Source organism: Pteronotus mesoamericanus, unplaced genomic scaffold, assembly GCF_021234165.1.
Source record: "Pteronotus mesoamericanus isolate MK-2021 breed Mesoamerican mustached bat unplaced genomic scaffold, CSHL_Meso_final contig_180, whole genome shotgun sequence".
NCBI classification, from domain to species: domain Eukaryota; kingdom Metazoa; phylum Chordata; class Mammalia; order Chiroptera; family Mormoopidae; genus Pteronotus; species Pteronotus mesoamericanus.
This window is the reverse complement of record NW_026555076.1, coordinates 4,654,131-5,227,279: the sequence shown is the minus strand read 5'-3', so window position 1 is coordinate 5,227,279 and position 573,149 is coordinate 4,654,131. Positions and strand designations below refer to the sequence as shown.

Genomic DNA, 573,149 nt, shown 5'->3' with positions numbered 1-573,149 from the left:
ACTTTCCTTTTGCATTCATAGCTTGGTTAACTGTTTAGCATAAGAGGTCTAGCTTTCAGCTTTTCTTGGTTTTCAACATGCCTTTCTCACTAAACTTAATCACTTCTAGTTTTTGATTTAAAGTGAGAGATGTGTAACTCTTCCCTTTACCTGAGCACTTAGAAGCCACTGTAAGATTATTAATGGGTCTGATTTCAATACTGTTGTGTTTCAGGGAATAGTGAAGCCTTAGGAGTGGGAGAGAGACCAGGGAAAGGTCATTTGGTGAAGCAGTAAGATCACACACATTTATCAATTAAGTTCACCATTTTATATGGATGTGGTTCATGGTGCCCCAAAATAATTTCAACAGTAACATCAATATACCAAAATGACAATGTAATATATAATATAAAATATGTGTGACATCAAATATAAGACCATAAAATACATAAACATGTAATAATGGAAACATTTGAAGTATTGTATGAATTATCAAAATGTAACACAGAGACACAAAGTGAGGAAATACTTTTGGAAAAGTGGTGTCAATAGACTTGTTCAGTGCAGGGTTGTCACAAACCTTTAATTTTTTAAAATATGTAATATCTACAAAGTAAAATAAAGAGAAGTTCAATAAAGTGAGGTCTGCCTGTATATGCAGTCCTTGAAGATTGCCAGAAGTTCTAAACTAGAACTACCTACTAAAAGCCTGGATGTAATGCAGTGGTGGAATTTCAGCTATAGACTGTACATTAGAGGGAAAGGTCATGTGACATGTTATCAGCTTGCTAGCATTATCATTGGGTTAATAATAACTGCATACATAATTATATATACTATGACTAAATTAATATTTTTAAGAGTAGGTCTAAGACATTTTCATTTTGGTGCATTTTACAATTTAATATTCCATGGCTTAAAAAAATTAAAGGATATATTAACCTCAAACTAAGCAATTTCAATTATATAGTCACTTACTCATTTCAACTTATACAGTCCTTTAATTCAGGGCTAATGCTTTTACTCACTAAAATAGTTAAAAAATAAAATCATTACATCCTAAATGCCTAAACTCTCTCCCGCTACTCAGTGGAATGAAACCGATTCACTTTAGCAACAAACCTAGAAAAAATTCTGATCATTATTCGTGGACTGTATGTGAACCAGGGCTGTGCATAGGTGAGAACGTGAGTCAAGGAGACAAGAAAAAAAGAAGGAAATCAAATAAAGAAGAGTTTCCTCCATTTTAGACACAATTGCAACTCTAGGCACATTTTAGTTATTAATTAACTCTGCTGTGGACACCCTGTCTGATGTGTATGCACATAAGAAATAAGTTAACATTATATTCCTTACCTTTCAAAAAGAATTTATGTCTTCTTAGACCTAAGTAGCTTACATATTACTCAAGAAAGGATAGAACTTTAGAGGATATTTCATAGTTATATTTAAGAAAAATGATAGAATAATTCTTTTTCTAAAATTTTGTTGGTAAAGAGTATAACACCATGCATTTCCCTCTCTTGGGCTATGCAGCATTCCAATGAAATGCAAACACATTTAAAATAAAATATTATAATATCACCTTATCCCTATCATATGCATTTACTAATTTTGTGTTTTAAGGTACATTTTCTAAATTTAATTTTTAGGAACCTTGCACATCAATAAACCAAGAGACTAAAGTCAGGGATATTTCTGTGCTTGTAAAATAAAAATATGCTCTAATTATAATTGTTAATATGAATCAGAGTTGCTTCACAGATGCTAAAAGTAAAAATTACTAGTGAATGTTTTAATAATTTCATAGTTATTACCATGTGCATAGGTTCTGATAATGTGACAGATTTACCACTATTTTAACTTAATAGAATAAAATTTTATACTTATAAGATTATAAATTTTATTCTAAGTTAAATTCTAAGATTTATTGTAACTGTAATTTTTGCTAGCAATACTATAATTTTTAAGACTTTAAAATCTGTGGATCTTAAATTAAATCCTTAAAAAATGTTTTCATCTAATTTACCTCAGCAAGTTACAAAGTAATTAGGTATATTTCTTCTCATTTACAAAGATTAAATCTGTTCAGAAATAGGGATCTCAGCTGTGTCAAAAGACATGGATTCAACAAATGTGGAGAATGAATGAATGATGGATGAATATTATTTCCAATTGACAGTAAGATATTCTAAATATACAGATATAAAAGATTAATTTTTAACCTTATTGTGTCTATTTTTTCAGTGACATCTCGGTATTTAACTTCAAACTTTTGTTGAAAACTAAAATTTATATTTTAAAATTATTTGTTGGAATCCCCTTAGTTCTTAACATATTATTTCACAAATACCTTACATACATTACTACCATTTACAAAAAATATCCTCATTGTTTCTTTATAACTAGATTCTCTTGTAATTACCTCCTGTTTATCATTTAATCCATAAATATTCCACATTCTAGCTATGTTCTCCATTGGTTAAGAAACAAAACATTATTTCCAACGTACCTTACTTAAAACAAAGGTTCTTACTGAATTTGATGTTTCAAAAAAACACAGAGTTTTATTGTTGTCAGTGATAACAGTGCAACTCCAACAAAACAAGTGTCCTTTACTGTCAAAGACAAGGATATCTCATGTCTTAAATGCCATCACAAACAGGAATTGCTAGCTCTAGTTTGAAACAGGGATTTCAGGAAGGAAAAGGAAAGGATTCTTGACAAACTACATTCCTTAAAAATTGTCCATCTATCAAAGAAGGAAAAAAATTCATTAGATTAAATGTTAACTCTTTTAACAGATGGATATGTTATATGAAGCATTCTTCATGCAAAAAAAAAGAAGAAAAGGCCAAGGAATTGTAGTAATCAGAACAGTAAATTCTGAAAAACTTAACTTTTATCCACTTTGTTGAAATACTGTTGATGAAATCATATGTAATACAATGAAACTATATGAAAATGTGCATGATATAATTTTAAATCATCTTGGTTAAACACCATGATGAAACATAACAAAAAAGCTGAAAATCAGTAACCTTAACTGTTTTAATTTTTAAAATATAATCAGAATTTATAATGCACATACCTAAATAAAATGCATGCGATAAATCACCCAAATAGTTTAAAAATTACCCATTAGGAAAACAGCTTTGGGATATTCTCTCCACATTTAGTGTTACTGAGGTCTGATCTAGGGTGAAATATAATTTGACTGGCAACTGATTATCCAGGTACTTTTGCTTCCAGAGCAACAAGATGTTTTATTGTAATTGCTTTCCTTCACACCTTGGCATAGTCTTTTTTTTTTTTAATCAAGTTGTACTATTGAAAGTGTGCTCAGCACATTTTGAAGAAGAAAAGCCTTCACTTTTCAATTGCCTTTGGGATTTGGAAAGAAAATTATTAAATGTATCATAACATATTATTGATTGGAAGACTTCAATATCATTATTTACATTTCTCAAAATATTGCTACATTTTACAAAGGCAAATCTGATTTATGAAACAAATCTTAGCCCATTAGAAATTAAATTGAAAAGTCGTTGTTCACAAATGAGTAGGATTTTATCAATAATCCTTGGTAACCTATCCTATAGGTAAGTTATTGCAGAATTCATGTTTCATGTTAAAATGATATAAAGTAAAAAACAGGGAAAATGCATAACTTTGTCTCTGAAATTAATAGAGTAAGAACATAAAGATTTAGGAAGTATGTGTATGTTTTGTGCTCTTTGTAAGTGAGGTATTAGATGAATTGGCCAACAAAGAGCCTAGGCTTAAACCTGTAACTGAACTGGAAAAATATTGTCACTAATGGAAAAAAGGGCAGAGGCTTTCCATCTTTCCTGTATTCCATCTCGCTGCAAAGTCGATGGGGCAAGAAAGATAGGCAAGTACAAAGATTCATGACTGAGGACCTACTGAGAAACAGTTTAACATCTTAGAAAGAACAGAGAAGGCATCCCTAGTCATTAATTATAGAAATGTCACAATAAAAAGCATTGCACCAAGCCTGTTATCCACCAAACTGGTAGCATTTAGCTGGAGGCAAATATTATGTAGGACTCAGCTAAGATATGGGTGTCAGACAACATAGGCTTTTTTTCCTGGTTCTGTCACTCCAATGTTTTGTAATCTTGGCAAACTCAATTAATCTTTCCTAGCCTTCATGTCTCCATATTGACAAATGGAGCTAATAACTATAGTACTGAAGTATACCTATGCCTGCAAGTCAATTTCTGCGGCTTTAGACTCTGCACTGATGAACCTTGTATATTGACTTACAATAACTTCCTGCAAGTCATCAATGGATTAAAATCACCATGGTACTCCATTAGTTAATGATAGTCTCTTAAGATCTCAAAGTAAAGAAAGGCTCCAAGTGATGACATAGAGAGTTTTACAGAGTAAGTTAAAGGCATATGCTTGCCAATTCTTCCAGATACAGGAATGGAGATCCATGATTTTACCAAAAAAATAAATCCTACCAGACAGCTACAGGAAAGGAACAAGTTCAAACTGTTCAGGAAAACTAATATAAAGAGTAGATAGCATTTCTTTTTATATTCAAATAAAAATATTTGAATGGTATTAGCAGGAATTTATTGCTCCATAGTGCTGATAGAACTGTATATACAATTTTTGGATATTTATATCTATAATGAAAGGTATGTCTTATGAAAATAAGCCTCCTTCTACGTTTAGAACGTATGACTTGGTTTTGCAATGGGTATCTAAGCATTATGCATAATTTTTCTAGTTAATTATAATAATTCAAATAAAGAGGAAAACAATATAAAACTAAGCTATATTTTATTCTTACTTTTATTGTTATTAAATGCTGAAAAACTAAAAAAGCCAAAATGTTTATATCATTACAGTCAGACTTATTCTAGCAAATACATTAAAAATCATAGTACTAACTATTATGCTCTATGCCCCTCAGATGCCCCTATGACTTCTTTCTGTTCCACAAAGACCCCAGACAAGCTCTCACTCCCTAATCTTTGTACTTGCTGTTACCTTGAATGGTATGCTTTTCCTATGAATGTTCAGGTCGTTGAACATTGTCAGCATACAGATCTTAACCAAAACACCATCTCTTTTTAGAATCCTTGCAGGCTAGGTTTATCAACCTGATCCACCCTATCTTTGGAGATTATACTACAAACCAAGAGAATTCCCCTTAACTGTAAAGGAAGTCCATTTCTGAGTTCCCTTAGCAACATATAGGTTGTCCAGGGATGGGCAATACACAATAAAAAGGCCATCCAAGACCTTTTTGGGGGAAGTACTGGGGAGGGGTGTAAGAGGAATTTACAATTGAGCTGGAAAAAAATGGAGAGAGAAAAAATAGAGATTAAAATTTTGCTTGAAATTTTGTAAAAAATATAGACCATCCTATTTGAAGTCCCTGTCCCAGTCACATTCTATCATATGACAGGGTTTATATCTTTTACTGCTTTTATTATACTCAGAAATTGCCTTTCTTAAATTCCTAGTTACATAGTTATATCTGTCTCCAATACAGTCTGACCAATATAGAAGACATGCCTCCGGATTTTCAGAATTAGAGTGGGAAGAATGGGAAGATTCTAGACTTAATTGCTTATGGCCTTTTTTAGAGGTAAGGATGTTTAGGGCCCATTGATCTTCACCTTTCAGCTTCATATTCAATTCTGCAATGTCAGAAAAAATTCACATAGCTTACATTTTCATTGCTATTTAATAAAAACTAATCTGCAACCATGAACGGGTGGATTAGAGGTAAACACAAAGCATAGTTTTCCTCACTTCACATCTAACTGAGAAAAGACATCTCATTCCAATTATATATTAATTTCCGTTTACAGAGAAAAAAGATTGAACTAATGGCAGAGATTCAAATTTCAGATATACTAAAGCCAAAGACAAATGAATTGTGTTAGTATCCTCCTAATAGTGTATCAAACTTTAATGTTCAATATTATAAAAATATACAAATAGCTTTTTATGTAGAGATAACAAATTTCAAAGGCTCTCTCAATTCCTTAAGTATGTTAAAGTTAAACAAACTTTTCCTATTTTTTTCTCACTCAGTAATTATTAGAATTACTTGTATCTTCCATTCCCTCCCCACCATACAATTAAATTCATTGGCTTAGGCTTTTTGTTGTTGTTTATGTTGATTCATTTATTTTTTTAGACAAGCAGAAACCCAAGTCTCAAGACATGAGCAAATAAGTTTCAAGGGACCTGTGTATGCTCTTTCCATCTTTCATATCTGCTTCTTTCTGATGTTGTGTTTAAATGATATTCTTCCTAACATTCCTGCTATCTCTGCTACTCAGCCTACATGAAAGGAAGAAGATGACTGCCAACATCCCTTAAATTCACATAAGAAGATCCTGTTGCATGAAGAGGAACAAAATTTCAAACAAAATTTTAATCTCTATTTTTTAATCTCTCCATTTTTTTTCAGCCCAACTGTAAATTCCTCTTATACCCCCGCCCTGTACCCCGCCCAAAAAAAGGTCTTGGATGGCCTTTTCTTGTGTATTGTCCATCCCTGGACAACTTATGTGCTAAGAGAACTCAGTAATGGACTCTCTTTACAGTTAAGGGAGTTCTTTTGTTTGTAGTATAAACTCCAAAGAGATAGAGTGGGTCAGGATGATGAACCTAGAATATACACATGAGGTATCTGGACATTTAAGTTGGTGATTTAGTGACATTTGTGGGTTTTTCTCAAATCTGGAAATATGGCTTGTAACATGTTTACAAAAATATGTGTGTTTTGTAACAAAAACTAGGAAGAGGAAAGAGTAGTTTAGAGACACAAATTCTGGAGATAAGCACAAGAATCAGGAAGCTATTTTAGTAGTTCAGAACATAGATGTTGAGTTTCTAACATAAAGTAGTGTTGGTGAGGTTGGTGAGGACAGATTTCAGGAAGAGTCTTGACAAGACTCAGTGAATAATTAAGAAAGTTAAGGAGCATTGCAAATGTTAAGGATGACTCTTGTTTCTATTTTAGGTCATGAGCCAGATGGTATTTCCATGCATTGATTCAGAGTCAGAAGAGCAGATTTGGACTGCAAATAGGAGGAAGACAATGAGTTTAGGAAAGGAAAGATATTAAATAATAGATAAAATCAATATAACACTAGGCAGGTATCCTCTGGCGATAAAACCATGGATTCATCACAAAGAAATTTGAATCTAACTCTTTACACAATGACTAATCAGAAGAGTTTGAAAGTGAGCTCTTGAAAGTGAGGTCCAAGGATATCACACAGCTTGCACCATCATACTGGTGAGCATTTTTAAAATTCTCTTTAGTCCTTTAGACTCCCAAGTTTTATTTTTAAGGTTTTAAAAATCTCTCTTTCCTTCCACTTTGTCCCAGCACCACCACACGTCACACTGTTCACCCTTCACTTCATTTCCTCCAAATCTTGACACGTTTCCAACCATGACTTGCCACTTGGAAAGTGTCACCCATTATCCATTAACTGGATTTCATGAGATGAGAAATTTTGCTGACAATCTTAGTAAATAAACTCTTCTTTTTAAATTTGACAATAAACAATATGTTTATTATACAAAGAGAAGTGATAACATCAACGGGAAATACGAGAGAAAAGTTTAATGAATCAAGCTGAGTCTATCATGGGAGGAAACAGCATAAGAACATAAATACCAGGAGGCAAGGATACTTGGTAATTACCAAAATAGGCAAAATAGAGGAACCATGTTCAAAGATAAGAATTATGTTAAATTAAATTTGAAGAAGCAATAAAGCAATGTTCTAATTCTTAAATTCCAATTCTTCACGGATTCTAATGAATGGAAAATCTTTGCAGAAAAACAAAAGAATAAATATAGACAATTTTAAAAAAGAAATAATATGTGGTGACATAACTCTAATAAAAGCTTCTAGAAATACAGAGTAAAATTAAGTATTGAGAACAGACACAAGCAAGTGGAAAAAATAGAACAGAATAGAGATTCCAGAAACAGACTCATGTTGCATATAAACAAGAATTTAGTATATTAATAAGTTGACCTTTAAAATCAGTACAAAATGCACAGCTTATTTAACAAGTGAGTTAGAAGTTATTGTTTATATTTTTTGAAAAAATATAGTGAAATACTTATTTCACATTACCTTACATTATACCTAACAAAAATTTGAGTAGCTTAAAGAGCTGACTGTGTGAAAAATAAGAATGATTTATCTTAAATTAGTTTGGAGGTAACAAAGTATTTTTAAGCAAAACACAAAACTCAGAATCTAAAAAAGAAAAGAGATTGACCTATTGAGTTACATAAAAATGTAAAACTTCTAAAACATAAAGGACATGACTAAAATGTTTAAAGTCCAATGTCAAAATAATGAAATGACTTTAATTTGGATAAGCAATAGATCAATATTTTTAATATGTAAATTACTTATGAAAATCAAAAGGAAAATATAAATAGCCCAATAGAAAAAAATAGACTAAGTTTATTGAAAGTTATTTCAAAGAGAAGAATGCAAGTGGCCAGCCACTAAACAAATGAAAATTTTCTCAGACACACTTAATATTTTAAATAGATATCCATTTCCACTGCATAAATAAATAAAAATGTAAGCTATATGTTAGGTAATTGTGTGTGTGTGTGTGTGCGTGTGTGTGTACATATATATTCAATATAGTGAGTTGATGGATTTATGCTGGTGGTTAAACTCAGGAGCTCCTAGTTAACATCTGAAACTAGCTCCCCTATATGGAGGGCAAGAAGGAATCTAAGAAGGGTGTAGACCACTCCAGATTTGTAGGTGGCAGGTATAATACCTACGGAAAGTTACCTACCAGATCTAGCTTGAGTAGCAGCAATATGAGATCTCACCTCCCCACCAAATCTTAAAAGCTTACATAGAGCCTTAACTAGGTTCAGTCATGTGTTCAGTCCACATGGTCTTAACATCTTACTCTCTCAGGTTCCATCTTTGAAATGGTTCCCACTATAGGATGGGAAGAAGGTTTATTCCAATAACAGGATATAGGGAAGAGGAACTTCTGATTGCCCATATCTAGCCCATAGGTCAATAAACAGTCACGTCCTCTCCTCTCAATGACTTCCTCCAACAATTTATTGAGTAAAAAATTTTAGAACCTTGATGAAAGGCAAATTTCTAGTGTTTATTACCACTAGAATTTCATAGTAGGAATTTACTCTGAAAAACTTGTAACATGTTTACAAAAATATGTACAAATTATCCACTTGTTTAAAGAAAATAAATTAGAAACAATATGTGTCCATTGAAACACATAAATGGTTACATATGCTACAGCTTTATATATGAAGCAATTCTATGTAGTAATTTAAAAGAAGAGAATAGCTCTTCCATTTTTTATTATTTTTAAGTATATTTTATTGATTATGTTATTACAGTTGTCCTATTTTTTTCTCCCCTTTATCCCCTCTCTGCATGGTACCCCCATTCCCTCCAGCATCCGCCCTTAGTTCATACACATGGGTTGTACATCTAAATTCTTTGGCTTTTCCACTTCCTGTACTATTCTTAAGAATAGCTATTTTAAATACAATAATTGTGCTGCATGTAACAAGTAAAAAAATCAGGTTGCAGGAAAACAGATGAAAATTATTTATTTTATCGTTCATTTACATAAATGGATCAGACACGACTCTGTTCATGTGAAAGAGAGAGGGTATGTATATGTGTGTATACATGTCCCTTTGTGGTTAAAACCACAGAGCTCTGTCTGAAATGATTCACAGCAAACTGACAAAAGTTGTAGATTGAGTAAGGAAGAAAGGTGACTTGTTACATTAATTTTTGCATCTAAATGATTCAAATTCTTTATATAAAACGTATTTAGAGTTCTGGCCTGTGTGACTCAGTAAGTTGGATTGTCACCCTGAAACTGAAAGATTGCAAGTGTGATCCCTGGTCCAAGCGGGTACAAGAGGCACCCAATCAATGGTTCTCTCTCACATCAATGATTTTCTCTCCCTTCCTCCCTCTCTAAAAGCAGTAAAAAAGACACCATCCTTGGATGAGGATACATTCTTAAATAAAGAATTTTGTTTTTTATAAATTCTTAATTCAATACAATTTATTTTAATATGAGTCAATTAAAACTTTGATTTTGAGGAAATCAGAAATCTCAAAATTTGTATTTCATTATATATAATAGAAGTGGCATTACCTAGATACTCTTTAAAGATTCAAAAGGCCTAGAATCAAGTCCAGGTCTGGTACTACAATGAAGGTGACTTTGAAACTGTTTCCACATGAGTAACTAGGATTGAATGCAAGTGGATAATTTACAAGGTCTCTGTGGAAAATCAAATCTTTGCAAAAAATTGCAAAAAGTCAAAAAAAATCAATGCATTATCATTATTACAGTACTGTAACCCTATGGTTCTATCAATGGTATATCATATTGCCTAAAGAATAATATAAATTATGTATATGCATATATATTTTATATATATTTGTACACATATGTATGTATAATTTTATTTACTCTTACAATATTAACTTTTTTCCTAACAGATACCCCTTTGTCCTTTGGTAAACCTGAGTAAAACAACCTAGTCTATAAATAATCCATAGTGGCAGTATTTATAATATATATTAAAATGCAGTTCTGTTTCAAAAGAAGATTCATACACTTTTAAATCACATTTTACCTTTATTTGTAAGTAAAATGTACATTTTAACTGAAAGTACTGATTGGTCCCTTTTGAGAGAAAAAGAAAAGAAAAAGCAACTTAATTTCTTGGAATAGTTTTCACACATCATAGAGTATTAAGTAGATGCCAATTGATTTTTCCTCACTTGATTGTCTCCACGTCAAGGTAAGTCTAGCCAGCCTCACCTCTAACTTACTCATTCCCCTAAGCTTTAACAAACTGATTCTTCCTAATAGAACAATTATGCGCATGTAACGAAATCAATCACTCTTCATGAGGCATGGGCTTGCATTTACTTGTCTGGATGGAGAAGCCTAAGGATAATAGGCCATTAAGAACTGTGCTTTCTTAGCCACAAAATATCACAAGGTTTACTGGCAAAGAATGAGTTTTTAGATACGAATGAAAATCTTAAGAGGTCAATTTGTTTATAATTCACTTGGAAGACTGCCCTTTCCTTTAAAGCCCCACAATGAGGGTTCCTTATTTTTACTTCAGAAAGATCATTTTAAATTAGGACCATACATTGATGGCAGCAGAAACACTGGAACGCTCTTATGAAAAACAAACGAAATCATTTCTGATTACGAACTTTAACATCAGATTAATAACCTAAAATTGTTTTTAAAGAAAGAAAACGTCCTTGTAAAAGTTAATGTTAATTGTATCCAGAATCTGGAGAAAAGAGTAACTAAACATTTAGAACACAATTCTGCTTAGTTTTCCTCTTCCCCAAACTAAGCAACATATTATAATTGATAATCTACTAAACTCAAAAAAACAAGAAACCCTCCACTCACACTTGAACTCAGTAATTTGCAATAAAAACTATCAGTATGTGGCTTTACAGTTTTAGAAAACTGCAAATGTGAAAATGTTTCTCATCTGTAAGAAGTTTGTCTCTAAGATCTCCTCTATGAATGAACTTAAGATGACCATATGGCAAAGACATCAGAATAACCCACTGATTACTTATCAAGAGAATGATGTATATGACAACTCACCTACTATTCGACAGAAGCACAGAGAAGTCAAGTCCTTTGTTCCCCCAGGCCAGCACAATACCTCAGTCTAATATGATAGCCTGTTTTGTGGAACATTTTCTCTCTAAGCACTCTTTTCTTTTTGTCAGGCTCATACTGCCCAGAAGTAGCAGCACAATACCTAGCAGCTTTTTTCCAGGGAGGATATTTATTTATGGAGAGGAGGGCTAACTACACCGATGGGAACAGTTGGCAGGAGATTTGCCTCTCACCTGTGCATATTAGTCTGGTAGAATCAGGTTTCCCCGTTTCTCAAACTGTCCTATACATGACAAAGTGACCTGTAATTTGGCAGCCATTCCTTCCATTTAAACCCTCTAGCAAAAAGTAATGCCTTTGAATACAAGGCAAAAAAAAAAAAAAAAAAGGCATTTAAAGGTGCCAAAAATTTAGCTTTCATTTTTCTTTCTATTGTGGTATATTGAAATTGATCTAGTTGAGGAGAATAAAGCATTTGATGAACTCTAGTGATTTAGAAGGCTTTCTGCTATTATTGGTAAAGGGAAGAGACAATCTTTTCTATAGCTCTTTTTTTTTAATTAATAATGATTCCTTTAAAAGTTCCTATCTAAGAGTTAGTCTTTGTTAATGATTACTGTTGTATGTAATAGGCAGTGTTTTGTCAAGGACTGCATTCTTAAGCCACAGATTTATGGTTTTAAATTATTTTCAATTTTTTTTTACTTTCTCAACAGCCCTTTTTTATAATTTCATAAATATAAAGTGATACACAGATGGTAAATATAAGACCATGATTTTGTGGGTGAAAAAGATAAATCCTGTGTGCAAATGAGGGATTTTAGAATCCCAGCTGTTGATTCAGCTGCCACAACAAAATCTCCCCAATGTGGTATTAGTGGTAACTACTAGGTGCTAAGCTCACTCACTGCTCCTGTTTCCAGGGGTGACCTAAGGTGACTCCGATTTGGAAACCAACTTATTAGCCAAGTATCTGTTGCCTAACGAGCAGGATTATATCACCTTTTGAAACCTTGGTCTCACTCAAAACCTGTGCCAACTCCAAGGAAAAAAGTCACTATTCCAAGTCACATAGGAAGGCATCTAACAAATACCACTTAAGCTAAAAATCACTTAATATAAGTTCCATAGGAGATAAGGCTTGTCTGTTTTGTCCAATGTTTTATTCATTGTCTAGATCAACAATGACTTAAAAAATATCTGTTTGGAATTGGGAAGCTGGGAGATTTATTCAGAATAAACTAAAGAATTTTTCAGTGTTGGGGTTTAGTTTGTTTCTGAATGTAGCGCCCTTCTTGACCTGCTGCAGAAGCTACAAGCTTAATGCGTGAGGATTGCTTTATACTGGTGAAAAAGGAGGAAGAGAAAAAAACATTTTCCAAAATTATAAATTATTTATGGAACTTTCACTTCTGAAAATCTCTCCCTTCTAACTAATCAATTGCATCTGTTAAGATAAAAAATTAAAGTATCAACAGTGAAACAAAAGTTTGGTCACAAGAATGGAAAGAAACAAGTACAATTAAGCTAGAAAATAGAATTCTACATTTGGGGCATGACTTACATGGCAGGGTCAGGATGTATTTCAATGGAAGAAAGGCCCTAAGTAATTAGATGTGCACTGTAGACAATCTTATGCAATACAATGCACTTTTTAATTGCTCACGTATTTGAGATATGCTGATGTGGCAAAGAAGTTTTTGCATATCTTTTAAGTAAAAATTAAAAGTTAACAAAAATATTTTAAGTGGAAGTAGATCTTCTGTAACTGAAGGAATTTGCATTTACCTATACAGGCAAATCATACCCATCCCTCCCACTTTGCCAATTACCTGCAAACCTATGTTCTAATGCCCATGGTTATTTTAATTCATTCTTAGTAGATTTTGTGGAGGACCTATAGTGTGTGAGGTGCTCAGGTAATCACTGGATACAGTGAAGAATAAGACCTATATATTTTCCTGCCCTAATAGAATTGTGATACATAGAAAAAGGGGATGTCAAATATAAAACTGCATTGATAAGTGAGTGAATGAATAAATGAATGAATACTGTCAATTTTGATAAAGCCATAAAGGAAAGTTAAAAAAGAAAAGTAAAATAATAGGAGGCCATGAAAGGCATAATATGGACACTATATCATCTGCAGGTAAAGAAGGTTTCCTAGCAAAAGTGACATTTAACAAGGAACCAAATGATGCATAGGGTTATCCAACTGAAGAGATGAGGAAAGCACTTTCCAGGAAGAACAGATAAATTCAGAGGGTTGAGGCCAATTGAAGAAAAGTTATAAAGTTTGCAAAAGAAAGTTCTTGTCCTTTCAGAAAAGTTATACATTTAAATTTGTAAGTTGAATGTGAAGATGGGACTTACCAAGTTAAGATTTCTGGTACTTGAACAATCCTCAATGGTCTTCAAATTCTCAAAATGTTTTTTCAAATAATTTCTTAAGAAATATGATTTGGATAAAAACAATGATTGAAAACAAACAAAAAAATAGCTTCTACTCATCATGGGATAGCTAACCAAATATGATAGTCTATAGAGAATTATTTAAATACAAGGGTTCTAATTCTGTATTTTATTTGGGAAATTGTCATTAATATAAATAAATTTAGGATGGCTTTTTTTTTAGGACTGAAAATTGTAAGCTACTTTCAAAAAAACAACAGAAAAAAGAAGCCACAGAATATACACATATATACTTGTAAGACTTAATTTATAAGACAGACTTGATCAAAGCAGTAATAGAGAAAATATCTGTGTTTACTTTTTGACATGTTGAAAAAGTCTGAGTTATAAGTAATTCTGTATTCTTAACAAGATTATATCTATTCAAACTTTCTCTATATAGTCTATGCCTACTGTCTGCCATGCTGTATACTTTGAACTGGAATTGGAAAAATGAATAATAACAAGTACTAGCTTTCTATTAAGGGGAGATAGCTGAACTATAAAAACACAGAAGCTTCTTGAACCACCTTAATGTTTTTATTGATGTAATTATTATTATAACTCTTCTACATGTGGTTAATACAGTTTGTTAAAAGCTATTAAAAGCACAGAGGCAAAGAGAGGAGAACCTTCTAGAGGAGGTGGTACAAAAATTTAGTCATGAGGAAAGAGTAGATATGTGTCAGGAGCCCAAATAAAGATTACATGTTTTATGCAGAAAGAATAGCATGAGTGAAACAATGGTGGTGAGCAGAAAGCATGGAAGATGAAGGTAAGAATAAGCCAGGGAAGATAACTAAGATTGGAATGAAACTAGGCAATTATAATTCTTTACCAAGATATTGACATGAGATGAATCACAGAGATGTGTTCATAGATACAATTCTACTTTTTTAAAAGCATTCATTTCACTTGGCATTATTTTGCAAATTTTAAAGGAGAGTTTTAAAGTGAAACATAAAGGTCTCCATACATGTGCCACAGGTACATAGAGTCCCAAATCACAAATATTACCATTGTTAGCAGTTTGAGGGACGAGTTTTAGTATATTACTGTAATCCTTGTTAACCTTTTCAAGCTTTGTTTATAGGATGTTTCTAAGGGGGAGGGGGAGGAGCAGTCGTTTAGGGCACAGTGGGCTGGGTATGACTCAATCTGAAAATATGGATGTACTGACTGGCTGCTTTGGAAGGGGTCAAAAGAGAGTAGACATTACCTTAAGATCAGCCTGAGTCAAGACTGGGTTGCATACAGGATTACTGAGTGATTCCCATGGGTCAGGTGTGTGCTACAGATAAGACAGAAGTGTCTTAAATCACACGCAAGAGGACCACCTGGGAGTGTGCTATTAACCTACAGGATACAATATGTGTGGAATAGACTGACAAAAGGGGGAGCAGCGGGCAGCTAGAGAAAAATGTATCAACCATATCTTAGATGCACAGTCAGCTTTTTCCAAGAAAGGAATCTTCAAAATACATACAAAATTTCCTGCAATAGAAAAACTTCTAAACATCTGTCAGTCCCGCAGCACACAAACCATCTTCTAGAGTATCATCAAAGTTATAATAATCATCATAGTAAATATAGCTAATACATATAGAGGACTTAATATTTGCCAAACGCTCTTCACACATACACACATACATATATGTGTGCACGTATCCTGTTTCATCTGTTTCAAGACGTCCACATGCGCACACGTCACACTTCTGAAATCTGGCTGCATCTTAAAATCAGTTTTATGGTTCGCTCGTGGCAGTAATGACACAATTGACACCATCTGTGCATACTTTTCGTTGTTGTTCCTATGGCATGACTGGATAACTGCCCATCTCTAAAGGATTTTGAAGAAATATGACTCCTAACTTTTCTTAAACCCCAAGTGGAAACCCGACTTCCCCCAACAACATTTCACAAATTTGAAAGGATATATCAATGTTTTTTTGAGGGGTAGGGAGTCTTTATCCTGCATCCATTGTTTAAATCTATGTTTACCACAAATCCTGATGTGCTTCTTTCTCAGGACCCAGTGAACTCACCCTTGAGGCCAATTGCAAACTCTTTCTAGAACAGTTTCCTGGCTTGAGACTCAGGGGTAAAAGTCATTGCTGCCAGCCTATTTATTTACTCGGAAAAGAAAGAGGCAGCTCTTGAATGAATCACTGTGCTGATTGCTCCCTGGCCCACTCTCATTTGTACTTGTTGATTCTGACCTTGGAGTTTCTGGAGATATATGCTTATGTCTACTGCCCAGGGCCACAGTTTTCTTTTCTTTCTCCTTCAGTATCATGACTCGATTTTTCATCTTTAGGAATCCCTTTAACTCTTTGTTTTGTTCCTAGTAGAAACTTCCCTTGTTTTCTAATGACAATGTTCTTTATTTTAGCGGGGGTAGGGTTAAGGTTTTTCTGTAATTACAGTAGAATCCTCACAGAAGATGAAATAATTGCCTGACTTTAATATTCAGAGACTCTTTTAAATGACTGAATTCAGCCAGAGAGGTTTTACTTTTGTTTTGTTTTGTTTTGTTTTGTTTTCAGCTAATTGCAGTAATTCACAATAATATATTAACTGGGTTTATGAAAGAATTTGGCTAGTTTCTACACTCAGCTAAAATCATTCACATATTTTAGAATTTAAAATTTTTCTTTGTGCACAGATCCTAGTGGAAAGAAATAGAGCTATTTTTTCATTTTCTAAAAATTAAAGCAAAATTAAAAATGTCTTTTGAATCTATCACTTGAGAACATCAGATTATTGATTTTTTGTACTTCTTTCAATAAAAGGAAGAGAGGAAACTCATGACCCAGGTGGCCAGAGAATGGAGCCAGAAGAAAGGAAACGAGGGCCACCTCCTCTTCCTTTTTGGAGCGCACGTTCTCTCAAACGTGACTTCTCTGTTTCCCCGAAACTTCAGTTTACACATGGCTTAGCTACCTCAGACTCCCCCTCTACTAAATTTATCATTTGATATATCACAGATAAAATTTAGCTGTTTCTATATTATTTATTGTGTTTTCCTCCATCTCCTGAAAAAGGCTAATAGCATGAGATTAGAGGTAGTTGTGGCACAGAGGAGTGAATAATGAACCAAAATCAGAACAATCTCAGTTCAAGAACAAACTCAGATGTTCAGTCAGTCATTAAATCTCCAAATCTTTTTCTTTTCCTGTGAAATGTGATTAATAAGAAATTTCACAGGGATAGGTTAGGATCACATGTGTATTAAAACAGATGGGGAGGGCATTTTGAAGCTTTGTTCTTATTACTAACTGGAAAACATTATCTTTTATAATCATAGATGACATCATCTGGTCAAAAACTTAATTTATGGAAATTGCAAACATGAAAAAAGGACACTTTTCTCAATTTCAACATAAAAGAATGCAACTCAAAATATGCATTCACCACCTTAGAAAAAGATACTTGCCATTCTTTGAAATTGATGGTCCCACTCCCTCACTGGTAAGCAAAGTGAAAAAGGTATATGCAGGTCACATATAATAAGTATATATAACTCTTCACCAGAGAAGACACTTGCTTTTTCTAAAACCACCTTCAACTACTGAAAAGTAAATCTGTTCAGAAGCTCAGAAGTTCAGTTAACCTAAGCACCCTCAAAATTTGGCAGCTGATCCACATGTTACTTGAACTTTTAGAACACATAAAATTATACTGGAAATCTCATTAACTGGAAATCTTGTATACTGGACATACAAGATCACTGTCTAGGTCTATTTCCATGAATTTTGCTTTTTGATATAAACATAACAGAGGACTAGAAACATGTTAAAGTAATTGATGAAAATACCCACTTTTTTTTAAATACAGGGGCAAGACTAAAATGTTGGATCATGTTCATGTAAAAAGTTCAAGTTGTTTTAAATGTATTCCCATGTGGACATTCAAGGAGGTAAAATGTGAATGGTTCAATGGATGGCTTTCTCCTGCACTGAATTGTTAAAATAGATTAAAATAGCCAAGTAGGGAAAGCCACAGTTTTTTTTCACATATAAAATGAGAATTGTCATTCTCCATGTAAAATACTGAAGAATACAGGGCGTGGCAAAAGTAGATTTACAGTTAAGAGTACATGAAACAGTTTATTTTTGTATTATTATTATCTATATGAACAACTATAAACCTATTTTTGCCCCATTCTGTATATACATATATGTATATAGAATACCAGTCTTTTTATAGGCTGATAAAGACCTGCTTGGTCAAAGATTAAAAATTCTTAAAAACAAATTGTGCTGTCTTTTCAAAAGACATCAGCTAATTTGATTTTTATCTTTATTCAGCTGAGAACAGCGGGATTGCAAATATAGGATATAAATCTAATCCTCCTCTGTTCTCAAATAGTATTCTACAGCTTAAATACATGTCACTATCAGTAATTTCATTTTGCAACACAAACAAGAATAACACGACTTTCAAAAAGTCTAAAAAGTGCTCCCAATCCCTATGCAAACTCTGAATTCTACATCTACTTCATTTCTTAGAGGAAAGACAAAGAGGAAATAACATTTTGTGACTGCTACTCTATGTCAGGTTTTGTTTTTTCATATTTCATTCATTATGAATCTACTCTTCGACAAAAAGGACTGGGGAACACTCACGTAAGTGATAAATACTGTTAAAATGTTCAGTAAAGTATGAATACCTCTCATACAGAACCTACAACTTGAAGTCAAGCTTTATCTCCTTTCATGCAAAGTGTATTTGGGTATATGTATACCATGCCATACACGTTTATGCATATGTATCTTCTCAACCCCCCAAAAGAGGAGGCGGGGGACTGAGAGAGGCAGAGACAGAGGGAGAGATTAATTCTTGCAGTTTGTCCACTTAACTTGCTTTGATAAATATATCAGTTAGTATAAACAAATAGGTCCTATAGGGTTAAACAAAAAAAACTGTAATTCTTCCTAAGAGACAGTCCAGGGTGGGGATGGTGGCACAGTAGCCCAGTCATCAGGTCTCCAAGTTTCTTTTCCCTTTTGCTTCAACATTCTGGCTTCTGATCTTGAAGTAACATTATTCCTTAGGATTCTAAAAATTTACAGACTAAGATTTCTTATTAAAAATGTTATTTTCAAGAACAGAATATAAGTATATATCTCACTATGATCTTGTATTTTTAAAGAGCTTTCTTCATAAGTCACATTTCCAGGGTATCATCTTGTATATTTTGATTACCACATAATTCAATATTACTCTTTAAGCTGAAAACAAGTCACCTTAGAGTGTAGACTCACAAGGTGACTTGTTTTAGACTACACTCTAAGGTGTAGACTACACTCTCACTCAAAATGTGGTACGTCTCACTACAACTCACTCAAAATGTGGTACGTCTGCAATATATTTAAAAATGATGTATTTTTATAGAAGAAAAACAAATGAATAAAACAATCAAAACTAGTTTTTCCAAAATCATGTAAAATAGGAAACAAAATAATCACATAACAGAGAAAAAATAACCTCACCCATATAGTCTTAATATGGAAAGCACTCTCTACCGACAAAACAGCCTACATGCTTTTAGAAATCTACCAGGGTATGTGCCTTAAGGTGTGTTTTAAATGAGTATTTGGTCTGAAATTTATGTGTAGTACAAATCCTACTCCATTTAGTAATTCCCCAATGTTATTCCAACTGTCAAAGCCATTCGTATATAGTTCATATGTATAAATTTATTTTAAGGAAAAGGGAATTACCTGGATATTGTTATTCGTGACTCATTGTAAATTTTAGACACAGTTGGCAGTCAATCTCTTAGCATTAGCAAAAAAGGACCCTGAGATTAGAATACGGAGCCAGAACTGGCCCTTAAGAGACTAAGATAATCTTTCATCTTGGAGGTGCATTTTTACTCAAAGTAATACAAAAACTGGCTAAATATCATTTTTATTTTCCAGGAAGCCTAATAGTCTCCCAAAATCACCAAATAGGTCATTGTAGGACATGTCAAATACTATATTTGAAGCCTTGCTTTAAGAGACAGTGAGTTTCAGCTATTTGCCATCATCAGTTCAACTGTTAAAACCATCGTCTCACCTTAAATCTTTCTCAATTATTTTAATTATATTGTTTTCAAAATAAAATTTTAAATTTTCTTAACTATTGAACATAGTCTCTGAGGAAGGTAGGTAATTCTTGCCCATCATTATTCCAAAAACTTACTTTATACTGAATTTAGGTACAAAAGTTAAAAAAAAAATCTGGGAAATTATATAACAAACGTGATGTTCTCTTTTAATTTTTTGATAATCAATGTCTTCTTTGCAGACTCCCTAGAAATCCTGTTGCAGTATAGGTCTTAAATTGACACCTGTCAGAAACAGACAGCCCCACCAATTAACAGCAAGTCTTTATTGCTACTAAATCCTGGCAGCAGATCTGTATTTCTGTAGAAAAAGAGCCTCCAGAAATCTCGTGAATTGCTTTTTCCTCAGAGGGCAAGAGAAATGAACCTCTATATTAGCAGAAAGACAATATTAAACAGCTGCTCACAAGTCTCTCTCCAAAAGCACTTGATTTCTATAATAAACAGAATTAAATTGTGTCCATTTCTGGTCCTAAACAACAGGGTTGAGCTTTAAAGTGCAGACCAGGCACATAAAACGCAACCATAAAATCTAGCCTCTATCATAAATAGGGCAGTCTAGGGAAATTCCAGATTGGAATTGTAAGCCAAAGCTTATTAACCAACCGCTTTAAAAGGACATAGGCAAGTTTTGTTTTAATTTTTTTTTCCCTTTATTCCTGGAAACCAAAATCTAAAACACAACTTTATGTTTGAAAAAACAACAGGGTCTTCCTTCCTTCCGCTTCTTTCTTTTTTTTTTTTTTTTGTCCCCAATTTAGAAAGAAGATAAAATTAAAATCATCATTCTTATTTAAATGCCAACATGTCATTGGTGCCAAAATGGCTTTATCCTGTGTACCAGCCCCATCCATTAAAATCCACAAATGGAAAGGAGATTTAGTGCTTGGCTTGTTGAGAAGCGAGTGAGCAGAGTAGAGAACTTCTTTGCTTTCATATGTAATCCCTGCTGATGATAACATGAATGTACACAAACTCCAGTGGGAATAGCTGTATCATTTCTAGGCTCCATACACCTGTCTGAAATCCTTGGAGGCCCGGTTGCTGTTTTGCCCTGTGTGCTCTCAATACATCAGAACTGAGCTCTTGAATCTATACACCTAGGATGTGATTCCTTCGGTCTATTTATTTTAAGTATCTCCTCTTCAAATACTTGAATGAAAGAAAGCACTAGAAGCCAGAGGAAGAAAGCCCCAAAGAAATATTTGAATGCCAAGAGGCCTGAAGAGGAGATATTTTGGAAATCTTCTCTATTGTTTGTTTTTCTTTCTCTTTAATTGTAAATAGGTTCCACCCTAAAATGCAAGAAAAATGCAACAGAATTGAAGATTACAAACCTACACAAACTTTATGCCTCTCAGTCTCCTAACTCAGGTGTGAGAGCCTAATAAAGGCTAAAGAAGAGTAACAACCTGCATAAGAATCTGACCACTCAAGACAAGCGCCAGTCTGAAAAACAGCCAGCTTGTTAGCTTGGACCATCTGAGCAAAATAAAGAATTACCTTTGATGTGATCTAGTTGCTTAAATAGGGCTTGATTAGCAATGAGAAGACATCTTGGCAAACTTTTATATTTTTTAAAAATATAAATGTATTTTTGTAAAATAATATACATCACTAAAATACAGCAAAAGCAGTAATAAGTACTGGAACTTACCCAATCACTGAGCAAAGAGTAAAGAAAGTAGTCTCAAACTCTTAGAAATTATTTTATAAGAAATAATGTTCTAAAAGTCATATGTGTATTATACTTTTATATTGTTCAGTGGAATTGAGAATTTTCTCTTGTTATTATTAGATTAATGAGTATAAATACCTTGAAATTCAAAAATATGTGACACTGTTTCAAAAAGTTCAATTGGGTGATGTTGAGAATTTCCTAATTTCTTTTTTCTATAATAAAGATACTTGGAAAATGAATAATTACTTCATCAAATAAGTATAAAAATAAAAAAATAGTGTGAAAACTTACATGCTAGACATTCTAAAATTAAGTATTCAGATTGAGTTAATTTAATGTCATACATATACACATCTGTGTATGTTTATATATACTATATAGGTATATGTATGTATGTATGTATGTATGTATACATATATATAATGTTCTTCAGGATTACTCGTTACTTGTCCTTTGAGTTCCACTATGTTTAGGAAGCATATTAGAAATAAATAGACATATATGGGGAAATATGTATTAGGTATGTGTCTACATGTATGTGTTTGCATGCACATATACACACACATGGCATATGTTTATTTATATGTGATTAGTGAACTTCTGGTTTACAGATCATTTTGCATAGACAGTGAAAGGTATTACTCAAAATTATTTCCATTAGGATATTTATTCTTTCCCCGTGTCTTTCCAGACATCCCTGATTTACTACTCCAGCACCGCAGACAGAGGTCCATGTTTTTGACATACCGTGCAGGATGATCTCTGAACCAAACCAAGCTCAATTTTTTTTCCTCCTCTGTTAGTCATTGAAAACTTCTTATGAGCCCTGAAAGTTGTGTGGTTCAGTGGGTTGGGCATCCTCCCACAAACCGAGAGGTCTCCAGTTCAATTCCTGATCAAGGCACATGCCAGAGTGCTAGGCCAGGACCCCTGCTAGGGGCGTGCAAGAGAAAACCCATGGATGTTTCTCTTGCACATTGATGTCTCTCTCTCTCTCTTTCTCCCTCCCTTCCCCTCTCTCCAAAAATAAATAAACAAACAAACAAATAAATAAAATTTTTTAAAAAACCTTCTTATGAGATTTTAGGTATCAATAAGTGGATGAATACAGTTGATGGTGGAAAGTTAGACAACATGCCTAAATTTATTGCTTAGTACATGAGGTAACATCCAATACATTCCTCTACCAAGTCAAATTCTTTTTTTAAATGTTTTTTAATCTTTTTTTAAAGGTTTTTATTTATTTATTTTTAGAGAGGGGAAGAGAGGGAGAAAGTCAGGGAGAGAAGCATCAATGTGTGGTTGCATTTTGTGCTACTCCTGCTGGGGACCTGGCCTGTAACCCAGGCTTTTGCCCTACACTGGGAATCAAACCGGAGACCCTTTGGTTCACAGGCCAGTGCTCAATCCACTGAGCAACACCAGCTAGGGCACCAAATTGAATTCTTAAGTGGATGTTTCTATTGGCAGAGCCTTCTGTTTCAATGAACCAGTTGCAAGGAAGACTGGAAAAATATATGCCTGGTATCTTCTCTAAGAAGACAGGTCTTAAGAGGAAGAAAACCTTTCCCTGGTTAGTGTGGCTTGGTTGGTGGGAGCATTGTCTCATAAACCAAAAGGTTTCATTGCCAGTCAGGGCACATGCTTAGGTTGCAGGTTGGGTCCCAGTTTGGGGCACGTAACAGAGGCAACGAGTCGAAGTTTCTCTCTCACATCAATGTTTCTCTGTCTTTCCCTCACACTCCCTTTTCCTCTTTCTAAAATCAGTAAGTATGTAGTCAGGTGAGGATTTAAAAAAAAAAAGGAAGAAATTTATCCCAAACATGAAGAATGTTCAAAATGTGATGGACAGCTAATGAGCACAAAAAATGGTTGTTACAAAATAACCATAGATCCTGGATGCAAATGGAAATGGAATTCTAGTTGAAGATATCAGAGGCAAAAAATCAAATAAGAATACATTACATACTTTTTGTAAAAGATAGTAGTAAACAAAAAGCTCTCAAATTGATCTATTTACAGCGTATAACATGATGACTTTATTGCTAAGCATTAAAGGTAAAACAGTGATCTTGTATTCCAAAAGGAAAGCTTAAAGAATCATATAATTTGAAGTTGGATAAGGCTTTATGATATAGACTTTCAACACGTAGCCAAACATAAGCTAGCCCCAGCAAACAAGGTAGATCTGTTGTTGACTGAATAAAAGTGAGCAATGACAGCAAAATTAGAGATAAGGATAATAAATAATAGAATATCATTTAAAAATAATAGAATTTTGATGTCATTATAAAAGTATGTTTGTTCAGAAATGAGTTATAGTGAGTGACCCTAATTTCTAATCCTTTCTAATAGCAATTAAAGAGCTTCTTGGTCCTTTCTGGCCTCTAATGTTTTTTTTATGCTTTGCTTCTGCAATGGCTAACAGTTAGAAAAGGTGAAAAAATAAAATGAAAATGACAGAGTCATTGATTTTCTAGTCAACATTTCAAGTTGACAAATTATTTCTAGGTCAGGCTTCTAGTCATGTTGTAAAATGTTTTTCTGGCTAAAATTTTTTAACAAACACAATCACCATTTTATGTACTTATGTATGTATGTGTATATTTGCTTATGAATATTTTTTTAATCAACTATATGGAGGGATGTGACTTACAAACAGTAAAAAACACCCACAGTTTAAGTACATGGGCCCATGAGTTTTTGCAAATGTACACATGCATGTGAACACCACCACAATCAGGATATAGAACATGTTCATCACATTAAAGTAATGCTTTCTTCCTCTTTCTATTCAATTCTTCCCTGGATTCCTAGTCATCTTTTTTTTTAATGTAAAAAAGCTAATATTTGTATTCTAAGCTTCTAGAGAGAATTTTCTTTGTCTCTGCTTCTCTCTAACCTTCTCATAAAAGCATGTAACAGCTTTCACAAGGTTAAACTCATTCTGCATTTGGACAAACCGCATTATGTATATCAGGCTGTGTGCTATTGTTAAATCTGTAAGTGTATCTCTTTATACTTGCCATAGGAATAATTCACTTAAATCCTCATAATCATATACATCAAGGATTACTGAGAATTTACTTTGTGCCAGGCATTATATTTAGACCCAGTCTCAAAATATGGTGTTAAAAAATTAGATGCATACCCTGTCTTCATGTATATTATAAAGTTGAATAAATTCACTCTAAAGCAGACCCAACATCATTAACTCTACTGAATCTAATGCATCATAGACAGTTTTAATTCTTCAAAAATGCCAAACTGTTTCAGTTACAGAAACTTACATACAATTAAACACATATATTTAGTAAGTATTTATACAAATCATAATTGTATATTGAATAAGCAAATGAATTTTTCATATTTTATTTATTGACCTTATTCAATATTTGGATGATTAAAAATTACATGATCTATATACATACACAAGAAAACAATTTTGAAAATTAATCCTAGGAACCTTTTCTTTCATTAAAAATAATTACCAAAATTAATTATATGGCAGCAAAACTCCTCCACCAACATTTGATTTTATTTTCAATATCTGCCACTTTACTTATCAATTTGACAGTTGAAGTGATTTCTAAACTCTTCTGTTATTTCTCACAATGCTCTGACATTTAAAAAAAAATTAAAGACAAACTTTTAATAAATGTCTTTCTTCTCTGAGTCAAAATAAAAAAAATGTTAAAATCAATTCTACAGCAAAATATAGAAAAGACTCAACTGAGTGTGTGCAAGCCAGGGAACAAAACAGGCACAGTCTGTGTTAAGTGTTACTCGATGAAATAGAAATGGGTGATGAAGTGAATGAAAAAAATATACAAGCAAATGTGGAAGACAGCCAAAGAGCTAGTAAATGGAAGGTTGTAATTAAGCAGGCACCTAGTGGATTAGAGGAAATGAGACCACTGCTGCTGCATTTCTGCTGCCAGCACAGAACGCTTTTTAACTCAAAATAGTCAACAGCCTACCAAGAGAACTGTAATTATATATTTTTAATTTTATTTCATAGGCTGTGATTGCAGGCAAGATGGAGTCAACAAAAATTTAGGAAACTGCCTACTATCAATGATATTAAGTTTGATAAGAATGTCTATGTGAAAAGAGTTATTAAATTTTAAGTTAAAAAGTTGGATTGTGTATTTGTTTTAATTCCAGTCATGCAGCATTCAGTCAAAGCCTCCCAGATAGGAATCGAAAGGTAAATATGTGAAGAATTTCATTGCCAGCGTTCTGCACAAGAAACATCTGGCATCATAATCCTAAAATAACATATAGAGAAAGCAAATGCCTCGAGCTGACTAAATAAATTCAAAGCATCACAAGCTAGAGCATCTCCATTTTGAAGTAACCCAGTTTCCCTAGAAACTTTGATTGGGACCAGCTTTCAGGGAAAATATAACCTCAAAGGAAGTTTTCAGAGAACTTTTTTATTAGTTCCCTTTTCCCTTTATATCAACTTGTCCTCTTCATATCAACCCTGCCATCAGCAGACATATCTATAACTACGAATGTTTTCTATTGACCATGAGCTCTCCCAATTCTACATACCTACAATATTCCCCAAAGTGGCTCCAGTTTACGAATCTTGATGCCAGAAACAAATCTGACAACTTATTCCAAAAGTTAAATAAATAATGTCTTCATGTGCTACTTGTTCTAAAGAACATCTACTTACATCAAGTGACACTACTACTGCAGATTGGATAGTAAAAGACAACAAAGGCTAAGCCTTTAGGGGCCTGGAGAAAAAAAAAGCTGGAAATAAATTGCTTAGTATAATCTCTTTCTTCCCTTCCCCCAGATTATGTTACAGATTAATCTTCTTCCTTTTCCACTGCCAATTCTAATATCAACTGTTGTAGAGTAGTTGTTCTGACTCAAAGCTCTTTAAGAATAGTAGATACCCTGACCAGTGTGGCTCAGTTGGTTGAGGGACATCCCACAAAGCAAAATGATGCCAGTTTGATTCCATCAGGGCACATAACTACGTTTCAGGTTCGGTCCCCAGTTGGGGCATATACAAGAGGCAACTGATTGATGCTTGTCTCCCTCTCTTTCTCCCTCCCTACCCTCTTTGTAATAAATGAATACTTAAAAAAATAAAAATAGTCAGTATACTGCCATGAATTGGCCTTCTGTCTACAGAGATTGTCATGAATACCTGCAGTCAAGTACAGATTTTGGATTAAATATTTATTTAACATCTCATCAAATTTTTCAAAATTAAAAAATGTTTGCAAATAAATAAAACTGAGATGTAATATTATTCAACATAAAAAATATTGAAGGATCAACTCAGTTACTCTGAAGTGTATAGATGTGTGGCTTGTTTGGTTAAACCTAGAGGAAGTTGAGTATGAGCTAATGAATAACCACTGTCAAAAAATATATATATACTTGCTTTGGTTAAACCTAGAGGAAGCTGAGTATGGACTAGTGAATAATCACTGTTAAAAAAGAAAAAAAAATACTTGCTTTAGAAAATAAAAGAACTTGGGTCAACAATGAGATCAAGGAAGAAATCAAAAGACACCTTGAAACAAATGAAAATGCGGACACAACAATCCAAAATCTGTTAGACACTGAGAAAGCAATCCCAAGAGGGAAATTCATAGCATTACAGGTCTATCTCAAAAAAAAACAAGAAAAAGCTCAAATAAACAACCTAACTTCACATGTAAAGGAACATGAAAAGGAACAACAAACAAAACCCAGTGTGAGACCAAATTAAAATCGAGAGCAGAAATAAATGAAATAGAGTAAAAAAAGATGATACAAAAGATCAATGAATCCAAGAGCGGGTTCTTTGTAAAGATAAACTAGACTGACAAATCTGTAACTAGACTCATCAAGAAAAAAGGAAAAAGGATGCAAATAAACAAAATCAGAAATGAAAGGGAAGAAATAACTACTGACACTGAAGATATACAAATGATTGTAAGAAAATATTATGAAAAATTATATGCCAACAAACTGGACAACCTGGATGAAATGGATAAATTCCTAGAAACAAAAAATCTTTCAAAAATCAGGAAAAATCAGATACTCTGAATAGACAGATTACACCTGATGAACCTGAAGCAGTAATCAAAAAACTCAACAAACAAAAGCCCTGGACCAGATGGCATCACAGGTGAATTTTATCAAAAATTCTGAAAACTAATAACTCTCCTTTTTAAACTATTCCCTCCTCAAGAAGAGGGAAAGCTTCCAAACTCATTTTATGAGGCCAGCATTTTACTAATTCTAAAATAAGATAAAGGCACTACAAAGAAAGAAAATTATAAGCCAATATCACTGAAGAACATAGATGATAAAAACCTCAACAAAATATTAGCAAACCAATACAGCAATGCATCAAAAAGATCATACACCATGATCAAGTGGAATTTACTCCAGGAATGCAAGGATGGTACAGCATTCACAAATCAATAAATGTTATTCACCACATAAACAAAATGAAAGATAAAAACCATACGATATATCAATGCATGCAGAAATAAGCTTTTGATAAAATCCAACACCCATTCATGATAAAAATTCTCAGCAAAGTGAGAATAAAAGGAACATACCTAAACATAATAAAGGCCATATATGACAAACTCACTGTCAGCATCATACTCAACAGGCAAAAACTACAAGTGTTCCCCTTAAGATTTGACACAAGATAGGGATGTCTGCTTTTACCTTTTTTATTCCACATAGTACTGGAAGTCCTAGCCACAAAAGAGTAAGAAATAAAAGGCATCCAAATTGACAAGGAAAATGTAAAATTGTCTTTATTTGCAGATGACATGATACTGTACATAGAAAACCCCAAAGATTCCACCAAGAAACTACTATATCTGAAAAATGAATTCAGCCAAGTAGCAGGATATAAAATTAATACTCAGAAATCAGTTGCATTTTTATATGACACTAACAAACTAACAGAAATGGAAATTAAGGAGACAATCCCATTCACAATTACTTCAAAAAAAGAATAAAATACCTAGAAATAAGCCTAATCGAGGTATAGAAGACCAGTACTCAGAAAATTATAAGACACTGAAGAAATAAATTGAAGAAGATATAAATAAGTGGAGACACATACCATGTTCATTAGTAGGATGAAATAACATCATTAAAATGCCCATACTGCCCAAAGCAATCTATAGATTCAAAGCAATTTCTAGCAAGATTCCAATGATGTATTTCACAGAACAAGAAAAATATTTTAAATACATATATGGATCCACAAAAGACCCCACATAACAACAGTGATGCTGAGAAAGAAGAACAAAGTTAGAGGAATCACACTCCCTAATATTAAACTATACTAAAAGGACATAGTAATCAGAACAACCTCGGACTGACATAAAAACAGACACATAAATCAACGGAACAGAATAGAGAGCCCAGAAATAAACCCACACCTTTATAGTCAATTGATATTTGACACAGGAAACAAGCATGTAAAATGAACTAGAGATAGTTTATTCAATAAATGGTGTTGGGAAAATTGGACACTCACATGTAGGAAAATGAAACTAAACCACCTTCTCACACCAAATACAGGAATAAATTCAAAATGGATCAAAGACTTAAATGTGAGACCCAAAACCATAACAATCCTAGAAGAAAATTAGGTAGTAAAATCTTGGACATTGGTTATAGAAACTTTTTTTATCAGATATATCTCCCAAGGCAAGGAAAACAAGAGAAAATATTAAAAAATGAGGCTTCATCAAAAAAAAATTTTTTTATACAGCAAAGCAAATCAACAAAATAAAAAGACAACACACAGAATGGGAAAACATATTTGCTGATACATCTGATAAGGGGTGCATATCCAAAATTTATAAAATACTTACAAAGCTCAACACCAACAAAACCCAAACAACCCAATTAAAAATGGGCAAAGGACCTGAATAGACATTTCTCCAAAGAGGACATTCAGATAGCCAATTGACATATGAAAAGATGCTCAACATCACTAATCATCAGAGAAATACAAATTAAAACCACAATGAGATACCATCTCCCAGCTGTCAGAATGGCTGTCATAAATAAATCAACAAACAATAGGTGCTGGTGAGGATGTGGAAAAAGGGGAACCTTTCACACTGCTGGTGGGAATGCAGACTGGTGCAGTCACTGTGGAAAGCAGTATAGAGATAACTCAATAAATTAAAAATGGATCTGCCTTTTGACCGAGTGATCCCACTGCTGGGAATACATCCAAAGGTACCTAAAACACTAATTCAAAAGAATATAAGCACCCCTATGTTCATTGCAGCATTATTTGCAATCACCAAGATATGGAAGCACCCCAAGTGTCCATTGACAGATGAGTGGGTAAAACAACCGTGGGACATTAACACCAAGGAATGCAACTTGGCCGCAAAAAAGAAGAAAATTTTACTCTTTGCAACAGTATAGATGGAACTGGAGTACATAATGCTAAGTGAAATAAGCCAGTCAGAGAAAAACAAATACCATATGATTTCGCTCATATGTGGAATTTAATGATCAAACTGAACTAAAAAGGAAAAAAAGGCAGGCTCATACATGGAGAATGGATGACAGCTACTTGAGGCAGGTGTGAGGTTAGGGTGTGAAGGGATTGAACAAAAAGGAAAAAGGGCTCATGGACATGGACAACAGTGTGTGGTGATTGCTGGATGGGTGGGACTATAAGGGGACTAAATGCTAATAGAAAAAAATAATAAAGATTATATATTTTAAAAAAGAAAATGAAAGTACTTTTGTTATAATTGAATCAACCAAGTTGCTACTGAACACTTAAAATTATATAATTTTAGATTTGGAAGGCACTTTAGGGATGATCTAACTAAATGCTTTCATTTAAAATATAAAATTGAGTCCTTGAAATATAAAACAATTTGCATAGGATAACAGAACAAGTAGGAGCCAGAAGACTATGTTTCCCAGTTTTCAAAACAACATCTTTCCTTGACAGAAATGAAATGAAAGCTTTTACTCTAATCAACACAGTACTGAAAGTACTAGCCACAGCAATCAGACAAGAAGAAGAGACAAAAGGCACACTATTTGGAAAAGAGGAAGTAAAACTCATTATTCCCAGATGCCATGATACTGTATATAGAAAATCCTAAAGACTCCACCTAAAAACTACTAGATCAAATAAATAAATTCAGCAAAGTAGCCGGATACAAAATTAATATTCAGAAATGCATAGCATTTTTATATGCTAATAATGAACTGTCAGAAAGAGAAATTAATAAAACAATCCCATTTAGTGTTGCAACAAAAAAATAAGGGCAAGTAATATTTGACATGAGAGGCAAGAGCACATAATGGGGTAAAGACAGTCTATTAAATAAATAGTGTTGGGGAAATTGGACAGATACATGCAAAAAATGAAACTAGACCACCAACTAACACCATACACAGGAACACAAAAGTACACAGGAACACAAAATGGATTAAACACTTAAATATAAGCCAAAAAACCAAAAAAATCTTAGAAAAAAATAGGCAGTAAAATTTCAGATTTTCTTATAGCAATATTTTTGCCAATATAGCTCCTCAATAAGAGAGACAAAGGAAAAATAAACAAATGGGACCACATAAAACTAAACTGTTTTTGCACCACAGAAGAAACCATCAGAAAAATGAAAAGGGCACCTATTGAATGGTAGAACATATTTGCCAATGATATATCTGATAAAGGGATAATTTCTAAAATATGAAAGAGCTTATACTACTCAACACCCAGAAGGCAAATAATCCAATTAAAAAATGGGCAAATATCTGAGTAAACACTTCCCCAAAGAGGACATACAGAGGGTCAATAGACATATGAAAAAATGCTCAACATCACTAATTATCAGAGAAATGAATGTTAAAACCACAATTAAATATCACCTCATGCTTGTAAAAATGATGCTTGTTCAATAAATCAACAAGTGCTGGTAAGAATGTGGAGGAAAGGGAACCGCAGTGTACTGTTGGTGAGAGTGCAGAGTGGAACAGCCACTCTTGACAACAGTATGGAGTTTCCTCAAAAAATTAAAAATGGAACTACCTTATGACCAAGTGATCCCATTTCTGGGAAAAGAGCTGAAGGAACCTGAAACACTAATATGAAAGAATATATGCACCCATGTGTTCATTGCATCGTTATTTACAATAGTCATGATCTGGAAATATCTCAAGTGTTCATCATTAGGTGAGTGTTAAAAAAGCTGTGGACCATTAACAGAATGGAATATTACTTGACTGTTTAAAAAGAAAGGAAAGGAAAAGGAAAGAAAAAAGAAAATCTTACTTTGTGCAACAGCATGGATATACCTGGAGATTATTAGGATAGGCAAAATAAGCCAGTCAGAGAAATACAAATACCATATGATCTCATATGTACAACCTAATGATCAAAATGGAAACACAGGCATGGTTACATGGAACAAACTGACAGCTGTCTGAGGGGAGGGGATTGGGGAGCTGGATGAAAGAAGGTAAAGGGATTACACACACACACAGACACACACACACAACATAGACATAGACAACAATGTGGTTTTAGCCAGAGAGAAAGAGAGGTGGGGGATAGATGGTGTGGGCAAAGGGTGGGAAATGGGGACAAAAAGAGACTTTGCCTGGGGTGATGGGTGCATGATGCAGTGCAGTGTGATGATGATGTTTTGTTAAATTGTATACTTAAAACCTGTATGATTTTGTAAACCAATGTCACCCCAATAAATTCAATTAAAAAATTGAAAATGGAAGGTCCCCCCCATACTGATCAATTCAGAGAAATCAAAATGATCATTGAACAAATTTTTTGATTCAAAAGTGAAATAATTTTATTAAGACTGTGAGGGGAAAAGTATACTAAATACATCATATAGGTAACAGAAGATATTTCTGAGGTGTGTAACCATGGAAGCTTTACGTACTATGTTGCATATACAACCAGGATATTCCAAAGTTATGCAGCCTTACAGAGTTACCCTTTATTAATATCCTTATAAAATTAACTCAAGCCTCTATTGCATGAGATGAGAATGAGTTCATTCATCCTCTCACTATTTCTGAGCCTTTCTAAGATTCCACACAAAAGGGATATGCAGAGAAGACTCTTAGAATTGCCAGGACACATTACACTAAGTACCTTCTCCTTGTTCAATTTTCAATTACCTAATGAAGTCAATGCTCCTACAAGTTGCTCAGATTCTCTGTGTCATTTTATCCCAAAAAGTTTACTTAATTTTTACTATATTTCTAGCAGTGCTGTAAGAACTTTACATGCATTAACTGATTTAATCCTATAAACAACTCTATGAATTAAGTACATTTACCCTCATGTTGGAGCTAAGTTAAACGAACACAGAGAGTCTGGTAATTACATTTTAGAGCTGGGATTTGAACCTAGGTAAGCCAGGCTGCAAAGTTTGCATTTTGGGGCATGTCTGTACTGCATCTATTTTATTCTATTTCATTCCCCAAGGTGTAACACAATGCTGTTGTATGGACACTCTACAGAATTCATGTTATACTGGGGTGATGACTGAGGAACAAAAGTAAAGATTAAAAATTAAATGGTAGCCATTATTGTTCCTTTTTTTCCTTTTTATTAAATATATCTGGATGACATTAGTTAATAAAATGATATATATTTCAGTTGTACAATTCTATAATCCATCATCTGTATATTGTATTGTAATCAGCCATCACTGCTCTTAAATTCCTAGGTGTCTTTGCCACAAAGAATCTCTGATTTCACTTCCTTTTCTTTGTTCCCCAATTTCTCACATTGTTGTTCTCTTTCTAGGGCCATCTTTTCCAATTTCCCCTTGTTTTTTTAATCTTTGGGAACAAGCCAAAGTCCTTCATCTTGAGTCTTAATAGACAGAGGACAGCTCAATTTTTTTCTTATTGAAAAAAACAAGAAAGTTTTTTGTACACCTTTCCTGATTTTCATTAGCCTGACCTTCATTACCAACAGAGTTATTATCATGAGTTTCCCTTTTAAAAATTCATCTACTCCAGATCATTTCTACTTTTCACTCTAAAATAAGGATGTGTATTTTCTAAAAAGAAACTATCATTTTTGAAATTAGAAGAAATTATTCTAAAGTTATAAAATTTGATATATACTTAATTAATTTTTAAAAGTATCAGTATGAAAATTTAAACTATTTTCTCAACACTAAAAATGTAATTCGGTGATATATTTGAGGAAGTCTTTTCTACTTTTACTTCCTGAATATAAGTGAAGGACTATACTGTAAATCTAGGTTGACTCATGTCTGTTAAACTGTGTGATATTAGGTGAAGAATCAAAAAAAAATTCTACCCATGTTAATTATTATAATGTAATAATTAGAAACTATTCATGATCATCTACTATGTAATCATCATTTGGCCTATTAAAAATTAATTATGTATGATTATTTAAGATGTTTTTCCCTTTTTGATTACTTACAACTGGATAAAAATCACAGACTATATAGAAAAAATACACATACACATACACAAAATGATTTTGTACAAAATAACAGGATGTTTATCCCTGAAGGGGATCCACTGATCTCTAGGTTTAAATTATATGGTGTTATATTAAAATTATTTTAAATGTATATTTTGTATATTAAATTTATTTTGACTAATGAACATATTTTTTCTAAATGTAAGACCTAATACCATATTTAATCAAATCTAAGTTACTTTCAATTATATTTCATATTTTATGAGGAAAAAATTATCTTATTTTAATAATTGGATGCTATTGATTATAAGATGCCTCCAAGTTTCAAAGTCATTAAAAATGTGAAAAAGTACATGTTAGAATCAATGAATTATGGTATTTTTTTATTTTAGACATGATAAATTTGTTTTATTTCAGATAAATGAATATATGAAATATTAGGTCTTGGAGTCTTTGCAATTTTTCTTTATTATTTTCCAAGAACTGAATTCACTTTCCTTCAGAAATTCATACACCTGTACCTAATTTTATCATAGACCTATTACTTCTCAAAGATTATTTTAACATGTCTGACCTTATCCTGCAAGCTTCCAACCTTCTTGCTTAAAATGATATCTCAGGACCTGCATCTACCTACTTTTAAGAGGTAGTAAAAAATGGAGCAGAGGCCAAGCAGCCTGCAATTTCTAAAATCTATCATACTCATTCTCTGATTTCTTAGATGTTGAATCCTACCTTCTGGTATATTTCCATTGGGTCTCTTCGAAATCTAAACAGAAGTGTCTACCAGACCACTTTTACCTAATGTGATTTTTTGGTTCTCTCTCCTTTCTCCAAACTTATGTTAAAGTAAAAGCCTCTGTATCCCTGATCCAAGACTTTGCCTCCATCCAGTCCTCTCTCTATGCTTCTGATCCACCTTTGCCAAAGGTACCAACAACGCTAATATTAACTGCAGAGGCTGGCAAGAATTTCCATCTGCAACAAGGTTTTTGGATCCAATAGAGTTTCCTCCTCATTTCCTCATGAGATGTATTTCATATCATTATCTCCATGGACATAAACCAAATGTCAAAAGTCAGTGTACCAAGAGACAGCTGAAAGAGACTGAAGATATTAAAGTACTCAGAGCACTAAGCCATACCAACTTTCTGCTATTTGTCCAGAAACAATCCACAGGTGGAAATGTTGACAGGGGTTAGGCTGATGTGTGTTTTAATATCTTGAATGTGCCAAATGCTTAGGAAAGTCCTTTGAATGATGAGGTCCACCTAAGTCATCAGGTGTATAAATAAAAAAAAAATTGTTTCAATCTGAAGTATCCTTAAACAAAGGAGAACAATTAGTTAGAGAGTTACCTTTAAATGAGCTTAAAATCTAGAAATATTATACAGGACTTGGGCAGTAGGTTTTCATAATTAATACTTGAATAATAGCTAAGAGATTTTGACATATCCAAGCAAAACTAAAACCCATAAATGATAAGCACAGTCATAGACACAGAAAGCTTTTCAAAGTGTGAGCAATTAAACTGGACAATCAAATAAAGGAAAAATACATAATTTCCCACATTATCACATTTATCTAATAATAGAAATACACTAAGAATTTTAAAAGATGAAAGGTGACAATACCAATACAAAATTTTTATATATGTTAGATCACTTACATTACTATGATTTCAGCTTTTATGTGCAAGCATGTGCTTTACAGATTTCAAAATCACACTAGTAATTGTTAATTCTAAATATACAGGGTGGGGCAAAAGTAGATTTAAAATTGTATTTGAAACAAAGTATATTCTTATATTATTTATTATTATATGATGTCCCATATGAACAACCATAAAACTAATTTTGTACCTTACGTACACATATGTATATAAAGTCTATCCTCACTATCCTCAGATTTTATATTTGCTTTTTTCTACTCCCTGAAACTTAATTTGTTACCCCCAAATCAATACTCACAGCACTTTTGCTGTTGTTTACAGACATACTCATGCGCAGAATAGTGACAAATTTCAGCTGCTGGACATTCACTTGCCGACAGAGATTGAATGAGGGGTCACTCTGCCTTATTTCAGCTCTCATATTGTAAATGAGTGTCTTTTTCACAACTTATTTCACACCACATTTTCTGCATTTTTGAGCTCTTTGTTGGTGGTTTTGCTGTTTCAAATGCCCCCCACCCATAGTGTCAAAGTGTTGTCTACGGCTCCTAAGGGCAAGAACGCTATGATGTGCCTTTCTGAGAGTGTACATGTGTTAGACAACTTTCATTCAGGCATGAGTTACAGTGTTATTGGCTGTGAGTTCAATGTGAAAGAATAACAACATATATTAAATAGGATGTCTTTAAACAGAAACACAAATAAAGCCAGGTTACATATTGATCATCTCACAGGAACTTAACCTTGCATTTTTCCCTAAGTACAAGCCTTAGTAGTTACTAATTCAGTGTTTAAGGATGCTTTTTAGAACAAAACTACCACAAATAGCAAGAATCAATTCTCTGTATATTATGGAATGCCAAGTTTAGGGGACATCTGCTTTTATTTAGCTTCCCATTATCCAAAGTTTCTTATTTGGTGGAGGGTATTCCTCCCTTGTTTAAGTCTCAGTTGGAGTATAAAGTGGCAGCTGAAGGGAATCAGATACTGCTCCCCCACAACTTTGGCATTAAGGGCAGAGGCACCTGACCTAGGTTCAGCCAATTGAACTAGGGCACTGAATAGCGAGCTTCAGATGTGAGGACAAAGGCATGTTTTTTTAATATCTTTACAGGGGCACAATTTTCAGTAGCCCCAGCGTTGGGTCATGGAGAGCAGACCAGACGATTTTTCAATATGACCATAACTGAGAATCCTGATATTGATGCTTCCTTGTTTCCCATCCATTTTCTTAGCCTGATTCACCAGTCTCGCCATCAAGCCTGTGAGTGATGGTCTAACACATTTCCAATAAATTCCTTTTCTGATAAATTAGGCAGACTTTATTTTTATGGCTTATAAACCTGAACCCAGACTGATATAACTATCATATGCCAAGTATTATGGCAATACTGTCAAATTATATTGAAAACTTATATGAATCTGGGATTGTTTTAGAAAATGTAAAATGCATGAAGTAAATATATTTCACCCAAAGAGCATATTTTCTTATGTCCACCGTTTATCTAATATTTAATCTAAATTATAGTGGAGAGAGCAGACTTTTAAAAATGTTTCTACATATTTTAAAAGATTGATATGTATGCAATAAAACTATTTAAAAATATGTTAAAGGCTCAGAGCTACCTAAAATTAGAATCTAGATTTTAAAATCATTTCATTAATAAATTGATCAAAATTTTGACTTCCTCAGAAAGATCTTTCAAGAATTTTTACTTTATTATAATCTCTGAACTTTAGGATTTGACATTTTCTCCTGCAGAAATATCTTGTAATTATAATACATAATTGAATTGCTTTCAACTCCATCATAATGCATAAAAATATACCCAATAAGGAATTAAAAGTTAAAAAACCAAACACTGCTCTGTATCTGTTTTTTACAGATATAAGTTTAAGTAATTTGAAATATTCTGCATATTGGTTAGCCGCAGATAACTTAATATTTATAGGGTTCCTTTTCTAGTATAAAACACGAAGCCTTTTGCTTACACTCTCTTCTATGTCAGCTGCATGTTAAGTATCTGAAGCCACCAAAAACATGCAAGCTTTAGTTAATTCTTCTATTTTACAAGCAATTCAGTCCTGTGGTGCTTTGGGGTTTGTTTTGTTTATTTCATTTCCACATTTCAGAAGTGTTGAATAATAAAACTGTTTTCACAGATTATATTACCCCAAAATTGTTTGGATATACTTGCAATTTCTCTCACTTCTTAAAAAAGACAGTTCCTGGTCCCACACCTAGTTGAAGTGTTGAAGGCCCCAGGGGGAAGAAATAAGGGCTTTGTTACTCCTAGATAAAGCCCATCACTAAAAACAATAAGAAACACTCCTCACAAATTGGAAATACAACTGTCAAGTCCTAGAAAAGAACAATCATCAACCCCACCTGAGAAGCACAGCTGACACAGACCAAAAAGAGCCTCTTGGGTGCTGGATGTCTTGGCAGCTTCTAAACACGACATTCCTGAATGCTTGTAAACCCACAAGCACACCAGGTCATTACAGAAATATGTAAGCATTCAAATAAAACCTGTTAAAGTTGAAAAAGGAAGGGTTCCAATAGAAACAGAGTGAACAATCAAATTGACAAGGCTCTTCTTCATCCTGTTATCTATACTCTTCTGTTATCTGTCATCTAGATCAATTGGCCAAAATCTGCATCCTTATAATTATGCCACTAATGAGGTAGAGAAAGGCATATTTATCACCATTTGATGCTAAAAAGTTGAAGAAAATCTTGTTCATCATTGTATAACAAAAGTAGAGTGCATTTTTTTCCCTTTATTTTTTCAGGTTAATGCCATTTGTTTCCAATTCAAACAATAAAAGAATTTTGCTTTCTCTAAGATTACATGAGACCAGGGTAAGATTAACTATGAAGCTAACGTAGCTTCGACATCAGGGCCCTCACTAGAACACACCCTTTCCAAACACATTCTAGGGTTATGATTTGTAATTTTGGATTTGTATTTCTTTAAAAGGACTCCCAAAATCTTACAAGCTTCAGGCCCCACAAAATTTGTATGTACCACCCTGCCTAAAAGTCTTCCATCTGATGGACACAGAGTAAAACAAATGTAAATGAACCTATAAAGCACTGTATATTATTAATTAATACCTGTTGAACAAATCAGCCCTCATAATAGAAAGATAAGTTTTAAAAAATTAATCTTTATTTTTTTGAATATGGAAGATAATATTTTTGGAAGGGTATTAAAAGAATAAAATTTATTATAATGAAGATGAGAAACAAAGCTGCAGGTTTATATAAATTTCTAAAGTTTTTTCAGGACTATTCTCTCACCTTAACCTTTAGTTCTCTTTAAGTAGAAAACAGCATGCTTCAGTTATATGATAATGCATAGGTTTTATAATTTGGTGTATTAGCTCTCAATAATAAAGATTTGATAATAGTCCTTAAGACCAAACTGGCATTTCTAAATGTGATCTTCATATTAGTTTTTTTTTAAATCTCTAAGACTAATCAAGTAATATCTATGAATACCTATTTCTGCCAGTGTGCCTTCAAGGCATAGTAACTCATTTTGTGGGACACCTTCCATTTTGAGACAAAATATTATGTGATACGTGAATTCACCTGCTCCGGAGAATTTGCCAATCTTTGAGATGCTCACCAATCCTCCCATGACCAGCCCATAATTTAGTAAGTGGTAACAGGTACTAAAACAGTTTCATTAACTACTGGTCAGTTTTAGAAAATAATGTTCGTGATTTTGTGTGTGTAAATTCAATCTCTCTTCCTTCACATTCTCCTAAACCCCAAATAATCAAGCAGAATTTAGCTTCACTCTGGCTCTTGTTCCAAATATTGTCTGCCCCTGCGCCTGTGTTTCTTTCCCAATCCCACACCTGTTAAATAAAATAGCATTGCAACTTCAAAATGGAGAAAATCTAATCCCTTGCTTTGTGCGATGCTCTGGTCCAGATAAATAAACATCCTCTCCACATAAAGAATTAAATAAATGTCTCTAAAGTATGTGTGTGTGATGGTGGCTCCTTCTACTGAGATGTATTTTAGTACTTTAACTATTGACTTGAGCATACTAATGCTGATGCAGTTAACTTCTTGCACAGATAAGAGCACTAGGCTGAAAAGAATAAAATTAAAAACTACTTAAACATAAAGTATAATAATGCCAGTCTCTCATTTTTCCCTCTCTCATCATACAATTTTTTTAAGGGTTGAGAAACTAGCAATAGAAAGAAAATGTTATTATTAGGAAACACCACACACGTGTGGGCTTCTCCTTTGTCCATAAGTGAGACAGAAGCAAGAAATAAATTTCCTATTAGTCCCCATAGACCAAAGTGATGAATAGAGCCCAAATACATCCCTTGTATAGTATTACAGATTTTCTGGCTCTCAGTTCAGCCTTCTTATTGACTATGAACAGACTGAATTTGTCTTATTTATTATTCAAATGGTAAAAATATTCTGAAATTTGAAAAAGAAAGTTGCTCATCAAATATGTTGCTGACCATTTTCATTATCATAGATAACTGTATATTTTAAACGACAACATTTGTGTCTCTGATCTCTCTGGCTCTTCCTTTTGCAATGTGTTTTGGTCTCTTTATTCCGCTTTCTGCAAAATCACTTAGAAATTTTAGTTTAGAAAACTGAATTTGCTCAAAGCAGCAAAAAAGATATTGGGAGAGATGGGCATATAAGATGTGTCATCTAAGCTATAAAACTTAATAAATAATATCAAAACTTAGTAGAGGGAAAGATTTGAGTCAGCTATCCTGGCAATTTACAGCACATTACCCACAATGCCCAGTACTTGGAATAGTATTTAAAGAGTCATCATGATTACATAGGAAATAACAAAAAGAAAACCCTAACAAATATCCAATCAAAATTCTTGAATCAACTTTGTGGTAATCACGTATTAAGTTGTGTCAAGAAGTGCTTTTCCATGTTGTTTGTAAATAAATTTTGTTAAAAAACGATGAAAGAAAGGTAATTTTGTCAAACAATAAGGGATTGCATTTTTGTGCAAAGGCAAGCCTCAGCAGGGCCATCAGACAGACTCCTGGAGTGGAATAATTAAGTTTGAGATTGCTGGAGGAGACCGCAATGGTATTTTAGTTTATAGCCTCAAAGCCAAGGGGAACCATTAAAATGAAATAAGTGAAATTGTGGTAGTTCCTTGTAGGCCAAGTACCTGAGTGACGTCACTACCATCAGGGTAACATACTTAAATGATACCAGGCTACATTTAAGAATAGTAGAATTTCAGACAGCCTTTCTGTCATGCGGAGTAAAACAGTGCTTTATGGAAAAGAACCTGACAGAAGTTGAGACTTTAAAGGAGGAACAATTAATGAAAGAACCATTTGGGAGTTGAGAGAGCTGATAAACAGTCATGAGAAAGTTCCTAAGATCTGATATTAAATGTGGCATAGCTGAATTTGTTGGGAAGGTAATTTCACATTGTGACTTCCAGACAGCCTGTCTCTAAGAGTCAGAGTTTTCTCATCTCCAGTGGGAGATGTGGCGGACACAGCAGTGTGGAGTCATGAGTTTTGACCCTGGATGACAAAATCTCAGTAACAGAAGTAGGACCCTAATTTCTCTGAGAATCACTAACTACCAAAATGAACTATATTATAACCTGAAAAAGTATGACACACATGAAGCATTAAGCATGCATGTTGTAATCTTTTTAATAGTAGAAATGATGGAGACTAAAGTATTTTAGTTGTAAGCTAAGTGCTATGAGACTCCATCATCTCTTCATCAATGGCATGGTAAAAAAAAAAAAAAATAGTGCATTGCATTAAAAAAAATGAATCAGTTATCAACATGAGTACTAATTGCCTGGATTCTATTTAAACAGCCCATCCAGGATGAGAACAAGCAGGAATTGAGACATGAACAAACCAACTTTCTTTTGCTCTCCCACCATCCATTTAAACTTTCTTCAATAGAGACCATCTTCTTGTAGCCCTGAATGGAAGTTGAGCTAAGTCCTAAGATTTTTGTGCACATTTTTTAGGGACTAGATCACAATATGGTTACTTTAACTTGCAAATACTATTTCAATTTGGTAATTAGAATATCCATGGTAAAACAGTCAATACATTCCAATTTTGACGTAGCTTTAGATATTTTCCTTCCCCCCAAATAAAAGCTCAAGGATAGTGAATCAGGATGGTGCCTGGTGCTTTTGCTATCTACTAGAGGCTCCTCTCTTCCTTTGTTTATAACTTGCTTTTTGGCTCCTTAGCAGATTTATTTGACTGGATGTCTTTGTGCTCTCTGAGCAAAGTAAACTGGTGAACCTGCATGCCCTTTGTGTCCTTGGCATATGATTAAAGCTGAATTTCATGATCTTTATTTTATGATTTTTGAGATGGTTCCCTGTTCCTCCCCCTGTCTGAAATTCCCTTGATCTGGGTTGATCTGTCCCTACTACATGTGGACTCTTGTGACTCTTCCCTAATCCCAGAATATACTTCTAGCCTGCATTCCTTCTGCCACCCACAGTAAAAAAAAAACCCTGAAAGCATGGCTTACATCTGGTCCACCAGAAACAATCACCGATCCCTTGTCTTGACAAGCTTGGAGAGTGTGGGCCAATCCTAAATCAGCCATCAAAGATGTCGTTCAGATCTTCTCTCTTTCTCTGGATTTCTTCAGGATGCATTTTGCTTTACCATCTTTCATTGTGGTCAGGCATAAGTAATCAAAGCTTCATGACAATTAGAAAGGCCTTCAACTGAGAAAGCCTAGAGGTCTGCTCTTTTCAAACTTGGGACTGGAAAGTAACCTCGCTCCTAATAATGCTTCTGCATCAAAAGAGGATGGATCAGCCAAGAGGACAACAGTTCTCTCCAAAGATATTCCAAAGAAATATCTTTATTAATTTCTTTTACAAAATCCTCTCTTGAGACCATGATCTTCTTGTATAGTCTCTAAGTATATGAAAGCATTCAAGAAATAAAAGAGTAGGTTCTTAGTCAGTTTCTTTTAAAATCTCCATGTGTAGATTTGTCTCACATGCATTTTTTGGTATCTGATATCAATACAGAGTCTAAGTTGAAGCAAGAAGAATCACATACTCTGGAGTCATATAAATGTCATATTATTGTTGAATAGAGATAAATTTATTAAACTTACTGAATCAAATTATTAGAATGCACAAATGAAATGTACAACTTTCAGGAATGTCACTCAGATGGTATTGAATGGCTTGGAAATGAAGTGGAACTTGTCTTTATTTGAGCAGAGCCTGCCAAAGCCAATAGTGCTAGTGCATTTTAATGACCAAAATAATGCATTGCCTCTATCAGTTAAAGGGCAGGTTAATTCATTGATTTAGTAAAACATTGAAAATGGAAAAGAAATTATCATTTTTTTTCCTGTAGAATGATACAGAGACAGAAACCTGTATTTCAGGGAATCTTAAAATTTTGGGAGTCATAAACCATCAGATTTTAGAATCTAATAATATCTAATGGACCACCCCCCAAAAAAAATCACAAACACACATACAAACACACACAAACGGATGCTTAAAATATTGCATACAATTTCAACTTTGACCTTTAGTTTAAGCACCCATGAGGGATATAGTAGTTATAGGCTCCTTCAAGCCAGATGGTTACCTTGTGGAGCAATTTGTATGTTATATAACACTGTGATGAAATCCTCTGCCAAGTCTTCCTTTGTTAGTGGATCCCCTTAATAATTATAGTTCAAAATAGAAACATTTATGAACAACAATATGAAGGTATTCCTTCTGGAATGTACTTCTGCTTATATAAAGTGTCAACGTTGGTTTTATTTCAATTTCCAAATTTAGACATTACATCACAGAAATATAAAACTTTAGGAAGGAAGCAAAAATAATATAAAATATGAAAATACAACATAGGGAGAAAGAAGATACAGAAATGCTTAAACTGAAAATCAACTCATGTTACCCAATTCAATAAATGTAGTTAAATAAAAAACGTCAGTTTTTAAATGATAATATAAATTAACTGTTTCCGTAATTGCAGAATAATGGAAAGAAATGACAGGTATAAATTTTGCCCTACACTTTCTATCCTTCAGAACATCTATACCATCTCATGAATGTATCAAATACACACCATGTTTGCAAAGTGAAAAAAGTTTTAGTTTAAATTTTTGGTAGATATTCCTGTCTCATTTTGTTCAGTCTCATCTCTTATTTTTCAGCTGTAATTAAAAGGATTTAAAGAAATGAGCAAATGGGAAGATTCATTTATAGATAAAGAGAAAATAACTGAAAGGGGAAAGATCAGATAATTGGCTTCCTGCAATTTTATGCCACCTATAATCTCTCTGGGGAAATTTTATGACAAGTGACACAATTATCTTACATAATGAGAATTTTCTCTGTAATATATACATATATATGATATTTGACCTCATTCTATGAAACATCTATGAATAGCTCATTAATATTTTCACCTTTTCCAGCATGTGCTTGCTAATTAGAAGTTCATTTAGAAAGATAAAACATCTGAAAATTAAACAATGCATTCTCTTTATAATGTTGAAAATTCTTTGCCATTTAACAATAAGTTTATCCAATTTATTAGTTTGAATTTTAAAATCTCAGTCCCATAAACACTTTAATCATGACAAAAAAATGACTTTGTATATACCTGAAAATATCGATAGACAATATTTAGGGAGCTGTTCTTCTCTTATATTAAATATAGAATTGAAAAACTATATTTATTCAGCAAACCATCAAATGAACAGTTTCTCTGGCAGTGGGTCTCAGGCTGAAATTTTTACTATGCTACAAGTAAGACCAGATTATTTTAGGACTTTAGTGACTCAGAAAAAATATCATAGTCTTCCAGTCAAGAAAGCCCAGATACAACTACATTATAAAACAACTATCATTGAGAATCGTCTGAAGACTCGCTGAACAGAATTCCTATAACTAAGGATATAGAGAAGAAGCTGCACTGAAACAGGTAGGAGGGCTGGAGATGTGGAAGGGGCAGGGCACACACCCATAGTGCAGTAGATAAGACAGGGGAGGAGTATCGGGGCTGCAGAGGTCCCTTCTGAGGAGTGAGGAGTCCAAGCTTCACATCAGGCTCCCTGACCAGAGGAAAAATTTCCCACAACTTCTGGCTCTGAAATCCAATGGGAACTTCAGCTGAGTGAGAGAGAGGGCAGCTCGAATTCCAGGCATTCCTCTTAAAGGGCTTGTGCAGGGATTTACTTGCCGAGGTACTCACTCACTCTGAGCTCCAGCTCTGGGGCAGTAGCTAGAAAAGTATCCAGAACAAAAGAGGAAGAACTGAATTGTCTGGCTTCAGGGCAAAGGCTGGAGGGACAACTTTCTCTCAGAAGTGCAGTCAGGCACTATCTTCCTTTGTTGAGCCCTTTGCCCACACAGCCTACAGGTGCAAGCAGGTGCCAAGTCTGAATCTACATAAACCTAGTTAAGACTGTTTTCCTTGATCTGGTGATTTCCCAGAGATGTCACCCCACCCAACTTGCAGGCCCACCCAAGCTGCTTCCAATGGCTTTTCCACACAAATGGCCTGTCCTGGCTCAAGCTGCTCATTTTCCTAAAATCTCTCAAAGGTTCACAACCCCTCCAAAAAGCAGCTGTTGGCCTCAGTGTGTCCCATTCCATTTTCTAAGTACCCCAAGTCCAGAACTAGAGACTGCTGGTATCAGCTCTCCACTTAGCCTCTCCCAGATGCCTCCAAGCCCAGCAGAGATGGCTGCCACCTGCATATTACTTTGTAGCTTCTGCCAGTTGGCTCTGGGCTGAGCGAGGCCACGGCCAATCTTATCAAGCACCAGAGCCCCTCCCAAGAGGCCCCAGGACCAACAAACCCAGTGGTCAGCTTCAGACCACACCAGAGCACCACCTAACCACCACCACCACCATCAACACTCCCAAAGGGCAGACTCAGGAGGCACGAGAGCCCTCCTAAAGCAAATCCCACTGCAGAGAGTCAACCTCTCCACAAGAGCTCTTTTACTGTTGTCTTGGTCATTCCTCATTACCAGTGAGCTTGAGGTTCAATCCTTCCCCCTGACGTGGCAACAACAAGTAAAGTTCAACTACAACAGGAGGGCACACATAATGCGTACAAAGGACACACCTGGAGGGCCCAGTGCAGGTGACCAAGGAGACTGTGTCACTGGTCCCCACAGGACATCTACTACATATGGCCACTTTGCCAAGACCAAGAGAAATAGCTGATCTACCTAATCCATAAAGACAAGAAGGCACCAAAAATGTGGAAACAAATTAACATGTTCCAAATGAAAACATCAGGAAAAGAACTAAATGAAAGGGAAATAAGCAAACTACCAGATGCAGAGTTCAAAACACTAGTTACAACTATACTCAACGAACTCAAAGGAAGAGTAGCTGAACTCAGGGAGAACTGTATCAAAGAGAAAGGAATCACAGAAGCTGAGATAGAAAAAAATTAAAAAGAACCAGTCAGAAATGAAGAATAGACTAACTAAAATGAAGAATATAGTAGAGAAAATCAAGAGTAGATAGATAAAGCAGAGGATCCAGACAGTGATTTGGAAGATGAGGTAGCAGAAAGCACACACCCAAAGCAGCACAATGTAAAGAAGAATTTTTAAAAAGACAAGATAGCTTAAGGGACCTTTGGGACATCAAGCACACCAACATTTATATCACCTTAGGGGTAGAAGGAGAAGAGAGAGAGCAAGGAAATGAAAACCTGTTTCAAGAAATAAGAATGGAAAACTTCCCTAACTTAGTGTAGAAAATAGAGTCCATGAATTGCAGAAGGTCCCAAACCAGATGAACGCAAAGAAGCCCACACCAAGACACATCATAACTAAAATGGCAAAGATTAAAGACAAGGAGATGGTCTTAGAAGTATCAAGAGGAAAGCAGTTAACTACAGTGGAGCATCCATAGATTATCAGCTGATTTCTCAACAGAACTTTGCAGGCCAGAAATTTACATTTATAAAGAAAATCTTTATTTGTAAGACTATCTCTATCTCTGCATCAGGAAGAGAAGGATAACTTTAAATTGCCAAAGAACTTTATCAGTAGAGAGGACATTCACTTAAATATGCATAACAAACTCTATCTTTTGTTTACTGAGCTTTTCCTGCTAACCTCCCCATAACTGACCTTCTTTGCCCCACCCCTACCAAATGCACACCTGTCTTTTTTTTCATCTTCAGCTGAAGATAGTATTTAAGCCTTAGTTCAAAGCTGCCTCACAGAATTCCTCACTTTTCCATGGTTATCTTCTACGTAAAAATGAGGTATGCATGTTAACAAACTCGTTTGTTTTTCTCTTGTTAATCTGTTTTTTATTATAGAGTCTCGGCCAAGATCTCAGAAGGGTGGAAGAACAATTATTTTACTCCTTTACATGTATATTATTCATATTTCTACATAATATATTGAAGTGTAACTGAATTACAAATAAATTATCAAAGGTCATCCTTGCCTCCCTATATGCAGCATCTCCCTCCTCCTCTTCTTACTTCCAATATTTAGGAGAGTATGTCCATGTCAAGAGAGGCAGAAGGGCAGAGAAGCACTCATGTCTTCATTTCAGTAGTGTCTTCACTCTTCCAATGAATGAATGAATGAATCCCATTTAACATTTAATGATGGTCAACATATTATAGGCACTCAGGCTGGATTTCCACAGAATTGAATTATTCCTTTGTACTGCTTAATATTTCCTTTCTCAGTCAAGATAGTCTGTTGTTTAAAAGTCTTAACTGGTTCTTATGGTTTATTTGTAGCCCATTTCCTCACCTGGCACAGTGCCTTAAGCATAGCAGGTACTCAATGCTTTTGATAGATTGTTTTTTCAGCTACCCCTCAGAGCCCTTTAAAAGCTCAAAGATCATAGAAATAGTGTATTTTCATGATTACTTCTTATTCTTACATCACTTTTAGTGAACTCATGAATTTAATATTATTCAAGACATACAACTGACAAAGATGACCTTAAACTCCCTCTTGCTATGATGGGCAGCCATGCATGATGCTCTTATGTGTATTTCAGGCACAACAAGGTTGAAATAGTGTAAAGGGGTGCAGAGCATATCCCCCACAATCCTTGATTGCGGGGAGGGAGAAGATGGCATTTAAGATACACTGCATTGCAATGGCAAGTTAGTAGCCATGCCTTCCCGAAAGGGAGAGGGTCACTGCCAAGAGAAAATTGTGTACGTGACTGATAACATTCAGAGACTTGTGACATAGCCAGGATATAGCACCTGCATGAGAGGCAGGGAGCAGATGCCCACCCCGGATGTCCATATATCGCTGGCAAATTTTGCCCTGACTAAACATGGCAGCCAAAAGAAGGTAAAAGATACAGGGGAATTGGCAAAAATGGCAGAAACTAACACACCATAGGAGGAGCCGGATATGAGATCACGCTGGAAGTTCCAGGCCAAGCAGTTAAATGATGGGCTGAAAGAGAAGAGAGAGAAGCCATGTGGTCTGAAATAAGAGAAGAGAGGAAAAACCAAGCAGTCTGGATAAGAGAGAAAAGATCTGAAAGCCTGAAGTTCAGAGCTGCCAGCGTTGGTGGTGTGGTGGGAGTGGGGACGACCCAGCCACCCAGCTTCGAGTCTGCTTGGAGAAGACAACAGCAGTGCTGACAGAGCTGCAGGGGACCCACCTAGCCCCCCAGATTCTGGAGAGCTGCTTGGAGCTGAACTGTGACAGAGAATGCTGATCTGCAGATGTCTGCTTTTCTGCAAGACAGGACCTCTGAGTGGTGTGTTCAGAAACTGGCCTGGCTTGGCAAAGGGAGGCAGGACTATGTGTTTTGGGGTGGTTTTAAAAAAGAGCAGGACTTACTGACATAAATCTGCCATTATTCTATACCTGTATAACCTTTAAATAAATAATCCCTTTCCTTTTTCACCAAACTCTTGCATTGGGAGTCACGCTTTTTGGCAGAGAGCAATCAAACCCCGCAGCTGTTCCAGAACAGCATTGGCAGTGTTCTCTAACAATAGCGCTAAAATAGGTATTTGAAATTATCAGAAACCTTTTGATATGTTGCCACATTTGAGCCACATTCTATAACCACATTGCATGCATTGCCCATGTCCAATTATTTTTTTATCCTCATACATTTTTTGGTAGCCCACATACCCCCAAAGGATTCCTTTATTTGATCATTTCATTTTCTAGTTCAAGGTTAAAACAATGTAAAAGAGGCATAATAAAAAGAAAATTGGGCATATAAACAGAAAATCTCAGGCCCAGGGCATTCTCCAAGTCTGATTTTTTTTCCCTTCCACAACGACAAAAAGAGTGTTGTAATCAATATGCATAAATATTGAACAAACTGAACTTGCCTAATCCAACTGTGAATTTTAGTCAGTTTTAATGGGGACTCATGACAGTGACACAGCTTCCTTATATATCATAGATTTAAAATACTGCCAACTGCACTTTTACTGAGCCTTTAAGTCATGTGTCGAGAATATGAAGGTGAAGGATTCTATCAATTTTATTCCACTCTTCTTTTGCCCTCTACATTGCACATCTCTGAATAGATTTTTCAAATAATTTCACTGAAATCAAGACTCTCAGAGCACCCTCTGGCAGACCTATAAATCACATACTTTAATAGTGACTTCTATTTTCTGGGCCTTCTCTATTTTTTTATTAGTTTGCACATAAGGTTTTGTTGTCTACTTCTCAACTTCCATAAAATATAAAATTCTATCCGTAAGCACGGTGTTCTGATTTTCTTCTGGATCAGCTAATTTAGCTCTTTACTTTTGTCATGAGAATAACAATAATTTATCTTGTACTTCTATCCACTGCTGCTTCTGAACTTTCAAGATTTCTACTTCTATTACAGACTGCATGTCCACAATACTAATGATCAAAAATCTTTCCTTTAAACTTCCTAGCTAACAAAACTATCGTTAAGCCAAAGAGTGCAACTTATAATAAATGGTCAAGTGTTTTAGAGTTGTTATCCATATAAAACAAAGAACTTTTCAAAGAGCTTTATAGAAGCCTCGACACCAGCAAATGAATAAATAAGTTTAATTGCCAATGGTTCACACTTAGGAGGATAAAGGGGCAGAGGAGACTGAACCATACAGATAACAATGCAAACTTCACTTAGTCATTAGATGGAAGCTCACTCTTACAGTTATCCCCTCTTCTGTTTCCACAATGAGGCTTCCGATGTGTAGTATATGCAGCAGGCAAAAAGTATTCTGTAGGACACAGTGGAAGCAAAAGCAATCATTCTGAATAGTTCACAAATAAAATGAATGCCTTGTAAAAAAAAACATCCGATTTGGTGGCTGGTGCATAGATTTCAATTTTGAAATGTGGCAGAAACTTATTATTATATATTTTTAATTAATGACAAAGATGTTAAAAGCAAATTTGAGCCAATCAACAGCAAAAGAAATCATTTTGTAGAATGATATATTTGAGTCTGTTTAAATACATGAAAAATTAGAAATCTAAAGGAGTATATTCTACAGGTTTTCTGGGAAAAGAAGGGGAACTGAATATGAAGGTTAAAATGTAGCCAAACACTATTATGGAATAGAGACATATTTTTTTCTAAGAATAGCAATTTTTAAACTCAAAACAATTATTTTTGAATTTTAAAAATACAAACATAAGACCAAACTGAAAATTAAACTATCACAGTGAAACATGAATTACTTCAAGAAGAGAATTTGCATTCTTTTTAAATACTTAGCTAAAAATTTCTGCATTCAGATGGGTTCAAAACAACACCTTATCAACACCCTATTATTATTTAGAACACTGTTTCATTATTAGAACCATACCCTGTGGTTAAAAAACATATCCTTTCAGAATTTTTATATAAAAATATTTTAAAATAATTAATCCTTTACCATTTCTACTCTAACTATATTCCTTGTCAATCTAAAGGATTCATGTGGTGACATTCTATGTTCCAATTTCAATCTTAGTCACAAAAAGCAAGCCTTCTAATTCTGTCACCATTTAATGATAGACAGATAATTTTGCACTCATTTGACCTTTTCCATTCTCTCTTGTTTGATTAGCAGCCTATTCCCGTTCCCTTACAATAAAAGGTAGAATGGATTTAGCCAGTCAGAATTCAGAATATTTAAGTAGCTAGAGCTTAACAACAGACCACTGCTGGCATGTAATGCTGACATTAAAATTCTAATGACTCACTCCCCTGTCACAGATGAGGAAAGGAATAGAAATAGACATAACATGGATCTGTTCTTCTGAAACTAATTATAACAGGAATTTGAGAGGGTAAAGACTTCACCCATTCATGTAAATCAGTGTTTCTTTTAGCTTATTTAGCCCTTGGGTTTTACCAAAATTCAGGATTTCTGGGTATGGAATCAAGTTAATATAAGGTTCAGTATTTTAAATATTATTTTGAAGATGAAAGAACAGAGTGATGTGAAAGAATTAAAGAAGGGGATGTTACAAACATATTGAGAGATATAATTTAAGAGAAACCTTGATTTTAAAAAGAAATCAGATTCTAAGAAAAAAAGTTAAAATTATTCTGACCAGAAATGAGTATCTATACGATGTTTCCTTTTATGTTTTTTGTGTTACCATAATACAATCCTAGATATTATAAACTATTTTTATCCTACACTATAGAGAATAAGTCAAAATATTCTAATAAACACATATCTTGAACTTGGGGAATGCGCTTTGCAAGATACAGCGTATTTCTTGTCTTTTGGAACCCATAATTGATTTAATAAGAAAGACATTAATAATGTTAGCATATGGGTTATTTTGAACTGCAAGCCACTAAGGGTTAACAGAGAGAGCGGAAAGGCTCTCAAAACAAGGTACAAGTTTTTTATTTTGTAAAGGAAACTTCCATTTATAAGAGAAATTTCAATTTGTAAACCATATCTCTCTCACCTATACCAAGAAGAGGAAGACTCTAAACAACTCTTATTAATGAAGTTACTGTACCCACTGACTTTAAATCTGCATAGTAAACTTTACTAGCCAATGCTTATTCACAATACTTTTCCTGGTCACCCTTCATCCCAGAAGCTTAAGACCCCTTTCTCTTTGTTTTAGCTTAGGTTGGTATTTAAGTCTAAACACCTTTTTGGGTTACTCATCTCTGGGTTATCCCAATTATACAGGCATGATATACATGTTAATAATGCTGTCTTTGTTTTTCTCTTATTAATCTGTCTTTGGATAGTGTAATTTACAGAGTCCCAGCTAGAGAACCTAAAACAAGTAAAGAAAAATGTTTATTTCCTACCCTACAAATGTATCAGAAAGGTACACAGCAATTGTAAAATGGGTGAAATGACCAAGGTAAGAGGTTTTGACAAAGGCTTGGTCAACTTAGTGGTGATTGAATGAGAAAGGAAGGAGAGGGAGATTTTATTAGTGAAGGTGAGAAAGGACTCCTGGTAGAAGACAGATTGATGTACAAGTTGTAAAAAATTTAAGGGAAGGGTGTTGCAAGACATGGAAGGAAAAAGGAAAAGGATAATATGCAAGACTTGTTATCTTATATCCTATGTTAATTTCTTTGGCCTTTTAAAGAAGAGTGAAATGTGTATATGTATATCTGTATGATCAGGTTTCTCTTTAAAGTACTACATTGCTACATTGGGTAGAATGGGTTGGTAAGTAGTAAAGCAGTAGGAGATAAGAGGCACTCAGGAAAGGGAACTGGAGTTGATTAGGAAGAAAAAAAAGCTATGGGATACAAGTTATAAAGCCTTGAAAAGTTCAGACCTACTGTCCAAAACTGAAAGGGAATTGAATAGATTAAGAAAAACATGGCAGTTATGAAATTTAACATACAAATGATGATGGTAACAAAAAAAAAAGTAAACAACACAATACATAAAACTGGGAATTATTTAATCATTCACATTATTTTCTTTGCTCATCACCAGTGAAGTGGAATTTATTACTCTTTATTTTGCATTCACATATGAGGAAGCTAAACTTTAGGAAAATAGTGTTATCTGACCCACGGTCACTCTGATAAAGGTAGCAGAGATAGATTCTGACTCTAAATTTGAAACTTATTGAAAGACTTCATCATCACTTGTTTCAAGGAATTTTGCTGGTGGTTGAAGTAAGCCATTAGGAGTTATCTTTGACCCCATAGGTAAGTTTTTGGTCCACTTTTTGAGATTGAATTATTGTCCTGATTTTTTTTCCTTCCCTGCACCCACACCCTTGCCATTTGCCTCATCATGGGTGTGTCTCATGACCTCTTGATTGTACACTTGGTCAAATAACTTCCTTTGACCAAGGTAAATACACAGAAGTAAGACTGTGCCGATGCCAAGCCTGGACCTTAAGGGACCACATATAGGAGGTTTATTAAATTGTACCTCTGCTGGTGCTAGGAGAGGAAGGGACATCGCTGGTTACCTCTCTGACACAAGGTGAATGAAAGACACTGATGCTGGGCCACCCACTCTGCCTCAGTCCTTAACTTAGGAGAAGGACCCAGTCACCACCGCCTGCAGAGCACCATCTAGCCAAGTTTCACTGAGACCAGCCAATCCCCACATGACAAACAGATGCTCAAAGATAAACTAATGCTATTTTAATCCACTGACTTTTGTTGTGGTTCTGTACAGAGCATTGTCATGATTTCTCAGAATCTTTAATATGCTGGGAGTCTGAGGATCCCTTCTTCAGAGTACTGCTTCTCTAAACCAGAAATAGGAAATGCTAGATTAGAATAAGACCTATCAATCAGAAATAATATTTTTCCCAAAGTTTATCTAAATTCAATACACCTTAGTTTTTGTGAGCAGCAAATGAATTTGGTAACATATGTCATATGTTCAAGGATATTGACTGGGACACTTTCTATCATCTTGAAAAAGTTTGGCTAAATCCCCAAAGCTGCAGACCAAGTGATATATTACTCCCACATTCAAAGAAAGCAACAAACATAGTAAATATAATTTACTGACACGATTAAATTGCTCCTTTCACTAACAACTACGATTACCACTTTCAGTCTTTGTTAAAAATGACTGGAAGTTTCACTGAGGAAATTACTTAAAGGAAATAAAAGAGTAGAGAATGCTGTTCCCTTTCTTTCCTTCTCCTGTGTCTTTCCTGTCCCACCACCATCAAGTGAAGAGAGGTGCCTAAAAGAATCATTCATAGAGATGAGTTGTCTATAATGGGGAAGACTAACATCTTTCTCACTCTCTGGACCTTAAGCTTGCTAAGCGATAAATCTCCTAATGACATAAGGCATGAGAGAATTCTTAGAAAAAACTGACGTGTTTCCCCAGGGTTTGGGGGTATACGTGAAGAGAAAGACTGATACACACTTATTTCTGGAAAATCAAAGAACAGGATGCTATCCTTAGTAAATTTAATGACAAAGTGAAGGAGAAGATAGCCCAGGAAGCAAATAACGCTATAGCATTTTGTGGAGCCAGGAGGCAAGGGTTTTCTTGGGCCCCAAGAATGCCACAGTGGGTCAGTAGGCTTGATCTGGAGTTGTGGACTGGGGAACAGAACTAAGAAAAGGGTGGAAAGAGGCCAGCCAAAAAGTAGGACATGTTGTGTGTGAGGTTCCATAAATTCATGAATGGCTAACATGACAGAATGTGCTCACAACTGGAATATAGGAGTATCCAACCATTAAAAGATTTGCTCTATTTTTCCATTGCATCCAAATCCTATCTTGGAAAGACATCAAAAAGATTGGGAAAGAAGTAGAGGGGGAGAGAAAAAAAAAATAGGCCTCATCCTTATTGCAGGTACCAGACCGCAGATTTGATGTGAAGAGGCAAAGAGGAAAAGCTTTAAAATGTATTTAAGATCAGACAGACTATTTTTATAGTTAACATTAGAGTGTATACAGCTACAAGATCTGCCAAGATATTGTCAACAGGTGGAGAAAGGAGAGTCTATATCAGAAGACAGTAAATGGTGAAGAATAATGAATAAAGCTGTTTATTTATTGTACTTTATCAAGTTAAACCATTTTTTTAAAAGAGTGACTGTATATATGTATGTATACCATCTGTGTAGTAAAGAATTTGGCCTTTCCCAAAAGGAGGTCTGACATTTGCCTTCAGCTGCTGTGCAATAATCTATTCTGCTTAGGGTAGGGGGCTGGCCACACTACATCTTAGTGTAGGGCTGACTATGCTAGAAAGACCCATCTTGTGGTTTGAAGTCTTTAGTCATATGGTATCAGCTGACCTGGTGTTATGGGTTAAATGTTTGTTTCCCCCCCCCAAAAAAAATTTATATGTTGAAGCTTTAACTCTTAAAGTGGTGACATTTGGAGACGAGGTTTGTTGGGGGGTGATTTGGGTAATAGCTGGCTACAGGATTTTGTTATGGCAGTCCATTTGAGTCATACACCTGGTAAGTGAGTTAAACTACATGGGAAACCAATCAATGAAGGCTCAGTAAAGACTCTGGACACTGCCAAGGAAGAATGTGATGGGAAGACAACAGAAGCTTCATGCTTAGAACCTTCACAGACTCTATACTATGCTTATCTTCCCTTGGCTAATTTTTTTGACTGCATTCTTTTCCTGTAATAATCTATAACTATGAATACACTAGCTTTCAGTGAGTTCTGTGAGTTTTTCTAGTAAATTATTAAAATTGAGGGTGGCCTTAGTTACCCCCAACTTACAGTTGATGTCAGAGGTCTTGGGCAGACTGAGCAGACCGGAGGACCATCTCCTCAAACCCCACAGTTTGGTTAACTCTGGTAGCACCTCAGAATTAATGTTTGTTAATCCTAATTGAATTCATATACATTAAGTCATGTTGTCCATACAGTTTATAAAATTAACACATTAAAAAGTATATTTTTCTGACCTATAAAAGTAGTACAGAGAACGATTTATTTTTTAAAAAATTCTTAACTTGTTAAATCTTTATTTAAAAATCTGGTTGGCCAACTTAACATTTGCCCACAACACAAGGAGCATAAACCTTCACAGGTTTTGCAATCTGTTGCTTAGGTGCTGCTTTTGTGGGAGCTTTGCCAGTGGCCATAAGCTGTCTTTTTAGGTGCTTGCTTAGCCTTTTTTGCTTCCTTGGCAGCAGGGATAGCTTGTTCTCGCTGAGTTTTTCTAACTTCAGGCTTCTGATTCCTCTCGGTCATTATATGAGAAAGGGATGCACCAGTGATGGCTCGCTGGAATTTGACTGCATGGCGGGTTCTCTACTTTTGAATTTCTTCCAGCTGTCCCTTTCTGTGCTTTCTTCTGTAGAGGACAGTCCAGTTTATCTGTCGAGGATTCCTCTTGGAAAGGAACGCTAACTCTCATTGTGCATTAAGAAATTGATAAAGTTTCCCGTTGGTCCTGGCTTAAGCACCTCCCATGTCCCATGTAGATCTTGTACCCCCTGAAACGACACAGCTTGGCCTTCATGGCTGTGGCTACTGGAGAGCACAAGGAACAATTTAAAAACAAGAGTAATACACGTCATTTTAGAAAAAAATTAGGGAATAAAATAGAATATAATAGAGAATATTAAAATCATCAGTAATATGTCACCTAGATTTATCCAATATAAATATGATAACATGTTAGTGTATTAATTTGTATATTCTGGGTCACCTGGGATAATATTATTACTAACATACTGGTCTGCAGAAAGGTTGCAACTACTTTCCAGGCGCAGCTGGATTTCAAAGCTCCAAAAATGTCATCATCTCCTAGACTCTTTATTTGCTTACTTGCTATGCTCTTTTTTCATCTATATGTTTTCTTTTTCCTTCACACTGTGACAAGATGGCTGCAGTCACTCCAACTTTATATATTCTCAGGTTCAAATTCAATGGAAAACCTTTTTACTAGTAGCTCCCAGAAAGGGGCTAAGATCTGAATAGACTCCCTTAGGACACATGACCAGCCCTGGACTACAGATTGGCTTGAGAGGGAGAGAAACATCGATGTGTGAGAGATACATCAGTTGCCTCTCGCATGCCCCCAACTGAGGACCTGACCTGCAACCAAGGAATGTGCCCTGATTGGGAATCGAACTGTCAGCTTTTTGGTTCACAGGCCAGCACTCAATCTGTTGCCAGGGCTATTTTCAATTCTTAATCATATAATTCTTTTTCAGTTCTTTGTATGCATTCATCTTGATTAATTTTGTGTATAGAAATTTTCTAAGGGACATAACTGTCCATCTGTTGTGATTTCTTTCATTTGTGTTATGCTTTTTAAAAGTCCTCTCTATAACACAATAAAATTATCTTATTTATTGTTTTATTTCTCCATTTTGATTTGTTTTGTATTATCTTTGAGGAGTAATTTCTTGGTTTTCTGTATAACATGCAAAGAGGGAAAAAAAACAAAACAAAAAACATTGGCATGTTGAAATTTGTCCTGCCTAGTTTTTGTGTTTGAAAATGCAATATAAACTGTTAATACTCTTTAATAAAAAATTTGAAGAATTCTGTCACATTCTAGAAACCAAAAACTAGTGCTTCTCCCACATTATTTGCAAGAGCTAGCAGTGTACAGAGTTTTGCAACCACAGGTCTTACCAATAACTGTCACAAGGGAATGAATTCCTAATGACTGTGTTGTGGTCATGTTTGATACAGTTTGACAGTATAAGGTCATTCCTCAGAAGGGAGAGAAAATAATCCATTGGATAAAGATTTTCTCTCATCTCCTAGTTATGAAAGCTGTTACTCTGCCTTTTTCTTGTTTGGATTTACTCGTAATTCAGCACCTTACAATATTCTGGAATCACACCAGAAAACAACCCTGAAAAGACTTGAAGAAAGGAGCAGCGTAGGAAAATGTTGCCTCATTGTCTCTAACAAGGCCACGCCTCCAATGCCTTTTAAATAGTAGAAGGAAACTGTCAAAAGTCTCTTTCAGCTAAAAGATTCCCAGGGGCTTCACCAAAATGCCTTAGTCTCCTAAATAGCTAGACTTTCTGATGAATTTGTAGCCATTTGTTTCTTTTTCTAGATTTGTGGGTCCTGTGAGAATCGGTACAATCTAATTCTATGGGAGAGTTGGAGAAACAAATCCAATATAATGGTTAAGCAATAATGATTATAATTAAAAATATAAACATGCAACAAGGAATTGATTCAAGAACCATATCTGTGAGTATGGGATAAATTTTACTTTGTCAGTTGTTTTAATATAAGAATAGAGTCTCCTTAGAAAAATTGTGAATAGACCCTAAAGCCTGACATTTAAACTTGGAAACAAGCAAGAATCTGTAGAAGACACAAAAAGCTCCTTTTTTTCTCTGATTCACCCCAACATCCACATTCGAACAAGCAGTGCACACTGTGGTAATTACCTTCTAAATAATTCTTAAACTTTTCCACTTTACTCCTTCAAAATTACAATTTTGGAATGAAGCCACCATCATGTTTCAACTATATGTCTGTAATAGGCTTCACCCTACCTAACCCAGTCTATCTCCAATCTTGCCATTTGCCTCTTTTCCATTGCAATATGCATGAAAGAATAATTTTGCTAAACCTTAGTCTTAAAACTAGCACTCCACTTTAGGGATGTCCTTTACTCTTTATATAAAATCCAAAGTTTTTAAAATGACTCTCAAGTTTCTCAGGAGTTGGCTGACCTCTCTGGTCTTCTCTCTTCCCTTTCTCTTGTCATACCCAATGCTTCAGCTACTCTCAAATTTGCTCAGAACTTTACACATGCCATCCTCTCTTTAATTCTCCACATCTTTGCTACAAGCTCTTCTTTCTTCTTTAAACGCTCTTTTCCTTGCAGTCATCAGTCCTGTCCTCTCTTACATTTTGTTAGGTTAAAGAGAGTAGATACTTTAAACCTCATCCTACCAAACATTTTCTTTAAGGATCCCTCCTCAGACCCTCCAAATCTGGGTTAGTTATCTCTCCCATGTGCTCCCACCCATAGAATCTCATAATTTTGGGTGTACCACCCTGTTAAGTTATAATTACTTAACTTTTGGTAACTTAAAATACTTAATTAAAAACTTCTTGGGCAGAGGTTGTGGCTTTCATGTTCATCAACATAGGCCTAATATACACTAGGTTTTTAAATAATTAGGTATGTCCTGAATCAACAGAGAGCTCACCATGTGTTTGGCCTTCATGTGAAACTTCTGTCCCTGAGGCAGCTAATGGTAATGTCTTCCAATTTAGGGAAATTTGCTTGAAGTGCCTTCTGAGGGGAGGCTGTAAGACACATTTATATGTCAATTATTCAAAGAATGTACAATATAAGTAAAAATACAACAACAAAAAGAAAAAAATAGAAATCTATGGGGAAGAAAAGGGTCCAAAACTGGGATCAAATCATCAGACTGATGACAAAAGAAAAGAAGATGGCATCTCATCAATGGTTGATGACTTATGGTTAGTGGAATAAACCCAATTGTCAGGGACAGAGCTGGGGTGCATAGTGCCAAAATGTCAGTGATATACAAAAAGGCGAAGACGGACATTTTTCAGATCAAAGGTTCAAGAGTGAAAATCAGAAAGGAGATGAAAGAAGAATTTAAAATAACACTGGATATAGTTTAGAAAAAAGTATCATGGAAAACAGAGGCCACTTCTTAGGATCATGTAAGGAAGAGAAAGAAATTTGGATGTGTCTGGAATCCCAGAGACACCACTAGGTGAGGCTCAAAGACAAAGATAATTTTTATCTTTGTCGTTTTTTGTCATCCACATTCTTTGAATGACGCATTATGCAATGGCATTCCTTTGAGAAGAAAATGCAGTATCTGTGCACATAACTTCAACTTGGCTATATTTCATAATAATAAAACTGTTAGCATTTTAGTGAGCATTTACTTAGAGCCAGGCAAGATATGGAGTACTTTATATGCATCAACCCATTTGCATTAGGATGAATAATGGCTCCTAATTTATCTATATCCTAATCCCTCAGACCTGTGACTATTTCCTAATCTGGCAATAAATGAACAAACAAACAAACAAAAAACTTTTAAAATAAATTAAGTACCTTGATATGGGAGATGATGATGGATTATCTGTGTGTGAGTCCTAAATATAATCACAGAGAATGTAGATGGCCACTGGAAGGTGAAAAAAGCAAACAATCAACAACAAAAACAGATTTCCCCTCAGAGCTTCTGAGGGGAAAGGACCAGCTCAGCTGACACCTTGACTTTAACCTAGTGAAACTGATTCAGGACTTGTAAGTCTAGAATTGTAAGCAAATACCTTTGTGTTGTTTTATGCCACTAAGTTTGTGGTAATTAGTTAAAGCAGCAACAGGAAACTGAACCACAATTTAGTTCTCACAATCATGAACTATTCTTGGAAGCACAGAAAGTTAAGTAAACTAACGGCAGGATCCAACCCACACAGTCTGATTCCAGTCTCTTGTTCTTCATTACTGCACTGAACTCCATGGTGGAAAAACTGATTTGCCCAGTGTATATCCATGGTTGATCCAATTGCATGTGGGTTTTTGATTAAACAATGTCATAAGAATTCAAAAACAAAAATGTGCATTTGGGAAACTTTGTTCGGGAGTAGTTTCAGCTATTTTTAAGCTTCAGTTTCCAGCTTGTCTCTTATAATGAAATAATTATTCTTTCTATTGTGTTAAAGGTTTTGAAAGGCCATCATAAGACATAGCAATTCATTAGCTATTGCAATCAGCTCATGATATTCTCAAAACTAACATGCTCATTTGTCATTAACACATGATTCCATTCTTGGGGGAAAAGGACAAAAAGAAAGTTCAAAGTGTGCATAGTTGAATCTCAGAGACTCGAACCTACAAGTTAGCAGACATGGCTTTCATCTGCAGGTTTGTTCCTTAGAAGATAACTTCAAATGCAAGCAATGTAAACTCTTTTGATTCCCTGATCTATAACATGTGGATTTTGCCCTATCAGCAGCCAACTCCCTTTTCTAAGATTCTGAGCCTGTGATTCCTCAAGCCTGCTGGTGACACTGCATTTTTCCGTATAAGATGTTTTATTTTGCCCTCTCTATAACACACTGCTTGAAGTTTGAAGTTTGTTTCTAAACAGAAATTCATCCCTGTGATCTATTAACAACTGCTCCGGTCTGTTGGATGCTGTGATTTAGTAGCAGCTGAGGCATTTTCGTGCCAGTGCTTATAGAACCAAAATTGAGTGGAGGCAATGGGGGAGCATTTATTTGGTATTTAGTATCTGTCAAGTACTTTTGCATACTATCTTTTTAATCCATAAATGTAATCCATAAATCTATAAAGTAATCAAAATAAATGTATCCCTCTAATTTAATATTGAATAGATGAATGGTTTGTCAGAGACACTGGGTAATTTAACAAAGATTTTTTAAGTTAAATGGAAAAATGTCCTGATTCCAAATCCTTGCTCTTTCCAAAATTCCATACCCTATCATGTAATAGTGATAATAGCTTTTATATTTGAAGCCATAAGAATTATAGAAGATTTTATTTTCTCTCTGTGGTCACACAAAATGTACACCCTACTCTACATGTTCTTATAATTAACTGAGAACCTTCCCATCAAAGGTGAGGTTCCATAGCAACTGGGCAGGAACTTGTGGGTGTTTTAACCAACAGGGTATGGCAGAACAATGTTATATATTCAAGACTAGGTTCTGTAATGGGCGCAGCTTCCATTTGGCACTCTCAGGACGCTAATGCTTACAACCGACCATGCTGGGAGAAAGCCTAAACCAGCTGTAAGTGGGGAGGCTCCTGTGAAGAGGCACTGAGGCCTCCAGATGGCAGGTGGCATCTACTCTAGATGTATGGGTTGATTTCTTCAGAGAATTTCAGCCTCCATCTTTAAGTCTTCCAGCTAAGCCCAACGACACTGCAGAGCAAATGCAAACTATCCCCACTGTACTCTTTCCAAATTCTGAGCCCACAGACCTGTGAATATGTTTTAAACCATTAAGTTCAGGGTGATTTGTTAGGAAGCCCTAGTAACTGAAATGCGTATGCATCATATACACAGTAACTGAAAAATTCCCCATTTTACAGAAGTGAAAACAAGCTCAAAGAGACTGACCCTCATGACACAATTAGTTTATAAAGATATTTGGACTGAAATTCAGGTTGTTTTTGTTTTGTTTTGTTCTTGAAAACCCACACCCCATTCCCTAATACTACAGTATCTCCAAAGAATATCGCAGTTTTGAAGTTGTTGGATTTTATGGATAAACTAATCAGCCTATGAAATATACTACATTGTAATATGATATTACATTTATGATATTTGATAAGTTTGAGGCCATTCTGTATACATAATCTGGTACATCAACAAACAAAAGCACATAATGTGCTTTCAGGACCACATTATTTCTAGGTCATTTATATCTTTTACATAATTTATCAGTTTCACTGACTTTAAGGTATTTTTTTATTTTGTTGTTTTACATGGAAAAATATTGTTTTTTTTTTAATTTTGGGGGGCTTAACTTTCACAAAAAAATACAGCAATTAATACATTAATGAAGCAATGCAATTTAAGTTCAGTGAATAATTTGGCTACATCAAAATTGATTTTTTATTATTATTTTTATTTATTTTTTATAGTTTTTTTAAATTTATAAATCATGTTTATTCTATTACAGTTGTCTCTGTTTTCCCCCTTTACCCCCGTCCACCCATCCCACCCCCACCTCCCACTCCCACAGTCAATTCCCACTCTGTTGTCCATGTCCATGGGTCATTCATACATGTCCTTTGTCTAGTCCCTTCCTCTTCTTTCCACCATTGTCCTCTTCCCCATCCCCTCTGGTCACTTTCAGTCTGCTCCATGTTTCCATGCCTGTGGTTTATTTTGTTCATTAGTTTATTTTGTTGAATAAAGTCCACATGTAGGTAAGATCACATGGTATTCGTCTTTCAACAACTGGCTTATTTCACTTAGCTTAATTTTCTCCAATTCCATCCATGTCCTCGCAAAAGATAGGAGTTCCATCTCTCTCTCTCTCTTTTTCTTTCTTTCTTAAATGCATATTGATTTTATCTATTTTTAAATCTCAAAGTTAATTATAAAATATTAAGAAATTTAAAACCATTATAAAGTTGCAGCAATTAAACCAACATGACACCAGCACAGAAATAATCAAATAGATTAATGAAATATAATGAGCATTCTAGAGACAAATGTATATACCTGTCTAACAATGTAATATATGATTAAGTTGATATTTCAAATCAATGGGGAAAATAAGGCTTATTCAACAAATAAGGCACATGGACCACTATTACTTGAAATAAAATGAAATTATAGCTCTGTTTCACACATTATACAAGAAATATTCAGGTGAGTTAAAAATCAATATGTAGAATCTAAGGAGTTTTAGGAGAAAATACAAAATTATATTTTTCATGATCTGAAGTAAAATATTCAAACCCAGAAGGTATAAAGTAAAATATTGACAATATGACTATATTAAACATTTAAGACTGTACAATAATACACATATAAAAAAGTTAAAGGACAGTAATAGAATAGGAAGGTATTTGTAACACATCTGAAAAAGGGTTAATGGTTTGTTTGGGTGTTTTTTTTAGGGAAAAAATTCTACAAACATTTAATCAAAAAATGGATAAAGAATACCAAAAAGTCATTTAAAGCTTTTTTAAAAATAATAGAAATAGGCAAGAAATATACAAAAACAGGTTTAATTTGAATAAATAATAAAGGAATAATTAAAATAACACATCATTGTCACAATCAGGTTAATACGTATTAAAAAATATTGGTAATATCAACTATTGGCAACTCTGAAAGGAACTGGGTATTCATAGAATCTTTTTCTTCATTTCCTTAAAGCAGTCCCTTTAGCATATTTTGCAGTGCTGGTTTGGTGGAGATGTATTCTTTTAGTCTTCTTTTGTCTAGGAAACTCCTTATTTCACCTTCCATTTTCATTGAGACCCTTACTGAGTAGAGCAGTCTTGGTTGCAGGCCTTTGCTTTTCATGACTTGGAATATTTCTTGTCATTCCCTTCTGGTTAGCAGTGTTTGTGTTGAGAAGTCAGCTGCTAGCCATATTGAGACTCCCTTATATGTTACTGTTTTTTCCTTGCTTCCATTAGGATTCTCTGTTTGTCTTTGATATTTGCCATTTTAATGATGATATATCTTGGAGTGGGCCTCATTGGGTTCCTCTTGAATGGGGCCCTCTGTGCTTGCTGGACTTGTGTGGCTTTTTCTCTCCTCCAATTAGGGAAGTTTTCCATCATTACTTTTTCAAACAGGTTCTCTATCCCTTCCTCACCCTCTTCGCCTTCTGGTATCCCTATTACACAGATATTATTTTGTTTCAGGTTGTCCTGCATTTCCCTAAGTGCCCCTTCATTCTTTTTGAGTCTTTTTTCATTTTCTTGCTCTTTCCGGGAGATTTTTTCTGTCTTGTCCTCCAGCTCACTGATTCGGTCCTCAGCTTCATCTAGCCTGATTTTGATTCCTTCTACTGTGTTCCTGAACTCAGAAATTGTATTCTTCATTCCTTCTTGTCTCTTATTGATAGTTTCTATGTCCTTTTTCATGCTGATATAGTTTGCAGTGAGTTCCTTGCAGTTTCCCTGTAGTTTTTTGTAATTCTCTCTGAGCTCATTGAGTTTCCTTAGAACCATTGTTTGGAACTCAATATCTGATAGTTTACTTGCCTCTATTCATTTAGTTCTCTTTGTGGGGATTCCTCTTTTCCCTTCAAGTGGGGCGTATTTCTTTGTCTTCCCATTATTTGTGAGACTCTTCTTTTTTGCTTTTCCTTCTTAAGTTGATCTGTCTTGATTTCCTGACTTTGTGGTGTGGACTTCTAAGGTAGGAGACTGCTGTTTTTACTTTCTGGACCTGCTTCTGATGATGTTAGATGTTGTCCCTGTCTGAAATCAGACAGTCTGTTCAAGACTTCCAGGAATCTACTGTTTGTGGCTGTCTCCTTCAGCTGTTAATCTAGTCTCTCTGCACTCAGCAGGCTGCCTTAGATAACTCAGAGTGGGGCGGAGTCCCTCCTGGGGGCGGGGTTATTGGATCCTCTCTAGTTGCAGCCGTATGGAGGAGGAGTTAGCACTGGAATCTCGCCAGCTACTCTCTCCATTCTCTCCCCAAAGCCTCTGTCTCCGGTCTCTCTTCAAGTGTCTCCAGATCTCTGTGCTCCCACTTTAGCCAGGAATCTACTATCTGTGGCTGCCACTCTGCACTCAGCAGGCGGCTTAGACAGCACAGGGCAGGGAGGAATCCCACCTGGGGGTGGGGCTATTGGGTCCTCTGACATTGGTGCTGCTCAGAGGGAGTGGTCTCTGCCTGAGCAAGATGGTTGCTGCCACATGCAAGATGAGTCAGCACCGAGATCCAGCCGGCTACTCTCTGAGTTCTCGCCCCAAAGCCTCCTTCCCCAGTCTCTTATCAGGTGTATCTAGCCTACTCTGCCCCCATCTTTGCTAGGGACCAGGGTAAGAGGCTGCAAGTAAAAATTTTGTGTTGGCCCTTTAGAAGGCTCTTTGTGTCTCTAGCCGCCTGTCTCTGGCAGAGAGCAACCCTGCTGCTTTTCTCAGCTGGCTGTTTTCTGTGTACTTTTTGTGCTCTGGTGCTTTAGGCTAGAGACTCCTGCTTTTGGTTTAGACCCCGCTCTTCTGGGGGGGGGGGGGTCCAACTGGCCTTTTCCATATCCTTCTTGTGCTGCCACCTGTGGGTACCCCACCTGCCTTCTTGAGTCTGTACCACTCTCCTTACCAGTTAGATTGCGCTAAAGCCAATTCTTCTGTCTCTAAGGTTACAAGGCTCCTCCCTCAGTACTGTTCAGTTGTTTGTTGCAGGTAATTCCTCCACAATTCAGTTGTTATTCCAGGTTGTTCCTGGGAGGAGGTCAGTGTGACTTCTACTCACTCCTCCGCCATGATGATTCTCCTCAAAATTGATTTCAAAAGAGCATTTGGAAGTCCACATTGTTGGTTGCCTCTCCAAATCATTTTATCTTCATCCTTTATCTCAGAAATCTTATTTTTTAAAAATATATTTACCAACCCACTTTCAACCTTGGGACAACCCGTTTTTAAAAGTAAGATGAATTTTGCTAATTTGGAGCTTTTTGTCTTTCAGGAAAAAAAAAATTTAAAGAAATTATAATGCACACATTTTTGCCCAAATTTCTGAGAAAAAAAAAAGGATGCACAATATACATAGGTATAATGATTACATACTATGGGAATAATAATGGGTATAATAATCCCATGTATATTGTTCACAAAAACATGGGTGCATATCATACACAGGCACACATTATACATGGCAAAATACAGTATATGGTATTTGGGAGGGGGACCTGCTCTAGTAATATTTTAAAGCCAAACTTAAATTCACTCTAAAGATTAACTATATACATGGTAATTTATTGTATTCCAATGTCAATCATTTTTAAGTGGTTCTCAGTCTTTTGTTTTAATAGCAGTATTGTTATCATTTTTCTTGTACACTAATGGTAGTTTATTATAAATAGGTCTTCCTTTTCAAAATGAAGTCACTGAAACACTAGATCAACTGAAAAATAATACTTTGTTCTTATGATTTCTTTTAACTAGTCTCTCATAACATGTCTTTTGTATTTCTTTTCTGAAGCCATACAACTTAAAAAACATTTTAAAACCATTTTGGAAATAGGTCAGTAATTTAACTGTGAGATTAAATGTTGATCTTACTTGTTTTAAATGTGAAATGATATAGATGATGGTATATAGATTCTCTAAATTTTCTCTATGCCTTCTCAGTTTTAATGCACAGAATTTTTTTAAGAGGAGAATATTCTTCTTAGGGTAAATCAAGTGTTTTGATTGGAACAATGGCCATTTGAGACTAGCTTGAAGATGTTGTGCCTTTTAGTAGTAATTTAATAAATTCAAGTGCCAGCTAACTTCCTGAGAAATTTCTGTCACTGATAGAATCTGGCTTACAGTGAATGAAATGGCTGGCGTTTTTAAACCAAACATATGTTTCTAATAACACTCTTGTGTATTCAGTGCAGTGCTTTCAATGAGATGAGGTACTCTGGTGACATCATCCTTTAAATTCTCTTTAGGTAAACCAGATGGTTGAATGTGTATGTAGTAAGAATGCTGTTAAACTGTCCAGAGAGAATAGTTTAATCATCTTTAAGAATGTCACTAATATCCAACATGTGTATTTTAAATGGATATTTATATTGAAAAAAATGATTTCCCCAAATCTGTTTCAGACAATTCTCAATTAAACTAAATGATAAAAGCTGCAGTTGAGAAAAAAAAGTCTTGAAAACTACAATTAAGATTTTACATACTAGAAAGTGATTTTGTTACCATATTACAAAATAAATAGCATTAAGAACCATACTATACTACAAATACAAGAGTGGGCAAATGTAGGTGCACAATTGTTTATATGAAAAATAATACCATAATTAATAAATAATACAAGAATAAACTCTGTTTCATGTACTCACAACTGTAACCTACTTTTGCCCAACCCTGTATTTTTATGTCTAATAAAAAGGAAAGAAAAGGTAAAAAAGTTTGTAGGTGAAACAAACAGAAAGAAAGAAAATAGGGGGAAAACAGAAAGGGAGGAGAGCTTAAGCTCCTTTGCCCACTCATGAAAACTTAAAGCCTAGAGATTTGAAAAACAAATCTTGTCTCCATGGCTTTCTTATACATTCCATATACACAGTGTCATGGGAAGAGATTAGCTTCTTATGATGATGTATAACTCTAAATGAGATTGGAGATGGAGGAATCAAATTAAGTTGAGTTGATATAATGAAGAAGAAAAGTGAAAAACAAAATTTGATACTCAAGATTTTTATTGAAGGAACTGCATTGTAATTAATGGTTTGTTTTGGATCTTACCCTATGAGCTTCCTCTCATCCGGAAACTATTTAAAACATTGGAAAGTTAAGTAAAGAAAACACATGAATTTAGAAGAAGTTTAGAAAAAAAAGGTGCATCCTTTAACTGTCAATGGTAAAAGGGAATTAACAGCATTTTAATTACACATTCAAAGTTAAAATAAGTTTGAAATCATAGTTCCAAGCATTGGGCTAAATTTTACTTTTCCAAGGGTATTGAAAATTCTTATTTAATCTTACATAAAATACAAAATAATAATAAAAAAATTACCGGTGAACAATTTATCTTTGGTTTCTGGAAACTACGCTGACTGTTAGAATGCTATTATTTACCAGTGCATAGTGTGTCTTCAAGTCCATAGTAATATTTAAAGCTTTGTGACATCTCACCTCAAGAAAAAAAAAATAATGTAATAAAGCTCAAATTAGCTTCATCGTAGAAGGAAGAATGATTTTTCTGATGATGATTCTGGAAGAAAGAACTGAACGTTGTCTTTTGGTAACTTTTGTGCTTCCATTTTACCTGCAGGAGGCATGTACTCTGGTCTTTTCACTGGAGATAGGGAAGAGGTCTGGTATGCCTACTCTGGGACTGTGCGTTTTCCCATTATTGAGGTGAGTTAGTCTAACACAGAGATGGGTTATTAACAAGCCAACTTTCTTTTACATCTAAATTCACCTTTTCCAATTAGTCATGACAGAAATGAATATGACATTTTGTTCTTTGTTTCCTCTAAGGTTATCTCTCAGTTGCTTTCAAACTTGAGGGAAAAAAAAACTTAACAAAAGAAAGAATTCAATGTTATTATGTGAGATACATTCTACTTGAATTTTTCATCTTATAAAATGTATGAGAAATAATAAAACAAAATATTGAATCTGAATAATATTCTCCATAACCCAATATCAGACAGAGATATTAAATGATATTTGCCAAGTTCTTTAAAATCAATTTTTATGAGGTTAAGGATTGCCTTTATGTTTATAGGAAGGCATAAATTTACCACAAAACATCTAACCTGGAGGCTCTGACCTCTAAAATGCTGCATGAATTATCTGTGGCAAATCTAATATTGAATAAGGAAATCAGGAAGCTAAAGTTCTATTTATGGAAGGAAGCACTGCAAAAATATATATAAACATCATTGAACAATGTCTTCCATGTTGACTTTTCTCTGCTTACCTGTTTCTGACATAGTTTATATCCAGCAGAGTAAAATTACATGAAGTCAACCTAAATGAAGGATCAAGTTAAAAACTACAAACGGAGTTTATAACCAAATACAGGCAACACATACTATTTTTAAGAGACCTAGTAGCAATAACTCTCTAACCCAAGCCAGACACAGGCTGACCAAAAAATAAAGCTTTTTTGTTCCCCAGGTGGTTAGATAGAATAAAACTGCTTCCAAAAGCAACATGAGAAAACATGTTGTCATGAAATGAACCAAATGAAATTAAGTAAGGATGAACATAAAATCAGATAAATAATTATTATAATAATTAATCTTTACTGATGCTATCTCTATGCCAAGACACATGAATTTTTTCTTTTAATTCTCATAACCCTATAAGAATTGTAATTATTATTTCCATTTTTCAGACAGGGAACTGAGGCTTAGGGAATTAATGTAAGTAGCTCAACTATATGCAACTTATAAGAAGTTGAACTCAAATTCAAATTCAAGTCAGTCCAACTCTATATCTCAAGGTCAAGTGATAAAAACAGAAATGAAAACCTAGCTAAAAACAATTATATTTATAAAAATTTAATTTGGTAGATCATAATCTGAACACAACCAAATATAAACTAGAAAAATCTATATAAGTTACTTAGCAAAGTTTTTGGCATGTCATAAACATTAATATCATTTAATAATATTTTCTTTCATAACATACGGCTACATAAAAATTAAAGTATATGATACCTAATAATTGAGGATTTTGTTATCTTAAGCATCTTCTTCAAGTTTGCCAGGATTACTTGTTTCCATTTGAGTTGTCCAAGGAGCCATTTTTTTTTTTTGGTAATATAAATATGTCATAGTAGTAAAATTTAGAAATATTACAAGTACATCGTTGATAGATATGTTACACTATCCTTCATATATAACATTGGAACTATTGGTTTGAGTTATTAGGACCTGAAACTTAAATTGTTTGATTTTTCATTAGTGGGAATAAATTTGCAGTGATCTACACATTCTTAGATTGCCTTTATAACATAATTTTATGTATATGCATGTATATGTATATAATGAAATATCTTTCATATGTATGACAGTTAATAGGGATTCTGTGAAGGATGTGAAAGGGTTAATGCAGGAAATTAAAGGATTACATCTGATTAGGAGTAGAATGTACCTTGAAATCAGACCTATTTTTTGTGCACCTAGTCCTGACTTTTTGACAGACTAGAACCATGTTTTAATTTTTAGCATGTTACACAAATCACCTGAGATCTTGTTGAATATAAGTACTGATTCTTAAGGGACAGGGTGGGGCTGAAAGTCTAAATTTCTAACAAGCACCCTAGTAGTACCAGTGTCGCTGTTCCATTCATTAAACAAAGATTGACAACGGATAAGAGTAGCAGCCTCTGAACATACACAAGGAACACGTATTAAATTGTCTTCCAGGATCTGTTTCCTGGAAATATTCCTCCCTCTCTCCATCAACATGGCTACAGTGGCAGCCCTCATGATCACACTTGGCCATCATTCACACCACAGGGGTGAGTGAGACCTTAACCAATCAGTTCTATCTCAAGTATTAAGAACTGAGACCCAAAGAGAGTAAATTTAATATTCCTCAGTTACTTCATAACTTTACATATATTCAAGAGCACGTGTTAGTGGTCATTTCTACCTAGGGACAGGAAAGAGAAACACTGTTTTGCAAACAAAGGAGAAAAAGCACCGTATGCAGAGAGAAACAAACATGAGAGGCACGAAGGGAGTAGCTTAATGGGTTCTTTAGTGTGTTCTCATTCTAATTCTATTCCCATGGCCCACAGATACTGTTCAAGTGGAGTGGATTTCCATTTCATACAACCTAAGAAGTGTTAACTTTGTACTTTAAAGTATAAAGTACTTTATCTCTGTGCATCTAAAAGCACATGAGTTTGGGAGTCATAATCACAGCCTCATTTAGGAGAAGTGCTAAAAATCTGTGCTAGGCACGCACGAGTATATATAAAATAATATATATTACATACATGCACATTATTTTAATGAAAATTTGCATCAAATATATTATTTCAGTACATCTGTTACTTTAGAATTTGATTCAAAATAAATAAAGATAGCAATCATTAGACTTACAGATGTGCAATGATAGAAAAATCTATTAAGTGACATGTGAGTGAGTATTATCTACCCATAATCTGAGCAAACTGCCTTTTAAAATTATTCATTTCCCTTTCAGAAGCTCGGTAGTTAATTACAATGATGAAAAGTCTTATATTAAATACATATGTTGATTGCTAACAAAGGCACCAGAATGGCATTTTTCTTTAGATAAAGGTAGTTTAAATTACTCTGGTGCTTACATTATTATGCACAGTATCTATTCATTTTTAACTGCTTAAGGTTTAGCCTAATTAAGCAAAATGTTTACAGATAAGCACTGCCATTAAAACATCCCCAGTTTTGGGCTCTGGCCAAATCAACTTCCTGTAAACATTCAATGGTGAATTCTATAACTGAATAGCTAATAAACCCACCTAACCTTAAATCTTAAACTGAACCCACATATTTGTAGCAATCAGATCATTTCAGTAACACAGGTGTGATAAAGCTGTCACAGAAACTAGGATCTGAAGATAACATCAGAATTCCTCTTCTGATATTTTCACTAACTTCATTTAGACTAACTTCAATGCAAATTTAAAGTCTAGTTGTTAATCCTGAACACAACCAGTAACACTGTTTAAATGCACTTAATGACAAAAATTGAAATGATGGCCATTCCAAGAAGAGGAGATAGACACAAATCCTGGTTTTGTAAGAGGCCAGTTTATTTAATGTGGGGTTCCCTCTCTGAGAAAAACAAATAAAGAATAAATTAAAAGATAGTAATAAATTTTAAAATTTATTAGAATGAGAAGAGAAATCATAACAAATTGCAAGTTTTAAAAAGCTGATAAACACCATTAGCCAAAATAAGTAAACAAAAAAACTTTTTCAAATTTCCTTTTGGACACACCTATATCACAGTGTTTGCCTAAATTTTTTGGCTGAATAGTTTTTTATTGCTTTTCATACAACAGCAATTTTAGAAATTTTTTCAGTAAACAGAATATAAATATAGTTCCCATTTTTAAAACATGACTGACATTTTTTAAATACTGGTATTGTTCAAAGTTTCAGCTTTATGTCTTATTCCTAATATATAGATATTAAAATAATTTTTGTCAAAAATTAGAAAAACTTTTCTAAAGTTGTTTCATATATAAGCTGTGAGATTTCAGGACATTTAAAATATACTCGTATGGAAAAATAAATGTAAATGATTATGTACTCATTAACTGAATTATTGTTGGTAGACTTATGGTGTGACATATTTCATGATATATTCACTAATGTTAGTATTTGGGTCACTCAGCAAAAAAAATGTTTTTAAATATGAACCATGTCATCTGGAACATAACAACAAGATGCATCAAATATACTAACATTTGTTCCCATCCATTGAGATGCATAAAACATAACAGTGAACACACTGATATATTTATTTATATTATGCCTATATGTTAGTGTCCTACAAAACACAGGAGTTCTACCAGATTTTATTGTGTAAGATACTTCTAAAAAATGTATATTTATTATCATACATATGAATTACCAAGTCAGTGAATTACCTGACACAAGAGAGCTTCTGTTTTGACTAAACATCGAAAAAAAAACAAATCCTCTACTTGTAATTTTAAGTCTCTTTGATTGGGAGAATTTTCCCCAGATAAGTTCCTGCTCTTATACTTTTGAAAGTGCGACAAGTTCATACAGCAGTTCAGCTTCAGGGCCATAAGTTCTGTGCTATGATGCAAGGTGATTCAGCACAATACGTCCAAGGACTCCTACAAGGCATCTGTAAGTGGCAAACAAGAATTAAGTATCCAGAAAATTGAGTCTATAAATCACATCAACATATCTTTTAACACCTAAAGTACTTACCACTTTAGCTGAGCCCCCAAAGTTCCCAAGGTCACTCTATTGCCACGCATCAGGAGGGATGGTGTGGCAGAGGAAACACTTCATGGGAAAAGTAGCAATCTTAAACAAGTACAGTCAAAATACCTTATACTGCAAATTCAACCAAATGTATGACCAAAGAATATCTTACTATGGCCTTTCCAAGAGCCTTGCTACTTGCAAAAGAAGAAATCTCAAATTGGAAATTAAGAAATGGAAAGCAAAAAAATTCTTAAAAGCTATAACAGACAAATCTTCATCAAACACAGCTGGCATAGCTATATAAATACTAGACAAATAGACTTCAAGTCAAAAAGTACAGGCAAAGATGATTATTACTTATAAAAGTTACAACCCCCCAGAAAGGTATAACCATTTAAATTTTAATGAATTTTTACGTCAGGTATGCAAACTTAAAATGTAATAGTGAAAAATAGACAAATTCACATTGAGGCAAGTAAAATTTTCTTATAAACTTCTGGGATATAATTCTCATATAACATAAAAATATCAAAATATACAGTCTGGTGGTTTTCAATGTTCATAGAATTTTGCAAACATAACTGCTGTCTAATTTCAAAAGATTTGTATCATTTCCCCAAAGAAACTCTATTCACATTAGCAGTCATTCCGAATTTCCCTCTGCCCCTGCCCTTGGCAACCATAAATCTACTTTCCATTTGTATGGATTTACTTCTTCAGGACCTTTCATATAAATGAATAATATATGCAGTCATTTGTGTCTGGCTCCTTTTGCATAGTATAGTATTTCTGGGGTTCATTTATGTTGTAGCATGTACCAGAACTTAATTCATTTTTATGACTGAATAATATTCCATCGTATGAATATACCACATATTGATAAAACATTAACATTTATTCTGGGTATTAACATCAATGAAGACTGCTCTCCTAAACATGAAATTTAGCAAACAATTAAAGTTACAGAAGGATTCAATATGATTCCATTTAAATACCCTTCAAAGTATGCCAAACAACATCATGCTTTTTAGGGATGCACAAACAAATGATGGAGCTGTAAAGAAAAGACAAGAGTTGAAAGAAAGAGATATAGCAAGAAACAACATAGAATAAGCATATGAGTTACCGTTAAGTTTCTAAACTAAACATTTTAGAATTCTTATGCAACTGTGATATATTTTTAAATGTGTACAAATAAAGAATAATGTTTGGGATTGCTTTAATCAGGAAAAGTCTCTTAGAAGGGAGGGCATGTGTGCAGTCCCTGGTTGAATGAGTGAAGGAAGAGCAGTGACACCCACCTGTTTTCACCAGACATTCATTCACTGAAGTGACTTGAATAACTAATTGGAGAGTCATGGTATAGAAAATGGACTGGTTTCAAGGCCATAAAAATGTTCCTTTAGGAGGTGAAGGAACCTGAGAAGTATTCTGTTTAACTGTTTAGTTTTAGTAATCAACTTTTCCCATAAAATGTTATAAAGTTTTCTTAATCTCAGTACTCATTGAATGCAAATGTAATCCTTCATAAAATATCTATGTTTACATCAGATTTTATTTCTTTTCAGAGTATAAAAGTGGGTTACCTAGTAGATGTTTGATATATATTGGAATGGATACCACATTTGCACAGAGAGCTCTGTTATATAACTGCTTTATATCCTCTGCTCTCTTGTATCTATAGTTAGCTAGATGCACAGGATAATCTGAAACCAGTTTTTAAATTATTTTATTTTAATTAAGACTGGTCTCTTAGTTAAGTGAACATGTCCTTGTGCTGCAAATCCACCTCCTGCCAAAAGCCTTCTGCTGAGCTGAGAATAAGGACATGTGACATGCCTTCCTCCTAAAGGCAGCGCTCATGTACCCTTGCATGAGCACCACAAGTTTAATTCCGCTGAAGTAATGAAGTAGGAATGTCAGTACAATTATCTGCAAATAGTTTGTGTCTGTTTAGGTTTTTTCACAGTTCAAAATAATAAGTGCTACTGGCTAATAAAATTGCTGTGCAGCTGCCACATCATGTTTATTGGGCTTTAGTTCATTGCTGGCTCTTTCTTTCAAACAGAACCTCAAAAGTCCTACCTCCAAGATGGTTTGGGTCTCAAAATTAGTTATTAGTAATGAAGTAGACGTTGTCTAATTCACAATATTTAGAGAGACTGAAAAACAAAGCAACTTTGTTTTCAATGCAGTAGTGGTAATCATGGAATTGGAAATAGGCTGTTGGGTTGTTACTAGATGTATGACTTGGAGCAAGTTACTTAGATTCTCTTGTGCCCTGGCATCCTCAAATATAACAAAGGGAAAGGGGTATTAGACTGTGACTGTAACCTCATGTGAATACTAAATGAGGTAAAACTTGTACAGCATTCAGAACCAGTCATACAATAAGCATTTAATAAATGTTAGTTATGGTCAGTAATAATAATATTGAAGAAAAGATTGACAGATTTTCCTTTCATGCGAATAGATTTAATTTTATTGTTAGTAAGTCATAAAAGTGTTTCTTTTCTTCTATGACTCTCAATTACGCAATCAGCCCCGTTGGCAGGGTCAGTGCAGAGAGAGTGGTAAGCAGTCTCCTAAGATGGTCTCTAATGACTCCCGCCTCCTGCTATTCATGTCCTTTTTATGATCCCCTCCACTGCCGGTGGGATGAACTTAGTGACCTACTTCTCACAAATCAAATCCAGCAAAGGTGATGGGATGGTACTACCAAGCCTAGACTAAAATCGGACCGTCATTGGCTAGCATGGCCTTCTCGTGTCTTCTTGCTTGCTTGCTCTCAGGAAGCAAGCTGCCATGTCGTGAGGTGCTCTTTACAGAGAGAGGTCCAAGTGGCGGCAGCCTCTGACCAACAGCCAGTGAAGAACAGAGGCCCTAACTTCTGCCAACCACCTGGTGACAGAGCTTGGAAGTAGATCCTTAGTTGAACATTACAATGACTGTGGTGCTGGCAGCCTCTTGACTGAATGCAGCTTGAAGCAGAACACCCAGCTTAGCCTCACTTGGGTTTCTGACTTACTGGAACTGAGATAAAAATATTGTTGTTTTAAGCCACTAAGTTTCAGGGTAACGATGTATGCAGCTATAAATAACTATTGTAAGGAGAAAAGATATGAAACCTGAGCCCGTTTTATAATATATCAAGTAATATTTAGAGGGAAATTAGGGAACACGAGTTAAAAGTTAGGACTTTGATGTAAAAACTCTAAATGCAATTGCTTTGTATAAGACATTATACTCACTGTTATTTTTAAAATATAAACCTTGCTTCTATACCATTTTAAGCATTCATCTCTTACAAAAGAGTTGCAACCAAAAATTATTTTAGATTTTGTCTCTGTGCCCAACTGATATATTTATGATATTAAAAATGACTACTTTTATGGATTTAAAAGGCTTTATAAAGGTTTGAATATAATTTTCTGGAGGGATATTGGCAATAAAAAAAGGGATAACAATAAGATATTAAGCAATAAACTCTCAGGTCCAGAAACACAATAATTTATCTCTGTAGCCTTAGCAGTTAGCACAGAATCTGGCACATAGAACACACCACAGATTTATTTTCCTGCTGACTGAAAACCATTGGATTTTGTAAAAGAAGAACTATGTAAATAGAGCGTACATTTTGGAGCCAGGCAGGTTTTATTTCAAATGCTGCTGCTGCCCTCACCTCAGGCAACCCACTTGTTTCCTTTGAAGGCAGAAATTATAGCTAAATTTCTGATAGGAAAAAAATTAAGAAAAATGTGTTGAAAAGGACATAGTTTTATAGATATAAAAATATATTATAAAGATAATAATTTAAAATAGACTTTAGAAGAGTACAGCAAATCAGAATTAAAAGTTCATTGGTCAATTCAAGCATATTTTTGTAATTTAAGAGTGATAAATATGGGATTTCAAATCATTGAAGAAAACAGAAATTTTCAATAATAGAATGTTTAAATAACAGGTTACTTACAAAAAAAGACATGGAATACTTATGACATGAACTACTATATTAAAATTCTCTAAATAATCTAACCAATTTGTTAATATATTAAAATAAGAAATCAACACAAGAAAAACACCAACATGTAAGAAATATGTTCAAAAGATATAAAGTATTAATCTATAGGAAAACATACATAATTGTCCCCTACATCCATGATGACAGCTCAACATATCTCTTCCTTCTTAACTTGCAATCACAAAAGACAACACAAAACAACAAAGTACAACTATTCTCTTGTTAGGCTGCCAGAGATGAAAAGTAATGATACTATCTATGTTAGCCATGATATGGGAAAACAAACTTCCATAAACCGTATATGAGAGTATGATGACTAAGGTTTTATTGAGCTATACTTGCCACTGAATATTAAAATTAAAAATCCACATACTCGCTCTCTTACAAAATTATGAATTACGGTTGTGGTAGCATAATGTGGGTTCTTCCAAAATTCCATCATAAAAATAGAAACAAGACAGCAAAACCAAAATGTCACAGCTAGCAACTGCAATAAAAATGAGAAAAAAATACCCATGGACTCCAAAATACAAGCAGAAGGGAATGAATCACCGTCTGTTGGAGGTTAGGAATAAAGCAAATTGGCATCTGAATGACCTAAAGAGAAGAAAATCCCTGAATTCTAACAGATTTTCACCAGAAAGTACAACATATTTATTCATTACATATCCTGGGTGCATGAGTTCCATGGTGAGTGCTGGCAAGAAAGTGCAGCCTAATTTCTGTAAACCTTCAAAAATACTAGTCAAACCTTCCATTTGGGACAAAGTCCCACATGGAGAAGAAATTGGTGGGTACAGAATCCAGAAGGAGTAGGCAGGGATAATAAAGGCAAAGAAAAGAGAAGGTACTAATAAAAATAGGAGAGGACCAGACCAGGAGGGTCAGAAAGGACAAAACCATATTTTATAACTACAAAAAAAAGAAGCCCTATGAAGCTAGAAAAACTACTCTGACCCACCTCTCCTTTCTAAAAGTTCAAGAAAACTTATTTCACATAGAAATAGGCTTCAGGAAATGATTGGTTTGAAACACATACAGTCTTGGAAGTAACAAAAGGATGTGTAGCGGAAAACCTTCTGTAGACATGAAAGAGGCTAGACGTGCTCAAAAGGATGAAAATTATAATCTAAAATTTTTATTTGAACTCAAAGACATAATTAAATGATAGAAGTCAACAAAGAACAATATAGATCAGAATTATAAATGTTCAAATAAGGTGACTGAACTTAGAAAAACATTCAAAGGAAAGGAAATACAGTAATAAAAAAACAATTATAAAAAGTATCTGAGCTACTAAATTCAGACAATTTATTCAAAGAAATACAAGGAAAAAGAAAAGTATTTTTAAAAATGAAAAGAAAGGAATAAGAAATTTTGATGGGAAGTACAAATAAAATATATGGGGAAATAAGTTTCAGTATATCTCTAATAATATTTCCTGAAGAAAAAAAATACAATGAACTAGAAAAAAATAGTAAGTTTCAACGTATGCATGATCAATCTCCATAAAAAAGAAAATCAATACAAAAAAAAAACACATTAAAAGTTCAGGAAAACTATTTTAAAAAAACAATTTTTTTAATAAATAAAAGGAAAAAAAACCAACATGAGAAAGAAAACACTTAAAGAGACCTAGTCAGCTCTGATGATTGGACTATATGTGCTTCCTGATTCCAACATATTATAAAAAGAATTGGCAATTGAAATATGAACACTGAAATTGATGTAACTTAGACATTCAAATAAGTATGGACAAAAATCACATGATTTCTTCACAAAAATGTCACTTATAAAAAATATCTTCTTCAAAATAAAATGGGTAGGACATTGATAAGGGTATAGAGAAGACAGCTCTGGCCAACTGTTGATAATGGTGGAAGGTATACAAGATTTTATATATATTTGTCTATTTTAATGTACATTTAAAACATTTTATAACAAGTTAAAAATGCACACACCTCTAATTTAGCAATTTTACTTCCAGGAGTGTATCTACAGGTACACTAACGTGAGTATAAAAGATGTATGTAAAAAGAATATCATAAAGTTAGAACCTGGTTGAAAAAGGTGCTGTTATAAAAAATGAGTGATCTAATGAACAAACCAAACTAACAAGCAAAATAGAGAAAGACTCATGGACAGAGAACAGGATGACAGCTGAGGCGGGTAAGGTAGGGGATGGAGGGATTGAGCAAAAAGGAAAAAGGACTCCTGGGCATGGAGGACAGTGTGGTGACTGAGTGGGGGAGGGGAGTATAGGAGGCTAAATGATAATGGGAAAATACAACAAAGTGGTATTAAAAAAATAAAAATGATAGAAATATTTATGTACTGTAGGAAACTATCTGTGGACTACTTATAATGTAAAAAATCCATTGACATAAAAGTATTTATGTATATAAATATGCATATAAAATATAGCTCATGAAAACTACGTTAAATATTATATAAATATGTAGTTTATGAAAATATATAATTATATAAAATGTGTATATAAATGCATGTAAGCATAGATATATGTGTGAATGAATAGGTACACAAGCACAAATATACATTGGCATATCCCTAGAAAGTGCTTAGAAGAATTTGCACCAAATTGGTATCAGGAGCAAATTTTATAAAATGCTATTTAAAATATTTTCATTAGTGCTTACCAAATCATGTGCTCATTCATTTAACAAATATTTATTTAGTGCCTACCATATGTTATGCATTATTCCAGGTACTCGGAATAACGCATGAATGAGTAACAGGCATAAATTGCTACCCTCATGGAAATACAATCTGGAGAGACAGATAATATGTCAGATATATAAATTAAAATTAGTATGTCATGAGAAAAATTAAACAAAGAGTTAGGAGGAGGTTTCTGGACTTTTAGATAGGTAGGCCAGCAGACGACTGCCTGAAGTGCCAGGGAAGCCGCTGGGCATTTCCTTGGAGGCAGCTCTGCAGCAGGGAGCACAGCAATTGCAAGGTCCTGTAGCAGGAGCTCATTTTCCCTGAGGACTAAGAGGAGAGGAAGAGGGGAAGAATACAAGAAATGATTTTAATAGGAACAGGGGTGTCCGATCATGTCTTAGTAAGGGCTCAGTTTTTACAATTAGTAAGATGGAAGAGGCCATCGCATGTTTTTTGGTGTTTTTGCAATACTAGCTTTGGGAATTGTTCTTATGTAGTTATTTTGTTGCAGTTTTTAAGTGGATATTGTTTTCACATGAACATGCTTATAAAAAGATGTCTGAGGTTGTCTTCATTTAATTTGCAAGTCTGACCATTTCCAGAAAAGGAAGGTACTAGCCTGGCCACAATGGACAGTAATCTGTTTAGAACCTATCCAATCAAATCTTGAGTCATTTTTAAGGACTTAAGTGTTTACCTCTAATAATATTCACTGGTTTTTTTCACGTAAACTACTTGCTAAAACTAGTTTTTTCCACCTGCCACTACAACTAATTATGTTCTTCCTGTTGATTCCTCTTAATTCCAAGTAATAGAGGTACCTGTATGTGGGTCAAAGATGGAGAATATAGATACATACATAAATGTCTATCTAAGCTACATTTTTACCAAGTGATTTTACAAATAAGTTAATTACTCATCATCCATAAGTGATATATAATTCTAGTCAGGCATGTCATGTGTTACTTAAACAAACAGTGACACCCTACTGCAGTCTTAACAGTAAAATGACACAGTCTTACCAAGAGAAAAGTTAAATCACCTCTGTGACCATCACCTCCTCAATAGGATCATACAGCATTGCTAAATAGCTGCCACTTATGGTGTGTTTGCCATTTTGGCCCTTGCTAAGCCTTATCTAGTGCTGGTTTCTGATTGAGTAGTTAAGAGTTGGTATAGACAGCTTTTATGCATGAGTCAAGAAAGAAAAGAAAGATTTGTGTTGCTATCAGGTTGTAATTGAAGCACCCTTTACTATCTTTTGACTAAGTACTTCATTGCCATTTCCATAATGACTACAACCTTGAGAGGAAACTCTTCTGAAACTGCAGGCTTGTAATGAGAAATTATGCTGTGTTGGAACTAAATGATAGCTGAGGTTTCCCCCATAATAATGTATAATTCATGAAGAGATTAAAATTAAACCGAGTTGTCCTGTTATAAACAGTCTGAAATGGGACCTTAATGCAAAGCCTCAGTTTAATGTTGAAATGTAAAGCACTGTCACTCTTACATTTAAAAAAATTGGCATTATTATTACCTCTTCCCAACTTGGCCAAAAAACAAAAATGATATTTTAATTGATACACTGCTCTAGCAATAGCAATTACATTTAGCTGCATGTGATGAAAAAGTTTAAATAACAACGACTAAAATAAGATGGGCATTCATCTTTGTTTAGGTAAATAAGATCTGAACATGGGCAATTCAGGGCCATCCAGAAGTTGCACACTCAGCAGAAACCTATGTTCCATCAGTCTCTTGGCTTTGCTATCTTCAGTCATAGAATTTTTTTCAAGGTTGCCTGATGGTCCACGACGGATCCTGGAGTTCTGACCATCATAGTCATATTCCAACAAAAATAAGGAGGACAAGGAAGAAGGGTAAAACACATGCTTCTCAGCTGAGGAGCCCCCTCTAAGAAGACTTCCCAGAGGCAACATTATCAATGAATTCTACCTACATCTCATTGATCGCCTTTAGCTACAAAAAATGATTGGTCATACAGACTTTTAGATTGGTCATAAAGACTTTTAGTTGCAACCTTAATATAATATCAGTTTTATTAGTAATAATAGTTTACTTATACACATTTTATATATGTCAGACACAAATGTATATCACAAGTTCTAAGTGACTTCCATAGACTAACTGACATATTTTCATATGAGGTAGATAAAATTGTTATTCATGTTTTGCAGATTAGGAAAGTGAGGATTACTTGCCTGAAGTCAAATATTAGGCAAGATTTGAAATTTGGCTTTCTGGTTCTAGAGTGCGTACCCCTAAGCATAATGCAGAGTCTGTCAATCTTTCCTTAAAAAGGGCCAGTTACTGAGTGTTTTAGATTTGCTGGACAAAAGTCTCTGCACATATGTCCAACGCCACCCTTGTACTCAAAAGCAGCCATAGACTATACCAAACAAATGGGCACGACTCTGCTCGAATGACAGCTACAAGCCATGCATTGTTTATCCCCTGCAAATATCTATCCTCTCTGAGAGGAACAATGATGACTGTAGAGGTAATATGCACTTGTTTATTCACCACTCAGCATCTAACTTTTAAAATTGGGCATGATTAAGATCATGCTGATTGGGAACAAGGTTTAGAAATCAATGAGTCATGGACATAGTAATGAATCTCTAATGTTGTCTCTAATTTGATTTCCTTCTTTTAAATCCCATCATTTAGACTCTTAATATTTAATTTATGCTTTTTTCGAGGAAACTCAAAATGAAGGTTAGTATACTAAAGCTTCTGCGAATCTTGCGATTAAGCTATGTGTTTGAATTTGTTTAATCTAGTCTCTTGGGATTTATTTGACACACAGAAAGCCTCCCTCCCGCCTCCCCACACACACAGTATCTCAGTGAACAGAAGCTTATCAGAGTTTGAGAAACACTGACATAATTCTTCAAGTAACTTCTTATGTTTCATTGCTGCAGAAATGTCATCATGATGGAGATTATTTTGAAGCCTTGATAACTTTTTCTAGCCTTTTTAAGCAAAATGTGTAATAAAAACATCAATTTACTGGGGGACTTCTAAGCTTACTTTGAGATCAGTAGATCAGTTTTTTCTTTTCTTTTCTTTTGAAGAACTACAAAATGGAAACAGTTTTCAAAAGGCTTTTCCTCCAGTCCTATGTGTGTCTGTTTTTAACAGTCAACATTCCGTTGCCCAGCTTTTGGCAGAGAAAATAACCTTGGTAGGATGTGTGGGGTGGGGGGCAGGGGGAAACACTGTTACTTGTAAGCAACCCTCTACATTCTTCCATTTCTCCATTACTTTCCTTTCTCAAGTTGGCTTAATGTAGATTGGGGATCAAGTTAAAGTTCAAGTGGATTGCTATAAAGGTTTATTATAAAGAAGCTCAGATAAGAACATTCTAATAAAATGCAGATCAGGTCATCCATCTTCTTGTTAAAAATATTGTATATATTTATTGAATGCCTATGATGAGCAACTCATTGTTCTGGGCATAGTGTTAAGTGATTGTGAAATAATTGGAAATAATTAGTTGCCTAAGCTGATTCTATCTAGCAGTGGTTATGTATTTATTAGTCCACGAAACTGTAACAATGTACTATATACAGTAACTTAATATGTAGTAGTAAATAAATATTTAATGGGATAATTAAAATGCAATAGGGGCATAATTGCTGAGTAGCATTCTAAAACACTGGAGACATCAGATCTTCAGCTCATTTAATCAAAAAGGTTTTAGTATTTGCGTAGACAGCAGTTTGCATTTTCCCTCTAAAGAATGATCTTCACAGCCCCTCTTTTCTGTAACAGTCACATCAGGATTTATTTGTAGTACAATATGCTTAGTTACAATAGTCTTGAGAGTTATAATCCTTTTAAGCGCTCCTGTCTCTTGAAACCATTTTCAAACACTTTGGGTATGAGGACTATATAAGCCCCAAGTGTGACTTAATCCTCAATATTCTATTTTGTTCTTGAAGTTGTTATTCCTCTGAGAAAAATGAAGGTACTGCATATGTTGATTTTGTATGTTGTTAGCATTTATATAGGATGACAAGAAATGGTTGATGGTTCTGTCACCTTAAACACATTAGAGTCCTGAAATTATGCTTTAATTCGCTGCTTTAACATAAAGCCTATATACATTAACAAAGGAATAGGAACCTTTTGTAATAAACAATTTCCATAATTTTGAAATCCAGGCTTTTACATCTAGCAAACCTTCAATAAAGTAATATTATTCAATTAAAATTTATACTGTGTAAAATTGAATCTTATCTGTAATTAAATCACAATTAGGCTTTAATAATCCTAATGAAAGATTTGTATCATTTCCTTATGATGATCTCTCCTGTAGCTTGTTTTAAATTAAATCTACTGGAAATAATAAGTAGTTTTTTCTGATGTATGTCCAAGTTTCTGCATCTCAGACTTAGAACTCTTCAAACTATTTTTTTTTCTTGAAACCACTCAATTAGTTTACACTTTTTGTCTAGTTTTTAATATTTCTGGAAATGTTTCAAAAGAAAAATAAAATATTAGTGAAATTTTTAGTTCATTTATTCACAAAAATCTCAATAACCACCTCCCCCCTTACAATAAAACTGAAGATACTAATAAATAAATCACAAGTCTACATACATTGGGATCATGGAGCAGAAAAAGACGAAATGTAATTTTGTTTTGCTTCTGACATTCTTTTGATAGAGCTGGAAATCCTATGGCACTATTGTATGAAGAACTGGGTCTTCTTCTTGGCTTAAGAATGTATAGGACCCCAGAGTTTACTGCATAAGTATTCATCCTTGAATCTTCATGAGCTTGGAGGGAAAATAGGATTCGTGCTGCTGTTGTTGTTGTCATCGTCATTTTGTTTTGTTGCTAGAATTGTATACGTTGTATTCACTTTTTTCCTCCCAATAATTATGTGCATGTGTGGGCATGTGCATGCATGTGTCTTCATTGGAAGATAAGGTCAGCCACTCATATTCAAATAAAATGCATAAACATCAATTGATACCTGGAAAAAATTTCCCACAATTTTATGTGAAAGACAGTTGCAAGCTGGTAGTGGCATTCTTTCTTTCAAATATAACTGTTCTTTTATTTAGATGTATGTGTTATAGTGGAGTGTATCCTTCAGCACTAAGCCTTCAGGCTTGGTGAGAATAACAGCTTTTCTGGCTCTCTCTTGCTAATCCTGGATTAAACCTAATAGCATTTTTTTTATTTCTATCCTTTTTTTTCAGAAAGAGTTTTCATCAAAACCAACTTAATTAGTTTCTCAAGGATACACAAGTGTTTAGAAAAAGTGTTTTTCTACTTGCAATTTTCAATCTTACAGAGTAATATTCAGAAACTTGGTAGGTAGGAGAGAAGAGGAGAAGAACTGAACATTCGGTTCTAATTTTCTAATATTTACCACTAAGAATCATTAAGGAGCAGAGAGAAAGTAATTGTAACCAGCGCAAAAGGGAAACTCTGTAATATTGATTGAATTGTGAGGTTAATACTTGCTTTTGAATAACATTCCACTGATGAGATAGAAATGGGTCTGAGTAAAGATAAACAAAAAGTTAAGGTCATTCGGATGTGAAGCCTGGTTTAGATATGAAACAGTGAATTTTATGAGGCTCATGTTTCAGACAGACTGGGCAAGCTGGAGCATTGTAAGAACTGATACTTACGCAGATGGGTCAGTCTGGCTTTCTCCTCAAGCCAGCTTCTGTTAAGGCTTTGTTGCCCTAGTTGGAGATATGAAGAGTAACCTAGGATATGCCAATCTTGGTACTCAACCCGCTGGGCAAAACTGCTCTAGTGTAAGGTTTAAGAACCAAGTATGGAGAATCTGAATCCTTTCTTGTGGTATTTCTAACCAAAGAGCTCTTTCATATTTTCATAGAGCTATTTGACTTCAAGTCCAAGGCTGCTGCCAACTTGACTCTGTCTGCAAAAAAGACTGTCCTGTTGCAACAGTAAGAACAGGGAATAGTTCTTAAGCATTTATTATGTGCCGGGCACTGTTCTAAACACTTTAGTAACTTATGTTTTTAACTCTATTACTTCACAACTGTATTTAGTAGATTTTTTAATTATCCTCATTTTATAGAAGAAGAAACAGATACAAAGAGGAACTTGCTCAAAATCACAAGACTAGGAAATGGGAGAAGCAAGCTTTTAACTCTCTCAGTCTAGATTCAAGTCTACATACTTAACTGCCATAAAATACTGCCCTTCTCTAGGAAATAAAAAATCAAGCTGGCACACAGGAAAAACAAAAATAAGATACGTACAGGGTACATGTGAAAGGCACGGCAACCTATTGATGTTTCTACCTCACATTAATGCATCTCTCCCTCTTTTTCTTCCTTGCTTCTCTTCTCTCTAAAGTCAAAAATAAAATAAAATTTAAAAAAAATTCTAGTTAAGTGCTGAGGCAAAGGTGGACCTGGGAATACTAAGAGAAAGAAGACAAACAAGGGAAAAGATTGACTGATGAGTAAATCCCAAGATTGAATGAGAGAAGATGCTACTGAGTTATGGAACAAATTAAAATCAGATAAGGAATAAATGACCTTTGTGGAACACAGAAACAAGATGGGGAAAGTGTGAGGTTAAGATTGAACATAACAGAAAGACTGAGAACGAGATTGATAGGTAGATTTAAAAGAGAAAAGAGATCCCATATTTCTACGACATTGCATGGAGTTTAGCCTGAATCTGAGGGAGGCTGGTCATGGATTTGGGTAGATGGAGGTGATTGTTGGCTAGAGGAGAGGAAAGTTTAATTATAGCTTTGTGAAAAATAATTGGAAAGAAAATTACTCATGCTTAACCCACTAAGTAATATACAGCAAGCTAAATTGGGAGTTACATTGAATAAATTCCATTTATTATTTATTATGTATTATGAATAATAAAAAAAGATTATCCTTCATCAACTTACAGCTTCATTCTATGGAATATAGGCAATTCATTTTACAAAGTGCAGAATTTTGGATAGCTGTTACATTGTGTTAAATACCACGTAGATGAGCAGTCTGAGAAGTTAAATACCCAAGGAAAAGTTGATGAGGCTATTGTCCCATGTAAATAATTCCTGATATCTGTCTTTGAATTCTGGGTGAGGTAAAATGAGTAACTGACTTCTTTCTAATATGATACTATTCATGGACCTTGAAAATGGTAAAAGAAATCCAGAAGTTTCGAATAAGAATTTTTTTTTCAGAATTTAGCTTTTTATTGAATGGGTTACAAAGGAGGTTTAACAAAAATGACCAAAGCCCATGTTGTCATCGGACTCCCCAGAGTCTTCTTTGCTTCCACTCTCTTCTCCCGCGCTGGGCAGCGGCGGCGGAGGGGCCAGGACTGCTGGCGAAGCCTGAGCTGCTGGCGAAGCGTGAGCTGCTGGCGAAGCGTGAGCTGCTGGTGAAGCGTGAGCTGCCGGCGCTGGTCCGCCAGCCGCAGCCCTGACGTTGCCGATGAGGTTCCCAATGTCGACAGTGGCCAGAGCCTTTGCAAACAAGCCTCGCCAGAAAGGCTCAACATTTACGCCAGCTGCTTTCATGGGGGCGTTGATCTGGTTCTCTGTCACCGTCACCTCACCGTCTGCAGGGTGGGTGCTGAAGAGAGGCAGGCAAGCAGAGAGGGAGGCCTTGGTGTGGGTGAGGGCTGGGCGGGGGCTGCTGCGAGTCGTGCTAGTTCCCGGATGAAGTGAGGGCGTCCCCCCCCCCCCCCGATGGAGCCTTAACTTCAACAACAGCAACAGTACCTTAGCATCTGCTGGGAAAAGGGGCTGAATAAGAATTTTCTCTCTATGAATTAAATTGTGAAAATATGATTTAAACTTTCATTTGATTTTTATTCGAACAATATATCTTTTCAAATTAGGAGAAAACTGTGTTTGGGTGATTAGCTACGCTCAGCTAGGCCCATCTGAGGATACAAAATTTTCTATGTTGGGCTTTCCTATGTATCTCTCATACTTTAAAAAAGTTTTATAATATTTTGAGAGTATTTAAACATGATTAACACAAGTATTTATCCAATATTTATTAAACAGTTACTCAGTGATTTTCTGCCCAACAGCACATTGAATTACCTGTGCTCTTTTAAAATTATTAATTAAAATTCCTAATACCTGGCTGTCACCCCCAAGTTTCTGAATGGATTGGTATGGAGTAAGTCATGGGCTACTTCTTTTTTTTTTTTTTAAGAGTTTATTTGAGCCACTGATGTTAGGTAAGATAGCAAACAAAGGCACAGAGGAGGAGGGATGCATGTCCCACCCACTGACTCAGCATTCCTTGAAATTCTATGTATCTCTTCGGTTATCTGGGAAAGAAAGCCTTTGAAACTGTGCGTTCATCCCAAGGGCTGAAAGGCTGGAAAGGACCCATGGTGCCTAAAGGAAGAAGCCCATTACACTACTGAGTATGCACACCCATGTCCTGGAAAGCTAGCATCACCTTTACCTGTCAAGCAAAGTGTAACTTCTTCACCCTCCCCCATCCCGATAACTATGTAAGTCCTCAGGACAAAGGACTCTGGGGCCTGGGGCTCTCGGCTCTCTGGCCTCAGCCAGGCTGCCACGCCTCAGGCCACATGCGTACTAGCCACCCCAGCCATCGCCACCCTTGCCCTTGCCACCCAGCCTTTGGCTGCCCTTACCTTCACTGTCCGTACCCTGCTTCCTCTGAACCTATTCCTTTCAGCACCCTCCCCACCCCCACCTTAGCTAGGCCCCTTCTCTTCCATGAGAACGGATTACCAATAAACTATGCTTGCACGCTAATAGACTCACTGATCTTTAATTCTTTACTGCATTGGCGAGAAGAACCGAGTTTCTGGGAGTTTCTCCCATAAACACTGACAACATATGCTGGTTGAACAAGATCTGAAATGCTCCAGAGAATAAGAGTTTTGCAGCTTCTTTTATGCATTTAAAATTAAGGAGGGAACCCAAGGAAGATTATATGGTGGTGGGAACAAGCCAGATGGGGACTGGATCACAGGATAGCTAACAAAATTATGTGCTCTTTTGAGGGTGGCTGTAGCTTATTTCAAAGGCGTGTCAACCCAGATGCACAGAAACAATGGTCAGGGCTTGCTTAAAGGCAAAAATAAGGCTTTTACTAAAGAAATTATATGCCTGGGCCATGACCACTACCATGACCTGCCCAGCTAGGAATTTATCATCAGGTCACCCTGTGAGGTTGCTTTCCGTAGAACCCACTATTTTCCTCCGCAGTTCCCCGTTTTGGCCATAAATCAATTTGAAGCGTGCATTGATGACCGACCACTTGGTCAGATGGTGTGGTGTGGTCTCACAGCACTAAGAAGGCGCATTCCTAGGAAGTCTCAGTATCAGCATTATCTTGTTAACCATTGGAGATGAGGAAATACTGTAACCATGTGATTTGAGTTCAGGGCCAATTTTCCAAAAAAGGAAAGGGCAGGTAAATGGAAGGCAGGTCTTATAACTTTCACTGTGAAGAAAAATACTCTGGATCATTTCTATCCTTTGAGTTGTGCCACCTATCTCAATTTTTCTGTACTTGGCATCTAGTTTTATATTTACATAAACCAGGAAAAGAGTATTAATAGTTATCTTATGCATCTTCAGTAATCATAAACAGTGGGATTATATAGAAAAACCCAAAGAACAAATACAGTGATTATTGTGACTAATATCCTTAGCAGACAGCTAAAGCCAATCAAACAATTGGTTTCTGGGTTCAATTTCAATCTGTTGTCTTGTAGATATCTTCAGATGGCTGTCAGCTTCTGATGTCAATGGCTTCTCATTCTCAATGAGTCTTTAATGTCCATAGACAGGGGTAGATGTCCACTTGCCCAGTTAGGTACCTGGTAAGTTTCCTTCCAGTGGGTTTGGAGAGTGTCTTTTATTTGATGTCCTTTCCAACAAACAAAATCTCCAGGTGGCAGTCAATGATCTTTAAAGTTTTTGTCTCCTGGGAGTTTGTTGTGAAAGGAAGCAGTTACCAGCTTGGCATTTTTTTGAAGTGAGTCTATCAAACCTTGGCAATAGTGTAAGATGTCTCCTTTCAATAATATCAGTTCATAAATTCCTTCACCTAATTCCAGCTTAAATGTGCTGTGATGCATAAAAGAATACAAAAACCAAAAACAATGAGGGTTGTCAGGGAGCAAGGAAGAACCAAGTGGCTCTCTTGGGTTTCCCATAAACTGACAATTTGTTTAATTTACAACCATTTTTTTAACCCATACAATATACCCTAAATACAATATTGCTTATTTTACAATATTTGCAATGTAATTTCAAATCTTTTGAGGTGTCCTCGGGGTCTTCTGAAAGACCACAAAGTTATTCCTACATGTACTGAAATTTTAACCCTTAAAATCTCAATGTCTAAAAAAATCTAAGAAGTAATCAACTAGAATTCATGGCAGATTTATGAAAAAATTTTATAACCTCTAGAAACATATTTCTTAGACATCAAGTCAATAATTAACATGGGCTTATTTTTGTAAAACCCAAGCAAAATATAGAAATGTCTGTTTTATTAAACCAACAAACTTAAGCTAGTTTTTATTTGCTGAAGATTAAATTTAGATCACATGAACTTGGAAAACATTTGAATTAGTGTCTATATTTCTGAGAATTTTAAAATACCCAATCCTAACAAACTATTGCCTTTAAATTAATTTTAACAATACCAAGTGGAGCTAGAAAATTATCTCACATTTACAACATACATATATAGACATACACAGAGAGACACACACACACACAAAAAACAGTTGGACCACATTCTGTTTTAGAGGCATTTTACAATTTATATCTGTCCTCAGCAAGTCAAGTTCCACATGATCTTCGCTGTTTTAAAATAAGTACAGCCATTTTTAATACCTTAAAGAACTGGGTTGAAGCTATATATATAGAACCTATGCGCCCCAATGTTCACAGCAGCATAATTTACAGTAGTGAAGTACTGGAAACAACCTAAGTGCCCATCAATAAATGAGTGGATCAAAAAACGATGGTACATTTACACAATGGAATGCTATGCAGCAGAAAGAAAGAAAGAGCTACTGCCCTTCACGAAAGCATTGATGGAACTGGGGAAGAAACATTATGCTAAGTGAAGTAAGCCAGCAGGGAAAGACAGATGCCATTTGATCTCACCTATAAGTGGAACCTAATCAACAAAATAAACAAGCAAGAAAAATATATCCAGCAATATTGAAAGAGAAAACAACTGACAGTAACGAGAGGGAAGGAGGGAGGCGGGTAACAGGGAAAAGAACAGAAAGGTCAAATCAAGGAACTTGTATAAAGGACCCATGGACAAATCCAAAAGTGAGGAAGAATTGAGGGTGGGAGGTGGGTGTGGGTGGGGCAGGGGAAAGCGGTGGAGGGAAAATGGAGACAAATATATTTGAACAACAACAAAAAAAAGGTAAAAGAAAAACTATTAAACAACAACAACAAAAAAACAAACTCGGTTTACACCTAAACAACATAATAGGCAGATTTGCTTTTCTAAATACTTTCTCCCTCCTATTTTATAATGATAAATCTGTTTACATAGTCTCATTGTAACTTAGGGGAGAAAACCATTTTAACTTCTGACAGTCTCTAACAGTTTTCTTTCTATTAATTCTTCATAATTTTATAACCAGCTTTTTCTAATTGCACACAGGGTGGGCTGCGTTACTCATCTCTGTCACTCCCTATTTGGGGTCTGAAGCAGCTGTCATCACCCCATTGGCTATTCAGGATGAAGAAACAAGTATCCTTTTTTCTTCTAGAGCGAGATAGTTCAGTCTCTCATTTAACCAGCAAAGATTTTGCTCAGACTGTAAGTAATTCAATTAAAAGTTGAAATTAAAAGCAGCAACCCTTTTTTCATCCTCTGGGTTATCTCCCCACTTATCCACCTTGAGCATCTCTAAGAGCAGTTCAAAGTCACAGCCTGCTACTTAAAACAGAAGGCCTGGAATTCCAAGAGAAACCCGCCCAAGTTCACCCCGTGAGAGCTGAAAAGCAAGTGGGATACAATGGGCCCTTACTTGTACCTAGCACGGGGTCCGGTCCACAGGGTCAAGCCGGATGGGCTTCTTCAGAATCTTGCCGCCTATGCCATGTCAGTGTCCATGTAAAAAACATCCAAACCTGTAGAGAATTTTTGAGTTTATTCGAGCCAAACTGATGACATGTACCAGGGAGAAATATCTCCAATACTCACCTTAAGAAAAAACTGCTCTAGATGCTTCTTAAAAAAAAGCCAAGGATGAGAAATACTTAGCTAATTATTTTATTGACCCTCACATTAACACATGAAAAGAGGAAGATGAGTTTAATTATATTCTTTTCAAAATAAATGAATAAAACATAAGACTGAATTATTGTGTTTTTCATAGAGATTTAAATTAGTCTTAACTCCTCAATCTTAGGTATTATTCCAGATTGAATTTTTAAGACCAAAAATATCATTACTTATTATATTTCAACTTTTAGGCAATTTATGTGTACATTGGTTGCAAATGTAAAACAATTACCATTAATTTAGATATTTTAGATTATAAAAAAATATGTTATACTTCAAAATGAAAATTTAAAATAAAATACTAAGCTTACAAAGAAAGTTTGTATTTTTTTCAGTATGAATCTATTTCTTCTTTGTTTTTCTGAATTAACCGAAGTGGAATTCTGTTTTTGTCACTTACAATGGAATTGTGAGAATTAACACTGAAGATATTCCAAGATTGTGAGAAATGATTAACTTTCAGAAGTATAAAGTACAAGACAAGGGACTTATATTTTAATACACCTTATATTCTTTTCCGACACTTAAAAATAATTTAATTTCTGGAATATGGCTTACTTGGTAGAATTAAGGTTATATATTAAATATAAAATACACTTTCTTCGATATTTTGTAAGCAAAGCATAAATTTCAAAACATAAAAGAGTTTAGTGAAATTTTTACTCCAACTGAAAATATACAAAGAATTAATATTTTGGATATTCAGACATGAGCCTTGTTTTCAGTCTATGTAAATTAGACTTTGGTAAAATTAGTTTTGTTCTATAGTAGGGCTTAAGGTTGCAAAACCTATTGATGACGTTAAGTGAGGATATATTGTAATTTATTATAACTGATATTTTTAGAAATGGATTTACCAATAAATTTCAAAGTAATGCTATTCTTCAGACATTCTTTAATTTTTCACTTTTTGCTATACCTACCTATGGGATTATCTACACTTTGCATATTAAATAGTCCAGCAAGTATCTTCAATTACAATAGTAAGATCCTTTACATACTCAAAAGTTAGATTTCTCTAATAACTATTTCTAGTGTTTTAAATAGGTATTTATAAGGAAAATATCACTTTGCTAAAATCTTCTTTCATAATAAACAATTACCACATTTATATGTATTGTTTTACATATATATATACAAAGACACATAAACACAAACATATATATGCTGTATATATACAACTGTGTACAATATATATTGTGTATATGTGTAATAATATAACTGTATACATATGCATTGTGTTGTATATATACACATATATGTGTATGTATGCATGTATATAGGCAGTCTCTCCATTTCCATGTCATTTCTAACCTAAAATGGTGGAGTAGCAATGTTTCTATTACTAACTTTGTGAATCTACTCTCTATGTTGTTCCAAAAATATTAACAGGTTTTTTGTAAAATTGAACACAATCTAGTGATTCTGTTTCTCCTTTCCTGTAATATATTCCCTAATATTTAGAAATAATCATGAAAGGGAAAGATTCAATAGCAAGGCATAGTATGTTTCTGAGGAAGGGACAAAGAAAGGCAGTCTAAGAACTTTGGTAGCAGGTGGAATAGCCAGACTGGCACCCCTGAGAGCTCGTTTGAAATCCAGACCCTCAGACACATTTCAGACAAACACAAATCAAAATTTGCAGTTTGACATGATTCTCTTGTAATTCATACATACTTTATAAATGAGAAACACAGTTGTTGGGTATAGACTGTTTTTGTATCCAGTTGCTGAAATCGAATGGCTATTTGATATAGGAAGACAGGAAGCTATACTAAAACAAAGGCTCCATGGTTAAGGCATTTCTTCAGACAGCACTCTTCTCATTCATTGTTCTTTCTTCCCCTACAGACTGGAACCAGAGGTTTAGTGGAGATACTTTTAGAACATTGTTTTATTATGAATTATAAAGCTAATTAATATTGATGGAATCACACTCAGCATTACACTGATGTAAAATATAGACAAAAAACAAAACTCAGCTGTAACAAAACATTTTGGGTGGTGAATTCCATGAAATAATACTTCTCAATGTGTTGTTCTTCAGGTTCCTTCAGGCTTTCAGGGCCAGATAATTTTAGGGAACAGATTTTTATATATATACATATATGTATATAGAGATATATATACACACACGTGTGTTTATATATTTATACATTTATATATGTAGTTATACATATTTATACATTTATATATATGTGTGTGTGTATATATATATATTTGTAGTTTTGCAATGCAGTCTTTGAAGTCCTATAATAAAAAACTATTTTGTTCAGCTTGGTATCTCCTAAATATATTTAACTCAAAACGATTTTTTTCCAACAAATGCAACCTGCTGAATACAAATTAAAAAATGCTGCATTTGAGCACTAGTAGTTGGTAAAACTGTTGTGTATGGATAAATATTGAGAAACTGCATACATAAAGACTAAGAAACTCTCAGTTATTATATATACTCTGATAATGACGTGAACTGGTCATATGTAAAAGAGTTGGGCTTGAACTAGAATTTGATTTAGAAGTATACTATGATTCTTTCACCATTATGTGTATGGGAGTGGAGGAGCCTGCAATAATAGAAACAAGAAGATACACATTACGGAGTCTACTTAGTACTAAAGTAGAATCTGTTTAAGAATTTTCTGGATGAGAATTTCATATATGCCAAGTACAGCATATAGCAAATACAAAATAGGTATTGTATTTATTTTAGATATGAGTAACCCTACTCTTAGAAAAGTTAAGTTGTTCAAAGGTATGGAATCAAGCACCCCTCTCTCTCTTTTTGAACAGCCAAGTAAAATACTTTAAACTTTGAGCTCTGTAAAAGCAGGCTTGATGTTTTTTTTCAATGTTTCCTTGAATGCTTGTTATCCCCCTTATTTAAATGAAAAGGAATGGGTTAATTTTTTCTTAACTAATCACTTGATTTAGTATATCATGGTTAAAAAGAATAAAATGGACTTTAGACTGAGAGATTTTGGGTTCAAAACTCACTGTCTCTATGGCTGTGAATCTGAATTTAGATTTCCTCTGTAAAGTGAGCATAAAAAAATTCTAATTCACCATATTATCAGGAATATTAAATGGAACAATGTAACATGCCAGGCACATAGTAGGCAATCAAGAACTGCTGATCCCTAACATTTCAGAATATTGCATAGATAACATCTATTTTTGTGACACACAGCATACACTGCTACTCACTGTAATCTTCATTCAAAGAAGAATGGCATGTCATAGCACAGATCTCCAAACTCTCCTTTGGAGTGGAGGTTCGTTGGTGATTGACTGACCTCCTCCCCAGTGTGAGATGAGCAGAAGTAAGATCAGGCAGAGGATATAAGATTACATTTGATTATACTTCATTACTGGTCAACTATAGGGCGAACAGTAAGTTCTTGATTTAACTTCTTAACTTCCTGAGATGATCAATTAGTCTTGAATCCAGTAGTTCTCTGAAAACGTAATGAAGGAAAAAAGCCTCACATTTTATTTTCAATGTGTGAAGAGGAGTGTGATGGGGAGTGATGAAAGTGAGGAAATATATATTAGGAGTCCAGCAGATTGAAACACTGTCCCAAAAGCAAAATTTGGGTACTGCCATATAATAAGAGTGACTACATCACTTATTGTTTACTGACACTTTTTATTGAGATTTGTAGCTCATGATTTTACATGTGATTGTACAGAGCATTTAAGGGAAAAAAATGGTTGGAAAGATTGTACACGGGAAAAAATCCAGTAGATTGAAATCTGTAGGTGTCTAAAATTAATGACACGTGTAAATATATAAGAATACTAAGAGACCAAAGCCTGCAATAGCTGTGTTCTTGTTCCTAAAAAGTGGTTTTTCTTATCAATGAGAAATAGCTTAATTAGTTGTTAGTTTTTAAAATAAACTACCATTTTTTAAAAAAATGATATATTATCTTGAATTAGATTTAATGATTGGCGAGTGGGAAAACAGTATGAAAAACTTTCCAAATTATCCTTCTACTTTCCAATGCATTCACAGGAGCCAAGAGAAGAGAAATCAAGCTCTTTCTACAGTTCTGCATGATTTGGTTTTGTAGTTCATAGGCAGAGATCAGTATTAGAATATACAAAGAGGACTTGTTTACAAATGAACATGGTCTGATTGTCCACAGCTCTGCTTCAAGACGCATCATTGTTCATTACTTAGGATGGTATAGGAAACTTCATTCTCAAGTGAGGCATGACAACCAACACTAAGTGTATTTTCTTCATCTTTCTTAATTCATAATGTCATTCCAAACATAAGACATTGTGACAACTTGAAATTCAAGGCATTAAAAAAATGCTCCAGAGGACAGGACATTGGTCAGCATAAGAGGACACCCTGCTCTAGGCATCGCATCCCAAGTTCCATCCCCAAAGACCTCTACCTACTGTTAAAGAGTTGATGACATTCATGAATTTTGCCAAACATTTTTAGAGGTCAAACAATATATTTCACTTTGAAGCCAGGATCACTTTGCCAGTTTTACCTTGTGAAGAATCAGAGGAATTCTTAAACTTTTAAAAGCCACATTAGGTATAAATTTTAAACATTTTCTTGCCAGTGGAGTGTGAAATTCTGCAGCCTTGGGTCACTGAGACAAACGTAACACGTTTAATATTTAAAATTCTCCAATAGTGGACTAACTGTAAATCTTTATTAACCTCTCCCTGAGATCACACAGTAAAGCATTCTCATTTTTAAAATTATTTGTTCTGAATGACAATGTTGATGTAAATTAAATCTTTAGGAGTTGGCTTTACTCTCCTTTCAGGTTCTCTCCTTGAACATTCTAGAATGAAGATCATTGGGAACACTTTTAGACACATTTGGATTATGGAATACTCTAACAACACATCATGTGTACAACTGTCTGTAGAATTTTATCAATTGACTACAATAACTGAATAGGACTTGAGAGTAATATTTTCAGAAGTATAATTATTTGTTCAGCTTCAAAGTAATATTCATATATATAATGAATTACCTGGTAGTGTGAATAGTTTGGTTATGAGTTCTTTTGCACAATGTACATAATTCCAAGTTAATATTAATTCAATGTTTATTAGAAAGATTCATAATAAAGCTCTAAAAGGTACAAAGCTATAAGTAGCATTAACTGTGCTGGCATACAATAGAGTAAGCAGATTAGAGAGTAAAAGTGAATTGAGGCAAAGATATTTATGTTTAAGTAGTATTTATAAAATATTTATATTTCCTTGAGAGAGTGTAGCTAGACAAGAATTATTTAGTGTTAAGTGTTTAGGGTTTGTTGTGGAGTCAGCAGGATGCAATTATAATATGGTAAATTCCAATTTTTTTCAGCACATCAATAGAATTTCATACGATGTTTAAGATTTTTACCACTCTTAATTATTTCATTATTTTTTCCTGGAATTTTTTTATCTGAAACACTAACTTAGGACTTGCTATCTCACTTGATTCCACTCTCTTTCTGTCCATATTGTGACTGAAAAGACTTGTTAATCACAATAGAGGTTTTTGGTTTTTTTTAGCATGTCTAGTTTTCCTTGACCTCTGCATATAAATCAAAGTTCCTTCACATGAAGTCTTAATAAGCATAGTTTGCATTTACCCCTGAAATACTCGTGGGACACCAATTAAATGAAAAAAATTCGCATGACATATTAAGAGAAAGAAACATCAAAACGTAGTTGAAATGAAGACACTTGAATAATAACTTAAAGGTCTTAGATGTTAAAGTTCAGACTTTTAATTGTTTTTTTTAAAAAGAGCAAACAGCAATGATTTTATTTCAAATGACAATATGTAAAACCATAATAACTACCTGTTTTATTGCAAAATCATAAAGTTTGTGATCTGTAAATAAGCTATTTCCTCTGCAAGACATTAGTAAAAGGAATCAGAATAGGTGGGTGTGTGTACAGTTGAGAGTTAAAGATTGATTTCTCTTTTAAATTAAAGAGGAAGTAATCAGGTTAATTAGTAAATAGAAAAGATTCCTCTTATGGCCTAAGCAGGAAAGAAGCAGCTATCAATGCTTTTTAATTTCTACTAGCCTAAACAAAAATTTAGATATTTAACAATATTTTTCAGATGGTTTGAGACGTAATTGCTGATTACAAAATTAAACTTAGAGTTGGGATCCATCAAATCTATTTTATGAGCTCAAAGAGGTTTCTCATGCAGAATTCATTTGCACAAAAATGCTTCCGTAAGCTATTTTGTCATGTTGCTGCTTCACTCTTGTGCTTCCGTGTTCCCAACTAATTTATGGAGGTGTAGAACTCTAACATATATTTAAAATATTAAGAATGCATAGTAGTTTGTGTTTTAAGTTATACTTATGATTTACTAAACATGAACTACTTAAATTTAATACCTTAGTACTACTACAATATTGTATAACAATCACATATATTGTTATTTTATCTCAAGTATTTTTGTTAGAGAAGAAAGGGCATTCTTGTCAATATTTTCAGAGTTGCTCCAAATCAAATTAAGGTTGAGTTCTTTTTCTCTCTCTCTAAAGTTGAATTGACATGCATAGTAGTTCTGTAGTGTTTTATTTCCCCCCGCCCCACCCCCCAAAAACATCCCAAGCAGTGGCACTTTGGTACAATACTGATGGGCATCTCTAGAAACTGATTATTCTTTTACTAACAGGAGATGATTATTGATTAATTTGGAATTGATGTTTACAATCCAGGAAATATTTCCCCTCCCTTTTGGTCTATAATAATGTAGAAAGTCAGTCTTTAAAGTTTTTAATATCATTTTTTAAAGTGAGCAAACCAGTCAATGGGTTTGAACATGTGTGGGGGAAAAAGGCCAAAATCATTGCCCAAACTTAACTCTATGGGTTCCTTATAAATATTACTAATTTACATATTTGCTTATCTCCATTATCATGAAAAGTCTCATCACATCAATTAATATTAAAAAATAAAAAACACTAAATTTTTTTAAAAATTTCACTGTCAACAATTTTAGATTGATAGGAATTTTAAAATACAGGTTACAAAATACATTTTAATTCAGTCAATGTGAATTTGTTTTTTTAACTGGAAGTTAAGAGTATTTCCACTACTTGCATTTGATTAATTTTCCTGATTGTTTTTATTTTAGTATAATTGTTCTCATGCCAGATTTTTGACCTTATCATTATTTTAGCATAGCAATTTATTACTCAACTATAGTGTTTTAAACTTTAATAACATGGAAACAAAGAGAGATGATAAAAAAATTTAATTGGAATTCCAACCTATTTCTCCTTCACAAAATTTAGATTTCTCCATAAATATTACCATATATGAACATGAGCTGTGCAATATTTCAACAGTTTTTGAATCCACTAAACATGCAGTCAGTTGGTGCCCTGGTAAATTATTATGTGAAATAGACCTCAGAGAGAAAATAATTCGTGTAAAATGTTATAAAAACATTATTTCATTAAGAAGTAATAATGGGTTTGTTTCATTGGCATAACTTTTACAGTTCTCAGATAATGTGTATATCTGTTTATGCAAAATTACTTTGTAATGGAAAGTCAGATATACACATCAGAAATACCCAGATAATGTCATGAATGTCACGGGGTACTGAAAATAAGAGTCCACCAAATGTAGTAATAAGAACAAGACATCTTTTAAAATTATTAATTTATCATTAGTTACATATGAAAATGCACATAAAAATATTCAAGTTCAGGAATTCAACCCTTGCTAGTGTAAAGATGGCTAAATGAATATATGAGAGATATACACAAATTTCTGTTGAAATGTATATCGTTAACTCCTTTATCCACTGTTTGTTTTCATTATAGTCGCATAAAACTTGGGGGAACCATCTTTTCCTGTGAAAGTTGGGATCTCTCAGAAAGTCTCTCAGAAAGCACACCAGTTATCTTAATTTAAGATCTTGGAAGTAACTGACAGTACTGAAGGGCCTTTTGCACCAGTGTATGCATTCAAGAGATTTTCTTCAACTTGGTCTGCGGAGGTCTGGGGAGGCTACCTGCTTCAAATGTCCATATAATGAAACAAAAAAGATAGTGGGCATGGAGGTAGCAGTATCAGAAAATTAGAGCTGGCAGCATCAGCAAACTGAATTGAGGTAGTTTCCTCATTGAGCTGTGAAACTAGCTTTCTTATTGATAGAGTTGCTCTCATATACGTAACTGTTGGACTGGCAAAACAAACGTAGGTACTCCTAACCCACAGACCACATTGGTGTTTTCTGAAGGTATCTTAAATATGTCTAAAAAGGGTTCTTTCATGCCAAATGTATTCTATGTTCCCGACAGGCTAACCATCTTTCAGGTGCTAATATTGCCGTAGTGTGGCTTGAGAAACCTAATTTCTGTTAAGTTTGTGGTTCTACAATTTAAAGAAAATTTGTAAACAAAAAATACTCAGGTCAAGGGACTAAAAAGGAATGATGCATAAGGTATTTTGAGCTGATTATAAGGTTATGATGTACTCTGACCCAGCACAAAATGTTTTCTCTTGTTATATATTTTAAAATATGTGTGTGTGTGTGTGTGTGTGTGTGTATATATATATATATATATATATATATATATATATATATAAAATTGGCTAGTCTCTAAACTACTCCTTCCCATATTAATTTTAGAAATCAACTTATAGGTGGATGGTGTTTAGACTTTTGAGGAATGTAAAAGAAAAAGAAATAACCAAGATATTACATACTACAAGAGAAATTATAATTTGGCAAATTCATTCCAGCTTTGCCCTAGGTGAAGCTCCATGTTTGGACACTGATGATGAATATTCTTCAGTAACTGGTGATTTAGAAAGTTGATCTGAAAGGACATTTTTCCTTCCATTTTCTCCATATATACACTAAGAAAAAAAATAGCACTAAAATTTCTTATACTATCTTTATAAAATGGACATTCGCTTTGTTGTTTTTCTTGCAACAGCTTGCCAGTTGGGTGAATTTAAATTTCTAACATCAAAATGGAGTTTACAAGGGAGGAAAAAATATGACCTTCCTCCACTCCCCCCAATTTAATACTTAAATCTCTGATTGAAAGTGGCTTTTATAACAAGCACATGGAGACTGCAGCTGGTTTATAAATAAGCACATAGTAACCTATAAATTAACCTGCTCATAAGTAAATTATGCATCTTACTTCAGCCAACATAAACATGCCCATCCTATTTTTCTGGTTTACTCTGTCTGCAAAAACTGTATAATTTTGTGCTTAGGTTATTCATTTAAGCAGATTGATTTCTTTTTCATGCCTCATTTGGGCCATAGAGGATTAAGTAAGTTTATATACTGAAAACACAAGGAAAGAAAGGTGAGAAAAATAAAAGGAATAATTAATCATATAGTACATACATCAATACAATATCTACTAAATCTCAATCAGTTGTTTATTGGTTGGCAAACAAGTTTCACTTTTACAACAAATATTAGTAATGAGGTCATCCAACTTTGAGACCATACAAAATGGATCATAAATTTAAAAAAAAAATTATATGTGCTGCTAATTTACCTCTTGTATTCCTACATTACTTAAAATCCTGTCAAATAAATAAATTTTCCTGTTAATAAACAGAAGAGTTTTGTTTTGTGTTTTTTCAAAAAATCACTTCGAAATAACTTGACCTTTTGGTTCTTACTACAAGGGAGTGAATTTCCTTTAAAAAGTGGTAGTGCAGGTACCCACTTGGGGATCAGACTGAGCATTCAGCACTTTAATGCCTATAGGATACCGTTTTTGTTTTTGTTTTCCACATGCAGAAGCCCCACTAGTTCTATTGACACCTCTTGACTTCTAGAACCATAGCTACTGGCTTGGTGGATGAATTGCTTGCCGAATACCTTGCATTACAACAGATGTGCACTGTAAACATAAAAGTTTGTCCTGCTCTAATTTGCAAAAATGCTCTTGGAAATATTCTGACTGAATAAAGATATATAGTGAGGGAAGTAAATCTAATTTTATTTATTTTATTTTTTTGTAAAAAATAATTTGTTTGCATTACTAGAAAATGATTCTTATAAAGTGATAGTTTTATTTATTTATTTATTTATTTATTATTTTTTGCCAGGTGAAATTTTAAAGAAATAGGCAAAAAAAAAAAAAAAAAGAAAGAAAAAGAAAAGTAAGAAAAAGTGAAGAAAGAAACAAAAAAGAAAGGAAGAAAACTTTGCTCTCTTACTGGTAGACAAACTTGCAAGACCAGCACAAAAGAAAAAAGAAAATCTCTCTCTTTTTCTGTTTTTGCACTACATTAACAGGACTCAAATTCTGGAGGAACAGAAAGCAGACTATATGTGCAATGCTAGTATCTGTACATTACATAGAAATTGTTCGTGTTTTTTCTGCCATTAGTTTTATCATCAGTTAATACAGCAAATCATAAAATATGCATTTAGCATATAATCCTAGAATTCCCCTCCATTTTGTTATTAATTTTGTTGTTTTATTTTGTATACCACAGCTATTATCGCTGTGATGAATTCAGGCTGTGAGTGACTAAAAACCACTATGTGATACAGTTTTGCTTTGCTTTTATGTTTGTGCAGCACTCCAATCTAGATGCAGCATTGTTACTAATTTCAAACAACTCTTCTGGCCTTTTAAAAAATCAGGTCCTTGTAATTATAGTAACAGAGCATCAGAGATGTTAGAACAAACACAACATAATTCAACAAGGCCACAATGAGCGCCATTTTCTTCATATCTCGTTCATTAACATAATGAAGTCTCCATCTGAGGGGGGAAAGGACAGGAAAGGATAGGGCGCAGGGGAATTTCAGCAGTTATCTTTCTCCCCTGGGCTGACCTAAAAATCCCAGTTGAAAAAAAAAAAAAGAAGTCTGAGAGTTCGTGTTTGTCATTCAAGAATAGCATAAAGATTTAGGAGTACACACATTTTACCACTGCTTATAGCAACTCAGAACAGTCAACCAGGTGTTAGCAGTTTTGTCGATTTAAATTTCTTTTTCATCTTCTATAGACTTGTGACCAAATGAGCAGGTCCTTTTGAACTTCCTTCTGGAGGGGTTCCATCTTTGTTTGGAGGAACTATAAATCCATCACTGCTACCGCGACCTAGCTGGTAGTAGGTGTGCAGCTGATGGATGTGGTTTCTGGAGCCTAGGTTTGGCATGCTTTTGTAGTAAACATCTTCGGCATCACCACATTTGGCCGGTGGGGGTTCGGTCTGGGTGCTGGTGGTAACACTCTCTGCGGCAGGCACACCAGCCAGCGCCGGCATGCTGGTGTAGCGAGAGTCCCTATGGGGTGACTGGAGATCTTCTGTGTGCTCGTTGGTTAGCAAAGGGAAAAAGCTTTCACTGTGGTCTTGGGGGATCCGCCTTCTGGTGTAATGGTGTGGCTGGTGGTTCTCTGTGGAGTAAATTCTTGGGGGCAGTAAGGGAGCATCAGATTCCTCATGAATGAGTTCCAGACCCAAACTCTCCTCGTGGTTAAAGGAAGTGGCGTCATCCAGGACAATGGCATCATCTTCACTCCCACTGCCGAGGTTATTCACCAGCTTGTTCATCAGGTTCCTGTTCTGTTCGCAGGAGCGCTCGTGGTTGTTCAGGTAGGAAGGTATATAGTTGGAAGTGAGTTCCTTTAGAATCTTTTTCTCTAGGGCGGTCTCATTGTGGTTATAGCCTCGGTCTATGATTTGCACACAGTTGCTCAGGTATTCGCCGCTGGCAATGCTGTAACTATTGCCATGGTTACCATTCAGTGGTAGAGTATCCATGACACTTGTATCCCTGGCATTGTTCAGAAGCCCCTCTGGAAAAAAAAATTACAAAACATAATGACATTTATATCCAAGTGGCCATGGAACACACACACACACAAACACAAAAGCAAAAACATGTGACTGTGAAGCATGTATAAATTGCTAGCATTTTAAATTAAGTATAAAATATTTGGAAATAAACAAAAGCACTATTAAATCTAATTACATATCTATCTATATATTTGGATAATTGATAGAAATCTTTTAAGTGGAAAAGAAGTATTTAAAATAAATCTTTTAAAAAGCCTATGAATTTGCAACTTATACACAAACATTGCCTAAAATTATTTGAAGCCTGTTTCATTAGAACTTAGAAAAAAATGATGCAAAATTTTGGTACGATCATTCATAGCTTTCAATTTATACACATCAAAGTCAATTCAATCATTAATTACATTTGATTTTACATGTTTTAACATTGAAATAGATATAATAACAACATAATTTGTGTGTGGTACTTTATACTGGTCAAAGTGAAAGAATCAAGCAGTTTCTAATAATTTGACATATAATTTTGTAATACTAAAAAAAAGTCCCTAGATACAAAACCACAAAAGAAATATGTTTAATTTGTCAGAATGATGTAGTCATAAAATAATGTTTAGTCAAATAAATGGCACATCAAAATAATTTGCACATAGGAACTTGCAAAAACAAAAATATTTGTCATTACTTCTTTTTTTTTCCTGCTGTAAGCACTTCGGTTGCTATTTTATATTAACCCATTAGTAATTATTTAGGGTCATTAGGTAATACTACAAAAGAATGTGTAAAGATACAGAATTTGATTCCCAAAAACATAGTGTTTCCATTTCATAATGAGTGATGACTTTATGTATATTAAACTTTAGGTTTAAAAAGAGATTAAACATTATATTCTGGGAAGGAAAAGCTGTAGTGAAATAAATTTGACCACATGCTTATTCAAGGTTTTTCATTCTCTTAAAGGAACAGAAATCCAAGAATATAATAATTCCATAAATCACTTCAAATGCAACCATAAAAATCAAACAAACATTTGTCTAACTAGTGGTAATAAGCAAAGTATTTCTTTACAGAACAATTAATTGAAGAATTCTATTAAACTTCTCAATATACAGCTAACTTGTGAAAATATAGCATTCATTCTATATCTGTGATGCAATAATGTTTATCAAAACTAAATAGTTCAGTTGGTTTAAATAAAGTGTCCCAAATATGTCAATTTTTATATAGACTTCTGATGAATACTCTGTATTCAAGTAAGTTTTCAAAAACAGCAACGCATAAAATACATTAACAAGCAGGCATCACAGACATAGGGTGAAGCAATTTATTTTCATGTTATAAAATACCTTGTAGACAAATCCACAATGTTAAGAAAAAAAAGTAAATGCTTTTTAAAGGGCCATATGTGATGGGTGATTGCTGCTGCAGAGTATGCTTGATGGTTATGGTTGAGCGACTGATGCATTGAAACATGTGTTTATTGTTTCTGTTGTCAATGCATTAGGTACAGGTTGAAAACAGCCATAGTAAAAATAAAGTGGGCATGTTGCATGTGACATCCATTTGTATGATGGAATGTACTAATTAAAATGAAAAGTTTATGAATTAGCAAAAAAAAAATAAGTGCTTAATTTAAAAACAATTTAACTCACACAAACATTACATGAAACTTAACAACTATGTTGATTATGTGACACAGTAAAAGAATCAGACAACAAAAGCGTCTAATCTCTATTAACATTAATATAAGTCAGTTTATAGGTTCTTTAGTTTTTAAATTGTGAGATGAACTGTTTTTAATAACTACATCATCTATATGTGATGCAATAAAAGTGAACTAAAAAAAATTACATTTGATATGCAATGTTTAGCTTTACTCCCATACTTGTCTCTCTGTAGGGCTCTAAACGACAGCATGAAGAAAAGGAAAGAAAAAACAACAAGTAAGCTTACAGCGACAGTAGAAGAAACATGAGTAAAAAGCAAATTGATGATATGCAGAAAAAAGAGTCAAAGGAAATAATTTCCACTGTCCCAAAATTTATGAGTCTGTGTTACATGGTTTATCGTAATTAAAAATACTGAAATGTTAGTCAGAAAATAAGAACCCCCCCTTAACACATGCTAATAAAATGAGTCTTTAATAGCATTCCTGCAGTTTGTAAATTTCAAACAAATACACATTTTTTAAGATTATCACACCAACCGAGAGTAAAAATTTGAGGGCAAGTCATGACTATTTCCACAAATATATTTTAATATTTTATATACATGTGTGTATGTATGTATGTTTGAAAAATGCCTGCTTCTGAGAAATGTCATTTAACCTAAACATTTTTCAGTAAAATTATAGTCTTTAGCTTATATACAGACAGAAAACTATAGTTGGAGGTTTTCATATTTTTTCCCTTACGTATCTTCTCTTGCCATTTACAAAGATTATTTTCCTCCTGCTGTGCTTATACAAATGTTTCTTTTAATTTGTGAATAATACTGATCAATACTGTCATTTCCGGAGCTCATATTCAAAAGTTGTTTAACTATGAAGAAAGAAAATGGTTAAATCCAATCATTATTCTATATCAAGGAAATGTGAGGAGGGGGAAAATACCATCATCAATATTGTTTTCTTCTGAGTAGTTGCACAATCATATGCAATCAAACTTTTTGAGCTGATTTATTAAAATCAATCCTAGCAAAATTATTTTTTAAAAACCCATATTTTAATCAGGTCAAAAGAACTGCTCTTGCTGATTTTGTTTACAGGAAAGTTGTTAACCCCCTCCCCGCAAAGAAATCCCCAAACCTCCAGCAAATCCATTAGGCTAGACCATTTCAAGAGATTCAGACTTGTTATAATTTAACCGCTGCTTTAGAAATAAGGTGTTTGTATTTTAAATGTTTATTTGCTTTTCAGCTAAAGACCAACAATACTTCAAAATGCAGAGGAATTTCTTTAAATTTTCAAAAGAGCTTCACAAAGAGAACTGGAAATAAAAAGCCAAACCATAAAGCACAGAGAAAAATCATTTGTAGGTTCATTGTGGCTCTCTACTTAAATGACAGAATTTTAGAACTGGAAAGCACATGAGAGGTGGAAGGTCAATTCCTCCTTTTAAGAGGTGAGGAAAACTGCAACCAAGAGAGGGGAAGCCCTGTCTAGCCTGCTGTGGATAGTAGCAGGGTTGGGATCAGAAAGGGGAACCTTCTGGGTTTGCTCTGGGTGCTATCTCTTTTTCTTCACATCTGCCTGAGGCTTTGGATATTTATTTACAAATTTTATAATATAACCTTGTATTCTTACCAACTATAATATATAATATATCCTTCACTCTATCCCATCATAAGGATATGTGTTTAATGTTTTAGAATTGAATTAAATTACTTTAAAATATAAATTATTTTATACCATCATGACTTCCTCTATATCACGTTTCATGGACAAGTTTATCTATAATGAAACTGATCTTACAAAAATTGAATTGTCCAATATTGACAGGAAGATAATGGCCCAGAATCACTATACACGAAATTTTAACTATTTCCACGGACATTCTAAATTCAATATAACAAAAGTATGCTATTCATCTTTATTCCTAAGTAAGCTTCAGTAACACTGTAAACACATCTTTATATATTTTACATAAAGGCATTACAAACAAAAATGGATACTTTAAATCTGAATGCTTCTCTGCTTGACGGCATTGGTGCAACTGAATCAGAGAATCCACAGAACAGAACCAAGTGGGGATTCAATATAAACCACTCCAGTACATACCGAGCCACCTATATTTCATGTAAGATTTCACCTTGCCAGTAAGAATATAAGTGCATTCATCTGAAAACATAAGATTAGTAGCAATATGACAATCACCAAGATTTACTTTGAGTCACTGGTAAAAAACTATTTTAAGCACTACCAGAGTTTATTAACGTCTTAAAAATATTAAAACATCACATAGCAAAACAATTCCACTTCTGACTCTGAAAAACAGTAATAAAATTATTTACTCTTAAAATTAAGAAATTCAGTAGAATTTATTTAATTTACTGGCATAAACTACAAATCCATTCAGAAGAATCTTTTGTATAGTAAATGATAGTCTTAATAGCAACATCCAGTAATAGATTCCATAGAAAGTAAAACTTTATATGTTATTATTTTAAATTTTGCATCATGAAAATTTCGATTCGGTAGTGTTTATAGAAGAGTTCCATCCTTAGAAGAATCTACTAATTTAGGATATCAATAAAAATAAAATGAACAAGAAGGCAGATACTGAACTAGAAAACACCATATATAAAAATAAGTGTTAATTTTTCATTACATAAGATTCTAAAAATTATATCAGAATAAGCAAAAAAGCTAACCAAAATGTGATCTAAATTTGTTACTTGTTTTAAAACAATTTCCAGCAACTTTTTGCATGAATGATGTAAAATAGTTTTAATATGAAGATATGCTATAAATCTTCATTTAACATCACTCAAAACTTACTATGCCAGCACATTTATGATGTTGCAAATAAATCTGTTCCATAGCCTTTTTTTTTTAAAGGCCTTTATAAGGTCTGCTACACTGTTCTGCCAAATCATGTGTGGTGCATTGTGTAATGTACATTTTACTGAGGGATACAATGAAATAGGGACATTGACAAATCAGAGAAAATTTAGGGGGGGTGACCATGAAGAAGGACCTAGAAACTATGTCATATTAATGGCACTGAGGTTATTTTATCAGGGAAATGGAGGACTAACAGAGCAGGTTAGCTGCTTTCAAGTATTTAAAGGATTGCCACAAAAAAGCATAATCCTTTGCTCTTTGCTCTAGAGGGCAAATCTTAAGTGTCATGGCCAGAGGCACATTTCAGCTCAGTGGAAGGAAAAAATATATATACAACAAATGGAGCATTTCAACAGTTGAATGCAGTTGACCCTTGAACAGCATGGGTTTGAACTGCATGAGTCCACTTATACATGGATTTTCTCAATAAATACAGTAAATGTATTTTTTTCTTTCTTATGATTTTTTCCTCTAGGTTTTATGTAAGACTACATTACATAATACATATAACACATGAACTGTCAACAGATAGCATATGTAATCAATAGCAGGCCCTTAGTAGTAAAGTTTTTGGGGAATCAAAATTTATATGCAGGTTGGGTGCTCCTAACCCCTGATGTTCAAGAGTCAACTGTATATGAAATCCTGAGCTGGAAAGGGACATGTTAGAGAAAATGCTTTAGCACAGGCTGGCAGAATGTCAGCAATGTTGTAAAGAGGACCCATGAGCTCTGTTCCCTCTCCTGTTTCTAAACCTTTGATTCCTAGACATGGAGGCCTTAAGAAAGCTGATCAAATTTAAAGTTGGCATAATTATTTTATCCTATTGACAAACAGACTGTATTCCTGAAAACAATTATTTAGGAATAATTTAAAATCATCCTTTGTATTTGGCAAGGTATCATGTGGGAGCTCAGATGGTTTTAGACAGCCCATGGCCATGCTGAAACAAACATGCTTTTTCAGAGTGAGCATTCACACCCGATTTTACGAACTCATGTCCCTAATCTTTTACCTCTGACTGAGAAGAAAAAACAAACAAAACTCCCTCAGAGATTCTTACAGAGGATAATAGAAATTTTATTCAAAATTGTCTCAAAATGTAAAATACTGCTAATCTATCACATTCAACTAGAAAGAATATTGGAAGTCTCTGTGTTATACTGAATTTTCTTTCAAATATAATTTTTAAATAACTAGATCATTGATTAGGATTTTTATTTTATAAAAATTTTATTTAAATTTTTTTCCTGTGGTCTCTACCTACAATATGGATATTTTCTATATCTTGTCTTCAATATTGTAAATGGTTTAAAGAGATCTATGCTTATTTGTTTCATAGACAATTAAATTTTATATCATTTAAAACCAGAGGATATAAAGAACCATATTCAAAAGCCTAGTTTTTAACATGTAGACACAATAGAAAAGAGTTTTTGTAACCTTCTTGAACCAGCTCATATGGGTGATGCAAAGCTAGGGCAGAACCTGATCTGCTACTGTTCAGTTCACTTGTCTTTCCTCCTTGTTTCAGATCAGTGTAACTTTCCACGGAGTCAATATAAATGCTTTCATCAGTACTGATGCTTTGTGCCCAGAAGGTGCTTCATGGTGTAACAGTACAATTATTTACTTCATCTTAAAACATTAAGACTAGTGGATCAAGTGTTATCACACTTACCTTAGGTAAATATCTCATTTCTCAAAATAAATGCATAGGTATTTACTATAGAAATCAATCAACAACAAGAAAAGTATTGACAAGCCACAAAACATTTTAAAACATCACAAAGAAACAAACGCACATTGATGAAACAAGCATTTGTTTACCAGAAGGAAGGAATCCATTTCTTGGAAATGGAAATGGAAAACCTAAGGAAAATGGAAAATAAAAGCACCAAGAGGGGTAGAAGGTGAAAGGGATCTGTGTGTCTGCTTCCAAAAGAAAGAAAAGGCAGGAGAAAGGAAAGAAAAATAGAATGTGGCCATAAAAGCTACATAAAATGGGACTCTCACTTGAAAAAATTAAGATAAACTCCAGCACACCTTGTGCGTTGTACATGCTGACAGAAGGGTTGTTACAGACCGCCGGTTCCCCAAGCAATGTATTATAGGGATTGTTAGTACCATGCGGACGAAGCAGAGCATTGCTTATAAGATGATTAGCCATGGCTCCTGGAGCAGCCCCATAGAAAGACAGAGAAAAAAAAAAGGTCAATCAGGCAAATGTGTTTGAAAAAAAGAAAGGAAACATTTAGAATGACAACAGTTGATATAGCCCTGATTACAGGCAGGCAGCTAATTAGACTAAAAAATATATGCCGCTAAAGCACACATGTTTCCAACAATGCACATATCCAAGTCAATGGGAAAGAAAGAAAATGGTTTACAATGTTGATTAAGCCACATTTAGGGCGTTCTCTTTTCCAAAGTATAAGCAAGAATATTCCCATGCTTGCTAAAAATAACAATTAAAAAAAGCAAAATATAGTTTTTCATACAAACAAAAGACAAAACATAAAATAAAAGTTGAAAAAAGTTAAAAACAAAGAAAAGGTAAAATTAAATAAAACATCCCCTCATTCACAGAAACCATTGGGTTGTTTTCAATGAAAGTATAGAAAGAATAAAAGGCAACATTTACGATCAAACACTCATTTGGAGAGCAGTTGTTGACACGACAGAAGGCTTTGACATGTCTTAAAATTTTATGAAGAGTAATTACTTAAATTAAATTATAATAAAATAATCACTCTTATTAGTACACCATAGTAAGCATACTAATTAAGTGAATATACAAATCTCATAAAATGATCATATGGGCATTATTTTAAAATATTTAAAATAAATATTAACTTCATGGTATCAAGCAAATATATATATAATTCTATTTTCCATTTTCCAACTGGTTGTTTGGATTTTGACAGAGCAAAGTAACAAAGTTAGATTCTTTCATCTCTTGTGAACAGATATACTTAGTTTCTAACATACCATCAATATGAGTTGCAACCTCCCACCCTCCAAAGCCATTTAATCAAAGAGCAAAAAACAATCAGGGGAGCAGTTTTATTAACTATAATTAGGGCAGATGTGAAAATGATAGACAGAATGTGTATTAATGTTAGATGATGAAGAAAGGAAAAATGACAGGGGAAAGGAAAACACATTGTATAGAAACAGGTTGAACATACTAGTATATGCTAATTTAGATATACATGAAAGAATGAAAATGTAATCTATAAATGAGGTGAAAATATTTGCAAACAAATTTATAAATATTTGCAATCCAACAAAGAGTTAGAATCTGGAATATAGAAAGAGCTGTCAAAGTCAACAGTCAAAAAAACAAACAAAACACACACACACAAATTTCAATTAGAAATAGGGCAAAGGCATAAACAGACATTTCATGGAGGAGCACATAAGGATGACAAGCTCATGAAAAGAACTGCTATTAGTTATTACAGAAAAACAGATTAAAATCACAATGAGTTTTCACTAAATAATTAAAATTAAAATAGTGACAATATCAAGAAAAGGCTGGCAAGGATGAAGAAAAACTGAATCACTCATATTTTGCTGATGGGAATGTAAAAGAATACAGCTACTCTGGAAAACAGGTTAGCAGTTTCTTATAACACTAAAAGTGCAATTACCATACCACCCCACAATCATACACTTGGATTTTCATCCCAGGGAAATGGAAATTAATGATTACACAAAAACCTGCAGATAGATGTTCACAGCAGATTTGTTTGTAATAACACAAAACGGGAAACAACCTAGATGTCCCTTAACTGGCAAATGGATAAGCAATCTGTGATGCATTCCTACCATGGAACACTACTCAGTAATAAAAAGGAAATATTGATGCACATAATAACCTGGATGAATCTATAGAGAATTATACTGAATAAAAGAGATAATCCCAAAGGTTATATACATATATATCCTGGAAATGACAAAACTATAGAAATGAACAATTTACTTGACTGCAAGGGGTTAGAGATGGAAGGGTATGGTCAATAAAAGGGCAACATGAGGCATCCTTGTGGTAATGGAACTACTTTGGGTCTTGATTGTGGTGGTATACAAGGTCTGTCTGGAAAAAGTCCAACCACTGTTAATATAACAAGAATGGTTTCCATGGCATCTATGTCACCTGGCAGCCAAGCAAAGTAGACTGGAATGTGCATGTGTGAACAATGACGACTTCACTGTACTAGTCAGTGGGGACGTTAGACGCCCTTGAGTGAGCATGTGTACTGTGTGGCCATCACATTCAAAATGACTGAGCTAGTAGAGCAATGAATCTGCATAAAATTTTGTGTTAAGTTTGCATACTTCCCTAAGGAAACTATTTGGATGGTTCAGAAGGCCACAGCTATGAAGCTAATGATTGGCAGCTTCACCATGACAACGCTCATGTATCATGTCTGGTGCAGAGTTTTTTGACGAAACATCAAATCACCTAAGCGACACAGCCCCCCTACAGCTCAGATATGGTGCCTTGTGACTTATGGCTTTTCCAAGAACTAAAAGCACCTTCGAAATGAGAGAAATTTCAGACCATCAATGTGATTCAGGAAAATATGATGGGGCAGCTGTTGGCAGTTGGGAGAATTGTGTGAGGTCCCAAGGTGCCTCCTTTGAAGGGGACTGAAGTGTCATTGTTCTATGTACAATGTTTTCTGTATCCTGTATTTTCTTTAATAAATTTCTCTGTATTTTTCATATTAGATGGCCGGATACCTTCTGGACAGGCCTCATATATTACAAAAACATACTTTTGCAACAGAATTGCGTAGAACAAAACACACACAAGTACAGTTAAATATTAAAAAACCTGAAGAAATCTGAATCAGATTGGTGGATTGTATGAATGTCAATATCCTGGTTGTGATATTGCAGTATAGTTTTACAAGATATTTTTGATGGAAACCCAGTAAAAGGTAGATGATCTCTGTATTATTTCATATGACTGAAAGTGAATCCACAATGATCTCAAAATAAAAAGTAACTGATGTTGAATAAAAAAACAAAACATCTCATCATTTGTAGAAGATGTGAAACAAATGGGAAGGAAAAATTTGGCCTGGGAGTATTAAATTGTTGAAATCATAGCTCTTTGCTATATGGTAAATTCTCAGTCAAGTAACAAATATTTTCCAAACTGGGGAGTTAACACCTCTTCAATTAAAGGACAATATAGCTTGTCAGATATCTAGAGCTAGAAAGTTTCAGTGAGTTCAGGAAATAAACCATGTGTTTGCATCTTACACATCTGACAAGGAGGAGCATTGAACTAGCATAAAATTTTCAAAAGTGCTGATGACTATTGGCTGATGTTGTATAACACATATATTGACATATTTTTATATATTGCAAAGGCCCATTGTCAATTTATGATATAATGGGTGTAACAGGATATTATTTCCCATTAACAAATTAAATATATAAAAATTAGTAAGAAAAGCTAAAATAGGGTTGGCTCCAGTGCCTTTAAGAAATGAAATATTGTAAATCTTAAACATGTATATTGTCAATGTTACACAAATGTCAGATTGTTAGATATAGGATTTGATCTGCACAAAATTTTTAAAAAGCTAATTACACGTAAGTTATACCTGCTACCACATGTTTATTATTCTAGCCTATTTTGCAAGTAAAAAGTAAAGTAATTTTCTAACATAAATCATTACTTTCTAAAATTACTCTAAGCATTTAAATAGACAATGAAAGCTATAAGTAATGATATGAACTAGGATAAAAACCTTAAAAATATAAAATAGTTCATATTCTTATTCCTTACAATTCATCACAGATCAAAAATAGAGTAAAATCTTTATGGTGGGATTTATATCACATCTCTATACATTTCCCTTCATTACTACATATTATTTAATTTGAACTAATTGGAAAACAAATAGTAGGCTGAGAAGATTGCAGCTACTTTTTCCCCTAGCTTCATAGAGTTCATAAAATAAATATTCATTTTATATATATATGCACACACACTGATGTAAAGGAAGGTGATTTGCTTTAGTGTTCTCATTACAAGAAAAGACATTTTGTAACTAGGTATGGTGACAGATGTCTACCAGACTCATTGGGGTGATCATTTTGCAAAATAAATAAGGAATCATTATTTCATTCTCCCGTAACTAATATCATGTTATATGTTGATTATACCTCAATAAAAATAAATAAAATATAAAAGACTTTTAAAAATGTGATAATCTGGGCTTTAAAATAAGGAAACCATTCAGTTGGGATGAACCAAGTATAATCAAGAAGACAGTGACACTTTGAAATAAAACTCAATACTTTGGTTTTTGTTTATCATTCAATTTGTAAAAATCTAAGGACAGAAGAACAACAATAAGAACTGTAATCATTCCAAAATGGAATAATAAAATCATAATGAAGCTATCTACATTTTCATAGATAACTCATCTGGTTATATCTTTTGTAGCATAAAATTCCTTTTCAGATTTTTCTTAACTTTTAAAAAAGTTTTCTGGATGTACGTTAAAGTACTTTTATCTGTGAACTATTAATGTAGGAAGACTGAGGTTTTTTCCAAGAATTATGAGAAAATATTTTATTCAAGCGACCTTCTTATTTTGTAGAATTGTAGGAAGACAGAGTTTTAAAGTTCATTTTATTTATGACCAATTCCTGGTAAAGCAGGAAGGCCAGCAACAATAATAGAAACGTTATGGGTATACGGCTGTGCTATGACAGGATACTGGCAGAATAGAACAATATTGCCTCAGCTACAAGACTTTGGTTGTGTGCTTCCTCAAATCTAGGTGCAACCCAGAATCAGTTAATTAATTTACAACTTAAAGAAACATTTCCTTCTCTATCCTTGGTGTTGTTGACCTTTCTCTAATAGAAAAGGAATCATACTTCAATTTTCTTTTTTACTATCACTCACTATTATACACCACACACTATTTGAAACCAATGTAATTAATGTCATTGAAACTAACTTTAGTTCTGCAAATGGAGAGTTATCATTCAAGTGAGGGCTCAGTAACAGAAAATCCAAAGTAGAATATTAAGTTTGGTGATTAGTGTTTTGCAAGGAGTATAGTAACGGAAAAGCTCTATGGGTTTGTTGGTTCTAAAGAGAGAGGGATATGTCCCAGTAACCAAACAATTATTCCTCATTTGATTCACCTGTTGAAAGAAGTCTATTCTTTGTCATTCTTTTCCTGGACACTCAGGGCTTGCAGTGACTTTAAGAGATCATTCTTTCTGCTACTATCCAAAACAAGTGCAATTTTCCTGGAAGTTATTACCACATGGTTTCTATACTCCCCATTCACATTCGGACATTTCAATTATACCTTGAAAGGTGGCAATCACAGTGTTTTTTTGGGGGGGGAAACCAAAAAAACTTCCATGTTGCCAATGCCCAAATCTTTTACCCCAAAACTTGCAAAGAAACTGTCTTCTCCTGCCTTTTTTGTTCAGTTACTTTTGTCTTTTCTCTTGAGCTACACTGCATTTCACTGTCTGCTGAAATCCATTGTGTTTGTTTCTGGTTGTTTCCCCAGTTTACTCAGGTCTCTTCGGATTCTGATGCTGCTTTCCAAGGTTCTGTCCCTCCTGTCTATTCCTCTTCCCTCCAACTAACTTCTGATTTGTAAACTTTCTTTCTAATAGCTGCGAAATTGCTGACGACTTCCAAGGAGATCAGCGTTACAGACCACCTGCCACTGCTTTTCAGCTGCAAAGGTAAGCTTACTGGTTAGCCAGCTGGAAGACACAAATAAATTGATGCTGGGTATGGAGAGGAAGTTTCAACTCTACATTGTGAAAAGAAGGTTTATGTGCTAATTTCACTAGTATGTAAGCCCCAGGAAAACAGGGAGTATGTAAGGTCTTTTTTCATTGCTCTATTCCAAGTGTCTAGAATAGTTTCTATAGTTCAATACACATTTGCTTCATTAATGAAAAATCTTAATGTAAAAATCTATGGCATCAAGGAAATCTAAAACTAAGCCACAGTCATTTTATCAACTATGAGTAATTTTATAATTTGAGCAAATTTTTTAAGAGTGCCTATTGTGCAATTCCTAATGTGCTTTATTTTCTTCTAACATTATACCAGATCCTATGATACTGAAACTTTTAAAGCAGAAGTAAACATTCAATACTAAATGTAGACAATAGTAGGGGGGAAACTGTGAATGAAAATAAAAAGCTCAAACTGGGAAAAAAGACAGAAAGTGAAACACTCAAAGTGGCTATGTAAAAATAGCTGTTCCTTAATTATCTGACTCACTAAATCCTGACTATAGTCAAGTATTACCTGCTTATTAGCCATAGGAATCAAGGGTTAGCTCCATAGAAAAGGAATTAACATTGAACTTGACTATATGTGAATTACCAACAAAGTCATCAACAAAAGGCCAAACCACAATATTTTTATTTCTGGTGAAAGTGTGATACAAAGCAAATAAGATTTTCATATTCCATATGAAAAACTCAGGAATGGTTTTCTGACAAATACTTGAAAGTCAGACTCTAAAGCTGACCCTACTGAAAAAGATTAAGTGTAAAATCATAGTCATTTTAAGGAGAGTCTTTTTCTTTTTATTTATTTATACCTAAATATAGAGGCTGATAGAAAGGTTTTTCAATGAGAGAAATGCATATGGAATAATAATGACTGTGCTCTTTTTCACTGTATAGTTCTACCACAAAACTCTTCTATGTCTTTCTGCATGAAAATAAAATAGGTGTTTTGACATTGGGAGCTCTGAATGACAGTACTGTCTAGGCCAGTTCAGTGTGATACATATAATTGAGGACTGGAAAAAAAATAATCTAAGGCAGATCAGCGTGCTTTGAAATCATGAAGTAAAGAGCAGATCTGAAAAAAGCTGACAGCTGGATCCCACTTGAATCTGTATTATATCACTCAGAAACATAATTCAAACAGCGTTTCTTCCTGACAGCAGGCTAACACAAGTGTACTGCAAAGCTCTTAAAATAACTTGGATTGTCATTCTGTGCTGCCTCACGCACTTCATTTCTAAAAAATGCACTTACATTCTTATTGATCATATTGAATGGGCAAAACTTTGTATTTCAGGTCCATGGTGATCTAATGAACTAAATTAATAAAAACATTCTTTAGTAGTCACATATCAATATACTTCAATTTTCAAATTCCTGTAAGTTATAAATATATAGGATGGTAAAGGTTCTGTTTAACTCAGTGAAATGCTTTTAACCAGACAGTTCCTTCTTCCTTAAAATACCTCATCCTCCGTTCCATTCACTCATTGTTCTCTCTCCCTTGATTTGACATATTTTCTTTTATGAAATCATCTCCATTATATACACTGACTGATATACATGAATTAGGGTTATAGATAAAGCAGTTACGATTGAGTAGTGCCTCTGCTTTTGTCTTCACACCTTAATTTTGGCCCGTAATGGAGACTTCATTTTTGTGCAACTAAATACAGGGTGGTGCAAAAGTAGGTTTACAGTTGTGATGTGAAAAGGTTTATTCTTGTATTAGTTGTTTATTGTATCATTTTCCATACAAACAACTGTAAACTTACTTTGGCCCACCCTGTATAGTGTCACTAGTGACAGTGTTTTCTATAGAATTAGAATACTAACTTCACTGTAAGGCAAGGGATATATCATCAGGAGATGGTATCTCCGACATTGTGAAACCATCCAGATTGTATGTAAAATGCGTTAGGTATATGTTTGTGTGCTCAATTGTGCACCCACATACTCTTGAACTTCTTTTCTGGTGAAATGGTCTTGTGGCTTTTATTTCCTTTTCAAAAAGTTGAGTATCCCCTAGTCAACTGCAATATATCATTACAGAGAAAAGTTATAACAGAATTTAAAATGGAATATGATTTTAACATTACCTAATCAACCATAATCATTTAATATATAAAGAGACACAAGTCCAAAGATATTTATGTTTTCAATGTCACACATGATTCCGGTTATCTAAACATTTAATTCGGTGATTTTTAGGGTTTTCTCCCAAAAGTACATTTTAACAAAATTTTATTAGAAGCTTTGTAGGAGTGCCTTGCTTTTTCTTCATTTGATTTTCTGTAATGTTTGTTTACATAATTTTCATATTCATGTAATGTTATATAACATGAATAAATAAAAATAAATGTAAACATATAAATAAAGGCTCCCAGAACTATGAAAAACTGATTTAATAGGCATTGCCTTTTTTAACTATGTTGTTGCCTATTTTTTTGTTTTTCTGTGTAACAAAACAATATTAACACACAATCTACAGAAAGTGCAAAGATTAGTTCCATTTCAAAGGGCTATTTTATATACCAAAGACAGCCATATAAATCAAGAATGAGCTGTTTATAATAAGAAAACTAACAGAACCTGAATGCTATACTTAAAAGTCAAAGTAACTTTAAAAACCACAGAAACCATAATTTCATGTTTTTTTATTCTTTGCATTCAAGCAATTAATGAAATTACAAAGTGTCAGGGAAGGAAATATTTTCTTGAAAGCCAATAACTCTTTCATCATTTTTTTCTAAAGTCATAAATTGAAGAGCTGACATCTTGATTTATCACACTGTGTACTTTTAATAGGCAACAAGTTTGCTATTAAAATTTAATCAGCCTGCCTATTAAATTTCTTTCAAATGGTTCTGGGATACTTTAGCTTCTTTTAATAGCTAATTCATTCACTGGGAATCTATTAATATGAATTTCAATGACATGTTTTCTCCAGAGTACAGATTGGATTATTGTAAGTTCAATAACAAATGAAATATTCTTAATGCAGAAGTAATGCCTCTATTTTAATATATAAACTAAGAGATTTAGAGTTGTGAACCCTAGAATACCTAGTTTATTCCCCCCAGTTTTTTGCATTAACTGGCTTTGTACATGTTTTCTTGTCCAGACAAATGCATTTTTTTGACAATAAATACTGTACTTAGACATTAAATTATTGAGTCATATGTTGTCCACATTTTCAATTTACTACATATTGTCAAAATGCTGCCAAATGTGTTTGTGTCAATTCACACTCCCATGGGCAATGTATATTTCTCAAATTCTAGCTAGGACTTGGTATTGACAGGCTGACATTTTTGACAATTTGATGTTGTTACATGTTGCATTTCCCTGATTGCCAGAGAGATGGGGTAATTTTCACATGTTTATTGGCAATAAGGGTTTCCTATTCTGTGAATTGCCTGTTTTAATATTTTGCCCACATATATGTATATATTGAGTTGTTGAATTTTATTTACTGAGTTTTAAACATTCTTTATGTTAGCAGGCACTAACATTTTGTTTGTTACTGTGTGTTATTTATGCCTTCTCCTCACGTATCACCTGTTATGAGTGTGGTTTAAATTTTGAGATGAGAAGCTTATCTGTCTTTTTCTTTTAGTTATGAATTTTATTTTGTTTTAAGAACTCCTTTCACTTATATCTAAAATATATTACTGTCTTCTAAAAGTTTAATTACTTTTATATTTTATTATTATTAGATATTTTTATTGCTATGAAATGCAACACAATTGTGTTGCAGATGAAGGACGTGATGCTCTAGATATTCATTATTGTGTTTTACATAATTAGATGAAAGCAAAGCGGCTCAGAGATTTTAAATTTTCTGACTGCTCAGCCCAACATTGGTAGAATTGGAACTCAGAATTCTTGGTAAAACTTTGCTTCAGAATAGAGGAAGTAGTTATTCTGCAGAAGATGTGATGAACCTATACTGCACAGTCATTCACCTCTAAAACTCATGTTTTGTGGTCAAAAGCAGGTATCTCTATGTGCTATTAACTTGGATATTTTAAATACATTGGCATAACTCGAAACAAAGAATACTGAACCTAAACATAACAGACCAAGTTTGCTTCACCACAGGCAATACAGCAGTAAATCACAGTTATTTTTAGTAAGAATATAGTATGTAGTGTTTGGAATATAGTCAGTCCACAGCTATATTTATTTGTAAATGCCACATTGCTTCTGCATTTTTGCTGAAAACAAAACTCAAAAGAAAGAAAACTACAATAACTACTGTACTTAACTATTTAACAGTATAAAATAATTTACCAATGTGACGAGAATATGACTTTTCATATTATCCTCTGCCCTATTTTGGTATACTTTCTTATATTACACCAATTATCTGAGGTTACATGCAGAAGACCTATCCTGGCTAACACTTGAATTTTAAATTTGGCAGCTACATTTGAAAAAAGTAGGTCTCAGCAAAGTAGGTAAGAATTTAAAAAAAGATATTTATGAATAAATATATCCTTGACAGTGTTGTTCAGAGAAGACTTACATCATAATCATAATCAAATCTGTTCTGTTTAGACTGAGGCTGTTTCAGGAAAATTATATTGTTTCTACTTTTCTATATCAAGATTAACTATCTTCCTTCAATCTGTATATCTTCTCAAATCTTTCTTAATTCACCAGTGATTTTCTGGGGCTGTAAATTACTTTTTGTCAATGTCTTAGTTCTCAGAGCACCCTCATTCTTTATAATGATAAATTATGAGGAAAACCTATTATGAAAATTGTAGGAGAACCTATCATATAAGCACTTACTTTTAATTTATTTTTAGAGAGAAAGAAGGAATGAGAGAGAGAAATGTCAGTTTGTTTTCCCACTTATTTATGCATTCATTGGTTGCTTCTTGTATGTGCCCTGACCCGGATCAAACCCCAAAACTTGGTGTATTGGGATGATGCTGTAACCAACAGAGCTATGGAGCCAGGACTAAACACTTACTTTTAAATAGCATCATGCAGTATATAATAAAGATGAGCTATGTGAAGTGCAAGCCTTTGTACATAATCCAACAGGTACTATTTTAATGGGATACTACATAATTATTGATAATAACAATTTATCTTTTCTTCTAAATGTAGATAATATTTTGCTAAGTGTAGATTCCCCTTCTACATTTTAGTTGTTCATGTAATTGAATTAGTTTCTATGCACTTTGAAAATATCAGATAGGTTAATAAGATCTATTTTTTAGAAAAAAAAATCTTAAAAGTGATCATTCTGTTAGTTAACTATTATATGTTGTATTTTATATCACAACTTTTATGTTTATAATAGAGTAGGAACATTTTTTCAGATGAGAGGTATGGGTAGGTTTTATTTGTTTTTAGATTTTGAATTATAAGACATTTCAGTTTTGTTAAAACCAATTTGGTGCATAAATGTAATAAGAAGTTCAGTGTATAATATCATCACTACCTATTTGAAGTCAGCTCAAATAGATTTTCTACATGCTCTAGGCATTGCTCTGTGGTCCTGACAGAGAACACAGTTTCAAGGAATATCAAGTTCAGGAGTACAATGATCTGGGAGAAGTTATATGATCAGTTCCATTACTAAGTGATTATAGACTGATATTATTTACCTAATTTATTAACAGGATCTTTTTCCTAACTAAATTGTTCATCCTTTTACTGAAATCTAGTACATAAAAATTAATATAAAAGGATTCTACCAGTAAATACCTTGAGTGCTTCTGGGAATGAAGAATGATTATAAAATTCTTCCTGCAAACTAAGTGTTACAATTGAACAATAATGTATAGTAATTTAGCATATTTCACATCAAATAGTTTTGTAAAAGTCACATGAATTGGCCAATCTATATCCCCATATATTCACAGTATTTTAAAGTTTTTCTTTCTCTAAAAGAATAAAATAAATCTGTACAAAAGAATTGTACTTAGAAAATAATTAAGTGGAAGGAAAATAGGAAAGAAACATATGAATAATTATGTTGTTAAGACTATCTTATATTCATGTAAGGTGACAAAAACCATTTTGAAATAATTCTTGGAAAATGTCTATTCTTAGCTTCAGCAAGCTTCATGAAAACAGTTATCATAAGAAAAGAATGAAAATTTTTTGTTATCATGAGTAGAGCTCTGTGGTCAGAAAACCTTGTTTGCAATTTAGACTTTGCCTTTTACCTTCCATCTTATCTTGGACAAGGCACCAAAAAACCCACTTTCTTCATAGATATAGAGACAATGGATAATGAATAGTTAACAGTGTGCAATAGATAAGTGGTAGTTATGTACACCAAAAAAGACATCCCAAATTTATCAAGAACTATATAGGAGCATATTGCATTCTATTAGAGAAAAGAATACCAGCAATTTCTGATGATAAGTTGGAGTATTCACATTAAGTTCTAAAAAAGATGATATTTTTGAATTATTATATGCTTGGCAACTTATATGAAACAACATGATATTTTAAAACTAAGCGGTATCTCATTTAGCTGTTTGATGATAAAGAGGTAAGAGATACTATCGATTATATAAGGCAATAATATAATAAATCATAAAATAAGAAATCTATACATAGAAAAAAAGCTCTCTTTGTGAAGGAGTCTATGAAAGACATAATAATAACAATAATAAAAATAATTCTTACTATTGTGTAGTTGGCTATGAGAGGCTGGATGCATTCAAGGAGCAAATATTTAAAAGATTTTCTTTTTTAGTTCTTGCTAAGAGTTTATAGCAAGAACATTTGCCTCTGATTGACTAGAAATCAATATTTAATATATTTCACTTTTCAACGGAGAGTTCATTCTGAAAATTACTAGGTCTCGAGTTGGAAATCAGGATATTAATAGCATTGTTTAATTATCTATTTGACACAGCATCTCACTTAAAATCTGTACCTATTTTGCTCTTGTGCTATTAAAATGATTTTCCTAATGCAGATTTCCTTATTGTACATTTTCTGACTCTCTTTACTGAGGGCATGTACAAAGGAAAGAAATGAACAGACAGCACTGTTGCCTCAATTATAAATAAAAAATATAAAGGTAAAAAAACACCAGACATAAATATAATGACAAATGTCAAATAAAATGTTTATATATGCTATAAGATACTATATTTGCACTCGTATCACATAGTGCTTGCTCATAACAAAAAATCATTCATTATATAGGTCACTCTGATTGTTAGCTCTGCAAGGACTCTTTAGCACATCATTAACTGCTGTTAAAAATTTCAGAAATAGGTGTCTGATTATATTAGGATCTGGTTAATATATACAAACAGTGATTTTATAATCCTTCCAAACAGCAAGGCTTTGGGCCCATATGACATATTTCATGCATATGAGCCAAACTGTATTTACTGACATTAATAAAGGGCAGTGAATGAGCAAGAGTGTTTCGCCCTAGTAGCTTTAATTTATAGAAATCATTAATTGCAGTGAAACACTACTTACATGTTTCCATTTGCATTTTCTTTAAAAACATAAAAACGAAATATGCTCGGTAGCTTGAATATTAATGAGGTGGCAGGTGATTTATTGTGGAGTTTCTTCTGTCTCAGTGACCAACCCGCTGGGAAAGACAATACAGGCTCAGAGTTGAAAATGGCAATGAGTCACAGCTCTGCTCCACTACAGAACTGGGTATTCAGCAGGGCTGTCTGAATTGAACCAGTGTTCTGGAGGGCAGGGTAAGGTTTGAACGAAAGAGCAGAAGACAATGCTCGCTTACATTATTATCTGAGGCAGGGAGGAGAAATATTTCACCTGTATTTCTAAATGCTAAAACATGATTACAAATCAAAAGTGAAAAGTATAACTATGGCAGATGTAATTTGCATTTAATTTCTGATTTAGAAGAGACAACTCAGTTTTATTAATTTATATCTTTTTGTTAGCATCAAGAGTAGCACCACTTTAGGTAAATTATTTCTTTTACTTCATATTCAGATCAAACTTATTCATCCTACCTATTACTAGAATATAAAAAAGGAAAGGAAACCTTTGGAAGTGAATAATAAATGTTAACATCTGATTACTTGAGAACACTGGCAAGAACTGGTTTTCATTTGTAGAAAATATAAGTAAACTTCTGAATAAAAATAACAATAAAATATAATAATAACAATAATGCTTATGTCCCAGGCACTGCTGTAACCAATGAAAGCATATTAATTGACTTAGTGCTCTCAAGGTCCCAGTGAAGTGGGAATTATTTATATCCCTATTGTATAGCTGCTGAGAAGTTGAGCAATTTACCAAAATCTCTCGGTTAAATTCCATTCTGAAAACTACTGTGCATAACTGCAGTAAGTCAACTACTTGCAAATGTCTATTTGATGGCGCCTTCCCCCTTTGTATTGACTATGTTTCTAACAAGGGAGGTCACTTTTCACTAGGTAATATACCACTGAGAGTCTAAATTTATCTGTAATATTTATGAAAAGACTGCAGAGGCCATGATAATTTTACTGATTACATGAATTTACTGAGAATGCATGTACAGATTAATACAACTCTTGAATGTATTAACATTAATAAATCAGTGCTACACATCTAGAGATCAGTCTTCTGCCATACAACACTTAAATCTGGCTTCAGTAAATGCAGTACTAGTGGTCAGCTCACCACGTATAAAAATCTACATTGCATTGTGTGTGTGTCGGGAGGGGCGTTGATGAGATGGATAATGAGAGGTAGGGGGAAATAAAAATCCATGACGCTGGCCAAGCCATTGTCCCAAAAGAAAAGAAAGAAGAAATCCTTTTTGCTAAATCTGCCATTCAGATGGGGCATATTTTGGCAATAAGTCCACGCTGAGGTAGGACTAGGGGGCACCATTTTGCAGTTCACACAACCATAACATACTGATAGCAGCTACCTAGCAAAACTTGATTTTATACTGAAAGTTCTGGTGTCAATTCAACCAATTAAATAGAACAATGGGTATTACAATTCATTATTCATGATGAAATAAAGCCTAATAAATTCTAATTTTAGAAAATCTCCCAAGTTCTATGCCGATCTACAAAAAAGTGGATTTATTTAACAATTAATTGAATGACCAGATAAATTTCTCAGCAAATGATTGATTTGTGGATCAAACTCAGTTTTAGAGGCAACGTTAATCTAAGCTGTTTAAAAGGAGATTTGGTCAGCAGACATTGTGGGTAGGGAATACAGGTGTGAAAGATTACCTACATATGGTTTCTACATCTACCACAAAATTGGAGCTCCTAGATATTTGGATTAGATTTCCAATAGAACTGAGAGGAGCTTGAAGATTGAGGAATGACTTTGAGGTGAGTGAAAATAGTAAATATTTAAGTAAACAACTGAGTAAACAACTGAATAAACACTACAGTGGGGTTTGTGAAATCTCAGGTTTGGATCAGAGTTAACCTTACTTGAAACTCTGTATTTAACCATCACCTAAGTCTTTTGCACAGCTCCTTCTACCTGTGTGTATGCAGTGGCATATGAGAAGTTAACTCGACAGTAGTCCTTGGGTATTGGCCTCCGGGTTTAGGATCTGCATGAGTATGTAACACAGCAGCAAAAAAGTTAGCAGGGGAAAATATATATATACTTGAAAACGTGTAGGAAACATGTGAAAATCATGTTCATACGTACAGATATCCTAAAGACAGATGTAATGGGAGTTTTTCAAGGGATGAGATGACAAATAACAAAATCCCAAAGAGAATATATAAGAGTGATTACACAAATTGAAAATGATCAATAAATCTTCTAAGGTCTCCTGTGATTCCAAGGAGTAAAATCCCAATAGTAATCAAGTTTATCATATTGGGAAATGTAGACAGCTCATCTGAAACATAAGAATGCAACAAGACTGTTCCAGAACAGAATATTAGAAATGTTTTTTTAAAATAAAAACTATTGAGAAGGAATTCTGCACTGCATGGCAGATGCTTTATTCTTAATGGATCCCAAAGATGATAATGATGGTTTCTTGTTTAGAAGAATAGATGATAAGCCATACAGGATTTTGAAACAATTATTCTTTTGCAGAATTAGGCAGTGGTAGAAATAGGAAAGAAAACCTACAGTGAAAATAGGACTAATTTTTAGACAATGTCTTGTGGTTTTCAAAGGCCACATCTGTTCTAAAGGCAAAAATAAGAGATTTAATAAAACTCACTTAGGAAGGAAAATGGAGTTTGAATAATAAAAAAAAAAAAATGCTAGCTGTAAGAAACTAAGAATGAATGGGAAGTTAGCATATATGAAGATGTAAAGATGAGGTACCTAAAGTTTTTATTTTAATAATAGAGAATATAATCTTTTGAATAAACAGAGGTGAATAATTATGTTGCTGAAGTGACTGAAGTGTTTATCTGGAGAGGTGAATCTTTGATGCCACGTACCTAAATATGATACACACGCCTGAATGCAGGGAAGATAGGATCCTGGGAAATAAGACAAGATTAAAGAAGGTGGTTAAAGACTATCTTCAGAGATATAATATGAAGAAATAAAATTTTAAAGTATTCCACTCATCTAAGATAAAAAATAATGAGATGAGAATAAATCGAGGAGTTTCTGACTTGGGGGACTAGAAAATTAATATAGGAAATCAAGAAGATCACTGTGATGTCTACTACCATTAAAGTCACTGGGTGAAAAGAAGAATACATATCCTGAAGGGACAGATCACTGCCTGGACACACTTCAAATCATAAATTCAATTTAACTCTCTCCCAAAGTCATCATTAAAGTAATTTATCGGATGTCAGAAGAAATTTTATACTTTCTTCAAGAACTTTAAGAAATATCTTTTAAAACTACAGATTTTAAAAATAGATCAGTCAATATAAAATGTTATTTTCTTTAAATATATTTCAAATTGACCCATTCATCTATATTTTATATATTCCAAGTTGATGAAATTCTTGAGAAGGAACTAAAAAAGGCACAGTAATACTTAATGTGATTGACCTTAATATCAGGATCATAAAAAATTATCCATTTAAAACAGTTTTTGCTAAATTTTCATACCTTATTATTTTTACATAAATTTAGATCATTTTGCTAGACAAAATAATTTTACATATTTATCATTCATCATCGCAGACAAAGCGAGCATCTTTAAAATCATATTATCTCATTTTTGGTATGAACAACAATTATTCTATGGCTTCTGTAGTCATTAGATTCAAGTTACTTCAAATAATAAATTTTATTAATGAAGAGTTTTCTTTCTAGGAACATATTGTAAATTTTCTATATATGGAATTACCTAAAGAATAAAGAAAGTTGGTCACTATGGAAGTAAATTAGTTCTTAAACTTTAGAAGCATTTTTAAGTAATTCATTTTCTACAATTTGAAAATTTGTCAAAAAGTTAAAGCATTAATATTTAAATACATTTTCACAAACTAACAAAAAGTAAAAATTAAATGTTAAAAATGAAGAATACTTGACCAAGAGTATGTAAATCAATATACTCTAACAAATAAAAAATAGATCAATAATGAAACAAAATACAAACAGAAAATTTTTTCTTTTAATGTATTTTCTTCATATTTGGAGGTATATTTGCTACTGCTCTTGGTTAAACAATAGCGATGTAGAATATTTAACATCATCTCTAGGTCACAGTTACTGAAACACTACCCAAATAACATGAAAGTCAATTAAGGTTATAGTTCATATGGACCCCTATATCAAATTCAACTTGGATACTCCATGTCCAAACTTCTTTTAATAAATAAGATACAACTTACTTGAGTAAAAGTAATTTAAGAGCCTAAGCATCTGAATCTTTCTTAATCATAAGCCAGAACTGCAATAAATGATTTGTTTCTATGTAGAATTTTTTTAATTTAACAAGAAGCTGACAGAAACAAGTTTAGAACAAACTGATAATCCTAGTTTGGTAAGAAAAGAAAATAACAATGTTGATCATAAAAATAACTTCTGAATATATGCATCAAAAATGTCTCTCTTAAGACAGTGTGATTGGAATAAACTCATACAAATACCACCTTTCTAGATAAAACTATGCCACATTCTAAATATTTTCCATCACTTAGTGTAGTATACTCTTTCTCTTCACAAATAATGCATCTATGAATTTTTATTGCAGTAAATTTAATTCTAATCACACACACACATTCTGAGAGAGTAAGAGAGAGAGAGGATAAAAAAATAAATCAACCATAAGCAAAACAGAAACAAAATAGTATATTAAGTGAAATTCATTTAAAAATATGAATTTTGCCCTAGGAATATTTTAACTGAAGCATGAACACACACACAGAATTATGACATGTACATATATGTATACATAAAGTACTTTTTATTCTAGATCTTGAAATATCCAATATTATCTGAGTAAGTCATTCAGATATTCAGATGCGATTTCCCCCCACATACACAGGTTGCCTTAAGTATGTATTAGACAGTATATTTTTACTTCCACAAAGACTATCAAATTGCTCTCTGTGCGGGACAATGTGGAACTCTATGATGCTCAGCAGACTATATAGCCACATAATTGCCCCTTCTCACTGCTTCCAGTGAGTCCTGACAGCTCACCAGTTTACAGCAGTGGCAGATGACTAGAAAAAGAAAGTTCTTGTTTTCTAACTTCCTTCCAGAGAAGATTTCCTGAAAATTTAGTATTGAAAAAAAAAAGGCTTATGAATAATGGAATGTACTGCTATACTCAACCAGATTTTATATCCTTGCAGTATTCCTATCACATGCAAAAAGGGCCAGAAGTTGCAAATAAAGCATTGAATTTAAGAACTTCCTAAAGTAATCACAGAAATAAAAACTATGAAAAATCATTTATAATTACCTCTGTTGAGTGACGCTGAACTGTTGATATCCCCAGTAATGAAGGAAGACTCTGACTGCTTTCGGACTGTGTCGTTCCACATTCTACGGATTCGGCTCTTGATGAGGGGAAAGGAAAAGGAAATCAACTCACGAAGCGGGGACTTTTTACAAAAATCATTTTTTTCTTTCTCAATTATATGAGATCTTTGTTTCTGGCATCTGGAAAATATACAACTTCTACATGCTTGCAGTACAGTGGCATTAGAAACTAAATTAATAATAATTGGTTCTAATTAAGTATACTTCTAAATGCCTGTACCCCAAGACAATTGTAATTATGAATAAGAATAAATATAACTTTCTACCAATTTAAACATGCTGAAGATATACATAAATGTCCTCTATACAGGTAGAACATAATAATTTTATTTTTTAAGATAAAACAATTATTTTCATTGTAACTATGATGGGAATGGGATACTTAAATATGCACTAAATTATCAGTATTTATTGACACAATATTTAGTTTAAGAATTTAAAATCCTGCAAGAAAGGGTTTGTTAAGAACATAGAATATTATTAAAATGCTACTGAACCTAATATTTCCATTAATTTTTAAAAAGATCAATGTTATTATCTAGGTTACATACTATCTTGACTTTTCATTTTTTTGAAGGAGATGGAAGGCATTGATTTATTCTTATTCCTTGCTTCACAGAAGGAAGTTTTATACAGAACTGAAAATTCTTACATCATTATTTATATTCTCAAATTCAATATTTTGAGTGTTGGACAATTCAAGAAAACAGTGTTATATTTTTCCATTTTGGGGGGATTATTTTTCTGATTAATTTTATTTTGCTATTATTGAGTTAGGAATCAAAAACTATGAACAATCTTGTGAGGAGGAAACAAAACCTTTTCAAAAGCTTTTTCAAGGATAAATAGTTATAATAACTATTTATAAATAATAGTTATAATAACTATTTATAAATACTACTCATGGTGAAACCAAGCTCACAAATGGGTTTTGTTCCTATTTGGACTCTTTGAATAATAGGATTACCTAATCTAGAAATTGGCTTTATGACTCTAGGGACATGTTTATCCTTCAGCAATATTGTCTATATTGTTATATAAGTCAGCAAACACACACACACACACACACACACACAGAGCAAAACTAATAAACAGAAACACAATAAGAAAACTGGTATAAGGGAGCATTATGCTGTGTGAAATAAGCCAGGCGGTAAAAGACATACTATATGACCTCATTTATAAGTGGATCCTAATAGACAAAACAAACAAGCAAGCAAAATATAACCAGAGACATTGACATAAAGAACAAACCAACAGTAACCAGAGGGGTGGTGGATAGGGGATAATGGAGGAAAGGAGGTGAACGGTCATCAAGGAACATGTATAAAGAACCCATGGACAAAGCCAAAGGTGGGGGGAAATTGAGGGTACGAGGTTAGGGCGGGTGGGGTGGGGGGAAAGTGGTGGCAGGAGAATGGAGACAACTGTACTTGAACAACAATAAAAAATATATAGATAAAAAAGAATTAGTATATTAATATAGTAATGTCATAGGATATAAGGTTAATATACATGAAGCAATTATACTTCCATTACACTAACAACAAAAGAATGGAAATAAATATTTTTTAAATGTTAAAAAACAGAAAACTGGTATAGGATTAGAGACACTGAGAACTTGAGAATGTTGCCATTGAAAAAATATTTCAAAGCTTCCAACTGAAATACTGGGAACAAAGCTTCAACTAAAATATTGGGAGCAATTATTGAGAACATTTGTTTTATTGTTAATTAATGAATTAAAAATATTAAGTACCCTTTATTATTTGCCAAATATTAACCTAGGAAATACAATGGGAAAAGGAAACCCAAAATGTCTAATAATGTGCCCACAAGTCTCCACAGAAGCATTCATTATTACAGCTCAAAACTATCAACAACCCAAATAACTTTCAAAGGTAGAATGAATAAATACATTAAAGAATGATTACAAAGCCATAAAATTAAAAAAGGAACTTAGCCTCCTGCAGCAATGTAGAGTCCAAGAAAGGAAAGAAAGAAAAAAAAAGAATATGTCCTGGATGATATCTTGTGAATAAGTATCAAACACATGCAAAACAAAATGTAATGACAAACACTGAGATAGTCACTTATATTTGAAAGTGGATGATTGAGAAGGGTTCAAAGGGTTTCCAAGGTATTCCCCATATTGTATTACTTAATCTGGGGAGGTGTAATAATTCATTGTGTCATAAACTTAAGTTTTGTGCACTTTTGTGAATGTTTGTCATACTACATAACTAAAATTTTTAGAAAGTGCACATAAAAGGGGGATATGTCTTAGTCTAGACACTCTAGGGATCCTGCACAGAAGTGACATTATAACTGAGAGTTGATGAAGTCATGATCTTGATAGGTGATGTTTATAGGAGCAGCCCCCATTACCTCATGTTCTATTAGCTTCTCCTACCAAGGCTAGCCTCACCTGTTTTATTGCCGTTCCTTAACATGCCAAACATGCCTCTGCTTTAGGGCTTGGTATACTTGTTTCCTTTGCTTGGAGTGCTCTTTTCCCATATATAGGTATGGGTAGCTCCTTCATCAGTTTTAAGGTTGTGTTCGTATATTTTCTCCTTCAAGAGACCTAACTTGATTACCTTACTTAGAATTGTATTCCACGCACTCAACCCTATTATGGTCTCCCATAGACATTACCATTTTCTATAATACCATACATTATAATAATGTACTTGTTTCTTATATTTATATTTAATGTTCAATATCTAATGTCTAATATCTACATTATATGAGGGCAAAAGTGAGTTTATGGTTATTCATATGTAAAATAATATAGCAATTAATAAATAATACAAGAATAAATTTTGTTTTGCATATTCACACTGTAAACATACTTTTATCTACCCCTGTATTTGAGGTCTACAAATATAGATCTTTGTCTTTTTTTAAATTTACATATCACACAACTGAAATAATGTCTGGTATCTGCAAATATTATATGTGGGTATATAAGATAAATAGTTTATGTCAATTTTTTATGTGTTCTAGATCAGTCATACCTTGGTACTCGCTGGCTTCAGAACTTTTCATACCCTGTACTCATCGCATTTTGATGAGAAAAAAAAAATGGTTCAGCACTTGGTGCTTGCTCAGGACTCGTTGCACTTGCTCAAACTTATATGAGTCACACGCCACCCACAAGAGAAAATGTTTCATTGTTCGGTATTCATCACTTCCAGCACTCGTCACGAGTACCAGAATGAATTAGTGACAAGTATCGTGGTATCACTCTATGTGTTTTCCATGTATTCACTCCTTGAAACCTCAGAAGAACTCACTGAGCTAGGTACTCCTTTATTCTTTCATAATCTGAAGTTCAGAGGCTAATTAACATGGCCAATGTCACAGACCTAGTAAGTGGAATGATCCATATTTGAATTCAGTTATTTGGCTCATGTTCTAGGAAGTTAATAACTCAACTCATTTTACTATATAAAATAATAGTTAAATATGAAAGGAATAAAAGGGGAAAGTATTTCAGGCAGAAGAAAAAAATACATAGTACATGTCATAAAGTCAACACTTAAAAGTTCATGGAATGTACTAGGGTGAGGGTTAGAGTGCAGAGGTAAAAAAAAAAGCAGGTCACAAAAGATGCATACAGTAAGGTATTACTTAAAATAAAGATTTTAAAATGGCATACTAAATAACATCCTTTTTTGGAGATGGAAAAACTATTAAAATAAGTAAAAAAAATGCAAAACAAAAGTTAGAAGTTTTCCTCTGGTAGAGTGGCATAGGAACTGATTTGGGAGAAGTTTCAAGAAGGAACAAACATATGGAAAATATTATCTTTCTTAACCTGGATGTTGAATACACAAGTGTTCATTTTATTACTATGCTTCTCATTTAATAAATGTTATACACATTTTTATATGTCAAACATCATATATTAAAAGTAAATACATCTAAAAAGTCAATGAAAATAAAAGATAAATGACAACCATTAAAGGAAGATCAAAGTGGGAAGGACAATACTTCACTACATAATTTTTACACACACACACACACACACACACACACACACACACCCCCAATCCTATACACATCTCAGTGAACACAATTTGTGTGATTATGGGTATCACCAAACTTTAAAAGTGACAGGGAGTAGGTATAGGGGAGCAACAGGTGGATAGAATTTTCACTTTTTAGGCTTGTCAATGGATTTTTCTCCATTATTTATATAGTAGCCGCATGATTTTTTATTACATGTAAATGATACCCTGTCACTTCCTTTTTTAAATCATCCCACTTGCTTTCTAAAGTAATCACAGTAAGAACTAATCTTACATACTCTTACAAATACTCATGGATCTGTCTTTAGATTTTTTTCTTTGAATTCATCTCCCACTTATTTTCTTGTCTACTTAATCAGACATTCCTTCTATTCTGGAATTTGCAAGTTCTCCTCTACCTTAAGGGCTTTGCAATAGATGTTCTGTCATCTGGGGAAATGGCTGACAAGTTACCTAAAAGTTTACAGTTTCCCTGGTGAGGGACAATGCAGCTGCTATATCTAGCGCTGGCCTGATGGGAATACCATTTAGACTAGTTTAAACAATAAAGCTGTTATGGTATCTTTACTGCCCTGACTTGTTCTTCAAGTAATCAGCGAACAATATGGTATGCGTTATAACTGCTTTTACTAAACATACCATTTAATAAGTAAATATTTTTAGTATGGATAGAAAATTATTACGTGACTTAAAAGAGGCAATTAAGAATTGCAAATACAAAATATTAGGGTTTTTTTTTTAGAATTTTGGTTGAAATACCAAATTCTTTTCCTTACCTATATGTTCATTCAACTGAAATAATCTGATATCCTTATTACACAAACTGGGACCCTGTATTTCATGATTTTATAGCAATTTGGTTTCTTAAATTTCTGTCATTCAGTTGATGTGTTAAGCACGTGGGATAGAAAATAGAGCTGATCTAGAAAGGACAGCAACCCATAACAAAAGATAGGTAAAAGATATTTCATTTTAATTAACAAATATGGTTTACCTGTGAGCCTGTGGAGTAGCGTCCTGGAGTTCGAGAACCAGATGTTTTCCCTGAGCCAATGGAACTCTCTGTACTTTTGCCACTACAGCAATGTGTCCGCAGGCATTTCCCGTACTCTTTTCTTACCTAGCCAATTAAATATTAACTTTTGTTAGCAAGTCATTCATTTCTGCTAGGAACTAAGATATAAAATATATGAATTTTATTTTTAGGTGATGTAATTAATCCCTTGCCCTACAGATACAAGAAAGGCTGTTCAGCATATTTTTACAATATAGAATAATGATATTCATAGCGTCAAGGATGAAATTTTGCATAGGCTTTAAAACATAGACATGCACGCGCGCGCGCGCGCACACACACACACACACACACACACACACACTTCCAATCCCACCACAACAATACTACCTCTAATACTACCTCTTAGTCCAAAGAACCAAAATGTAAAACTCCACTATTTTTAGGTTCATAAATTTAATATGAAGTACTCTTCTGGTGCAACTGATTTTACACAAAAGTCTAATGAGGAATGTATAGAGAAAAGTGGGGATGGAGAAAGGGAGGGAGAGAGTGAGAGAAAAAAAGGAGCAGGAATATTTAAATACAGAGAAAAGAAATGTGTTGGGCTTAAGCATTTCTTTTAAATCTATATTTCTTTGAAGTTTATGTATCTTAAAAGAGATCAAAATTACAACTTCAGAATATAAGATTAAAATATTTTACATTTATTTTCTCAAAATAGTTCAATAATCACAGAGAAAAGTGATTCCTTTTCTTTATAGCACTGCTGGTTAAATTCTTAATCATGGTTACAATATAAAATTGAAGAAAAAGGAAGGTAAACATTTTTAGTAGATGTTTTCAAACAGGAAACTATTATATCAACAATTCTGGGAAAAACTTTTATCATGTTTAAAATTTTTATTACTGCCTATTTAATCAAACAAGATGTACAAAATAAACAGTAACTGCTCTAAATCATACTTCTACTATCAACATTAACAAAATAATCTTAACTACAGGATCACTACTTGAACACACATCTTGGTACATGATATCAGCTGATTGTACAGCGATAAATTTACATTCATTATGAAGTAACACTGTACAAATGTTATTCTTAGCCCTTTATACACGGATTCCACATGAGTTTATACTTTCCCTACTTGTGACAATGTAATATTTCAATGTAATTTTATTTCAAACAAAATTATGAATATATACTTTTTGAGGAATGTTATTTATAAGTAAAAGCAAACTAAATTGTGAATGATATATTAAAATTAGTAATCACAATATATCTTAATATTCTAAAGTTTATTCTATCAAAGATATAGCAAATTAGATAGAGTATGTTCAGATTTATCTGAAGGACTTATATATAGTAAATGATTATTTTGTGATAGGAACAATGATGGGGAGTCAGGTGAATCAAAGCGTGCCTGCTGAAAACAGGCAGGTGGGCCGAGGAAGGCTTCTCCGGGAAGAGGACTTCTGAGAGAATCTTCACAAGATAACATTGGTATTAGCCAGTTGAGACGGTGACATTGAAAGGAGAGATTGACAAGAGACAAAAAGGCATTCTGAGTGTTTAGGACAGTGTGAGCAAATCAGAGAGGCATGATGTTCCAATCCGTGAGGCATTTTTCTGATATGGAATGTCAAATTATATATTCTTTAATATATTTAAAATTATACTGATATGTTTTCTAATCAATCTCTCCCATGCTACATAGTTATTTGTATTCAGTGTTTATGAGCCAATTCATATTTTGTTTATTTTTAAAAGAAACAAGCCTGTATCCACATGCAAGTGTGTCCAGGATATGCGTGAATTTGTGAGGGTGGAATAAAGAAGCTTCTAATTTTTAATCACCAATTCACAGGAATTGTGCTAGGCTCCGCCCTCATAACAACTCTAGAAGATAATTATTACCTACATTTTATAGATAAGTAACACTGAAAATGTTAAGTAATAAAAATAACCTGAAAGACAAATAGGTTAAGCAATGTGTCTTATGTGAATAAAATCCAAATTTCATGGATGCTCTGTGATCAGAAAATTCTTTCTCAGAGACTACATTTCTAACATTAATATATGATTGAATGAGGCATTATAAATTAATAACATTATTACTAAAGTAATCTATTAGGGTTATTTTCTTTTCTGTATCTGGAAAAAATAAGTACTACTGCTCTAATTAGATTTGAGAGTGCTTAAAATAATCTCTGCTCAATGGTAGGCGCTATCAATTACAGTTTAGTATTTGTCATGAACTTACGAAGCTCCTCCAAAAACCTAAACTTTAATCATAACTTATGTTCTACTTTGTTTTTCCTAACATACTCAACAAGGGATATTCTTTTTAGACAAGAAAGTGTATTTTTATGATGTGATTTAAATATAAACAAATATTTGAGGAGAGAGAGAGAGGAAAAGAGACAAAAGAGTGAAGAAAGGGAACCACTTGCCTCTCTGTCACAAAGGCAGCTATTCATCATGGGATATTTACATTTTCCAGCAAAGTTTAAATGTTCTGAACTGATTATATAAACAACCAGCAAATCAAGATATCTAGTGATGTCAAGTCCCACATTTAACTATATTACTTAGTGGACCATGACCATGAGATATTTATTATTAGATTACAATAAAAGATATTTGGTTGTTCAATTATTGGCATATTCCAATCCACATGATATTCCATCTTACCCCAATCAAGTATAATATGTTACTCTTTCAATGTGAGGTTGTTTCAGAAGAAGATGGGAAAGAAAATATGTCTTACCAATGGCACATTTCTTTTATACATTCAGGTCAGAAATAAAATAATTATGAAACCATTTGAGATGTAACACATAACTGGATTCATAATGAAAGAAAAAGTGACAACTTTAATGTCACCAGTGGGAACAGTAGTGACACAATCATGCAATCCATACTCAGCAAAACGAATGACAACTCGGAGTTTGATTTTTGTTAATGAGTTGAATCCTATAAGCCAAAATATCTCAAAAAGGGAATATTCTATATTTCTCTAATGAAAATACATGAGCAATTACATTAGCAGGGGCATTTGTTGAAATTCAATAGGCAGAGGGAGGTTAAGGATAGTATAGGAAATGGAGAAGCCAAAGAACTTATATGTACAACCCATGGACATGAACTAAGGGGGGGGGTGCTGGGGGTTGGAGGGGGATAAAGAGGAGAAAAAAATGGGACAACTGTAATAGCATAATCAATAAAGTGTGTATTTAAAAAAATAAATTCAATCAAATGGCTTAAGAAAAACCTTAAAGAATTATGATTTTAAAATAGCCGTATTACCCAAAGCCAAGTATAGATTTAATACAATCAAAATCCTAATGGTATTTTTACAGACTTAGAAAAAAATCCTAAAATTTGTACAGATCCACAAAAGACCCCCAATAGACAAAACAATTCTGATAAGAAGAACAAAGCTAGAGGCATCACAATTCTTGATTTGAAAGCATGCTATAAAGCTATAGAAATATAATATAGCATTGTCATAAAAATAGACACATGCAACAACAAAACAGAGAGCCCAGAGCCCAGAAATAAAACCTCGCATATGTAGTCAACTAATAATTGACAATGAACCCAAGAATACTCAATAAGGAAGGGACAATCACTCCAATAAATAATACTGGGAAAACTGGATAAGTACATGCAGATGAATGAAATTGAACTCCTATCTTACACAACTCACAAAATTTAAAGAAAAATGGATTAAAGATTTAAACATAAGATATTAAACCATAAAACTCCTAAGAAAAAAGGAAACAGAGGGGAAAGCCCCTGGACTTTGGTCTTAGTAATGATTTTATGAATATGACAATAAAATCACAACAAAAGCAAAAATTAGTGAGATCACATCAAACTAAAATGCTTTCAGACAGCAAAAGAAACAATCAACAAAATGAAAGGCAATTTACAGAATGGAAGAAAATATTTGCAAATTATATATCTGATAATGGGTTAATATCCAAAGTTTTTAAAGAACTCATACAAATCAATAGCAAAACCAAAACCAAAACCCAAACTATCCAGTAATAAAATAGACAGAGGAACTAGTTATTTTTCCTAAGAAGACATACAAATGACCAGTATGATAGATGCTCGACATCACTAATACAAGCAATGCAAATCAAAACCACAATGAGATACTATCTCACACTTGTTAGAATGGTAATCTTCATGAAGACAAGCGATAAGTGTTGGTGAGGATATGGAGAAAAGGGAGCCCTTGTGCACTGTTGATGGGAACAAAAATTGGCACACCTATGAGAAATAGTATGGAAACTTCTTACAAAATTAAAAATAGAACTACCAAGTGATCTAGCAGTTCCACTTCTGGGTATATATCCAGGAAATAAAATCAGGATCTTGAAGAGACATGTGCACTCTCCTGTTCCTTGCACCATTATTCACAAGAGCCAAGACATGGAAGCAACCAAAGTGTCCATAAATAAATGGATGCATAAGGCAACATGGTGCACACATACAATGGAATACTTTCCAGCCAGGAGAAAGAAGGAAATCCTGCCATTTGCAACAAATGGATAGACCTAGAGGGCATTATGCTAAGTGAAATAAGACAGACAGAGAAAGAAAAATACTGTATAATCTCACTTATATGTAGAATCTAAAAAAAGCGGAACTCAAAGCAACAGCGTAGAATGGTGGTTACCAGAGGTTTGGGGGTGGGAAAATGCGGAGATGTTGATCAAAGGGTACACATTTCTAGATCAAAGATGCATAAGTTTGAGGGAGCTAATGGACAAGATGATGATTATAGTTAACAATACAGTATTATATATTTGAGAGTGGCTAAGAAAAGAGATCTTAAATGTTCTCGCTACTAAAAAAAAAACTATAATTATGTGAGGTGATGGAGGTATTAGCTAAAACTTTAGCGGTAATCATTTCACAACATATATGTGTATCAAGTACAATGTAAATCTTAAATTTACAGAATGCTATATTTTAATTATACCTCAATTTAAAGAATGGAGAATAAAAGAAAAATCTCCTAAGTCCATTTCTACAGGTTTAAAGAGAAGTATCTTTTTTTCAGTAAAAATGGAGAAAAATAATTGTGTTCTTTATGTTCTTTGGTTTAGGCTGTGTTTTTGATGCCAATAAAAATGCCACAAAAATTGAAGAATTCCAAACACAGAATGAATGAAAGAACAATATGCTAATACTTGCTATTATAAAGCATAAAAGTAAGCTTCTATATAAAAGCTTGGTAATTTTTTTTCATGAAGGGCAAGCCAATCAGTATTTTAAGCTTTGTAAGCCAAGAGGCAAAACTAAGGATGTTGTTATGTACTTATTTTAAATTTTAAATGTAACTATTTAAAATATAAAAGTCATTTTTGATTGATAGGCTGTAAAAATTGAAGGAGGCTGAATGAATCTGGCCAAAAAACTGTAGCTTGCTAAACTCTGTTCCAATGAATCACGAACTTGAGTTTGATGGCATAGTTTTAAATTTTTTCAATTATGCTTAATAAATTAAATATACTAAAAACATTAGACTTGGTTTTGGATTCTCATCTATACCTGGATATCAAATGTAATTTCTAGATATACCACTGATGGTATTTGTAGATACCCTTTTCAACTTTTGTTTTAGATGCCGTCAGTCTCTCAACATAAAATTTTAGAGAAAGAGACATCTTTGCTCTTTGTTTTCTTTGTGTTAAAAAAAAATCTAGGCATTTTTTTCATTTCTTAGAAAAAAATTCACATTTTGCCATTTCATTTTGAGAGCATCTCTTAATATTTCATAATTATTACCCCATGTTACACATGAGAAAACTGGAACATGAAAGTTTAATTACCTTGCCAAAGTTATGTAAGCTTTAAATGTAGGACTAGGATTCTGACCCAGACAGCCTTAGTCAGAAGTCTATGTGATCAAAACTATGAATACCACATTTTTAACAGAGCTGAAGAGTATATCCTGAGATTTGAAAAATGCAACAAAAGTATTTACTTGTTAAAACTAGTTTTGAAAATGAATATTTTAGGTCCTTTGTTGATGTGAAAAATCACAAAAATAGACTAGTAAAATTATATATTGCATTCTAATCATCCAACTCCTAGATTGTATAAAAGATGCTTTGGAAGAAAAGTACAGAAACCATTACTAAGTCCTATATCATTCACTCAAAAAATAGAAATTTATCTTATCATAAAATGTTTAGAAATATATATTTTCTAGCATATAAAAACTAGTTTTTAAAGAATCTAAAATATATATATTTCCTATGCCATGACACATATATAATGTGTATATATGTGCATATATAAATATGCACATATATAACATGGTTCCATAACATCCTAGAAAAGCTACTTCCTATTACACAAATTCCATGTATCTTCTAATAAAAATATTAAAGACTGTTAAGTTCAAGTCTACAAGAATATAATTTCTGTGCACTGCCCAAATAAAAAAAATTGATTTTGTTTTTTTAGGTTAACCACATACACCAACTAGAATGCTTATATTTTGTGACTGTTTTGTCCTTAATATTTTAAAATTTAAATCAATGAAGTAATCTACTTCTTAGAGACAAACATGTCAGGAATGATTTTGTTATGGCAGCTTTTCTATCATGGGATGTAGGCCATTTATTCTTGAACAGAGAAATCTAGCTTACCTTCTTTTGTAGAACACAATGGAAAATGAATATAAACATTCCCTGTAGAGAATTGAAAATGGTGAAGAGATATGCCATGATGACTGTGCTTTCATTAATATACATGAGTCCAAAGGCCCAGGTCAATCCTAACAGGCAGAGAAGAGCTATTGCACCTATAACCCATGACCTGCAGAGAGAAGAGAAAATTAAGGGTTATCAAATAATTGGTCTTTAATTAACACAATCATATCATACCAAGAGAAGCGACACTGAAAAAAAATGTTACAGTAAATTTTATTGACAGAAAATGTAAGACAGGTGGTATAAGTACTTTAGCATTTTCATGGGGATACAAGTTTTCAAGTTTGAGGACATACACATGAAAATGTCATGAACACAGAAATTCATTTAAGCCAAAGCAGGTTTGCACTATTAAATTATTTATGTATTTGCCACACATATGGAAATGATATGGAGATGTAATTATAGTGAATGGCAAAGGGAGAAAAAAGTCTATAAAGCTATGATAGCCTCCACTGGTCTCATTGGTATGATAACATTTGTTTGATTGGTCTCTTTCCATTAGTGCTTCAACTGGTATTTTTACCCCATTTTTCCATATTTCCTCTTTTTCCATAAAAACTTTAGTGTATACTGATAAAAACAGAACTCCAGAGGAGCCAGTATGTACATGGAATACATGTATGAATTTTAAAAGTTCTATTTGATACAATAGTAATGTAGAATATGTGTGAGATATAGTGGATGGGAAAAAGTGATCCACTGTCTTTCAGCCTTTGGATTGCCCTCTCTCTCTGCATTCTAAGCTATGATCCACTGTCTTTCAGCCTTTGGATTGCCCTCTCTCTCTGCGTATACATGAATACACACACACACACACACACACACACATATGTATATATACGCGCTCTATATTATGTTGGACTAGACTTCAAAAAGCAGGTAATTGGCAGCTTTGTTGAACAGAAGCTTAAAGGCTCAGGGCACCTTCACCTCTCTGAAGTGTCTGTGAATTCAAGGGAGAAAATGAAGCTGAGGATGGGGATGGAGTGGTATGAACGAAGTAGTCTAGAATGGAAGATGAATTCTCAATCTCACTCCATTCCCCTGGTTTCCTCTAAGCTGCCATTCACGATAGTAAACAATGGGTAGCAAAAGTCCATATATCTGTGGTTATGTGTTATGTATTTACTACCAATACAAAATGAGTATTTCCAATAGATAGGAAATCAATAACTGAAATGGAATCCATCTCAACTCTGAAGTATCTAGGCGAAAAGGACCAAACCAGTGAAGACTGCTATACACTCATGAAACCAACCCATCTTTCCTTTCCCAGCCACACACGTTCCTTGAATAGGGTACGCTAATATTTCTTTTCACCATTATCCTCCACTAACATTAAGGGAGAACTATTCACAGGGATTTAAACTTTGCAGAATGAAGGGGTACAAAATCACAAGTGATTGCCATAAACTGAAGCTGGGTTTAATAAAGTTTTCAGAGAGAACTACATCTTAAGAAAGATATGATCCCAAAGTAGTCAAATATTATCAAAGTCTTATTCAAATTAATCTCAAATATTTACCATTTTTCTTTTACATGAGCCACTGCATTTCAGATTTAAATATCCACTAAGTTTAACATGTGTAATTTAAAACATTAACATTTTTGAATAAAGAATACCTAAGGGAGGCTTGCAATTGTATGTGGCATGTTGGCTTACGATTTAGAAAACATCTTAGATGTTTATATTTTATCCTTCAATTTAGATCCAAATATGGAAACTTTCAAAGTGAAGCTCTCAGCTTCTTACAGGCATTGGAAAAAAGGAAAAATGGGAAGAATCACCATTAAATCAGACATATTGCTATAATCCACTAGAAAACACATAATGGTCCCAAGAGTTAATAATATAAAACTGCAATGAGCCCAATTTCTAAAGAAAAAAATAAGCAAGTGCATGAAAAAATAAGTGAAATGGCATTGGGGAAAATGAAAACAAAGGACTCTTCACCAGAAGAACAAACTGAAAGTCTAGAACAAGGTCACCCAGAGGTTGCCAATCTTAAGTTTATTGTTGCAGGACATATAATTTCAAAACATACAAATAAAAATGGCCAAATATTAACATTTATATTCATTTTTATTTGATTAGTACAGACTTGTAGCTTTGCTTCAGAAATTTAAAAAATACATTTATAAACAATTACATCATCGATCAAGTGAGATGTGTCAAATTGAATGAGATAATATTAGAAATGTAAAATTTAATTTTTCAAGGAGGCATGTTTCCCCTTTTTGGGTATGAAATAGAGAAAGTCATTAATACCAATTGCCATTGGGTAGTTTCATACCCATAGATCATTTTGAAATTATCACAAAATAATTTTAGATGATGTCCAACCAAACAACAGAAATGAGGACATACGTGGTACAGAGGAACACATCACAATGAAAGGAGAAAGCGATTAAGTGTGAAAGCAGTTTGTACCACAGGAGTTGCTATGACTGTGGCACTGAATGCAGGTGAAGTCCAGTTAAAAAAGTGGAGCAGAATTTTTTTTTTTTGGCAGTACTCCTGCAGCATATTAATTCTGCAAAGAAGTTGTATGCCTGATTTTTTTTTCCTGCACAGTTTGCTCTTCTGCCTCAATGTGAATGACAGAAGCTCTAATGGTTTTTTAGTACGGATCTGACAGCTGGTTCATGGGACCACACTGATAAATGGAATTTATCAGCCATTCAGGTCATTCTTACTTGATGAAGGGTCTGTTATCCTCATAGCTAAAGAATGCATAGACATAAAGACAAGAACACCAACATTAGCATTTTATGACAAAGAATTTCATATGAAAAATTTTCTGGTCCCCAAAGGCCTCTGTCCCCCACCTCCCTGAGAGGCATCATAACCTTCCCTTTACATCAAAAAGGTAAATCTTAAAATGAGCGTGAGAACTTAAATAACAAGGAATAAAGTCAATTTTACGAAACTGTAATATTCCTTATGAGACTAAGAAATTCCATTTTTTTCATCATGTGTTCATATTACTTGTGACTTGACAGAGACATTTATTTCTTAGAGATTGCATTTCTCTGGAGAATGAGAAATCTTATGCGCAATCTGGAAAAGGCTTAGGGGCATACTTAAAATGACAGATTTCATGTCACCTTATTCTGTAATATTAGTAGGTGAGATTACTTAATTATGGACAGTATGCTTCTAAGTAATTTTAACTTCAGATAATTGACCTGAGTTAAATCTGAACATTATAGCCCTTTGAAAATAATTGATCCTGACTACTTTAGAATTCTTTCTGTTAGTTTACTGAGAAAAAAATTTGAATAATCTTTCATAGTAATAGGAGCAAACATACAGCACCTGTTCATTATCACTTATATTTACTAATTTATTTGGTATCATTCTGATAAAATAAGATCCCAGTGCTAGCAAAGGTAAGTTAAGGGACATTTTGGATCTTTTTTATTTCAAGCACAGATGCTGATCAGTGAATTGAGAAAGAAAAGGAAGAGAAATTGCCTGTCTGCTCTTTTCTCTTACCTCTTGCCAGAGGCAATAGTTTCTGATATTATGCATATACAAATAAGCTTTCAGAAAGGCCCCAACTGTGATGCATTTTGAATAAAGAGAACTACTGATGAAAACCTCACTCTCAGGAATGATGAAAGAGTAAAGAATGGAGTGAGAGCTTGAGATTTAAAGCCAGCTTGCTTGGCGTTTACATCCTACTAGCTATTTGATCTATGTAAAATTTTAACCCATGGTTTTGTCAGTTTATGCATCTACAAATGGTGATAATTTTAAGTTTCTGGTAATAATGAAATGCTATGTTACATATAAATGGCTAAAAACAGTGCCAGACACATATTGTGTTCAGTAAATATTACATAATGATTATGTTTTTAAAGCTAGAGTACAGTCACACTGAAAATACAGAATTTCTCCCCCAAAGAATAAAGCACCAAATCATAAACATTAAGCACCTATATTCATCTGAGTATGTTTCAGGGGTAATATTATGCAGTAAAGTAGATATAGTGGAAGTAAGTTTGTAGATCGAGCAGGCAGTGACTAACTGTGCTGTCTAACATGGCAACTACTGGCCACATGGGTTTATTTAGAGTTAAATTTATTGCAATGAAATAAAGTTTAAGGTTCAGTTCCTTAGTCACACTAGTCACACCACAAGTACTCAAAAGCTTCCAAAGCTGCTGTATTGGGCAGTGCAGTTCTAGAGCATTTATGTCCTCACAGAAAGTTCTGTCGGACTGGGCTTGACTAGAACATTAAAAATTGTTTAAATTAAGAAATGAAATTTCAAGAGATAGTTAAATAATGCCATGGATGTGTGAAAGATAAAGAGAAAAGTGTTTCTAAGAATTGATCCTATTTAATAGTTGTGAACTGTACCTAGAAAGCCTGTACATACATCAATATGAAAAAGTTATATAACATAATGTGATAATTATTTCATTATATGCATTCTCATTGTATCAGTATGTCCCATCTGTGATGCCAAGTTCATGAATGGAACGACTTACTACCTTAATTTGAATAGCACATGGTCCAGCAAAGTACTGAGGTTAGCATACAGAAGTGTATGCCAAAATGCTCTACAAAACTGTACTAAGCAATCCAAATATTTCAAAATGTAAGATACAATACTTGCAATATAATTGCCAGAGTGAGATCTTTTACCTTTAATGTGAAATATCAAAAAAGAGATATCAGGGTGCAATGCAGCAGATTTTGTTGGCAATTGTGGGGATCAGCCAGTTGTACCAGTCCAGAATAAAGATTTTAATTCTACTTTCACTTACAGTTAGCTACAGCCATGTGTATAAATGGTGTCCATTGGGATGTGGAGAGAAGTGAATTGTGGCATTTCTGGGTCTTGACAATTAAAGGGTTGGACCTGGGCTTCCCTTGGCCATTTTTCTCTCCACTTTTGCTAGGGGAAAGTGACGGTAGAGCCTCAGACCCCTAAATTGAAGCTATTTATTAACATGGAACTACCACATTAGACTTACACCAACTCCTAGATTCTTGTAAATTTAAGGTGCCATATTTTAGAGTATTTTTTTATAGTGGCTTAGCCTGTGTAATAATTAATAGAACATTTAATTTTACCTTTTAGCAATAAGAATTCCCAGTTCATGTCCAAAATAAAAATTCATGTTAATGAAAAAGAAAGATTCATTAATTTTGCTTCTAGAATGACATACATAATATACAATGGTTCGAAATCCAGACATCACTGAAGATTATTATAATATGTCAGTGCTTTCCATCATTTTTTCAGATACTCTCTACTGGCTTAGAGAATCTACCTTTATAATATCTCTCCACCAGATTGTAATGATGCAACAGTTATGCTGGAAAGTCTATACACTCTTGATGCATTATTTTAATTCTAAAAAAAAAGCAATCTGCAAAACTAGTTTCTAAAGCTAAGTAATTTTCATTCTTATTTACCAACACAGGTCTATTGAAACAAAATCTCATTCCAGGATGTAAGACTAAACCAATTTTATGGCAGCTTTTTAACTATTTTATAAAAATATGGACTCAAAGGCCTAAGATGCTCTTGACAATTGCTAACAAACATGTTATTTTATAACTTACAATAAATGACGTGTTGAAAATAAAATTACTTGTACATACAATTTTTAAGGAACAAATAATAAAAACAGACCCTCCTTTAGTAAACACATTTTTCTTTTGTCAAATATTTTATTATTTTATTCTTACTAACATCTAAAATTAATAACTTAATTTAAATCTTAATGTCACATAATTATCTTTAAAAGTCATCATAAAAATCAAAATTAAAAATTTTATGGGTCTTTACATAGATAATAAATATTTATATTTATATATTCTATAATAATTCAAAAGCATAAAAAAGGGCTATTAATATCTAGCTCCATGGAAGTGTAGCTCAAGATACATCTTCAGAATAGATTTCCTGACCAAAATATTAACTTATAAATCAATGTTGTGATGTAAGGACTCATAGTATATCAAAATAGATAATGGACATAATCAAGTTAGTTATAAAATATGCTTTCTCTAACTTTGAGTCCAATATAAAATATTTTTATTCTAAAATTTAATATAAAGGAGATAAATTATTTTAAATGGTTTAAGACTTGCCCTTATATTTCCCTCCTATACGGTTGGCTAAAAAGTCCATATTGTATTTTCTATAAAATAAAAGACACATTTTCATTTTTGCCAATAACTTCACTGACTTGGATATTTTGAGTATGTAGGCTGTCTCCCACAATTGGCTTCTAGTGGGTAGAGGCCAGGGGCGCTGCTAAACATCTTGCAATGCAGAAGACAGACCCACAGCAAAGAAATATTTGGCTAAAATGACAATAGTTCCAAGAAACTTTGCAAACCACCTTTGACATGTTTGATCAGTAACAGCACCTTCTTCATACACTGCACATTTTTTTGTGTGTGTTTCAGTTGCATTTTTACCTTTCTTGATATAATAAAGCATAATATGCTGAAAATGGGTATTTTCTCCCATCTTCAATATTGAAATAGCTGCACAAAAATTTACCCATTTTGATGTTTTTTAATGCATGCTAATATGACAGTTGTCACAATACAATCTAAAAAAATTGCTTTTAATGAAGTCAAAGACAACAAAGCACCAACAGCATCATCGTATGGAAAAAACTAAGTGAACTTTTTGGTCAATCGGATATTATATTTATATGACATAGAATTTTTTAAAATAGGGAGATGGGTAAGCTTTGATGTAAAGAAAAATGAAGTAATGAGAGGCATATTTGCATATTTAATCCCTAAGCCCAGAGATCTGGTCATTTATAAATCACCTACAGGTAAAGGAAAATGAATGACTTAGGTGAAATTGTTGACCCCATCGATTTAAAGATCGATGCATTCTGGGATCCTCTGGAATTCGTGGGGAATTAGTTAACTGGTTTACGGACTGAACTCAATGTCTAGTAGCACAAAAGAGAGTTATCATGCCATATATCCTGATTAGTATACGAACATTTCCAAGTTCACTATCCAGCTAAATTACTTTTCCTGGTATAAAACTAATTTTATCAAAGGGATAAAGACCTTTTCCTTGAATTTGGTTTCGGTTACTGTAGGAATGATAAAGGTGATGTGGGTGAGCTCCTCAAGATAAAATTAGTCTTTATTCTTCAAAGAAGGAAAAAAAGGCAATAAACACTTATGTATTTGTAGGTTAAGTGGGTTTTCCTTATTGTCCATCAATCAACAATGAAGCTCCCAAGCTGAGGACTAGAGGATTCAGTTACCATATTCTAAAAGAAGCCAAGTTAATAGACTTTACTTAAAAGTGATCTCTGACACCATGCTTTGCCATACTACCAATCTAGGGGTCCCCAATTTTTAAAACTGGAAGAGTAAAGACAAGGCCTTATAGAATTGCAATGTTCACAGAATATATGAAACAACGGAAACAGAAAGGGAAGAGACACCTTTACTTACACTAATCCTCCAACCACAAATTTTTAACAGGCAATGGAGAAAGAATTACTTACTTACTTACTTATTTATTTATGAACGATTTTATTTATTTATTTAGAGAGAGGGGAAGGTCGGGAGAAAGAGAGGGAGAGGAACAGCAATGTGAGAAGGAAACATCAGTTGGTTGCCTCTCATATGTGCTCCAACCCAGGACAGGCCAGCAACCCAGGCATTTGCCCTGACCAGGGATTGAACTGGTGACCTTTTGCCTTGTGGAACAATGCCCAACCAACTGAGCCATGCTGTCATGGGCCAGGAAAAATGTTTTAAATGGTATGTTGTTTGTTTTTAAATTGGTAGATATTTACTAACCAGAATAGACTGGTAAAGTATTAACATCTAAGGTAACATTATGAAACTTGCTACTGAGTAACTGAGATATTTAAGGTAGTATAGATACAAGAGTTGTGATCAGAGAAAAATCTAAAAAACTTGTTTGAACCTCACTGTGAGGAAAATGCTCAATTTGTAACACAGGAGAAATCCTGACTGATTTATATTTCTTTCAGATGTATTATGTATTACTGGGACCTAAAATTATATTATTTATTTCCATTCTCTCTCATTTTTAAGCATTATATAAAGAATGAAAGGAAAAGCCATTGAAAATGTAATTCAACATTGCTGAGAAAAATATGAATTATGTTTCACTATGGTTATATGTTTAAATCACTAAGTATTAAGTATATAAATACATATATAAGAATTCTTAGAAAAATATTAAAGTCATAATATGAATGCAAAAGTTAAAAACAAAAAAGGAGATGATTGTATTTCAATTCGGGATTTTATTGGTACTAAATATTACTGCTAAAAGCTACCTATTGTTATATTTTGTTCATATGAAATTTATTAGGAGGAGAATGAAATGAAGCAAATAAATAAAATAAATGATCTAAAATATATCAGAAACATTTTCATTCCCATGCCTCAATGTCCTGATAATAATATTGCATATTTGAGAGCACACACCAATATTAAATTTTTAATCACAGATTTCACACTGCTGATGAACTGAATGCCTGAAATTAGGCCAAATTGAATTTAATAAATCAGGATCAATAAATTTTAAGCCAATGATTGATAAAACTTTAATTATATTATCTGCACAACTCAATGTTATGCAATTTTTTAACTCAATATAATATGGTCAAAGAACTTATTTATATGTATATTAAAACATATCAATTATAAGAACAAATAATGAATTATTATATTGTACATAGCTACAAACATAATTTAGTATATACATCTATTGTAAAAATGAATTGGTAGGTTTCATGAAAATAACATATAACATTTTGGAATCTTATGTCGCAAGCAAATAATATCACTGTGTGATTATTAATATTATGAAAGCCAGTTTCTCATAGTGACTGGATGCATGGACTTCTGAATCAGCTTGCCTGAGCTTGAATGATAGCTGAGTAGTTTGCAAACTTGGGATAATTGTTCAACCTCTCTGAGCCTCAGATTTTTCATCTGTGCAATAGGGACAAATACAGAGCTTTCTTCATAAAGCTGCTGTGTATATTCAATAAAAGGGTCAGGTGCTTTATATTTCTTTCAAATGTATTTTATATTACTGGGACCATACAACCATAAAACTACATTATTTATTTCAATTCACTCTCTCACTTTCTTAACCACTATAAGAAATTTAAAAGGAAAAATCCTTTTCCTTTTAAAATAAGCAAATACACAAAAATCTAATATATTAAAGAAGCATGTAAATATTTGCTGTTACACTTCATGTTGTATATGGCCTTCCGACCTCAAAAAAGGGGTTATACGGAAAAATACAAACACAGTGCCTTATTATGTTTCCTTTTAAGTGTTTTGGGAGTTCATATATTAAGTAGAAATCCAAAGGGAGAGATGAAGTCATTGTCTCTTTCTGAAATGATCTTCAATATTTACATTTAAAAAGCCTGTTTACAAAATGTTTCATTTTGAGATTTCTTTAAGTTTAGTAAATGCCACGAATTTTTATATTCTCAATTGAAATGTGGTATATCCAGATTCTTAATGAACATTAAAACAGAAACCCACATTTATCTGGATTACATGAGAAATCTAAATTTAATTCATAAATAAAGTATATCCTCAGTGTCAAAAGCCCAGTAAGCTGCTGTAACGTTTCACTAAATGTAATCATTGGATCATGTGTAAAGAAGAAGAAAAAAGACATAAAATGATACAGGAAGTGTTCATTAAAAATTCATTAAAAGATATATATTCTAAAATTAAACTTCATTAATCTTTTGTCTCATATTTTTTTTGAAAATTTGAAACCTTGAATATGAATGATGACATAATTGACAATATATCTATATAAAGAGAAAGTTGTATTTCTTTTCAAAAATTTTTATCTTAAGATCAAAGAAAACTGCTGCTTTAGTCAGTAACATTTCAAGATCCATAAAATATTAGCAACAAATTGACATCTTTCATTTATTGATACTTACAATTAAAATCACAGTGTTTCCAGGCTCACTCTCAGTGGGCCAATAATTTTTACACTTGCACCCGGCCTCTGAATTCACCGACCCTTTAGAACATACGACTATAGGGCTGATAAAATGACTGGAACGCAGAAAGTTGATGTACTTTAAAGTATATAGTATATTTTTTCAATATCACTTTTTTCAGCTTAGAAGATGCACAAACCTTTACATTAGGAAAAATAATTCAGTAAATTAATAACTTTTTGTACTCTTGCCAAATGTGTTTTGACAGGTTGAATTGCTGTTATAATCTTTCTGGAGATGGTATCATCACCTCTCCTTTCAACAACTTGCAACAAAAACATTCATTTCATTGTATACCACCTGTGAATAAATACCTTATTACAATCTGCTTGTAAGGATAACTGAAATATAAAAAAGCGTGACTATTTCAAACATGTCTGTACTTACTAAATATCCTAATAAATGGAACCAAGGAAGGCCTTTAAACACAATCGCCAGCAGGCAGGTTTTATTTAATTTTGGATAAGTAACTAAACCTTAACAAACCTTAGTTTACTCACTTCCACAATGAATAAAGTAATCTCACTAGCATCATTTTAGAGTTGAATGGAATCAAGGAAAGACTAGTCACTCTATGGCCTCTCAGTTATCATTTAGTAAGAGCTATTGATGAGAACTCTGAATTCGTCAATCTATCATTCATATGGAGCAGTGAAAGCCCACTGTAAAGAAGTCCCCCTGCGTAGAGACTGCATAAAAGCTAGTTACTTGGACAGAGAGTAGGCTTAATGAGGGGCTCAAGATCTCGACTTCAAGTCTGCTTTGAACTCAGAAGCTCTGTAAGACACTGTTCTTAATTAAATTTGTTACTACAAGTTTAAATATATCTTAAAATTGTGTCAATGAGAAAAATTAAGAACTGTTATAGAAAATTTAAGCAATATAATAAATAAATTCAATTTGGTTGACATATAAAAAGCTCTACGTAGCAAAATAACAAATCTTAACTATCACATTTTAGACCAAAAGACAACCTCAATAAAGTACTAAGAAGAATCGACATCAATCAGAATGTATCTCTGATGATAATAAAATTGAATTAGATATCAATATTAAATATGCATGCATATCCATTTGCTGCTACATCCCCCAAAAGTCTCCAGATCCAAAACATTTTACAAATATTCTTTCTAATATTCAAGTAACAAGTAATTCTTTTCTCATATAGATTAAAACTAAATAGAAAGAAGATAATGATTTATGAGGCTACTATAACTTACCGGATAAGTACAGTTCAAGAGAATAAAAAATAAGAATATTTTACTTAAGAACTTAATAAAAATCCTATACAAGCTGCTAAACTGCAAAATATAATTGTGCATAAACATCATGATTAATTAAAATTTACCCCAGAACTGTACAAAATATATTAGAACTTTAACAACTGATTTTGAAATTTATGTGAAAGAATAGTAAAGTCCATTAGTATAATATAATTTTAAATAGATAATCAAAATAGGACTTTTCTGCCAAATTTTAAACATGCTCTGGTAATAATGTGGTAGTAGTAGAAGAACAAAGTGTATGTCCATGGAACAGACTAGAGGGCACAGAAACAGACTTTGATAGAGCATGGCAGCACAATTCTGGAAGAAAAGGATGGATTATTTAGCAAATGATGTTGAAAATTTGGATCATTTAGTAAAGAAAACAAAATGTCTTCCAAAGAGATTAAAGGATTTAAGATCTTAATGTTAATTGTAAAACTCTAAGACAAATAAAAGAAAATGTAAGGAATAAGAGGAAATAAAGGAAAATACATATTTTCTACTCCTGGTTTAAAAGGATTGTTAAAAGATGTCAAAAGGGGACAACTGTAGCTGAACAACAAAAATTTCAAAAATATTTTAAAAAGACCTGAAAAGCATATACCATACAGGGTAATGTTGATGATTTAAATTCAAGTATTTCCCTTTAACAGAAAAAAAATTAACTGAATCATGACACTCTGGGAGAAGATATAAATGATGGCAAGAAAATTCAAGTAGTTTATCAGCAAGTTAAATTAAAAAAGTACAGAAAAGCTAATAGAAAAAAATGAAATCATTAAAAAACGATAGAAAATCTAGTAGATACAAATGAGCATAATAATTTTACTAGCAGATGTCCTGTGGGTATCAACTGAGATGCTGAATATTTGCTGTTTCATTATATTGCACTATGAAAGTTACCGAATGAGAGATCTGGCAATTTTAGAAACCTTTATACTGTTAAGTGAACAAGATGTGATAAATTCAAAGAAGGCAGAAAAATCAGAAAACTGCATTGACAATGACTATTACAGAGAAAATGTGCTATTTTTTGACTTACATCTTGGTATATGTAATGTATCAATAAGCATTAATGTCAATTTTTGTGCTGATATATTTTTAATTCTCATGCTTATGGCTTTTTTCTAAATCACATAATTAAAAAGCTTTAAATTATAACCTTAGACTATCAATCTCCATTCTGGAATTGAGAGGGGTTCTGTGTTAGCGCATTGAAGTATCTGATTTAATATATCAACTTTCCACATTATTCTATATAGAATGCATACTCACACAGCACATTTCTAAAAGTGCCAGGGCCTTTGATGACAGATCATTTAAAAATACATAATTAAATGTAGTGGAAAAATCCAACAATTGGGATTTAGCCAAAGGGAAATTAGATTAGAAAGTTTTCAAGTGTCGACTGAGCAGATCATGACACCTAACATTCCACTATACTGTCTGCACTTTTTAATTACAAATCCAATGATTTCATACATAGTTTTTTTTTAATTGTAAAGCAACTATGGCTTATATACTTTCACCAATTTTAATATGAGGTATAGAAAAAAAGTATTTTATAACAAAGTAACACCTATTATGAAGCATTCCTACAAAATAGGAGAATGAGGAAAACCGAAGTCTGGAATGTGTTAGCTTTTTGTTGTTTTTACTTAAATGAGGTATTCCTTTGGAATTAGGGGACAGTAATATGCATCCAGAATAAGTCAAGTTTTTTAGTCAATTTGATTAGTTTATGACCTTAATTTGCCAATCACTGATGATCTATTTATTACCTGTACTCTTAAAGCACTTTTTTGTTTCTTTTAAAGAATTGGGATATAGCTTGCACTATGATTCTTACTAAGATCTATATATGTTGGTATTTTCCAGAATTTGGGGAGAACATCTATGCATCTAAGGCAGAGTCCAAACAGTGTTGCCGCCCATCTAGGGGACTTTCCCAAAGCTACTGGGTAGGACTCTGTTGACCAAGATGGTAATTGACCATGAGAAGATAGTAGGTAATAAATGTGGACAAGAAATAGTTACAGGCTATTCCTTCCATTTATTCTAACATTTCTTTGTATATCTCTTAATCCAACCCATCTTTGCACTATTTCCCTTCTTCCCTAAAAATTCCATCCTGTCCTTTGAACAAACTCAACATCAACAAATTCCCCTACATCGGAAACTTCATTCTTGGGTATTTCTGTCACCTTCATGATCTGAGTGAAAGTGCCGCCCGCTGACAGTGTTTTCCCTGACGATTACAGAAACTCTAGTAGTGGCTCTGTCACAACCTTCAGGCAGCAGAACCATTGCCAAGCCATGGTTCACCCTTTCTCAAAAGTCCACTCCTTTGACATTCCTGCCATCAGATATTTGCTACCACCTTTTATTCCTTCCTATTGTTATTCACTAACATCTCTAGATGTTAGTACAGTAATTTTTGGTAAGTACGGTAGTTAGAACGGTAATTTTCTAAAATGTTTTCCTCAAAACCTCCAGAAAATGTTGAAAGTGGATGAATATTTTTATTAACACAACTCAGAGCTAGGTATATTATTCTCATAAAAAGGTTCAAACTCTTTAGGATATTGCTCTGACTACAGAATGAAGATGATACAATATAAAAAGTGGACTATATGTTAACATATCATATTATTTATATGTAATATAAATAAAATAATATACAATAATACAATTATTATAAAGCAGAAAATTTAAAGTGTTAAAATATTCTTGTGAGATTTTGTTGCATTTTTCAAGGTTATTACAATTTGCTTTTCTACCTTCAATTTTTTAGAACCCTACAACACTTGACTCCGTAACAGACTAACATAATACTACTAGTCAAACTGAATGGAATTCTGACTTAAATAATTCTATATTTAGGAAGAGTCCTCAAAGTAGAATTTACCTTCTGGAGGAACAGAATAAATTATTTTGGGTACATTTTCTATTTTTCCGTGAAGCTATTCAGAAGCCTTCTTTGATTTCTTTGCATATGGTAGGTGTCCAAGCTCCCTGAAGACACCTTTTTTTTTTCTTTTTCCTTCAGAACTTGCTATTTATTAATCAAATGAGCATTTCACCCCTGGAGCCAATTTCTCATGATAGGGTAAGTTTGGTTTTAATAAAAAAGGAATCATGTCATGCAAATTCTTAATGACACCATATGGTAAACAAAGCCAGTCAAATTTTAATGGGGTTTTGGTAAGAGGTTGAGCAAATTTCATAATGTAAAGCACTAAGGACCAATGGCAGCACTATATTTCCACAAAGCGTGTTAAAAATAATGAAACCATCTTATAGGGGCACTAAATTACATGCTCTATGCTTTACACATATGACTATATTTAATTAACACAAAACTAGTAAGGTCATGTACATACAATTATTCGCAATGCAGGGGGGATACTGAGACTGAGAGCCATGATATAACTTGTAAGGTCATACAATCCTTACAAGACTGAACAGAAATTCAAATCCAAATGTGTCTGCCACTAAAGTTATTCCTCCTCTTTAATGTCTTCCTTTAGCTATTAAAGCTCAGGGAAGAAAGAAGGAAAGTAAATGGTGTTTGTTTAAACTCCCTGACAACGTGTTTGCTGACCCATCACTCAAGTAAAACTTAAAGGGAGGAACTAGAAATCAAAAAACAAGACTAAGCCAAAATTGGAAGTCTAGATACAGAAGTCAGACCATGGGAAAGGGCAAAGGGAGAGACACAGGCGATGAAAGTCAAGTAGATTCCTTGCCCCTCCACATAGGCATGAATTTTCTTTCTTAGTCCTAAAAGCTTTTATAATTACTTTTTTATTTTTCAAAGTACTTGTGATGTGATTAAATACATTTTCCAAAAGTAGACGTAATTGATAAATACAGAAACATCAATTTTTATTTTGAAGATAAATGTCAAGAGGGCCGTAAATGCTGTTCAAGAACTAAAGCTTTATGTATCATAACACTTCAGTGATACCATAACTTAATTTTGTGCTGGTAACAAATCAGTCATTGTTTTATTCATATTTACATACATATTTTCAAAATTAGGTTACAATTTTGCTATGATTATTGTAAGCTCCAATTTCAACTTGTCAAAAATTCAACCAAAAAAATCAAATAATAAGAATTATTTTATTCCTTTAAATGTAATTACCTATTTTGATGAAAAAGAGACAAAATGAAAATGAATAAACAGCAAGTAGAAAATACTGTTTAAATTAATTATTTTTTAGTAAAATTTTAAAACTGGTATACCCCATTTCCTCTTTAATCATATTGCATAATTCACTTTTTGTTTATTTTTTCCAGAGTATAGCATTAGTATAGTAATGAGCAAGCCAAATGAATGTTTTATGCTTAACATCAAAATGTGTTTATAATGAGTGAAGTAAATTTGGAATTAAAATGTAATTCAATTATTTTTTAAAATAATAATTAAATTACAGTCAATTGGAGTCAGCAAGGCATAGCATTAGGGAAGAGAACATCAATAGAAAAATAGCAGGGATAAAACATGAAGCCAAAGAGAACACATCTAAAATGGCCAGAGGGACACATGGACTAAAAAAGAGACTGAAGAAAGAATGGGACAACCAGATCAGGGATACTTATTGGATTGGACCATTGTAGGGGATCAGGACTTTCATATAAGAGTAACAGGAAGCCACTGAAGAGTTTTACCCAAAAGAGTTGCATGATCAGATTTAAACTTTTCAAGAGATCACTCTTGCTGCTCAAGACAGGGGCAAGAACCAATATTGGGAGAGCAGTGAGGGGGCCACCGCCATGGCTCTGTAGGAGTTGGCGGTGGCCTACAAGGCAATGGTGGCAGTGAATTAGGGAGAAGCAAACACATTTCAACTAGAGGAGATACAGTAAAAGCTGTACATATTTTGATAAATGAAGGGATTGTTTAGAAAGACAACATCTTCTAGAAGGCCTTATATGGTATTCTTTTCTCTTAATAAATGGAACCAAGTGGTTTGTCTTATTCCCCACTTGATAAAATTATAGAAAACCAAAGCAAGTAAACATTATTAACTTTTATGCTCTCTTCCATTTACTAAAAAAAAAAAAAGACTTTGCAGAGAAATAATGTTTATACCTTTAAAAAGAATATTCTCACATCACTCCATACATTTAAAAAATACAAATCCTTATTTTTGTTCAAAGTTTTTAAACGACAAATTGTGTGTTTTGCTTAATGTTTAAAATCATTACTAGTTTTCTTAAGTTCTTCTTTCCTGATCAATTATGCCTTGCTGATTTCTTTACAAGCACTTCTTAAATAGTTCATATATTTTAAATAAAATGAAATGTCCTTCAGGTTCTGGAAAGTTCTAAGGTATATTTTCTTTCTTATTATCTCTCTTCAATAGTCCCATATATCCTGTAGGTGACCATCTTTCCAACTTCATAGAGAAGAATAGGCAGAAATCCCTCCATTTACTGCCCTACCCTGGTTCCACCAACAGGACCACGTCACACTTATTTATTTCATCCAGTCTCAGTGGAAAATGGTCCTCCTTCCTGGTTTCTGGTAACTCTGGGAGCATCCTTCATGAAATCTAATGGGGTGGAGTTGCATTACCATGTTTCTGGCTCTCATTTCCAACAATTCCTCAGGCCACAACTGTAACAATGATTCGATTCCTTAAATTTCTGACCACTCTGTTTTTTTGTTCTTTCCCATTACCAAGTCCATGTTCATGTTTCTTACATCTTAAAAGTACCTTTCATACCCTTTCTAATAAAGTGCCCAATTTCTCTCTTTGCTTTATTGACTCTTTAAAAATCATCATCACAAGCTGTTTGATTTCTTCTGCTCATTTGGTGTTTGGGTATGTTTCATTATTGTGCCCAATTTAAATAGGACAGAAAGGCTCAGTGAGGTGAAATAAACTTTCCAAAGGTTATATAGCATGAAGCAGTTTAGACAGAATTCTAATCAAGATATTCTTGTTTAAAGCTTTAATTCCCAATATAAAGCTTGATGCTATCAATGTCACTATTAATTATTTTCTTTTGTATGTTTATTTTTCTAAACAGTAGTATTATAAAGATTTATTCCATACTACCTAAAGAAATATATATGAATAATGAAAGAACAAATCTATCTTTTGAAATATATGATTATACTAACTGCATGACCTTTTCTGATTCTTAACCTTTTAAAAGCTAGTACATAAATATCAATGTTTTATTTATTTATGGTAGTACTTTAAAAACATAGCATAAATGGTAAGTATTAGTTGTATATTGTTTTATACCACAGAATTTGAGATACTAAGATGGTGCAATTTATACTAAAGTGAGTAAAAGTATGATATGATAAAGAAAACATTATATTTAATTTACTCAAATATGATTTTATCAGGATCATGTAGTCCAAGGAACTAAAACTATAATTTTTGGTTTCTTTTTTTTCACTACATTTTAGAAGGGCAGCCTAATTATAAACAAATCAACAATATAATGCCTACTATCTCAACTAAGTAATATTAAGACCTACAAAAGACTATTGCAGTAGATAATTTTTAGTTTGCTCCATTATTTTATTATTTTCTAATTCCTTAGCTATCCTTCTCAATTAATTTAGGCAGACTATTGATTCAACAAAATTAATCATTTACTGTCAATACACTTTTGTCACTAAAGCCTTGAATGTATTAACTTATTCTGTACACATTTGTTGAGGATCTCCTATGGGCAAGGAACTATGTTAGGCACTCAGTGTGGAAAGATGGAAAATGGGTGACAGAGCTGCTGTCTGAGTAGTTTAAGGGGGATGTCAGCAGCACATGAAAATCACAGGGGACATCAGGAAACTTCTGGAAGTGCATTCATTTAAATACAAACATTTAACCCAATTACCACATAGGCAGATTATATTCAAAGGCAATGTAAGACACAATATATATTAATGACTAAAGTAACACCTGAACATATCTCTCTTTCTCAAATGCCATAGATTCTAAAAGAGCAAGGTAAGTATTTTGGTTATAACAAAGAACCGTTTTTGTTTTCAGAAAATGTAAATTAGCTTCTTTTTCTGTATATACATATATATATATATACATATATATATATATATATATGAAGTACTATTAGCGTGGAAAGTAATGGGAATATTTTCATATATCTGCATGGCTAGGGTTTTCTGAACATAGACAAGTGGAATTTAGGTTAAAAGACAAACCTGGAAAATTAAAAGATGAGTGGGTGACTGAACAGATCGAATAGACATCTGGAGGGATTTACTTCCCATGAGGTGAAAGGGTTAACATTTCAAAGGTGAGGGAAGGTAAAGCCTGGAACCATATATTTATGTTCCAAATGATTTTACATTAGGAAGTTGAGGTTTCTCCTCCTCTCTCAGGAGAAGAGGCAGGTGATTTTCCTGTATAAATGCCCAGATTAATAATTAGGGGGCTCCTCTCTGTGATGTAGAACCCCCCTTCTGGTACTCGCAGATGCCACACCTGGCTCTCTTCCCATTGTTCCTGATGGGGACATGGAATGTTGGGAACTAAGGCTTTTATTGTTCTAAGAAATAATACTCTGCCTGGATCCAGAAACTCCACATTTGCTTTCAGAGCAAAATAAACAAATGTATATATTAAAGTTTTATCATGTTGTAAATCAGAGTTGGGGGCATTTCTTTGAAGACAGAGCTTCATTATACTCATTTTCAGGCAGCTCAGGTTACATTAATAGTCAATAAGTGATTTTATTCAGCAAAGACAACACACTGATTTTTATCATTTTGTCATAAGATTTCAATACAATGAAAAGCAGGGATAGTTTAGTGTATCAAAGTAAGAGAGCCTAAGAAAAGGAAAACAAGAAAAATCACTTACTTGATGTTATCAAGACAGCCCGATTCAGGTTTCAGAATGGCAGTATGATGAAACATTTTATATAAAGCAATCCCAAGGAAGATTACATTAAGCTGAAATGTAAAAGGTACTGTTATATTCCATAACTGGAGTAAAGTAAGTCTATTCAACATAACAGATGAGTTGTTCTGGGAAATTAGCTCTCACTACACTTTTAAAAGAATTGGATCATAGATGATTGCTTAGTCTTTTAGTAAAGGCAAAAAGCCAGTTTGGGGAATTGGAATACCAATGAGGTACAAAGCACTGTTATGCCAAGTACACACAAATACTAAAATTGATATAGTTTTGAATCAACAGGTCAAAAGGGTTATAAAATTCTGGTTAAATTCTGATGTTAAAACAAGTTAGGATTAAAGTAGAGGGAACCTGCAATGAAGCTGTTACATTACGGAAGCCCAAGAGAGCGTAAGATTTAAAACAATATGAAACAAAAACCTCCAGCGTAAATTCTATATATCATCTATACGTAAACTGTATAGAAAAGTACCATGCCAAATTGACCTTGGTCACCTTAATTGTTTATATATTCCAGAACTTGGGTTTGGTGAGACTAAAATAATCCAATTCTAAGTCCCACAGAAGCTCTTTAAGTAAGATGGGTTGCAATCTTTTACCGAATTCAAAAAGCCTAAAAAGTTTTAAAAAATTCATTGGGTAGCCAAAACAACCTAACCTGAACCAAACCCAGTTGGTGGGAGACCTAATTTCAATGGACATCAGGCTCTTCATGTCTTTATTCCAACCTTTCCTATTCTTTTTCCTGCTGAATTATTAGTATTTGGTTTTACTCTTGCCTAGTCTTTCCTGTGAGTATTGGTTCATATATTTGATTTGGGGCAACTGCTTATTTCCCAGTAGAGACAGTATATAATATGCAGTACACGTACCATATTACCTTTATAAAGTCTGAAAAAATTGTCTGAATTTCAAAATATACCTGGCCCAAAGGATTTCAGAAGATGACTTGTACATCTACACTTTATTCAAAATCAAGTTTGTTGTTTTTTTCTTTCAAAAAATGGATAACAATTTTGTATTTTAAATAATTAAGTCAGTAAATGATATTATCAATTATATCTAAATGAGGATAAATAATTCATATTAGAAATCAACATCATGGACAAAACCAAAGGGGAAGAGCTGAGGGAGGGAAGGAGGGAGGGGGCAAGGGAAAGTGGTGGGGGGTCGGCAGAGACAAATGTATTTGAAAAAATAAAAAAAAATCAACATATTATACATTTAAAAACAACAACAACAGAAAGAATGACTCCAGAATGCTTGCTTGTGGCATTTTTACATAAAATTGCTTTTATGTTAAAGTTTTCAAGATTTATTTTTAAAAAATCGGTAAGATATTTTGCCACTTTTCCCATTTCTGGTTCAATTCATACTTCAAATTATCCATTTGGAACTGTAATGCTGGTCAAACCTAAAGTCATCACCATTCAAAATCTATGAAACCAAATGGATCATGTCAGCTCAGGCTCCTCAGGAACCATAGCAGTGCATAAACTTGCAAATGCGTGTTTTCTGCTCCCAGTGGTTTCGGTTAAGTATTTTACCAATATAAAAGTAGAATATAATGAGTGTCTAATTGCTTGAGTTATGTAGGGTCAAATAAGTATAGGCTTTCCCCAAATTAATCTATGTAAATTAAACATAGTCAGTACAGGGATAGTGAAAGCTTTATTTCTTGACCTGGAAAACACAGTTAATTAGGAGTTCTTACCATAATTATCAAGGTCGCTGGTCCTATAAAACTCCAAATGAAGTAGGTGTCAAGTCTGAGCCAACATCTGCAATGAAACACAAGGGAGAGAAGGCATTCAAGGACTGGTTATGGGACATACATCAAGAGTGAGCGAGTGACAGAGAAGAATGTGAGCTGCAAAGCATTCCACTGGGAGACAGGAAATATTACATTGCTTGTTCATTTAAATGCTGAATTACTTGCCCAATTTCTGACAGCACTATTGATGGAGTAAGATAATTACCCCTGGAGGAAGCAGGGAAAAATGGCACAGGGCCTATTTGCTAAAGCCTTTGTCTGTCATAGAAACCTTAAAAAAAGAAAAAGAAAGAAAGAAAAAGCCATACACATAGCCATTAAATCGAGTAGCTTTAAGCTATCCTTTTCTCTCCAATTATGGTGCTACATAACCTGTCTATCAGCTGTCAGGCAAAGTGACATTTTCCTGTCAGGAAGATCTCAGGACATTCTGTACAAAGAAGAAATAAATTTGCTATCAGAAGATTGAAGTTTAATTAGGTTGGGCAGCCAACCTTTGAGAGTTCTCGAGTCTTAAAAAGTGCATTGTTACTGCTAGTGCTTCTGGGGTTGCACATGATCCTTAGCATCCCATGAAGTTGATTCATGATCCAAAAGTAAATTATTAATCACTTAATTTCAGCTGCATTTAATACTCCCCAATTCTTAAAGCCTCTGGGAAATTACATTTTCATTCTTTGGGATGACAGGAAGACAAAATGGAAGTGACTAGTTATGAGAAAGATTAATGTAAATTTTGAACAAATTACATTCGATGTTAAAAATCATATCTTGAATTATTTGCCATTTTGCTATATTTGAGGTATAATTTAAAAATATAACATCTCCAGTCGAAACTATTCAAGGGTGATTTGCTAAGTGACCTAATACTTATATCTGAAGTATGTAAATATACTGTTCTTAAATAAAGGTTATTTAAATCTCAGGAATAATGGAATACTAGAAAAGCTATGAAAAAAGGAATTCATAAATGTGTATCAGTAGAGGATTAGGTAAATAAGATGTTTTCAATTCACATGATGTAATGTTACACAACACAAAGGGAGGAAGTAGATCTTTATATCAGTAGGATAGGTCACCATAACAAATTTAAGTGAAAAAATAACATGAATAATTTATACCACTTATCTTTGAACTGTATATATACCTACTTAAAATAATACATTTTTGACAGGTACATATATGTGTGATATAATTTTTTAATTGAAAAGGGGAAAAATAACCAAACTTATTTAGTAGTTGCCTCTCACGTGAGAGTAGAAAAGATTAGAAGTGGACCAAAGGGGCTTCAACCATATGTTTTATTTTAATAATTACTGAAAGCAATGTGCCAAAGTACTAATAGTTTCAATATCTGATTTATAGCAGGGATGTTTATGTTTAATTACCTTTCCATGACTTTTAAATTCATAAAAGGTTCAAAGCTAGACTTTTTAAGCAAAAAATTCCCATATTCCCTGAAAAAATCAATTTTGAATCAACAAAATATGGATGCTACCTAAGTTAAATATATGTAAACTAATTTTAATAGAAGTATAATATTTGTGCTCCAATAAGAAATTGACTACAAGTTCTTTTTACACAGACAGATGATTTCTCTTTATTCAAAATAGACATAAGAATCCTATTTGGAAAAAAAACACTATTGGGGAAACAATCAATACTTAAACTATTAGCCATTGGGTAGAGTAATTGATTATCTTGTTTTGTGCTGTCATTAAAAAATTGAGTCATGGAAAATAAGAGTGTGGTGTTGCCAATAAACAGAAACAAACCAGAGACCTTAAGGTTGAAGTATGAACACTGCCTTCATTCTGACCATAGGATAGTTTGTTGCTACCCTAATAAAAGTTTGTAGGGGCAGAAGGGAGACCAGAGCAGAGGGAATATTCATGGGTCTCTCTAAATTCTCAAAAAATGGTAAAGCATGGACGTCTTCCCAGATTAGAAAACACACACATATACACCTCAAGAATGTTGCTTAAATTTTAACATGGTACCATGCTAATATTACATTTAAGAATGAATGGTAATGGTACAGCCCCTGTTCCTTTGTAAGTCAAACAAATTTTTGAAACCTAATCTGAGAAATAAAATACATTTTTAGCAAATTCTTTTTAAAAGAAAACATTTCAAGAACTTCTGAAAATGGTATTCTGAAGCTTCTTAAGGACTTCAAGAAATAATTTAATTACATTATTACAATGTATCTTTGCCTAAGTAGGAAATTTCAAATTATAAATAATGTTACCAAATGTCTTATTAAAATAAAATAATGTAAATTTTAATAAAATAATTAAATTTTAGCAAATGCTTTATTTGGAAATTAATGTGCTTCTGGCATAGTGATCTCTTAATGTGGAAGTGAAATCATTTAGAGGTTACTATTTTAATTCTTTAAGAAAATTCTTCAATATCTATTTGCTGCAATAGATTTAAATTCCCCTTGGATTTGAGTAGTGAAAGAGGCAATATGAAACACTTAAAATGCACTAAGTAAATCATCTTTCCCTGAGAGCTGCCTGGGCTTGACTGTCTTCTAAAAGGCAGTGTGGCAAGGATCCCTTTTCTAATTTGATTGCCATATGGCCACACCTGCTGTTGTTTTTGGCCATGTGTTGCTTTCTCAAAGCTTTCTGTATTTCCTCTCTTTCCCATTAACTGCCTTAAAAGTTTTCATGATTCTGACCCAGAGTTCCCTGTGTGGATGTAAAAACAATTCACTCTGGCTTAAAGATGAAGGAGTTGTATATTGCATGTATGTTATATTACACCTGGTATATATTACATGCCTGGGCACATATATCCCACTTTATAGTATCCTGTAACCCAGGGCCATTCAATGTCACTTGGATGAAATGCAAAATCACTGGTAAAGGCAAGACAAGGCCAGAGGAGTAAAATAAATACTAGAAGAATGACTTACTGCACTAAGCACAATAGAGTCCAGCTGTCAAAAGGCCATATAGACCTGTTATTGATGAATAGGACTTATCTGAATATTGCCCTTATCCACTAAGCAACATTTAATTTGTTAAATACTTAATTTTAACATGCCATTCTTGTTTAATTTTTAATATGTGTCTTTCTTTTTTAAATGAAATTCAGTCATAGGTGTATAATCTATAATTTATGTTTACAGTGGTACTATAACAAAAGAGATGATTTGAAGTTCAGAAAGCAAGGGAATTCTGACCGCACTACAAGTTTATTTGAAGCAATACTAAAAAAAAATTGTATGACACCAGATGAATTCCCTAACACAAAGGGGCACCATAAATCTTGAGATTAAAAAAATATATATCTAATACAAAGATGTTATTAGAATTATTTTTGTAACTTTTGTTTTAAATTATAAAAGCAGCGTATATAGTTAAATATATGAGGTCTGTCCAGAAAAATCCAGCCATTGTTAATATAACAATACAGCTTGTGCAATACTAACGTAACCTGGAAGCCACGGAGAATGGACTGGAATGCACATGCATGAACAATGATGACTTCACTGTATGAGTCAGTGGGAGTGGTAGACTCCATTGAGTAAGGATGTGTGCTGTGTGGCTGTCTCATTCAAAATGACTAGGTAAGCAGAGCAACGAATCTGCATAACATCTTGTGTTAAGCTTGAACATTCTTCTGCAGAAGCTATCGGGATGATCCAGAAGGCTGCAGCAATGGGCAACAGATGATAGGCAGCTTCACCACTAAAATGCACCTATTCATGAATCATGTCCTGTGCAAAATTTTTGATCAAACATCAAATCACCCAGGTGACTGAGCCCCACTACAGCCCAGATTTAGCACCCTACAACTTCTGGCTTTTCCCAAAACTAAAATCACCTTTGAAAGGGAAGAGATTTCAGACCACCAATGAGATTCAGGAAAATATGACAGGGCAGCAGATGGCAATTGGGAGAACTCTGTGAGGTCCCAAGGTGCCTACTTTGAAGGGGACTGAGGAATCATTGCCCTATGTACAATCTTCCTTGTATCCTGTATCTTCTTAAAAAAATGTCTCTACCTTTCATATTATATGGATGGATACCTGCTGGACAGACCTCATATAATAAATTCTTACTGCATTAATGAATACAGATTTATCAGTTTAACACTCTGAAAAAAAGGAGCTAATCCACAGGATAAATTATTATTTTTTCCAGAACCATTCTCTTCCAAAATATAAGAAGCATCCTTACAAATTAAATGGTAAAGGTGTTGATATCTGGATAAATTTCCCATAAAAATGTCAATTATGAATCCTGTAAATACCACCTTCCTATTTACTCAAAATGGAGAAATATTAAATAATGAACTGAATTAATTTCTCAAAACAAGACAATAGAAAACTATACTTCTAAAGCGTATTTACTTCTCCTAGTAAACTATTCCTCACAATTGCATTATCATTAGTCATTTCAGATTCCGTATCTAGAAAAATAGTTAGGTCAATTGCCCCATATATATAAATGTCACCCAAAACATATGGTTTACAATGCTTTTAGATACCAGTAACAGTACCAGGATTTAGTTCCTGACTCAAAGTTAGCATGTTTAATGTAGTGCCATTAAGTTGATTTGGGACACTGTATTTTCTTGCCTGTTTAAAAAACACTCTTATCAGAGTAGACATATGACTATTAACAGATTTTAATGAAGTAATGTAAATTAACAATGGTATTTGTTACTTTTTGTATAGGACCCTAAATCACAGACTAAACTATCCTTAATTTCAAAAGTAACCAGTAAATGCTTTCTGGCTACTATTAGACAATGGAATTTATAAGGCTTAATTATAATAAGCTGTTTATGAGAGTTTGTAAACTACATAGTCTTTTTTCTGTAATGCATGCATGCAGGTCTCTCTATTTGTAATACATATATCTGTCAAGATTGGGGTGAGAAAAGAAGAAAAGAGGAAAAGGGACAGATAGATACTTCAAGCATAAAATTACTCTAGTTCTACGCTTATTGAACAATATGTCTATTAAGAATTTGAAAATGCCATTTCATCACAGCACACTCAGATATCTCATCATGAAATAATTTGTGAACAAGTGCATGAAGTGGAAAAAAATGTTGGCAAGTGATGCAGGAATGGAGAGTGATCCACTGTAGTCAAGACTAGCATTTGTGGTCCAGCTACTGTGCAGGATCTTAGCATTCAAAACCAGCTCCGGTTCATCAAATATAAATTGTTACCTTCATGTCCCAGTAAGTTATATTTTGAAAATAGGGGCTTTTTTTCCCAGCAAAACACCTTCTATATTTTTTATGGTGGACTACAAAGATAAGAATAGCACTATCTGCTATAATTTATTAAGGCTAAATGTTGGAATCATTCTCATTAATTTAACTGCTTAAATTAATAGGAAGCAGTTGTATAAGAATTATAATCACTATTCTTATAAATGGATGCTTTAAATACAATTTATTTTAAATTTAGTTAAAACGACTGTGCTAAACATAGAATTTGTATTTCTGCATTAGTATCAGACAAATAATAGTGCCAGTAAATATTCAGTTCTAATTTAATACATACTTACATATGCCAGACTCATAACTAATAATTGGTTGAGCCTGAATTTTATTCTAGTCTACATGATTCAAAAGTCCATGGGGCTACTATATGTTTCTCAAAAAAAGAATAAAGATACAAGTTATAAAATAAATAAAAACTAGTTTCGTTGATAATAATAATTCTCAATGAGTGGATGAGAAATTTATTTGCTGTACATAGAATACAGATTATTGAAATACATTTCAAGTAAAAATATTAGATCTTTCTAAATATAAGGTTATCTCTTATAAGTTAATAAAAATTTTAGTACTTTTATTTTAAATTTTAATATTTTAAAAGAGTTTTATTGCAATACACAGTTGACCCTTGAACAATGCAGGGTGTGTGGTACTGACCCTTGTGTAGTCAAAAATCCCTGTATAACTTTTGACTCCCCCAAAATGTAACTGTTAATAGCCTACTGTTTACCAGAAGCCTTACTGGTATCATGAACAGTGACTGACAAGTATTTTTTACATTATATATATTATATTATATTATGTATTCCTACAATAAAGTAAGCTAGAAAAAAAGTGTTACTAAGAAAATCATAATGAAGAGAAAGTACATTTGCAGTATTTATTGAAAAAAAAATCTGCTTATACTCATAAGTGGGCCTGCACAGTTCAAACCCAGGCTGTTCAAGGATTAACTTTTAAAGTGTACAACTCAAGGGTTTTTAGTACATTTAAAAGTTGAGCGATGATCACTGTAGTCTAATTTTAGAATATTTACATTGCACCAAAATGAAATGTGTACTTATCTACAGTCACTCTCCCCAATCCTTGCAACCATTTCATATAAATGAGATAATGTAATGTGTAGCCTTTTGTGACTGAATTTTTTTTACTTCATATAATGTTTTGCAGGTATATTCACTTTGAAGTATGTATCAATACTTTAAATATTTTGATTTCTAAATAATACTGTATCATCTACATAGGCCATGTTTTGTTTATCTTTTCATTAACTGATGAATACTGGGTGTTTCCACCTTTTGGCAAATAAAAATAATACTGCTATGAACACTGTGTACAAGTTTTCGAATAAACTTATGTTTTCATTTTTCCTAGGAGTGGAGTTGCTAGGTCATATGATAACTATGTTTAACTTTTTGAATACCTGTTCAATGATTTTACAAAGTAGCTAGCTGTACCATTTTATACTGCAACCAGCAATATATGAGTATTCCAATTTTTTTCCACACCTTCACCAACATGTGTTATTTCATTTTATTGTAAACTCCTAGTGGGTGAAGTTATGACATAAAAGGATCTCTAGATGTGGAAGTTATCATATTCCTTTGTCCAATAAGGACTCAAGTCCAATATTTAACTTTGTATATGTCAATGAAAAATACTTCTTCATTATCTTACTACTTCTCACTGGGCAAGCTAGAGTTGAAGATATCTGGTGATAATATATCAGCAAGGTTGAGTATTCACCTCAATGAAATGTTACAAGTAAGAATACTTTTATAATATCAGATAATAATATATTTTTAAAATATGCCAAATATTTAATTTTCTATGAGTGGTTTGCAGTGCTTAGAAACTGTGAAATGTATAAAATAAACCTGTGCATACAACTTGCAGATAACTATCAAGTCCAATGTTTCTTGGCTAGGCTCTTCCTTAAATAATACTACAATTTAGTATTTTAAAAAATCAATAATGATTTTTATACCCAAATGACTAATGCTACTTAGGTAATGGTGTGAAAATAAAGAAGTCTTGGGGCTTTTAACCAGCAGAGGAGAGGCTACCCCTTTTAGAGCTGTTCTTGGAGACAAATCTGACTTTATAGATGATTTATAATAATTTTCAGATCATAAAATTTGATTTCAATTATTTTTAAGAGCTTGGCTATGCTTTTAGTACTCAAGGATGTTCTGATCCATTATAAATGCTCATGATCTAATCAACATCTTTCAGAAACCCCTTACCAGTTTCTGGGGATATGCTTGAACTCTCTGGCTATTCCCTGGGCTTTGCTCCTTCCTAACATGCTCTTTCCTCTTGAAGCCAACTTCCAATCCTTTTCCAATCTACCCATCACACAAATCACTGTTCTTTCAGTTATATATGTAGGTAATATAAGTGTTATAAACTATAAATGTGTTTTTTTCCTTTAAAAAATATTAGTTGTGCAAACTGTTTGCATTTTGGGGTAATATTGAGGTAATTAAAGTTTAAACAAACAGATTAGTTTCAGGTCATGCAATCAAAGTATTTAGCACTGAATTTCCAAATCTGTCCTGCCTGAATCATTAGAAAGTCAATGCCTACCTTTATCTTTTGGCAGTATCATATTAGGTGGCTTCACTAAATGGCCATATGTAATGATGTAAATGAAACTAAGGAAAGATGTACAAATAGATATAATGGAATAAATGCCGATTGTTAACAGTGTAATTTAGACCTGTGGTCCACTTACTGGGAGTTATTATTTTTTAAATGATTCAACGGATCTTTCAATCGAATTCTGTAAATGTCTGATTATTGTGACTAAGTGTTAAGTACAGTCTCAATAATAGTGTCTGTACAGATTTAAAAAAGATGTCATTAAGTAACAACTGAAAATAACAGAAGGACTCTCTTAGAAGCTCTGCAAATTGATGGCAAACTGAGCAACTTCTCAAAATCACATTAAGTGTGCTTTGTATGCAAGTGCGTGTTTTGTACATAATAATCAATTTAATATCCCTAATAACATTTTATAGTAAAACACATCCTAATCCATCAGCCACATGGAATATGATAGTTACCACTATCTATACCAAAAAATATTTAACCTACCAAAACAATTTTATCTCCTATCATTGATATGATTTTTCTACTAGAAATGTAAGCTATTACTATTATTAAAGGTTTCAGAGATAAAACCTCATTGTCAGTGTAATAAAATACAACCACATAAATTAAGAGGAAAAAAAGGGGAGCCATATCTATTATTTGGGTTGCTGTACTGTATATTGAATGGTTTTAATCTATATGCATTCTAAGTGTTTGAGACTGAGAAGTATACATTTAGTAATAATGAAGTTCCAGAAATAAATGAAAGAGACTTCCAAGGCATAAAATTCATTGATCTTAAGAAGAATTTACAGAAAATGGCTGATAATATGTGTCTGAATTCTTGCTAAGTCCAGTTTATTTAAGACTGTGACATTTACATATTTGTATTAAAAATTCAATGTAGCACATAAGAACACTGGCAAAAAACAAACAAAAAAACCCAAAAACCCCGAAACCTTGAGATAGTAAAGTTATGTTTAACAAATCATGTGGTGGTGAATGAACAGGAAGTGGGAAATGCCATTTGAAATAAACAGAAGCGGAACAACAAAGAAATTCAATAATAAGGTACTCTCTCTCTCTCTCTATATATATCTATAAGCCAACTTGAAGGATGTATATATGCATACATCCTTCAAGTTGTATAAAAATGCATTGCTTACATTTTTCTTTGGGAAGACATCTTGATTAAACTCCTGATGGAACATGATCTTCTCATTTCAGGTTCTCAAGTAAATAAAAATGATTGAATAAGATTTCTTTTTTTTTAATACCTGTTTTCTCAATGGGCAACACAGCAGTGTATGGCCATTCTATTAAATGAATTCTCGTAGAGTAAAAAAATGTTTTTTCCCATGTTTTCTAAATGCCCATATGTGGACAATTTATTTAAAACATATAAACAAGAAATTAAATGTTCTATGCTCATCTGTAATAGAAGTTTTAAATACTTTTTAAAATGTTATTAATTTGAGAAAGAGAAAGAGAGAAAGAAACATGGATTTGTTGTTCTACTTATTTATGCATTTACTGGTTGATTCTTATATGTGCACTGACCAAGGATTGAGCCTACAACTTTGGCATATCAGGATGATGTTGTAACCAACTGAGCTACCCAACCAGGGCTGTGATAGAATTTTAATGCAATTGTCCCTGTCCTTTACTTTCCTCTACCGTCCCTTTTGTCTTTATCTGTTTTACTTCTCTTTGAGTTGGGAAAAATCATGATTGTGAAAGTAAACTATTATTAAAGCTTTTTGTATTTTTTTAAATCAGTGCCTGGGAAATAAATTAGCCTCTGTTCCCACAAAGTAATAATGTCAGTAAATGAGAGCTTCCAGTTATGGTGCAGGAAATTAAAGCAATGGTGGCCAAAGCTTTAACAAAGTCGCAAGGGAACTACGCATTATTGATTCTAAGAAAAGATAGATTCTTACTATCCAGAAAATGACATCTGTCTCAAAATAAATGACTAAAACACAAAGCAAACAAATCAAGTCAGCTCCCTAACAGGAAAATTTGCAAATATTCAAAGAGAAAAATATCAACATAAAATACAAATAAAAGCAAATCAGGAACTGCAAAACAGCGAAACTGAACTACTTACTACAGAATTTGAAATAGCATAAGGTCACAAATAAGTATGTCATTCAATTTAATATCTTAAAGAGGAAATGCTTTGATTGAAATGTAAAATCTTACGATCTAAAGAGAATTATTGTTAATGGGTTTCTTTTTGGGGTGATGAAAATGTTCTAAAATTAGATAGCAGTGATGGGTGCCTAATACAGTGAATGTTCTAAAAATGACTGAAGAATGAATTTTATAGTATGTGAATTATATCAACAAAGATGTTACTTGTAAAAATCCTTTGATCTATCTAATACCCCTTCTTTAAAATGTCTTTAGAGGCAATACCAGATAATTTTTTATATATTCCTAATGTTCCACAGTTGTCAGTGGAATCCACAAAATGAACCACAATTCACAAAGTTAGATTAAGGAACAATTACTATTAGTTTCATTTAGAGAAAGGGCTTTCTACAGCCTGTCACTGGACTCAAGAAGAATATTCAAAAGAAATGAAATGGTCTTTTAATTGTGCTCTTGGTCTCCCTGCGCCAAAATATATTCTACTTTAACTATCCTTCCAATAACTCTGGGATCCTCTTCTTGTTTTCTCCTTAAGAATGTTCTGGGAAGTGAGCTGCTTCATCACCAGCATATTCTGGCTGCTGATTGATGGTGGAAAGTCATGAAATTTGGCTTATTAACTCCCGGACAAATGGAAGTTACCTAACCTCATCTGAGCCTTCACTACTGCTTAGACACCTTTTTCTTAATGTCTGATTAGCTCCTTAACACATTTCCTACAATGCTCATTTCAAAGCTTTCAAATCTCCTGTGCTTTCCAGATGACCCCCACCTGATTATTCAGCAAAAGCCCGCATTTCCTCCTTGATTGAAAAGTTCTTCCACTTGGAAATTTACCTTACAGGTGAGGCAAAGTATGTTTACAGTTCTTTGCATGGAAAATAATAATATAATAACTAAGAAATAATAATGCAAAAGTAAATTGTTTCATGGACTCACAACTGTAAACCCACTTTTGCCTCAGCTTGTGTGTATTCTCTCTACACTCACCTCAGGAGAGAGGGGATATTTTACCATCTCAAAAACATTATAGTTTGGTGGAAATAAACATGGTTTGTTTTATCACAAGTCTGCCACTCTCTAGCTCTACATCATAGGGAAGGCAATTTATCTGGAGTTGGTGAATACTAAAGACACTTTAGTACTAAATCAAAGTTTTCCTCATCTTATATCCAATCTTAGGCCTTTCTACCCTTTTGGAACCATCTATATATGTATGTAGTATGTATATATGTAACAAATGAGGCATTTTTATCTGCAGGATTCTCCAGCAATCAGCTTGATGCTTGTCACACTAGACAAATTCAAGGCTTCATTTTTTTTTAAATCCTTCTTTATTACTGTTATCACTTGAGTTAATATTTTCACTATCCCCTGATCAAACTTCCTCAGGGTATAGATAATACCTGAAGACTACTTTTTACTGACTTATCTCCTCTCACACATTCCAATTTGGCCTTTGCTTCCAGCACTTTATCAAAATAGTTGTTGCAAAGGTCAAATGATTTTTCCTCAGTGCTTACCCTATTTGAGTTATCTTTGACAAAAAAGCACTATGGTTTTGAAACACCATCTTGAAACTTTCTGCTCACTTTCCCTGACCCCAATCTGGTAGTTTTCTTTCTAGGGCTCTGGTCACCTGTTCTCTTTCCTATTTTTATTTTCAATTTTCAACCCTCAATCTATGTCCTCCGTGTGGGTATTCTTCAGAGATCTATCTTAGTCACCCTTTTAATCTTTTCCTATTGAAACTTTTATTCATTCTCAGGATGCCAACTGTTATATTGATGTGGATTACAGAACAATTTTTCACGGAGCTCCTTAACAGTATGCTGAGCATCTCTACATATGTGTCTCACCAATTTCAAGTTATACTGAAAATGAAATTCACCGCTCTACCTCCATACCCACCTGGGAAAAAAAAGGAAAAACACAAACTCCCCATGCTCTTTTCTTTCTGATAATGACATAATTATCTCTCCAGTGACTAGAACTGACTTGTCTGGAAGGAGAGAAGTCATTAGTGTCAGGGACTGCACCGTCCTCTGAAACACAGTTTTTAATACAATCAGTTCTTCATTTGACATATCTCAATGCCCTGAAAAATATTAAAATAATCATCTCTTTCTAATTACTCAAGGTTATGATTTAGATAATGAAAAAGTATGCTGTTTGAAAACAGCTTCACACCGAGTCTCAGGGCTTTTTTTATTTTTTCTTTTTACATAACAAAAGGGCAACCATAACTTGAATTACCCCATTTGGTTCTCCAGTTCCTTCATTTATTACTGTGAAGGGATAGAAAGACCTTAGCTTCCAAGAAAATTCTAAGCTTTTATTTCAAGTAGATTTAAAAGTGAGAAAAAAAGAAAGAAAACATCAACTCACACTTTATCTGTCCCGTAGCTCCTGTAGTCTACCGCAGCCGACACCGCCACGATGAGCGCAGGCATCCCATAGCCGACCAGGTAAAAATATTTCCTGCGTGAATGTTCACTCTCAAACACCTCCACCAGCATGATATAGAGCTGCACGCCCTCCAGGAACATCCAGGTGAAGGCGGCCAGGAAGAAGAAATGTAAGAGAGCAGCAAAGACCGCACAGGCGATCTAGGGAAAGGGACAGCGATTTAGTCAAACTACTCAATGAAATAGTATCAATCGCCGTATACTTAAAATAAATATTTATGAAGACTGCAGTAAAAATATAGAACTGCAAAAGAATAATCTGCATGAGATTCTTAAAATTCAGATATTAAAACATTTAAATGTAATCTGTCTTTGAAAATTATATTTAACATTTTATTAGTAATGGCTGATGACATTGTTATAAAAATTGTTAACATTTAGGAAAAAGTTCTAAGAGCCTACTGATAATTATTGATGGGATTAGTTGAAAGATTTTTAAAATAGATCTCAGGATTTATTCTTTCTTGACCATAATCATGTGTGTACTAGTATATTATTATTAAATAAAAGAAAAATATTTTTAAAAAGGAGAAAGGTTCTCAAAATAAAGTAATTAATTACATATTTTTATAATAGATGATTAATCCATTATTATTAATTCTAATTTATTTATTCCCTGTTTTGTTTCAGACAGGATATAAGGAAGCATTGGGAAAAGAAAACTACATACACCTAAGTGGGGGGGCGGGGCACTGTGGGGGAAAATGGAGACAACCGTAGTTGAACTACAACAACAACAAAATTAGATCTGATTAAAAGAAAATGTTCTAGAAGTGCTTTCTCTCTCAATTTTTTGTTATTGTACTAAAGGTTGTTCTAGGCAAGCCTGGCAAAAAAAGGCAGCCAATAGTTTAAAACAGTTTGAACTATTTTCTTTGGAGTATTTTATAATGTACTACAAGTTTCAGCTGCCCATATATTAATTTTCTCATGTCGGTTCCTAAAATTTTCACTCCTTTTGGGGGGTGAGCCTTCATTTCTAATAAAAAGTCCTAACTAAAATCTATAGCTCCTACCAGGAAGGGGTGAAAAATTTGTAGAAATTAGCAGGTGAGCACAGATACAATGATGCATGTGATCCTTGATAAACAAGACCAAAGAGGTCAATTTCTTTGGCTTCTGAGAGGTGACAGTGAGGGGGAGATGAGGAAGTCCAATGTGAGCGGGCCAGAGGGAGAGCAGCACCTGCCTCCCATGTGACACAGAAGGGGACGGCTGTCCAGCAGTGAGATTGAAGACAAGTTGGGCTGGCTGCACCCTACCCAAGGACTTCATGTCAAACATTGATGTTGATGCTCTTGTCAGAAATTAGTTTTGTGCGGTATGCAACATTTAGTGGAATTTGTTGTACTTTATGGAACATCGGGAAACAAAAATAAGAATAAGGTTGCTAAATGCAAAGAAAGAGCATGCCGTTTGAATCAAAAATTAAGAAGAAAATAAAGTGATTTCTTTCTGACACATAAAAGAGTTTTCCATTTCCTGGTGTTTAGAGTCAGAATTTCAACTATCAATTTTTATCAGAAAGTTCTATATTTGGGGCAAAAGAAATGTGTACTTATTCATATTTATGTGTTTACAGAAAAAGCTTTCTGTCACATTTGTATATGATAACCAATTAAAAGCATAATCAGCTTAATTGTGGCTTTTACAGCCATTAATCATGAATGTACAATCACAAACACAAATCCAACTGCATTTTTATTGTAAAGTACTCCATATATATGGACACATACTAGAAAATAGCATTAAGTGAATTATTTATTATGCTTACTATGAGTTTTTTAAGAAAGGATGTTTTCATTTGTAGTTTTAGACATGACAACAAACTTTACTATTACTTGAATCTTAAGTAAATACCAAGGATCTCACAAAGTTATAATTGGGCATAGTCTGTGTAAAATATTAGCTATTACCTATTATTCATATTTTGGGTTTCATTTTACCAAGAACAATTGGCCAAGACTGTTTTTTTTTTCTCTCCCTCCCTCTACCTATTCCCCGCTCTCTCACTTCCTTTCTTTCTTAATATGATTAAATGTAGGTATCAATAGTATGAAGTTGGCACTTAAAGCTGTGAACAGAACTTGAGCAAATATAAAGTGCCAAACAAAATTTGGAAGTTATATATTCAAAAAATTACCTACAGTTTGAACTGTTTTCCAGAATATGTTAACTAGAAAAACTTAGTTAGGCATACAGTTTTTAATATAACATCCACCATTTTTAAACAAAATGTATTAAAAACTTCAAAAAATAACAATTGTATCTATTAGAAAAAAAATACTACTCCACTCCCCAAAAATATTTTATTTAACTTTCTTAATATTCAGCTCTGTAGTTTTTGTAAAAGGAGGGAAAAGCTAATAAAGGGACACAATTCCTTAAAAAGACAGATTTATAAACAAATGTCTGAAGAAATATGCATTCATATGTCCATAGCATTTGCTGCTGCTTTATGACAATGGGCCATGAAAAGGGGGAAACTGAGTAAGAGCTGAAAGTTATTATCAATCTTAGATAACTGAAAGGGAGAGTATTTTCAAACTTGAGTATTCCCAGTAGTGCACAGCTGGAAGTGGAGAAATTCTTTACTCATATCAATATAAGTTGCTTACTGGCTGGTCAGTTCGGTTGATCCCAATCAGAAAAAGCAGTTCTGCTACAAAGAGGCTGATGCAGAGGTTCTTGTGGATGGTGTTACGGTCACTTTGGAGCCCGCGGAAAAAGCAAAATGTGAAGATGCAAATCAGGAGACAAACAAGGGACAGCAAAATTCCAACCCATGTGATCACATCCAGAAGAAGATCATGGACTGCATCACTGTGCTGGAAACACAACAGAAAAGCCATTAGCTGCAAGAATGCATAAGCAATTATGAAGAGTTACAAGGGCCTGGATTAATGAAGTGTAATTTTAATAATATACTAAATATTCCTCACATACACAATGAATAAGATAATTATTTGGGTTATCTAGTCCACAGGTTAAAATATTTTATCTTTTCTCTGAGGTGTACATCAATCAGTTTGATGTTCAGGGATGCCAATACTACGTACATTTTCAGAATATAAGTAGTTGATGCAAATCAACCTAATTCTGGACAAAGATTTCAAAAAAAGATCTTAGTGATCACACACTAAGATCACTTTTAGGCTATTTTTTTTTTGATGAGTCCTATTATGGCAAGTATTTAAAAATTAAGCTATACACTTAGTATAGTAGTATGTCAGCTGAAATGCTTTTTGAATCACTGGGGATTGTTATAAAAATATAATTCCTTTGTCCTATAAATACTTTATGGGAGTTTTCAAAATTGAGTTATAAAAGTATGTATTTTTCTAAAGATACCCAGGTAATTCTGATCAATAGCCACATGTATTCGTACCATTTATTTAGTGTAAGCTCTAAAAGAATGAGGATATTCCTTGATTTATATTCCTATTGAATGGTTTCAGGAGATCAGGAAGTTTGAACCTTGAAGTGTTTTGCCTGAGTAAAGCCTTGTTATACACAGACTGAGAATAAGCATTTAGAATTACTATACCAATAACAGCATAAGACAGATGGTAGAACTAAGAATAGGTAAAAGCTCAAGAAAACTTCTGTGTGAAATTGCATTTTTTTCTTTATTAAATTAGTCCTGTGATCGGCATGCCTGCCATGTTCCTTGGTCTGTCCACTATCTCATTTCTGCCCTTGTTCTAAGATTGAGAACCCTATTTCAACCCTCTAGTAGTCTGCCTCCGCTCAAAGCCACTTCTGTGAAGCTTTAGAATTTACAGCGGGCCTACACATCAGTGTGCCAAGATGCTGGAGCAGAGCTGTGACATTAGCCATACCTGTCAATTCCTCTTTTCTTTCTAGGTTTCTTAAAAGGAACTGAACACCTAACTTCCATTGCTAGGGGAATGAATCAACAAATAATGATTAATTTATTCTAAAGAGTAGAAAAAAATCAGTGTTCTAGATATCTGTAGTCATAAACATGGGTACTTCTCAAAAGGCTAATAAAAAAAGATTTTATCTATTTATTTTTAGAGAGAGAGAAATAGAAAGAGAGGGAGAGAAGCATAGATGTGAGAAACATTGACTATTCCCTCTTGTGCACACCCCGGCAGGGGAAAGAACCGCTACCGAGGCACGTGCCCTGACCAGGAACTGAACCAGCAACTTTCTGCTTTGTGGGACAACAGCCGAACAACTGAGTCTCACTGCTCAGGGCCTAATAAAATATTTTATTATTTTTCTAATAAAAAAAGATCTGTATAACACGATACTATCCATGTAAAATATTAAAAGACATAAATCAATGACACTGATTTTTATGGACATGTGCCTAAATACTAAAAGTATAACATATGCATGGGAAATTAGTAGAAAGCAAAAAGATATGTTTCTAGTTGACACCTTTTTCAGCTATGTAGATGATAAACACTGATTTTTAATTTAGGATGGGAATGACTACATTTAGTTGTTTTCTACAATGCTGACTTTCCCTAAAAATACATAAACATCCAGGTCTTTCATTTTTTTTGTTTTCATTCAAATGTTACATTTTTATGTTTTATATAAAACACATATAAAGATTACTCTGAATGTGAAAATTCTTCTTACAACTGAGGTACCAGGCTGTAACTTGAATCGTAGCACTTCTCATATTGCCAGATATGACTTCACAGCTGTTATTTGATTAAAAAAAAACTGCTAGAACACTGTCAATGAAGCAGTTTTGAAATATGCCTGCATAACTCCAGATACATTTCTCAGAAGGAGCTGAAATCATGAAAGAAAACCATATAAAATTTTGCTTTAACAGCTTTGTTCTCCAGGGGATACTACTAAAGTAATGTTGGGTCTCTGATAGCTTAAATTACTTTTACTATTTGAGAGTGGAGAGTGGTTAGTGCTACCTGGTTCCCTGAACAGAGGGCTATTTGCTCTCTGCTTTGACTCAAAGGAAAGATGCTGTGATTGAGTATCAAGCACCAGCCTTCAGCACAGCAGTCTTCCGTAATGGGAAAAATCGCAGGCATAATACATTCTCAAATGTATCCCAAAGACCTAAAATACCAAAGGAAAGAAAAAAAAAGAAGCAAAAAATCCTGCACTTCTCTGCGTAGTTACCTTATTAGAAATGTATTTATTTTTCGTAATGCCTTTGCAGGTCCTTCAAAAACCCCATGCAGAGTTATTAAGAGAAGAATGTCAGATGTCAAAACAGCAGTACAAAAAGTACATAGCACTCAAAGAAAAAGTCTGGTGATCAATTCACCTTTCAGATATGACTGTCTAGCTCAGACAACATCAGTACCAGCATCTTATGTACATTCTACTGTGACAGTGGCACTCATTGAATACAACCCACAACTAGAATTTTATCAGCAACATGAAAGGAAAAGAACAATGGAGATGAAACACCAATAAGAGCTGCGATTATAGCCTTCTTTATAATCATCCACCTCTACCACATGAGAACTTCCGAGGGACCAAGCCATGAAAACCACCAAACCCCCTACAAGAAGATTCCTGATTTAATAAAACTCCTAGGTATAGGTATAACAATGTGGTCATGGACTAAGAATTCCTATTTCCAAGGTTCCATATTGGTGAGCAGTATGTAACTCAGCCACATATTACATGAATTATATGCCATTATGTGCCTTGAGATCTATTAAATCTTATACCTTGGTAATATAGTCCACCACATAGTACTAGGCTTGACACATAAAAAGTGCTTAATAAATATTTGTTTCTGAATGGTTATGATAAGTCCAATTCTAAATTGCCTTAGAGTTGAACCCTCTTATGTCAGAATGCCTTTAGCATTCATTTAATCTCAAATGTTTAAAAAGGTATCAAAGATTACAGGCCCAAAACTGAACCCCTCATCCTATCCTATCTCTCTACTCCCCACCCTCCCAAATCTGCTCTTCCCTCTGTTTTCTCCATTTCAGTAAATAGCAACTTCATCCTTTGAGATGTCCTGGCCCAAAACTTAGGGGTCATATTGAGTCTTCTTTTTCACACACTATGATCAATACATCAGGAAATCCTGTAGGTCCTGCCTTCTGATTCTGGCAGCCTCTCATCACCTCAAATACACCAAATTAGTTTAAGCCACCTGATTTTTCTTAATAGCTACTTTCTTAATTGATCTTCCTACTTTGACCCTCATGTCCCCCCTCTAAATTCATCAAAACAGAAAGTGTTTTTTTTAAAGTATGTCATATAACTCATTGATGAAAGCATCCAATGTCTCCTATCCATCTCAATAGAAGTAAAAAAAAAAAAAAAGGTCTTTACAAAGGTCAGAGAGGTACTATAAGATATATACCCCAGGGCACCATTTCCTGTTCTCCCCCTTATTCACTTCTTTCTACCCCAGTTGGCCTTCCTGTTCTCTGAATATGTCAAGGGCATTCCAGCCTCAGAGTTTTTGTAGTTGATGTGCCCTTGGCCTAGAATGCTCTTCCGAAAGACATCTGCATGGCTTACCTACTATCTTCCTTCAGTCCTTTATTCAAAGTCAGGTCACCTTCTCACGGAGGGTTTTTCTTGATTCACCCTATTTAAAATTGCAAACATCTCCCCCCATTCTATTTCTATGACTTCTCCTGAACTGTTTTTCTCCTTAGCGCTTACCTAAATTATATATTTTGTTGATACTTATTTATTGGCTGTGCCCTCCACTAGAAATACACTCCAAGAGAACAAGTTGTTTTATTGCCTCTGATTACCAATGTATCCCAGTTCCTTCAAAAGAATGTCTGCCATAGAGCGGATAAACAATTACCGTGTTGATTGAATAAATGAATCTCTTAAATTATCCTCCTCTTCTACAATGGATTTAGATTATAAACTATAAACTGTATCATGCTGCTCACTGCACAGTTTTTGGGACTCTGGCTCTTCAACCACTTGCTCTAAAATCTTGAGTATAAGCTCAGAAAGTCAGAACTGGGGAATTAGAAGGTTGTTACACCATACTATCTTAAGATATGTTGAAATGTCAAGGTGACAGAAAATTATGACAATGGAGGTAAATTATGTATAGTAGTAAGAGAACTTTAAAGGTAGTCAGCATATACGGACATGAATTTAACCTTGTCACTCTAATTTCGTAGTTATTACCTTGAACAAACTACTTACTATCAGAAGCCTCATACACATAGAGATAAAACAACTGAGGCTTTAGGTTACTCTGATGAGTGAGCAGGATAATATGTATGAAGAAAAAAAAGTCTGTGCTTCTTTCCTTTGTAATCTGACAATATTTTGTATTTGTTCATGTTTAACATCAACCTTTATATAAATAATTAAAAGTCTTGTATATGAATGATACAAGATGAATCAGAAAAATAATAACTGTAATAAGAATAAATGTCAGTGTTATTTTAACTAAGGACCCAAAACATCATTCCAACTAACTAATGAGTTACTTATATTCACTTTATAACATTGTCAGTTTAGTTAATATTATTAATACTATTTGTGCTACTGATAAATTAAGGCCCCAAAGTACCCAAAGTCATATAACGTAGGCAGATTTTAACTTCAGAATCTGAATTTCACTTTATTTTTTTAATTAATTTATTTTTTCAAATACATTTGTCTCTGCCTTCCCCCCACCACTTGCCCTTGCCCCCTTGAATTTCACTTTAATTCTATACAATTTTGTTCATGACTTCTAAATAACAGAGGACCCAATTTCACCTACACAAGTCTTCCTTAAATTATAACAACAAAAAAATCAAAACAGGTATATATTTAAAAATTTTTCCATAGTCTGTGTGATAGACTAGTATAATTCGTTGCAAAGAATGCTTGGAAAAGTCACAAAAAATAAAAATAAAGCAATAACTTAGAAAAAAATTAATTTAAGAGGAGATGGGGAAGTGTGATGGAAATTAAGATACTTTCAGGAAATTCAATGATTGTATACTCTCTATGATAAAATTTTTCATTAAAACAACACTTGTTTTTTAGGATTTCAATGAAATTTCTATTCATATATGAAAGGCCAGACATGTTGTAAAGATTACATAAAGTTTATGATTTTCCTTATTTGTTTTTACCTCAAGAACTCTCCTTTGTCCCATTATTATGGGTTTACTGAGTAACTCAAACACTGCAAAAGGGCAAATGCCACATTGGGGGAAACAATATGGCTAAAACAATGACATTTTCTAGTCATGCTGTCAGTGTGAAACTCGCACTATACCTATAAGTGCATTTAAAGAAACTAAGTCCACATTCATGGAAAAGAAAAATGTGATTTTACCTCATGATTTACAGATAATCCAATTAGAGTATACTAAGGCTTTCTGTGCAAATCTTGATATTTCTAACTTTATTATCCAAAAAACTAGTCAGCAAACAATATGGAGAATGAGATTTTGAAATGGTTTTCATTTTAAGTAATGGGGCATGAAATGTATGAATTGATTTTGAACCCCTCTGGATATTGTTTTCTTTTTAAAAAAAATAATTTTAGAAAGTTGCACTTTCCAAACACTGCTTGAACAATCATGTTACTGGAGGTAGCAGCTAGTAATGAGCAGCCAGAAAGTAAAGCAGGGCCCCCGCCATTACAATCGCACAAAGAACTTAAAACAGGAGTCGGGAAACAAACGGAAGTCACGTCTCTCCAATTAACGCAGCAGTCCTGAGTCTGGTCTGGTAAGATTGCCAGGAGGACCGAATGCCACAAGCAGGGATAGCGCAGGAGAAAGGGAGTCCTTGAGACTCCGTGCTGGGAGAGGGGGCCTCTGTAACACTTTCACTAACTGAGAAAGAAAGCCTTTGTAGCTGTACATTATTCCCAAGGTTTAGAAGGGAAAGAAAGAGGGAGAACCTAGAAGCTGACAAAGGTATATAACCCCTGAGCTCCAATAGCTGGCGTACTTAGGTTAGCTAAATACCCACTTGTAGTCTCAGCTCAAGTGTACTGAACAAATTTACTAACAACTTTACTTCCTCTATTCATGGGGCATTTAGACCAGCTGGGTGCCTCCCTGCAGTGCTGTGCTAGTGCTTCCTAAGGAAACTTGCTTTCTTACTTCCACTATATGTGTTTTTCTTTCGCTTGAGCCCTTCTCTTGCGAGAGAGTCAGGAACCGAGAAGCAAGTTCCAGGAGGGCCCTGACTCAAGTCTCTCCCCAATAACAATTACCCTATAATAATTATTAACACTGCACCAGGAATCATCAAAAACCTGTTTTACTATCTGCATAATATTATTTTAGTGTTGAGTCAAATTTCTTAAAGCACAACAGTATGATTTTTAAATTGCCTCTTAAACATACATTGTTCTGAAATATTTGTAATATGGCTAAAATGAGTTTTTCTTTTTTGTAAACCTAGGAACACTTGATTTGTTACTAATGTATCACATAAGCATTAAGGCATTTGTTTGTACAGCGATTTTCACTGAAGCCAGTAAGGTTACGAAAGGCCTACTTTTTGAAAAATGTGGCATGGACTCTAGGAAGTAAGTTCTTAGTATTGCTCTAAGTCCTGGGAACAATGTCATCAGACACAAAGGTCACCCCACAAATGCTTGGGAAAATAAAGGGCTCAATGGTCTAAAGAAAGTAGGATTTACTTTTCAGAAAAGGACGAAGGTCAAAGTTGAGTAACAGTAAAAAGAATAATATGACTGTATTTCTTATGATTTTTGTAGTAAATAAACCAAAAAAACTCAGCAACAATTTCAAATGTGTGTCAAATTGACAAAAAAGCAATCTAAATCTTTTCAGGCTTGAATTGTTAGGAGACAAACACAAGCAAAGAAAGGACACATAAAAAACATTCATATTTAATTGTCCTCTAGATTTAATAAAACTTATTCAGCAAATCTCTTTAATATCAGAAGCATAGCATGGCATACTCTAAGTTACTGAGATTTTTATTGCTTTGAAATTTTTAAAAATTTTAACTCCCACCACATCCGGTGAACCAGATCTTCAATATCCATAATGAATGAAATGGAAAAGAAAATGTGGAAATTTAGTGTCTTACATTAGCTGAGAATTATACACAGATAATAGGTGGGAGAAAAAGGTAGATTGAAGTTGACAAACAAACAAAAAAAATGGTTAGTGATCAGTAAAATATTTCTTTTGGAAATTAACTAATAAAGCAATAAGTACGAAAAAGATTTCAGGAGTATCTGGGGTCTTTTAAAGCGTCTGGGTTGAGGGTAAGAAGTGAAACTAGACAGAAAGTTCTGTAAATAACATATCTGAGGTGGGTACAGTGCTGCTGCTTCTGATGATGATTAAAAAAAATTTTTTTTTGTTACTCTCTTACAGTTGTCCTAATTTTCCCCCCTTTGCCCTCCTCCACCCATCCCACCCCCTACTTTCACAGTCAATCTCCACACTGTGGGCCATGTCTATGGGTAATTCATACATGTTCTTTGACTAGTCCCTTTCCCATCTTTCCACCATTATCTCTCTCCCCACCCCCGCCCCCACCCCGCACCAGTTGCTGTAAGTCTGTTCCATTTTTCCATGCCTCTGGTTCTGCTTTGCTCGTTATTTTGTTCATTAGATTCCTCTTATAGGTGAGATCATATGGCACTTCTCTTTTACCGACTCTCTTATTTTGCTTAGCATAATAGTCTCCAGTTCCATCCATGCTGTCGCAAACTGCAAGAGTTCCTTCTTTCTGCTGCATAGTATTCCATTGTGTAAATGTACCACAGTTTTTTGATCCACTCACTTATTGATGGGCACTTAGATTGCTTACAGCACTTGGCTATCATAAATAGTGCAGCTATGAACATAGAGGTGCATAAGTTTTTTGAATCAGTGACTTGGGATTCTTAGTGTATAATCCCAACAGTGTAATCACTGGGCCAAAAGGCAGTTCCTTTTTTTAGTTTTTTGAGGAAATTCCATACTGTTTTCCACAGTGGCTGTACTAGTCTGCACTCCCACCAACAGCACACTAGGGTTCCCTTTTCTCCACATCTTTGCTGGTACTTGTTTGTTGATTCATTAATGATGGCCATTCAGACTAGTATGAGGTGATATCTCACTGTCATATTCTATTAGGAGTGCTTATTTACTTTGTTAGGGTACTCAACCCTACGAAACACTATGATATGATAATACTCTTTCCAATTTACACATGAAAAGGCAGAAGCACAGAAAATAAGTAATTTACCCAAGAACATTATACTAGTATGCAGTAGAGATAGAATTAGTGGTAGGGTGACCAACTGCCCAGGTTTCCTCAGAATGTCTTTGTTTAAACAGTTATTTTGCATCCTGGGAAAGCCCTCTCTAAGACACAAAAAAATTTCAAAGATCAGAGAGGGGCATAGGAGTTTAAATGAAAAGTACAAAATCCATATGAGAGCCTAGGGTATAGACATTTAAAAGAAAAGTACAAAATCCATATGAGAAAATAGAAGCTGGAAGCAACACTATTTTTAGTGTCAAATGGATGTAGTATCAATTATCCACATTCCTTAGTGACTGCTGCTGTTTTTCACTCTGGCTATTGATGTTGGCAATCATGATTTGACATTCCCAGTATTGGATCGTTCATCGCTGCACCTCTCTGTTGCGATCCTGAGTTCCTCTTTGACTTCGGATTTACTGTTGTGTTTTGTATCAATACTGTGTTACTCTAATTTATAACACTGAATACTGAATCACATTTTCTAATAGCTTGATAAAACTGAGAATGATATAATAACGTAATAATACTGAAAAAAGAAGGTGAATGTATTTTATTTTAAAGATTCATGGAAAGACACACAAAACTAGATTAGAGAGATAATCAAAATAGAGCATACTGTACAACATGCAGAAATGACTCTGGGACCCTGCATGCAAGAAGGTTGTGTGAATGTGCACACCAAGGTTGAATCTCACAAGTCTAGGGTGAGACAGGCCCGTTTTTGTAAAATCAGAAGTGTTTCTTTTTTAATCTTCTCACAAAAGACACCAATGCTGAGTTGAAATTAAGCATTGTGGAATAAGCTTCAGTAGATCACAAGAATACACACACATTATTGTTTTGTTTCCTGGATTTGCCTGTGCATCTGAGTAAAGTCACTTTTCCTGATTTAGAGGATGCAACTAAAATGTTCTGTGGGTGAACAAAAGGTGAAACTTTCACAACCAACATTTTGGCTTCTTATAGTGTAGAGCTGATTCTGTCAGATCTTTCTAAAGATCATGCTTTCTAAAGTATATCAAGTAATGTGTTGAATTGTAGCAATAAAATAATGATTTTCCTTTAGTTCTTATGTACTTTAATTTGAAAAATTTAATTTCAAATCACCTTCTTTATTTCTATAAAGATTTTAATAAAACTTCAGAAGACATAAAAAAATTGATACCTTCATCAACTGTAAAGTAGACTTTGCTCATCTATCTGCATATTCAACAAATAGTGCAAATGTAAATTCTAGAAAACTCCACTCCACCTACAAATTCATTATATAATAAAATGAACAGTTCATACCTACTCAACGTCCAATACATCTTACAGACAAGGCTGATAAAAAATGGATGTGATTTGTTTACCTGTGGTAATAAAGTTTTGTAGTGAAATATTTTGGTCACTTTTCAGTTTCCTCAAAATGTGCAGAAGAACGTAACAGGCTTTTTACTTTCTAGAAATGGAAGGAGACAGTTTTCTGAGACATGTGCCTACAAGACTGCTATCATTGTCTGGCCATAGAAAAATATTAAAATATTGGCCTTCTGTAAAATTATATTTTCAAAATATGTGATAAAAAGAATTTCTTTCTCTAATCTTGAAATATATGGCAGATGAGAATGAAGAAAAAGGTTATAGTAAAAGAAATTTATATGATGTTTCTCTAAAACTGTGTGATGAGCTCCAAACAGGCCATAAGGAAAAAGATGAGCTAACTTTACTTGAGCTGTATGAAGTTGTGCAGTCAAGATAAAACTCATACAGAGAAAAAAACATGACCTATTTTGGGGATTTAAGATAGTTTCCAAAATATATCACCAGAAAAGAACAGTTAGGTTAAATAGGACTTCCTCATTTCTTTATTAAAACTGTAACATAGTGGAAATTCAATATAGGTTCCATAATGCAAAATTACCTCAGTGCTTTAAAACCATTATCCCTGATAGTATTTTACCTCATGTTGACATCCAATATGCTTGGAAGCATTTAAAAATAATGAACATTATGGACATTGACAGCCTATATGATGAATTCACAGATGTGAAGGAACAGATTGACAAACAGCTGATCTACCAGAACACGCCTATGGGTAGAAAGTAGATGGCCATTTTTAGAGAGCTGGAGACTCATTCCTACAAGCCTAATACTACCAATTGTCACTCTTAAGAAGTAATAACATGTGTGTGTAATGACTTATTTCATATTAAATACACTTTTGATCCTTTAGTGTTATTTCCCAGTTGCCTCTTTAAGACGTCGACCACCCCTACTGGTGGCCGAATACTCCACGATTTAACTATCAGTGGAAAGGACCACAGATCCTCTTTGGTCAATGAGACAATAAGAGCCAACATTAAATTTTATAAAATTAGCATCTTAAAAGCTCCAAAGTTCCATGAATTGGACTTTTAAATTATAAAGCAATGGACCATAGAAGATCTTTAAATAACAATACTTATACTTTTAAAATATTTATAAGTTGACCTTATTGCCTATCTTAGAAAGTTATATATATATAACTTTTGGGAAATGTAGCCTAATCCCTCTAGAGTACAGTAGTTCTCTAGTTTTACCACCATGTTTACTAGACACAGTAGAATGAAAAAGGCCAGGAAAAAATTATAAAAAACAAACGAACAACAAAACGCTGAATACTATCAATGTTTAAAAAAATGGCAAAATTTTGTGATCTGAAACAGAGTACAGTTAGTAAACACATCAACTTAGGAACAATTCAGTTATTACTAAAAGCAGTATAACAAATTGAGGATATTTATAGAACATTAGGATAGAAAAAGGTTTTTATACGTGTTTTGTTTGCTTGGTTGGTTGAATACACTTTATTAAACATGGGTAAATTGGGTGAGTACATCCATTATAATGAAAATAATAAAAAAAATTTCAGTTTTGAGTTAATGCTAAAATTCAGCTCACTAATTAAGAAACAACCCAATCAATGAAAAAGATTATGTGCACTTGGTATTGACTGATGATTGTATTTAAAACTGAATTTGGTGGTGCTGACTTTGTGGGATTTCACAGTGTCTATGTAAACAACCTTTTGGAGATCTGGGAAGTTATATGTAGTTATGATAATATCTTGCTAAAAATCCATTATTTGACAATTTCATTGTGAATAAAAAGTCTTGCTTTGAGAAGCAAGGCAAACACTAGCTTAAATTTCTTTTTTCAGAAAAAGCTTACCTGGATAGAGGTAGATAAATGATTATTTATTATTAAAAGCTCAAATATTTTGGCCCTAACAGTTTACCTTTTCCCAAGACCTCCAGGGTCGAGAGTCCAAGGGCTCTGAGGACAGTAAAGCAAATAGTAAATTTAACAAATTATATTTTTAGGCTTTATAATTCTTAATATAATTTTGTTATTCAGTCCCTAAAATAATCTTTAGATAATGTTAAAAAATTTTAATAGTGTCATCTACCCAATTAAAAGTGGGAACTGGGAGTTCAGATAATTTGCTGAAGAACAGGAGGCAGTTACTTAACATGAATATGGATCCTGAATCTCCTGATTTTTTATTCTTATTCCAACTACCCTTCAGATTACAAACTGGGCAAATAAATCTTGATAGCAATATCTGTTGTGATTGTGATGTTTTGGATTAAATGAGAGAGCATAAGTAGACATTAAAAAAATATTTATTCCTATTATTACTGGACAAGCAGGGGCCCTTCTGAGGGTTGGAGTCCTCACCCAATCTCTTCTTTTTAAAATCTCCGCAAATTTGTTTACTTCTTTCTTATTAAATATTTCTCACTATAATTTCAGGTTCATATTTATCTCTTATTTTTAGCCAAGCTTATTTAATGAAAATTATTTAAAAACCTAAAAACTGGTAAGGATAAGGACCCAAGCTGCCTGTAAGACTGTAAGTTTCTGTACTTAAAAATTCTGCTACAACTCAGAAATAAAACAATCAGCAAAAGAATGTTGATACTAAAGAATATAAAATTTGCTAAAAACTATGTGATAAAACCATAAAAATCTAAACTTGCTTCATGCTACTTCAACTCTGCCACTCTCGTTTTGCTTCAGCAATTAAGTCACTTCATCTAGAGCACCTTCCCCGACCCTCTTGGTCAAGTTAAGGCTTTTCCCCCACGTGTTTCTGCATTATCCTCTACAACGATAAGACATTGCTCACAAGACACAGATTTTGCTAATTACTTATCTATATTACTAATTAGCCTTAAGCTTTGCTTGTGACAAAGACGGTACTCAACTATTTAAGGAACAAAAAAGGGTGGACTAGGCATATTACATTTTTAAAAAATGGAGATTAATAAAGTTTTCAAATATGTTTTCACAGGTGCCTCTTAATTACAAAAAGGTCAATATTCCTGTAGAATGTTACTTTAACCAAGTCATCAAACAGTAACTCCAATAAGGGGCCACTTGATGCAATGGAAGGTATACAGCTTCTCCTACATCACATGTCAAATGTGTTTAACCTGAATCTAATTATGAGAAAACAATCAGGAAGATTGCAACTGTGTAACATTCTACAGGACAAATGACCTGGATTCTACAAAATGGCATTTTCATGAAAAATTACATGCAGGAAGGCTTGTACATTAAAGAAGACAAAAGAGATTTGGCAACTAAAAGATACTGGTCCTGCATGGAAAAACAACGGCTTTAGAGGATGCTATTGTGGTAGGTGGCAACTCGTTGTATGGATTATATAATCTATAATAGCATTTATTTAATGTTAAATTTCTTGTGTGTTAATGGTAGAAAGAGAATGTCTTTGTTCATAAAACATTTGCTAAAGTATTTAAGAATTAAGTATTATAAGGTCAGAAATTTCCTTTCAAGAAGTCAAACAATATAGCAACATATTTCACACCATCATACACAGAAAGGTGGCAGTCAGATGTGTCAAAAATTAAATGCAAATTCAGAAAAAGGGGTAGATGAATGTTTATTGCTCCACTTTTCAAATTTTCTATAAAAGCTCTGTAAAAAGAGAGATGGAAAAAGTAATAAAAAATTTGTCATAGTTTATATTTCTCCAAATCCATAGTTTCAGCTGCTCTCTATAGCTAATTTTGGATATATCTCTTCCTTTTAGACACTCAAGAAGACATAATATAATCTAGGTGCCGATCTCTCTTCTCAAACACAGATGCAAAGAATATCCTTCTCTCTCTCACCAGGTAGGTTACTTTTACTCTCTTCCTTCCTACCCTGTGCAGAGATAAGCAGAGGGGAGAATTTATAGAACTTTCCTCTTGTTCCTTTAATAATTTCCCCTGCTAACAGCGACTTACTGGAAATGAAACTAAAGAGGCAATCGGCAATTGGTGTTCCTTTGTCGCATGGGGGAAGTAATATGGCAACAGCACTCTTTATATTTGTTATCTGACAAAGGACATTAGAGTTGAGGTCTTGTGGCCTTCCAGGGGCCATGGCGGTGGGAAAAATCTTTTTCCCATTACATCCATTTATATTTTGAAATTCCTGTCTTATTCCTGTTACTCAAAAGTAATATAAAATTCTAAAAACCCTCCCTAGAAATTAAAAGGTATGTGTTTGCAAGTTTCTGGTATGGGTGACGGGGTGTGGGCAGGTGAAGAAGGTGGCAGTTGTCATTCTTTTATTAACTAAAAGGGATCTATTACTCTTGGTAGTTTGAACAAAAATTTAAACAACTTGAGAATATATAAAATTGTTACAGACTTAGTCATAGGTATTTAAGACTCCAGAATAAATATGCTAAATGTCTGAGAGAACTTAAAATTCAAGGGGACTAACACATAAAGATAAACTACCTTGCAAAATATATATTTCTCACTGTAAAATCTAATTCACACTTTTCGAAAGTATATGCCAGCTTGGCCAAAAAGTTTGTTTTTTCTGTAAGATGGCTCTAGTAGCAGTGTCTTTAACCTCAGTCAAAGCAATTTTGTTAGATTGCATTGTGACAGCAGTCATAGCATGCATTTAAAAAAATTATGAAATATGAGTTCCTTCAGGGTGAATTTTTGTGTAGCCATTTTAACATCGAAGATGGATGAAAATAAGCAACATTTTCAGCATAATATGCTTTATTATTTCAAGAAAAGTAAAAATGCAACTGAAATACACAAAAAAGATTTGTGCAGTGTATGGGAAGGTACTGTGACTGATCGAATGTGTCAAAAGTGGTTTGCGAAGTTTCGTGCTGGAGGTTTCTCACTGGACAATGCTCCATGGTCGGGGAGACCAGTTGAGTTGATAGCGATCAAATAGAGACATTAATTGAGAACAGTTAACATTCTACCATGCAGGAGAGTACTGGCATACTCAAAATATCCACCTCAATAAAGTTATTGGCAAAAATGAAAAATGTGTCTTTTATTTTATATAGATAAAACTATATGGACTTTTTGGCCAACCAAATATTTCATTTAAGGTCAGGGCATGGCTTCAGTTTCCTTTTAAATAAATATATATTAAATTGGTAGATCTCCTTCTTAGCAGACGTATATCAAATTGGTAGATGTAAAACATTAAATATATTACATGTGTATATGACAGATCATGCGGTTCCTCTGCTCAGAACTCTGCACTGAAGTAAAACCCACACCCAAAGTCCTTCAGATCACCTACAAAGTCTTTTGTCCTAGACCCTCTGGCTTTTTCTGCTAACATACTTTCTCTCTAACTGTTTCCATTCTAATACCACTTTTCTCCCCATGCAATTCCTCCAACCCATCAGGCTCACCCCTAGTTAAGGGTTTTGCTTTTGTTCCATTTTCCTGGAAGAATCTTTCCCCAGATGATCTTCATTGCTGATTCTCTCACATCTCTCTGTTTTTAACACTGAGCTTAGAGTATAGCGGAGCAGGTGGACAATAAAATTTCATACTAGTAAATAAAGAACATCAAATTTAAATAAATCTATGAAGGACATATATCCTTATAAAACTATTCAATGAGAAAATTCAAGAATAATTCTTGGTTCAAAAAAAGCTATCGTTATTTAATATAAAGTTATTCAAGATACTTAATATAGCAAAATATTACATTTTTTGAAACTATTTTGTTTTTATGAAATAATTCCATATTTGGAGGGTAATCAAATCATCAGTTATCTAATTTTGTCCCTAAATAAATATACTGTTTAAAGTACTATATATGTTATGATTTTTAATCTCTAATTCCCCCTTAATTCCATCACATATAAATGGCAAAACATAAAAGTAACATAAGTATTTTGGAATGGAAATGTACAACCTTTAGCATCATACAATAGACATTTTATTTTTTACTAATGAAATCACTTCCTAAGCTTAAAGTAATATTTCCTTTTGGACTTTCAGGAATAAAGACATTTCCTTTTGAAAAATAAGTACTTTCATGTGAATCTTCAAAACCTTGCACTGTAAAACTACCTCATGTTTTATTCTAGCTTAGAAAAAGTCTGTCTATAAAATTTCTGGCACACTTAATCCATGGTACGAATTTAAAATTTTCCAAATTGTCATTGTTTTGAATTAATACTAAATTAGGAAAGAAATACAGTAACTTTAAATAGCAAGATCAATGTCTACTCTTGGACAGGCATGAAGTTAGGGTGGGGGCAATAAGATATACTAAGCTAAAGAAAGAGAGAGAGAGGAGTATAAGCATCAAACTAGAGGAAGTGAAGCCTATTAAAGGTTAAAAAATTAACATCAAGTTAAACTGACAGAAAAGATTAGAGAGGCTTTTTATTTTATTATCTCCCAAAGAATTATAATTTCAGTAGAGGAAAGAGGTGATATGAATCGTTAGATCCTTTCTAAAGAACTTATTTCTAAAGTTCTACAAAACCATAGTAGAAATGTTAATTAGTCAATTTGAAATTTATGCTCCTATAAACTAAAATACTCCTCCTACAAATGGTGTTCACCAAAAAAAATTACTAGTAAGAGAAGAGATACTCATTTCAATTTAGTGTGTATACCATTCTGCTGAAAAACAAAAAAAAAAAAACCCAAACCCTGTACATGATTCCCAATAATGGAAATGTTTTAAAATATCATAAATACTATCTGAGTTTAGTATAGAATCACATTACCTAAATATATGTAATGACTATTTTTCTGTCTCCAAGAAAAGACAATCATGTGTTTCCTTAAACAACAGAAGAAGAGGCAACTGAGAAGTGATTAAATAGGTTGTGTTGCCACCTTGGGAGACAAGCATCACCCTCCTTCTCATACCTGCCTGAACTGATCTAGCTGTAAAATCTCTCTCAGCACCACATTCAAAAATCAGTGTCAACCCTTTTCTGCCTTGATAAACTATACGTTCACTGAGGCTGGGGCATGGTTAGCTTTACTCCCCACAATATTTTGTGGGGATGTGGTAATATGAAATTTTAAAAAGAATGGGAAAGGAAAGCATCTTTGAGAAGGTGACACAGGAGCAAAGACTTGACCGAGATGACTCTTAACTGCAATGTTTTTGTGGAAAGTCAATGAGACGGGTTTGTTTGAAGCCAAGTGAGCAAGGGGAAGAGGAGTAGGAAAGGAGGTCAAGAGACGGTAATGCAGCCAGGGTTTGGAATTTTGCTCTTATTGAGATAAGGAGTCCTTCAGATTGGATCAAAGTATGAACTACCTAATTTGCATTATAAAGGGGTTACAGAACTGCTTTTTGAGAATGAATCAGAGGAGTGATACAGTCTGACTCACATTTTAAGAGTATCTTTTTGGGCATTATGCTGAGAATAAACTTAAGGGGACAAAGAGGAATGAAGGGAGATCAATTAAGGGGCTGTGGCTACAAATCAGAGGAGAGATGATAGTGGCCTGAATCTAGGTGGTAGTGATGAAGGTGCTGAGAAGTTGTCAGATGCTGAACCTGGCAGGAAACACTTACAGGGATGGGTGAGAGGATGGATGGAAAAATACAAAACAAACCAATCAAAGATTTAGTTTTGGGGCAGGTCATCGAGACGGACATTACTAAGATGAAAAGAACTCAGATGAGAGAATAACAACAGTGTAGTTCTAGAATTGTGGACTTGCTAGAAGTCTAGGTAGACATGTAAAGTCAGCAGTTGAATCTCTGAGTCTGTAGTTAAGAAATGGAGACAGACACCTGGAATCTGAGATGCTGTTTAGAGCCATATGACTACGTGAGATCACCTACGGAGAAAGAACTTATAGGGCCTAGACTACATCTAGAATAACACTCTGGACCAGAGCAATTACAAGAGGTCATGGAGATGAAGAGGAGCCAGCAAAAGAAGCCAAGAAGGATGAGTTCCTGACGAGGGAAAGAAGAGAGAATGATGAACCCAAGGCAAAGTGAAGAAAAGTTACAAGAATGTGGTAAACACAAATTATCCACAAGTTACCTGACTAAATACATCCAACCCACCCTTCAGAGCTGGGTACTTTTTGAAAAGCTCTTAGCGAAGTCCCGCCTTTGTTAGATGATCCTCTTCTGTGTTCCTACATCACAGTGTTAACCTCAATAATAATACTTATCAGAGTTATAAATGCACTTTCACTTTGGCCTTTGCCTTCCCTTCAAATATGAGTTCCTGGAGGACCAGAAGCTTCACTGTAATGTGGAATCTAGAAATATCTCTTGCAGATTAGAGAAGGAAGTTATGTTTATTGAGAACTTACTAGGCAGCAGGCAACTTGTCAATACCTCTAACTCAGGTATTCAGAAAATGGTAATAAAGAATGAAGGAAGTGCTGAAGGAACAGCAGAGATCACACAGATGATAGATAAGGGCAGTTCCATACACAGGCAGAGCCTGGAGTGAAGACCCACACATCAGGGAACCACAGCTTAATAACAATAGCTCAAGACTACTCAGCTAACTGTTCTTGCTCTTTTTCCAAGATTGTCAACCAAATTCTTGAAAATAATTTTGTTTCTGTTACCAATTTACCTGCAGAGTTAGAAAGTGACAACTACAAATGTGAATAAGTGTTCCAACTAGCTGCTGTATTTCTCACTGTGCATGAATAAATTAGTGTTCTGTTTTAAACATTAGTCTAATGAAGATTTGGTCAGTGTGTTAACTCTTTGGACTTCTAGGTATGATCAGTCTGCTTGCTTCCTGTTGTTCAAGTGTCAAAATCATGCTGTAAAATCAAAATGGGATCGACTTAGGCAATCGTAAGAGTATGTGATACAGGAAATCTAAGACATACATACTGTGTGACTGACTGCTAAAGGAAAATATTGATTTCCATTTATTATTTCTCTTGTTGACACACAATAATGGTCACAGTCAAGATTCTTGTATAATAGATTGGGTAGATGTTGTTATGCAATGAACAGAGCAAAATGATATTTGTTGTTGCTTCAAATGTGGTCTCTTTTTTCGGAGTTAGAATTTATTCTCAAAGCTGAAAAATAGAATCCCGGAGCCATACTAATATATTCCAAGTTTAAATCTAACATTTGTTAGTGCAGCCAAATTGCTAAGCTAGATCAATTTTCGATGCCCTGACAAATGTGTTTGTAGTCCTTTAAAGACCAAAATGTGAACTGTGCTGACACAGCTAAGGCAATTTACTCTTAAGGCGTAACTTGGCTTGCATTTGGTCTCCCTCTGGGATACTTGTACCATCTTTAAATTCAACGGTGTCAAAGAAAATTTTGGATGGAAATATTTGGATCAATGACAACAGGTAGATAAACCTTTGCTACAGTTTTCCCTCTTATAAATTTGTTACGCACTAATACTTCCTCTATATTTACCAACACCAGGGGGATGAGAGAAGAATTCATAAGTGTATAATTTCTTATTAATGACTCATATATCAATCGCTATACACAAGTTAATCAGCACTTTGTATTTTTATGTCCTGAATATAACTGAAATTTAAATCCTCTTCACACCCTCCATGATAGCCAGAGCCATGCTGGGAAAAGACCAATGCTGCCAAGTTAGCAATGTTCCTGACTTTGGAAACTACCATATGGATTTTTCCTTAGGGTAGTGTCTTCCGGAATGGACAAAACCCATTATGTTATATTAGAGTTGCCAAGCTCTCTCCATTACTATGCATTTTGCCTTGTGCTTCATGGCTGCTTTCCCAAGAGTCATTTTGACAGAATTTATACCCACGCATAGTTCCTTAGTCTTCTACATATCAGATCCCAGCTCCTAATTTTACCATCCTGGCTTTTGGTCCTGGGGTCCTTTCTTGCCCTGTTCATGAGGTCTGATGTTTATTCAGATAATATAAAAGCAGGGGAGAGACTAAACAAAGTATTATAAGCAAACTTTAATTTTATGAATGATGTTGATAATAGGGAAAAATAAAGGTACTTCAAATCACCTAGGAGTATATGAGTTGAACACTAGGAAGTTCCTGAATAGAAATACTATGGGAAATAGAAAAACTCTAAAGTGAGACATAAGACTGGCCCAAAGAGTTAGGACAATTTACAGTTACTGTCCTGATTATATGCAGTTTTATTTCATGGTATATATCTTACCTTAACTTCTACATGTGCCATCAGTACTGCAAAATTGGTTAGGTGGTTACAAGAGCATGTAGTATGTGTCTTATTTGTTGTCAGAAGCCGACAGCCTTGAGTTGACCAATAACCCGTCATTGTGCGCTTGGAATAGCTCCAAAATGAACAGTTTGGGTTGAAATTTTCCTCGGACTGCTACAGGGGAAAAAAATCAATGAAACCAATAACTACTTTATGATCACATAAATTAGGTAGACTTTTTTTTACATCAAAACAGCTTCATACTCTGTTACAATTCTTGAGAAGATGTCTACCAATATTTTCCTATTAAGTAGGGCTCATCAAGTCTAAGAAAATTTGTTGTTGCCTATTCCCCCCTGGTTAAGGATGAGTTTACTTTTTCAAAAATTAATATTTAAGTAATGCTAATAGCAATGTCTCAGCATCATATCAATTAACTTCAAAGTAAAGTATCTTACAGAGTAAAAAAGTCAATTGCTTTAAACAATGAACTTCCAAAAGGACGGTCTTTAGAAATCTGTGTTCAATTTACAATACAATCTTAATATAACACAAAAGTATAACTACACACAAAGATATACTTACTTGTAACATCCTATGTGAAGCCATGTCCAATTCTACTGAACATATTGCTAGTTCTTTTTAATTATGGAGAGACATTTATAAATCTATCTATAAATGTTTTTGTCATAAGGCATTTACATATTCAGAAACATTCTCCTCCTTCATTTAAAAAAAAATACCACTGTCATATAATAGATTTTTAATTGCTTTATTTCAAATTATAAAAGAAATTAATACACTTTGTGTTCATGCTATAACAAATATAGATAATGTGGACAACTAAACTTAACATGCCATTTTCTTACCTTAATATGTTTAACAGTGAACACTACAGGATCAGCCAAATAAACTTTATTACTGAATTCCTTGTTAATTGCTGCTGTAATAACAGGGGAATTGACGATAACAGAATGATTGGTGGACATAGCTTCTGTTCCCAACTTCATGCTGGCATTCTCCGTGGACAAATAAGGACCCAAGTTGTTATATAGAACAAAGGCCACTCTGATCTCTCCTAAAATAAATGCAAATGTGAAATATAAATTGGGGAGAAACTATGATTACTTTGCACATTCTACTTAAATTAGACAGTTCTAATTAGATTGTAATCAAATTGTATACTATATATTCACAACAAAAGCTAAACATTCATTTTAACCAAAGTGCCAAGTCATTCATTAGAGGGAAAAAAAGTGAACAGGTGCTGAAACTACATATTAGAATTAAAAGAAAAAACCACAATTCTTAACTTACCCCATTCTCATAACTTAATTCAAGATGGATCGAAGACATAAATATAGAAAGCAAAACCATAAAGCTTCCAGAACAAAATATAAATATTTTTGTGATCTTAGGGAATGCAAAGGCGACTTGTTAGGACCCCAAGAACATTAATCATAATAGAAAATAATGGTAAACTGACTTTTAGCAAAATTGAACACATGTCTATCAAAATGCAGCATTAAGAAAATGAATAGGCAAGCCACAAACCAGGAAAAAATATATTTATATGATTCATAAACACATAAATCATTTCTGCTAATCAATTGCAAAAGAATAAATACCACACTAAAATGACAAACTACATAAACACACACTTTAGAAAAAAGGATAGATGATAGGCTAAGAAACATATAAAAGTTATCAACATCATTAGTAATGAGAGAAGTAAAAATTAAAATCACATTGAAATACCATTTCATACCCACTAGAATCTCTCAAATCAAAAAGATTGTCCACACTAATGCTGATAAAGATGTGGAAAAATCGGGACTTTTGTATACTGCTGGGGGAAGTATAAAATGGTTCAAGTACATAGAAAAATGTTTTGCAATTTCTTATGAAGTCAAATATATATCTACCTTTCTTAGATCAGTGAAAATGTAAATTCACAAAGAAAAAAAAATCTGGTGTAAGAATGGTTATAGCATCTTTATTCATAATAGCACCAAACTGGAAACAACAAAAAACTAATCAATAGGAGAATAAATTATGGCATATTAGTATAATGGAATATAATATTCATCAATAAAGAAAAAACTACCATACTGACAAATAGAGCATCATGATTGAATCCCAAAAACACTGAATTAGACAATACAGACAGAAAAGGGTCCACACTGTAGGATTTTGGTTATATAAAGCCTAAGAACAGGCCACAGTTGTCTACACAAATAGTAAGAAGAAGAAAATAATTTCTTCAGGTGGGCATAGGGAGCTGAGCAGAACGGAAAGAGGCCAGGGAATTTTCTGGGTAATAGAAGAAAGAGATTTATAGCTTATATTATAAAGTATTATGGAGGATATGCACAACTGTCAAATTCATCAAGCTAAATACTTAAGGTATGTGCATTATATTACATAAAAAATAAATACAAGGATTCCAATTTTTACCTGTCTTAAACCTCAATTATGTTCTTTTAAGGTCACTACTATCTCCATACATACTTCCACCTAATTTTTTGCCTTATGACAATCTCTTACAGATAATCCTCTGTAAAAGTAACTGTCTTTTGACACATTTTTAAAAATCATCTTGCTTTTCTTAAAAGAAAGCAAGCCTTCCATTACGAATTCGTATTGCTCCGATAAGAGAAAAGTACTGCCCTGATTATTATGGTTATTAAGATAAGTAAGTCACAGTTTTTGTCCCTTGAATCTCAGAATCGAGTGGGAATACAGACAAATAGATTTTTTTTTTAAATTAATTTATTTACTTTTTAAATACATTTGTCTCTGCCTTCCCCCCACTCTTTCCCTTGCCCCCTCCCACCTTCCCTCCCTCAGCTCTTCCCCTTTGGTTTTGTCCATGAGTCCTTGCTATATGTTCCTTGACTTTCCCCTTCCCTTCCCTTTCCCTGCCCCCCCCCTTCCCTCTTGTCTCTGTTGATTTCTTTTCCTTTCAGTGTTGCTGGTCATATTTTCCTTGCTTCTTTGCATTGTTGGTTAGGTTCCGCTTATAGGTGAGATCATATGGTATTTGTCTTTCGCCCCCTGGCTTATTTCGCTTAGCATGACAAATAGATTTTAATATTTTTTCTGAGGAAGTTAGAAGACTGCCCAAAATCTAACCTGTGCTCCCTCCCATATTTGGGAAATTCCTTCCTCTAAGGGATGTATAGGCACAAAGTTGGCATACATTTGCTTCCCAGCCTGCCATGCAAAGGGTTGCTCTGGGCTCCTCAGCTAGACACATCCAATCAGATGCACTAGCCTTGGACTTTGGATGACGATTTAGTGATACGGGCAAAGGAGGCAGAGCAACAGCAGCCTTTACTTGTGGCAGCAATGACAGCGATGATTCTGCGCAATGGTATAAGCTGCTGCTAGCAGCCTTCTTGTTTTTATATGTTTTGGGGGCCTGGCTCTCCAGCCCTCTCAGTTATCCTATGATATATCTATTATGAAGAGCTACATAAAGGAAAGGGACTTTCTTTAGCTTTCAATCCACAACTGTTAACACAGTACAGAGCAAACAATAGTTAATTCACCAAATACTTTCTGGATTCTTACAACACAGAATTGAATTTTAGTTCCTTCCTTCTAGATTTAATATAAAAATGCTGATTTTTAGAAGGCTAAGTATAAGAACATCTATGTATTTTTCTTATTGACTATAACAACTTTTATTTCATTGATTTATAATTGGCTGATATTCATACCAATTTCCGCTTGCAAGATGGTGTCATGTTACTGCTACTGTAGGTGGCAGCCAGAAATGCGCGGCCAGAAGGAAAAATAAAACAGGGCCCCCACCATTGCAATCTAACAAAGAACTTAAAACAGGAGTCTGGAAACATGAGGATGTCATGTCTCACCAATTAACTCAGCAGTCCTGAGCCTGGTCCAGTAAGATTGCCAAGTATTCCAAACATCACAAACAAGGATAGCACATGAGGAAGGGAGTCTTTGAGACTCTGCTGGGAGAGGGAGCCTCTGTAACGATTTCACTAACTAAGACAAAGAGCCTTTACTAACTGAGAAAGAAAGCCTCTGTAGCTCTATATTATTCCCAAGATTTAGAAGGGGGAGAAAGAGGGAGAAACCTAGAAACTAACTAAGGTATATAACCCCTGAACCCCAATAATCAGTGTACTCAGATTAGCTGAGTGCCCACTTGCAGCCTCAGCTCAAATGTATAGAACAAACTTACTAACAAACTTGCTAACAACTTTATTTCCCCTATACATGGGCATTTAGACCAGCTAGGTTCTCACTTCCCACTTCGTGCCTGTGTGTGTTTCATAAATAAACTTGCTATCTCGTTTCCACTATATGAGTTGTCTCTTGCTTGAATCTGTCTTTTGCAAGAGAGATAAGAGCCTAGAAACAAGCTCAGGGCAGGGGGTCCTGATTTGGGTCTCTCCCCAGTAACATTGCCATCTGACCTTGTTTTACTGGTGCCTTTAGTCATATATATATATTACTTACAAATTATCTACTCCAAAATTAATGTTTCTCTCTCTCTCACACACACATACACACACACACCACATTAACTTGATAAATAATATAAATGAACACAAATCATGATATGATTAATATAGACATATATTTTAATCTTCATTAGTTTTGTCTCTGAAAGTTCACATACTTATTTGATAAATTTTTAGTGAGTGGATCCATATACTAAGCACAAGTGTACTATCAGTGAATGAATTAAAAAAGTTCCCTGCTGTCATGGAGCTTACTACCTAGAGAGAGAGTCAGACAGCAAGTAGGTAATAATAACAACAACAATAATTTTATATAATGGCAAGTGAATAAGTGCTATGGAGAACTGGCATATAATAGTGATGAGAGAAGTATCTATCTTTAGGGAGATAGGGAAAACCTTCCCCAAAAGGTAACAGTTATCCTGAGTAGTGAATAATAAGTAGCTTCTATATAAAAATTGCAAAAATTGCATCCCAGGAAGGGAAAAAAAAAGTACAAAAGCTAATACAGGAACACCCTTGGTGTGTTCAAGGAACAAGTTCAAAACAAGAGTAGGGAACCCTTGTGTAGCGCTCGTGGTCATGTAAATTGGCAGCCACTAAGGAAAGCAGTATGAAGGGTCCCTCCAAAAATTAAAAATAGAACTACCATATGATCCAGCAATATCACTTCTGGGTATTTATCTGTAGTAAAAACACTAACTTGAAACGATCTATGGAGCAGACTTCTGTGTTCCCTGAAGCATTATTATACAAGAGCCAAGTCATGGAAATAAGCTAAGTGTTCTTAGATGGCTGAAGAGATAAAGAAAATGTGGTATATACAAATACAATGAAATATTATACAACCATAAAAAAGGAAATATGTGACAACATGGCTGAATCTTGAGGGCATTAGCTAAGTGAAATAAGTCAGACAGAGAAACAAATACTGCATGATCTCACTTATGAGGTCTGTCCAGAAAGTATCCATCCATGTACTATGGAAAATAGAGACATTTATTGAAGAAGAGACAAGAAACATTGTATGTAGAACAATGACACTTCAATCTCCTTCAAAGCAGGCACCTTGGGACCTCACACAGTTCTCCCAGTGTCATTAGCAACCGCTGCACCATGTTCTTTCTGCTCTGGAAGCAGAAACCAAGGAATGATTTTGCCACTACATCTTTCATGCCAATATCCTGTGTCAAAATCTCAGACACAATAGTTTTTGTAGTTCCCAGATCAGCTTCTAGTTCTCACACTGGCAGTCACCTATCTTTGTTGACTGCAGCCATGCACATTCAACACTCTCAGGTGTTCTGCTTGTTGCAGGCCTTCCAGAATATGGATCACTTTCAACAGATCCTTGACCATCTTTGAAGCATTTGTGCCACACTTTTATTTGTGCTGCACTCATTTCACACTTTTATTTGTGCTGCACTCATTGCACTGTCCCAAAAGCCTTCTGAGTCATCTGAACATTTTCCATGGAGGAATGTTCAAGCTTAACACAAGATTTGATGCAGATTTGCTGCTGTACTTGTTTAGTCATTTTGAATGTGATGGCCACACAGTACACATGTTCACTCAACAGCATCTACCATCCCCACTGACTAGTACAGTGAAGTCATCATTTTCACACATGTGCATTCTAGTCTGCTCTCCTCTGCTGCCAGGTTACATCAATGTTGCACAAACCATTCTCATTACATTAACAATGGCTGGACTTTTTCCAGACAGACCTCAATATGCAAAATCTTTGGGAAAAAAACAACTCATATAACTGACTGGTGGTTCCCAGAGGTGGGGAGTGGGAAAAAAATAGAAAAAAAATAGGTGAAGATGAGCAAAAGTACAGTATGGTGACTGTGGTTAGTAATACTGTTTTGCATATTTTAAAAGTTAGAAGAATACATCTTAAAAATTAAAAAAACAAACAAACAAATAGTAATTATCTGGTGATAAATGTTGACCAGACTTATTACGCTGTTCATTTTGCAATATATACGAATAGAGTATTATATTGTCTGCCTGAGATTAGTATAATGTTATATGTCAATCATATCTCAATGAAAATAAAGGACTGAGACTAAACTGTTTGGATCACAGACCGAATGCTAATAACAGGTGTGATGTGGGGGACATGAGGCAGGAAGGAAGTGGCCCAGGCAACATGTGGCTAGTTAAGTTATTTGATTTCATTTTAAATATAACTGTAAACAAACTGGAAAGATTACTGTTTCAGGAAGAAATTTGTCAACAGGATATGCTTTCTGAAGGCAAGGGTCAAAGGGGGGAAACCAGTTAGGAAGCTAATATAGGAATCTAATTTTGTTCTACATAAAATCTTATTGCTGCTTCAAAATTCACATTTTCAAATTAGCAACAAAATAAGGATTTATAACTTTTGTCTTCTAAGATTTCTAACACTTACAAAGTAATTTTCTTGGTGACAACAAGCTAATTTATTTTTCTTGATATTATTTAAATGGTTATTAAAAAAAAAACCAAAAAACTATTCACCCTGCAATATGAAACATCAGCTTTGAGTTCGTTGTTGTGACTTGAGGTCATCTTCCAATCACCAACAAGTTAAAGGATCTTACTTCCTTGGCAAAAATAGACTTTTTCAAATTAATATTAATGAAGCTGGAGATATACTTTCTCTATGGGATTATTTATTTAATTTCAATTGCCTTCAGTGAATTAAACCCTGTCCTAAACTGACCTAAGACTTACATTCCACAGGAGCATCTCTTCATATTAAATTTTGTGTATAATTTGTGAAAGAAAAACATAGAAACACCCATTTCACAAAAATAACTGAATAAGGGAAAAAAACATGTAACTTTAAAACTATAACTAAGAGTTACCAAATCTGACAACTTGAGTAAGAGTTACTCCTTTTAAGGGAAAAAAATAAGATCATCTGAATTTTCTAATTTTCTAATTTTTCTCATATTCCACTTTGTGACATTTTAGTGCAACTGAAACAATTTCCAAATCTGAAAATGCTATAAAACAAATATTATTGCTATATTGTTTGTGCAGGAGACAGAAAGAGGAGGAATAGCAGGAGAATGAGAACAGTGACGCGACAGGAGACATACAGCAGAGGACTTGGACATCAGATTTTGAACAACACATTTACAATTCCAATTCAAGGAGCTATGCAATGCATTGACAAGTTTAATTCTAACAAGCTGTACTCTAACCTACCATTTCGGCCATTTTGCTTTAAAGTATTTGCAGAAAGCTGGATAGTGCTCCCATGAGCCATGGTTTCCGGAAATTTTAAGTCTTCTAAGTTCCCTTCTGTGCTCAGCCTTGCAACTTCCAACTCTGTTAACGGCAAAGGGATATCAGCGCTTATTGAGAAATAATTGCAAAGCTAAGGTAATTTCCTAAATCACTGGAATAGCTCTGAAATCAAAATACTGGAAATAATGTTCTATTTGTTATTCTTAACAGTAGTTCGATCTGTTATTTATAAAGTATTCTTTTACAATCATAAGTTTTTTTTTCAAAATAAAGCAAATATAAGCTACGAAAATCAGGCAAATAAGAATTCAAATGTGTCAGGAGTTGAAATTTAAAATTCAAACTCATATCCTTATACTTTGTCATTGGCTTAAAGTTTGTTTTCAAAATAATATCTTTATGCATTAGATAAAAATACTTTTATAATCTAGAGCCGCAATGTTATATCAATATTGATCTATTGTTAAATCTAATAAGTTGGAAACAGCTTTATCAAATCTTTTGAAATAAAGCTGTCAACTACATCCTTATATACAATAAAATAGATTTATACTCTTTATGAGCCAATAACACAATTATCAAAAATTGTTTTAGTGCCTAACTTAAATGACTGATTGCTTTACAGTATGTAATTGAGAGGCACTCCTATAATAACTGAAGTGAATCATAAGCCCTGTATTATGGGACTTATGAATATAAACAGATATACATTAAATACTAAAATAAAATTAAATAGACATCACTGTAAGTGATCTCAGGCTAATATATCCAATATTGGAATGTCCTAAGGAGGATAACATAGATGATTATGAGGACTTTTTTAAACCAATGACAGGTGATATTCTCTTAATTACAGCAAAAGAATAGAATATCATTCATAATATCTAGGCCACCATAGACACTTCTTCCTTTTCCCTCTCCCACTATACAAAGGTCTTTGGCTCTTCTGTATAGCGAAGGCCACTTACGAATATTGTCAGTGTTCTCCCTGACAATGTCGGTCTTCAAAAGGTTATCGGCCAGCACAAAAGCACTCTCCTCCACAGTGTCCAGCAACATGGTGGCTGCCCGGAGTTGATCACTTGTAGTCAGGTCCCTCCACGCATTCAAGGCTTGTGGCTGAAGGAGGTTGTTAACTGTCTCGACCATTGCCTAGAGAGGACGAACAGAATGACAGAGGTCTCCAGTGAACCCACCAGGCTGTCAGACATCCAAGAGTACATGTTGCCGAGCAAGCAAGGATCAGCAGTGTGCATGAGCTCAGTATTGTCCCAGCCTCCCCGGTGACATGCCGCAGCAGAAGCATTCATTATTTTGTTCTGTAAAACCCGAGCTGAGGCTTTGCAAGGCAAGAGGAAAACCTGCTTTTGTTTTGAAGGACAAAAAATATAGCCATGCTTGTTTCTTAGAATCAACAGCAAAGGCTTTTCATTAAGACTATAATCAGAGCTTTAAATTATTTGGCTGGTGAACTGTTGGCAAGTAATTTAAACCAATACTTCTATCACATCATCCACAGAAAATAATTTTTTTCTATACATCACCATCAAACTAGATGCTGAACACAACAAAAATTAAAAGGATGCCTATAGATAGGACAACACAGGAATTTGTTGCCTGTAGGTTGAGGCCTCACTCAGCAAACCATTTTTTTTTCTCTTAGCCAGCTAGTAAAATGTCAGAATGGGGAAAATATCAAAGCATACATACTCCCAGGAGCTTTGGATATGTTATGTGTGGAGAGAAACCTTCACACTGTTTACTGTTGTGGAGGGGAATAAACAGTTGGAACTTGCTACTTATGGCCCTCAGGTGTTTTTCCTTAAAAAAATCAGCAGTAGGTACACTCACACATAGAGATAAAGCACCACATTTCACATTGCTTCATCCAAAAGAATCATCTCTGTAGTTATATTTCCTGTGGTTAGCTTTATGTGCTAGGTTACAAAGGAAAAACAGTTCTCCAAAGAAGACCTTCTTAAAGTTTCATTCAGACACAGAGAATTGCAAAATAGAAAAATACAGCATCTGAAGTTTGAATGGAATCATACATCCCTGCGCCCTTTGTTTATGAAATACCCATCTTATCCAGAAATAAAGTTGAATAACCAGCCAACACAAGCAATTTCTAGGCAGCACATAGGGTTTTAAAACAGGATTCACATTATTGACAAGTTGGTAGAGGGACTGGGAGAGATTGGAGAAATGGACGCTACACTGCAGTGTTTTCTTCTGGTTGGTGTTTTCATAGTAACCAAGTAACAACTGTTAAAAATTCAGCTTCATAATGAAACACCTTGGCTGATAATTAACACCAGCTTCAAAAACTAATTTGCCTTTTGATAAAAGTTGTTTTTCTTGATATTTTTCCCAGCTATTCTGAGTTCTGGCCAAATATCAATTTCACTGGACTTTTATGTAAAATTGTCCTACTTGGAACTTGTGTACTTTGCATCATTAAAAAAAGAGTCTCTTATGAGTCTAATGAATGGGAGTTTAAAACATGACCTAGAAGCCAGACAAAAGCATTTCCGGATCACAACAAAATGATCTGCTTTCCAGGAAGTTCTCTGTTGGGGTAATGCCAACAGGATAAGCCAAAAAGGTTGGTGCCCGATAGAAAACAAACAAACAAAAGTTTAGTTATTTTCTAAAGCCAAATAGAAAACTCCAGTCTCTTAAATGCAGGAAGTATACTTTCTGGGATTAGATGATCTTCTGAATGCATTGGAAATGCTCTGAAAATCCCACATGGACAGGAATTATGCCTGGTCTTTAAGGAACAGTCAATTTAACAGTAGTCAGTAATCTTACATTTATTAATTTTAACTTCATCCCAGGGAAAAAAATTTTTGAGGATAATGTAATATTTATGTTCTGGCCTTTATTACTTTTAATTTAAATTAAAGATGCAAAAGGAGAAAAATAACAAGAAAAAGAAACAACTATGATCAACTCTGAGAAGTTTCTAAATAGGAACCTTTCTATAGGAGACAGCTTTAGCTAAAATGCCATGTCTTTGAATTGACAGCAATGAATCAAAGGCATCTCTTACTAATTTATCTTAGTTTTGCAACTGAAAATGTATAAAGGGCAATATTTCTTCATAGTTTTGAATTTTAGGTATATTTGCAACAACTGCATCTTCCCTAGAGAGAGTCTTCAGAGAAACCTTCTATTATAGCCCCCTAAATTTCCGAGTATACCATAGACACATCAGACGTAAAATACGGCCCTGGACCACCTTCTCACACCTCACACAAGAATAAATTCAAAATGGATTAAAGACTTAAATGTAAGACCCAAAAATCATAAAAATCTTAAAAGAAAACACAGGCAACAAAATCTCATACATTGCTGTAGCAATGTTTTTTGGATATCTCCCCAGGCAAGGGAAACAAAAGACAAAAAGAAACAAGTGGATTATGTCAAACTACAAGTTTTTGCACAGCAAAGGAAAACATCAGTAAAGTAAAAGACAACCCACAGAATGGGAGAACATGTTTGCTGATACATCTGATAAGGGGTTAATATCCAAAATTGATAAAGAACTTACAAAACTCAACACCAAAAAAGCAAACAACCCAATTAAAAAATAGGCAAAGGACCTGAATAGACACTTCTCCAAATAGGGTATGCACATGGCCATTAGACATATGAAAGTATGCTCAACATCACTAATCATTAGAGAAATGCAAATTAAAACCACAATGAGATACCATCTCGCACCTTTCAGAATGGCTATCATCAATAAATCAACAAACAACAAGTGCTGGTGAGGATGTGGAGAAAGGGTAACCCTTTTGCACTGTTGGTGGGAATGCAAGTTGGTGCAGCCACTGTGGGAGGCAGTATGGAGATACCTCAAAAAATTAAAAATGGACCTGCCTTTTGACCCAGTGATCCCTTTCTGGGAATATATCCAAAGGAATCCAAAACACTAATTCTTAAGAACATAAACATCCCTATGTTCATTGCAGAATTATTTACAATCACCAAGATATGGAAGTCGCCTAAGTGTCCACCAGTAGATGAGTGTATAAAACAACTATGGGGCATTTACACAATGGAATACTACTTGGCTGCAAAAAAAAGGAAAATTTTAGCTTTTACAACAGTATGGATGGACCTGGAGAACATCCTGCTAAGTGCTAAGTGTAAGTCAGTCACAGAAAGACAAATACAATATGACTTCACACATAAGTGGAATCTAATGAACAAACTGAACTAACAAGCAAAATAGTGACAGGCTCATAGAGAGCAGGCTGACAGCTAAAGGGTGTGGGGTGAGTGGGTGGAGGGGTTGAACAAAAAAGCAAATGAACTCACGGACATGAGCAACAGTGTGGTGATTGCAGGGCAGGGGGAGTATAAAGATACTAAATGGTATTAGAAAAAATACAATAAAAATTTAAAAAATAAAGAATATAAAAATGTTTTGTTGAAGCTTACATAGATAAAAGGTTTTTGTTTATTTGTTTTCTATGAGAAAAATATATAGCCCTAAAATCTGGGTAGGTAAAGCCACGAACCTTACATTTATTCTTCCTATAAAAACACTTATGATTGCTTATGTATAATTGTAAGGAAATATCAATACAAGGCTTGAGACACAAAGTTCTGTGGAATCAGAATGTAGGATTTGGAACTGTATCTGCTAATAAGTGGACTCTGCCACTTATTAGTTGTGTGATGATAGGCAAGTTATTTAACTTTTCTGTACTCCATCTGCAAATTGGCAAATAATAATATAATAATTTCATAAGGTTGCCTGGATCATAATAAATGCTTAAAATGTAATCTTTACATTAATTTGACATAAAAGTCCAGTATGGGAAGAAGAGAGGTTGTCATGGAAAGAAGTACAAGTCATGCCTGGTAATTGCAAAACATTCAATCTGAAGTGATATCTGGAATGAATAACTCTTCTACAATGAAATCTTCATGAATAGACCTTTTACACAACTTAACTTTAAAGACTACATATACTACATGAAGTTTGAGGAATGGAAGAGTATAGCAACATGCACATTAAATAGTTTATAATGTGTGTTCAAAAGGCTTGAACAAACCTGTTTTCTGCTACTGAGACAACCCAATTAAGTCAATCTTAATAATGACTTTATAATGAATACAGTTTGTTTAAGCTTTCTAAAGATGGCAGGCATGTCCCTGTTACCAACGTAATGAAGGTCAATTAAGTGGCTACAATTTCACAATGAGTATGAAAAATGTACCTATATTTTGTTTTCTTTATATATTTATGCATTTGTACATTTTTTACCCACCAATGATGACTTCAGATCATAAAATATTTTTTGTCAAAATTGTTATTTACATTTTTCTCATTAGGTCAATACCATCTCTTGGTTTATTTTTATTTTTTAAAGATTTTTTTATTTACTTATATTTTGAGAGAGAGGGGAAGGGAGGGAGAAAGAGAAGGGAAACATCAGTGTGTGGTTGCCTCTCATGTGCCCCCCACTGGGGACCTAAACCCGCAACCCAGGCTTGTGCCCTGGCTGGGAATTGAACCAGTGATCCTTTGATTCACAAGCCAGTTGGTACTCAATCCACTGAGCCACACCAGCCAGGGCAAAACTATCTTTTTAAAAAGAGGTTGATTTTCATTTTATTTAGTTACAAAGAAATGAGCTCAACTCTATGTAGAACAGGGTTGAGTAGGAAATGTGCAAAGAATTTGATTAAAGTGAGGTACTAGGACAACACTTTAATGTCCAGCAGCTCTCAGTGATTTCTCTTTTGTGCTCTAAATATTTTTCTGACCTAAAGTTTATATTCTAAAGTTGGAAGAAAATAAGATTGGTCCTGAATTTATCATAAAGAAACTTATATTCTCGCCACAATATGTTGACCCAGAAAGAAAAAAGAAATCACCTAAAGGTTTTGACATATACAGATTGAAATAATCTAAAATTTTGAGACATGAATTTAATGAACAGTGTCCTTGCCAGAATTTAAATAGTAACTCACTTCATTATCATTTTTAAATTACTAGAAACTAAATAGGAGATGGGCACTTGAAATGTGCATTCTACTTCTGCCACCAAATTTCAGTGTGCCTTTGGACAAATTTATGTTTTCTAACCAATCAATAAAATGTCAACTACCCACACACAAAAAAATGCATCATCATTATTCATATGAGGCTAGGGGACATCCCACTATTAGAGAACACCATTCTCATTACAAAGTTCATTAATCAGGCTCTGGAATGACTTTTGACTGTTTCTAAAAATGAAATATAAATTAAAAAGTGTCAACAGTCACTTAGATTCATACTAAGGTCATGGACATACCTTGTCCTTCTGGACATACATTTGCTTTACTAACTTTATTGAACCTCTTATAAGTATTCAGACCTTAAGTGAATTCATTTGACAAGTTTTACTCATAGTATATAACTATTGTATGTTTGTTAAAAATGCTGTAAACTGTATAATCATACTTTACATATTTTAAAAGGGAGGATTTGGTTGTTTGTTTTAACTACAGTGAAAAATTTTGAGGAAAACCAGTTCTATATCTTTCCAATAACAACTTGAAAAAAAATTCTAAGATCATGTGCTTGTGAAATAGCCCAGGATTCTGTAGCAAGAATACACAAAAGGATCAGTGGTGAGAAGCACATCAATGTGATTTCTTACCCAGGAGAGCAGTAAAATACAAACTTGGTAAACAGAATCACCTGGGAAACTCACCTACCCTCCTCCTTCACTTGAAAACAAACAAAATAATGATCCAAATCAGATGAATGTCTTGTGAAAAGATACATAACCTTATTACCAATGCATTTTTCTGAAGACAAGCTTTTTAAATCATGAACTCATCCAGAGTTTTGCTCAAGTTATTAAGTGCTCAAAGAGGTCTTTGATTATCTGTGTATCTAGGAAGAATGCCCCCACTATTAAGTCTATTACACGGATTGTTTTTTCTATATCATGTATCATTACCTAAAGTATCTCATATATTTATTTACCTAAGTGAGTCCACTAGACCATGATGCTCACAGGGAAGCGATCTTGCTCACTTGTGTTTTCCCTGGGGTACATTTTAGTACCTTGAGATATTTTGGGTGTATTTAATAAATGCTCATTAAACAGATAACCTCTTTTTACTGTCAAATCATTAATGACCTTATATAAAGTAGAAAAATGGAAAGCATCCTCTTCTAGTTCTAGAACTTTTTGCCACGTCTTCCAAGAAGTCTTCTGAGAGAATAGGTGCTCAGATATCACTATGGAATGGAAGACAAGCTGAGTTAGAGGGAATTAAGAAGATAATTAGAGTTCAAAGAGAAATGCAGAACCACAGGTTATTGTAGTGAATGCAGACCACTATGCATAACAATATATTTCAAAATATTAAGTATGCAAAAGCTCACTTTCAGTGTGACTCAATGAGGTTTTATTAGATATATATGATATGTATGATATGCAAAGGACAATGGAACTTACTGCTTGATAAACAATATGGAGTCTGTCTTCAATTTGCCTAAGGTCCAAGGCAGAAGGTAAGCACAAAATAGAGCTATAAATGCACAGCATATAAGACAAAAAGTAACAAATTCTTGCTGAAGAGGATGAAGATCCCAGAATTTGTTCAATTTTGAGTTAGACACTGAAAAAGAAATAAACTTTCCTTGATTATGAGAGGAAACCTAAGGCTAGAGGACATAAGCAAGTTGATGATAAAAAAGGTAGAAAATATGTGGGGTTTTGGATAGGGAAAATGTATGGTTCATGAAAAGAGTGTTAAAACATCAGTATGGTGGGAAATGGTAGGTAGAGGCCAGGTATTTGAAGATCTTCAGTATCATAGAATTTTGGGCTTTACTGTGTAAAAAAAAAAAAACAACAAAAATTAAAAATTTTTATGCAAAGGAATTATATAATTAGATCTCTTTTTAAACAAAATTTCCTCTGAAAACATATAAAAGGGTAAATGGAGAACAGATACATGAAGCCAAGAAGAAGAACAAAATAGGGAATAAATTCTATATAAGTTCATTAAGTTTTTAATATTTTTGCATTGAAACAAAACAAATTTATAAAAGTGCAGATTCTCATTAGGCAGCGCATTAGAAACTTAAGAGCAATTATTTCCTATGAGTAGTTAAATTTAAAATAATAAACAGCTTTTTTGTCAATGGACGCTGCTGAGTAAGCATCGTTGAAGTCTTTTCTCCTGCCGTCGTCTAGGTCAGAGTCTCCTAAAGAGCTGGAACAGCTACAGAAGCTCTTTATTGGAGGCCTGAGTTTTGAAACAACGGACAAGTGTCTAAGAAGCCATTCTGAGCAATGGGGAACACTTGCAGACTGTATGGTGATGTGAGATCCATACACAAAGCACTTCAAAGGCTCTGGGTTTGTCACACATGCCATTGTGGAGGTGGATGCAGCCATGAATGCAAGGCCACACAAGGTGGATGAAGAGTTATAGAACCAAAGAGGGCTGTCTCAAGAGAAGGTTCTCAAAGACCAGGTGCCCACTTAACTGTGAAGAAGATTTTTGTCAATGGTATTAAAGAAAACACTGACAAACATCACCTAAGAGATTATTTTGAACAGTATAGGAAAATTGAAGTGATTGAAATCATGACTGACCCAGGCCATGGCAAAAAGTGAGGCCTCACTTTTGTAAACTTTGATGATCATGACTCTGCAGACAAGACTGTTGTTTAGATATATCATATTGTAAATGGCCATAACTGTGAGGTAAGGAAATCCTTATCTAACCAAGAGATGGCTAGCGCTTCATCCAGCCAAAGAGGTTGAAGTGGTTCTGGAAACTTTGGATGTGGTTGTGGAGGTAGTTGTGGTGGAAATGATAACTTTGGTCATGGTAGAAATTTTGGCAGTTGAGGTGGCTTTGGTGGAAGCCATGGTGGTGATACATATGGTGGCAGTGAAGATATAATGGATCTGGTAATGATGGAAGCAGTTCTGCAGGTGGCAGAAGCGACAATGATTTTGGCAATTACAACAATCAATCTTCAAATTTTGGACCCATGAAAGGAGGAAACTTGGGAAGCTCTCCTGGCCCCTGCAGTGGTGGAAGCCAATGCTTTGCCAAACCACGAAACCAAGGTGGCTGAGGCGGTTCCAGCAGCAGTAGCTATGGCAGTGGCAGGTTTTAATTACTGCCAGGGAGCAAAGCTGAGCAGGAGAGAAGAGCCGGGGAAGTGACAGGGAAACCACAGGTTACGACAGATTTGTGAACTCAGCCAAGCACAGTGGTGGCAGGGCCTAACTGCTACAAAGAAGACGTATTTTAGACAATGCTCAGGTGGACAGACAAAAACTCGAGGACTGTATTTGTGATTAATTGTATAATAGGTTATTTTAGTTTCCGTTTTGTGGAAAGTATAAAGCATTTCAACTAAGGGTTTTTAATGTAGTGGGGCTTTTTTTGTTTTTTGTTTTCACCCATGCTGTTGATTGCTAAATGTAATAGTCTGATTGTGACACTGAATAAATGTATCTTTAAAAAAAATCAATAAATAGCTGACTTTTTTGAAATTGCCTAGGAATTGTATTTTACTATTTACTCTGACACTTTGTATTTCGATATGTTCTGATAGTAATATTTCTTTATCAATATATACTATAATAATTTTGCTGAACAGTGTTGTTTTAGTCTTACTGTATTTTATATAGTTATATTTAAATATTTTTCTTCATGATTAAATATCAGCATATATAGAGAAATAAAAATAAGTTTTCAAGTCTGCTCTGCTCTCATCTCATTTTCTGACTACATTTATATGTCTAGCTTATAGTTAGTTATAATTAAAAAAATAAGAACAGCTTTTCTCTAATTCTTCATTTTTGTCCTCTTGATACAAAGTTTCTCAGTTGAGAATAAAATAAAATGGAGTATAAGTTTAAAATCACACTGAATAGGGAACATTTTACTTATGTTTAGATATTGATTCAAATCAAAATTTTAAAGGTCAAGTGTCATAAGTCTTCAAACCAGTTTTGAACTTGAAGGTTTTTTTATTAGAAGTCAAGTTGAGTGACTGATATTTACACATCTGATCCATAAACCTAAGGTTCTTTTTTATAATCACTGTAATTTAATATTATTAAGCATATAAAAACTACTAATCTTTAAACTCCCCTTTATATTACAGTGAAGTGTTGGCATTTTCAAATCTTAATTAAAGTTAGATTGTATAACACAACTGACCTTAATATAGTAATAAGAACCTTTAAGAATGGAACAAGACGAAACTAAAATTCCATAGAAAACACTCTGCCCCTTCAAGGGACCTCTTGTTGTTTAAAATTGTATTTAGCAAGCTATAATTGACTTACTTTATAAATCTCATTTACAGTTAAATAATTGAATGCTCCCAAATAAATATCTATGGTGTTACAGGAATTAAATGGAGCTATAAACTTAAACTTCTTACTAACTCAACATTATCTCAGCAAAAAGTAACTAAGCAACTTCAACTGGAATGCTGAAAGACAGACAGATACATTCTTTCCCCATCAAAATGATGACAATGGAGTGAGGCCAGACAATTAAACAAGTAATTAAGATACAACATAAGAGTCATTATAATAGTGGAAACACAGGGTTCAAGCTTGTATTGGAAAGGCTCCATCAAGAATAATCCCCAACTTAAAATACACACAGACTAGGCAAGCAAGGGATAGAACACGTGCCTATAGGTACAGAGGTGAAAAAGACTATGCACCTCAGAAGAACTGAAAACAACTCCTTATGGCAGAGCAGAGTGCAAATGGTTCAATAGCTAAATTAGTGAGTGAGTAAAAGCCAGTTTTCAAAGAGGTTTGCAAACTATGTTCAGTAAGATACCTGCAAATTCTTCCTAAAGGTAACAAGAAATCACTGAAAAATGAAAGGTAGGGGAGTGATATGTTATAATGGTTAATATTTATTTAATGTGTTCCAGACTCTAATCTGAATACTTTCTATGCATCAAGTCCTTTAATTTTGACAATTACCCAATAAGGTAGATATGATTATTATCCTCATCTTACAGTGAAAAAATTGAGTCTCAGAGAAATAACTTGCTAAAGGATAATTAGCTAACATAAGGCAGAATCAGGGTTTAAATCCATGCAGTCTGGCTCTGGGAATGGAGAAAAACAGAGATTCCAAAGATATTTAAAAGGAGATGTTGATTAATTAAGGACAGTTGGTAAGAGAAATAAAAAGTGCAGTGCACAGAATTTGGAAATAGGCAATGAGGTGACACTTAAAATGGGCATAAAGGAAGAGGGGCAAATTTCTATTCATTAAAAGGTAAAGGGTGCACATGCATTTGTGGGAAGAATGTGCTACACATGGTGAATTCAGAGTTACCTATTTTGAATGCAGGTACTTGACTGGTGCCAATTAGAAAGGTTTAGATAAGCCTTGCGAATGAGGAAAAACCTTTCCTCTACCTTTTTAGGTACTGTGACTGGGCCTGAGAATTAAACCGACACGAGATGGATTAACAGGAGAAAAGCACAAAAATTTTATTTAATGTTATGTACACACAGGAACTTTCATAGGAAAACTGAAGACTTGAAGAAACAGAATTTAGAGCCTACATATTTTTTTAAACAAAGAATGATAAATTTGCAACGTGACAAGATAAAGAAAAAAAAAGTTTAAGCTTCTAGCAGCAGTAAATTGAGGGAAAGTGACTAGAAAACACGTAAGAGAAACAAATGGAAGTTAAGAGTTATTTTAGTATGTTTGTTTGCAAAGATCCATTTTGGCATTGACTGACAGTCTCTAGTGATAAGAATGTTATTCTCTGACTAGTACACAGAAAATTTTATGGTCTTGCTTTTAAGCAGAAAGGGGGAAAGAAAAACATCTACTATTTCTCAATTGCCTTCATCTCAAAAAAATCAATATGCCAAAGTGGCTTATTTGGGGATGGGATGTTCAAACTCCTTCAGCCTGCAGGTTACTGAAATATCTGACATTGAGGTTTGGTATTGTAAATTCACGTAAGCTCATTGAAGCCATTGAAATGTCTGACATTACCCGGATAAACCAAGTACAGGGAGAAGAATTGATGGCCCAGTAACACTAACAAAAGGGGAGAAAATGCAGAAAGAATAATTGACAACTGAAATGAAGAAAAAGTAACTCGAACAGCATGGTATTACAGCAGTCAAGGGTTACCATCAGTTTCAAAATGAACTCATACATAAACGCATCCAAAAAGCCCTTCTTCTTAAAATAATAATAACAATAGATTATTTTTCTGGATAAATTGTAGAATGGTTGTAAAATTAAAAGAAAAAAATACAGAAAAGCTTCTTTTGAAGGATAATCAGTTCAATATTATGTACCTTTACTTTGAAGTAGGCCATTTTTTCATCAATAAATTTCTTTAGCATTTAATATCTGCCAACATTGTTTTAAACACTTGGGATACAATTTAAACAAAATAGAGAAAAGTGAGTCCGAGAACTGAACTTTCTGGCAAAGAAATTAAAAAAATAGATGATGGATAAATACATAGGTAGGAAGGTAGGCAGGCAGATAGACAGATGCTAAGTACCAAGCAAAATGAAAGGAAACAAGGCATGACAGGGAGAGCCAGAGTCAGGGGTCAAGGGTAGGGTTGAGGAGAGGGTGGCTTGTGATTTTATGTAGGACAGTCCAAGTGGGCATCATTGAAAAGATAACAATGCAAATAAGACAGAATTGTTGAGGGAGTTAAACGTGTAGATATTTGGAGGAGATATTCCAATCAGAGGGAACAATCAGAATAAAAGTTGCCAAGTGAACACATGCTTTGCATGTTCCAAAACCAGAAGGAGGCCACCTTTGGAGCGAACAGAAAGCAAAAAGTACGGTGGGGCTGAACCACATCAACTGAGTAGGTGAAGACCGCATGTAAAACTAGTTTGTGGGTAAAGGTTACACATTCAGTTATGTACATGGAATGGCTGAAGTGTCTAATTGATAATAAGATGAAGATATTGAGAAGTTAGCTTGAAAATTAATCTGGGAGTTCAGGAGAGCAGTCCGGGCTGGAGATAACATTTACGGGTCACAGGCACCAAGGTGGCTTTTATATCAGAGATATTACCAAGGGAGTGACTGTGCGAAGAGAAAACAATAGGAGTTAAGTGTTGAGCTAGAGGGCACTCCAACCTTCTGGGTTTGGGAGCTGAGTAGGAACCAGCATCACAATAGGAGAAAGCATCACAATAGGGAAAAATCTTCACAATAGGAGAAAGATCAAGACAATAAGTTGTCAGGATCAGAGTGTATCAAGGAAGAGGAAGTTCAACTCTGTCAGATTCTTCTGATTGGTCAAATAAGATAGATTGACAACTATTTTAGTTTAGCAGCATGATGCCATTAATGACCTCAACAAAAGCAGTCACAGTAAAGTGGTAGGGCAAAATACTGATGAGGTGAATTTAAGGGTAAAATGGGAGAGGGTTCGGCAGTAAGGAGTGTACACAAGGGTTTTGAGGATTTCTGCTGCAGTGGACACACTAGTCGGCAACAGGAATATAAGCCTGGGGCTTCATTTAAACAGTCAATATTTAGAGGTCACTTTGTATGTGCTAAGTAACAATTTAAAAGGTCTTGAGGATATAGAAATAAAAATGGCACTGTTCCTTCCCAAGGAGCTCAGAGATAGAAAAGTGAAGAGATATTAAAATACAAGTTATAATTGCTATAATGAGAGGAAAACTGAGGGTGTTTTAAGTTCACATAAGAGGGCATTTATCCAGACTAAGTGGGACAATGAATGCTTCCGCAGAGTAATTGACATATAAAGTGGGTGTTGACAGATTAAGTCAAAAGTACTGAGATGAAAGGATCACGAAAGAGAACAAATGTAGAAGTAATTTAAGCAGAAGGTATCATGACCACAAAGGCATAAAGACATGAACTGCAAGTATTTAGGTGATTTGGGAGTATAGAGTCCAAGAATGTGGAAGGGGGTGGTTAAAAGTATGGGAAATTAGCAAAAAAAAAAAAAAAGTCAAATTCTCAAACATTGTAGTTAAAAAAGGAAATTTTTTTCTTAAGAGAATAATGAAGAGTCTGTCTTTGAGTAGGGTCAAGTCATGATCAGATTTGCATTTTTAAAACATTATTCAGCAGCAGAGACAATGAATGTATTAACAGAAGTGCTAAATGTATAAAATAGCTGGTTAATATTATTTTGAGAATCACCTACATAAAAGTGATAGCTGAAGCTGGAAGAATGGATATTAGAAGAAAACTAATTTTGCAACCAAAATAATCTTGCAAAAATATAATCATGTCCCTAGTTAGAGCTCTTTAATGATATTCAGAACCTTGAGTCCTTTCCATAGTTTTCCTACCCTTGTATTCTCCTTCAGCTGATTGCTTCAGGATATTGGCCTTCTTTCTACTTCCAGAACTTTCCAACCCATCCTCATCTGACCATCTCTGGTCTGGGTGACCTCTGAACGTGCAATGCTTTTTCTCCTGATAGACACATTACTGAGCACATACTGCCAGGACTCAGCTTAATTGTCATCTTGTTAAAACATCTTCCCTGGTCAACAAAATCTAAAGTAACCAACTAGTCACTTGGACTCCCATGACTCTTTTCACTCCCTGCATACTGTTTCTGCCATTATCTTATTATTTTGATTTTGATTTAGTCTATTTCCTTTCCAAACTCCAGTATACTGAAATAGGATGTGAGCACTACAAGAGTAGAAATTCTGTCTCTACCCCTGAATTGCTATACCTGGAGCTTGTGACATGTGAGTGAATCAATAAATACTTCTATGTGCTTCTTAAAGTATAGAGGTTAATTCTTTTTTTTTAATGGAAAGTATATTTTTCTGAAATTAAAAGGACAGGCCTGTTGGAAAGTCTAAAAAACTGTCACAACTAGAGAAGCCTAAGGAGACATGACCATTGTAATATTATGCAAGTATGTATGTAGGTAGATATGTATGTATATATGTAATATAATGTGATATCCTGGATAGAATCCTAGAACAGAAGGAGAACAAAGGTAAAAACCAATGAAATCTGAATAAATTATCAGTATTGATTGATTAATGGTAATACATGTATACGGTAATAAATAAATTGTAATAAATGTAAATACTAACATAAGATATTAATAATTGAGGGAATTGTATGTGTAGAAGGACTATGTGAGAATTTTCTATAATATTCAGCCAATTTTTCTGTAAATCTAAAACTGTTTCAAAAAATGTCAGTAAAAAAAATTAAAAGTAAATACTTATAAAGAGTTATAAAATACAGAAATAGATTAATTACCACCTGAAAATTTATGAAACAACAATTCCACCTCACCCAAAAGGAATCACTCTGACAGTTTGTTGTGGTTCCCTTCAGACTTGGAAATATTTACACACAGACACAAACAAATGTGATCACTATAATAATGTTATCTGTTGATTTTTGCTTGCTTGTTTGTTTTTACTTCATAATATATCACACTCATCTTTTTAACTCAATACAAGATCTACCTCATTCTTCCTGTGGCTCAAGAGTATTCCATTATTTAATATAGCAGTTTATTCACCTGCTTCCCTACTGATGAAGAGTTAAGTTGCTTTGTTGACATAAACCCTGATACAAGTCTACCTTGTGATCAGCTCTACGTGTTTGTACTTTTCAGTAGTACAATAGTAACCTTATTTGCCACAAGTTAATCCCAAAGTATTTTTATCTGGGCAAGAAACAACACTTGATTTGTGACTGCATGAGAAGACTTATAAATAAATATTATAAAAATAAGAATGTGACTTTAAAAAATTTTCTCTTGTAGGCTATTTAAGAGGCTGATAACAGTGATTGCTTTGAAGGAGGAGAGCTGAATGACTGGGAGAGAAGAAAGATGTAAAGTTGTTCTATGTAACTCCAAGTGGAAATCACACAAACACATCACGACATCAGTGGCATGCCTCAAGAGTTAGCACTGCAGCCTGCCCACTATCTGGATTTTAAACCACAGTTCATATTAGCAATTTAAAAAGTTACTTGAAAAAAATAAAAATGTTATCTGAGAGTAATTTGAAATAATTGTTTTTTTCTTTAAACAAAATGATTACCCTCAGACTATAGCTAACAGAACAATCAAAACAACATAACAATCTGTTGTTAGGGCTCAGATGAAACCCAACTATTGTCATAAAGGTTATTATGTCAAAACTAGATGAATATATCAATGTTTATCATTAAATAAGAGTAAAAGATATTTCTGGTTGCATCCAAGGCTACTAGTTGCCCAATAACTCTCTTACCTTAGACACAGAATCACTGGATACTATGCCCATCTGCAAAATTCTACCTATTAATGTAGTGTTTAGCTATGCAGAATGACTAGCCCCTGGAATATGGTCAGAACTAGTTGGATGAGACTTCTATAACATAAGAGATGAATCTTTTGGTTACTAGTCTTTTTTTTTTCTGTTCAGAAATTAGCATCAAGTGATGATTGGAACCTCAGTAGCTATCTTGTCATATTGAGAATGGAAGCCCATGTGCTAAAGATTATAGAGCAGAAAAACAGATGCAACCTTGTTTTTTTGATGTTAAGTTTTCATGCTAATCCTGGACTGTCACATCTGCACTTCTTTTTTATGTGAGAATAAAGCCCTGGCTTGTTTAAGTTACCACAGTTATGTTTCTGTTACTACCAGCTGTACAAAATTCATACATTTGATAAGGGAGAATAACAAAATTATAACTCTGTTGGGAGCAGTACTAAAATATCATTTGTTTGGTTCCAAGCCATCAGGCAACTACTTTGCTGCAAATTACCCCTTAAAATTTCCATTTCTTTTCTGACCTGTACCGGAAAAGTTAATGATACTTCCAGAAAGTAGGATCTTAAATCTGTAATACTATTTTAAATATCTTTCTCCTTCTGGTTAGCTATGGGACGATAAAGCTGTTAAGGTAATAGCAAAATAAATTGATGTGTATTCTCTTGTTTGCATAGAAATATCTACTTACATTCCATGTATTTAAAATTTTTCTGAGGGTGAACTCATGTTTAAAAGCAAGGGTCATTAGAGTAGACTTGAAATTAACAATTTCACAATTAAGTAATGACTCAGGCTTTGATCAGGAATTATAAGAGAGAAGAGATTACCACTTGGTAAAATAAGTGAGAAAATACTTTTGTTTTAGACAAAAACATTTTATTTAAAAACAGAAGTGCTTTTGTTTCTTCATCCTCATTAAATTAAATTAAATTAAATTAAGCTTTTGAAAACAAGTACATACAAAACAGCAGCCAGGACATTTTGTTTACTTTAAGGAAATGTGTAAAATAGATGAGCCAGTCATAAATGACTTTGTTAAGGAGCCATCTCTGCTGACCTGACACATTAACTACAGACCTTTTGAGAGATTCTCAGAATGATTTTCCTTGCATGTCAAAGCAGGATTTCCACCGTCAACATCTATCATTTTCCTTCGGAGGTTTTGAATCACCACATTTATAAACTGCCCCTCCTAAACTCTTAAATAATACCTGTATAATTTACTCTGCTTACATTACATATAGTTTTATGTACTTTTAGGGCAACGACTGCTTTATAAAAGGATTTAATGACTGCAACTTATAGAAGAGAATTCTTATAACTTCTTAATCTAAAGAAAACTACTCTGGATTTGTAGATAGAAGTCACTTTTCTTTGATCTTAATGTCTTTTAGCAATAGGTTCAGGACACCAGAAACATGCAGAGTACAGATTTGTATTTTCTCTCTTACTGACACAAATCAAGTGCAGATTTATCAAGCTGTGAAATATATTAAGTTCACATGGTTTTAACAAAGGGTTACCAAACCTCAAGAACATGCTGCGATTCAAACTACTTTCAGATGTCCTTTTAATTATATTAAATGAAAGTTTGGGTTGGCTTTGATGCTTATGGGCAAACACTGAAATCTCTTGAAAGAGCTGCTAAAAGTACTCCCTGTTGCTGTAGTTAATATACTACAATTTATGCACACTGCTAGCCAATTTATTCTAGCCACTTTAACAAGGATATCCAGCCTGACAGGCCACACAGAAGAGTATCACAAGTCAAGCAAAGCACAAATCATTAGAGGACTCCGAAAGTTGTTTGACATGCACCACGGAGCTCTTTGTCACACAGCCAATTAAGTGACCAAACAAGGAACGCGAAAATACTCATTAATTTCTTCGCAGCAGTATAAATGGAGGTTAGAATTCTTCTTGTCTTATACACCAAAAGCACACAAGTAAAACTCGCATAATTCAATTTGCACATTGTCAAAGGTGCAAGTAGCAACTTTGGTTCACAGAAAGTGTGTATTAAAGACAAAAAACTAAGGAATAGGTAAAAAATGTTTAGAAATACATACAATACTAGATATCTGGGCCTTGGAATTTTTTTAATTAACCAAGTGTTGACATTATTTCCATCCTTGAAAAGCTGTATCAGTATTTCTGAGCAGATCCAGCAACACTTGACGTCACTTCTCTGTGAAACCTGAGCTTGAGTGGACTCTTGGATGCCTTCTCCTCCAGGTCCTCCTCCTTCCTCAAGGCTGTCCTATTGTTGCTTTCCCTTCTTCTCCCTGGTGCCTTAGTGTGGCAGTGTCCTAGCTCTCAGTCCTAGGTTCTTTTGCCTCTCTACACTCACTCCCTTGATGAATTTATCTAGAACATGGGTTGTAAAAGCCACTTAAACATCATGAAATTATTTCAAGCCTTACCTCTCAGCTGAACTTCAAACTTGTATATCTAACTGTATACTTAACACCTATATTGCATAGCTAATAGGAACCTCAAAGTTAACATGTCCCAAATAGATTTTTGTGCCCTGCTCAATAGATCACAAATTAGACCATCTCAATAAACGGTGACCTCATTCTTCAAGTTGCTCGGGTAAAACACTTTCTGTGATTTTAACTACTCTCTTTCTGACACCACATACAATCCCTTAGCAAATCCTGTTTGTTCCACTTAAAAAAAATAAAATCCTGAATGTGAATAATTATCTCAGCATCCCACACTCATTTTGTACTACAAGTGACAATTATTTCTATTTTTTCGTTTTTTATTGAATGTATTGGGGTGACATTGATTGACAAAATTATGTAGGTTTCAGGTGTCTAGTTCTATAATACACCATCTGTATGTTGTATTGTGTGTTCACTATCCCAAGTCAAATCTCCTTCCATCACCATTATTCTCCTCTTCTATCTTCCCCCTACCTCTCCTTTCCCTCCTGTAATCACCACTGTTGTCTGTGTCTATGAGGTGTGTTTGTTTGATTTTTGCTTAATCCCTTCACCTTTTCAACCCACCCTCACAAACTCCCTCCCCCATCCCACAACAGCTGTGAATCTTTTCTCTGTGTCTATGAATCTGTTTCTATTCATTATTTCTAAATTGCTAACCTTGTTTCAGCCCTTAGTTTTCCTGTTATAATCTACTCTCCACTTTTTATTTATTTATTTTTCATTGATTTATTTTATTTTTAGAGAAAGGGAGGGAGAAAGAGATGGAGAAAACCATCAGTGTGTGGTTGCTTCTCACACACACCCGCCTGGAGACCTGGCCCAAAACCTAGACATGTGTCTTCATTGGGAAGTGAACCAGCCACCCTTTGGTTTGCAGGCCAGTGCTCAGTCCACTGAGCCACACCAGCCAGGGCATACACTCTACTTTTTAAACTCATCAGTTCATACCATCCTTCTGGTCAGAAACCTACAGCGGTTTACGCTATCCCTCTAAATAAAAGCCAAAGTCTTTGCAATGGTCTATCAGATCTGGGCCCGTGGCACCACAGAGAGCCATGCTCCCTTGCCCCCTTCTCCTTTGCTTGGCTCCAGCTGCACTGCCTCATGGAACACCACGGGCATACTTCAACCACAGAAACTTTCCGTCTTTCTGCAAGAATTTTTTTTTTTTTTCTGCATATTGCATAGTTCACTTCTTAACTTCCTTTAGAGTTTTGCTCAAATATCACCTCAGTGATGCATTTCCTGTTTTTGTAGGAGAGAAGAATTTGCCGCTCCAAAATATATCTCTGTAGCATAATAATTATTTTAAGCTAGCTATTTTTAAGAAACAGCAGTCACAGGAGAAGCTCTGCAAACTTAGAAGAGACATTTGCTTATATAAAGGAAAGCTCCATTTGTCGGGCGCCTCCCTCTGAACCAGGAAGACAAGGATGACTCAGTCTCTGAAACCCTTATCACCGAAGAACACAATGACTTAAACCTACAGAACAATCTTACCCTTGTTTGTGGCACTTTCTTGGTTATTTCTCATAATTGACTCTCCACCCTCAACATTTATCTCCTTTTGTTTTTAGCTGAGAATGGTATTTAAGGTGATAGTTTCAGCCATTTTGGCGAGTTACTCAGTTTTCATTACACTTTTGTTTTTTTCTTGCTGATCTGTCTTTATTTTTAGACCAGCAAAGAACCTAGAAGGGTAGAAGAAAAATTTTTTTCACCCCTACACTTTCTTGTTTTTTTCTCCTTGGCATTTATCATCATCTCATATATACCATGTATTTCTTATACTTAGTGTTTCATTTATATTCTGCCACTAGAAATATCACTCCAGGAAAGACAGCAGTTTTTTCCATTATGTGCACTGCTGTATTCCCGGTGCTGATAATGTTACTGGACACATGTGCTCAGCTATTAATTCTTGAATATTTTTGTTGCTAACTACTATGTAATATATTTCCAGTTAAAGACAGAGATTGTTTCGGCCTTGTTGGTACCTAGGAGAGAGATTTCTAGTGCATAATTAAGGTAAAACAAAATAAAAATAAAATGGGCCAATAAAACTTCCAAATTGAAATTTTTAAAACGGCCTGTTTCAAAACTTTGCAAGCCCTAAAGAACACATAGGCCATCTTCCTTTAAAAATAAACAGGAATGGAAGTAAGGAGAAAGGAAGTTAGAAAAGAAGGAAACCAGGTATGTGCATGTGAGCGCACGTGCATGTGTGTGTGTTTATTTTAATTGTATCTACCAGTTTTTTCAGATCAATTTTCAATCTGACTATTCAGGTGAAAGTAGGTTCCAAAGAATGACTCAAAAGACTCACATTGATAAATATATGTACAGTACTTGTATTTCCCATTAAGTCAAGCCCATTATAGGCTCTCTAGGGAGTATACGCCACCTCTGAGGTTTGGAGGACCAGTGCTCGTAAGAACTAAATGATTTTTTTTAACGAGGAAAATGTCCTGCTTTTAAAGCAGTGCAAAACAAATGCCAATTATCCTTAATAGTTCCTGCTGAACAATAGAACAATGCTAGCACTCCTATTAAAAGGTGGAAACTTGGGGTTAAAAAATGAGAAAAAAGGTAAATCTCAGTTCTGGTTACATACGTAGAACCCAAAGGCAGTTGTTCTTTAGCTGACTGAGGTCACACTCCACTCCCAGAATCTCATGAAAACCACAAATCTATCCTTGGGTTGGTGGGTTACACTCCCCAACTCCCCTGCCCCGACTCCATGACTAGAGTTACAGACTTCTGCAATTCCCTCATACTGCGATGGCTATAATCAAAAAGACAGAAAATAATAAGCATTGTCAAAGACAGAAGTAACTGAACTCCTCACATATTGCTGGTGTAAGTTAAAATGTGCAGGTACTTTGAACAACAGTTGGAGACTTCCTCCTTTAACACAGTTACCATTTTTTTCTGCTTGTATTTTCTTCTCCCAATAGAATAATTTTTTTATTCATAGTCTCCTCTGGAAAAAAAAGGACCTCAAAGGAAATTAAATTTGTATTTGGCCTTAATATAGCAGTACAAATGATTACCAGACAGCCAATTCAAATCGTCTCAAAAAAAGAGATTAAAAAAGGTTTACTTTATACCACCCCTGAAATATAATATAATCAATCAATAAATATAAACCAAATGATATACCCTGACTCCTAACACCACATAACAGAGTCAGTTCTGCAATAACAGTATCTTAGAGATCAAAAGCCTGAGCTTGGAAGACCTAGTTGAGGATTCCCTCAATTATTATTGTATGATCGTATAAAAGTGATTTGATCTTCCCTGGACGTCCCCACACAGAGTGAAGAATAGCAATAATTATACCATAAGATTGTTGTGAATATTTATTACCATAAGATTGTTGTGAATATTTATTAAGAATTTATGCAAAATGTGTTGCACAGCGGTGGGCACACAATTAGGGCCTAATAAGTACATTTATTCTTAATAATAAATTAAGGCTAAATTTATTATTAAATTTAAAAAATGTATGGTAAATTATAATACATAATAAACTGGTGTTGAAAAAGCACTGGATACATGTTGTAAGTGCAGTATTAGAGCCGTCAGTGCTGGCTGTGTGACTTAGCCCAGTCAGTTCATCTCTCCAAATCCCAGCTAACTCATTATCTCTAAGGTTCCTTCTGGTATGATTACATCATAGTGGCTATATAATATTCACATGTAACACAAGATTTACTTACTTTCTCTGGCATTGAACTTAAAACTTTCTTCTTCAATGAAGGTATGTATTATGACTAAGATATGGTGGTAATATTTTTTTACTCTGACAAATGTTAATTTTTATCTTTGGTAGTCAACAAGGATTTTAATATAATCTAAAATTACAACTAATTGAAGGAAATAAAATACATTGAACCCAGTGTATCTCTTTTTATTAAAATTCTCGAGATTCAAGCAGATGAGTGTTTAGGAGATACACATATTATTCTAAAAATCAAAGAAACTGCAATACTTCGTAATTGTTCTCCTACAGATCAGTTATCATAGCTAAAAGCTGACTGCCCAGATTTCACCGCATGTTTCCTTTCTTTGGTCAATAAACAAAAGGTAGGAAGCAAGGAGTGAAAGATAGGTCTAGCTTATTCATGAAATAGACACTGTACCTCTAAAAAATCAGAAGCTAAATGGATATATATGGTCAAAATCAACCCTAGAAGAATATTGTTTATGCATATGGCAAGGTCATATTTTTTAAGAATCTCATGATGACTGAACAATTATCTTTTTTTTCAAATTCAATACATGAAGGTCTTCAAGTAAAATTTATCCCTATTTTACAGAGAGCTCAGAACATGCTCTGAACGTAGAAACAATAGGTAACGTTTCTTTAAAATTCAAATAGACTAAAGTATTATTCACTCTAGAAATCATAGAATAATTAAAACTAACAGCAGTAATGCCATGTATTAGTGAACACAGCATTTCTGCTTCACCAATATTCTGTGTGTATTTGATGTTTTGAAGATGTTCGGTCAATAGCTGAAACATTTACCTATAGACAGTCAATTATAACACCAGGAAATCAGCCACTGAATAAACCGTGCTATTAATTTTCCATCAGAGATTTGTTTTTGAATGACCGTGCATTTCATAGATTTAAATACTGAAAGGCTAATTACCTCCAAGGCCCCATTGAGGCGTTAGCACAGATTGCAATAAAAAACATTCTAAAATTGCCCAAAAATTATCTTCAGCTTTCATTGCTGTGGAATACTTTCATTTCTCTATTGCACATGCTAAGAGGATAGGAGATATATATATTAACCTCCAGAACAATTTTCTTTCCCAAAACCTTAGAAAAATAAACTTGAACATTTCTGACACACAAAGATTCACTATATGTTAAAGTAAAATGTAACGTAAAAGCTTATCTTCCTAACATCTGTTGGATATTCAAATTATTACTTTTTTCCTTTTAAATGACCCTCTTGCAAAATACCCTCCTTGTTAATAAACTGGTCAGGTTTAGTTTCTGGACTGCCAATCTGAGAACCGGGAACTTTGGTTTCTGAGGGTGTCTCTCTTTATGTATGCAATTGGCCTTCCCCTTTAAAAAATGGCTATGATATACTTAAGGAATAAAGTTTAAAGTCACAGTTTCAGATTTTTCCTTCCTTCTTGATGAAGGGGAGCATCATATGGCACCCTAAATTGTTCACTTTGACATGTGGATAATTTTTAGCTAAAGGCAATCAAGACCAGCAGACTCAGGAAAATTTTTACCTTTCCCGTAACTACCTAACAGCATTTAGATAGGGAGCCTATAGTAGAAAAAGGGCTATGACCAGAAAAATCATTTTTTTAATTTGAAAGAGTTGTCTGCATGGCAGAGCTAACATCTGTTCACCCAACATCTGTGCTTCTCATTCTCCTGCGAATTTCCCTCCTCCCTGTAGAAGCCCTGGGCCCCATCCCTTTCCTCAGCCCAGGATGGCATATAAACCCCAACTGCACCACTTGCCTTTGAGTCTCATGTCTTCATAGGGCTCGCACACATAATTAAAATTCTTTTTTTCCTGCTAATCTCTCTCACATCAATTTTATTATTAGACCAGCCAAAGAGCCTAGAACGGAAGAAAGGAAAATTTTTTCTGCCCCTACACTGCCTTCCTTCCTTTCTCGTAAAAAGAACTATAAAGCTTATTACTGGGATTTTTTTTTTTTCATACAGAACTCATAAATATTGACATGGTTTTTACCTTGCTTAGAAACAGACCGCAACACGTTAACCAGAGGAAAGTTACACGTATATTGGGATTACATTTACGTTGGTTTGAATCACAGCATGCCTTGAACACTGTGGTATAGGCACGGTATCACAAGTATCCTGGACGAGTCCTGTTTTACATGACTCTGGCTGCCATTGTGAATGACTTGCTACTCAGATATTAGCTGGCCCAATATATTAATGAAATGTTTTCATACACACCTCTATGAGGAAATCAGAGAGAAATACATTACACCCAACTCACCTTTTCATGATGGTCACAGTTCTCACCCCCCAAGCTGCACCTCCTTCTTAGTCTTTGGGTCTCTTGTGTGATGGAGCACTGGCATTGCCACATCTTTTCAGCACACGCCCTCTCATACAGTTTCTCCATTCCCGCCCTTGATGCCCTCCCTGAAATGTCTTTAGTTCAACAGTGTTTCTTATCATTATTTTTCTCTCAGATGCCCATACATGCGATCACCAACAAAGACAATTCAACAACTTAACACATTTATAAAAACGCGGAAAGTACCTGGACATAGGCTCTGCAAGAGCGCTCTCTTTTCTGAAGCTGAATCCATTAAGACAGCAGATTAAACACAGAATAGAAAAAACAAGTTAGTGACAGAAGGAACAAGAAAAATAAAAGAACACATCTACACAAAACACCTTATTTTGTTGTGTACTACTTTCCAGAAGAGAATGAAAGCTAAGCAGCAGCAAAATGGAAGCCATGGCTTGAAAAATAGTGGCCAACACACTTTCAAGAACAACCCAGGTGAACACTGGATGGTGTAAAGCTGTTAATGATGAAAAGAAATCTTGGAATAAATTTAGTAGAAATTAGTAAAAATCAATATACTTCATTCATTTGAAATGATTCATTTCCCATCATGTTAGTTATTAATTCATGGGCCACAAATGAAGACATATGAAGTTAAGTAATTGATGACAAAAATTTGGAGCTCATTTTTTAAAGATAGGATGTTGTTTGTGGTTTACATATTATATAGATGGTTAGTATGCAACCACAAACTATGTATTCAAACATACAAAAAATTCTTTTTATCAGGAAAATAGAAGTGCTCGTTCATTATGACTATTTATTTTAAGGGACAAATACCAAGAGATAAGAAACTTCTGATTTAACGAATGTAAACAATATCCTGATTTACCACTGCTTTTATTTTTTAAAATAATTTCTTTTGACAGTTTTGACCAAATAAAAATTTATGTTTTAAAAACTTCTGTGGGATAAGAAGACTGTTTTTGTTTGTTTATTTATTTGCATACACAATCATGTTTTACTGAGCAAAAGGTTAACAGCAAGTCATGTTCGGCCCCAAACATTTTTTCCCAATAATAAAAATAATAATTAATACACTTATGTACACTATTTAAATAAATGACCCAAAATTATATAAATTGGATTGCAGTTTTCCTACTTGTTCCTATTTTTTTTTTTTTAATCTCCCTAGCCTTGATTGTTGAAGGAGAAAATTACTCAGTTTTAAGAAGCGGTTACAGTGATGCCTTTTATGTGGCTGACACTCTCCCAACTTTAATTCATACATTCTTCGATGAGCATAGAGCTGTTAACTCCTCTCAAGAATTAAGCGAGGAATGAGTGCAAGTAAATTCCCAGTGCTGTCATTTGGATCATTGACTCGCATCTTGTTTTTGCAGGACTCTAAACCCTCCAGAATTTCAACATGGAGTACAATTGATTTGTAAGGAGTTGACTTTGCAGATGTGATGGGTTATAACTGTTTCAGGGAACAGTGGGAACCGCAGGGAATGAGAGTAAGCCAGCAAGCAGGTGAATAACCTTTGCCCTCCCATCTCCTTATCCCCCATGCAAATTAACATATGACAAACCACATTATATAAACAATTGAAAAGAGCCAAATGGGGGGGAAAAAGAGAGCATTAAAAAGCTTTACAAATGGAAATTTGCCCATTATGTAGTTATTTGATATTCGGAATAGGCAAGCTGATTAGCTGTAGCCAGTTAGAATGTGACATTAATTGCCAGCTTTACCTGATACTGTCAGACATCAACACTACTTTTAAATAAAGATAAAAAGTATTGCTATAAGTAATGTTATGGATATGTAACATTAATAGAAATTACTACTTGCAGTACATTATGATAACAATAGCTGGCAGCAATATTCATTAATAGCATCCAGTCAGCCTGCATAATAACACATTAAAATCTCAGCATGCCCAGATTACTTAGGCAACTGTAGATTATATTCTACCAGGGGCTCAGCTGATTTTTATCATGGATTTAACAGACAAAAATAACTTCTTTATGCTCTGCAGTAAAAAAAAAAATTATATATATATACATATATATATATATATGATAAAACTGAATATGTTTTCTGAGGATGAAATTGCAGCAAAACAAAAATTTATTTGCCAGATACAAATCAGGCTTTCTTATGTCATACCATCACTATTTAAAAAATTTCTTCCATCTAAATGAGTAAAACCCTCAGTTTAATAATGTACAAAAGAAATATACATATATATACACACACACATACCATGCTACAAAGTCACTTTTCATTCTAAAGGGGAATGTTCATTTAGTGAATTCCATGAAGGACATAGTCAGTGACAAATTCTTACTTTTTAGGTAGTAAGCTTAGCATAATATTCAAGACTTTAAAATCCAGTTTCAATAACTTATCATCTCTATTACACAAATACTTTCCAAAGAACACAAGTCATTTCATGGTAGTAATTCTAATATCTTTTTACCATGAAATTGATTCACCATGTGATATTTTGTTACATGTATTATATACCTTATAAAATATAAAGTACATTTTATATATTTCTGTAAATAAGGTGCTTATATAGTATATAGGTTATATAAAGTATACACATAGATATAAAATGCTTATATGTGTGTATAATTTATACATTTATATTTATAAATATAAATAAAATATATGCTTTCTGAAATTTAAAAATTGAATTATTTACTATCAAATTTGCTGAAATTAAATCTCTTAAGTTTTATTGTAGTGATATAAAATGTTAACAATTTAAGTATCAAAAGGAAATAAAAATTAAAACCTAGTTACCTGTCCCAGGAGTTTTTAAATATAATATTAATTAGATCAAACTATTTTATTTTAAAAATATCTATAAGGAATTGCTAATATCCTTTCTCATTGTTCCTGTTTTTTAAATTTCTCCTTATTGATTAGAAATTTATATTATTGTTAATTATTGTAATATAAAGTTTGAAAGGAAAAAATAGAAACTAAATGAATTATATTTATTGATCCTGCCAGAATTTAGTACACAGAACAGAATAAATAGTATAAAAAATAGAAGTGTAAATTCAAAACATATATGGAGAGATTATAACTTTTTTTGGATTAAAAGCGAAACATAGTCATAATTACAATGAAATAGTGAAGTGAATTGACTAGCTAACTAGCAATGCTCTTTAGAAAGATCTGATTTTATTTGAAAAAGAAATTAACCAAGCAAGTCTCACTGACTTTACTAGAACTTTGCAGTTATATATCACTAACGTATTTACCTTGTTCAAGCTGCGCGCAGCGCTGTCTTTTCCACCTGGAGTCAAGTTCCGGAGCTGTACATCCAGGAGGCCTACCAGCTGATCCATGGCACGGACAGAGTAGGTGATGTCTCCGGCATTCAAATGATTCCTTGTTTGTTCAGCCAGCTCTCTAGCAATGTTGGCAGCTGTCTCTCCAGATTTCAACTGCAATTTTGAAAGCAGAATAAGAAGGAAAACCATCTTAAGCAATTTTATTGGTCTCTGTGGATAATTGCTTTGCATAAAAGTTATAATCATTGAGCCAAGAAATAGTTATGAAACTCCATCTTCATCTGGAATACATTCCCTGAGTTTTTCCGTTAATCCATTTTTCTCTCCAGTACCTGACTTGAAATTCATGTCTTTATGAAGCTCCTCCTGAGGAATCTTACTTCAAAAACTTGTTCATACCTTAATTATCCATTTGGGTGGCTAAGTCTATTTGCCCTATGATTTTTCTGAGTTTCTAAATTGGATGTTGATGAGGTTGCATTATGAATCCCCAGCCGTATTCTTAGTTCTCAGAGGCAAGTACAAATTTTCCATTGTGCCTAATTTAGCACTTAGTATACAATGAATACACACAGACTGCTAAGCTCTGTGAGAATTTTCTCCTAAATAAAATCTCTGCTTTTCAAAGTGATCTTCGTCCTCTTACTTACTAAATGGATATTTTGCTCCCAATGCAGTAGGTAGCAAACTATTGCTGTTTCTAGCATTTTCCTTTTCTGAAACTCTATGCTGATTTTTCAAGTACATTCTATAAGAATATATCAAATTGGCAAAATTCCAAAGATGTTCAAAGAGATAAAGGTTAATCCCATAATCATATGAACAAATCTAACGGCTCTGGGTAAAATGAAGGTAGAAATATTTTGCCCTATTATAATTTAAACATATAATTGTTAGTATTCAGCATTTTTTTTTCTTTTTGTAAGTACAGTCCAATGTAGAACTTAGTATCACAAACAGGAAAGTCCGCTTTTCAATGCAGTCTCCCTATAGCTTACAGAAAGCTATAACGACCATAACTAAAACTCTTAGCCAAGTAGGTTACCACTATCCACTCAGGGATGTTCAACAAATGTTTGTAGCGGGATTGAATATTAAGGAAACAAATGAATAAATTAGAGTGATTTGAACATCTATATTATTAGTAATCATATCCTCAAGTACATAGACAAATTTTATTCAAAACAGTAAAACATTTAGTAACACAAAGTGTTGGCAAGAATTTGTGGAAATGCGTATCTCCCTTGTAAACCACTACTGAATATTTGCACAGCCCATGTAGAACAAATCATCAGCTTCATGTATTTATTATATTTTATGTAACACATATAAAATAATAGTTTAATGTTTTTGTAGAATTACTATTGCTTTACTTTGTTAATCATTGTTTTCTAGTTTTATTATCATTTATGTTGTTGCTATTGTTATTATGACATTGCTTTCTTCTGCTTGTTACCACTTAATACTGCACTGACTTTCATTACCTTTATCAGGGAACATTATGAAAAGCAAATTATTTATCAAACAGAGAAAAACGTAAGTAATAGCAATGGTATTTTCATAATCTACTTCCATTTTATTACTGTGTAGAAGTACATAGTTTTTATCATTATTTATTACAATATCTAAGGCCTATGTAATTTTTCTATGTAAAACTCTAAACTTTTTCTTCATATACAGTAAGGAAAAAGTTAAAAATGTAGATGACTAATAAGATAAACTATAATTCTTCTCAACATAAAAAATGATGCCATTGACTATACATGTATCAACGGCAGATAAAAACAGTGAGTCAAATATGAAAATTACTAGTTCATTACCTTAAAAATCATAGCTACATGTTAGCATTCAAGAAGTATTTATTTACAAAGGATAAATCTAATTAACTTTGCAAAAGAACTCTGAAACTCAATATGCACCAACAAGAAAGCTGTAAAAAAATCCCTAAAGTACAAACAAGTTATAAAAGTGTTTATAATAAAAAATATGAGAAGCATATTTTTAAAGTAAAACAAAAATGATGTAACTATTCATTCTGATCCCCTTTTTCTCTTAAAAGAGAAACCGTAGTAAAAATCTTTCATTCGCTCAATAATCATTTGGACACTTGTTGTTCCTTGAGTAAATAAAAACAAATGTTATATAGCTTTTGCACTCAGGAAGCTCACACTTTACCACTTGGGGTTGGGGTAGACCAGGAAGGAGGTAAAGACATGATATTAATTCAATAATGCAATTTTTAATAGCAGGAATGTATACGAGGTATTATGGAAATACAGCACAGGGGTAACAAACACCTGGATATGGGGCGGGAAGGCAACAGAAGGACATAACCAGTGAAACAACCAGCCTTAGAGGAAGGTGTAGGTGGTCAAGTAAGATGGAATACTGCTGTGGAATACTTTTATGTTGAGGAAGCCAAGAAGAAGCTATATAAAAAGTAAAGTCTAGAATAACCATGGTTTGGGAAGACAGGCTACTGTAGGTATAACAGAAAGAAAAATACATTTTTCTTACCTTCAGAATTCCGTATTGATACCAATATAAGTTGTATATGTATGTAATAAATATATATTATATCCAGTTTTTTTAAAATAGGATGAACATGTCTGTTTTTATCTTTAATTTCAACCATTATTTATCCTGTCTATATTTTCATTTGTTCTTTAGTGAAATTTGAATTTCTAACAGAATTGCGCTATCCATAATTTCTAATACGATACAAAATGGTTCCCAATAAGGAGCTTACAAACCAGTGAGGGAGTGCTGTTAATAAATTAACGGCAGAAGTATTTACTTTTAATTTTTGTAGTGCAGTACAGAATCCCAGTTTAAGGGCATTTTAATCTGGTGTATGAAGTTAGGGAATAATTTAGGAAATGCTTCTCTAAGGAAAGAAAAAATTGGGTTGGGATGAGGGTGGGGGTCTCTAGGTAGAGAGAACAGCTTTTGGGGGTCCCTGTAACTGAGGTGTAACCGGCTGGGGAGCTGAGCAAGGAGAGGATTAAACAGCCCCCTTTGGAAGTCATTATGAAGATTTTGAGAAATGTCCGAAGAGAAAGGTAAGGCATAAAATACATGACTAGGAGTGGCCTAATCCTATTGGCGTTGGAAATAAAAACTCAGGAGAATGAGCTAGAGCAGCGATTTTCAACCAGCTTGCTTCTTTCTGCACACTGGTGTGCTGCAAGGATTTAAAAAACATGCAATCCTTGACTATATAGTTAGGGGCACTGACCTCTTTCCCCTTAGATAGTCAAATAAAAAAATGAAAATAAAAAATGACAACAGCCAACACAACAATAGCTGTCTGGTATGAATGAATCAAATTTATACCTATTTTTTTTTTTGTAAGATTGGCGAAAAATATAGTACATTTTTTGGTATGTTGCAGAATTTTAGTAATTAGTTTATGTGTGCCGTGAGGAGAAAAAAGGCTGAAACTCCTGAGGCAGGGGGTTCGGGGAGTGAAGGAGAGGCCTGCGGGGGGCCACAGGAACGGGAGCCTCTGAGGGTTAGCGCAGCCGCGGTGAAAGGGGCCTGACCAGGAGAGACTCACGCGTTCATGAACAGGCCTCCTGTCTGACTGGATATGGAATGAGGAGGGAAGGGAGGCACCAAGAGCCATGCCCAGGCTTCTTGTTTCCACGAGTCGATGGTGTCCCCTTAACTGGATTCTCCCGTAGCCACTGAGACCTTGACATTGATGGCTCAGTTAAAGGTGGGCTTGCCAGACCAGGCCTTCACTGACTACACTCTTCCCACTGGCTTCCTGAAGCTACTCGGCTCTCTTTCCAATACTTGTATTTATCACCATTGTTGTCAGGGATGACAATGATCTTATTTCCATGTAAAAAAAATACACATACCTTTAATCTGTCTCAAGTCTTCTATGCAGAGGCAAGATTGAAATAAAGTTATCCTGCATATCCTAGCTAACAGGCCTCATTAAAATGTCTAACTCTAATATTTCTTCTACTCAATTCTACTAAAATTCTTTCTGAGAAAAAAGCACATGTACACTGAGACATTGTATGAATTTGCTGAGGGTCAGTAAATTAATTCTTATATTGAAGTGGTGGGGCGAGAGCTGGGACTTAAATAGGTGGGGGGAAACCCTGCATCTTTACTTAAGGATAATAATTATGAACGAGATGGATATTATTTACATTTCAACTTTAGACAAAAGTCAAAGGGATTTTTTTTTTTAAATAAGCCCGGTCCTTGATGAGATTTATTACGTCCAACATTGATTTGGTTTCAAAACAATTTGTAAAGGATTTACTCCTAGTGTTTAAGTATCTGGCTACGATTTCACTGAAAGATCTACATATTTTGCTATAAATCTGAGTGAAATAGATAACATAAACAATTCAAGACTTCTTTCTTACATCTGAAAAAAGGTTAAAATAAGTCTAAAGTCTTGAAAATCCCACCAAGCTCTGATAAAACTAAGAAGCAATTTACTATAATTTCATATTAGATCTATGAGATTAAAAGAATGAGAGAATTAAAATCTAGGTAACAGGATTGAACCTAGTCTTCCAGGGCAAACAACTGACTTACTTTATATTGAAAAATAGCAATAATATTGCCTTGATCTACACATCCTTCTTTTAAAACTGCAGGAAGAACCCTACTTACCTCAGAATTTGTCAGTGTCTTGTGTACAAACACAAGAGACACTTCAGTTTGCCAAACATAGAAAGATTATTTCCTAGTGACAATTCAGGCATTTCCTTTCCATATAGTAGTTGGGCCAGGTAATGAAGAAGGAAGCACACTTCACTTTACATGCAAATAAATATGGAAGCTATTCAAAACTGTAATCTCACAGAATTTTAAATTGAAAAAGAGTGGAGAGATTGTGAAATGCAATAAACTCTTTAAAGGTATCCAAACTAGAAAATATAAACCGTTTTTAAAAAATTTGACTCTAAGCAAGAGATCAAGCCAGAGACCGTAATTTTGGCAAGCAGTTATTAAGAAAGGTGAGAAAATAGGATGTTTTGCCACATATGTTTGAGAAGACAGAGCTATGAATTACTTTGCTGGCTTTCAATAAAACCTCAAAAGTATTTGAAAAACAGTAACATGAAGGGAATGTCTATCTTTCTATCCATCCATTTATTTTTACCTACTTTTCTTGCTATCTATCCTGCCACCTGTCTCTCTATCCCCATTAGTCTTTCTACCTCTCCCTGCCTCCCCACTTTCCCTCTATCGTTGCTGAGGTAAAAGTCCCTTTGTGTACAATTTTTGCCTTTCCTTTTCTGTATAAATTACATTTTTTGTTTAATTTCATCATTCTGAAAGTATTCTGGTTAGTTTGTTTATAATAAATATCTTCACGATATTCTGATTTTAAAGGCTTACATTTTACTCTAGTGAAATGTAATCTGCTCTCTATTACCACACAAAATTTAATTTATAATATCACCAGTATAAAAGTGGCCTGAATTCATTTGTGAGTCAGAACCCATCAACATTCTTTGCATGTTTTCTCCCTCCCGGCCTGACTACAGGGGAAAGAGCATAACTTATTTCTTAGCAAAAATGAAAATACAAAGTTTGCTCTTCCCAAGTAAAGTAAGCAATCTCATCCATTTATTTGTGTATACTTCCTGTCTATATATGTGAGTAAACATTATCAATAATGAAACGAACAATCCTTCCCATGGTATAGATGCAGACTGTGACCTAGAACTGTTCCTTCATTTAAAGTCCTCAGAAGTACTATGAAGCCAGAGAGGAGGTGCCTCACATTCCAGAGCACATTCACCCACGATGCAGGCTGGAAACTGAATACACTGTTTCAAGAAGAGAATGACCCCTCTCCTTTCTTTTTTTGTCTATGCTTTCATGGGGGTTAAAAAGCCTTCCTTCGCTGTAAAAGTTTGAAGTTCACAGAACTACAGTGGGGGAAGGCCAGGAGGAGTGAATCACTGAAGATCCCTATTTCACTTTAATTTTCCAGCATGGCACTAAAAATCCATTAGAGACAAGGGGGAGCCCAGAGCAGAGGACAAGGGATGGGACAAGGGAAAGGAAGAAGGGAGGGTACGGGAGTGAAAGGAGATAGGGAAGAATTGGGGATGGGAAATAGAGGCAGGGTATGAGAACAGGAGCTAAAAGCTGAGACATGCTGGCTATTTTCCCTTTGCTAGTTCAGAGCCACTTTCCACCCTCCTCCATCAGGCTCTCTGCCTTAGCAGGTGGACTTGCCTGTACTTTATTAAGAGTGGCCCTCTTCTCTGGCTTCCCTTTGGGCTGGGCCCAAGGGGAGGCTAGGAAGGTGAATGAGCAAGGCAGAAGGTAAGGTCTGGGGTTTATTCCCCTAGATCTGTTTCTGAAATGTTTCCTGAGGCTATGTTCTATCTTTTGTATACATGCCATCTTTCCTCTCAAGGATACCCTGCTTCCAATTTTTAGTCATTCCTTGGATCCAGCAACCACAGGCCTGGGATTGGGAACAGTGCTACTCCTGTTACTAGCTCTCGGTTCCCGATCTGTCTCTTGTAGTTCACCTTCGCTCCCCCACTTCCGCTGTAAACGACCCTCTTCAATGTTCCATCTGTTTGTTGTTGGGGCTCTGGCACCAAGGGAGGAAGTAGGCAAAAGTGTGAATTTGGAGGAGGATGCTTTGGGGATGGGGGAGAGAGAATGCAGAAAAATAACTTTGTGAACACTGCATACTAATCCACTTTTGGAAAGAAACCTGTGCAAATGCCATTTATATTCAATGAGTAGCATAAGTATATAGTGGTTATGAGGGGCATGCCAGGTAAAAGGGTGGAAAGAAGTTAAAGAGACTAGGTCAGTGAGGATGTGATAGCGAGGCAATCATAATCACAATTAGCCAGAGTGGTTGGCTATGCATAATGCCTTGATAAAGGCGGACCCAAGTAGAACACCAACTGTAACACCGACCCTGGGTTAGTTACCTAAGTCAATCTGTTAACTGTTACACCTTTGAAGATTTTATAAATTTCAGTAATCAAGCTAAGGTATTATGATAAATTCCAATTGGCTAAATTCTATAATCTTAATAAAATTATAATGTAGCATAATTTTGTAGTTCTACAGGGTCCAACAGAAATGCTCTGGAAGAGTAGAATGTATTTGTTACAAAACAAAAGCACCCCATCCATAAATCAAATGGGCAACAACAGCTGTCTGGTCTTTGCAAGGAATTATCTCTTTTGTCATAAGATTAGCAGGTCTGCAGAGAAAAGAAAAGAATTAAGCGTCATTAAAGTCGCCCAGTAATTTCTGCAATAAAATAGTGCAACCATATTCAGGAATTGTCATGAAAACCACTCAGTGTTCTAGGTGAATTATTACTGAATTAATATTAACCCCTGGGCTAAGTATGTAGGAGTATTTTTTAAAAGACAGTAATGTAAGGAGATAGGCTACTGATCTCTTAATCTGATCACATCTAGCAAGAGTTATTTGCCCTGGGGTCTGAGCTACATTGTAATAAAAATCAAAGGACATAAAAACTGTGGCAGGAACAGTGCTGAAATTGGAGAAGATCATTATGAATAGCAACAAGTATGGAGATGCATATGTAAGAGGGTAACTAGAGTTAATATAACCACTGTTCTTCCATGATTTAGGGTAAATAGATAGTTACGGCTCATCTGCTAAATGATCTACTGAGTAGATATTTATGGATTATTATACAGTATATTATTGAGGATCAGCCTAGTTAAAAACAAATAGAGGAAAGAGCAAATGGCACAGACAGGCTTTTAGTAAGGCCATCATTTGTAATATTTCTAAGGAAAAGTCTCTTTCAGAAATTCCGTAGCATAGCTAATGTGCCATAGAAGGACTCTCCATTTTGGAGTGAATAAATCCACACAAATTGCTATAATAAAGATTCATCCCGTAGCCCTTTTGGCATAAATGCACATCTGGTCTCTGTTTGTAATGAAATCAATTCAAAGCCCCACAGTGCATTAATAATAAAAATGTTCAACATATTGCAACCAAATAAGCCCTGCAAATTTGAGTCTGCAAAATTCTGTCACACATGTGTGTACTTTTAACACTGATAAATGATTAGGTTACAGGACATTTATCAAATGGCTTAAGATTCCAAAGGTAGACATTTTTATTGTAATTATTATTTCCACAGGGAAACCTATATATTTGTATGCTAGAAGCTTTTGCTTGCTTGATTTATAATATCTCTTGGACTTTTTAATATCTGTAGTGCACAATACCACAGACATTTTATTAATAACAAAGTTATTATAGGTGATACCGCCTGGCTTCGATGAAGTCCACAAATTTGCCCTCTAAGAACAACAAAATTCCAGAATTAGCTAATAGAATGTCAGAGGTTGTCATTAAATATTAAATTAAATTAAATTAAAATGAGAGAATTTTTACACATTAAAAAAAAAAATCTTGATTATTTTGTTTGCAGCAACGATAACCAACAACACAGGACCAAGATTCTGCAAACCTTTTTGTCAGTCACATGATTTACCTTCTGTGTTATATGGTTGACCCAAGGAGAAGAACAGTTGCTCAGATCTGGTCCTTGGGGATCCCAGATTCCATCAGGAGCCAGACACAAATAAGTTGATACTCCTAAAATAATGAGAGAAATAGGTCTTAGGTATTCAAACCATTTTTCTTACAAGGACTTTATACCCATGCTATGCTTTAATATGAGCAAAGGTAAAAATGAGATCATTAAACTGAGATAATGTCTATTTTAACCCAATGTACAGCAACTGGCTGTGGAGAAATGTAATACAACAAACGAAAACATTCAATATTTTTAAAGCACTCGTTGGCAACTGTGCTGGGTATGGGGAATAACTTAATGAATTAGGTGGCTGTGGTATCTGTCTTTATGGGCTTATTGCTTGAGTTTTCAGAGGCAAGATAGCAAGTGAGTCTTACAGCAGTTTTCAGGTTTTTCAGGAAAATAATGTGGGAAAGGGCATTTGCAGTGGAGGAAAAACATGTTGTGCTTGGGCAACTTCAAGTATTTTGAACTGAGGTCTACTGGACAGGGTGGGTGCTTAATGGAGTTGGAAAGGCAGACGAAGCCAGATCATAAACTCCCTTGTCTGTCTTGTGTGTGTGCTGGAAAATCAACAAAGATCATGAAGCGGATGAGAGAAATGAACTGATTAAGGTTTTAGAAATATAACTGGGGTGGCCTCATGGAGGATGACTGGAGGGAGCGATGTGGAGGCTGTGAGGAAGCAGTTGCAGTGATTCCAGTCAGAGGCTGTGTGGGCCTGAACAACAGGACAACCGAAGAAACAGAGAAAGGTAAAAATAAGACCCAGTTTATGAACAGTCACGTCGGGGTGGGGAGCTTCAGAAGGCTTCCTTTAAATCTCTTCCTCAGTTTTCACAGAACAGTGATGATTTATTTCTGAGTGCAAAGTGCTATCAAATAAAGTATTTTCACTAACTTTCACAACAAACATCAGAAGTAGGGGGTTGTAGGAACACCAACGAGAAACTAAGAACTAAGAAAACAGAACTAAGGGGGCAGGGCTAAGAAGGAAGGCTTCTAACTGTTTTCTGATTCCATTACCACAGAAAACTTTACAACTAAACATGACCTCCTTTCATAACGGAAAGGTAGATTTCTGAATAGTTTTAAACATTTTGCTGGAAAAAAAATAAACCATGCGCTTTTGTAAAAGTCAACATACCTCTGGCCTTCACATCAGTTCATATACCACGGGATTCAGAATGACATCTCCACTTTGGAACTTTTCTAAGAGAAACCAGCTTCCTCAAAGCAACCAAATCAATAACACTCAAAGATACAGTCTCTACGAATGCTGCTCTCGTGACATCTATCATGTGTTTGTTTTATTTACATATTTCATGGAATAATGCAAATTATCGTCATTGTATTAAACAAAGTTCCTTGAGGAACAGTGTAACAATAAGAAAATCAGGCTATTTCTGGTTTTAAAATCATACATAAAAATATGGTTACCATTTGAGGATATTATGAATCATATCAGTAAAAAAAGGCATGAAGAGCTAGTTAGTTCTTAAGTCTCCCTTGGACAAAATGCAGGATGGCTCTCTCTGTAGTAAATGTTGAGTAAGTGGGGCTTTGGTTTCTGCCTGCATGAAATCCGACAATGTTAAGAGTCTTCGGCTATTCCAGGACAGTTACAATGACTGGTAAAAAAGAATAGTCAAACTTCTATTTCTGTTAAAATTTAGGTAGTTTCAATGATTGCCTTCTAAAAGAGAGGCACTCAGCCTCACTTTCTGCAATAGATATTTGAGGCTGGTGACAGACATGAGCACCAGCCTCTGGCATTTCCAGGGCTTTCAATCTGGCTGCTGCACAAAGAGCTACCTCTCTGGAACAGCCTGGACATTACAACCTAAGTGTGACTCCACCCAGAGAGTGCACACCATGGGTGAGAAGTGCTGATTTCAACGTGTTCCCATCAAATTCTCACCTGTTGCCTCTATAGAATGCATTTTCAAGTTCTGAAAATACATTATTTTAAATTGGCATTTAGCTGAATCCAGAATTTAAGTAAATGTGAAGTAACCAAGAAAGAAAGAAAGAAAGAAAGAAAGAAAGAAAGAAAGAAAGAAAGAAAAAGAAAGAGAAGAAAAGAAAAAAAATGTTTAAAAAGCAAGCCAAAGTAATGGCACACCTTTAGCTTAGCTCTGTAGGACAGACGTACCTATAGTTCCAGTGGGGCACGGCTGCTTTGCCATCTGTCCTTGGCGGGTCTTAAACCACATGATTTCTCGGGCTTCCACGGCCTCACAGCTCTCTTCCTGAGCTGGGATTTGGGATGATGCTGAGGGAAGGTGTGTGGTAATGTCATCAAGCACTTCAACAGCTGGAGATGGGGTGCTGGTGCTCCGGTTTCTTCTTCCTGACACCGATGGGGTGGTACTCCTGCCTGAGCTCCAAGCTGTGGTCCGAAGGGTGGTACTGGTGGTGGTGCTCCCCATGCCAAGCGGTCCTGTGGTAGAAATTTCTGGAATAAAATTCAAAAGAAAATTCCTACATTGCCTGTTCATAGTAGGACCTCAAAACGTCCTAACAGTTTAGACACCATTTTTATTTGACAGGTCAGCTTCTTAAACATAGGAAAAATAAGCCAATTCCAAGGTATCAGAGTGCTGCTTAAGTGCCAGGACAGCCATTTTACCAATACTTACCATAGGTTTGTTTATGGTTCTTCCCAAATCACAGAAAACAAACTACAGCATCATTTAACTCTGCAGTAAGCTTCTCAGTGCTTCCTGCCTTTTATACAATTACAGGATTAAAATTTAATGCGCTCTCCTGAGAGTTTTCATACTTGGTATACAAAGGTAGAAAACATACACGCTATTCTTTTCACATGAAGTATAACATGTGTATCTAAAGGTGCAGCAAATAGAGGAGAGGAAAAAATGTCAGAAATTAAAGTGCTCATGAGCTGATAAGTAAAATGAAATTATAGTCTCCTTAACATGAATTAGAGTAGCTTGATGATCTACCCTAATGCTCTTAGAACTCAACCATGTTATCAAAACTTTCAAACTTGATATTTACTAATGTAAAGTGTAAGTAGTTTCCAATTAGTTATGTCCTTTAATTATTTCCTAAGATTATTTTAAAAATGGGTACATGTATTTCGGATTCTGCATAAAAATAGTTATGTGCCTTGATGAGATAATATAGGTTATTAAATCAATATTGTATTCAAAGGAGTGCCCTACCCATACTAAGTAATCACTGTAGAGAATCATCTTTCTGGAAAAACATATTCATACTCTCATTGTAGGAATGCAAGAGTATACACATGCATACACTGCATCCCTAACTGTAAGATGAGAAACTACTACAGTACTCCTAACCTCACTGACTGGCAGGAGTCTTAGCGGATTTGACTCCAGCCAGATTCAAAGTAGCTCAGGTTTAAGGAACTGAAAGGAATCTTGTAGTGAGCTTCCTCATGTTTGTTATTCATTGTCTGCTTTCTTTAACATGTCCTCAGCTTGACTCGGTTCTCCCAGGAGAGGTGCCAAATCCTTCACAGTGTATTTGATGTATATAAAGATTCCAAAAACAGTATAGAGATGGCAGGGGGAAGTGGGCGTGGATTTCCTGAACAGTGATTCATTGAAATTGCAGCATTTTCTAAATGATGCCATTTGTTACTTGTCTCCTTGCTTGTTCTTTGTTTCCTTCCCCTTTTTTTTCACCTTTTCTCCTCTCTGGCTTGTGTTCCCTCTTTATGTGAATGATAATATTCATAAACACATTTATTCAAAGTGCATATAAGAAAGCAGGGTATCTCCTTTTCCTCTTCTCCTTCCAGTGTCCACATTCCCCAAATTGCCCAGTGTTGTTAATTCTGCCTCACTTTTTTATTTTTGTTTCTCCCCAGTCACCACAGTCTGCTCAGCTCCCCATCATCAATGGGTGAAAGGAGAACTTAACCGTTTTTGCTAATGAAAACCAGAGTAAAATGCCAGTGCTGGTATTTCAATATCTATATTTGGAAAATAAAAATTCAGAATTCATAAAATAAAATTACTGATGCTAAGCATTTAACACAATTCAAATATAAAATTTAGTATAACATATTTTGAAATAAGTGTAATTGAATTTTTAAAATTATATAGTGACAATATGCACATAAAATATTATATGCTTCAAAAATTATTAAATGTTCCAAAAAAGAAAAACATACAATTAAGAAAATTTAATGACAATGGGAAATGTATTAATATCAAAATTAATTAATAAAAAATAATATTAAATTAAATATTATTTTCATTGATATCCTTAAAAAACATGTGTCAGTGGTGTTGTTGCTAGGATGTAAGCACATGTCCTGGGCAAGTTTTCCAGCTAATGGAAAAATTCTTTTTGATTTCATACCACTAGATGAAGTAGTTAGGCAACAATTAAAAGTTAACTCCAAGTACTTTTTCTGTCTCCTTTAATTTAAATAATGCCAGATCCCATTTGTATGTTAAAGGGACCATTTTAAATAACTTAATTTTTGACAGAGACACTGAACTTTTCATTAATAATGAGCTATATGGTTTTTGTTTGAAGCAAAGCATTTCTAGCTTTTCTTTGTCTTATTCTGTTTGATCATGTAAAAATAGAGATTTATAGCAGTTAGCTATTTAGTTAAATAATCTCACGCTCAAAATTTAGAAAGTTTCTGAACTAGATTAAAACTGCATAATCCCACATGCAGTGAAAAGAGTTGTCAGCCTATTGTCTCAAATCACACAAATCAGAAATAGAGCAATTACACACTATCAGAAGATTTTGTTTGCTGTGACTTTGTACTCAGCCAATTTTGAATAGATCTATCATTTAGCAGAGTTTGTACACACATGCGCGCGCGCACACACACACACACATATGTATATCATTGTGCAATATTTAAGTGAGTTAAGTTTCAGTTTTTAAAGAGTGCAACATCACACCAAAATGGATTTAACAATAACACCACAAAATAAAAAATCAATGTCCTTTATTTTTCTCTAAAGTTAGCCTGTCAAACCATCTTCTAACTCTTGCCAGAGGCATCTCATAGGGTATTAATTGGAATATGTTACTCCCCAGACTAAAATCCTTAAATGGTTTCTCTCCAACTTCCAAAAGCCGTGTTCCTTTCTCTGAGCCTAGAGCTCTTCATGAGTCTATTTCTCCGGTTCACTTATAATGTTTCTCCATCTTTTACCTCCATGCTTAAACTGTGCAAAATTACCAGTAGTTTCCCAGCTGCACCCTGTTCCTTCAGCCTCAGGGTCTGCATATGCTGCAGCGTTCCTGTCCACATGTCCACCTGGTTAATTTCTATTTATTCTTTGGGGCTTAGCTTGGCTGCCATTTCCATCAAGGTGTCTTTTCAAATTTACCAAGGTGGGGTTATATACACACACATGCTTTGTTCAAGATTATCTCCTAACTGTTAGGCTTGTGCCTGATCAAGAGTAAATAAACTCTCGGTCATGATAGGTGAACATCAGGGATAGGGCGAGAAAGAAGAGAGAGGCTGGCTGTGAAATTTCACAAAAGAAGGAAAAAGATAAATAGAGGACAATAGTACATGGGGTAGCTGAAAGTCTATCAATAGGATGAAGAAGGGAGTTCTTTATTTCTTTATTTATCCTCATCTGAGGATATTTTTTTTGTTATTGATTTTACAGGGAAATGAAGGGGACAGAGAGAGAGTGAGAGAGAAACATCATTGTGAGAGAGAAACATTGACCAGTTGCCTCCCATTAGCACCTTCACAGAGGATCGAACCTACAACCTAGATATGTGCCCTGATCTGGGATCAAATCTGTAAACCTTTTGGTGCACAGGACAATGCTCCAACTAACAGAGACACCTGGCCAGGGCCTGGAGAAGTTATTTTATAAATGCATCTTACTCCACATTAAAAAACAAAAACAAACAAAAACACAAAAACAACCTCTAGACAGCTTTGAGAGAAAATAAGCAGGGAGGATACTAAGTCACCTCTTTCCCAAAATGATTCCATCTTAGAACAGCCACATTTAAATTGACTGTACTCTTATGAAGCACTAATACTGACAAAAAAGATTTTTTAAAAGTTCAATTTGGTGTGAAATACATTGCAAGGACTTCATTTAATACAGACATACTAACAATAAGGCTCAGTGTAGAACTTATTTCCTTGGAACTGTGCCACAGAGAGATGTCTGCAAGCAGCATCATATCATTCCTTTTGAGTTTAAGCAGATAAAAGTCAATTTTAAAGTTTTCTCTGATCCCCATCCCTTCCTTTCCACTTACTGCTGTGCAAGACTCCCAAGGGCTGTGCTCAGTGCCATCTTTCGGGAGCGTAAGTACTAGAGATATACAAGTTGTCTCCAGTGCCACAGAAAGAGATTGTGCTATTGCTAGACACTGCGAATAAAGATCTAGATTCACTAAAAAGTCATAGCAACACTTTGGCCAGGCTCCAGCCTATATCATATACCTTGAGAGTTTGTTTCTCTATTCTCCAGGAAGGGAGAAGCGATATGACACTTTCTGAATGTATACTATTATTGAATCTTACCCGGTGGCATTGCTAGTAATGAAACTATGTGGTATTAGGTGCCCCATGTGCTTGTATAGCAAAGAAAGGTTACTGTGTAAAAGAAAGTAAATCTGAATGACTACTTACATACAAAACCTTATTAAAATTATGCAATTTTCTTTATGATTTTGTTATTGTGCCTATATAGATTAGTACTTTCATAAAAGTAACTAAAAAAAAAAACTTCAATTAACATTTTTCCCCTCATAAATAACCATGTGTCCAAAAGAAAATTTTAATTATCCTGTCCCCTGAAATTTATTGCCAATGGCTTATTTCATTCTTTTATTTTGATTTGTTTTTTTTTTCCTTCAGTCTGCCTTGAAAAGAATAAATATTATTTTGAATACTTCTACAGGTTATAAAATTGTGGTGAATACTAATAAAAAGCAGTAAAAATAACCAACATTTCTATAGTTTTTTACCTCTTGCAATGTTTTTGTTTACCTTTATTATTTCCCTGAATTCTAAAAAAAATGTTCAGAGTGAATGTAACTGAATTGCTACTATCACAAATGAGAAAATGTAAGTTCAAATGGTAAATGCATTATAATGTATTCTAAACCATTGTCCCCCGATTTCATATTCTGTGTTTTCCACATAGGCCATCACAGTGGTGTTCTGGGGGGCACTGGCCTGCTGCAGGCCAACCTCTCTGCAGGGTAACCAAGTGTGTGTGTGGTGAGGCTTGGCCTTCCCTGTGTTCCCTTTGCTGGGAGAAAGGAGACTCGGGCAACCTAGCTGGGAACGTGATGCATTGATCCTGCAGTTTCTCCATCAGCTCCATTTCTGTGTTTCATCTCATCTGGATGGGGAGCTCCTTAAGGCCAAGTCAGACACTGGACTAGACTCTAGGGAGCATTGTCACATCGAAAGGCCTTGGTTCCTGCCTTCACAAGGAGAAGATGGGAAAGTGAGGAACCAAGGCACGGAAAGGTTAAGTAATTTCACCAGGTCACAGTGTCATTGAATACAAGGCATTACCATTTCCAAAAGGACTTCCCTAAGACAATGGAATTTTAAACTGCAATTTCTGAAGATGCCCTGAATCCCTCTTCAAACTTTGGTCTACAGTTGTGATATCTATGGACCCTGGTTTGTCTGCTTCACTTTTGAACTATTATTTGAAAATGGCAACAGAAGCTTCAGTGACACACTGGAACCAGCTGGTAGAGTTCACAGATCTGCCTGCTAAATTTTCAGAAAAATGTTAAACTGGGTTAGAAAAAGCTATTATTAAAAAATAAATTTCATAAATTTACAATTAAAGAAATGAAACCAAGACAAAGAAAAATGATATTCTGAATATTTCAGTCATTCTATGAGTCTTCCATTAAAAAAAGACTGAAGAAAGTAATTCTAATGAAACATTATTATCCTTGAGCACAAAACCTATTTATTATTTGGGATGGACTTTATTAATTGTTTTCATTCAAAATTCATATGTTGAAGCCCCACATGTGAATATATTTGGAGATAGGAACTTTAAAGAGGTAACGAAGATTTCAAGGAGGTCGTAAGGGTGGGACCTAACCCAACAGGACTTGTGTCCTTACAAGAAGAGGGAGAGTTACCAGGGATACATGGAATTTCCTCAAAAAACCAAAAATGAAACTGACTTTTGACCTGGCAATTCCACTGCTGGAATTATACCCTAAGAATACTGAAACATCAATCCAAAAGAACCTATGTACCACAATGTTCATAGCAGCACAAATTTACAATAGCCAAGTGCTGGCAGCAACCTAAGTGCCCATCAGTAAGTGAGCAGATCAAAAAACTGTGGTACATTTACACAATGGAATACTATGCAGCAGAAAGAAGGAGCTCCTACACTTTGCGACAGCATGGATGGAACTGGAGAGCATTATGCTCAGTGAAGTAAGCCAGGCAGTGAAAGACAAATGCCATATGATCTCATCTATAAGTGGAACCTAATCAACAAAACAAACAAGCAAGCAAAATAGAACCAGAGACACTGAAATGAAGAACAAACTGACAGTAACCAGAGGGGAAGGGGAGGGGGACAACAGGGAAAGAAGGGGAAGGGTCGTCAAGGAACATGTATAAAGGACCCATAGACAAAGCCAAAGGCAGGGTAGGATCAAGGGTGGGAGGTGGGAGTGGGTGGGGTGGGGGGAAAGTGGTGGCAGGAAATGGAGACAACTGTACTTGAACAACAATAAAAAGTAACAAACTGAAAACAACAACAACAACAAAGAAAGACAGAAGAGAGGCTATGGGAGGGCTCAGTGAGAAGGCTACTATTTGGAAGTCAAGGAGAGGGGTCTTAGGAGAAAGTAACCCTGGCAGCATCTTGACCTTGGACTTATAGCTGCCCAAACTGCGAGGAATGAATTTCTGTTGTTTAAGCTACCTAGTCTGCGGTGTTTTGTTGTGGCAGCTCTAGAGGGCAAATACAGGCACTCTCTAAAAATGCAGTATTTAAAACAATCTAAAATAGGGTAAACTTCACAATAATTGTCTATCCTCTTCTCATAAAGCGCATAGACTTTCTTTTTGACTCTCTTTCCATGTTTTTTCTTTCCTCTCTAACGTATGTACCTCCCTCAGCGTCTTCCCTTTAGGAACCTTTGTTTTGTTTTAACTTTATTCCAACATACAACATTTTGGCTGATTACAAAAGCATTTCTTTCTCCCCATCCTCCAAGGATTTATTTAAATCCAAGGTCAGTTATTCGAGAAATCTTCCCAAGAGCCCAATAGAGGAAATAAGAAAACCAAAACCATAACAGTGCTGCAAGTAGCTTCTGGCTACTTGTGCCAGGGCTCTGGGCAGAAGAAAGAAACGCTGCCTGCCCCCGCCAGGGATATCAGCTGGTAGCCGCAGAGTCGATTACACTTTTTTTTAACATTAATATTACCAGTCATAAAATTACATATTTCTTTTCCAAAGACATTTATAGCACTTGGTTTTAAGGCCTCGAGATAGTGAAAATTCCACATTTTATCAGCCATGTGAAAGTATTTCTCTTTCTGTCATTTGAGCCTTTTATATTTTCTGATTCTCTCAAAAGGTATTATCCTTATTATAAACAGAGGCAACTATTTGTTCTAATAAGCCTGACCTTGCAGTGGTCTCATCACATAAATTTATAAGCTAAAATACAGAATTTGGGGGGCATCTTATTAAAATTATCTGAGACACATTTGGCGTCTATAATGCCAGGAACTCTGTTGTATGTTGTGTTATATATTTGCCCTCATTTAGTATTGCTAGTAACCTTTGAATAAGTATTCTTCTTCATTTTGGAGAGGAAAGAAATCAAATTGAGTAATTTTTCCAAGCTTACATCACTGGCAAATGATAAAATTCCCTTTCCATTAGGAGTGTATGCTGTAGGTAAAATTTTATGGAAATTTTAATGATAGAAACAGCCGTAAAAATTCATGATGAATTTGGAAATTATTCTGTCCCAAACATTGCTCACATATGCTTTTAATGGTATTGCCACTGTCCAGATCTGCTGGGTACTTATTGAACACTTATTATGGACTAGGGACTATTCTGCGCACTTTATAGGAACTGGCCGATTTAATTCTGACAACAAATTTGTGAGAAGGCACTGTTAATTACCCTCATTTTAGAGATGATAAAACTGAAGTGTCAAGAGATTCAGTAATTTTTCAAAGGTTAAAAACATAGAAATAACCTTGGTACTGTTCCAGGGACTCCCCACTCTTAGCCACACGAACTTGCAAGGAATGTTGAGAAACTCAGCTTGATCAGCAAGAAAGCAGCCTGCCCACTGCTGGTGAGAGGGGAGGAATGGAATCCTCTTTGAGCTCATTTCTTTCTGTTTATGGCATTTCTAATTCTCCGAAAGTAAGGATTCAAGACCAGTTTCAAAAACACTGTAGAATCCAGAACACTTAATACATTGTTCAGCATATAACTAGGCAATAAATAATCAGCAAACAATAATGTGACATAATAGCAGGCTTTTCTCATACCTATATTATGTATCAGGAAGTTTGCTAATGCTTTGCAAGCATAACTGAGGTACAGAGAGGTTAAGTGAATTTCCTAACTTCACACAGGTTTCAAGTCAGTTTTTAAAAATGAATCAACTGTGGCATATATTATTTGCCTATAAGAGAGCTCAGCTCTGAAAATTACAAGATTATTTCATTCCATCCATATTTATTAATCAACTACCGAATGTCAGGCATTCTGTTGGGAATAAAATTTTGAGTATAGATATCATGTTCCTTGCCTTAGGAGAGCCTTCTCTAAGAGGTTTTACAAAAGCTAATGAAGATAGGAAATAGGAAATAGAAAGAGGAGAAATGTGCTAACCATATTTATTCGTTCACTATATATTTACTGGTGTTTGTTTTATATTACACTTAGAAGAATTCAGATATGAAGCAAAGAGACTTCTTGAAGGAGGTTTTGATATACTGTACTTTATGGAAGGTACAGCATCAATTATTCTATATATCACTTAGCAAAAAAAAACCCCTGCCAATTAAACTCTGACATGCTTTCAATCGCCAGGCACATTCCAACTTATAATGAAATGTTAAAAGGTGAAATTATGAGAATCTTAGAGTTGATAATGTACTGTAGTAATAACAGAAATGTCTCCTTATAATACAATGAGATAAATAATCATTAAAAACAGATGTGACTTTGGACAAATAATAATTCTCAGTGCCTTGGATTTTTTATTGTTTCACTAAGTGGACATGGAGGCATACCTCAGATACTGTGGATTTGGTTCCAGACTACCAGAATAAAGTGAATATCACAAAAAAGTGAGTCACATTCCTGTTTGTCACACAAAAATTTTGATTATACTATAATGCAGTCCATTAAAAGTGTGCAATAGCATTATGCCTAAAGTACAATGTACATTCCTTAATTTAAAAAATACTTTATTGCTCAACAATGCTAACCATCATCTGAACCTCCAGCAAGTTTGCTGGTGGAGGGCCTTGCCTTGATGTTGAGGTTGCTGACTAAAGAGGGTGATGGTGGCTGAAGGTTGTAGTGACTATGGCAACTTCTTCAAATAAAACAACAATGAGGTTTGCTGCATCAATTGACTATTACTTTTATGAATGATTTCTCTGTAGCATGTGCCGTTGTTTGATAGCATTTTATCCACAGTAGAAATTTCAAAATTGGAGTCGGTTATCTCAGACCCTGCCATGCTTTATCAACTAAGTTTATGTAATATTCTAAATCTTTTGTTGTCATTTCAACAATCCTCACAGCATCTTCACCAGTAGTAGATTCCATCTCAGGAAACCACTTTCTTTGCTCATCTATAAAAAGCAAATCTCCATTTGTTGAAGTTTTATCATGGGATTGCAGCAATTCAGTCCCGTCTTGAGGCTCCACTTCTAATTCTAGTTCTCTTGCTACATTTGGTGTACTCACTGAAGTAGCACATTTAATTTCCTTCAAGGTCTTTTTCTTTGCAGTCACAACTTGGCTAACTGGGGCGAGAGGCCTAGCTTTTGGCTTTTCAGCTTCTGATATGCCTTCTTTACTAAGCCTAATCATTTCTAGCTTTTGTTTTAAAGTGAGAGATATGTGACTCTTCCTTTCACTTGAGCACTTACAGGCCACTGTCTGTTCTTAATTGGCCTGATTTCAACATTGTTGTGTCTCAGGGAACAGGGAGGCCCAAGGGCAGGGAGACAGACATGGGAATGGCTGGTTGGTGAAGCAGTCAGAACACATGATGTTTACAGATTAAGCGTGCAGTCATCTGTGCCTAGTTTGGGGTGCTCTGAGACAACTACAACAGTAATGTCAAAGGTCAGTGATCACCATAACAAATATAATAACAATGAAAAAGTCTGCAATATTGTGAGAATTACCAAAATGTGACACAGAGACATGAAGTGAGCTCATGCTGTCAGAAAAATGGCACCAATGTATGGTTGCCACAAACCTTCAACCGGTAAAACATGTCATATCTGAGTTAGCACAATAAAGGTAAGTGTAATAAAATGATGTATGCTTATAATACTATACATAATTATTTAAAAACGACAATATAGATTTAAAAGTACATGGCAAAGTCAATGACAGAGAATAACAGATTAATAAATGTTTACTGTAAGTAATATGTTGCTATTTATTTATCAATTCAACCAAGGATTACTCACTGCTTACTATGTGCCAACTGCTATTGTACATTATGTGGACACAGAAGTGAACAAAACAACGACAACAGTAACAAGAAGTCCCTGCCGTCATAAACTTACATATTAGTGGGAAAGATAAGCAATATATATGACAAAAAATTAAAATACAGTATGTTAAGTATTAAAAACTGCTAAGGATAAGAAGAAATGATGCAGGGGAAGGTAATGGGAAGTGTTGGGGCAGGGGAACTGCAATTTTTACAGCGTCAGGCATGGCCTAGCTGTTAAGATGACAAGGAAGACCTGCTAGGAGTGGCTGAGTGAGAGATATGAATAACTGAGGGGCATTCTAGGCAGAGGGTACAGCATCTGCAAAGGCTCAGACACAGTGAAGTGGCCAGTGTGGCTGAACCAGGGTATGGGAGGGAAAAGTGGTATAAATGAGGTCAGAACGACAGTGGAAGACAGTAGCACATAACACTTCATAGGTAACGGTGAGAACTCTGGGGTTAACTCTATCTGGTGTGGGAAGCCACTGGAAAGTTCTGAGCAGAGGAATGAAGTGATCTGACTTAGATTTAGTAGTATTGCTCAGCGTGCTGTATTTACGAGTGACTGAATGGGAGAAGAAAAGTAGGGAGGGCGATTATCTATTTGACTATACATCTGAGGCTGCAGTGGCGGTGATAATGATGATTAGAATGTTGTGGGATACATTCATATAAAAAAGAGAATGGGGGTGACGACCCAGGAGTGTAAGCAAATTTTGAGACTCTAGTATATTAAATACTAGAGACAGGAGGTGATGGCTTTTGAATATAATATTATGATCCTCACTGGCACATAGTAGGTGCTCAACAATTGTTGGTCAAACTGATATTTTCCTTTCTATTTTTAATAAAAGAAAACTTATAGAGTCTTCATGTAAATTCTTCTCTAGCTCCCTCTCAGTTACTGTTATTTATTTAAAATTGAAACAACCACATAAACATACACTTTGAAGAGGAAGTTTTATAAATTTTCTATGAGAATATGCCTGAGGATTCCTGACTTATAAACAGCAAGGTTACATTGGTGTTCTCATTACTGTAAAATTTCTATCAAGTGTTAATTTATGTGAATATTAAATAAACCTTGGTGGTGGGAAACCAAACAAACTGGGGGAATAAATTCAACTGAATTTCAGTTTGCTGATTTCTTGACAACCAGCAGCACATTCAAGAAGGGTAAAGAGTTGAGTTGTCGTTAGGATTTAGAATACTTTCTTCCTGCTAGCTTTGATATTGTAATTTATTCCCCAGTTTTGACATTAATGTTATCTAGTTACTAGAGTTATTGTTTGATATCTGCAGTGACATACGCTTTATTATTAAGTTGTGAGTTGTAGTTTACCTATAAAGATAAAGTGATACTGAAATATAGGTGTTATGCATGACATTTAGAAGTAGGAAGTTAAAATAAATTTTAAAAAAAATTCTCTGTTTGGAAATGAAATACTTAAAGTGAACAGTACAGAAGAGCTCATAATTTAAACTCATTTGTTTGTTTGTTTTTTAAGAATACAGTGTTAGTAACTTTGATCCATTGCAGATGTTTAAAAATATATATTTGTCCATACTTGTTACAAATGCAAAGGTTTCCAAGAAACTGATAAAAAATATAAGGCCCTATTTCAGGGTACCGCTGTTATTTGATTTGTTCTTTATAGTTCAAATCTAGAAAAAAAGGATGATATTATATTTCCTTTTAAGTGTCTTAAATATTTCTTAAAAAATAAAAACAACTCAACCACAAATTCTTCATCAAATAAACTTAGGAGTGACATAAAGCGATCCAATCAGCTGCTAGAATGGAAACACAGGCTGCATAAAGCACAGGCCCCCTCCAAAAAGTGCTTGTAAGGAGGGCAGGCTTGTTTGATTACAGGTTGTACAAAGCCAAAGCTTGCCTCTTCACTGTGTCCACAGTCTAACACTGGGGAGGCCACCAAACAACACACTTTATCAGGTGATTTAGATAACACAAAGGAGAAGAGAGCTGCATATAAATGATTCTTAATTTCAAGTAAAACCACAAAAATATCATAATTCCTTCAAAATCACTTAATTAAAAGCATACAGATTATAAACTTGATAGAGAAATCATTCTGCCAAAAATACATTTACACTCTACAGTGGCAATTTTCAACCTTTTTCATTTCATGGCACATATAAAGTAATTGCTAAAATTCTGTGGCACACCAAAAATATAATTTTTGCCTATATGACTAAAAATAATACGTATAATTTTGATTGATTTACAAAAAACATTAATTACCCTTTTTTTGCTCCACAGTGACTTTTTAAAAATCAGGTGTCTATACTTGTGTACACAGATTTCTGTTACCAAGAATCAACCAATCAGATGCAAACTGATTTTGTGATGTGACCAATAACATGCAACTCTGTTATATGACCTATATATTTATGGTTCAAGACAGGGCATTCACACCAGATGGCTATTGTTGTGTTGGCTGTTGTTACTCCTATATTTGACTCTAAGGGAAAAGAGGTCAGTGTCCCTGACTAAACCATCAGGTATTGCATGTTTTAAAAATTCTTGTGGCACACTGGTTGAAAATTGTTGCTCTACAACTCTTCTTCAGTGCAGAAAAATTTGACATTCTACTTTGTTTTCCATGCACGTACGCTATCTGACATACATTAAGCACTCAATAATGCAGGATGGGTGAGTGGCAGAATAAATATCTATGCTGTATTTTGAAGAGCATTTTCGGTATAACTATGTATATTCCTGTATCTCAATTACATTGAAATTTTGATAAAGTTGGATTAAATAATTTGGTCACCTGCTCCAGATTAAATTTTGTAAGAAGACTTAATATACTAGTGTTTCAAATTTTTACTTACACAATATCAATAGCCATGATATGAGTATCAGAAGTTATGGACCTGGGCTCTCAAGAAACTTAAACATTTATACAGATACTACTAATTCATAATTACTTTCATCTAAAAGAAAGGAAAGGGTATGAACTATCTATGTGGAACTGAGGATTAAGTGGCTGAGTGATCTGGTCAAGGTATTTGCTGTTATAGACTCAGGAATAGAATTCATGACATTTATATCTAAGTCAAATATTTTTCACTAATCCTCAAGTTGAGAATTTAGCAACTTCTCACTCATATGTGCACCAAAGAATTTATTTTCTTTTAACATTCATGCAAACCATGCCTACCCATCACCTTCCAAATTAAGAGTAACAGAAACCTTCCCATTTTGCTTTTCCCCGATTGTTTTCTTTTTAAGAGACAAGAGTTGTGCATCCCACAAATAGTGAAAAATGAGTCTAAGAAGCCAGTTGATTCTGTGGGGGAATCTACCCACCAGTTAATACTTTTCAGATTTCTCTAAAGAACAACAATAACAATAATAACAAACCATCCAGACATATATACACACATACACACAAATGCATGCACATCACACATATATTTCAAATTGCCAAAGAAACAATAAAATAGATATTGATTATATTGGATTCTTCTACTGCAAAAAAAACTATATTTGAAGACCTGTGAAGAGACCTTCAAAGCGTCATAAAACAATGTGTTTACTGTATTAATAATAAAACAAAAGGCAGTGGGGAATCCTAGAAGAAACATTGATTTTAGGTTCAAGTATCAGACAATTATCTACAAGTAAAAATGTGGCTTTAAGCAAATTAATCTTCCAGAAAGTTAAAATTTCCTTATCTTTACCAGTGTGGTGATGGCAGTGATTGTGAGGGTGGGGAGAGCGGGGCAGGTGGAGGTGGGAGAGAGCGTAAGGAGGGCAAATGGCAATGGAAAAAATACAATAAAAAAAGATATTATAGTGGAGAAAACTGTGGGCATTCCTATATTTACTTTGGCAATACTGGCACACAGTAGACATTCAGTAATAGTAACATTATTATAATCAAATTTAATTATCCCAAGATGTTATCAACTCTGTTTCAGAAGAGCTATAAATAGCCGTATAACTTAGAAAGGTGAATTATTTCGTGCATTTATATAAAAGAACAGAAGACACACTAGCTTGAAGTGAAATGATAAAGTTTATGTTTTTCACCTCAATCTCTGAAGGGCATTTAAAAACCCCAGTAGTAATCTCTCACCCACTTTACCCAAACCAGCTGTAGGAAGATGTGCCAGCCTGATATTTCATTAAAAAGGGAAGCAACTTTTTTTAAGAAAAAAGAAGGTAAATAAAGAGAAAAATACTTCTTCAAAATCATTGCCTGCTATGTGGTATTTCAAATTTTGAGATAGATTTTGGAGGCATATGGGGCATAACCATTTTTTTAAATGCAGTATTTAACTTCACAAGTAAAATAGGGGAGATGGGGCAGGAAAGGGGCATTTTAAATCAATACTGAAATGTGTAATATGAATAAGATCAAAGTATTGTGGAATTCAAATTACGGATGGTCCATATAATTTTGGAGTCCACAAGTGATAACAAAGTTCTACCAGTAGTCTGATCTCTTGGAATCTAGGAGTGGTCTTCAAAAAGGGCAGTGTCAAAATTTGTACAACACTCTCCATAGGCCAAATCTTAGAGTCTTTTTGGGAGCCCAGAGCCCGAAGAAAGACTGCTCCTATTTTGCTGAGCATCCACCCTCAGTGCCTTGAACAGCAAGCGACAGAGGAGAAGCTCAATTAATATTTATTGTATAAATACACTCTAATGTCAACCAACCTGATTCATTCCTGTTCAATTGTAACAGTCTTTTTTTAAAAATTATTTTGAAATATGTATAGACTCATAGGAAGTTGCAGAAATAGTACAAATAATCCTTTTACTCAGCTTTCCTCAATGATGAGAACTTCCATAGTTACAGTACAATATCAAAGTCTGGAAATGAGCTTTGATATATGACTGGTAATTTGAAATGATTTTAATATTTAGTTTTCACCATTTTTAACCTGCATTCATTTACCCATTCATATGTATATGTGATTTTATCTCATGTCCAGATTTGTGTGACTACCACCGCATTTAAGGTACAGAAAGTTGCACCTTTACATGAGAAGTGTCTTGTGCCACACTCTTTTCTATTCATCCCCATACCCCCATTCCTATCTCTAGGTAACTACTTATCTATTCTCCATTTCTACAGTTTCCTCCTTTCAATAATATTATATAAATAAAATCATAAGCATGAACCCTTTGGAGATTGACTTTTCCCCCCCACTAATCATACTGCTCTTGAGGTCCACACAGGTAGTTGCAGCTGTCAATAGTTGTCATCTACTTGCACCGTCCCATGCATACCTATAATCTGCCTTTCACCTTATACCTGGAGTGATCTTTGAAAAATGCAGATATGGCATCGTACCATCCTGAAACATGGCTTAAAAGCCCTCTAATCCTCACCCTGCTACCTCTCCAGTCTCCACGTAAGCCTCCCTGCCTTTGCTCTCTCCCTTCTAAACGCTGGACTTATTTCCTTTGTCTCCAAAAGACCCTTTCTCATCTTCAATAATGCAAATGTTTCTTTCTTAAACACTTTTTTCTGAATTTTAACTGTTTTCGCTTCTTTATCTCACTCCCCTTTATGTGGCTAAATCACAAACCCTTTCAATTTATGTAATCTATAGTGATTGCAAACAGAAAATGGGGAAAACATGAGTAAAACTTATTCTGGATTACTCATACTTGAATAAAAATATGTGGTTATTATTTTTGGAGTATAATTTAGAATAAAAACTCAAGATTTTCTTGTTCCTGGGAGTGATAACTTTTTACACCACTAGCTGGCCAGAGCCACACGAAAGGACACCTGCACGTGAGTGCCAGCTTCTCCACTTTCTAACTGTGAAACCTTGGCAGATCTTTAAACTGGGATGTTAGTTCCTTATAAAATATTGGGTAAAATACACTTATGAATAATAATGCAATACCGCACATCTAGTACAGTTTTTGGCATATAATATGTGCTTGATAAATATCGTGTGTACCTGTGAATATATAAGATACACAAGTTGTGCAAACATACAAACAGTTATTTGAAGGAAACAAAAATAATCTCTTCGACTACATCATTTCCATGTATAATGAGTACATGATGACGAGTACAACTTTCTCCTATGAAAGTGAAAAGTACATTTCGTGTCTACCATAATACAATCTCAGCAGTCATCACACCTGTACTAAATAGCGTAGGATATGTCTTACAGTATATCTAATAGAGAAAATATCTGAAAAGAACTAATTATTTGTACATCTTATAAGAACACAAATGGACAAAATTCAAAATAATCATACAACTCTTGTTCATTAATATCCGTGCCTCCTTGCTTAACAATGAATCTCTTTAATATTTCAACCTTTGTGGTAACACACCGCCACCACAGAAATGAATTTCCAACACTGTGTATACACTAATCTGGTTTGTATGAAAGGCAAAGGCAAATATGTAAAGTAGAAGTAAACAGAGAAATTTTCCCAGCAAGGATCTAGCAAACAAATTTTATGATAACAAGTTAAATTTTATTTATGGTAGAGAGAAATTCAATACCTATTTTTCTGTTTCTTACATTATCTTCAGTTATTGTTATTCCATTTAACCTATTTACAATTATGTATTTTAAATGCAGAAGAATCTCCATCTATCAGTAGCAGTGAAGAAGGGCCTAAGGCGTCTTGTCCACTCCCCAAATCCCCAATTCCTACCCCCAACTAGTGTGAAAATTCTTAATACAGAGCTAGAAACTGAAACGGATGGCGGAGGAGGCAAACAACGGTAACGTACAGGTCTACAGAGGAAGAAGGGCACTTCGATGTTAATGTAAATATTTTACACACATGAAAAAGTAGTGGTGACAGTCATCCGTGGTCTCCGCTCTAGATCCCTGAATCATAATACGCATATTTCACAAACAAGTTTTTAACATTTAGCCTATTAACTTTAAATAAAGAGCAACATTTTTTAAATGCAAAAACAAACAGATAAGAACCTCCCTCTGGCAGACAGATTTCTAAGCATCCCCCATGATCCCTACCTACTGTATTCACACTTTCGATTAATTTTTTACTCTTGCATGCGAGTGAGACCTGTCTTTGCTTCTGTCCTGCAGAAAATGGGGAAGGTGGTGGGATGTATGTGGCCCTGTGCACAATTGACGTCACTTATAACTATTATGTCTGTCTTGTGAGAAGACTTTCCCTTCTGGCTTTGAGAAAGCAAGCTGCCCTTTTGTGAGCTGCCTACAGAGACGGCTGTGGGACAAGGGGCTGAGGACCTCAGCCAGGTAGACACTGAGGCCCTCGGTTAACTGAATGCTGCCAAGGACTACATTCACTTGGAAACAGATTCTTCCCCAGTCAAGCGTTCAAATGTGAACTCATGGCATTATGACTGCAGCTTTATAGAAGGCCCACCTAAGCTGAGCCTGGACTCTTGAACTAAATAATATGTAACATAACAAATGCGCATACTTCAAGCCACTAAATGTGGCTGGGTGGGCAAAATTATACAGGGTGGGCAAAAGGAGGTTTACAGTTGTTCATATGGAAAATAATAAAATAATAAATAATAGTACAAAAATAAACTTTTACTCATAACTCTAAACCCTCTTTTGCCCCATGCTGTATACCAGGAGATAACACAAGCACTCTTTTCCCAGTTTGTTAATTAGAATGTGAAATTTAGGATATGCTTTGTCTTCGTATCTTTATTTAGAGAAGTAATTCCCAACCTTAGTTCTATTTACATTTTAGCACACACAAGTCTTTGTTGGGTGGGTGTAGGTAAAGGGAGTGGTTCTGTGCAAGACCAAAATCCTTGGACTTTATACACTAGATGCCAATGGTACTACCTGCAGTTGTGAGGATCAAAAATATCTCTAGAAATTGCCAGTGCCCTTCAGGGGTAAATCACCTCTGTTTGAGAACCAGATTTACAGGATTTTTTTCATTTCCCTTCAATTGGTGTTTGTTCCTGACAGGAATACTGCATGCTGATAAAGTTTTTAGGATCTCTTAAACATATATTAATTTAAACATGAAATGGCTGGATGGCTGCTTTTTTAAGTTGTGAAATATCTCAAAACCTGTAAATAACAGGACATTGAATGGCTTTCAAAAAACACAGATTATACCTTTTCAATTTCTAGTGATTCAAATACTTCTAAGACACACTTCCACAAATCACACATGAAGATTTAAATTTTCATTTTATTTAGTTGTTTTACTTAAGGACAACATACATCCATTGCATGCTTGGATTGGGTTCAGGATGGATGGGTAAACTGGTAAGAAAAAGAGAACTTGCAGTGGCTCATGCTTTCTGGTTTCAGCGATTACACTGCATAGAATGAATTCTGGCAGTCTCTTGTTTACTACATTATACCTGCCTTCCAGAGATGCTCAAATGCCTCTAGTGTCCAGTTGCTTTCTGAGTGAGAAATCTGAGAATGAAACTTCTTGCTTCATTGCAACTTCATTCAATGATCACAGATTTGTAGCTTTCACATAAGCATACCTCATAGGTGTGTTCTCAAGTTGAGCATTTAAGGAAGGAATCATGAAAAACAAACAAATCTGCTCTCTGAAACGAGTTTGTTTCTTCCCCTTCCTGTTTACTATACAGATGGAGTCACATCATTAACATGCAAATCATACTGCACTACAGTGGATTTTAAACAAAGGATTGAAAGCAGGATTTGTAATTTCTATATGGGTTAACAAAAGGATTTTGCCTTAAGAGCATAAAATAAACTCTGATCACTTTGTGTTTACATTTTAGAACTAAATAATAAGTTTAAAATTGAACAAAGAAAATTAGTACTGCTCTCACTTTTCCTACAGAGGCTGCTTAAGTTACCCTGATTGTAGTGTGAACATCTAAATACTGCTATAACCAAGGTAATTTGAAAAAATACTTTTTAAAAAATGCTGTTTGATTTTTTCCTGGGAGACAAAATGTTTTACCTTGTTTGAATTTCTACTCTTTTTTTTAAAATAATGTAAACATTAAGACTAGAAACTGACTTGAGATGAATAAAATAAAAATCTAATCTAAACCATGGGAAAGTCTAAAATAAATAATAGACAAATATAAATCATCTTACAAATTATGTATGTTTATTGTCACCAGAACTTCTAATTATATGGTGACATGAACTAGTACGGAAAGGGTGGGAAAATTAAGAATAGTTTCAGAGACCCCATTCTTATGAGACAGTGAGAGAAAGAGAGAGAGAGAGAGAGAGAGAGAGAGAGAGGATTGATTTCCTGCCTCTAAGAAGACAACACAACTAACAATGAAACAATGATCATTATACTCCCCCCCACCCCATTGCTCACCTCCCTCCCGCGGTTCTCTCCAGTCTGTGAGCTATCCCCTTAAGCTCCTTAGTGCATCTATAACGGATCCTTAACAACAGGGCTTCTCCTTTCCTCAACAGCCTTTTTTATATTCACACCCCCTCAGCTACCCTCGGATCCAGTTTTCCGCAGTATCTAAACACACCAGTCTGTTTAAGATCTGGGTGTGTCTGTCACTTCTTTATGTGACAGTACAGCATGAATCAGTGCTTCATTCTTTTGAACTGCTGGATTATATTCTATTTGTGAATGTACCATGTTGTATTTATCTATTCATCTGCTGATGGGCATTTGGGTTGTTTCCACTTTTTGTCTGCTATGAATAAACGCTGCTATGAACATTTGTGTACACTTTTTAAGTGAACATATGTTTTAATTTTTCTTGGATATACACCAAGAAGTGAAATTGCTTGATCATATGGTAGTTCGTTGTTTAGCCATATGAGGAACTGTCAGACTGTTTCCCAAAGTGGCCACACTATTTTGTAATCCCACCAGCAGGGTATGAGTGTTCCATTTTCTCTATATCCTTGACAACACTTAAAGTTATCTGTCTTTTTTTAGTACAGCCTGTCTAGTGCTTATGAAGTGGTATATTATTGTAGTTTTAATTTGCAAGTTCCTGATGGCTGATAATGTTGTCCATCTTAACATGTGTTTAGCTATTTTATATTTTCCTTGGAGAAATGTCTATTCAGATCCTTGGACCAGTTATTAATTGGGATATTTGACTTTTCATTATGTAATTGTAAGAATTCTTTATATATTCTGAATACAGGTCTCTTTTCAGATATATGATATACGAATAATTTCTCCTATTTGGTGGGTCGCTTTTCACTTTTTGACATTGTGCTCTAAAGTATAAATGTTTCTCAATTTGATGAAGTCTGATACATGTATTTTTCTGTTTTGCTTGTACTTTTGGTGCTTTTGGTGTCATACCGAAGAAGCCATTGCCTCACCCAAGGTCATGAAGATTTATTCTTATGTTTTCTCCTAACACTTTCACAGTTTTAGCTCTTATATTTAGTTTATGAGTTAATTTCATGTTTTATAATGTATGAGTCCAACAGCATCCATTAGCATGAGGCTATCCAAGTGTCCTGGTAACATTTCTAAAAAAGACTACTATTTTTTTTCCCATTGAATTGTCTTGTCCTTAACTTTTTGTGTCTGGTGTACGCTTACTCACCATTCAAAGAAATTCAAGTTCTACTCATGCTATAAACAATGATCGAGTTGTGTTGTTTTAAATCTCAAATCAGTACAATGAATATCACAAGAACAAAAATTAAATTTTGTTTGTTTTTTTTCATTTTTGAAACTCCGAGTGCCTGCTACATAATAGGCATTCAGTAAATGTTTTGTAAACTGAAGAAGAACCTTTCAGGTTGATCTGGTATGACTGGCAGTATTCTCATGACTAATAATATGAATGGGAGGCATTTAAATTTGGGTTGCAAAGCTATAAAAGTAAGCTGAAGTGATACTTTCAGTATTTTGATCATCTTGCTTAGAACTTTAACTGCCTACTAAGTTAGAAACTAAAGCTTCTATTGAGGTTTATAAGCAGAGAATAATGTTCTGTTTTAGGGAGATTTATTTAGCAACACAGTATAGAAGATAGGAGAAAAAAGAAATAAGTAGAAAGAACAGTTAGGAGGTTATTATAATAAACACTAGGGCTAAAGGACAATAGGGTCAAAATGACACTGGTAATGGAAAGGGTACTGTGCATTTTAAAATACCTTATTATTAGTTTGTTATCCAGACAGAGCCATCAAACAGGGAATTAGAAATATATTGCTGCAGCTCAGAAAGAGTTTGGGTTACATAGGTAGATTTGGTAATTATCTATTCAAATGTGCTAATGATAGATGGGGGCATAGATGAAGATAATGAGGAAGGAAGGGGAGGGAGGGGCAGAGAGAGATTTCCTGATATTTAAAAGAATCAGAAAGGAGTTTAAGATTTATTGAAACCCAGAGGGGGAGAAAAGATGAGAAAAATGAGAGAAGCTAGAAAGTGGAAAGATTTAATCCCTGACTGACTTTCATCTTTCTAGGACCTTTAAAAATAAAAGACATATTTTATTTATTTGCAAACAAAGGAAAAATATATACATATCCCTGGAAACATACATGTTTCAATTCTTCCTTTTGTTACTTGTGCATGTCTAAATCACTAGCCAAGCTGGATTTTCCATAAGTAACTACAATGAAAACAGGATTTACAATAAGTTTCAAACAAAGAAAAATCCAGGCTACAAAAAAAGTAACAGCATAAGAAAGAAATCCTTTTTCTTTATCTTTCCACTTAAGGGGTATATCATTAGAAAATTTTACAAAAGAAATTTATATGTTTATATAAAGTAATATATATTTATGTTGTTATTAGGGAGGAGATGTAAATAATCCAAATATATACAATATGAGAATTGTTTAAGTGGCCTATAGATTATTGCCACTGAAAGTGATAAATGTGTAAGCTACATAGAGTGATATTTAAGAGTTTACATAAAATATGTTTTAAAAATTTAAAAAGTATAAGACCCAACATGTGCCTCATAATTATTACCATGTAAAGACTGAGTAACTGGGATAGCACTAAAATAGAGCATAAATACTAACACATGTTATAAGTTATATTTTACATTTCTGGATTGAGTTATGTAGATTTGTTAAGTAGTCATAATATTATTCTGTATGGAATATTTGATGTTCCTTGATTTTATCTCAAATTCCTTAAGTCACTGGGATATAGTCTTTGAGTATATTTATAGATTCAACTTTATATGGTAATGTTATTAAGAATGATATTACATTTGTCACACCAATATGGTAACTTATATTATCGCCAATTGTCTTATATATTGAGTCAGAAGATCCTTAAACAGAAAATAAACCTAACTCTTACATATTATACTGACCTAAATAAAGAAGTGACATTTCATGTTAACCTGCATATTAGGAAAGACACTTAGGATGTAAAAGTCATTGTAAAAGGTTTTCTGCTTCACCCTTTCATAAAATAAGTTTAATTATAGTCCTCTTTTTGGAATATGGTTCATGTTCGTACAAATAAACTATCAACTATACTATCATCAATAACACATGACTGTGACATTTTGATTAAGTGGCATGTCCTGTAAATAAGAAAAGGTATAAATTTAAAAAAAAACAGCAAATATTCATTACTTCTTCCAAATGTATTTAGTAGAACTCCAAGATAAGGGTTATTCAATGAACTTTAAAAAAATAAATAATAATATTCTTCCTTACTGGGACAACTTCAAATAGCAAATAAAAGTCTTTGCTCACATTTTACTATAAACATTGGATAAATTTACTAGTTTAATGTGCTGCTTAAAAGATTAGATAGAATTAATGCACTAATCAAGTTGCATTTTATAGCTCCTACTTTAAAGGACACACACTATCTGATTATAGTGCATTAAAATCTCCACTACATGCCCTTTAAATCAACTTCACTTAAATTCTTTTGTGTGGTAATGTTTTGAGAAAATATGCCTAACTATACCATTTTGGAAGGGCAATTCTAGTAACTATCAAAAACAACTACATACTTAGAAGTATTTCAGGGAATTTGAAGGTGACTTTCTCTACTTACCTGGGTGAAATTTGGTCCTATGTCACCTGCTGGAATATTCTCTCACAAGTGTACCTTCTGGTCCTCCTGCCTCTCTTTCTCTCATAATGATCTCCCCACCTCATTAACTTTTAGATTTATTTAATTAACTATTGGGAATTGATAGTATTATCTCAAAAAATCATTTACATTTAGATGTAGTTTCTGTTGGTTTAATCTAACCAGTAATAATGCAAATATTCCCTAGCATATTCGTTAGGAAAAAAAAAGATATGAACTGATACCATAATCTTCTTTCTGTTATTTTTAAACCAAGAAACAGAATCTGAAGGCCAAGCACACAAGAATTTTCCATATTGTAATCAAAAGAAGCTTGAGACAAAGTCAGAAAGATCCTTATAGAATCTGTGCATAATCTCTACTGTGCCTACAGTTGACACTCAGGGAGTACAGCTGAATGTCATGTGCTTCAGAGGAGTTTTTCTTTTGTCTGTCTTAATTTTGTTTTTCAGCCAGCATGTGGAGGATTGATCAATGTGACGCTTACCTTTAATCCCTGAAACAGAATTGCAACAGACATGAGAAAACAATATTCCCTCAAAGAGGGCTGGAGGGTATACTCAAGGGAGAGATGCATTTTAGTTAATGCCAGAAAGTGAAAGGAGTCTTTGGTCAAAAGACTAACTGTACAGGGAGTTCCTTAATTATGAGATTTCAGAAAGCATGCTGGAAAGCTCGGAGGCTTGGAGGGTTTTCCAGCCTCACTGTCGACAGGACGGAAGAGAATGAAAGAGTTTTGGGCTAGTACCAATAGAACCTAAATTTTTCCTGACACCGAAAATATATATGCTGAGGACAGGCTGACCAGCTCAGGAGAAAAAGTGTGATGTCATTGAAGACTGCAGACATTCCGAGGAAGTGCACTGTGCTGCCGCAGCTGGTGCAGCGATGTGACTGTTGGCAGAGGGAAGAATTGCCACCATCAAATCTATTTAAGTTACTGAAGGGCTGTGTTGTTTGCTTTTCCCTCATTTAAACCTAATGAGAACGAATTCATGGGAGCTTAATATGTATTCCCAAGTTTGGGGAAAGCAAAGAAAAAAGACCAAGGCACAGCAGGAATTCACTGTAATTCTACTTTACAGCTGAAAGCAAGGCTGCAGGAATTTCCCAGGGGCCACGGGAGGGCCTGGCCTGGAAGTCCAAAGACGGCTTTTTGAAGGCAAAAAGTAGTATCAACAGATGACTTGGACAACTGGATTCCCAGGGGCGGAACGAGGAAATGTAAGAGGTCATGCAGCTGGAAGAACATGCGTTGTTCCTTTTTACATAAAGCACATTCAAATATTCCTCAACGGGTCCTTTCAGCATCAAAAATCACCCCAAGCCATGGATTCACCTTTATCTTTCCTAAAAAGGAAACTTTTTTTTTTTTATGCCATCCAAACCTATCACAAGAGAACTTCCCTGCGGGCCTTACCTGCCCCGCCCCGCCGGGCTCCCACACCTATCCACTGAGCAGCCAGAAGCAATCTGGCCAAGCCCAGGCAGCAAGTGGAGAAATGGAGAAGCAGCCCGATGAGCAACCATTTTAAATTACAAGTTTCCCACCTACTTTACTGAGGAGAAGGCAACGTTTTGAAGAAATTTTACTCTAAATAAAGTTCAGAAACTTTGCTACCATATGGAAATGTACATTGAATTTTAATATGGGGTTTACTGGGTGGCAAAGGAGGTCTATGAGGGCAGGAAGACCTATGGTAGGTTTAGAATAAAGCTGTTTTGGGATTGGACTTGGAATCCTTATTTAATGTGCTGATTGCAGTCTAGTTGGTTATATTGGTAGATTGAAATGTTGGATCACAGCCTCGCATACATACATGCTGTTTTAAAACACTGTCTTGAGGACAACCCTACAGGCTGCAAGCTTGTGGAACAAAAAAGCCTAATACATTTTTTTTTAAGTTATTGAGATCTGAGATTTAGTAGGGTTTTTTGTTTGTTTTTAAATAGCCATGTTGGGAGGGTTGAGGTAGAAGTGAGGGTAGGGAATTGCTACTGTTAATATTTACAGTTATTAGTCAACCAAACATATCTTAGACATTGCTTTGTTCCACAGAAAACTGATTATGAAACGAATGGTCCATAATACTGATGATGTGTCAAAAAAAATCATGTTAGAAATAACCGTTACAAAATGAAATGTTAATAGTATACTAACGAGTCTTCCTAAAATGTGGTCTGGGAGTTCCATGGATCTGAATGGGAAAAATGGTTAGTATATCTGGAAACATTTTTGGCTTTAACAACTTGGAGGAATGTTACTGGTATCTAGTGGATAGGGGCCAGGGTTGCTGTTCAACATCCCAAAATGAATAAGTCAGTTCTCCACAACAAAGAATTATTCTACCCCAAGGGGCACAGTGCCAAATGGGCCCTGCCCAGAGTGTAGAGGCTGAGAAACCCTAAAGTAGGCAAGGAGGAGAAGAAATAGTTATAAGCTTTTTAGAATTAATGTTTATGCTATTAAATAGTGTGTGTGTGTGTGTGTGTGTGTGTGTGTGTGTGTGTGTGTGTGTGTGGTTTCAGGGACATTTGACAATCTACCTGTTAGCTGAATTGACAAAAGGTGATATTCATAAAAACAACAACAAGAACAACAACAACATATATATATATATATATATATATATATATATATATGTATGTATATATATTCTACCATAGATATTCTATGTTAGTAGGACCAGTAAAAATGAATTTTCACTTTGCTTTCTGTATTAAATATTTGTTGTTTCTGCTTCCTTGGCTTTTCCTCCCTCCTCTTGTGGAAGCACCTCAAGTTTGCCACGAGAGGCTTTCCTGTGCCTACAAACTTGTGAAATGCCACTCAGGATGCCTGCTCCTCCCTGGTCTAGAGGTGGGTCTATGAATCAAGCTAGGTCCACCGGACTTCCTGACAGTCTGCATCTTGGGTGAAGTGATACCAGGATATATGAGAGTTACACTAGGCCCTGGGGAAAATGGTGACTTCAATTCCTCCCCCTGCCCCGCCCCACCTCCCTTGGATGGTTTCAAGATTCTCATCTAAAATATTCGCTTTATTATTCAGACCAAAATTTAATTTCATAGTTTATGCTTAGTTTTATAGCAACGTCATTCAATGAGATATAGGTAAAATACTTAGCAAATTACAAACATTCATTCATAAATTATAGTTTCTTTGTTTTATCAAACAAACTGAAAGTCACTAGGTTCTGTCTCATTAGACATTTGAGCCATTCTGGATCAAAGTAACAAACATGTGTCAATGTATGTCCCCCAAACAAAACAAAAAGAAAACAATTCAATCAAACATTACATACTATGCTTTTGATTATTGCATTTTGTTCCAACAGTTTCACAATTTTCCCAGTTTTTCTAACCTGTTCCTTTTACTTATCTTTGGGGCACTATTCATAGAACTCTCTTGGTTCAAATAAATGTATAATACCTTTTTTTTTTCTCAGTTCAACACCAGATTCAAAAAATCTTGCTTGAAAATTCCATTATTTTCTCCAGCTTCTGCTAGTGACCTTAGGTTGATTTGTTGCCTCAGCAGTAAAAAGTTATTCTAACTACAAATAAAAGGGGATACTAGATCAAAAATCTGACCTTCTACAGCCAGCATTACTATAGTTTCTGCATGCGTTTTAGGTAACAAGTGACATTCACAATAACATCTGAAACCTTGGCTTTCTGGTGAGCTCAGTTTAACGTATGTATGGGATATTCTGGGCCTTTGAAACGTTCAAATCAAAAGTAAGGTAGGGAGGAACCAGGATTTTATGTTAAACATGCCAATATTTACTAAGGCTCATGAAAGGCCTTTTGCACTAAAGAGAATGCTAGTAATGTGCCTTCTTGTTCTAATGGGGAGTTTGAAATCAGTGGGGAAATCATTATTAACTTAGGGAAGTTATCGTCATAGATCAATTTCCAAAATATCCTGCTGACTTACTGATAAATTAGAATACATGGCAATTATACATGAGTAAACTGATTTGAAAAGATCGAATGGATTATCTTAAGTTTTTACAACTAAGGACTTTAACTCAAGAATTGAAATTCCAAGGATAAGCTACAGGGATAGAGTTTGTCCCTGTAACAGCTCAGTGTACACCATCTTTCATTTAAATGTACTGACGCTATTTTCAAGGTCTTGATGATAACCTGCTAGTCATACAAAATATAGTCCATAAAAATTTGTCTATTTAAAAACCACTTTTCTTTTGCTCTCTTGCAAAGCTAGAGAGAATAATCAATGCTGACCAAACCTTCACATGGGTGACTGCAATATAGCATTTCAATCCAAACACCTGTTAGAGCATAATTAAAATATCCTTTAAAAATCAGTCTTTTCTAAAACTATGCCACACAAAAATCGATGTTTATGAAGTGATGCTTGTATGATTTCAATTGCTTCAAACTGTGCCCTCATGCTGGCAGCGAGGTTTTGTATCTTTGTTTTCTTTTTTTTGCCAATAACAACTTACTGTCCTGTAGTTACAAAATATCTAAATTCCTTCCACAACCAACCTGACACCTTTATAATGCTTGCTTTAAATAATGTTTGAGAATAAAGGAATGACATGTATACCAATGTGTGTGATTGTGTGTATATTGTTACCATCATAAATATTCATTTATCGCACTTTTTTAAAGACTAGGGACAGGAATTCCCGAGAATGAATGACATCCAGACACTACGTGCAGTGGAATGTCTCCTTGTCAATAATGCATTGGTCTTTGTCAGTGAGTTCAGGGTATCATGCATATTACAAATGTCAGAACAGAAAAGGGTCCTACTGTTCATCAGGTTCACCTTGACCTTCTCAGAGCAGTCACACAATATTAAATGGCAAAGGCTGGACTGCAAATGCTGGCCTCTGAAATCCAAGTCCTGTGTTCCTTTACCCACACACTGTTTCCCCTACCTACTAAATCAGAATCATTTTGGTGATGGAACCTAGGAAGCTGAATTCAGTCTGATTTACGATTGATGTCCCTCCCCCCCAAAAAAAACCCCACTTGTTTGGATGCACTTCCAGGATGAGAACCACTAACCTAGTAGGTGTGTTGTGTTGTGCTGGAGGAGTATTGGAGCGGTGCATTACAAACTTTAGCAAACATCAGAATCCCCTGCAGAGCTGTTTAAACACAGATTCCTGGGTCACCTCCCAATGATTCTGATTTAGTCAGTCTGGGATAGAGTCCAGAAATTTGTAATGCTAAGAAGCTCCTAAGGGAGGCTAATGCTACAGTCCAGGAATCACACTGTGAATAGAACTGCTATGGAGACTAAGGCCACTAGTGTATCAGAAACTCAGAGCAGAGGTTTCCCTGCGGGTAGTGTTGGCGAAGCTGCTACACATAACAGCAAGGACCATGCATCAGAGGACAATGGTAGGCTTTGTTTCACCCAGGGCCAGATTACTCAATATCTTAGCATAGGCCAGTCTCCTTCTCTTCTAACCTGCATTTGACAAAGTCAACAAACAACTCTAGTCAAAAGTCGGCCAGACCAGCTGAAACATGCAAGTGCTTGTTCTGGCTGATCTAGACTCTGGCTTGTCATAGATACAGCCCTGCTCCGTGGTTTCCATCTTTGGTGCATCTTTTGAATGTGGGCCTTGTCATAAAGAAACCAACCTGTCCTCGTTTTCCTGACACTTTCCTAGTTTTGAAACTGAAAGGCTCATGCCATGGTAAGCCCATATGTCCTAGGGAAACCAAGAAGATTGGCCTCTCTTCCTTGCCATTCACCTGTTCATAGGGAGAGTCTAATTCATCTCTCTTGGATCTTTGTTGTCCTTGTGATTACCTTGTACCAAGAGAATGTTCCTGAAGTGAATATACACCATTTGCAAGACTAGGTCATAAAAGGCTGTGTGGCTGCTGCTGTCCTCTCAGAACATCCACTCTGTTAAGAGATTTGGGGCACTTTCTTTCCAAAAGCTGACACCATGCTGAGAGAATCCAATCCCACAAGGAAAAGCTACATGTAGGCGTCTCAGTTGTCAGTTCTAAGAACGTTTGGACTTCAAGTAATCAAGCCCTGTAATAAAGTTTCCAGATGATTCTATCCCTAGTCATTCAAATCACCTTCAGTGTCCAAGTCTTCTCAGCGGGGGCCACAGACATCACAAAACCAAAATAAACTGATTCCACTCTGCCTTGGATGAATGGCTGACCCCAGGATTCATGAGCAGAAATAAAATGACAGTTTATGTTACTAAATTTGGGGTGGTTTATTATGCACCGGTAGGTAGTCATAACCCCATCTAATTGAAAAGGTATCATCTGTGTTCCATTTAGATGTGGCTCTGAGAAGATTGCTGTTCAAGCATGCTGCTTCTCAGCTGAATGTAATCTTTCATCCCTTTGATTCTTTAATTTATTCCACTCCAGTAATCTAGTCTTTCAGAATTTTTTCAAAGCAAACCCTGATACACACTAACTATTCATCAGGTATTAGTTTAAATCAATAACCTATATTATTCTGTGTAACCTTCACAACGCTCTGTGATGCTGCTGTTCCCCATTTCCCAGATGTCCAAGTTGACATTTTATAAGCACTGGGTTTTTATTCAAAGGCGTGCCTCATTCCAAATCCTTCCTTTTAACAATCATGCTATATTCCTTGGCTCCCATTTCTCCCTGGTAATCTTGGAGCTGGTTTTCTTCATTAAAACTATGCTTTTAAAGAAGGCAGTTTTCCTTGTATTCTTGTCCTATTTCAAAATTGTGTCTTTGGCACAAAGTGGTACCATATCCCCACTATACTAGAGAACAGATTTTAATATTTTATATGTAGAAATACTTAACATTTGACATAAAAGTGAGTGATTGAACACAGTAATATTTGGTAGCATGATGTAGGGAAATAAACAAAGACTTAAGGGTTAGACTGACCGTGGTTCTTATCCAGGTTCTGTCATGTTTTATTGCTGAATACATCACGTTATACTTGCTCAGACACAGTTTTCTCATTTGTAATAAAAGAATGATGATAAAAAAAGAATGATGATAATAATGGTAACAACTGTCTCATAACATTATGATCATCATATGATAAAATATAAAGTACTCAGAAGAGTAGTTGCCACACAGCAGGCACTCTCATGGCAGCTACTAATAACCTGAAGCAGTTCTGAGAGACCCTGTGTTGGAACGGGGCATTTCAGTGACCCCCCAGGGTAAGTACCACAGCTGGAGCAGTGAGATTGACAAGATTTGTATGATGCTGGCATGGACAGAGGGGCCCAGATATTGGCGTCAGCACACCGTTCTGACTGCCAGCATTGTAAAGGTCTTCTACTCCACCCAGATTCAGAGAGATAAAAGGATTAGTTGGCAGCTGCTATTATCCTATCTCTGCTTGTGGGCAAATTTGTTCATTTTCAGATCAACAATGCAGATAATTCCACATTTGGTTCCAACTCTGACAATGTGATTTTGGACAATGCCAGTAAATAAAAGGGCATAAGTTTATATCTGCATTATTAAGGAAAAATACCAAAGAAAGAAAAAAGTAGGAAAGTGAGTCCATTCTTCAGGAACTGTCCTAGACAATCAAAGATCTTGACAATTTTGAGGAATGCTAGTCAGATATGGTGTACAATATCCCTAAATTTGTGCTTGTCTCATGCCCTTTTCTCGTGGTTAGGCTGGGAATGTGAATGTTTGGAAGAACAACCACAGAGGTGAAGAGCCATTGTGATTACATCATAGCAAGTGTATGTACTGTTAAAATGTCTTATTGATGACGATTGCATTGATCATCTGACTGAGGTAGTGCTTCTCCACTGCAGACTTACTTTGTTTTTAATCACTTCCATACTATATTCTTTGATAGAAAGTTACTAAGTGTAACCCACACTGAAGGTGTTGGGATTGAGCTTCATCTATCAGAGGGGGGATTTTTAACAAATTATTTTTTACAGGTGATTTGTCTCTCCTCCATTTATTTATTTATTTATTCAATTATTGATTTTTATCAGTATGGACTTACTGATATTTATTTCAAACTGTAGGTTGCAATTTAATGTTGCAGTATTTAATCTGTTGCACAAATTATTTTAGCTTTGGCCATGGGAGTTCTTTGGGGTGGATTGTTCTAGTTTTTCTTTGACATATCCTCAGCATTTCATTTTTTAAGCATTTTCTTACTTTCTGGCCTCTAAGATCTCTGGAGAATAATGCTGAACTCCCTAAAACACCAAAAATAAAAGTAGGTTCAATAAACAACAGTACGTATATACAATGTTAAAATATATAATATTTACTGTTTTTGAAAAATGCTCATATTATGGATCATGATTTATTACAGAATAGTTTATAGACCATGCTCCTATTTTTATGTTATGTTACTACATTATACTACATTTGTAAACACACATAAACTCTGAAAGAATTTATGACAAAGTACTTTTGTTTGGAAGAAACTAAGGCTGACGTAAGGCAACTTAATAAAAGAGAAAAGAGAGAGAGAATGAATTTACTGGGAAAGCACTAGAATGTCTCATGAAATTGAAGGAAGAGTTGTACCTTTTAGGTATGGTTGGATAAAGAATAAGAACACCACTGGGATCTTTCTTAATAAATGGATTCAAGGAACTTCTTCCCCTATAGCTTTGATGAAATAATTCCCACCCAGGCTCTGTATCTTTACAGTTTAAATGTATTAATAAATTTTTTAAAAAACGAACAAAAAAAGATTCTCTGGACTTATTATGTATATTTTCTGCCCTAGCCCCAGAATCAGGCATTTCTCCAAGGAGCATGGTTCATTTTAGTGGAGAATTGTATTTAAAAACCAGGAATTGGGCGCTAGATGATTTTTTTATTTTTTTATTTTAGCTTTAAATTTGTGAGAAAGCTATTGACCAGTCAACTTTCTGGATGACTTCCATTAAGAATCCATCACTCCTAATGAATATGAATATCAGCCTATTCACATACATATGTATTTCTACCAATAAAGAGACAAACCATTCCCAGATTCTCTGGCTTGTAATTATGCAAAAAGAGAACATTTCTTAGAAAATACCAAACCACACCTGCAAATGATAACTGCAATGTAAGAATATCCATAAGTACTTAAAAGATTAAATATGCTTTCACTGTCAAGTAATCGATCTCAAATATAGACTATAGAAAAGAGGCTATAAAGGAAAACAATTATGTTCAGGAACCATTATAGCTCTTACTTCCCATATCTGGCTCTCCCTTGTTGAGTTTTACAAACAAACCTGTCCCTTGGGGTAGCTACAGGGGATCCTGGAAAGTATGAATAAATCTCAAATGTTAGGAACTATATGTAAACATCAATTTAAGAAATGCAAATTATGTAAAGATAAATTGGTTTAGCAGGTGACTTTTGAGATTCAGTGGGTGGGAGACAGAAGGCACCAACATGCTTTTTCAGTGTTTCTAGGAGAGAAATGTTCTTCTCCTTGAAATGTTCTAGGAGAGAAATTAAAGTAATAATAATGCTTTATGGACACAAATTACTTTTTAATTTTTCCAAGTATTTTCATAGCCATTATGCTGTAGCCAAAAGAAACTAAATTGCAGAACATAAGAAAATTAGCAAATGATGGGACAGTAAACACACTGTGAAAGCTTACTGATCGTTTGGGGAGAGAAAAATCTGGTAATAATATTCCACTGTCCTCAGAAATCAAACTGTGGTATAGTAAAAAAGTGCATTTGGTCTTTGTTTCAATTCTTGGCATAGGGCTCCTAAAACCTTTGGGTAAGTGTTGGTTCTTGTTTGTTTGTTATTCATAAAAAGTCTCTTTCTATCACATAGAAGTTTATATTAAGGAGGTGACTCTGGGTGAGGTCCCTACATAAGGCCAGTTACAAGAAAGACGAAACACATGATTAGACAGTGGGAACTTTCAGCCTCATCCCTCAACCTCCTGGGAGGGAAGTGAGTGTCTGGGGATTAGGTTATACAACTTTTAAACAAGGATATTCAGAGAGCTTCTGGGTTAGTGAGCCCACTGATGCACTGGGAGAGTGGCACGCCCAGCTAGAGAGCACACTGCAGTTCTGTCCAGCTCCACCCTTAACCCCATACAGTGCCTTGTAAGTCAGTTCTACTTGGTGGTTCTGGACTTGTAGCCTTTATAATAAAGCTGCAATCCTAAGCAGAGCACTTTCCCGAGTTCAGAGTTCTAGCAATTGTTGTACTAAATTACTGAACCTAAAGTAGGAGGAGGGAGTCTTGTGAACCTTCTGAATTTGTAGTCAGCTAGGTAGAAGTGTGGCCAACTAAGCATCTACTTATATCTGGTGTCTGAAATGGAGACAGTCTTCTTGGACTGAGCTTTTCAATTGTGGGATCTGCTCTTAGACTGGGAGTTAGTGTCACCATTGAATTAAATTGTTGGACATTTAGTTGTCAGAAAAAACAAATAATATGGAAACATTCCTTAAAAATGAAAACATTTATTAAAGGTATAACATTTAGTCCCTAAATACTTTTTAATTCCAGACTGGTTTTTTTGTGTTTTTTTTTTAAATTAGTACCTTCAATTCTGTGGTAAGAAAAAAAAAAATAAAACCAAACAAAATAACTATTGTCATTAATTTGAAATTGCAACTGAAAATCTCTTTTTCTTTTTTTAAAGATAATATTAGGTACCAATAGAATCCTACATATATTTTTAGTAAGAAAGGAGAGTAGCAAACCAAGAGAAAAACACAAAGAATACATTTTTACATCAATTAAACATAAACACTGTGGTGAGGATACAAATTGCAAGCCACTCAGAGAGGAAATGGTGCTTTGATGTTACAAAGTTTTGAACTCTAAATGGAATGTTAACACATTGCGTCATTTCAAACTTGTTGAAAATCTGAAGAAAAGCATTTTATAAGTAAGTTTAGAAGCAGGAAATAATTAGAAAGCTCTTGAAAAGGTAGTATAGGTAACAGCCTGAGAGAGTGGCTCCCAAATGCCACCCAGGAGCACAGATAGAACCATCCACTTCCCTTTTTACCAGAACCCAAAACAATATTCTTTATTCTGAGCCTATGACCTTCATTCTTTCTCCCCTTCCTCATCGGAGGATTTAAATTATTATTTCCTCCTATGAAATGAAGCCAATAATAATTTTGTTTTAATATATATACACACACAAGTATGTATATATACACACATATAAGTAAATAAAATTAATATCCTTACTTGGCAGAAATTTTTTTAAAAAGTAGTCAACCTTGTGTTTCTCTTCCTTTATTTATGGATATATGTATTTTTTTTGGTTAAGTTTTACAAGAAGTCTCCTTCAGGGCATATAATCTGAATTGTTACAATAGTTGGGTGAACTGTGCCAAGGATAATAGATTAAGTGACGAAGGTGGGACATAGAGCTAGATAAAAATCATCGGCATTATTTATCACCAAAAGCAATGCATTTATTCCAGTCTTCGATGTTAGCTCATAACAGGTACATCTCCATGAGATCGTGGACAGCTAGCTGTGCACATCCCTGACTGGGAAGAAGTGGTCACTGCCACAGGAAGAGTCCATCATGGTGTAGACCAGTGAGGTAGGGGATCTGAGAGAGAACCTGAAGGATCTTTGTTTGATTTTTGCATTAAAAATCAATGCCATTCTAGTGAGAAAAAATGAATTCACTGTTGAGTAGATACTAGACTGCATGTATAAAATGTGCACGCAGATCAGTCTGTTTTGCTGTTTGCTTCACCTGTCTTGTGAAAGCCCCTTGAAACCATTACTAGCTGTTAAATAAATGTTAAGAACTCCATTTCAAGGCAAGGGATTTCCATATATCAGCGTATTAATTTTGTAACTCTGGACAAATTACCACACTCTCTGGGTTTCAGTCACCCTGGCTATAAAATAGGGAAAAATAGTAGGTACTGCATAAAGTTGAGTGTATAGAAACAGCACTTTATAAAGTGTACACAGTGTTGCCTGATACATGGCATGTTTAATAAACAGCAGTAGCACAAACTGTTAATAATAGAATTAATATTAGAGTCAAGAAATAAAAGGACTACAATGATCAAAATTTCCTTAATTTGCTTAACAATGCAAATTCTGTTTTACCACCACCAGACTAAATAACCAGAATCTCAGAGATGGGCCAAGAAAAACGCCTTCCAGGTTACTTTCATGCATATGAATGTGATGACCACCACACCCTTAAACTGATACTGGCTTACAGTTATTCTATATGTTTACATTTCTTTAAGATATATTAATTGCTTAAGGAAATTAGTGAATACTAGATTATTAAATCTTGCCCTGGAGAGTTCAGACTATAGGCTTTCTGCTAAATAACAATAGGAGAGGAGATCAAAGAAGGAGGAACTGCTGATAAAGACACTTCTCTAGGGCACAAAACAAGCTTCTTTCTTCTACAGCCAGGAGCTGCTGATGCCAGAAAGAGGGGAGTTAGATGTGTTCTAAAAAAGTAAGAGGCTCAGCTCTAAAACAGAATTCTTCTTTGAGCAAAACTATCTACCCAGCAATTCCACACATTTTGAGACTGGACTCATAAAGTTTTTCCCATGTTTAATTTTAACATATTCTACCTAAATGCAATAAACAGACCAAATAAACTAACTATGGCATCTGCACTCTAAAAACAGTTTAAAAAATTGTAACATATAATGCATCATTGTAACATCAATGTTAACTAAGCAGAGTTTAAATAAACCAAAACAAACTTTTTTCTTTCTTTTTTTCTTTTTTAGTATTTAAAAAAACTCTTTGAACAAGTAAATGAAAACAGTAATATGGCCACCCTCAAATTTGTTACTTTTCATCCTGGGGGGCTGCACAACATGTAAACTTCCACATCTAAATTTTAAATTGCTTTGGAAAAAGTTATACACTAACAATATATATTTCAGCAATGACTTTTTTCTCCATAAACATATACATAACTACATAATCAGTTTGGGACAAACTAAAAGCTATGCCATTCTTTTTTTCTACTTGTATGGCAAAACAAGTCTTTACTATTTATTGCATGTTGAGAATGTCTTTCAAGATTTAAAAAAGTAAACCATTATATCCATTATGTTATGCCAATGACACATAAACAGTTTCACATGTCATTGGAGAGGGATACCTCAAAAAAAGAAAGAAAACTTTACTATATAATTTCTGGAAACACCAGTCTAGGGAGAAATTCCTTTAAAAATCTCTACCAAAGTTACTCTGTAGTTAACTGCCCTCTAAAAATGACACTCAAACGCATAGTCAAGAAGCTCAGTTTGTTACTCACATTACAGTTACCTAATAAATGCTCTTGAAATAAATACATTACCTTTTTTGAGCTTTACATCTTTGCTCAACTAAGTTACTACTAAAGACTTTCATAATTTCCCTGCATAATATGACTTTTGGTTAAATAACTATACTTAAAAGGAAACAGATAAAAAATTAGGGTATTAAAATAAAATATGTGATAAAATAGTGGATAAAGAGATAAAATTACATGTGTTTCAGAATAACAGATATAAAGCATTTAATTCAAATTTCTATTATTGAATGATTAAAAATGTTATTGGTGATTGCTGTGGGGAGGAGGATCGATGGGGACTAAATAGTAATGGAAAAATACAGTAAAGACTGAATTTTTAAAAAATGCCATTTGGCTCACTTTTTAATGTATTTTCATTATTAGGAAATTGCTCTATCTAAAATTATTTTCTGGCTTTTCCATTTTGTTGCTTAGGTGATACTATCTAAATAGCTTATTAATAAACATTTTTAGAATTTCCGTCTATATTTAAATTTCTATTTAAATACAACCCTATATAACATGGAAGATATTTAATGCTGTTAACAAGAAGTAATAGCACTGTCCAAAGAGAGGATCTATATTAATTGTAAAATGCTGCAAAGAAAATGCTGTCTAGAGAGATCCCACAGAGCTAGTATTTTTAGGGTTACATTTTATCTGTCATTAACAATACAATTTCCCTGCATAACCTGAATCTCTGGCCTTGAACAAAATGAGGCAAAGGGATTTGAAATGGATCAGACTATTCCTTTAGTTACTCAAGTTAACTTTATTGTCTAACTAAAAATAGTAATAGAAGCTAAAGTCTGATATCAGAACCCATTCTACTCTCTATATTTCATTGATGGTAGGCCTGCAGTAAATTGCATAAGAAACTATTACTTAATTTACCTAAGACTCAGTGTCTACACTTTTAAAATAAAATAATAATACTAATAAGTCAAAACCGTTGTGAGGATAAAAGGAGATAATAAACATAAGATGCTGAGCAGAGAGCATGCAGCCCATGGCATGAGCTCAGTACATGTTAAGAAAATGGGGACTGACCATCACAATGTTCTGACTTAAAGAATTCCTCTAGTTATTGTTTTTATCAACACCTGTATCAGAGGACATTACTACATACCTATTAGGAGAGAAGATTCTGATGTCCACAACAGGAGAAATGAGAAAAATAAAATGTCAAAAATCTGCCTGAATATTATGGCTAGATATTATGCCATATAATTCAACTGAGTATTTTTCAGATCAATCTGTTTTTGCCAAAGCATTCTGTTGACATGTAATGTTTTCATACCTAAAATACCCATAGTAGTGTTTACTAAATATGAAAACATTTTAAGCAGTCCTCAAATTAGGAATAAACTAAATGGGTTTGGTTAAATTGATTGCATTTTCTCTTTGTAAGAAAGTAAGTTGCAGCTGGCATGTAGATATTAAATGAGTATAGTATTTGTAAGAAAGAACTGGAAATTTAACCTAAGGACAATTGAAATCAGAGATGAACTGATTACATACAGAACTGATTGTAAAGCTTCCATACAGCTTCCATAAAAAAAGGATAAAAAAACCCCTCAAAATACTGCAGAGAGAATTTTTAACGGGGTTACACAGCAAGAGTTGATATGTCAGTTTCTGCCCAATGAAAGAAGAGGGGAACCAGTTGTTGAACCACATCCTGCAAAAATTATACAAAATATTTGTATGTTCACAGAAAAGCAGAAAACGAACTGGAAGCCATCCTAATGATACAGAGAGCTCTGGCAGAAAGTGAAGCTGGGTAATGAAGACAGCAGACAGTATTTGTGAGTTTGTGCCCTAAGGAAGCAAATAGTTCATTGGTAATGCAATGCTAAAAAAATCATTTAAAGTGAATTGGATTTAAAGGGAAATTGGAGCATCTCTATAAGGTGACTGGAACTTTTATAAATAACAGTAAAGGCCTTAAATAAAAGAAAGTGACATTGCATAGTAGGCTATCGTGAGGGAAAAATTATAAAGAGAAAAGGATCAATAGAACCTAAAGCGGATGAAAAAAAATTGTGCCAGTTTAAAATAAATAATCCTTTTACAACAGTAGCTAAGACATTTCACTAGTAGAAAACTGGCTAATCTTATATCTTCACTGTGTGGTTATGAACTGAGATCTGAAAGAGCTGGAACTTTCTTCACTGTCTTCTGCCATGAACTAGACACCTGTCACGTCAATACCATGTCTCAGAATAACCTCAATTGATTAATTTTGCTATTACATATTTGTAAGTAAGAAGACTCTGGAACAGACAGTAGTCATAGGATGCTAAGTTAAGCCTTTTAGAAAGTTTGGCCATTCAATTAATATCCCTTTGCATAAGGTAATACTATTAAAATAATTAACCTACAAGTAAGAACTACTATTCTCTCATCACTTAAAGTACATTATAATTTATTGAATAAAATTTAAGATACAAGAGGTTATGGGTAGAAATGTATCCTCCAGAGAAAGCCTGGGTGAAGTTCTAATCTTGGTACCTGTAAATGTGGCCTTACTTAAAAATAAGATCTTTGCAGATACAATCAATTAATATAAGGTCATACCAATATGACTGGTGTCCTGACATAGAAACCCACTGACAGAGGACAGCCTTGTGAAGGGTCGGGCGGAGACTGAAATTATGCTGCCTCAAGCCAAGGAACTCCCAGACTACCAGAAGCTGGAAGAGGCAAAGCAGTATCTTCTTCTACAGGCTCCGGAGACATCATTGTTCGGCTGACATCTTGATTTTTGGACTTTAGGCTCCAGAACTACAGACAGAATAAATGTATGTTGTTTGCAGCCATTAAAATATGTAGTGATTATTTACAGCAGCCCAAGGGAGCTAATATACATGGCTTCAGCCTTAGAAGTAAGAGCTATTATATCTCATTGTGTTACTGGAGGTCGGAGTTCCGAGTACTGAGACAGTGAAACTGGTCAAAGAAGTCTCCAAAACAGCCCGGGGTTAATGAGAGGCCATTAAGTTTTGCAGCACGGGGCCAGGACGCGCCTCCACAGGGCACGGGCCGCACTGCCTGGGTAGCCAAGGGCGCGCGTCGTGAACGCCCCTCTCCTGCGGCCGTTGCCCTGCTGCTGCCTTCACAGGCCCTGCCCTTCCCACGGAGGCCTCCCGCCCTCCCAGGTCCTTTGCTTAGGCCTTTGGATGACTTGTTCTCTGTTGCTGGGCCTCAGCGATGGCAACGCGCTGCAGGAGGAACTAGGGCACGGGAGGTGTGGCGTGAAGGGTCAGGGGAGTCTCCTGAAGCAGCCGAGATGGCGGCAGGGGGAGGTTTTTACATTGAGCACCACAAGGCTAGCAAGAGAAGTGGATAGAGAAAAAAGCCCCCTCCCCAACCTTCCGGCAGGAGACTGGGGGTGCGATGGGGGGCGAGGGAGGCAAGCACATGCGCCATAGAAGCCAAACGGTGACAGGGGAGGTGCTGGATTAAACGGAACTGTCAGTCTAGCCTGGGGTAAGAAGGCATTGGTTGGGAGGTGGACCCACCTCAAGTGTGAGAAACTTTGGGAAGTGGATTGGTCATTTTGAGAAAGCCCCTGGCCTGCCCCAAACCCAAGCTACTATAAACCCAGAGGGAACAAAGAAACTTTCTTGCCTGTGGCTCACTGCTTGGGACCTGTACTCAGTGGTGCACTGGTCTGTTTTCTCCCTGAGCCAAACGGCCCATGGCCTCCAGAGGGAAGTCTTTCTTACTCTCTTGCCGACCTGATAAAAAGCATTTGCCTGTGTGTTCGCACACTGACCAGCCGAGGAGTACACAACCTCTCAACCCCAGCGGCTGTGTGGCCCGTGGCCGCCCAGGCTCCACACGGAGCCCCCAGGGCGGGTCTTGAGATGGACAGCAGGTGGAACAAGCTAAGCGACCTAAATGACTGCTTCGCAGCTGCCTGCGGACTTCAGAGGACAGTACCTGACTGTGGAGCAGGAACTCTGGACACTGGCTTTTCCATGGTTTGGCCGAGCAGATGGGCTTTGAGACTGGGAGTCCACCATTCTCTCACACTATGTAGCACCTGAATTAAAACCTCGTTCCTTTTTCCCTAGCAGCTGCCTCATGAGCTTGGCTTTTGTGGAGGCAGGAAGCCAACCCCACGCTTTTGTTCATTAACAATAACCAAAAATAAGGCTATGGTTTATAAGATAAAATTTTAGATACATGATTTAGAAATAGTCTGCCCTTCTTCTATCACTATTTAAACATTATCAACTCCTTTAACACAAATTCTCATTTGGGACTTTTAAGCAACAAAATTCTATGATTAAAATACTGATTCTTCACACAAAAAAGTGTAATATCTACCTTCATGTCACATACAGACACATACACCCAGGCTAACACACACTCTCCCTTTAATATGGCAAACTTTTTTAATGGTTTTACAGTGTTGGTGAGATTTTGGGGAAAGCCCTACTCCCCAATATACTGCTGCTTAGATTGTACATTGGTGTAATATTTCTGTAGTACAATTGTTAATGAACGCTTAAAAAGATGTTATAGAATTTTGCTTAATCTTTAATTTAGAAATTCCATTACCTAGGGATTTATTCTAAGAACACAATCATAAATATGTACCAAAAATATAATCAAACAATTTGCAAGAATATTCACTGCAGTGCTATCTGTAATATGAACTAATTGGAATCATCCTAAGCATCTCATAAAGATTGATTTAATATATTACCTATACTCATACAAATGAAATACCAACATTAATAATATTGTAGAAAAAAAATTTATCAATGTGGACAGTTTTTTTTTCCATGAACTATTTTACATAGCACAGTACAGAGTGATAACTGTATAAAAGAGAAGAGAAAACATATAATGGAGACCTGGCCACCAGTCAAAAGAAGTTTCTTAAGAGATAGTCTGAAAAATCATAGGTAAGGGGGCATTTCAAAATATTTTATGCCTTACAGAAAATTAAAATGAAAAAAAAACCCTATCAAAACACAGTAATAAAAAAGTTTATTGTACATACTAAAAATATATTTGATGACTGTACCTATCCACATAAAATTTTAAAAATAAATATAAATGAGGAAGCTGTCTTACTGTAAGAAAAATCCCTTTTCTTTCCTAATATTTAATGAGTAGCTACTATATGCCCTTTAGACATACAGATGCCCTCCCTGTAGGAGGAACAGTTGAGTTGTTTTGGACAGACTTGGAAAGAATAACTGCACAGGGTGTGGTTAAGTGTTAAAGAGACAGAAATACATAAGAGCACAAAAGAATGAGGGAGGTGGGGAGAGAAGGGAGAGAAAAGAGTCCAAATGCAGTGAAAGGAGTTTCATTCTCTGGAATCACACAAAGGATGAGGATCGGCAAAAAGCAAGTACAGTTAGGATGGGTGTTCAAACTATGAAACTGCATTTATTGCCATTTTTCACTCTCAGATGGGATTTTTTCCAATTAAATATATAGATTTTAATTTATTTGTTTTGAAATCTTTATTTTTGTTTTACTGATAATAGTTACTACAATAAAAGTAGCACAGAAAAAATAAGAAAACAAAGATGGATGAGAAAACACGAATTAATTTTAACAATTTTCGGCAGTTCAGAAAGGCAGAGACTTTCACGAATGTAATATAGGCTCAGTCCACTAGTGAAATTATTACTGGATCTTATGCTAGAACATAATAGGATGCTTAGCAGTTAGTGAGAGAAAATCCAACATAATAATGGCTAATTCAAGAGATCATTTCATTTCTCAAGAGGAAACAGGTTTCCAGGGCTAGCATGGAAGCAGGCATCTTCTGTCATGTTCTTTCCTTTCTTTAATGCATAAGTGTCTACTTTGTGAACTTATATAATGGCATATATAACAAACAGCCAATCAGAAAAATTTTAAAAAGGCAAGAAGAATGCCGCCTTGATTCAAAAACAGTTCCTAGAAGTTGCACTCAGCACAGCTCTTTATGTGTTACTGGCTAAGACATACCTTAGCTGCAAGAGAAAATCTCTTCATTCCCTGTTGCCAAGAGTCCAGCTACATATGAGCGTTCCACCACCAAAGAAGAAAAGTGCTAACAAATACTGGTGGGTATCTGTTTGTCTCCGCTACATGATTTTGCATATCTATGCATTTATATCTATGAATTTAGAAATGACATCAACTTGACCCAATTACTAAGAATGAAGGAAATTAATAATTTTATAGCATGAAAAATACATCTGTGTCCATTTCTCCATCTCTGTCCTACCATACCCTTCCCAGCCAGCCCCGCGTTTTGAGATACTTGATCCTCTGGTGTTCCTGATTCCCTTTTCCATTTGAGTCACTCAATACTTGTACAGATGAGTTAATAATCCTAAGACTTCTCAGTGACTCTTTTTCTTTTCTTACATATGTTTCCTCATAACTTACTACTAAAGGCAATTTGTAACCACCCTTATAGAACCAATGCTGGGACACCTGTTTCCAATCTCCAATGTATAAACTCCATCTTCAGAGCAGACTGCATGCATTCAAGAGTAGGAGCCTCCATTTAGCTGATCTTTTTAAGGAAATTATACTGAAGTCATCAGCTATTGAAAACAGCAAATGATACAGATTCATACAAAACACAAATTGCTCTCAAGTAGAGTTTATATAGATTCATACTCTTGTTTCAGGATTATGACAAAGTTGATGGATTTCATTCATCTGGAATCAATACATTAATAACATTTTGATTTTTTAAACGATAGAGTGAATTATTACTTTTTTTTGAAACCAAGAACACCTGAGAAGATGGTTCTTTGGCCAGATGCTTTTTCCTCCCGTGGGAAGATGACTCACAGTTCCCAGCTGTTTTTGCGCCTGTGTAACCGAATGCACAGGAAAACCTAGCTCACTGGCCTTTTCAATCAGCCAGTTACCTAAATCTAAACTCTGAAAGCACTAAAGCAGAATAATGAAGATTATATAGGCTTTAGAGATACCCCTTTAGTTGTTCTAAAAGCAAATATCTTAGATTAAAAATACCTTATGAGAACAGAATGTAAACTAGATTCTACACCTAGTTACATAGAAAAATCCACAGGAAACAAGAGAGAAGGGAAAGAGTTTGTAAAAAAATCTTTATAGCCAAAATATGATTTTCTTAGTCATCTGAAAACATTTACATTGGTTCCCTCATATGAAGAATATTTTAACCTATATAATTTATTTTCACATCTCTTGGTAAGATACTGCTTTTGGTATTAAAAGGTTTAGACTATACAGAGTTTTATTCACTAGTACCTTTTAAAAGCCTCTGTATTATGATATTCTGTCATACACAGACAAACAGATTTAAGTTAGGCTTTGGGAGTTTGCCATTTCATAAAATTTTCCCTAAGGAGTTTCAGCTAATTAAACAAATGATTACAAAATACCCACACGTCAACTTTGCTGGCTCTTACTGTGGACAACTAAAGCCAAATTTCAGTCATCTATCTCTGTGCAAGCTGGTCTCTTTCCATACCCTCTCCCTCCCTCAATGTAAGTATGGGCTGTAATAACAATGTGTGCAAGAGTAAGAGTAAAATTCAGGTAGCAAGGAACTGAAAACTTTCAAGAAAATACCGGACAGGTGCAAACTATTTCACTATTCATACAGTTATTCAACAATGAAAATTACTTTTCCTCATGATAAATAATTTGTTATGCTGTCCAATGAATTTTTTTTCCTACTTCATAGTTTTGAAAGTATTTCATGGATGTCTTCCTTTTTCTCCTCGGAGAGAATTTGTCCTTCTCACATGAAATATTCTTTGAAACAAATCTGTTTTGTCTTCTTTAACAGCTTTTTCTCATTTTTCAATCCCCATGAAGCTGGGGCCAATGAGTGGGTAGATGAAAAGGCATGGCAAATAGAAAATTCAAAAAGAAGTTCCTTAAAAATACATGCTATTGTGGTTTTGACTTGAAAATCACCTGAGAATATTTGTAAGGCCTAAGGATATATATGGAAATTTAAGAAACTAGATAATTTATATGCAAATATACAAATGGGTCTCCAGCTTGTTGGAAACCTGTGGTGATCAACGATTTTCAGCTATGCCTAAGGATTACCATAACGTGAGGTTTCCAGTGTTTCCAGTGTGAACTAGGATTTTCATTGTTGTCATGGTTGTTTTTGTTTAGGCAAAAAAAGGCGAGAAAAAGAGAGGGCCTAGGGTAGGGAAGGCAAGAAAAGAGTAAGGAGGCTTGCTAATGGTTTTTCTTTTATGAGAATGTGGAGTATCTGATTTTAAAAGCCTATCCAATATAAATTTTTAGTGTACACTGATAAAGTACAGCTGGATTTAATTATTACCCTCACTTGAAATTAGAGAAGTTCAGGAAGGAATTATTTGTTAGACTTAGGATAGAAAAGAAGGGAGGAGAAAAGGAAGCAATTCTAGAAGACAATATCTAAAACAAAACAAAACAAAACAAAACAAAAAACAATCTCCTCTTCTTTCACTTAGGGAAACTTCTCCCTAAGTAGCATATTAGGAGAGAAAATCCAGAGACCAAGGCGATTCCTTTAACCCTCTCCTTCCGATACCAGATGCAAACTCATGAACATTGACTGTTTCTAAAAGTATATGGCTCATTTTTGTAAGAAAAAAAAAAATCTCATTTTAAGAGGGAGCAGCAAGACAACTAAACAAACAAGAACCACCTTTATTATAGCCTCCCAAAGCCCCTAGCACAGTAATTGGCAAAATAAACACTGAAAAAGAGAAAAGCAAAAATAGAGAAGTAGAGAAGTTCAGTAGTGTTTGACCAGTTAAAGACCACAGTACATGGAGATACTAGTGGATTTTTGGAGATTGAGCTCAGGCTTAGACTCACAAAAGGGTATACTCAAAATGTGTTATTGCCAGTCATAAACTGTTAGAGCTTTTTTTTTCTTATATGCAAATGGGATTTTTATATTACTTAATGTGCCTTTGTGAAAATTAAAGGCACCAACTTGTTAATTCTTAATTCCTTAATTAAAAAAGGTAACGTCATTCTATTCCATTACATGAAACCCTAGATTTGCCATTTTTTCAGACTAATTTTTCATATGCCTTATCTCCAAAACCTAAAATTAAATAAAAAACAACTGACAAATTAAAAGGAAGAAATGAATCTTATAAATTAAAAGGAAAAAAGTTACCATGAGAATTCATTATTTTCACATTAATTAATTCATGAATCACAATATGATTATAAACTTTGTAATTACGAGGGGGACCCCAAAAAACAAAATTGAAATTAAAAAACAAAATCACAAAGGGTGGGCTTCTTGTAGTAAAGGCTTCCCCTGCTAGGTGAGTGTTCTAGGAACCCATTTGTATCAGTGTACCAGCTGGTGCTGTTGTGAGAGGCTGTGTTTGGCTTCAGTGATTTTTTTTTTTAAGATTCTTTCAACATGTTTGCCCCTTTCATGATAGGTGATTTATGAGCACACCTGCTCACATCACGCTGAATGTTCAGAAGTTTTTGACCAAAAACAAACAGCATGACCTCTGTACCTCACCTTCCCTATTTCCCTATTCACCTGATCTTGCCCCACGCAACATTTTTTTGTTGTTGTTTCCCCTGGATGAAAAAAACGTCCTCAAAGGAAAATGTTTTGCCAGTGTGGAAAGGTGAAACAAAAAATGGCAGAAGCACTAAAAGGCATCAAAATTGACACATTCAGAAACTGTTTTGAGCAGTGGAAAGAATATTGCCATAGGTGAATTGCATCAAATGGATAGTACTCTGAAGGTAACTGAAGTTTAAACATGTAAGAATAAATACACAATTTTTAATAAATAAATTCTGGTTTTGGGTCCTTCCTCATGTATAAAAAAAATATGGATAACAACACACATTTTAAAGCTACTACATTGAGCAGTAGTAGATAGGTTTAAATACTCTAGCACACACCCTCTTTCTTTCTTTTTCATTTCACCACTCTACCCTACCTATCAAATTTCTTTAACAGAAATCACTCTAACAACACAACTCTCTATATGGTTCTGAAGATCACTTTCGCGTTAGTTTCACTAGCAGTCAATTCAGATTTCTTAAAAGATCAATTTCATCTGCTCTAGGCACTTAGACAACAAACAAGCTAGAGTGAAGTTATACAAAGATCCTTTTAGTTTCCATTAAGTTGGACCAGTCCCTTTATCTCCTCCACAATTAAATATAACAAAGGAGAAAAAATTAAATAAGTCAGCATCTTCAGATCTTTTCTTAAACATAAAAGGCACAGACTTTGTTTTCTTTTTTACTTTCAACTAGAGAAGTTACAGTTTTCATGTGATAAAACTTGACTCATTAATACAAAGTTGGTGACTCTTCAATTTTTCCACGGTGAGACATTAGACACATAGCTCTATATGAGATGTCTGTATCTATATTTAACCAAAGTTAATGGGTTCAGAACAGGCTTCCTGAAAATGTACCACATTGGCCTGTGGATTATTTTGAGTTGAAGGCAATCGAGACCCTGCAGGCGCAGGAGAAACTCCTGCCCCTCCCCTAACTACCTAGAAGACTGTAAATTGGAGGCCTTGCCCACAATAAGATTTATTACCAGAAATAACTTTTTATGACCTATCTATGTGGCAGGGCAAACATCTAATTACCGAGCACCTGCTCTTCTTATCACCTTATAAATTACTGTCTTCCCCTCGCCAGCTTCAGGGCTCTTACTTCATTCGTTGGACAAGGATGTCATGTATACCTCATTTTACCTTTCTATCTCTTAACATCTCATGTGTTGAGTCTCTGACTCTCCTTACACATGTGGGATTCTTGTATGTATGTAAGTATGTAATTAAATTTGGTTATTTCCCTTTGTTAATCTATTTCATGTCAATTTAATTACTAGATCAGCTGAAAGAGCCCAGGATAGAAAAAAATGTTCCTCCCCCACAAAAGTAACTCAGTTGTAATGTTCATATGTATTTCTAATTTACTTCATATAAACAAACTTGAAGTTTCAACAAATAGAAGAATGGTCTTGAATTTGCCTGCTTGACAACCTTACATTAAATAGAATCCTAAATAAGACAAATGCTAACTACCATGAGAAATCCTATGAAAATTTTCCTATTTATTTTTGTTTCCTTTTTATAGAACTAGGCTCATATTGCTTCTGGTAAGTAATTTTAAACCACTGTAAACATATCCTTAAAATAGCCCTGCATTTTTCTGAAACTAAAACACGAGGTTTCTTGATTTTAAATTTGATATTTATCTTTATGAATAATGGGATGGTCACAGTGGTTCATGAACATTTCTTCCTCTTTCCCCCTGTGATAAAATCCAGCAACTGTAATTATTACTAAATATTATCACAATGTTGTTTACAGTTAGTTACAGATTGGGGTCTGCGTAATGCAACCCATAGTAATGAGAGTTTGATGAGAAATAACAAGAATCTTTGTCAATAACAACAAAACAATTCTAAAGCTTCCTCCTAAATGCATATAGACATAAGGACAAATGGAATTCAATCCATTTCATTTAACTTTAAAATAATAATGCAATACCTTTTCCCAAACTCCACCTCTGGGAAACAAGGCTTATTTACTGATAATGATGTGTGATCTTTTCTTCCTAGAAGGCTATGATAACTGTGATTTCTTTAAAGCTGTTTTGTAAGAGATGCTAGCATTTCTCTACTGTCGTATCGCTTACTGACTATAAAAGCATAGTTACTATTTGGAATCTGTCTTAGACTCCTAGCTCGAGCACTTAATAGCTGCATAACTCTGGATGAGCTACCTCATTTTCTCTAAGCCTCAGCTTCTTACATCTATAATGAGGATAAAGATGACTACATTCCCAAGTTTTCGTAAGAATTAGAAATAACCTATATGAAGCACCAAACAGTGTGCCAGGCTTAAAACTGCCATTCAGTCAGTGGTAACCTTTCTTGTTCTTATTTTATTTGCTAATGACATTTCTAATGATATTTCCTAAGACTTAGATTTCTATTTTTCTTCCTTTATTAAGTATCATTCCTACAGTTACAGTTGGATAGAAGCTGAGTAAAAGTCATATTTAAATTACATGTTTATAAAGGCAAAGATTTCACATGACAGACTAAACGGAAATCACTTACCAATTTCTCTTAATATTAAAAAGTTCAACAGAAGTAAATTTGTTTCATGATAAATACAGTCATTTAAAAAATGAAATGTTAATAAGTGCTATAATAAGTACTCATGAATAATATTTTATTCAAAGGAAAATGTTAGCATAAGGAAGACATTTGGGTTTTATATATCTCTTGATTTGAAATTCGGGTACTTCAAATTCACATAGTTTTAGAAATGCACAGTGTCCTGAATATCGCACATTCAAATTTGATTGGGAAAATTAACAAGAGACTATAAAGTTTCATATCAATAATTTAACACTATGGACTCTAAATTACAGACCCCATCCAAAAAATAACCCCAAAAAACAAACCCTACTCTAGTGAATTTTATAAAGGAAACAATGCACTTAAATTGTTTCCACTTGGCTTTCAGGCTTTTAATGACTCCAAGGTTTCAATTGTTTGCATTACAAATGTTACTCAACAGTGCACACAATAATGAGTTTACATAATTTGCTAGAAACCAGTCATAGAATCTTTTTTTCAGTTACCACAGAATTTTGGAGCTTTAATGTAATGGATAGTTTTTCTAGTGTAGAAAATGAAAAGATTAAGTCACTTAATTTATGTGGAACATATAAAAGGAATAAACTCAGTAAAAAGTGTGAATTGTGAAAAGTTGACAGTAGTCTCCCTTCCCCCTCTTATCCACAGCTTTGCTTTCATGGCTTCCGTTACCTTTAGTCATCCAGTCCCAAATATCAAAGGGAAAATTCCAGAAACAAATTATTCATAAGTTTTAAGTTGTGTGCCTTTGTGGGCAGCACAATGAAGTCTCATGCCGCCCCCCGAAGTCCCACCCAGGACCGTGCAGGGTACCCACGCTGTATGTACTCCTCGCCCCTTACTCTCTTAATAGCTCTCTAGCTTTTCAGGTTTTCAGAACAACCGTCCTAGGATCACGATGTTCTTGTTCAAGTAATCGTTATTGTACTTAATAATGGCCACAAAACACAAGGGTAGTGGTGCTGGATATGCCAAAGAGAAGCCATTAAGTGCTTATTTTAAGTGAGAAGGTGAAAGTTCACAGCTTAAGGAAAGAAAAACAAATTTTATGCTGAGGTTGCTAAGATCTATGGTAACAAAGAATCTCCTATCTGTGAAATTGCCTATTTATATATTAAACTTTATCACGGGTATGTATGTATAAGAAACAACATAGGACATATAAAGTTCAGTACTATCTGCAGTTTCAGATGTCCACTGGGAGTCTTGGGATGTATCTCGTGAGGATAAGGGGGGAGGGCCTACTCCCTGGCAGTTTTCTTTAGATTAGATATCCCTCAATCAGTTCCTGCACATGAATCTAATTATTGTTCCCAAATTCCCAGCTGTTTAATGGATCTGATTTAATAATAGATCTAATTATACCCAAGAAGGAAAAGAGAGCTGCTTACATTTTGGAATTATTCTATTCCTACTGAACTGAAAGCAATTTACATTTTTGTTGCCCTACAGTTTAAAATAGGTACTATATCTCAAACTTTTCTATTAAATTCGACAAATATTTATTAAATGATTAGTGTTCAATGTAAGATTTGTAAATACCATTATTTATAGTCTTTTCATTGTGATGGTACATACCCTGAATAAATTATAATTAGACCATTGGCTTCCTCCATGTTGCTATTATAAATTTATAAGTTACTGTTTATAAATTTATAAATTACTATTTTCTACCATGTGTTATTTAATTAAAATTTTTAAAAAGATTTTTACTTTTATTAACATTTTCTTTTCTTTACAAACATTCGAAATGTTTTACAGTATATTTTCTTGAATTTGCTTTGTTCCCTAGCAGAGGCTGAGCCCAGTTTCAGTGTGTATGATAACTGCAGCTATTTACTAATGCAGTCTTTAAACACTATAAATATAGCTGGAAACAAAAAGGCAAGTGTTCACCTTTGCACATATTTTTAATGTGGTACGAACCAAGTACTCCTGCAAGAATTATGTTAATTATTTTGTATAAATATTCAGTGTAGCCCATCTTTTTCCTACCACTTACACAATATGCTATATCCTAGTCTCAAGTCAGCCTTGGCATAACCAGCAAAAATAAAATGAATTTGAGGATAAAGAAAAAAATAAATGTATATTTTCTTCTTCTATTCAGACGGTGATGGATCTTAATGGTTCCTATTTTGCCCGCAAAGGCACTCCAGACCTTGCCCGCAGGACACCACAGATAAATATGTGGCTCTGCATGAACCTGATGAGCAGGAGGTGAGAAAATGCAATAAACCTGAACTGATCAAGTGATTATAAAACCAGATTTCACAATAAGGTTCCAAATGATGAAGCTAGCTTTTTTTTATGTGGCAAATCCAATGAAGATGTGAGAAAAATACATAGACGATGACAGGAAAAGGAGAGTAAATTACCAGAGGCCCCTGCCCAGTACCAGTCTGGTGGTGGAGAGCGGGCACTGAGGTCTAGTCAGCTCTCTAGTGTTTGAACTTCTATGTGAAGCTTCCTCTGCGGGTTTTGGAATTTGTTGCCAGCCAGCCGAGCCTTGCTGCCAGCTCCCCTTGGGTTCTGGTTACACTTGCCCAGGAGTTCAGGACTATAGAAGGCAGCAGTCTCGATCAGTTCATTTGGGAGCCTGCATCCCTACAGCGTCCTAGCCAGAATCATTCTAAGTCACCCTAGCATGAGTTTTTACCAAATAAACCTTCATATTATTTGGATTCATCATTAAAAGATTATCTACTACAACATAAGTACCTCAGTGGGCTTTCCAGGCATTCAAGTCAATGGGATATCCTGCACAATAGTGTGTCTATTGACCAGTGGTGTCTACACAGAGGAGAAATGAGAGGCAGCTCTGTCTATGCCAATTACAAATGTATCAGTGTAGTAAGACTTGGCAATTGCATTCTTTCACAGTACCAGGGCTTTTTAATTCTTCAGGATATTAGGAATAAACTTCCTGTTGTCCCTACCTATCATCTATGCCTTATTTCTCCTTGATGACATTTTTTCAGTTGTACAACACATTCCTTCTAAAATGCATGGCTAATTTAAGTTTACTACTCCAGTGAAAAAGTTAATAATCTTCTGCCACCTTGTTTGCAGTGTAATAATACCATTTGCCATGCTGAGGGGGGAAACTGGGTGGAAGCCTGCCGGTCCCTAACACTTCGATACAGGCAGAACCATCTTTTTGGTAGCTCCAGCCTGTCTTTCAAATGGTCGGACAATCATAATATGGTGTTGGCATTAATGTAGATTTATTCTCATACCATCCAACTCTATTATCAGTTTATTGATATTTTTCTCTCTGCAACATTCAGGGTTGTTTCCCCCTAGTCTGGAAAGTCTGATATTTTATTGACAGCAAAACTGTCTTTGAGATTTCTTTTCCGAAGAGTGGGTCTCACCACCTCCCCAGTTCTTGGAGCCTCATTAGTCAGCCGTTGAGATAATTCTGAAAGGAACTTTTTCAAATAGTAAATTCAGTCGGGAATCTTCACAATAACTGAAGCTCTCTCTAATAGAAACCTTGAACACAGACACAGTGAAGCTCTGACTGTATGTTCCTAACTCCAAAGAAAAGGGCCGGAAGGTCCTGAAGGACCATTAGGACCATGAGATCCGAAGGCGCACGAGGCACCCTGGCTCTTCTGTATTTCCCTCAGCTCCTCTCTCCCAAATCTAAGCTTCTTTTTCTTTTCACTATTTCTCTGTACCTATACTGTTGATAGTGACACGGTTGAATATATACTTGGTTATGTTGTCCAGGGGAGACACATTATTTTATTATTATTACTGTAGCAAAAACACATACAATGAAATTTACTTTCTTAAATTTTTAAATGTACACCATGGTATATGCACTATATACTGTATAGGCACACTGTTCTGTGACAGATCTCCAGGTAGTTCCGTTTTCTCCCCAAGACCACCATCATTTTACCCAAATCAAACTTAAATTCTGTTGTAAAGAAAACTAAAGAATTGCATTTATTATTGTAAACAGATACAGCCATGAACACATGAAATTTTACATCATATGTAAATCAGATTTGCCCTCTTCTCAAATTTCATAAATATAAGCAAAATATCTTGTATTCTAAAATCCGAGAAGGGGATATCAAGTTAATTCCACGTGTTTACAAAAGGGACCAGTATTAGGGGAAGCACGTTTACAGTCAAAGTGACATGGACGGGCCATTCATTTGTATGGCTACTAATTCCATAGGGCAACTGTTCATAAATTAAGTGCCTGACATTCAGTAATAGATGATTATAAGTGACATAATGAAGTTTAATGGAAGGTTCACACACTGCTTGACTATTAAGTGCCCATTTATTGTCCCTGCACCAGGTGTGATGGTGATAGGCTATACAAATCATCCAGAAGAAATGTCAAAATAGGCTCCTTTGCTGATAAAGCACCATGCGTGTTTATTAATAGAGCAGCTTGTCTTAGAACTGGCCCATCTGCTCACTTAAAACAAGTCTTTTTCCTATAAATATGTTAGAGTTAAGAGCATGACCATTAGTAATAGTTTTAGAGTCATAGGAGTGAACAGGAGGAAGGGAAAAAGGAGCATAACTAGATCTTTAATAAAACATTCTGCTCTTTCTTCTACCTTAGATACATTTAACCAAAGATGGCATTTGCTTTAAATTAGTGTTGCAGGGGTGTGGGCCTTCAGCAAAAGTCCGAGCTCCAGCTGATGCTGCTGCCAAATGGAAAATGGCAATTTTCACCAATGCTTTCAAAGTACACATTTCAATAAAGTGCAAAATGAAGTACTCAATTAAGAAATTCTCCAGAGTAATAGTTCATATGCATTTAAACTCTCCAAAAATATTTTAGCAGGGTAGATTTTATAAAGAAAAATAATACCACTGACTTTTCTGGAGGGACAATTTTAAAACTGAAGATTTGTTTCTTAAAACCCATTTCCTATAAGACATCAACATTACATTTTTATATAGCAGGGAGACAACAGACACAACACTTAAATGCGTGCTTCATTTTTTTCCCCCTTTTTTCCTTTAAGAAATCAAAAATGCAAGGCTAACACATTTTCCAGCTGGTATTCCATGCTTTTCTGGTGTCATGTGCTTGTAGGGCAGCCAGTAGCTCTGTGTTCTGTCTTCGAGAATGGTTTTATCTAACAAACAAGTATGCCCTGAGATGCCCTTCCCAAACATACACATTTGAAATGAAGAAGTAAAACTGTTCAAAAGAGTGAAGCAAGGGAAAGGCATGGGCCGCTCGGTAACCTGAGGTGGCTTTCCCTCTGTGGCCTTGGCTTTATTTATTCATTCATTACCACCTAAATAAAATATGGCAGGCATGCCTTCCAGGTTCCAGAAAAGAACTTCCTCAAACTCAGTATCACAGAAATCCACTAGTCAAACTTTTCTAAATAAATTACATCTTGAAATAACTAACAACCTGGTAACAAAAGGGCAGGTTCAATGACCTGCAATAGGCTAAAGGTCACAGATTCCCCTGAAGTTATTTTTTATATCTCTGATAGACTAAAAGGAAACAATTTCCAGTCATATTTCAAGTTACTTTATTTTCAAAGAATTAATAATGGATAATTTTTAGTTTGAACATGAATTACTCATCTTCCAGAACAGTATCAGTGTTTATCCAAAATTTATGCCAACTAGAAATCAAGGTATTATCTTTTTTTTTCTTTCTCAACATATCCAACCCATCAACAAGACTTTCTGCTTTATTTGTAGTGTCTATAACACCATGCCTTCTTTATTACCATTGCTAATGTCTTTTAGTTAACACTTTCAAGAACTCTTTCTAGAAATAACCTACTAATTCTCTCCGTTCTCAATCCATCCTAAACACTGAAGTCAGTGGATGTTTCTGTACAGTTGTTTGATTGCCTTCTGTGTCTGAAGTGGTTTCCCAATACCTACATGATACACGGAACTGCTAGGCTTAGTACACAAGGATCTGTTACAATCTGAGCTACAAATCCTTTAGTCAGTTTCTTTCTTCCTAGTTCACACCGTACCGGCTTTGGACAATGAAGTCTTGCCCAGTTTCAGAGGTGGTGCCGACTGACCTGACCAATAAGTTAACAGCCTTACAATCTCCAGCCTTGTCTAAAACTATTCTTGCTTTAACAGGATCAATACTCAGTGTGCCTAACATAGAATTTTTATCCTTATGGACTTAGCAAATACAGCCTTTTCTTTGGTTATCTGTGAACTGTACCTCTAGGCAGCAACTGGAATCCAGGCCTGTGTTCCCTCAGGTCTTGCTTCTAAAGGGTTTAGCATTTAGTCTCACTGTTACCTGAAGTCACCTGTTTCCAAATTCCTCCGCTGCTTCTGGATCAGAGATGAGAAGTCCCACTTACCGAGGGGCCAGTAATATGGAAAATGGAGGGGGAAGAAGGAAAGTGAATCTTCAGAGAATATAAGTGGTCAGAGGGAAAGAATTCCCTCTTGTAAATGAAATTTTAAAGAAAGGCCACACCAGTATGATGGGATTTACTTCTCTCTAAGCCTTTCTCCTTTCTCCGTGTAGCTAGAGGCGTCTTTTAAAAATCGAAATCAGATTATGTATTACTCTGTGTAAAAACCCTTCAGGGAGCCTCACAGCTCTTAAAACCCCAACTGCTTTTTGGCCCAGAGGCTCACAAAGATTCTTTGCTTGACCAAACTTCAATTAGGCTCCTGAACTTTCTCCCAGGCCCATCTGTGCAGTTTCTTGTAAATCTAGTTTTAGCAAGAATCTTGCTAAGGCAGTGTAATGAGACACCCCCCCCCCCCCCACCATCCTGGATATTGGATCGCCCTCCTTGCAGGATCTGATGCCTCTTCCTCCACCATCCCCTGGTGGTGTCTGATCACCCTTCCCTGTCCTCAGCTAGAACCCTATCAAGTGCTTCCAGAATCCCCTTCACTCCTGATTTCAGTAATTGTCTATCCAGTAACAACCCCCGCCCCCCGCACCTTGCGTCCACACAAACACTGTAATCCTTGACTATAAATTCCCATTTGTCTACACTGCGTTTCGAGTTGATGCCTGTTCTATCCTATGTATGGTCTCTTTGCAAAAAAACTGTGTTTTTTTTTAACTCTTTGCCTACTACTGTTCAACTCTGTTTTGTTCTTTGAAAAGGCTCCATATGATCTGAGTCCTGCCTAATTATGTAGTCCTGCCTGACTATATCTCCAGTACCTATCCACACTCACTATGTTCCAGAAATTATTATGTTCATTTGTTTGTTAATTTATACTTTGTTTCCTCTGTCTAGAGTGCTGAGTCATGTGAATGTAAGTCTTGACAGACTTGCAAACTGCACAATTCCATCAAGGCCTGACACCTAACAGGCCCTAATTATTATTTGCTTAGTGAACACATGAATTGACACACCAGGGCTTTTTAACTTGAGGACCTTTGATTATGCTATTCTTCAAATTTAATCTTGACCAACTCACTCTTACCCTCATCGTTCAGCTCAATAGTCCCCTCCCTTGAGTGGTTCTCCTTGATCATCCACCACACACACACACACACACACACACACACACACAGACATACACACACACACACACACCCCTCCCAATAGTGGATGATCAAAAAAATATATATATATATTTATATATAAAATCATAACATTCATAGCCTTGATTGTTTAATCCATAATTGATTTATTGATTAGCTCCCTCCATGACAAGGCGAAGTCCATGAGGGCAAACCTCTTTTCTCTCTTATAACTCACTGTACTGTCACTACCCTGTAGAGTGCATGGCACACAGCAATAACTCACTGTAGTACAGTCACATGCAAATTAGTTTGACTCGCATTAAACTATATACATTAAAGGATTTGGGGGTGAGATTTCATTTCCCATTTTACTCAATGAGCACATGGCTGGAGGAGAAGGGAAAACATCCTCAGTTTTATGTCTCCCTATACCACTCATCACATAAGCATCTCTCCACACAAGAGGGATTTAGGGTATTCTTTTTTGTGTTCATGTTTTCTGATATTAACTCATTGTGGGAAATACCATATTTTATGGATAATTCAGACAATTTTTTTTCAAGTTGGGATTTGGTTTTTTTTTGTATTTCTTCAGCCTTTCCCACTAACTTCAGAACCTAAACCATGACTAAGATGCAACTGCTTAGAAAATATTAGTTGGATACTGAGTGAAAGTTAGTCTTTCAGGAGAGCATGGAGAAAAGCTGATGTACAGTTTTAGTGTTTGATTCATATTTGAAATTTTAAATGTATGCACATTCACAGAAAATATGGTTATTTTTTATATAAAACTGTAACATAATTAAACCAATAGGATTTAAGGAGGATGAGAATATCACAAACACTTTTGAGGACTTATTTTCTTGATCTTAACATGAATGAGTTACACTGAGTTTTAAACTAGAGCAATAAAGTATTGCTGCTACATTATATTAAATAATATTTGCATTCTATAGTATGGAGTACTTTCACATGAAATATTATATTTAATATTTAATACTTAAACAATCCTGATAAAGAAGTTGTTGCTGTGGCTGTCAGATTTGTCTGTGGTCATATGGTTAGCAAACGGGTTATCAGAATTCAGTGTACGTACTATACTCATATTGCTTATGCCCACATAACTCCCCCCCAGAAGAATCTGATGCCAAACATAATAGGGGCACCTGAGCTAGTGAGAGAAATTGTTTTTTTGTTGGACCCTTAAGAACTGAAAAGAATTGCTGTACTCCGAGCTGTAACTAACAAGGAGAACAGGGCTTAGTGTTGAGGGGGTGAAGTGGCTTTTAGTGTGAAGCCGATGGTGTTTGGGATGTTAAAGGATGAATAATAACCAAAGCCAACACTTCCCTACAGAAGCACATGCATTTGCCCAGTTAAGGACACAAACCTCTCATCCTTCACGTGATGATATGACGGTGGCTGTGGCATCTATAAGAGTCCCAACCCCTCCTGTCCAGGTATCAAAGTGCATCAGGAGAACAGAAAGCTTTATCTAATCTCAGACAATTGGCTCCAAGGGGAAAAGATATTTAAAAAAGAAAATTAAATTGATCACATATAACTTTTATAATAACCTATCTTCTAAATCTATTGCTCAGTAAGAACAGTTATATTAAAGAAGATATTCTAAGTGGTGTGCATGCCGGTCCAGGTGTGTACACTGAGGAATTGGTACATTGCAGCTGTGGGTTCTCAGCAGGTAGATGTAAGGGTGACTGTTATTTGGAAGTCAAGGTCGGTTCCTTTCCCACCCCATCCCAGGCTTTGGTGGTGGCAGAAAAAGTAGTGGCAGTCAACACAACTATTAGCCAACTATCTCTCTGCTCTATGCAGTAAGGTAATTAATTTTTCATATGCAGGTATAAAATTATTTTCTGATAATTACATAAATAATACATTGTGGAAAAACTTAAAACATAGAATATTTTATCACAAATAAAACATAAAGTTTAAGTACATTAATTTATAAAATATTACCAGAATGGCTGACTTCCTTTTTTTAGAGTATGGCTTTAGATACCTCTTTTGAGACAAACAGTTAAGATGTTTTATGAAAACAATAAAAGGTAACAGAGTAGCAGTAGAATAAAGACTTTGTATTTTATAAAAGAAGACAATCGACACGCCAAAAAGGTTTTTTGTCACTGGGCAAAACATTTAATAGCATTCAATGTTCAGACTCTTTGTGTCATGTCGTGTTATTAAGATGAATAATAAAGATGGTAAGGAATTTTCTTTTACTGTACTATGGATAGTCAGATTACCCCCATCCCTTTCTGATAATATATTTCATTACTAACCACTTTCTTTAATATGGAGTTTTGGAAATTAAGGCAAAGTTCCTTTTGTAAAGCTGAAAAACTGCCATAGCAGGTTTTTATAGATGCCTGAGTCTGACTCTTGTTGAATCCTGGCTCTAATACTAAATACTTCTCTGATCTGTATGGCCTTAAAAAAACAAAACAAAACAAAACCTCTATGTCTCAGTCTTTTTTCCCCCACAAAATCACCATAAAGTACTACTGCTTGCTTCATGGAATTGGCAAATTAATGAAATAATAATTCATGTCAAGTGTTTAAATGGAGCTGCACAGATATTAAGTGTTAATATTTAGTGTTCATATCAAGTCCACTCAAAATGGTGATATCTATTAAAATATCCTGAATAATATTATGATAGACTGTCTTTGAGAATTGGTCATATATAGATAATTTTTGGTTTGAACATATGATTTAAAGTTAATTTGCTTAATAAATGTTACCTATTATTTTTACTGACTAGCAATATCTCACTGTTAAAAGTTGTGACAATTAGAAAATACAAAATATTTTCTCTTTGAATAAGACAAAGTAGTTCTTAGTCTGAATGAAAATAGAAACTAAATAAGACCAAAAGTAGTATGTCCTGGAACCTAGAGTAGCAATATTAGGAGTGGGACAGAGAGCTGGGGGAGGGAGGGAATGTGAATTTCCGAGAACAGAACCCTGGTCATAGATGCTGAGCTACATCCTAATTCCCATAACATTCCCTTGCCTTGCGCAACAGTTCCATGGGGAACCATCATAGTCAAGCCAAGGATCATTCTCATGGGATCTGCCATCTGCCACGTCGATTCTGAAGGATAATGTTCAAGTCATAACAGTATCAAGCCTGTATTCAATGTCCTTTGAACACTAAAAATATCATTCCATCAGCCAGTGAGGAAGTACAATTTTGATTCTATCTCCCTACTTATTTAGGCTCACTGAGAGACTGCCAGGATATGTTGACTAAGAACCTAATGTGAAAAACTATCAGATCACAGTATTCTCTGGAATGATCATTCTCAATATATGAGTTGTATATTGCAAGGAACCTGCACGAATATACTAAGTTATTCCAAAAGACAAATGTTGGCTTTTAAACAATACCTAATATATATTTGGAAAGTATAATTTAAAATAACCTTTATGTTTATTCCTAACAATTCTGACTAAAATGTACATTTTACTATTAAATTTATAGTTAACTTCAATTAAATTCAACCCAAATTCAATTATTACTACATAGTATTACAATAGTATGCTTGATGTTGGAAATACAAGCTATTCTCCCTTCCTCTATCTCTTAATAGTTCACAGTGTACTTTAAACACAGCAAAAATGTTTGGCATTTACAAGTGTAGGAAAGTGGTGTTTATTTAACATGGTCAAAGTGCTCTGTTATATGCAAGCTTCCTTTTTATGCCTTTGGGTTAAGAGTGGCTAAAGCTAGAGAATTATGTTCTCCTATATAATGTCTGCTAACCAGATCAAGTTATTGAAGTAGAAAAGCCCCACTATGAATATTAAAGAACAGGCCTGGAAACGCCTCAATAAGAATGCCAGATGTCTTGTTCCTATTTTATTTTAATCAATTTCAAATGTTTTTACATTTTGCTAGATAATGTCGTGTGTTAATATCTCTAATTTGTGATGCTAACTCTCTGGTTAAAGCCTATTTTTAATATAGATGCAGCAGGCAGGACCATCTGTTTATTTTAAACTTAAAAAATATTTTCTGTGTGTGGACTTGCTGAATGCAATTCAGTTTGCACACGAAACTTAATGCCTGGCGTTATTCTAGCTCACTGATTATATGCTAACTAAACTATGTTTATATTACTCAGTTATTATAGAAAAAAAGTAAAAACATAGATGTAGTTTTTCAAATGTCCCCAAAATGTCCAATGTTTCTATGAGTATAAATGGTAACTGTCAACAATTAGCAAATGCTCAAATAATATTTAGTATTAGACTTCTGATTAAATGTAAGACTCTACTTAAGAAAGGTTATACAACATATTATAAAATAAAAACAATGTGGTATTCACCGGCTTTATTACTAGTGGGTTACCACTTTGGAAAGGTGACGTGTATCTGGTAACTATCAAATTTTTTATGTAGCAGAACATGACGGTATCAGCCTTAGTAATGAAGATGGAGAATACTTTTCAGAAGTTCATCTTTTTTTTTTTTTTTTGGTTATTAAAAGGAACTTATCGAACTGGAATTGCTGGTTATGCAGTAAAGAATAACTGAGTTGTGTTCTATAATTGACTGCCAAGGTAGTCACCAAATTCTATTGGGAAACAATGAAACAAAACAAAGCCAAATACAAAATAACAAAGATATAACTGAAGGGGATGCACCAACTGTGTATTTGATTATCAAATAATATAGGCATCTGTTTAGGATTCTAATTTAGCTTCCAAAGCAAAGTCTCACCCAGCTATTTTCATTGAGTGATTCTGACTGTAAGTAGACATAATTCTTGTCTAGTTTTTTACATATGAGTATGTAGAAAACATACTCATGTAGAGTGTTTTACATATGAGTAGTTAGGGGACAAAATAAAGGTTGAGGAAGAAAGGAGATTTGGCAAGGACACATACCTTCAAAATTGCAACTCTTAATGAGCCCTTCCAAGAATTCCACTGTGGTTATTTACAAATCCACTACAAAATTATCAAATTAGTCTTTCATTTCTAAGTATAATATATAAAATTGGGACATACATCTGAAAACTATATAGGATTTATTTGCATACAGAAATGTATAATATATCCCATTAAATTAACTACTAAATTATAACAAAGTTATTTTTCATAATGAAAGCTTTAAAAAATAGTGCTTTTAGATAAAGCTAGGTTTTTTTAAAAGTCCTAATTAATGAGACATATGGCAAGAAAAATTACTATAATGGTAAATGCTGATTCAGGATTTTTTATGAAGTAGTTTATAGTGAGAGCTGCGAGTATTTTTCTATTTATAGTGGCAGCTCTGGTTAATGACCTTGTAATGTATTGTGACATTAATGCACCAGTAAACTATTGGAATTTACACCCCTACTCAATAATAAAATCTGTAAATTGAAGAATGCATATAAAGTCACCACAGACATAAATTATGTGACCAAATGCCATGTATGATCACATTAGAATTAAAGAACAGAATCTCTCAAATTTACTCATCAGTGGGTAAGTGCCATTGAATGGATATATTTTGGTTACTTTGAAATGCTGATTACAACATTTTATTCCAGGCTATTTGGTAACAGTACAACATTTTCCATATGGTTACTAAAAGCTTGTTGGCCACAATTAAAATGCACAATTCCAAAGAAAAATATACTGTGACAAACAAATATATTAATCTCCCAAAATATTTTCCCTAAAATATGAGCAAAACTGAAAGAAATCAAGAAAATTGAAAGGAGGTAGGACGGTGACACGTGAATTAAAACCAAAATGTTTCATATGTGATGTAGAACTTGAAGGGGTTAAAAAAAGTGGGAGGGGATGAAATTGTTATGTCTATATCTATGTATATTTTGAACAGCAGTTATATAATTATTTTTCAAAATAGGGTTTTAAAACACAATTTCAGAGTTACCAATAATTAGCGCATTGTCTCAAAAACTCGAAGTACAATCACTATTAAAAAATAATTCTAAGAAATCCAAAATATTTCAGATGAGAACAAAATAAATGGTAAAATATCTGAAGCAATATAATGTGTGATTTTATGTTAGATAGTTCATATTTTCTATTAGAAAGTTCTGTTTGCTGATATTTGTAACTATATTAGTACACAATTTTTTTGGCTATCTTGATAAGTATCAAAAATTGAGTGTGCTTTTCCTATTAAAAAAGGTCAAGACTATAAAATATACAAGAATTAATTTATAAGGCAACAACTCCTGAAATATTAACAAACATGTAGACAAGAAAGTAAATATAGACAGCTATAGGTCAACATGGGAAAAGGAATATCTAGCTGTATCTTTTATACTCATAGTATGTATAAAATTATAGCAAAAAATAGAAAAAGAAAAGGTAACATGATTAGCTAATGTTAGTTTTCAGGCAGTTCAGAAGATATTGCTACATAATCTTACAAAAAATTATTGGAGATAAAATTCCAAATTATTTAAAGAAACTAATTTATCTTATGGTATTAATTCAAATAAAAACCTATAATAAACATGAGAGGTTCTCTCTCTCTCTCTATATATATAGATATATAGATATATCTATCTATAGATATCTATATTTATCTAGATCTCTCTATATAGACCTACACACACACACACACACACACACGCACAGACAGAGGTCTGTCCATTAAAAGTCCAGCATTGTTAATATAATGAGAACAGTTTGCATGCTACGTTGACATAACCTGAGAGCCAATGACAGTGGACTGGAATGTGCACGCCTGAACAATGACAACTTCACTGTACTAGTTGGTGGGGGCTGTAGACACCGTTGAGTGAGCACATATACTGTGTGACCATTGCATTCAAAATGACTGAGTGAGTAGAGCAATGAATATGTATCAAATTTTGCATTAAGCTTGAACATTCCTCCACAGAAACTATTCAGATGACTCAGAAGGCCACAGTTATGGGTAACTGGTGATCAGCAGCTTCACTACGAAAATGTGCTAGCTCATGTATCACTTCTCATGCAGAGTTTTTCGGTGAAACATCAAATCACCCACATGACTCAGCCCCACTACAGCCTAGTTTTGCACCCTGTGACTTCTGCTTTTTCCCAAAGCTAAAATCCCCTTTGAAAGGGAAGAGATTTCAGACTATCAATGAGATTCAGGAAAATATGATGGGAAAGGTGATAACAATGGGGAAAACTGTGTGAGGTCCCAAGGTGACTACTTTGAAGGGGACTGAGGCATCATTGTCTTATGTACAATGTTTTTTGTATCTTATATCTTCAATAAATGCCTCTATTTTTCATATGACATGGATGGATACCTTCTGGCTAGACTATACACACACACACACACACACACACACACACACACACATATATATATATACACACACACATATAAATAAATGTAGATATACATAAATAGATATATAATATAGTTCATTTGTAAAATTTGACTGCATATAATTTTCAGCAGTTTACAGTATAATTAAAAATAGTCAGTAAAGATGATGGGCGATAGCTGAAAGTTGAAGGGGAATATTCATGTTTCCAAAGTAATGGTATTATACCATATCTATCCCATTTTCAACATTATTTTAGAAATAAAATATTAGATTTAAGAAAAAAACACATTATTTTTGCAATGTTATTTTGGTGATTATTATAAACCTCTTGATCTAACTATTATTATTTTTTTAACTGTAGGACTCTAGCACATGAGCTAGTGACTATCACTGTAATACTATTAATCACAGTGCAGCTTAGGAGGGTCTCTGGGTCAATGTAAGTAGGGAAATGATATGAGAACTAGAAGTTATCAAGACACTAATTCTAAGGTCATGCTGGTCTGCTTGGCTTCAAAGCGCAATTTCTTCCCATATGCCAGAGCAATGAACCCAAAAGCACATAGTAATAGCCACATTTTATCTAGGGCCTACCAGATACCAGACTTTACTCTGTATTACCCCGAATCTTCACAAAGACACTGTGAAGTTCTTATTTCTGATCTTCTGTGTATTAGTGGAGGAAATGAAAGAAAGTTCTAGAACTTCCAAGTTTAAGTTTATTAGCTCTAAATCCTTTCCCTTTGTCAGTCAGTTTTTGTCTTATTTCACTCTAAATTTATTTTATTCTTTATCTCCCTAATTATGGTAGTTTGAAATGGTCCAAATTCCTGTCTTTCTGTATTCAAGATCCTTCGATTTGTAAAATGGAGTCTATTTCTGCTCTCTGATATCTTGGGCTGGCTGACTTGCTTTGGCCAATGAGACAAAGCAAACTTGACACAAGCAAAGCCCTGAAAAATATCTGAACTTTGGGACTTGCTAATGTATTGCTGAAAATCCTATCACCATGGGAACGTGCTTCTGCTGTGCTGCTGGACAACGAGGGCCATATGGTCATCGCCCTAGATGACATCCAGTTGACTTACCACATGTGAGTTCCCTCTGCCTGCAAAACCAACCAGCCTGCCAACTACTAGACATCCAAGTCAGCACACACATGACTCAACCAACTCTGAGAACTATTAACAAATGTTTCTTGTTAAAAGCCGCTAACTTTTAGTGGATTATCACACATCCTATCCAAGGCTTTATAGTACTCTTCTCAAATCATACTGAGATCATGTCTGAAAAACTGAATTATATTAAGGTCACCAACTTGCAAAAGTAGGCTTCCATCCTTCACAGGAACAACATTCTGCTAAGAATTAACATGTCTAAAACAATGCATCAATTTAAAATGCATGCATTCCTCATGGTGAGGGATTATGTCATAAGCAGCCAAGCTGTTAATCAATATAAAAAAAACCTTAGAGGCATTTCTCCTCCTTTTCCCGGTCTCTTCAAAATATTTCTCAGACCCTGATATTGCCGCCAACACATTCCTAATTTTCCAGTCATCGTTTACCAGTACTCCTGAAACAGCCTGCCTCTGCCGGTCTGTCATCATCTACACCAACGCCATAGCTATGCTTCTCAGATCAGGAACTGATAATGTTATGATGTAACATCCCACTAACTTAGGAAAAGTGTGTAAAAATTAAAAATGTTTCATCAATTTTTCCATGATAAAATACAAAGTCCTTGGCATGTGATACAGAATCCTTCATGAGCTGCCCTATTACATACATCTTTCCAGTCTTTTCCTTTAGAACTGTTCCCATTTTACTTTGCTCCTAGCATATTTCCTTAAAAATACCACAACTTCCAAATATTTATGTTTTGGTTCATTCTGCTTCCCTCTTCTTGGGATTCCCTTATTGTTTGTCCCCACTCCCTTTTCTCCTTGAAAACTGATGATGCACCCTTTAGAACTGAGGTTGTCCCCTTTCATTTCAGCCACTTAGAAATTGTTGTATGAGTGCCTATGATGTGTCAAGCACAGGCCAGTGGCTGGAGGAGAAATAGTAGTAATGACACTCTCTGCCTTCAAGGCCCTCACAGAAGAGAAAGCGGAGCATGCACAATAGAATATAAAATACAATGTCTTAAGTGTAAAAACTGAGCCAAGCACAGGGGGCACTTGGGGAACAGAGCCATTCTCTTAGCTCCTCCCTAGTTCAGACACACAGAAGCTTAACAGAGGACAGACTGACAGCAGTCGGGGGAAAGGGGATGGGGCTGGATGAAAGAAGGTGAAGGGATGAGCCAAAGAATATATAAGCATGGCCCATGGACAGGGACCGTGGTGTGGGGATCGGCTGCCTGAGGGAGGAGGTGCTAATGGCCTTGAAACACTGGTAAAAACTTAATGAGTAGGAAAGGAAAGGTGAGAGACCCCTTCAGAAGAAATGGCAGGTATAAGAAACATGCTCACAAAAATCAAACCTAATGGTTTTATTCTGTCATGTAATTAATACTTTTGAAGGTATAAGAAAATATACTGCATTACTTTAAACTGAAAAATTAAACTTAGGATATTTGATATTAATAAAAGGACATGTCTGTATCGCATGAACTTTATTATAAAATGCTTGAAAATCATTAATAAGTATTTCTTAAAAGCAGAAACACAAATTCTGTACTTAGATTATATAATTATAAATGGTATTTTAACTTTTATTTTGTATGACTAGTTTCTCTAAAAAACTCTTTAAACAGGTGGTATCCATTTAAAATGCATAATTTTAACTTACGCATTTTAAAACTAAATGTTATTAATACTAAAATGACTTAAAAGAATAATAAAATATAAAATATCAATTTGTAAGGAAATAAATTATGTCAATGATTTAGATTAAGCTATCTTAATTTATAAAAAATAAGATAATAACAAACTACAGAAATGGTCCTTGAAAGAAGACGAAGGGTCAAGTCAAGGAACATGTATAAAGGACCCATGAACAAAGCCAAAGAGGGGAAGGATTGAGGGTGGGAGGTGGGGGTGGGTGGGGCAGGGGAAAGTGGTGGCAGGAAAATGATTTTGAACAATTAAAAAACTTAAAAAATAAGATAATAGAAGGAGAAAATTAAAATTAAAAATATGGCGATCTGGTGATCTCTAAATCTAGGTTGGTTTTCAACCAGGCTTCCACTAGTTGAATCATGATGCATCCCTAATTCTTACTTTGCTTTACAAACACTTCTCAGAACAATATTTCACATTTTAATTTATAAATAAGACTTGCTCATTCTGTCATCAGATTTCTTATACACCATTTTCCCCTGCTTTTTAAAGAGATTCTGCATTGTAAAATATTTACAATTTTCTTTAATTTAATTGATTACCTTAATCAAAGAATAAATAAGTTCCATTTTCTTTAAATTAAGGGAAAAAAAACAACTCACCTCGAACAGGAGGTCTTTCTAGCTCAGAGTCAAGGTGAACTGGTGGAGAGATGTACGATACCTGTCCATGATGTGCCTGTCCTGTGGACCCAAACATAAACATGAGAGACATAGCAGTCAGGTCTTTTTATTTTTTCTATGACATCACATTCTCTCTCTCCTCACTGAATTAATAGCCATGATAGAGTGCAGACCAATCTAACCAGACACAGAAACATTGTGTCCTCCAAGCATCAACCAATGAAATCAGCCTTTCTTATACAATTCAGTTTTCATTGTTGCTATTGTACAATTACCATTTTACTGTGGAGTGACACTTAAAAATACAATTAGACTGATTTAAGAAATATGAAATGGAAAAACAAACAAAAAAAGACATACAAAATACAAGTCCTAATTTTTAATTGTTAGATTAAACAGACATTAAGTACTCTATCAATCTGTTATACATTTTTCTAAACACTTTCAATTTCTTCACTTATACATTGTAGGTCAGTAATAAACAGGGTACAGACTGGCATCAATGTCAGATAACACTTTGAGTAGTATTTATTTTAATAACTTTACAACCCCAATTAATTTTTATTTTTATGATTTACTTACATTCTTTAATAGAATTCTATTCTTGTTTATAGTATTTGATGAGAAAAAATAAAATAATAAATAACCACAGTATAAAAAAACAAGTAGTCCTGGCTGGTGTGGCTCAGCGGATTGAGCACTGGCCTGCGAACCAAAGGGTCACTGGTTCGATTCCCAGTCAGGGCATGTGCCTGGGTTCCAGGCCAGGTCCCCAGTATGGGGCACGTGAGAGGCAACCACATACTGATGCTTCTCTCCCTTTCTTCTCCCTCCCTTCCCCTCTCTCTAAAAATAAATACATAAAATCTTAAAAAAAATAATAAAATTAAATTAAAAAACAAGTAGATGAAGTCATTCTCTCCTGCTTACAAAGCATTCTGCAAGCTCAGATAAGTATCTGTAATATACTTTCTGTCTTGTGAGTTAAAGTATTAAAGTTAATTTGAAGGATGTGAGACTGATTAAAAAAATGACTATATTAAACACCCCCCAATTTTTTTTCTAACGTTCAAAGGAGCTATAGTTTATATAATGATGATCCAGGAAGAAAATTGGATTTTATAACACGAAAGCATAATTACAGAATCAGTTTAATTTCTGAAGCTACTTTATACAAAGAAGTTTGGGGTAGAAGTGGGGACCCACTACACTCTTTCTACGATGGGAATATGAAGTTGTATTTTACACATTTACTACAGCAATTTACAGGGTTGTTAATCTCTTTTCCTAAACAAGGAAAGTTAATGATACATAGACTACGATAACAGTTAGAGTAACCTTCCCGTTTAAAGTAATATTCAACTTGTAATAAACTGCTGATTCCTCTTATGAGGCACATTTCAAATAATTAATATGGCTCCCTGTTGATAGTAGCTGTTGTTGCTCCCAGCATTCTTCTAGCTAACAGCAGACACAGTGGAGTTGCTGTAATATACAGAGCCCCTCATAATTATAACTAGAGTATTGTGCATTCACTGGCTATGTTTCGGTGGAACACTAAAGGCACTATTATAAAGGAAATAAGACAGTGATTGTGCATTGTTAGCAGTCCATGTGTAATATAGCTTATTAAAAACTTCAGATTATCTTGATTATAAAAACATCTAATGTTACCTATGTTGTGTATTTAGTTGCACAAACATTTTTTTAAGTTCCTGTGTCATCACCAATGAATTGATTTGAAACTTTATTGATCAGGTAAATGAAAATAAGAATCATTCACTTTATATGGGTTCAACATAACCTCACCATATAAAATAATATTGATTTCATGTCTAATCAAGGAACATAGCTTTGACCACAAATAATAATAACTGCCATGCACTCAAAAATACCTCAATTCCTTTGATGCAACCAACATCACTATGAAGATTTAAAGGTAGGTACCAAGTTAATATTTTCATATATAAGAAGTAGAGGAAATTAAGCATATTGCTCAAGCACATGCAGCTAGTAACTAGCAAAGCTGGAGGCATTTTGACTTTTAATTTGATGCTAAACCTAGAAGAAATATGTATAGATTTTAGTGATTAAACTCTGACAAATACAGACTTTGGAAATATCAGCCCTACATTCAGGTTGAAGTGAAGAGTCCCTTTAAGTCCACATTAATCTCTGGTCTCGAGGCAAGCATGTAACTTCAAGAGTGCTGAACATGGGTACTTTAGGCAGCACTAGATCACAGTGTGTATGCCCCTAAAGGGAATGGGGATATTAAAGAGCCAGTAGAATGGGATGGGGATTGCTGATAATCAAGTCTGGATCCTGCACTACCATAATTTTCATTCTGTCTCCAAGGAGAGGTCTAGCAAACTGTAGGAGATGAGGTGTGGCCGGGAACGCCACTGTGGCAGGAAGTAACTGAAACTCTGAAGACTTAGAGGAATAAAACTAAAAATTATGGAGGTTACTGTCAATTGACTAAGCATTAAGAAAGAGCTTTTTTATTCTCTTTTTCTACTCTCAATACTTTACTTGCATAGCAGAACATAGATATACATTTTCAGAACCGCAAAATTTGGAGAAAGAAAGATATTAGATAGAGTCCCAAACCCACCTTTTAGAATGTGGAAACTATCTTGAGAAAATGGAGACATTCAAGAGTGAAATGAGGTAGCAGTTGTCAGCTGTGATGTCAGAGAACAGGAAGAAAGGCAACCCTTCACAGCCACCTGTGGAGAACTGCCCACAGCCTCCATCCTCTCTTCCCTCAGAAGCTTTTCTTAGTGAGCCATCATTTGCAAGGTTTGTGGGCATGATCTTTTCATTGTACTGAGACATGAAAAAGAACTAGAGCTATTTATTTATAAAAGTATGTACTTTTCCCTATTGGTCTTTGTCTACAAACTAAAGACAGTTTTGCATAACAAAGTAGGATTGTGCCTGGGAAACATAAATGCCTGTGTTGGTATCTGGACTGTGCCACCTTTTAGCCATCTAACTATTGGCCATATACGTTAGTTGTTAATGCCAGCAACTATCAAGCTGTTTAACTTCTGTGTGACTCGGTTATATAATGGATTATAATAACACTGACCTCATAGGGATGTATGGAGGACTAAATTAACTTTACACTTATGTTATAATTAGAACAGTGCTTGGTATGTAGTAAAGTACTTAAAAACTTTATCTATTATTATTATAAAGGAATTCATTCATTAATTCATTCATTAGTATGACTTCAGTGCCTAATACATGACAGGTGACTTTTCAGTTAGTAGCAGAAGTTTTTTCCTAACACATTTATTTCAAATTTTACACATATCCATAGGCATTCATGTGACCAATGAATAAGACAAATAAAATATGGAGATATGTTAATCGGAAAAATGAACACAGCTTTTCTCATAAAGTAGAAACAAGTTTTACTACCACAAAGTCCTCATTGGTTTCTCCACTTACACCATTTTTTCAACTCAAATTTTACTCATTTTCTATATAGTGTTGTAAACAAGTTTAAGAGTTTATGTCCTTCCTGGAAGATGTTATGCCTTTAATATCTTTGCTTAAGAATTTCAACTTCTGATCTTGATTATATTTCCTAGAAATATTACATTTCTCCTCCCAAAGAAAAATAAAGTAGATCTCAGATTTTAGGTCCTGGAGTTTTTAATATTATCATTTTCCTTTACAATCTTTGGTATGATAGCCAGTTACATCCTTGCATCTTTGCCCTACTACAATAGTCCATGTGGATTTAGGGAACCTATACTAAAATACATTTAAGAATGGCATATGGAATATTTTCAAGTTTTTCCAATTCTTCAAAAGTGCCTAAGCTTCCTCAAAAATAAAAAAAAAATGTTTATTTACTTGTTGAGAATAATCTCAGCTACTGATGAAAAATACCTGAGGTCAACGTGTTGTTTGTGTTGATGGAAAATTGGATGTGCCTAGCATTATAACAGCTAGCATTTTTTGTCTTCAAAAACCAGTCTGACTATAACTATCTGGCATTTACAAAGTCAATTTTCAGGTGAAGATATAAACACCAATCAAAAGTAATCATCAAAGAAAAGATTTGTAAAGTTGCCAATTTGATACCTATCTTCTTACTCTGGTTTCTTTTCCCCCCTTCATATTATTACTCATACTTATTTTCAGTGAATTTAGTAAAAATAAGAGGTAGCAAAGAAACAACTTCATGCTTGACTTATTGAGGATATAAAGTCATGATGAAGGAGCAAAGGTCACTGATAGGCTTTTCCCCAGTGGATATTATTTGAGACACAGAAAACAGAGTAATATGAAATTAAAGTAACTTTCTTCTGGTGTGTGTGTGATTTCAATCAGCAAATATTTCTTTAGAACCCATTCCTTCTCTGTGGGCAACAGTGACAATACCATATAACCAAGATAACATAATCCCTCCACTGAGAGATTTCATTTTAGACGCAGGATTAGGCAATTACCACGAAGTACGATGTGTAACCGTGATAGAGATGATAGAAAAGGGCACGGCGATAGCATTTAACTGAGGTAAATGACATGAGGGGCAGTAAGTACCTAAGGAGGATGAGATTGAGGGAAAGGCAAATGGTACTTTGGGAAAGGCTACAGCTTGCATGGCACTGAAGGAACATTGTAGGTAGGCACCAACAGATCAGGTGAGTAAGGGGAACAGGGGACAGGGACCACAGGTTGAGTGTGAGCAACAAGGTGATTTAAAATGATAAAGAAAAAATTAAAAATGTACCAAAAAAAAAGGAAGAATACATATAAAGGGAACAAGAATATGCCACTTTTGTCTATTGGTTATTTTGAATTAAAATATCTTGAGAAAGAGCAAGTACAAGAAGGACCCTCTGACCCTCCGACCCTCCCCCTGAAAGTGGGAAATGAATCTTCCATGTGAAAGGTACCCTCCCTGTACCATGAGGTTAGAAGGCATCCTTGTCAACAAAGGTAGAGAATTCTGGGCCAAGGAAGACATATAAACAAACTTTGTTACTTTTCCAACCACTTACTTCACCAAACCTAAACTCCTTTTTCTTGTCAGTTCTTCAAAAATTTATGGTTTCTTTGTTTAAAAGATAGGAAAGCTTTCTCCTATGTTCACTCCTTTGAGTTTCATACTTTTATGGGTCTCCTGTACATTAGAAATGAAATTTGGTTTTCTCCTGTTCAACTGTCTAATGTCAACTTAATTATTAGACCAGCCAAAGAGCCTAGATGGGAAGAAGGGAAAGTTTACCACCACTACCCATCAGCCTTGTCAACGGTCTATTTGGGGTCGTTGTTGTCACCTCTCTGTGCCATGTCTCCTTCCTCATCCCAGAATATGTTGAAGCAAATCCCAGACAACATTGGATAATGTCAGCTGTATGTCAGCTGTGCTATTTGAGTATGTATCTATAAAGAGTTCTTTAAAAAACAATCATAAAATCATTATGATACTTAAAAACTAAGATACACTATGAAAAAGTGAATTTAACATAAAACTTAATAAAGCAATTTTCAGGAAGAAATCAACAAGAAATGAAACTTTTCAGTCTGCAAAATGTCACATTTGTCCTGGTGTTGAAATGTTGCTGGATGGAGGAATTCTTTATATTTATGGTGAATTTCAGGTGCTCATAAATATAGAGGGAAATACATTTTATAAAACCATATAAATGCTTTTCTTTCTTTCACAAGCGTGAAAAACAGATTTGGTAGGTAAACGACAAACACTGCATTTTGGAAGCATCACTTCAAAATTATTCCATGAAGTCTCAAAAACCTACTGTACCAAGCATTATAACAATAACTTAGAAAAATATATAGAAAAACAAGTCAGAACACTTATCTTCCCTGAATTTCAAGTTTTTAATAATCCTTCAAAAATAAACGGGAATGAACACATTGGAAAACTGAAGATCACATTAAAAAATGATTATTTTCTAGGATCCTAATACTAAAAATATTCTGAGATAAACATTGTTTTCCATTTTAAAGAATGAAGTAACTGAAGCTCCATAAGGTTAAGTGTGTTTTCAAGGTTACACAATAGGGTAGGTGGGAATCAGGTTTCAAGTCCAGACACCATGTTCTTACTATGTAGCTCACTGCCTCCGCATCCTACAAATATAGCCATGGGGGCGAGAAGAGAAGGCAAATATAATTTTCAAACTTTAGAAATATTTAGTTCTCTGTTTCTAAGCTACCTAAATTATTAAAAGGCTATATCATAGTACCATCAGGATTCTAAAATTACGTTTCTCAGACAATGTGTAAAATGTCACATTCTATGAAAGGTAAAGTATATGAGACTTCTCCTGGCTTTTTTTTAAAAATGGAGGACTTAAAAAAGCATTAGGTTTCAGTAACACAGGTCTACATAAATTGCTTTGATTTCTAGAAGCTGGATGAAAGACCTTTGAAGTGGATCTTCCCCCCACCCGCATACTCACATGTTTTCTATTCTTTTCTTTAAATTGTATTGAATTTATTGAAGTGACCTTGGTTAACACAATTATATAGGTTTCAAGTGTACAATTCTATAATACGTTATCTGCATATTGTGTGTTCACCACCCCAGGCCAAGACTCCTTCCATCACCATTTATAACCCCTTTACCCTCTTCTAACTTCACCAACCCCTCTTTCCATCTAGTAATCACCATACTGTTGTCTATGAGTTGTTCTTTTTAATTTTCTTTTGCATAATCTCTTCACCTTTTTCACCTAGCCTCCTAACCTTCCTCCTTGCTGACAGCTGTCAGATGTTCTCTGTATTTATGAATCTGTTTCCACTTTGTTTCTTGATTTATTTTGTTCATTAGATCCACATATATGTGAAATCACATTGTTCTTCTTTCTCTGACTGGCTTATTCACTTAGCATAAAACGCTCCAGGTCCATCCATGTTGTTGCAAAAAGTAAGATTTTCTTCTGTTTTTATGGCTGAGTACCATTCCATTGTGTAAATGTACCACAGCTTTTTTATCTATTCATCTACTGATGGGCACGTGGACTGCTTCTAAATATTGGCTATTGTAAACAACGCTGCAATGAACATAGGGGTGCATAGATTCTTTGAAATCACTGTTTTAGGTTTCTTCAGATAAATCCCCAGAGTGGAATTGTTGGGTCATAAAGGCATTTTCATTTTTAATTTTTTGAGTTAACTCCATGCTGCTTTCCACAGTGGCTGCACCACTGTGCATTCCTACCAACAGTGCATGAGGCTTTCCTTTTCTCCACATCCTTGCCAATACTAATCAATAAACATCTTTCCTATCCTTTATCACCACTATACAAAGCCCCAGTTTGGCATACAGTAGAGGAAAAAAAATACTATTGAATCCATTAATATCAAGGAATGTTCCATTAAGTGTGGGAGCATTCAGCATGGGGAGCTGTGAAAAGCTAAATTAGAAATATTAAAACTGGATAACAAAAACAAATCTAATCAGAAAAAGTATAAACACACACAGTGGTCAACAAGTACAGTTGGTCAATTCGTATGGGACATACAGGAAGCTGTTCCTAAGGCTCCTTCTCTACCAGAGCAAGTTTGATTTAGGAATGGAAGTTACCTCAAAATTTTGTTTATGACTTATGGTAGGTAGATTGATGGTCTGCTGACTATGCCCACCTCCTAATTCCCAGAATCTGTGAATATGTTATCTCACATAGCAGAAGGGACTTTGCAGATGTGATAAATGTTGAGATGAGGAGATGATGCTATTTAACCACGGGAGTTCTTAGAAGTCAAAAAGGAAAGCAGAAGAGTCCTTCAGAGTGATGCCATGTGAGTAAAACCAGATAAGCTATTGTTGGCTTTGAAGATGGAGGGAGAGGAAGAACCAAGGAATGGTTGTTTTAGAACTGAAAAGGACAAAGATCCTTCCCAGAGTTTTGATGAAGAACTTTTAGAACTGAAAAGGACAAAGATCCTTCCCAGAGTTTTGATGAAGAACTGATTTTAGACTGGTGAGACTAGAGTAACATAAGATAATAAATTTGCATTGTTTAAGCATTTAAATTTGCAGTGATTTGTTCCAGCAGGGACAGAAAACTAATACACAACTTTATAACTGGTATTCATTTTCATTCTAAAAATCCATTCAAATTAACTGTACTAATAATTCGAAGGGGTAATACAAGCACATGGTACATATTCAACTGGGACAAAATGACAGCATACAGTCAATTTTAGCATCCTGCAAAAGAAAGCAGTCTCTTTTTCTGCTTTCCTTCATATATCTTTCTGGCATTATTCCGTGCTCTTAAAACAAACTTTCTCTCCTCTCTTCCTCTCCCTCTTTCTTTCTTTCTCTCTCTGTCTCAAACATATATTTATTTATTTGAACTGTTGTCATATTAAAACACATGGACATTCTGCATTTTGCCAAGCCAGCTTTTAAAGGTAAGTTAGACCTTCAACTGCTTAACCATACCTTCCAATATATTTAGATCCTTATATTGCAACATTAAGTATGTACAACATCTTAAAATATTTATCAATAGCACAGATAACACAACATTCTTCTAATCAGAAATAGGAGAACATTTCACAATGCACTGTAATAATTTGATGGTTACAACTAAATGATAAGCATAAAACACAGCTTTATATAATGACATAGTTAATGAAACAAAAGATCAGAGATGGAATGTTTTTTATATAAATCATCTGCCTCAACTTCTATAATTTAGGAGTAAATAGGCCCAGACAACATATAGGACCTACCTAAGGTTACCCTCTAGTGCAGGGCAGAGGCAGGCATATGATAATAGTTATACAAATCCTAGGAAAGTGTTCTTTCCTCTATACTGCTCTGTCTCTTTGTCTTTAAAAAATATTAGTATTAGGACTTTTTTTTTTACAGCAGTTTTAAAATTCACAGCAAAACTTAAAGGGAAGGTACGGAGATTCCCCATAGACCCCTGCCCCCAGAAAAGGTATAGCCATTATCAGTGTCCCCCACCACAATTGTACATGTGTCACAGTTGACGAACTTACATTGATACATCATAAACACCATAGGATTGGGGCTTATTCTTGCTCTGTGTATTCTATGGACTTGGACAGTTGTACAATGATATGTGTCCATTTTTATGGCATTATATAGTGTATTTTCACAGTCCTAAAAATTCTCCATGCTCCACCTACCCACCCCTGACCCATTTTTATCTTTTTTTAATGATAGAAAATATAGAAATTGCAGAAACTTGGTTGGCTAACAAAATAGGGCTAAGCATGCTGCATAAAAGTAAGATTTAAAGTCTATTCACTTTTTTTTGAAATTATATAGGTCACGGATTTACCTTGAGAATGAAATTAATAGTGAAGCAATGATTATTAGTGCCTAGTACAGAATCAAGTTTCATTAAATATAAGTTTCTTTACCCTTCCTACCCCTTTAATAAATATTTCCTCTTGGGTTATTTCATTGCTATGGTTTCCATTTCAGACATCTTTAACAAAAATGATATAAAAAAGGAATAAGAACAAATTTTTAAAAGATTTTTTTATTACCTAATTTTTGGAGAGAAGTTAGGACAACCACTTAGAGTCATTTTGGAGTCAATCTTCGTCATGATTTCTGACAGTCAAAATCTGACTGTGTAATGGGGTATTAAAATATAGGCAAGAGTGGCTGCCGATTCACATTTCCTTATGTACCAGCTGTATTTCTTACAAATATTCAGATATATCATGGTGTTTAAACAACGTAGTTATTCTGTGTGGGACTATGATAATGAAGGAGATATTATCTTCTTGATGCTATATCTTTGTTTAAGGATGAGTCATTCTAATTACAAAATTTTAAAGTAAATTATTTAATGTTAGTTTTATACCATTTATTCATCCTGGAGCTTGCAGAGACAGAGTAAAATAAGTCTTCAACCCAAATAAGGACAAAAGAGAAAGAAACTGTGAATGAGCTTTCATAATTCCCTCAATTACACTTTTGTTCATTAGGACAATATTTAATGAGTGCCTACCAGGTAACTGCTATCAGGAATAAACCAGTAAACTGTCAACTTTTGGGATTCACAATCAGAGATATAAAATTATAGTCTTCAGTCGGGAGATCCATTTGCTAAAGGAGGTCTAATAAATATGTGTGTGACTCACAGTCTGTGTTCAATAAATACTTATAATTTTTGTGTATAAGAAAGACAAAACAATAACCTTGATAGCTGAGAATTAAATTTTCCCGGGTGACTCAGGAGATGTTGACAGAACAAACACAAGGCTGATGCTGCAGTTCTGTAAGGCGGAACTTATCTGTTATGCTCATGCTGCTAATTCACTTGTGCTATCTGGAAACATGATTCACCAGATTATAAAGTACTTCTGAAGAGAGAGAAAATGATGAGGTGTGGTCCATGGTATTTCGATTATGACATATTATGGTATGACATAATTTCATAAAGGACACAGTCTGTGGATTTATTGAACACATATTTTTACTTATAATTCAATTTACCTATCAAAATTAGTAAATTAATATTTAAAAAAGATACCAATTATTTAACATTTTTTAATGTGCAGCTTAGATAGCAAATTCCGAGAAAACAAAAGGGTGAAATAGACTTCATATTCATTTTTTCCTTTACTTAAATTTGTACAATATTGAAAAATTTGTTATCCAGCAATTGTTTATTTCACAGAAAAATATGAATAGCAATTATGTGCATATATCTTATATTGATATTTGTATTTATAGTCACACATACACAAAGCTTGGCTACTCTCAAATTATTCTAGAATTTCTTAAACTTATTTTAACAGTTGACATAATTTTATAAATAATGAAACCAAAACTTCCTTTCACTTCTCTAACCTACCTTTATTGGACGAGCAATCTAAATGAACACATTTAGTGAAGATTTTACGTAGGACAGTTCAGATATAAGGCTCCATAAGGACTGGAAGCATAACAACTACAGTTTCTATGTTTCTTCTCTGTCATCCTAGGATACACTAAGATGTCATAGACATTGTATGAGCTCAATGCATTTCTGGTGAAAATTCATATGTATAATATTAAAGAAATTAAGACATGTTAAAATGGCTATACTTTAAATCATAAAAACAAGGCAAATAATAAAACTCTGCAAAAATTCCTTTCAAAAATAGAAAGAAATCCATAGTGCAACTAATTTTGTTTAGTTGGGAAATGCTACAAATTTGATTACTATGAAAAGTCTCTCAGCCTGTTCATTTCTAGCAGACAACATCCATGGGGTTCTTAATTGTCTCTACCAAATGAAACATATCCCAATTCCCCCATATATATTTTAACCAAAAGCCTTTATGTAAAGTAGATCTTTTTTTAAATGTTCTTCTAATGTACTTTTATCAACTTGATTTCCCCCAATAATATAATTATTAAGTAGGTGACAATTACATCATTATGTTAAGCTGGAAAAGTAGGATAAACAGAACTGAAGACAACTGATGCCATAAAAGAAACACTGAAACTATGCGTTTAGGAGAAAGAGTGATGGCGCCTGAAAAGTGATATCAGAATTACTTCAAAGGGGAACTAGCAGGTGAAAATTTGTCTCTAGAAAACCACAGGAGCAAGCAGCAAGAGGAAAAGTATAGACCAGGGCATTCACAACAAAGAGGTTTGTTCCCTTGAGTACAGAGCCAGGATGCTGGCCTGCTGTGCTTATGTTTTTAAAGTTCTGCTTCAAAGCCTATCCTAGCACACTAAGAAAAACATGTTAAATGTTCTTATTCTCCCTGCTGATAGATCAGAAAACATCCAGTAACACTACCTCAAAAAAAAAAAAAAGCTTGTTACAGGAACCTGAAACATGGTGTATAGGTGGATAGCAAGAAGATGCTAACAGTTCTTCCTAAGCCCCCGCTCCCAAGGATGTGAAAACTAACAGCCTGGATTTGATCCAAAAAATGTCATCAGTGGAGTAGTGTGACAATATAGATCTCAAAGTAAAAGCTACTCCGTGCGCATTACCCTCAAGTGGTACTCATAAAGTATTTACCCTCTGGGGTCCTGAGCCAACAAATCTTAGAGAACAATCCTAGTAAATGTACCTCAGAGAACAATCGAAAATTTCAAATATACCCAATATACTACTTACAGGTTCATTATGCAAAGAAGTATTTTATATGATTAGTGTTATATATATGATTTTTGATATTAAATGTTCTTTTAAAGGAAGACAGAAAGACACTTATTGTCCTCATAATTAGGTCAGAATTTCTCCTTCCTTTCCTCAGTCCATGTGATCTGTGTGAGGATCTCTCAAGAAGACATCCCACCAGGACCTGCAGCTTGTTCATTTAGTTCACAGAGACTAATGCATGCCCCCAAAGACGTGAGATGAGAAAATTCCATGCAAAGGTATTGCATACATAGGCTTACTAAAGCAGAATCAGAATGATCCAAGCATAATAAGACCAGACTGGCACATAGAAAATTAAAAGGATATGGATATTCTCCCAGGATGATGACAGTGAATTTTACCAGGTAATTTTTTTTCAATAAACTCTAAAATATATCATTGCATAGAATGAAATTTCCTGTAGTGAAATTCTGACAACTCCCCTCTGTGTGCTAAAAGGCTGTCAGATGAAAAATCTGAACTTTTGTGAAAATTGTTCACTTTTGACAGATTTATCCCACTTTTATGTTTGCAGTCTGGATCAAAGGAATTTGAAAAAGCTAGGATCCAGCTTTACACTCAAAGAATAGGAAGAACTATTAGCATAATTTGAAGGTACCAGGAACTTATACTATAGTTACCTATAAAAAGTGAAAATTATCATAAAAGTGAAAATGTTTATAAAATAACAGTATAGAGTTTGAATTTAAGATACTCTTTATTAGATTTTAATAGAAATATATTTTTCATAGTTTTGCCATGTTATTTGATAGTTTTATATTTTCTCTTTAAGAGACAGAAATACTATTTTCATATTTTTAAAAAATCCTATTTCTTTATTGCAACAGTCCATTCAGTTAAATGAATCCCTTGGATCCTATTATATCTCAATTTTGTTGAAAATTTTGCATAGTAGTCTTATTTTTTTTCCTTCAGACTTCAAGAAAATAACATCTGATAAGAGATATTTCAGCTTGTCTTAAGTGAGGTTAAAGTGTTACTTATTATTCATAAAGGATTTTATTTTAAGATTTCTATTTGGGGAAACAGCAAAGAAGCTATATGATTCCAAATTTATAAAAGAAAACCTCTGCTAGTGTAAATTTAGATGATTTTATGCTGTATAGAATACTATTTTCTTTTCCAGCATCCTTTTGTTCCAGGATATGTATAGAATTCAATATTCATCTCTCTCAGTTTCAATACATTGGGTAGGCTGACCCTGTCCAGCAGCCGCTAAAATCTGAGGTGTGAGTTCATCACGCAGGTTTGCTCACCCAGAGGTTCTACATATCAGAAGACACCATCAGATTCTTCCCTGGAACTTGCTAGCACTAATAGGGAGAAAAGACACTCCTTCTATGACAGCCTCAGCTCCGTGTAAAAATAGAGGCTTGAAGATGCCAGTGGTCATCTGTTGCCATGTGAAAGAAGAGTATCTGAAAAGGGGAACACTCAGGAGACACAGAGTTTAGAGATTAAGATAAGGCCCTTGAAAACAGAATATGAATACCTTTTTTTAGGTCTGAAGCAAGCCTTTACTCTTTGGATGTCCAGTTAACTGAGACATTTGATTCTTTTTTTCTAATTCTAGCTAATTTGAATTAAGCTTTTCTTACTTTAAAACAAAAGCATTTTGATTAATACTGTGTGTGCAGGCATGTGCATGTTGTCTGGGAAGCAGAAATATTTCCTTCCTTCAATAAGTGCTCCCTATAAAAGAAAGCTAATCATTCAGCTTTTATTTCCTTGACCATTCAAAAATTCACTAATATTGTTTCAATTAATTCAGCCACATATAACTCAACTAATACATCTTAATATTTTATATTACATTTTTGAAGGATAATACTTGGATGGCTAATGTACGATTCTTTTCAAATTACACATTATTAATTACTCAAGTGCTTATGAAGCAACAATAAAGGGAAGACAACTTGGAAAATTTAGACAGCAATGTTACAAATAAAAAATAGAAAAAAACTTGCTAAATCACTTCATATGCCAGCAAGGGAGAAACCCTCATTCATACTATTTTACATATATTCTAGATCATGAAATCATTAAATCATTAAGGGACATATTCGTTTCTGTAAATCGATTATGTCAAAATCCAAAATACTTAAAACACTGTTATACCTTGATAATGCTTTGAAAGGCACCAGTGGTATACAGGGAAAAACATAAGTGTCTGGCATCAAGGCAAGCCATTGTCCCTTTTCAAAACCCTCCCCAAACAGAGCCGGTAAGCTGCTACCATATCTGAGATTCCATCAACCTGGCTAACACTGCTTCATCCACATTAGACATCCCCAAACACTCTGCCCCACCCAGCTTATGGGTCCAGCCAAGCTGTTTTTCCATATGAATGACTGGTCTTGGCTCATGCTTCACGACTTCCTAAATTCTCTCAAAGAAGCAACATCTGTGGGGTCCAGGCCTGGCACTAGCAGCAGCCAGCTTAGATTCACAGATTGGTTTCACCTGGGAATCTCCAAGCCCAGCACAAGTGGCAGCCATCTCAGATTGTTTTATAGCTCAGGCAGGGTGCCTTGGGCAATACACAATTTGGGGCTTACCTTTGCCTGTACCACCTGACAAATCCCAGGGTCATCATAACCAGTGGACAGCTACAGATTATTTCAGAGCACCACCACTCTGCCCCCACACAGCTGATTCTCCACAGAGGGTAGAGGTTGGTGGTCAGTGGTCACAGCCAGTCCTTGCAGCTGACTGGCCTGGGTAAATACTTCCCATTGGCCTGCCAAGAGCAGCCAAGGCTCAAACAACAAGAGGGCTGTGTACTCTGCCCACATGGAAGGCACAACTCAAGTACCCAGCTTGGGTGATAGAAGAGTCTGTGTCACTGGAACCTACAGGACACCAACTGCATTAGGCCATATGACCAAGACAGGGAGTCAAAGCAGCTCTACCTAATGCATAGAAACAAACACAGGGAGGCTGCCAAAATGAGGAGACAAAGAAACATGGTCCAAAGGAAAGAACAGGCCAAAATTCCAGAAAAAGAACTGAACAAAATGGAGATTAGCAATCTATCAGATGCAGAGTTCGGAACACTGGTTATAAGGATGTTCAAGAAAATTAGTGAGGACCTCAGCAGCATAAAAAAGATCCAGTCAGAAATGAAGGATATGCTAACTGAAATAAGCAACAATTTACAGGAAACAACAGTAGAGTGGATGAAGCCAAGAATCAAATCAATGATTTAGAACATAAGGAAGCAAAACACAACCAATAAAAACAAGAAGAAAAGAGAATCGGAAAAATGAGGATAGTATAAGCAGTCTGTGGGACAACTTCAAGAGGTCCAACATTTGCATCACAGGGGTGCCAAAAGGAGAAGAGAAAGAGCAAGGAATTCTAAATCTATTTGAAAAAACAGTGAAAGAAAACTTTCCTAACTCAGTGAAGGGAATAGATATGAAAGTACAGAAAGCACAGAGAGTCCCAAACAAGATGGATGCAGAGGCCTACTACAAGACACATCATAATTAAAATGCCAACAGTTAAAGAGAAAATCTTAAATGCAGCAAAAGAAGTTAGTTACCTACTGGGGTTTGCCATAAGACTGTCAGATGATTTCTCAAAAGAAACTTTGCAGGCTACAAGGAATTGGCAAGAAATATTTAAAGCCATGAAAAGCAGGGACCTGGAGCCAAGGATGCTCTACTAAGCAAAGCTAACATTTAGAATGGAAGGGCAGATAAAGAGATTCCCAGACATGAGAAAACTAAAGGAGTTCATCATCACCAAACCATTATTATATGAAATGTTATAGGGACATTAAGGAAAAGAAGATCAAATCTATGTACAACAAAATGGCAATAAAATGGCAAAACAATGCATATAGATTGACAATTGAATCTAAAAATCAAACTAAGCAAACAAGAAGAACAGAGACAGAATCATGGATATGGAGAGCTTTTTGATGGTTGCCATATAAGAGAGGGGTGGAGAAGAAAGGGTGAAGAGGTGAGGGGATTAAGAAATACAAATATGTAGTTACAGAATAGCCATGGGGATATAAAGTACAGTCTAGGAAGTGGAGTGGCCAAAGAGCTTATATGTATGACTCATGGACATGAACAATGGTGTGGGGATTGCCTGAGGGAGGAGGAGGTGCTGGGTGAAAAGGGATAAAGGGTGAAAACTTGGGACAACTGTAATAGCATTATCAATAAAATATAATTTAAAAAGGAAACAGCCAAAAGACGGTAAAGACAAGAATGAAACCCCTAAAGCAAACCCATGAAAATAATTAGGTAACAGCTTTTGACAAGTTTTCTCAGTGTTCGAAAGTGTCACTCAGTATTCCAAAAAAGTAGCTATTCCTGCTTAATCTCAGGTCCTGCCTCAACTTTACTCACTAGGGAAATCTCATACATATATGCGTACATACACACATACATGCATAGATGCATACTTTTTTTTTTTTGCTGTTTCTCGTTTATCTCTTTGTTCACTGTTACTAGATGATTAAGGTCAGTCTGTGCTAGACCTTACAAGGCTAAACTGAGATAGGTTTCACCAACTTTAATGAAAGTTGCATATCCCAGAACACGCGAACGTCACTGGTTAGGAAATGAGTTGCTATGGTTAAGAACACAGGTTTTAGAGATACAAGACCTGTATGTACTAATTGTAATTACATCTGTGGTCTTGGGTATATTAATCTCATCATGTCAGTTTCTTCATGTGTAAAAAATAAACAATCACAATCTCATGTCATGGAATTGTGGTGAGGGTTTAAAAAATATATGTGAATGTGTACGTATATGTGTGTATATACATACATACGTGTGTGTGTATGTATCTCCAAGTCCCTGCCACAATATAAGCACCTTGATGTTGAACTACTGTCATCATCATTGTTTTCACCTTCATTATTTCACACTTGTTTCTTTGAGCCAAATGAGGTAATATCAGCACAGTTAATCAAATCCCTTCCGAGCCACAGGATATTTTAGCCTGGTGATTAGGAGACAGTATTTGCAGACAATAATTGTAGCTGAGGATCAAAACACTGTCTTTAATGATAACACTGAGCAGGTGGTTGGCCTCTTGGAAATTCCACTTTCCCATCCGTAACATGGGGATCATGACATATATTTCATAAGCAGGGGCCAGCCAGGGACAGCCTGTAGGCCAAATCAGACTATGCCCTGAACTTGCGGCCTGTGACCTAAGAATTGTTACTTTATTTTTAAAAGGTAAGAAGAAAAGGAAGTAGAAGGAAAAAAAAGAAGGAGGAGGAGGACAAGGAGCACCAACAGCACCACACGTAGCAGGCAAAACCTAAAATATTTACTGTCTAGTCCTTTACAGAAAAGATTTGCTGATTCTTGTCTTTGGAGTACTATGAATATTAAAGGAGCCAATATTTGAAATATGCTAAGCAGAGGACTTGGCATAATTGTAGTTATTATTCTTGCTACTAACCTTCTAAGCCTTCATCTAAATGTCACATAAAGGAAGCAATAATTCTTCTTGTGCCACATTTAACTGCTGATGTGGAAATATCTGGTGTTCTAAACTCATTAGAAAGAAGCTTCCAAAAGCCTTCTTCTTTTCTTGGTTAAAGAAATATGCTAAATAAGGCAGGGGAGGATGTATGATATTATCTTTGCCAGGAATTTTTTGGGCAAAAATAGTTTAGGTCATTTTGATTCATGTAGCTACCTTTATGGGTAATTAGTCCTATATCAAAGATCACCATTCATGCACATATATACACAAACACATAAACATAGACACAAAAATTACCATGGGTAATACCTACTGTTTGCTCAGTTTTATCATAAAAGACAGTCACATACTACAGGACTCAAAAATAATAAAGGTTTCAATGTGATTTGCTATGATTTTAGTTCTGTTAAGTTTTTGAATCTAGTAATTGTTGATTGTCTCTCTTGCTGTTTCATTAGCAATCAGTGCATACAATACCAGACAAGAGAGTGCGAGTTAGTTGATTCAGAAAAAGCACGCTCCTGATTTTGTCTGTAAGGTACAAAGTTAAAAATAAAACAGAGTGTGAATAATAGAGATTGAGATATATTTCCTGAGCATCATTTGATCATCCTATCCCTTACACTTGCCAAAAGAAATCGAGGGCTATGCCTCCCAATAATAATAGATGGGTATTCCAGTAACTTTCCTAAAGTCACAAAACAAGTCTACAGAGGTAGATATGAAAATAAGGTAGCTAACCAAAATGAAAATACATTAATTAGTTAATGTTAATAACAACATGGCTCCTGATATGCCATATGGACATGAAAGAGAAAATTGACCCATCCATTAAAATTGAGAATTCATATAATGATAGTTAAATTTAATCTAAATAAAAATATATGTTTTGGGCTCTTTTCCCTTTTATCATGAATATTTGACTAAATACGTAGACTTTTTTTTTTGTTTTGAGTTTTTATCAGTTTGTGTACAGGTAAAGTTATAAAAAATGATAATGTTGATCTTTGTTGACTAGTTAACTCTGTGCTAAATTCTTTGCTTTTGTCCACACAACAAATCAATGAGGTAGTCACTAGTTAATCATCATTTAACCAATGAGAAAACTAACTCTCAGTTTAAATTATGTTTTTTTATCCCACATATTCTGCTTCAAATTGGTGGTAATTTCAGAAAAAAATATGACCTCCAAATTAACACTGAGGACTTTGATTTAGGAATATGCTTTTGTAAGGAACTTAATTTCCATATTGGTCTAAAAATTAAAGAACTGATATTTTGAAATAGTCATCATGCATCATAAAGTTTGAATATCCTTCTTAGACACCATAGTTATAACCAGAACTATGATTTTCTTGTTATAAATTTACTTTGGTTAACGTCCCTGTGTGTGCAAAGTAAGGAAAGAACTGAAAAGAGAAAAATACTACCAAATTTCCTTTGAATTGGTCATGTAAAGAAAAAAATACATGGGCTACTAAGAAATTTCTTTAATTGTTTGGAGAAGCAAAGAGGTTTTGTGTTTGAGAAACAAAGGAAGAGCCATCCTGAGAGAAAGTGAAAGCTGTAAATGATGAACTTTAAAAATTTTAAAGAAAGGGGGAAATAAACTTCACCACAAAAATCACAGTTTTTAATTACAAAACCCAAAATACAGAAATATTGCAAAATATTTTTGTTGTTGTTTTGCATTTGAAATCCTTTTCTATTTTGTTAGAATGAGATCCATTAATGTTTATTTTAAAGAAAAATTTTAAATTATATCTGGTAAATAACAATGCTATATAAAAACTAACTATAACAAATATATAAAGGATAGGCATTTAGATTAGCATGAAAAACTGAGGTAAAAGAGAAAGCAGTAAGTCTATTTTCAAAGGCATAATAGATTTAATCAAGTATTATTAGAACAGACATCGTTTTTATTAATTAATCTACAAATATTTATTAAACCCACATAATGTATTAAGCCAGTGAGTCTCTAGCCCCATACCCCTCAGTAGCACCTACAAGTAGCAAATACCATAAAGCTCTGACTTCCATTTTGATTTGATCCTTTAATTTTCAATCCAGACAACCATCCAATCTCCACCAAGAATTACTTTAGTAATGAGGAAAAGATACTAATGAGAGGGGGAATCCCTCATATATATTGGGGTAAAAAACAATTGAGTCTCTCTATTTAAAAAGTATGACAAGAATTCAAGGGAACTTCCAGCCAAGATAGAGGCATGGGTAGATACACTTTGCCTCCTCACACAACCAAAAGAAGGACAACAACCAATTAAAAAGCAAAAAACAACCAGAACTGCCAGAAAATTGAACAGTATGGAAGCCTGACAACCAAGCAGTTAAAGAAGAAACATTCACCCAGACTGGTAGGAGGGACAGAGACAGGCAGCCAAGGCAGAGAGGACAAGGGGCAAGGCAGTAGCAGGCAGGTGCACTGGATGGGTGAGGCCTGGTTGGCAGATCAGGCAGGGCCACATTCCATGGGGATAAACCAGGAAGAAAAGATGGAGAGTGAGACAGACTGTGCAACCCAGGGCTCCAGAGCAGGGATATAAAGCCTCAAAACCCCTGGCTGTAAAAATCTGTGGGGGTTGCAGTGGGGGGAGAAACTCCCAGCCTCACAGGAGAGTCCATTGGAGGGATGCATGGAGTCCTAGAATGCACAAAAACCCACCCACCTGGGAATCAGCACCAGAAGGGCCCATTTGCTTGTGGGTAATGGGGCAAGTGACGAAAAGCTGGGCAAGAGCTGAGCGAGTAGCATTGTTCCCTCTTGGGCTCCTCCCCCACATACAGTGCCATACCCCAGTGATGTGGGTTGCCCTACCCTGGTGAATACCTGAGGCTGTGCCCCTGCCAATGTAGCAGGTCTGTGGAGACAAAGAAATAGGGCCCAAATGAAAGAACAGATCAAAGCTCCATAAAAGGAACTAAGCTACGAGGAGCTAGTCAACCTATCAGATGCAGTTAAAAACACTAGTAAATCCGGGTGCTCACAGAAATGATTGAGTATGGATGCAAAATAAAGGAAGACGTGAAGGCTATACACAGTGAAATAAAGAAAAATATACAGGGCACCAACAGTTAAGGAAGGAAACTGGGACTCAAATCAATGATCTGAAGCAGAAGGAAGAGATAAACATCCAACCTGAACAGAATGATCTTCTGAAAGTGAGGAGAGGGGTAGGAACCTCTGGGACAACTTTACATGTTCCAATGTCCGAATCATAGGGGTACCAGGAGAGGAGGAAGAGCAAGAAATTGAAATTTATTTGAAAAAATAATGAAAGAGAACTTCTCCAATCTGATGAAAGAACTAGACATACAAGTCCAGGAAGCTCAGAGAACCCCAAACACGTTGGACCCTAGGAGGAGCACACCAAGACACATCAAAATTACATTACCCAAGATTAAAGATAAGGAGAGAATATTAAAAGCAGCAAGAGAAAAGGAGAGAGTCACCTACAAAGGAGCTTCCATAAGACTATCAGCTGATTTCATAAAAGTCTCCTTACAGGCAGAAAGGTGCTGAAAAGGAGTGTTCAAAATTATGAAAGGCAAGGACCTACATCCAAAATTACTCCATCCAGCAAAGCTATCATTTAGAATGGAAGGGCAGATAAAGTGCTTCCCTGATGAGGTAAAGTTAAAGGAGTTCATCATCACCAAGCCCTTATTATATGAAATGTTAAAGGGACTTATCTAAGAAAAATAAGATCAAAACTATGAACAACTATTAACAACTGAACCTAAAACACAAAAACAAAAACAAACTAAGGAAACAACTAGAACAGGAACAGAATCATAGAAATGGAGATTGCATGGAAGGTTATCAGCAAGGAGGGTGCAGGGCGAGAATGGGGAAAAAGGTGTAGGGAATAAGAAGCACAATTGGTAGGTACAAAATGACAGGGGTGGTTAAGAACAGTATAGGAAATGGAGAAGCCAAAGAACTTATATGTATAACCCATGGACATGAACTAAGGGGGGAAATGCTGGAGGGAGGGTGGTTCAGGGTGGAGGGGAAAAAAGAGGAGAAAAAAAAATGGAACTGTACTAGCATAATCAATAAAATATACTTAAAAATAATGCAAAATGATTATGGCATAGAACTTGCTCTAAAAGATTCCATTCTAACAGGAGACACAGGCATGTATCGAAAAAAAAAAAGTTTACAGTGTGCTCAGTGTCATATCAGAGGCAAAAAGCAACCAAAATAGGAAACAAGCATCTCTGTTTGGAGGGAAACCATCACAGAAGAGATACGCTCCAGGTGGGCCTTAAGTAATGTGACCATTCTGACTGCCTTGGCCCTGTTGACACTTATTTTAAAACTTCCTGTTTCGTTAGTCCACCTTTTCTTCCCAAGTGTCCCAATTTGAATAATAAATTATGTCATCATCCCAACCTTAAAAGTTACACTGGAGTTTGCCTTCGGAATGAGGAGAGGCAGCATTAAGGTTGCAGCAGGTACAGAGGTTCATTTGCATGAAAGAGCACCAGTTCATTGGGCTGGAGTACAAACTGCAAGAAGTTGGAAGTGGGATAAGAGATAACAAAATAAGCAAGATCAGATCACAGTCATATTTTCCGACAAGGTTGGAGAACAATCTGTTTAGGGAGTGAAACAAAAAATGATCTTTTACAAAAAGTAGTAGTTCTTTTGGGTTTCTCTCTGGAAATCAGCACATTTCTAAGAAACAATGTATATTTGAAAATTATTCCTTTGAAAAGTGTAGTTCATAAGCTGGAAAGTGACTCTTTTTCTTTAAGTATACATATATTTAACATGAATAGCTGAAAAGTATTTATTTGCAGATGGTAGTTGGTAAGTTGGAAAAGTGATCATTTTCTTTACATATATGCATTTTATTTTCCAAATTTGCATAATAGATGTACTCTTTAGCCATAGCTAAATGGAGATGAGTTAAAATTATTTTTGTCAAGGTCACATATAAACGGAAAGAAATGAAACTTAAGAATTCTAATCAGTACTTGCTCTCTAATCATTCTTTGATCTATTCCTTTTCAAATCTAGGTTGAGCTCAAAAGACTTTTTATTTTATTTTAGAAAAGAGCTATTATTGTTTCTATAAGACATACAAAAAGATCCAATGAGTAGCTCTTCAATTTCTCCTCAGTGGCCTGACATAAAACTATTCATGTAAAATGCATTTATTTCATAGGAATTTTTCGAGCTGCTTAAGCATGCAAAGAGGTTAGGTGATAAGAAGTTATTCATGTGGAAATAATTTTAATGGCCATAAGTGACTTTAGAAAATTTGCAGTTAAGATCTATTTTATGCTCAAAATTTTCATTAGTTCACAAGCAAACGTGACAGAAAACGGAAGGAGGCATCACCTACTGGTTTACCTCATTTAGGCACTGGGACTTAAAAATAAGCAAGTGCCTCTTACAACTCTGCTACCCTATTCTTTAAGTCAGTCAATCATCGCCAAGTGCATTTGAGTTCCTCTTCACTAAGAATATCTCCACAGGCAAGTGAACAATCACTTGTCTTTCCTTTCCAGGAACCTCAATAAAAGGAAGCTTTTATTTGTTTTAAATTGGAAGAAATAGACAACTAGAAATGAATCATGGCTATTCAATTAGCATTATCTCAAACTGAATTCATGGGAAAACATCACCCTCATTAGTTAGGAAGAGACAGGTGTTCTCTTTACAGATTAATTAGTTTAAAAGCCAACCAATTTGGTCTTTTCAGAAAGCATTAGAAGCAGAAATTTCCTTCCTGTTTTGAATATGTTAGTGAAGGACATCACAGAAGTAGAAACTCTAGCAGCGGGAAAAAACACTAAAGACAGGCTGCTGTAATAATTCATCCCTCACATCCTTACCTTATGAGGACAAAATGACCCACTGGCAAATGTTCAGGTCACAGTGATCCTTCCACCACCACTGGTAAAAAAAGCTTTTAAGTAGATAAAATGGCTAAATGACATTTTTGTATATTGTCAACTAACCTCGGTCACATGTTTAAGACTCTTGTTACTACAAAATAAATATGATTTATCTGGTTCTTTCAAGGCAATACAACCTTACCAACTACGACAGTCTTTGCAGAACAGGTTAGAGCATCATGGAGATGACACTTAGCATCCTTTTTGGTAAAAAACACTTGCCATGATTTGATGTGCCCATCATTATATAGTAAGGATTTTTTCTACATTCTCTAAATCTTCGATGTACTTAAAATATTTTTACTTAAGTTTAAATGAATATTTTCCTTTTCAAAATTACAGAACGGAACAAAAGTGGCTTTACAGTTGCGAAGATGCAAAACACAGAGTTTACTCTTGTATTATTATTTCTCAGTTATAGTATGGTTTATCTTCCATATAAACAATTGTAAACTTAATATTGCCCCCCCCTGCATATAAAATGCATTCTCAACAATGGTATACATTTAGATGAAATTATGACTATAGTTTATGGTTCAGACTATACATTGAGGTCTTAATTCTTGTAATACTTTCTATAGTTTTTATCATAAAAACAATAGTCAAGAAAATAAACTATAGGATTTAAGTTACTGTTTTGAGTTTTGGAAACATCTGGTAGCTGTGTGGAGAACAGCCTAGGCAGAAGAATGCTGAGGGGCGTCCTGAGACCGCAGACTGGGAGTTCAATTAGTTACTGCATAGAATAAGCAAGTGATGTTTGGAACTTGGTCCAACAGTTCTGCTTTTCGGACTCCAAATGCTAACAGGAAAAATACACCCCTATCAGAACAGTGACTCCCACAGCAGTCATTGGAATTCTATAATGCATGTTCCACTGTATAAACATATTTTGGCAAAAGTGAAAATAATTAAAAATTACTGTAATTACACCTGACTGGTAATGAAAATACTTCATTCTTTAGAGAATTCTTTCAAAGGAAGTTATCAGTCATTTTTGTTATAAAGTAGCAATTAAATACTTAAAGTTCAAACATGTCCGTTAAAAGAAAGCTTAGTACACTATTACTTAGCAATAATATCCCAAGCATAATTAGGAAATCTAAACAAATGGCAATACATTTTAACTTCTAAAGAAAAAAATAAAGCTTAAAATAAATAAGATTATTACGAATCATTTTCCATATATGTGATAATCCTTAGAAAAATGATTGTGGAATCTGAGATCTTCCTTCAGCAAGTCACAAAGCAATTACTTTATTCCACACATTTGGCAATAGTCAGTTGTTAACTGTGTCATATAAATCCATTATATGATGTTTCTTTTCTATGAGAACTTATTCTTTTGTGAATAAAGGTCAATTTATATCAATATTATTTTCTTATATCATTTAGTAAAAACTGTTCCAAACACATACAATCAAGTAAATGAATACATATTTTCCATTCCAATAATAGATATAATCTAAAGTGTAAGGTATAATTATCTTTAAAACATTCTGAAAACAAGTGAAACCATGATCTAGATAAGTAGCAAGCTTTAATGCATACATGTATGTCATAAATGTATGAATTTCTAATATAATAGCTCCTATTAAATTTTATTAATAGCCTGGCTGGGTAGCTCAGTTGGTTAGAACATCCTCCCGAAATGCAAAGGTTGGGGGTTCAATCTCTGGTCAGGGCACATACAAGGGACCAGCAATGAATGCTGAATGTGTGGAACAACAAATCTGTGTTTCTCTCTTTCTTCCTCCCTACCTCCGTCTCTCTAAAGTAAATAAATAAAAAATAAAATTTATTAAAATATTCCTATTCTCTAGTTCAATTTTAGAAGTGAGGAACTGACTTTATTTAAGATCCCATAATTTGATTAAATTTAAGTTTTAAAATATACAATAGATATTTGATTACAAATAATAGATTACACAGATATAGAGGGTAAGGGAGGCATAATTTGATATTTCACATAAAGAAGTCATACTTTGGAAAGCTCTAGTGGTTTTCTTAACCATAAACTTACTGCAAATCAATAGAAGGATACAGACACTTAAACTTTAAATACACTCTTAGTCTATATTGAAATGGCATAGTATTCAGATGTAGATTGAAATCTTGGCTCTAAGTTTAGGAGAAGTTTAAGCTTTGCCACTGCAGTTTCTTTATCTGTAAAATGGGGAAAATAAAACTATACAGTTCAGAGGAGATGCTCAATGAATTTAAGTGGTTACTGTTGATGATAGTCAAATCACCTCTCCACTGACCACATTATAACTTTATGTTGTGCTTCATTTTGAGAATGAAAGTAGAAAAGGAGATGAGAAGTCTGAGAACTATGTCATGAAAGATATGTTGTTGAAAACTAAGGATGCTCAGACTGTAGAATACTGAAGAAGGATAATTATTAAATTTGTGATGGGCTAATGTATTTAAAGGGAAGTTGATTTATTGCATCCTGCTCCAAAGGGAAGTGGAAAAAAATCAACTGGGTGAAATGTACAGAGAAAAATATTGATTCAGTGTAAGGAAGAAGTTATTACACTGGAACAATAGAATCAATTTTCAGCAGAACGATTCATTCTCTAAAAATGGCAACTTTTCCACACAAAGCAGAAAGGGGATAGCGGTCTGCACAGAAGGCACAGCCGGTATTCCTGTGTAAGGAGAAAACCTGAATATAATGGCATCTATCATTTTTAACTCTAATATTTGATAACTCAGATATACATTTTTTTGTCATATTCTCCTTCAAAGAAACAGGTCCTAAATATCAAAATTGTACCCAGGTATCAGGTTATGTAGTACGCATTTTTAGTCTCATAACTTTCTTCATTTCATTTTGTTTATTGTTTTTCTTAGTTTTTCCCAGTTTTAATTCATGTGCTTTTAATCTATTTCATGTGCCACTGTAAGACTTACATTTTTTCTGGATATTTTGGGAACGATTCTATATCTTGATTGTAGTGGAGAATTTATGACTGTAAATTTCTGTAATTCAAAATTTACAGAAACCTACACTAAATGGGGGAATTGTACTATATATAATCTATACTTTATAATATGGAAAAATTCTTTTAGAAATAAGGTAAGGTATTAATACAAATAAAGAAAATATATCTTAAGGAGTTTTGGAAAGCTTTAAATTAATGGTAATTTGAAAAAAATAGAATTGTTTTGAGTGGTTTTGTTTTGTATATTAAATTCCACAGGCATTGTTTTCTCCCTTCACAGGTACAATTTAATACTGAAATTCCCGAACATTCTTTATGTTGTTACTCTATTATACTGTAAAAATAAATACAATAACATTTCAAAGAACACAGTGCTAGATATAATCTGGCAAAATATTAGTACAAGTTCACTATCATAAGTACCTATGCCTTTTTTTTTTACCCATGATTTTTATATTCATTAAATGCAGGAATGTTTGAAAAATAATTTGAGAATAATTGGACAGTTTTACTGAATTCTAGTATGCCCCAAAATAGCTGGATAGCATATGTAATTAGTAGAAAACAATAATTCATCTTATGTGACATTTCACTTAAAGAGAAATGATACCTTTCATTGTGATGTTAATGAGTTATTCACAAAATGTGTCATTTACAGCATAAAACAGCAACCCCTTGCCTTTTCCCTTGCCTCTAACAACCTCCTAGAGAATACCTAGTACAGGAAATTAGAAATGTTAATACATTTATTTTAATTAATTAATTTCCGTGCCAGATTTCTCTTTATCTTTTGTATGCTGATGAATGCCATCAGAATTAGCACACTACTTTTTGTGAGAGCTTTTATTTTCTCTTTTTAATACTGAAGAAACTCTTATGTAATCAGAAAAAGGCTTTACAAGGATCTAATTTCTGTTATTGTTACTGAAAAATGAGAGTCCTTGAATATAAAATATTTGCTTTTATCAATAAATTAATAAGTCTATCTTGATTGTATCAATTATTACAATTGCAACATAATGATTATTTTGGGTACCCCATGATAAGTTTCATCCTGTTTTGCAGAAAGCTCAGTGGCCCTCACAGTCAAATCTAACTATGACCTGAGAAATTCTGTCAGTATAAATGTGTGAAAGTATACGGGCAAACATTAGAATATTTTTCAGACCAAAAACTCATTTAGGGTAAAACATCCTATTAGTTCATAACGTCATCTGAGAGAAAGAACTATGATTTTTAAATTCAGCGTTTCTTTCTAATAGGATAGCCTTTCCAGAGAGGTTATTTGTTGAAAAGTAAAAACAAACAAAATCTCTAGGAAATGTCAGCAATTACAATAGTAAATAAGACAAGGGCGCTTCACCAAATATTTTACATCTTCTTTGTTTCTCATGGTCCCTCATACCTTTTAAATGTTTGAGTATTATGTCATCATTTTATTAAAATTTCCCCCCATCCTTTTGGTTTATTCACTTAAAGACTGTGTCCCCCACTGGCCTACATTCGTTCTGGGTAGGAGCCATATTTTATATCTGTTATATCCACACATAGGGCTCACCAAAGAACCTCACTCAAAACAGAATGATTGAGTTCATGAATTAACGGTTAAACTTTAGGAAGAAGAATAAGAGAACTGTTTAACAAATGCTAAAACCTGACTGCTTACCAATCACATCTCAAACTTTATACATTTCTAATGGGGAGATACTGGCCTTTTTGAAAACAACAACCAAGCCAATATTGAGTGTCTCTCTGTTAGCAAGAATGTAGATATTAGCAGTGAAGAAACTGAAATTCTACAGATAAAGCTGCAAATATTATCCAGCTAGTATATACAACTATCTTGGTATATAGTCTTCTAATTTAAAATAAAAAACTTCTGTTGTCCAATTATATAACATTACATACCTAGTATCATTGAGTCACAGTGTCAGGAGATGTGCTAACACTCTTATCTTTCTGGACTATTTTGTATGGTTCCAAAATATTGTAGGCTTAGCACGCCTGGGGAAAAAGCAATTCTCTTTTAAGGAAGTAATTTCTAGAAATACCGTTTCAAAAGTGCCACTGTTTCCTCATAGCTAAGGTGTTACTCTGAAAATGTTACACTAAATTAATGTTAGCAAAAGAGGTTTCACTAAAACCATTAAGGATAATCAAGCACTATGTGAAGGATAAAGTCACTGCAGTATAACCAGTTACTATAGGAAAGCTCCAATAATGCTAGTAATGGCACTGCATTGATGAGATTGTATATGTTTAAAGAAAAAGAGAGACTAAGGAAATTATCTGAGTTTATTCAGATAATCTCTGACAGCAGAGCTCCTGGAACAGACTATGACTTCTGGTTGGCACTGTAAGTCCGCTAAACTGTCAGTCAACAGGCAGTCAAGCCTTAACTCGACATGTACTCAGTTAGGCTCCAAAATATTATTTGTTTCCACATTAGGCATTGAAAATAATTCTGAAATGTATTTAGATGTTAATAACACTCCTATCTACTCGATTTGAAAAGTGTCAAATCACAGAGTTGTTATACAAATTTTGCAAATTCTGCATCATTTTGGAAATGACCAAAATTACAGGAGGAGAACATTGTCAAAATAAAACTGACTGAATTAAGATGTTTTAAAATTATATTTTATAAAACAATACAATTTGTCTTCACCTTGTGGTTTCTAACCATTTGTTCACGCTCCCTGTAGAAAGAATGGTATGAATACTCATCCACAGTTTTTTCTTGAGATATTTGAAGACACCTCTTGATCTAACTCCTGAAGCCTCTTATTTATTTACCTTTCAATAATGTCTGTCTGTCTGTCTGTCTGTCTATCTCTCTACCTATCTATCTATCCATCCATCCTCCACCTACCTCTCTAGCCACTTAGGCATTTTTAGCACTTGTATGTCACTTATCATGTTCCATTCATTGTTTTAAGTGTTTTACAAATATTCATTAACTTTTCTGAACAAATCAGAGAGCTATGTAGGTACTATAACAATTCCCATTTTATAGGTGGGGATACTGAGGCAAAAAGAAGCCAAGTAACTTGCCCAAAGTCACGCAGCTAGTAAGCGGACAAGCCATTTTCAAACCCAGACAACCAGATTTCATAGCTTTTCATCTAATATCCTGAACCTTCAAACTTTCACCAAATGAATAATAGTTCCCCAGAATATACAACAACCTAGATATCCTTCCCTGGATGAACTCTCACATATTGACATTGCATGGAAAAGCTGGTGCCAAGAGGTTCTGAACCAAATTCTTAGGAAATGATTTGAGCAAAGGGAAATAGCATGCAATATTCTTTATTCACCTTATCATCATCATTTTCCCCCTCATCATAATCATCAACACAACTGAAGACTTGACTCATCCTTACAACCTCATACCACAAACTGTTGATATAAATTTAATCTGTGTTCGACAATCACCTGCCCCCCCACCCCCACCCCTCCCCCCCCAAATCCTGTAAACTTGTGAAGATAGGGACTGACTGTGTTTGGGTCATTCCCTTCCTGGTATATTTTGCAGTGACTGACAAAGAATGAGTCAACTAATATGCATTTGCTGGCTGAAAATATACTAAAGGCTTCTTTGTTGTTGTTGCTTTGTATTTTTTACATGAACTGCAACCTTTTCAGTTTGAAATTGTATAATAAACAAACACATCTAAACAGAGGGCTTTACATTTATCTGTGTTAGATTTCATCATTTCTATTTTATATTAGTAATACAGACTTTCCAGAACCATTTGATTCCTGGTTTTATCATTTGGTCTATTAGTAAATTCCTTCTCAGCAATCAGTCATCACAAGGCAAACTGTCATGTCTTCTACACACCTTCATCAAAGTTACTGATTAAAAATATTGAGTAGATAAGAGTCAATGATAAAGCTTATTATATGCCCAGAAGACCACTGTCTAGGCTGACTCTGATAAATCAACATATTGATATAATCTCATTTGGTAATTCAAACTATTTATAAAGACATTACATTATATTAGTTCAACTCATATGGAATTAGTAATTTTATACATCAAAACTGTCAAATATTGACAATTTTCTATAATTTAACATGAACTAATCCAATCCACATTACTTCATTTTAAGAGTGTTGTATAAGATTTTGCAAAATGCCTACTTAAATAAAACTTAGTCATATATGATGTTTGAAAGATTATTTTATTTATTTGTTAATGTTTCTTGTTATTTATTTGGTAAGTTTCATTAAAAAAAACTAAAATATTTGGTTATTTGGCATTATGGTAGGCAAACACGTGCAGAGCAATGATGATGGGCTAGGTACAGAGCAGAAAGGCCCCAGTGCCTACCAATGGGCAAAAGCAGAAAAACAAGGACCTTCCACACCCACGGCGACCTTTCCTCCCCTAGCATATTGCTGGTCCTGCAGTTCAAACCCTCTCCTGACCTTTCAAATCACAGGTAGTGAGGGTCAGATCCTCCCTGACCTTTCCTCCTCTGGCATGTTGCTAGTCACGTGGTAGACCCCCTTGGAGAAGTAAAAAGGAGGCTGGAGAATAGCCTCATTTGACCCCCATATAAGCCCTTGCATGACTACTCCCTTACGCTTTAAGTGCTAGAGATAACATCTAAGCTTCAGTTGTGTTTCATCTCGAGGCCCAAAAAAGCGCAAAACTAGACGAAGTGATGCCATCATTGGCATCAGGACCAGCTGCATGACTAATGACTCCCTCTCCTGGTGCTGACCAATCAGTGGAGACCACAACTCTGAAAGGACACACCTGAAAATCTAATGGATATTCTATTGAGATCCTCCACTGGGACCTCCCCTAAGATCCCCATCCTTAAAAGCCTTTAGGACAGACCCAGCTGGGCGCTCCCATGCTCTCTCACTCTCTCCACTTGCCTTTTCCAGAGCATTTTCCTTGCCTCTCCCTTTCTCATAAGCTCCAAAGGCCCTTCGTTTGACTCTTTTACTTGTTTCTTGAGCCTATTTCTTCTACAACTCACTTCTTTTTACCTCTGTGACTTTTTAAATAAACTTGCTCTTATAGCTTGAGTCTTGTCTGTAAATTCTTTCTTAGCCAGAACTTAACTACTGAGGTTGCTGAACCGAGGACTAACACCTGGTGCCATTTCACTGCCAAGAACGACTTTGTTCAAGCGTGCCTCTCTAACTAAATCATGTTTATTATGTATAGGGGCAAGGCTCTTACTTTATGTCCCACAACATTCAGTAAAGTATTTTGCACACGATGAATACTCACTAAATGTTTAATAAATAAAATAAAATATTTTGAGTGTGGTTGTAACTCATCCAACAAAGAATCTCCATTGATAGGCTTTATATACAATTTCCTCGAAATATCTTTTAAAAATATCACCTATAACCAATCTATTTTCTCTTGGCTTTAATAACTTTTGTCATTTCCCACTCATATTAGACTCATATCTGACATGTATAGACAAGGAAAAAAACCTCTTTTTCTCACTAAAATAATCTCACCAGGCCTGTGGGAACTGAGCGCATCCTCAATCACCGAGCTGGCCTAGCCCAGCAGCGGAGACACTGCTGATGGAGGATGACAAAAGAATAAAGTATCACCTGCCACAATAAAAATAAACCCGCACATAAGTTATAATATCATACCCTAAGTTATTATTTCAAGAAATGTATGTTTAATCTGTTTGGCCCTCAGGCAAAATTGATATCATATTAAAATACTCTGATATTAGCATTTTCATATCACTCTGTCAAATACTATATGACACTAATGCACAGCCAACAGAAGTGAATTTTCTGATAACACCAGGTCTAGTCAATGGAGACTGGGAATACTTTTTTTTATAAATCAAAATCCAGAGTTCTTAAGTGCACTTATGAGACAACAATGTCACTTATAATTAGGGGGAAAATATCAGCAGTGATTATGGGATTCTTTCCAATTATGGATTTCCTAGTGCTTGAATTAAGACTTTTTTTGGCTCTAAAGTGAAGCAGACTAACACACTCAGACTATGTCTGTCAATATTTCTGGGCTGGAAAGTTCATGTAATTCCAGGATCCTTGGTAAGCTGTCTGACTCCTTTACTGGCAGTATTCTTTTACTATCAGAGTGAATTTATCATTAAAAGGTGATTGCTTATCTTTTATTAAAATTATCTTCCATTTTCTATCCATGTAGTAGTTTTATGTTAGGGGGAAAAACAGGGAAATTACATAGACTTTTCTTGATATGTGAATGAGTATGTATTTATTTATACTATTCTTTTAAAATCAAAAGCCAAAGGATTCTATTCAGATCCTTTGCCCATCTCCAAGGAGGACATACAGAGGGCCCAGAGACATATTAAAGGATGCTCAACATCACCAGCCATCAGAGAGATGCAAATTAAAACCACAATGAGTTATCACTTCACACATGTCAGAATGGCCATCATTAATAAATCAACAAAAAACAAGTGCTGGAGAGGATGTGGAGGAAAGGTAACCCTAGTGTGCTGTTGGTGGGAATGCAGACTGGTGCAGCCACTACAGAAAACAGTATAGAATTTCCTTAAAAAAACTAAAAAATGGAACTGCCTTTTGACCCAGCAATTCTGCTGTTGGGAATATACCCTAAGAATCCCGAGTCACCAATTCAAAAGAAATTATACAACCCTATGTTCATAGTGCTATTTACAATAGCTAAGTGCTATAAACACCCTAAATGCCCATCAGTAAATGAGTGTATTAAAAAACTGTGGTGCATTTACACAGTGGAATGCTGAGCAGCAGAAAGAAAGAAGGAACTCCTACCTTTTGTGACAGCATGGATAGAACTGGAGAATATACTAAAGTGAAATAAGCCAGTTGGTGAGAGAAAAATACCATATGATCTGACCTATAAGAGGAATCTAATAAACAAAATAAGCTAAGGAACAAAACAGAAACACAGGCATGGAAACATAGAACAGACTGAAAGTGACCAGATCGGAGGCGGGGAGGGGACAATGGTGGAAAGAAGGGGAAGGCACTAGACAAAGAACATGTATGAATGACCCGTGGGCATGGACAACAGAGTGGGAATTGAGCTGTGTGAGTGTGGGATGGATTGGGTGGAGGAGAGTAAAAGGGAAAAAACTGAGACAACTGTAATAGGCTAACAATAAAAAATTATTAAAAAGAAAAGCCAAAGGATTCTAATGTAATTTTTCTTGTAATATTTTTCACTTTCCCCATTTGTCTGAAGCTTATTATGTTTATCTGTAGATGACTACTGTAATATTTTTAGCACTACTTATTAAAAGTCATCACTTGAAGCCTTGCTCAATATTGTTAATTTATTTCTTCATTACCAAAAACATGTTGCTAAGCACACTACTGTCATAAAATTTTTTTAAATGAATAAGCAAAGCCATGTAATATAAACAATGATACAGCTGCTCATTGTTTATATAGCTCAAAAAATAATAGCCAAGTGCTACAGACTGAACAAGTGAATATTATTCCTTCCCATTAATGGAAAAAGAAAGGAATTTAGTATAAGCTGTGCATGTCAAAAACCAGGGAAGTCACAGATCTAGGATGGAGGCAGTATTGTACTTCTGCCTACAGTACCCATCAATATTCTACCAAGTGATAACTACATCTGACCCATCCCATTTAAAACAGTATAATCAGTCCACTTTAATACTAAAAAGACTGCCTTTCAAGTTAAAAAAAAAAACGGTTCTATTGCATATTCAATCTTTTCTTTTATTTTTTAAAGATTTATTTACTTATGTATTTTTAGAGAGAAGGGAGAAAGACAGGGAGAGAAACATCAATGTGTTGTTGCAACCCAGGCATATGCCCTACACTGGGAATGAACTCACGACCCTTTGCTTCGTAGGCTGGCGCTCAATCCACTGGGCTGCACCAGCTAGGGCGCATATTCACTCGAATTCACTTTAAATATTGAGTAGAGAGATGGACACAAAACTAAGAATTCAATAACTATTTGTTAACACAGTAAATTGTATATAATTTTTAGCCATATACATAAGGCAACTCAGAAAGTCTAAAAGGCCTCCACATTATCTTATAGAAAATATACTTAGTATCTAAATATATAATCATGATGGCTCTTAGTGAGATAAGAAATGGATGTATATTTTAGATTTTCCTTTTTCCTATAGTTTAGAAATGCAAGAACATCCAAGTTGTGTAAGGCTTTACAACATTTTGTTGCTTTTACTATTTCATATTATTTTAAATATGAACAAGAGTAGACTTGCTTTACATCCCAATTGCAATACAGTACAACCTAAATTAGTAAATCAAGTTTGATGCAACCAGAATTAATGATTGTATTTTCCATTGTAAACTGAAGAGAGGGTGTACAATTTTTAAAATTAAAGAAAATTGAACAAAAGATCTTTGGAACAAGTAACTACTACACACCCTAATCATTAACACAGCTATTCTACGAATAACTCTACTAGTACACATAAAAACAAAGAGGTGAAACAAAAATTTAACATAAATTTTCTCATAAAATGGTTATTTTTTAAGTGAGACACCACTTCCATGCACAATTTTAATTTAAAAATTAAAAAGGCATACATTCTTCCCCCCCCCTTTTAAGCATACAAAGAAATTTCACATTTGAAAACATGATTTTAAATTTTACAGTCTTAATGGGTCAAAGCCACCAGAGGTTTTTGTCTTAAAAGAGAAAAGTGAGAGCAGCAGGGGCTGGACCAAACCAAGTTTCCACATCAGCCTGATTCAGGGCAGGCACATTCTCTGCGTTCACTCTGATCTCAGTTGGCAAAGCTGAGTCTATTCATGCTGGCCTTGAACAGCCAGAATAAATTAACACAGTCAGAAAGAGTGATTGAACTCAGGCAGCAACAAAGCATTTGAAACAGCTCTTCATCTGCCCACGTTTAGGACAGTCAGTGGAATGGACAGAAGAAGGAGCCATCGTGTGTTATGGCCTATGCCTTGGTATACTTGGAAATGATGACTAAATGAAAAATTTAGAAATCTACCTGCTCCCACTGTTGCGTATGAAGCATACATTTCCCATAAATTAAAATACGGAAGTCTGGGGTACTGCTCATTGTGAGAATGAGACTCTACTGGTTACTACATTCCTTTAACTCTGTGACAGGTCTAATTTATTTTCTTGCCCATTGTTCACCTTTTTCGTTGTTGTTGTTTGTTTCCCCAAAACATGAACAGACCAAGAGCAGCTGCAGAGCCCTGCATGATTGCTTAGTCTCACCGCTCCTCTCACTGCGTTAATTTATTCCAGCTATTCAAGGTGAAGATGAATGGCACCTTGCTTTGCCAAGACAAGTCTGAGAGGGGACGTGTCCATTCTGTATCATACTGCTGTTCTTTTCTGTCAACCACGCAGGTAGTAATTCCATGAGGACACAAAACAGAGTCATTTAATAAAACAAAGTGATGCATTTTACTGCCAGAGCAGCCTTAGCTCAGAGACGGGGTAGTTGGTATATATTGCTCCACAGATTCTCAACCCATTAAGACAGTATTTATGCTGAGATATAAATTCTACTGAAATGTTAGGGAATCTAGAGTAATGATTATTTCCCAAACCCAGAATCACCTATAAAAATACTATCATGGGGCCTCACTTCACATCCAGAATCAGTATCTTAGGGCTATAATTTGATGGAGTGGTGAAAACGACAGAAAATCGGAATTTTAACATGCTCCGCTGGTGATTTGTGCTTCCTCTCTGCAGTAGTCATTAGATAGAGGATTGGGAAACACTTACTTAGAGGCAATCAACAAAACTAGTCACAGGAATTTAAAAATGAAGAAAAAAAAACAGTTTAATGTTACGCTCTGTGGCATATACTAACCTAGTAGGAATTAGGCATCATGGCCTGTACAAATTAAGCAACTTTTTAAAGAAGATAACTGGGATGCATCCCCAGAGTTTGAGTCAGTCTGGGATGGGGTCTGAAAATTTGCATTCATAACAACTTCCTGTTAGAACACATTCTAAGATTCATTATCATATGCAACCTAGGATTGATTACCTATGATCTATTTGCACATTCTTAAGTTTGACTATACAAATAAATATTTTAAAAGGCTTCTAATTCACTGAAGTATTTAAACCCACTTACCACTAGAACAAAATTATTAGCCTCCCAAAATAATTACAAAAAAAAGTTGTGGCACACCATTCTAATATTTTCTATGCAAATGTTTTTCAATATCATTATACCATGAAAACGACCCTTCTCTCTCATTAAAAATAGTCATTGAATATCTAATTTTAATGGCTAATAATCAATGTTTAATAAACATTCTTATCTACTCCTTCCTAGAAAATATGAACACGAACATAAAAAAAGTATAGCTACATAAATATTGGACATTTCAGATGGGAAAATTTACCTATTTTACTGTAAAAACAAGTAAAATGTTTTAAATTTCATCTCTGATTAGAATGGTTGACCCTCCTTTCACTCAAATTCAATCTTGGTATATTTAAACTTATGATTTTCTTTTGATGTTTTTCCTTTTGCAATTTTGCTCCTTACAAACAACTGGTGAAAATTGATGGTTTGAACAGTTAAATGTGAAAATCGATAGAAAGTACCACTAAACCAAATAATGTAATGGGATATTAGAAGTATTTATTAAGTCTCTGGAGTGAGAGATGAGCCTACTCTGTTACTCTATATGCCCATATGAGTGTGGATTCAATCTTGTGTTACACACTGTAGGGCTCTGTAATCAGGGGGTAGAAGGAGTCTCTAGGAGTACCCAATACTTTTAAGAACTACAAATACTTTTCCTAAAAAGAAAATACCCTAGAAAAGAATAAGCCTCCTCTGTTACTCTTACTTTCTTGCTCTGGCACTTTCTTATTTCTGTGTCCTAGTCATAAGGGGATATTAATTAGTTATCTGGGTACTTTTTCTGAACACAATTAGAAGGACTTTTTACACTCAAAATAGATTATCGGTACTCTCTTCTTGATGAAGATTAGGTTAATTTTCAGAACTTTATTTTGCTATTTCAAAAACTCAACATATTCACTCAGAAATATGGTAGAACGCAGAAAAACTTAAATTTGAAGCATTTGAGAATTAACTACTATTAGACTTTTGGGTCATATGCTTACTAAAATAGGTACTCCATGCAATAAAAAATAGGCCTATCCAAAATTAATCTTTTAAAAAGTATTTTACAGAGATTTTAAAACATAAATAAAACTAGAAAAAATGGATAATAATAAAAATCCCAAACCACCCACACCTGATTTTTTAAAAAACCAGCTATGAACATTTCTCCTATCACTAAATCATCTTATGCCATATACCTGTTTTAGTTGCACTGTTGAGACATTTAATAAGTGATGTAATGATTATATGGAAGTTTAATGGAAAAGTAGAAATTAATATAGTCAACAAAAATATATGCAGTATCTGGCAGAAGAGTTCTCACAGCAAGTATTTATCAGCATAAAATACCTGTGGAGCTCTCTTTGCTAATACAGAAGAGTTGCATCATAGATATATTAAACTTACATGAATTCAAATAGTTCTGTTATGAATTAAAATACTGTAAAATTATACTTTATAATGGTACTTTTTACTATGTATGATACACATCGCACAGTAATATATAATACTACTTCTGTACTCTATAGGAATATATTTTTTAAAACTCACTGTGTTTTATAAACTATTCAAGGAATTGGAAAAATAATTTTGATTATTTAATTATTTAATATATGACTTCAAGCTGTAACTCTAATATACAGTTCAACTCCATTAGATGGTTATTTTTTGTATTCCTTATGTGAATTCTGTCCTGAAATTCAGTATTTTCTGGCACATACCTATTCTGATTGATTTATCTTTTGCAGTAGTAAATGAAAGAACAACCCCCTTGCCCTGCCCCACCTTCATTCACATATAAGTCTTCTTATTCACTGTTAGGTTTTAAAATTGTAGCTTTTCCATGTTTGAACCTGTGTTGTGGCATTTCAAATTCTTAACACTGGAATGTGATCAGCCAAGTCACTAGTCCTGTTCATCCACTGAAGTACTTTGCCATGTTGGAAAGCTTAAAAATTAGAGTCGCGCTAAAAGTTGTCATAAGAATCTGGAATGTATAACAAGTCAATATATTTACACTTAAGGGAAAATTCAGTGAAGATGATATAATAAATAAATTTTAGGCATTTAAATTCTTAAGAATTGTTTAATATGCACAGTAGCTGAAACACATTATAGTTTCTCTTACAGGTCACAATCAATCAACATTTCAGAGCAGAATTTTCCTTTTTGACAAGAAAAGGCTTCTTTTATTAACAGCTTTGTGATTCATGAAAAGAGGCACAGGAGATGAAGGTTGTTGATGCTTTAGGAAGTTGCAATCCTGAGTCTCTGAGTTAGTAAAGCTAGCTTGATGCCAAATGGGCCTATATTACTAGAAAAGGAAAATTGCACTATAGTGTTTTTTCTTATCACTTCATAGGTGACAATACTTGACTTGCTGTATTCCTTTCTATGGGATAGCTCATTATATATACTTCCATCTACTCTCCACACTGAGCAGGATTTTAAAATCTCTGGTGCCAGTGCAGATAGTTGTTACTCACAAACTGTGTCCTGTCTTGCTTCCCTAGCCCACCCTGGGTCCTTTCACCTACTGTGGGGCAGCTGGGCAAATTATACTTTTACATTATTTTAAACATCAGTATAATGAACATATTTGTTCAAGTCTCTCTGCACACAAATATGACTTTCTCTAGGGAGGAAACTTAAAACTGGTTTTGCTAGTATATAATGTATGCCAATAATTTAGACATAGGTTTTACCAGATATAGTCAAGTTGCTCTCCAAAATGGTTCTAACAATTTACATCCCAACTGGAATGGTATACGAATTCCATACTTTGTTCTTAATTTTATCTTTAAACACAAGGTCATTAAATAAATCTTGGGAAATTACTTGTTTAAATTTTAAAATGCATGTTATTGTATCAACTTCCCTTTGGGAAAAAAGAAAGGGGGAAACTAATTCATTTCTTATTACTTTGTTTTAGTAAAAATATATTTCCCTTTCATTCCTCTCTTCTCTTACTACTTTATTTCTTCATTTTACTTTTTCAACATTCTGCCAGTCTTGCTCATAGAAAGGAACCATGAAAGTGTTGCTGGCAATATATCTGAATTAAGCAATGGAAATAAAACATGTCAAGTAGAATTAAATCTAATAAAGAGCCAGAGCCTGAATCTCTAAAGTATTTCAAATTGCTCAGAATTTCTGAAAAGTTTTTGTCTTCTAATCCTCCAATAATTCAATCTATTTCTTCAAGCGTTGCCAAGACACATGCACACCCTCACACATGCAAACACACACACACCATATTAAATCCAATCACTGATATACTACCTTCTATTGCACGGTTGTGTGCATTACAGTTTTTTCTATTGTAAATATAAAGGGTTTCAGTTTCTTGATTTAAGTTAAATAAACCTGACTTTCTTTGAAGTCCATACCTACATTTATAAACTGGGTTTTTCTGGGCAGGTGACTTTACATTTTTGAGTCTTAGTTTCTTCATCTGTACCCAGTGGCGTTTTGTTAAGGGGAGTGGGTGTGCACGCATACCCGACACAGTCTGGAGGGGATGGTGGGAGCTCTGCAATGTTAGTTACTGTGTGTTTGTTCTTCAACTGGCTGAAAGCGGATGGGGTCTTTGCTGCCCTGCATTTGCTACTTCAGCTTGCCTGCCTTACATTCTAGTATATGTACACTACCTTTCCTGGGTTTTCTCTCGCTCCTTAGCTGTCCCACCTTTGTTCCTTTTAATCACTGGTGACATAGATCTCTGCTATGACATGACATAACAGAAAGTCAGACGAGGACTCTGTTTCCAGTAGATGGTCTGTCCAGAGTACCGGAGGAGTCTCTCCTCATCGGCTAGGAGGGCAGCAGGGGAAGGTTCTTACACTGAGCAAATGAAAGGCTAGCAAGATAACTGGGTAGAGGAAAAAGCCCTCTACCCCTGTTCTGGTACCAGACTGGGGTGGGACCAGGAGAAGGCAGGCACATGTGCCATAGAAGTCAAAATGGCTCAGAGGGAGGTGCTAGACCAAAGAAGCTGTCAGTCTAGCCTAAGGAAGGAAGGGATTGATTGGGATTGGACCCAACCAAAGCAAGAAAAAGTTTGGGAGCTAATGGGTCATTTTGAGAAAGCACCTGATCTGTCCTACACCCAAGCTAATATAATCCAAGGGGAGCAAAGAATGTCTCTGTCTGGCTTGTGGCTCTTTCTCTTGCTTGTGACCTGCACTGGCACGGAGCACTGGCTTGTTCTTTCCATGGGCTGCGTGGCCTTACAAGCCACATAGCCCATGGCCTCCAGGAGGAAGTCTCTTTTGTTCTCTTGCCAACCTGGTGATGCATTTGCTAGTGTGTTCATGCTCTCCCTGAAGCACAAGACCTTGTGGCCCTAGTATCCACATGGCTCATGGCAGCATGAGCTCCGCACGCTGGCTCCAGGCAGGAGCCTGAAGTGGACATCAGCCGGGAGCACGCTACACTATCTGGATGGAGACTATGGCCCCTTAGTGGCTTCAAGGATGGTACTCTAAATTGAAGCAGGAACTTTGGACTCTGCCTTTTATTTTGGTCTTGCTGAGGAGATGGATATTGAAACAGGGGCCTGCCATTCTCACAGATTGTACAGCGCCTGGATAAAACCTCTTTCCTTTTACCCCAGCGTCTACCTCATGAGTTTTACTTTTGTGATGACAGGCAGGCCAAATCTTCGCTTTTTTGTTCGGGAACATGACTGCAACTCTGGACTGTCTATATGACATTAGAATTATTTATCTTTTCTGATCCTCAATTTCTTCATCTGGAAATCAGGATATTGTTTTCTTCGCATGATAAATTTTATACTCTATGTAAATGGCCAGAAAAAGAAAAGCGCTCGAGTAATAACATGTACTATTACTAGTTTTGACACCTCCTCCTTTCTGTTTCTTCTTGTTATTCTGTAAGCTCCATGAGGATAGGATCAATGCCTGCCCTGATCATAGTTGTAACCACAGACCATAACACAGTGCTTGGCCTCAGCTACACATGTGTTTTGAGTAAATGAAGGGAGGAAGAAAAGGTGAAAAGGAGGAAGGGACAGGAGAGAAAGAAAACATTGTGTGGCAGCATAGTGGTTATGGAAAAAAAAGAGAATCATCAGTCAATCAATCAATGGCTTCTTACTTAAGCCCAATTTTGACTTCTTGCTTCTGCTCTCTACAGAAGTTCTGAATTTCACTTTCTATCTGTAGCTTTTACTTAGTATGTCCAATTACACTTCCAAGCTTTTTCTCCAGGAACTATTACCACTTATGTCTCTCAGTGAGTTTCTCTTTAAAATAAGTCCAAATTTGTTGTTTAATACGTAAATATATGTTATATAGGAAAACTGCCATTGATTTTGAACAGCTTAATGTTTTAAAACCACAGTCTTTTACAGTTTTATTAGTAGAGTGTTTCCAAAAAAAGAACCATTTCCTTTTTTTCTCAAGGGTAAAAGTTTCTTCAAAGATAATTCTTTAAAAAAAATAAAATAAGTGGCCATTCTAAGTCATGAAACCGAAAAATACTTAAAACTTCACTTGTATTTGTATATTTTTGCTAAGATTGTTTTTCTAACTTTATTTTTACAATACAGATTTTTAAAACTAAATATTTCTATCACAACATGCTTCAGACAGAAAACACTGAATAGTTTTAATTTATATGTTCAATGGGCTAAGTGGATGCAGAGAGTTACTATTGAAAGGCATAAAGGTAAACAGGCAGAATTTTAATTAAACAAAAAAATTATTTTTTCATTGTTTTCAGTGAAATCTGATACGTGTTGTTCCATAAAATTATTCAGCACAGCAAATTTTCCCTGTGATTTGTGTATCTTAAATTATTTACTCATTAATCATCATTATTTGAAAATTTAGCTTTTGGTTGGAAAAGTAGTTATTAAAAGGGAAATACTTTTGTGTTAAATTCATACTTTTGCTTGTCAATTTATTCTAAGGTACTCACTCTAAAATTCTAAAACACAGAGACAAAGCAAATGTTAGACTTCGCCATATAGTAAAGACAGTTCTCACTTATCTGTGCTAATGTGCGTAGAAGTTGAAACATCCTGGATAATCAGAAATCTCCCGTTAGCCCCCTCACAGGGTACGCTAATAATGAGCAGCAGAACGACCGCCCTTCCGGCTGCCTGACCTCTGGTGGGTGTGATAATGAACAGCGACGTGGCTACCGGTCGGATGGCTGCTGTGAGTGGGAAGCCTATTCATAAGGAACTCATTTTTTTAAATTACTTATTTATTTATTTTTAGAGAGAGGGGAAGGAAGGGAGGAAGAGAGGATGAGATACATCGATGTGAAGGGAAAAACATCAATCCGTTGCCTCTTGTATGCACCTCGAACAGGGGCCGAACCGGCAATCTAGACATATGCCCTGATCGGGAATTGAACCCAGAGACCTTTTTGATGTATGGGACAATGTTCCAATCAATACATGTAAAATATGATTTTGATTACTTTTCTAATAATCATACATTTATCAGGGACATCACTCTGTAAGGAAACAATGAATGTTAGTAACATTTGTGAAACCTTTAATCCCTTGTATCTTGTCTCATTTATTAGGAAAGTTACCTAGATGTTGGACTGATAGCTAATGCTGGGCTCAGCTGTAAAAGCCAGGTCCAGCTTTGCTTCATACATACAGGATTGTGATTTTGATATTCAGAGCCTGAAAAGTAAAAGGTGCCATTCTGGGAAGGTGTAACTTTCAATTATGAAGAAGGAAAAGTACAAGAAAGGTACAGCAAACATAACAGAATTTATCTGATGGTATGTGGCAATGGAATAGTTATTGCAAAAGTGGCAAGTTTTGCCTGTGCTCCCTGAAAAATCAACGGAAACAATGCCCTTCAGGCAGCAGCTGTCACTATAGGTGACGAAGAAGTAAGAATGGGAAAGAGAGAGCACTCCTCTGCAGCCAGGGAAACAGCTGATGCATAAAAATACAGGCCATGAATATAGAGACCAGGACAAAATTAGCAACAAGTAGCCAACTATTTTTTTCTTTTTTTGATGAAGTTCACTCAGCTACGAAGACATATATAAATTAAACTGTAGAGACAATGTGGCATCTCAAGTGGAACTGTGAAGCAATCATAACCCGTAGGCTGAGAACAAGTTTGATATAAAATCCCACCACTTCCTGGTTCTATTTTGCGTCTAGGGTGCGCCGCATTTAACTGAACAGTTCAAGAAGCAAATTCAGCTACCTGTTAAACATGTGACAGTTTCAGAATGTTCAAGATTCTCTGCCTAGCACTCACATTACTCAGCTGTCAAAGGAAAGGGCTCAGATATATGATGTAAAATTACATTTTAACGAGGTGTCATGTGTGTTTAAAGTTCTTATTCATCATTACATAGCCACAGCTTTTACTGGAGACACAAATTCACTTAATTAGCATATTATAAGGACAGAAGGTTCACCTTATCTGCATTGCTAAACTGTTTTATTACGGTTTTTGTTGTTATTTTAGAGTCTACTATCTCCGGCACATATAAGAATGGCCATATTTACATAATCACAAATGACTTTCATGAAAATGTGGATTGTGTTTGGGAAGCAGAAGAGCAGGTACAAGACAGTAGCTACATGTCTTTATTCATTGGGTTGTTTGTACTCATTGCTAGATATATTTCACTAAATCTCAACCAACATTTTTTTTTAATCTTTCAAAGGCACTAATTTTAGAAAAATTTTGGAACTAGAATTTGCTGCCTATTCTTGTTATCAACTTGAGCCTATTCCCTCCTTCTGGAAAATATTTGTATATTTGACAGGGAAGTTTGTGTTTTTCTATGAAGAGCCTAGAACAAACTGGAAAATCAAGGAAAATACCTCGTCTCACTCCGATTTATTAATGAATGTTGAATAGTGAACTAGACAGAAGGTGGTTTGGGAGAAAGAATTAAAAAGTGAAAGTCAGTCAGTCAACACCAGTCCAGTCACTGATAATAGCTAAATGCAAGTGATGAAATTACTTGATTCTTTCACACTGTATAGATCAATAGATAACAGTAATTTTTAACCTTTTCATCTCATGATACACATAAACTAATTACCCAATTCTGTGGCACAACAAAAAATATATATATTTTTGGCCAACCTGACAAAAATAGATATAATATTCATTCATTCACACTGGATGGCTATTGTTGTGTTGGCTGTTGTCATTTCTTTATTTTCTTTTATTTAATTTGAGAATCTAAGGGAAAAGAAGTCTGTGTTCCTGAGTAAATAGTCAAGTATTGCACATTTTAAAAATTCTTGTGGCACACCTGTTGAAAATTGCTGATATAAGGTATTGTTTTCCAATCAAAATATTAACCTGACAATCACTCAAATCACCTGTGAAATAGCCAAGTATTATTAGGTTTTAATGTATATCTTACAACAAATAGCCAATTGAAGACAATGATGAATGTATAGTTCATATCATCTTGTAAAGTAGGAAAAAGGGTCATTTCAAAGTTCTTTTGAAGAAAATTCTAGATCAGATATTTCGAGATTTGGTGCTTTTAGGCAAAGTAGAGGAAGCACTTCCACATTTGTGTCAAACTCAGGTGCTAATGCTTACAAGCATGTACGCTACAGGTGTCTAAAACTGAATCATCTGGCCTACGTACAAAATATATTTTCAATAGAACATAACTTTTACTCATTTCTGAATATAATACACTTTCCATTTTCTCCAAGTTGAAGAAATTCCTGCGATTCATCAACTGAACAATCAGAGACTATATTCTGAATACAAAATTCATTGAATAGTTGCTCATTTTCTTCCCTGTTGTAAGACCAGTAACTTCAGTTTCTTCTAATTATTTCTAGGATAAAAGTGCCTTAGGTCTTAATGTGCTTGGGCACTTCTCCTTATTACCTGCTGAACTTCCTTTGGGTTACCACAGCTCACCACAATCTGAGTGAGGAAAGGAAGAAGTTATGTGTAGGTGGTAGAGGTGGGGAATAACTGGGGTGAATTCTGAATCCTCTAGATTATATTTAAGTGTGGGGAAATAGTAAAGATATATCTAATCTTAATAAAACAAAATTTAGGACTAATTCCCATTATATTCTGAATAAGATTTTTTAAGCACATACGTATATGCAGGATCTGGCACAAATAACTCCCCTTTTTTATTACAAAATATTTTATTACAAAGTTATAAGCAAGTAATTATGTAACATAACAATATCACACTCAAGAACACCATATGACATTTTAGGTGAAATGTTCAAATTAAAACTATAAATTATTACACCCATATTATTACCCTACCAACTACTCTCAAGCAGGAGTTGCACCTGCAGGACCCTGTATATAATTCATTCATTCATTTATTAAAGTACTCAGCAAATCTTGACAGATCTCATATTATTTATTAGATACTCAGTAAGAATTGTAAGCAATAATTACTGAAACAATAGCAATATGCTTATTTCAATGTGAATCAAAATCTTATTAATTCTTAAACAAGCTTTTTAAAAATTAAAAATTCTTTGTATTTGTATATTCTTGAACATGTGAGGCCTAATTATATTATTAAAATTGTTTATAAAAAATTTAAAGAAATAAACTATTTCAATAGCAATATCAAACAAGCTGTGATTCATTTTCCCACAAATTTCAAGCTGGAAAACTTAAAAAAAACCCTGACAAACATGCATTTAAGATAATGCAGATTAACGATAGAGAGCATAATGTTTTAAAAATGTTTTTAGAGTAAAGTGAGAACAAGTTTTAGATTTTTTTAATACTCTGCTCAGAAGAACAAGCCCATTAAAGAACTTTAGAATGCAATTCTATGGTAATTATCTAACTGAGAAAACTACAAATCAGATTTGCATCAGTAACCATACTTCCCACCACCAGTGTCACAGAAGGGAACAGGAATCTAAAATTGGGCTGCACTTTAACAGATGGAAGATTGTTGACTCAATTATATTCTCGAGTATCTTAGATCCCTCATTTAGAAAATATGGATAATAATGGTTTTTGTAGGGTTGATATGTAGCTATCAGCTTATTACATTATTTATTTCTCTGGAGACAAGTAGAAATTACTTCCTGTTCCAATCAGAAGTTAAAAAAAAATGCCAAGAACTATTCATCAACAGAACTTTCCCTGTCAAAATAAAAATGGTGATTAAGAATATAGCTCTCAAAGAATCTGGATGACTAATTCTTGCTTAGGTTCTCAATTGAAGGGTACATTGGTTTAAGAAACCTTACCTGCACAGAGGTGAATCAGGTACTGCACTTGAGTTACAATATTCAAGGGGACTGAGTAAAGAGAAGTTGCTTTTGATGCTCTTGCATAGTTAGTCTTCTCCTTCCACAAAGGCAATTCAAAATAATATCAGCATAGCTGGCCATGGAAAGAATGCTGTCACTCTGAAGCCTCTCAGGCTTCAGAGAAAATGCTACCTAATTTTGACATTCTATCACAGTAAGAAGTGAAAAGCAATTCATTCATTCATTCATTCACTCATTCACTCATCAAAGAATTACTGAGTATTTTTATATAGGCTACATATTACATTAGTGTCTGAGAAGGCAGAAATAATAGTCAAATTAAAATATAATGAAAGACTGGGTAAGACAAGGTTATTGGCCATATAGAACTTAGAATCTAGCTGTATAAGAAGATATGTTTCTGTGTTATAGAATTGTACACCTGAAACCTTATATCATTTTATACTTTTATTAAACAATATCATCCCAGTAAATTCAATAAAAAGAAGGTATGTATAAAATGAACTAAGTTAGAAAACAGAGTATATTAGCTTAATAATAAAATCATAGTAAAAGCAATAGAGACAATAAAAATATGAACATATAAGCACTGAAATAAAAAAATAATTTAAACTTTGAATTGTTATGAATATATTGGTGTAGGACTCCTGAAGCAATAACACAAGCCAACCCTTTGATGTTTTCCAAGGGGAGAACACTTGTGAAGGGAAGTCATAATTAATTAGACAGGCTAGCCTTCTATCTTGAAGCAAAGATTCTGTGTACTACACTACACAAGACTTAATCAGCTGCTAATCAAAACGCCCTTCCAGAAGGGCCAAACATTGGATACTAGTTGCACAAAGGAGAAAGAATCAGTTTCTTATACATTTTTATAGCTGAATGAAGGTTAACAGTGTTTAAATGAAAAGAACACAAACCATTATCAGGTACATAGGCCAGAAAAAAGGTCACAAAGACAGTTTAATCAAAACGCGCAATATACTTGTTGAGAGCAAACTGTAAATATTTTCCCTCTTGAAAACCATCAAAAGTCAGACTTACCTGATCTACTATCCAGAGGTCCAAAATCCAAAGAATATTTCACGACGTGATAGTTATTCCATACGTAAAGAAGGTTGTCCCTGGGGTTGTAATCCACAGCTGCTATGTATTGGTATGAATTGGGAAAGGGTACATCCACCACACTGTCCTTACTTTGGTCGGTGTTGTAAATATAGTCTATCTTATTCCCTGTGGCCTCGTTGTCATCATCCTCATAGACAGATTTGACCACATACAGAATCCCACAAATCATAAAGGCATTGGAAGCTGACCTTTTATCATACGCCGTATCCCATGTCCCTTCAATCCGTAGGGTGTAAGGGTTCAATTGACTAATGACAATTTTACCATTGTTTTGTTCTGTTGCATAGATGACCCATAGCCCATTCTCATCCACTGCCAGGTCTATGTCAGATTTGCCTCCCCATCGGTAAGGGGAGGTATCATGGTAATTGGCATTTGCTATGATAGCCTCTCCACTCTTTATCCTAGTCCGCAAATCAAACTTTACTATGTTCCTGGTACGCTCTTTGTTGAAGAACAAAGCTCCATCATACACTACAAATCCTGTGCCATCCACCCTGTGAGGGAGCTTGTAGGTTGTCGTTGGCCTTCCAGCAATGAAGTCATCCTTGGATGAGTACTCAGTCAGGGTATCAGTCCTGTAAGGTGTCCAGGGCATATAATAAATCTTGTCAGAAGCTTGCAGAGGGTCTTTGCACCATGCCCCAGACTGGTGGTCGGACTCAAACAAATGTTCACTCTGGTATACTCCTTTCAGCAGTCCAGGACAAAGAAAAACTGTTGGAAGGGAAAGAGTCAAAATAATAAATATATTAATTTTAATATTTTGCCACTGATACTTATTTTTCACCAACTGGAATGCAACTCTAACAAGAACTACCCACCACCACTTAATTATTATTTTGTTGCATTCTTCTGAGAACACAATATAGTCATACACGTTAATTTTCACTTTTATTTAAAAATCATTTTGATTTCATTTGCTGAAAAAAATTGGCCTTTGAGTAGCTGTGCTTTCCTTTGGTTATTACCTTTGTACACATGTATTAACGATATTTTGAGATATATGTCTATGTATTCCATAGACATAACACATGCCAATGTTTATACATGATGGTTTTATTCATCTTATTTAAAAATTTTAAAAAAATATTGCTTTCACTCTGATGATATTAGCTATTCAATGCTTATCATTGGGAAACAGGTGAAAATCCAACACTAATTAAATATAATAACAAAGGACAAGAAAAGCCCTGCAAAACAAGCCACTGAATCTTCTAGCAAAAAAGCTCTTCAAGCTGCTATAGCACACACAGAGCATGCAACCCACACAATTAAAATGAGTGATGGATGAATACTGGAAGGCAAAAGAGAAAGGAAGAAAAAGAAAGGAAAGAAGGAATAAGGAAAGAAGAAAAGGTGAAAGGTTACAGAGAAGAACCCAAGATCTAGATTTTAATCAGTTAAAAATGTCCTGTTAAATACAGTAGTATTGGAACTTAAAAACATGTACCTTTTACTGTTACATGAGAAGAGCATTAAAAAACAAGATTACTTGCTATCATATTTTGCTGCTCATACTTCAGACTGAAAATGGGCAAGAATTATTTGTTGCAGTAGATTTTTAGTATGACTCAAGAGCGCATCGTGTCAGTGGTTGTAGGAAAGCTTGGCTGACTGATCTGTAATGAAGGGGCTAGAAAGCAATGTTTCCCAAAGGGCGGTCCTCAGAGCACCTCTTTCTAGTAGTAAAGCTACATGTCGCACAGAAAGAAAAAAGGGATCCTTAGCCACGTATAAACCCATATCATATTAAATAGAATAGTGGTGGAGAGTCCATTAGCTTAGGTACATTAGTGAATCTCCAAAGCGTAAGTGGGCAGGGTGAGCAAATTTTGCCAACTAACTTGATCATGGAACCCTTTCTACGGACCCTTTTAGTAGTGGAGTGCTCTTCCAAACCTGCTATGGGAAACGCCGCTCTGATATTTTTGCAAAGCAAACACACTGAAATATAATCATGCAGTCTACTGTTATGTTTGAAATGACTGTAAGTGTATTGGGTGGAGGAATTAGAAATTCACAAGGAACTTGGAGGTTTACCCATATTTTAATGATTAATGAAAAAAATTATTATTTTCTTGATATTAGTAATTAGCTCTAACAGAAACCATAAGCCTCTCGATACAATAGAAACAGCCTAAAATGAAACTCAGCTAGGATTTGTAGGTTATTAAAAAGAAAAGTACATTATTAAAGTGCCCAAAGTTTTACTTTAGGAAAAATGAAAAATTTGGGCGAAATCTGACTATCAAACTCTTACGTACCAAGGAGAGAGAGCCATAGTCAATTTATACTCAAAAATAAAACTGATTAGAATAATTTATCAGGATTTTAATATGATGACTATAATTATAAAGGATGGGTAGGCATTGTTGTCAAAACTGTATATAAATTTTATGTCAATTAATAATCAGCTCTTGGTTACTATAGTAATTTATTTTAAGGCATTTCCAGAAAACCATCTCCGCTTTCCCCAAATAGTTAAAAAAAATAAAGAAACAGGGGAAATCACACCAGAGCTATGGAAATTTAGTATAGAAATAAAAACAAAACTGAAGCAACCACTATCCATCACCATCGAATGGATTTCTAACTACTTATTTAAAAATAAAGAGGAATAAAACACACAGCTGAAAATTTTACACTATTAAACTGTTTTAGGATAAAAGAATCAAACCAGCACTGGTCAGTAAAACAAATTAAAGTGAAGTTGAGCAGCAGAAGTATTAAATAAATTTTCGTAAATAGATAAGAATTAATAACAAAATTATTTTAATTAAATGTTAAACTGTTAAATAACTTAGCCTATAAATAGATAAATAGTATATAATTTATGAAAGGTATTTAATTACCTTTTTGTTCCACTTCTATTGGAGAGAGAGAAGTAAAGAGAGAGAAAGGAGAAAAGAGAATAGATTAATGGTACGGTATTGGCCAAGCACTTTTTATTCACCTCTTCCAAACTGAAAGTAAATAATTTATTTCACTCATACTTGCTTTATTGAACATTATATGTTTTTTTTTACAAACCCATTCCTCTAGCAAAATTATTTTTAAAAAACAATCGTATTATAATCTTAAAAATACAGTATAAACTTGGAAAAATAAAGCAAAATTAATCAAGTTAGGATTGAATAAATATATCCTTTTCAGCTCTATATACTGGAAATACAATATTCATAGTAAGAACACCACTATTTCCATTTGAAAGGCATATCAGTAATATACACAGAAAGCTTTTAAATTGTTCAGCTAGTCTCATTTTTGAAATACTAAAGTTTATACCACTACTTACTATAATAGTATTGCTTTTTATCCATCTCAAACATGACTCTTTTCAGAAGAAAGGACTCGGATCCATTTCCTAAGGCCTAAGATTTTCCATAGCTTGTCAGTCTTATGAGAAATGCACCTCATGAGGCTACCCATTAAAAGGGAATGCTCTCACCCTGAAAAATGGATTTAGAATCCTATTGAAGAAACTCTCTTCCTCCCACCCATCAATATTTTATAATATAGTGGAAAAATACTGCCTTTCAGAAAAATCTGTATTAGAAGGTTGATATAAATAACAAGTCACTGCTCTGGCCTTTTCGGAAAATCTTAACTGAGTTTTTCAACACTCATGTAAGAATAAATGGAGATCCTCAAACACGGCTACACATCTTTCAAATTAGAATCCATTATTATATTTCAGGTACTGATCTATACAAGTCAGGGAAAATTCTCGGAAACTGTAACACATTCATGAAAGGCATCAAGTACTATCTTCATTATCCTCTGAACAGTTGTCTCATCAGAGAACTTTGCCTGGATAACAATAAGGGGGAAAAGGAGTAATGACAATGAGAGGAAAAGGATCAGGAAAGAATGAGCTCATATTACAAACCTAAAAAGCACAGATTCCAAGTGATATAAATCAAAGGTAATTTCTGAGGAAGGACTAAACTGAGATATTATGCACAATAAGTAAATTTAAAGTCCTAGGAAAGTTTCAAACAAGGGAGAACTATTGTTTGGGATTATTGTATTCGGGTGAGATTTTTATGCTTTGACCTAAACTCATGTCTTCAATTATTGCCAAAATTACACTCATTTCCCTTCATCGATTTTTTTGAAACTTTAATATCATATTCATATATATCAAGTTATGCTTAAGAAGTTACAAATGGGATTATGGTTTTTAGATTCCTTATCTCCTTATTTAAAAGAGTACTTCTAGGACTTTTAAAAACTATTGTACTGTTATAATTTATCGTCATCCTCAATTAACCTTTACTGAGTAATACAGGGTTTTCTGGACTGTAAGGGAAATGCTTTACCTAAGAGATGCACTTCATACTATGACTAGAATACTAACAAACTTGAGTTCAGACTAACAACTAGAAGAAGCATAACTAAGTGCCTTAAACAGTTATTAATCAATAGTTTCAAAGACTTGGACTAGGCCCATTACAGTGTAGAAGCTGGGAGTGGAAAGTCATACTGATGTTACCATTTTCAAAGACTACCCTACAAAGAAATTTCTAGACCTAATTTCATTCTTTGTAATAGCTCTAAGTAGGTACCTTTTTGAGAATTATAAAGGAAGGTATTTATATTCTAAAATATAAAATGTATACTCACACAACTTTAGTCTTATTTCAAAGAAAATTCTTAGTTGGCCTTACAGTTAAAAGCCAATATCCTAACTTCTTGGTGACTGGTATTTCTCTCTTCAACAAATAATAAGGAAAATGGAATATATGGTAGAAGGTATTGCTAAGGTATTATAGTCTGTTAATACTGTGCTACATTTTAATGGACTCTTTTATCTTTCACCTCTATTTTCTTAATTATCATTAGATAAAAATTTGCTTTTAATTTGCTGGTCTTGGTCTAATTTCAGAAATATTGGCATAAGCTATACCATAAGTAAAGCTTGCCTCTGTTACTTGCTGGTTACTCAAAATTAAGATTTATTAGGCAGTTCTACTTTGGAGAGAATTATTATGGTCTTGCCTATGTCATGACTGGTTGTAGCTCATTTATCATTTATTTGCTATTTTCAAGACGGAAGTGAAACAATCCCATAATTTAAGTTGAAACAAGCACACACAAATCATATTCCCATAACAAAAACTGGCAAGGCAAACACAATTTCTCATTGAGAAACTTAGTTACATTTAGGACCAGCCAGTCATTTGTCCATCATTTAATTCTAGAAGCTTCCTTTCCCTGAAAACAAACAAACAAACAAACAAACAAATTGCATGGGTACAAGAAACATGCACACCATTCTATCATTTACAACCTCAGTGCCTGGTGCATAATAAATTCTCAGTAAACAGCTACTGAATTAGTACATAATCCAAATAAAGATAATTAATTCTGCTTCTTGATATTTTAAGCATTTAGTAAAAAGAAAAAAGTGGTAAAACAGAATCTGGATGTACTATATCAAATCATATGAGCGATGCATAATCTGCATAGTATCTTTAAATATTTCAATGGTCAAGGAGGGAAGTAAAATGTATGAGCAGTTTGTATCTATAACTCATTAAATGTAAAACAGGAAGAAAAATAAGGGAAATGAAGAAAACAGTGTATAGATGGTCTTGAGGGTTAGTTTGGCAAGTAAAATTTGTTACTATAAAATAGCCTGTAATGATCTAAATATGAAGTCCAAAAACACTTCTTTCTCTCCTCTCTGTAATAAGATCATAAATAAATGAATCGTACGATGTCAATCGTGCTGGCTTTCAAGACCTCCTGTCTTTTTGTCTGGTCCAATATCCTGACTTCTAACATTATAGCTGTCATTATTCATTTCCAGACCTCTTAAGAATAGTTTCTCCTTTTTTTCTCTTCACTTTTAATACTCAAACTATTTTTATTGCCCATTCAGCCTCTGCAAATATATTTATATATTTTCTTAAAGTGATTTTGTTGTTGTCCTTTATCAAACTTAACATCATAAGCTATATATCCTGTGGTTAGAATAAATGACAAATTCAAACTAAGGGTAATTTTACTCTGTATAAAAGAAAGAAATAGGAAAAAAAAGACTAGTACAATTTCCCTTCATTTCACAACAGTTCATAAAATAGATGTAATATATAGTCTTGTTACTCTTTAGAAAATGTTATTAGTTCTTTCCATTCCTGCACCATATGTAACACTTTTCAATTGCATTCTTTAATTAGAAAAGGTATGGATGAAAGAACATATGCATACATTGCCAAGTGTTTTCAAACTGCATTGAGGATTAGAGTCAAAGAAAATTGTTATGTACCAAAAATTGTTAGTGCCATAACTAAGAACTATGAAATTGTATCTAATTCTAATATAGCTTAAATTTTCCTTTAAACTGTAAGCTATACTACATATTTTCTATCTACAATTTAAATGTTTGAAGTGGAAAGAGTTATAGTCCAATGATACCCTATATTTCCGTAATGTGAAAATAAAAATATAATTATCAGGAACATAAGATGACTATAAGATATTAAATAATTTATAAACAGGGTTTTTTTTTCCACTGAAATATAGCAGTATGTTAAACAGAATTATTTTCTTTTACATTGGCTCAGACCATCAAAATACATTCGGGCACCCTTAATCACAGGGCTGCGGGGCAGCTAGGGAAATGACAGAAGGCAAATTAGTTACATAATAAAAAAAAAAAAAACAGTCTTGCATGAAAATTTACTGGTGCATCAAACATGGACAAAGTCATCTATAAGTGGATAATCAAAAGCTCACAATAATACTTTATACTTGTATAAGCAGTTTATAATTAAAAAATGTTTTCACATGAATCACTTGCTTTAATTCTTTAAATAACACTGTGATGTTGTACTTATTATTTGTATAGCAGAGTCTACCAATACTCAAAAAGTTAAACGGCCAAGATCAACACACTGGTAGGTCGCAGAGTCCCATCATTTGTCCAATATTATATACTGGTTCTTACAACCTGTAAACCCAATGAAATACAGTTTTTGCATTCTTGGTCTTCATTTCCTTTCAGTCACCAAATCCACATACAAGCGCACTTTAGAGGAGATAAGCAACATAAAAGGAACCTCCCTGTGTCTGCTATAACAATATTCATCGAGCATGTGTCACATGACACATAATACTTTAAAGTTTTGCATACAATACTGTTAATTATCTCAGAGCAACTTTATGAGGCAGATATTCTCATTATCTTTATTTTTCATGTGAGATAACAGGTACAAAGATGCATGGCTCTTTGGTTCATAAGTGGTAGAGTTGAATTCAAACCCATGTTTTGATCTTGTTCATTATTGCATCTCCGGTGCCCAGCACATAGAAAGAGTTCAATTAATATTTCTCATGCCTCTATGCAATGATGAATTGCACTGTGGTATTTCCACAAAGGGGCTGAATGAATACTTTCCAGTGTCACCCAACCCGAGACTAGTGATGCTATGCATCCCTCCGAAGAAGATAAAATAATATTTAAAAAATGGGTACTCATTTATTTGCCAAGGAAACAGGGTATTTCTAATCACCTGAATCAAATTTGTGCTGAATCCCTCATGTCTTATTAATTCTTATTGTCCTGAAACAGAAAATTCTCTCTCAATCTATTTCACATCCACCAAGAAAATACAGAAGCACTTCAGTAAATAGAAATTTTTAAAAAAATCTGCGAAATTCATTAATATTTTTTGTACACTGCATATCAAAAACTCTAACAGACATCTGTCTCAGTAAATAAAGTGCTAATCCTTTATTTAATAAAAGACTGGGTAATCACTGCGGCTCAGCTTCTAAATTATGTTTTCAAATAATACCTGTGCATCAGTGAATAAAAGTGCCACTCAAGCACCTTGTATTGTAATGACTTTATATAATGTATCCCCCAAATTAATACCTCCTAATGAATTTCATCCTAGAGTGTATAGATTGAAAATGTCAATAATTTAGAAAATGCTTTCACTAGCCACATTCTAAATTCAACACTTAAATACAGTATCTATAGATACTGTAAAAACTGAGATTGCCTTTTATTTTGGATTAAAACTTTCCATCCCATTGATGGATCTGTAAAATCTTTCAAACTCTTAATTCAGCCTTTTCAAAGAAAATGGTGCTATTAGCAGAGTCTTTTAAGAATCTGTTGGTAACAGCTCTAGTAAAAATAATAATTTTTCAAAGTAATTATTGGTAAGAATCAAAGTCAACATTACATTTCATTCAAGGATATACTTTTCATACTCAGTTTCATCAATATGCAACAATGACATGGCATTTAGATTTGCTAAAAACAACAACAAAACAAAGAGAAAGTTCTTCAGAGTGGATAAGTCCATATAGATATGCTGTTCATTACATTTCTTATGTGCAAGACCCTCAGAGCTGTTAATACAGAAACAATAATAAACCATAGTTTATGGTTTACTTAATAGTTACTGAACATATACTATGTGAATAATCCACCTGCATGTTATTTTATTTAATCCTCAAAGAAATTCTGTGGATTGGTGGTACCATTAAGAATATGTTACAGAGGAAGAGCTGAGCTCTGCCCTAGGGATGCTTACAGTCTAATAATTGGTGATTTTCAGTATACTTATTTACCAACATAAGCTATTTTTAAAATCTTTCAAAGAAACCTGTGTAAAGAGATCAAAGACAGACAAGAATAGAAATGAATGAGAGAGAGAGAGAGAGTAAGAGAGAGAGAGAGAGAGAGAGAGAATTGTTAAGAGAAACTGAAGTTAGAAACACAAAAAGTTTTGACTAAAATCAAATTTCTTGTGGAAAATGTTGCCCATTTGTTCCTGAGAAATATGTTGCTTGACTGTGCCTGTAACTAGGCTCTATGTATCCAGCTCTGGATATGCAACAAATTAGATGTTCAAAATGAACCTACATCTAATCCCAGATATTTAATAAATACTTTACAATTGATATTCCCAAAGTTTGGGCACTGAAATATATTTTAAGTATCATTTAGTCTCAGCTGATATTTTACAAATAAAAAAAAATGAAGCCAGAGAATTAAGATATTAATCACAAATCAGTTTTTTTTAACTCATTAGAATTAAAAAGGAATAATTAAGTATGTGATACTTTATGATTCACTTAATTTTATGTATTTTGAGGGCAGGAATGGCTATCCTAATTTTATTTATGAGATAAACTAGAAGCTGAAAGAAGTCAAGTTACTTTATTTCTGGCTAAATATTGTTCTTTTAGCCTTTGCCAGATCTCTTCAGATCTTGTGAATTAATCTTGCAATTGAAAGTTTTTTTTCATCACTTGGTACAAAAAAATGGGGCAACAAAACCTCTGGAGATATGAAGTAAGAGATAAACCCCCTACATTCTGAGAAATAGATTAGGAATCTGAGGAGCTACCTCATACTCTGCTGCTTGGTAAAAGTCTTCCAAATGCTCCAAACCACTTGAGATTAGATTTGCACTAGCCAAAGAGCAGAACATATATTTTTATTTCATAATAATCTGGTTAATAACTACAAATACGATTTCTATAACTGTAAACAAAAAACAAACACCATTAATTTCAGAATTCATTAGTGGGAAAGACACAACTGAATCTCTTGAAAAGCTGACTTAAGATCCTTACTCATTTAGTTTTTTGGTCTTTGGTAAAAGTTCAACTCTAATACCAATTCATCTAGCTAAATCCTAGATCTTTAGATCCATTATTATAACTGGCCAAAAGTGTTTTTCTTATAGTATTTTTGTGATTTTGCACTTTACTAACCCTATATGCTGACCATATTCTGCACAACAGTTTATTTGCTTTTTGGGCCTGTGTTCCACACCCAGCGTCATCCCTCAACCTTTGCTCACACGGTGGCCCGTGGTTAGAGGCCCTCGCGCCTCTTATTTCCCAGCTCAACTGAACTCTATCTCTTGGTTTTAAGTTATTTTTCCATGAACACTGCTTTGTTCACTAGCAATACTGAATGACTGTGTAATTTTAACATAGTTTACAGGAGAGTTTTTAACAATATTCTAGTTTAGGGATTCACAAACATTTTCTGTAGATGGCTGGGTAGTAAACAATTTGTGAGCCACACAGAGGTTGTGTGTGCAGATGTGGTTTCTTTTGTTTGTTTGTCTCACAGCTCTTAAAAAGATAAAAGATATTCTAGCTAATGGGCCAGCACAAAAGCGAACCAGTAGGTGCTTAGCCCATGGCCACAGCCTGCCAATATCTTAGTGCATCCCACTTATACCGTCTCATTTACTATTCTCTTGGTACTTGTTATTTTTACTTTCTGTCTGTCCTTCTTCTGGAAATACTTGAAGATTCTTGAAGGAAAACAAAACAAAACAAAAAACCCTGTATCACTTACCCGGGCATCATCAAGTACCAACCCAATGTCTTATTGTAACTGCTGGTCAATAAATGTTGGTGCTGGAATGCTTTTAAAATCACAGAAAAATGACTCCAAATATGAATTTGGTATGGTTTGTTCAATGACATGAACAGTGGGCAAGGAGACAAATCTTACTAATGGAAAAGGATGGTTTTTACTTCTGCTAAGGAGGCACATAAAATCCTCATGAGGCACTACCTCTTAGCTCTGTATGGGGTCTGTTACTTCTCTCATTATCTACTCTGTAAAATATTCATTCTACAATCAATTATAAAGAAGTAGTTTGCAGTCTTTGTGGCACTTCTACTTATGATATTGAAACAAGTTATGTTTGGTCCCACTTATTTAGCATATTACACTTCGTTTGTCTATTTGCTGAATATTTTATCTGTATTATTTAATCCTTATAACAACCCTGTTGAGATTATTGTCATTATTACACAGGTGAGAAGACTGAGTACAGAGTTCATATTACTAGCAATCAGTAGAGTTGGTATTTGAACTTCTTCCTACATTCTTAATCTCTATGCTATGCTCTTTAGCAAACAAGAAGACGATGATGACAAAAGCAATGAGAATACTTAATATTAATGAGGTGCTTCTACTTACAATTTTTCTCACCCCCAAAATGAAGTAACAGTTGGATGACTTATTTCAAAATGTCAACAAATTTGAAAAGTAGATCCAAAATGTATGAGGTTTTGAATGAAATCTCAAGTTGTAAATTTTTACTGTAGAGTGTTAGGGAAGATTTAGATTTCTTAGATTTCTCAATGACATCTTAACTCACAAATCTTCTCTAAACATCAATTTTCTTGTCACATGCATAGCATGGACTCATAAGACCACTGTGAGGTCCCACGGTTGGGGGGCCTACCAATTTTGGAGAAGAGAGGTTTGTGGTGGAAGATTATAACTCCTTAGCAACAAATATAAAAATCAAATCCTTATGCTATGAAAGGAAGAACAGAGCATCCAATTCTGGTGTGTGGCAGTTCTATGACAATAGGATTTCCTTCTTTTTGAAATCAAACACATTTTCTTCTCGTGCCATAAAACTTGTGTCTTAATATCATGCCTAAGTTAAGTTGAAGCATTTGGAGGAATCAGCAGTCTTTTATGAATCTTCAGCTTAGTAAACCATACATTGCCTATTTGAATTCAGGGCCATTAAATTCTTGCAAAGTGTTTACCGCACTATACATATTATTGGGCCTGTCACTGAACAGTGCCCTCTTCCTGTTTTATAGCTAATGTAGCATTTCTCCATGGCAGCAATAGATTAAAACATTTACTACCAGAAAAAGTATGTGAAAATGGAACAAGTTCATTTTGCTACAAGCTAACTCAATAAATCTGTCTAGTTCACTGAAGTTCACTTTCATTTAAAATCAGTACATGTTTATCTTGGAGGCAAAGAGATAAGTTATTTTTCAAGAAAGCAATGCTACATTATTAACCTTAATAAATGGCAGTTTAATAGAACCAGATCTATATTCTGATATGTACTTGGAAATATTTAGAAAAGGGTCAATGAGGGGTATGTTAAGACTCTAAAAGATTCTATTATTTCTTGAGCTACACACTTCACTTAGAAAAGGAAAGTAGCTTAAGTTAATTATTTGGGTTTTATGTTAGTTGGATACCTTTCTTAAATTTATCACCAGAAAAACAGGTCATTAACAAACCTCATTTATTTCCAGTTGGACAAAAAGAATAAAATAAAATAAAATTTACTCCTATACATTATTCTTAGGATTTCAATTGAGAAATAAACAAAATGTCTGAATATACTCAGTAGTCCTTTTGATAGTACTGCAGAGTAAAAGAATTTTATACTCTGAAGACAGACAAACTCTTCCTTTTTCTAGTCTCTTATGTCCCAGAGCAAATGGTAGTGGGTTGGGCTCATTAATGGATCCCTTAGAGCCATTCTGACCAGTTGGTCAAACATATATGTTTAGAATAGATGCTTACAGAAAAATACAACCTGCTCTCTCCCAGTTCTATGTGACAGTTGCTTTGTCCTTGGTTATGACAATACAATGGAAGAAAGATGCTGATGTTTATTAAACCAGATTATGCACACAGCTGTAAAATGCTATACTGTATCATTTATGTACCTACCTCAAGTACAAAATATCTCTCTCAGTGGATATATGTCAGAATTTTTATGACACACTTGATTTTACTTCTGAAAAGCTGTATATAAATGAATGCCTTCTTTCATTTTTATATACTAGTTTATTTCACATAAAATCCCCTTCCACACAAGAAAAAACAAGTTGGTTCTAGGGACATTCCCTAGCCATCTCTTCCGGAATGAGATGTAAATCCCCTATCCCTGTGCCCTTGCACACACCACTTATCATTTAATACTGACTTTCATAATCTCCAATATGTTTATCTAAGGTTGGGTGAAATACCACTCTTCTATGAAGTTTCAACAACTTCTTGTGTAACCCAACTGTCTGGAAAGCCTGCTTTTGAATGATACGCCTTTGGAAGAAAGTTCTTCTGCAACTGGGAGATTGCCTTGGAAGATCTGGAGTAAGACATCACTCCAATTAGTACGTTAACAAGAAATTCAGAATCAATATAATGCCAGAAAGGAGCAGATTTTCTCTAACATCAGCCAACTGTTTCAAACATGTAAATGTTACTTCACCAACAAGACTACAGCTGCTCTCCAAGAAGGTAGGTAACATATTAAATGTTAAAAGAGGCGGTGAGATTATTAACATTTTGTCAAACCAGATTTACAAAAGACTATGTTATATTTTTGTAACACTAAATAATTAAATAATAGTTGTTACATACTCACTGATTGATGATGCCTGCAAATGTTTTCAGTTGCTCAAATACAATCCAAATGTTCCTGTGGGTATAGTGTCCTAATTTGGGATCCCCAGCAAATAGACGACGTGACGAGAATTTTGATAGGAATAGTTTATTTGGAAAGTGATCCCAGGAAAGAGATACGAAGGAACAGAAAGGTACAGAAAAGGAAAGGAAGCCACAATATGTGTCATCATTGAAGTTGTCACTGTTGGCAAGGGGGACCAAATTCTGCCAACATTTCTGAGAAATATAAAGCGGAGGTAATGGTGCGCAGACACTTGTTCCCTAGTGTTTAAGGACAAATTCACTGGCACAAACTCCCCTGAATAGAAGGAGATGGATGCCCAGCTGAACAAGTTACTGGGAAAGCCTTATTGCAGAATGCTAAAAGACAGATAGAAGCAGTCTGAGGTGAGAATTGGGTACATGAGGTAGGCCTGACTGCGCAAGAAATAGTTTACTTCAGGTCTGGGTAAAGTCAGAGCTGAGCTTACTACATGTGTGCCGGAGGCATCCGCTAAGAGAGTGAAGCTGTGTGAGTACACATGCAAACCAAAAGGTACCTAGACCTTAATCTTCAACTTCTATTTTCTCATAAAAGTGACTCTTAGGTTTACTTAGCATTCACTTCAATTTTAGATGCTGCCAAAGATATTGTTAATCTCATAAATTTTTACATGGCAGCTTTCTTTACTCTCTCCAATATTTTTTTTTATTACTGCAATATTACTACCTTATTTTTGTTACATCCTTTTCGGGTACATTGTAACCAGAAGTCTAAAATTTACACATTTCACAGAACTTCTGTTGAAGACATAGAAAGGGGACAAATAGAATTTGTTGTGGCTGACCTGTGTATTCTCATGTTAATCCCAGGAATGGAGAAAGAGAAAGATAAATCACTTAGATCACATATCCTGAGTTCACAGGCAGCTAAAACCCAGCTTATGAGTAGGGCTTTGTCAGAGGTAATAACTCTTTTCTACTTCTTTATTTTATGCTATGATAACTTCATTAAAATTTAGCCCTATTTGGATAGTCCTTCCTATTTTGATACGAAAATGTGTTTAGATATACCTCCATCTTAAGACTACATTAAAATACTTCCTGCAAAAAAATAGTCATTTTCTGTGTTGGCCTTTTAATATACATCATAGAAAGGTAAATTAAGAAATTGCCTGTTGTTCAGTATAGTTAAAACGAGTGCAGGGTTCTTGAATAAGAAGTATGAAAGAGATGAGGAAGACCTGAAATGTCAACTCATATATTTGTGTTTACTAACTTACATATGGAAAAGTAAATTCTTGCAACATTTAATGTTCTGAGAATATAATTTGCACCTAGAACTAGAACAGGGTCGGTTAATCTAAAACAGCAAATTTGCAAGCCAGCTGAAGTATTTATAAACAATTTAAAGGCAAAAGGACAGGTTTATATGCTTTGATGAACACTGGGCTTATAATATATATACTTTATGACTGATTGACATAATGAACATAATGATGAATTAATAAAAACAGATTTCTAGATAGAGGAAGAATATACAGAAAAAAAATTGAGTACACTCAGTGCTCATCATACAAGCATAATTGGCTACAAAATGCTTTCTCATTGAAGGAAATTAGCACAAATGGCCATTAGCAACTGATGTAATTAATATAAAACGACAGTATGTTTATTAAGATAAAAGTAGTCTCCACAATCAAGCTACTGATATAGTAATATGCGCTCATATTTACATACTTAAATATTGATAACATCTCATCATTACATGTATATAATTACTTTTTAATGAGCAGGGTACTTGGCAGTAGCTGCAACATTAAGTCCTCATCATTTTCCACATACCTGGGTATTGTGCAACTCAAATATATACCCAGGTTTAACTGACAGAAAATCTGGAAAGTATAAGGCAATCATTTTTGTCAAACTGGCAATTTTAATTTTAAAATGAAACATTTCAATGCAGAAACACAGAACACAAGTGTCTACAGAGAGAGCTACATCAAGAGACAAAAGAAAACAAAATCACAGTGAAGATTCAGGCCTCACTTGCTTCTGGGCAGATGACAGCCACCTCTTGAATATAAATAGTTGACAAGTATGCGCACATAGTGATATCAGTTATGTAACTGCGTGGACCGTAGAGAGGATCTGAATATACCATGGTAAAATATGGAGCATACTAAATATTTTAATCTGAAAGGCTGTGAGAAGAAAAAGAAACATTGCAGGAAGGACTCTTTGACCTCCTTCTTCTTCCCTGAAGAAGGTCAAAAGACCCTCTTTTGAGATGTGTCCTAAGTACCTCTGAAGAATGGAGCATCCTTATCTCTGAAGATGGAGGGATGCTGAGAGGAATTTAATAACAGGTCTAAGTTTTTCACAATTTACTACCCGTAACTCATACCCTTTGTCCTATCATGTTTTTCCACAACTTTCTACTCCACATCAAACCTAGGAAAAATATACTCAGGTTTAACCATTTGACAGGGTCTTCATTTCCTCTCTTGTGTTACAGAGACTCTATATTGAATTTTCATGAGTTCTACTTGTTAATGTATTTTGTCATTCCAATGCGCAGGGCCTGAGCTATAGAACATAGGAACATAGGTAGAAGGAAAAAATGTTTTCCTCTTCTACAACCATAAGTAAAAACTTCTGGGAATTGGGATATATGGTAGTGAATTACATTAATTTTTAAATTCTGTTTGAGTGATTTCTATATATATGGCATTGAGTTTAATACTTCACAACTTCTCATTGATTCACCTTGCAGTTATCTTCATTTTGAAGATGTTGGGTCTGGGGCTCAGCAAAGTGACTGGTCTAAGGACACATAGCTCACAATGGGCAAACTTGGGCTTTCAATCCAGGTTTGTAACATTCCAAAACTTACATGCTAAAGAAAATGCTATACTGCTGTTTGTGAATATACATGCAAATGTAAAATATATTTTTTCAATGATCCCTAGAAATATCAACTCTCTTTCTCATTGGCACTGTCCAAAGCCAGTGTATTCTAACTGACTGACCATAACGTGGCATCTATTATTAGTACTACAATTGTCCTGCTATAGTGAAATTTCTGAAATGTATGTTTTACTGTTAGGTTCATAGCATCCCGTATTGCCAACGGCACCCTAGCCTCAGTAATGGACAGAAAGGACAGGAAGAAGCTCCAGGAATCGTTGCACACTCTTTTCATGGGAGAACTCAACATTGCAAACTAAATATCATTTATAAGGAGAGCAGTGAAATATATTCCCTTGCTAAAACTGTCACAGTCAAATAATATGTGGTTGCATTTCCCGTGAATGCTGACAGTGGTGCTACAATATGTGTTTTGTGAGAAAATCAATCACTGATGTAAGAAGAGGCTGTATTCAAAGTTATGTGGCTAATTAGGTTGTTAAAATTGGAGATTGGTTTTCCCTTAGACATAACGTCGACCTGTTGGTAATTTTCCTGGACAGTCCATAAAAGTCTATATAATTCATGATATACCACAAATTCTTCACAGGTGTGCTGTCAAATTTTGATCGATGTGCAAAATTTATTGTTAATACAACTTAGAAATACCTCCTGGATGGATTGATAAATTGTTTGGAGTCATAAGGTAACGTGGGGCATGATTACTCAAAGTTCTGATAATGCCAGAACACCCCAAACATACAAACAACAACAAATAACAAATAAAAAGGGTTATATTTATTTGAAATGTATGACCTCTGTTTGACAAGTATGTGTGTGTGTGCGTCGTGCGCATGTGTGTGTGTAACAGGTCAGTAAATAGTTATGTTGAGATGGCAACAAAATAATTGAATATAATGCTATATTTGTGAGTGAAATTTAATTCATTCAACAGAATCACCAGGAATCTGGTAGTAGTTAGGCATGTTTTAAATATATACATATAAACATGCAAAATCAGGACCCCTGATAATATACTCTAAGCATTACCTACCATACCCTTACTCAGTATACAGTTGACCCTTGAACAACATCTAATTGAACTGTTTAGGTCTATTTATGTGCAGATTTTGTCAGTAACTACTATAAATGCATTTCTCGTATAATTTTAATAAAATTTTCTTTTCTCTAGCTTACTTTATTATAAGAATCAGAACATAATAAGTAAAACATACAAAATATGTGTTAACAGACTACATTATTGGTAAGCCACTGGTAGCTAAGTTTTTGAGGGATCACAAATTACATATACAGGGATTTTCAACTGCATAGGAATTGGGTGCCCACTGAAAACCCACATTGCTCAAGGGTCAACTGTCATTCTTTCAAAATCCTCTTTAGGAATTCAGAAATTCAACAACATATGATCCTGTTGGTCTGCCACTTGAGTGAAAGAACCATCCACAACACAAGGCAATGGCCCCAGCAGGCAGGTGTCTGGGGTCCTGCAGGTGTGGGCCTCAGGAGAGCAAAGGGGCACCATGAAAGAGGCCCCAGAAAGCCAGAGCTTCACATGTGTAAATTTAAGAATATTTTAAATGTCAAGACTGGATCAATGTCTAAGACCCAAGACTGACCCATTGGCTTTTCTGTCAATATCATTTATTGTTTCTCAACAACAAAGTCACTAATAAACTTTCTTTTACTAATACAGAAATATAAACTTCCTAAAGGCTTTGATTCCACAGCCTGGGACAAAGCTGCCACCCAGTCACTGCCGGCAGAACTGCTTTTAAGGTCAGAGTTGAGATATTTGGATAAGATGAAGAACGTACCACATTTTCAAACAACCATAGAACAGCTTCCATTAAACAATTCCAGCTTTAAAAAACAGTAAGTGGGTTTCCTATGGTAAGCATTTCAAAGCTTTAGCCATAGTAAAATCAAGTTTGCTATAATAAAAACATACGCTTCTTTAAATAATCATTATCTAGATCACAGCATGCCCATGTGCTGATAAAGTTCACTGGGACCCACCAGTCACCCAGGAAGTTAGATGGATTTACCTACTTAAGCTCTGTATTATCATGTTGTTTAATCCTCTAGCCCAAGTGTTAACTTTCCTGAATACACCAAATTTGACTGTAATCATTAATAAAGTTTAAATGACCATTGTTACCATGTAGCTACGTTTCATGGGGCGGGTTACAGAATCTTTCTGTGATTCAGTTTCCTTGTTATTAAATATAAGTATAATAAAAGTCTGCACCTCTCCGCTTTATTGTGAATTCTCTATTTTAAACTGTAAACCTTAAACAGGGCCTGGTACAGAGTAAATACTTGGCAACTCCTAGGGATTCCAGGTATTGTTGCTTTTGTTATTTTATGTAAAATGACTAACATTAAAGAAGGACCACTTGTAAACACAAAACAAAGAAACTGTGTTTCTTTGCTTTCATGAATTTTTATGTTTTTGTTCAAGACATGACTTGTACTCATTGAAAACTGAACCTATGGGACAATTAGGCAACATTTAAATGTATAATATAATACCATATTAAATATCAACTGGGCAAAAATAATGGGCTAAATTTAAGAAGCAGATGCAGTGTGCTACAAATGGTCAGAAGGGTATAACATCAAGATCGCTGACTTTTTATGAAAGGTTCAGTGGGTAAGGTGGGTCTTAAACTGAAAGCCTAAGAATTGTTTAGAATTAAATAGGTGATTGTTAACTGTGATCAATTTTTATTTTTAACTCATAAAAATATAAGTAAAAAACATCATGTGTTTCTTTGAATTTTATAGAGGTGTCCTATTCCTACTTAAAAAAATACGTCTAAGGAATTCCAAATTTTCAACTTAAAATTTTTTCATTAAACTAGCATCGAAGACCTTAAGATTTTAAACAACCAGTCACTTAGTAAAAAGTAGTACCTTTAAAAACATTAACAATAATCAAAGCTTTCTTGCTAATGACATAGAAAGAAAAAAAAAAGTACCCAGTAACTACAATTAAGGAAAGGAATTTGAAAGGTAAGATTTATGGCTTTGATACTTTACTGAGAATGAGACAATTTATTATGGTTCTAAATCCCTCTGCATCCCAGATGACACTTACTGTTGGCACAGCGACCACTCGCTCCCTGTGCCAGTGTAAATTCACATGATAGTTTTCAGGAATAAGCATGAACATGTCCTCAATGCTAAACAAAAGGGAGATGGCGAGTTTGGAAATAATCCAATAACTCTGCCAAATGACCCACGCGGCTTGAATTTCAGAAGGGAATGTCTAAAATTTGGGTAAGCTGAAGGCAGCATTCCGAAGGACCTTTAGTTAAATGACACAGTACAGCCACAAAAGAAAGGAGAGAATAAAGTCAGAGAGGATGACCCACACCGAGTTTGAAATAAATGAATACAAGCAGTGACATAGCAAGGTAAGCCCTCCACCATGCCTGCAGCGGGGTCCTTTCAGGCTTGCCTCAGGTGTGCTAGCACATACCATCAGGGCCTCTCATCAGGGGGCCTCTGAACCGTGGATGATCTTACATACCACGGAGCCCATGCTGGGATACATATGAACAGAGAGGAGCACATGAAACTCTGGGGTTTTCATTTCTTTTCCATTATTCCTCGTTTGTTTAAAAAAAATTTCCAGGACACAGATACATGCTGAAAAGTATTGCTAAGATCTAATTAGAAAACTAAAAATGTTCCCACCCTTGAAAGAGTTAAACTAACAGCCTTAAGGAAATCAAAGTCAAGCAAACACCTTTAAAATTAGTTGAAGAGATAGTAATATTAGTACATTAAAAAGATAACAACAAACTGTTACTGATTTTTAAATCAGAACTCTGACTCTGTATTTTACCTTTCTTTGAAAGTACTAATACTCAAAATAAAAGGGCACACCACAAGGAAATGTTTACGTATTGGTAAGTGGAAAGAACATGATATATTTTTCTTCAATCAATCTTAGATTTTCTGTGATATCCAATAACAAAGCCGAGGCAAACTTGATGTTCTTCAGCAATTATAATTTTTATGTTCCCATTAAAATCCTTCAGCCAGAATAGCGTTGTCCCATGAAGCATTAATTAGATTTTAAGTGCTGTTATACATTAGGTCTTCTAGAGAGCATGGGTACTACCCCTGAGAAAGAGTGTCCTGTTCATTCAGCACTTTCAAATTAAGTGATGCTGAGCCCACAATGACAACTGACCACCTCCTAGAACACAGATCTTATTCTTCATATTTTCTCCACTCTGGCCTCTAAATAAACCTTTTTATGTAAAAAGAGAAATGGTTAAAAGAAACATCAAAGCAAAGAAACAGAAGGGATATAGCGTAAGGGAGCGTCTTACAGCCTGGTGGGGGAGGGGGGTGTAGTGGTGGCAGGGTCTGGTCTTTTTTTAGCACCATGGTCTCTGTCATCTGCCTCTCTGAGTCACTGCCCAGCGAGACCGCCCTAATTCCCTATCCCTGACAATGGGAACGACAGTCTTTATGTCTATCTCTTTTACAAATTGGTCCACTTTTCCTAAAACGTACCCTCTATTTCTGATACTGGGATTTTTAACTTCAAATTCAGAAAGCTATTTTCAGATGTTGGATGAATAAACTGAACCCTCCACTAATGCATATTTTTAGCTGGATACATATCTCCCAAAAGCTGTTTATGTAGAAATAATGAAATATTAAGTTTGCAGCATAGTGCCTTCATTTCTCAAGCTTATTAATTGATGGGGGGGGGACCCTTCGTATTTATTCAACAATTTATAGTTCCCCAAAACACTTTTTCACGGAGGTTGCAAATGCATCATGCTTCTTAGTCAAGACTAGGATAATGAAAAGATAACAATGGAGGCTCGTGGAGCTTTCACTTTGTGTAAGATATATTCTATTTAAATTTATTTAATTCCCACAACAGTTTTATAAGTTAGATACTGCAGTGAAGCCCATGTTACTGACACAGAAACTGAGGTGTCAAGAATTTGAGGAAATTACTCAAGAATCCAAAGCCGCTATGATACACTAATTCAAAAGTCAGACAATAAAACACAAAGAAAAGTTGCGGGGAAACAAATGTGTTTTATCAAAAGGAAGGAAATGTGTGTTTAGAAAACATTTCATTTTAGTAGATATTAAGTTAGGACACCAGCAAGGTTCTAGAATGAATGAAGAGAAGACCACTAAGTACCCCAAAATGTAAATGGAATCACAAATTATATCAGATTAATATCACTGTATAGATAGAAAACCAAGAAATGCAGGAGTAAAGATTTTACTGGACTCTATATGGTCTTGACAAAGTTTATGCTGATATATAAATGGACAGATTGTAGAAATAAGAACAGTGATGATTCATTGAAGAGGACTCAAAGCTGTACTCAACAAGCTGAACACAGCTAAAGTTACATTTGGAAAATGATTTGTGGTGGCTTTCAGGAAACCTCTGTCCTTATACAAGGCATGAGAGTAAAATCAACAATTCCCACAAAGCGAGGGGCTCTAATAAAAAAAGAAGTCTGAATGAGTGTCTAAAGGCCAGGCAGGAATAAATGTCTAGAAGTAAGGAAGCATAAATGAAAATTCTAAAGTTATAAAATAACCTTGAAAAGGTTGCAAAGGTGTTTTATTCATGTTCAAATGTTGTACAGTTACCAGAAGAATTATAAAAATTCAGCTAAATCAGAAAAATTGACCAAAATTCAAAGGGAACAAGACAGCATGATCTCTTTTAATCATGCAGTGCCAAGGAAAAGAGAATGGGAATACTGGTTCCATTTCTGAGCAACATATTCTGAGTGCAACATCATGGAGGTGGACTAGTCCAAGAGTTGAAACAAGATAGATGTGGTATCTAGAAACAATTTAAAAAAAAAAAAAAGACTGGGCTAATTTGCAAGAAGCAATAATTCAGAGCCTGGCATTCCCACCGTCCCCTGCAGTGCATCCGTGGCCAGCCCAGTACTCAGCCTGGCTCCACGGTAATTCTAACACACACAGGCACTGATTCAGTGGCCTTACCCTTTTATTCTAATTCTATAAAACCACAATTCTCAGTCTGTTTCATGACTTTTCTTCATATTTTCCTTCAATTTTTACGCCCAGCTTTAAGCTTTTCTTTTATCTCCACACTATTACCTTTAACATTTCTCAGAACCTAGTAGCTTGAGTGGCCTTCTTTCGGATTCTTCATCCTATCCCTAAATATGATTATTTTGTTAAAAATATGTTCAAAGTATATATTCTAGGGTAAAAAATAAACAAAGATGACGCCTAAGCTAACACAAAGTTAATATCCTGTTTTAATTACTTCCCTGACCTTAACATGCTGCTGTAACTCTAAAAGGTGAGGGGGAGGCCGCAGTGACAGCGTATTATTGGGTTGGCCAAAAAGTCCGTATGCTTTCTGTAAAATAGAAGACACGTTTTTCATTTTCACCACCTCAGTAACTTTATTGATGTGGATATTTTGAGTATGTCAGCTATCTCCCGCATGATATAACATTGATTGTTCTCAGTTAATGTCTTGATTTGATCTCTATCAACTTCAACTGGTTTGCCCAACCGTGCAGCACTGTCGAAGGAGAAACCTCTAGCACAAAACTTTGCAAACCACTTTTGACACGTTCGATCAATCACAGCATCTTCTCCATACACTCCACAAATTGTTCTTTCTGTTTCAGTTGTGTTTTTACCTTTCTTTAAATGATAAAACATAATATGCTGACAATGTTGTGTATTTTTTCATCTTCAATATTAAAATGGCTACACAAAAATGTACTGATTTTGATTTTCTTAAATGCATACTGATATATATATATATATATGACAGCTGTCACAATACAACCTAACAAAATTGATTCAGAGGAAGTTAAAGACAACTAAGCACTACTAGAGCCAACTTACTGGAAAAAAAAATGAAATTTTTGGCCAACCCAATACTTTGTGTTTTACAAACGTACTTGACAATAAATGGAATCTTTTCCTCCCCCATCAAGTATACTGAGTGGCTGACAGTCCAGAGAACAGACTTTGAGAAATGCTGTTCTATAAAATTCCATAAGTGAATGTGCTTCTTTTTCTTCAAAGTTTTTTTCCCCTAGTTTTTTGTGACATTAGGCTCTTTCCTAAATTTCGGAAGAGCTGCTTTCAAAGTTAACATATCTTTTCTGTATACATCTTCAGGTGGTTTTCCTTCTCCAGGCCTGCAACTTAACTAAATTTTTGTTCTATATCTTTTGTTCAGTTATTTTCAGATACCCCTACCATTCTCAAACTTTTAATTGTACCTCCATAAAAATAAGTCTCAAGTGTTTCGTCTTTCCCCAGTGGCAGCATGTGGCATGGTGTAAAAACTCTGAAGGATATCAAACATCAGGACTCTACTTATTAGCTCTATGATGTTGGGTTTAAGCAACATTTGAAAAATAAGTTCTGAGAATTAAATTAGGGTCCAGATAAAATGACTCAAATACTTCACAGCCATTATTCTCCTTTCCTAACCCAGCCTTTTCCCCGACCCTGGGCATCATTACTGTTGATTCCCGTATGTTTCACCAGCACCTCAAATTTACTACGTTTAAGACTTACTCCTAACACTACATCACAGAAATTGATAAGACATTTCTGGGTTTTTCTATTTGAAATAATGCCATCAGCACTTATACAACCACCATGGCTCAGCCCAGTTATTGCATTTTTACTGCATTTGAGGATTTGCGGTTTCTGTCAAATTTCCTTTGCCACCTTGCCCTGCTCTCATTTCTTTCCATCACCATAATCAGCACCTTCGGTCAGTTGGAACTGCTCAACATCTAGGCTGTGGCATTCATCTGCTAATTCATTTACCTACCTATTCTTTTCAGAATCTAAGGCAGCCTAAATGCAACAGCCATACTATTCTCTACAGTTGTTCTAGTGATACTTTTGTCTTCTTTTAAACTGACAAAGGAAGTTGTTTTTTCTTCAATCAAAACTTGTTATCTTAATTTCTGTTGTTCTCTAATGTAAAATCTACTTAGGTTCTGTAATTGAATTAAATTTCTTCTTTCATATTCCCATTTTGTGGTACTTACGGGACTATGCCTAGTACTAGAGTTTTTATGTAATTATTTCTTCCAATAAACCATGAGCAATCTGAACACAGAAACAATGTTTACATCTATATACTCTTTACTACTTTCCATAATGTTTGTGAAATAAATGACACAGTATTTGTGAATTTATTTGTATATATTTTCATAGATTATCTCATATTAGACCCTGTCTCCATTGTTGGTCATTTTCTCAAATGATGATTTCTTTTCAGAACTCCTATAATATCTTATATAGCCACACAAAATACATGTATGCAGTCTTATTATCTGAGCACAGATCTGAACTTTCTTATCCGAGTAAAACTTCCTATAAACATGATTTTTCCACAATAAAGTTAAGTAAGCATTTTTCAAGTAGTTTTTTTATGAAAGAAATAGTATATTTTATTCAATTCAATACATTCAACATTACTTATTTTTATATAATTGAATATATTTCTGTAAGTGATTATGTGTTCAGGAACCACTGAGCATGCAGTTGAGAGATAAGAGCAAAAACTAATATATAAAACTGTAAGAAATAAAAATCCTAGTGAGTTTTCTCTGTTCACTCTCTTAAATCCCTTATTTCACATTCTACAAAGAGTAATTTAAAAAAAAAAATCCAAAACCTGATTTAAGCCTTTCAACAAACTTTTTATATTCCTTTGGAGTACATTTGATATTTAATTTACTCCTCTCCTGTTTTTCTCTCATTTTAAAATGCTTATTACACCCTGGCTGGTGTGGCTCAGTGGACTGAGCACCAGCATGTGAGCCAAAGGGTTGCTGATTTAATTCCCAGTCAGGGTACACGCCTGGGTTGCTGGCCAGGTCCCCAGTGGCGGGTGCATGAGAGGCAACCACACATTGATGTTCCTTTCTCTCTCTTTCTCCCTCCCCCTCACTCTGTCTAAAAATAAATAAGTAAAAATAAATAAAATCTTTAAAATATATTTTAAAACATACACACATTTTTTAAAAAATGCTTATTACATCATATCTTAGTGGCCTTTTAAAATCACTTTTGGAGAATTCAGTCCTTCTCCTTCACCCGATATTTCTATTTGTAAAATTGAAGGAATCCTTCTCAGCTTGTGGCAACATCTCAGATATGTTACATACATTAACAAGGTCATATTTGAAAGTGCTCAAGACTTCTTTAGATGAAAGATGTTACCAAATACATTATTACCATTTCTGATAGGATTACATTCAGAATGGAAAAGTATAAATGGGAGTTCCTAGAGGAGAAGCACACTAATGGTTTAAGTGAGATGCTGAGGCCTCAAGATAAATTAAGTCAAAGCTCCAGAATTAAAGAGAAAGTAATTTTAACTGGATTAAATAATGCCTCCCATTGCATAAGCACAGCCTACCATTTACATAAGATAAAACGTTGAAGTGGATTTCCTGGAAGTGTATGCAATATGCAATGACTTAGCGGAGAATCATACACCAATATGATTCTCTATAATACTTAATCACACAGGTTTCCTAAGATAGACTCACATCCTACTAAAATTCTGTAAATAATTTATTTAATGTATAATTAGTGGAACTTAAAACATAAGTATTTGAGAATGTCACCAGAACTTGAATGGCTGTCTTAAGAACTTAAGTGAGAATCTCACAAGAACTGTTTTCCACTCTGTAAGATCAGTAACCAACTCTTTTTTTCACCTTAGCCTTAGCTTTTCACCCAATGGCTAGCACACATAGCCCTGGAGATTAATAAACGTGCTTTGAATGAATCATGAAGTTCAGAAGCATTAACACTGTGTAACTCCATTGGAACTAATGCTTCAAAAAAAAGAGTAAGATGCCCAACAGAGAAAACTGCAATGAGTCACATTCTAATTCCTAATGGTGGGAAGCCCCCTGAAAAGTATTTACTTATTCTAAATATTACTCCATACCTGACAGATAACAGTATAGGTCAGAATAATCTGCCATAGTCTTACGATCTCTCCTGGGCTGTATGTGGCAGAAATATCTCTGTGGTTTAATGGTAAATAAATCAGGTAAAGTTTAAATTAGTAGGTGAGGCTCCATGCTAATAGCACAGGCCCTCTGAGAAAGAACTGGTGCAAAAGTTTTCTGCCTACTTTGTGGATTTCTGAGAGGGCTCTAGCTCAAGTCCAAAGCCACAGAAAAGTCCCCTAAGCTTAACCAAAGGCCTACTCCTGGAGAAATCTGACATGAATGAAAATACAGGTGATAGTGTTTCCTTAGAAATTACTAAGTGAACTCTTGAAGAATTATTATTAGGCCAACTCCTGGAGAATTTAGAAATGAACAGAGATCCAGAGTTTTCTTCCAAAAACCTCTGCTACCTATACTTCTTATAGGGCTCTCTCTGATTTTTTATTGAACTATTTGATGTTCCCGCCCACTCTTATCTGTTTTTAAATGATATCAAATGTTTGATTTAAAAAGGTTATTGAGGTCAATTTTTTAACCCATCTCATCACCATTGTACCTTAAAATCTTCATTTATATTCATTTTTTAAATATTTCCTCAACTTCTATATACCCTGGTACTTTTTTTTTTGTTATTTTACACATTTAGCACTATAGTATTTATTTATACATTTGTACTATCTCACCTATTTGGTGATAAGCTTTTTAAAAATAGTGAGGTCATCTTTCTATTTAGTCTTCAATTAATCATTTAATCAATCCTACTTAGTATCTACTATATTTTGGACAATGTAACACATAATGGGATATGAATAAAACAAAAAGATATAGAGTCCCTGATCCCATAGAACTTGAGGGATCTATCACTTATTTTCATGTGGAAGGCATTTAATGAATATTTGTAGAACATACATGAGAAAATCAATTTTTCCTGTGGTAGTTAGGATTGTAAGATATAGTATCTGTTGCAATTCTAATTAAAATATAATCTAGTTGAACTTTAATTCTACTAAATAATTAAATTAATAAAAGCACCTAAATCCCTAATAACAGTGGTAAAAAATAAAGTAGATAATTAAAATGACATTTAATATATTATTTTCTTAAGGAAGGAAAATTAACATGAAGAATAAATATCACTTGCAGGTAACTGTCAACTCCTAGGCAGACAAAACACTATTCTAGAAATTACAATACTTTCTGGAACAGGATATCTCCCCTGACTTTGTGGATTGAAGTCAGATATTGATTCTGAAATGACAAATTTAATCACGGAGTGAATGTTGAGTGAAATAACTCAGACAGACAAAGACAAATGCCATATGATTTCACTTATATCTGGAATCTATAAAACAAAATAAATAAGCAGAAAAGAAACAGACTCATAGATACAGAGAACACTTTGATAATTGCCAGATGGGAAGGTAAATTGGAGGGATGAGAAAAAAAGAAGAAGAGATTAAGAGGGACAAATTAGCAGTTACAGAACAGTTATGCTGATGTAAAGTGCAGCTCAGGGAATACAGTCAATAATACTGTGATAACTATGATCATGTCAGATGGGTTCTAGATTTATCAGGTGCTCACCTCGTAAGTTATATAAATGTCTAAACACAGGGCTGTACACCTGAAACTAATATAATATTATAGGTCATTGGTGATTGAAAAACTAAAAAAAATGGATTAAAAAAACTCTGCCCTAAAAAATTTACCACCCAATGCATATGTTTTGTTAGACTTTCCTCTGTAGTAATACTTATCATAAACATAGCTAATACCTGCTTGTATCTAACAACTTTTTGCTACACTAGAAAGAAAATACTGTAAGGGCAGAAAAATGAGATGATTATATGATGGGCACCTAGATTACAAAAAAATATATACATATAAAACATACTGTTTTGAAGTCATTATTACTTGCTTTGTTTAGAAATAATTGTGAGAATGACATAAGGTATATATTTCTTGCTCAATATTTGAAGTAGAACACTACAGCTTATCAAAAGCTTCTAACTTTTACCAGTTAGAAAACAAATATCATACTTAAGACCTAGAGACATGATTCAATCTCCTAGCATTAGGAGATGCTAGAAATTATTAACTATCTTGACAAAAAATGTTGGACTTCCTAATGCTCTCCTAAGTAGCCTTGCAGTATATGTTTCATGTTACTGTAGATAGTCTTTACCAAATTTCACAAGATGATATTTAATATCAAGCCAAAGAAAGCTAACACTACCAGTCCTTCCTTGCCAAATACTGGAAAATCTAATTAAATAGACATTTGACTTCAAGAAGGCAATGCTGAAAACTAAATAAACTTTATCTTTTTAACCTTATTGACTGACCAAAGTAAGACGAAAACATCAATACCTCACTCACATTGAGAACTCATAGTGGATGAACTTTGTCTCTGTCAAGGATATGATTACTAATGGAGCTGGTGGAGCCAGACTTAAAATCAAATTACTCTGATGTGACAGCTTAATCTCAGACTTAACTTAATCTTTATTTTACCACTTTGAAACTTCTTGGTGATTTAATGACACTGATTTTAAGGGTCTAACATCATAAACTGTAGGCATGCCAGGTAGAATTCCGGTTTGTTATAACTTTGATTTGTCTAAAGACACACAAAATAAAAGAATAAATTTTGGTTGGAGCTAAAGTTATGTATTTCCTTTGAAGCTTTAGAAGAGTGAACATGATAGTTTAAAGGTTAATCTCGTTGCTTAATGAAGGAAACTGAACAAACAATGGATAATAGTGAGTTGAAGCATGGTAACAGAGTAGCATAAAACAAAAAGGTGACTTTTCTGTTATTATTCCAATTATTGCTTTTCTTTTTCACAAAAATGTAGATCATTAGGACTTACAGAGCTAAGAATGAAAGAATTTTTTAAAAATGTCCTTAACGTTAAGTACTTTCATTCACGAATTTTAACATTTTCTCCTGAGTGCTAAAGTACTTTCGCACAGGGAAGCATTATAAAAAATAAAATTACACAATAGTCTGCAGCTATGAAGGGGTACTAAAGATCAAATTGGATCATAACAATTTTCAAGATAAGAACTCACATTTTTCCGTGTGACTAGTCAAGAACATGACTAGTCAGAAACAGTGAAGTTACCTACTATCTATTTATTGAATATTAGGATAACTGAATTCTTCAAAGAATAATAAATTTAACAAAGTAAAATAATAATTATAATATGAGATTCAGTTGGACAGGGGTTCTCCAAAGTTAAAAACAGAATTGACACTATCAGCATGAGAGATAAAGAGAATAACTGAATGACTAATGATCAATAAAAAGGCAAATACAATTCAACAATCAGTACCCTGGCTGTATAGTTATTTATATGGCATTTGAGAAAAAGAAGGAAACAAAAGGAAGCGAAGGGAAGAGGGTAGAAAAGGATTGCCAATATGAACAAAAAAAAAGAAAACTGAGAGGTACAATTAGGGAGACATATACATAGGAGATAATATTTTCACATGAGGCAGAGGAAATGTTTAGCAAAGGACAAGAGGGTAAATGGCCATATTTACAGCCAGGATATTGAAGAATGATTTCTGTGAAAAGAAGTTTTGAGTCAACAGAATGTTTCCAATGATTTTTGATAGTATTGTCGGTAAAATTTGTGGAGGAAAAAGATAGACTGACTGCCAGGAAGTAGCTACTAAATGCTTAAAGTATAAAATCACAATAAAAAACAAAAAAACAAAATCAAACTTGCAGCCTTACTGCCACTATGGAGATTAATTCATATGTGTAACAGTTCCTCCTTCCCCATGGTAGTTAAAAGCTACCTTGATTAAGTGAGCTGTACTACCTGTGAAAGATGTTATGATACTCCCAAAGCTTATTAAATAAAAACTCTCCAACACAAGTGACTATACAGATATTAAAACACATGTCTCAAACATTGGCAAAGACTAAGAATCGTCAAGGGTGTTTGGTCAGTCACTCTGGTGAAGAATTAAAGGTCACAGGTTCAATCCCATTCAGCTTTACTCTATTGCTTGAACCATTAACTCCAGTCAGCAGACAGGTTTTCCTGGGTCAAGCGCCTCACTGCTGTTTGAAAAGATGAAGCAAATGATTCTTAGAAGACCAACTGAAATAATCTTACTAGAAAAGATTTAAACATCATTCATCTTATCGCATACAAAGAAAAATTAAAAAAATAATTTCTATGAATAGAATGACTTAATATACCATCTACATCAACCTGTAAACTAATAAAATTCTATCATCTGACTTCTGTGAAATTCACAAGATATTGTACAGTTAGAGAAGCAAGATGCATATAATACGATTGATCCTGATTTTGTAACTGCACACACACAAATCTATATTCATGCAAAGATTTCCTATGAACACTTGGGCAGAGAGAGAACTATGAAGAATATACAATAAATTGTGCATGTGTGTGTATGTGTGTGTATAAATCCTACCCTTGTAAAGTCACACTTTCTGTATGTATGCATAAAGGCGGGCCTAAAAGAATAGTCACTACCAAGCTAGTAGAAGTCATCTCTAGTGGTAAAAAGTCAAGTAAACTTCACTGTCATCCTCACATAAATTGTTGTAGTATTTTTATTTGATTATTTATTCTTTATGTAACCAGAAAAAAAGACATTTTATTGTGCAAGAATAAGGCAAGCGCCTGGTTTCAATGTCATCCATCAGTCTGAAACCAGCCATGAACTACGCTTTTTCTCCTAGAGATTAATATGCACATTCTATAATCACTGATAACTTGGTTATCATATACACTTTATTAAAAAACAGATCTTTACATGTGTTCTGTACTATTGTACTTTTTTTCCCCTGAGCCATACTTTTTAAAGCACAAATTTTACTTAATTCAAACAAACCTGAGACAGGCTGAATAAAACCCTCCCAGTTGTTTATGCCCTAATCTCCAGAATGTGTGAATGTTTACCTTTCATGGCGAAAGACACTTTTATAGATGTGATTAAATTAAAGATTTTGAGATGACCCTGAGTCATCCAGGAGGCCTAATCTAATCCCAAAGTCCTTATGAAAAGGAGGCAAGAAGGTCAATGTCGGAGAGGCGGAGTGAGAACAGAAATAGAAGTTGGAGTGCGGTGATCTGAAGATGGAGAAATGGGCCACATGCCATAAAATGCAGGCAGATTTTGGAAGATAAAAAGACAAGGACACAGATTCTCCCGTGAAGCCTTCAAAAGGAAGGCACCCTTGCCAACACCCTAATTTCAGACATTGAACCATAATAGTATAAACTTGTGTTGCTTTAAGCCACCATATTTGTGGTAATTTGATATAGTAGCAGGAGAAAACTAATGCAGAAGCTTCACAATTAATAATAGCAAAAGCACATTCTAAATAAGATTGAGTTCTGGGCAAGGGTTACAGAATGAGTGGCAGTGATCACCCCACTGATCAGCTGTAGTTTTTCTGCCTCCTTGTTTCAATGCTAGGTTCCCAACAATGATCCCTACCTCTCGATAAAAAGTCTTCCGTAATCAAGCTAACTTCTACACACATTTTAGGCACCAGGCCAGGGGGCAGTATAATATTTTGCAAAAGATAGGTGGTTAGTCTTGTCAATTCTCAGGCAAGAAAATGTTTTACCTGCTTTCTTTAGCAGAAAGAAAAAGAGCAAAATCACAGGAGTCAAAGAGACTTGTATTCTAATCCCCCTACTTCTGCTCGCCATTCATCCAACTAAGCGTGGAAACGTGGACAAGCTAAGGACTTAACTAATATTTCTGTCTTCCTTATTTTGCTGTGTGAACAAAATGCTATTGCATAAAAAAAGTTTTTAGCATTGGAAATGGTTCAACAGACAGTATCCACTATTAGAAAAATGCTTGCACTTTTTCTCTAGAAATTTCTCTTTCTTTTTTGATTTTGACAAAGAGTAAAGAAAATCAAGTGGAGGATATACAGTCTATTTTTATTAAATACCTCAAGATATTCTTTCTCAATCAGTTATTTCCTAGGACATCAGCTTCTAAGTCACTCCAGTTTCCACTCCAATCAGAGAAGAAGCTTCTAAATGTTTAATGATTAATTTGCATCAAATCATTAGCTAGCAACCATCACTAATATAAAATTAGACCTGAGTTTCTATAAAAAGTTCTATAATCTACTAAAAGAATACAGATCAATGTCTGAATTTTTACTCTTAAAAACACATCCAGAATATCTCAAGTGCTTAAGTAAGGAGTGTATGATACTACTTATAGCTTGGTATTCAGAATTTTATGATTTAGTGTTTTCAACAATAAGCTAAATACTCTATCCATAATGTACAGAAAACATTAAAATACTAGCAAAGTTTTATCAAGCACTAATCGTGTGCTAGAAACTATTTTAATTCTGTCATGTATATTATTTATTTGAATAATCAAAAAACTTTGAAGTGTTTGCATTAAAGACATAAACTAATCATATTTCAAAAGGATTAGATTCATTTGGATATTTCCAGTAAACAATGAGACTCTTCACCCTGTTATCCCTGAAAGAGGAAAACAAGGTCCTGGCTCTCCAGGACTGAGGTGAAATCAAGTGGCCATTATAGGTTGATCCCTATCAGCTCTGGATCTTTAACACTTTTATAATCAATGATAATGGAATTTTTAAGAAAGAGCTCCTACTGTGTTCAAGCTACTGCCTGAGTATAAAGTATTTCAACATTTTAGAAAACATCAGCTGACACCTTCAAGAAGCAGCAGCTGGTAAAATTCAATCAAGTAATATCATTCACTGAAAACTCTTAAATTTTGTATTAGAATCACAAATGCAGGCCAATATTGAGAAATGACAAAGATTGCCAAGTCCTAAAGACACAGAATAGCATTAGGTTTCTTGCTTTACACTTTTCACTCATTCTTAAAAAGGGCAACACGTGCCATCTGTTGCAGAGCATGTCATTCATAATTTATCAGACCTGAGCTTGTATTGCAACCATTTAATATTAGCATTAGCAAATGCATAATAAAATGTAATGAGGACTCCTAGAGCTTTGTTTCAACAATACCCCTAATAATATTCTCCTACTAGGTAGACATTTTTATTGAACTTAAGCTTGGTGAGTCTGGGTGAATAGCTCTTCATGAGTAACACATGAGGATAAGACCAAAATACTGTCATAAAAGACAATTCTGTTAGACTCTGATACACATAAGTATTGGCTACAAGTTCTATTAGTGCTTTAGCACACATAATGACTCCATAAGAATAAAACTGAAAGCCTTCTCTTAAAAAATAAGTGCATTCTGTTTCCAACAAATTTGAATATGATCTTTCTTCCTGAGCCTTCCCTGTTATCTTGATAAACTTAACATGGGTGAGTTCTCTAATTGGTAAGGGGAACATGGGAGAGCACAAGTCAAGGGAAGTCACAGGAAACCAGGTGGTATGTTCTGCCTTTTGGGAAAGATTCATTCATCTTCCCATAATTCCATAAAATTTTTTTTAACTGCAAACAATTTTGGAATCTGAAATATCAATGTTACTTATTTCAAGCTACTCTAAAAATTGAGACCAGCAAAATCTTGCCACATAAATTTGAATGCATACACGAAGGCTTCCAAAACAAATGGTTAGTGTGAAGATAAAAGCAAACTGTGTATACCACCTTCTCTAAAAAGGTTCACTTACCGGTAATTGTGAACTCAACTTACGAAAAAGGCCATGAGGCTTAAAATCAAGTCACATAAGCAAAGACATTGTTCTTTCTGTCTTTGTTTTTAAATTACATTTTATTGATTGTGCTATTACAGTTGTCCCAATTTTCCCTCTTTGCTCCCCTCCACCCAGCACCCCGTCACTAAAACTACCCCCACATCATTGTTCATGTCCATGAGTCATGCATGTAAGTTCTTTGGCTACTCCATTTCTATACTGTACTTTTCTTTCAAAATAATGAGAAAGTTGTGGGGTTTTTTTGGGGGGGAATCTCGAAATACTATCATTAATTGCATTAATTATAGGACATATTAAAGGCAAACAGAGACCAAATAATCAAATAGTCACATTAGGATCATTTTGAATCCTAAAATCTTTGTGGAAGTATTTGAATTAAAATGAGAAATTGGATTTGAATGCCAAATTTCAATTAAAGAGAATATATTAATTAGGATCTTTTGTTTTATTTTTTGAGGGTAAGTCTTAATCACTCCTTCCATCTCTAGGCAATAGAGAAATTACTTCGAAATTTAAAGAAACAGAGTAGCATGTTGGAAAGACAACTCGAGCAGCAATTAAGAGTCATTGAGGTTTAACTGTATAATCATTGACTATTTCATTTATTCTGAGTCTTAGGTTCTTTATAAAAAATTAAGAGATGGGTTTAGATTGCTTTATAATTAATTCCACTGTTATTGCCTAAAGACAGTATGTGAAGACTCACAAAGCAGATGTTCCACCATTATTTGTTGAGTTAAATAAATGACATGGCCAGGGTCCACCTGGAGACATTTGAGGAGACTGGCACCTCCTTATCTATTGCTATCTAATTGGAGAAATGGGGCTGCAGATAAACTAGTACTAAAAGCGAACACCAGCAGGAAAGTTCATGCCCAAACTTAATGGCAAGCTTGGGTGTGATTCATGCAATTACCATTACCAGCACATTCAGTCCAAAGGGGATGCAGATCAGAAAATGTAAATGAGAAGAGAATCCACAGAAACATAGTGAGCTGAGTGCGGATTCAAAAATTTGCCTGATCTGCCTTAGTATCACTTGGCATGAAACAGAACAACCTCTTAAGTGGGATCTGGTAAAAGCACTAAATCATATAGAAGATGCCCTTGTAACTAGCTCTGAAAAAAAACTCAAAATCCAGAGGTGATCCGAAATAAAATAAACAAATAAAGACTGAAGACAGGGGTCTGGTGGGCAAAATTAGGAATAGTCAAGAGCAGGAGACAATGCTGACCTCACCGATGCCTGGGGCTCCTCAAACCCCACGGTAAGGTAACAGCATTACATAATTCCAAGCCCCGGTGCACAATAGCACTGATGGTCAAAACACTTCAAAAAGTGTTGACATTCAACAGCCACATTAATTTGAATGGCCATAATATACAGAGTGTTGCTAATATGAATGCCACTGTATAAAGCTTTTTACATAGATTTAACTTTAATTTTCATGGAAACTGTGTGAAGTGATTATCATCCCTATTTTTCTAAGTGAAGAGAGTCATTGACAAAGCAGTAAAACAGCGTTAATATTTACTTCAAAGAGAACTGAAATTCTAAGGCTCTCTTATCCGGTGTTATCCTCTCTCAAAGGCAAAGAGAGAGAATATGTGGTAGGCCTTGACGGAGACCCCAAGTAATTATTAGAAATAAACCTTTGCATTGGCACACACTTAGAAACAGCCACTTCTTTTTCCTACCTATCACTTACTGTTCTGTTCTGCATTGGTTTAGGTTGTAATTGAAGTAGTAAAGCAATTAGCATAGTGAGAAGAAAACATGTATTAATAAAGACTAAATACTATTGACTTCCCTTCCCAGTCTTTCATTTTATGTTAATCTGATTACTTGAAGGATGATAGAATGATGAAGAGATTATGGGTTCTTAGAAGTTAGGAACCAGTCATATTTACATCATCAGGGGCATTTGGACATTGTACAATGTTTTAAAGTTAACTAGGTTTTCATTTAGTGTTGGTAAACTAAATTCAATTACGAGATACAGAGCAGACGTGGAAGCCCATAAAGATGGACTTAATTCAAGGTTTACAGGTTGGTCATTATGAGAAATTCCTTTATATTTAAAGATGTAAGAAAATGTAAATGCACACTCACTACACTTACTCATCTTATTTACCTAGCTCGTATATTCACAATCCACTTCTTATTTACCCATTCACTATTTTAGCTGCCTCAGCTATGGTAGATCAGTGTAAGTGTAGATAAGTGTAATACAGTAAAATTGATTTTACTGAGCACTCACTGGACTTAGATTTGCCTTGGGTTTGATATATTCATAAACATAATTAAAATGACATTTGCCTATAATGATATACTGCACATTCTACATCGGGCCAGTTCAAGAGAGACTCACCCCCATCTTAATCGGATGGCATCAGGTATTAGAATAGGCCAACCTCTTCCCAATCTCAGGGTCTTTGGAACTGACAATCTCTCTGCTTTCAAAGTTCTTTCCCAGGCCCTTTGCCTGACTGTTTCATTCTCATTCTTTATGTTTCAAATATTCTGTGTGATGAACAGTCTTTCATTACCTTACATAAACTGGTCCTCTCATTGCTCTCAATATCATGCAATCATGTCTACTTTCTTCTTGCATTTTATCTTTGATGAGTATATGCATTGGTTCATGTGTTTATTATTTGCCTTAGTCATGAGACTGCCAGCTCAAAGGGCCAAAATCTATTTTTCTGGAGCAATTAACATAGTGACTGACCCATAACAGGCACTGATAAACTTCTGGTTGAATTATTGTTGGTCCAAGAAGTTATTGTTATATTTTGCAAATTAAAAAAATATATATGTAGTAATGATTTAGAGTGCTTTTACATCTATTAGCATTGATTAGATCCAACTCTAGAGCAAGAGTTGCAAATTTAAGTATCTTCAGAAGCCAAGAGACATTTTAAATGATTGTGGTGCACCAGGTATAATACAGTAAGTGCTGGAAAGCACAGCAAGTAGTAAAGAACAGGACCTATTTAAAAAGGGCAGCACCTACCCAGCTCTATCTAGCTTATTGTTGCTCAAGACAAAGCAGACTCAGTGTTACTCCAGACTTTATGTTAAACCTGACTTGTAGGTGTCAGGCAGACCTAAGGAATCCTCTGCAGGCTGAATATGGCCCACAGCCACCAACCTGCAGTCCTTGCTCCGAAGTCCACTAAGAGGTCTGAGGTCTAATCACATGTAAGCTCTCTGCCAGCCTCAGTCTCCTTTCTTGGAAACAATACCTTGACCTTATACACCTTGATGAATGAACATAGGTCATTTCAGGAATTAAAGTAGATGGATCATTTTTGAAACTGACTCATCACAGCAGAGTCCCTAAGAGACTGTCCACCAATTCTTGCTCTCTGGATTGCTGGATAGTATTTTTTGGACCTGGTCTTCACCATTCTTTCCTTTGATTCTGGAACTACTACTTTGTATCTGCTTCCCCTCCCCTCCCCTCAGAAATGCTTCTTTATTTTAACTTAAATTAGTCAAAATTGGTTTTTAAAGACTCCCAAACAATCATTTCTTACTAATATAACAGTTAATTACATTCAGAAATAGTTGATTGTCTCTGTGCTATACACTGTGATGCATATTAGGTCTCAGAGAATCACAATATACAGGAAAGTCCACAATTTCTACCTTGTGTTTTGTATTTTATACAGACACCAAACGGTTGGTTTTGGTTTTACATTTACCAGTTTCTGATACATTGTTCTGTGTGCCAAAAATGATTGTCAAACTCGCTAAAGTCTATTCATTCTTTAAGATTCAGCTAAAGAGTCATCTCTAGAAAATATTCCCTGAAGATACCTGCCAGCTACCCCATACAGACACCCACTCTGGATGGGTGTTCCTTCTCTGTACACTGTTACTATGAAAGGCTTAATTGCTTTGCTGAACTAGTAACACAGTAACTTTGGGACCTGGAGCCCCATTTGGCTGAATTCCTTGAGAGGTTAATCTTTATCCTAGCTTTCTATCCTAATGTTTATCATAGTTGCTGGTCTGCAGTAGATGTTGACGGATGGAAGAAAGATAAAGTGAGACACTGAAAGCAAATGGTATAATGTAGTTGCAAATAATTTCCATGAACATTCGAAGCAGCCAGACAAACCTATGGGAAAGTTTAGTACAAGGAACTCCAAGAAAATATAGCCCACCTACCCTTCCTGGTTTCTAAAGTGATGATAGCAATTTTTAAAGAATATATAATATTTTGAGCATACAAAGTTTAAATTAAATGCTAAGTAATCACTGATCCATTTGCAAAAGCTTTATGGATTATCTTTTAGGGGTGAGATGTTGTGAAATATAAACTATTTGACAGAAAGAAACTAGTGAGAGAGAAAAGGGAGAAAACCAATATGGTTCCTCTTGTTAAAAATATTCTAAAACAAAATAATTCAGATATTGGAACTTCTCTTACAGAAGGAATGATATTTAAGGGCCAATACTTACTGTATTATATGGAGGTATGTAGAAGACTATGAAAAACAAATTTGGTCCTAGTAGCATTGAAGAATATAATCACAGTCACCAAGCAATTTGGAGGAACTAAAATTCATATAATCTTCATTTTTGTCACGGATCTTCCCTTTGAATTAATAAGGTTTTGTTTGTAAACAAGAATCTCTTATATTTATTATTTTAGCAACAGATACTTCTGGAGCTACTTAACTAAACTTCCTTTTTCCTTTTAGTCATTCAATATATATGTATTTAATGTTTTCTATATGTCAAAAACTGAAAATGGTATTGAGGTATATTGAGAATCAGATTATGCTTTATCATTTCTGTGATATTTTAAATATTAAACATATGGGTCCATTTTAGCACAATCAAGTTTGAAAATATGCAATTACTTATTTATAGGATTGAAACCAAAGTATGCATATATTAAAATATGCACTTATTTGAACATTAGTTGTAAAAATGTCATTATTTAAAATAAGTTCAAGACTTTTGTTTTAAATGCTAACAATACATTTTTCTTATAATTGAGAAACTAAACTAAAAGATTATATAATTATTTTTAAATATCACTTTTAATAATTATTTTACATATCCTTCCATAAAGACAACCACCCATGTAACTCTTCAGATGGCTAATGTAACCGGTGAGAAAGTCTCTAAGTGCTATAATATAAGATTGGTTTAATCAAACACTGATTTCAGTAGCTCTCAAAATTGACTGCTTCCTGCCTCCATTTCTGAAGGAAATCCATCATGAAAGAAGGTTGTTAGAATAAGTAATGTGTGCTTTGTATTTCTGAAACGAGGAAACAAAAATTGAAGAGAAAGGCTAGATAGTGAAAGAAGATGAGCACTTTTTGAGTTTAATGTGCGTGAAATTGTATGCCTTGGAAGAAAGACAAATTGTCAGCAGGATACAAAGTAAGTTTCTTTGTATCAGAAATACTCTATGTAGGTGGTTAGTTGTTTTATTGTTTTCTCTCTAACACAAGTTATTCCTGTAAGCTGGGTAAATGAGGGAAGCTGTACTTGAAGACGCCACAGTTTTATCCAAATCACACCAGCAGGGCTGGGGGTTGGGTGAGAAGGAGGAAGCTAGGAGCAAAACTGTGGCATTGGTAAGTGCTGAGGGGTACCCTGTGGGATATCCGGGTCATCTCCTGGGGAGGAAATACCGCTCAGGAAAAAAACCTAACCTCAAAAGAAAACACAAAGTCTGTAAGTCACACTGGAACTAGAAGTGTTACAGGAACAGAGAAAGGTATTGATTTCTCTGTCCCAAATTTGGTCACAAACAGGACATCTGTGAACCCAAACAAGAAAGTACAAACAGGAGGAAAAAAGATAAAAGGTTAACTATAGCAATTCAAAATAACTGAATATAAGACACTCAAAGAAGGTGGCCTCACTAAATTGTTTACAATCACTAATTTTTCTTAATTTTTTTTCAGATCAGTATCTTTTTTTTTAAGGTTTCTTTTTTTTAATAAAGATTTTATTTATTTATTTCTAGAGAGACGTGAAGGGAGTGAGAAAGAGAGGGAGAGAAAAACATCGATGTGTGGTTGTCTCTTGCCTGCCCCCAACTGGGGACCAGGCCTGCAACCCAGGCATGTGCCTTAATTGGGAATCAAACCGGTAATCCTTTGGTTCACGAGTCAGCACTCAATCCATTGAGCCACACCAGCTAGGGCTGATCACTATCTTTTAAAAAAAGTCATACTGTATGTTTGATGCAGTCTAAGGTTCTTCTAAAACTATCATTGCTAAATCATGTACCTACTTACTGACTCTTAAAAATATGTGAAAAAATTATTGCAAGTTTCCCTTTGGTATTTTTAACTTTATTTTTTTTATTTTATTTTATTTTTTTTATATTTACAGGTCATTTTATTCTTTTTTTTTAATTAATTTATTTACTTTTTAAATACATTTGTCTCTGCCTTCCCCCCCCTTTCCCTTTATATTTTTTCTGTGTAATACAAAGAAATTTGTTGAATGTCTTAATTATCTCTGATATGCTTAAATATCATTAATATTGATATGTTTTCTTAAGTATTTTAGTTTTTTCTATATTTCTATTTTTCCATATTTTTCCATGAAAAAGTATTAACTTAAAAATCAATATTACTATGGAAACACAAAGAGTAAGTTTAAAAGAAAATATCAACAATATTTGTCCACATATCAATATTAAGAAAATATTTATAAATAATAAATATATCACTATATACAATGAAGTCTGTCATCTTAAATTTAAAAAGAAACTGGATATCACTGAATTGTGTAAGAAATAGAATTTAATATTATTTCCTTGTTTATTCAAGGTGTTCAATTAGAAAATCGTCAAACATTAATAAATCTTAACTCTGAAGTTGATATTCTAATAATACAATAGGAATATTTTAACAAGCATATTAAGCACAGAATTTACTCTTTTAATACAAGTAATTTAATCAATTTCTGAATTTACTGCTTTGCTAAGAGACTCGTTCTAAATGGTGGGTAGCATTTTTTTATGGAATGACCTACTTTATGCCATAAGCTTTCATTATTCCTTCATGCTTAGAAAAATAAGTTTGCAGTGATCCATCTGTTTCCAGAAAGACATACAAACCTCTTAAAATAAATAGCAAAAGAACTAAGAAAAAGGGTCTGAGTCTTTGGAGGACTTGCTTCCCCCATGTGCTATTACTGTACTGATAAAAATTATGTTAAATATTGAAAATTTGCTAAGTCATAAAAATATAAAGAACAAAATCTTTGAGGACTTCCATAGCAGGATCCTTAAGAACAGGTTTTGATGACAACTCAAATCTTGGCTCTGCCATTTTCTAGCTATTCTGCATTTTTCCAAGAAACATTTACTGCTCCAATGGAACCTCAGTTTCCTCTCCAATAAAATGGTAATACTCATACCTAACAGTGAGGACATTGTGAGAATTAAATAAAATGAGGCATGTAAATATTTAACCCATGTTGTAAATGGCATGCGTTAAGTGTCAATAAATGATGGCTATTATAAATAAGTGAATATTTTTGTCATTGGGAAAGAATATTTGTTTTATGTTAGAGAAGAAGAGCTTAGTGTTGATGAAAATCATAATTTACTGAAGATCAGGGAAGATCTCCAAGGTGAGAGCCAGAAAATTTTATTAGCTTACCTGAGCTAAAGGACCCAGGCTTCCTGATCTCTGGTGATCTTTCTACCAAACCAATCTACCTTTTAAATGGATCTCTATAGTTTATTTAAATGGTTTACACTTTATTTTGGATTGCTTTTTAATCAAGTTAAACTTACTAAAGGTATTACCAATTTATACTTTAAACTGAAACATACTAAAGATAATACAAACAAATGCACCATGCTACGCCATATACGTTAAACTGGACTTCAAATATTATTTCTTTAAACTATTACTAATGAGCGAAAAAAAGCAGTCAGTATGAGCTTCGTATTTTCATAAAAAGTTCCCTGAGATAGCAATGTAACAAGCATAACCTCAGTCCACAGTTCAGTCAAACCAGACACTCAGGTTTTTTATAACAAAGAAAATTAGCTTTATAAAATTTCACTAAATTTTCTCTAATCAAATGCACTATCAAGTAAAGCACAAATAAAACTTTGTCTTGTTTGCTTTCATTATGATTTTAAAATTTCAGTTCCCTTTTTGCTGGTCAAATTGTTCACTTATAAGTCTTGAGTAATGTGCTGCTTCTTAAATAAGCAGAAATGAAGCAAGCCTGTAGCTGTCTCTTGGCAGTCATCTTGCTTATCTCTAGACACTTTGCTTTTTCTGAGATGTCAAAGTTGGAACTTTGGTTTTGTTTATGATCTTAGGTGTTTTATACCTCTGGGATAAGCTGAATATCTAATAAAGAATACAGGATTCCCTGAGTGAGCTTTACTAAGGAACCTCATGAATAATGAACTAGATAGCTCAAAAATGTTTTTCTTTCAGATGGTGATATTTCCCTTGGGTAAACAGTCAGAAAATGTTTAATTTTTCATCGTTTGATTCTTCATTATTCCTAAAGAAAAAAAATAAGTTGTTGGTATATGCCATATCTGACATAAAGGTTACAAAGATCTACTTCATGTGGCTGTAAAAGATACCCTTTGAAGAGTATTTTAGTTCATGTAATTCTACATTTTCTCTTCAGTCTACTCCGTTTTGATGAACATATTTTTATTCTTGAAATACTGACAGCACAGGAAACTTAGATATAATTGCTTCCATCAAATTAAAAAAATTATCAATTTCTATACATACATATAGTTATACACATACACACATAAGTGAATAGACGTGTTATTCACTTTCACTACCTTTTACTTGGACCTGGAGGAGTGTAGTATTGGGATACCACTTTTCAGCCTTCTTCTAAATGTTTCATATTCTTACATGAAGAAATGAGCTTTAGAACAGATACCAATGTACAGAAATGTGTAGCCAAAATTAAATGCTTCAGTATCATGTATGCAACATCTAATTCCTCCAATAGTGAGAAGGCTTTATGATCTTGAAAAATTAAAATTACCAGTTTTGTCATATAATTTCTATTACTTTAATGTTTTCATTGAGAATATTTTGTCAATGCATGCAAAACAAAACTTAATATCTTTTCTTTTTATAAGAAAATGACAGGAATATACATACTGTAAGGGACACATTCATACTGCACTTCAAGGTATTTATAGGTTCCTGGGCACGGGTCTGGAAAAACATCAGGACCTGCCACGACTGCACACTGGGTTCTGTTATTGCACCTGAAGTCAAAAGAAAAAAAAAAAGAAAGAAAGAAAGAATATGCTTATGCAAAGTTAAATCATTATCAACATCAATACTAATTTTATTTTGGTTCCTGTTACACCTATTTAGGATTTTAGACTTATTAAGGAAATTCTATAACATACTTTAAATAAACTAGAGATAAAAATCAGTTTGTTCATTTTACTTATATTAACTAATTTAATATCTGATTGAACGCAACCTGATTTTGATTTAAAAGTTTAATACTGCTTAAGCAAAACTGACTGGTAGGAGAGACTCACTCTCATTATAAAATCAAATTAAGGAAGTATAACTACAGAGTTTTATTAGCCAGTTGTAAAATAAACTCACTGATTATCATGACAATCATTTTAAAAGCAAATATGTTGTTAAAAAGGTTTTAGCCAAACAAAAAAAGTAAAAAGTTAGTATTTAAATATTAAAATATACTTAAAAATTAATTTATATTGTTTAATAATTATTGCATAAGTGAAATCATTTTAAAGAATTGATTTTCTACAACCTCTCCAACACTTATTATTTCTTGTCTTGTTGATAATAGCCATTCTAACAGGTGTGAGATGGTATCTCTTTGTAGTTTTGATTTGCATTCCTTAAGAGCTAGTGAGGCAGACAAAAGGAACCTTAATTCACTGCTCCTGGTAATATACACTGGCAGAGCCACTACAGAAAGCAGATGGAAGTTCCTCCAAAAATGAAGAATAGAGTTACCATATGACCTAGCAACTCCTCTTCTGGGTATCTACCCCCCAAAATTGACAACATTTATTTGCAAAGATATATACACCCCAGTGTTCATTGTAGCATTATTCCTGATGGCCAAGACATGGAAACAACCAAAATGTCCTTCAATGGCCGATTGGGTAAAAAAGATGTGGTACATATATCCTGATAGAATACTACTCAGCCACAAAAAAATATGAAACACTGCCATTTGCAAGAAGATGAATGGACCTGGAGAATATTATGCTAGGCAGAGTATCAGACAGATTGCACCCATATGTGGGATATAAAACTGAAAGCAACAAATAAAACAAACAAGAGGGTAGGAGGGAAGAAAGGGTAAAGGGAGTCAATTATATGGTGACTGAAAGAGACTTAATTTTGGGTATAAACACATCATCCAATCTACAGATGATGTATTATAGAATTGTACACTTGAAACCTACATAATTTTATGTATCAATGTCACTCTAATAAATGTAATTTAAAAATGAGAAAAAATGAATTAATTCTCATTTTCTTATGTTAAGCCAATTAATAACCCTAAGCTTACAGATTATTGTTCACAAATGCCAATATTCTATAAGTTAAAATAACTTTAAATCTCTAAAGAGAATAATGAAATATTACTATTGAAACTAATACAAACTAGACGTCTTCTGTGGCAATGGAGCTAAACAGAACTGAGTTAACCTGATTTACTCATGGGTAAATAAATACACATGTAATAAAATTGATCCCTGTTCTGAAAAAGACACCCATTTTTGAGTGGGCTTGTTATGGTAAATTTTACTAAAAAACTTTCTAGATTCAACAATATCAATTAGCAGACATTTCTACAGAAAAATAATTATTCTACCCAAAATATTGACACTATGAGAACAGGATGAGACATTCTAGTTATCTTGTGTTTATATTCTTGCTTATTCATCTCAGAAATATTATACCTCAGGGCTAGATTTTTGTGTTAATTTCTTAAAGAGATGTTTCATTCTCTGAAAAAAACCTTTACTCTGATTCCTTGCTAGCACACTGCCAAAGTAGGCAGCATTTAGGGCAGAAATCATTTTGATTTAGAGTAAAATGCTTGTGTTTATTCAAGGCTACTATTTGTCAGGCTTAATGAGGATTTTATTTAGTCCCTAAATTAAAATTGATTCTTTATTGAATGTCTTAAGCTTAAAAATATATTCTGCGTTATCAGTGAAAGATTAATAAAAGCCAATATTCTGTACTCATCAGGCAATTTTGCATTACAGTTAATCCTGAGGGTCAACACATTCTAAAGTTCGCCTGTGTAGATTTAATGTCTGAGGATGATGATCAGACAACCAACATACAGTAACATTAAAATACATGTAGCTGTCTTCACACATGCACTGCGATCAGGTAGCTTGACATTTTGGTGTATTCAGACTTTTGAAAAAAATAGCAGAGCCTCCCTATCACATACAAAACTCATTTCAAGAAGCTGTCTCAAGTTAAAAGATATCCTTTTGCAATTAAAGTAATATAATTTTCACATTACACCTTAAAAATAAACTCATATCTATCTGAGGATTTCATACAATAAGCAGCTATATAAACTCTGTAATTTCTATAATTATTATAGAAAATTAGCTATAATTGGAACACAGGTAAAGCAGAAATAATTAAAAAATTGAAAGAACTATACACATAAAATGTGATGGTGTGTAAATATTCTGTAAATACAATGTCATTGCTGACCTCCAGTTTTTGGCCTACTGTTGTTTTACTTTGTATTATTAGACCTTTTTTCGAATTACTACATATCTAATAATAAAATTCACTTAGAAGCTGTGTCCGTTCTTGTAACTTTCAGATATAAATATTTAATTGCAAATATTTTATTATTTAAGTAGTCAATGTTTAATATCAACAATTAAGATTACAATTCATACATGTAAGTAAGGCATAAAGGTTAAAATTTATAATTATAAAAATGTTTATTTCACAGAGAGTTGTTTTGAATCAGAAGAATTTCAAGTGATTATATTTGGATAGACTGGATTAAAAATATAGTATGGACACTATACACATCGTCCATCCATCCAATTATCTAAATATGTGCATTGACCAATTTGCACATTGCTTAAGTTTTTAAAATACTAATGATTAATGTATACATCAGAAAAATGAAACAAGCAACCATTTGTTATAAACCAGACACTGCTGTGAGGTGGCGTATGAGAAGAGATATATAAACCAAAAGATGCTACACCAATAATATATTACAGTCGTTGTCATTGCTACGTTACATAAAACAAAAATGTGATGACAACGACTATAATATATTACTGGTGTAGCAATGTTTTGGTTTATATACCTCTTCTCATACACCATGTCATCGCTACTTTACAGAAAACAAAAATGCTTTACAACATTCTCTTCTAAAAATAATTTAGGCTCTATTACTATTTCTATATCAAATATTTTTTATAAATTAAGATTCTGAGTAACAAAAAGGGAAAACTAATCAACCTCTGGAATATTACCTATCTATAAGATATATTATAAGTTGATTATTTAAAGACTAGCTGCATTTTAAAATAGGAGTTTAAAAGTCTTTTCTTCTTTTTAATGGTTTCAGTCATTGCAAGTGAAAATAAAATTATCTTTGATATTACACTAAAGATTACTGGCCAAAATCGGCAAGTGCTTTTATAGTTCAATATTGTCAAAGTAAATTCATTAAAAAATAATATGGATGATAAAAGTTTGAAGAAATTAAAAGTTTTCATGTGCTTTAAACTCATATTTTTCAGTATTTACTTTTAATATAAGTATAAATTAAAGGTGATTTTCATTACCCTGATACTAAAATATTTTTTCAAACCGCAATATAAGATGAGAAAAAGGCTGCAATAATATTGTCAAATGCATTCTAATCACTAATACATGAAAAAAAACCTCCTAATCTTACATATCTATTGATGAAAGTTTCCATATTTTTTCATCAGATACTTTATGCAATAAAACTTTTTCTACTCCTAAAATTGGCAATTTTTGAATGAAGTATAAGCAGGTGACAATGACAGATACTAGATAGAATTCTCAAAGAAATCTCTTGGAGCTTTATTTTTCACATACATTACATGCAGGGCAGTTATTTCATTACCTCCCAATGTTGATATGCTTATAAAATACATAAGGAAAAAATGAAGAGTATCTATGAATACTCATTTTGTATTTATTGTTATTATAATTTTATCATTATTAGCATTGGTCTTTTAGCATTTTAGCATATTAGCATCTGTTTCATGACGGCTTAAGAACACTTCATTCCAGATGGATGGGTCTTTTGAGAGAAATGTACAATACAGAAGAAGTGACACACAGAAGAGCACATAATTCTTTTTGAGAGTAGAAACAGGAAAAACAGATTCGCATTAAAAACAAACTGTAAACCAAGTAATTAGCTGTATGCAACCTACTTTACCCAGGATATCCTAAGTCCAAGATTTACAGTAACAATGCCCTGTGTCTGTGTAACCCTTAAACTAAGAAAGCACTGTCACAAATGGTATATCACTTGCTACTTCTTTTTCGAGATGAGTATCACTAATCCCCCAATTTCACAGAGAAGGGAATGGATGTAGAGATATTACATAACTTTTCAGAATCTCAGTAATCAAATGATAGTCACTGGATTCCAGAACAGTAACCTGAAAACCACAATACTTGTGACAAGAGTGAGAGTTGTACATTGTATGGCCACTCAGGGAAACTGATTTAATTCTCTCTGATAGATTCTCAGGAGTACTGTGATGATCTGATGAGAAAAAGAACAGCTGTGAAACAGACCTACGTGGCCCAGGATTCATTCAGTCAGGGGTAGGGTTCAGGCATTCTAAGGAGGTTGTGAATTTGAATTAACATTCGAAAGCCAAGCTCCCTCGATCAAAACTGGCATGCAGCAACGGGAAAGATCAATCTCTGAACATAAGGTGGAAGGAGTTAATAGGTAAATGAATGTTTATTTATGTACATAAACTGTTCCAAAAGAGCAAAAATGATAAAAAACATGCCATTTTAATTCAACCCACATATAAACCTCCCACTTAAGTATAGTTGCCATCTATTGATGATGTTTATTTAATAAATGTTATTTAATGTGTTGAACGCTACTATTAGCAATAAATTTAAAGCATTATTGTTTAACTTAAATAGGTGCCTTACGATGACTGCCAGGGAAGTACACACGATCACAGGATTAGTGATAGGATTCAGAATCATTTGCTGCTAACTTGTTCCTCCCAATATGGCTCATATAAAAAACAAAATTAAGAGCAGTGTGAGAACAAAATTAGTTAAGAACGATAACGGAAAAGTCAACTCTGGGCAAAAGAGTTCCTCTGTTTGCCACAACATATCGCAGCATACAGTAAAAATGACATTGCTGGGTTTATGAACTGTAACATATAAAAATAATGGGTCTCTTTCCTGCTAAATTCAATAAAGTCATATTGGTTTTAACTTTCATTATCCACATAAATATTAGCAGCCTATTATCTCATGTTTGGTTACAACATTTACAGATGAAACATATAAAATAAGATTTAAATATAACTACACTTTAAAACATTCTCATACAATAGGCATATAAGTATGGTACTGGTGGGTTCCACAACTCTTGTTATCAAATATGGTACCATTAAAATACTTTAAATAAAATATTGTATTTATGTAATGGGACTGTAACTCGCAGGGGTTCTCCATTAATAAAACCCCTTCGATCGCATACTCTTATTACAGTCTAAAGTCAGCATGTACAAACAAGCCATTCCGGGGAATGTTATGAAATTTCTCAACTGATACTTCAGCCATGTAAATATATAAAACTTCATTTAAAATCACTGGAATGACAAATATAATACTGTAACAAACAAAGGTGCTTATGCCCTTTTGTTAGTAAAATAACTCATATGAATTTAATTAGCATTAACTTATCAAATGACATTTCTACAAAAGCATCTGTGGTGAAAAAACATACACAGACTTAGTATCCCCAAGTAGTCCCCAGCATCTGACATCACAAAGCAGTGTTTGCATCATATAAGAATAAGGATCTACGATCTAACGAGAAAATATTTTAAAGATATTTATTAATACAAAAAAGGAACCACCATCACATTATTGTAATGTTTAAAATCTGAAAATAGTTTAAGTAGTCAGGGTATCTCGGAGTTTTTTAATTCTCAGGAAAACAGGTAGCAATGAAAAGAAAGAACATCGATTAATATGTGAATAACAACAGCATTTTTCTCAATGCCAGTGAAAAGAAAAACACTCTTTTCCTCCTCAAGACTGCATAGCACTTTCCTTTTTTTAACACTGCCGGCCACTCTGAGACCTGCGGCTTTCACTGTGGGCTCAGAGGCCTGAGAAGGCTAAGGCAACTCCCTCACGGTGATATGTGAATACATACATCATAAAGGAATCTAGATCTCAAAAGGTAAAAAAAACGAAGTGGTCAGAGGGAAAAGAACACAATCACCATCATAAAAATAATTAAAAAACACAAATTATCTCATTGTTGTATTGTAGCTATGTACCTAGGAAGAAGATTGCCAATGTTGTTACAATTGAAGTGGCGATTTAAGAAGAGCAAGATGGTCATAACTCATGATTTTTGGTCCTAAGTCATAAACTAAAACTATTGCGGGATCTTACATTGTGAAAATGTAGGTAAACTAAATTATGTAATCCACAAGATGATTTTTTAGAATCATCTCAAGTCTTTCATTTTCTATTTCCTTTTATATGTCATTTCACCAACATTCCTTCACATTCGAGAAATGTAATTTTACACAACCAAGTGAAAATGTGACCCAAGCGGTGAGTGAGGAGGACTATGGAAACCAGGGCACTGAATTAATTTCCTTGTTGCTCTTGAAGAAAATACCATAAACTTTGGGGCTTAAAACAATGCAAATATATAGCATTATAGGTCTGGAAGCAGAAGTCCAAAATGGGTCTTCATGTAATTAAAAGCAAGGTGTTGGCAAGGTTGTTCCGAATGGAGGATTGGGGAGAAAGTTTCCTTGTTTCTTTCAGCTTCTAGATGTTGTACCCACATTCCTTGACTAGGGGCTGCACCTTCCCTAACCCTTATCCTGATGAGACATCACTTCCTTTCTCCTTTGACCTTCTTGCCCTCCTCTTAAAAGAACCCTGTGATTACATTTAGGCCTCCCTCCATAATCTGGGATAATCTGCCCACCTCAAGAGCCTTAACTTCACCACATATGCCACATATGTAAAGTTCTGTTAGCCATATAAAGTAACGTTCCCAGGTTATAGAGATCTGACGCCAGTATTTGGGCGGGGGGCATTATTCAGCCTACCAGAAGCACTGAAGTAAAAATCGTGTCTCCTGAATCGGGCACCTTGAACAAGTCTTACAGAGTAAGATGAATGTCATCGCAGTGGGGCATGACTGCAGTGTTTAATGCCTCCACAATACATCGTTTTATTTATTAAAAGTATGCATAGACCACCACTTACATTATTTATATTATAGAACAAATAAAAGTTTTTCATATAATTTGGCTAAAAGATATGTTTTGTTCGATCACAATGCAATTCTTAGTTTTATGGTTTTAATTTACAATTTAATGAGCCTTAAAGGCTTATTCCTGGAATTTCCAAAATTAACTTGATAATATTCTAAAAATATAGGGATATATTTGAAAATGTAGTAATCTGGCACAGAAGTCCAATTTCCACATAATCCATATAACTTCTGGGTAATATTTCATAAAAGAAATCATCATGATCATCAGTTAACATCCATAGAATATCCATGGAGCCCATTCCAAATATAATATGATTAGCTATGTCAGGCACTTGAGTACAACTCATAGAAACATGCATCCAAAAGAAATGGAAATATTCTTTTAAAATTAACATGTTCACAAACATTGCTTGGCAAAGCATTTCAGTCTGGAGCTCTGCGTCAGTGATTTCTAAGCTGTAATCTTCTCGTTTTAGTTGAATGCTATAACAAAGGCTATATAGAATTATGAAAAAATTTTCATTTAAAAATAACAGTAATTTCAACTGTATCAGTTTATTACCATCTTCTTGTGGCAGCATTTCAGAGTTAAACATTCTTTACTTGCATGTATGGTTAACCATATAAATCAGAGTGTGCGTCTGCATTCATTATCTGAGAGTGTAGCAAATGGAGGCATTGCTCATTTTCTCCTAAGGAAAAAGGAGCAATAGTTTTAGGCATACATTTTATATGTATGTAGTTTCTCTTCTTTAAATTTTAATTAATTTTGAGAGAGAGAGAGACTCATTGATTTGATGTTCCATTTATGTATGCATTTATTTGTTGCTTCTTGTACGCACCCTGACCGGGGATCGAACCTGCAACCTCAGTGCTCTAACCAACTGAGCAACCCGGCCAGGGCTATATTTTTCTTAAGTGAATATAACATCCACTTTGCTGAGAGTCAGATAGGAAGTTAATAGACATACTTGTTTGTTTATTTAAGTCACAGATAAACTTAATTCATTCTACTTTCTGAGAATGCTGCAAGGTAGTCTTTTCTTCTCTGAGCTAAAAAAAACATTTTATCTGCGTGAAAGGGCTAAGATGAAGGATGTCATACAGGGTTATTTAGGTATATTTTTTCTTATTTGTAAATATGTGGTATTTACAAATCAAATTATTTCTGTATGAGAAAAATAAAAAGAAATAAAATCAAACTATGAGGAAGAGAATTGGAAAGATAAAGGAATTTTTCTAATCTTGACTACTGAAGTAAGTTAACCTCAAGATCCATAATGAAAATAACAAAGGAAGAGTTTAAAAATGCCTTTGCCTTCCTCCTATTTGTTTTTGTTTCCTCATGTAAAAAGATAGATTTTTATTGTCCTGATATTAAATTATAGGAGGAGTTACATATGCATATTTGCTTTTAAAGTTCTAAATGAGAGCAAACTGCTAAACCTGTGTGTGTGCGCAAACAGTGGGATTACACAGCAGGGAGAAATACACTTGTGTGCCTAACTCTGTCCTTATATTGATACACAGATTTTTGGAAGAAGTGCAGGGTTTTAATATTACATAAAAATAATTTCAGTTGCCTTCATGCTTTGTAAGTATCATGTAACAGACAGGGCACTATAACAAGCTAGGAAAGAAAGCCTGAGTGTGCCAGCGACAGAAGACTGAAAATTCCCCTGTGCCCCTGTCCTCTTAGATGCCTCTCTCACTTCTGACACGGGGGCTTGTTGGGCTGGCTCTGTTAAGCGATGTCCATTCATGACCTCAGAGACAGACTCATCTGAAGCATGTAGCCTATCTGCTTTGATTTATAATATCATCAGAAAGCAATAAATGCAACAGAAATTGCAAAGACATTTCTATTTGTATCAAAAATTTAGCTGCAAAACAGCAATGATACAAACTAAAGGGGCTAAAAATAAGGGTTGTATCACTTCACATATTAAAAGTTGGAAGATGGTCTGACTCAGATTGATAAATTCACTTGGTTAACAAAGACATGGCCATGATTTAGAGTCTATGAAATTCTCTTGGACTTTGTCCTGTGGTCCTAAATGGCCGATGCATTTGCAGGTGTCACACGAAGAAGATAAAATCCAGGAAATGTGAAGTTTTCTGTATCTCACTTTAAGAATAAGGATATTCTACACATGAGCCACTCTGCAGACCATAGAACACTTGAAAAACAAAAACATTGATCAAAAGGAGCCAGTGCCTAAAGCAATAACATAAAGGGAATGATCTCCATTTGACTGGTTTTACCCAGTGACAGTTCACTATCACTGGGCCAGAGAGGTGCCCAGTCTCTGAAGCACACAGTCACTTACAGGAGAATGAACAAATCAGGTTTTGGTTAGTGAGGAGGAAGGGAGGGGTGCAGTTAGGGTTTGGGTTTGTGGTAGGCAAACATCATTCCCTCAAGTTTTCTTCTCTAGCTAAAGAGCCTCATATTTAAGATATAAGACAATTTAGCCCTGGTTGGGTAGCTCAGTTGGTTAGTTTTTCATCTTGATATGCCAAGGTTGTGGGTTTGATCCCCTATCAGGGCACATACAAGAAACAACCAATGAATGCATAAATAAATGGAACAACAAATCAATATCTCTTCCTCTAAAAATCAATAAATGAAATGTTAAAACAAAAAAAAATTTGTAGAGGAGTTACTCAAAAAAGACATTAAAACACAATATTTTACTGTGAAAATATATGGCACAAGCATTTTAACGTATGGAATCTGGTTAAATATATTAAAAAATGCATCTCTTGTATGTGATCCTAGACAGCCATTGAAAGTGATGAGCAACACTTTATCAAACTGTAGAAAACTCTCCAAATTGGAAAGTAAAATAAAAACATTAAAAGCAGTTATGCAGCTGTATGTATGCATACATACAGAAAATAGCTATGAAAGATTTGTAGCAATAGTGTTATCACTGAAATGTAAGGTAATGGTAATTTTCAGTCCCTTAATACTTTCCTTTTTAAAACAAAGTAAACATTTATTATGTCATGATCAGTACAAAGCATATTTAAAATTTAAATAGAATGATAATTCTTTCTGGACTATCCATATTAATTACTTCATATTTTGATGATGTTTTAACTCAGTTTGGTCCATATCATTCACAACTGCGTAACTTCTGCCAAAGCTGCTGTGGGCATTAGGATGATGTGTTGGTTGATCCATCTTAAAATACTCTGATAACAACTTATGGCAGCTTATAATGAGGACAGATATTGTCTTCAGGGAGTCTTTCACTTTTGTTGTTTTCAAAGTTGTGGTCCTTATTCAATGTCCAGCAGAAATATATTCAAGTGGAGCTATAATTTGAGGTACAGAAGCAATCCACAGCCAAGAGGGTAGAGATCATTAGTAATAAAGAAAGTGTCCTAGAATTAAACTCAGAAGTCTGCCTTTGAACCTATACTATTGTGGGAAATGAAATAAGATATGTAACTTGTCAGGGCCTCAGTTTTTGTTTATTTGTAATTATAACTTGTGATTATTTTGTGGCTTTAAAGCAATAACATGTAGGACAATACCACATATAATCTAGGAGGGTATAAGTACCCAATATTTGTTGTTTCTGAATTATAGATGTCATAATTACTACTAAATATAATGCAACATCAATTATTAAAAAGGTAAAAATAAAACAAGTAAGTTTTCTTTTAAAAAGTGGTCTTTTGAAGTCTTTAATTTGGAGTTCCAAGTACAATAAAACAAACGTATAGGCAACTAAGAAAAGCATTCTGCCGTCTAAGCTGCACAGGTGCGCTTCTGATCAACCGGGTTCAATGCAGAAATGACACTGAGCGGACGAGGGCTGGTCAGCACTCTCCGTTCCCTTCCCTTCCTTTGCAGTGGTCGCCATCGGCTACAGCTATTAATATACGGGGATCTCTATGTCACTATGGCGTTAGATTTTATTCATGGACAGCTTAATTAACATACTCTTGATCAACATAGACAGAAATAGAAACTGTTTCTTAGGGGAGAATTATGCTGTGCAGTAAAACTGCATCCGTCTCCAAACAACAGTATTTTTGTCTTTATAGAAAACCTCCCTGAAGACAGACAATGATTAAGAAACATGGTATTTTTGTAGTTAAATGAATGGAATCTTTGTGGGTGTAGTAAGAGAAAGTAAGATTAAAATTACATATATACCTTCATAAAAATATCTGAATCAAAAAACTATATTCAAAGTAATAACTATGTAAGCCAACCATTTATCCTTCTGAGTTGTACTCTACTCATGTGTAAAACAACTATAACAGGCTTCACCTCTCCACATCAAAGTAATCTAAAGTGGGAAACACTGAGGGAAATGTAAATACTTTATAATTACAAGGTTTAATAACTTCAGTAGAGGTCTCACTGAAGCATACATGCATAAAAATGTAAAGCTTCCTACATTTACTACATCTATCAAAAATATCATTCTGTCAAGGTGTGAAATTTTATAGCCCAGCATCTATAGCATAGTATTTGGCATTTGATGAAGTATTTAAAATTCATTCAACAATGTTCCCTGAATCGCCCCTCCCCCTTTCCAACATCCAATCAGCTCCATAACCTGTGAGAGCCCCTTCCCCCATCTCTAGTGTTTTACCAACTAGCTTCTTAGTTCAGCTTTTCTCATAATTCTCACTTGATTTTCATGACCCTTCATTTCCTCCAGGGTAGAAACTAAACATGACATACTAGGCTCTTCATAAGTAGCCTCTACTCTCTGATTAAATTAAGTCTCTGGTGGGTCTAGAATGGAAAGTACAAAATATAAATATCTGAGAGTGAGTCTGTAAGCTATAACTTTCTTCATTTATATTTTATAGATAAGAATGAAGAAATTAAGTGATTCTCCCAAGGCAGCACTAACAATGGGGGCCTTGGGAAAAGAACTAAATTCTCTCTGTTCCTGATTCAAAAGCATTTCTATTTCTGTTCTCTTTGTCATAATTGAAAAATAAAAATTAGATTATTAGGTATTATATGACATTATTAATCCTTGTAATCTTTTGTATCGTAAGACCTGCTTTTTAAATTGTGAACAATGATTTGTTCATAATGGGTATGTATTAAAAGTCCACCTTGAGCCCTGTGCTAGGAAGACAAAGATGGATTAGATAGATGAGACATGGCACATGTTCTAAAGAGCTTGAAATTAGAAAAGAAAGGCACATGAACAGATTATTAACATAACGATGAATTAAGTGCATGTGATAGGTGTACGCATGCAGAATATGAAAGTACATATAAAGATCAATGTTATAAACTGAACTGTCTCTCCAAAAGGTATATTTAAGTGTTAAACCTGGTACCTCAGAATGAACCTTACTTGGAATTAGTCTTGTTGCATATGCGATTAGGTAAAATAAGGTCAGGCTGGAGCAGGGTGGGCCCTTAATCTAATATGATGGGTGCTCTTTGAGAAGAGAGAAATCTGAACACAGAGAAAGGCAGGGAGAACAACATATTTTGACAGAGGCAGAGATTGCAGTGATGCAGCTACAAGCTGAGGAGTACCAAGGACTGACAGCCACCACCAGAAGCCAGGAAGAGGCAAGGAAGGATACTATTCAGAGTCTCAGAGGTGCAGCATCCCTGCTGATGTCTTAGCATTTCCGGCTTAGAACTTTAAAAGACTGTATTTGTTGTTTTAAGCTACCTAGTTTGTGGTACTTTGTTAAGGCAGTCCTGGGAACTAACAAAGACACCTAACCTGGACAAGATAGGGGATATGAGGACATGTTTCCTGGACAAGGTGACTGGAATTGAGTGTCAAGAGATGACTACCAGTCACCTTGATGAAAATAATGAGAGAAGAGAAGAGACATTTCACTCAGGAAAAAGAGGAAAGGAATTGAAACATATCCAGAAGCCATTTGGTGCTTTTGGAGTAGAAGGTTCAGGTTAACAAGAGAGAAGGTTAGAGAGGTGGACAGAGACTTTCATACAGAGACTTTGCATAACATGTTAACAAATGATAATGGCTAACCCATATCAATTGCTTCCTCTATGCACTGTGCAAAGTGCTTTATGTACATTATCTTGTGCAACCTGCACAATGACCCTAACACGGCTGTGTACACTGGGGCTGTGTACTTGGTTTTCTCACTTGGTCCAAACGAGAAAACCATGGCTTTGAGCAATTATGTGATTTATATAAAGGTTATCTGGCTTGTAATTAAATGAGTCTGGACTTAGTCTATTTGGTTAAGTGAAATCAGGGAATGAGTTATAAGCAAGGAAGTAATAAGCTTTCATTGCTTTTGATATAGGTTAATGTACCATTTCTATAGAAAATAAATCTGTGGAATACAAGCCTACAGGCATAGAGATCTCATAACAGAGGTGGAGAAAATGGGTAAACCCAAGAAATATTTAAGGTGGTAAAACTGGAAGGTCCTGATGATTAGCCGCAATGTCAGGAATTAAAAGAAAGGCTGACTCTAGTTTTAGAAATTGAATGGCTAGAGATACAAAGACAGATCACACAAAAGGGGCGAGGGGCGGCAGTGGACCTAAAAGACGGAACTGGCTGTGTGAAGATGTGCACACAGCGGCAGCCCTCAGGGCTGCTGGGGACCCTCCAATGTCCCTCGGCAAGCGCTGCACCTCTGCTCTCCGGGCCTACGCTGGGCCACGATGTGGTGTAGTGAGAGACAGCAGCATTCTGTTACCAACAGACTCCTTGTCTCTTGCTCTCAAATGTTTATTGTTGTCCCCCAAAAGATTAAAATATAAACCTAAATCTCAGATGTCAAAATAAATAACTTTGCCATCTTTCTTTGATTTTAATATGTAGTCTGAAACATTTGGCCATGTCCTATATGCTGTAGTGCAGACAGAGTTCTATAATCAGATTTTTGTTTTCTTGTTCCTGTTTGTTCTTTCTCCAAAGAAAGATACATTTTCAGAATTAGTCAAAATACTCAAATTTCTCAGAAGACCAAATGTAAGAAATGGTTTAGGTAATCAGCTAACTCCAGAATTAAAAAGACAACCTTGTTTCTTAACTCTCATTGCTAAAAGGGAATTTTTACACCGTATTTTTAAGAATAGATTCTCCAGAGAGAATACTTATGTGAATAACATTCCCATATTGTCAGATATTGATCTGAGTTAGCACCGGTTTGCGATATATTTTTGAACATATGCAATTACGAATAAACTATTTACCGAAGGCGTACATGTATACCAGTGAATTTAGCTGTGGAGGGTTATGAAGTTTGAGTGTGTTGCAGAGATGATAGTCCCTAAAGGAGGGGGAGAAGGTGGCCATTTCCTTCTGCAGCGTTCCCCGTGGTCTCATTAGAGAGTGATAGTTGCATCAGCTTGAAGGAAAGCCACTCTTCTGGCTTCTCAGTGGGAAGCAAGTTACATTAAAATGATGGAAAGTCCGGAATGGACAGGAGCAAAGGGAGAATAGCACATATGCTCTTCATTGGTTACCATATTTCAAGCATTTTAATCCACTCGATAAGCAAACACATTTTAGAAACAAAAAGTATCGTAAGAGTAGACATTTGGCAAGTGTGTGCAAACTGAAGAATGTGTTTGCTGCTTTTACAAGAGACAAAGAATACTGGGAGGCTGCCATGAATACAGCACGCCTACTTATAAAGGCAATGGGCAATTACAAAGAAAGAAAACGGCAGAGGATAAAAATTAAGTATTTGCAATGGCTAACTGAATAAAAAAATGCCTAAATGGACAGGAACAAGTAGTTAACTGGCAGGCATGATGGTGTACATTGAGTGAGGAGGTAGATAAACCTAGGCAAGGCATGTTTCAGCTCTCTAAATCTTGCATTGGCATTCCTTCCATCAGAGGAGACCCACTCTAGGAATGTAGCACACAACTCCTGTATCTCAACTTGACAACATTTACAAATGGTAAAACGAAAGTAGAATTTTTTTTAAATTTTGAAAACCTATATAATAGGATTATGTAGGTTTTTGAAACCTATATAATTTTATTAATCAATGTCACCCTACTAATTTCAATAGAAATTTTTAAAAAATAATTTTAAGTTTTATTGACTTGCATTTTACCTAGGAACCAAGTAAGTCATTTATATAGCCACTTATAACATAGGTTCTTAAGTTTGGATTCCAGGATTAAGGAGTGTAGGTTCCAATACATATTTATCCTAACCTTTAAGGACTTCTTGAGTTCACTGCATGCAACAATGAAAAAAAAAAGGTGTTAAATAGAATATATTTTTTTGTATGTTTCAACCAGTTTATGTATCTTCTTTGTTTTTTTTTTCCTTCATTCAGCAATGGTCATATGTACATTTAACCTCATACAGTAAAACTGATGATTCATATTAAACTTTTAAAAATATTTTTTTATTTTTGATTACATTCAACATCCTATATTATATTAGTTGTGAGTGTACAACCCTGTGATTAGACATTTATATCACTTAGAAAGTGATCACCATGCTAAGTGTAGTGTCCATCTGATGCCATACGTGGTTATTGCAATATGATTTACTATGTCCCCTGTGCTGTACTTTACATTCCCATGACTGTTCTGTAACTACCAGTTTGTACTTCTTAACCACTTTATCATTTTCACCCATTTCTCCCAAACCTCTTCCCATCAAGCAACCTTCAAAATATTCTCTGTCTCTGTTAGTCTGTTTCTGTTTTTATTTTGTCTTTTAGATTCTACATAGAAATGAAATCATATGGTACTTATCTCTCATATTAATCTTTCAAAGACAGTAATATTCGAAAACTTTGTGTCACTGCCTGCTGAGTAATAAAATAAGTATGTCTCCCTAAAACAATGAGTGCCTTTTTGGCAATACAGTGATCATTTTATGTTTTATTTTAACATTAAAACCAAGTGATTAGGAAAGTTCATCAAAAGCCACTGGAAGAAACCAAACTGAGGGGACTATGTCACCCATGAATCTTGATTTCAACATTGACAAGGCAGCAGATACTTTTCTTTTCTGCCAGCAAGTAAAATATACTTCAAATGCATCTAGAACATCAGCAGTCCAAAGAAAGTACATGTTTTTCATTAAAAAAGCAACAGCTATAATGACATTTTATTTGTTTTCATTAAGTTAAAGTCAAGTCAACTATATACTTAATTTCATAAGCAGAAAACTAAAATAAACCTTACTTAGGAACTTAACTCATGCAGAGGTCTAATTCACCATTTTATTGCATAACATAGTGGCTGGTATATAGAAACCACTGATTATAAACCTCTTTGAATGAATCCATCAATCTACAGAAGAATGTAGGTCTTGGTTGCTACTAACAATAACCTCAATTTTGGGGCACTTGTTGATACTAAAACAAAGTTCAAATATAATTTTTCATTAGCAAATAGTCATATTCATTAGAAATTTTTAATTACCCAGAATATTAAAAAAAACAGAAGCTGTGTTAAAAGTTTCAGTTTTCTTAAAATAACTTATTACTAGGATATAAATAATATGAGAAATCTAAATTCTACCAAAAAGTTACAGTTAGTGTAGTTCATCCCCCCATAGAATACTTTTTCAATGTGTTATCACCAAAGACATTCTTTTTAAGTTCAAAATATCTCCAAGAGAGATTCAGGCGGGGTGTTGTGGGGGTGTGTAGGATATCCTAAGTATTTGAAATTGGTGAATTATTAAAAAGTTTTCCTAAAACAACTTTTCAGGTTAATTGAATGTGGTCCACAACCATTTGCCCATTTGGCACCAGTCAGTGACCGGTTTAGGGATAGCCACGCAATCCAAGAGAAGCCAGTAACATCCAAACTTGAAATTTTTGCCGAAAACTCTGAAAACAAAAGATTGCTAGTAATCTCAAATTGAGATTCAAAAGACAATCACAGAGCCTTGTGCTGCTGGGGCCATTGGGCAGGTACCTTACAGTGCTGCCCAAAACAAGAACAAGAGAACGGGAGACAGACAGATTTTTCACAGCATCACTTGAGAACCCGAATAAAGAGAGACCTAAAGTCAATTAAACCTGGGTTGGTTTTTTTTTTAGTTAACAGAGTAATTTATTTTTCTGTAAGTCATTTTAAGGTAAGCTTGAGCTTCTAGCAACTGAGAGTCCTCAATGTAGTTGAGTTTTCCTTCAGGCCTGACTACATTGTGTTTTGTGCTCATTATTTGTGATTCTACCTCTGGAGTGCAAACATTATTAACTTTTACATCATTAATGCTAATTTTTCTTGCTCATAGAAAGTGTTTGATAATTGATTAATATATTAATTAATAAATCTAATTATAGCCAATATATGAAAAATGCTCTTACATAATAATGACATTTATTATGTAGGGTCAGGGAAGCATAAAGGGACACAATCTTAGAAGAGCCTATACATTCTGTACCCAAACATTTTTCTGCAAAAGCATTTTTAACATATATAATCATATGGTCATGACATATGTAATGTATGTATGTATATATGTATGTATGTATTTCTTTGAGGTCAGCATAAGTTTCCTTTAAAAGACCAGACAGTAAATATTTTAGGCCTCATGGGACTGATGGGCTCTTGTAGCAACTATTTGACTCTGTCACTATAGCAAGAATGCCTCATGTACAGTAAACAAGTAAGTTGTGCTATAACAGGCTTCATTTGGAATGGAAGCCATTGCTTGCTGTTCTCTGCTTTAATAAACCAATCCAAAGAAACTTCCATTTTGATTTCGACAATAATAGCTATCTTTAAGTTTCAGTTTCAGATTGGGTAAAAATAAGATGAAAATTATTATTAAAAGCCTATGTATACTATCATTATATAATTTTAAAAATTTCCCCCTAATTTAATTATATATAATTAAGTTATATATATAACTTTCCAATATTAAAAAAAATCTGCAATATTTTGATAAAGTTATTTGTGTTATGGGTCATCCTTTACCTACTTGCCAAAACAAAGAAACACTTTTTTCTCTTTTACATGTTCCAGTTCTGTTAGAGGGTATTAAAGAAATTCTTTTATAATATGCTTATGAGGACTTTATCAAAAAGATTGGTTAAAAAACAAATACTTAATCCAACTACCACTTCTTTGGCTTAAATAAATATTTTAAAATTTATTTTATATAACACTTGTATTTTTAAAACATTATCAAAAAGTATCCTAAAAAGTAAAAATAATTTATTTTAAAAGTATTACTCAATAAACGCATTCAGCCCTCCCTAAAAGAAATACATAATTTCTCTGTGAAAAGTTTTCTTTCCAAATCTCACAAGCACTACCACATGAAATATATTTTCAAACTTGCAGCTGCTGGATAAGCCTATCGTATATTAGAAGTGCTCCCAAATAGCAATTAGTGACAGAAATGTTAGTAATTTACAGTGTTCTTTTTTACTGACTTGAGAAACAGCATATATTCCACTATATTTATATAATGACATAGAAATATGTACCATATATAATTATATATAGTGATATTTATTTTTACAATATACTTAGTTACAGTGATTTAAGCAATAGTATAAATACAAAAGCTATATGAATATATAAGCACCACCCAATTTGTGTTGTTTGGGATTGCAATTATTCTTGTAATATGATCCAAAAATGAGTCACTTTTGCTTTCTAATGGATCACTGATGTTTTGCTAAGGTTTCTAAACTCTTTGTTATATGGAAAGTGCCTTCATAATCTAAAATCTTTCCTTCCAACATTTTAAATCTACCAAATTAGTAGGAAAAAATAATTTATTTTGTCCCAGAATCACAATAATTGAGGTTGATTATATATTTAAATTTCTTTGTCCTTTCATTGATCCCAGGCTGTATTTTTCCATTACTCCTTTTTGTTTATCTTAAGCAGGCAATCAAAAAGACTTTCAAGCTATACCCTTCCTAAATTATTTACTATTCATTGTCCAAAATAGGCATGGATTTTGTCCGCTCACACACACCTCGCATATAAATATAAAAAACATGCTAACTTTAATTATTTTCATATTTCATTTTATTTAAATCATTGTCTCTACTATGGTTAAGGTGAAGGAAGACTTCCATCATAATCTTGCAGTCAAGACATCAAGTTCATTTATCTTCTTCACTTCATAACAACTCAGGTGAAATTATTAGCATATACTCACTTATGGCAAAATTATTCCAAAATAACAACGAAAACACAGAAAACATGTTAAAGGAAAAATATGTTTTAAAAATTACAAAAACATGAAGGCTACTATTCAAAGCCTATTTAAATGAACAGCGTGGTAAAAAACATTATGATTAGAATTTAGTATTTAAACTTTAGCAATATATCACCACAAAAAATAAACAATTGAAAAATCTTCAGCCAAGACATTAGTGTTAATAATATGACTATATAATGAACCTGGTAAAATCTTTGGGAGCCTCATAATATGCTTTCATTCAATACATTTTTTTGCTACTGTTAGTGAGTATGTATTAGTAATAATTATAATTTCCTTTAAAAAGTAACAAGTTATTTGAGAGAGGATCGAAGTTCAATTTTTAATATAGTTTCTGAATAGTGAATAGTATTTTATTTTATTGATTATTCTGCTTAATAAGTTTTATTGTACATCCTGATAACATGAGAAGATATACGAAAACATTTACTGTTGTTCAAGGCAAAAATTAAAAGCTTTTCCTTCTCTTAGTAGACATAGTTTCTGCAAGTTTCTTTTCCATTTTCACATTTTTAATTGTTTACAATATATATTTTTGTTACTTGAGTCCAATTCTCTTATAATCAGACAATAGGTTGCAGCTCTACCTCTGACTGCCCATCCTGAAAAAGGTCACCGAGAAGCCTAGGGAAGTTGGTTCAGTAAATCTTTGTGACCTTTACTGGAACAAGAATCGCAATTCCCTCTTAAAATATGAAGACTCGCCATAACACAAAACTGAGATTTAGACTCAAATCCATAAACACACACACACGTGGATCAAAATCTTGTAGAGGTTATAACTGATGTAAGAGCTGTACCATAGGTGTTTGTACTTATTCCTGACATTGTACCTGACAGGTTGACAAATCTTGGGATTGATACAATAATTTTCTCATCTATAAAAAAGGATTGAACTCTCTCTAAAACGTTCATCTGAAACAACAAAGGCTGTAAAATGGTAAAATAACCAATCTCTAGGATTAGCCCAGGAGAGCTTTTGTGCTTTTCTAATTGCTAAAATAAAGGATACACCATTAAAATAAAGAGATGTAACAAAATAGTAAAGCCTCTACAAGTATGTAAGTAAACTGTGAATCTAACAAAAGAAATAAAGGACCTCTAGAAAATAAAGAATAACCTAAAAAGGCAAAGCAAAGTTCCACCTATAAATTTTCTGAGGATTGAATGCATACAAATAAAGGGTAAACACATTCTAGGAATGAAGAGAGACCTAAAATAAAGCCTTACATTTTTACTTGACAAATTTAGATGTTGCTGTTATTACGGACAAATTAATTATAGCCCTGCATCCTATTAATAACATGCTGAATGTAGAGGAATACATATCTTTTTATATTATGAAAATATATGAACTTGATTTTTAATTAATAAATAAGAGATGGTAGGCCCACTTATAACTTAAAAAGAAAGAAATAGCATTATATTTCTAGCATGGGATTCCAAAATTTATTTTAACTGCAAATATCTTGTTACAGAGCACTATATACAATGATATCCCATTTTCTTATATGTAGTAAATATATGTAGCATTAAAATATTACTGCTTAAAGTGGTTACTACTAAACAGATTTGATATTGGAGAACTTTATTTTTATAAATTAAAGAAGAACTTAAAAGAGAGGAAATATGTAGGATACTGGGAAGAAATAACTGGAGTCATATGTAACTGTATTCTTATTATGTACCTGGTACTTTTCAGGTGTAAAACTATAAAAAAAATCACCACCCATTAGGCCCCGATTTCCTCATCAATAAAACTGGAACAATATCTAAATGACTAGATTAAATGAGGAGTAGCTGACATGATATATGTAAGGTGCTTAACACTTTCTGGCACATAGCAGCTACTAAAAATTACCAGTTTGCTCATTTTCCTCCAGTCTTCATTAGTGAAAAGCAATGATGTTTCATATTCTGCACTGTTCTTTATTCACTAATTAGAAAATAGAAACATAACTTATTACACATATAGCTTCACAAACTTGAAAAGTGATTACTCAGCACAGGAAAAGACTTTTAAAAGCTAAAAACGAAACAAAACAAAACAACTAATGCCAACGATATCTGTGATGGATAAGAATGAAAATGGAGATGAATTCTTAACTAGATTAATTTAGGATATAGAAAGAGATATGTATAATTCCAATGCAGTTGCACAGAAAATCACTCACTAAGGGTTGTCTTCAACTGAAAAATATTTGCCAATTTCTTTTCCAAACTCTTAAAAGCTACTCACTAGAATACTAGATTAAGTATAAAAGAGTTAAAATTTCCTGCTCTCTGAAAGACAATGTCAAGAGAATGAAAAGACAGTTCACAGACTGAGAGAAAATTTTGCAAAAGACAGATCTGATATAGAACTGTTGTCCAACATACAGGGTGTGGTAAAAGTGGGTTTACAGTTGTTTGTATGGAAAATAATACAATAGTTAACAAATGATCATGCAAGAATAAACACTGTGTTATGCATACTCACAATGGTAAACCTACTTTTGTCCTACCCTATATACAAAGAACTCTTAAAAGTCGACAATAAGGAAACAAACAACAGGATTAAGAAAAATGAGCTAAAGACCTTAACAGGCACCTCACTAAAGAAGATGCAATGCAGATAAGCACATGAAAAGATGCTCCACATCATATGTTATCAGGGAATGAAAATTAATATAACAAGAAACTACTACACACCTATTTGAATGGCCAAAATCTGGACCATTGACAACATCAGATGCTGAAAAGGAAGTGGAGCAACAGAAAGTCTTCATACATTACCAAAGAACACATAAAATGGGACAGTCACTTTGGAAGACAATTTGGTGGTTTCTTACAAACTAAACACACTCTTACCAAAAAATCCAGCAATTGTATTCCTTAGTATATACCCAAAGAAGTTGAAAACACGTCTACCTCAAAACCTGCAAAGATGTTTATAGAAGTTTTATTCATAATTACTGACACTTAGAAGCAACCAAGATGGCCTTCAGAAAATGACTAGATACACTGTATTCTTCAAGACATGGAAGTGATAAAAAAAGAAATGCAGTTATGCCATAAGAAGACAAGGAGGAACCTTCTTAGATACATATTACTCAGTGAAAGGAGACAATCTGTAAAGACTATATATTGTATGATTCTAACTACATGGCATTTTGAAAAAGCTGTAAGTATGGAGACCACAAAAGTATCAGTGGTAGCTGAGGGGAAAAGTGTGAATAGACTGAGCAGAGAGGATTTTTAGGGCAGTGAAAATATTCTGTATGATATTTAATGATGGTTATACATCACTATAGCTTTATCGACACCCACATAATGTACAACAGCAAAAGTGAAACCTACAGTATACTATGTACTTTGGGTTTTACAATGTGCTTTGATTATGATTTATAATATAGGTTCCTTTAAAATATGTATCATTCTGGTAAGTGATGTTGATAATGGGAAAGGTTATGTCAGGGCTGGCCAGGGGGTATAAAAGCAATCTTTGTTCCACTGAATTTTATTATAAACTTAAAACTGCTTTAAAAAATAAAGTCTTAATTTTTTTTGAAAGATGTATCGATTAATCCCAAAGACCTAGTATCTGGAGAAAATTCAATGGAACCCTCCTCCCTTAAACTCTGTTTCTCATACACAAATGCAAAATAAATTTATCCTAGAAGAACAAAGCATTTTTGTTTAAGAGACAAAAAAAGAGACCATCCAAGTAGAACTCAAGAATGAATTTGAAACCTGTTGACTCAATTGTGTAAAGAATTATTTAAAATGATCTGTTTTTATAAGTACAGATTGGTGAAAGTAATTTTTTTAAATAAAAGGTGTTTTATAAAAATAAAAATACATATCAAGTGTGTAATATATGTCAAGGCCTGATCCAGGGATCACTATCACTGATAGATAATAAAAAGCGGTTTCTGTACTCTTAAAGTTATTACATGAGAAAAGTTAAGTATAAACAAATAAATCAAAAAGGATGATGAAGATGTGTCATACCTATAAAGCCACATGGAGAATAGAGTGAACAGGTTTTGCCCACAAAATCCCACGTAATGAGACAGTCTTCCCTTAAAAGGCAATTATGGTAACTACGTGTACAGGAGTCTTATCTGGGACACCATTAACCTTTTTAGTTTCAGTCCACAGAGGGCAAAGGCAGCCTCCAAAGGATGTTGTCAGTGGCAGGGTGATCTGTTATATAAATTACTCTCGAAAGACGACATCTGTTAAAAACATGGAATTAGTATTTAGTTACTGTCCCCTGCTTTTTTTCTATTCAGAATAAAACATATCCAATTATTTCTTCTTTCCATATTCTGCTTATTGAACAGCCTTAGCTGGTGACAGCAGCATGATACAATCTGATTATTTGGTCACAGCAGTTTAAAGGATTCCAGGTAGTCAGTCTGCTGAAAGTAGAAAGAGGTGCTAACTATTCTGAGTACTTCTTGCCCAAGGAGGTAAGGATGCTATACTCTGAACCACTCCCCAGTTTCCAGCTGTCAGCAGGAAAGTCACGAGTAATTTATTCAGGCAATTCCATTCTCCTTTAATGAGTCTATCACTCAGCCTCTGTGAAATACAGATGGTCTCAATTGTTTTTTCATGTAATCTGTAACATAAGGACTAAGTAGCAATCTACATAGATACAAAACTTATTTGAAAAGGTGGTCAGTATTAATTAGGACTTAATATAGGCTATATGACTGAAGTTTAAAAATTATGGTTACGAACACATAATTCTGAATGAGAAATACGCAGATTCATTCTCTTTAATTTAACCCACTATTGAGACTACAATTTTAAAATCCTTTTTAATGAGACTTTATGACCTCTATGCTACTTCAGTTTATACTTGACTTGCTTCAGTTGAGTCTTAAGCAAGATATTATATTTTATTAATTGAGTAAAATAAATTCCCCTAATGAATCAGTCCTACTTTGGATAATAAACCTACTTCCAGAGAGACTGTAATTTATATTCACCCTTTAATTTACTACATTGAGTTGCAAAAGTAACTCTTGAAATGTCTTTTCTGAGATCTCGCAAGGATGTAAGTTTCCACAACCAATTTCAGAGCACAGCAATAATATTTAATCCAATTTTTAGAGAAAATTTATCTAATTTTTGAAAAACTTTTGCATGATGATTTTATTAAGACATTGAATTCTTCACATAATACACTAAACATCGCTCCAAAGTCTTATCTTCTTTCTAAGAGAGTTGTGGAGACCTAAGGCCTCAACATCCTGACATCTTTTAATAATCATCACAGCACATCAGTGAGCCTTGAGGAGATTGGAGAAGGGGGATGTTGGAAAAATATGGCTCAAAATAATGGGTTTGCAGTGTTAGAATACAAGGACACTTTGGATTGGCATTTTGCCCACTTCTAAGACTAATGTGTGCACACAAGAAAATAGTCTCTCGTCATTGGTCTCTTGTCTGCCTTCAAAAAGCAGGTTTCATTCCAGGACATGAAATTTGAATATGACTGATTGGCTCAGAATGTATGGTCAGTTCGGCAGGTCACTAAGCCTTATGCCACCTGATGCTCAAAGAGAACTACTTTCTTTACCTAAGAGACATATAACATGAGACACAAGAACAGGTTAAGTAAGAAGCAGGAGAGGAACTAAATTTACATACTAGAGCTTTTCAGAATGAATTCACTGAAGTGAGTCAAAGCCAAAATATCATCATTTGAGATTTGGCCTGGCCACTGATCACCTCACCGATTCTGGATAAATAAACATAGGAGTGGCATCATCCGTCTTCAGAGTAGGGATAACCATAGTGAGCCTTTCCTGTTTAACTTAGAGCAATTTTTAAGCATGAAGAAAACACTATGTATACAGAACACTTTGTAAACTGAAACTCAGAGTATAAATATTAATATTAAATATTTATAGTAGTAGTTCACTAGTAGATTAAAACACAGTGCACACTGGTAACTAAAAAAAGATTAACTCAAGTAAGAAAAAGTTTTTTATGTCATGCCGCAATGCCACATGAAGCATAGGATAATGTCATTACCCTAGTTCCCTCATAGGACTTCCTACTCCATCCCCACTTGGCGAGGGCAGAAAAACAACTCATCTGATTCCTACTGCCAAGAAATCATGCAGTATATCCTTTGCAGTGTCTGGTTTCTTTCACTCAAGAATTGTCCATTTTGTGGCATATATCAGTAGTTTTCCTTTTTCTATATTAGTAATCTAATACTGTAGGAATATACCACAGTGTGTTTATCCTTTCTCTTATGAATGAACAGCCTATTTCCTGTGTTTGACTATTATAAATAAAGCTGGTATGAATATCCTTGCACAAGTATTTTGATGACTATATGTTTTAATTACTCATAGACAGATATTTAGGTTTGGAATTATGAGAAACTGCTACACAATGATCCAGTCTGACAATTTCTTCCATTAAATTAGAGTGCTTGGCCATTTATATTCAATGAAATTATTGCAATGTTTCGATTTAATTCTACTACCCTAGTGTTCTTGGTGTTTAATTTGATTCCACCCAATGCATATTCCGTTTCTCTCTTCGTTCTTCCTACCTTGTTTTGGACATGGGTTAATCTAGTATTTTTACTATTCCTCTTTTCTTCTCCAGAGTCTTTTTATTTGTGCCTTCAGAGTTTGCTAGGGCTGCTACAATAAAATTCACAAACGGGATGGCTTAATAACAGAAATTAATTGTCTCACAGTTTTAGACAATAGTGTTCTCAAGAGTTCTTTCTGAAAGTAATGAAGGAACTCATTCCAAGCCTTTCTCCTGGCTTCTAATGTTTGCTGACAGGCTTTGGTATCCCTTGGCTTGGTGAAACATCACACTGATCTCTGCCTTTATCTTGACATGGCTTTCTCCCTGTGCTCCTTTATGTCTAAATATCATTTTATGACACCAGTCATATTTAATTAGGGGTCTGCTCCACACTATTATAACTTTATCTTAACTCATTATGCTATTTCCCAAAAAGGTCACATTCTGGAGTATAGGGCATTAGGGCTTTTAAACATAGGGATTTGGCTGAAGAAGACCAACTTCAACTCATAACAATGCTTCTCTGTGTTGACTTCAAATACTGCTCAGAAAATTGCTATATGCATCTTTAACTTATCACAGTCTACTTTAAAATATTCTATTAGTTCATAAGAAAAGCAAGAACCTTACCACAGAATATTTCCAATTATTACCCATACACTCCTAGTGATCTTACCATATTTTACTTCTATATATGCTACAAACACATCATATTGCTATTATTTTCCTTAATCATAGAGAAATGCCTTCAAAAAGCTTAATGATATATAATTTATATATACTTACTATATAAAATATTTATGTACATATTATATATTATGTTAGTATTCTTATATGCCAATATATATTCACATATTTATCCCATTTAAATAAGTTCCTTTATATATGTTGAAATATGATTTTTTGAGGTATTCTTCACCTCAAAGTTCAACAGATAGATAAATCTCTGGTATCATTTCCCTGAAGCCCGAAGAATTTTTTTAAAGCATATCTGTAGTGAAGAAATTTTACAGAAAAACAGCTTATTTAATGGAAGAAAATGTCTTCATTTAACCTCCTTTTTGAAAACTACTGTTTGGCATACTAATTCTAGGTTGATAGGGATTTCCGTTCAAGATGGAAGTGTAAGCAAACACAGCTCATCTCTTCACACAACCACAGCAAAAATTACAACTAAACTACAAGATATCACGAGAATGTCAGAAAATCAAGCTGCATGGAAGCCCAACAGCAAAGGAATTAAAGAAGTCACATGTATTTTTTCGAGTAAAAGGGGCAGAGATGCAAAGGGATGGAGACATGGAACAAGCTGGTCCCATACCAATATGTGGTAGGTAAAAATTGGGAGGGATATCTCAGGAGCAAGGGATACCAGCCCTACACCAGACTGCCAGTCTCAGGGTTCCAGTGGCAGGAAGAAAAGTCCCTATAACTTCTGGCTGTAAAACCAGTGGGGGTTGGGGCAATGGAAGAAACTGCAGGATTCTCAGGTGTCTCCTCTTAAAGGGCCTGCAGCAGACTTAGGACTTACTCAGACTCGCTCCCTCTGGGCTCCAATATGAGGATAGCAGCTTGAAGGGCATCAGTGACATAGGGAGAAACTGAAGTGTCTGGCATCAGGGACAGTGATGGGGGACAGCTTCTCCCCAGATAAAACTCCAGAGACCATGCAGTGGCCGCTGTTCTTTTTTGAGTCCTCCCCCAAACAGAACCATAGAGCAGTGCCACGATATGTGAGACTCCATCAACCTGGTTCACACATGTTGCTCTGCTCTGGTGACTACTTAAGCCTCTACCCCATCCAACTTATAATGCACTTTTCTACAACAGGCCATGATATTAAGATAAGGGGTCAAAGCATTGCTCCCTAATACATGGAAACAAACACAGGGAGGCTGCCAACATGAGGAAACAAAGAAATATGGCCCAAATGAAAGAACAAAACAAACTCCAGAAAAATAACTAAACAAAATGGAGATAAGCAATCTATCAGATGCAGAGGTCAAAATACTGGTTATTAGGATGCTCTCAAGGAACTCATTGGGTATTTCAACAGCATAAAAAAAGACCCAGGCAGAAATTCAATGTACACTAAGCAGAATAAAGAAAAATTTATGGGGAATCAACAGTGGAGTGCATGAAGCCAAGAATCAAATCAATGCTTTGGAGTCAAATAAATTTTTTGGGAAAAAGAAACGTTCAATCAGACCAACAAGACAAAAAAAAAAATGAAGATAGGGTAAGAAGACTCTGGGACAACTTCAAATGTATCAATATTGGAATCACAGGGGGGCCAAAAGGAAAAGAGAAAGAGAAAGAGCAAGAAATTGAAAACTTATTTGAAAAAATAATGATGAAAGAAAACTTCCCTAATTTGGTGAAGGAAATAGACATACAAGTCCAGGAAGTACAGAGTCCCAAACAAGATGGAAGCAAAGGGGACCACACCAAGACACGTCATAAATGCCAAAGATTAGAGATAAAGAGAGAATCTTCAAAGCAGCAAGAGAAAAGCAGAGAGTTACCTACAAAGGAGTACCCTTAGGACTGTCAGCTGATTTCTCAAAAAGAAAGTTTGCAGGTCAGAAGGAACTGTCAAGAAGTATTCAAAGAGATAAAAGGCAAGGACCTACAACCAAGAATACTCTATCCAGGAAAGCTATCTTTTAGAATGGAAGAACAGATAAAGTGCTTCCCAGACAAGATAAAGCTAAAGGAGTTCATCATCACCATACCATTATTATATGAAATGTTAAAGGGACTTAAGAAAAAGAAGATCAAAACTATGATCAGCAATAAATTTACAACTATCAACAATTTAATCTAAAAAACAAACTAAGTAAACAAGTAGAAAAGAAACAGAATCAGAGATATGGAAATCATTTGGAGAGTTACCACTTGGGATGGGGAAGGGGAAGAATGGGAAAAGCGGTGCAGGGATTAAGAAGTACAAATTGGTGGGTACAGAATAGGCAGGTGGGTGTTAAGAACAATATAGGAAATGGAGTAGCCAAAGAACTCGTATGCATGACCCATGGACATGAACTAAGGTGGGGGAAATGCTGGAGGGAATGGGAGTTGCTGGGTGCGGGGGGGACAAAGGGGGAAAATTGGGACAGCTGTAATAGCATAATAAATAAACTATATTTAAGAAAATTACAGGTGGACAGATATATCTTTCAGAATTTTAAAGGTGTTACTCTCATATCATGGCCTCCATTGCATCTGATCAGAGCCTGATCATCATTTATATCACATGCACTACAGTAATTTCTTTTATCTCTGGTTGCTTTCATGAGTTTCCTTTATTGTTTATTTTCAGTGTTTGATTATAATTTGTCTGGGTACATTTTCCTTTCCGTTTATGCTGTTACTGTCGACAGTCAGTACACCTGGGAGCCTCCTTCCTTGGCCAAGATGGTGGCAGAGAAAGGTCTTAGACTGAGCACACATAATGCGAGCTAGATGACTGAGTAATAAAAAAGGATCTCTCTCCTACTTTCCAGTACCGGATGGAGGGTGGAACCCAGAGAAGGCAGGCACATGTGCCATATAAGTCAAATGTGACTCAGGGGAAGTTCCTGGCAGTCCGGCCTGGGGGAAAAAGGGATTGGTTGGGTGGTGGACTCACTTGAAGAATAAGAAAGTTTCGGAAGTTGATTGGCCATTTTGAGAAAGCACCTGATCCATCTCACACCCAAGTTAATATAATCCTAGGAACACAAAGAGAAGCGCGTTCCTGTGCTCGCACCCCCCCGCCCCCGCCGCACTCACACTGGCATCCACCTGTTCATTCTGTGGGCCACGTGGCCTTAACAGCCATATGGCCTATTGCCTCCAGGAGGGAGTCTCTATCTGTCTCTGTCTCTGTCTCTGTCTCACTCTCTCACCTGGCCATGCACTTGCCGGCGCATTCACATGGTCTCCAGGGAGGATGTGACCTTGCAGGCCTAGCAATCAAAATGCCCATGGCTGTGCAGGTTCCAAACACAAACGCCAGGAGGGAGCCTGGAGTGAAGAGTGGCCAGGAACAAGTTAAGCTACCCAGATGGGGACTGGGACCTCTTAGCAGCCACCTGCTAGATTCAAAGGACTGTACTTTAACTTGGAGAAGGAACCCTGGACACTGGTTTTTGTCTTGGACTTGCTGAGGAGATAGGTTTTGAGATGGGAGTCTGGCATTCTCCCAGTTTACTCAGCACCTGAATAAAACCTCTTTCATTTTGTACCAGCATCAGCCTCCTGAGATTGGCTTTTGTGGTGACAGCGAGATAGATGAACTTCCTGTCTGTCTGTTTGTTTTATTTTTTTGTTCAGTTACAATACTTCTTGAAGTTCTCTGAGGTTTTTGATGAATTTTATAAAATTAATTATTACTCAAGTATTTCTTCTCTCCTCTCTCTTCTCCTCTTGGAACTCCAATTAAACACAGTCACATAGAAATCAGTTACTCCGTTATATTTCTCCATGTGTTTCAAGTTACAAAATTTCTATTGTCCTGTCTTTGGTCAGATTCACTGATATTTCCTTTCATGTTAGATTACTGATAAGCACATGAGGAAATTATAGACATTAATGCAGTATTTTTTTCATTTCTAGATTTACATTTGACTCTTTCTCATAATTTCTGTTGAAATCACCCATCTTTTCACACATGTTGTGCACTTTTTCGATATTGCCCAGATTTGTTGGAAGTGTTTTATATAGATGTTATTTATATATATTTTAGAGAGATGAGAAGATAAAGAGAAAGAGAGGGAGAGAAACATCGACATGTGAGAGAAACATCAATCACTGCCTCTCGCATATGCCCCAGCCGGGGACCAGCCCACAACCCAGGTGTGTGCCCTGACAGGGAGCTGAACAAGCGACCCTCTGCTTTGTGGGATGATGCCTGAGGCACACAGGACAGGACTATTAGAAGTGATTTAAAATCCTATCTGATAATTGTAACATTTTGGATATGGGTCTATTGATTCAATTTTTTCTCTCTTGGCAAAGGATTATATTTTCTTCCCTTTTCTGTATATTATACTTTTATGATTGAATGTGAATGTTGTGTTTAAAAGAACAATAAGGCCTGAGGTGAAAAATATTTACACACAGAACACATCTCTTGTTAGTATAGCTGTTTGAATCAATCTACTTTAGGGACATGGTAAGAGCTAAACTATGGTGTATTGCTATGTATAATGTGCACCTGTACTTTTGTGTGCATTATACATGGGGTTATCATACCCATGATGTGTACTCATTATACCCATGTATAATGCACATCCTTATTTTCTCTTAAAAAAATTTGGGCAAAAAGTGTGCATTATACATGGCAAAATACAGTATGTCATCTCTAAATTCAAATGTTGAAGTACCTCAGAGTATGATTGTGGTGGAAAATATGTCTTTAAATAATTGATTAAGGTTTTATGAATTCATTAGGGCAGGTCCTTATACAACATGACTGGCATCCTTATAAGAAAAGGGAATCTCAGCACAGAAATACATAGAGGGAAAACCATGCGAGGACAGGGTCAAAACAGCCAGCTGTGAGCCAGAGAGGAAGGCATCAGAAGAAACCAACTCTGATGGCGCCTTGATCTCAGCCTTACAAACCTCCAAAACCATGAGAAAATAAATTTTTGTTGTTTAAGCCACTCAGTCTGTAGTTGTTTGTCATAGCATAGCTAGGAAACTAATATAATGGATATGGGCTTTGTTGTTGTTTTAATTAAATTCAGTTCACCGCAGCCTTACATTACAAGGTGAAACCAGAACATGCACTTTAAAGTTTGCCTGAAGGCTTTGTCTTAGTTGTCATACATACTCTGTCCCCAGATTCCTCAGAGGTGTATCTCAGCAATCCATTTCATGTCCCAGTGGTACAGGGCCCATTTCCTGTTGTTAGATAGGACAAGGGTGTCAAAGTCTGTGGTTCTTACTAAATACCCTTTTACTAAATGCTAAAATGTAGCTCATTATTTTGCAGACCATCTGCAAACAGGAGGAGCTTGGCAGGAACTCGAATGAACAAATGTAGCCAACTACAAAGAAGAAATCAATATATAATTGACCAACTAGTGTGTATAGGCAATGGCTAAGCTTCCCTTTGGGGATGCCGGAGCTTGGGATGTGAATCCCTTCTTCTTTACTTGCTTCAAGTAAATGAAACAGTCTTGCAACAACTATGTCTATTTCTTGAATAAAGCACCCCAAAGTGGCAACCTCTTGAATTCAGTAACACCTGGTATGCACAGAGCCCAGGGGGCCTGTGGGGTTCTCTCAGTTCTGATCTCAACCCTTAGTCCATCGCTGGCACCTTCTCCCTGCGCCATCTTCAGACTTCAGTCAACAGGGTCTCTGCACCTGTGTCTCAGTGGACTTTTCTCCCAACTCTCTTCTCCTTCCCTCAGTGGAAGGCAGATGCACTGAATGAAGAGGACCAGTAGGGTTTCCCTCAGTTCTCCCATCGCCCTCGAAGGCAGGCAGGCTGCACGGGAAGTCTCCGTGCTCTTAGGCCTCCCTTCACCACACCTCCAACAGCTCAAGGTACGGCCTTGTGCCAAGGCACCTTAGATGAAGTTGCGGGGCAGTCTCTCCTGCCCCTTTTCCTGTGACAGACTGCCTCTGCCACTGGTTTAATGTAAGGCCCAGAATGCAAAAGCACTTCTCTTAGTTCTCATTCTTGACACTCTGTCTACAGCAGAATCAGTGTGCCTGCTCCTCTCTGGATACACCTCTCAGTTCTTGCCCTCACCTCAGCCTTTCTCACGACCTCTCAGAGAAAGCCAATGGAAAAAAAGATGGGGGGTGAGTAAAGATCCTCCTTGTATCTAGGACTCCTACGAATTCTCAACATGCACAGCAACCTATATTCAGAATTTAAACATTTAGGAGTTCGGCTGTTTTATTTTTATATAGTGACTTAACTCCTCTTACATTTCAAAAATGAAATCAGCCGTGAGTCCTGTACATCCTGGAGAGGTTTGTTAAAGTTTGGGTTTTAATTTATGTAGCTGCTTTGGGCCTGACTCCTTCATGACCTGAACTAACTGATTTTGTAGTGTATTCAGTTTGGTTTATTATTAGGCAGGGAGGGGCATTCTCTTGCAACATCCTACATCCTCAACAGGAACAGCAGACCCGTCCCATTTATTTTTAATTGTCTTTGCTCATGTTCCTGTCTCTTTACATTTTTATGTCCCCTCTTACTTCATGCCTGTGTGTTTTCATGTTCCAGTAGCCTCTATATAGATTGAAGTTTTTATTTCATTATTTTTTCATAGCTAAATATTAGTGTGTTTACTAAGCAGACACACTGTATTCAAAACATTATACATATTATAGTATTTAATTTTTGGAACAACCTCTACAATGGAAACACATGGCTGGTGCCCCCTTTCCAAGTAAAAAAAAATAAATAAAAAAGGTGAGTCTTAAGTGACATAGGTAGGGTCACAGAGTTTGGAAGGGGTACATTTAAACACAGGTGGTTTGACCTTAAAGAAGGTCTTGTCTGGTACAGTGTCTTAACCTCCCAGTACACTGATGCTTATTTCTTTTCTGTGCCCTTAGAATATGTGAAATCATGTGCTTAGAGACTGAAATTCAAGTGATTTGCAATTAGCATTAAGACTGGATTCTACCCACTTTAGTTGTGCCTTAAGAAAAGGGACACACGAAGGACAGAATAAACTTTGGACTTGTACATGAAATAAAGGCTAAGCCTAAGTGTGAGTGGCCCATACTTAAAAACCAAAACTGCAACATGGGTCAAGTTTTATCAAATTATTACGTTAGGAATAAAGGAGTAAGAAAAACTGGCCTTATGAGTCCCAGCTCCAGAACTTACTGTGTGTATGAGAGCACAATGCAATTGACCCTCCAAAATGCAGTCCTTCCCTTTGTTATATGGAATTATATATAATAATCTCCACAGTTACTGTGAGGAACAAATAAGATAATATATGTGAAAGCACATGTAAAGCCCTGTAAATGACTTTTAAAATATAAGATATAAACATCAATGTTATCACTGGGAAGCTCCAAACTTTAAAAGCTATCAATGTTATATCCTAAAAAAGCAATGAGGCTATTAAAGAGACTCTCATATGGTACGTCAATACCAACCACATATGAGAGTTCAACTAAGGTGAAAAACATTCTGGGAATCCAAGAAGGTCATTTACCTCAGCCAATAATTACAATTGATTGATAATTTATATTTACACCTTTAAGAAAAGCAGTAAGATCTATGTGCAATTATCCTTAGCAAGAACAATAAATTAAATGCAAGAACAAAAAAGTTGTTTGGGGGTAATGAGGCTCTGAAATGGGAGGTGGTAATTAGCTTCCTGGTATGAAACATCAAGGACCAGTATCTAGGTTAGACTCAGACACAAGTTCATTTTTATCATGGACTTAACTAGCATGACACCAGGCTATACATCTAAAGGCTAAACAAAGACTCTTCCTAAGGTTCAAGGCAGGGGGATAAAGTTTTTATAGCGGGAAGAGCAACACAGAAGGCAATTCTCTCATTGATTTTTAAACAATATATGCTTTGATGATGACTACTGCTTCCTTTTATTAACTTAAAAGAACAAGCTAATACTGAGGGAGATTTAAAGACTCAGTAATATCTTCTCATTCTTAAGGTGACTTTCATAATATATACAGACATTTTATTTAACACGGAAAAATGATTACAGCCTTAAAATTTCTAATACACAAAAATAAATATTTTTCTGGGTAATAATTTAAAATGCAGGTATTTCCTAGTATCATCATTTTAAATAAAATAAAGCATATAGATATAGTCACATAAAAATTACAGAAGCAATGATCAAAATCAATAGCTTGATTTGTCCTATTAGAAATTACTATTTTTGAGTGGCTGTGTGTGTTATAAGAAGCTCTCTGGACATTTTCTTTCATAGTTCCCTTACGGACAACTCACTGGTACAGCTAAATAAATAAGAGGGTTTTTTTTAAATAAATAAGATTTTTTAAGTAAAACAATACTAATTAAATTGCTCTTTTGGAAATAAACTTAAGTTTTTTTTAAGGTAACAAATATTGCACTTTAGCAATTATTTTCTGATTTTAATTAAAGTTGTTTTCTTCTTCCTCTAGGTAGTTACTCTACTCAGTATAGGTTTAGTAACCACTTTCTATATACTCATTACATGGTGTTATTTCATAACTTTTATTTCAGCAATGTATAGGATGCAAAGACTTTGAAAAACAACCAAGAGAAAGCAGTTTAGAGTTGCATCCAATGGTCTACCTCAGCAATTCCCAAACATTGATCTATAGAAGACTAGTCTCATGAGATACTGACAGATATTCCATGAAAATGGATTCATGGTCAAACACTTTTTAAAAATGCTGTCATAATCAACACTAAACGTGTTTCTTTATTGTGCAACTTTTCAAAGCACAATGTACACTTCAAATTTACAAGGACTGATAGAGTATGCAGCCTAAATTTATTTGGCCTTAGAAACTTTTTATTATTTTTTCCCAGAACACTCATTAATATCTGACTGGATATGACTACTTCACAAAACCAAATTTAGAAAGTGCTGATCTAGGAGGAGTCAGGATTACAGAGATGCTGTTGGAAATATTGAGGCATGTTCAAATTCATTAATCATAGCAAAGAAGCAACAACAAGAAAAACCATTAAGAGTCATGTAAACGAGCATAAAGGAGAAGTACTAATCAAGGTAATTGCCACATTGTTTTTAGCTTGGGACTTGGGAAAAGAATGGAAAGATCAACCTAACTTGAGATACTGGTAAGTATGCCTGTCACCCATTACTTTATTCATTAAATCATGCAATAATTATTTATTTAGCATTCATAATTATTTAGGCTATCAATGTGGCTAGTGAAAGAAAACCTATGATCCTATTTCAACCACAATAGCTTAATAATTAAATTACAGTATACTCTAAAAGATAATGTAAGTAGATATCTTTCAGGGTACCTGCCCACCTCCTCTTTGAGAACTGCCACCTACATTTCTGTCTAGTAAAAGGCACCATATTTGTATATGCACTTTGCATAAGTTCATACATCTACTTCAAGACCAAGATTTACAACCTAACCCATGCACTCCTTCCCGAGTATTTGGCTAGCCAGCCTTGGCAGGTTTTTTAAACTGCTGACATACAAACATGATTTCTATGATACATTTGTTGGCCATTTGCACACTTTTGCCATAAGAAATATTTAACACTGAGAAAATTAGAGTGATAAAAAGGAGGAAGGATTATAAAAAGATTGAAGAAAATAAGAGAGACTGAGAGGAAGGGAAAGCCATGTAGCTTTCTGGGTCCCTGATGTCTCCACTGTTCTTTATTCCAGGACAATATTCCAGGACACAATGTTTTTCAAGGACAGATTTTTCAATCAAGACATTATTTACTAAGATTTTATTACTTGCAGTAAAAAGACATATGACAAATACAGAAATGTCATACATTATTATATGCCGTTCTAATAACATTAATGGTAAATAAATTACTTCACCTTTTAACTAATATTCAAAACATGCATTATTGTCATCTTACTAATCAGTTTAAAAGGTTAAAGTATGTCTGAAATATTACATGTGTATAAGCATACTATACAAATTTAATGGCCAAAGTTAAAAAAAACTGTAATAAAATACTATTTCAATCTCTATTGTACACTAAGGTCCATAAAAAGTATAATATCTTTGAAGTACAGATTTCACAGGAGTAATCTTTCATATTTAAACAAGGTACATATGCAAAATACATAGATGAAGAGATGAAACATGTTGCTCTCACTCTGGGGTGTTAAAATGGCAGCACTGGGAGTCATTCGCCCAACGATTGGCATGAATTCTGTCAACGACTTAGCACAGTAATTGATGGGAAATCCAGAGTGTTTAGACAGAATTGATTGGAATTAGTCTCTGAAGAATACCATGCCAACACATGGGTACAATTAGGACACATGTTCAATGCAAATGACTCTGATTCTGGCAGTCTGCATTATGATTTTTGGATGAATCCAAATTACTTCGACTTTTTTTTAAAAATGGAAGAAAAACAAGTAGTACTTCAGATACTAATCACGTGTGGCCCTGAATGAAGATGAAAAGACATATGCTGTTAAACTAAAAAGACAAGTCAAAACCTAATAATAGGTGCAGAAATAACTAATCTCCCTACATTGTCATGAAAATAGACACTATTCCCAGTAATTTCTAACAGTATCAGCATCAAGTTTTTATGAATATCACAAGTTGTCTTTTAAGAAAATGAAAATACTGGTAAGTCTATTCTATCACCATAACACTTTTAAGGCAAACGGGGTAGGGGGATAATGGGGCAAAGAAGGGGAAGGGCGGTTACGGAACAACGCATAAAGGACCCATGCACAAAGACAGTGCGGGGGGGGACTGAATGTGGGAGGTGGGGGGGTGGGGGGTGGGGCGGGGGAGTGTAATGAGGGGAAATGGAGACAACTGTAACTGAACAATTTTTAAAAAGGTTAAAAAGGGGGGAAAAGAGTCTCCATCTGTACATGGTAACCTTCACTCACTCATTCTCACCATGCTGATCTGCAAATCATATCATTCTCACTAAAGTCTCACTCATCTTTTCAGCATCAATTTGTTAGTCAAGTGTAGTAGCAAGACTCGCAGTCCACTCATTCAGAGGCTCTCTGTCATGCAGGCAAGGTTGTATTTGCTTTGTGAGAACAGGTGTGTGTAAACAGAAAGTACCACTAATATGCACTGACAGCCCCTATTCTCGGGTGGTTTATATACTAGCAAAACAGAGTGATGTCCAATTTTATCTTTTTTAACACTGAGAATCTCAAGCAGGACTGTCTCTAAGCTATGTTTTAAAGTAGAAAGTGTTGAGCATTGGCAAAGCAGTTCCCAACATCTGTACAACTATCTATTTGAGAAGTGAACACTATGATTTAAACTTTTGTCTTTTCATAATTAAAGTTATCATCAGTGAGACGCATATTGTAAAATGAAATTGCTTAATGAATTCAGCCTGAGTAAATCATATTATAATTGCTCATTATTCTTCAAGAACACCTGTGTTTTAAAATACTTTATCAAAGAATTCAAAACATGCATTATTTTTGTCATAGTTTGTCATGAAGTCACTGTGGTACAATAGTAGGAATAGCTTGGGACAGTAAGGCTCACTAGATTGGCCATGCCGGGTAACACTGAAGAGTAGAAAAACCTGGGGTCAGGCTGCTTAAATTTGTATCCAGGCTTCTCTACTTCATAGGTGTGTGACTATTGACCAAGTTATTTGACCTCTACGTCAGAATTCTCATATTGTCATATGAAACAATAACAGTACTTATATAATGGTTGTTATAAAATTAACAGCAATCTTAGCACATGACCATATTAAGTATTAGCTGCCATTATTATTGTCATTATTATTATGCTTTGTGCCTCTTCCTACCATAGTATCAAGTTAACTACAAAGAGAACTACCATGTAATATGTACCAATTTGGCCTAAGAGTCACTGTTAGCCAAGTTTGCTCTCAAGGTTTATACCCTTGTTTCTCTGTCTTCTCCTTTCTTCCCTATATTCCCCTATCCCACCCAGACACAAAAGGTCAAGATGCAAAATTCTGTAGAAAAGTAGAATTACAATGCCCCTTCATATATGAGGAAAATGAAATTAAAAATATTAATATTAATGAGAAGCAACAAAGAGCATATCAAGATTAAAATAATAAATGGCACAGTATAAGGCCTGTCCAGAAGGTATCCAGTCATGTACTCTGAAAAACAGAGATATTTATGGTAGAAGATATAAGATACAAGAAACACTATGCAATTACAAATCAGTGCCCTTCAAAAGGCACCTTGGGACCTCACACAGTTCTCCCAGTCACCATCATCTGCCCCATTGTACTTTCCTGAATCTCATCAAAGGTCTGAAATCTCTTCCCTTTCAAAGGTGATTTTAGTTTTGGGAAAAGCCAGAAATCACAGGGTGCAAAATCTGGGCTGTAGGTGGGGCTGAGTCACCTGGGTGATTTGATGTTTCACCAAAAATCTCTGCAGGGGATGTGATACATGAGCAGGCACATTGTTGTGATGAAGCTGCCAAACACCAGTTGCCCATTACTGTGGTTTTCTGAATCATTCGAATAGTTTCCACGGAGGAATGTTAAACTTAACACAAAATTTGATGCAGATTTGTTGCTTGCTCACTCATTTTGAATGCAGCGGCCACACAGTACACACATCCACTCAGCCATGTCTGCTGTCCCTACAGACTAGTGCAGTGATGTTGTCATTGTTCATGCATGCTCATTCCAGTCCACTCTCCTGGCTGTCACGTTACATCGATGTCACATAAACCATTCTCATTATATTAACCATGGCTTGACTCTTTCCAGACATACATCGTGTATCATTATTTTAGGTGGTAACACATAATAGTATATTACTACTTTAATAAATGAGGATGTAAGTAAAAAAATAAAAATTGTGCACTATTTTATGTCAGATACTTTGCACGGTGATAAGCATTTGATATTTCATTTAATTTTCATAAAAACTATATATTTGTATTATTATTCCCATTTTAGAGTTTAAGACAGTAAATTTCAGGAAGATTAAATAAAGGAAATTTCACCGATAAACAAAAATTGTTATTTAGCAATTATTTAAATATCTATATCACTGTAAAGCTGTGTTCTTTTTCATTAACTCCAAACTACTTCCCAAGTTTGATTTCATAAATGTACAATAGAAAGTGAAATTATAATGTGAACAATATAAGAATAAATTAGGAAAATCCTTGGATCTGAAATAAAATTTTTAATTAATGATTATTCATTTGGTTGCTGTCCTTCATCCTTCTTGAATAAGAAGAAATTTTGCAACTTCAATCTTGCCTCAGGGTAGAGAGTACTAACAGGATAATACAACAGAAATTACAAAAAAAAAAAAGTATGGAGAATGTAAGTAGCATACTTGCAGTGACTCTAATTTGGATTTTACCTAGCTTTGTGTTTTAAGAAGCATGTTGAATTCTGAGTTATATGAAAGTATGAATACTTGGTAGTAAGTGGTTGAATCTAAATCAATAGACATTTGGAGAAAAGGAAATTGATTTAATGATGTATAGACAAAAGGTATTCTGCATAAAACATTCATTTAATTACTATCACAGTAATATTTCTAAATAAAATGAGGCATTAAATCATGTAAAAAAATTAGTTCTTTGAGCCCTGGCTGGTGTAGTTCAGTGGATAAAGCACCAGCCTGTGGAACAGAAGGTTGCTAGTTCAAGTCTCGATCAGGGCACAGGCCTGGGTTCTGGGCCAGGACGCCAGCTCAGGGCATGTGAAAGGCAGCCAATCGATGTTCCTCTTCTTCTCCCTCCCTGCCCCTCTCTCTAGAAATAAATAAATAAAATCTTTTAAAAAATAGGTCTTTCATTCTTTAGATTTTAAAGTGAGAAAGTACCTAATATCTCTATACATAGTTTTCTCATTTGATATGAAGATTAAAAAAATGCCATGTAAACATATATTGTACTGTAAAATGCTGGAAAAAAACATAAAATTTAATGGCATTTAATTTACTCTACACACACTTAGAGTTCCACTTAATAGTTACACATTTGCAGAACCACTTGACCTTTATTCTAATGGTATGTGGAAGTACATTGAATATAAAATAGATCAAAAGAAAATATTGCCAATTAATGTGACATTTTCCTTTTATGTATATATTATTAAAAGCTAATTTTAAAGATGACAAAGTGCCCACACTCCCACCTCCGTTTCGTTTTATCACTCCTTCAAGTACCTTATATCTTCTTTGAGAAGTCTTGCTCACCTCACCCATGCTGAGTGACATGCTGCACAAGCGTGATCTCTCACACTAAGTGGACCCCATCCAAGTTCTTAGCTTTGTATTATTCATCTTTGTACATCTGCCTGACCTCCCTTCGAACTATAAGGTCTGTGAAAGGACAAATGGTCTACATTCAAAAATGAAAAACTGGTAAACATCTAAGCAAAAAAATATCATAAAAGTACCTAAAGTTTATAAACTAAGTCCGTGTACTTTTTGTCATAAATACAATTGATTTTGTTGATGAATTTTTAACAAGGACTTTTCCAAATACCTTATATAAATAGAAACCTGGCCTATCCCACCCACAAACATACACTTTATATGGTTTGTTCACTGCTTTATTCTCTGTTTGGCACATACCAAGCACCAAATAAATAATTATTGACTGACTGGATGAAAAACAATAATTTTCCTTAATGTAATTACATCTCAGGTTCAAAGTTCAGATAGCATTATTTCATTTTCCACATTTCATTTTCAACATGTAAGTTTCCTGTGGGTTGTACCACACTACCCAGGCCATTTTTCAAAATAATTTCTAGTTCCCTGCTTCAGAGATAATAATGCATATATACTTCAGAAAGAGTTGTAAATATGTAGAATCTGAATAATTTCTTTAATATAAGGGAAAACGTGATCTCTAAATCATCTGAAAAAGCATATATTAATGATGTGTATCTACTATTTTAGTGTGATTTTTAAAGTGGCATTTTATAAGTTTTTAAAATATATTCTTAACTATATACAACAAAGTATGTAAGCTGTTGAGGGGTACCTTTGCTATTAAATAAAATTAAGTTGTTATAGTGAATCTTGTCATGCCAATGATTATTTTTCTTGACTTCAAATGCTGAAAAACATCTCATATTCACGACATTCAAGACATAGGTAGAATAATATCTGCCTTATAAGCAAGACTTTCTCAACCATGGTTCTGCAAGATAATTAAACCCTACAGAAAATGACTTGACTATTTTTCAATTCTTTTGAGGATGTTACAAGACTGGTATCATTCTAGGAAAGGTGTAATCCATTACATACAACAAATGCATTATGCAGCATTTAGGGCTTAATTCTTTCAAGAAACCCAGGTTGGGAAGGGCTTGAGTGGGCATGCAATAAATATTTGTTGAGTCTTCTACCCAAAACTGACTTTCTTCCCGTTTTTCCTTGTTTACTGTTATCAATGGAGTAATGTAAACCGAAAAGCCGAAGAATTGCCTTGCAACATATGGCTTTACAATCTATATGCCATCCAACCTTGTCCAACTGCTTTCCTCCATTTGACTCTTTTAATCTGCAAGAGTTGTTCTGCAACTCCAGTCTGAATGTCTTCCCATCAAACTGCACTCTGAAGCCAAATCTTTTCAAAATGGAAGTCTAACAGATTATTATACACCATTGTTTAGATCCTTTCAATAAATTGTTACTGTCTTTTTTTTTAAATTCTTTACCTGAGGATATGTTTTTACTGATTTTAGGGAGAGAGGAAGGAAGAAAGAGAGAGAGGAACATTGGTGTGAGAGAGAAACGTCTATCAGTTGCCTCCTCATGCATGCCTTGACCCAGGATGAACCAGCAGTGTAGGTATGTGCCCTGACCGGGGATTGAACCTGCAACCCTTTGGCATCTGGGATGATGCTCCAAACAACTAAGCCATCTGGCCAGGGCCAGATTGTTACTGTTTTTAGGTATAAACCAAAATGTAGTAATGTGCTCAAGAGGACCTTGCATGATCTGAGATATTTTTAAGTTCTTTGAAGGAGACTTTGGCTTATGTTCCCTCTTCTCATCACCTCCTGACACTTCTTCTGTGTTTTAGCTATTTCTCTTTTAGGGTGGTTTCCCATGGCATGTTCCCACCCCCTAGGCTAGCTCAGATTCCTTTGTTAAACACTCTTACAGACCAATGCTCTTGTCCTTCAGAGAACTTCTATCTGGCTGGTGAACATATTTGTCCAGGTTGTTATTTGAACATTTGTTTCCTTTATTAGAGACTATAGCTTCCCTATCACTTAGCACAGTGCTTATCAAGTATCAGGGACACCGTAAATATTTGCTGAAATTATTAAAATCAGGGACAAACTGAATAGTTATTAGCAAATATAGGTAACGGTAGAAGAGACTAATTTAGTTCCTAATAGATGAGTATGTTTTATCTTTGGAGAAATCTATAAAAACATAGTTCCAGAATGATTGATTACTAAAATTCAAACTTAATGAAAGATGATATGGTATTTTGGGTTACCAATTTATTCATACAAAAATCTTTTTAAATTATATGGTTTTAACCATACAGCTTTGTCTGAACATAATCTCTCTTTGCATTTTTTTTTTTGTTACCTTTTATTTTCCCACTTTTGAAAGGTCCAAAGCATTAAGACTCGGATGAACTTTTGGGAAAACAAGGCACTAGTGAGTAAAGATGGGTGTCATCAGGGAGGTTTGAACAGATAAACTGAGTTAAAAAAAAAACCCTGAAAAACACCTTACATTACAAAAAATACGTCATGTGGTAAACGCAAAATGGAACAGCAGAATAAGGTTTGAAGAAGAGACTGGGTAATTTTCTCAAACTGCAGAAATGTTATTCTAAGCCAGCTATTTTCAACCTTTTTCATCTCATAGCAAACATAAACTAATTACTAAAATTCTGAGGTGCAAATATTCTGTGGCACTCCAAAAAATATTATATTTGTTGCCTGACAAAAATAGTTATAATGTTGATTCAATTCACACTGGATGGCTATTGTTGTGTTGGTTGTTTTTGTTGTTGTTGTTGTTTTTCCTGGTTTGGATACCTTTTTTTATAATCCAAATATAGATCAGACATCCAAAAAGACCTCAGCATCCATGCTGACCTCAGATGAACAAGTCCTCTTTAACTTGGCCACATCCTGTAGGATATTAAAGACTTAAATTATATTTCCTTTCAACCTTTGTATTCCTAAGTTGAAAATATCTGTCTCATGTAGTGCCCCTTGATTATTGTACTTATTTTAGGTCCTCGCACCAAAACGGCCCTCAATGTTTCTCACCTCCTGGTTTCATGCCTGTGTGTACACTGAATAGAACTGACCTGTGTAACCAATAGGATGTTGCAGAAATGATGGAATACCACTTCGAAGATTGTGACTTCTACCTCATTCTCTTTTGGATTCCTGGTTCGGGGTAGGGAGCCAGCTGCCATGTCATGAGGACATAAAGTCATCCTTGTGAAGGAACTGAGGACTCCTTCCTCGATTCAGCTTCTATTTGTAAGCATGTGGAAAGCCATCTTGGAAGCCGACCTTTTAGCTCCATTCAGGCTTTCAGATGACTGCTGCCCTAGCAGACATTCAATTGTGACTTCATGAGAGGTCCTGAAGTGGAACCAACCTGCTAAGATGCTCCCAATTTCCTGCACTGTTGTTGTTTTATAATCTGACAATCTAAGGGAACAGAGGTCAGTGTTCCTGATTAAGTAGTCAGGTATTATGTATTTTAAAAATTCTTCAGCACACCAGTTGAAAATTCCTGCTGTAAGCAATAGTGGGAAAGACTAACACAGTTCCTGGTTAAAAAGGCAGACAGCTTCAAGTTAGCTTTTAAAACTCTTACCTATTTAGTAAACTATTAACGTGACTTTGATAAGATACTAAACTTTTTCTGAAAAAATCTTTTTTCATTTTGAGATGAAAAGACTGGAGACTGAATAGCTAGTTTTCTCAAAATCTTCTTAATTCTTCCTGAGAAGAATGGCATCATCTTAGCTACTTTAGGCTATGAGCAAACTTGCTATTTCCTAGGAGAAGGACGTGGAATACCACAGCTCTTAGAGAGAATTCTTGAAAATGACTTCTTTGATTTCATTTGGAGCTCCTTTGCTTACAAGCTATGTGACTTCACAAAATATTTTAAAATCCTCTCTGGTCCAGTTTTTTTAAGTGGAAGCAAAATATTTTGTCCACATAAAGCAAATACCAGAATGCCTGGCAGACAGAAAATATTTAATCAATGTTAACTATTCTTTTTCTTTTCCATTGTCATCATTGTATTATTACTAGTGTTATTTTCATCATACTTACTCTGCCACATTTATGTTTAAAAATTCTAACTGATCAGACTGTATTAGTACACAAAAGTTGAAAGGAAATGGGAGGCAATGATGAGACTGTTAAGATATGAGATCTATCAACACCCAGAGAGAACATTATATGGACTTTTCTTTCTTAATCCAACAGCCATAACACCAATCTTAATATTGGTTTGGATTAGTATTCTCTTATTTTATAGAATATCCCCAGTCTGAATATAGAGGAATTTTTAGAATGTTTTGTATGAAAATGAAGATATTTGGCTTACTAATATCAAGTCAATGAATGTGTACTAATTACCCTTTAAAGAACTACTTTTGAGGCAATATTTTAAAGAGATGCAGTCCCAAAATTTACTTTGTTTTCTATACATGTCTGAAACTTAGTTCTGTAAACTCTCAGAAAACAATGAAAGCATCATTCTTTTGATATAAATATTTCAACAGCAACCACAGGCATGAAGGTAGGCTCTTGATGAAAAATTACTGTGGTCTAATTGTCTGACAAAAATTTTGCTTACAAGTGCAGACACAGATGAATATAGCAATTTCTTCTACCCTTAGTCTTCATTTGAATAAATTTTGCAGGTAAAGATTAATTTCCTTTTCCTCTTTTAAAGCAGGAAAGAAGAGGTACAACTGGTTTTCACTTTAATTTTAAATTTCACAGCAAAAATTAAAACTACAACAAACACACACACACTAAAACTTCTTTGTTTTACTCAGATTAATTAGTTTTGCTGTCCTGATGACAGTAAGTAAAAGAAAAATTAGCAGTTTAGAATAATTAACTAAGTACTACCGAGCAAAACTCGGTAGTGCTGTTTATACTGGGAGCAGTTAATATATAAATATAATTTTTAAAATGTTAAGTTCATAATATGTTTTAAAAGTTGAGAATAGGAATAAAGTGTTAACATATATGATAAAGTCCCAATATTGAACATTTTTTAAAAATAAAATAAACCAAAATTGATAAAATTTCCATTTCCATTCAGATTTTACTAACTTATCATGAAAAGTACTCTCACAATTGTAAACACTAAGTATCTTCCAGCAAAGCAATCACATCTTGATACCTGCAGGAAGAAAAAAAGAGCGCAACATCTTTCTTAGAAATTATCAGTTATTACAATGTATATGTCATCACTGCTATTGTCCAAACTTCAGAGAAGAATTTAATCTGTGAGACTTTCATTACAACCGTTATCTTTAATCCATTCTTTAATCCATTCATGTTATTAAAATAAACTATACAAGGTCTGTCCAGAAAAAGTCCAGCCATTGTTACTATAATGAGAACGGTTTGCACAGCATCGATATAACCTGGCAGCCAAGGAGAGTGGACTGGAGAGAACAATGACAACTTCACTCTACTGGTCAGTGGGGGCAGTAGTGTCACTGAGTGAGAATGTGAACTGTGTGGCCAATGCATTCAAAGTGACTGAGAGAGTAGAGCAACGGACCTGCATCAAATTTTGCAGTAAGTTTGAACATTCCTCCACGGAAAATGGTTATTGGCAGCTTCAGCACAACGACATGCCCACTCATGCATAATGTCTCATGCAAGTTTTTTGGCGAAACATCAAATCAGCCAGATGACTCAACACACCCACAGCCCAGATTTGGCATTCTTCAACGTCTGGCTTTTCCCAAAACTGAAATCACCTTTGAAAAGAAAGAGATTTCAGACTTTTGATGAGATTCAGGAATAAACGATGGGGCAGCTGATATACAGTGTTTCTTGTATCTTCTTCAATAAATTTCTCTCTTTTTCATAGCCGGATACCTTCTGGACAGACCTCGTATAATTGAGAAGAGATATAGGTAAAAAAAAAAAATACTAGAAAAAACGTTAGAGAAAATGTGAAAAAAGATTTTAAAACTTAATCAAATTACACCAAAAGTCTATTCATTATCAAAAAGTACTCTTTGAATGAGGAAAATCCTCCTAGAAGTACTAAGGAAATTGTATTGCTTCAAACAAAACAAACAAAAACTAAAATGAAAAGAAAAACAAACAAAAACAACAAATAAACTCATACAATCATAAGAGTTTCAGATATGAACTATCCTAAAGGAAGTATAGATTATTTATTACATTATCTATACCTTACACAAGGGGAGGAAATAAGGCATCTAAACTGTTTCTTTGCCTACTACTGCAGAAGAGATGAAAAAAGAGAATAAAAGGCATACAAGAGACAAGAGTAGGTTCATGTGTTGAGCTTCCCTGTGAGTCTGGCTTATTAAATAGCTTTATTTTTATTTTATTCCCACCTCCATGAAGACATGGTACTAGAAATCTCTTAAGACTTTTAGATGGGGTTAGTTTTAGACTTTTTGCAATGTCACTTTAGAGCTGAAATTTCTCAGGTTTGACCAATTAGTATTCATCCATCTACTTTCTAGTTTTCAAAGTATCTAGCTGTTGTCTTCTTTACCATTCTTGCCATTGTTGTAAAATTTATGTCATAGAAATCTCTTTACTGTCATGTTAGTATGGGTTTCAGAAGGGGGAGAAATTAGTTGTATGAGTTAAATGTTACATTAATCAGGAAGTGTTCTTGTTTGTACATACGTATTTTCTACATTGTTAAGAAAACACCCACCTATTTTTTTAAAGAAAGAATCCTAAAGCTAGCCTTATTATTTTCTTTGATCTAGATAAGCAATGAAACATTTTTGCTTAGTCTGCAGTAACTTCCAAAACTTAAATTTGACTTCTCCAGAATGTAAAGTCCTTTGAAGCACTAATACTCAGTCCAGTATTAAATATTTTTAAATAGTAGATACTGACTCTATGTTCTTCAGTCGAATTTACCAGTAAGTTCTTGAATTTGGCTGATATAGAGCAGTCAGAGAAACCCTAGGTAGATAATAGAAGTAAGTGAATAGGTAGGACTTACAAGTTAACAGCGAACAAGCTGAGGTTTTTGCTGAGGGTTGGAAATATTGAGGATGCGTTCAGAATTCTAGCTACATTAATAAGACTCATAGTTCAAGAATTAAAAAGTAGAGCTGTAGATCAAGAAACACTGGAGTGATGTGAGTTGGGGGCACATGCTATTTAAAAATTTTGCTGCCTCTTACTTGACCATTTCATATGTAAAGCAGCTTTGAAGGAGAAGATTCTTCCTGATTGAGCAGCAGAGATGTTTGCCCTCGACAAAGGCCTTACAATGATTTGTGGGGAAAAGCAAGAATTGGAAGTATCAGCTGGTAATCACAAAAAATAAGGAGAGGAATTAAAGACCTAGAAAGAAAGTGTTCATGAAATCGCTTAGAGAAAGTAAGTGCATTTGAGTTATGAAGCTTAAGAAAATGTAAATGCTGAAATGACAAGAAAGGTTGAAATGAAGATAGAAGCAGATAATTAAAATATAAATGCTCTCAATCAATAACTAAACATTCTAAAGGCCAGCATTTGTCATAAAAATATGTATCAAAATTGATAACCATTTATTAAATAAAAATGTTATGCTTTATATATAAAGTTATATTTTCATGTATTTAAAATGTGAGAAAAATATCACTCTAATGAACAATGCAGACCATTTTGTGTTCAAAGCCCTTAGAAATCAAAATTAATTAATATTATCCCTGTGAAAGTATCTCCTTCAAGTCTCTATTTTTATAAAATGCCATTAACACAAGAAATAGTCCCTGTATCCTAAATTTAAGGTTTTATTTTAGAGGAAGTCAGAAATTACAAAATCATGTTTAAGTATTATAAATCCATCCAAATGAATAATTTTTCTGGATTTCATTACAAACCTGGTAACACTCAATTTCAGGGTTTACAAAATTCAGCTGAGATTATCTGTTGATGTGATCTTTTTAGAGACCAAAGGGAATAAAATTTATTTGTTACATAAATAAATAAAAGCAACAGTCACATTTTATAGTATGAAGAGCAGAATTGAAAGTCATAAATTAGCATTAGAAATCCAGACTTTCTTATTCCAGGTATTGATTAAAATTATATAGGAAATCTTTGTTAATGTAGGAGGTTGTAGTCAATAGTTGGACGGAGACTATCTATCCAACTGGCAAAACAGCATTATTAAAAAAAAATAGAAAGAAAGAATCTTCCACAAATCAAGTTGTTTGTGAAAAACAAACTTTTTTCTGCAGCCTTTGTGGTGCTTAAAATTCTACACATCTTTTAAGGACAGTGCAATTTAAATTCCTTTCTCTTGATTACTGCAATGAAAATCAATCTCCAGTAGTGATGAAACTGTTTTGCCTACTGAACTATTCAATAGATTTCCCTCTCAAAATAAAAATATAAATTACCTTAAATTATACTTTAAAATGCTAATTATATGAGTGTTAGGCATCTACTAATAATATGTTGATATTTTCAGTAGAGCTCTGCTTTTAAAAAACTTATTTCTAATAATATCCCTAAGTCATAGATATTAGGTACTTACTAATCATTCTGATCAAATAACTTATTTAAGCCCATGTTTTCTTTTCCAATAACTTATACTGTCAACCTTTAAAAGCAAGTGTTTTGGACCATTTTCTCTCCATGTATAATTTTCTCGTAACTTTCAAAGTGATCTTTATGTATTTCTAATTCTAATGTCTTTCCTGTGATTCAATGAAATAGCCAGTTTAATGAAAGGTATATTCTCATCTTCTGTGAGTTAAAAATGCCTCATACCCATTATTTCCTAAAAAGCAAGTTTGTCCTTATGTCAAGATGTCTCTAAAAAATTTTGAACAGAACTCTACCTTGATTACATGTAGTTATACAGAGAAAAAAATCAGACTGATAAATTTCAATGTATATCTTCAATTAAGAAAACTTATGGTGAGTTGATTAACACAAGCGCTGTGGTCAGCTTCAAAATACTACGCAGCAGAAAGAAAGAAGAACTCCTACCTTTTGGGACAGCATGGATGGAACCAGAGAACACTATGCTAAGTGAAATAAGACAGTTAGTGAAAGAAAATACCGTATGATCTAACTTATAAGAGGACTCGCATGAACAAAATAAACTAATGAGCAAAATAGAACCAGAGACATAGAAACATGGAACAGACTGACAGTGGCCAGAGGTGGGGAGGAGAATAGTGGAAAGAAGGGGAAGGGACGAGTCAAAGAACATGAATGAATGACCCGTGGACACGGACAACGGTGTGGGGACTGACTGTGGGAGTGGGGGTGGGCTGGGAGGAGGAGGGCAATGGGGGGAAAATTGGGACAGCTGTAATAGAACAACAGTAAAAAAGAAAAAGAAAGAAAATAAATAAATATATAGATGAACTGATACTATATCTGGAATTTGTCTCCAAATCATACAGAATTGGGGAGAACAGTATATTAAACATTAACTTGTTTCATCAGAAACAAGATTTCCCTGTATAAAATAATTTATTATTTATACTTTTAGGAATTAGTTCATTGAAGTGGAATCACCCCTCTACGCTCACTTACAAACTTCTAATCTCTCAGCTTTCAGGTGACACAAAATTGAGTTCCAGACTATTCAAAGCTGAAGGTCAAACTAAGACAATTCCTTGAGCCATGGTGTTTTCCTAAAGGTGTCCACTCTGAGCAGTAGCAACCCACAGCAACAAGGAAATGTATTGTGTATTTTTTAAAATCCAGGAAATATGTTTTTATTGTTATAAAATCTTTGAAAATAAAGAAAAATATATTAAAAAGAAAACCAAATAACATCTTTCAATGTAAGCCACCAATTTACATACACACACACACACACACACTCAGAAAGTGTACGAAACATTCTTTTTATTAACACTGATATTGCCTTAGCTCAAGCCCTCATAATTTATTAACTGTCACAGCAAGTCCCAAAGCATGTTCCTCTCAATCAGGGTCCCATAAAAGAACCTATATCTCTAATGTCCAAAGGCATTCATTGTATGCATCAAGTTAGTTTCTTTCTTATACATTTAGACTGATACACCCTATGAATCATGGTTGGAAAAATTGCCAAAAGATGCACTCACTTTTCTGTAGGGCTTAATTTTATCACAGAAGGCCAGTTGAGAAATTCTGACAAAACACTAAACCTAGTGAAAATTCAAGAGTGTCTTACAAGATTGGGTGGGTGGCAGTTGACAGGAGGAGAAAAGTAGGTGGTTCCATGATCAATGATGTCTAGAAACTACTATATGACGTGGCCCCCTCTGAGAGGTTCCTGATGCATGTAAATATACTGAATTTGCTAAGAAGTTCTGTAATAATAATAAGAATATAAATAATAAGCCACTTTAGCTTTATTTAACTTATTATTTCCAAAACAGATCATATTGTGCAATCCTCTTTCATGCATACTCAATGACATCCCCCAAGACCAGCATCCCACTGAACAAACTTTGGAAAACACTGAACAACTAAGATATTAATGTCCTACCTTGTCACATTGTCTCCCTCCAATCTATTTGCCACATTCTGGCTACAGAAATCATTTTTTTAAAAAACACCAGCCTGTTCAAATTGTATTTTCTTGCTTAAAATGGTTTGACAGCTTCCTATGACCTAGAGAATAAGATAAAATGTATTCTCTAGTTGGGTATTCAAAACCATAATTTGTTTCCTCTTTCTCCACCAGAGTTAGCCGCCATTATGTTATATCACACACACACACATGCACACATGCACAGACTCACACATGATTTCAAACAAAATATATAAATTCTTTCTTGCACTTTTTTGTCACTTTGTCTTTTTGAGAAACCATCCAACAAAGCCCTATCATATTTTAAAATTCAACTTAAATAGTATCACTTCTCAAAGCCTTAATATCGCAGGGGCTTTCCTCTCTTTGTTCCCACAGAGCCTTGTACTGGCTTCTAGTTTAACACATACATTATTGATTAATATGTTTTAGTTGTTCTTGACTTCCTTTAGACAGTGAACTCCTGAAGGGCAGTGCATATACTCGTAATCTTTTTATGCCTATTGTCTAGCACAATGTCAGATACAATAAAGATAGTTCAATAATGATTATAAACAAATACAGCAATCATAATTTGAAATAAAGGTCAATTTTCTAAAATCTTCATCCTTAGGCATATCTCAAATTAATATCAATTTTTGTTTCCTTGTAAACTGTACTTATTTTATCATTCTCTTACAAATGAATAGCTTCCTTTCATTAAAAAAAGGTTCTTTGTAAAACTCTCTCTATATTCAGACTGCTTAGAAATTTCCTTACATTGGTTCCAATTAGAAAGGAGGACAATAGATTACTTCTCATTCTACATCTTTCACCCGTTTTATGTCTTTTATGTCCCAGGCACTGTTTTAAACACTGACATATCACAATGAGCTAAAAAGACAAAGTCTCAACTTCACAGGGCTGATAGTCCAATAGAGTGAGACTAAAATAAATAAAAATTTTAAATACATTATGATGACTGATAGTTATGTCTGAAAAAAATAAATCAGACAGAGAGAATACGTGTCTGATGGATGGAGAGAGGCAGTGTGATTGTTCTTTTTAGACAGGGAGGTCAAGGAAGAATTCTTTCACAAGGTGAGTTTTAAGCAGAGACTGAATAAAATGAGCATTATTCCAGGTGCAATATACCTTTTCCTGGCACCCTGCATTTTCTTTGTCTATTCGACTTGCCAAATCTACCTTAATTCTCTTAAAAATAGGTGATGGTTATGCTAAAGGGTGCTGTAAGTTTCGTGTGGCTTGTTGAGACTATCAGAACCTCACCTTTACATTTTAGTCATTAGGACCCCAATGGATTGCTCACATTCTGCAGTGAAAGTATTTGCAGTAGAAATGAACAGAACACAGAATAAGCAGAGGCCTTAATCATCTGCTGCCTCCTGCCAGACAAGCAGTTGCTTAATAAGATCAATCACTTTCTAAACTGCATGCTACAAAGTTGGGAAAGAGACCCTTCTGAAGTTTGCCACTTGGGATAAATTCCATTTTTTTGAGATTATTCTCAATGTAAGCATGCATAATGCTATTAGTGAGAGCACTTTATCTGGCGAGTGGTATGCTGGCAGCTTTTGAGACTTCCAGTGACAGCTTTCACTTCTGTGCTGCGCTGGTGATGGTGACTGTGATATTGCAAACACAGTCAGTGGTAATATCTTTTTACTTTGTAATATTGTCTTGAGCTCTAAATATTTTATTTCCTTTGTAAAAAGTACTTTTTACAACTTTGTTAAAAATTAAACATGGGGGGTATAAATTTCATTAACCATAAAGAATCCTGAACAGTAAGTTTTGAACGAACACTGAAAACCTCGATGCATTACACTTAGAAATGTAACACATGTCTCTTTCTCCACAGCTGGAACCTTCCACTCAGTCGTATCCAGTTCCAATATCGCTATCACACTTCTCATTTTTATATATCATATGTTATCTTATTTGAATCTCAGTTTATGTTTCATTTAACAATGTACTAATATTACTACAATCATATCTATTCCTGTGCCATATTTACCCTTAACCAATTTTTTAAGCAGACAACAATGTTAGAAAGTAACTATGAAAATTTTCAACAGAACACAAAATTTTATATGTCGGCCTTAAGTATACCATTCTTTGTAGAAAATATTCAAAAAGGAAAAATAGAAAAGAAAAATAAAATTAATGTTCTCATTTAAATCAGCTTCAAAGCTTCTTAACAACAATAAACAGAACAATAAGAGAACATATTAAGGGCCATAAGCAACATGCAGGTAGAATTTGATGAGCAAAGAGAACACGGCAGGAGATGAGGCCCGGTAGGAGCTGGGGGTTCACATCGTATTGAGCCTTGAAGGCCATGGTAAGGCACAAGATGTCATTATTTAATCTTAAGAACTAATATGTTCCTTTAACATTTTTGCTAAATTAATGCAACTCTATGAGGTTAGGGACTTTGTCTCAATTGCAAATAGGCATCCTATATAGCTATTTAGGATGATAGAAACAAAACAAAACAAAACAAATTAATTCCTGTGTTGAGTTTTAAAGAGGCTTTAGGATTTGTTCTTCTCCCCTCTCTTCCAGAAGTACACAGCAGCTTTTAGTCATGCCCTGGGGGTTACAACTACTAAAATCTAATGTGGGGCTGCCAACCTTGTGTTCGAATTGGCTAGACTTACCTGGCGCGCACACCATTTCAGACATCACAGAAATAACTGTAAATAATTTAGCAGTGCTCAGAATAGTGAAATCTATAAATGGCCCTTTATTCTGCATACTAGGTTTCAAAAGCCTAAATCCATCATTTGTAAACAGCAACATAATCCATTTTCCCAATAATAAAAAGGAATGATTTCTGTACATAAATATTTTTTAAAATACTCTTATTTTTTTAATTCTCTCTCAAGCTATGCTACTGTATCTACCAGAGGTAATAATCATCCTATAAAAGTAAGAAAAAGGTCATGATCTATGGGTGAACTCTACAGAAACTAGTTAAATGCCTCTTCATATTTTTGGTTGATAAAACAAAGAACGTCTGTATTTGCAGGACAAAACACAGGAATAACCATCATTACTTTCACCATCTAGCCTCTGGTGAGTCTTTGACTATTGTTTCTGGTTTTTAATGAGTGTTTTAGCCGACTATATCACCTAGAGACCTTTCAGAGGTGAGGAGAGCAGGCTTTCCACCAATAAATGCTTCACTTGATAAAATTCACAATAACCTCATGGCTGAAAGATAAAATGATATCAAAATGCTGCCAAGTCTTGAGCTATATCTATATCTGCTTTCATTTCTAAAATATCCATTTTATGCTTAAATTGGCCACATTTCAATTTAACTAGAATAAAGGAACTCTTTTTCTTTCTTCACGTGAATTAGTGGGAACATTTTCCAACAGGAAAATAACGCAAATGTTAGTCCATATTTTCAATTTTTATTTACTTTAATGGTCCAATTTCCATTTGGTGATGTACAAAATGAACAGGAAATGCACATATTGTTTACACTACAGTACTAGGGTGGAGAAATTAATGATTACTAAGATTCTTTCCCATTAAATGTATGCACAACAAATTTTAAATATAATTAATATTTAATCAACTAATTCACGCACATGGCATTAATTTAAAAGTGAAAAAGATATTCTCTGAAGATAGGGTTCCCTCAGGGACCCAGTTCACCTCCTTGGATATTCTGGATGTTCTTTATTCCAGAATGTGGAAGTGGCCGGCTGTAGAAACTACAGACCAGCAGCAACCCTTGCCAGGCATGGCTCTGTGATTAGTTCTTGTCAGTAGATCATGACCAGAGGCAATGAATGACCATCCCAGGCGAGGGTTTTGGGGAATTTTTAGCGTTCCTCTGCATCTAGTCCATGTCTCCTGTCTGTCCTAACAGCTGGATACAGGGGACTCCTAGGCCCTAGGAAAAATGAGAATCACAAGTTGGAGAGATCCTAGATTTTTTGATAACCATAGGAAAGAAAATCACTTGCTAAAGCATCAACTGTGAAGTCTTATATGGACAAGAAGTACATTTCTCTGTTAAGACACTGAAATGTTGGATTTATTTATGAGAGCATTGAGCATCTCCCTAATACAAAAACTCCTGCATAATCAGGCATTTTTATATAAAGGACTTGAGGGAAACAAAAATATAAAAAACACTACTTACCTTATGCCTAAAAATGTTTTTATGCCTAAAAAAGATTTTGATAAGTATAATTTTGTCACTTTTTAGTCAAATTGCTAATGCTAAAAATATGTGAACATTCTTCAATCTCACTATCTCAGCAGTATTTACTTTTTAACCTCTAAGAAATGAATTTCTAATATAAAAGCAATAAAAGGCTTTCCCTTTCAATGTAATAATGTAATGTTCTATTACCCATGGTAAAAATATCTTTGTTTTTTTTTTCTTGCCAGTGAAAAGCAGATAACATGTTAGAAGAATAATCTGATCATCTAAATGTTTGCCTATATTCTTGCTAAATATCAAGGGATATAATATGCTTTTAGTCACTTGACTATCTCACTATAATCCTGTGATACTATTTCTAGAGGTCATCTCAAACAAATATTTAGACTAAGGTTATTTCTTTGATCTGCTAGATCATTTATACCACTGAAACATTAAGTCGTATTTCCCAAAGGTTGAAAATGTTTTCCTCTTCATCAGACCCTGCAGAGATCAGTCCTGATATAAGAAGGTGACCTATCATGTCTAAATTTGAAATTACATATCTTCTAAACTGTAATTTGTTGACCTACCCCTAGGTAATCTTTGGTAATAGAACCCATTAGAGTTGAAGAAACAATGCATTATTCACATGTTTTAAATTAAGAATGGGTTTTAGAAGCGTGACACTTCTATGAAGGAAAAGAACTAGGTTAGTTAATAAAACTGTATATTAAATTTTTGCATCTGGGGTCCTTTTATAAGAGGTGCATGTATCACCTTTCTTATTGAAACATGAAATGCTCATAAAAATATAATTAATTTTGGTAGATAGCTTTAATCCACATGTTCTGGTTAGTCCAGGACCCTCCTGATATATACCCTTATGATCTTAACATAATTCCTAAGACCAACAACTTTCATTTTCAAAAACGCCTCTGTTTAGACAATAATACAGTCCACCCTGCATATGGCACATCTTTGCTTTTTCGTATGGAAAATAATACAATAATTAATAAATAAAAATACAAGAATAAACTGTGTTTTGTGTACTGACAACTGTAAATTTCCTTTTTGTCCCACCCTGTATATTTGTATCATTTCAATTTCTTTGGGGTAGAAGGTTTATTAAAGGTAGCAAAAGTAACCATGGATAATTTATGCACATTTTATTCTATATATTAAAACCAACTACTCACAGATCATTTTTATAATTCAAATCAGAAGCTGGAGGGTCCTAATATGATATATTTGTTATCACAGTGTTACACATTTGAAAATAAGATGGGGCATGCCCAAGGGAAAGGATTAAGACATAACAATATTCGGTGAAGCTGAGTTGTATGATCAGGACTATACACATAAAAACAGAAAAAGGAAATACAGGAGAATCCTCTGTAAAATACTAAATACAGAGAAAATGAACTAAATAGCCTCAGTTAAAATATGAAATAATTCTTTAAAAATAAATCTCAAATATTTTGGGTGTTTTCTTCTTTAACTTTAAAAAGAACCAGGTTTACTCCTTTAAGTGCTAGGCTACTGAGTATTAATAACCATGAAAATTAATCAGGCACATTCTTAAAAATAAGTGACTTTATGAAACCTAATAAAGGTTTTAAAATAGTTTTTGGAGTATAGTCCAAAATAGTATATACAAAAATATTATATACAGTATATTATACGTGGCTTATTAATTATGTATGTGCACAAGTAAGTTCACAGTAGTCAATGAAATAATAATTTTCCAAAAAAAGATAATAATTCTGTTTCAAGAACTGTCACATGATTGAGGTGACAAGATGCCACTAATAATACTCTTAGTTCTAATGGGTTGACCACAAATTTGGTTTGACTTTTTCTGTAAGATGGCTCTAGTAGCACTTAGTTGTCTTTAACTTCATTTGAAACAATTTTGTTAAATTGTATTGTGACAGCTATTGTATTAAGAGTGCATTTTTAAAAATCTTATCAAAATTGGTGAATTTTTATGTAGCTGTTTTAATATTGAAGATGGATGAAAATATGCAACATTTTTTTGGCATATTATGCTTTATTATTTCAAGAAAGGTAAAAACATAACTGAAACACAAAAAAAATGATTTGTGCAGGGTATGGAAGAGGTGCTGTGACTGATCACATGTGTCAAGAGTGGTTTGCAAAGTTTTGTGCTACAGATTTCTTGATGGACACTGCTCCACAGTTGGGTACACCAGTTGAAGTTGACAGCGATCAAATTAAGACATTAATTGAGGACAATCCATGTTATACCACACTGGAGATAGCCAGCATACTCAAAATAGCCAAATAAATAAAGGTATTGGTGAAAGTGAAAAATGAATCTTTTATTTTATGGAAAAGACTAAGTGGACTTTCTGCTCAGCCCAATATTTCTAATCTAAATCATATCTTTATGCTGTTGCATGTACATGTAGATTTAGACTACTCTCAAATAATAACATGAAGTACAATAAATTCCACACACCTATGCCCTTGCAATACTTCCCATAAAAGACTTAATCTCATAAAAGGAAAACAGGCACATGTTTAAAGATAAAATTAGTAAATGACAATTTCACCTCCTCACTCTTACTTTCTCCTGTACACATACAGTTACATATGCAAAAAGGCTAACAAAACAGCAAAATTAACAAAAGAATAGCTAAGTAACAAATCCAAGATGTTTGGCCCTAAACACCTAAGTTATATTTGGACATTTACAGTTATATTTCTATATTCTTCAACTATGAAAATCAATCATAATGTGTCCCTGTCTCATTTGACTTAATTAGGCAACATCTTAAATTACTAATAAGTGAACATATAGCATTTCTAATAACATCATGTCTGAGGAAAAACAATTTCTGATAAGCCTATGATAATTCATTATTTTACTATCTGGTTCTGACTAAATTTAATTGTAAACACCCAGCTTTGACATAATTTCACAGTGTGTTACAAAGTTTTATACTATGATGGTTTTAACTTCTCCTTTCCAAACCTCCATGCAAACAGCCTTAGAACACAGTCTATGCTATGATTTTGAAAGGAAATGGAAACAAACTTTGATATTTTCTTTTCTGTGAATTTGAGACTGTTTATTCTAATTAAGATCCCTGAATGATTAAAATAAATTTTAGTAAAAAATGAGATAGAGTCCCACTCATTGAATTGAAGTAATCACCATTCATGATAATTCATACTTGAATCCCTTTGGATACTATTAGATATCAATAAAATACAAGCTAAATCTCTTCTTCAGGTATATCTTGTTTGACACACAGTCTATTTTTTTAAGTGATCCAAACTTAAGTATTTAAGAGATTTTCATAAAAATTCAACTTCTAACTTCTCTTTTATAATAAAAAGTTCTAACTGGGTATGGCTAACAATCCAACAGAGCAACATGGTTCACATATCTCCATCTAAACAGAGTTTTGTCTGTCTACCCTAAAGCCACCAGAACTTACCTTTGTACATTAATAACTATATAAATAAACAAACATCAATTGAATGTGTTTGCAAAACACTGTTTCCTTTTGCACTTGTAACATTTGCCTCAGTTTTATTTGATAGCTTTGAATTGTTTTGCCCTCTGGTTATTTATAATGCCAAGGGTTCTTAGAAGTTTTTCTTTTCCTTTTTTTTTATATACTTTTGAAATTTTCTACAGCACTTCGCTCTAAGTTAGTGGGAACAATGCTTATGCTGTTAACTTGATCAATGGAAGAATTAATAGCATTGTTAGGTGGTTTATGTCTTTCATGTTCAAGGACACCATGATGGCTTGATAAGAAGGAGCAAGATTGGAAGTACAATGAGGCAAGATCAAAAGGGTTGGCTGCAGGCATGCCACGGTGGGAAACTGGTCAGCTTTGCAGACCTTACAGATATCATTCCCTTATCTATTCTTCCAGGGTGGTATTGGCATCCATTTTCCTAAGACAGAAGTTTGGGATTTATGATTCTGGCAAAGTAGTGTATGTGGAAGCATCTTTAGCAAGAGCTTATCTCTCTGGTTAAACTGAGTTTGCTCGTGCTATCAAGCCTGGACTTGCTCAGCATCAGCTTTCAATACTCAATTCACATACATACGCTTTTAAGAACGGTCTACTGCAGTAGAGAAACCCTGGATAGTTTTTGGATATTTGAAAAGTAAAATGTGCATGTTTTGTATCAAAGTAATTTTATTGGCAAAACAAAACAAGCCGCTTTTGGTTTTTCTCATATATTTAGTTTGAAATCAAGAATCTTGAACTACCCGTAATTTAATTCGTATCCTTAGACTATAAGCAGAACTACTTGTATTTCACAGTGTTTATATAGAATAGGAATGATTGAGAGGGCATATTCTTGAATTTATTACAATCGACTCAAGTGGAGTTGCCAGATGCTTCTAGGAAACAGCATCACATTATCTATTTAGTTTTGTTGCAGACACACATTTGCTATTGGCATTTCTTATAAAACACCAAGCTCTCAAAAAATTAACAATCCTTGCTCAAAAAGTAGAAAAGGTTATTTACTCTTTGAAGATCCAAACTGTGAAAAATACTTCCTCATTTTCTGTGGAAGTAAAAGTCATCATAATACAACCTCAAAGGTTGCAAAAACCAGAATAGTTAACTTTTGATTCCATTTTAGTGCAAGGTAGCTTCTTCCTATAATATAAGTTTTCTAATTTTTTGCAGATTAATAGACTTCATGTGTTTGGTTATTGTTAAAATCTATCTCTCTATCTATTCAGTTAAAATGAATCATATTGTTTACTATGCAATATCTAACAATGGTTCATTTACTACATGTGTTAACAAACAAGAGATGTTAGTACTCTAAAAAACTATAGCAATTACTTTTATAGTGGAACATATGGAATTGTTTTATTGAATTTTAAAAGTGCGATTTGGAGTAGAGGGAAGGGAAGAAAAATCATTTGAGATTTTATATTATTTTAAGATTTTTTTTCTATCTCATGATAAACAATTTTAAACATTTAAAAAAATCTCAGCACGAGACTCACAAATTTCATTCCAAGAGCAAAATGTGATGGCACCACTCTTTTTTTCCTTTTATGAACATTTTATTTCAGAGCAAAAGTATCATTGATTAAAAAATTTAAAACTAATTTTAAAAGTATCAGTTAGTATGAAGCTTGGCCTCTGCTCCCACATGCAGTTTCTTTCATTAGCATGACCTCTACAACAAGGAGTGGAGGGCAGATACTAGCAGTAAGGAAGCATCCAGGTCTCACATCAGAGGTCCCAGGACACACTCAGGGCAGAGCATCAGCCCAGGGCTTCACTGTTAGTCTCTACAGACCAGTGATGAAAAGAGAGGAAGAACTCAAAAAGGCCTTAAACACAAAATTTCTAATAAAATTAAAATCTGATTTCAAATTTAGTCAGTTCCAACTATCTTTCCTTTTATGCAGGATCTCCTATCAGATTACTGGTGCTCTAGGAGGCGTGAAACTGAAACAGAGAAACATACTGCCTTTTTTTGCTTTTTCTTTTAAATCCTCATCCAAGAATATCTGTATTGACTTTAGGGGGGTGGGGAGAGATAGAGAAACATAGATCAATAGCCTCCCATACACACTCCAACCAGGGATTGAACCAACAACCCAAGTATGTGCCCTGACCAGGAATCGAACCAGTAAACTTAAGATGCATGGGAAGATGCTCCAACTAACTGAGCCCCAGGGCTTGGACTGGTTTTCTTTATTTCAAAATCGAAACACCACCATGTGGTAACAACATCTGTCTTCTTCAATTGATCATGTTTCGTTTATGTGGAGGGAGGTGGTACTGCAGAGACTTCTAAGATTCTGATTCTTTGTAATTAGCATTGTTATTTCCAGTAAAGGGCAAACCATTTTCTGAATTCCATATAAAATATTGAATTTCCTTTGGAATAGGGGATGGATAGTTTTGCTTATCGCCCCATCATTTATTTGCTTTGTTTTCTCTCAAGAACATACAGATTTACCTTTGGTGAACACATCTCATTTTTAGGTATATGCTTTGCTTGGTACTGGAACCATTCTTAGCCATTGGTGACCTTAAACTGAAAGCCAGATACTAGAAAAAAAGGGAGGAGAAAATGAAGATGGCGTTGTTGTTCCTTGCTCAATGTTTCTTTCTGCACATATTCTGTGTGCTGAGAGCTTAGTCTTTATTTCCAAATCTGTGGGTATGTATAAAGAGTCTACTTAAATAATCCTAATTCTAGTCTTATGGAGAAGGGTCTTCACTAGTAAATGAGAATTCTGATTTTTTTAGGCTTTTGGTCTCTAAGCCAACTGAGGGTCCAGAAAACCCCTCAAATAGACTGAGGGTCTATGTGTACTAGAAAACACATAGTAAAACATATATGTGAAGGGTCCTAAAGTTTTCTAAGCTCCTGGACTAGATTGTCCAATAGACACTTCCTTAAAAGAATATTTTTTATCATTTTCACCGGTAGCAAACGTTGTACTGAAACCCTTGCATCTGATTCTGAATTGTTTCCCTTCTACCATTTAGCCTGCTGGGTTTAAAAATGCGGTGACTCCCCACTGTGTTGGTTATTTCATTAAGAGGAAAATGCTGGAGCGATGACACTGCCTGTAAACTCTCCTAAAATTCTATCTGTTAATTAGTAATATAAACAGTGTGTGGGTAACTGTGCCTCATGTGATCTATCAAGATGTTTTCAACAATATTAACAGAATGAAATGACCCTGGTAAATTCTTTAAAAACGTCTATGTCTTCCTCCTCCAAAAGTCTACATAGATCAGTGTCTGAAATATCTTATTTAAGTAAGGCCTGCAGTCCTGGAACTTAAAGAAGTAAAAGCCTCAACCTTGAAACAAACATTTAAAAAATAAATAAGTAAATAATAAGAGCAGCAGTCGCAACAATAAAACTTCCTGGTTTTATAGGTAAACTGCATATGATAGAAGAATTTTCCCAGAACCTGATCTCTTTACCAAAAAGTCATAAAATAGAAATAGGTAGAGCCAAAACCAAAACAAAACAAATCAAAACAAAAACAGCAATCTCAAACATCATGAACTATTTCTTTAGAATATGAAGCTGATGACATAATGGAGAAAGAGTCTTTCTAAAACAGGAATTCTTTAAACGCACTTTTCTTTTGACTTAACAGGAAAACAAACAATATCAAAATTCAGAAACATGTCTTTTATTAAACAATAACAGATAATATAAAAGCATATATTTCTAGTTATAATAATAATAACCACTTTAGCACTATATTGCTACACATATGGAAAACAGATTTTTCTAGTCACATCAGAGCCTTCCAAATTGTTCAGTGCCAATGCGCCTAGGGCACATGGCTTTAATTTCAAACCAAAGTCTGCTGCAAAGATTTCAAAGCACATTCTCAACCTGCAAGATGAGGCATAAGTATTTGAAGAGTAGGGGGTGGTTTCTAAACATCTTCTTAAAACTAATACAGTTTAGAAGCTCCAAGAGACATCTTTTTCTTTAAAAAGTCTTTACACAGCTGTTGACTATCCCATTTTCAATTTGTTTCCTCTTACAATTAGGAGAGTTTATTTTTTTAATTGTAAAGTCCAACATTTTAAACTGTTTTTTAAAATAAAATCTTACCTATAAATGAAAGATAGACTTTTATCCCATAATAACAAGTGTCAGTTATTCTACTTTCCAAATTAACTAGAAATGAAAATAGATTTATATACTTAAAATTAAAATAAAGGCACAGGGTCAAATTTAACCTTGTATTAATCATTCTACCTGTTGAAGCATCAGTATTTTCAACAGTAAAATAAAATAATTATGTCTGTTCTATCTTCTTGACACATATTTTTTCAATAAATAAATGAATAAGAAACATATTCCTCTACTTCTTAACAAATGAGAGAAAAATTAAAGCCTCTGAAATCTTGAACCATTAGGTAACAATGTATCTGTGTGTTTCCAGGGAAGATATATCATTTGTTTTTTCACAAAAGTAATCTGCATCCTAGAAATACATGTTATAAATACCGTATACATTTATGCCTCAGAAGTTATGTTCCCATTTATTTGTGTACATGCATGTATGCATGCATGTACACAAAGGTATCCCCACATTTCTGGCATAGTAGTTTCAAAGTTGTATTTCTAAGGATACATTGAGTACATATTACAGCCATCGAAACAACATGTTCTTTAATTATTTCCCACAAGAAACTGGCACAACACAACAGACTAAAAGAATCTAGTTACACGATTTATGTTGCGATTTCTTTTTGTCTTTTGTTGCCCGCATCCTTTTACAATTCAACTATAGGCATCATATATGTATTCTGATGCACAACATCAAGAATAGTTTTTTTTTTAATTTATATGAACTAATGCATAAAATTTTAGGTATACATCATGTACCTAAATTGAGACAACATTTTTCTAGGGTTTTGTAGGAGGCTTATACTCTATTCTAGCATCCATGTGGGCTTATGCTGCTTCAACTAATTTATGTCTTTCCACTTCTATCACTTTCACTGAAAGATTATAGTACACATAATCTTTGTTGTTACAGTTGTAGTATTTTTGAAATATTACAAACTAAAGAGAGAACTAAATAAAATGGAGACAAGTAAGCTACTAGATGTAGAGTTCAAAACACTGGTTATAAGGATGCTCAAAGACCTTAGAATCTCAACAGTATAAAAAAGATCCAGGCAGAAACGAAGGATGTACTAATTAAAATAGAGAACAATTTACAGGGAATCAACAGTAAAGTGGATGAAGCCAAGAATCAAATTAGTGATTTGAAATATACAGAAGCCCAAAACCCCAAAAACAAACAGAAAACAACAACAACAACAACACAACAACAACAAAAAACAAAAGAGCAAGAAGAAAAAAGAATCCAAAAAAAATGAGGATTCTATAAGGAGCCCCTGGGACAACTTCTAACGTATCAACACTCATATTATAAGGGTGCTGGGAGGAGAAGAGGGAAAGCAAAAACCGGAAACTTATTTGAAAAAATGACAGAAAACTTCTCTAATTTGCAAACATCAGTGTCTGAATAACTAAATAATATGAAGAATTTTAACTGAAAAAGTTCTGTTCAGTTTGATTATCATCTACTCACCTTTAAACCCATAGTCATCTAGTTTCCTCTTCCTGAAACAACCACCTCTTCTCCTTGTCCTTCTCATTACATTTGAAATATATTCTTTTTATATTACAATATTCCTGTAGATTTAACATTCTCTTTCAAGTATTTCCCCAATACACTAACAAGTCTGAGAAACAGCTCCAAATGTTTATTTTCATGATTGATAGTGCTAATAGCTTTGAATGTTAGCGTTTTTTGGAAAGGCCTCAAGTCTTTCAAGCCAAAACACCCATACATATATATTGAAATCAGCCAATGTGCATGAAAAAACATATTGTGCTTTTACTATTTGGTAAACCTGGTTACAAATAAATATAAATTACATATACCTCGGCTAAACATGTGATAAAGTAAATACCTAATCTTACAGAAATCAGCGTCAATTAATGCATTTTTTCATATCAACAGATATTAGGGTAGTAGTTATTCCCTAAGAACTTGGGAAACAACATTTCACTTAAACTATGCATATCAACACATCATGGGAGGACTCAAAATGTACTACATAGTACGATTCATTAACTATATTTTTTTGGTAATATTCTCAATAATCAAAAAATGAATCAATTAAACTTGTGCCTAGTGGAATGTACATGGTGGAAAATTTAGAAATGTTTCAGCATAACTGAATTCTTGCAGGAAACAAGAAAGTAAAATCAGAATACAAACAAGAATTAACTGATCTGTTAGTAAAACAAAGTTACTATAGAGTGGTGCAAATAACAATCCACTTTCATTTTTATAACTTGTTAGTAAAAGCTTTTTGAAGATATATGCTGTCTAAAACTTCATACAAAGTATTTGCAATTTATTTTTTAATTGATTTTATAGAGAGGAAGGGAGAGAGAGAGAAAACAAAAATATTGATTTGTTGTTCTATTTACTGATGCATTCACTGGTTGATTCTTGCATGTGTCCTGACCAGGAATTGAACCCACAACCTTGGTGTATTGGGATGACACTCTAACCAACTGAGTTACCCAGCCAGGGCCTAAAACATTAGCAATTTTAAATTATTCTGCTACTTATATTCAACTTTGATTAAGAAAGGGTGAATGATACATTTTCTCATTTACAAATATTTTGAAGTCCCCATTGATGGATTCAGTTTCTAACTCATGAGTCCTCCTCTCTGTTCCAAAGTTTGCATGCTGTGACATCAATTTTCTTTTATTTCCATATAACATTCAAATATCAACTTATTTGCTATTATTCCTGGTAAATGCACCTTTACTGAAGTACTTGAATAGATACTTGTATCCCCATAAACTACAAAATGTTACAAAGAATAGCAAAACCTGATTTCATATATATATATATATATATATATATATATATATATAAAATTCTTTTTTTTTTACTAAACAATTTCAGCACAAGTATTTGAGTGTTATTGTCAGAAAACTTATTCTGAGGCAGAAAATAAACACTAGATAATTTAATGATCTACATGCCGTGTTCTCATATTTGTATGTGAAAATAATAACCAACCACTAATACATGTATATGAAGATGAAAACAGGCACACACAAACACGTGTGTATATTCTTTTCAGTAACAGTGACTGGTTCATACTTGTTTCCTAGGTCAGCCCAATTTATTAAAACCAATACTCATTTTAGATACAGCTCACAAGGCAGTAGATTAGAGTACTTATCATGGATTTGGGGACTGGACTGACCAGGTTAAAATCACAGCTTTCCCAATCACTGCGGTACTTAATCTTCCTATAGTTCTCCATCAGTGAAGTAAGGATGACAGCAGTATCCACTTCAGGGGTGTGAGGAAGAGTTAGATGAGTTAATTCCCATAAAGACCTTGGAACATTGTCTGGCTCATAGGAAATTCTCAATAAATATTGCTAATACATGGTTACAGCTGGAAATATTTAGTAATACATTCAGCTCTTTTCTATCAATGCTTGTTTTTCTAAGAATCATTATATTATCTAAAAACACTTTATAAACATAATTGATTCAAATAAAAAGGGGTTCAGAGGCTAGAGAGTTTCAGATCTACGATAATATTAAATTGTTTCTATCAAAAAATTCAATAATAAAATTTGTGCATGGCTGTAATTGAATATTGATAAAACCTGAGCCAAATAAATTTCATATTTGGCTGTGTGTTCTCATGAGAGGAAATGAGTTCCTTTTATCAGCATCATGATCATGATAAAAGAAGCAAGTTTTTAACTACTCTTAAAACTTCATCATTTATTCAGCCTTGCTACAGTGCACAAAGCCCCAAATCTCTCAAATAAGTCATGTGTTGGGTTAAAATAATAAGCAAGTAAATGTCTAAGTACTGTAATAATCCCATTGGCACAATGTAAGTAATAACAAAATGTATTTTCATAGTGTAATGGGGAGAATTAAATAAAATAATGAAAGGTAAATTCTTTTCCTGAGCAGACTGCAAATAAAAAAAACAACCATACAATAAATGTTGACAAGTATCATTAACAATAACAACTGAATGCGTTCCCTATTTATTTCAGCACATTATATATTGGATAGGAAAACTCCAGCTAATGGAAACTGCCCAAATAATCTGATGGCAAGGAAAGGGCAGTTTCCCGAAGATGAAGCTGAATGGCTGTATTGATCAATTTCATAAGCTTGGTTTCATGGTTCCATGAAATGTTCACTAACTGCACACACCTGGTAACTGGCCCCGATCAAGATAAAACACCTGAAAACCCCTGTCTTGCACTATCCCCAGCCCTGGCTCTCCCCACCCCTCCCAGGAAAACCACCACCTGGCTTCTAATGTTACAGATTCAAACCCGAGCTTTCTAAAAACTGAGTTTCTGATATTTATAAGTCAGGAAACCTTCATTTCCTGCCATCCTTTGAGAAATTAGATCCAGCAACTGTGGGCAGTCTTGTTCCCTCCAAGCAGCAGCCAGATGAAGCTTGGAGCCCCTGTCCCTTTGGGAGGATGTGCCCTCTCAAGGCCCCCCTGGCTCCATCCCGTTTGTCGCCTCTCTAGCCTTCTCGTATAGAGGGTGCAGCATTTGCCTTTTTCTATCTATAGATCCAGTTTCAATGTCTTCATACTATCAACTACCTCAAGCATTTTTGTACAGGTGTTATTAGATATAAAAATCAGTAAATTAAAAAGGAATAAAATATAACAAACTTACTCTTGTTTAACCAACAGATTGAATTATATAAAATGTGGACGTTTTCACTCGTTTTTTTCTGCTGAACTAAATAAAGATCTTTCCTGTAACAAAAAATAATTCTTAGTGTTTTAAAAATATATATAGAAAAAAAAACAAACAAAAATCAACATAGACTTTGTGCCTAAAGAGAGCAGGTATATTTATGTTATCATATAGTGAGCAATTTCAGGTAAATTTCTTAAACTTCATGAAACTTAGTCTCCCCTCATCAGTAAAATGAAAAATGAAAGGCCATAAAAATACTTTAAGACCTACTCACCCAACAGCTCAAGAAATCTTTAAAGTCATTGTAAAGATAGAGAAACTGAGGCATTTATTCTGAATGCCCGTTAAATATTTTTATAACATATTTTCCTCCAGAGTCCAGTGACATACAACTAAACAGTAACATAATTTAGGTTCGTAATCTACTTAGTTCTTTTCCATTTGGATTTAAGCTATACTCAAGGTAATTACCTCAAGTATTTTCATCCAGTATCCTTTTAAAAAAATTTTTACTTATTTATTTTTAGAGAGAGGGAAAATGAGGGAGAAAGAGAGGAAGAGAAGCATCAATGTGTAGTTGCCTCTCATGTGCTCCCTACTGGGGACCTGGCCCGCAACCCAGGCATGTGCCCTGCTTGGGAATTGAACCAGTGACCCTTTGGTTTGTGCAGGCTGGCACGCAATCCACTGAACCACACTAGCCAGGGTTCATCCAGTACCCTTTAAATTTCAAAAACTGTTTATCTTTCTTTTCTCAGTAGTATTTTACAAGTATTTTCCACAAGATATTAAGTAGTACAGACTGACCACATAGTGCAAAATTATTGAAAAAGATGGAGGTGGAAAAACAGATAAGGCGATCATTTGCTGTAAATACATTTAAAAAAGATTAATATGTTTTATAAATCAAAAATGAATCAACAAAAATTCCAGGTAAATTCTACTGGTATTTAAATCCCTTTTAGGTCTCCTTTGTTTCGTTTGTTTGGTAATTGTTGAGTAATGTCTAAGTTCACTGGAGTTACCAATAACACTGATAAATTAATAAGAACTCAGAAAATTTAAAGAATACCAGGAAACAGCTGCCCCAAACTTCTCAAACTGTCTTTACAATATTGACTTAAAAAAATTAAAACCAATGATCCCTTAAAATGAAAAACATGTTTTCCAGTGTACATACTTACAAATTTAGTTCCTCCAGCATTTTTGTGTTTAGAACAACATCATGGCAGACGCCCAAACCCTGTCCAATACTATTTATTTATGCAGTATACATCATTTAAAAAGAAAATAATTTAATTTCTGTTGTTTTAGTCATTTTCTTTTTTAATTTTAAGCAGGTTTTTATAATTTTATGAGAGATTAATCACATGAATGTCTGAAAAGAAAATGACATTAATTTTTTTATTACTATGGTCAAATTCTCATTAGGCTCTGTATATTAATAGGGACTATTAAACAACATACAGATGGTTTTCTCTTAAAAATAATTCACTCGTAGAAGACAAAATTAATTCAAAACAAACAGAATGAGTATTATGCAATGTAAAAAATAAGAAAAAAAACATAAATGACTGATTTTCAGCCAATAAATAGAAATGAAAAAAAAACTGTATTTGTGAAAACATCAATTCTCCTACTTTGTCTCATGAAATTAAAATTCCCAAAGAATATCCATTTATGTGAGTTATAGTGATTGATATTTGCCATATTAGAAATTAAAACCGAGAAAACATTTTAAAGTACATTGTTGTTACTGCCTTGATGCCAGCTAAGATGCCAACAATTTTACCCACCACTTTGCTTTTACACCACCAGTGCCTGTAACTAATACAATGAAAAGGTAAAGAATATGTCAATTTTGTTATGAAAATAGTTTGGACCTTCAGAAGCAAATTCACAGAGAGGACTTAGGGATTCTGAGTTTTCATGAATGAAGATTCAAGAATAGCTGCACAAAGATGAATACTTCCCCCACGGTCCATGACAGATCCCAACAAAATTCCCTTCAGCATTTACCCAAAGCTATTCTGAGATATTTGAATCATTTACCATTTTTTCAAAGTTTAGAATGATAGCCCTGGCTAGTGTGGCTCAGTGGATTGAGTGCCAACCTGTGAACCAAAGGGTTGCCGGTTCGATTCTCAGTGCAGGGCACATGCCTGGTCCCCGGTAGGGGGCGTGCAAGATGCAACCACACATTGATGTTTGTCTTCCTCTCTTTCTCCCTCCCTTCCTCTCTCTATAAATAAATAAATAAAATCTTTTTTTAAAAAAAGAAGTATACATATATAACAATTTCATTCAAAATTAAATTAATAGCAACAAGTTCAAGGATGTCTTTTAGCAGGATGTTATCAAAATGCAGTCTCAGAATTGCAGTGAGCCAACATATTAGAGGACAAGGAATAAATGCCCTCCAGATAGGAACTGTCCTGCTTTTCCATACTCTCTACATTCAGGCTTTGGGAATGGGAGTTATCTTCTTTCCTTCCCTCATTCCCTCCTCCCATCTTTAAATAAACATGCACACAGCAGTAATCTTTAAGGCTCTGAGTTATAGATTATAGTTTCTATGTCTCTCTGTTCTTTTTCACTGCAAAGAACATGAATTCAATGGAAAAGTCCCTAGTATGAGAAATTGTTTTTGATCTGTTATAATTCATAGAAGAAATACATGACATAATATAATGAATCTGTCAAAGGAGCAAAGGAGAATGCTCCCATTGAAAAACTCATGTATATACACACAGTTATTGCAGAACATTCACTGAGCTATGTACATACAAAAATTGCCACTGGCATTTCTTCTTCTGCTGCTATTGAAAGACTTCTTAACTTCCCCAGGAATGAATAAAACAGAAACCAAGATCTTTTGTAAGCTGTAAAATCCCCCGCAGTGGTACTGATATCAACTGAAATATAACTTTTTCAGAAATGTGAGAAACAATTCTCTCTCTTCTTTCTTTTCTTTGCATGTCCCTGATGTGACTATGACACAAGAAAATGTAATATAGATAAAATACTGCTAAAAGGAGCTAGATCATTCACTTAGATAGAAAAAAATACTCCAACTTCATACATTTAACATCTGTATTTGATAGGAAACTCTATAAAGATGATATTTTTAAAAAATGCCTAGTTGCATGATCTTAGGTTCTAAGAGAATTCAAAATGCATGCAACACAGGGTGGGACAAAAGTAGGTTTATGGATGGAAGCATGTGAAACACCGAGTTTATTCTTGTATTATTATTTATTAATTATATTACTTTCCATAAAATCAACTGTAAGCCTACTTTTGCCCTACCTTGTGTTTACCTCCTTGCCTCTAGAAATAACTGCTAATATTTCTTTGATATTGTACCCCCCAAAAAACCCAATAAATTGAACTTGATTTCAATTATTCATTTTTTAGCCTACAAAATAAATAATGCACTGAGGATGCACATATAGACAGTAAACAGATCAGTCATTGCATGAGGTGGGAAAGGAGATGGAGTTTAATAGTAATGGGTGTGCAGAATCTCACAGTGATGATGGAAATACTCTAAAGCTCATTTATGGTGATGATTGTACCACTAATAAATTTACTAAAAAATATCACTATATACCAGAAATGGGTTAATTATGTGGTATATAAAAATGTTTCAATAAAATTAAATAAAAAATGAATGCATTGAATGAGAGAAGCCCAATACACACACACACAAAAGCATATACTACATGAATCCATGTATTTAATTTGCAAAATGGGCAAACTAATTTCAGATGTTGAAAGTCACAATGGGGCAATTCTTGGGAAGGTGAGTATATTGCTGGTACAGGACACAATGTGGGGCATCTGTAGTGCTGTTCATGTTCTGTGTGTTCGTCTGGGTGTTAGTTGGTGAAGTCATTCAGTTGTACACTTAGGTTATGCACAATTTTCCTGTTGTACCCATATACATATTTACAGAGACCTTCACAAGTGCCTTTTTAATTTGAATGATACATGCAATTCTATGTAAAGCAAGGCTGTTATATCACATATTTAAAATGACTCATCAAAAGCTGTTATAAGGTAACATAATATGTGATATTCAAACTTTGCTCACTTACACAAAGTTTTTGTCCAGTTTATGAGGAAGACATTAAAAGAGTTTTTTATCGGCAAGGGGATAATAGCGTGAGCTGATTACCAAGGATAAGAGCGTGTGCAGCAGATCTCTGGGGAAAGCCTGGGGCCCTAGGAAGGCATGGGGGCTGGCCTCAAGTGGTGGCATATTTGGAGAAGGCCTTCAAGAGTTTGAACAGGGCCCAGCAGAACACCAATAAGCTTGTGAAGACACAATGGAAAAGCGTTGGTGAAGGGTAACTGAAGGGAAGCTGTTCTCTTGTATTCTTTCTTGGTGTTGATCCACTTATGTATCTAACATCAATCACCTTGGTCTCCTCTGGTTCCACTAACGCTGTCATCTTTTAAGGACCAGCTTACCACTTTCTCTCACCAAAACACTTCCAAATACATAGCTGAAAGAGTGTTCCCTCCTCTGTTTTTTTTTCTTTTGTTTTCGAACCCTTCAATAAATGTAAATGAGATAAACATTAACTAGTGAGGAAATGATAAAGCTGTTTGTTATTTATCTACCCCTAGAAAAAAAAATAGTTTTGGAGGCAGGAACAATGTCTGACTTTGTTATCCACCCAACCCCAGCGTAACTGTCACAATGCGCTGCATCATCATTGCCTTTCGAGTGCTGGTGGAGTTAAAAAATGGAAATACTTCCATTAATACCTGAAGAAAACATGAAAAATCTCAGCTTAATTCAAAATGCAAAATTTCGGCAGTTACCAGTTGCCAAGAGCCATTTTCATATTTAGAATCCAATGTTATATGAACTATTTTTAAACCCTCTTAGGTGTGTAAACATACAATAAAACAAAACAAAACAAAACAAAACCCTGTTAATAGAATTAATAAAGTTTTTAAGTTACAAAATTAAAGAGTATATTTTTTCTTTCATTTACATACCATTATATGTCAAAAGTTAGTTTTAGATAAGATGAACAGAAAGTCTGGCCCCTAGAAGCCTACTATTTACTTTAGACAAGACAACTGTCTAAAATGTGATAATATAGGTTTATAACTATTTAGATGCAATAAAGATGGATGTAGATGATAATGAGTGAGGTTAGAAATTCTGAGAAGGACAAATAAATGTGTTGTGGCAGTTGAACAAGTTGTCTTGAAGGATAATGTTAAAAAGCACAGGAAATCCGTGGGGGGGCGGGCAGAACGGCAGGAGAACACACTTGGATTTGAGAACAGGAGGTGCACTCTGAAAGGCAGGGAGAAAACTGGCTTCTCTGGAGCAGCTAGCAGATGGCACCGTTCTACTGGGGGGAAATGTGCAAATAAAGTGGTACACACTTTTTAATTCAAGTCCCCAATTTTTCACATTTAACTAACAGGTTAGTATACACTTTTCTTTATGCATTCATTCAATGTGTATGCGAACACCCACATATTATAAAAATGTTTCCAGTCTGTCCTTACCTGTGATTTTTGTCTGATTTATGAGGCTGAAACAAATTATGAAGCCTTTTTAACATGGTTATGCAAGGATACACAAATAATTTTTTTTTAGTAATCCTCCCATCTAGAGAGACATGCTTAAAATGTTTAGAACTTGAGACGGTATATTTCTAGATAGAGAAGATGAAAGAAAAGTTGTTAATCTCTTTTAGAAAAGATGTTTGCCATTATGATTTAAGTTCAAATGCATCAAACTGCTCATACCATAATTAGTAATTATTAGCATTATTTAACACTTTGTCATTGGCATGACTGTGCAAGTTCATTATAAACAGCTTAAGTGGACATGACGATTCTATCTCTTGAGGGATTAAAAGCTGGAACCTGGTTTCTTCTCCCTAAGAGTCAAAGCATTTATTTTGCGAAAGTGTAAATATATTTAATAGTCCAAATACAAGCAAGGAACTTGCCTCCATTGAGAATTCACCACAGTTATTTCAGCTAAGTGACAATTCTTACTTGAGAAACCACCAGGAGGGCTTCCACAAATGATTTACTCAGGTGCTTAAAGCAATTTCACTCTGAGGATTTGTCACTTTATAGTTGCATCCCATATAATTCAGCACCTCCAGAGGATTTTTTTACAATAATTATAAAATTAAGGACTTATTTGGGGAGGCATGAATGATATCAATGAAAAGATTAAAACAGTTTCAATGAAAACCATATACTGATCAAAGACCTAGTGAAGTTAATGCGTCTGCTACATTTTAAATGAAAACCTAATCACAGAAACGCAGAATCTCCTCCTCAACCTATACCCCAAATGGATTCTAAAGTGCGGTGGTCTGAGAGAAGCAATGCATCTATTCTGTACTACTCAAGGAAAACTACTGCTGTAAGATCATTATAATATCTACATGAAATGAAATGATTAGGCATCTTTTAGGCATAAGAGCAGAAAATGTAACCATAGTTGGTATATGTCAAATATATAACAATGAGAGAGATACATAAGAAGAATCAAATGAAACCAAACTAATATCAAATAGTATCCATAATTTAAAAATCTTATTCCTTACAGTCATCTTAGCATGAGCCAATATTTTAAAAATAGACAAAAACCCTCAGATTTTCCCAGAGAGACCACAATCCTTCAAATATATCTCACATGTTTTGATTATCAAAATCCTAGCATGTTATAACTTATTACTGGATACAATAGCAATTTATAAAAATAACATAATGACTCTGCCAATTTATTAATCACATACAAACATACATAGAATTTTAAGTATACCAAGAATACAAAGGGTTAAAAATAAGACAGTCCTTTTTTAAGGTTTTATTGATTTATTTTTAGAGAGAGGGGAGGGGAAGGAGAAAGAGAGGGAGAGAAACACATTGTCTGGTTGCTTCTCATTTGCCCTCTATTGGGGACTTGGCCCACAACCCAGGCAGCATGTGCCCTGACTGGGAATCAAACCAGTGACCCTATAGTTTGCAGGCTGGCGCTCAATCCACTGAGCCACACCAGCCAAGGCTAAGACAGTCTTTCTTATATACAAGAAAAGTAATCCTTGAAACTAGTTATTTTCACTTTTATACTTCAATTTGTATATTTTTACATATGCTACAATTCCCCACACATTTTAACAAATCCTTAAACAACAGAAGAAAAGAAATGCCTAATTAAAAAATCCTGACAAAAAATCAAATTCACTATACGAAATAATTGATTATTTAAAATTCACTTTGTGACCAAGTGCTCATATATCAAGAGGGCTTATATTAAATGAATGACTTCCTCTCTGAATTCTGAATTACAGTAATAGTAAATATGTATTTAAATATATGTAACATTTAGTAAGTTTATCAAAAAATTAATATAGTTCAAACATTCTATAGTATGGGTAACTATTGACCAGTCTCTTTAGAGGTGAAGATCTTTTCCTCATCCAATGATGTTATATGGCACCTTAATTTATACTATTTTAATATGGTAACATTTTAGAAAGCTTTTATGTATTAAATGAATTAACATATCCTACTTATTAAAAGAATAATTTTTTTCATTGTTTCTAAGGCCAAATAATCTTTAATCAAGTATTTTATTGTATTGTATCTTGATTAATGGTTATAAAAATTTCCTGTTAATTTAATTGCTATTGTGTTCTTCCTATGCTGATAGAAAATAATTGTTAGCATTAAGATAATTTTTCTGTACCTCTGGTGAAAATTATAAAATTCTGCTTTTAAAAACCATAAAACATAAATTTAGTTTCTCATTTAATAACCCCATTTCTAGAGAATATGCAGTAGACAATGAAACTGAATAAATAACCTAATGAATATTAATAATTTCCAAAAGGTACTTGCAATTGTAATACTATCATTTCAGTGATATGAGGGATAGTTTGATACTGAAATAGTAGTTCAAATTATCCTAAAATAATACAATACTATGTCCTTAGCTATGCTGAATATGTCACACAGGTGTATATTGGGAGTCTGTATTAAATGCACAAAGAAAAGAATATTAGAATTTGTTCATGTGTGTGGTGTAAGAAGGTGGTCTAGTTTCATTTTTTCGCACCAATCTGTCTAATTTTCCCAACATTATTTTTTGAATAAACTATCTTTAGCCCATTGTATGTGCTTGCTTCCTCTGTCAAATATTGACTGACTATAAAGGTGTGGTTTTATTTCTGGGCTCTTTATTTTGTTCCATTGATCTATGTGTCTGTTTTTATGCCACGGCCACACTGTTTTGATTACTATGACTTTATAGTTTAGCTTAATATTAGATAACATTATTGCTCCAACTTTGTTCTTCTTTCTCAATATTGCTGTTCCTATCAAGGGCTTTTTGTGATTCTATATACATTTTTTGAAATATTTGTTCTAGTTCCATGAAATGCAACATTGATAGCTTGATAGGAATTGCATTGAATCTATAGATTACTTTGGGTAGTATGGACATTTTAATGATATTAATTCTCCCTATCCATAAACACGTTATGTGCTTCCATTTATTTGTACCTTCTTCAATTTCTTTCTTCAGTGCCTTACAATTTCCTGAGTACAAGTCTTTAAGAATAAATTCAAAATGGACTGAAGACTTAAATGTTAGACCCCAAACCATAAAAATCCTAGGAAAAAAAATAGGCAGTAATAACTCGGACATTGCTTGTAGCAATGTTTTTTGTGATATATCCCCCTCAGGCAAGAGGGATGGAAAAAAAAATAAACAAATGGTACTATACCAAGAGAAAGTGGTTTTCACAGCAAAGGAAACCATCAACAAAATAAAAAGACAACCCATGTAATGAGAGAATAGATTCACCAATCATATATCTGATAAGGGGTTAATATCCAAAATGTATAAAGAACTTAGAAAACTCAACACCAAAAATCCAAATAATCCAATGAAAAACTGGGCAAACGACATGAATTGACTCTTCCCCAAAAAGAACATACAAAATGGCCAACAGACATATCAAAAGATGCTCAATATCACTAACCATCAGAGAAAAACAAATTAAAACCACAATGCGTTATCATCTTACACTGGTCAGAATGGAAATCACCAATGAATCAACAAACAACAAGTGCTAGCCAGGATGTGGAGAAAGGGGAACCTTTTGCACTCTTGCTGGGAATGCAGACTGATGCAACCACTGTGGAAAGTGGTATGGAGTTACCTCAAAAAAGATAAAAATGGGCCTGCCTTAGGACCGACAGATTCCACTTCTGGGATTTGACCCGAAGAAACCCAAAACACTAATTCGAAAGAATATAACTGCCCCTATGTTCCTTGCAGTATTATTTACAGGTACCAAGATTTGGAAGCAGCCCAATTGTCCATCAGTACATGAGTGGATAAAACAACTATGATAAATTTACACAATTTAATACTACTCAGCCATAAAAGGAGAAGAAAATTTTACCATTTGCAACAGCATGGATAAACCTGGAGAACATTATGCTAAGTGAAATAAGTCAGTCAGAGAAACAAAAATACCATATGATTTCACTCACCTGTGGAATCTAGTGAACAAATTGAACTAACAAGCAAAATAGAGACAGACTCATGGATAGAGAGCAGGCTGACAGCTGTATGGTGGGGTTAGAATGCGGAGGGATTGAGCCAAAAGGACAAAGGACTCAAGGACATGGACAACAATGCGGTGATTGTGGTGGCGGGGGCGAGGGGGCGTGGAGCGGAGAAGAATCTATAAGGATGATAGATAACAGAAAAATGCACTACAAATAAATTTTATAAAGAACATTAGAAGTATCATACCTTTGAGACATAATCTTATAGGCATCTGGCAGATAGCATCGTATATTCTCCATCTGAGCAGGGTCCGAGTCACAGATTTTATCATCAGTCCTCCCGTAGTTGGCACTTTCAATCATGATGACATCTGTCCCTGGACAGCGCAGCTCTATGGGGTAACTCTCACAGGAGAGCTCTCTGCGGACCACAGCCATTGGGATAGGGGCGCGGCTGAAAGCTATGGGAAGGAGGAAGAAGGAAAGTGAGTCCTCTTTACTGCATACAAAGAAAAGTTTTTATGTTTTCTTGTCCAGTGTTGGGGGTAAACCAACACCAAGGAATAAAAGCTGTTGCAATTCATAATTTTAACTCAGAATATCTCTCACTTCAGTAACTTCACAGCTATTATTTATTCTAACAACAGTTATTTCTTTAAAAACCCTTTTAATTGCTTTATTTTTCCTTATACATGGAAAAAAGGACTCTGAATTTTCTAAAAGTTTGGCTGGTATGTGAAGTAAAGACTATACAGAAATACCCAATTTGCTGAGTAAGATTTTCAGATAGGCCTCAAGGGTACTGTGTATGTATTTTGTTTTTTCATGGAAACCATGACCAAAAAAATTACACTGTTCTTGGGCTTATAAATATTCTTAGTTAAATAAAGTGGCCTGTTTCAATTTTAAAACACAATTATATACTTTTAAGTAATAATTAAATAATCTGTATACTTGGTGAGTTAATTATAGAAATAATGAATGTACTTTATTTAAGAAAAGGAGATGTATATGGAAAAAAAATCTTTTGCTTTAGCTCCCTCTCCACACCTTTTCCCAAATGTTAAGAGGTAACTGGTTAACAATATGATAGCCTTTCTATTACACTTTTGTACAGGAAAAACAAATAGACATTAGATGTTTCCTCCCACCACTCTTTTGATTTTATTCAAGTAAATTTTACTAAGATTATATCACAGTACACATATTGTTTCATACATTAACTTAATTAATTTAACAATATATGATGAAAATGTTTTCATTTCTATAGTGTATGCCTTCAATGGCTATATCATTTATAATTATAAAACATTACTTAGTTGATGTTGATAACCATGTAGGAATATCACAGTGTTTTCTGTCATATCACTGCAAAAATGTATTAACATATTGTGTACCATGGCTATAATATTTTGGAGAAATATAATTATCAAAATATATTTAACGATATATTTCTATAAATGAAATATACTTCAAGTTTGGTAAATATCAACAACTAGATGTCAAAACATTTAATAAAAATGTACACTTTCACCAGCAGTACTTTTCTCTTCAAAACTACATATTACCAACTGTTTTAAATTTTGCCAAAGTGTTAGACAAAAAAATGATATAGTATCCTTATTTTAATTTTCACTTCTTTATTTATACAATAAAAATATTTTCATATGTTTATTGACTTCATATTTCTGAATTGCTTGCTTAATTTTATCCATAGTTACACTGTAATAGTTGTATAGAAACAATGTAAATTTGTTTTTCATATTCGTGGCAAATGTTCTTCTAGTTTGCAGTTTGGTTTTAGATATTTGCTGAACATATATATTTCATTTTTATACAGCCAACTATCTATCTTTTCATGTCAAGTTTTACAGTTTCCTACTCCAAGACTGTTAACATAATCAGCACATTACTGGAAGAAACTCAGATATTTCATTGTAAAAGCTCAGCAAGACTTCTTTTAAAATGCATATAAGTAAAATTTTAAGTTGTTTGCCAACAATCTAATAGAGCTGATTTCCACACAAGGTAATTAATTTTAGATATACTTACGTAATAGTTATAAATTCGCGCTGATTGTTTAACTCATTAATGTGCATATACATCACATATACTTAAATAAATATATGCAACTTTTCTTGTTTCTATTTTTATTAAGCATGAAATGTGAAAAGAGAAGGGAGAAGAGAAACAAAAGAGTAAAAAGAGAGAAATTTTATTACTATAAATATTTTCCCTTGAAACTTAAAACATTGATTTGGTTTGTGAAACCAGACCTATTATTTAAAAATTGAGAATGACATTAGTTTTTACCATATTTCTATATTATTTTGGAAAAACTATAACTGTAGCATAGACCCCATGTATAACTTCTGAGCAGGTCACTTAAAGTTCTCAAGCTGTATAGTCATTTCCATTCTGGATACCACTCAACATGGTGTGTATTTCTCTCTCTCTCCCTCTCTCTCTCAGCACATTAACAGTGTTGATCAAAGAGAGTTAATGTAATTAGAAGTGGTTGTAACATTATAAATAACAGGGAAGCGCACCATGTACCTATTTAGTATTTTGACTAAATAGACTAACCCACCAGCCACTGCTTTAGGGGAAGATACTTTAAATAGTTACAGGACAGATGAATCAAGCGCTTACATATATCAAGCCATCAATGCCCCGTTCAGATCAGGTTTATCCGTGGGACTGTTCTACATTGTGGAGGATCCACTCAAAAAATAAGGTCTGCAGCTTAATCTGCACTTAGCAGAGAATAAAATCTCTAGCCTGCCTTATATGTTTGTTCACTATGAATACAAAAACATTAGCAAAACAGCCTGCATTTGTATTTACTTTCCATTTATTACCTTTACACTTTGTTTACCTCAAATTATGTATATTTAAATAAAATTAAATCTACTGGAGAAAAAGATGAAAGGCATTGATAAGAAAATGCATATTATAAGGCTATTTTGAGCAGTGAAGACAAGATTGTTGCTTTATATGAGTAATGACAGATAAATATTTGACCTCTGTTTATATACAAAAAAATTACATCATTTGATGGCTAACTGAGCATGAGCATAAAAGAGAGGGAAACAAGGATGACAACTAGGTTTCTTGCCTAAGCAAACAAGTGGCTGGATGGTAGTGCCATGAACAAAATCTGGAAGGAAGTTGAATACAGGTCAGTGACTCACAAGAGAATCTTTATAAATTTGAGAATTTTAAGTTAGTACTTAAAAGCATAGCAGAAGATAAGATACCTAGGAGGGAGGATGCATTTTATTAAGGAGTCCCAATCGGCAGTTTGAAAATACGATCACAGTTCTTGGGTAGTCCTCCATTTGTATTCTCTTTCTCCTTGAATGTGCCTTTTACTTAGTGAGTCTCTTCTAATGCACACAGTGTTACAGAAGGGAGAGTATGTCATTTCCCAGACTAGTTAATTAACAAGGCATTGCAGCTTCAGCCTCCCTCATGGATCACATACTCTATGCAAAGCAGCGGTCACCATATCTTGAAAACGCTCAAATCCCATGGCAAGATCCAAGCATATCTTGAAAACTGAGCCCTCTCCTGAAACCCACCATGAACTTGCAAGGCAGGTGAGTGAGGCACCTTGGCAGCTGATCCTCCAACCACCAGAAAGCCTTGCTTTAGACAACTGCGCCGGAGTAACTAGTTAAACTACACACAGATTCCTAATCTAAACAAACCATGGAAAAGAATAAATGTTTACTGTTTTAAGCTACTAAGTTTTGGGCAATACACTATTAATTATAGATAGCTCTTAACCAAGCCTGAAGGAACGTTTAAAGAGTGATTTTTGAAGCTGTTGGACAGACATTGAAAAATATCACATCAATAAAAGAAAAATATGAATTACCCACACACATACTATAACATGACCATCAATTTAAATAAAACATATGCTTTTTAAAATGTTAAATATATAAATATGTTTTATTTATTATTTAAATACATATGTGTATATGTAAAACCTATAAATACATGTTAAAAACATTGTTTTTCCAGTGATCATGAGAAGGGGAAATAAAGGCTCTTTTGAAAACTTTAGAATGAAAAAGAAACAGATCTTGTTCCTCTTGAGAGAGAAGTACTTAAACTACATTTAAGTCAAGGCTAATGATTTTAAAGGAGTTTCTTAATTTGAAGAGTGACACTTACATATCTAAAAGTGGGCTACTTTGTAATTATTGTCAATGCCTTTTAATAATGCTTCATTATTTAACTGCTGCCAAAAAGTAAATATCCCCAATTTTAAGTTTGAGCAGAGCCTATAACACAATTTTCTTAAAACATGTGTATTTCTCTCTGCCATTATACATGCCAAATCACTTATCCAGGTTTTTAAAAATGTGCTCCAATAATCTAGTCCAAAATATTTGGCAGTAAAAATAACATTAGAAACCCAACAGAATATTATCCTGTCATCTACTTTCTTTAAAAGTACATCTGCTACCAGTAAGCTTCTAATAAACTGAATTCAACAATTCTAATTCAAGAAAGAATGCATGTAATTTAAATTAGTATTTAATCAAGTGTACCACAGTGACAATCAAAACTGACTAACACAATTACGCTCTGAGGTAAAAAAGAGAAACATGAAATTTAGAATTTCTGAAACAACAGGCAGAAAAAGATATACTGTATCAAATATCCTAAGAACAATTGTTGTGTAGGTATCCTTTTGACTTAGGGAGCTTCAGTAAGAGAGTAGCATTAATTGTTCTTCTCTAAGATACACATACACAAAGTGGTGGCCTTGAAGTGAAACTGTCCATACAGATAATTTTGCCTAAAAAATGTAGCAAGTGTTGGAATAAATGAATTCATATCTAATTGCTACAATTTCTCAACATTTAATAAAATGATATTCCACATTGTGTCCCAACTATATTCATGAGGGATTAAATTTCTAAGATGGTTTCAAATTTCACATTTCACAATTATCCTAATGTTTTTCTAAATGTCAAAAACTCCCAACCGGCTGTTTAAAATGTTCTTAAGAGTAAAAATTATAATTTCAAGAATCCAGTAAAAACAATTACACAATTCAAAAGAAATAAAAAGATATGCCAGTTTAATGCATACTGATCACCTATAGTGTGTCTGCTGGGAGATATTAAACATAACGCATGGACATTGTTTAAATTCTCTTTCCACATAGGGGATTATCTCAGGCCTAGGAGCAGTCCTACACAGAATGGAATTCCAAAATTGTCAAAGGGTTCTTAAAAGTTATTACATAAAATCAAGAAAATGATAAAAAATTAATGCATGATGGTTAATGCTGCATGTCAACCATCGGGACTAAGAGTGGCCCAGGTAGCTAGTAACACAGTCTGGAGAACACTTGCTAAAAATATGTGTGGCAAAGTCCCCAAAGCCAAGAAATGATATCAATAAAAAAATGAAACCAAAAGATTACAGGGCAATGACAAGATCAGATGGATGGAAGCTCAGAGCAGGGCAGTGACGATGGGCATCTGACACTCCTAAGTTTCTCCGTGGACTCTAGAAGCTTGCGGTTGGATAGAAAATGCACACATCTGTGCAAAGTTTTAGCATCTCATAAGGTACAATGAATTCTGTGGAACAGATTAAAGAATAATGAATTGATAAACATGTATTTGGGTGTTCAAGAAAAATTTCTTGAAGGAAGAAGACTTAAGCTGACCTTTAAAAGTGAAACAATATGTGAATATAGGAGAAGAGGCAAATAATCCAGGCAGAAGTTTTGAACAAAGAAAGATATAGTCAGCGTCCTGAATGAGGGTCTCAAAGAGATATCTGCACTCACATGTTCATTACAGCATTATTCTCAATAATCAAGACATGTAAACAACCGAAGTGTCCATTAGTGGATAAAGGGATAGAGAAACTGTGATACACACAGGGTGGGGCAAAAGTAGGTGTATAGTTGTGAGTACACAAAACACAGATTTTTATTCTTGCATTATTATTTATTATTGTATTATTTCCCATACAAACACCTGCACACCTACTTTTGCCCCACCTGTATATACAATAGAATATTATTAAGTCATAGGGAAAAAGAAAATCTGTCATTTGCGACAACACGGATGGATCTTGAAGGCATCATAAGTGAAATAAGCCAGACAGAGAAAAATGTATATTGTATGATATCATTTATATGTGGAATCTAAAAAAGCCAGGCTCACAGAAACAAAGGGTAGACCAGTGGCTGACTAAAGAAGGAGGTTGAAGGAAATGGGGAGATGTTGGTCAAAGGGTTCACTTCAAAGATGAATAAATACTGAGGATCTTATGTACAGCATGGGGGTTATAATTAACAGTACTCTATTAATAATATATTGTTGAAAGTTGCTAAGAGAGATCTTAAAGTTTCTCACCACACACACACACACACACACACAGACACACAAATGGCAATTTTGAGGCAGCAATGGAGGCATTAAAAAACCACCCTGTGGTACTCATTTTACAATATATGTGTTTTAAATCAACACACAGTACACCTTAAATTTACACAAAATTTCAGTTATATCTCAGTAGAGTCAGGGGAAAAAAAAGAAAGATATATTTAGTAGAGAATGAGGAACAGATGGGAGACAGAACTAAACAGTAGTCATACTGAAAAGAGCCTTAAAAATCTGATTCAGAATTTAGGTCCAGTTATATAGGACAGTGGAAAATGACGATATAATTATATTTATAAAACTATCTTGAAAAGCATTAGACAATAGATTATTCAAATGGAATAGAATGAAAGTAAACAGAGTCTGGGAATTATTGAGGAACATTTTGTCATAAGCTATTTAGGGTGATATGACCATGATAACTGCTAACATTAATCAAGTGTTTTCCATGTGTTGCTGCTTGAAAAGTATTTTATTTCAAATTCTAAAGAATAACAACTTGGCAATATTTTTATCCCCATTTCATATACCAGGAAACTGCAGCTTAGCGAAAAATGGTAAGAATGGGAGGCTTGCACAAAAAAGTCATACAGGTGATATAAGAGGAAAAGATTCTCCTTCTGTGTCACAAAGACAGAAGACAAAAGAAGGGACTTGTTTCAGGAAATACATGTGAGAAAATTGCACTAATAATCAATGATCTAAAGTTCAGTAAAATGAAGTACAATTCTTGAATATGAAATGTTAAATAGTCCATTTATTGTGTCTGGTGAGGGCTTTAAAAAAAAATAGTATAAGCCCTGGCTGGTGTGGCTCAATGGATTGAGTGCTGGCCTGCCCAGGTATATCTGAAAGTCCAGATATATTCAAACTATTCAAAATGTGGAATAGAAAGAGTAGGCAGCTAGTTTGTTTTTTTTAATAAACATTCATGACAACTTTTTTCTTTAAATAAATGACAAAAAATCTAACCAAAAGGAAACTATAAACCTTAGGGGGGAAAAACCAAAGGGTCACTGGTTTGATTCCCAGTCAGGGCACATGCCTGGATTTCAGGCCAGATCCCCAGTACGGGGCACAAGAGGTAACCACACATTGATGTTTCTCTTTCTTCCTCCCTCCCTTCCCCTCTCTCTAAAAATAAATAAATAAAATCTTTTAAAAAATAGAATAAAACATAATAACATACTATTACTCTTCTGAGAATTTTAAGTATTCCTGTTTTTAACACACTGATATTATAACAGAAAGTTAATATGAAGATTGTCTTTATGTGAAAATCCACTGCATTAAGACAGAAAATCACTATTTTAATTTTAAATTGTAGCATTAATTCTCAAATGTCCTCAGTATATTTTTCTGGCAGTACATAAATAATTTTCTTCATTGCAAGTAACAAAATTTAGTTTTTGTTATCCTTACTATAAAACCAAGAAAATCTGTAGTCATGCAGATTTTAACACAACATACAGAAAATTTAATGACAGATAAACATAAGTTTTGAATAAACAGCACCTGTTCATATTCATTCCCTCTTCCCCTCCTTTGCTCTCTCTCTATCTCTCTCTCTCTCTCTCTCTCTCTCTCACACACACACACACACACACACACACACACACACACACTCTTAATTGGAAAGCATAAAAAGCTTTCAGTGGCCTATAATTCCGCAGCATACATCTACTGAAAAAAGAAATCTTGTAGCAATAATCTCTTTGTTAATACCTTCAGCATTGAAACACATATACAACGTTTATGAATCCTTCATCTACAAGCTTTAAGATAGCTTTATATATCCCATCAGTGTTGAACTGCCCACCTGTAAGTAGAATAAGCCTATCCATAAAGAGGCTGACCAAATCTGTATCTCCATATTGTTATGTCTTCTAACCTAAGATTTCTCCTACTTTTTTCTAGCACCTAAAATTTCACATGCATTCTAGTTGAATGCATCTGCTATAATAAGTTTGTAAACTGAATATGTTGCTTAAAAATGAAATGCTTATTCTGTGTTCTATTTGCAGTGAAAACTTTTATTAGCAATGTTTTTAAACAAATATATTTTTATTAAGAAGTTAATTAACACTAAATACAAAATGTAAACCCTGACTTTAAAGACAGTGAATCTCTCCCGAGTAATATTAATGTATTAACCAACCAAATCTCTCAGCCTAGCAAAGTCCAGATATATCCAAAATATACAACTAGTTGTTGTTGTTTTTTAATGAACACTGATGGCAATTTTTTTCTTTAAATGAATGACAGAAAATCTAACCAAAAGGAAGCTATAAACCCTAGCGGGGGTGGGGGGGGGAAACAGTACACATGGGATAAATTCTAGGCACTAGTGAAGATGTTTTGAGTGAAAGTGAAATCTGCTGGGCAGGTGAAGAAGTGAACTCTCACCTCTCTCCAGCTTTGAGGGGCAGCCTTCCAGGAGTATTCTAAATGAACAGATTTCTATCTCCTCTCTAACAACAAAAGAAACAACAAAAAATATTCTGAAAGATGGAAAAGCAGCTCACAGATGTAAGTTTATAAAGCCATAAAAACTGACTTCTAAAACCACATTTAAAAAAAATCACAGGAAACAGGTAATAAAGGATAAACCAAGGATTATTTATATATGTAGGAAAATAGTCATGAAGTGACATAGAGCATGTACAGCACTCAATTATATTTGTTCTGTTCAGCCACAAAATATACTATTGAGGTTAGTAAAACACATTTTTCCACCTACAATAAAATTTAATAGAAACTATTAATATAATAGATTTTCAGGGCCACACAGCAAGTTTCTTTAAATAGAGTAAAATCAATCCTCTAAACATCTACCTCAATGTCTCCTGCAATCATTAAACAAATAAATTATAAAATAACAACTAATGTTCAAAGTAGTGGTTGAGAAATACCTATTCTGACATGCCTGAATGATCAATATAAATCCTTCACATCAGTAATTAAGTTCACTTATTCATTCAACAAATATAAATTGAGCAATAGGAAAGTGCCAAATACTTCCAGGTTGTGGCTATTGAAGAAAACCAGGTTTGCCACCCTGAAGTCGCCTTTTTGGGATATTGATTTTAAGCTGTTTACTGAGAAACCAAAGACTCAGAAGGAACCCTTGACCCGGCCCCCCTTTCCTGCGCAACTGACTCGCTGAGAAACCTCCTTCAGGAAGGAAACAGAATGCTCCCCTTAATCTAAACTGGAATTAAGTATGGTAAATAGGATGACTTTAGGCAGGGGGCTCTCAGCTAGATACTCACTGTCTCCATTGTATCTGAGTTGCCTTCCATGCCTGTTCCCCTCCTCCTCCACTCCCTGGAAAACGCCCATTCTCATTCCTGAAATCTAACACCTGCCCGCCGCTCTCTTTTGCCCCAAATGTCATATATACCCAATGATGCTTCAGTATCTTTAGAATTTCCAAGATAATTTGAATGCCCCATGCACACAAATGAAAATTTTGATTTTCTCCTGTTAATCTGTCTTTGTTAATTTGGTTATTACCCATCTAGATGAATTTCAAAGGTGGGAAGGAAAGTATTATTATTTGTTTTTAGCCCCCACAGCATTCGATGGTCAACAGAACATTGATTCATGACCTTATGGATTTTACAATAAAATGGGGACAGGGTTTATAAATGTCAAAAACAATTAAATACACAATAATTAAATAATCTCAAAATGACCATATGAACTATGATGGGAAATGAAAACAAAACGAAATACGACACTGAGAGAAAATAGCACAGTTTCACCAAATGACAACTTGACCAACATATCTGTTTGTATATTACCCCCAAACGTTGGGTGTATCCAAAATTATTTTAACAGTAGTATTTTTTAAATTACTAAAACACAAGTTTAAAATCTCATAATGCTCCACGTTATTCAAAATGACATATTAAGTCTTCATCAAACTCTTCGTAGAGGAAGGTGAAAATGTATTGTTACAAACAGACATTTACTTGAATCAATACGTTGTTGAAGGGGAGAGCAGAAAGCATAATTATATTCACAAACAGCTTTCAGTGATTCATACCAAAATAAGATAGATGAAGAGATAAAGTACATTATTTTGACCAGTTAAATCAAGCTGCATCACTTTGCAAGAACATTTAAACAAATTAGAAAAAAATGCTGACATTTATAATAAGATTTTTTGATCTTTGATTTAATTGGTATAAAAAATAAATTATCTGGAGAAAGCAGCCATGAAAACATCTATGTTATTTTTAATAAATAGTACATTGGGATATTCTAATATTAATAATTAATAATATATTAAGGTGTTCTAATATGAATTTGCCAATCTACTTCTAGAAAGTTTACATGAACATAGATATCTTGCATATTTTAATAGGTCTCCAAATTATCATCTCTGGATTACAAAGTAAAATGAATGTTGTTTTTTATGAAAGAATCCTTTTAATGCTTAAAATTTGCCCAGCTCCAAGAAACAAACTTACCGTTAGAAATACATAAACCCAAAAGGTTTCCTAATTTGACACATCTTCCTGTCAGCCATATCAGACTGATTGAACTGAACTTTAAACATATCCTGCTTATCATCTATTTCCATATTTTTTATCATTGGATATCTACTAGTGTTCCCTAGATCCTTGCTTTTAATCTTGATTGCTGTTGCTGTATTTCCCTATTATCTAAACAGAATTTTCTTAATATTTGTGGAAGGTTTTTTGTTTGTTTTTTTGTAATTACCTTGTTCTTTGAATTTATACAGAGAGTTCAGAAGGAATTTCCCATCTTTATTTAAAAACTAAATTTTCAAATTAATTATTAAATTCTAAAGTGATACATTAATAAACTTATGAATGATGATTATATACATATACCTTACTGAAATTATTTCCCAATTATTTCCTATATTTATACTTGCATTTTCAACATATTCAAAGTGTCACAAATTCTCTCCCTCTCTTTTTCGTACACGCACGCGCGTGCACGCGCACACACACACACACACACACACACACACACACACAGGGTTGCTTTATAAAAATGTAAATTTTTAAGTGCTCTTTTAAGCACAGTTGATGGTTTAGGTCTGATGAATCCATACTCTCTCTCAGTTTGATGTGAAGTACACTTTCAAGGTGACTGGTTATGAGTAAATGCTCTAGTAATAGAGTTAAATTGATTGACAAAAGCCACTTGGTTTGAGAATGAAAACATTTCACTTTGACCTAATAGCTTAAAAAATAATCATATGCATTTTCAATATCACTAATTTTTCTTGTTTTTACCCTTATTTGGTCAACATTTTATATTTTTCCCTCACATACTCTTTCAAGAAAGAGAAATCAATGGTTATTTTAAAAAATCAGCTATCATTCTATAATAAAGTCAATAATGCCCAATTATTCACAGTTAATAAACTTTCTCTGGTTAGTTTTACATCTGTCCAATTCTATAAACACTGAACACAGGTTAGTGAGCTTTTTATAGGTATTTGTTCAATGCAACTCAGAAGTATTTTAAAAAGATTTTTATATTTACCAATTTTAATTGAACAGATTCTTTGTCCAAGATCTCTACAAAAAAAGAGATTCTAGTTCATAACTTTATGGAAAAATATGAATCATTCAATTACTCTTTTACAGAAACATAATTTAATATTACATTAATATTAATTTAGAAGAAAACTATTTTACTATGAATATATAGGATTTTGCTCAGATGACTCATAAATCTTACTTTAGAAATGGCCCAAGAATTTGGCATAGGAAAAAATCTGAACTCTTGGCAAAAGATGATCATTTACATAAAGATGCTTGGGGATTCAAAGTGCCAAAATCATTTCTTTAAATGGGTGGTCTCAAAGATGAGGTCAGATTACAGAATGGACCTTACAAATACATGGAACTTTCACATCTGCAATAATTATGAATCTCTTCAGTATTAATTTAACATGACACAAATGAATGCATTGTTATTTATGGGGCAACCAAACTGTGACATAATGAAGCTTTCATTAATCACCTGTTGCTGGTGTATTACTGAATTTATAGCATTTTGAGATACCACACTGCTATATCACCAGTCACATGGTTTAAATTTTCTGAGGATTAGAAAATGTATTTTTCAACACAGGTATTAAAAAATAGGATCCTCTGTAGTCTCTTAGATAATTCATAATGCCTCATAAATTGCTCTTTTAAAATAGATTCATTTAAAGCACTGTTTCTTTTCTCACATCACAACATCTGGGTAAGCTAAGAATTTCACTTCTAAATCTAAGAACAGATTGAGCAATAAATTGGATCATGGGACAAAACAGAAGGCCATGAGAAGCGGATGAGTTGTGGTTTTCGCTGAAACAGAACAAAAAGGACACATGTAAGAAAAACTGTACGGATAGGCTTTACTAAGAGTTAAAAAGTTTCTTCTGCACTTATGGTTCCCTAATCAGTTTCTGTAGAGGAACTGTCAGTCCATTAGAATAATATTTACTCTTAAAAACAGTGACGAATTGCATGATTATAATATTTTCTATAGTTTATGGGCTTGTTTACCATAACACTAAATCTACTTAAGCAAGTTTTGCCAAGAAAATGGACTTGAGACAAGCCCAAAGAATTTCTAAAAACTCTCTAACAGGTATTATTAAAATCTTCAAAAATACTCAAACAGTTTATTTGGGAAAAATTATTTGATGTGAACCTGTAATTATTTGTAAGTTAATACAATTTACTTTTCTATCTACTCAACCATTCATTCAACAAACAGCTGTTGAATTTTATTATATGCCAGAAATAAGCTTTATTCTCCAGGAGATGAACATGAATGCACTGAATATAAATATTATGGTTCCTATCCAAAAGCTATCTATTCATGAGCAACTTCCTTAAACTTTTGAAGTAACAGTTTTTCTGTATTAAATAAGGATAATTTAAACCTCTTTCACAGAAATCAAATCCCTTGTTAAGTATATAAGTGTCAATCAAAGTCGCATATCGGGTATGTTTTGATACTGCTAGGGTTGTAAGTGAAGATAAAAAACATATACAAAATCATTCTTAATAGAGGGGATGGTATGGATGGAGGTATAGAGACCTATCTGGGGGTCCTAAGTACACATTTATTCCAATAAAATAACTATTTTTCTCCATGCTGTCCCAAACCTGCACATTCCTCTTACATGAGCCCTTTAATTGTCTTGTTGTCCGCAAATGTATTATCCTATGTTTGCAGTCTCTTCTTCAATATAAATCTCGTTTAGATTTTATACTATTTTTTTAGACCACATCTTGTGTTCTTTTCTGTCTTCACTGCTTGAAGATACCTTCTGTGATAACCTTGATTCAGGGCCACTTTAATCAAACTTCCCTCCTAACCCTGTGTCATAGCCCTCAGCCCCAGTCACTTCCATGGTCACCCATTTCTCCATTTGGTTTAAAGAGAAATAAACACAGAGATAAGAAAACATAGATTAATCAGGAAATGGAAACACATCTGGTTTTGCTATAGTTACTGGTGCATGATACAAGACAATATATGTCGCCACTGAAAACATTGTTAGATTATGTTAAAGAGAGCACTATGTTTGGTTTTTACCTCATTCAACAAATAATTATTGAGTTCCTACTTATAGCAAAGAGCTAGTGCATAGCAGTAAACTAAGAGAAAAAGAAAATCTACCCTCATGAATCTTAATTTCCCATTGGGGACACAGAAAATGAACCACAAATTTATGGCATATCCATTACTGGTAAGTGGTATGGCAAACAAACACACAAACAAAAAACCCAACTATATATGGTCTGTAGTGTAAATTTCTGACATTAACTTTTTATTTTTTATTATACTAACGTGCCTGACATTAAACTTTTGGTTGCCAAGGCATTCATTTCATAACACATCATCTTCAATAAGTATGTTGCCACTGCTATATGACACAGCTACTAACAAACCAACCAAATAGGGAACTAGACACTCCTAACCATGACGGTCTTTCAGAAAACCCAGGACAACCTGGATAACCCAATGCTTGAGTGACCCTGTTTCTCCCTTCCCGAGACCTGATTTCTACTCTTATGCTTTAAATTAACCAATAAAGAGGGAACCCATAAAACCCTAGACATCAATTCTGAAACCCTAACAAGGGCAGAGCCCTATTCCAAACTTTCTCTCTACACACAGTCTCCTTGTTTGGCTCATGGGAGTGTTGTGTGCCCTCCAGGCCCCGAGAGTAATAAATCTTTTCCCTCAAAGTTCCTTGATGGCTGCTGCTGAAGTGGATCCTGACATGCTAAAAAAACCACAAGGGCAGGTCCAACCACTACATTGCACTACAAGTAATGCAGGCCTGGGTGAGTGCCTCAAGTGTTAGGTGAAAGCACTACCCTTGATAGGCAAGGACCCAGGAAGCACAGTTATGAGGGATGGGGAGGTGTTTCAGATAGGAGGCACTGCTATCTTTGAATGGAGTCTTGATTTGGATATAACTTCACATTAGGAAGAATAATCTGCCTGAGATGAACAAGATGGATTTGAAACAATTCAGGGGAAATATGATAAAAAGAATAACCAGATAATAAATTTAACCACCCAGAAAAGAGGAAATGGCAACGTTAGTAAGATAATAGAGACTGAAACTCTAAGAGACTTGTGGAAATTAGTCCAAATTTTGTTACCCCTCAGGAAGGGATAGAACGGTAACAAAGGTGATCGAAAGGGCTATATTAGCAACAGAAAAAAGGACTATCAAGAGTACTCCAATTGGTGGGGAGAAAGACAAAGATAAAGTCAATTTTAGTTAAGTCTTTACATACAAAAAAGAAAACAAACAAACCAATAATGATTTAGCCCTTAAATCTCAAGAACATATATAAAGTCTTGAGAAAATATAAATGATGGTTATTTTAATTAAAAATGATATACAAAGTCCATGAGTTAAAAAATTGCCAACAAAACTTGTATATAAATATTCATAGCAGCAATATTCAGAAGAGCCAAGAATGGAAATGACCCAAATGTCTGCCAACTGATGAATGAATAAACAAAATGTGGTATACACATACAGTGGAATATCTTTCTGGCTATAAAAAGAAATAAATTTGATGATAAAAATGTTATAGAACTTGATATGTGTGGTAGCTTCACATCATTGTGAATGCATTAAACACCATATAAGGGTATGGTTAAATTTATGTTATGTGACTTTCACCTCAAGAGAAAAATTAAAATAAAAACTGACATACAGATACATGCTATAACTTATATGAACCTTGAAAACATTGTGCAAAGTAAAAGAAGCCTATCACAAAATACAATGCAATGTATTATTCTATTTAGATGAAATATCCAGATGGGAATATCTACAGGGACAGACAGTAGATTAGTGATTGCCCAGGACTTCTTGGGAGTTTGAAAGAAAATGTTGAGTGATTGCTAATAGGTACAGGGGACCATGAAAATATTCTAATTTTTTTTAAAAGATTTTATTTATTTTATTTTTAGAGAGAGGGGAAGGAAGAAAGGGAGAGAAACATCAATGTGTGCTTGCCTCTTGCACGCCCCCTACAGGAGACCTGGCCCACAACCCAGGAATGTGCCCTGACTGGGAATTGAACGAGTGACCCTTTGGTTCACAAGCCAGCACTCAATCCACTGAGCCACACCAGCCACAGTGAAAATATTCTAAATTTTTATTGTGATGGTTGGACAAGTCTGTGATTATAACAAAACCACTGAATTGTATACTTTAGGAAGATAAATTTTATGGTATGTGAACTATATCTAAATAAAGCTATTATTATTATTATTTTTAATTGCCAATAAAAACAGTCCAGGCAGATGTGTTTCTGAACCTTTTTTGGCCATGACCCTATAGTAGTACATACATTTTTAACTTTAACTCAATACAAAACTCATACACTCAAACATACACAATGGGTAAAAAGAAGATTCTCCAAACAACACCAGAGCTCACTATATAAGGTACACTCTATTTTGCTACATTAAAATAATTTTAGTCTCAACCCATTGAATTGATCTTATAATTCCATCATCAGTCATAATTCATACAGTGATAAAGACACTATTGTAGAAAAGATAAGATAGCTAAGGATTAGCCCAAGGATTAGAGTGACTTTAGGGGAAGGGATAAAACAGAAGAAGGAATCATGAGGGGAAAAAAAGGGTTAAAGAAGAAAAGAGAGATCCATAATTATGCTTTCCAGAATCAAATGAGGTGAAGGTGATCATTAAGTAACTAGCAATCAATAGCAGATACTGGAGAGTTTTCAATGACAATGAAAACTAAAAATGACCATTAACGTGAAAGCTGTCGACTAAGGTGTATGTCCCCCACCTCCCACCATACTCTGTACATTGAAACTTAATCTCCAAAATGATGGTGTTTGGAGGCGGGACCTTTGAGGCATGATTAAGTCATAAGCTTATAACTCTAATGTATAGGATTAGTGGCCTTATAAAAAAGATCACAGAAATTCCTTCCATTTTCACCAAGTGAGTACACAGCAAAACAATGGCCATCTTTGAACCAGAAAACTGGCCTTCATCAAACAATGACTCTCCCAGCACGTTGATGTTGGACTTTGCAGTTTCCAGAACTGGAAGAAATAAACTTCTGTAGTTTACAAGTTACCCAGTCTATAGCATATCTATGATACAAGCCCAAATCACGAAGACATTTATTTAATGGGCTTTGCTTTAGTTTATTACAGTGGGACAAATACAGAGTATAAAAATATTCTTTGTTACAGAATTGTGACTTCATCACTTGTATGTATAGCCATGGTATAATTTCGTAGTTCCTCAGAGCCCCGAGTGTGAATGTAAGCAATCTTTGTGCAACACCTTTCTTCTCAGTTTCCAGCTGTGAAAGATTGGTTCTACAGCATAGTGGGAAGGAAAGGGAGGCATGAATTCGGAGTCACTAAAGATAAAGAATAAACTTAGTTACAAATAATTAGTATGATTGGAAGAAAAAGTTTTAGAAGAAAATACATTGAAAGGTGGTATGTTGCACAGACTTTTAGAAATTACCATAACTATTATTTTATTTTGTTTGCTTGCTTGTTTGAGCATGTGTTGCTGGAAAAGCCTTAAAAATGTTTGTAGATATTTGCTGTGGGGCCATGAAAAAAAGATTACAAATGAAAGAAGATAAGATTATAAACTGACAGCTAAAGAAACGTTCAGATAATACATTAATAGAATAATTGGATATATTAAAAGAAAAATGAGAATTGAGTGAAAAAAATATGAGGCACCATAATAAGTGGAAGAACCACAATAAATTAATAATTAGACAATTTACTTCTTGCCCCAACAAGGATGGTGTACAAAAGACATCAGTGAATTCAGTGGAGGTTCCAAAAGGGGCCGAGGAATACCAGGATTGCTGCATTAAATGGTGGGAAGACAGAGGGTGTCTTGTCTTCAAATTTTAATATAGTGTTTTTTTCCTAATGACTGTCCAGTTACTTCAATAGTAATACAAACTTACAAAGTCTGAAGACTGCAGATACTCTTGTCTATTTTTCCTACTCATGTGTCTCCCTAAATATTTTTTTCATTTTTGTCTAGTTATTTGGAGGTGATCAAGATAAGTGAAGGTAGGTTACTTGAAGGCCCCTAAACTATCCCTTGACACTGACCTTTTTCGAACTGATTTAGAAATCGGTGCACTAGTTAAACTAGCATTCTTTACTCTTTTAACAGTTTTTAGTATATGTTATTGATTATGCTGTTATAGTTGTCCTGATATTTTTTTCCCTTGGCCCACCTCCATCCAGTCTCCACCCACTGCATTCCCTCCAGCAGTCTCCACCCCCCTTAGTTCATGTCCATGGGTTGTGTGTTTAAGTTCATTGGCTTCTCCCATTCTTATACTACTCTTCACATTCCCCTATTTTGTTCATACCAATTATGCTTCTTGATCCCTGCACCTTTTTCCCCTTTTTCCTCCTTGCCTCTTTCCACCAATAACCCTCCAAATAATTTCCATTTTTATCATTCTATTCCTGTCCTGGTTGTTTTCTTAATTTATCATTGGTTTTTGTTTTTATTTTTTAGATTCAGTTGTTGAAAACTGTGAGTTTGTTTTCATTTTAATGTTCATGGTTTTGATCTTCTTCCTTTTCTTAAACAAGACCCTTTAACATTTCATGTAATAATGGTTTGGTGATGATGAATTCTTTTAGCTTCACCTTGTCTGGGAAGCACTTTATTTGCCCTTCCATTCTAAATGGTAGCTTTGCTGGATAGAGTAATCTTGGACGTAGGTCCTTGTTTTTCATGACTTTGAATACTTCTTGCCAGCCCCTTCTTTCCTATAAGGTTTCTTTTGAGACATCAGCTGACAGTCTCATGGGAATTCTTCTGTAGGCTATTCTCTGCTTTTCTCTTGCTGCTTTTAAGATTCTCTCTTTATCTTTAACTCTTGTCATATTAAATAGGATGTGTCTTGGTGTGGACCTCTTTGGATCCAATTTGATTGGGACTCAATGTGCTTCTTGGACTTCCATGTCTATGTCCTTTGCCAGATTAGGGAAGTTTTCTTTAATTATTTTTTTTGCAAATACATTTACCATCTTTTTCTCTTTCTCCTCTTCTTCTCACACTCCGATGATGCAAATGTTGGATATCTTGAAGTTGTCCCAGAGGCTGCTTACATTACACTCATTTTTTTGAATTCTTTTCTATTCTTATTGTGCCGATTGGTTGTTTTGTGATTCCTTATGTTCCAGATCATTGATTTTATTCTTGGCTTCGTCCACTCTACTGTTATTTCCGTGTAAATTATTCTTTAGTTCAGTTAGTGAATACTTCACTTCTGACTAGATAATTTTTATGCTGCTGAGGTCCTCAGTAAGTTCCTTGAACATCCTTATAACCAGTGTTTTGAACTCTGCATCTGATCGATAGCTTATCTGTTTCATTTATCTCTATTTTTTAGCTTTTTTTCTTTTTCTTTCATCTGTTCTTTAATTTGGGCCATGTTTCTCTGTCTCCTCATTTTGGCAGTCTCCTATGTTTGTTTCTATGTATTATGTAGAGTTACTATTACTCCCTGTCTTGGTAGTGTGGCCTACTGTAGTGGGTATCCTGTAGGGCCCAGTGGCACAGCCTCCCTTATCACCCAAGCCACGTACTTGAGGTGCAACCTTTATGTGGGCTGAGTATACCTCCCTCTTGTAATTAAGCCTTGGTTGCTGCTGGCAGATCAATGGGAATGATTTATGCAGGCCAGTCAGCAGCAAGGACTGGCTGTGACCACTTACCACCAACCTCTGCTCTCTGTGGAGGATCAACTATGCAGGGGCAGGGTGGTGGTGCTCTGAAGTGGTCTGTAACTGTCCACTGGGTGCTCTAGCCCTGGAGTTTCCTGGGTGGTGCAGGCCAGAGTCAGCCTCTACCTGTGGTTTGCCTGAGACCACCCTTCCTGAGCTATAAAGCAATCTGAGATGGCTGCTACTTGTGCTGGGCTTGGAGATTCCCAGGGGAAGCCAAGCTGTGAAACTAATTTGACTGCTGTTATTGCCAATCCTGGAGCTCACTGAGGCCAGCTGTTGCCTGCTTGATAGGATGTAGGAAGTTGTGAAGCATGAGCCAAGACCAGTCATTCTAATGTAGAAGCAGCTTGGGTGGGTCTGTGATTTGGGTGGGGCAGAGTTTCTGCTGTTCCCCAAGGCAAGTCAAACAGTGTTAGCCAGGTTGATGGAATCTCAAATATGGCACCAGCCTGCTGCCTCTGTGGCTCTACGGGGCGGTGGGGTGGGGCAGGGGGAGGTGTCAAAAAAGGGACAATGGTTCCTGCTTGCCCTGATGCCAGACACTTCAGCATTTCCCAGCATGCCCCTGGTACCCTTCGAGCTGCCACCCTGGTGCTACAACTCATAGGGAGTTTGAGTAGGTGAATCCATGTGAGGGTTCTTTAAGAGGAACTGCTTGGGGCTCCAGACGTTTCTTCCACTAACTCAATCCCTGTTGGTTTTTGCAGCCAGAAGTTGTGGGGACTTCCCTTCCTGGCACTGGAACCCTGGGTTGGGGGGCCTGGAGTGGGACTGGAACTCCTCACTCCTGAGATACTACTCATGACTTTTTATGCACCACAAGTGTGTAAAAGACCAGTCCATTCTGAGTCTCCACCCTTCCTACCAGTTTCAATGGATGTGGTTTCTTTAATCCATAGTTGTTAGGCTTCCATTTAACTCAATGTCGAAGGGTTCTGAGTGATGGTTATTTTATATTTTAGCTGTAATTTTGATGTGGTTGTGCAAAGAGGCGAGCCATGTCTGCCTACACCTCCATCTTGACTGGGAGCCTAAATTAGCATTCTTATATTTACTTTACCACTAAACCAGCTGTATGACTGGCATGTTACTTAACTTCTCTGAGACTTAGTTCCCTCATTGGGAAAATTACAGAGTTGATGAAGTAAAAGGTCATTTAAAACTGTAAAATTTGTTGCATTTTTATTCTATAATTTTCTGGTTCTGACAAGTCCCTTCTATACTTCAGGAATTTATTTCCTTATCATAAAACACAGGAAGTGAAGTAATGATTAATAATATTCTTCAAGCTTAGAGTCCAAGCTGAACAGCTGATTGATGACACAATATGGGCAATTCCATGTTATATAAGTAAGGATGTTATAATTTTTTGTTGAGCAGATAGATTAGTCTTCCAAGAAAGAAAAAAAGAAAGAAAATGAAAGAAAGAGACGGAAAGAAAAAAAGAAATATATTTCTTACCTTTGAAATGATAACAAAAAGAAAAATAAAATTGGCATGCATATATTGCTACTAAGAGTATAAATGGTACACATTTTATACTCAATTATTTAAAATATTGTTTAAAGCCAAACTTCCTCGCATAAGCTTTCACAATTGCATGTTATGTTTAACTCAATTTTATTTATTATACATGCATGTCTTAGCTTCATCAGACACATTAAAAGTATTGAGACTATGCCAAAACATATTTTGCTAATCTCCTGTAATATAAAACAGATACCAAGAGAAAGCGTTTACATTTTAAAAAATTAGTTCAAATATCAGGTACAACCTTGCCAGTTGAAATTCAACTTTTCCTTCCTGTTATTTGTTGATTATGTGTCCATTGCCAAAATGTCTACGTTAAAGTCCTAATCCCCAGTACTTCAGAATGTGACCTTATTTGGAGAAGGGATCTTTACAAAGAAAATTAAGTTAAAAGGAGGTTATTAGCATATGACCTAATCCAACTTGACTGGTGTCCCTATAAAAGGAAGTTTGGATATAGAGACACATATAGAAGCAAGATTACACGAAGAGATACAGGGAGAAGGCAGCTATCTATAAGCCAAGGAGAGACAGGGGTCTGGAACAGATTGTTCCCTCATAACCCTTATAAGGAGCTGACCCTGTGGAGACCTTCATCTCAAACTTGTGGCCTCCAGACTGTGAGAACATAAATTTCTGTAATCTAAACCTCCCAGATTGTGGTCCTTTGGTCCTGCAGCCCTAGCAGACTCATAAACTTTCTGAAGTTCAATGTTTGGGGCCAAATCCTCTCTTTTCTCTTTCCTAGAATCAATATCCTTTCATGCTTTTCGCTACAAAACTGTAAACTAGAAATAATGAATGCCAAGAAAACAGTTCAGAAATCCATAACAATCAAACCAATAAGGGAAATAAGAATTATTAGCAGCAACACAACTAATATTAATAAATCCCTAAATCTAAGGAAATTGAAGGCTCCACAGGCACAAATGGATATATCTGACTTCCACTGACTTAGCCTTCTCTTTCAGTTCCAATTTACTGTCAGTTAGACATTAAGATTTATTATCCTATTGCATCAGCACTAAAATAGTATAGGATTAGATTTAGATAAAAATTTTAAGGTTGCTTAAAACACTAGTGTAGAGTTAGGGCTACCTTATGAAAAAAAAATATTTTTGAAGGTGGAAAGTCTGAATTTTAGAATTACAATAGATTAAATGACAAGAACAAACAAATATTTTGGGAGTATAAATACTGTGTGTGTATGTATCACAAAATAGAATCCCCCAGCTAAAATTAATTTCCAAAGTCAACCTCAATGATAGTTATTTATATAGTAAACATTTATGAGATTTATAGGTTGTAATTTATAAATTTCTATGTAATAGAAATGGAACAACAGTTAAGTGTGTTTCAAAATGGAGGGAAGCATGTGCAGAGCACATTGGCTTTCTCTATAAGGGTTTCACAACAATGTTTATTTGGCATAAAGCTATGGAAATTTCAGGTATTCTAAAATTCATCCTAAAATATTGGCTTGGCCAAAAAGCCCGTATTTGATTTCCATAAAATAAATCATTTTTTTCATTTTCACCAATAACTTACTGATTTAGATATTTTGAGTATGTCGGCTATCTCCTGGCTTCTAGTGGGTAGAGGCCAGGGGTGCTGCTAAACATCTTTGCTAAACACCGCAAAGAATTATTTGGTAAAATGTCAATAGTACCAAGAAATTTTGTATACCACTTCTGACATATTCCATCAGTCAGAGCAACTTCTCAATATACTGCACAAAGCTTTTTTTGTGTGTGTTTCAGTTGCACTTTTACCTTTCTTGAAATAATGAAGCGTAATATGCCAAAAATGTTGCATATCTTCTTCAATCTTCAATATTAAAATTAATGCACAAAAATTCACCAATTTTGATAAATTTATTTTATTTTATTTTTGGTAATCACTCACCTATTTATTTAGCCCACAAACATAAGTGTCTGTTGGTTATGTTCCAAATACAAAAGTAGGTGCTAGAGATGTAAATATGAGTAGTCCACATTCTGATTTTGGGAAACAGAAATGGAAACAGATAGTCACTATAATTTGATAACTACTTTAGTAGTTCTCTGAAAGCACCAAGATAGAGATGGTAACTCTGCTTTGGGAAGATGAGAAAGTTTCTTAAAGTTGGAGATTCTTCTTTTTCTTCTCCTCCTCCCCCTCCTCCCCCTCCTCCCCCTCCTCCCCCACACTCCTCCTCCTCCTCCTCTTCCTCCTCCTTCTTCTTCGAGGTCAACATGCTTTACTTTTATTTATTTTATAATTACATTTTATTCATTATGCTATTACAGTTGTCCCAATTTTTCCCCTTTTGCCTTCCTCCACCTAACACCTGCCACTCCCTCAGGCAATCCCCACACCATTGTACACAACCATGGGTCCTGTGTATAAGTTTTTTGGCTACACCATTTCCTAAGCTGTACTTTACAATCTCATGGCTATTCTGCAACTACCTATTTGTACTTCTTAATCCTTTCACCTCTCCATTCATTCTCCCAAACCTGCTTCCCATCTGGCAACCATCAAAATGCTATCCATATCCACAATTCTGTTTCTGTTCTTCTTGCTTCCTTAGTTTGTTTTTTAGATTCAATTGTTGATAGATATGTATATATTGCCATTGATCATAGTTTTGACCTTCTTTTTATTAAATAACTCCTTTTAACATTTCATATAATAATGCTTTGATGATGATGAACTCCTTTAGTTTCTTCTTGTCTGGGAAGTTCTTTATCTGCCCTTCGATTATAAATATCTTTGCAGGGTTGAGCAATCTTGACTGTAGGTGCCTGCTTTTCATGACTTTTGAATATTTCCTGCCAATCCCTTCTAGTCTGCAAAGGTTCTTTTGAGAAATCAGCCGACAGTCTAATGGGAACTCCCCTGTAGGTAACTAACTGCTTTGCTCTTGCTGTTTTTAAGATTCTTTCTTTATTTTTAACCTTTGGTATTTTAATTATCATGGGTCTCAGAATGAGCTTCTTTGTATCCATCTTGTCTGGGATTCTCTGTGCTTCCTGGACTTGCATGTCTATTTCCTTCACCAAAGGAAAAGGGAACTTTTAGGTAAGTTCTCCTTCCTTATTTTTTCAAATATATTTCCAATTTCTTACTTTTTCTCTTCTCCTTATTGCATAACTATGATGCAAATGTTGGAGTGCTTGAAGCTGTCCCAGAGGCTGCTTGTATTACCTCCCTATTTTTTTCTTGTTCTGACTGGTTGTGTTTTGCTTCTTTATGTTCCAAATCATTGATTTTATTCTTGGCTTCATCCACTCTACTGTTATTACCCTGGAAAGTGTTCTTTATTTCAATTTGTGTATCCTCTGTTTCTGACTGGATATTTTTTTATGCTGTGGAGGTCCCCACTAAGGTCCTTGAGCATCTTTATAACCAATGTTTTGAACTCTACCTCTGACAGATCGCTTATTTCCATTTTGTTTAGTTCTTTTTCTGGAGTTTTGATCTTTTCTTCCATTTCGGCCACATTTCTTTGTCTCTTCATTTTGGCAGCCTCCCTGTGTTTGTTTCTATTTATTACGTGGAGCTTATATGACTCCCTGTCTTGGTAGTGTGACCTAATGTAGTAGGTGCCCTCAGGGTCAAGTGGCACAGCCTCCCGTATCACCCAAGCTGGATACTTGAAGTACACCCTTTGTACAGGCTGAGTATACCCTCTTCTTGTAGTTGAGTTTGATTGTTGTTGGCAGGTCAATGGCAGGGACTGACCCAGGCCAATTAGTTTCAAGGACTGGCTGTGACCACTGACCAGCATCCTCCACTCTCTGGGAGGACCAGCTGTGCAGGGGCAGTGTGGTAGTGCTCCGATGTGGTCTGTATCTGTCCCCTGGGTGCAAAGGCACTGCAGTTTCCTAGGTTGTGAAGACAAAGTCAGTCCCCACCTGTGTTCTGCCAAGGTCACCCTGCATGAGTTATAAAGCAACCTGTGATGGCTGCTCCATGTGCTGGGCTTGGAGATTCCCAGGCAAAGTCAAGCTGTGAATCTAGGCTGGCTGCTGCTGGTGCCAAGTCTGGGCCCACTTTGCAAGATGTATGGGAGCTGGGGGCTAACTGAGGCTGCCTGTTGCTTGTCCGATAGGATGTAGGAAGTTATGAAGCATGAGCCAAGACAAGCCATTCATCTGGAAAAGTCACTGTTAACAGCTTGGGTGGGTGTAAGTTGGGTGGGACAGAGTCTAGGGGATCTTCAGGGTGGGCAAACAGTGTTAGCTAAGTTGATGGAGTCTCAGATATGGCACTTGCTTGCTGGCTCTGTATGGTGGGTTCAGGAAAGGAACAATGGCCTCTGCTCACCTTTCTGTCTCAGAAAGCTATTCCCCAATTCCTGACTTGATGCCAGACATTTCAGTTCCACCCCATATGCCACTGGTGCCTTTCAAGCTTCTATCCCAGTGCTGGAGCTCAGAAAGAGTAACTCTGTGTAAGTCCATGTTTGGGGACTTTAAGAGGAACTCCTTGGGACTCTAGCCATTCCTTCCACAGACTGAATCTCTGCTGGTTTTTGCAGTCAGAAGTTATAGGGACTCACTTTCCTGGCACTGAAACACTGGGTTGGGGGGTCTGGTATAGGGCTGGGACTCCTCGCTCCCAAGATATCCCTCCCAAATTTTTATCCACTACATATAGATATGGGACCAACCTGTTCTGCATCACCACCCCTCCTGCCAGTCTGGATGGATGTGTTTTCTTTAATTTCATAGTTGTCAGACTTCCCTTCAACTCTGATTTCTGATGATTCTGAGTGATGATTATTCTATATTTCAGTTATAATTTTGATGTGGTCATGTGAGGAGGTGAGCCATGTGTACCTATCCCACCATCTTGACTGGAAGTCCCAAGTTTTTTATTTTAATGCATGCTGATTTTAATAACATTTATTTTAATCACAGCTGTCACAATACAATGTAACCAAATTATTTCAAATGAAACTAAAGACAACATGTGAACTAGAGCCTTTGTACAGAATAAAATAAAGTTTTTGGCCAGCCCAAGAGGTCAAATATCTTGAAGAGACTTTTGTCTCTCCTTTTTCCTAAGCTTTCTGAATCATCTGTTTAAAAAAAGCAGCCAATTCATTATTTTTCTTCCTGCAGAAGAAACGATGTGTCAGGAAACCTTCTAATGTACCGAGCCTTAACTTAGATCATAAATAAAATATAGGTTCAAATAATTAAATCTCAATCAATAAAATGTCTATCGTCTTCCAAGACATGCATTACTTTCTCAACAATCTTCCTAAACTAGAGGTTTGGGAATAAAATACATGTTCATTCAGAATTATTTTAAAATGGCATTGTTGCCTCTTTTACCTACTACTAAATAAGGAATTCAACATGGAGCAAAACATCCTAATAGAAATGAGTCTTGAATGGCAGAATAGACTTTACCTGGGTGGCAAAAAGAATTAACAGAAGAGTCTGCATTGTAAGTATTTATCAACATTATTACTAAAGCACACATATTCCTTAAGCACCTTGACAATTAAAATAAAGGATACCATGTTTATTTATCTACATAATAACCTATCTTTCTCCCAATATACCTTTTTCAAGTTATTTGAAACCAAAGCTGCCATAACATTGTACCTGAAAGAAAATTCTATAACCTTAAACAAATCAGAGCATCTGCATTTTCGTAACAACGATAACAAACTTATAGCTGGAGAATAGGCTCAACTCTTTCCCACTGTCTTGCCGCCACAGTAAGGGAGATCCAGGTGTATTATGCCTTAAGGGGTGTGGGAGGCCACATGGAATCAGCCAGATGGAGACAAAAGACTTCTTTAAGTTGCTACAAAAGAATATTTTATCCTCCATTTTAAAAAAGTAATATACAAATTTAATAAAATTGATAGGATTTGGAATAATGGGCAGATTTGGGACTGGGTATCTCCATCTGTGCACACTTAGTGACCTCCGAAGGCACATGTCCAACACATCTACCTCAGGGACTCACATTAGTCCACCATTTCCCAAAAGATGAACCAATCATCATGGTAATTTAAAGACATAATAACTTGATCCTTGGAAATTTAGCTTTTCCTAGTCACTTGAAGGTCCAATATCATCAGATTATCATTAGTTTTTATAACACTATTTTGAAATGCAGAGAAAAGATATTATATTCCAAGCCATTTCTGAATACATAAAAGATACTTTATTTAACCAGTACAGTCAACATGAATTGTCTCATGAAACAAATAATTATTTATTACATATCACAAACTATTCCCCAGGCTAGGCACCAGAGACTTAAAGCAACAACAAGAAGACATTCAACTGTCCTTCCCAGTGTATGCTTCTATTTCGTTTCCAGGCAAATGATTGATAACAATAGGCTGAGTGACTTAACAGAACTGTATGGCACATGGGAGCAAAGAGCAAGAGGCCTTAAAGCTGAATTTTCAAGGATAATAAGGAGTTTGCCATGGGCATCAAAGGGAAATGGTTAAGCAGCAAACAGGAAGAAAATAATTCCACATGGATGAAAGAGGCGTGAATGAATATGGCCTGTTCAGGGAGCAACAAGTACACCACATGTCATATTCTATTCCTTCAGAATTAATTTTGTTCTATACCACATATATAACATTAGACCATAAAAACATGATTATGACTATGCATCAATACCTTACTATTCCCTCTTTAGGTCACTAAATTATACACACTGATATGAACATAAGCGAATAATGAAGAAAGACACAAATATTTTACTAATGCTCTTCTTGTTTCCTACATTTTTAGTCACACTTTCCTCCCCTTATAATACTGCCAGAAAAAAGTAACACATAACAAATATGTCCACACACTAAGTACAAATATTACAAAGCAGGAACATTTGTGCTGGAAAAACCTACTGCCAATGTGTCAGACGCACTGCCTATTAGTGTACAAGTGAGAGCCAAATTCAGACTAATCACACTAAATGCTGTCGTAGGTGCCATCCAAGCTTTTGTTTTTAAACTTTGTAATTTTCTAATTTTTATTTAACTATCCAGCCAGGCCATAAATACAAGAAACGTATATTGTTAAAGGGAGGGCGAATGACAGATGTCGTTCAAGTCACCATGCAAAAATTAATGGGAAATTTAAGGAAAGTCCATAACCCCTGACTTATTTCTACATAAACAGATTATTTTATTTATTATTCAAGGAATAAAATTTCAAATTTTACATAGTGGGAAGGTGGCAATAACAGTGATGATGACAATGACAATTAAGGAGCAACCACTGGAGACAGCTCCTCTATATGACACAGCATGGAATGTATTATGTAAACGTGTCTCATTTATACACAGAATGTGATGATAATCATAATAATCCATAAGTATGACTAAGCACATATTCTGCACCAATGCCTGTGTTAGGCATTATTCTTATTTAATCCTCAATACAACTCTTATTTACACATACTCTTCTCCTTTAACTCTTATGATAAGCCAAGGGGTCACCTGCATTTACTAATGTGAAAAGAGGACTCTGGAAACTCAGGCCATGCCCTCGCTGTTCAACAGCACTTCGAAATTTTGTTATGAGATTGTATATGTCAAATGTGTCCTTCAGGGCCTAGAAAAAGGCACACATTTCTTTCAGATGTTTAACAGGATCCCTCTTTAATAAAATAGTCCCACTGTAGGAATCTTTCATTTTTTTTGAAAAACAATTGAATAACGATTATGTTCATTAAGCAACTTTAAAGGCAGTGAACCTAGATATAAAGATATGTAGACAAGTGGATATGTAGACAGAGAAAGAAGGATTTTTCTCCAGTGCTGGTAAAAGACAGTGGAACCAAAAGCAATAGTATGAATTAGAGGTTTACCAAAGGACTAAACATCAATTTCAAAACGCTTTCTTCTATAGTCAGCCTCTAGAATGGGCATCTGATACGGACTGAAAATGTCCACGAGGAAAGAAGGCAGAAACACATAAGAAAAATGATTTTAAAATACTACAATTCTATCAAAACCTCCATTCAACTAAACTATCATCAGATTTTGCAGTCAGAAAATTTAGGATACTGTGATAGGAAATAATATAAATCAGTAACTTCATATTTTGAACTCAACAGGAGTACTAAAACATAAGATATACATTCTGACAGTCCAAAAACTTGGGACACTTCTTAAATCAAATTTCACGAGCCACTGTATGAAGATTGTTGTGTTTACTCATAAATTCTACATAGGGTCTTAAAGTAAATACCCTTACTACCTGAGCTGTTTTGTATATATTCTTATCCAGGCAACCTGTTATTTCCTTTTCATGAAAAAATGCTAGAGTCAATCATAGTTCTTTAATATCCCTTATAAAACAGACATACACATACACATGTTGAAAATCTGATTAATGATTTAAGGCAAATTTGCCAAAGTATATACTTTCATACTAAAGGAATCATACCCTGTGAGAGGTTTCTACAGTTAGTTTTTCAATATTTTTATTAATTGCAACTTTGGGGACCTAAAGCACTTTAACACTACAGAGTGGAAGACAGGCAGGCAGCCTGCTAGATAATTTTACAGTAGTAATGACATAAATGCCACTGTAACCAGCTCTATATACTGGAACTAGCAATGCTATCGTTTAAATGCCCCGTTATATAGAGGGTACAACATTGATAGCAAAAGGATTAGTGATGTTTATTCCTTTACTTTTTACTAAAACCACATAGTGAGTTTAAACACTCTAACAATTCCTGGTGCCTAACTTCTGTGATTCAATGATGTATTTATAAATGCAAGTGATTATATCATGCATCCATTAAGGGAGCCATAATGGATTTGTTTCAGATTAAATTTCTGTATAAATGGTCCTGGTATTAAGACTTAAGTATTCTCGTATGTGTCTGTGTTAAGAATAAAATTAATATGATAGCCAATTAAAATTTAAGATAAAAACATTAATTTAGATCACGCATTTGGATTATGTCTAAATATTTTTAAGAAAAAAAAATTGCTAAAATTTTTACCTGAAAAGATCTGAACTTAGGTACTGATTTCTCTCCCTTCATCTTTATCGTACCTATTATTCACTAGTGTTGAAACTATCTGCTTTATCTTCCCATGGATTAGAGAATGCAAACGATAGGCCCTCTAGTGACTCCTACCCTCAGAAATGCTTCAATCATCCCAGAAAGTAGTGTCCGGCTGTGGAGTGTTTTAAATATATGTTAATACGTATACAGGTACGTGAGTCACAATTACTGGGATACTTCCTGAAAAATGTATCCTTAGGAAATGCCCTTGCTTTGCACACAAGATAGAGTACACTTACACAAATTCGGATGGTTTAGCCTACTACATACCTATATATGATACAGGCTTTTGCTCTGCAGGGAAATAAAAATAATTTTCCCTCTACCCTAATGGGCTTTTGGCTGCGATATCCACGTAATAAAAGATTAACAAGCCAAAATGGCTAAAGCCATCACCTTAAATACCACCTTCAGACATGCCATGTGCATACTGATAAGAAACTTCTAGACATCACCCCAGCCTTATAGATATAGAAGGGAGACAACTTACAAATGAGGGTATCTTTTGCAAATGGAAATGTAAATAACTTCTACTTGGTTTTCAGGGCTTCTCCCATGCCTGAAGTTTCTTCGAATTAATGAGCCTAAAATAATCCTTGTGTCAAAGAGACATATTTTGAGGTGACAAATTATGTCCCCCTATAGCTCGTAGGCTATAAACCGGTACAGCATGTTACTATGAACAAAAAAAGACACTGTGTACAAGTTCAGTGACAAAAAGTAACCTCACAGGGTGAACCGATCATAAATTCCCAAACGGGGAGATCATGCCCCAGGCCTCTAAAAGGTTTTTCTTTGCCTGAAGCAAGCCCTGTCCATTGTTGTTGTGCACCTAGGCTAACACGCCTCTGAAGTGCCAGAAGGGACCCTCTTTTTCAGACCCCAGGGAGGCATAACCACCCTTAAGGGAGCGTATAATCTTGTTAACTGCGCTGTGACCCAATCACAGGTACCTCCCCAACTTGCTCTCTCCTACCTTCGTGTAATCTTCCTTCTACCTGCCTCCTGACTTCCCGATATATAAAAAGAACTATTAAAATTCTCATCCTCTCGAGCATTTGAGCTCTTGCTTCCTGGCATGTCCTCAGTGTGGCTCAGATAAACTCTCATAAAAATTCTCTAGAGAGTTGGATGTTCTTCAGTTGGTATTACTGTACTGAATACTGTAGGTAATTGTATCACAATGGTAATTATTTTGGTGATGCATTGTGCTAGGATTTTAGGACAGTTATGACATTAATAGTAACTACGAATTTTTCAGCCCCGTTATAATCTATGGGACCATTGTCATATATGCAGTTCATCTTTGAAACAGGTGGTGCAGGACTGTACTTCTAAAAATTAAACATAAAAGTTCATTTTCTTTTTTTTTTCTTAAAAAATTTGAAGACCTAGCCACATAGCCTCCTATTGCCACATTTTAACAACTGGAGATAAGCAATGGCTGCCAAGCAAAATGGGCACCCTCACCCAATTTGCTGCAACTTTTGTCACTCTCTGGGATCCCCATCACTGAGTGGCTTCTTGCCTTTTATCATCTGCACATGCAGCTGGGTTCATTGTTAAGTTTTCCTCTTTTACATCCCCTACTAGTGACACCAAAGGTCCTCATAATTTTGATTTGTGGCTCTAGCTTTAGAAATCATTTTTCTCCCTCCTCTCTCTCCACGCACCTTACAGACCTAGTCTTTCCCCTTGCTAATAATCACCTTTTCAGGCAACAGAAGACAATACCTCAGTCCTGACTAAAGATCACAAGGTTGGGTCCCTGCTTGACTAAAGATAACATCTGGACCCATGTTATGTTTCAGGACCTGAGCCCTACGGTATAATGACCTCCTGGCTACTTTTCCATGGAACCAGAGGGACTCTGGAGCTGACTTCAAAGCTGCCTTTAAGACCTGAAGAAATAACCCTCACTTCACTTATGACAAATTATCTCCTAATATGACCCTGAAACCCAAACCCATGGTGTTTTGCGGTTTTGCGCTATATAATCTGTAACTTACATGCTATTGGGGAGCTGGGCCTTTCAGGGAATAAGCTCATGTTGTTACTGGAAGAAATAGCTCTTTCAGTGGTATTACAGAAAAATAACTTGAGGGACATTCACGCCGGCAAGATGTATTAAGCAATGGCGGCAAGATTTATTAGAGTGAAAAGTGACAGCACAATCTCGGAGAGACTGAGTGGCAGGCTATTGCAGTGGCCGAGTGGACTCAGGAAAGAAAGTTACTGAGGCAAAAGGAAATTTGGCTGCTGCTACTCCCCTGGTTGCACGTCTCACAGGGGTACTTGGAGTTTAGAGGAAAAGGAGGCAAAAAGTACGTGCCTGAGGGAAGGGCACAGGTGTGATCGAAGAAAGGCACATGCTGGGTTCATGGACTAGCTTCCATGTATTTTCTTGGGTTTGAAAAAGAGCAGGGTTTCCTTCAAAGATCCAGTCTCTTTCCTGGAATTTCCCAGGCTTGTGCTTGTGCCCTCCCTCTAGCCAATCTCTTTATCCCAAAGTTTCCTAGGCTCGGGCCCTTCCCCTTTTTTTATTTTATGGACACCATCTTGGCTCCTATGGCACATGCCTCATAGTTCTGCTTCATACTTGGCTTCTGCTGTGCATGCACTTACTAAAAGGAATTCCCTGTTGCCATTTTTACCCTCCCTCACCCTGTGATCTGGCAGAACGAGGCAGGTTACTGCCACCCCACAGTGGCTGTAAAGCTTCCTTTCCTGCATTAAGTAGGCAGGACGGTTTGCTCCAGTTGACAGAACAATGCTGGTTACTCCACTCCACTGTTCCACTCCCACTTCCTCTTTTGTTAATATCTAACTAACTGCCTACTCTAACAATGTGTTCTTCAAATTGGTCAGTTCTATAATAAACTCCTTCCTTTCTGCACCGCAAGCTCCTACCCGTACATTGCTTTCAGTTGATACATTCACGCGGAGGAACTCACATTGAGGTTCAGTAACACTGGCCCAGTAGGCATCTGTGAGCTTTAGCTATACCAAAATCTTTCATTTCCAAATGAGGAAGACCCTTCCAAATTGCAATCTATTCTCTATACAACAGGCAGGATGATCCTTGGAAACACTAAAGTCAAATCACATTAACTGCTCTGCTCAGAGCTCTCTCATTTTCCTCTTATCCAAAGTCCTTACTCTGCCCGATCTAATCGCCCCAACACACAATAACTCTGCCTTCGATAACTTTCCCATTCCCCATTCCCCACTCCCCTTGCAATCCTGCTTTAACCACACCAATCTCCTTGCTATTTCTCAAATACATCCCTGTCTCACATCCTTGTTATTATTTGTTCCCTTCACCTGGAAGGCTTTCTCCCAAGGTATGTGAAAGATCAAAAATCACTTTTTCACAGAGAACTTATTTATACTTTTTTATATTTGCAAACTTCCCATGTACCGGCAATATCTCTCCCAATTCCCTGACTTATTGTCATCATAGCAATTTTGAATGTATGACATATCATATTTTTAAATTATATATTCATTCTTTTTCCTCTCTGTTGACCCTAACCTGCCCTTCCAGAGGGGAGAATATTTTCTGTTGCTTATTCCTACCCTGATACTGTGTTCTCAGCATCTAGAACAGCTTGCGGAGCACAGTGGTACTCAATATTTATGAAAAAATGTAGAATGTATGATGTACCAATAGCTTTATTTTTTTAATTAGCTTGACTTTTCATTTCATTTACTAAGACTTCTGACAAGTTTAGGAGGGAAATAAAGAGGTAAGGTATACAATGTGTTAAGATTAAAACATGCTAAATAAATTGAGAGAAATTTTTCTTAATGGACATTAAATGGCATTCTAAAGCAAATGAGGGGGATCAGAAGAAATCAGTCCAAAATATGCCACATTGACATAAGGACGATTTTGAGCTAAAGCAATTAAGGAAGTAGCAAACACTGAAGGAGCTCTCTGCCCTTGCATTTCTACCTAAAGGCAGGATATAAACTTCCCTTTTCTAAAGGAAATTTACATCTGTAAAGAAATTTCCATTTGTAAAGGTGCCCTCTCCTTTTCCAGAAATAAGAGAACCGTTCTTGAGACAACTCTTCTGACCTGAAGGACCCTTATTACCATACATTTCTTATTCAATTTCCCACTGTTGCCTCTCCCACAGAAGCACAAACATCCTTGTCCTAATCTAGTATCTTCTCTGTACTTTTTCACCTTCTGTTAAAATGGTATATATGCTTCAAGTCTAACTCCTCTTTCCTGAGTTTTCCCTTCTTTTCTTTGAGGCCTGCCATGTGCATACAAAACTAAATTTTTCTCCTGCGAATTTGTCTTCTGTCAGTTTCATTGGGAGGCTCCAACCTGTGAATCTAAGAAAACAAAGAAAAGTTCTTCCTTCCCTACACTAACATACAATGTAATTTACCTCGGCCACTGTAATTAAAGTGCAGAAATGCCACAGTTTAAAAACATGGGTTAATCAGTACTTGTTTTTTAAACACTTACAAAGTCATTTTTTTCTCTATCCTTTTTTCTTTGTCTTTGTCCCTTTCTTTCTTTGTTTTGTCTCTCTGTCTTTCCCCCATCCCCACCTTCTTACAGGTTCTTTGTGGATAAATAAGGAGGTAAGGTGGGATTCTATGGAAAGTAACCTCTCTTTCCCTCCTCTCAGGTTCTCTGTGGATAAAAAAAAGAAAGAAAGAAAGAAAAAGAAGGTGGGGGGGAGTGCGGATTCTATGGAAAGTAACCTTGCAGGGGGATCTGTTTACAGACTCCTAACTGGGCAGGTCACGGTGGGCAGTCATGCACCCCAGGCATATACCTTCTTTAGTGAAGGTTTTAAGCCAGCCCTGTCTATTATTCATATGCATCTGTAACCAGGTGCAGCTAGCCCCCCACGAAGGGGATTTGTAATGGGGTCTAGAACTTGGGGTGTCCAAGAAAAATATAGGATATGCTTCCCACCCCCAAGACAGGCTGCCCTGGGGCATGGGAGACATGGAACAGGGCCATTGAAAGTTACTTTGAATGTCTATAACAGGCCAGCTTCATAAGGGACATGTAGCAGGGCCATTGAGAGTTATCTTGCATGTCAATAACAGCAGGATAGCTTGTTACCTCATATGCAAAGATGGTTATTTTGCACGTCAACAAGGCTAACCAGGAAGGTTTACCTAAGTTTAACCCAGGAAGTAACTGGGCAAGCAGCTCCCTCAGTTGCAGGGCCTGCCTAAGCAGTTGGAAATGGAGTTATGGGGGAGGACTCCCACTGGAGTTTGGACCCAGGTGCAGCAGCCATGCTAGCAGCTTTTGACCACTCGGTTTTGGGAGCGGAGTGGGGGCTCCCTTGACCACACGGCTTAGGAAGCAGAAAAGCAAGATGTAGCAGCCATGCAGGTCGGCTCTCCCAGTTACAGCGCGTGCGCATGAGTTCGGAGATTATTTGATCCATGCCATGGGAGGGAATGATGTGAAGACCACGTGGGAAGAAAAGGGGAGAAAGGACTCTTGCTAGTGGGCCATGAGAAGGTGCCACGTGATTCTGAATTAAGAGCTGGAGATCGCAGCACACAGCAACGCAGCAGATGGGAACAGCGAAAGGCCTTCCTAGCTGAGTTGCGGACTTCCGTTCTTTTTCTTCTGAAGGACAGTACCCTTGACTGGCCAGACCGGCCTGACAGGGAAAAAGAGGGGGAAGGCAAGACGGTGTGTGTCAGTGGGTGTTTTAAAGGGATTTTGAGACTTAATGGCAACATTTAGCCATTAATCAAAACCTGTATAACTTTTGAATAAATAGCCCCTTTTCACCAAACCCTGCCATTGAAAGCAATGATTTTTAAGGGCGGTGGGCAAAGGACCTAGAACAGATCCAGGAAAGAGGGGAACGTTTTTCCAATAATAGTATCTGGGGCTACCCCTACAATGGGTCCACATTGTGTAACACATCTAGGTGAATACACCTTTGAAATACCAGAAGTAGTATCTCTGGAAGGTGGTATTAACCCACAAGAGAGCACATAATCTTAACTATCCTCTATTCCAGTCCTCAATTTGGTTTTCTCCAATCTTTCAATCTTCCCTAAGTCCCCTCCTTAATTTCAAAAGCATAAAGGAAGCTTCAAAATAGTTATTCACCAGAACACTTGAGATCTTGCTCCCTGGCATATGTTGTCATTTTGGCTCAAATAAACACATAAAAATTCTCTACAGATTTACGTGTTTCTTATATCCTCTCTATCTCTCTCTCAGACAGACACTCAGGCACACACAAACAAAAACAGATGGTGATTATGAAATGGGTGGTAGAAAATATTAATATGAATGAGAAAAATCAAGAACCTAAAATTAGGAGAAAAAAATATTGTGGAAATGGGATCAAACATTTCAACTGTAAAAAAACGGTCCATCTCTAATCTATTGAATTTCTTACTGAAGAGCTATCATTCCAAATTGGGTAAGGCTAAATATATTTCTTAATAATACAGTGAATTTCTAAAACAAGGATTGACAACATGGGCAATGATTTATTTTTCTTTTTAAAAGCTTTCACTCAAAAGCTTTCTCCTTGGTCCTCCAGTGTGTAGAGACATTGAGAAAACACTAATTTAAAGAAAATTCCACATAACATTGATATGTAAATTCTGATTGCTTCACCTCAAATACTCATTTGCATAAGCTAATTTAAAAATGGGCTGTTAACTCTGCATTGAGTTTAAAAGATGTCAGTTGTAAGAGTTCATTGAGAAGTTTAGAAAATTTCCACCAAGTCTAGAAAACATCCTGTTTCCTAGTCACTGATTAACCAAATTCTTCCCCTGGGTGAGATGTTTAGAACAATAGGGTAAGTAAGCACTTGAAAGAAAAATGCCTGGTGACTTAGAATTTTGTGATTTCTTCTTATGTTGCACTTGTTCTTAATGCCTAAAAAATCATTCCTTTAATATATTTGAGGTCAGAAAATAATCAATTAAGTCCATATGGGGAATAAGAGTTAAATAATGATTCAAAATCACACAACCAATCAACCAATCAGTTGTGTATTCAATAGGAAAGGCTGCATCTACTTAATGCTAAGTCATTTATACTGTTTAGCTTTCTGTATTTAGCATTCTGGGAAGTACTATATGATTGCAGGAGCATAATTAATAGTTATGCTAGTTTTCCTAGCTTAAAACAACCACCACACACACAAACACACACATACACACACACATATGCATGCGGGCACAACCCTTTACCTTTCTCCTCTGCCTAAAAATCTATTTTTCTATTTTATCTTCTGCATTGGAACTTATAATAATTTTTATTATTTTTGATCTGGGTTATGTGTTGTAGATGGAGATGCTTAGGTTCATAGACATGTTTTCTTTGGCCTTGGAATTTCAAACTAAAGGAGACTGAAAATATAGAAATAGCAGCTGTTACACCTTGGTCACAGGCCATTTATATAAGATTTGATTACAGGAAACCTAGCCAGAACACTCAGTAACATATCCAAATGTGAAATATGCAGATTTGACCTTTGCCCGTTTCTAGGTGACTGAAGGCAGCCTATATGTTAAATGGCACAGGTGTAATAAACCAAAGGACTTTAGTATGCATTGAAATTACCTGTGTTGTTTCCTTTTTTTAGGCAGGGATTGATAGCATATGTCTTTGTTTCCCAGAATTGGCCTGGTGTCACTGTCACCACATTGCAGGCTCTTAATAAATATTTATGTCAATAGGTAGATGTTTGGATGAAGGACAGAACACAAAGAACAAAAAGAAAACAGGAAAAGAAGATAGACAAAGAGTTAATTTTCATATTTTGAGCATATAAGGTCTAGTAGTTTTGGCCTTGATAGACTAGTGATATGAGAAACTAAAAAAGAACAATATAACTCAGTTGAGTAGGACTGTGTGATGCAGTTTGGCAATCTTCTGAGAATTCCCCCCTTTTAAAAAAATAAACACACTTATATCAAAAATTTTGCATTGAATATTCATAATCAAGTTATCTAGACTACATTAGAAAATAAAAATTGGTAATAAACTCTGAGACAGATGATGATGAAACTGTACTGGATAATTAGTAGGTGTTCAATAAATTTTGGTGAATGGATTAGTAACATAGGTAAACTGTTCACTGTTAGTTAGTAAGCTGCTGTTTCATATTTACTGAGTTTATTCCCTGGACAATCACTTATTCCATATTTATAATCAATATATAACTTAAACACTTAAAATAAGGGAGAGCAGATTATGCCATGCCAAAATGTGCCATTTTGTCATGTGGATTATTCTAAACTGAAGGCAACTGAGACCCAGTAGACTCACGAAAACCTTTTTTATTTTCACCTTAACTCCCTAAGGTAATTCGATAGCGGGTCTGTATCAGAAAGAGAGCTATTACCAGGTACCTCTCTTTCTTTTTAAATCTGAATGATTTACCTGCACAGCAGGGCAAACATCTGCTCTTCTCAGCTTTCCTGTGAACCGCCTCCTCCCCTCTGAAGCCCCAGTCCCCTACCCTTTTCCTTTGCTCAGTATAACGGGTAAGCCTCAATTGCTTGGCTGCTTTTGAGTCTGATATTTTTATGGGGCTCAAGTACATATGAAATCAAATTTGTTATTCTCTAGTTAATCAGCGTTATGTCAATGTAATTATTAGACCTGCCAAAAAACCTAGAAGGAAAGAAAATGTTTCCGCCCTATGCCTTGAAATTACAGTTGTGAGTACACAAAAGTTAATTCTTATATTATTACTTATTATTATGATCCATATGAACAACCGTAAACCTGTTCACGGTATGCAGCTAGTTAGCTATTTACAACACAAGGAGGGAGCCACACATCTAATTAAGCTGCATTAACTACAAAAAAGTGGCTTCATAGTCACTGGAAATAATCCATAGTCATTGGAAAGACTGTTTTCCAGTCTCCCCAGAAAACAGGGGACGTTCCCCTAGATTAATGGAGGGCAGGATAAACAGTGAGGGGGGGATTCTTTTGCTGGGAATTCGTGTGCAGAAGTGAGCATGGTGCAAGGGGGAGGTCCTTTTACTATGAGGCACACACCATAGGAGCCAAAAGGACAATTATAAAGTGGGATGAGTGACAAACAAGGGAAGAAGAATGAATAGAATAAGGGTGCTGCCCTGGAAAGGTCCAGGAAAAGGATAATGTTAAAGAAAGCCCACTCCCTCCAAAGTCCAAGAAAATATAATCAAAACTAAACAAAGGCCAGTCTCTCTCTTGCTCGCTCTCTTCAGCAACTGCGCTGTCCAAAGTGCAGTGCTGATCATGGGTTGGCAGGAACAGAGACTGTGCTGAACTAAGGGAGCCCCGGATGCAGGGCTAATGTCACGGGGCTCTGGATCCTGGCAATCCCCCGGGGCTTGATGGGGACAAGTGTGGGCCTGAGGCTCCAGAGGCTGGACTTCTTCCACAGCGAGAGCGAACTGAGCCACCTGGTTGTGGATGGGTCATGGCCTAAGCCCTTCCTTTGTCTTTGCTTCAGAAAAACTCGCCACTCTACCTCAAACCCTCCTATGTATGTGTGCCTAAAATGCAATTTCTGCAATACTGTGGAACAATTCTATTTCTTTTGGCAACAAACTTACTTTTGCTCTGCCCTGTATAATCCATCTAACCAAAACTGGTGGTTTCACTCCTCCTTAATGGACTGGTAACTTCTACATTTCAGTTAAAATTGTGAAGAATAGCAAAAAGTGCCTTTTGGAATAAGGATTATTTTCAGAAACAATTGATGCAAAAGAAGTTTTACAAACAGAGAAGTTAGTCTTTTGTAAGGGGCCTTTCCATTTATAAAGGACACCTCCATTGGTAGGGGTGTTTCCCTCTCCATACCAGGAATGGAAGGACGACTAGCAAGAGAATCTTATTAACGGAGGGGTGCCTATTTAAATCTGCATCCAAGCTTTGCTCTTGTTTATCTTGCTTTTCCTGGTAACCTCTTATCAGTGGCGCCCCAACAAGCATACACTCATCTTTCTTTTGTCTTTAACTGAGAATATTTATGGTGGTGGCTAAAGCCACCTCTCAGGGTTGCTCATTTTCCCCTATTTCCCATGTATACATGAATCATAGATGTTAATAAATCTTTGTTTGTGTTTCACTTGTTAATATTTTTTTTATTACAGGGTGTAGAGGGAATTGTTTTTCCTACAGTTGTATTTATGTAGTTAAATTGATTTAAAATTTATTTGCATAGATTATGCATTATATAAGTATATATAATCTATAAGTGTATCTGTAATATATACTTATATATATTTATATACAAATGTATCTATAATATATACCCGTTTTATACGTGTGTGTGCGTGTGTGTTTATAGTTCCATTTACTATCTATACAAATTCGGCATTCCCAGAACATTACGAATTATTTCCTTTCTTTTGCTGGTAATACAGGTTCTATAAAAGTACATCCTAAAGTTTTACTTATTCCTCATCATTGTTTCTCTCTGTGATTCCTTGCAGTAATCCAGGAATGAGTATATTTGTTTCAGATGAATATATGGTATGCATCATGTAACACAGAATCACTTTGTATTCCTCTAGAATTACAGATTTACCAACCCAAGGAGTGAGAAAAGATCTTGTTACCTTAGCAAGAGGAGTCATACCCAACTCTTTATATAATGAGTTTTCTATAAATGCAGTCGCAGCTTGTATAAATGCTGACATTACCTCATATAAATAAAATGGCTTGGTGTCCCCCAGTTACCCTCAGCGTTAGCCTCTGTGTTCCTGAAGTTACCACAGCTCCTTCAGTCCCCTCCAGAGTTAGGGCACATAGTTCTGATATATGATGAAAACAAAACAAAGAGGAGGCAAATGATCCAAACACTTTTTTACCATTAAAATGTCCAATATCATGATTTTTTAGACATATATCTAAAACTCTAGCTGAATTCTGATTAATTATGACCTTTAAGATATATCTTTTTGATTACATACATAACTCTAATTACACAAACATACTATGCATTTGCTAATAATTGATAGGCAGGTTTTAAAATAATTAGGTTTAGGAATCTGAGGAATTACCATATAATTACAAACAGTTACACTTGTCCCAAGAAATGGTGCTGGGGAAATAGCCTCAGAATCCTTAGTTTAATCTACAGGGAATATATACTGTGACTCTAGGGTCGAGTGTTTAGCTGATATGAAAAAGGAAAATATAGCTACAATGTGATTAATATCAGCAACATAAAAAACTTACAAGTGTCTAGTCACCCATCCATACACAAGCTTTCAGTGGAGAACTGAAAGGTCCTGTGACTAGCTCAACTTACAATATAAATAGTGAGATAGTTAGGAATTACTCAGATTTATAGTGCCATTATTAACAAAGTAACCACTTAGTTGGCCAGCTCCCTAGATTAATGATCCATAAATTAATAAATACATCATGGCTTTCAAACTATGCCTTAGCCATCCTCTCAAAATCAATTAGCCTCACAAGCAAAAATACTTCTGCAAACATATTTATTTTCCTTCCCTTGTTATCTCTTGACTACTGCCAGTATCACCGATTCACCACTCACTACAGCAAAGTACCGACACAACCTTGCATGTTGTTCCATAAAATGAATCAACAAAGATTATAGGCCACTGAAGTAATTTGCACTCCTATATTTTATTGTCATGCCCAATTAAAACACAGACGCAGGCATGCATGCATATCTGAATTACTACACAAGTGAAAATGACTCTTTCTGAAAAAGTACACAAATTCAATATTCTCTTTTCAAAGAGAAGTGGTTTATTTTAATACCTTGTGGGCACTGTCATTTTTAACAATACTGTCTTTTTTAGCACTGCCCATGAATCTAGATATCTTCTAAATCTCAACTGAATCCCAAAGTAAAACTATTCTCATGAAAAACATTTTTGCAAAGAAGATATTGTATGACTTTAAAAAATAAATATATAAAGTGAACATATTTGATATACTTCAAGCCCAGAATCAATCTAAAATGCAGTCAATTTACTCCACAAAAAATATGCCATTGATCGTTCCTGCAAATCAAGGCACAATACACCTGCACGTGGCGTATTTCAAGATGTTTCCGTATTTTGCCAAAAAGGTAAATAATTTTATTTCTTCCTACACCATTGTGATATGATAAACATACTCTATAAACAATATCTTCATGTCAATATTAGGTTTGATAAGTGAGTTAACCATATTTGGGTATTTTAAAGGTAATTCAAAATTCAAACTTTAATCTTTAAATGTACAACTTCTACGATAAAAAATTCAAAAATTTGTATTTAAATCTAAGAACTTATTGCAAGATTTAAATTTATATCAATATTGCTTGAAGAAACAATTTTATCAACTTCTTAGTCACATTATTTAATAATCATTAGATTCACAATCTATCTAGTTTTAATTATATTAATTAGTTAAAACTACTTCTTAGTGCTTAATATATGCTGAATATCGTTCAAAGCCCAGTGATTAAACCAGACAACAGAGAATCCCAAGTTTCATGTTATTTTATATTTTCAGGGATAAAACATGAAAAATAATATTTAGCTTTGGCAGAGAATTAAGATAGGACTATGCAATAAAGAATGACTAGTCTTAATTTTCTTGTCAGGGAAGGTCTCTAAAAGGGTGACAATTAAGCTGAGCATTGCAGAGGAAGTACCTGGGAAAAAATGAACAATCTAGGAAGAGGGTATAACTAATGCAAAGACCTAAAGTAAGAACAAAACAGAAAGAAAAGAAGTGTGGCTAGATCTTCATGGATAAGTGGGAAGTAGGTGAAGAGTAGTCATGTGCTGGTAAATTTTTAACTATCCTTCTAGAATAATACAGGTATGTACATAAAACATACATTAAGTTTATTATACATCTTACTGATATAAAAAATTTCTAGCATATCATTTGCAAACAATAATAAAATATACAATACCCTACAATATAAAGTCTATACAGCCAATTATTCTCATAGAATTATGTTGCTGACTTTCGCTGAACTGTTTTATCTGTAGTCAAACAATGGTTGTGACTGATGAGTGAGTACAATTATAGAATAAATGTCGACTGATTTCTGTTTGGGTTAATGATCAAGATGAAAGTAAAACAACAAATACATATGTTGGAACTTTACCCACTTGTCAGTGATGTAACTTCTTTGCTATATTGCACAATAGTATCCAAATACTGGAATTTGCACTCAACTTTTTGTGTTATCCACAATGTAACAGTTAGACACAACACACTATTAAATTTACTTTGCATTAATAAAAATTTCTCTAACAATTTAAGTCTTCAAAATCAACAAAACATTAAATAACTCTGATTCCCGATGTTTGCCAATCTCTAAGGTGATAATACTCCCTCCAGAGCTGATGTGAAGCCATCAACATGACTTGACTGTACGTAAGCAGAGAAGAGATGTGCAAAAGCAAACCATTATACAGTATTTCCACCATAGACAACATGCATTTTTTAAAAATCACCCAAGAGCACAGAGAGTAATAAAATGTAGTAAAATAATTAGGAAGTGATTAACTTTGAGAATTTATTGCATTTCCTTGCAATGCAAATTACTTAATTATAAGGTGATATAATATTTTTAATAAGTGGTTTTAAAACTTGTTTGAACAATTCCTGAAATTTTATCTATTGGTTGTCTCAGGTCCATGCAAGCTAACTCCAGCACACTCAATACAGACACAGTGATATAAACGAGGCTGCAGATGTAAAGAGGGATGTAGATGGCAAGGGCTTTGTAAACCAATGCAGGAATTCTTATTTCATTGGAGGAATAAAGAACAACCTTTGGAGGGATGAAATCCAGAGAGAGATATGACTCAATCTGTGTTTTAAAACGTTCCCTCTTGGTACCCTGGAGAATTGATTTCAAGAAGGTAAGAATAGATACAGGGACACGAGACAGAAACTACCATAAAAGTCTAGGTGAAAGATAATGAGGGCTAAGAGCAGCTCAGTAACCAAGGATAATTACAGATAGGGATACAAGAGCCAAATGTGCTCTGCAGAGCAGTGGAAGCAAGTCTGAGAATCAGCTAGTGACGTGGGGGTGGAGAGTTGAATATAGAAACTGGATGAAAACTTCAGAGACTATGCAGCAGAAAACTGAGAAGAAAGATGGCAGCTTTTGTCTTGAGAGTTGTTTTTTCTCAAATCACCTGGAGGTAATGTCTAGGCAAACAGTTTCCTCTCTCCAGCTCTCTTCTTAGAAGAGCCTAGAACTGCCTAGAAGTCCTGGAGTGGAGGAGAGGCATTGCCCACCCATGTCTCCCTACAGGGTTTGACTATGTCAGTTCTGCCTCTGGATGGCTCCTGAGATGAACCCATCTTCCTGCCTTTTCTTACCAAGCAATACAGTCCTACCTTTGGGTTTATTAGTGTTGTCCTTAAAATAAGGGGAACTTCTTTAGCCTCCACATTTCAGGGTAACATGGGGAAAGTACTGGGAATAGCTCGATTTATAACTGTTAACTAGAACGTACAATGTGCAAGCTTCCATTTACACTCTTGTTCTAGACCTCAAAAACGTTAAGAGGAATGGGGGAGAGGAGAGAAAGAAAAAAATAAAACTAAATGATTTCTAGATTTTCAAGTGGATATTAGTATGGTTCCCTTTACCAACTTCACGCAAATCAATCAAAATTCAACAAACTTCCAATCAAAATCTAACCATAAGTTTTTATAGGAATTTCATAATCTGGTTTTAAAATGTATAAGCCAATTTTGAAAAAGCTTTATAAAAGGCATTCCTTAGGCACTAATCAATATTGCAAATCCAGTGTGGCGTACTGGATTTTCTGTAGGCTAATGAACCAGTGAAAGAGAATAAAGAGGCTATACTTGTCATACAGAAGTAACATCACACACCACTAGTGAGAGCTTGCATTGTATCATAATGTGTATTATTAAAAATGACTCAATACATATAAAAATGTTTTCTGAATTAACAATATAAAGACTTAGAGTTAATCTATTTGAATTCTAAGTGTAATTCTAAGTTCAAAAGGTAAAATATTTATGATTGGGTGAGAAATGGTTTCTGACACACCCATGAATCACAAGACAAAGTGGAGAAAATGAAATATTCTATCTCATGAAAGATTCCAGCAAAAAGTTTTCTAGAGGGTGATGGAAATGAAGCATATATTTGCACAACTGTAAGTGGCAAAGGAGTAATATCAAGAGTTCTTACAACCTAGAGGGAAAAACAACCTAACAGAAAAAGAGGTACCAACTATGGGGAGACAGTTTACATAAGCTATCCAAACAGCTAATTAGTATTGAAGGAGGATGTTCGATTTCACTAGTAGTCAGAGTAATGCAAATTAAGGTAATGAGGTACTACTTAGGATCTCTCAGGCAGACAAAATAAAAAAGCTGGCTTTTATCTTTGTGGCTGCCAATAAGAAAGGGAAGCTCTCCTCACCTGTTTGTTCAAATGAAAACTGTTGCAGCCATTCTGAAAAGCAATTTGTCAGTGTTTAGTGAAGTTACCTATGCGTGTAATCTACTCCAGAATACATTCCCAAGGAAATGATCAAACTGATTCTCAAAGAGGCATTTTGGAGAATGCCTGGCATAATGTCTTTGATTATAAAGAATTTGAAGCATCCTAAGTATCTGTCACTGGATAAATAAAAAGTGAATTACACATGTGGTGGACTGAGGTCAGCAGACAGAATCACTAGAAGACTAGATAAAAATGACAGTATAATCACAACTGCATTAAAAGAAATGGACATAGACTAGAAAGGTTTTTAAAAATCCATGAAAGTCTTCATAGTCATTGTCTTTAGCAGGCTGACATATGATTTTTTTCTTTAAAATTTACCTGTTTTCTCAATATTCTATTATGAACATAAATTATGTTTTCAATTCCCAGAAATGATATAAATCTGTAGACCTAATAAGATTCCTCAATATGCTTTCATCTGAACTAAAAATAAAATGTAAAGTATTTTACTTCAAAATGTACATGTATTCACAATGAAGAATCCATAACACTTGAATGGAAATGGAACTGGGCTCCGAACCTGGGGTTAGCACATTAACTGTGCTGAAGTTACTTGAAACTTCTGGGCCAGTCTCCTCATTTGTAAATAATTGGATGGTAGTTGTGATCTCGAATGTCCCTTTTAGCTTAAATGTTTTATGAGAATATCTAGATTCAAATTACATTTTTACTTTCATAGAGTCATCTTTGCTTACATAAAAATCTATATAATTTACTTAGATCAAAAATTATCAGGAAAAAAAGCAATCTCTCTTGGACTACTTCTGGTAATAAGGGTTTTTCAAAGTTTGGATGAACTTGCCACAATCTCACAGCACAGTATCAAGAAATACATTCACAGGCACGAATAGACTGAAACAATTTACCGTGGTTTCAGAAACTCAACCAGCTCTGCTACTGAAATACTGCTGTACATATATCTAAGGCTCAGTATATCCATTTGCCTGGTTGGTTAACTTTCTTTACAGATTGTTTGCTTTGATAAAAAGGAAGGCCACACGTCCGGACTCAAGGGAACTTGGGATCATCTACGGCAGTTCTTTTGGCAGAGAGCTCCCTCTGGAAATGTCCAGAGAAACTGCTCTCCAGGCAACCCAGTTGAAAAGGGCTCACCTTTATCCCTTCTAAGGCTTTCTTGGGAGCTGACAGCTTTTCTGGCAAGTTGACTTTGGCGTTTAGCTATGAGATGGGAGCAAATCAACTTTCCTAAAGAATATCAATACTTAATTTCCAATCTTTATTTACATTACCTTGGACCCATCAGCCCTGAAGGATACGAGAAATGCAGCACACGGGCATGGGGTTAGAAGAAGGACCAGTATAATGTGTGGCTAAAACAGTAAACTACATGTGACCTGCCCAGCTGTCAGGAAAAGGAAAAAAAAAAAAAACTCTACCAGAAAAATAGCATCTGCTCTACCCCTGCCTTCACTAACAGCCAGCTGTTTTCAGTTATTCTCACCTGCTGGCCAGGTTCTCTCAGGATGAACTCTCACCAGGGGTGAGGCAAATAAAGACAGCCAAAATGAGCAGTCAAGCTGCTTCAGTACTTTTTTTGCTGCCGGGGCCATGAACTCCTTCTGCCCATCTTGCACCGGACCTTTCATTTCCCAGGACTCCCCAGGCTGCCGGCAGTTTCTGTGAACTTTGCACTACCCCTCTTACTCTGCCTGTGATAACAATGTCCTCGTGCGTTCTGCTTCTCAAGCCTCTGGGTCATTACCTCCCAGCTCAGTCTAGATGATCCTAATTACGTAGTGCATAAAAATGTGTGCCTATTTCTTTTTTTCTTTTTGGGGAATATGTCTTATACCAAATTTAAGACTTTGATAAAAACTCTGGTCATAGTATTGTTGTATATTTTACCTTCTCTTCTACGCCCAAAGATGCCCCTTTCTGTCACTAATCAGTCATAGTTATTAGTGGTAGGCTTTCAATATGCACAGATTAAATTGTTTTTTAAAAAAGTCTCCTTTAAAATCTCAACCTAGGCACTAAATGCAGGTTTATTTTCCATGAATTCAGTGAGACAATTTTGCTGTATTCTCAAATCTCCTCCCTCAAGATTTAGTTTACTTAATCCAGTTTTAGGAATGTGTTTAATAATTCTAACATCTAAAACATACGGGAATCTTAGATGTCTTGAAGAAAGTCCATTATATTTCACTCAGTATTCATGTTTTAAAATATGGTATAGTGATAAAAGACCTCATGGCAGAATTATGGCAGATTATGATAATTCTGGACAAGTCATTTAATTTTGTTGTGCCTCAATTTTTTTTATTTGTAAAAGGAACAATAATGGTTCATATCTCATAGGGTGGTTATGAAGATTAAATAAGTTAACACATGTAAAGTGCTTAAAAGGAGTATCTGATATATAGTACATTTTAAATAAGCTATTGCTACTGCTGCTGTTGTTCACTTGTATCTACTTTTTGCTAAAAGTGTCAACAATAGTTTTAATTTTCTCATTATGAAGTTTTGTTTTTTTTAAGAAGAACTTTATTGAACATTAGAATACAAAGCCATACTTTAGAAACCATATATTAGAAAATTCATGAATAGGGACATTAAAAAAAAAAACAAAAAAGCTCACTAACCTAACCAATCATTTGAAAGTAAACATGGCAAACAAATAATAGTGTTGTGGTAATAGAGAGGCTAAGGTTGGAGAACAGAGACCTCTGAAACTTACTTAGAATTTATTAGATGACTCTCACAGTCACTGAGGCTAGTAATAGTGACAGATAGTTTAAATAAAGGTGACAGAGAAATGCTCTGAGATATTACAATTTCAAAAACTATAGTTTCGCAAGAATCTGACACCATCCAAGTCTAAGCTAATCCCCACATTTCCACAGCTGAGAACTCAGAAGCACACCGGGCAGAGATCCTGCCCTGGATCACATGTTTGGGAAGAAAATGAGTCAGGATTAGAAGCCAGAAGGTTCACCACATCACGGTGACTTCACCTGTTTGAATCCTTATGTTGGAACCACCAAAGCTGCATTTTAAAAGCTTCGTCATGTATATGCTGCACTGACAAGATGTCCCAAAGAGTCCAAGATTTAATTCTGAGACTTAAAATGCCAGAAAAGTCATTATCAATAACAAAATCTATCATCCTTCTTGTTGATTTGCTCACTCTTTGTTTTCTGACAGAGAGCTTTTTCCTAATTAAGTCTCCTTTCAGACTACTGAGGTTATGCACGACACCTTGAGAAAGCAAATCCCTTTTTCCAAGGAGTCCCATGTTCTTCATATTGAAAGAAATTGAGGCAAAGAAACTGAACATAATCCAGTCCTCCTTCTCCAGCTGCGCTTTCATTTCATACTTCACTACAGTTTCTCTAATCCCCACTCTCTCTCTGGGTTGCAGTGTATGCCAAGCACACAGCATGTTTAAAATCCCTGCTGATCCGCTGAGATGCTACACAGTGCATGACAGAGTTTGGCAAGCATGTGTATTGTTGTTTTGTTTTTTTTTTTTTAGTCGAAACATCTAAATAAAACAGAACCTGTATTATCACCAGTTTTACTCTGTTTTTTGAATTCCACTAAATATTCTCACTGCTCCCGCGAGGGCCCCTGTATCAAACAGGCATCATCCTAATTGAAATCTGACCAAACAGCTGAATTTACAATGAGACATCACCAACAATTGGATTCCTTACATACATGCACACACATACACATCATCCGGCAGAAACAAGACTTACAAATGAGTGCTTGAAGAGTCATTTCTCACTCTGACCCCTGGAGTCAATGATGTCAGAAAACTATTTCTAAAAAGAGCTCTAGGGTGGGAGTGAACAATCAGGAACAACAATAATGAGTAGCTCTTGAAGGTCACAGCTGCTGAGCAGCTAATTGTAACTTGAAAAGCCGAGTCCCAAGTTATTAATGAGCTTGCTGATAAACTTTTTTTCATACTCCAAGTCACACAAGCTTTTATTCTGACTTTGTAGGTAAAACAAGGTTTGCCGTGGCTATAAATGCAAGCAAGACATTTCCTGTCTCGCTGCAGCCATGCATATCTGGCCGCCTCCCCTCCTCACACACGCAGCAGAAACTGGTGACCTTCACATAAATTGAGGTACGCCTCTTAATTCCAAGATGCCTCCTAAGGAAAGAGATCATCAACTCTGCCAAACGTTTTGCTTTAGCTTGTTAACTACTTAGCGTTGTAAAACAAACTGAAAGAGATAAGTAATATACTCAGAGAGCCAAAATGATTTTTTCCTCACTCTATATGCATGTGGTAGAAAACATACTATTTTCATTTGAATCACAGACACTATATTACATACTTTACAGATGGGTTATGGAAGGTGAAAATAATACTTCCACAAGCTTACAAAAATATAGAGGGTCATAAAAAGAACTGTCTGCTTTTCTCAAAAATCACTAAGGGCAAAGTTGTGGAGACATAAAGGAGTATTAGGGTACATGGCACATGGGAATTCTACTCCAACAAGCATCCCAAATCCCCCATGATGGCTTAAATCAGGGTTTCTCTCCGGTAGACTTCATTTTATATTTTATCTATTAGTTTGTAATTTCCCCCAAGTCAGGCGTGAAATCTCCAGATTTCTATGGTTTATCTAAACAGAGTTATTTACACACAGTAGGTTCACAGTAAGTGCTGGCTGAATGAAGGAAACAAAGAGCTTTAATTAGGACGTCTCACCACAGCAGCCACCAAGGCTCTTGAATGAAGCCCAGCGGCGGCCCCAGAATGATGCAATGCGCTCACCTTTCCTTGCTGCCCTCCCCCTCCCCCAACCCCAAGGGAATCAGTGAGCAGCTTCCAAAGCCTCAGAGGCAAACAAGTCAAACAGCAGCCATTAGCACAGTGCAAGTTAGCCTAGGAGAAAACTTGTTTCCTGCAGAGTGGAAGTGGGAGCGAATCACCTGATAATTTTACTGAGATTCACACCTGTGAAAGAATATGTGCGCAAAAATGCGTATTCATTTTATTTTCTTCTATTTCCTTAACAGCTGCATCAGGGATATTCCGTAGAAGCATGCCAATGCTTTGTCAGGTACTTCTTGCTTTCATACATGGCAGTTTGCAGATCACAAATACTTTGCTATTTGCATTATAATTAATACAAAATTAAAGAAATATTTATTGAGTAAGTACCATGAGCCATAATGTTAAGAACCCTGGAAAAATCAGTTCCTTATCTCAAAAATTTTATAATCAAGGAGGAAAAGGTATATATATACTTAACTGTAACATGATATTTTGATAAGTTCCCTAATACACGTAAGCGCCAAGTGTTGCCATCTGTACTAATAATGCTTCCTAGAAACTGTCAATAACACAAGGATTAATACATTTTCATTACTCCTGTCTCTTCATACACCAACAAAAATGAGAAAGTTTTTACCAAGCTCAAATCTCTTGATATTCCTTTTTAAAATTAATGTGGTACAGCAGCAGGTTGGTTGTGCCATTTTTTTTCCAGTAGTATCAGATTACCTAGGCAGGGTGCAGGGAGACTTAAATAATGAATAAATATATTAATCCCACCCCCACAGTCTGTGTTCACCAAACTCAAAACCGAGTCGTGAAATTTTCTAGCCATGAAAAAAAACTGAAAAAAAAACAATGTTGCACTAAATTAAAACATTAAGACACCCATATATTCTGAGGAAAAACATTTTTTTGGAGTGGGGAGCAAACCCAGTCACTACATATGGTAAGATTTTGAGTTACCAATCTTGAAAGACCCAGGGAACAACTGACATGCAACAACAGAAATGCCGTCCAGATTTTCTCCCCTTCCCTCTACATCTACACTGACCTTTCCAGGACTTTTCACACATTTATGTAATTTATTTTATTTCATTCCTGGTTTTTTTTTTATTTTTTTTATTGTTTAAGTACAGCTGTATCCAGTATTTTCTTTTCTCTGTAGGTGATAGCCAAATCTGTTGCTAAAGATCTGATTTACTTTAATTCCCATCATCCTTAAAATCCCTACAGAACTGGCTCATGAACACCTGAAAATATATCATAATGAAAACGAAAATCATTACCTCCTCAGAAACCAGTATTTTTTGCCAACTCTTTAATTCAATGTACAGATAAGGAATACAAGCCTAGGTTGAACTCACAACCATAAATTATTTTTAAAACCACATATAATGATTTCAAAGCCTTTAATATACTCCATTTTTAAAGAAATTAATAAAAAGTACTTTTAGTTTTTCAACTTTAAAGGCTATGGTCACAATGTCTCAAATACGGTGCCCCAAATATAAATTAAAACTGTAATTTTGCACATTTCAAAGTAGTTAATGCATACATTTATATTCAACTTGTATTTAGATCTATATTTAATGGAAAATACACTTGTCTTCAGGGTAGTAGTCACATGAATAGACTCAGGAAAGTAAAAAGCTTTACATTTTTTTCCATAAATATCAAAGAATTTTAGATTTGGCAAAGGCTTTACAAATAACACCCAATCCACTAATGTTATGGGTTGGATATTACATAATTTACCTCAATTTACATAGTTTTACAAGTAGCAGATGGTGGATTAATACTAAGGTGACTATATAGATTATCACCCAAATCAGGACATTTTTGAGAACGAAAGAGGATACGAAGGATGACTGCAGGGCAACAGGTGTAGACTGGGTCTCTCTGGGGAAACCAGGACATATGGTTAGCCTAACTATAACACATGCAATGTGCATTTGCTGTTTCAATTGAGAATTTTCAATCTGCTATAGAGATAAGAAACAAATAGCACAGGTAGAACTTAGGCATTAAATATACATGATGTATAGGCAAGTAACCCAGGAGACATAGGCAGAATTCACAAGATGTATTAAGAATAGAGAGTAAGTTAGTAATCCACGGACACATTATAGAAACGAATATAGGTCTGTTGAATATAAATAAAAATATGAAATAAATTAAAATGTTACTTAGAAGGGGATATAATCACCATCTATAATACTTTTAGGCAGACAGGTATTTATCCCTAAATCTGCCTCCTTTAGAGGTAACCATTTATTATGGCCCCTTTCTGACCATCTAGGCATGTGCGTTTCTGTACCTCTCCAACAAAGTAAACCTGCTTTACTACCGAGATTCCTTGCCTATGTGGTCTTGGTAACCACATCATGAGCAGAAATAAGTGATGTAACAGAGGATGAATCAGGAGACTGCAACATTCAATAAAACAGAATTAAGAAAGTGTGATCCTTCCATCCATCCCATGGCCCCTATGCTAACTGTTTATATCTCTTCAATAGCTTTTTCCTCGGCTTCAGGCCCACTACCTAATAAATGAACCACGATTCCAGAATCTTGGCATCTTGCTCTCTGCGCCTTTCGGTTCCATGACCTGTGTTTGCGTTGATGAAAATGCCCACAAAACAACATGTATCTCAAAACTCCCATTAATTAATATGCTCATTCAACAAATGTGAGTACCTTCCACAGGGCACACTCAATTCTAGGTGCTTGGATTTTAAAAATGAAAGATACAGCCTTTGTTTTTAAACAGATTCCAAAGAGGAAACCAGATGAGTAAACAGACAAGGTATAATACCGTTGTCCTATTCCAGCCTCCAGGAATCAAGGGTGGCTCCCTAGAGGAAGTGCCTCCAGAGAATATATTAAGATAAAGTAGAACAAGAAAAAAAGATAAGAAAAGATTCACTAACGCGTATTGCCAAATGTATGCTACAAGGAATTGACATGGGTTAACTCATTTAATAAAACAACCCTGTGAATTGTTATTGTTATGAGTCCTTTTTGAAAAATAAGAGAAGGCACACAGAGATCACGCATGTAGCAAGTGGAGGAGTCAGGGCTGAAAGCCAGGCATTCTGGCCCAAGAACCCACCCTCCCAGTTAATAAATTGCACTGCCTCATACCCCAAGTGCCAAGAACTAAAATATGACTGGGAGTTAGGAAGGTAACAAAAAGGTGAAAAGTACACGGTAATGAGAACACAAACTAAGACAACTACCAAAGTTCAACGGTTGGAACAAGGCGTGGGTATGAGAATTGTAAGAGATGAAGCCGCTACATTTGGCAGGGCCAGAGAATGAGACTGCGGAAGCTCTTATCAAAACACCCTGGTCACATGGTCCCATAACTCAAAGTCTGCCTCACAATTTTACAAAGAAAAATAAATGAATAAGACATTATATATAAAAACATAAACCAAAAAACAAGCCTTGAAATTTTCAATTACTAATAATTTTCTTTCTCTGAACATTCTCGGAACTACAACACAACACAAATAAAGGTTTAAATGGAGCCTCCATCTGAAGCTCTATTCATGCCTAACCAACTCTATTGTTTAAATCTCACACATACACTCATTATATGTAAGCCCGTAGATATACACCATACATATGCAGGTCAACTAAAAATGAGATAAATGCAAAAACAGATCTCACACAAGCAGCTCTTCAACAATACTATGTTGTCATAGATGTTTATTTTAAGGTGGTAAACAAATTTGTAAAACAGAAAAAAATAAAATATCGGGAAGATGTAAACTAACAAAACAGATACCTTCATGGGCCATTCAAATAATATCTTCCAATTATAAATAACCACATCATTTTTCTATTGCTATAAATAACCATATTATTCAATATAGATAAATGAAGTATACAATTTCCTTTCAGAAGAAAAACTGTGGAAATATTTTTATAAGACTGCTTATAATAAAATTAAGAAGTCAGTTTGTTTTTGAATTCATAAGATTTTCAAAGAATAAAAGGCTTTATGTGTTTACTTTTAAAAATAAAAATTAAGGTGGGTATAAATATATTTGTAGCTAAGCAAATGTGTTGCAATTAATGTTAATTTTCCCCTCATATTTCAAGGCTAATTGATGACCCTATCATTAATGACAGATATATTTACTAGAGTATAATCTTAATCTTAAAATGATTTAAGTATTTAAACGTCTTCACATTTTGCTATAGCCTACATATAAAGATATTTATATCCATCCACTTAAAGCTTATTACAATATATAGTATTTAGTTTGGTAATTTCCAAGTCTGATCCAAAAATATCCAGGTGTTTTTCAATTAATCTAAAAAAGTAGCCCTCGTGGCGTTCCTCAGTTGGTCGGAGTGTTGTTCTGTACAGCAAAGGGTTGCGGGTTGGATCCTGGGTCAGGGTGTAAACAGGAGGCAACTGATCCATATTTCTCTCTCACATTAATGTTTTTTTTTCTTCTCTCTCTCTCTCTCTCTCTCTCCCCCCCTTCCTTCCTCTCTCTCTAAAATGAATGAACATATCCTCAGGTGAGGATCAAAAAAAAAATATTACAATATTCTGGAAATGAACATTTTTAAATATTATATACTTTTAAGGAGTGATCATGCCAGCACTACTTTCATCTGATGATTTACGATTAACCAATGATCAAAAACAAACAAACAAACCAGGGAACTGAAATTTCAAAAACAGAATAAATTCACTAAACTTAGTCATATTTTCTCAATATCATTGTATATTCTCATAAACCCAAACCCATATTAATCACTCTACTTACAAATAGAGCATTTGAGAAAGATCACTGCGTCACTAATTTGTCATTGAGAATCAAAACCATGTTCACTTTCACGCTCTGTCATTATCTTATTGCACATGTATGGATTTTATGTGGATTAGCATTAGCAGAGGCTGCTGGAGAGACAAAGCATAAAGGAAGTTTGGAGCTTCCTTTCAACTTACCAATTGTACCAAGGCATGATTTGATCACCTTCAGTGGCTCATAATTTTGCCATCACTAAATGGAAGGGTATGTCCATTCTCTTCTCTGCTTTAGCAATGTCACATGTCATAAACCCCAGTGGCTTTAACTATCACCATTACGTGAAAAATTCCTTACTTCTCTTGATATTTAGATTTACATGTCAGAGCTTGCTTCATATTTACACTTACAACTCAATATTTCCTGGACCAATTCACCATTTTTCTCCTAAAACCGAAGCTTTTTCTTGAATTCTAATTCTGTGAAAGGTACCACCCAGTCACCTAGGCATCTTTGATTCCTCCCTTGTCCTCACTCCCTACATCCAATTAGTAGCCAAGCACTACAGATTCAGTCCCTGTGCATTTCTCATATCACCCCTCTTCTTTCCATCCCCACTGCTACCTCCCTGGTTCAGACACTCATTACTTTCTGCCCTACGGCAGTAACCTAACTGATCTCTCTACTTTCAAATCCCCCTCTACCTTAAAATTTCCCACATAATCTTCCAGGTTCTAAACTGCAGTTCTGATCAGGAGCTTCCAAAGAATCCCAACCACAGACAAAATTACGTACAAAATCTCACCCTGCTATTTAAGACCCCCAATAAAATAGCTACAACCTACCTTTGAAACTTCCTGCCATACTACTTCATGCCTCATGTTCTTATTGTTGGCTAAAATAGACTACTCACTGCCTGATGAAAATATCATAATTTCCTCCAACTAAAAATGTGTTCACACATAATTCAATTATAGAACATCCTCCTTCCTCCAGCAACTCCCATCTATGCTTGCAAAGGATCCTGGGGTTTTTTGAAGAGTTACGATACGTTATCCTCCCTTCTTCCCGATCCCCTTCCCACACCGAGAATGCCCGTTCCTCTTTCTTTAAAGTACTACCGCACTTGCATGAGACCACAGTTCATCAAATCAGAGTCAAATGCATACTGGTTTGGTTATCATTCTCTCTGCCACCAGCAGCAGACGGTAATTCCCTGAGGACACAAACATCTTTATAGAGTGTTAGGTGTACATTATAGGTAAAACAAACATGTGAATTAGATTGGATTATTTTTTCTTCTAACCATTTGTACTCAATGTTCACCTACCCAAGCTGTGAATGCATGAATGTGCCCAAAATAGAAAGCCAGCATTTTAGAACATTGTTTTCCCCCCCCGTCTTTTTTCTTTTTTGCTGTACCTCTCCACCTCCCCTGGCAGCCCCCACACCCTGCCCTGACGGCGGTCAGCCTGTTCCCTATATATGACTCTGTCTCACGGACATGGACAACAGTGTGGTGAGCGCTGCGGGGGGGGCGTTGAGGGGGAGGCGGGGAAGGCCACAGGAGGAGAAACGGTGAAGGGCTGGAGACTTGAGTTGGGGTGGAAAATACACAACACAGTGTGTACAGATGAGGTGTTGTAGAATTTTGCACCTGAAACCTGTACATTTTTGTTAACCAGTGCATGCCTAATAAATTCAATGAAAAGGATTAAAAAAAGAACATTATTTGTCTCAAAATTAAAGAGAAATATTAAAGAGTAACTAAATAAATTCATTGAAAAAATTTTATGGGTCATCCACTATATATCGCTGGTATGATTATTATAAAACAAACAGCCTAAAGGGGGGGAGTATAAATGGTTATAGGAAATATTAACTGGGTCTTAATAATCAAATGTTTAATTATATGTAATAAATTTATATATGATATTTAATGACCACAACAATATATGTACCTCTATTATCCCAGTATACAGATGAGATAAAAAAAGATTTTTAAAATGTAAGTCCCTGGCCTTGGTTAAGACAGTTAATAAACAGGAAAGCTGTGAATCACTCTGACCCTAAAGTTCATCCAGTAACTACAATTCCATGCTACTCCTCTCTCTGTAGCAGTAAAAGCAGAATGGTAAAGAATGAAAGGTGTATCTAATAACTAAAAAAAAAAATGCTTCTAAAGTAGTTATGAGGAAAAAAGCCATCAATTTAATTAACTCTATGTATGAAAGAAAAATAGAGTTTCTGCCAAGATGTCTTTTTCTATACCATAGACCTATATGAATAATGCAAAATCTAAAGACACAGATATAAGCCTATCTACCAAAGTGATTTTATATACGTAATACCTTCCTTTCCCTTCCCTTTCATCTTAATCTGGCATTAAGGCTTCTATAAATATAATGGAATTTTCCTCTCTGTATTGGATATACTTCAGATCTCTTTACTACCACACATTTTTTGCATTGAAGGGAAACAGAACAAAAAGGAAGGGATTTCCTCATAATTAATTAACTGATTCTGAAAAGTATCTGACACTGAGAGTGTAAAGTTTGCTCTTTTGGAACATATATACAATTATCAGCATGTGACAGATAATTAATGAAACAACCTGCAATACACTCCTAATTAAATCAAGGAGATAAAATATTTTTGGCTGGAATGTCAAAGTTTAACATTTATTTGCCATTACTCATATCCTTTGTAACTAGAAAAATGTAATGATGAGAAATATAATTCCCATAAGTATTTTGAAAAGCTACTCACATACTTCTCAGACAGAAAAGGAAAATAATTCGTAATTTATGCCAATAGAAACCAAAGAGTTTATCACATTTTCCTGTAAATACTTGAAGGTCAAACTCACTAATACATTATTTTCAATTGGATACATCATTCTGGTATTTACACCTTTTGGGAAAGAAACAAGATCCTTATGAAATGCTTTAAAATCATGGTTAGGGCTGCAAAGCTTTTTTCCTTTTCTTTCTTTTTTTTAATAACCTCAATACTTTACTTCCTTAGATGCCTATTATCCCTTTCTCACATAAAAATATAAAGCCCTAGTTGTACATTACAGTTTTAGGAGTGCCGTACAAAGAACACATTTTGCATATCACATTAGACCTGACATTTTGTACAAACTGGTAAACCTCACCGAATGACACAAATAAATGTGAACAGGGGCTTTTATCTGAAATAATATTATATTGTCATATAAACCGAGATGATAACAAGCACTTTGAAGGCCACTATACATTATTCTCTTGTAGTAAGTTACATCCAAAAGACTGACCTTGTAAAACAGAAGGTTGTCCATTGCTGTGGCAACATTAATCTCTGCTCTTCTGTTATAAATTCTCTCATCTCCTTACCTCCCCATGAATCCTGAGACTTCACCTACACACTTCAGACTGTAATGCAGTTATACAATTAGAACCAGCTTTTCCAAAAATGTGGGAGGTAAGGGGAGTAAGAACATAAGAATATACCACAAGTTTGCTCATCAAAGTCAATATAAGTAACCAGTAAAAACATATTAAGAGTAAGAAAATCTTAGATTTTTCAATAATCATCAACTATGTCCAATGGAAATATAAAAAACCAGAAGGAAGTAAAGATAAAGATAAATTATTTACCTCATACATACACACAAGTTTCAGGCCACTCTAATTCAGAATCAGAGGGAAATTAGAAATTGTTCTGTGAAGACCAGGTCTAAGGATGGGTGCAGTAAAGTAAAATCAACTCAATTCAACCTGTGGCAAATTTCTGGCTGAGCTGAAGAGGTCCCAGATGGTAGAGAACATTCTGACCAACAAAGACAATATAATCTGCTAAAGATCTAGAAGGAAAGGGCCATGGTTTGTCTAGTAAATTAACAGAACCTCTTGGACCTGAAGATAAGATGTTTGGGGATGTGGTTTGAAGTGAGAGAAAATGTGTTGCCTGATGATTTTATTTACTGGGTGCATGTGTTCAGGCTGGTCCATCTTAAAGCATCCTGCATTTACCTCCCCTTCTTTTTCATTTATTTCATTGTCCACAACTTATCCAATCATGTTGGTGAGTTCAAAGCATGAAAAGAATTGACTCCATTCCCAAATCATTGTGTTACCAGTAACCCACCAAATGTACTTTTGCCACCCTTCCCTGCCTCTATCAGTTTATTGTAAGACATTTATGTGCACAATTAAGTGAGCTCTGCAACTGTCATCTTGGACCTACAACTTTAAAAGTGTTTATTTTTCTTTATCTTTTTTTTATTGTTGATGCAACTACAATTGTACCAGCTTTTACTCCCCTTCCCAATCTCCCCCCAAGCCCCACCATCTCCCCTCCCTAAGTCAATCCCCATACATTGTCTGTATCCATGGGTCATGCATAAATGTTCTTTGGTTAATCCATTCACCACCTTTCATCCAGTTCCACCCCCTACTCTGGACACCATCAGTCTGTTCTATATATTTATGCTTCTGTTTCTATTCTGTTTGTTAGTTGATTATGTTCATTAGATTCCACATATAAGTGAGACCATGTGGTATCTGTCTTTCTCTGACTGACTCATTTCATTTAGTATAATTTTCTCCAGGTTCATCCATGCTGTCACAAAAAGGTAAGATTTTCTTCTTTTTTACTGCTTTGTAATATCCCATTGTGTGCATGTACGACAGTCTTTTTATCCACTCATCTACTGATGGACACTTAGGCTGCTTCAAGATCTTGGCTATTATAAATAGTGCTTCTCTGAGCATAGGGGTGCATATATTCGTGTGTGTGCGCGCGCGTGCGTGTGTGTGCGCGTGCGCTGGTGTTTCAGGCTGCTTAGTATATATATCCCCAGGAGTGGAATCGCTGGGTCAAAAGAAGTTCCAATTTAAATATTTTGAGGATACTCCATATTGTTTTCCACAGTGGCTGCGCCAGTCTGTATTCCCACCAATAATGCGCTAGGGTTCCCTTTTCTCCACATCCTTGCCAACACCTGTTGTTTGTTGATTTATAAAAGTGCTTTTTTTCTTAAGTGCAGCTTTCAATTCCTAGACTCTTAATCAAAGAGAACATTAATGATATCCTTAAGATAATGCATTGTTTTATAATGTCTTCAAGGGATATTGCTATTTTAACAATTATTTTTAATTAGGCAAAAGTTATATAAGTCAAGGTTCATTTTTGATGCACTCTCAAAAGACACATGGAGGTTATTTTTTGTTATTATTTTATTAAAATGTGTTCTATGTTACATTGTTAATGAGCACAAATATGAGGAGGTTACTCTCCAGCTTCCTTCCAAATTTTGACATGAAAGATTCTACTGAGAACTAAATAAGTGCATATATCTAGTCCAGAAGATCAACTATCTTAACTTCATTCAATGTCTCTTCTTGCTATAGTACTGAAAAGTATATATTGCAAGTACACATACTATATAAAAAGAATCCTTTCAGCATATTGCAAAGTAGAAAAAAGAATTGAATCCTAGCAGATACTCTTTTGTTGAAGAATAGCTTATCACACCTGAGCCAAAATAGAATGCATAACAAAGAACAGTAATCACTTTTTTTCTCTTTGATGAATAACTTATGCCCAAGATTTTTATTTTTTTTTCAGATTTGTGTATTGTATTTACATTATGTGTTCTTAAATTTGGGGCCAGAAATTTGAGTTTCTGTTCAAAGGAGTATGTTGAGTAAGTTATTTGTAAATGTTTGGAAACAATATCATCAATCCTTACCAACATTTTCTGTCTCCTCTTGATTTTCTTATTTGAGTAAGTGTATTGTCACTCATCAGGTCAATTGCTCAAGCCAGACATTGGGTTGTCCTCTTTGGATTTTTCCCCTCTCTCACTCAGATATCCAATGAATCTCTAGCACTTGTCATTTGGTCCTCATTATCAGTAATGTCATTGACTCTATAAGTCAGGGCTACCATCATTTTTTATCTATGTCAATAGAATAACGTCCCCATCTTCAACCTTGAAGCCTCTAGTTCATTTTTCAAGTCTAGGCAGCAGATCATTCTTTGTTTAATTCTTCTAAGATTTATCTAATTATTCCTGTGTTACCACCCGAAAAACTCCAGACTCATAATGTTATATGAGGTCATGCTGATCAGGTCCTTGATTACTTCTCCAGGTCGTTCTGTACTAATATCTAGACATTACCCTTTGGACTTCTGTGCTCTAATCGTACTGAACTAGGTATTTTTGCTATTGTTCCCTCTGTCTATAATAGTATCTTTCTTCTACCTCTGTACATGGCTAACTACTATTTGCCTGTCAGGTCACAGCTTTGACATCACTTTATATTCAGAAGTACTTCCCCTGACCCTCCAGAACTGGTAGATACTCCCTCCATAGTACTCTATACTTACCTCTGAAATAGGTTTCCCTGGTATTGTCTCTTCACTACACAATTGCTTCTGTGTGGATGCAGGTCATGAAATGGCCAGTGACATTAATAATAAGATCAGGGACACTGACTTAACCTAATGGGGATTAAATTCCTTTTATTGGATATTTAAACTAAAGGCAAGAAGCAAGTGTCAATTGGTGGTCGGTGTCAAGAAGAATGGTGTACATTTGGGGTGACAGTCAGAATTCTAATGAGCAAAGAAACCTAATGGAAAGTTAGAGAACCTAAAAAGAATTAGGGCCATTTGCAGGGCAAATGTTAGGGAATAATTCCCTGATATTATTTACTGATATCCAAGGTCAAGGATTCAAGAGTCCTTACATTCCTATGAGAATTCTGTATTCTTAAAACAGTTCATACATTTAGTACTCCCCCTCTAACACATACACCCAAGCTTCTGTTAACTATCATTTTACAAACAAGGCACTTGCCTCTTTGGGTGCAAGGGAGAGGTACGTCTTAGCAAAAATTTGCCACATAGTACTGCTTTCTCATCTCCCCATACTCACTGAGAGATGAAAAAGTTTGTGAATTCTCCATCTTTGTCTCCCTGGCACTTAGTACAGTATCCAACATGCATCTGCACTCAATCCAATGTTGTTAAAAAAAATAGTAAATGAGAACAAAAATAAACGAAGGAACCTCTGCTATTTAATAATTCAACAGCTGGCTTTTGTGTAAAGTAATAAAAAAAAATCAAATGGAGTTTTCCTCTTATAATTATCATAAAAGCATTCCCATCTATAAACTTAGAACCCAGACATGGGAGTACATGGGAAAAATATTGATTGTAGAGTTTGATGTGATTCTCCAAAGGACTGACAGAATACAAAAGCCCCTTGGAAAAGCATTTTGGCTCTTACAAGAGGTAGAGTTTATGACTTGTCAGGATTGGAATGCTTTAGCTGTATTCTGAGAGAACACTTTGTAGGAACCCTGTACACTCTCTGTGTGGCTTGCAGGAGGGTTATTTGTAGACCATCTCAATCAACTTTTTATGCATCTGCATGAAAATCACAATTAAAGCAAGGAAAGTGCTGATAAAAAACACATTAACATTCCTTTAGCTTCAAGGAAGTCTTGATATCTAGTCATTAACTGGGCAATCTGCCCTCAGACTTCCTTCTGTCTTAATATCCTAAAGAGAAACATGTCTTCTGAGAACAATGTTTTGTGTTTTTTTCATTCTTTATGTTTTGGTCCTCCACTATGAAGCCCTTAATTCCTATGAATCTAAACACTCATTAACTCTCAAGAACCACTATCAGCTATCTTCAGTCAAATGAATATAAAGGGAAAAAATGGTAAAGTTTAATTTCAAACAAATAAAAGTGTTTTTGTTATGTTGTTTTTGTTATATCATTATAGCTGTTTTTTTTGGATTTCTTATTTGCTTGCTTGGCTATCTATTGAACAAACAGCGGTTAACATCTTTTAAAATACTAATAATCAATTTCATTTTTCAGTCAGATTGCATTAATATCATTACTTCTATTTATATCTGAGTTTTCTGTATCTTAAAGTATTTTCTCTCTATAACAGACTATTGTTTTCGTTTTGAGAAAGATGTGGAGGGGAGGAAGGAGGGAAATGGAGTTTACTGACATTTTCTTGTCTGCATTCTTCCATGTCTTTTCAATTTGAAGAGCTCACGATAATGTGGTATCTCTTATTTCAATTTCACTTTTAATACCTGCCCAAGCACTCTAGCTGTGTGTACCATCTTCCCTATTAAGAAAGATTATGTCCCTGTAATACTTGCTTATTCTTCTTTATTTTTTCTATGAAGCACTCAAAGATGACCTTCAGTTGCCTCTGTCTCACTGATAAAATTAGTTTTGGACAAATACAACTTTCAAAAAGTAATGTCTCATCATAACAGATTAACACGATTCTGTTGGTTCCTTTTAAATCACATTTACCTCAGAGTCCATTTATGATATCAAACAGAGGTTGCTTTGGACCCTCATTTCCATTTCTGTCCAAAACAGAATATAATTTTCCCATTTGTATATTGACAGCAAAACATAATTCAAAACCCATTACTACATTGCAACCTCCCACATACATGGCAAAAGCAAAAGTTCATAATATAAAAAAGTCTTCTTAAGCTTTAAAAGTTGAGGAACTTTTAAATTCAGCCAACTGTGTAGTAAGAGTTCTATAGGGAAAAACTATTCTAATTGGCTAATATTCTGAATTTTTTCACAAGACAGAATTGCCATCAGGTGGGGGGTGGAGGGTGCGTGCGTGCGTGCGTGTGTATTAATGTTAGTTGCTGATTTAAATATTTACAGCATCTACTCAAAAATTAAACTTCATTTCTGGCTTCTGCTTCATTAGCACCAGAAACTGTGATGAGTGAATATGCATTGGAGTAAATTAATTAATAATAATTTTATATTATTATTTTATTTTATATATATATATATCAAAAGGCAATATCATGATGAAAACCTTGTGATTGTTGAAGCATGTTCTGAGAAAAATATAACTGCACCCAATTCAGAGAATTTCAGGTTTGGAATGGTAATGCAAAACAGAAAGCCGGAAAGAGCAACAAATGAAGTTCTTAAAGAATGCTTACTATATATTTTCCCTGACTTTTCAGAGCACATTGGAGTCACTTCTACATGCTTCTGTGGCTGTATATGCACCCACCCACCACTGACCCCGGCCCCATTCATCACCACCAAGGAAGACATGCTCTCTAAATAGAAAGATTCTAGGCCACCAGACAAATTTTGACTGAGTGGACAGAGCCACTGTGAGTGCCAAGTTTCTCATAGATCTACTCTTTTTTATGTGGCTGCAGTAATTAAAGAGTTAGGTTTAACTCTTACAGGTCTCTTAAATCTCAAAGGGATTTATGATGCATCAACTCCCTTAGGCTCTGAACTGAAATAAAGTATTCCAACTTGTTTTATCAGAGAATTCTCTAATGGGCCTTAGAAGCTTAACCAGTATAGAAGCATTTCATGTCCCTTTGCCAGTATTTCTTGTATGTATATCCCCTTGAGGAAATCATGGGATTGGAGAGGTGACTGAGTTTTGGGACAAGAGTTAATATTTATGGTTCAACAACCCAAATGCTTCCTAGCCTTTATCATGTTGTGGAACACAAAGAAAATTATAATATGATATAATATGGTACAATATGTTATATATGTACATATACTGAGGTCTATCCAGAAAAGTCCAATCATTATTAATATAAAGAGAATGGTCTGAGTGACATTCATGTAATCTGGGAGACAAAGAGAGTGGACTGGAGTGCACATGCATGAACAATGATGACTTCACTGTACTAGTCAGTGGGGGTGGTAGACGCCATTGAATTAGCATGTGTACTATGTGGTTGTTGCACTTAAAATAACTGAGTAGAGCAACAAATATGCATCAAATTTTGCATTAAGCCTGAACATTCCTCTGCAGAAACTATTGGGATGATTCAGAAAGCTGCAGCTATAGACAGCTGGCGATTGGCAGCTTCATCACTAGACAATACAACCACTCATGCATCACATCTCGTGCAGAGTATTTTGGCAAAACATCAGTCACTGAGGTGACTCAGCCCCCCTACAGCCCAGATATGGTGTCCTCTGACATCTGGTTTTTCCTAAAACTAAAATAACATTGAAGGGGAAGAGATTTCAGACCATTGATGAGATTCAGGAAAATACGATGGGGCAGCTGATAGGAGATCTGCGTGAGGTCCCAAGGTGCCTACTTTGAAGGGCACTGAGGAGAAATTGTCTTGTGTACAATGTCTCTTGTATCCTGTATTTTCTTCAATAAATCTCTATTTTTCATATTACATGGCTGGATATATCTGGACAGACCTCATATATACCATATTATATATAATTATATAGCGGGGTGGGGGCAAATGTTGGTTTACAGTTGTGAGTACATGAAACAGTTTATTCTTGCATTATTATTTATTAATTATTGTACTATTTTTCCAGATGAACAACTGTGAAGCTACTTTTGCTCTACTATTCTCTGGGGTAAATTAGAGAAATCAAAGTACATGTATAGAGTTTAATGAGAAAAGGAAAAGTTACACTGCCTAAATATCATGGAAAGATAAAATAAAATATAAAATATTGGGGGGGAAATAGCATTGAATTTTGTGCAGATATTATGTAATACTGCCCAGTGGAGCTTCATGAGCTGCATGTCACTCAGTGTACTTGCCAGCTGCAAAGACAACATAAACAAGGCACTTCTAACATGTCCATAAGAAAATTAGCTTGCTTCTGTAACCATCACTTTTTTATCAAAGTTTATGCTTTAGCTGCTTATACACAATTCTTAACCAAGATGTTTTCATCATAGTCTCAAAATTTTGGTAAGTTCCATTGATGAGAATTTTTTTCTTAAACAAGCAGATAATCCAAAATGTTAAAACTTGTATTTTACAACCATTCAAATTCTTTAACAGTTGAAATAGTCCCTAAAATTAAATTTAAATTTCCTGTGATAATAGAAAGATACTTCAAATCCAATCAGAAATTTAAAGTCGACATTTTGAAATAATAAGGCTCTAACGTAGAACATGCATGCATTGTTAAACAGCTGGCTAGGATTCAACTAAGTGCAAATATCAGCCACAAAATATGAAAGAAACATATTAGGGGCACTGCCTGGGGCTGAGCTTCCCAGGATCCCCTGCCCAGCCACCCCCAGCCCTCTTTCCCCACCACTGGCCGCACCTTGGGCTGGGATCTGGGCTCCTTGGGCACCTGGACCACGAACTCCTCTGGTAGCTCCACGGGGCCCTTGTCCACGGTGAGCAGTGGCGCGCTCTGCGGCTGGCTGCTGAAGGAGATGTCTAGGTGGTAGCGCGCCTCCGGGGCTGCGCTCAGCGTGTCGCAGTGGAGCAGCGAGGGCTGGATGTCGCTCATTGTGCTTGGCACCTGCGGGGACCGCAGGGCGCACCATCAGACCCCGCTCAGCTCAGGACAGCCTCAGAGGAGCCCTGCTAGAGCCTATCCCCCAGGCCACTCTCAGCTGTAAGCCACAAGCCACAGGCCACAGGCCCCAGACCCCAGACACCAGCCACCCCAGGCCCCATTAAGACAAACAGAGAGAAAGAGATCCTACCTGTCTCCTGGTCTCTAGTGTGATAATGACTGTGTAGTTCTGTCCTAGTTAAGCACTATTTTAAGTAAGCCAAAAATATGACCCTAATCCCTAACAATGATTAGAAAACTAGATATGATTATTGAAAGCAGAGAATGCTACCTGAAAAAAATATAAATCTTATCTATATTTTTACAAATTCACAGCATTCTGATGTCAATTATGGGCACCAATATCAATAAGTGTAACTAAAAATAAAATGTTGGTTACTGAACTAAGCATTTTCACGCAAAAAGCTTCTTAATGTAATGGGTGAAAAAAGTTTTGGAGAGGTGTTTTGTTTTTTATTAGTTTTATTTTGTTTGTTATATTGTTATGCTTACATGGAATGTTTTATATTTATATGTTTCAGGTCCTTTGACATTTTTTGAAAGATACTGTATTAAAATCTGTGATGGACATTAAGGTGAAAAAGATATGCACACATTTTTGCCATTTATATACACAGTGATTTTACTGACAAATGTACATATTACATAAATGAGTAAATATGAAAGACCAAGACAATAATGAAAAAATAAAATTTCACACATATAATTTTTTAATAATTCACAAAACAGTCATACATTATATGCTATGAAAAACAGCTGCTTAGGTACAGGATTTTTTCCCGGGAAATTGGTACATAAATACATATTTCACTACACTACTTGCAACTTGTGTAATAAACAGGAATGGTATTAAAAATGTTCCTGCTAAAGAAAGGAAAAGACTTTACAAGGAAAAAATTTTGCTTTTCACTACTATTTTTAACACACTGTAACATGCATATTTAAAAATACATTAATAATGTTATATGGCTACCATTCAATAGTCAGGGCAGAAACTAAGAAATTCAATAATGCAAGAGAATTTTATGATCATCTTTCTAACACTGGAAGTTTATACATGGGGCAACAATTTCTTGATATATAAAATATTTGCAACTTAATAATGAAAACACAGTTTCTTTCAAATCACAAGAAATCATACAGCTTTATAGAAAACAACAAAAAATGGTATGAGAAATCTGTCAAACAATCCATTGATAATGAAAAAGGTTAGATTATAAGTAGGGAAACAACATTTTTTTACTTAAGCTCATTATAATATATGAGTACCAGGCAAAAGATAGTCTAAATGCTATTTTGATAGTTTGTGTGAATGAAAAAGGTGTCAAAGAAGGAAATGAGTTTTAAAGCCGAAAAACTTGTGAAAATCAAAATCTCTAAATAAGTGCTTCCTTTAATGTTTAATGTTTAAATCCAGTGAAATCTCTTCTGATTTTTTAACTTCTGAAACATTACTATCCTCATTGTACCAAATGACAGTATTAATTATTTTTTACATAAATACATACAGGCAGGTTTTCCCTAACATCTTTATACCAACTCAATGAAATGAATTTTGCAAAAGAATATAATGTTGTATTATCCTACAAGCTTCAGTTATAATAAAACTGAAAGATTTCACCAGCCGCCAAGTTAACTTATAAGGACATTTGGGGTGATGAAGTGCTCATTTATTCATTCGACAAATATTTACTGAGTTCCCATTATATCTCAGGTCCTTTTGCAGGCACTGGAGATTTTGGTAAACAAAACAACCATGTACCTGCTTTAATAAATCGTCCATTCTTGTGTGGGAGACAGAGAATATACAAATAGATACTTTTTTAAAAAATACCATATAGAGATGTGTAATTTACAGAAAACTTAAATAAGGGAATATGTAAAAGCCACTCTAATTAGGTTTCTGTGGAAAGCTTATCTATGGGAGTATAATTTAAACAGATCTCCAGTTGACAGTCATACAAAAACAGGAGGAAAGAGCACTCCTGGCTTCTTCAAAGCCCACAGGCTGGAACGACACTAGTCTGTTTAAGAAATAGCACAATGGCCCAGGAAGCTATGTGTGGTTGGCTGGGAGAAGAATGGTCAGAAATGAGATCAGAGGTAAGCAACAAGTGGATCATTAGCTTTGTAAAAGTGCACAAAAAGTTTAGTTTTGGAGCAATCAAGCATCTGTTTTAGATCCTGAATAAAGCTCCTGGGAAAAAATAACAAGGCAGAAGAGGGGGAAATTGGGAATTTTGAGTTCTACTGAACTAGAGATTGGTTACTTCAGGAAAGGTCAATTTTAAGAGTAGGCGGAGAATGACTGTTCACTTAAAATGTATGTATAGTAGAATCACCATTTCCTGAAAAATATAACAGTGTCTGTACTAAATAAAAGAATCTTAGCCTAAACAAGCAAAAACATAATAATAATAAGAAGAAGATGCTCAAACTAGAACTAGAAAGCTAGGTCCACAGACCTGGAAAAAGTAGGTATGAATCAGAGAATAAAATAATTGTATAGAGTAAGATTAAGGAATATAAAACACAAGGAAGTTAAATAGAATTTGACTCTTGAAATTTAAGGAAATTCGACTCTGATGTGTTCTATGAAGCTTGAATGTCTTATGTCTATAGATCGGACACTTCTTTAAATTCACTATCTCTAAGAAAAAAATCCAGAGTCATCCATCAGTAAGAGCAAAATTGGAGGGGCTGTTACACTGTCCACATGGAGAAGGGCTATTAGAACAGGGCCAACATCTTAACTTTTGTTATAAAAAATACTGTACCTATCAAACTTAAGATACTGTATAACTTTGGAGGAAGTATTTGAGTTATAAATATAAATCCAATTTTTTTCTTCCTGAAGTTATTATAAACTATGTCTTCAAGATAAACACAGTTATAAGACTGGAATTCCATTAGAACTATGGAATCTCAAGTCTGGAAGGAATCATTCAACTAGCATGCTACACATTAACCCTTAGATCACCCCTGCTAAAAATCTCTCAGGTTTCACATGAAAAGGCAGTGATCACTAAGTCCTTAAAACACCCAATTTCATTTGAAGCAGCAAGTTCTTCCTCATGTCAAGAAAGCTGATATGTATATATCCTGGCATTCTCCACCCACTTGTTTAAATTCTATATAAATGGGCCATGCAAAACAGATCAAGCTACTCCTGTAAGGTACTTGTCTTCAGATATTTGACACACATGATAAATGTCCCTTTTCTTCTCTAGATGCATAAGGGGAAACATTTCTTTCTAATTAACTAGAAAAATACCTCAGGATGCTATAGCATTAAGTATAATTTGGAGGCATCCACACCTTATATTCCTCTCCCATCCCCATTTGAGACCACATTTTCAAATCCTGTCATGTGTAATTACAAGATGTCTCAAAGGCAATTGGTGCAGGAACAGAAATGATGATAAGGCCAACACATCTTGTTCTTTCTAATCTCAGAGATCTTTCAGAGAGAAGAGCATTCTTATCTCCTTTAAAAACTATGAGACTAACAACATTTTTTTAAATAGAAATAAAGAAATTGAGCCCACTACAATAGCATAAAAACAATCGAATACTTAGGAATAAATTTAAGAAGGTGAAAAAGGTCTACTCCAAAAACTACAAGGCGCTGATAAAGGAAACCAAAGAAGACACAAGTGTACTGTGTTCATATATTGTTAAAATGTTAATACTACCAAAAGCCATCTATATTTTCAATGTGATCCGTATCAAGAGTCCAATGACATTTTTATAGAAGTAGAAAAAATACTCCTAAAATTTTATTACTCATTGAATAATTAAAGAAACCCCGAGAAAGAACAAAGCAGGAGGCATCGCACTTCCAGATTTCAGCTATAAAATAAAGCTATAGTCACCAAAACAATGTGGTACTGGGAAAAAAACTGACCAATGGAATAGAATCAAGAGCCAAAAATATATGCTCAACTAATACTTGACAAGGGAGTCAAGACAACTCAATGAAGAAAAGACAATCACTTTAATAAATAGAGCTGCAATAATCAGATATGCACATGTAAAAGAATGAAACTTACACCACTCACAAAAAATTAATTCAAAGTAAATTTAAGACTTAAATGTAAGACCTGAATTCACAAAACTCCTAGAACAAAACAGAAGTAAGGCTCCTGGGCGTGTGTCTTAGTAATAACTTTTTGATATGTTGCCTAAAGCATGAGCAAGAAATAAACAATAAACAAGTAGGACTCTGTCAAACTAAAAAAACCTCTGCACAGCACAAGAAATGAGGAACAAGTGAAAAGACACCCTGCAAAATGGGAACAAATATTTGTAAACCATGTATCTGACAAGGGGTTAATATCTAGAATATATAAAGAACTCATAAAACTTAATAGCTAAAAACCAAAAACAAACAAATAAAAAAAGCAAACAGAAAACCACACAATGAGAAATCACCTCCTGCTTGTAATAATGGCTATTATCAAAAAGACAAGAGATAAAACATGTTATCATGGATGTGAAGAAAGGGAAACTTTGTACACTGCTTGCGGGAATGCAAATTGGTAAAGCTGCTATGGAAACAGAGTGGATGATTCTCAAATAAATTTACAAACGGAACTACTATGTGATCTAACAATTACACAGCTGGAAATATACCCAAAGGAAATTTTTTTAAAAACCTAACTTGAAAAGATATTTCCTCCCCATGTTCAAAGCAGCATTATTTACTATAGCCAAGACACCGAAAAAAGCTAAGTATCCATCAATGCGTGAATGGATAAAAATACATGTTGTACCTATACAATATATACAATATTGTTCAACCATAAAAAAATGAGGAAATCCTACCATTTTCAATTGCATGGACTGTCCTCGAATGCACTATGCTAAGTGAATGAGTGAGATTGAGAAAGACAAATACTGTGTGATCATACATGTAGAAAACTAACAAACAAACAAACAAAAAAACTAACATACATAAGGAGAGCACCCATGTGATTACCAGAGGCTGAGGGGTGGGGAGAGTAGGAATTGAAAAAAGGTGGTCAAAAAGTACAATCTTCTAATTATCAGATAAATAACTAGTAGGGATGCAATGCATAACATGACGACTGTAGCTAACACGGCTGTATAATGTACAGGAAATTTGTTAAAAGAGTAAATTCTAAAGTTCCCATCACACAGAGAAGTTTTTTAAAAATCTCCTTTCTTTTCATTTTTTATCAGTATGAGAATATGGATGTTAGTTGAACCTTATTGTGGTTATCATTTCATAATACAAGTAAATCGAACTATCATGTATGCCTTAAATGAATAAAGTATCATGTCAATTATTTCTCAATAAAACTGTAAAAATTGCATATCTAATTAAGACTTCAATTTTATAAAGATATTCATTTTTTAAAAATTTTTGAATTGCTTTAATCATAGAAAATAGTTAATATTCATCAAAAGTAATATGAGTTATTGCCATAATCAAGCTGTCCACATAATTACTTCAGATATTCTTATTATTTAAACACTTTGATTTTGCTTTCCTAGTGGGGAAGCATGCAATATGAAAATTAATATTTCATAATCTGCCAAAATGATCAAAATATTTTCCCCATGTTTATGTATAGTTGCCAAACATCAAAGGGCATCATAGCATCAAAGTTCCTGAATTTTGGTTGTGGGTAAATCTGAGGTAAGAAAAAAAGGAAAAATAAAAAGCATGTAAGAGGCAAAATATTTATGGTGGTAGTACCAGAGTTTTCCTCTGATGTGTGAAACTAATAATTGAAATAAATATTAAAAATATCAGATTTTAATGGTATACACTTTCAGAAATCAATGTTGATTTATAAATCCTAATTTAAAAAATAGTAAATGAGCACTCTTTCTAACCAGTTCCAACTATTTCTATTTTCTTGTTTCTTTTATGAATGAACCGCTATATAATTCAATTATTTAGATTCTTTCTCCAAATATCTATTGATCATAATATTGAGCTTGGAATCTAGAAATAACAATGGTCTGCAGTACTAAGATATTTCTAAGGTGAGAGAAATGTTGAAAACAAAATACCACCTGAGTTAATTTATCAGCATTACAAGTGATTTACTTTTTCATATATTAAGAATGTTTCCCAAAAGTCATTTGTTTTTGTGTTTTAGGGCAATATTTTACCATATCATTTTATTAATTGACTAATTATGAGACTTGTAGAGTTTTAAATGTACTGTCATTACAACTATGACTCTGACCTGCATATTCAGTTTCACCTTTGACTATTATTTTCATGGATACAATATCTATCCTTCTATAAATACCTACCTAATCCTGTGTCCGAAGGTCCATCTTGGTAGGAAACCCTTTCCCCTAGTGTCAGGCTTTCCAAATATCATCTTCCCATAATTTCCCTAAGCTAGTAACCATTTGTTTATATATCAGCTTCCACAATCATTATTTCCCTTCCTTTCTGTTTTAAAATCTAAAATTTTAAACTTACTTTTAAGTTAAAATTTAAATCTTCCTATAATTTAAAATGTGGGCTTTTTATTTCTACAGTTAAGCAAACATGATATTTCTTAGATAAAAATTTATAAATTTTACTTGTTTTATTTTGTAATATTCTAGCTCATTCTTTTACTCAAATGTTTTGGTTGGTTTATTTCATATTAAAATCATAGGTCTACAAAATAAGATAAATGCTCAGTAGGTTATTAAAATGCCTTGAGAGGAAGTTTTCACAAGATGGCTAAGACATTTCGTTTTGAGGTTCTTTTCTAAAAAGGATTTTTAATGTCATTGCCTCATTACTTTGATCGTTCTGAGTCTATTTTTTCATCCTAAAACTATTGACACTACTATCTATGACTCACTGTATTGCTGCAAGTATTCACTAAGCTACTGTGTGCAAAAGCATTTAGCTAACTGCAAAGTGCTATGTCAAGGTCAGAAATTATATTGAAATAACAAATGGTTGATTGATACAGAATGTCTAATCCAACCTCTGAGCCACCTATATACATAGGGGTGGTGAGGTGAGGGAAGAAAAGAGGGAGAGACTGTTGTTTTCAACTCTTTTGTTGTAAGTAAAGGCACTTTTTTGATCCTGTTTCCTTATGCATACCTGAAAGGCTCTACTCTTCCCCCAGCACCTTCATTTTGGCCATATAAAAAGATTACATCTTTCCTAACTTCTCCCTAAGGCGTATGTGACAGCTGCATAATTTCTTCATAGGCTGGGTTGTAATCTCTAACAAAAGTCATAAAAGTTCCGATTTAAGCACATGACTAAGGAAGCCACCAGTGGAAATTACAACATGAAATTTCTAACACAGAAAAATATGTTTCAATTCTGGGCCTTGTAAGAATGTGGCTCAGTAGTGATTAACTGTCCACCTGTGTATGATGAAGCAACTTTCATAGTATACCTGGATACTATTGAATTTAACTGAACAGACTCATTCACTAGCCTGAATTGTTCCATTAAATGTCGATATGCCCTATGCGGGTTATCAATTCTCCCTTCCAGCTATGTTCCTCACTCTTCTTCTACACAACACAGCTTGTTACAGTGAAATAAAACATATTTTGGTTAAACTTTTGGTCATCAAAAGGCTGAACAATCAAGTAATAAAAGTTGTGTAGGACATTCTAAGAATAGTGGAAGAGTCAAATACGTGGTTATGAGTGAAGTTAAAAGGAACCTTGATTCCTAGTGTTAAAAATTAAAAGGAATAGCATTGAAGGATTACTTTTAATTGGCTTTCATGTATGCATCTTCCAAGGCCTAAAAATTGAGGGAAGAACTGTAGTTTGTTCATTGTAATGGTTGCCTAGATTGTAATATCTCAAACATTTGTTAACATGAGTAAGCAGAGAGTAAAGCTTCTGTTATATAATATAATTTTATAAACTATAATCTGCTTTGGTTAGACATTATTTTAATTCAAATTAAACAAAATGCATATTGCCATATTTTATTCATCAAAGAGTGACAACTAATAGTTTTTCTTTTCTCACTAAAAATGCCTCTCTATTTGTAAATATATTGCAAACTGATTTAAATTCATGGCAACAAAAACAAAATTCTGAAATGTATTATTTGGAGAATACCGACTTTCTTTTAATTACTTTTCCTTTACTCCCCTCTTTAAGAATATAAATTTTTAATGGTATGGGAAGTTGTGCTTTCAGAGTGTTGTGAAGTAAATCATTTCTTAAAAAAATCTCTATAACTATAGGTACGAAGCACTTTCCCTTAATCACACTTCCAATTATACTTGATGTGTGGGGAAAAAACACATTTTCACAGAATGCCTGTCTTGTTAGTGAGTTGTTTTCCCGTATACTAAGTTAATCATAACTGGCATCTCTGAAGATAGTTGAGAAGAATGAAAGATTTTTATCTATTTTTTTTCTGGTAGTAGAGATTTTTATTCCCTTTATTCCCTTCTCAACACACAAACAAAATGAAAGCAACATGCTGGTTAACAAGAAAGCAGATATGCTAACATGCTCACATGTCAAAATGATCGATTACATTATGTTGGTGGTACATGTACAGAGTGTGATTATTATTGGACACCTACTTTTAAAAATTGGCATAGTGGGTTTTTAACTGCGTGGAGAGGTGGGACATCAAGCCTGACTCCTACTGACAGTCTGTAACCTGTAACACCTCTGGATTATCACAGCTATTCCAACTGTCCTGAGCTATTGTGACTAATCTAAAAGGCTTCCTTTTAAGCAAATGCATATTGTTTGCTAGGGGAACAGCATAATACCAGTCTGTTGCTTTGAATGTTATATATTATTTGTCTTCATTATTAAATTATGTGTCCTTAAGGTTTGCATGGTTTCACCAGTTTCACTATCAAAGGGGGGAAAAAGGATCATTGTTAAATAGTCACCGCCATTATTGATTTGTAACTAGAGCAACAGGAAAGAATAGTCCTAATCTAATTCAGGCAGAGTTGAGAATGACTACTTTCATGGTAACTCTGACAGTTTGTAGGGAAGCAGTAATATGTGAAAGCTGACTATTCGTTTTTTTAAAATAAATATAGAACTTTGTTTTTTTTTAAATTTATACTACCTAATCATGTCTGGATCTTTTTTCCTCATGCCATCTATTGTTCTCTAGTGCAAACAAAATTAATCTGTGTTAAAAATCTTCTGAGTCTAACAAAGTATTAGTCATTGTAAAATGCTATTTTGATTTTGCATGTTATTTTTATCTTTTCATTTAATCAAAACAATGATTTCTCTAATTTAGCTCGATGTATTTATCCCCTTTAACTTCACATTAAACTACTAATACCAAAGCAAGGTATACGTTTCACTCACTATTCAAGTCTTTCAAACCTGGAGTGAATAGTGAACAGAGGAATTTTATTGGGCTTATAGTCTAATTAAAAGCAACAGGCTTGTACTCAGAAGAGCTTTTCAACATGCTTTAACATTTTTTAATGTTGATCTAAGCTTAAAATCTTCATTAGTAACTCATTAAAGACTTAGTTACAGTCCAGTGGGTGAGTCCTAAATATAATGATGGAATGTGTGTAGAAATGTGTAGGCTCATAATTAGAGAAACTGTCACAAATGGGGATTAAGAATATACAATGCAGTCTTTGAAAAACTCTGTGGAGAGTAAGTGACCCCAGGATGGTGTTATATTATAAATTTTGCTTACTATCCAGGTCATTTTTTTTTTTAAGTTCTAATTCCAAAAGGTATGTTTTAATGACCACATCCTCCTAGGATTAAATGAGTGAGGCTTTGTGTTAGGGTCTTTCTACACATTATTTTACTTAATCCTCATGCTATAACAAAGTAAGCCTAATTAACCCTTTAACAAATAAGGAAACTGAATCAAATTAGTTAGGCTTATGTATCCTGGAAGCAATAGAATTGGAATTAGACTCTAAGATTTGAAATTTTTCTTTTCACTCAACAGAACTATGCAAATTAGGATTCTAACACATCTTAGACAATATTGTAAACTTCCGGGCTTTATGTAAATATTTCTGTATATATTGACATCTTCATTCATAGTTTCTTAACTGCAGGATGTATTCATTATCAACATTTGAAGCTCCTCATTTTTACTTACTTTTAATTTTTTCCCAAATGGTAATATTTCAAATAAACCCACTTACCCGAAATAATACAATTATGCTAGGATTTTTGCCATATACAACCTCCTGTTTTCTTCTGACTCTCATCTTTGTAGATGCAATGTGAATAGTCATAAATATACAATAAATAGTTTTGATAAAGAGACAATGAATTGCATAACTTTCCTGAGATGCAATAGAAGGCATCCAATAGTTTGCATAACATGTTATAGAAGAATTTAGGGAAATGAAATTAAAGACTCAATACTTACATAATTTGAGTAAAAATAAAGAAATTAAATAAGAGGACTTCCAAAGTCTGGAAGAACAGGAATTCAGACTACAACAAAAATAGAAACTTTTTTGGCCACCACGTTTAAAGCTTAATGTTCTTTATCATTTTTAGAGGGGAGTGATTGTAAGCTACTAGAGGAACCCAGTCAATTACCTCATTTTGTGTATAAGTCACCGCTATACAGTTCACATATCATAGTAAAGTTTCAATCATTGCCAATCACTAGTTTTTATTATCATCATAAAAACCCAAATTAATGAACTACTTTCTGGAATCCAATATGTAAGTAAAAGGGCAGGCTGAGTGAAGCTAGGAAAATGATGTAAGATTTCAAAACAAATGTAAAATAGACAAGATTTCAGTGGGTTAATCAGATAAAAAGTCTCCCTCACAATATGCAATCTAAAAATTCATACATCTAAATGTATCCTAACAATAATAACCACTAGTCTTTTCTAAAAACGACACTTCTATAAAGAACACATAGAACTCAATAATGAGAAATTAAAAATTGAGAAAACATTGAATAATAGTTCTCCAAGTAAGATATAAAGATGGCCAGTGAGCACATGGGAAGAGGCTCAATGTCATCATGCATAAGAGAAGCACAAATCAGAGCCATAAGATAGTGCTTCATCTAGGCCAGGAGGGCTAAAATAAAAAAGGCAGGAAGTGCGGGTGAAGATGCGGAAAAATTACAACTCTCATACTATTGTCAAGAATGTATAACGGTGCAACCACTCTGGAAAATGGTTTTTTCAGTTCCTCAGAATGTTAAACAGAGTTATCTTGTGATTCAGCAATTCCACTCTAGGTGTATACTGTATACAAAAGAAAAGTGAAAATATGTCCACATAAAAACTTGTAAATAAATTTTATAACAAAATTATGCAAAATAGAGAAAAAGTAGAAATAATCCAAATTTCCATCAACTAATAAGTATGATATGGTATATTGATAAAATATAATTTGGGAAGAAAGTAGAATTAAGTGTTGATACAAACTATAATATGCATACATTTTAATTATGTCAAGTGAAATAAGCAAATAACAAAAAATCAAAACTCTATAATCCCATTTAGGAAAAATATCCAAAATAGGCAGATCCACTGACACATGAAGTATCAATACAGCAGTGTTTGCCAGGGGTGTAGTTGGATGGCTGGACTGGGTGTAAAAACAGGTATGTGGTTTCTTTTTGGAGGACTACTAATGTTTTAAAATTGATTGTGCTGATGGTTGCACAATCATGCATACACTGAAATCTACTAAACTATATACTTCAAAAGGGTGAGTTTTATGGTATGTTAAATATATCTCAATAAAGCTATAAAAATTCCAATTACGCATTAAAACATATTAGTGCCTTGGATCCTTTTTTTAAAAAAGCTATGTGGTATGTTTTCTAATTATTTTCTTCCTTTATCACAAGAGGACTATAACTTTTCAGACTACTTTACAGGTGTGGGAAGGAAACTTAGGTTTTGTTTTTTTTTTCGTTTTAGTTTTTTTTTTGTAATGGAAATGGAAACAGATATAATATGCATTACTTCAAAGTATACCCATAAAAATTTTCCATTACTAACTCCACAATGCTCATTCTTCCTTCCTGCGGACTAGAATAGCAATGACCCTCAGAATGACTTTGGAGGCCTCATGGCATTAGCTTAGATTTCTGAATAACTATGAGAGCAGCAGAGTGACACACATCCCCCACGCCTCACACCCACACAGATGCTGACCAGAAACACCTACCTGCCTTGGAATGTCTGGTGAACAAGAAATTATTCATGGAAGCCATGATTCATTTTGGAATCTACTGTGACCTTGGCCTAGTTTATCTTATCTAATGCATTGCTCAAAAATGGAGATTACTGTAGGTGTCTCAAGGAAGTCTTCTTCTGGAAGCTTCACAATATATATTTTGAAACACACACACAATTCATTTTATCTCAACTATTTTGTCTTCTAGACACTTGATTTTCTGAGAAGTCATTCTTATCACACCACAACACAAATAAATAGACTACAGTGTTGTTACAGAGATTTCATTTTTATAATTGATTTTTATGATCAACTGGATGAGTGCCTTCCTATTACACTTTACATTTCTATTAACTTTTCTCTTGTTTTTCAACATATATTTTATGCAATATTTTTGTTGAATTTCTAACTAGAAAAGCTCAAATTCGTTCTATGAACGCCTTTGTGTAAAAATCTATAGAATTTGAAATATTTGTCCATTTTGTTGACCTCGGACATTTCCTCCAGAAACATGGTATACTGTGTGCCTTCCTTTATAACTTCAAGTAAAGCTTCAGAGTTTTCATCTCATAAGTTCCATAAATTTCTTGGTATATTTTCTAAGTCATGTGTTTCATTGCTGTTTTGACACAAATGGGCAATGAAATGCATGAGTTACTTAGTTACATACAGTATATATGTGTACTAGCTAAACTCAGAGTGGTCTCACTAATTCTGAGAAAGTTAATTTCTTGAATCTACTGAATGCGTAATCATTCTCCTTTCAAATATTAATTATATCTTATATTTGACTATTTATTCTCCATATTTTGTTTGGTTCATTATTATAGTAGACAAAATTTGTGGAATTCTTTCAAGCAGATCATAGCAAATGTCATACTGATCATTTTCTACCATTGATTTAAAATAGTTAATTACTCTAAAAAGGAATCGTTCCTTAACTTTTCATTTCTCAAGATATTTTCTTCGAGGGGTATGGAGATATAGTCAAGTTTATACACAAGCATGTCCCTTAGAGTGCTATTTGTAATGGTGATATATCAATGACTTTCATTGCTGAGCCATCACCATATGGTTAGATAAACAATGGTCCCTTCATATGAAACAATATTCTAATTTTTAAAAAAATTAATGAGAGCCTAGAAATATCTACACTTTGAGGTTAAGTCAAGTGAAAGGTAAATTTTAGTCCTAATAATATTAAAATTAAAAAAAATATGTGCATACATACATGACAGCAGGAAAATCTAACATACATTAATATTAAATATATCGCTGGGTCATGAGATTATTGGATTTTTACTTTCTAATTTAAATTTCTATGAGGTGAATTTCTCTGAAAATAAAGTAGATGATTCTAGTAATGACAAAGGAATATATGAGACTATGTTCTTGTACCTGACCGGTAAGCTACATCCTGGACTTCAGGACATTCAAATCCCCATGATCCATAATATGCGAAAGCCTGTTTTTGTGCAAAGACCTGCATTTTTTACTTCTGTGAGTCTAACTAGCATATTGCTCTTGAAAATCTTTAACTATGATCATTTTTATTTTATAATAGAAAGTCAATTTTCTGTAAAGAAATTAATGCTGCTATGATGGCAATATAGGGAACATATATATTCAAATCAAATAAAGATGTCATTATTAACAAAGCTGGAAGACAAAATTACTCATAATCTATACAAAGATAAACCCCCATTCTTTGAATGCTAATATTTAAAAAAGAAAAATTTTCTGAAATGATTTTTTTCCAGTCACTGGAAAAGATTGCTTTACTAAACCAATCAATTTATCAATTAAAAATCAGAGAAATAACTAATCCTATTTTCAGCAGGCCCTATTCCAAACTGCCAAATTAAAACAGATCATAATACAATACATAGTCTCTATTTACATGACAAATCAATGAGACTCTTTCCTATTGCATTTCAATTTTTTGACTGGTCATTAAAGAGTAATTTCCCAATCAGAATGGAGGAAATAAATGCATGAAAAAATGTATCACAGCTACTTATATGAAATTAGAAATGTAAAAGTATTCTTACATTAAGAATGAAAGCAAATAGCAATACAATAAAGATGAAATCAGGTAAGTATTTATATCTTATAGATATCTCCAAGTATTTTTAAATTAATTCAACATCAAATATATGACCACCCTATTGCAGCCAAAGTCCACCCCATGCCCAAAAAATATTTTAAAAAGATAGGATTGTAACCCACCCCACCCAAAGAGGCACAATATATAAAAACTGAAATAAGAAAATGCTACTTTACTCACAAAGTATATACTAGTCACTCATGAGCATCACTACAATAAAAACATATGTTTTACAAGTATGAAAGCAAAAACAAACCTCTTCAAATCGCTAACTCCATACCAAGTGTGTGGGGAAGGTTTCTAAACCCATTCTTATAAAGGAAAAGCTATCAGCCATGCATATTTGTGCTTCGCAATGTGATATCAGAGACTGCATAGTTAATTTACTATGATATATATGTGTATATATATGTATATATGGAATTTAGTACTGTGTGTCTAATGAGGACGGTGTTGGATGTCTTGGCAATCACCTCATAGATCATGACTATGACAAAGGTTTTCCTGTATAACTTATTTGACCATAAAATACTGATATTACTACAAATATTACAAATTACCTAGGCTTGCAAACATTACAAATATATCAAGGATGATTAATTTCTCAAAATAACAAAACGACAAAGTTTAGCAGAGCTTAGAAGTCAACCTGACTTTTTCACACTTAATCAAACGTAACTTCATAAAAAGAATTATAAGATACAGTAAAAGTAATTTTCTGCTTTCTCAAACTTCACATCTTATTAAAAGTTAAGTAAAAATATTATTATTATTTTAAATCACTGACATATTAAGTAGTATTATAACTGTTAAAATAGGTAATACAATGCAAATCACATAAAAAGTACATACATACTAAATATATATGCATCTATTAATTGTTTTGTCCCTACTAAGAACTATCTGTTTTAATTAACTTCTTGAACATAATAAAAAACAGGATAGCCTGTAAAGTCCATGAATATATAAACACACATATAACTTTAACAGCAAAAACTAGGCTTGCAGAAGTAGGAAGCATATGATGGTTATAGAAAAATTATTAAAATCCTATATTCTATGCAAAAGTACCATAAAAATATTGTTTCCCATTACTCATAATGAGCTCAAACAATTCTGCTTTCTATCTTTTAAATAAAGACACAATTTATAACTACAGTTAAATTAAAATTAGATGTATTTCAAATATCCGAGCAGTGCCAACACCTTCTGCGCTCCGAAGGCGCTGCGGCCGGGGTGAAGCCACAGCCTGCCCGGGCGCCCCGGCCGCAGCCCCACACCGACGCGGCATCGCTGTACCGTCAGCGTGAGCCCCCGGGGCCCATGTTGTCTCTGTGCGTTGTTCCCCATCCCACTATTTTCCCTTGTTTCCAAAAGCATCAGTAGAACCAAAAAAGTGCTTTATCGTCATGTAATAGCACATTAGTTAACAGCAAAGAGCTGGCCACCTGCTTTTGCTGCTTCTCTTTACTTCTGCCAGGTCTCACTGTGTCATAGATCAGGGTTTTACACCTGCACAGGAAGGGGGCACAGTCATGGAAAACAGAAATACAGAGGCACATAGAGACATCGAATATGGACAGAAAAACATAGAACTAGAGACAATTTCTCATTTAAAGGAATTGTGTATATAGGTGTATATACATAATGTGGATGTACTGATTAATTTTGTTTTCCTATATAAAATAGTGGTCTGACTTCCTAGGATGGTGTGAAGATTATTCAGCTAATGTAAATATTATTCAGAAATAATTCTTTAGCTTGGTTTCTAATTTTACCTATGTAAAGATCATGCAAGAATCATTTATACTACTATTTATACATTACTAACACTGACAATTATATACTAGCATCATTGATAATTATACAGTAGTTATATTTTTATATAGTGACTATCATATACTAAGTCATACAGTATATACTAAGTTTTGATACATATTAGTTTAATAATGATTTTGTTCAGAGAATAGTATTAAGAAATTCCTGGCATAACTTGAATAGGTGCCTTAAGTAGAAAAAGATTTCTTTCAATTCTAAGAGCAAGAAAGGGTAATTATTCATTTTCCTTGTCAGACTCTTGGAGGTTTAGCTCTATTTCAAGATACCTAAGAGTCGAAAAATCAAATACAAGGAAGATTTACAAAATGCCAAGCACGATATTAGAAACTATATGTAGTGCATATTCTATCCTTAAAATAGCTCTGCATGGAATAAATATTTATTTTTGCAGATGAAAAGCAGACTTATAAACTTTTAAATTACTGTGAGCTCCTAGAGGGAAGAATTAAAATTTTTTTCACTGCCATATTTTTAGCAGCTAGCACAGTTTTATGACTACAGTGGGTGATAACCAGTATTTGTTAACTAGTTTACCTGGGGAAAGGGTTACAGAGCTAGTAGATGGCAGAGTTGGAATTTTATCTCAGGTTTGTCAGACTTCAAAGCTTAGTCTACCTATGCCCAGAAACCAGAAGAGGCAGGTGATCCGCTTCCTCTGCCTCAGGCCTCCTAAATGACCAGAATAGTTGATACAGGATTCTCTATTGGGAAGAATGGCCTAGATAGGAATTGATTATCTACTGGCAGTAAGATCAAAGCTCACAAAACCCCTAGATTTTAAATCCCTTCTGATTCCCATCATAACTGCATAATATTAGGTTTACAACTCAACACTTCAATATTTTTACTGTAAATAATGATAAAGACTATAATAATAAATGTTAAAAGCATGAGAATGTTGTGAGAATTAATTGTACCAATGCATCTAAAGTGTATGGCTATAAAATCATTAGTCATCATTATTATTTGCTCAAGAAACATGGATAGCTACTCAGGTCATACCCAGAAAAGCTAATTGTCCACGGTCAGGAGGGCCAATGAAGCCAGCATCACAACAATAGCCAAGGAGGTATCATCAGGGAATGTTTCAGAAACAAGAGTACTTCTAAATTGTGACAAGCATTTTAACTCGATCATCCACAGTTTTAAGTTATATGATATTCCTGTAAGCCAGGATTGGTGGAGGCTCTAAAAATACCATCTGAGTGATTTTAGCACTGGTGAAAGGCGAATGTATTCCTTTGTTTATGAGTAAGCTCGCTTCTAAAATGTGAAGCCCTTTATTGACACGTCAGGAGTAGTGCCCTGAAGGCAATGGAGAAGACTTCTACAGAATGTAGACAACCCTGACTTGAATTTTATCTGGTGCAAGGTTTGGAATACTTAAGCAGAATAACAAGGATAAAGTTTAAAGTAGAAAGCTTCCATATTGTTTAGCCATATAGGATTAAAAAAAAGATAATGGAAAGTAATTGACAATAAATAAAGGATTACTTAAGTTTTTGGCTTATAACATTTTATACACCAGATCAACTTTTATACGTGCCCTACTATGGGTTTTAAGATATTTCTCAGCTACCTGGAAGAGACTCTATGTATGTGTGTGTGTGTGTGTGTGTCTTTGGGACCCAATAAAAAACATAGAAGATAACAGTTTTTGGAGATCAGACATGTCAGAAAAGATAGTATTTTTTTACAATATCTACTTCTGCTACTTTAACCTACCTTCCTCAAGCAAGTGTAATTTTAGTCTAATTTTAAAAAGATAAACAGTATATTATATATATATTCTTTTTCCCTTGAGCATCAACATCAAAAGAAACACCTCTCATGGTAAGATAATTTCTGAGCTAATTCCTAGTTGTTAAAATTCACTGGAACTGGAAGGGGGGGCAGATAGTACAATGAAGGAAATTAACATGTTTGAGTGCTTAATATTCGTCATCCACTGTGCTAGGTTTTTTACACATGCTATTTCTTCAATCCTCAAAAGAACCTTATGAGGAAAGCATTTCTGTAACATTGAAAAACTAACTAGAATTATCTTTAGATATATATTGGGTTGGCCAAAATGTCTGTTTAGTTTTTTCCTTAAAATAAAAGACACATTTTCATTTTCACCAGTAATATTGATTTGGATATTTTGAGTATTTCTGCTATCTCTCGCTGTTGACTTCTAGTGGGTAGAGGACAGGGATGCTGTTAAACATCTACCAATGCATAAGAAGGCCCCCAGCCAAAATATCAATAGTATCAAGAAACTTCACAAACCACTTTTGACACATTTGATGAGTCACAGCACCTTCTCCATACACTGCATGAAACTTTTTGTCTTTCAGTTGCATTTTTATCTTTACTGAAATAGTTAAGCATAATATGCCAAAAGTGTTGCATACTTTCTTCCATCTTCAATATTAAAATGGCTGCACAAAAATTCAGCAATTTGGTTAAGGTTTTTAAAAATGCATGCTGATATAGCAGCTGTCACAATACAATCTAACAAAATTATTCCAAAAAAAATTAAAGTCAACTAAGCCCTACCAGAGCCATTGTGGGGGTCGGGGGGTAACTAAACGAACATTTTGGCCAACCCAAAAGATAATGAGAAAAGTACTTATTTAAAGTGACATAATTATTTGATTGTCCCATGTCACAAAATGTTATATGTGACCATGTATGGGAATGTTTAATTACTGCACCAGTATATAAATTAAAGAAACATTTTGAAATTTTTGACAAAGTTTATATTGTTTATGGTTGTATGATTTTACCTTCATTTTTTAAAAAGCACTACTTTATATTATAGTGATTTGTTAGACAAATGTGTCAAATCAGGGGAACTTTATAGAGAAAAATTTCAAAAGAGACAGAAGTTATTTTATCCAGTTTTTATAATTACAGCAGAATGCAATTTAATTTGAAATTCGGGAACATAGGTCAAATTTGGAATTGCATCACTGAAGAACTACAGTAGATTTCTATAATAAATTATAAACCAAAAGTAAGTGAAAGAGGCTTAAAATCCATTTCAACTGCTTGATGCATTATAATATTGTGAGGCCTCCTAAGCACTGGCAAGTACAACTATGTTCCCTTTTATTTGCTATAATTACCATGAACGTATGAGATAGTGGCTGTATTATACCATTTTTATCTTATAATGGTAATTAGTAGAAATCTTTAAATTGTGAAAAAGGAACATACATATAGACTTTACCTTGCCAGTGTTTATTGAGATTCAGTGAATGTTTTATACTAAGTTGCACAGAAATCGTCTTGCTTACTTTTTAAATTACGTTTTATAACATTTACAAAGGTATATGATTTATTACATATTTGTGTTATCAATACCAACATGTTTAAATAAACAAAGTTTACAGTCTTTTATGAGTATATTATCATGTATCTGTAAAATTACTTTTCTGTATTCATTCATGTTATTTTGATGTATCTGTTTCTATTTTGCATTGAAAGGTATATGACAAAAACAATTTTCCTTTTACAAGAGGTTTAGTTTTTATCCTCTGTATTAAAGATTAAACAGAAGAGTAAAGACTCACAAACAAATGATTACTTGGTTTGGGAAATCAGATTTTTGGGGGTGTGTTCTTTCAGATGTGCATACTTACTACATTAAAAATAATTTTAATTACAAAAATATGTAAACAAAGAAATTCCCAATAAGTAATATAGTTAATGATTCAGCCAAATTTTCCTAAGTGTGGTATAAATAAAGAATAAAATAAGCAAGTGTTTTTTTTAAATTTTTGGTTATATATACATTTCAAAAGTTACCTTAAGAAATAAAATTTAAACTCATATTTATTGCAGCTTATGGTTCATATTGTGGCCTTTTACTCTAACTTTTATTAGCATATGGTAGGCAAAAGCTGTAAAATTTTAGAGCAAAGATTTAAAGATAGGGGAATAGTATAGATAACTGAGACAATGTTAAGCATCACACAAAAAACTAATTAAAGGTCTTACCATGAACTATTGGTGCTAAGAGCATCATGAAGACAAGTAGCTGTGATGGCCACATGGTTGTGTAGCTGGCGTGAAAGTGCCTCAAGAGTGTTTGAAACGCGTAACAAAGAAGTGTTTCTGGTTCCTCTTCTGTATTGTAAGACCGATGATTAAAAAAAAAATTAAAAACCCAAAAAAGAAATATTCCTCAAAAACAGAAACACCAATATCCCAAATCCGAATCCTGCAAACAAAAAAAAAAGGGGGATTATCAAATAGAGGTTTTCTTAATTCCTTGAAAGTTTATTCCCTCATTAAAACATATGTTATACCTCCCCATTTCATTTAAAGAGTACAGGATTCAAATATAAAAATGAATAAATTACTTAAAAGACAATACTTACGCATGTATTAACAGGGGTTATTTCCCAGACCCCCAATAGACTGAAATAAAAAATTCAGTATCACTAGACAAATTAAAACAAATATATTAATTTAATAACTAATTTGTATAATTCATTAATATGTATAAATTGATTTGGAACTTACTATGTATATTTTCTACAAATATAATTTTTACTAACTTTACTAAAATATTCATTCATTATCATTACTATACGTCTAATTTTCTTTATTTATTAGTTTTGAGAGACAGAAACATTGATTTGTTGTTCCCCTTATTTATGAATTCACAGGGATGGAGCCCCCAACCTTGGCTTATCAGGATGATGCTTTATCCTATCAAGAACCCAGACAGGGTCATTACTATGAGTTTAAAACAAAAAGTTAAACATACGAGTCCTACTTTCATTCTCAGCCATGATATTCATTGAGAAATCATTCTACATATTAACTACATTGCTGTTTTAAGCACCTCGTAAGTAAATCTGTGATGATCATAGATTTATGTTCATTGGTTATGCTCAAACATAATTAATTCAACAGAAGTTTATAGAGTACTCACTGAAATACAAAGCACTGGACTACAAAATCAGATAGAGCATTGACTAAATCATATAACCCTTTCTCCAGGATCTTACAACTTAAGATGAAAAATCTTGCTTAAAAGCATTAAATTCAAACATGGGAAGCATTAAAATTTTTAAGCATTAAAAAAGTTATGATGGTGAATCAAACTGATATACCTGCCTCCCCTAAAGTATGCACAGATTTATCTTAGAGAACAAAAATACTGAGAGAACATGACCCAAATTTTGAAGATTCTGTCTTTCATAGTCAGCACCTCTAAAATTGATCAATCAAGAAGGAACTGCATCTTCCTTCCCCTCCTCTGTCTCCTTTATTCTGATGATTAATATACATTTCATGTAATTTCATATTTTGAGTATAAATTTATTTTTTTCTGGAAAGAGACATTAAAAATAGAGATAGTTTACTGAAGACTGTATTATAATCCTCATTTTGACAGATTAAATTCCAAAATATTTCTGAAGTACTTGCCTTGGTTATAAAGCAAAATTACACATATGTGCCTGAATTTCTAGCACTGTTATTTATAACATGGTAATTAAAAGCCATGATTCTGGATCAAAACTACCCTATCTCAATGACTAACTCTTCCAGTACCAAAACCTTGGGTTAGTCTTTTAAGCTCTGTGTATCAGCTTCTTGTCGGTTAATGGGAGAATGTGATAGTGCTTAACCCATATGATTATATAAACATTAAATAAACTAAAATGTGTAATTTTCGGTTATATAAAATATATAAAAATATGTATTGCCTAGCATATAATAAGTGTGTTACCAGTTATACACTGCATTAATTTTCAATTATCCTTTCAGCATAGATGAGTAAGAACAAGATCATTTGATAATTTTGCCAAAAAATATTTACTGAGTCACTACTTTGGAGATGGGCTCCAAGAAGCCTAAATCTGGACACAAAAGATACAACAAAACATTTCTTCTTCATCTCACAGATTTTATTTAAAAAAAGAAGCTCAAAACAGACAGTCTCAGAGTATTTTACTCTTACAAATAAGAAAAACGTTAACAGGAAAAAATGTGATTTAGGTAAAACAGAAACTATGTGGAAAGGGATCATATGCAACATCTTCATTTAATTTTCTCATTCATTCTCTGACTCCAAAATAACATTATTTAACATGCATATAATAATTAATGGATATTTAAATATACTTAATTGACTGATTGATCAACAAACCATATCCTCACCCTCAACATTCAGTCATTGTTTCTTTTTTTCTTTATGACTGCTACTTTATTAATGTCAAAAAATGACTTCTGTGAATATGTGTGTACATACAGACCCATACACAAAAACATAAATATACACAAATAAGATAAATACATACAGAACTGTTTAGCTACTGGAAAAATTATGGGTAGCCATCCAGCTAAATTATTTATTCATTATCCCCAAAATACATACTACATATTCTTGAAAATGAAAATGAAGTTCGGAAATTTTTGTCATTACTCACACTGAGGTGTGAGAAACACAACACAGGAAATGAAGTCACATAAAGAGGAGAAGAATGAACATTTCTTTAGTATGTATCATATGCCAACCAATGTTCTAAAAATCAAATAATTTTCTTACTATATTTTCTATACAACTCCATAAAGCAGATAATACCGTCTCACGTGTACTGAGAAGGGAAATTTGATGTTATGCAGCAAGAATTTCAAATACATGAATCCAATACCAGTGCTCTTTTCTATTTATATAGTAAAAGTAAACAGGAAACTACATGACAGGAAAAAGCATAGCAAGTTTCCAGGTAGACTTAGGCCTTGCTGAAATACTTCGATTGTGAAAAGTAGAAAATCTGAACAGCATAAAAATAAAAGGAAAAAAAGAGAGAAAACAGTTTTATAATTTATAAAGCATAATTACAGAGCACCCTTTAGAGGTTCATGGAAAACTATTTCCAAAAAGAAATAAGAGTATTGCTATTGTGAAGTCTGGCTTCAGTGAACACCAGAATAGTTTATTTTATAAGATATAAAGTTTCACATTGATGAAGCAGTGAGTGAAATTTATTTTATAAAAAGGAAATAAATTACATCTGTATTATTTATAATGGTTTATTGTTAAGACTGCAGGAGGGCATAAAGGCACTTCTACCATGATATTTTATCTTTGATTCAGGCATAGGAATTTGTTTTCATGATTTTTGTGTAAACTGAGGAAGAAAAAGGAATTTGGAGGAACCAAAGCTATTTTTTGAGAAGGGTAACATGTTCTACACTCCAGCCTCAAGACCCGTCTCCCTCTCACACAAAGCCCCAAAATAAAGTGCGAATTTGGGAGAATATATAATAAAATTCCACCACTTAAACTATATATATTTTACTGAATAAATAAAAGAAAAGATTGCTCACAACATATAGAAAGAAAAACCCTTACTCTCGGAATACTAGCATTAAAAAAATAAGAAAATTTTCTGGAATGATTCTTTTCCAACTTATGTGTTGTCATTAACTTTACCAAACCAATCAGTTTTCATATAAAAGGGATGTTCACTCAACTGATTTCTAAACCCCAGCTCTTCAAAAACATATGGGGGGGTGGGGGGAGGAGACAAAAAGCATTAGAGACTCATTTAGTTACATGACAAGATAATTACTCATATAAAAGAGAGACTTACTAAAGATATAAAGCATTTAACAAGTGAATTTCAAGAATATTTCCATCTCCAATAAATTTGTTTTAGCCTTCTCTATGTATAAAGCTCTGTGCTAATACTATGGACAAAATGAAGAGAGTGTGGCTACAGGTTTAAAATGTGATCACGGTTTTAAAAGCACTTGCAGTAAAATATGAATGCCAAATAGTATCTTCACCAATAAATTACACTGCTGTGCAAAATATGATATGTGTTATGTGAGATGTTCTAGAAACAGAAAGTAATAAAAAAACAAAAAACTGACAGGTTTTCTTTTGCGTGTAAAGCAAGGGATTTAAAAGCATGCAGACCTAATATTCTGGTGCTGGCAAAATTACATACCTCTCTAATCTCTGTTTCTTCAACTAAAGACAAAAACCAATATTCACCTTGTAGGTTGATTTTGAGAATTAGAGATAAGGTATTTCATTGCCGGAGGCCGAGACTGTCACATGATTGTACAAGTCTGTTAGTACATGTCTGTCATTCACCAATTTCCTTTGTTTCCTTTATTTCTTCAAAGTAAGGGATAGGCCTTATGTCCTACACACCTCTCTCACATACATGTTTGGGAAGCTAACAGGTGTCTAGATATGCACAATCTCCTTGAAAACTCTACAGATGAACTATTCATACTAAATGTGAGATTTTATAAAGGATTTTCCATACTTTTCCTTTGTTTAAAATACACTTTATTATTTCTGCTACTAATATCCATTAAGAAATAAACATGTTAATGCTTTAAAATTACTCTCGAAAGATCGTATTTCTAACTCTTATCAAAGATAATCACAATACGACAGTTTTGCCAGTTACCCTAAGTCAAGCTTGGAAGGAATGTATTTCTAGTGCAGTCCTTGATTCGGAACTTGGAGTTTATCTTCCCTCAGACAAAACTAACTAACTTCACTATTCTTCACAATATTCAAAATTAAAAAGTAAAGTTAAGTTATCCTAATTCACATCATTAACATTAAGATTATAATAATGCAGCTGTGTGATTTGAGTCAAGTTCACTAAACATGTTTCTAAAATAAAAAAATGAAAAAAATGTTACAAATGTATGGGAAATCATATATTTGTTATACTTAGATGAAATTTCATTCATGTTTCATACCACTACACACTAAAATTATTTGAATTGCATCTGTTATTGCTGAATTTAAGACAATTCAGTTGATTGAATTTAAGACAATTCAACTAATACCGATTTTATTTTGGGGAAACTCTCACCTTAAATTCGGGAGTCATAAATTGTTTTTCCTGCTTATATTTTTCATATCAAATCATGTTTGAAAACCTATATTTTTATTTTATATTTATTCCATTTCTATACCCTACATAGAAATCAATATCAGAATCTTCATGCCACTGATCTTGAAATTGTTCCCTTCATTTTAGCTATTCTTAATCACATTCCTGTAAAATAACTTACTCTAAATATTTTCCCAAAGTAAACTGTATGTCATTATATCTTTCTCCTCATAACTTTGAGAAGATACTTTAATAGCTTCATTATATTTTTAAATTTTCTGAAACAAATTCTAAAAACAAAATTTATTCCATATCAATTTTATATGTTTCCATTTTATATTTTATTTTATATATTTACTTTCTTTTGTCATATAAGTCTTCTTAGAGGTCATTTACCCTTACATAATTGGGACATGCCAAATGTATAAAATGCCATGTGGTATTCTTTTAACCATTAATTAGTATACAGTCCTATAACTCCATTGCTAATTATAATACAGTAGTTTTTCTATTTCATGTTTTCTTTTTTCCATTTAGGGAACTTATAGCTACTCCAAAAAAATTCTTTTAGAAGTGTCTATAAATATTATTTGGGTGTTATCTCTATTATTTCAGGGTTAGTGCATGGGTTTTTAAAATTTTAACAATTTAAATCATATGCATTATCAATCAAGAATCACAATCCTTCTCCACAAATTATCTTTTCAGTGATACAAAATTGACATGTTACCCATGAGAGAGATATAAATTTCAAATAGATTTATGTAGTTATTACATTTTATCATTTATCACTACCTTAACAAGTAAAGCAAATATATTTTATCTTAACAGAGCATCTAGGTAATTATGATTTATGTGAACACGGCCCACTACATTTTTAAATAAGATCTATCCATAGTAACCAAAAAAAGCCAAGTATTTCTGAGAAGTATTTATTTAATAAGGATGGAAAACATGTAATAAACAGTAATTATGCATAAATGCTTAATCAGGGACTTTAATGCTTATTATTCAAATTTAAGATCGTCAGCCCTGGCTGGTGTGGCTCAGTGGACTGAGTGCCAGCCTGCGAGCCAAAGGGTCACTGGTTTAATTAATTCCCTATCAGGGCACATGCCTGGGTTGTGGGCCAGGTCCCCAGTAGGGGGCGTGCAAGAGGCAACCCCACATTGAAGCTTCTCTTCCTCTTTCTCCCTCCCTTCAACTTGGTCTAAAAATAAATAAAATATTTAAAGAATAGATCACCATATTTTCATGATTCACTAATATTGAACAGTCAGAAGTACATATACAGCAATGCTTTATTGTCTATGCCCTAGGAAATGAAGGATGGCATTTCTTTTCTCCTAAAATTGTCTTTCCACAGCAGTTTCATATGAAATACTCCTTCTGATGTGAACGGGAGATCTATGATATATCATCTCTTAGGGAAAAGATGAAAAATTAGAGGACTATAATACAACTTTCTCTCATCACTATCCTGTATTTCAAAATGTTTGGTGTGATGATCATCAGGTAGAGGCAAAATAAGCTTCAGACAAGTTTAAACTGAGTAAAATATATATTGATAATTTTTAAAAATGTCAGGTATAACTTACACTGTCTGAACCCCCCCAAAATACCTTTCCTGTAAAGTTTTCTTATTGTTTGCTAAAATAATGTATATTAATTCTTTTACAAGTGAGTGTACTTGAATTTACTATGTGTGTGTATCAGGAAATTAAAAAGTACTATGTGGGCCTTAATACTGATCATACCATTTTAAAAAATTAAACACTTTCTCTTAACATTTTGACTCTGAAAACCAAAGATTATTGCTTAAATAAGCTTATGAAAGTGTCTCATTACAATAACATTCAAGGAATTTTCCTT

At 34.5% G+C, this 573,149-nt stretch overlaps 1 protein-coding gene and 1 pseudogene across 18 annotated transcripts; both read right to left on the bottom strand.

Annotated features, from left to right (window-relative positions):
• Positions 1–56,044: 56,044 nt before the first annotated feature.
• On the bottom strand, positions 56,045–56,520 carry LOC129065508 (60S ribosomal protein L24-like; annotated as a pseudogene).
• A 45,783-nt stretch (positions 56,521–102,303) lies between these two features.
• ADGRL3 (adhesion G protein-coupled receptor L3) lies at positions 102,304–566,530 on the bottom strand. 18 transcript variants are annotated; one of them, XM_054566788.1, is made up of 24 exons: positions 566,392–566,530; positions 546,054–546,257; positions 479,808–480,021; positions 401,975–402,084; positions 358,902–359,702; positions 310,952–311,032; positions 243,714–244,016; positions 241,514–241,617; positions 232,978–233,163; positions 229,942–229,980; positions 205,860–206,043; positions 204,850–204,972; positions 198,016–198,224; positions 197,144–197,320; positions 177,112–177,321; positions 174,414–174,634; positions 161,958–162,024; positions 160,187–160,278; positions 143,728–143,754; positions 140,965–141,133; positions 134,266–134,391; positions 129,155–129,251; positions 105,817–105,834; positions 102,304–103,933 (listed from the first exon to the last, which is right to left on the bottom strand). In XM_054566788.1, the coding sequence occupies exons 1-24, from the start codon at positions 566,444–566,446 to the stop codon at positions 103,134–103,136; spliced, it is 4,617 nt and encodes a 1,538-aa protein (XP_054422763.1). In that variant the 5' UTR covers positions 566,447–566,530; the 3' UTR covers positions 102,304–103,133. The 18 variants fall into 18 exon arrangements, with proteins under 18 accessions (XP_054422763.1, XP_054422780.1, XP_054422764.1 ...); XM_054566805.1 differs by lacking the exon at positions 105,817–105,834 and adding an exon at positions 110,542–110,670 and having other exon boundaries at positions 243,714–244,001; XM_054566789.1 differs by having other exon boundaries at positions 243,714–244,001.
• Positions 566,531–573,149: the final 6,619 nt, after the last annotated feature.

What these genes read in the sequence shown, in the direction of transcription:
- ADGRL3 (XM_054566805.1), bottom strand. Translation starts at nt 566,446, where the DNA reads ATGTGGCCATCACAGCTACTTGTCTTCATGATGCTCTTAGCACCAATA. An exon ending in AGCTACGGGACAGATAAAGT is followed by an intron (nt 162,025 to 174,413) that starts GTGAGTTGATGT and finishes GTTTCATTGCAG; the next exon opens with ATGTTGGCTCAGACTTGACA. An exon ending in GCTACTCCACAGGCTCACAG is followed by an intron (nt 129,252 to 134,265) that starts GTAAACCATATT and finishes CCCCTCATCAAG; the next exon opens with AGCCGAATCCGTAGAATGTG.